This window comes from Magallana gigas, chromosome 2 (genome assembly GCF_963853765.1).
Source record: "Magallana gigas chromosome 2, xbMagGiga1.1, whole genome shotgun sequence".
Lineage (NCBI taxonomy): Eukaryota > Metazoa > Mollusca > Bivalvia > Ostreida > Ostreidae > Magallana > Magallana gigas.
Genome location: NC_088854.1, coordinates 11,316,881 through 11,884,846, shown reverse-complemented (window position 1 = coordinate 11,884,846; position 567,966 = coordinate 11,316,881). Strand labels below are relative to the sequence as shown.

The window sequence follows — 567,966 nt, the reverse complement described above, 5'->3', positions numbered from 1 at the left end:
TGAAACATACAATGAAACACACTAGCATTCTTTTCCCTTGAGTGAGCTGAATTTACTTTGATTCAATAACTTGATCTTTACCATGTGGATTTTGGCAGTTAAAATATAGCATGATAAAATTTCCTTTAGGATGGAGTGCATTTTGCTGAATTTGCATTTCAAATTTTAGAGAGATGATCTGTTTGAACATGAAATATGAAGTAGATCTTACTTAATTATGGGTATACAAAATTGTCAAGCTAGCTTACAAACTGTGAACATTGAATAATTTAGTCAGGTTTAGATATTTGATCACTATACATTTTTGAAATTGAACTATCATTATTTTACCTGGTAAATGCATTTTAGATTGTATTTTTTTCAAGACATTTTTTTGGAAGACACAAAAAGAAAAGCCTGCATGTTTCACTTTTGATTACATTCAGATAGCTCATGAACAGATAAATAGCAGGCATATACATACATGTATAACTATTAAATGTAGAATCTGAATAAACATTGCTGCTTTCAAGGATTCACATGAAGAAACATAAAGAACAATTCCTCTGTTACCTTATGAACCACTTTACCCAATCCCCCCCCCCCCCTTCCTGGATGTGTCTGTCTTCATGATTTGACCTTACCTCACCCTTGATCCCATTAATAAAGTTATTCTAAGACAGGATGTGATTAGTTGAGTGCAAGAGAACCAGGGATTGCTGATTTCCTACTGATCTTTGGAAATCTCACAGTTTGTGTGTAAAGAGAATGGTTTCTAATTGAAAAGAGAGAAACACCTTCACTTAAACCGTGATGAGTTTCTTCTGATTCACACTGTAATTTTTATATTGAAAGTGGCATTCTATGGGGGTAAAAACACAAAAGAACTGGTAGCTGGTTGCTTTTTACTTGGAGAGTATCGGGAACACATTCCTTACATTACACAGAGTCTGCACCAGTCTCTGTATTGGTTCAATGTTTACACAACCCCCTGTTGATTCCCAACTTGAACTAAATCCAATCATACAAGAAAAATTAGTTATAGGAAAAGCATATCCAAATATTTGTAAAATTTACATCAAATTATCAAGCACAAGATCTAAGTCAAGTAGCCATAATTTTTTTTTCCATATCTTCGTCTGTTGATAAAAAAGCCAAGGAAAAAATTTCTTTGCCCTTCAGTATAAAACATGATTTGGAAGAAAAGCAGTCCTTTGAATAAGAAATTAAGAATAGTTGACAATTTGAATGATTGACATCAGATAATGTAATCTGAAGTGTGTCAGTAAATATGTGGGTGGTTACACGTGTTTATATAGTCCAACAAGATGTCTTCTGTTACATTTCATTGCTAAACTTTTTTTTCTTAGCATCGTTGACCTCAATCCCTATTTATAACTTTACACTGTTGTGAAAATAAAGCAGAACAAATCAGATTCTAATGCATATATGTGCATGTATTATCTTTTTATCACTTCCTGTGTCACATAGCATATAAAACTCAGAATAAAAAATGTATATGATATACAGGGTGCATATGCACTCAGTGAATTGAATAAAAATTAAAAGCAAGAAAGATTCTTCAGCCTAAAATTATAGATTTATGATTAAAATACAATCGATCTTCATACATGTATTACTAAAAGTGAACGTTTGTAGAGGTGAAAAAGTGGTCAATTAATAAAAAAAAAATTAATTAATCCAACTTTGCCCTTTATCTCAGATGGAAAACAGATTTCATTGTGTATGAATATATAATGTTTCGAATAACAGTTATAAAAGGCCTGATTAAAGCAAAGAAATGAATGCACACTGTGATGGTATCAAACATAATGCTTAATGTTATGTGATAGTTAACTGTTGTTCATTGTACTTTGATGCAAATCAAACCAATTCACAATTGTGTAAGAAGCAGGAAAAGGATCTATAAAAGAGTCAATGAACGCCCCCATTCATTAACTGCATTTAATAATAATGCTCGACTTTTTGTCCCTTTGGAAAAAATTGAACTTTCCCAACATGAGTACAATATACGCATTGGAACATGAAAATTGTTGTTTTAAGATCAGGAAAACAGATGAAATCTTAGCTGGGCTTGGCAACATGGATGCGTGAGTACCCATTCATGAATGGTTTGTCTCAGACTGATTCATTAGTAACAGATTCACTATAGAAGACATTTTTTAATGACAAAGGAAAAGTTCATTCATGAATATATTATTGACTGGAAAGAAAAATACAACCTTCGATTAACATATTAATTTCTAGTAATCAGTTGTTTCATATATACCCTCTAGAATTTACATCAGTGAATGTTGCACTTTTAATGCCTACTTTATGAAACCATCAATGAATGATGAATCAAAAGTACAGGTGTAACTTGTTAAAATGACAAAGTGAGCTTTGATTACATATGGATCATAAAACCATACTGAGATCAATTATTCACACTCCCCCACAGGATGTTGGAGCTATCCATCAGCTCATGCACTTTGCTTCACCTGGGGTAGGACAGGTAGTGACATCAGCTGCCATCAAGGGTACAGAGCTTGACCTATGGGTAAAACACACAATCAGTAAATAGGCCACCATGAATGTAGAACAAATGCAACAATCAGAACTCATCAAATGTTTCCGCATAATGCAACAATCAGAACTCATCAAAAGTCTTCACATAATGCAACAATCAGAACTCATCAAAAGTCTCCACATAATGCAACAATCAGAACTCATCGAACACTCCAAAATTAGTTGAATGATTGAAACATGCAAGGAGTTCCTGATTTGAAAAAACTTGTAATATAAATCATGAGCAGAAAAAAATGTTTGGAGTTTTCAAATCAATATCCAAGACTAACTATAATGTAAAATTATAAGACCAAGAGGACACACAGAGTTTGCTATTTTCACTAGTTTCTTATTGGGAATGAAAAAGTCATCAAAGTTTTATATAGTGTGATATGGGTTAGGTTGAGGGGTGAAAAGGGAAGGAAGGGACACTGATCCAACATTCTCACTTATGTTTGGATTCAGCCATATTAGCTGCATGCTCAACAAATAGCAATTGTTTGGATTACTTTGTAAAAATGTATTTAAATCTAACAGTTGGTAAAGAAGAGGTTTGCAGATTACTCTTACCAATAAATACTGTATGCAGGACATTATGTTTTATCAAATTCCACTAACTATTAAAATTAAACAATAGTTATCTAAGAATTAACATAGTTTACAAATTGATAAAACTTTATTTAAGACAAGGAAAATTAGGTTTATCATGTTTTTTTTACAATTATTTTTCAAGAGAGACGCTTGTGTGCTGACAGATATTATAACAAAGAATAATGAAAAAAGACATAAAACTGTCATCGAGGGTCAAGGACACAATTTATTAAGAATAGCATACATTTGGTTAATGTCCTAAAAAAGTCCATTCAAAGTCATTCTTATTTTCATATTAATTTCCAGATTGCACAATTGCACTAGATCGGTCCTATCTGTACTAGTTTTTGCTTTAGTAATTTGTAGACCTCCTGTGAAGTGGCCTTTTACCAGATTATACACTACTAATGACTAAAGTTTCACCAGATCACAGGGGTGTCTCTTAGCAGGGGGCATATATTTTAATTACATTTCATTATTATTTAGGTGGAGCCTCTATGTAGTTTGTCTCCATTAAAAAAATCTTTTGTCCTGGCCACTTTCTGAAAAAGAACACATGCCTACAGACAGGTATTAGACCTTGCTATTAGCCTTCATTGGTTGACCTATGATCATTTCTACTTTGTATGCTTCCCATCAAAAAGGCAATTGCATGCAATTTGGTGACCGCAATTTTGATAGAAAGAACAGTTTGTTCTGACAAATAGCCATCAACATACGAGTGTCATGAGAAAAAGTTCTCTTTGTACTTAGTCTTCAATTTTACTGTCACACACCTGTTGCACAAAGTAATTGTGTGTAAAATTGCTGGGTTTCTTTCCATTGAAATCACATACTTAATTTGATGACACTGAAAGAGGGAGGGAAAATGGTTAAAATTGACTTTGCCATTATTTTGCAACTGCATAGTAATAAATGAACAAGCATGGAGCTTTAAACTTGCATACAAAATCATTCATTTCTTAACAATCCTGATTTTTTTTCAAATATCATTTAGGATAATTGCAGCTGTAACCTCGTAATTGGAAAAAAGACCCACTGCAAAGTGTCTGTCCTGAACTCTAGGAATGAAAGCTTCCTAAACAATGGCAATACTGCTCAACTTCCTGTTGGTGAGAGTTCCCTTATCGAAGCTAAACATCTGGAGGAGCCATTGCACTTAATGTACGGTCGAAATCTATAATCAATAGCCTGTACTATTTTTCTAATTAATTCTCTCTTTTCACTGATATTTGCAAGAATTAAATGAATAGAAATTTCTGATTGAGACATTCCCATTTCCTGACCCTAGGCACAGATTTATTTCATGCAGTTGAAGCTGTTATAAATAACAATGGGTGATTTTTTATGTTTTACAGGATCCGATCAGTCAATTACAAAAATAAAGATTTTAACTTTCAGCAAGATGGAGTGAAAACTGCTGTTTTTCCCTCTATCTGCACCTCACAACTTACCACCAACACATACCAGGCTGATAATCTGATGAAAATGTCATGTGTTGCCACCAAGAGTGATCAAGATTTGACACATAGTGACAATCATGGTCAATATTGGCGACAGTGGGTACCTGTGTATCTGCATCTGCCATCTTGTTCTAATTTTATTTTTTAATGCTCATCATGTGGTCACTTGCTTTTGGAATGAGTCTTAACTGCCAATTAAAGTGTGATTTTGTGCATGCAAGTTCATGGATTTTATCAGCTTTTAGATAAAAATGACTGATATGCTAAGTAATGCCCTAGGAAATGAACAATATTAAAGTCAAAAATAGCTTTTTAAAACTCAATTTCTAACAAATATGTACTTGATTGTGCATTTGATTTCCAGGTTCTGCACAATTTAAATATTTGACCTAAGCTGTGAATGAGATGATCAGACCACATGATATCTCTCTCTCTCTCTCTCTCAACATATACTTGATTTACAGGTGTACATCTGCATGAATTTCTCCAAAACCTTTCAGTCAAAATGAAGGTTTTTTGACGGAAGAAGTGCACATCCTCTGCAAAGGGAGTAGCAGAGCCCCGCAAGCCTGCTATTTTCTATAGCCTGAACTTTGCCACAAAGTGCTGTACATTGGGGCTGATGGTGAGTTGGATGTAGCATGCATTGGATATGTCCTAAGTGACTTGTGGCATTAGATACCATCATTTAACAATGATATAAATGGGCCTGATCTTGCATGTCTGTTTTGATGCACTTGATGCTTAGGATCAATACTGGCAAACACGCATTCCAAGAAAAGCTTTTAAAAAATCATAACATAATTGAGGCAGATGGTGTTTTGAGTACCTAAAATAATTCATTGTAGAGCAAGGGGGCTTTAAGAACAGAAGCTTGGCTTAGAGAATATTGACCTGTTTAGAAGTTTGCTGCAATAAAATGCATCCACATTTTATGGATTGTTTTTAGCTGCTTAAATCATGGCATCTGAAAAAGAACAGAATGGAAATTTTTCATTTGAAAAGCTAATCATTAGCAAAATTTCCTACACTATCACATTAACTTTTTTCTGACATTTTCTAACCTTTAAAAATATAGATAAAAAAGATTTATATCTCATTAAAATCCACTATTGTGAAATGCAAATGGAATTTTTAAATTATCAATACAGTTCATCATTATTTTCAGTTTCATGTATTTTTGCTTTTGTTTTAATCTTGTTACTAATCTTCTGTTGAGGTCTGGTTGCTGATCTTAATGTGTGGCTAACTTTCATATTGCAAATGAAATCTGTTTTTAGCTATAAAATTTCATATTAATTTCTTTCAACACCCCAAAAATTGCTACAGTATTCCTAAATTTTATCTTGAATACAGACTGTGCTTATTTTTTATTATGTAGGGGATATATTCAAAAATAAAAGCTGTTGATTATATCAACAATATCCATTTCTAAGTTCCTCATCAGATATGTAAAATTCTATCCACAATGCATCCCTTCTACAGACCATATGTCATTTCTGATAAACCCTTCACCCTCCTCACAGAATGTTCACCAATCAAAAAAACTATTTCAATATCTACTGGTCCCATTAGTCTGGCAAATGACAAAAAGTCAGGAAACTTGAACCTGAATCACTATCAGTGTGCCTGTATAAAACCATTTATATCTTCCATTTTGCATTTGAAGTCATGTAGTTATAACACAGTTGCATTCAAAGTCGTCATACCTGGGGCAAAAGCTTGTCTGCTGGGCAAAGGGCATCTCTTTCCCTTCACAAACCTGGTGGTATTCTTGTCAGAGGAGCCCGTTTGATCTTTCATCATCATATTCTTCATATTTTGATAAGAACTTTAAATGGAGGATTAGTTGCATCTTAGTGTCAGCACCTATGGAAAAACCAAAGCAAATATCAAATAAATTTTCTATTCTTTTTTTTCCTTATCATGCCTTTAAATGTTTTTAACTTGCTGCATTTCATTTTAGGTATCAAATTTCTATTTATGATTGTAACATGAAATTCATACTTCATACATAAGCCAAAATATAAACTTTAAAAATCATGCTACTTGCATTTTTCCTTCTTTTTTTTTGTATGCTGGGGGGGGGATTCAACTTGATTGATGGATTTCCTATGTCTTCTATCTTTTTTTTATTAGCGAGTAATAAATACATATCAAGAAATAAAAAAATTATCTGTATATCTTCACAGGATGTGAAAAAAGTTGTGAAAGAAAAGTCATTTGAGACATTTTCTCCATTTTTATGATTGTCCATTTACAAAATGACAAACAGGTAAAAATAAATCCCCTGTTAAGTATCAGGTGTCATTGAAAAATCATCATTTACATCTCTGAACAACATCATAATAGACCAAAAAGAAAAACTACTGTAACTTAAGTGTTTTTAAAGCCTTTTTGGTAAACCACAAGATCGAACAAGATATAACTTTTTCTCCCCTTTAACGGGCCTTTTCAATTAAAAGACAGATTTCCTGTTTTATGACTTTGTTAGTTATAAAAGAGTAACTACTTCACAAGATATGGGTTAGTGGGTTGATGATTTACAATTTTTTCAGCAAACCCCTCCTCTCCCTTAGACAAATATTTCTTCTGTGATTTAATATATTACTAGTAATTTCATGTATTTCTTCCAAGAAAGATGCAAGATAAATAGAAGAACATTATAAAGAGGAGAAGGAAGTGGAGAGGTTTTTTAGGTTCCCAAATTCAAGATCAATGGATATCAAATCAAGTGGAAGAAGTAAACATCCCTTGTTGCCCAAATTACATGCCATTTAGAGGGATGTCAAATTTCATTATTTGTATAAAGTACTTGTATACTAGCTGCTGTAATTATCAATCCACGTTGAAAGTACAGCAGACTAAATTTCATATAATGGACGTTGCATAACATTTTACAAAAATGTTAGACTGTTATTCATACCTTTTTGAAGAAAAAAACTTATATAATCATGATTTAGTGCAAATGCACTGGAATTGATTATGGGTTTTTTTTTTTCATTACTGTGTGGTGTGAAAAGAGACACGGCCATTAAGTACGTACAAGAGTCCCTTGACTTATTCTCTCTCTCTCTCCCCTCTCTCTCTCTCTCTCTCTCTTGCTTTGTAATGGTAGTGTTTATTGAAAATTTTCTGGTAAAGGTCTGGAAAGGTTGCTTCTTCCAACACCAATTTTTGACCCGATCGAGTATTTTCATTCAATATGCACAGTACTGGCACAATATATTTATATATATCTGACCTCATGTTTATCTACTTAAAATACCAGAAAATTTGTTTGTTTTGCCCGTAAAACTGGTAATTTTCTAAATTCATTGAACTATATTATATAATAACTTTAACACAGTAAATATAAATGACCACATCACTGTTTGTACTTTTTACACAATTACACCAAACCCACTCCTATTTTCACCTTCCTACTTTTTTTCATCATTACGCTAACAGTACAGAATTCTTTATCAAGGCGGGCATTGATTTTTCTCCCTCTTCTTTTGTAAATTCCAACAACACAGCATCGAACCAATGAATCTACCATCCCTGTCTGAAGCAGAACAGCCAAGCCCTCATCAGCAATATCAAAACTTGTGAAATTGGCAGAATGGATAGGATCAGTTTTGTATAATCTTTGCTTCCAACATCAGCCTAAACATGTAGTGTCTATATTCTTTGTACCGATAATTTAAAAATTCAATTTATACCTGTCTGGATTGCATGTATTTAATTTTTCATGAGTTTTCAAAAATGTATGGATTCTGAAGTATGATCTGTAATTACACAATCGATGAATACCATTTTCATCTTCAGGCTTGTTTTTCGTTTATAATTGATTATTTTATATTAATTTAGATATTTTAAAAGCCACTTCTACTCAAATTAACACAGTGAAAAAAGAGTTGAAACTGTCTAAAATTGATATCATTAAAAATGAAATTTTTTCCATATATTTTTTAAAGATTTATTTTCAGTCTATCATTGGAATTAAACAATGTTTAATTAATAAATCAACCATTACCAGGCGTTAATTTTATATTTCTGTGCATTAATGGTCACAAATGAAGGAAAGGGAGAAATATTGATCTTGTCACCAAAGTCACATGGCTGACACATAGGCTTGAACAATGCCACTGGGGACTGTTGTCGGAAACACTGGACGCCCACACACCTTCTCCTTTCTACCGAACAAACTGTGCTCACAGAATTTCTGTCTTGTCAGTGCAGTACAAATTAGATTAACATAGTTGTCATAGATCAATTTAGCTATTGCTTGTTCGGTTCACAATGTGCGAACAATATTTCAGGCACACCCCACCATCTTCAACTTTTAATCCAGGAGTGTCAGAAGTTAAATCAATATTTTGTATGTCAGTCAATCATTACAAGTTCACCCGTACATACACGTGTACTGAAAAACTTGGTAGTGGTGTATTTTATGAAAGTTCAATGGAATAATGAGTCATCAAAGGCGTTGGAATCCCCCCCCCCCCCCATTTGTTTTGCAAAGTAAGACATATCCATAACCATCCCCCCTATTTTTTCCTTGTTGGAAGTTTTCTGATATGTCTAGCCCACCTCACTTTCAGTTCGCTTCTGACGCCACTGCATGGTCATCACAATCACCAGTGATACCCAATACATACATGTGATACATGCATTCTACTTTATGTACATGTAATTCTTCTAACATTTAAAAGTATATGTGTACCTGTCTTACAGCTTGTGTATAAATTGAGTCTCAGTACTTTAATTTCATCTTCCTTACCTACAAAAAAGATAATCGAATAAGATTTCATCTTATATTCACAAAAATAGAGCTTCAATTTCTTAGACAAACATGCATAGAAAGTGTAATTGAATGGAATCTTATTACAAGCTAGTATGATCATATCGCCAATAAATTAAAAAGCATCACTGTCGTTCATATCTTACATAATATGTGTGTATACACACTTTCATGTTCACAATTTCATCTGATCAAAAAAAATTCAAAAATGTATACCTCTCTGGCTCTTGAAGTTTTGAACTCAATGCAATTGCATGCAGATTGCATTGACCCTCAAATCATTGAAAAATACCAAATGTATCCATTATGGTTATATTTTCAGTTGGTATATTGATTCATCAACTCTTCAGAGGCAAAACAAGGTTGGAATGGATTTACAAAATTATTTTTCAAAATTTAAGAATTGAATTTGCAGTCAACTTTTCTCAAATAACTGGTATACATAATGAATAATGAATTCAAAGCAGTATTGAAGGACATTCATTGAATAACCTATAACCAAGTATCAGTATATCATTGATAAAATATTCACAATTTGATTTTTAGAAAAATGTGAAAATCCCTTTACATGCTTACCACCGCCTGTCATTACTGCACTCTCTGCTCTCAATATGCAAAACAGTGGTGACTTGATCGGAATTGTGGCAATTCTAAAAGTGGATCATCTTTGAATGGATGATATGCCTTAATGTTTACCAAACTTATGTCATATCTGTAGTCTTAATTCTGGAAAGCTATGCTGGGTCATAAAATCAGGTCATTTACAACCACAAAATGTGAGTACACGTAGGTGCAAAAAAACTAATTATCATCCATCTCCATAGAGTTCAAGTGTGACTGAAGTGTGTTTTTCCTGATTCTTAAAATCTTCACCAATCTATTTAATTATTATTTTACTGAAACCACACACAAACACTTTACAAGAGATAAGTCTGTGTTTGAAAATACAGCCAAGACAAATTATGCATGGTTTAACTGGGCCACTATAAACAATATATTCTTGACAAATTTTGCTGAATAAGGTAATTGATGGATAGACAGATGCCTTCTCCCTCCCTCTGTATCTTACCAACATGGAAATGTTATCTCTTGCTTATAAAATTACACTTCAATCAAAAGTATATATTTAACAAAGTTGATATTTAAAAGGATATCTACATGCCACCTGAGTTAAAAAATGAGTAACCCTCTAATTTATCAAATGATAATAAAAGATGCTTTATCGTTTTAGGTCAGCCAATATATTTACGACAGTGGTATGGAAGGTCAGTGCCTTGGAGATTAGGTTAGCTTCACAGGGTACAGAATCATGATCATTGCCCAGGAACTTTTTTGAGGGGCTCAAAGAAGGAAAAGAAAAAGATGTAATGATATAGCATCATGATCCGAGTTCAAGCAATTAGACATTCAATCACAAAACCTTAGCCCTGTCTTAGCACAATAAATGATGCTTTAGAGAGTGTGACCATATAGCACAAAACCTTGACATTGAAAATAATACTAGTACTCAAGGTCATGTTGCACAAACTGAAAATAATACCTATGGTAATGTTATACCAAAAGAAAATATTGAGATTTTATAAATTTGAAAATATGAGAAAATATTATCTAAGTAGATGAAGAAAAGAAATTGCATTTATCAAATCAAGGTCAAAACCTTTAGTTATGTAAGACTAACAATAAATTCTCTTATTAGGTGTTATGAGGTCATCTCTTCCGATGTTTGGAAAATATACTTATACATAAAATTCCCTGTTAACATCTTCCAATCTATCAGCGAATGCCCTTGAAAATGTCTTAAAACCTGCAATACAAACTATTTGCATCTTTTTTACATACTCATAAGTTTTATGTTATGAATTTATCAAGGGATAAAAAGTCTCTTATGCATATGATAATTTTTTATTTTGGAACTGTATTATATTCTAATTTTCTATGGCAACTTTGGTCAAATTATGGTTATAGACTTTCAGGTGAACAATGTGGCCCATGGGCCTCGTTTAAAAACTACATATGTATTGTACTCTGTTCATCTTCTTCTCTCCCCTCATTTAACCTCTCTTCCAGATGCGCCTTACTAACGTTTCTAATGATTTCTTGTACATGTAGTCCAACTTGTATGCACACCTCGCAAATTAAAATTCATCGTTCATTTAATTTCACGTACTTTAACATAATTGTGTGAATTGAAATAATAAATCTATCGTTCAATGTGTCCAAGCTTTGAAACGTAAGGAAGTTTGGTGTTATGCAAGCAGTATGCAAATTCTAACCCCATTGTTGCCAACACCTGTTCTAGGAAAAGAAATTCAACAACTGACTTCGACACAGCATCCAGCACTGGTAGGCCTCTCTCACACACATGCCAATATTTCTGTCGACCAGCGGAAAAATGTTCCTTGGCATGGAAACCGATACTTTCAAACAGAACTCCTTGGCAACGCGCTGGCACGTTAGATATTTCCAATAATGCCATTAGTGCAGCTTGAATTGATTGAGGCAGACTGGCACTTCTGAACGTGGCGTACTGATTGTGTTTTAGGGTGTGGGTGTAATTCTTCTAATATTCAAATCCCACGCCTATCAATTTTTCCCTTCCAGTTCTGATCCTAAAATTTATTGTTATTTTCTACCATTTCCAGTTTATATTAATTGTTACTCTAATAATTTTATAAAAATACCAATCAAAATATTTTCGTCCAATTTGATATTAATTTTATTTTTTGAAGAAATTTAATTTCAATACCATGACAAAGCATGAAATATATAAACAAATATAATCGATTTCTGTTCTTTTCTCTCTCCCTGCACATGGTTAATACCGTGCCTCGGCACAATCGGATCGCAGGCCGTTCACTCTGGGTTGAAACAAAACGGGGCGTTTTGCAAAGGTTTTAATTTCATCATCTGCACATGCCGTGCGACCTTCAAAAGGTTTTTCTACTCAAATCTCGAGAACGATCTACATTTTTTAAGCGAAGGCAAAATCGCAAAAAGTCATCTTTCAAAAACAAACAAATATGATGGTACAATAATCAATGCATTATGATGTAAGTGTCTTATATGTCTGGTGCCCTTTTTGTTTCGGTCGCATTCAAAAAACTTTTTTTTTTGTTTTCTTTGAGTTAAGTGCGCCTCTCTTCTGTCAAAGGTGTTTTAAAATCTTGCTTCGTCATCTATGTGAAGAAGCCTTACCCGTTCATATATATATCTTCACTTTAATAGCTTTTTACCTATATAGCTCTGTACCTATATAGGCCACCGTTGATCATATCAGCTGGCAGGGTAATTTTGAAACAAAATTAAGAGCATGTGTTTTTTGGTGGGTTTTTTTACAATTTGGAAGCGCGATGTATTGTCCAAGAATTATAGATTTAATTTTTTTTTTTACAAATGGTCGGTAAATTCTGTTCAGCAAATTTAAGCTTTTATCGGGTTTTTTTTTTCTAGAACTGTGAAAAACTAGTTTGGTCTAGTTATGCGGCCTTGTTTACCAATTGGGGAACTTCATAAAATCGGTAACCTTCCAGCCATTACAAGTTTCTCGTCGAAATTCCAGCTTCTTGATAAAATCTTGGTAGGGGTGGACACTATCAGACACGGGCAGAAAATGTCGGCTACCATCTGGAATGACTAAAACACTTTCTATTGCCCCTTAATACACTGAATAAACATCATTGTGTAACAGTAATTCATAAACATAGTGCGACTTTTTCGGACTGTTCATGATGAAGTAACTATAGGCAAGGTTGAGGTTAGTAAAATTGCTCGCAAAAAAATCCCAAAAGAATAAGAGACTATGTTAATCGTCCATTCATGCTCTTGGGTTTTTTTTTCATAGTTGAAAAAGTTTAAGGGATACAATTAATTGAATCCCCGAGGAACTGATCTAATAGTGATAAGGCTAAACTTTTATCAGTAATATTGAAACTGTTTTCCCTGAAAAAAAAAATTACTGGAAATCTAAGTGCATGTCAGAAAACTTAACCAGACTTTTCCTAGATATCTATAAGCAGATAGTAAAAAACAAAACAAAAAAATTAACAAGATCCGTCTTTCTAATGATAAAAAGTATCGCCGCTAAGTTGTTATTCGTTTTGTCATGCATGTATGTTTTATAATTGGATTTAAATAATACAGTTTTGCAAAACGGACAGGAATATATGAGAAAGCCAACAATTTTACAGTTACTATAGAAACAAATGACATATATAACTCTGCAGATTGCCGTTATTTTCACTGGCATCGGTTCAAAGTATTTTGGCGTTATTGAAATTGAATACCATTAAGTTGCGATTTCAGAATGTACAGATAAGAAACTTGGGATGGAATTTGCTCAATCGTCACGCAGAAAAAAACCCTCTACAAATTGCTGTTTAAACAGAAGATGAAGAAAACTTAGAGGAAACACTGACACACTTTTCTGATTAACCTCAAGACTGTCCAATTTAAAAAAAAAAATAATACCCCTGACAAGCAGTTGGATATTTAACTAGGTATTAAACCTGCTGAACTCTTTTTTTTTTAATTTGAACAAAAAGATACACAAGAACTGTCCCTGTATGAAGGGAATAGGATTTGGTCAATGACTCTATGACAAAACCACTTTTCATGAAAGTAGAATTTGTAAGAGTAAAAGCAAGCTTTCCAATGAACAATAACAGCTATTTTGTCTAATATTTTAATATTTCCTGTGTTGTACTTCTCCATGTGGATTTTGAAGGTTTAAGAGATTATTCAAACCTTGGTCTAATGTGAGCTGTTGTGCAAACAATCTCCCATTGACCATACTAATATGATTCAAAGACTAGTCTTAAAGGTTTGAGCAATGACCTAGCGCGTCTGAATGGAATGGTAATGTGTGGCGTTACCTGTTCATTGAAAACTAATTCCCACCTACAATTTTACAACTATGGTCCAAATTAATAATAAAGACTTTCCCTGCTATGAAACTAAGCAAGATTCATTGATTTGGACCCATTTCAAGTTATACAGTTACCAGTATTTCTTCTTGAACAGTTCAAGCAATAAACTACACCCACTGAGTCCCAAAGCAAGATCATTGTGCCAACTCTAATGCCAACATAAAGAAACGGACATAATTCTCATACTTCATTTACCCTGCAACTAACTCACTCTTGCCTCTTTTTGAAAAAATTAATCTTGTAACTGTAGTGCATTGACATAAATATTTCAAAACCTCCAAATATATGATGACAGAAAAGCATAATCAAATAAATTAGCATGTTGTTTAACAACACTAAAGTATTTAAAAAAAACAAAAATTTGATCCGATTGAGTCAGTAAATGTGAAATGATAATGTACCGTATTTAACCTGTCTGACAGGAAGCACCGTTTGACATGTACTATCAATTTCATCATATATCTATATCACACACATATATAAGGAAACTTGGCTGTAACACAACTGTCAAATAGTGGTCGGAACCTCATTTTCAATGTTTTTTGTCGTGTACTATGTACACAAAGCCACTCATCTGCTTTCATTGCTTGGGTTTGATCTTCATGGCACATCAAATATTTCTAGACATGCAGACAGATACAATATCATGCTTTGCAAAATGGGTGTGGTCGTAATTGTTGTAATACATCACATTTAAAATACTGTCATGACCGGGGCAGACATGAGGACCCACATGGTGTTTTAACAGTAATTGACAGAAGCAATTCATACATTAATGCACTCAAACTCATATTTCCCCCCACAGGAATCATATTTCCTCAGTCTGCAAAAATTTGATTAAACGTAGTTGCGTTTCTGGACTACAATCCTCCCATTAAATATCTCAAGTATATACAAGTACAAACTCTACGTAATCTTGGGACAAATTCTTGTCTCGCTGTTTCAGACTCAATCTTACATATCTTGAATCCTTAAAATAATAATAAAACAGTTTTTCAATTCCATAAGGATGTTTTATATTGTATATACAACAATTTGATCGCATAACGCTGTTACTATAAGCTGTTCACTATATAACAATGATGCAGTCTGCAAAAAACGTGTCAGAGGTACACAAATTTACATCTTCTCACGTCAATATTCAAAACATTTAACAATATTAATTTTGCCATGATAAAACAATAAACATTCTACAATTTTGTTTGTAAAGAGATAAGTTTGTTAATTGTGGTAAGATTTAAAAAGAAAAAAATTCAACATCATTTTATGAAACACATAAATGTACCTATACATTACAATATTGAAGATAATTTAACAAAAAAACAAAATGATGATGTAATTTTCTTATTTTGAACAAACTCTTATTCAGTTTTGCCATTTCAATTTGAGAATTGTGAACAAATGATTGATCAATCCAATGAACCATACTGAATGTTTTGATATAACAATGTACTGTATGAAATAGTAATACAATCACAGACCTTTGAAATGCACATGAAACCAAAACTAACAATTCAATATCAATACAGATGTACAACAACCAACCTTGCACACGTATTTGATACAATGTACAAAAAATTGCTTTGTATTTCTTTTTACTGTGTTTTTAAAAAAATTGTTTGCTGTTATTTTAATCCTATTTCCCACTTAACAAATGATCTAAAATATTTTTAGTTCACTGTAAATAATACAGTAAATTTGAAGCATGTGTAAAAACAAAGAGTCAAATTGTAAAATGTAATTTTACTCGGCTTATTCAAAAAACCCAGTAAAAAGCCTCTGAGAAACTTTCTGAAATTTGATAATATTTCTTGTTAAAATCCAACATCAGGATATAATTAAAATCATTGTTAACAATTTACTCATGGGAAAATCCTGTGGCAGTGTAACAAAAAAATGGTTTGATAAATAAAATGAGTACTATAATGTAAATGAACACTGACTGGTCAAGATGAAACAAGTACGGTAACTAGATGAATGATGTATTATGGGTAAATTTTCTTTGTTCCAGTTTGAAAAAATGAAGGGAAGAGAATAATTATCATCAATTTCATAAATTTGTTGAAAACTTTGAAAGAAAGGACAACACCTGATTATGGCTAAATGTTGACTTAAAACATAATTCGGCTGCGAGTAAAAAAATAATTTGTCATGCAAAAGTAAAAGCCCAAAATCAATACCATGATACGATCCATTTTACTAGTGGATGTTCTAGCACAGTAGGAATTATTCCAAAGAATTATAAATCCTGTACGCCATGAATAAAATCAATATCAACACTTAAACACAACATAGATCCAGGTTTGGTTTTGTTTTTTTCTTCTTCAAAGTCAAGTGTAATTCCAGCACTAAGAGAGAAGGCGAGATGTGATGTAGACAAATAAATTACACTTAAAATGATGATGAAAATCCACAACAGAATGTCCCCTAAAGATTCCCCGTTCACATTGGCACGTACAACACTTGGGGGGAAAAAGCATTTTACTGGATAATACTCCGAAAACAAAAAACAGATGGAGATGAATACTTTTCCATAGATGCATTAAACATCTACAAATATGTTAATAAATCCAACAATGCACAATTTGTAATAACAATGGGACATATGCACATTATAACAGCAAATTCCCAAAAGGGTAAAATGGCTTATATCACACATTAACAAATTCATCAGAGGTTGCTTGTTTATAGTTTTCATTTATAACTTTAATAAATTTTTGCCCTCTTCAAATTACGCACTACTTGAATCCGATTCAATAAGTAGTCCTCTGGTAAGAGGTGACCCGTTTTTCTCATCAACAGTTTGCTTTTTTGTCTGCCTTGTCGTGCACTGACACCCTTTCTTCCGACACTTGTTGTAGCACGAGGTGCAAGCTTTTAGCACCGCTCGTGCAGGCCAGTAACAGCAAAGACATGGCAGGCAACAGGCCATCATGGCCATGCAAGTCCAGCGTTTCACACAATGCGGCTTCGTGCACCCCGCACAGGGATGCATGTAACACATGTCCTCGTCATCGTCCTGGTCTTTTCCACAGTGATAAAACACTGCCTTCACACAACAAAAACATGTGCAGGTGTCCACAATACAATCAGGTGACACTTGACAGTAGTCCCCGCAGCACCAGCGTTGTGGTAATTTCTTAGGTTCTGTGCATGATCCACACTTGCACTTTCCACAGTTCGCACAAATGATGTCATTGTCCACTTCCAAAATAGGTTCCTTTTTTAAAGGTGGCGAAATAGACACAGGTTGCCTTGTTATAAGTGTGTCATTTAGATTTCTCAGTCCAGACTGTTGTCTCACTGGCAAAGCTACCCTATTGATGACTGGGACTCCATGGCTGGGTTGTTGCGATACTTCACGCTGGGGAAACTTTGGTCCTTCTACATACTCATTCTGGGTTCGAGGATGAGGACGTACCTGGTCCAGCGTGACAATGCCTCCATCGCCATCAGGAGGTGGCAGAGTTCGGTGGGCCCTTGCCGCTCTCATTGACCCATTCTGGGGGAGAGATAAATTTTTGTTACTAAGTGTTGTTCTCAACTTAATGCTCCCAATCATAAAAATGACTGAGGCAAAACTGAACGCATTTTCTATTTAAATTTTACTTTTCTAATTGGTTTCGAAAACCTATAAAGTAAATTCAAATAAAAAAATGAATAAATAAAGTGAGGGAGAAAAAAATATGTACATATTCCAATTATATTATTCAGTATGCGATTGAAAATAGTTTCATAAATATTTTCTAAATATATAAAGAAATAAAATCAAACAGACCTTCGATGTATTCCACAGAACAGCGTCTTGTTAAAACAATCCAAGTCCCAAATATGATAGACGACACAAAAATTATGTCAAGTAGCCGATTATAATGACGTAAATACCATCACCTCTCCCGCCTCAACCAAGAAAAAACATTCACATCCCGTGTTCACACTGCAAAAAAGATATAATTCCTCACGAAAAATATGTCTGTTGAAATCGCGCCCGCTATCTCCGTGCAGCTGAAATACTACTAACTCCCTTGCGAAAAAAAAATTATGCGGCCAACCAAACGACTGTGCTTTAGGCGAATCTACCACGTTAAACACACTCTGTTGAAACAGAACTGTGGTACTTCTCGTTAATTGATATGGAAAGTAATTATCAAATCTAGAGCACTGTCTTTCAGGTAAAATGCGTTGAATTGACTTTACCTATGGCTTCAAAATCCGTATATGGCTGAGGTTGTGTGTAATTCGACACCCTGACCTTCTCAATCCCGTGGACTTCCGGCCTGGTTAGCTCATTTTCATTCATAGGGGGGAACAGGATGCAAAATATCAATGAGAGTTTTATTCATTCATACATCGCAAGGAAGGCGTAAATATTACAGTTTAACGCTCCAATGACGATTTTTTTTTCACGTTGCATAGTATTGTTTCATTTTTTATCCCAATAATATCAAATCAACAGAAAAGAAAAAAAAGGTTTACATAAAACAGCATTTGCGTGGCACCAGATGTAGTACAACACTACAAAGTGCCCGCCAAAACTACTCGCGTGACCTAAATATCAACTATGGACGTTTTGAAAAAAGAAATGCAAATGCATTTATTAAGCCTACCTCATCGGATTCAAATTAACATTTTCATCTGACTTCTTAACTGTTTCATTGCTTTACTAAATATCCTGAAATTAAGACCATATATATAGATCGATCTATAACAAAAAACGTCACACAATTAGCGACTTTCCAAATGATTAAAACTTGGGACCTTGGGGTATCGCATCTAATGCGTAAAAGCAAATTTATTAATTACATGTAACTTCTCACCTATACACAATGTCTGTTATGTATAATTATTTCTCTGGTGAATTAATTGATTTCAAATAGCATATTTTTAATGCATTTTACAGTTGTTCAATAGTTGCAATATTAATTATATCAATATATAGATACACAGTAAATTAATATATTTATTCAGTTTGTGACCGAAATGTATGTATGCGCTTGGTACATGTATATATAGTACGTCCCTGCTACAAATGAGACATTGTTCGAATGTATTGTTTATAAACTATCTTTTAAGATTCATTATTAATCACTATATAACCTAGATAAAAAGTAATGGGGGTACATCCTATCTTCGCAAAGAAACATTTTTAGGTTTTTTTTTTTTTTTTAGATCTAAGTGCACGCATAGAATGAATGCCAACTGAGCGTTCTCGTTTTTCCTACCCCGGTTATTGTAGCATGTGATCACTTGAGCATGTCGTCTGCAATTGCAATCGTGGACAGGTGTGCACGCGCTCGTCTGACAAAACAGGCTGTCTGAAGCCGAGGATGCCACGCTTAGTTCCCACGCCTGGCGAGCTGACCTCCTGTCCCTCACACAAAACCCACCTGTCATTCCGTTCATTCAAAAGTTAATACTGACCATTGAGCGAGACTAATATTCTCTATTGGGCGGACGAAGGGTCGCCTCCTTTACTATTGACAAAAACTTCCTACAACTGCATTGGAGTGACCAGATGGCACAAGATAGGCCAGTATGGGAAAGGGATCAACCCGCCTTTGAATGGGGGATATGCTTGTAGACCCATGTGGACCACTTCCTTGGCTTTCAGAAATAATTCACACCTCTCTGGAGAAGCAAGAAGGAAATCCTGATTGTGGCGACCATATTAAATTAGTTCCACCTTTACCTTGAAACATCCCCCTTTGTGTAAGGCCTTGTCATTTTTCAAGTACAACAATCCAATTATGCCATCAGTTTCCTGTTCCATTGGGTCAGTTGCAATAAATCACCAGACTGCATTTTGAATAATTGTGGATGATTTGAATTAACAGCAGACCTGTATGATTATACTGCATTTGCATTACTTAAAATTCATTTGTGTATCAATTGGCGAGTGACTAAGTTTATTTTGCCTTGGTGTAAAAGATCAGTGCTTGGAAAAGAAATGGTGTGTGTATTTTTTTTTAAAACACAAATTTGAACAGACTGGTCAAGAATTAACTGCTCTAACACAATGCTGCCATTTCACTAATACAGCTAACTAGAGATTCAAACTTGAATCTTTCTCTCCAAAAAAAATTTGCACAATATCAATATATCCATGTTTGTGCAATAAAATAAAAGAACCTGTTCAAGTTACATTGTTAGAAAAGGAAACTAACCAAGTGAATCTTTGGACCAAGACAACAGAGAATATAAAACAATGTCCACACATTTGTCAAGCAATTATGCATGTGTAACAAATCAGTCGCGCCAAAAAAAAACCTAATCTGAAACCACAAGTGACATTAATTCATGCATTTTATCAATCGGATTCACCTCTTTTGAAACTAGTGTGATGGGAAATTAAAATCCAATTTCTACCTGTTTTTTAAACACACATTTCTAGACAATGTCAGTTCTCTCCTGAATTGGTGCACAAATTGTAGGAAAAACAAAAATTTGCAGATCTTAATTTTATTACATATAAATAAACTTCTTCACATCTGTCTAACAACAATTTACTTTCAATCAAATTGTTAAGTCATGTATCAGTACCACTATGGAGAATGGATGACTGATATATCTGGACTCCATGCTGAAAAAAAACACAATACAATCTAGAGCCAAAGATAAAGTGATGCCAAATTTCAAATTGCAGATATACTATTAAAAGTATATTGACCATTGTAAAACAGCTCAAATAACACATATAGATGTGTAGAATTATATTAATGTTAATGAGTCCTGTGTGAACTTGGACCGATTTTTCATTTCCTTGTTTTTGTTTGATTAAGAGCTGGTGGTTAGACCACAAGGTTCCAGTCTTCTGTAGCACTTTATTCTCAAACTTAAAAAAAATTGCTTGATTCTTTTTTTTTGTTTTTGTCTTTTTTTTTCCCCCTGAGATTTTCATAAAATCTGGAAGAGTTTCTTCATTTCCATGATAAGTTGCCAGTCCGGTTTTGTCATTTCGTCACGGAAGTGATCTTTCACTGCATCAATACTCTGTCTTGAGATCTGCAAGGAGAAAGTGGAAAGCGGTTAAGAAATAAACCAATACGTTGGGTAATTCAGAGATATCTATATATCCCTCTCATTTTGTGGATAAATAGAGTATGAAGGTCCGTCATCAAAATTGATGGACTTGTTTAAATATATTAATAATATGTAAATGAAGACCAATCATCCCGTAATCAGCTTATCTCCTGACATACAATAACAAAAGATGTCTTAGGCTTTAAAAAGTACAGACATAGTGAATTAAAGGTAAATACACTTTTGAATGGAAGAAAAAATTCAAAGCTAATTTGAGAGTATCACGAGTGTCTAAATAATCTCCTGACACACATTGAATGATAGAGAGACCCCCTTGGTCTCAATACTGCTTTGTCACAGGGTCTCTAACCAGGGCTTAATGCATCTGGCTGGTGCAGGGCAAAATCTATCCCATTACCAAATGAGAACAGAGAAACCAAACATGGCAGGGGTTTATAGGGTGCGAAACCCATTATATGATGATCAGTAGTGTCAATAAATCTACACCTATATATCACAACAAGATCTAAATCACAAGGGGAAAGATGCACCCCCAACACAGAAAAAAAAATCAGTTAATAGTGTCCTGAAGCTGAGAGGGCTCTATAACTCAAGAAATGGTGTCACATTCAGAAACTCTGTAATATACGCAACCATCTATTTTGAAAGAAAGGCTTGACACTCAAGGTCAACTGCGGACGGCAAATGCACCTACCTGTGATTAATTTGAATAAACTGTCCTTGTTTAATGAATGGGGGAATCTAGAGGGGCTGATGAATGGTACTGAGACGTGGCTTAGTACAACCCATTAGCTTTCCACTAATTTTCAACTGGTAAGAAGAGTACCATATAACACTAGCTTTTCAGGCAGGGCAATTTACACAACTAGAGATTTGTTGTTTTTCTTTATTTTGGCATGGATGTGATTTACAGAGGAAAAAAGGCATCTTTGTTAGCCTAGGTCCAGATAAACAAATCGGACCCTTGGCTAGCATAGATGAGAAAAAGGAGGAAATCGAATCAGTCAGGGCAATTGTCTGCACTGCAGACCTCAAAAATTGGAAATCCATGTTTCTGAGGAAAAAATCACATCCTTGATTTTTTTAAAATAATTAACAAAATTATATTGAATTGACCCCAAAAAGGGGGTGTAGTATGTGGCTGCTTACTGATATCCCTTTATGATAACCTAATTGTGAAAGCGTAATTAAAGAAAACAGTTTGCATTAGCAGTACCATATATATGTTGTTTTTTGCATATCTGCAATTCCCTTTTTAATTGCACTTGTTAAAATGAATAACTGATTTGAGTTATGATGGTTAATACTAGTATTCAGTTTAATTTTGGAAAGAAGATTCAAGAATATAAGTAATTATCATACAAAAAGCCCAGACTGGTATTTTCCAATCACACAGAACTCAAACAATTTGTTTTGGTGTCAATGGTCTCACTGAACAGTTCTATAGGCTTAATTTGATACAGGAAAAAAATAGATAGGCCTGTTACATAGCTAAATGTCGGTAAATGACTCCTACGAAACAGACTGTCACCCCAACAACAGTCTCCGCAGTGTACTACCACTAATGATAATTTAATGACAGCTTGGAAACAAACAGTCAAGGACCTTTCACCTCCGTTTTATAAGCTTTTTTCTTAATGATGAGTCGAAACCCAATAGAAGCTCTCCCAGTCACGTTTAGTGGTTGCAATTTGCAAAAAAAATTGTTTAGAGAAAAGTGAGAAAATATATACATATTGTGTAATTTCTGCTTGATGCCATTCACCGTTTTAAATACTGCAATCTGATCTAATACTGCCTGCAGTAGTTTTCATTCAGTTTTCCATCTTAAAATGTTAATGAAGTGACACCAGAGAAGTTTTGTTTATACTGTTTTCGTGTGTCAGGAAGCCATTAATTCATGTTGTCCAACAGTAGGCGTCCTGAAGGTAAACTTGACGTCTCTTTTTTGGCATCAGGATGTCTTTGACCCTTTTTTGGGCACAGGACTCTCAAGTTTCTTATTTTTTCCTCATATTTTTTTTAATTACATTGAAGCTTTGGCGGTTTACCTTTTCATTGATAAATACTAGCATGGCATATAGTTTTTTTTTGGTTTTTTTTAAGTTATAAATTCAAGGAAGAACTGAAATAGAGCAATTTATACACATAAATTGGCCTTAATTAATGTCCAATCCCACATTTCTTTTTTTAAGCTGTAGGAGGTGACAAAATTAGGCTGCATCACAGACTGTACACAGTGACCTTATAAAGGCTTGATAATTAGATACTGTGGTGTTAAATGAAGTGATAATGACAAAGACTGTAGTGTTATTTTCTATATGCACTGGGTGATGCTGTAACAAGGGCACAGCAAGGTGGAATATCCCAAAGTCACTGGACAGGGTGCACCAAAGCACCCAAGTGTGGCTACATGTAGGTCTTATATGTACCAAGGGAACGTAGTTGATAATGAAGGGTTAAATCTGGTATTTTACAATGAATAAAGTAACAAACATTTTCTAGCATGTATGAAGTACAAGGTTCACTGGCTGACATCTTTTTTTATATATATATATATATATATATATATATATATATATATATATATATATATATATATATATATATATATATATATATATATATATATATAAAAACACACCCAGCTCTTATGGGAGTGCATGTACCTAAAATGGCACACAGATGATGTGATGCAGTAGAGATAAAACTTCATAGACTGCTAAAATCAATATCATAGTGTAAGCCCACATCATGAATTACATCTCCCAACATTTCGAAAAAAAGGGATTCTGCTTGCAGCAAACAGCAGCCAATTTAAAGGGAAAACATAATTTTAGAGAAAAGAGGCTTCTTAGTTTTTACCCCACCTATGTCTGTTCCATTGCAAACCATAATGATATAATAACAGAAGCTAGCAATAGTCAGGGGCAGGATAGCTGCTCCTCCCACTGGGCAACCTTTACTTCTGACCCTTAACCTCTTTATTGTGAAAGAGTATTGTGCAAGATGATTAAAGTGATAAAGGATTTCCTGCCTCATTGGGGTCAGAGTGGACATTAATCACCTCAGAGCAGAAAAACCCTGTTTTTCCCTCCGATTGAAATAAAAAGACAAGACTTGACATTTTCAGATGACTGGAAACACCACTAGGTTAGAGGTTCACATTAGTTACTATGAAACATAATTAGCAACATCATGACTGATGATAACTCCCTTTTTATTTCTCAATCTTCTTATCAAAAAGTCTTAAAAAAGAAGTACAATCTCCACCTTCATTTTGAAAGTTTTTAGGCCTTAATATCAAACTGTTTCAGCTACCAACTTGCTGTGAGCTGTGGAATCATTATTATTTGTTGGAACAAAAAATTTTTATGGTTTGTGTGGGTACCCTTTACCCATGAATCAACATCTCTAACAACATATTAAAACAGTCTTTTTTATTCAACATAAAGTATTTATCCATAAAAAATTGAAAATCCCTCACATTTTTCATATAGTTAGATATTGGTGCATATGTAAGAAATCTTTTTCTGTGGTCATGAAGCTCAATTGACTTGGATTTGAGTGGCCCCCTCACCCACAAACTTCCATCCTCAACAAATTGTGAAACAGTATTAAATCATTCATAATACCAGCAAATTTTGACTATCAATGAACTTTTGTCCAAATGAATTTTAATGATTTTACAGTAACAGAAAACGATCTGGTCAACTTTTACAAGATACTTTCTTTGCCCGCTATGGCCATGACATTGAATGATTTAGTTGTACTAGGAGAGTGATGTATGACAATAATCATGGTAATGTCCAACAAGTGTTTCCGGTGTCAACCCCAAACGACTGTACTGACAAACCAAAAACACAACATAAAAATTCAATCTGTCCAATTAAACCACAGTGTGTTGAGTACAATTTTATTATGGCAGTCTTAATTCATTGTGAACAGCTCTGGTAGTAATGAGCCCATACAATTTCTCCGCTTTATTGGCGTTCTAGGCTTATTTTTGTGAAGAATCACGTTAATTAATGAACTAGAGCTAAGGTTATATACCTGCCAAGATAAGACTGTAGTTAATTCCTGACTATAGAGTTAATTAAGCATTGCATCTAAACAGATAAGGTGGTCAAAAAAGCCTATTTGTAAGATACCATTGGAGGGATTTGTTATAGGATTAAAGATGTATCCCTGTTATTGGTGACAGGTGATACCATAGCAAGGTCTATACACAGGTTATGTTGACACTTATTCAAAAGATGTTTATATCCCTGAGGAGGCAGAGAAAAATGTCAAGTAAGTTTGAGATGAGACATAGGCAATGTAAACAAACACTTGAGGATTTAGACCCAGATAAACAGAAAAAGCCTCTATACTAGAGACCAATAACTGGATTGCACTGAATGGGTCAGTTTGGACTTGGGCAAAACAGCGCCAACCGAATAATTTTCTTGGGCGACCCAAACCGCAGAGCAGATTATAGGAGAGCTTAGAGAAGACGGTTGGTTCAAATTCAACATATGCAATTCGTCAACGCATTTGATGACATGTTAATGACCACAATAAGTGAATCCTCATTAGCAATGTACCTAGTGGCTGCAGCCTGCTACCTCATTTTTTTCTGTTTATGTCAGAGCATAATAAGCCCTCCATTATTGCCATAAATGTCTACCAAGGATTCCTATTAAAAACTAAAGCTGGTGGGAGCCCTAACTTGTCCTGTTTTATATAGATAATATCCAAGATGAATTACTTCCGTTGCTGTCAAGTTAAGCCAAAAAAGAAAAAATGAAAAATATATTTCTTATGACCTTGCTTGCAATGCTGTAGAGTATAATAATGATAAATGGTTTGCAGAACACATCAATTTCTCCTGATCAATCTCAGTGCCAGTACTGAGGCTATAGCACCTTAATGAAAGTTTTCTGTGGACTTGGAACTTGATGGTCAACCAGTACAGATATGCTATGCGAGTGTAGATGCAAAATGATACATAGATATCAGAAAAATGAGAGGTATCAGGACTCTGAACATCATTATATGTATGTAGCTCTCCCTATGGCCACTTCAATTTACTTCTGTGTCATATCTCATCTCACTTTTATAGTACACTTTGTGAATATCTTGACTTTAAAGTAAGTTTTACTGTATACATGTTGTGGATATCTGATACCCCGTCTTACCTTACTCCTAGTATACAAGATTCGCTGTATACATGTTGTGGATATCTGATACCCCGTCTTACCTTACTCCTAGTATACAAGATTCGCTGTATACATGTTGTGGATATCTGATACCCCGTCTTACCTTACTCCTAGTATACAAGATTCGCTGTATACATGTTGTGGATATCTGATACCCCGTCTTACCTTACTCCTAGTATACAAGATTCGCTGTATATATGTTGTGGATATCTGATAAACCGTCTTACCTTACTCCTAGTATACAAGATTCGCTGTATACATGTTGTGGATATCTGATACCCCGTCTTACCTTACTCCTAGTATACAAGATTCGCTGTATACATGTTGTGGATATCTGATACCCCGTCTTACCTTACTCCTAGTATACAAGATTCGTTGTATATATGTTGTGGATATCTGATACCCCGTCTTACCTTACTCCTAGTATACAAGATTCGCTGTATACATGTTGTGGATATCTGATACCCCGTCTTACCTTACTCCTAGTATACAAGATTCGCTGTATACATGTTGTGGATATCTGATACCCCGTCTTACCTTACTCCTAGTATACAAGATTCGCTGTATATATGTTGTGGATATCTGATAAACCGTCTTACCTTACTCCTAGTATACAAGATTCGCTGTAAACATGTTGTGGATATCTGATACCCCGTCTTACCTTACTCCTAGTATACAAGATTCGCTGTATATATGTTGTGGATATCTGATAAACCGTCTTACCTTACTCCTATACAAGATTCGCTGTATACATGTTGTGGATATCTGATGGTTCTTTCTTACCTTACTCCTAGTATACAAGATTCGCTGTATACATGTTGTGGATATCTGATACCCCGTCTTACCTTACTCCTAGTATACAAGATTCGCTGTATACATGTTGTGGATATCTGATAAACCGTCTTACCTTACTCCTAGTATACAAGATTTGCTGTAAACATGTTGTGGATATCTGATACCCCGTCTTACCTTACTCCTAGTATACAAGATTCGCTGTAAACATGTTGTGGATATCTGATACCCCGTCTTACCTTACTCCTAGTATACAAGATTCGCTGTATACATGTTGTGGATATCTGATACCCCGTCTTACCTTACTCCTAGTATACAAGATTCGCTGTATACACGTTGTGGATATCTGATACCCCGTCTTACCTTACTCCTAGTATACAAGATTCGCTGTATACATGTTGTGGATATCTGATAAACCGTCTTACCTTACTCCTAGTATACAAGATTCGCTGTATACATGTTGTGGATATCTGATACCCCGTCTTACCTTACTCCTAGTATACAAGATTCGCTGTATACATGTTGTGGATATCTGATGGTTCTTTCTTACCTTACTATATAACAAATCTGTTTCATCAAAGTGTCGACCAAACATCTTGGGTGCATCTCCAGGGATGGGATCGATCTTGATACAGACTTCCATTCCTTTGGTGGCTTTATCCACTGCTTTGTGATTATTTTCTACGGACACCACTCGGCCAATATCTATGAACTAAAGATGGATGAAACCAGTTAACCAAAATGATAAAACAGATTATATTGCATGTGAAAATACACGTATACATGTGTATGTAAAACTGCCTTTAGAAATAGATTGGTTCCTTTAACCAATAGATCAATGATTAGAGTTTATATATACCGTACATGTATATATATAATATATATATATATATATGTACGTAGATGAGATTAGGCTTCAATGTGACTATTTTCTCCAGAAAGTTTATGATCCCAAGGCATTTAGAACCATTTTAACAAGGCCTTGGACTTTCCGTAGGACGTAGCTATCACTTCTTGCGTCAAAACATGTTAAAAATGACGCTGGATTGAAGTGAAATATGCACCGATTGCGTAGTCTTGGCTCAAAAGCCAGACAAATCGTGTTGATTTCAATGAGCGTTCACCAAGTGGGCAGCAATGAAATAGACAGGCATACGTCACATTGCTGTTTGACACAACTACCCAAAGTCCAAGCTCCTGTTATAATGGTTCTAAGAATATAAGCTTTGGAACTTTGAAATATTTTTTTTTCATCTATATAAAATTTCACTTTTATATTTTCCATACAAGTTTGGAATTGTGTTTTAAATCAATAAATATACAGACTTAGTTATGACAAGCTAATTATAAACATGACACCCTGCAGATGCACCTTCAATAGGATAAAAACTTTTTATGGAGGCATATATAAATATTTTTTTGACATTTACAACAAGCTTTCTGAGTTCTTCCTTATCTTAATACTTTTTTACATTTGAAGCAAGCACCATCATTTTAAGACATTGACAGTGCAATACACGCAGGGGAAAAAAAACCTTGACGAAAACCTCAACTGAAAACTTTAGCCTTCCTGGACTCGCTATCAGATGACTTCTAACATGATTATGGCTACTACAGGCAAGGTAATTTTATCTGAATAAAGTCTGGGCCTGTAAAAAAATTTTCAAAAGAAGTTTTTCACCACTCGCGATGGAAGCTTGACTGGAACAATCCCACTTTCGATCTACTCGGTGTTAAATTTTCTGTTAATTTGAATGAAATGGTAGAATTAAATTACCAATCAAAATTTTTGGAAGTAACCCGTTTGATAAAACAATGGAAATTAAGAAATCTTACAACAGTTGGAAGATTGACTGTGATTAAAACTCTGATAATACCAAAACTTAACCACTTAATCCTAACTATACCAAAACCTAGTGAAGAATACCTTCAACAGTTTGAGAAAGAAATTTACATTTTTTTATGGGGAGGCAAGGTCCATAAGGTAAAGAAAAACATTATAATTCAAGATTACAGATATGGGGGATTAAAAATGATAGACTATATGGAATTTGTTTGTGCATTGAAATCTACATGGATAAGAAGACTTATCCACTCTAATACAAAGTGGGTAAAACTTTTTGAATCAGAATTAGGATTAAAAATAGAAACCCTATGGGAAAAAGGTTCAGACTTTATTACCAATATTAGCAATAAGATAAGTAACAAGTTTTGGAAAGAAGTTTTATTAGATTGGGTAAAAATTGTTATGTCCTATAGCCAAAATGACATAAAAGTACTTAATGAACATATATGGTTTAATCCTAATATTAAAATTAATAACTCATCAATTTTTATTAAGAATTATTTCAACTGTGGTTATAAATTTATTAAAGATTTGATGACAGAAGAAGGCAATTTTGTAAGCCTTGAAACTCTTGAAAACTCAAATGTTAAGACCAATTTTCTAGAATATAGGAGTTTGAAAGGAGCAGTTTTTGAAAGATTAAAAGCCTTAAATAATAATAAGGTAGAATATGGACCATTTATTCCAAATTCTCTCAGTATTTTTTACAAACAAAGCAAAGGATGTAAGGATATGTATTATGTACTCATCGATAACAAAAAAGAATCAATTCGTTCAGTAAAGAAGTGGACAGAAAGTGGATTTGCTTTTACAGAAATAGAATGGAATAATATTTTTGAACTCCCATTTAAAACCTCGAAAGAATCCAAATTTCAATGGTTGCAATTCCAGATTTTACATAGAATTTTGCCAACAAATGAGTACCTTTTCAAACTCAATATAATTGATTCACCAGCCTGCTCTTTCTGTAATCAAGACATAGAAACTATAGAACATTTATTTGTGGACTGTTTTCATGTCAAAGAAATATGGCTCTACTTTGAAGAATGGTTAAGAAGGAAGTTTAATTTTTTAATGACATTTGATAAAAAAACTATACTTTTTGGTAAATCCAAAAACAGAAATATGTATAGACTTCAAAACATATTGATTCTTACAGTAAAACAATTTATTTTTGCCAGTAAGTATAAGAATGTCCCAAACCTCTCGACGCTCATGTTAAAACAAACAGTCACTGATAGAATACATATTGAGAAACTACTGTTGTTGAAGAATTGTAAATTTGCTGAGTATGAAAAGTATTGGCAAACTATTTGCGATTTGTTATAAAATGTGTTTATAATAGCTGCAAGGAAATTGTAAGCAAATATTGACCAAAAAAAATTTTAAGTCTACTTTTATGTATCCTCTTGCATAGATATGATTTTTTGATAGATAGTGTTCCCCTCTCTTTCTCCACCCTCTTTCACCCCCCCCCCCCCCACCTCATAACTAAAAATACTCCAACTTTCATGGGTGATAAAAGCAAGTTTTCAAGATTGTTTGTGCATATATATGTCTGTCTGTCGGTGTATACACCTGTCTGTACGTGTGCTTTTTTATGTGACTGTGTTTATATTATACTTATATCCTCAAATGAAGTGAATATGTGATGTGTATGCACTGTAAACTAAACATATAAGAAGATGCAAATAACTTGTACATGAAAGTTTGAATAAAAAAAAAAAAAAAAAAAAAAAAAAAAAGTCTGGGCCTGTCTTTGATTTCTGATCAGATTAAAAAACATCTCCACCAGATAAGACACAGACAGAACACGCCCTTCTCCACTGCTTACAACCGCTGCTCTTCCTGCGCCTTCAGACGGGCTTATTTATAGAACAGGGAGAAGAAGAAGCATCTTCTGATCATTTACACCATTATTCCCTCCATCAGCGTTTCCGTGAGCGATGCCTCCTGCATCTGTTTCCGGTGTTGTCAGAATCCAAGCTTTGCCAAACAGACAACAGAACTTTTAACTCGGACATACAGGATATAAAAAATATGTTGGGGGAAGTCAATACTCTAGAACCCTCTATTTTTGAAAGGATAATCCCTTTTTTCTCCCCTCTTCATGACAGGCAGATTTTTTTAATGAACAAAATGGAAGCGGTACCTAATCTTCTTAGTTTTATTAAAAATAATCTATAATGAAGAACTGAAAAAATAACTAAAATTCTTTTTTCCCAATTTATCAAAAAGAAGTTGATTTCAATCATCTAGTATAGTTTCATGTGTATTTTTGCAGAGGGAGATTAAGAGATTAATCTGTTGACCCTGACATTGGATTCAAACTCCCAGACAATGAGACAATTTACAGGTAGTTCTAGAAGCAACTGGAAAAGCCTTGCCAGCAATTGCACTCCATTTACATCAACAAAGTTTGCTTTCCATCCTTACAATGTTAATTAGTTTCTCTCTTGTTTATAAATAATTTATTAAAGCAGCACACCAAAAAGAGTTATCTATGGGTGGTCCACCTTTCCTCAAAAAAGAAAGGATGAACTAACAGTCAATGTAAATACAATTAAATGTAATGCAATAAAAAAAAAACAACAAGAGGCAAATTTCCTACAGAAGCATATTTAGAATGAAAATTTAAGAAAAGGTTCAACCAAGGACAAAATCATGAGAGAGAGAGAGAGAGAGAGAGAGAGAGAGAGAGATTTTCTCGAACAGGATTTTAATAGCATGAAGTTTTATTTGCAGACTCCAATTAAATGAACTGCTGTTGATCATTTGCAGACTTGATTACACCTTCTTGGTGGACATCCTCATGCCCAGAACAACACAGGAAGTTGGTCGACCTTGAATCAGTTTCCAGGGCTGTTTTTTTTTTCTTGTCTCTAGTCAAATTGATAAAAACCCCATTGAAAACAGTTTTTCCACACATTATCAAAATGCAAATTTCTCTCCTAGTGTGTGTCACCCTGCTCTTGGCCCCCTGGCATAATGGTAGAGCTGTTTACTGCAACTTTTGAAGATACTGGTAGATTTTCAACAAAATACTTCTTAAAGATGAACATGCCCTGCAGCACAGATGATTGCAGTTTACAACCTCTACATAAGGAAGTTTCCCTTTAGTTGTTAATGACTTATTGATCCCGTACCCTTAGCATCTATTTCAACCACTTTAAGTTAACATGCAGTTCTAGCTGCGATAAAGTACAAACAAATTTACCTGTGATATTTTATATCTCAGTCCCATGACATAATGAAAGCAAAAATATTTCACAAATACATGAAAGCCTCCTTACCCTTTTCATTCTTTTTTTTTTTCTTTTTTTTTTTTTTTTTTTTTTTTTTTTTTTTTTTTTGGTAAAATAAGATATACTGGTGTACCACATGCCATTACAAACATCAAATGCCTTTATTTTTTGATTGGACATATGAAAATGGTGAGGTCTCATATAAGGAAACAGAAGTACATTCTAAAAGAATCTTTTATATATTTATGAAAAATATTAACAATTTAATCATTTTACAAAAAAAAAGAGTTCCTTAAAAAAACCACCCTACATAATAGAAATATAAACATACCATATATCCAGGTTTTTTTGCGACACAAAATCTGTAACAATTTTAATTTGCGGCAGACATTTTCTGTGATATAAAAAGTTTTTTTTATAGAAAAATGATACAGGATATAATTTCTGCATATTCCAATATTTGTGATTTAAAAGGGGTTGCGAAAAGAGCCAGAATTACATCACCGCGAAAATTACCGAATATACAGTACAAGGACAGATAGACACAATATATCAAAGAAAAACTGTATGATGTTAGTAAGAGGGGATTCAGTTCTAAATCAGTAATGTAACAAAATCATATTATGTCACTACCTTAATAAAAAAAACCTAAAAAAAACCCAGAAATCTCAAAGAGAGAAGCTGATTAGGTTTGCATATCAATAACTTCTTTGATTCAAGATATCATGAAAGGTTCAGTGACATCTATAGCTGACAAGACGCTTTCCTTTCATAGATTTATGATATTTTTATTTCACTGGAATGTTCTTCATTGTTATTTGAAGGTTTGCTTCCTGTTATTTCAACACAGTAAACTTACTGTATTGCAGGCATAGATGGGTTTTTTTATGTTCCAATACAAAACCAGTAACAATGGATTATCATCAGATCTTTTCATTATGCTATGTCAAACTTCATACATCACTGCCACTGCACCAGCTGACCCTAAGGGATGGGGGGAGGGTAGAACAAAAAATCTTCTGTGGCAGCAAGCAGAAGATAGATTCATTCACAAATATCAATGACAAATTCTCTCTTTTCAATATATCTGCAGCAAAACTTCATGCTGTTGAAATTTCTGCATGCCAGATTCAGGCTTATATTATCAAGGCGGGTGAATTCTTCAGTGGAGAGTTACTTTAGAAGTTCTGAAATTTTGCCAGGTAAATTGAAATTTGGCTAAGGATGGGAAGTGGTAACGATTAGCAGCATGTGTTTCCGGAAGCATTTTTTGACGTCAGTACCATGTTTGCTTGAGAGATAGCAGCTGTTTTGTCTAAAACTTCAACATCAATAGTGCCCCCATCAAAATTAAGCTCAAAATTCTCAACGCTACGTCTTCCATTTTTCAAATTTGTATGAAGCATTCTTATCTTTTCTGAATTATTGCAACTACGTGGAGGCTTAAGTCTATGTGCTATGCATGACGCAGCAAATTCTTCAGATAAAATTTTTGTACATCAATTGTTATGCTTATTTATTACCAATACACAACTTTACACCTTTTTAAAGTTCTGCCATGGAATTCAAACATCTACAAGTTCAAACAGTACACAAACACTGTATTGGACCATGACATGATGGAAGAAGTGTAAAATAAGTGTATCGTAAGCAGAAATGTGAAAGAAATTTATTCATGAATGTTCAAATGAAACTCTTCCCTCAATACTGTAAATATCTAGATGAATCTGGAAGAGGACAGATCTACAGAGGCAGAATTTGGCAGGAGATTTCAGCCATAGCCTGTACTTCCTGTTGGCTTACAGAGCAGTTCCATTCATCCTGCCAGATTAGTTTTTTCATTTGCATCGGAAGAAATCATTGGAAAAGAATAAAAGGCGAAGTAAAATACATGGGCTAAAAAACATCAAAATGCATCAGATTCTCCGAACCAATCCTCCTTTCCTTTCTGTGTTATAACGTTTTTCTTCTGAGATAGGCACTTAAGAAAGATTCAGCATTTCTTTGTATGAAGCTGCATCCTTTTTCTAATAACTGCTGTCTTCATTAATGAACGAACTCTGAAGATAAGTGGGTCACTAATAAACCTAGATAAAACGCTACCTCCAGGTGTGATAGAATGCCCATATTTTACATGAAAACACATGAACTCTATTCTTGTATTCTACTGGTAATCCCCTACCAAATCCTGTTGAAATTCTAGATACTAAGGTACTGGTAATCTATTATAGTGTCTAAATATTTCATTGTATTTTTTAAAAAATATTTTCATATTTTCACAAATACCATATATAACCTATGACCTTTGCTTAGATATGCACATGGTTAGATTCATAAAGTATTGCAAAAAATTAGTTCCATAAGGATTTCCCCAGGTATGTCGGCATGCCCTAATTTTTTGTTTCCTTTTTTGGTGCATTCTACAATTCAATGACCAAAGACTATGCGGTGATCAATCTGTACAGTTAATTCCAAAATGAATGCCCCAAAGAATAACATTTTTAACAAAGTGTAGGCAGGTCTTTCTGGCATTTTCCTCCAGAGAATTCAGAGTGGGGAATGTAAATGCCCGACTTCTGTGGGTATCTGCTATCTTAACAGATAACTTGTATAAATCAGAAATATATGTTTTTTGTAGCAAAGCTGTTCACCTACTAATTTCTGCACTCTCTGTGTTCGGTGAATCTGAACCCCTGTCCTAGATATAAGCCTTAAATAATCCAATTAAATGATTCCACACTTTATTTTTTTATTTTCATGTTAAAAAAACAGTCAAGGAAAATAAATCTCAGTTCCTTACACACCTGATAAGTCAACTTTTCATCTGATGTAATGTGATAATAGGATAGAGCTATTTTCTCTACATGCCCTCCTGATAAATGTTTAATGCTAGGCTGAAGTATTTGTTGCTCTTGTTACATTATTTATGGTGTCAGAAATGCATGCTTGGCATTGGATTTTTTAAGAGTACTGAGGAACTATTATGTCACCCTCTTACGTCTTCATTGTCAACAGAGAGGCCAGTAAAATGAAAACATTTACAAGATTTATAACTACATATATGGTCAATACAGTCTGCAGGCAAATTTGCACCTCTGTACAAGGACCACTAAAGACCCAAAAATGCAAATAGAACTACTGTGATTTATAATCCACCCACATAAATATTATATGTTAAATGACCTTAAGAAATGAAAACATAGCTTCCAAACTCCTGAATGAAATTCATGGAATTAGAGAGCTCCATTGCAAATGGATTCTTAAGAGTTCCAACATGGAAATAACATAAAAATCTTTACAGCAGAATTGGAGGACAGAAGCCCAATCAGAATTTGATGTCTTTTTTCCTGATAAGTAAAAAATTCAATCCCATTAACGGTTAATTCTTAAAGTATATATCATCATAAATGTGATGTTCTTAATCATTAAAACTGCACTTGCTTTAAAGTATATTGCATAATGAGGGCCTCATAACCCATCTATTGTTCATTAAACATAATCATTATAAGCCTAGGTTTTGTGATGGACCACATCATGTAAGATTTAAAACCAGCTTATGTCTTGCTATTTACCCATGCAGTGCACCCTATGCCCCAACACTGGTATCTAGAGCTGAGGTAAACATGTTTACAAACTACTGTCTGCCTATTGATCATGTGTCAAGTGAACTCAACATCTTCTTGTGGTTTGCGGTTGTCTTGACCATGACTGTGTAAAACCATTCCCCACTCGTTGGGACCATTAGGGAAGATAACCCAACAATTTGACTGTCTGTTCTCTTTATCATCTTCCTCAGTCAGCCAACCTATCATTTAGCATCGATTAATAAATAACTGCTTCCGGAAGGCATCTCAGCATCAGCATCTTTGCACATTACTGGAAAAGCCAATACTTTTGGATTCTTTTAATGATCATCATCTATGTAACATGAAAGAGACTGTAGCTTGGCTGATCTTACTGTTCCTTTACATGACCTCGTCTGGGTCTACATTGGACTGATCAGTACATGTACTACTTAGTTATACAAGCTTCTCTGAAGTTCTTGGTCAACATAAGCCTGGTAGTCATTTTGAAGCTACTTCTTCTTAATTTATTTCATCAATGACTGAGGATTTTCAATAAAATGACAGACTCCTTTTTTTTTTTATACAAAACAATCTTAATGAGGCATAAATATTGTTATGACTTAAAATAATATTTACTTCATTAAACTATGAAAAATCTGCTATGCAGATTCTGTTAAGAGAGATAATGGATATTTTTTGATGCATCTCTACAGAGTACTGTGTATTTCTCTTCTTATTCACAGAAAATTTTGAAGTAACTCCAACAGCTTCAGCAAGAAAATCCCCAAACTGAGAAGAAACCAATTGTCTTTCTACAATATCTACGGCACAGAAAAGCAAACGGACATAATAAGAACTTCTCAACAGGTGTATAGAGAGTACTATGGATATGATATATGATATTAATTTTAATAAAGTCAATGCAGATTTGATTTTGTGCCATTCTTAACATACTTATCTATTTACATATTATTATGCAATGTACAAATTTTGTAGAATCTGCTTTCCGTAAAATACTTTAAATAGAAAAAAAACAGCCAAATTTGATGGTTTCATCAATATCCATTGGCATCAATTTTCACGGAATTAGTAAAATGAACACTTTCAAACATATGTAAAATCATGGACAATAGTCTTATAGGTACATTATGGTATCAGATGTTGTACTTCCATGAACATCGACTGAACAACTATCAGTGTTCAACCAATATTGATGAAACAGAGCACTGCTGATACCCCTTATGACATGATTTCTACTGCTGAGTGCGAGCTCACCTCTTTGCTTGGGACACAGAGTGGAGTCCCTTCCTTTACAAATCCAGCTTCCACACACACACCTACCACAATGGGGTCTCGAGAATTAAACACATATTGAGGCAGGACTCGGATTTTGCAGGGAAACACTGCTATATGTCTGAACTCATCCTGTCTCTTTTTCTTAAGTTCATCTCTGAATGCCATGAATTTATCAAACAGATGGTAAATAATGTCAGCAGTGAAGATTTTCACTCCTAAACTGTCCGCCATTTCCTGAGCTTCCCTTTCTACCCGCACATCAAATGCCAGAATCACAGCATATCTGAAAGTACAAAAGTTGTACATGTATAATGAAAGGTGTAGTTTCTCTGGACTAGTGTTCAAAGGATCTTGGTTTGATTCCTATATCTTTGTCAATTTAGGCATGAAACATCTACAGGGTATGTTATTTATATGGGTTCTAGTGTCATTTTTTCTTAAAATTAGAAATTATGAAAGTGACTTGACATTAATTACAGTGCTTGGCACTGTAACAGTTCATTTCATATTTTAGAAGGATAAAAAAAAAGGGGGGGGGGGTGGTAGTGTTGATATTGAATTGTACCAGTAATATCTTTGACAATCAGAACAGCATGCACATCAATTACATAGAATGACGGTTTATTTATAATACATGGAAAATCATAGATCATGTAAAAGAAACCCACCATCACATTTCATTACAGGATAGAAAAGTTTTTAAGTAATCGCTTGACACAATTATGTTTAGAACAACTCCCAAAGGCAGTTTAAAAAAGATGTGCATGTTGTGCAAAAAAGACCAGCCCCAAAACCTGAGGGTTTCACTTCAATTGGTGGCAGTCAACAATACACAGTGACAGACTAAACTGTCAAGCTGTCATTTTAAAACACCTGCGGAGGAGAATGATACTCTCTTTATTAGCAAAGTGGCATTGCAACAAAACAAATATTTCGGTCACTGTAAAGTTCATTTGAATACATATTAGCTAATATTGTGGAGCATTGATGCAGTGGGGGAGAGGTGCAGGCATGGTTATTCTCACTCCCTTATACTGCAGTAAAGTCCAGTACGGCACTGTTACCCACACAAAAAAGTACTTGGTTCTGGCAAATCAGCCAAGACAGGAAGGAAATGGACCGAGATGCAAGTCTGCAAGAAATCTGACCCATCAAACAGGATCAATATCAAACGTCTGCTGTGGCCTCTGAAGCCAAACCCTGGTATCTTGACATTAGAAACATGCTCCCATGTTCAGGAGATATTGTGCATGTAGGGTTGTTTGATGTAATGAATACCAATTGTTTTACAGTTAATCTGGCACAAACGCTCTGATCATTGATCAGATATTCCCTTACCAAGAATCACGTACAACAACCCATTCCCAAGCTACCAAAGGCCTTGATTGAATCGATTTTTGTTTTTTTCTAAAGGAAACACCCAGTACAGGCGGGAAAAGCCCCCACCTTTCTTCTCATTCAATCAATGGTATTAAATGAACAAATTATTAGTTTCAGTGATGCAGCAATCTTTTCAATGCAAAGACACATGATAAATTCCCATGGAGTTGTTATGCTGATATTTAATCAATGGGGAGAAGAAAAAAAAACCCATCACATTAAAATTCCAGATCCCCTAAAATGAATCAATTCATTTCCCAGTAGAGTACCATTACAGCATTATCAAGCTGCCATATTCTTCAAACGCTTCAAAATTTCAATTATGTGTGAATGAAGTTTTGCCAGCAATTTAATGGCTGTCTTTTCCTGCAATAAAATAGAGGAAATGCTCATACTTTTTTTTAGTTTTCTATGAGACATGACACTCCAAAATAAAATGTCACGTTAGACTAAATTTGTGTCAATCAAGTCTTTGCAGCATTTGATGCCATTATCAATGGTCCATTGACATTGCTGTATAGGAAACTTGTGTGTAAAGTGCAGTGCAATAAAATGCTGCTGTTTTACCTTACAAGAACACAAAGGTGAATTTTATTCCATTTTTTTTTTGAGAGTCCACTTACTGACTGTCATGTTCCAACATAATGGATGCTTTCATTATGTCCTTCTTGTGCACTGGACCAATATTAATGCCTGCATACTGTAAGACAACAAAGTTAACAAGTTAATCTATGAAAAGTTTCCTCAAAAAAGAACATTGGTATCTTCTGTTTTCTAACTGTAATAAAAGAAAGAAAGAGCAATATCATTTTCTTACTTCAATTTTTTCATTAATCTTTTAACTTTTTGCACAGTTAGTGAGTTATACACAGATGCGTCGTCATAGCTCAAAAACCATACAAATCTTGTTGATTTCAAAGAGCAATGACCGAGTGACAAGCAATGAAATAGACTGGCCTATTTCATAATGCTGTTTGACACAACTACCCAAAGTCCAAGCTCTTGTTAAAATTGTTCTATGTTTCTAAGCAAGTGATGCTTACAGGTATTTTTGAAGTGCGGAGGAATTCCAGCAAGGCTTCCAGAGATCCCAGGGTGGAGGCCTGTACAAAGACCCCCCTCTCCGTCAGCTTGATACCACTCAGCACCTCTTTGAGGGCCGTAGACAGCTCCTCCTGTAAACAACAAATCAGCAATGTCAGAAACGAAAATGTAATATGACATCATAGTTTATTATTAGAAGAACAGTGCCATGTATTATAGATCCAATATTATTTGGATGAGGACCCCCCCCCCCCCCCCCAAAAAAAAAACAAAATACCAAAAAACAAGTCCCAATAAAAGCCATGAAAACTAAATATTGAGTGTTCTTATTTGATGAATGAGAAGTCTTACAAATATCATATGTTATTTATTGGAAAAATAAAAAAATAGAAATAAAAACTTTCTGAAGAAAATTTGGCTTGATCAAACTGGGAAAGCCTGAGTACAGGAGTACTCTATGATGTGGCCAGTTTTGGTAGATGAGATTGATTATTGGATTGAAATTGGGCAGAAACTGTTTGACATCTGAAAGGATTTATCATTCTAAATTTACAGTTAGCAAGGTTAACAAGATTTCTTCCTCTGAAACGAAAATGAAATTATGTGGTGTAAAAATAATTATTGCACAAAGTGATCCATTAGACCTTATTTTTCTCTAAATTAATGATTTTTCATTCCACGAAGTGGAATAAGGCCGACCTTAAAGAGGTCCATTACTCTATCATAAAAGAAATTAATATTTGAAATAAAGTGGGGACTACAAAGAGGTCCTTCAAAGGACTGGGAGTGAACGTCTTGAAAACTGCCGCATGAATGAAAGTCATCCCCTGATTTATGCTTCAATTACTATCAATACATCTTGAAATTGGTTCCCTTAGAATGAAAATGAAATAAAATATGACCCTGCAATTACCAAAAAATTAAAGCAATAGTAAAAAATGATGTATACCTGTAGTTACCTTAAACACTTGATATATTTATACATGACAGAAAACAACTTTTTTCCCACAAATCTTCAATGGACAATTAAGATTGAAATTGATTTTTAAAGCTTTCATGGCAAGGCTATCAGTGGCATCTATATACCACACAATCAGCAAATTACCGCCAACTTGTAATTTATCTAATGGCCGGGGATTATACTGGTGACACGTTATGAGATTTTGGCAACATTTATCAAAAGACAAAAAAATCAAAATAACTAAATACATTCAAGTATACTATGAAAAAGCAGAAAGCAATCTATTTAAAACCAATGGTCTGAGAAGACTGTGGTTTCACCTGCCACAAAAAGTATACAGGTAACCCCCCAATTACCTGAATATATTTCCTAATTTACTTTTTTTTTTATCTGACAAAGACCCTGTTTTGCAGTTTCTCTAAGTTTATATCTATTAATATGCTCTCCCAAATTTTGGAGTGAAAAAAGAATGAATGGAACACAATAGACCGGCTGATGTGACTATTTTGAGAATGTAGACACTGATGGCTAGGGGGACTGAGTATACACACATACGGTATTCGCAAACCAGAATACTGACACTTTTATGCTGATGCACTTTAAGTGAAATAAGAACAGAAAAATGAGAAATTGAATGTCCCCAGAAATGTGCAAATGACCGGTGGCATATATATAGGTCACACCATAGGTAGAAGAGTGCAGATGACTCCAAATTATGCAGAAATATTGACTTAACCTTTAGTCTTTAGAAAAAAAATCTAGGGCTGGCACGTTTCATTAAATTCTCATCGTGTGAATGAGAATGAACAAAATCAACACAAATCGACAGGAAATGTAGCTACCGTCCATTGATTGTATTGATTAATGTGTGTGGTTTCATTGATAAAATGGCCTGTAGACTCTTTTTACCTTAAAACATTAACATACCAAAGCAGTCTAATCAATTTCAGTTTGACAGCTGTTCAAGCCCCTAGTTCGATTTTTGAAATGAGAAAATCTAATTCAATTGCTTCACTATGTGTTTGAATTTGCAAACACTTCAAAATGAATGAATATTTGACCCAAAAAAATTCTTTTCACATTTGGGGTGTGGTAAATATGTAGAATTTTATTGTAATTTCTGTCATTCTAGTAAAATTATTTATTCTATAACAATTTATACACATCTATAGAAAAAATTTACATAAATATACATGTGTAATATACTAGTACTGGGTGATAACAATGAATTGACATTCCGGGTAATTTAAAATATCTATTCATCGCTGGAATTCTTTTTTGAAAGGCAATAATATGTAAATCCCTTGACAGGGACAGGTGTGCTTGTTTAAATGCTGAGTAGGCAGTTATAAATATTCTCCCCATATGGGAGATGAATTCCCAAGCAATTTGTGGCAACTGCTGTAATGGGTCCAAGATCCATCATTGTTGACCACAGGATCAAAAGTTGTTCGGTCATTTACAGTGTAAAAATTGTTTAATATGTTAATTAATAACCAGATATAGCCATCCTTTTCAAGTCTTTACAGCCCTTAAAAAAACGTATTAATTTTTTTTTTCATGCCATCACACTGTCACAAGACATCGATTAAAAGATGAAAGTAAACCATTAATAACATTCCACCAATTACTGTTACTGATACAGAATGGCAGAGATCTAGGGGGTGACAAAATCAAAAAGACAAAGCACTTGTGAATGGGGAAAATATGTCTTCCAAAAGTTCCCGCTAGGCTAACAGCACCAAGATCAATGACTTTCCTGCACTAACGCCCATTAGGCTGCACAAAGAGAAAAGGTTAGACTGAATAGTACTTGTACCTCATCTTTCTAAAATCAGAAAACCAACCCATCGTCACTGTGCACGCAATCTGTCTCAGTTTTGCAGTTACAGTTACATGTGCTCTGACTACCATTAAATATATACACACACTAAACACTGGTTTTGACCTTTTTGTTCCGACTAAAACCTATGACTTAATAGTGCATTAATGCAACGGAGGCAGATAAAAGTGCAGCACCAGTGCTTTAAAGTAGAAGAAGACAAATTCTTAATTTCCCCTAACATATGAAGGATGACAGTTCGGCCCTCAGAGTCCTTATCCACACTTCTAGGTTGATTTAGCAACAAGTACAACCAGCCTGCTGCCTGCAGATCCTTTTTGGTGTGCTGGGTGTTTCTTCGGTGCATTTTGTGAAATATTGTGCACTCCAAAGCGGCCGCAGTCTGCTTCAGATTCTATATCAGGGTTTCTGTGAGTTCCATGCACTTTTCAGCAAGAATTAGATAAGGCTTAACAGTTCTTCTTAGGATACATCAACATTTCATATTCAAACAATAAGACAAATAGATAAACAATAATTATCAAGCTGTTCATAAAAAACACTCTGTGTCTATATCTTTGAAATCTTATAAACTTTCTGTCAGTTTGTGCCAGCTTTTTATATAAAAAGTTGACATTATACTTAAGGATTGGATTTGAAACAATCTGATTGCTTTTAGTATATGATGTATTACCATTCAAAAGCTGAACAGCTTCAACAATAACTACAGTATCATAATCAATGACCAATACCCTTGATCCCACCTCTAGGACCCTACCTGGCACTAATCAAAATCATTGACATACTGGACATCACACAGATGACCTTGCTTTGACATTATACTCTGAACATCACTGAGATGACCTTGCTAGACATCACTGAGATGACCTTGCTTTGACATTATCCTCTGATTTAGAAAACTAGTTAAAGGTCATTACGCATCCTTCATCCAACAAGCATAATAAGGATAATGTATATGGATGATGTATAAGGCAGATAAGGCCAAGGGAATAAAACATAAGGCTAGGTCAAGAATTTTACAGTCTGCAATGACCTTGACATTTGACCTAAAATTTTGCTCCTTCCTGTCTTTTTGGAAGGTTCGAGCCACATTGAGTCAAGGAGAGACAAAATATGGTCAGGACAAGGGTTATGTTTTAGTTTTTTTTAAACTAACCAGATACATACATTTTCACAGATAACCATAATACCGAATGAGTAACTGGGTAAATATTGCCACTCCTTCTGCATTTATGTCAATATCATTTTTTAAAACCTGAAACCTATAACATTGAAGCCAAAATGTTCCCTCTGTACCTTGTAATACTCCACTTCATCGTCTCTTTTGGCCACATACATTGGGAGGCCGGCCAGGGACTTCTCCAGCTCCTTGGCGATGATCTTTACTCCCTGGGCTGCCTTCACTTCCTTGTGATGTTCCCAGTTGGACTGCAAAAACACATTTAACAGTAAATTTCAAAAAATGTGTACTAGTACTCAATTCGGGAAACCTACATACCAAGTCTGAAGTGTGTTCTGCAGTGTTCTTTAGATATTGATATGGAAACACACGGTCAACCAACCCAACCAACAAATCGAATGACCAACAGAAACAATACAATATTTTTTTCAAAAAGTGGCCTAATAAAATTTTTTCTCTTAATTACTTCTAAAAGTTCCTTAGCTTTTTGTGTTTGTTGATGATCCGTTATCAAGCAAACCTACCATAACCAATTTAATCTTAATTTCAGCACTTTATGCATTCTATTCTATAACTAACCATGAAAGTTCTGTGAATTACTGCATAGCATATTAGATCTTAAGTATAGAGGCCAATTCCCAATTAATACATTTATGTTAACATTGTACTTAATGCAGATTATTTCCTATTGCAAGCTCTCGTGTAGTATCTTTTATCACATGTATTTGTGAAACCTCTTAAAAGGGCTATTTTACAGTTCCATGCACAAAAATCAAGTCAGTAAAGTTTTAAAAACTGCCAAACACTGCATAAAACTGCTATTAGAGAATGATTAAATTTGAAATATCACACATTACAAAGGCTGATCACAATGAACAGGATGTGTATTAACGTCTAATTCTGCATATTTTACAGTGGCTTTTTAAAGTGGTGAAAAAGACCTGAGTATTAACATCATTTCTGACTTCTGTTATTACAAATGAATGAAATCTTTCACTCCTTTATTTCATCTCTTTTTTTTTTTTTATTGAAATAAGCCGACGTGCACAGTTTTACTGATCTTTGATTGAAGTTTTAAGCAAATCAGATAGCAACACAGCTCTAGTGACCAAAAGAACACCACTGAACTTTTGCTGAACAACTCATTGCAAATTAAATAAGAAAAAAAATCAAATCTATGCAGGACTGTGCTGATTTTTGTTTGATAAGACATACCTTGACTCGGAGCTCTTTCATTGGTTGAGGCATCAGTAGGCCCCGTATATGGGTGACTATGGGGCCCTCAGTGCCCGGCACTATGATCTGATCACCCTCATGGATGCTCCCGTTGACCAGTATCACATCAATTGTTGTTCCCAGGCCAGGCAGGGCTTTCACCTAAAAGAAAAAGAAAATTTTGTATGTAAATCGCAAAACAATTACACAGGTGTTATAAGAAAAAACACCTTTATTTCAACATCTATTTTAATAATGCACTATAGTTTCGATGATATTTTGTGTTGTTTTAAGTGTTGTTTTAATATAAGGGCCCACATTGACTTGTGAACAATTATTTCATTAAAATTATAAGGATATCCGTTTTTCTTAAATGAATTCTGTCATAACTGTTCTTCCTAATTTAGATGACTTGCTGATAAACGTCTACACCACTCATGATAAAACTAACTCCTAACCTTGACCCAGTCTGGAGTGACCTTGAATGCACACGAATACTCTCCAAAGTTATTCTTTTAGAGTATGATTCACAACCATTCAGCAGATTGATACACTCTGGATATGATTTAGTAGTGGTGTCAACAGACTAAAGTGGGGTGACCCCTCATTCACAAATTGTGCGAGACAAGATAAACTCAGGGGGCCAGTAGAGTCTAGATTTAACTCAAAAGCCTTCAAGAGCTCCGCAGGGCTCTCTCCCTCTGAGTCATCTTACCAGAAACTTTGTAAACTCTTATTGTAAATCAGGGGAAAGACTCCTCAAAGTGTCAAATGAGTGGGAGTTCCAGACAACTCACCTAGAAAAGAGAACGGACTTGTACCTGGAGGATGCAGCAATATGTTTGTGTTAGAAGACCCTGATGATTATAAGCTCTGCATTTGGGAAATGACAGGAGATCTAAGGCCTGGGTCAATGTTAGCTAACTAGACAAGGCTCTAGCTACTTGTTAACATGGAAATGCTCTCGTTCCGAACAATGTCTTAGAGTACGTGCATAACAGACAAGTCATCGCTGACAACATGGATTTCACGCGCGTACTGGATAGCTTCTACAACGTACAAAAATGAGGAAATGAGGTCTTCCAACACATTAAAAATACACTTTAAAGAAATTTGTGTTGATTAATGAAATGCTCCTTAAATGCACTTAATTCAGTGTAATATCAGACCTTTCTATCACCGTTTGAAGAATGTTTTGAGTTTCAAGGAAGTGTGAAATAAAGTCAATTCAATATCTATCTTTGGTACATAAAATCCTTTCAAGGTTAATGTATATTCTCTAAGTGTGGTATAAATATTGGAGTGTTATTACTGTCTCTGATTTGAAGATTGCAGCCAAATGTACTTTGATATCATATCCTAAGTACATTGGGTTCTATTCTTAATCTAGTTTGTGAATAAAATCCCATATAAGTGTGAAATATAAACAGCTCCATGGCATCATATTTCAACATTTTATGATTAAATAGAAAAAAAGAAGCATGCTTCTTTTTCTTTTTGTAAACTAAACATCCATTAGACATGATTTTTCTTTAGAAATAGAAAACCACATATCTCTGTCCAGCCTCCAATTAGAATTTGACGCCAAATCTCTGCATTCATCAGGTCTTTTCAACTCTTCTTTATATTGAGTTTATGAAAAACTTACAAAATTTTTTTTAATGGGAGCATGCCAAACGATTTTGCCATTCAGATGGTGATTATGTCACAATGGTGGCTATAATTGTTATATTAGAGCTGGGGTTGCTATAGTACTTTGATATGCTAGTGAGGCATTATTTCTTTTTTGTTGGCTTCATTCATAAATAAGAAAGCCCTGGCTCCAAAGATTCTGTTTTACTGTACCATAAAATTACTCCACAACATATCAAATTGAATGAATGTAATCTGTGTTGGTTGATTGCAGACTGTCTATGGCAGAGGTTTCCTTTCTAGGTTGTCCTTGAGTGAACTCATTCTTGATACCGATGGAACATTATTTGATCCAGAAATCCTGGAATTTCAGCCATCCTCCCATCAGGACTACTGCTATTTCATTCATACTTGTTCCAATAATCTTCTTTATATTCCCTGGTAGAGTAATCTTTTGGCATCAAAATACATTGGTTCCTGGTAATTGTGATTAGAGAGAGAAATTTATTGATGTTTCCTGGGATCTGATCATGGTCGACCCACCTACTAGCAACTCAAAGAGAACAGAGCCCTGTGGCGGCTAGCACACCACACCTAGCTGGATCCAAAGTCAGGGAAACATTTGATTAATTTGATTTTTGGCATGAAGTAGACATCACTGATAACAGCACCTAGACCAAAGGAGTAGTGAACATTACATGTACTTTTTGCTCAGAAACTAATGTTCCAGAAGAAACAACAGCCTGTAGTTTGTTGTCATTAGCTTTAGATCTTTAAAGTGCAGAATCATTCTCTAAAAGCAATAACTTATCCCAATGAATAATGTTTGTAAGTAGCATTCAGCCAAGGTGATTCAACAAACTCAAACAAGATCGATTCAGGAATCTAAATGGCAGTTTGTAAATTAACTGGATACTTATCAATGAATATTTTGTTGTGAGCCAACTTGCTGAATTTTGTACTGTATCAAAATAAACCAAACTTGAATTCAATTAAAAACAAAATTTTAAAGGGACATATTTTAAATCTGTTCCAACTATTTTTCATGAATGAAACATTGAATTTCAGTCAAATTTATATAAAGGCGATCATTTAACATCCACCCATCCATCCTACTCTTGTAAATCTTGTGGCTCCTAGATTTTTATTTCTGAAAGCCAGTATTTAAATCAAAAGTCTCCCTGTGTGGTCACCATAGATTCTCTGCTAGAAAAACAATCCCCTAGTTGCTGCTTGCATGATACTGCACTTTTTGTCCCACCATTTTGTATTATTCTTGCATGTGTGGATGTGTTGTTGAAGACTAGCCCCGATCTTTTCATCTAAAATCTGATGTGTGCAAGTCTCTGGTGTCAAATCTAATATCCTTGTGAAACAAATAAAACTGTTTCACTGGAAAACACCAGTCCCTGACTTATTGCAAAAAAACCGAAAATGGAATCAAAAAGGTTTCTATCCATATACTGATGAATTGGTGTAAAAGCAAACTAAGAAATAGAAATTATCTTTTTAATAAATGAACACACACAAAAAAAAAACTTTTGCATGTACTTTTACCATCACTTTTATATATAAAAAAAGACACATTTCTTAACAATGGTTGAATGCAGGAAATGGAAATGTACGCAATTACTTGAAAGAAAGAGGGTCAGGGCCGGAAACAGTAGGGGCAGCTTGTCTGTGAATTCAGGTGACTTTCGGTGAATTTGAGATGAATTTTACAAGAATGAAGTAGTTGGTGTCGGCACTGGCACTTATTGAGTTTCACGAGATCAATCCCAGCGGCCACCTCTGTCAATGTAGGCTGCATGATGTTATGCCTTCACTCCATGTTGGGACATAACGTTTTACAAGAACTTCTTAAGGGCAATTTCCTCCTTCAATTGCATACTTTGACTAAATATTGCAATACCAATGAACAAATCAATACTTCAATATAATTGTAATGATCCACTAAAATAAAAAGTTGATTCTCCTGTAGGCTTCTAAGGAATCAAACCATCACCTCATGATATGTTATCTACAAACAGTAATAAAAGATGAAGACACTCCCTAATCACTGATCGCATGAGTACTATTGATCTACAGATAAATATGATTTCAATTTATAGATACATTTCCGATAACAGCTGAGATGAGAATTTAGCAAAGTCTTATAAGTATGTTAAATGCACTGGCATTTATAACAGGCACAAAGTTCACTTCAGAAAGGTGCCCCGTTTGTGAATGAGAAATGAAGAGCCAGGCGGAGATAAGATCAGATTTTAGCGGTCATCAGATAGCAGACTTCCTCTCCACAACAGACATCTTGTAACAAGCCTGCCCAGGTACTTTTACTCTATCTTGTCCCCTATCTTGCCTGTGGATCTTGTATTTGAGGTATTTTTTTAGAAAAAAAAAAGAGAAAAAAAATAATAGAGAGAAGGCTTGTATTGCCCAAAAAAAAAAAAAAAACTCTATCAGATACTGTGAATAAAAATACTAACTCTTTGATACTGAATCTTATACTTCAGTATTTTTTTAGCACCTCTTAAAAAGTAAATATCAATATTGTGATTTATCTACCATTTATTGTTGACTTTTTAAGTGGAAAGTCAAATATGTACAAATTGTTAAAGCAAGAGAGACATTTGAAACACTTCAGAAAGCAAATGTTTAGCGACAAATAAGACTCTAGTAAAGCGTTTGAAGTTCATTCTCCCCTTAAATAGCTGGTTCCTAAGAATTGAAAGCTTACACTGTCTTGGGTGAAAACCCACCAATACTTTGTCCTACACAACAATAGGGCAATAAGTCTTATGCAATAAATCAGATATAAACACGGAATTCTTCAATGGACATGAATGAAGGGAGGAATTCATCTCGCGAGGCTCTGGGTCTTGCACAATCTTGAGTACTGATAATGAGATTTATGAATGAAATGCTTACACCTGAGTGAAGGGGCTTGCGTAACATTTTATCAATTCATTTCCTGTTTCTTGGCTCATCAAAGTTAAAGAGGAAAAGGCTTATTACAGAGGAGGGAGATCTTAAGGCTGGGTAAGCCCACTATCTGAGTTTAGAATGAATTGATAAGGCACTATGGAGCAATTAAACTACAGCACAGGTCAGATTATTCCAAACTGGTCTCTCTCAGTGTACTGAGGAAGATTATCTCCCCCTCCCCCACCCATCACAACATTATCTATGTAACATCTGGAGAACTCCACTTCAAATTCCCATATAAACATTCTCTGCATCTAATCATGCCTTTACAATTATATTACTGTTTTACGATTTCCGCTCATTTTTTCCTGCTCATTCTCTTATCTTACATCACTCATCATGGTGTCCATCCTTAGAAGTCTTCATTTCCAAGAAGCACGCAATTATCAATATTGGTTTCAAAGATACATATTATTTTTTCTAAAAATGTATGTATAAATAGATTGACCGGACATCTTTCAGCCTAGTCCACCAGTCTGATTAACTGTACACAGGCACTGTCCCTTGATACTTGTCATCAAACATCTCTATAATCTAACTTCCGGCCATATATATTGCATCTCATATTGTATTACCGGTATACACTTTCACTCCATAAAACAATTTAAGACTAATGTGAAAATTAAAGACAGCTTAATTTCTAATGAATATATTGTTCAATTTATACATGACCCTAGAGGGCCCTTGATTGGTTATCACACGTGTCAAATTGATATTCAGCAATACAAAGAAAGATAACTCTTCCGTACCTCCATGACAGTGGCTTGCAGTTCATCACTGTATGCCAGTCTCTTGGCCATCATGGTTTGGGCCAACTCACAAAGTATGGCAATCAAGTTGCCCATTCCATCTCCAGAGTGGGCGGAGGTGGGCACCAAAGAGACATATTCCCTCACATTTTTATTTTCATAAAATAATGCTGCATTGATGCCCTGTAAAAGATACAATTTTTTTAAACACTAACAAGATAAATGTATACAAAAAAATTCACAGAAAAAATAATTTAGAGATTGATAGTCCAAAAATTATTTCAAATATAAATCAAATACTACATTAACATTTAACATGCAAATAATATAAATCTAATTAAAATGATCTTAGCCAACATAAAGCATGGAAATATATGACAATTTCAAGAATTCTATCTGTTTAACTGTGAAAATGGTTTTTCAAGTCTACCTTACACTTTTGGACTTTGCATTAGATAATTTAATTGTACAACAATTAACAGCAAATTTGAGTCGCTTAAATTTCTTACAGCCAGTAAAAATATAAAAAAATTTACATCCAATTAAAATTAAAAATCAAACAAATTTTTTTAAGTATGAAAAATACCAAACATTCCTAAAATAAAATCAATGGAAAATATTGATCTTTTAATTGCAAAATCATTTTTTTAAAGATATATTATGCATCCATCAAATATAATTCTTTTTCAATATCTTTATTTGGGAACACACACATTTTTCAACATAATGGTAAGTCAAAAACAGTCCAAAAATGCAGTCGGTTCTTAAAAAGCTCTACTTAAAATAACCAATGCTTTTGTTACTAACTTGTTTTTATGGGTAATGGATGATGTGCTGTGCAATCTTAATTACAACTTAATTTTTAAGCTTTCATCAGTGCTTTGTTTGAAAGCATGACTTTAATTTCATAAAGCAAGTATTATCCAGTTTCCTGCATTAAAATGTAAAGTATAGCTATCAATAATGACAATTTTTTGCTGATATTTAAAAAAACAATCTTTATAACGCAAAATTTATCTTATTTTAATCTCTTGATTAACATAATATGTAAAACTACAAAGTCAATATTTGACAAAATTATTCTGACATTACATACTTGGAGAAAGTGTTAATGCCTCATATCTTGCATCGTGCACAGCAAAGCAATTAAGAAAAACTAAATCCTAATTATATTAAATTTCATCTTCAATCACTAGAAAGGTCTTACTTAAAATGTTCAAGCATCCAATAAGATTTTTAATACCAGCTGGCATGAATAAATTATTACAGTAAATATTTACTGTCCTTTGTTTAAATCTATTTATTCACAATATTTTTACTTTCTTAATTAGCTTTTAAATCTTTCACTTGGCATCATCTCCCCACAGGCCAAGAACTTAAGGGTGTTCCTGGTACAATAATGTTAAAGACCAGCTAATTCAAATTATGCAAAGATGAAGTGGCTATTTTTAGACACTTATGATGAAGAGCTCTATATAGAGATATGGCTACTGCTGGTATATCTGGAATTATCCTTTATGTTTAGGGCTATTCTAAAATTGAAAAGAAGATCTGATGGGTAATTTGTTGAGCTCTAGCCTCCTAAAACATCAAGACAGTACTTGTCAATAGTTCAATCTAGAACTGAATATATCAAGCACTGGCCCAGAGTTCCTTTAATTCTGTTGAAATGTTCCTACTGATACTGTACACAAGATGAATTTTGAGATTCTCATCCCCTATTCCCTTCTGGAAAAGTCCCATGAGTAAGATGCATTCCTATACAGTAAAACTCGTTTAGTTAGAACACGGATATAGCGAATTCTCACATATTGCGCAGTTTTTTTGAGTCCCCAGTAAAATTCTTAACAAATCTTTGCAAAATTTTATGGTTATAAAGAATTTGGATATAACGAATTTATGGATATAGCGAACTGATTTTGAGTCCCGTAGAGGTGAATAATATCGAAATTTTACACTTTTATATCGAATTTCTTTACCGTTTAAAACATCTGCCCTACCATTTAACATAATAGTTTGAATGAATTTATTTTCATATAAATGTTTCAAGTCACAATCTGATTATTAAAGGTATCAAAAGAATATATACTCAATTAGCAAAAATTATAGTCTGGTAAAAGAAAAAATGTATAAAGTGAATTCGCTATTGTTATTATTACGAATTCGTTAAACGAATATAACGAATTACGGATATAGCGAAGCTAATCCATCGGTCCCTAGGACTTCGCTATAACCGAGTTTTACTGTACCAATTTTTTTAACCTCTCCATCACAGTTTAAACAGTTAAAAATCTCTTAAACAGGATTATTGCATAATTACTGTTAAATTTTTATTAATGGGGTCAATGTGCAAGGGTAACCCCCCCCCCCCCCCCCCCCCCATGAACAATGATGATTCCGCAGTATATCACATATGTGGCATTGCAGTTCTTGAGATGATCTTAAACATTTTATTAGTATCTAATATCAAATTATGAGACCCTTTTGAGGCACAAGAATTGTCCAGGAGTCATGGTTTGAACAACTGAGAATCAACTATATGTCAGGTTGCTTGCATATAAGTAGTTACCATAAAATATTCTGTCAAGAAGATTTTTTGATTTTTTCCAATTGAAAGCTGTTTGGTTCTATTTAATATCAAATTTTGTGAAAGCTTTTAAACAATGGTTATGCTTCCCATTAAATTAAGCCATATTTCAATGAAAAAATGATGTACAAAATTTTTTTTACAACACATATGACACAAAAGGGTACCGCGTTATTTTGCCTCATATTAAAATTTGCCACTAATGTGGAGGAGGCTATGATTGTGTTACGACTTTGACATTGCTATAAATAAAGGTCATAATGTTTTGGCAAATCAAAAATAATCCAATGTACATTTTGTTCACTAATATTTCTGGAGTTTGCTTTGTTTACAATGATAGCATATGGGTTGAATAAACTCAATCATTCAGGAAAGGAACCAAATGGTTCCCATTTTCTAAACATTCCCATGATGCAGTTTGGTTTATTTTTTTGTATACCCATAAAGATATTATTTTATTTACTTTAAATATTTCTAACTTTGAAAGGAGACCGATTCTGCTGGTGTAAATAGGCAAAAAACTATAACTTTCTAAGATAATTGATTTGTATGGAAAATGATTTGATACTGAAATAGCTAAAAAAAATTGAACCATGCAGCTTTAACTATGTAAAAATGTGACATCCCTTCTTACTCCACCCTACCCCAAGAAATCATGATCTGAACAAACTTGAATCTACACTAACAAAGAATGCTTCCACACACGTTTCAGCCTTTTTTTTCTGTGGAAAAAGTAGGAAGACTTACAGACAGACAGATGCCAGACAAAAGGTAATCAGAAAAGCTCAGTTAAGCTTTCATCTCAGATGAACTAGAAATATATACCGATATTGTTTTATATTTTTCTGAAAAAACATGATGCATTGTGATACTTTATTCCTTCACAACACAAGACCCCATTGTATGCTGGTGTTTAGACACTGACCTGCTCTGCCATTTGTACAACGACCTCACTGGTCCGCGTGTCAAACTCAGACTTGGTGTTAGGGCTCTGTTTCTTTATTGTGTTCACAATATCAGTGTGGGGCATTGGCTTCCACTGATAAAGTCTGTCAATCTGCAAAACCAAGTCAAGACAAAAACGTCAAAATTATCATCCTTATAAAAAATGTTCCCTTCATTTTTCTATGTGAAATATTGTACTTGTTTATGCTTTGTCATTAGCATAATGATCAGTAGGTTACACATTTAAACATGTACATGTGTTAACAAATTCTCTATAAATCATGTCACTTTCTCATATATCTAGACAACTCATTCATTTTCCAGTTAAGGCATGTTAAAAATTAAATACGAACCTCATTCTTATACGTTTTACACAATTTTAAAACAACAGAGACGCAAAAAATACAGGATGTTGGTAACACAGAAATGGAAGTATCTGCCAGTTCTCTCACCTTATTTAGAGCAATGATGAATGGTGTTTTGCGGTCCTTGAGAAGATTGATGGATTCTATTGTTTGTGGTTCCAAACCATGCATGATATCCACCACCAGAATGGCCAGGTCACACAGAGAGGACCCCCGAGATCGCAGATTACTGTCAACATCACAAGAAAAGTCCAATTTAATAAAGTTTTTCATTCATGACAAATTAAAGTACAATTAATGCTTATAGAAAAATGTAGCACATCCACCTTAATTTATGGAATAATACATATAAACCAAATTCATGGAGGTAAGGGTTATGATAAGTACAATATCTATAATGTTTGTAATAATCAGATTATCAAATCTCGTAAACATTGCGAATTTTCTGGCTTTTTGTCCACTAGCTAGCTTCTTATGTGTACATCTCTTTATAATTTTAGATAGATAGACCAGTATGCTACAGTTCAGCACTAGCAAAAATCTTGCACTTTATTGTTCCATTAAACATAAACTAGTTTTTAAGGATTTTAGACTTATTTCTCAGTCTGATTAAAATCAGATTCTCGATCCACTCATTGTTTTTCTACTGTCGCTACACGAGAAGATCCTTGTGTAGCGACAATAGAAAAACAATAAGAGGATCAAGGATCTGATTTTAATCAGATTGACTTATTTCTTTAATTTTCATGTTTATTCAAATACTGAATATCCAATGTCCTCAAAATTTCACTGAACTTGCTAAAGAAATTCATTTAAATGTCCCTAACTTCATCAGTAAACGATAATTGTTGTTAATTGTACCTTTTTTTCAGATAAAATAGTGAAAGTCAACTGATGTAAATAATTTCTGCAGCTACCAGCTGACTTACCTGAAAGACTCGTGTCCAGGTGTGTCAATAATAAGGAGACCTGGTAGTTTTAATTCTATTTTAGAGAACTACAAAACACAATAAACAAAATCTTTTAATTGATGATAAGTAAGTCTAAACATGCAGTATTTTCTTTGTCCAAAAGTACTTCAATTCAGAAATCTTTTCACCTCAGAGACATTGTACAGTTTGAAATGGATCGTTTTCCAAAAATAAGCATGCCCAAAGACATGTGTACATAGCATCTCTTACAGTTTGTGAAGGTAAATATGCAATTTTTTTGGCTACAATTTTGAGTTTTCTATATATTCTATTCTTGACCAATCAGCAACCCCCAACCCCAACCCCAACCTTGACCTATTATAGCATTTCATTTTCAGTGTATTGAATGCACTGCAAGTTCTTATTGTGTATCTTGATAACAAATTAATTACTATCTAAATCTGAAATTTCATACTCCATAATTTCTTAACTAAATATCATTTGAATACAAAGATTGATGTGTTCTACACCTCCCCACTTTTCGGCATTTACTAATCCAGATTAAGATTAAGACCACACCGAACACAATCTTGGTTGTCTTGCACATGCAACTCAATATCGATTGAAAAAATATTTATGACGGAGTTATTCAAGTGCAGAAAAAGGAGAATGAAAAATTATCCCAAATGCAAACTATGCCAAAAACTAAATGTAAAAAAGATATAGTGTGGACTGCATCGAGAACGAGAGGAAACGACCATAAATTAAAACAATTGATGACTGTGGTGAAGTTTGCTGACACGTTTATCCTGTCATTTATCAACCAGTACACTCAAAAACACATACAAACTGCCCCAGCATTTCCACTTGTTTTGATTTTTTTTGCAGGATAATCTCAATATAATTAGAATACCATGAACAATCATGAAAACAAAAAAGCTTTTTAAGATAACCTAGTAACTTAATACTCATCAAAACACAATTTGAAAAAAAAATTAATTAAAAAATTATAATTATTCAAATCATGAATGATTTCATCAAAAAGTATGATTTTTCCCAAATAGTCATGTTAGAAGATATTATCAAAAACAGTTTTAAAGTAAGCAACATTCAAAGAAATTCCTGTTATATAATAGTTATTTTGGTTATCCACAATAATCTATCTGACATCTGTGTACTAATGTAAGGCCATAGCACATTACTCAAGCGTGCAGATTGATAAGTTACATAATCCTCAGTTTTCACAGAACATAATTTGATGTTTTTACATTATTTTGATTAAATTCAGTCCAACATTGTAAATGATGTTGATGCCTTTTCAGGCACATTTTAACACAACATAGTATTTTAATCCAAGCAGAAAGCATGGCACAGAGGAAAAAGGAAGATAACTCATGACTCATTTATAATGAAGAGGATTTCAATTTAACTGACATTCTTTGCTCCTTGCATCTTTACTCAAGGTCGAGGATCAGTATTTCATACTTGCCAGTTTTATTTTTTTCACCACTTCACATAATGAAGACTATTCTCATGTCAAGAAAATTTCTCTACAGGTAACAAGACATCATTGATATGAGGAATATCTCAAAAAGTTCAGCTTTAACAAAGAATATTAAGGTACTTCACTACACAGAGACTTATACTTTTTAAGACACTACGTCACAAGATGGCGATTTAAATGTTTTGTTAAACTGTTAGTATCAATCGATTCAGATGTATATTGTCATAGCTCAGTGGTTAAAGTATCAGGCTTGTGAACCGCAGGTCATGAGTTCGAATCCACCTGGGGCTTTTATTTATGTTTACCGAATCAAATTTTTGAGAATCTCATTTTTTATCTAAAATTGCACATTTTTTCGCCTGTTTGACATATATACTTCTTATCCATCATGCTTTCTATCATAATAAATTAATTTTCTGCTGATTTGAGAAACTATTTCAAGGTGTAGTGAGGCACCTTAAAATGAAAAGTATGTTATATTTAGCATATTTAATATGCCATGAATTTAACCTCTGTCTTAGAAATTTAGCTAAGGATCATTGTACATCATTTACCTAGCAATCATTCTACTGGTGTAGTATAAGGCAGATAGGACCAAAAGTACAGGGGGGGGGGATAAATGGTCTGAACAAGGATTTTACACAGAGGTCTGCTATGAATGACCTTGGCAATTGGCATACAAACTCACTGCACACCCCATACCTACAGGCATAATTTGGGTAAATTTGAGCAAGACTGGTCCCAGGATAGAAAATATTGTCAGTCATAGATTTTTCTCAGAGATCTGCTGTCAATTTGACCTTTGGCCTAGAAACTTGGTTCAAGGTCATTCCACAACCCTGACCAAAAGACACTGTGAAGAATAAGGTAGGTTTGGCTAAATTGTGAGAAAATATGCTTTGGATAATTAATGTTGGATAGACAGAATGATCAACAGATGGACAGATTAATCACTATAGGGTACCCACAGTGTGGGTCCATCAAAAAATCAACTGTACCTTTGAAATTGATTTTTTGGAAAGAATTTTTTTATGAATGGAACTCTTTCCATGACTGTAATCGATTTTAAAAACTACCAATATGTGTACCTTAAGTGGCCTTGACATAGAGGTCCAAAGATTTAAAGGAAGGTGCATTGTCTTTGTTTACTTTCTTTTGAAATTAACAAAAACTAACTATAATCTTTTACATTTTGTCTTTCACAATCTTGATGTCTAACAGAGTACCCAAATAGGATAAAGTGTCAGTCACAGCAGGTGTAAGTTTGGAATCCATTGGGGCTTTAAAAAATTTAAAAAATCTCTCTAGGTGTCCCATACCTTAAATCATTGTTAAACAAAGATACAGCTGTAGGAATGAAAGAAAAAGTGAGCAAGCTCACATGATTAACACTCCCCCATTACTTGAGAATGCTACACACCAATAAGGAATTGACCTTACAAACTGTTTATTACTATATTTAATATAAGACCAAAATTTTAAGTTTAAAAGGGCCAAAATTCCATACAAATAATGAAATCAGAATTTCATGGTAAAATGCACATCTACACAATGTGTCCTAAACACCTGCTTAGTTTCTCAAAATTTTGTGCAGCAGTTATAGAGGAGTTTCACTTACAAAATGGTACGATATTCTATATATGGCAAAAATTGAAAGTTCAAAAGGGCAGAAATTCCCGGGGAAATAATATAGCATTAAATGATTTATTTTTGACGTCATAGTGCCAATAGCTGCCGTGATTATTAGTTTCTGAGAAGATTTTTAAAGATTTACTCTATACATTCCTATGTACCCCCAATTGTGGCCCCACCCTATGGGGGGGGGGGTGTCATGTCATGATTTTCACAACTTTAAATTTACACAACCTGAGGATGCTTCCACACAAGTTTTAGCTTTCCTGGCCAAATGGTTCTTGAAAAGAAGATTTTTGAAAATTTCTCGAAAATTTTCAATAATTCCTAATTAACTCCCTTTGAATAAAGGTGTGGTCCTTAATTTTCACAACAGACAGAGGACAAACAAAATGTGATCAGAAAAGCTCACTTGAGCTTTCAGCTCAGGTGAGCTAAAAATAGTACTGTTAGTGAAGTGATTGAAACATCAACTTAAGAAGGCATGAACCACTTCTTTCAAGAAACTATCCAAAAATAAAACACTTTTTAAAAATTCAACATTTAATAAAAAAAACAATAAATCAATGCAATGAAAAGGCACCAAAGCATCTAGATCACTTTATCAAAACATGCTCCTGTTTTTGAGAGTGTTAGCAATCATACCATCTGTGAGATTTCCCTCACAACATTTTGTGGGAGACAACCAAACTAATGCATTTATTATTCATAAAACGTCAGCAAAGTATTGACCCACAGTTGTGAAGTCTATGATAGATTGTCAGTATATGTACTATGATGGAAGACCAGCCATAAACTTGAATCTCCAGAATAAAATTGCAAAATACATGTAATGATATTGACCAATATGTGTACTTACATCTTTACACATCTTGGTCTGTTCACGGATTGCACTCTCTGGAACATTAGTAGCACCAATCTGTTGAGTAATTCCTCCTGCTTCTCCATCCTGAACATGAGTCCGCCGTAGCTTCAAACCAAAACAGAATAAAACTAGAGGTACTGTGAGCAAGCTCACAATTGATACCCCCCGCTAAGAAATAACATCATAGCGATTGTATTTTTGCTATTATAGCAAATATTGGATGAATCTATTTCACTGTCCATTTTCTATAAATAACAACTGCTCTATTTTTTAAAACTGTTAATGCTAATAGGAGTAAACAAACCAATTTCTATCCTTTAATTCCATTTTATTTTAAGTTAACTGTTAATGCATGAGGACATTTGCATCCTTCCGTTAACAACCATGACTCGAATCAAACGAAATCCACATGTCAAGCAGCCATTTAATATTTAAACATTTTGAATTATTGGTATACTGAGCCTGATTTTTTCTGAAATTTTTTTTCCACACATTTTTTTTCCCAAATAAAAATTTCATTGGGGCAGGCCATTTTCAGAGAGACGGGGATGAGAATCTAAAATTAATTTTATGTGGCCTGAGAAGAGCAAGCTTTGTGTCAAATTTTAGCTTCTAATATTTCCATTAATCCAAGACATGACACAGACGGAATTTAGCATTTTTGAAACAATGACCTTGAACTTCCGCAACTGACCTTGGGTCAAGGTCATGACAGACCCTTAGGTCATAAGCAACCTTTATGTGAAGTAAGAACTTCCAATGTTTCTCCATAAGGAAGATATGATATGGACACAAATTGTGCACTTTTTCTGTCAGTGACCTTGACCTTGCCTGAATGACCTTGGGTCAAGATCATGACACACCCTTAGGTCATAGGCAATCTTTGTGTGAAGTAAGAACTTCCAATGTTTCTCCATAAGAAAGATATGGACCGGGCACGAATTTTGCATTTTTTCTGCCAGTGACCTTGACCTTGCCCGAATGACCTTGAGTCAAGGTCATGATACACCCTTAGGTCATAAGCAACTTTTATGTGAAGTAAGAACTTCCAATGTTTCTCCATAAGGAAGATATGGACCTGACACAAATTTTGCACTTTTTCTGTCAGTGACCTTGACCTAATGACCTTGGGTCAAGGTCATGACACACCCTTAGGTCATAAGCAATCTTTGTGTGAAGTAAGAACTTCCAATGTTTCTCCATAAGAAAGATATTGAACAGACACGAATTTTGCATTTTTTCTGCCAGTGACCTTGACCTTGCCCAAATGACCTTGAGTCAAGGTCATGACACACCCTTAGGTCATAGGCAACCTTTATGTGAAGTAAGAACTTCCAATGTTTCTCCATAAGAAAGATATGGAACGGACACAAATTTTGCATTTTTTCTGTCAGTGACCTTGACCTTGCCCGAATGACCTTGGGTCAAGGTCATGACACACCCTTAGGTCATAAGCAATCTTTGTGTGAAGTAAGAACTTCCAATGTTTCTCCATAAGAAAGATATGGACTGGACACGATTGCAAAGACAGACAGATGGACAGACGGACGGACGGACAAGGTGATTCCTATATACCCCCCCAAACTTTGTTTGCGGGGGGTATAATAACACAACTGATCAATATGTCACATAGTTAAACTAAATACACAATGAAATTCCTAATCATTAGGGGGCCATTTTAGTACAGCACACTGCTTACCTTGTCCAGAATCTTTGTTTTGCCTGTATCTACGTGACCCAGCACACAGATAACAGGTGCCCTCAGCACATCTGTGGTTCGCCTCTTCTCTGCCTCCTCCTTTCTTTTCTACAACAACACAAAAAAGTGACCAAAAATTTATTCTGCTGTTCAGGCATGATACCACATGACAAATACTGTAGATTCCTTATTTTATGAGAGTACTTAATTCCGCGATTCAAAGGTTTTCCATCAAATCGCCAGAACATAAAATCAGGAATGCCGAAATATTATCATAGTTTCATGCTGTTTACATAGGTAAAAAAATTGAAAGCGAGATTTTAAAATTCACGAGATGGGCTTCTCGCGATTTTACACGAATATTAATTCCTTGTGTTTAATTAGGAATTTACAGAAGTTGATGCATACAAGTATTGTAAAGTTATAAAATTGGTCAGTGTTTGGGTCAAACCAAGATCACCATCAGTCTTGCTCCTATTTGAAGACTGATCGTGGGATTGGAAGTTCATAATACTGTTATGTTTATACCCCCTGCTGTGTTATAATCAATTCCATATATGATTCTGTACATGATTTGTCATCTATATTGTTATTGATTTATGTATTCATTGGGAAAATCACCATTATACTATGAATAAATGTTTAGGTTTGTAAAGAAATGGAGAATGCAAATTTCCTCCATTACGAAAATCAGATCACCCACACGAGTACCAGTATGTTATTGAGCTTATAAACCTTTTCCCTTAACTTTATTTACTATGGCATCTTTTATCTCTGTCAAGTTCTATCTCTGTCAATCCATAATACATATACTACCTTTTACATTTATTTTCATTTCTTGGCCGAACGTTTTTATACTTGTAAAACATGGTGCTAATCTGGGCGGTACCGCTCATTTTGTGCTTGATGTTAATAGGTCCTAGATACAAAAACCTTTATAAACAGCTGTTTTAAATATCATTAGTGTACATTTAGCTTGATTTGGTGCCATTGAATGCCCAATTCCCAGTTTTAACTGATTATTTAAGATCCATACTTTCGGGTAACCCATAAATACTCGTGTCCCTTTTCTGTCATATATCCAGGTGACCCATAGATCCGTACACTTTTATATAGATTCGGTGACCCATAATTTATCATAACTACTAATAAACATTACAAATCGTGACTTTGCATTTGTGTCTGGGTAAAATTCAGAAACAAGAGACCCACAAAAGTATTCATTGTAACAAACTCTAAAAGAGGTTGAAGCGTTACAATGCATCTATGAAAAAATCAATGTAATGGAGTTTAACTGACATAGTAACTGTAGATTACTAACATTTTTTAAATTCTACAAGACGGTTTAGCCAGCATCCAATCACATATCAGAGTTTGCACGCCTTCTAACCGTCAACAATACTATACTTTACAGGTATAGTGCTTTGCAGACATCCACCTTACAGGATTCTTTATTTAAAAAATTTAGAACTGCCTACTATAGAGTAATTTTTTATGACCCTATTATGCATCTCTATGATAACTCTATTACCATAATTCTGGCTCTGGCTCTTTCTACGGGTGTTAAATCTTCTTCTTCACTTTCAGACTCTTCCTCACTTTCAGACTCTTCTTCCTCATCCTCTTCTTCATCTTCCTCCTCATCTTCATCATCTTCCTCATCATCATCTTCTTCTTCCTCCTCTTCTTTTTCTTGCTTTTTACTCTCTTTTGTGTCTTTGACAGTCACTTGTACTTTCTTGGGCTCAACTAAATTCAGAAATAATATTCTGGTATAAATCTCTATTTGAGGAGACCCTTTGCCAATGTTGCATTTATGCTTACAAATAGTGGACTAACAAATAAAACTTTTCTATCCATAACGACCCCTTCACATAATAAAATCATATACACTTGCATGTAATCAGAAGACTATTTCCAATATTATGCCTCAAATTACAAAAGTTTTGCTTTCAGAAGTGATAATTCAACAGTGGGATAAAAATAATGACTATGTATACAGCTACAAGAGCTCTTTGAGCTTGCTCACTGTAAATTGATTTAAGACTTAACATGCATGTTCTTCTCTTCTTTGAAAGTTTTTGAATTGCATTTATTAACATTAATAATCTTTGCATAAAATAATACACAATCAAATATCATATAAAAATATCAAAGTACTGTAAATCAACTATTATTCGCGATGAGCCGATGACCTTATTCTGCGATTTATAGGAGATAATCCGGTTTGCGTCAACTTATTTTCAAGATCAAGCCATGTCCACACCAATTTTGATGACAACCATACGACAAAAATTTGTTCCCGTTGAGAAATGTTCACGACGACATGGCTCTTGTGAATATCACTAAAATTTCTCACACAGTGTTTTCAATAAGTTTTTGAATAGAAGGAAAAAAAATTGGAACAGCAGGAAACCTAATCTCGGCGAGGGGTCTACCAAATGTAATTTGTTACAGCGAGTGATTCTGCTTTATCTGTTTATCCGTGGAACTGTTTATTTACCTCGTTTATTTAGGCCTAGTGAGCAAGTTGAAACACAAAATTTCGTTTACGAGCGAATGGCATTGCTGTAGCAAAAAGTTGATGAGCATTTAACAGACACGTAATAAAACTGTTTCTTGACATTTTCCAAAGGTCAATTGACAAAATCATTTATTTCTTATCTGCCAAAACACCTGCACTCATCCTGCAACTTCTTTCGGACTTTGAAGTGTCCGCCATTGTTAATGAGGTATCGAAGCAATTCGTCACCGTTACATAACGCTCACTGAACTTCAATACATAAAAGTCCTACTATTACATCAATACGACGATATTTTTTTTTCTTAAAATTACAATACAAATTTCAGAAAGATTTTCCTCTTCGACATGAGATATCCGATCGTCGTTGACTCGATCGTTTGACATATGGTGGGAACCAGTTCATGTTGATCTGGGTCATTGGCATGTTACTATTTTGATGCCATATTTTCAAACGCATTAACAATAAGGATATTAACTAAATCAAGCTCCTATATCGGCAGAATTTTTTTAAGACGGAAATCTCAGCCGGAAAATTTTATTCTACAGGCGGTTAATTTTGCCGGTTGCCGGCTCTTATTGAAAACACTGTCACACGCAAATAAAAGTTGGTTCACAGTCATTATAAAGAACATGGATACCTTTATCTTCTGTTGATGTTTCTTCCTCGTCTTCTTCTTCATCTTCCTCCTCTTCGCTACTAGCGGCCCAATCATCTTTAATATCATCTTCCTTTTCTTCCTTTGCAGGCTTGGCTTCACTCTTTTCTTCTTCTTTTTTCTCCTCAACTTTGACCTCTGGTTCTGGGGTCATTTCTTCACTCTCTGATTTTCTCTCTGAACTCTCTTCACCCTCTACAAGAAAAAATAATAAATGAATATAAGATAAGAGAAGGGAAAACCTAGTGGAAAAACAAGAATCAAAAGTGTAAATAATGGAGGGAGAGAAATATTAGTACCTGTCTTTTGCTGCTGTTTTTTATTCTTCTTTTTTGTGTCATACACCGGTCTTTTCTTGGGCATATCCTCCTTGCTAGGAACTTCAATTCCTGAAAAAGAAAAACGTTAAATAAGACTCCAGATGTTAGACACCTTTATCTTTTGACAATCTATAAAAAATTATCATTTGTTTGGGTTCTCTACAAGAATAATTATAATTAACATTATTCAAAAAGAAAAGCTAGCTAAAGATATATTTGTAAGATCTGTAAAGTTCTTTCCAAGTGAATTTCAGTGCTTAATAATTGGAAAGGACAATTTATGGACTGAATGTAAAAACAGATTTATACTTTACTTAACCATTAAATCAAAGCAAAACATTTGAATGAAATGATGTAGAAATACTAGTATCCCACTCAGATCATTTATCTACAACAATGAATTGTTGTCTTTAAAATTTTCATAGGATCTTACTTTGAATGTTTCAAAGCAAAATAAAACTGAAAAGTAAACAATATTTCACAACTTCAAAATTACATATTCTAACTTGTTTATTTTTTAACTAATAAAAGAATTAAGTTCTACAGTGTATGTGTCAGTTATAAAAGTCAGGTGTCAGGTATAAAGGTATCAACTTCATACCTGAAAATATGCTATTAACCTACAGGACTAATTGATATACTACATGACATATTCAATACACGAGACACTATGGATCATAAAATACAAACTAGAACTCGAAACATAGAATAGACTAGAATTTGGAAACACATTTGAGGGTATAATGATAATGTACCTGCAGCTTTCATCTGTTCCAACATCTGAAGGGCTCTTGCTTTGTCTTGTTTCTCCTTCTTTGTTAAATATGTTCCTTCCTTTTTCATTTTTTCTATCCTCTCTTTCTCTTTTTGCTTCTTTCTTTGTTTTTTCTCTTCTTCCAATCGTTTCTAAGAATACATTTCAATCATAAATAATACATCATACTAGAAGTCATTATGATTAGAGGAATTAACTAATCAACGAATGATGACTTTCAAAAATGTCTATGTAAAGTAAAATTGACTTTGGTAAATAGTATATTAAACTTTGATTTTATTGTAATATGTACAGTTAATAGTGAGCAAATATTGTTATCAATTGAAAAGCAAACGAGTTTGAATAGTTTTCACTATGGGTCTGCGAACACTGCCCACACTGGCAGCAAAATGTCAAGAGACAAACTCCAACATAAGATGAATCAGAGAGCAAACATCGCATCTGCTTAACTTCCTAACAAAACTACAGTAAATGACTGTTTCATCCTTTATGAATGAACTGCATTAAGCATGCCTTTTCTTCAGCAAGCTGTATAGCTTCCTCCTCCTGACGAATTCTCTCTTCTTCTTCCTTTTTCAATCTCTCTTCCTCCTCTTTTAATTTTTGTTGCATTAGTTTAATTGCAGCAACCTAAAAATTTCATAAAATCAATACATATCAAATACATTAAAATACTTTCAGAAATAGTCTCTTATGTCTCTAAATGCATATCATATAGTTAAATTATAAATAAACAAAGAGTAAAATGCAAACAAATCAAAACAAACTGGAGCTTTCTTCTTCTTCTGTTTCTCCTCTTTTTCTCCTTTCTTTTTCTTCTTCTTTTCATCTTTTTCTCCTTCTTTTTCTCCCTCCTCTCCATCTCCTGTAGGCTCTGCTTCAGCTTAAAGAAGACATGGTAAAGTTTTCAATCAAATGCTCAACATTAAAATGTTCAACACAGAATTAATATTATATATTTGAAATTTTATGCAAATGATGTTTAACGAAAAGTTCTTTACTTATTCGTCTAGGTGAGACCATAATTAAAACTAACTTTTATTTGCTACAACTTAATTTCGATTAACTGATTATCAATGACTAGTTTTCACAATATATACAGGAAACATTTGAGAACTGATTCACTGCAAGAAAAATTTGCGACAAAAAACTTCTAGCCAACCTCTTGAAAATTTCTCGCTAGCGAATATAAAGATAGTATGCTGCTACTGCTTTAATTAAGTACAGCTATTCTTATCTATCAAGTTCACAATCAATTAATGCATGTGTTAATTTTAAAAAATTTCCTTTTTTAAAAGTTACTTGCTCTAGTCAATCAAACTGTCCATTGCTATCCAAAGAAACCCTACATCTCTGTAATTAAGCCATACCTTCAGTTTTCTCCTGTTTATCTTGACTTGACTCTGTGGCAGCCTCAGAGGAATCTTTACTTTCTCCTTTGGATTTTGACTTTTTCTTTTCCTGAAACAAACAATTCACTTTAGTATAAGATGAACAGAGCCAGGGGGCTGAATGCTTTGAATGTACATATGAAAGACATATTCATAGATTAAACTGATTTGAGAAACTTTAAGGTTCACCCAGTTAAGTTCAATTTATATGTAAAATACTTCTTTTTTTAAGCAAATAAATTTGAACTTAAGCCAGTCATATTTTTCATTATTAAAATATCACTGCATTATTAATATTATACACTTTGAGCGTAATGAACATGTAATCTAAAAAATAAAAGAAATGGATATATTATGTTGTCTTTTATAGTGTATCTAAATTCAATACCTTTAAGTTAGATTCAATGTAATTTTGAACCCAACCAAATCCAAATCAAGAGTGTTTCAGAAAAACCAATATTGCAAATCTTGGTGCATTAAAATGACAGAATACAACCACCCAATACCTGCATTTTCTTGAGTTTCTCTCGCTCCCTCTTCTCCTTCCGTTTCTGAGCAGCAGTTTTGATTGTTCCTCCATCTTCCCCTTCTTCATCTTCCCCTTTCTCTTCTCCATCTTCCTGCTTTTCTTCTCCCTCCTCTGTCTCCTCACTCTTTGCCTCCTCTTTTTTTCCCTTCTTCTTCCTCTTCTTTTTGTCATACTCATCATCATCAATATCGTCTATTGACACAACCTTGGCCTCCGCTGACTTTGCCTCCGTTTCCTCTTCTTGGTTTCCGTTTTCGACAGTTTTATCCTCAGTTTCCATGGCCTCCTCTTCCTCCCCACCTTTCTTTTTCTTCTTCTTTTTGGAGGATTTCTCTGCAGGTTTGTCCAGTTCTGCCAACAAAGCATCCAAGTCCTCCTCTTCCTGTCCCTTCTTCTTTCCTTTCTTCCCTTTTTTGTCTTTTTTACTGGTCTCCTCCTTCTTTGGTGCCTCTTTAGGTTTCTCTAGAACAACTTCAATGTCTTCTTCATGATCACTCTACCAAAGAATTGACTTCAATAATTATATATACTGGTCTGCACAAAACAGTGGAAACAACATTTATTAAATAACAATGGAGAGGTTGAGATTTCAAACGTGTACGGGTACGTGTACGTGAACTAGGGGAATCACCTAAATTCTTCGCGTTTTACGTCATCAGTTTTTGTGACAAGGTTTCTACACGTTCTCTAAACTTGAGAGTATCGTCTACACGTAGGTACAAACATGTAGCTTTTTACAACAAATAAAATCTTATTGATGAATGAATGTATTCTTGTGATACATTATATAGATTTTTTTTTTTTTTTAATTTCATTTGCATAAAAAATTGATAAGAAATTTACCATTCATTTGGAATTAACTAAATAAATTCATGTCACAAAACTGCGTCGATTTACGTACACGTTTATATCCTACAAGTTATGAAATCTCAACTGATAAAATACAAAAACGTGTACGTGTAGATTTAATACATGTACGCACACCCGTACACTTTTTAAATCTCAGCCTCTCTACTAATTAAATAAATTCATGTAACAAAACTGCGTCGATTTACATACACGTTTATGTGTAGTTTTAACACACGTATGCATACCCGTACACATTTTAAATCTCAACTTCTCTAATCATACTCAATTTCACTAAATATATTTTCATGCTAGCAGCTGTAATTGTCAAGTCTGTTGTATTGTATTTGTTGGTAAGGGATGTGTTAGATGTAATTTCTTAATTAATTCTCAGCAGTTTATATAAGTATGAATTTTAAGAGGTTCAAACTACAGTAGTTCAGGAAGTCAGAAAATAAAAAGCCTTTTGCAGGTATCAAAATTAAGTTAAATCAATATAACATAATCTTAGATATCATCATTCTTACTCTTAATGAGTTATATTTGCTCTATTCCTCTACATATCAGATTCAGAGTTCAATACATGTAATAGAAACATAGGTAATCACAGATTACAAAGCTCACCGAGACGAGGCATCACCCCTATGAGACCACCTTTATCATATTGTATGAAAATCATACTTTATGATCTTGGATATTCATGGATTCTGTTTTGACACAAAATCATATATCATCTGTTAAAAAATTGTATGATAATCATATGTTCATATATTAATCAATATAATAATATAAAATTAAATATTGCATCCTATCATACTAACAATATATATCATATAATACAATAAAATACTGCAATAAACAAAGATGATATTGTAAATATGAAATGACATTGTATTGTGTTAAACCTTATTGTATTTGATCACATAATACAACATTATTATATATAATACAATATTGTATTATATGATACAATATCATATTACATAATACATCATAACATTAAAACATATGGTATTATATTGTATAATATAGTATGATATATTGTATTGTATGATATTGTATAATATTTGATACATAATATGATATTGTATTATATGATACAATATAATTTGATATAACATTGTATCATATCAAATGATACAATATTATGTGATAAAGTAAAATATTATATAATACAATATCATACACACATATTGTATCATATGATACAATAATATATCTATAAACCAATATCATATTATACAATATCGTATGATACGATAATATATAAAATAATATTACAATATCATATAATACAGTTTCGCATGATATAATTATAAATTACAGAAACCAATATCATATTATACAATATCGTATGATACAATATAATATTGGATCATAATATACAATACTATACAAAACAATATCATGATACAATATCATATCATTAAATATCAAAAAAATCATATCGTATCATATAACTTTTTACAATATAACATATGATATTATATTGTATCATATTAAACAAAAGTGTTTCATATCATACAATACTTTATCATAGGAATCATGTTATATAATTTAACAACAACCTCATCTTTCTATCAAGCAGGTTTAAGTGAGGTAGGAGATTTCTTTAGCATCCTTGATAATGGAGATCAGGCTCTGCATCTGAAGCAACCTCTGCGTTTCATTTATAATATAGTTAAATCAACTATGCAAGCTATCATCTATAAAACATGTGACCTGTTCAAAAAAATCTAAACCTCATCCAGCATCTGAAACCTTTGGCTCAGATTCAGCATTCAAGCCTGTCAGGTGCATCAGTATACATAAGACGCATCTCCATGCAAGTTTGGTGAAGTTCAGACCAGTAATAACCAAGATATCATCATCAGAGGGCACTAGCAATTAAAACTTAACCTGCTCCAGCATCCGCAACCTATGGCTCAGATTCAACATCCATGCCTGTCAGGTGCATCTGTATCATAAAACACACCATCCATTCAAGTTTGGTGAAGATAGGACCTGTAATAACTAAGATATATTTTTTAGCATCCTTGATAATGGAGATCAAGCTCTGCATCTGAAGCTTCCTCTGTGATTCATTCATATTACAGTTTAGTCAACTATGCAAGTTGAAATAGTACTATCATCTATTAAACATGTGACCTGTTCCAAAAAACTTAACCATATCCAGCATCTGAAACCTATGGCTCAGACTCAGCATTCAAGCCTGTCAGGTGCATCAGTATCATAAGACGCACCATCCATTGAAGTCTGGTGAAGTTAGGACAAGTAAGATATAATCATCAGAGGGCACCTGTTTCAAAAACTTTAACCAGCTCTAAAAACCTTAACCTCCTCCAGCATCCGAAACCTATGGCTCAGATTCAGCATTCAAGCCTGTTTGGTGCATCAGTATCATAAGACGCACCATCCATAGCAGTCTGGTGAAGTTAGGACAAGTAGTAACTAAGATATCATCATCAGAGGGCACCTGCAACAAAAACTTTAACCAGCTCTAAAAACCTTAACCTCCTTCAGCATCTGTAACCTATAGCTCAGATTCAGCACCCAAGCCTGCCTGGTGCATCAGTATCATAAGACACACCATCCATGCAAGTTTGGTGAAGTTAGGACCAGCAGTAACTTAGATATTGCTATCAAAGGGCACCTGCAACAAAACTTTAACCTGCTCCAAAAACCTTAACCTCCTCCAGCATCCGAAACCTATAGCTCAGATTCAGCACTCAAGCCTGTCTGATGCATCAGTATCATAAGACACACCATCCATGCAAGTTTGGTGAAGTACGGACCTGCAGTAACTTAGATATTGCTATCAAAGGGCACCTGCAACAAAAACTTTAACCTGGTCCAACAACCTTAACCTCCTCCAGCATCTGAAATTTAGGACTCAGATTCAGCATCCTAGTCTTTCAAGTCCATAAGTAGGTCCAGATGCATCATCCATGCAAGTTTGGTGAAGATAGGACAAGTAATAGCTTAGATACAGGACATGCAACAAAAACTTTAACCAGGTCCGGACGCCGACGCCGACGCCGAGGGTATAGCATAAGCTCCCCCTGACTTCGTCTCGGTGAGCTAAAAATTATACATATTAGTATGAAAATTTAACTTTCCCTTCATCCAGACTGTTTGAGCTGTGATAATCAAAGTTAAATTCTTACTTTTCAAATTTAATATATATCTATCGACAGAGTCTAAATGTATTTCTTCAAACCTCTGATGGAAGATCGTTGTCATCATCATCCATCATCAGCATCTGAAATGTGGCTTTTGGTTTTTTTCCCATGCTTTCTTCCTCTTCTTCATCTGAGTCAGCCTTTTTCTTTTTTTTCTTCTCCTATAAATACACCATTTAGAATACTAATTCATAAACATTGAGAAAAGAACTCAGTCTACTCCATTATGGAAGTAGGTAAATGTTTCTTTGGAGACTAATTACTCCTTCTTTTACCTGATGTTTTAATCCTTACCATACTCTTATTATATTGCATTTGCTTAATTGACTAGGCCTCTCTCTCTTCTCTCTCTCTCATTAATATTAATGACAAGATATTGTATCATTAGTAGCACCCTAACAGAGTTTAAACAATGTGAATATTCAGTGTATGAAGTACTTTTTTCTTTTTTACTGGTTGTATATCTTCCTCCTCACTCTCTTCGTTTCCCTTGGTCTGAAGTGATAAAGCCTGCATCTCAGAAGCCACATCGTCCTCCCTGTGAATAAAAATTAATCCATCATTTTGTTTCTGTAGAATATAAGGACATTGAATAAAGTTAATAAAGATTTACGCTGTACTAATATATATGTGAAACTAAACATATACAAAAAAATTACATTTTTCAGGAAAACAAATGTGGGTTTATCAAAAAATTAATAAACTGTATGTGTACATTAATGTTCGTTTTGCCTCGGACTAGAATGTCGCGACGTCATTGGATGAAACGCGTCACGTGGCTGCCTTACAAATTTCTTTAAAAGGCAAGCGTCAAAATTTATAGCGCAACATAGCGGACGTAACGTTATTTGAGCTGATTTTCTACACAAACGTTTGCTTACATATCAAACTTTAGGTCCTCGACAAAACAAAACACTTATTAGGTTTGTTACTGACTGTTTAAAGAAATTTGTGGGATCGGTAAAGTCCATAGAAGGCGAGGCGGAGCCGAGCCTTCTATGGACTTTACCGACCCCACAAATTTCTTTAAACAGTCAGTAACAAACCTAATAAGTAATATTATCCAGTATGTAGTTATACGTATGACTTTTCCTTGATAAAGAAAATTAGTGACAAATTCTTAACAATTTTCTTAACAAAATTCTTAACAAATCCTGGATTTGCGGCTGTTAAAACAAATTCTTAACAATTTTCTTAACAAATCCTGGATTTACCGCCAAACAAAATTTAAAACTGACAATATAACCCCCTTCCACTTAACAGTTAGCAACTGCTATAATCAATTTCTTAAGGTATTCTAATTTCATACCAATCATCCTTTTTCTTATTTTTTTTCTTTTTCCCGCCTTGTTTACTTTGTGGGGCTGGATCTTGAGCTTCAGTATTTCCTGCTAAAGGGTCTAAATCAACTTCGTCTTCACTGTTAAAACAAGTACAAGTACCTCAAAACTAATACAAGATAAATTGGGTTGGTTTTTTTCATAGAACGTTTGAAATGACTTTAATATTAGCTATCATGTTTACTAATTACATGTCACAAAGCAGATTATTTATATTCAGTTCTGTACATAGATTTTATACACATTACACTGCACCAGCAATTTGTTTATGAATCAATTTCAAATCACCAAAACTGTTTTAAAGTTCTTAAAACTAGCATTTTTTACACTATTAAAACAAAGTCTGACATTAGCTATAAAAAGGCAAAACACAAGGATACCTACTGAAACCAAGTTAACAAATGAAAATGGTCTCTGAAATTGTTCATGTATTTCTGATACTTGTGCAATATTTATGCTAAAAATAGATATTCTTAATGGCATGAATCACAATCTGGATAGTGACACTGATAAGCTGAACTTTACAAAGTAAAAGGTAACAAAATTTTATATTTTGATTTTAATTTAAAAAAAAAAACCATTCATCTATAGGCTGTCAGACTGATCTATAGTCTATACTGAATAACTTCTCTAACTTCTACCCCCTCCACTATTACAACATCAATCTTAATTCTTAAAATCTTCATACAATATTACAATGATAGTGAAAATCCAAATAAACTTTCCTTCGTTTATATATTAGTTTTTGAGGGGTTTTTTTTCATTTGATTTATCTCATCTCCAGCATCCCCTTCTTCTCTTGGATACATTTTCACAACTTGACAATAGTTTGAATTAACAGTGACTAACTAGTTGAAAAATGCATGTTTTAATAAAACATAAATTTTCAACTATGAATAAAAAAACTACGATTCTAAAGGAATCGAAAATACTACAACTACGATGAACATGCATTTCAACGTGTAACCGTCATTCATCTATTCAGCGCAGTATGTTTCATCCCATTTCATTTACACTTACGAGTCTTCGTTTTGATTTTTCTTATTTTTGTTCTTCGGTTTGACCATGGTTGAAGTTTCGCAATCATGTAGTACAATAAAAATGTATCAGCATACGGCTGATAGTGTAAAATTCAGACACAACTGCTATTCACTTATTGTTGTCAGACTGCTCAAAGCATGGATCAGCTACTTCCGGTTCACAGATTTTTCTATTTTGCAGAGTCGACAAGATCGACCTATATTTTTCCCGGTTTGGTATTCCGATCCACTACAGTATATGTTAGTATATATGTACCTAAAGACACAAATATAAAAACAAATTAATACATCAAAATTCAACAACTTGGTTGTATGTCCATCTTTTTTAATAGGTTAATCGTTTTAAATTTTTGGTTAGAGACGAATTGCAATGTTCAGATGAATTGCTTCACAACACATGGATGCAATCCGCCGATAATTTCCGTAAGAAATGTGTAAAGTTTAATTCCAATTAAATTATTTATTTTCTCAAGACCAGTTCACTGGTATTTGGGGTTCAAAATAAGACAAAAATATACAAATGTATACAAAAAGCATTCAAGGATCACATGTACAGTAGAAGTAATAAAGATAAAAAAGTTGACTTTCCAATAAAGTGGGTTTTTAAAATTTGTTTTTGGAAGAACAGACTTTGAAAATTTTCTTGATAAATCTTGAGATTTTTTTTTCGTTTTTCTACATTGTAATTATTCATTAGCTCGATAAATTTTATAATATTTGGGTTTTCATAGTATCTCTTGGACAAAAAGATTTTTCTATCGTTTACAAAATGTGTATATTCTGAAAAATAATGAAATTCATCCCAAATACTATTAAAGTCACAAATTGTACATTTTCTTCTATGTTTATCTACCCGTTTCTTGTGGTGTTCTGATGGGGCCACTTTGACCTTCGCACTTTCGCCTTTAGGGCGAAGATGCGAGAGTTCGAAGTTGCGAAGGAGCGAAAGGGCGAAGATGCGACGGCGAAGCGCGAAGATGCGACGGCGAAAGTGCGAAGGTGCGAAGGCGAAGGAGTAATACTATACTATCGCTCCTTCCCCTTTGCAACTTCGCACTCTCGCCTTCGCCTGTTTTAGTTTCATTGAGCAAGTCTCGGTCGATTACATAGCATTTGATGCTCGTGAAGGTTTTCCGATTAATCCATGATATTAGAACCAGTTTAACAAGACCTTGGTCTTTCGGCTGGACGTAGCTATCTATTTCTTTCGTCAAAACAAGTTAAAAATGACGCAGTATCAAGTGAAATTTGCGTAGTTTTAGCTCAAACGCCAGACAAATCTTGTCGATTTCAAACAGCCATGCTGAGTGGCCAGCAATGACATAGACAGGCCTACGTCATATTGCTGTTTGACACAACTACCCAAAGTCCAAGGTCTTGTTAAAATGGTTCTATTGGTACGCATGCAGTAGGCCATCGTGCTTACTATGAATGTTTATAAATATTTTAATGTGTGCATGTAACATATATGTTTACCAGTGCTGGCTATGCCTAATCATTATATACTCCACATAAAATGTAATGTCCGCCATCATTATGTGTACACATGCACTTCCAGACTACTGTCACTTACCAAATGTCTGTTTACCGTGGATTAAACACAGTTACATTCTAATTTCATTATGCGACATTCCTTGCTCATGCATGGATCTAGAGGGGGAGAGGGGTGTCGTGTCCGGACACCCCTCCCTCCCGAAAATTCAATACTAATAATTTCACACAGTAAGGGGGAGAGGGGGTCCGGACCCCACCCCCTGAAAAAATTAATATTATTAATCTTATACAATAAAATTTCCAAAATTATGCCTCGGACCCCCCTCCCCCCGACAAAAACAATTATATCCCTCGACCCCCCCCCAAAAAAAAAAATGTTATGGATTTGCGCAGGCTGTTGAAAATGAATTCTAAAAAGTTCGTCTTTTGCCTTAGATGTCATTTTAACAGCTAAAATTGTCTTTAAACGATAGAGAGCTCCACAACTATAAAAAGGCGAAAGCGAAATGCGAAGACGAGAGTGCGAAGTTTCGAAGGCGAAGGAGAGATGGTTGCAACTTCGCATTCTCGCATCTTCGCCCTAAACGTGAAAGTGCGAAGGTCGAAGTGGCCCCATCAGAACACCATAGTTTCTATTGGGAATCGATGGTTACATGTTTGTTTGTAAACATGATCCGTAGATCTGTAGGCAAATGTAAATTCAACAAGTACTTTAAATTTTTAAAATACATTTTTGTTAGTTAATTATCTACTATACTTTTCCAATTTTGTATAAATTGAATTTGTAACATTTCTTTAACCAGACTTAAGCCAGTTATAACTACGGGCGAATTTATTGATAAAAAACTAGTTCGAGTTTAGGTTTATGGTTTGATAATAGTTTCATATCTGTTTGAAACTAGTTGGTTGGTTTGAAGGTTTAGCACTAAATGGAAAGTTAGTTTGAAAAAATGGCTGTCATTGCACTAGCATACCTACTGGATTTGCTCTTGAAATCTAAAGAAGATAATTTTTGAACTCATCTGCATTTGCATGAAAGTCTTTATTAAACAGCGCAGACGATTTTTTTCCTGGCAATACCCACATATTAGGTTATTCTGCGAACCCACTGCAAAATTGGCTTTTAACACCATATCAATATTTTGGAAAAGTGAATGCTGCTATGAAAACTATATTAATATTCATTTTTCTACACGTGTAACAATAGAGATCATTTGATTCACGCAAGGCGTTTGAAACAAGTTTAAAATGACACTGGTTTCAAGTGAGATATCCACTAATTAAGTGGCTTAGCTCAAAAGCCAGACAAATCTTGTTGATTTCAAAGAGCCGTAGTTGAATGGCCAGCAATGAAATAGACAGGCGAACCTATTACATGCATTACAATGTGTACTAAAAAATGTTATAAGCAGATCTTTCAATGAATTCTTTTTTTTTCATCAACCACTTTAAAAGGTTCTCCTTTGCCTGTTGTAAATTGCAAAAGGTGATTCTCAGTGTTAGTATTAATGGAATCTCTCTCTTCCACATTTTATTTTGGTCAGTATTATATGTACTATCATAGATCCTTTGAGACACACATGTTTAACGTTAGAACGATACCCATATGCTTCGCTGAGTTCATTCTTTGACTCATGTGCCACACTTGAGTATCAACAGCTCTCTTTCGAAAACCTCTCCGCCATCTTGAAAGGTTTTAAAACCCCCGAAACCGCACTCGAAGGTGGTTTTAGGTTTCCTGGAAACTTGTTTCAGTTTAAAGCCAATAAATACAAAAACTAGTTTTAGTTTAAAACTAGTTTAAAACCAGTTTTGCAAATAAATGAAAAGTTTGCAAAACCGAATTAAAACATAAACTAGTTTTTGATCAATAAATTCGCCCTACATATTGTTTGGTTTTCCCATATATAAGACAAGACCCCTATACTATAAAATCATGATATCAAGTTGTTGGCTCTATTGAGAGAGTCGTTTGAAATGCCTGCATTGACGTGAGAGAATATTACAGGCGCCAGTTTACATTAACTGAGATTTCTCGTCAAACTTCATTGTCGGGAAAACCCCTGTATTTATACGTACCGATATAAAACTTTAATACTTCTATAAAATAGATCAAGTTTATTGTGTATCCGTCACCATTATTTGTTGTTTGGGAAAACGCCGAGAAATTACGATTGTTGAAGCTTGCGAGGACAAAGGGCGAGGTGGTCCGATAGATGTTGCTGCCAGGAGAGACAAAACGCGATGGGGCATACCTGAAAAAGTTGCTAGTTGGTATGATTTGAACAAAATCTTCTAGACCATGACCATGTAGTTAAAGATATATACCAAAATGCAAAGAACTCAAAGTTGATGGATGGATTAGCAGATGTTTTTGCTTACATATGATATGGATAACAAGGTAAATTTTCAAATATATTTGCATAATATCTCAGTTTTCCCCCTTGATTCGGGGTCCGGGGCGTAACTAGCATTAAGAGTACATTCCATGTAAATATTCAGTGACAAAGGCACAGAGTGAGACACAGACCTATAAAAAGCAGGAGGCGCAAAATGTGGGGGAAACACGGTGACATCGCTCTTTTAAACCCGCAAAGGGCCGCAACTCAATTTTTGGAAAGTGCGTATCAACTGACACAATATATTACATTCTTCTTGTCTGTTTGTTTGATTGTTTTTGTATTGGTTTTTTGTTGTTGTTGTTTTGTATTTTCTTTTAATCTATTTCTTTCGGATAAGCCCCACCAACTACAGTAAAGTTGACAGAAAACTGATTGACTCTCTTTCAGTCCTATAATAGACTTGCACCTACGTAATATCTCATTGAAAAATCGGGTATTGAAAATACATGTTTTTTTAAACAGCATGTAGTATATACAAAAACGAAAAGTAAACCGTCTTATTTAAGATGTCCAATATTGAACACCTCTTCTATAGTAAAATACTAGCGAAACAAAACAAACAAAGCAATGTTATAGCTATAAGGTTCCAAATCATTGAGACACGTTGAGGCCGATTCTTTCTACGATTCAAGTTTATGGCAAGATCGATTAACTACAGCTTTATCAATTTATGCCATCATCACGCCACCCCCCACCCCCCACCCCCAGATGATAATTATTAAATTATTTTTAACTTGCACTTCAAATAGAGTGTAGAGGATTCCTAGAATCAAGAATTTTTGTGAGATCAAAGTTTATGCATGTTTTTTTTCTGTGAAAGGAGATTTAGGTAGTTGTATAAGTATTTTGCCTTATCTCTCTTTGCTCTGAACTTAAAACTAAACTCTCTCTTACACCATTTGCGTGCATTATGAATGTAAATTTGGATTTAGCCTCAAATTCATTTGTTTCCCTAGCAAATTTCCATTGTTCTGACAGAGAAAAATAAAGTCCGCTGTATAAAATCATCTATGTCACGTATATTTTACATAAATCCTTTTTTTAAAAAGAGATACATTCATTACAATTTAACCGAAATCATATTGATTCTTCTGAGTTACCAGAATGTTAAATTTTAATTATGTTGATATTTTTTTTACAATATAATAGTTTAAGAGTATTCTAACTTAGCAGCTTTCAGATTCATCCATTTAAATTACCTATCTGTCTAAAGCTAAGATTGACTGTAGACTGATTCATCAAATTACACAATGAACCCTCCAACATTCTGTTCGTGATTAATTATACCAAGTCGGCTTTTTAATCAAATTAACACGTACATTAAATGTTATGTAACATTTGTTGGCCTTAGATGATACCATAAAGTAAATAGGAGCAACCCTTACAACCACTGCAAATTTAGCATTTCAGATACCAAAATAGAATCTCGCCATCAAATTTGGTAATTATTGTCGCAAAATGACAATATGGAATTCAAAGCATTGTTGTTACGGCTAAAATACTAAACCACATGTTATATGGCTACTGCCGAAAAATATGTAAATAATTATACTGCTAAAAAATGTAAATATTACACAATACCGAATTCATTGCATTTTGTCATGTGTTGCAGACACTTCATTTTCTGTTTTAGAATATGGTTTTTTTTTGTGAACGTTGTTTTTCCGTTCCGTTCTGTACAAAGGTTTTGATGACGTAAATCATATTGTTTACTGTAAAAAAAAAATAGAAATACATGTACATATAGTTTATGACCGCTGCGAAATTTACCACTGAAACCAATCAGATCAAATGGAAAATTACTGAAGTATGATAAAAAGTGCATCACACTTTTGGGATGCACTGGGTTGCGCAAAACAGCGTACCAATTTTTATTTCGATCATTACGGGAATGGATTGAATGTACAATTAATGATAGAACCATTTTTTAATAAGGCCTTGGACTTTCAGTAGGATGTAACTCTCTATTTCTTGCGTCAAAACAAGTTCAAAATGACGCTGCTTTCAAGCGAAATATACACCGATTGCGTAGAACTTGTTCAAAAGTCAGACAAATTTTGTTGATTTCAAAAAGCCATGGCTGAATGGCCAGCAATGAAATATACAGGCCTACGTCACAATGTTGTTTGGCACAACTTCCCAAAGTCCAAGCTCTTGTTAAAATGGTTCTAAATCCTATCTGCCCGTCACTTGCTCAGGAGATGCGCATCCTTTGCAGACAAAGTGTGCTAGTCAAGTCGACCATTGTATACAACTTGACATCCTAGTCTTCGACGCAAAAAAAATTGGTTACATTTAATTCTTATATTTTTGTCAGACTCAGCGCAGACAGCATGATGGTAGTGATGATAATTGATAGTGGGGAAAATGAAAAATGAAAAGCGTCATAAGAGCACTGAATATGTTAGATCCTTGCATATCTTTCAAAACACGCAGTCTTCACGTTTTTTCCGCATGGCAGCCGTCACAAAAGTTTATGCAATTCAAATATGAATTACGGTGTACATTTTAGCAAACAACAATATTGTAACCAAATTAAATGCCGATAACAAAGGAATTCGATAACATCCTAAAAAGGAAATATGCATTTACATATACCCCTTATTGTGATTTAGCATTTAAAATGTAAGATAACATTTAACCCTTTCCTTTCAGTCACCGTGTTATCCCTTCAAATTTGTTGAAACGTGTTTCTTGAAAAAGACAGTTCAATTTTCCCCCATGTATCCAAGACATGACTTTACCTTATATTACTGATATGTAATACTATTAAGTAGAGCACGGCATATCATGTGTTTTAGTCGTATGCACTCAAGGACTACAATGTAAAAGTTTAGACGCAACCTGTTTGTTAATCGTAAGAGTTCGCCCATTGTCAATGAGCTTGTAGTTTATTTTATGTATGAATTGAGATGAAGATGTTAGGCCTTGGTTGGTTTGAACTTATGTTATTGCACAAACATATACAAAAGGATTCGAGCACAGGTTATTACAACTTACGAGGTTCTGACCAGGTATACCAATTTACAGTTGTTTGTTAGGCTTTGATTAGGAGTTTACTTGGTATACACGGGATATGAATTAGCGGACCAAAAAGCTACGGAAAAACAGAGTAAAACACCACACAAAATGGTAAAACAAACCTAAAGAAAACGTTGGCTGTAATTGTGAAAAAAACCTCAGATATCACTTGGCGCCGCACTCCAAAAAGTAGAATAAACCAACAACATCTGAAATAAGAAAAAAACGAAGAGGGACAAATACAAGGTGTTTTAGTTTAGGTGGGGCAGTCAAAAGCCCTTTCTTATCTTGCACGACATGCGACACTCAGTCACGTGAGACATGTAGTAGAATAAAATGGAACACATAACCTTCTCAAATATCTGCGTTATGACCTACATGTTCACTTGATTTCTTTGCTTGTTACGAGAAAAAACCAAGAAAGTCAAGGTCGGTGTGTTTATCCGGTTATTAGGACAGTTCGCGACCAAGCAAGCATCTGTCTTTCAAAGTTCCAAAATAACTGCTAATGGACAGTGCAATAGGCAATGAAAAGACCGACAGTGAAACGTCACTTCAATTAAAGTAAACAAAATCAAATACGAGCACTCACTAATTTGTACATATGAAACAATTATGACACATGTTTGTTCCCTATAGTCTCTCATTAATTGCGCGTAATGAAATGTATTTTGATAGACCTCGAAAACATTTGTTTTACGCAGATGGCCAGATGGCACAGGAAAACCCCCGTCTTGTTTGGGTATTTAGGCCTACATGTCGGAGACATTAGTTGATTTATTCAATCGTAATTCAGTTTTGAAAAGATAAAGTTATGTAAGATGAACATGTAAGATCAACATGAAAACAGGGGATAGTTTTGGGTTTTTAATAGCCTATCGGCTATTTACTGAAAAATAGTATATTATATGCTTGACTATATATGTGATTGACTTTCATTTTTAATCATAAATAAAATATGACCACCAAAACTTGACTTTTTTATGATCTATGTAGTTTTTAATCACCATTAAAGACGTCAATTGTCATTGTTTGGAGCGGATGTCTCAACTTTCACTGACCAACCGGAGCTCGGTTTTGAAGGTTTTACATAAGGAATAAGGAATCATTCTTTGCGTATTATGAGGTGATAATTTTGGTCGGGGCGTGATCAAATCTAATAAAGCCCGAAGTTATCACCTCATAAGCTATACGTTCTTTGTCTTCTTCTGCATTTGTTGCTGTGTTCGCAGCATGGTAAGGGGACTGAGGATATGCGCGGGGCACGAAAAACATATACAGAGAAAATATCAGGATTCATTTCCAGGGTCCGCAGCCCTGCTTGTGTTGTTTAAAAGATGAGCTGTTCCAAAAGCATTGTTACGAATACTGTTTTCCTCGTTATAAAAGAAATTGGCGTGTCTTATGTAACAACTGACGTTCGATACAAATTTTAGGACATTCCATTCAAACGAAAACATTTACCACTTCAATGCGCTTTATTGTATATTTATATAATTTTAAACCATCTTACGATTAAATATTTAGATATAAATAAGCAAACCCCGCTGGCGCCTCAATTAGGCTTTATGAGTTATATAGTACAGAATCAATACTTAGTGTTATCAAAGGCAAAGACACAGGAAAATGTAAATATGAATATTTACATCGCAAAAAGACGCACTCTATTTCAAACAAAGAGACTTGAACAAAATTGTCATATAACATTCAATTTTGTTTTTGTCTTTCTTGCTATATAGTCATCTTAACATTAAGAGGACTTTATTAGGGATACTTGATTAGATGGAAGCAATTCATCATCTTATTTTTATAAAGATGTGAAAATAAAAGAAAAATCAAAATGGCAGTGACGTCAATAGTATGACAGTTTTTCACACAATTTTTACCGCCGAGTGATTCTGTGTCTTCCGAGAGGGGGTCATTTATTTCTAGAGCTGACCAGACAGACGTTTATCAGTTATAACTGTCACGTGGGCCCATTTAAGGGAGTTACATTTCCACTCTCCATAGCTGGACCTGTTTATTCAATCTTTATGCTGTCTTCACTCCCGACATGTACCATTTATTTACTTAATATTATTTCCGAGGCAAATAGCAAAACGTCGCATGAAGTTGTCTGGGGTTTCTATTTCCCTTTTTCTAACTTTCTATTTCAATCTTTTTTTCATTTTTAGCTCACCCGAACCGAAGGTTCAAGTGAGCTCTTCTGATCACCTATTCTCCGTCGTCCGTACGTAAGTCTGTAAACTTTTCACATTTTTGACTTCTTTTTTATACTCCCCGCAAACGAAGTTTGGGGGGGGGGGGTATATAGGAATCACCTTGTCCGTCTGTCTGTCCGTCCGTCTGTCTGTTCAAGTCGTGTCTGGTCCATATCTTTCTTATGGAGAAACATTGGAAGTTCTTACTTCACACAAAGATTGCTTATCACCTAACGGTGTGTTATGACCTTGAACCAAGGTCATTCAGGCAAGGTCAATGTCACTGACAGAAAAAGTGCAAAATTCGTGTCCGGTCCATATCAGTCTTTTGGAGAAACATTGGAAGTTCTTACTTCACACAAAGATTGCTTATGAGCTAAGGGTGTGTCATGACCTTGAACCAAGGTCATTCGGGCAAGGTTAACGTCACTGGAAGAAAAAATGCAAAATTCGTGTCCGGTCCATATCTTTCTTATGGAGAAACATTGGAAGTTCTCAGTTCACACAAAGATTGCTTATGACCTAAGGGTATGTCATGACTTTGACCCAAGGTCATTTGGGCAAGGCCATTGTCACTGGCAGAAAAGAGCAAAATACATGTCCAGTCCATATCTCTAATGGACAAATATTGGAAGTTCTTAATTCACATCAAGATTGCTTATAACCTGAGTGTGTCATGACCTTGACCCAAGGTCAGTTTAGGAAGTTCAAGGTCATTGTTTTAAAAAAAAATCGGGCTCAGTATACCAGTAATTCAAAATGATTATATTAAATGGCTGCTTGGCATGTGGAATTTTGTTTGATTTGATTCATGTTTGTTAACATTAGGATGCAAATGTCCTCATGCATTAACAGTTAACTTGAACTAAAATGGAATTTAAAAAAAAGAAATTGGTTTGTGTACTCATATTAGCATTAACAGTTTTAAAAAATAGAGCAGTTGTTATTTATAGAAAAAGGAAGGTGAAAGAGATCCATCCAATATTTTCTATAATAGAAAAAATACATGAGTTATGTTTTTTTTCTTAGCGGAGGGTATCAATTGTGAGCTTGCTCACAGTACCTCTAGTTAGAGCCAGTCGACCAAATATATATATTGTGAAATTGTGAAAACCACGACTCCCAAGCCAATCTGCTGCCCTTGGAAGGGTTCAAAGATTCAAATTCAAATATGTATGTATATAGAATTTAAAAAAAAAATTCACTTAAAAACTACAGTGCGACAATGTGTGAGATAACTTTGCAAGAATTGTAAGATAATGTTGATTTTAAATTGTTAAAACTGTGACCCCGAACCAATATTTGGGGCATCAAGATGAGTTTAAAGTTCAACCAAGAATGTACTGTCAAATATAGGAATATTAGTATATTACAACAGTTTTAAAGAGTTTAATATTTACAAATTTGAAAATAATATGAGACAAGGAACTGTTGTTCTTCAGGTAAGTAATGTGACCCATGGGCCTCTTGTTTTTTTTTTGGGGGGGGGGCGTTTGTCTGTTGGGGATGTTTTTTGTTTTTTGTTTTTTTGGATTGGTGGGTGGGGGGTGTTTGATAGTGGTATTTTTGTGCTTTTTTCATTCGTAAGGAATGAAATCATTTTAGCTATGAAAAGATATAGGATATTAATTTGAAATAATAAATCGTTTCGACGTTTAACATTTCTACAACGTATGAATTTAGGCCTTTGTTTTAGCGTTAAATAAGCTCGATTTTGCTTAATGTTTGTGTAAACGAATAAAAAATGCTGAACCAAAAAATCCCACTAATTGTTTATTCTTTTGGTCTTTTAGCAGAATCCAAGAGAAATATGCCTTGCTGAACGAAAGCATCACTGAAATATGGTAAAGTAGACAAGATACATTTTTGTTGAAAACCTCTTGAAAATTCAAACTGACAGCCATCTGTTTTAATGATTTGGATGAAAACAAATTTTAATTAGCGAAAAAAATCAAAGTAATGAAGAACTGACGGGAGTTGATTTTGTCGATGTTTATTTATTTTAAAATCAATGATATGTTATTTTGCATGACAAGTACATGTATACGTAGTTTCTAATTTGAATTACGCATATTTTTATAATATGAATTTTTGAACTTTTTCGACTAGAATGTCGAGAAACCTCCATATGAATCATGTTAAATAATATTTAAAGATAAAATTAATTCAATCAAACTATGTATCAGTGGTAGAAATATTTCTCGAAAATTGTATGGATCCAAGCAATTAATTTATATTGAACTCTAGTCTCGTTAAACCAAACGCTCGGCTGACACCGTAAATCTCCGACAAGGGTTTACGCAGTCTGACTAAAGCCAGTGAATTAGTAGGGGCTGGCTTTAGTCAGACTGGGGTTTACGGAGACAGCCGAGCGTCGTGTTGAACGAGACTATATTGAACTCTGGCGTAGGAATACATACGACTACAAAAAATTGTTCGTACCATTTAAAATCTGACTATTTTTAAGGTATTTGTAAATAAGTTTCCTTGAAAGCAATGCTTTAGCATACATTACATCGAGTTCATCAATTATTTTCAAGAACTAAGTCTTGTCAGGAGTAATGATTTGTGCTGAGGTCCAAACACTGTTTCACTTTCGGTTTGTCCGAGTGACTGCATAGGAGAGTTGATTAAAAATCAACTCCCAATAAAATTTATTTGATCATAAATTTGTCCACATTGATGGTGTCCAAAAAGCAAAACAAAAAAAACTTCCTCGATCCTAATTTTAAGACATCCGTATGCCTTTTTCTTTAATATAAGCAAGTTAAGTAAGCGCAATAGTAAGTGCAACATCTCACTTAATTACAGCTCATTTGTATAAATATGAATTGCACTGAAAATTTACACTTAATGCACATTTTTTATGCAGAATGTTGCATACGCGAAAATGGGATCACGAGACAGACACGACAAAATGGTCAAAACTCAAGTACATTAGTACACCTTTCTCGAGATGGAAAATCCAACGAAAACCGGTTCTCTCCGGCTTTAACAGGATGTGGGCCGACTCTTGTACGTACGTTAACCCAGTAGAAATGATTTATAGTTGACATAAGTATCATTTATGTCTGTAAGCTGGAGCAACGCATACTTAATATTTTATGTCAGCCTTCCGTTAAATAGACGATGAAATATCCAAATTTGCATTGCGATACAAAAATAAAGAATTAAAAGTTGCATAAATAATTTATTTTGTAATTTCAGCACTGCGACTAATTAAATGTTTTATTTTTTCTCCCTCGATTTTTTTGTCTATTACACTTCAATTTCAAATGCAAATTGCAGACGCAGCGACTTCTGACCTTTAGGCTTTTAACTATTAAAAGCTCACTTTTGTTCCAAGTCTCTCTTTCCACTATGTATAATATGTATTCCATCTGTAAAAGAAAGTTTGGGATCAAAAGTGAGCTGGTTTAAGTTTTATGACCTGTAGCTATCATACGTTTCCGTGATTTGCAGTTGCATTAGATTTACTGATACCTAGCTTATCTCTTTAGAGAGGTGGACATGCTATTCCTGTCCACTTTAATCATGAGAATATAATACATGTACATATGCGGCAACGTGAGTTATATAGGAAATAATCTCAACAAGACGCGGGAAAAACCGTAACATAAAGATAATTATATTGTCTTTACGTAAAAATTATTCATTATCTCAAGAAATAAATAAATCACGAATTTGAATTTTGGGGTATTATTTGCCAAAGGGTCATGGAACAAAACATTTAATATCAATTAATGAAAGTGCAGTAAACAATCATAAGTAATGTGTTAATCTTTTAAATGCAGGTTTGGAGCTCCCGGTCTGGAAAAAATCGGATGGACGATCAGGTCGGGAGCTACAGATATTGTGGGGCAGTCTTCGTATATGGAATATAAATATACAGTATATTAGTCCTCATCGTAAAATGTTGAAATTGTCATTACATCTTGAGTGTATAATATACAAAGAGATTGAATTAAGTCCTCATTGCATGGTAAATAAATGATGTTGAATGACATCTTTACTGCATAGTATAATATCATGTCCTCAATACAAAGTTTATAAACGAGGTTGTATTATATACACACTGCAGTACATATTATTAGATAAGGTCGAATTACATCCTCACTGCAATATATATATACATGTATATATAAATGAGATTAAATTACGCTTTGACTGCAAAGTATATTTATTAAGTATATACATGTAACTATTTCGTGTTCACTCAAAGCATTAAAATGAGGTTGAATTGCAAAGATTTTGAACAGGCTTGAATTACGTCCTCACTGCATTGCACATTATTATGTCCTTATTGCAAAGTTTTTGTATGAGTTTGAATGAAATTCTCACTGCATAATATATACATGTATTGTGCCCTTATTGCATAGTGTATACAACGTACACGCCGAAAAATGTATAAATCAGGTTAATAAAACATCCTCATGTATAATATTACCTCTTTACGGCAAGGTATAAACATTAGGTTAAATTACATATTCATTGCAAAGTTTATACATTGTAAATGAGTTTGAAATACGTTCTTACTGCATAGTATATATTTTGCCTCACTGAAAAGTATTTATTTCGTGTTCACTCAAAGTATTTAAATGAGGTGGAATTACGTCTTCACTGCATGGTATAAAAATGAGGTTGAATTGCATCTCAACGAATTGTACATAAATGAGGTTAAATTACGTTCTATCTGCATAGTAGCAGTATGTATTTAGTCCTGGCTGCAAACTACATACATGTATTTCGTGTTCACTCGAGGTATTAGAGGTTGAATTACGTAGTTTTCTAAATGAGATTGAAATATACAGTTTACATACTTACCGCAAAGTATTTATACTTCATTACTGCAATATATATAACGTACTATAGTCTGTCCCAAGATATTTATGCAGTGCATTTTACAATTTCGATATTTATCAACACCTCAGGGTTCAAACAATGTTTATTCAATAATATGAAAAAATCCTTAAATTTCTCTTTTGATACTTCTTTTCTAGCTTGTCAGCTTTCAATACACGGCTAGAAAATGTCTACAGAGATTTTTCATTGCAATATGAATGAGAGTATCCGGATGTTAAATTACCTCCATAATACAGAGTACAACTACAAAATTTGAAGCATAAATTTGTGCCATGACTTAGTTGCATTCCCGTAGCCTCCAGTCTGATAAAAAGTTGGATGGACGACTTGGTCTTCCAATTTGAAATTTGGATTGAATTTGATTTATATTTTAAGACTATTTTGAAATGGTGGCTGCCAAAAGGGTACCCCTATTGTACGGTAACTCCTCCTAAAAATTTTAAGATAGGAAATTGTTGTTTTGCAGATCAGTTGTACATATATCATAGATGTGCTTATTACTTAGATTTTGATTTTGTTTATACCAGAAAAAATACCAGCCGTTGAACTTCACCATTTTGGGTAAAATATTGCATATAGGGTACCCCTATTGTATGGATAACTCCTACAGTTTTCAAGATACGAAGTTGTCGTTTTACAGATCAATTGTACACATATCAGAGATGTGCATATTACTTGGATTTTGATTTCCAAAAAAAATTATAATAAAATACAAGCTGTTAAACATAGTTATTTTTGGCTTTGGTATCCAAATTGTGCGGATAACTCTTCCTACAGTTTTCAAGGTAAGAAGTTGTTTTGCAGATCAATTGTACATATAACAGAGATGTGCATTTTACTTGGATTTTGTTTCTTGATTATTAATGATAAAATATTGGCTGTGTTGAACTTAGTCAACTTTGGCATAATATTGCATATAGGTACCCCTATTGTACGGATAACTTTCTACTATAGTTTTCAAGGTAAATTGTTGTTTTGCAGATCAATTGTACATGCATGTTTATCAAGGCTGTGCATATTACTTGAATTTTGAGTTTGGATAAAGTAAAAAAACCCAGCTGTTGAGCTTGATTATTTTTTGACAAAATATTGCATATAGAGTATCCTATTTCTTTGTATGAGTAGTGTTTTTCAGTTTAGAGTCAACAAATTGATTATGGATACTGTTAACACACAGGAAAACCCGGTTTGATGTCACATTGACAGCTTCTCTCTTGATAGATGCTTTTTAAAATTGAAACTGTAGCTGTTTGTAAAGTAGATACGATAGCCCGCATGACAGACTTCTTGTAGACAATTTCTATTGCCCATAATATATGATAAGAATTGTCGATTTTCATGACGTGTTGACCATAAAACTCTAGCCGACAGTGACGTATATGGTGTTGTCTTTGAAAATTGTTTCATGTCGATCATTTCAGATGAACGAATTTAGAGAATCAATGAACACTTCTTTGATGTTCTTTCAGAGCATTTGAGCGTATGGTGAATGATTCATGATATACTTCGTCTGTTATATCACAATATAGAGTTAATAAGATACTTTGTTTTGGCAAGTTGATGTTTGAGCTATTTGAATCAGCGGTGTACGAATTTTTTCGTTGCTTGTTTTTTATTGACGAACTCGCACACATTTTTAACATTGTCATTCAGGTATCAAGGCCTACGTAGCGTTGTATGAAGGAACTCGACGAAATCGTCTGCCAAAATCGATTTAGAAGGCCTCTGGCATGATAACTTTTTTTTCAAAGTGAAAATATTACTACAACCTGAGGTCTATAACTATCAATGGATTTTTTTTTTCATTCTAATTCCAGTTAGTCGATTGCAATATATTCTCCCTCCGTACCCTGTCTTTGTGAAAACCACATTGTTTTATAAATAAAGAGATAGGCATAAAAAGGAAAAACAGGGTTTAGTTTGGGATTCCAAAAAGAAGTGTTGTGTCATACCGGTATTTCATAAATTGCTGATGTAAATGCCACATGAAGTATTAATTGCAATACTGCTAAGGATAAAATAGAAACTGCTGATGTAAATGCCACATGAAGTATTAATTGCAATACTACCAAAGATATAAAAGAAAACCCAGAAAACTTCAGCTCCTAATGTGTCGGTATCTGAATCGTATTTTTCAGATAAAGATAATCACAACAAGGTTGCACATATCAAGATAATGTCCTACAGGTTATACGATAAACATTGACGAAAATAACAAGGTGGTTTGGTGCAGTGCTTGTTTTAGCGCGATCATTCATTCAAGTGCAGAATTTAATTCCGTTTATCAAACCAGCGCTTCTGCTATTTTGGTATCATTGCTATATAGTGTGTAATACAGGCATCAATATAGGTATATTCTTTTCCCTTAACATCTTAACTAAATACCCTGACTTTGACTCTCACAGTTTCCCAAACTCGACTACATGTATCGTTGGTGTAAATGCTATTTACTTTGAGAAAAGAATTACCTATTGGGCAAAGAACTTAGAACATCGGTATTATAAAAACCTATTTATACAGGGAATGTTCTTGCACATTGTATCGTTAATTTTGAGACTCCTCTCATAACGTCTCCCATCGTTTATGCCTTCTCTTCCCACGGAATGTATATAGATACAGATGGTAATACACGTCATCTGAGAGCAACAAGACAAACAATCGGTACTTTGAACAGTGGATTACATTTGTGCCACCAACTTTTTAGTTGTGCTTGCCTTAGTTAAATCCTTAGTTAAATTCTTTGTCAATCTTGCTTTTTGATTAGGTCTTGTTTGCTCTGTTTTTGCTTGTTGTGTATATTTCGGTAAGTGTTTTCTTGTTTGTTTCGATGAATGTTTTCTATGGCCTCTAAGCGGATTTTGTTCGGGTTTATAATTTCATTTTCATTTCTAGCATAAACTTATTACTAGGAGAGAAGGTACCCATACCCCACTCTAAATATGGGTACCTTCTCTCCTAGTAATAAGTTTATGCTAGAAATGAAAATGAAATTATAAACCCCGAACAAAATTCGCTTAGAGGCCATAGAAATGTAATGACCAAGTGTTTAAAACCTCGAATTTCTATGAATGGGATTGGTTTAGTTTATACGGGACAGTTAACATTGGCAGATGGATTCCCGCTGTCATCAAGCAGTCCAATGATTATCATTGGAATCATACTAGATCTTGTTGCGAGAAACAATTTCAAATGGCGGAGGATCCATACATTATAAGACAAATTGAGTTGAGTTGGTCTATAGTTGAAAAGAGATGTGTGGAGTTACACGAGCATTTCTTTTATACGACTTTAGTTCAAATTGAAAAAATCATAATATGGCAAAAACATAAATATGAACAATTGCAGAGTCACGTTAGGAAGAGTATAGAAATTAAAAAATCGAGCTAATGTTTTTAAAACAAATATTGACATTTTTTCACGAATCAATATCTATGGTATTCAAAAGATTCCCAAATTTTTGAAGTGTTTTAAACATTTGATGAGTATTTTTCCTCAATTAATTTGTTGCAGAATAAAGAAAATGCCTGACATTCCAAAACATAGTAGCGAGTCACCCAATGTGTTTTATTTCATAATGAACAGATTCTATGACATCTTTCTATGTTACTTCATCTTCCAGTTTCAAATTGAAATTTATGATTATAGGTTCTAAATTTTGTAAATATGACTCTTTAATCGTTTGGAAGTTTCTTAAAATAAATTTCCTGTCCAAAGCTTTTATTGAAAATTCTGTAATCCAAACACTTTGAGGAATTTTTTACATTTCTGAACCATGTAAAAACTCATTTATGATCGTTTTTTAACAAAAGAGTTTTATCAGCAAGTTGATACTCTGAATAATCTCTGAATACTCTGAGATTCTCTGAATAATCTGAATAATCCTGACTTAAAAAAGACCACAGGAGTGAAGTATATATCTCACATAGTGCATAAACTAACCCTCAGATAAACATTTACAAAAATAGAGATACATTACATACGTAAGTTTACAATCATGCGCCACTAAAAGTTTAGCACAATAAGTAATTATTCGTACCTTGATGAAGATAATCAGTTTCCCCATAAACCATACAATTTGGGGTATTAGACCTAATATGCAGTACAAATTTTAAAACTTTTAAATAAACTTTCTCTGAAATATTCATTTTCGTAGCGCCACACTTCCACTATGTACTGTCAAGTTGGTGGAAGGTAATGATGCCCTAGGTTTCCAACTGCAGGCAGAGTTAAAACATTTTACTTATCATCGGTGATTTGAAGTAAAATAGACTAAACTGGCTATGACGTAGTGGATTTCATTTTTTTTAGTCATCAGTAATTAGTTGTATAGTAGATAAAACTACAGGGTTTTGACACAAAACGATTTTTTTTTGTGGTTGCACAGATTGTGTCTAAACCCTGTAGATTAAACAAGTACCTGTGATGTGCTCATGAATTTCAGTTATTTTACAAGTCATCAGTGGTTAGAAGTAAAGTAGTACCAATAAATTGCTATGATGATAAGAAGTAAATGGTAATGATGTTGTGGATTTCAGTTAACTGCGACGTATCATTATGTCGGTCACCCGTGCTCCATTTCTCTGAAATGTTTTTATTTTTGTGTTTTTGTATTGGATATATGATTTAGGTTAATATATGATGTATTCATGTTATCTTGACACGGCCACCTTCTCTCATTGGGTGCGCCTTCTCCTCTTGTTTGTACACACAGAGTCTTCTACTATAGACCTATCTAAAGTGTTCATTCTTTTATTTACCCCCAATGACAAACATTACATATACACAGTTAATTGAGCACCGCCATCTAACTTACTGTTTACCATGTTCCTCAAAATGGCAATCTACAGAAGTATGACAAGCTCGGAAACCTCACCAAAACATCAACATCATATTTTGCCCAAAATAATCTCAAGGCATTTATTGGAAGGCAACAACCCAAACAGAAGCATGCCTTTGCATTTCTTCGTGATCAAAACAGAAATGTGTGCTACCTTGCCATCTAAAAATAACAATTAATGTCCTCTTACTCAAGGGTACATAAGCAATACTTGACAGTACCAGTCTTATAACCAAGTGTTCTTTCATCAGAGGTACATTGTTTACATAGAACGATTTGAAGAGATACTCCTGCATAGTTATCAACAACCTTCCCAAAAGATCTTGCTTTTGTGACTCCTTAAAGAATTGAAGTAAAAATGGATACGAAATCAAAAGACAAACAAATTTTGTTTGACGATGAAATTCTCATTGCAGGTAGGAAAACTTGGTTAGAAATGTGTCCTCTGTTGATTATACATTGCTCCCCCGTCATAGTTGTTAACTATGGGCGATGTTAGAGTGTGTTCTTTTCTAAGATTTTATTTTGTTTAGCCTTTTTATCGTTGAAATGGAGCTGCAATTTCATTACGGGTTTAGAAAGATTTATGAATATGTTTTTCATAGCGTTTTAATTGTTTTGATAAATATTTTCGTGATATTTGTTTACACCATTCATCTCCTAAATTCTTAGGTGTCAATGTATAAGTAGATATCCCTTTCATTGACCAACACACCAATTCCATCATATATACATTTTCTTTTAATTTTTTACTTACAAACCTAACATGTTTGATCTTCATTTTTTGTTGTTGACCTTAACACAAGAAAGGATCTACTTACCTAAACTCCAATTTTCAAGTTCTGTAGGTTATAACAAATTTGAAAGTGTGACATTGGACATTTTAAAATCTAGATGTGGTGCTTCGTCAATTGAATTTATTTTTAAATACACTAGAATCATAGAGTTCTTAATGATGCAAAATGTATTCTGAAACAATTGTATGCCAGATACAAGTATGATCAATATGAATCATTCTTTTTGTAAAAGTCACGGAAATGTGTGTTCAGAGAATTCCTTTGAAAAATCTAATTTTAGTCAATAAAGCTTAAAATTAAGGGAAATCGAAAGAAAAACACCCTAACTCAAGGATGATCAAAATGACTCAAATAACATGAATTTAATTGAAAATAAACACACGAGGCATTGCTGTACTCGCACATTTTATTAATTCTCGACTATGGTTACACCCCATTACACTAAAAAATACGTGATGATTGTGTATGGAGGTAAGGCAAAAGGTTAACGAACCTACAAACACAAAATCCAACGCTGTTCTACACTAGGGTAGCTCTGTGTAAGTTTGGGTTGCTACACTTGCTCTCCGCTGCTCTGTACGCTGTGTTCTTCATCGCTCGGTTGATGAACCTGTTCCTTGCTACGTAACTACATACATAGCGAACGTAGGTGTAAATAATGTTTTGTTTTGTGTTTAAGGGGGGGGTGTTACCGCAGTAATGACAGCTAAAGCAATCGCTCGCCAAAGTTGCCAAGGCTTTTTATCCGAGTGGCCCTGACCTGAAAAAGACATTGACTTTAGTACAGAGTTCAAGTTGATTTAAATGTCACCTCTGAATCAGATATACTCTCTAGAAAGACAAAGACGTGTGTAGACAGATAAGGGGGGGGGGGGGTATGTATGAGTTCACTCTACATCATGTTTTGTCAACATCATATTTAGATATTCAAATGCTTACATAAAGCTTGACGTATGAATTCAAATAAAATTATTGTATGAATTCTACAATGGCACACCAGTATCATTACATCATTTCAAATGAATTGCAATAAAATACCATTGAATTCTGTTGACTTTTAAAGATGCATGTATTTACAACATATTGTTTCCTAATGTACATTGCGTGATTTGTAATATTTACTAATTTTGAAAAAAATAAATTTGTAATAATTAACATTTTCAGAAATAACACGTGTCAGTGGCTTACTAAGTACATATTGCATTTGTTTGTATGTTATGCATCGCACATTGGCGGGCAGCATGACTGTAAACAAATAAAATGATATCATATTACTTTTGTTTCTAAATTGAGCGCATAATACGTTCTGGCATACTAAGAACGTTTATGCGTTAAAAATTTGTTGTGGAGTTGTGGAGTTTTAAATACACTTTCAAGGAAGAAGTATTTTTTGCACTTTTAACTTCATAATTGAACAAGGACATAACATTTCAAAATAACTTATAACTTTGAAAAATAACTATTATATAATCACATTGCACAGACATGGTTAAGAATGCAGCAAACAGCATGGCCTGTCCCACCTTTGATATCGACTTGGTTTTTAAACTTTTGCTCATTTTACGCAGTGTTGAAAAATTGCACACATGGTTTTAAATTAAACAGTGTCCTGTGTGTGCTTTCTAATGCTAGAAGTTGCACGCGTTTGTATTCAGTTGTAATGTCAGTTAACAAGCAATCAATGGGTTTTTTCCACAGCTGTCACATGTAACTTTTCTACTGTTTAGTACATACGTTCAAGTTATTGTAACTACTTCCTCTCAGTGTCAAAGACCACAGAATTTATCCCGTTAAAAAGGTAGACAGGCATAGGGACTTCAACTGACTATGTAGGTCCAGTTCCCTCAAATAAACTATATAGGGCCAACAGCCTTAGTGGACCCTGGTGTTGCCGGGTTGATGTGACCGTAAATTCAATTATCATAAATTACATCATCGACCTCAACTGGCTGAGATCCTCTCATAATAGAACATTTATGGACTTATGGTGGTAGGGGACACCTGTTGATATTATTGATGATAAAAGTACATTATAATCAAAATACTTTCACCCTGTCAAAATTTTCAGATTTTAAAATGTTTGACCGAAACACTAATAATATTTTAAAATTTTGTGGAAAGGTAAAAATTATAAAAGCCCCAGCAGGATTCAAACTCATGACTTACAGCTCTAACCCATGTTGCTACGCTGTTAGGTTACAATATCGGAAAAGAAAAAAGTTTATAAATTATGCTTGATATTATTGTTTATTTCGATTGGAAGTACGTCATAATATGGATCATCGTCGGAAACCCACGGTCGGTCTCGCTTCTCTTAGGTAAGAGAAGCGAGACCGACCGTGGGTTTCCGACGATGAATATGGATGTGTCCTATACCACCTTAAGTAGATCTCAAAAACAACAATACATTGTATGTATTATACTAGTATATATATATTATTCCATACTATTCAGGCATCCTTTTTTGATATACGGATTTTATAATACTAAAGTAGCGCCTTGTTTGGGTTGTGATTACCAAGATGGTTAACTGCAATGAACTAATTTACAGTGGAAAAGAAGAGAAAATGATAATCTTTAAATGCATAAAATATTCGTAGGATAGGGATGACCTATGTCTGAGATTGAATGTTCAGAAGTAAGCAATTCAATAACTAGACAAAAGTTGTCACTTGCATAAATTCAGATTAAATTTTACACGTGAATAATTCTCAAGTGAAATTCAAATGTATATTTTTCACAAGACATTTACTTTGAATTCATATATTAAAAGTAAAATCACGTGAAAATTTTAATTTACACGTAAAATATTCAACTTCCATGGGAAATATACGCGAATGATTTTGTTTACATCAGTAACAGATTGCAGTGTATGTGATGCATTAAAAGTTTACAAAATCAATTTTAACAAACTGTTACAGTTTCTGCTAAAGTTTAAAAAAAAAACTTTTAATTCATAACATCTATTTTTGAATTGGGATCAAAACCAACGGGTAGCGTTTTTGACCATGGAAAGTTGCAAACAAAGACAGTGTCATCATGCAAACTGTTGTAAGCACCTATGGTTTACTGTTTGTGGTATAAAAATAAAATACCTTAATGCCACCAAACACCATCTTAGCAACAATTCTCATATCCTCATAAGGTCGCCTCAAGATCATATAGTCCAATAGTTGGTTGAATAAAAGAACAAGTAAACACGACAGCAAAAACAATTTACGTTTATCTTATGATTCATACTGTTTTCATGACGTGTCCAGTTTGAAGCTGTAGAAACAAAATTGGTTGAAACGCGCAGTAATGATGCAGTTGCAGTTATCGTCAAATAGATTTTTGAAGAAACCACTACATCATTATGTTTCAATGTTAACAATTTTGATTGGATGACGTCTATCACGTGAAAATGATGTATATATTGTATCTTGTTAATGTCGAATCCATTCAAGACATCTGGAACAGAAAATATTTTTGTTTGATAGAAAGTTCATCTTAAATATGACATCATACTGTTACAAGTATCTTTCCCTGCTTAGTCATTTTATTATTATGTAACTATAATGGTTCATTGACGCATGATCACTGCAGCATCTCTGTAGAAATGAACGGTTTCTGGTAATCATTACGTTAACTGAAAGCATCTTTCAAAAGACTGATAAAGACTGAATGCAATAAATCATTTCTAAGAGCTTCAGAATATTAGATTTCTGCCTAGGATTTTTTCTAGTACCCGTCTTTCTTGTTCTATTTCTTTCTTTCACCCCACTCTTTCTTTTTAGAACACATTATTTAAAATACGTAGTACTGTCTGTTTTATCAAAGGTGCATCATAAATCAACACACTATCAAAGCGACAATATATTGTTACAATGTAGCACTCCATTTTAGTATCCGGGTTGAAAGTTTATTAAATGTTTGAATTTTAAATCCTTTAGTCTTAAAAGTAATGAAACACAATTTAACTTTATATGTCTTCTTTGTTTAGCATTTTAGCTGTTTTCAGCATATCGTTTCCTCGAAATAATCATACGCCCCCTCATCCCATCTGCTATGTTTATGTTCATTTCTTAAATACCTGATCTTTGAAGATATGTTATCTTCCTGTTGGTAACCGTTTCACTTCTAACATAAACTTTTATTAGGTGTGACTATATAAATATAAGATGTACACTTGTATATGTAATTCATTCAAAACCAATTATCGTGCAAATCTGGAGAAGCAATCCTGAAGCAGGGTTCATAGCAGTAAAGACAGCTTCTCGATTAGATTAACATAATAGCCGACATAGCGGCCTTTAATCATCCATGTTGAAACATTTCGATGATTTCTGAATGCAAACAGAAAGGCCTTTATTGCGTTTCGTAGTTCAAGTACTGTTTATTTTCTAAACATTAAAGGTCATATACAAGTAGGCCGACTAAAAATTCTGTAAATTATTTAAATTTAGCAAGATTGTGTTTTTTGTCAGTGTATACTGCTTGACCTTCACTAAATAAAGAAGCCAGAACAATTTGATTTGCAAACATATGCCTTAGGTTACGAAACCCCCTATTTATTTTTCTTTTGGTAAACGCTGTACCAACATTATTCATACAAAGCTGAGACATAACTGTGTATTAAACTATGATCTTTGTAAAAGTAATATTATAAATAATCCGTTGTGTTTATGTGGTCAAACAGAAGATGTGTATCATTTCTTTTTTTCTTGTAAAATAAATACTCCAGAGAGAGAAACAACATGTTTGATCAATTGTTTATGTTAGATTTAGTCAAAATTGATACTAATTTACTTTAAAATGGCAACAACAACCTACCTTTACATATCAACAAAAGCATTTTTGCTTCTGTACAAAAGTTTATAGACGAGTCCTTGAGATTTAAATAATAGTTCATTGTGTATATCAATATTTTCTTTTCTTTTGTTCTATATTCATATGCATGACAACTATTGTTATATTTAAGGAGAGGAACTTGTAAGTTGTTAGAACTTGTTTCTGATCCTTTTGTTAAATCAATAAAATATGTTCAAAACAAAAACTGCTTGAATAGCAAAGTTGTCAAAAATCTGGAATTTCTATCCTTGGCGAACATGGCTGTGATGAAATCGATAAGTCTGGAAGCATCAGTATTCCAGAGAAAACAGTGAGCTATTGATCGGGAGACATCCTACATGGAACTCCTGTACGGCCAATGCCGTATCTAGCATATCTTCATTTGGATCAATGCTTTCCAAGTTTACTTACACATGTAGGCCTACTCCTATCCGTATTCTCTTTGATGTCAAAGAGTGTGCATGTAGGGCATGTGCATTCATAGATGTGAGTGCAACCGTTGTTCCTTTAGCATGATTTCATTTGGATCAATGTTTTTCATATTTACTTTAATTCCTTTTCCCGTTCCTTCTGATTCCATAGCGTGTGCATGTTAAACATTTTTACTAATTGTCCCCCAAAAACATTTTTTGTCTCTTCAACCTACCACCCATTTAAACAATAGGTATTTTAAATTCAAGACGTTTTGTTTTCTCTGTAGTTGCAATGAAATAACAACTTTGGTTTATAATTTACTTCAATCAAAATATTGCTGCACAACAATAAATATGGTTTCTCTTGTTTTTATATAACGAGGTCAAGGGTCAAAATACCCTAGACATCAACCATTATATTTAGCGCTTTTCGGTGCATATTAATCTACGCTAGATTCCCTTCGCACTTTGTGTACAGATAAAATGACATCGACTCCTATTGTTTTAAATGTTATGAGGTCAAGGGCAGAAATTGTTTGGATATAGAAAGATGTTGTCGACTTAATATCTAAAGAGAACATTTTTTTGGCAGATGCCTAGGATCAACTTCTTTGATCACTAGGTGTTACATGGTCAATATCTTGAGACCCCTTTGCTATACAATCATAAAAATGGGTACACACGTACCCCTAAGATGACCTTTCTTTTTTTTTTAAAGTCAAAAGTTCAGAGGTCAAAGGTGAAACATCTCTGGACATCGACTGACATACTACATGATGTCCCATTTATATCTTTAGAACCATTTGCTAAACATACATTACATTTCAAAGAGTTCAGAGGAACCACTTAAAGGTTTTGGACGGCTTTTGATTCTTGGGTTAAAGATCAAACTTTTGTGGACATTCAAAATTTAATACATATTGTGTACTTAATATCTTGAGAAACATTAATTTTACAGATACATGTAACTTTCGCCTGGAAGTAATAATCTCAGTTCATGAAAAGTCTTTACTTTGTCACATGGGGTCTAATTTTTTTAAATTTTTCTATTTATGGATTGTATTCCATGGAGTTTAGCTTTAAACTTGTCAATTTTACTATTCAAATAACTAATGGGTTGCAATACATTCAATTACAACCTTAATCATAATGGTTATCCATACAAAACTATATCAGTTAAAGCTTTTAATTGGTATTTTATCCGCAAAGAATTGTGTGAAGCGGAGGAAGAGGGGATTAGGAACATTTGATTGGTTTTAACTTTACTTGTATACAGATCTCCACTGTTGTATATGTTTCATTATGCGGGTTTTATATCACATACATTTCAAAATAACTAAGTTATATACGTTATATGTTTTAAACAACTGACTACTTAGTTACTATTCATATTCATACTTAATGCGTCAAAACGGTACTCTGTAACAGAGAGCACTCGGTCCCCCATTTTACTGCCCTTTGTGTTAACCTACACATGTGTGAATGGAAACCACGTGACTATAAAAGCTTGCGCGAGTGGAGCAATTTATTATAATACCTCGCAGCTTCGAGTTGCCAGCGTAAATTGACGAGCAGTGTGATTAGACCGTCCGAAGGAAGACTACGCTGTTGTAAACATCGGTAAGATTAGATTCATTCACAACATAAGAAATATTTTTTGTATATTCTGTACTTTTAAAAACAATCCCTTACTAAGTATAAGAAATCGATATTTAATATATTCCCACAAATCGCCGGTAAATTTCCACTCCGCGCCAAGAAGCATGTATGCAAAAAAGAAAACCTCCGAAAAGATCAACTATATTAATACTCTTGTCCAGAACGACCCGCTATTGACCTAGGCGTCAAGGGGATTTCATTAAGCTGGTCAGGGTGTAGAGGATATTTGGCTATTGTGTTGGAAATAGAACACTTTCTCTCATTTTCTCTCTCTCTCTCTCTCTCTCTCTCTCTCTCTCTCTCTCTCTCTCTCTCTCTGTATAACTTAGAAGAACACAGAATAGATGATTCTCATCCATAACTGAATGATCGGTTTTTTTGTGCGTGTTATTACATATTTTGACAAAGGAAGAAGATCTCCTAACACGAGGAAGAATGAACTGCCAGTGTACAACTGTTGTATCGACTAGGATATCATGAAGAGTTTCCCTTTAATGTTACTATTTTACTCTGTTATTACAGTTTCTCTTTATCCCTCCATGCATTGCCATAGATAGCGTGATCATCTATCGTGTACTGTTTACACCAGTAATCAATCCTATATATATCGTCTTTAATTTTTATTTCAACTGCATTTGCGTAATGATTTCTGCTTCAAAGTAAACAAAGATATCTACAATGTGTATGAATAGTGTAACGTTGAAGAATAACAATTGCGTGGAGAAAACTATGTTTAAAACCATTCAGTAAGTTACCTATACCCGTGGACATATAAATAATGCTCTAAGTCCTTTAAATGCCGATATACTAGTAAACCATTGAATAAAAGAACACGGCGTAAAAACACACAAACATGAACACAAACCAACTTCATTGGTTTACGATATTATGGCGTCTTGGTTTCCATTTGACGGCACGGAACATACCTTTTGAATTGTCCAGTACCCAACAAGTTGGTGTAGCAATTCTGCATATCGATACCAGTTTAACCCGAATTTGACTGTTTTGTGGTTTGCATCGGTTCAGTCGATTACATTGTTAATCTAAAACAAAACCACGTACTTGATAAATGATATCAAAAATTCAGGTTAAAATCAATAGACTGACTTTATTTCTGCAAATAATTAAATGGCCTTTTGGTGTTTATGTAAAGACGCTATAGAACTCTAATAGAAGTATCAACAATGCCATTTTGTTGCGATTTTGAAGCTTTTTATCCAAAGTTCAGCAGCAGAATAAATATTTACTAGGTAAACAGGATGTATGACATTAAAGCTTTCACACTGCTTATTGCCAGGTTATCGATGCCAAAGACAGCGACAGTAGATTTGCCCTCAAATCAATATTACACAACACATCTCGGGGAAAAATAAACCCTGATCAATAGCAGATACTGTAGAGTTGTGTACATCAAAACTATTTCTTTTTTATTCACTTAGAAATGAATGATTCCAAACAAAACGGTTATTCTTCCGATGGAGATCCGTTGTCATGGAAACAACAAGAAGCGGAAGCTCTGTCATCAGACGATTCTGCTACCACGTCCAGCGAGGGGCCGAAGATGAAGCGGCGAGAAGTGTGGGCCAACAAGCTGGACTTTTTATTGGCTTGCATTGGTTTCTCAGTGGGGCTTGGTAACGTCTGGAGATTCCCTTTCCTGTGTTACAGAAATGGAGGAGGTATGTTTTACATGTACACTTCATGGAAGGGGAGTATCAGTTCTCTCTTTAATGTCATGGAATGAAATTATCGAATCTTTACCTATCAAATTTACTGATATCAATAATATAAAGATGAGAAAAGAAATCTGAAAGAACATTTAAAAAATTGGTTTGTATATGTTTGTCTTGCTCAGCTCTATACCAGGTATACAAATCTTACAAAAAAAAATTGAATATTCAGGATGTATTTAAACAGAAAATTTGCCTTCACGGTATTAAAGCATGCTGTGAATACCGTGTACTGATAAAAGTGAAAAGTTTGCCGATTTAAAGCGATATTAAAAGAACAAAACACAAAGGCAGTACTTAGTCGGGCCGGGAAAATATAAGGAAATCATGCTGCACGCGCTTGTGAGTGTAATTACACACAAGTGATTATTGCGTGCATATGTTGTTTATATTCGCACAAGTCACAAGATATGCATCTTCGAAGATCTTAAAGATGTATGATCTAAAAAAATTAGCATGCACTTGTGTAATAAACTCGGTTGCAAAATTAATCATGGATAATTGAAATTGTGTAACGGATGGCGATGATACATCTATGAGGTATACAAATAGAAGTAGCTTAAAGTCACGGACGTATGGAAAAATACAGAATGTTTTGTAAGTCAGGGCCATTAACATTTTTATGTGTCACAACAGCTCATATGTTTTATCGTTTATATATATAAAAAAATTAATGAAAAATATGGGGCGTTCTTTGTATTTGAAAGCTGACTTGGAGGTAGATGAACGTTAAGTTATGAGTACAATGTAGACACTGACAAACGATGAAACCAGGTTACACCTCGGCGCTTGCTCTGTTGACATCCATTGTCTGCATCCAATAAATAAGAGATGTCATTAACAAGAGCCTGCCCTGACCCTTGTAACATTGGGTTGTCCCACAGGCACAGGTATTAGTTACTCTGTTAAATATGCGTTAACAGGCAATGAAATCTAATTGCACTCACAGGGATGAGCATTGTAATTAAGAACGTTAGCACTGTCGGATGTCACATTTAAGGACCTTCCCCACTTTTCTTTCCAGTAAATAGTTTTTGTCACTTATGCGCCCATAATTTCAACTATTGGCCCGAGTAAAAAAAAATGTCGACCATCCAATTGCTTTTATTTGTGTTTTACCTTCACGATGAGGATTTACCATTTCAACCCTGACGCTAATAACATATAAGAAAAAAAAAGACTTTAAGATAATCTTGGTCTGATAACCATGTACTTATGTTTCTATGCATGGTATTTAATTTTTCCTTTTGCTACCAATCGCTTCACTTTTCTTCATTTGGGTGAAAATCGCAGTCACTAAATCTATGAATAAATTTAGTTTTCTGAAAGTGACAGATGTGTTATCCGGTATAGGAAAACCACTAGATATTGAGCCCACGTCTGTTGCAGGTGCACCATGCTTTAAACGTTAAGACTGGGCGCATTCAGTAGTCTTTGAAAGGTCCAACGTAGTTAATTCTTCTCTCATTTCCCTAGGACCACTAATTTAAAAGCTTGAAAGATCAATGAACAGAATGCATTTAGTTTTGAAGTTTAAAAAAAGAGTTGTGGACATCCATTATTTCAAACCTGAAAGCTCATATTAACAATTCATTTTGTCGATCAATTTGAACTCGTTGAAGTTAGTCTACCTTGACTAATGCATATACACCGTGTGCGTTTCATCGTAGTATCACATGTTACTTAAGGTATCCGATCCATATTATGACCTAATTTTTCTAAGCTCATATATCGGTTACATTAACTGTTTTATGTGTAAATATTGAAGACTTAAAATCGTTACAATGTGGTTATCCCCTGCTGTTTGATAATTAACAACTGCATAACACATGCTCAATGCACCAACAAATTCATATTTGCAATGGATAACTACTAGTAGCTGTCAATATTACCGTCAACAAATTAAGTACTTGACTCCCAACCCGTCCAGCCATCTGACATTACAGAAACTACATATAGTCGGATTTGCTTAAATATCATAATTTTTTCTCTGTTTTTTTTTAAGGTGCTTTCCTCATTCCGTACTTTACGGCCGTTTTGCTGGGTGGAATTCCCGTGTTCTTCCTGGAAGTATCATTGGGACAGTTTATGTCTGAGGGTGGAATCGGAACATGGAAGATTACACCCTTGTTCCAAGGCAAGTATACCAATTAACACAAGTCTCATACAAAAAAATCTATACTCTGCAGGCTCCGTGTGTCGACTATTCTCTCCTGTTTGCTTCACATAACAGATTCTATAATTGACGGTTTGAAAAAATGCTTTCAATTGGTTCTTCGATAATCAGTCTGAACAAGTTAACACTGGAGTACACTAAGTGAATTCATCAACTCTATTGAGCGCATAGACATGTATGGGACTGGGTTCATTATACATGTAGTCGATTATTGCGTGTTGTTTTCCTCTGTGAGGAATGACAAGACCAGATATTGTATTAAATTCGAATTGTTTTGATGAAATGAGAATGACAGCTTACAATCATGCCGAGGATGTGGTATATCATCTGATATCGTTACCAGTAACCAGAGCATTCTTGGAAGAGACAATAACACCCTCTTCGTCGCTCTGACGTCAGTGTTTATACCAATCCTTCTATGTACTCTGAAGAACGGGTATTTAATAACATTGCGTCTAGGACGCTTTTAGAAATGAAGGGTATAAAAAATTCCACAGTTGGCCTCCACTTTTCCTTTATTAAAAACAAAATGTGCTTCGATACCATACATAATCTTGTGATAGAAACTTTCTTATATTTACCTAAAATAATCGAACCGTTTAGCTGATCGATTTTAGCAGGTCTCTTCAAAAGAACTCATTGAAACTTCGTTAAGAAAATTATCTTCTATACTACAGTAATATTTTTGGATCTTTTCCATACATACGTATATTACATTATCTGAGGGTGGCGACCGTGCCTCTGTTGACGATTGTTGTTATAGGGGTGAGACATCGTCAGGGATGCCACAGATAGTGTTTACCTTTCCTTTTTGTAACCATTCACTGTGAAGTCGGTGTCTGTCAATGAAACGGCACTCTCTTTTAAATACATGCATATTAGGTAACTTTGATGAACCCTAGGCCATATCTGGAGAAAATTATACGAAACCGCCTTCTATTTAAACAAAATATTATGCTGTTTGCACTTTTTGTATTCCTTGAAATTGCATCGCCGGTGCGCGACTCGTACGCGATTATTTTAGGTTTCTAAATAGAAACTCGGAGGGGAGTCCAAAGTTTGACGTATTTCATAAAAATAAATAAATTAAAAAAAAGACCGATGAATACCGATGAGAGGTAGACTCTGCATGTGCATTGCTAATGAAGCTAAATTGCTATCAACGAAACGTCAGAAAATAACAGACAAAAGTCACTGGGTTGTTAGTTCAGTTTGGTATAATATGAAGTTAAGCGTCGATTTTAGTAGAATCTGTTAATTAATCATAATAGAAACAGCTTGAAGTTCACCTTGGGAGATCGTTCGAAATGCAAAAAAGGAAGAAATTCAGAGACCATCTTTAAGGCACATTTAATTTTTAAAAAATGAATAGAATAATATTCTACAAACAGTTCGGTCAGCGTTGAATCAATTAATAAAATTTATTAACCACATGCGTGGTTTTGTTATTTTCAGGAATCGGTTACGCTTGCACCATAATCGTATTCCTTCTGAATTGTGAGTACAACATCATTCTCACGTGGACGTTTTATTACCTGTTCTCCTCATTCAACACCGTGCTGCCATGGTCACAAGGAGACAACGAGTGGAATTCCGAGCTCTGTCGAAACTCCTCCAAGATGGCGGCCAGTCTCATGTCAAACTACTCCAAGATGGCGTCCAGTGTCGTATCTAAACTTAACGACACGATGACCACAGTAGCATACACTGTTGCTACTGAAAACACGACCAAGTGTGATCCTGTCACGGAATTCTGGGAGTACGTATTATTTTCTCATCTCTCTACCTGCTTAAATTCAGGGTGTTGGGGTTTTGGTTTTAGGAAATATCATCAAAGGCTTTTTTGTCTAAATTGTGTTTTAAAATTCAAAACACATTCATTTGCTTCAAACAAGTTGACGGATAGTGCTGTAAAGCTTGCAAAAGATAATGTATATAAATATATGGATACAATATTAATGATTGTTTTCTTGTAGTTAAGTGTTGAGAGTCGCAATCTGTCCCCCTTTCTTTTCAGCTACTACCTTTAATAAAGGTAAGAACATCGACAAGTGGGCAGAGATCTGTGGCTCTTAACACGAAGGGTGTTTCATACTCTCACAGCACAACGCAAACTACATCATATCGCGTTGGTAGCTAGATGATGCCGATGAGACACCCTTTCTTCCCTCACTTTTTTGTGAATACTACATAGCAATTTATTTTTGTTCTAGTGAAATGGGATGTGATGATTGTTGTGTGACAATCAGCCATTTTATTTGATCATTTGACATGATCACACGCAATTATTCAATAAGTAGAGTAGAATTCTATAAAGTCAGATTTATCATATCCATTGTTCTATAAATTAAATTTATTATTGTTGAATGTATCAAAAGACTTGATGGAGCAATATAATTTGTAAACAGTTATACATTTTATCATGTATGATAAAAAATTTTGATATTTTTTTCATTTGTCAGAGTAACCGCTGGTTATGAAGGTTTGCTTTTTGATAATTTTATACGCTATCTGGCATGCCAGGTTTTGATTAACTTGTGTTTAAAGCTTAATCAGAAAGCAGGGATATTGGCAAATTTTCGTCTCTAGAAAAGAAGGGAATGCAGCGTATATTAAGCTGCAAGAATTTTTTTTAAAATGTTGCTTATTGGTTTACCACAGATACCCTGTCTCGATGATATTCAAACTGGCATTAAACATAACGTTGGTCAGAACTTGAATATAAGCCCCATGTGCGAGTGTCTTACTACATGTACGTTAGTTTTGAATGATGACAGTTAATTGCAAGCAGTCTTCAATTTTTTTCTGTTGGCCAGATTAAACCCCGATAGAAAAACCTCGTCCCTGCAAGTTGGTTAATGCTTACATTATATGTACGGCTTCAACGCCAACGATCAATAAACCTTAATCAATTTCTTATGATTACCGAGGAAAAACAGAAGACATCAATGGTATATCTTTGGCATTTTATTGCCCCCACAAGCTCTTTATAAATGTGATGTAGTCAAACGCAAATAGTTAACAGACTTGATGGTTGGCGCTGTGTGGTGTAAGCATTAACCGTTCCCCAGGCCACTAGATGCAGTACAATTTTCCTTGCGAGCGGAAAATAATCATTCTTGGCCATCATCTTCAAAAGCGTGAAATGCAGAACTATTCAGAGTTTGAAGTTTATCTTGGATTGATAAATTTGAAAGCATGTTTGCCAGGAATGATTAGATTCCAAATAGTAATGGAGATCGAACTCCAATGTCTCCGAAAAGAATTGGATATTTATAGTTTTGGAATTTTGATGAAATAATGATGTTATCTATATCTAGAAATAATAAAAATGATCAAGCCTTCTGCTACCCATTGTAAGAAATTTCATACAGTAAATTGGGAGATTCTTCAGTTGTATTTATAGTTCTCCTCATGAAAAGTGACCCTTTTTCTAAAACAAGATTGAATTACAAGTTACTATTCAACACCGCATTTCTAACGGTCCACCTTAAAATTATGATAAATGTATTTCAGGAGGAGAAATATTAAACTTTTTAGCAGATATTTAATGTGTACACTGTACATAAACTATAATAATAATGTAAACTTAATCTCAAAGGTACTAATGTTATAATCTCTCAGTTTACTCTTAAATGGAATTGCAGAAATATTTTAAACAGTGTCAGAAATAAAACCTTCATAACCAGCAATTTTGAAAACAAAATGGTTGACGTGAAGGGGGAAAAAGGGGATGTAGTAATTCTGTTTGCGAAAGATATCTTTTTGTTTTCAGAATTTGACTCTGAATAATTTGTGTACAGCATTATCCGTCGGGGTTTGAAGCTATTGAAATATTTTAAATATCCTTCTGATTAATTGCAAGCGATGTATTCATCGCGGCTGAAAAAAGGCGCATGTATACAAAAGTTTACTGCGCATAAGATAACACACAGAAATCACGTTCTTCAGGAGAAAAGTGCTGCAACTATCCAGCGGTGTGGACCACGCTGGGACCGTCAAGTGGGATCTGGCTCTCTGTCTGCTCTTAGCTTGGATAGTCGTCTATGGCTGCATTTGGAAGGGCATTAAATCCTCGGGAAAGGTGATCACTAGTGTCGGCATATAGAACCCTCTCGAATATGAGGGATTCATAAACGACACGGAAACTTCTTCACTCCCTTTGTGAATCAGTATCCAAGAGCTAAGCAAACCCTCTGATACAATATTCGACATCCCCCCACGACCAAGACATCCAATGTCTTCCAGTTTTACTTGATGTTAATCTAATTGTTTTTTGAGCAGGTTCCACAATTTTTGTGTCAAGAATGTATTTTTCTATGACACCTCCTGCATCGTTGGACTGTTTCTTGTTTTCAGTTTCAATTTTTGCTTCTTAAAGCAATAAGATGCTTCCCGATACAAATTTGCATGACAATAAAGTTGGCTCCTTAATCCTTAAAGCAATAAGACAATACCTAAAACAAATCACCTGCTAAGTCCTCGCATCTTTATAATTTCTTATAACTATCATATCAATAAAAATCACTTTGATCCATCTTTTGAGGAATAATTGACATTTCTAAATACAGAGTGTAACATTATTGAGTCATTTGTCTTCATCCAATGTCTTGGGTTTTTTAGGTCATGTATTTTACCGCCACCAGTCCGTACATTCTGATGCTGATTTTACTCATCCGTGGGGTAACACTTGACGGAGCTGCGGAGGGATTGAAATTCTATCTGCTTCCTGATTGGTCAAAATTGCAGGAAGCTCAGGTGATTATGTCTAGAAGTATTAACATTTGATTGAGCTTGGCAACATTAAAGAAAAAAGGCAACATACCGAATATAATTATAAAAACAGCAAAGACGATCAGATGTATCGATCGCCCATAAATATTCTTTATGACTATTAATGTATAGATGGGATTGTGCGAATATTGGTTCGTTACCATAGTAATCATTTTAATAATGCTCTCAAAAGTTAGTTTGTACACAAGTGCAATATGGAAGCCAAATTAAATCTTAATCATACGCTTATTTGCATATACTTGTATTTTGAAAGATGTCTGAAAAAGAGCTCAAGAACAGATCGTTATCAATTGTACATAGTCATGTGTATTCTTATGACATTGATCAAAACAGGTTTGGGTAGATGCTGGAACACAGATCTTCTTTTCCTATTCAATCAGCTTGGGAACATTAACCGCTCTTGGAAGCTACAACAAATTCAGGCACAACAGCTACAGGTGTGTTTGAGTTCAGATGATCTCTCTGGAATTATATGATTTAAAGTAATGTAAGACCACCCCACCCCCATAAAGAATAAAAATAATAACTCTGAACATTGATTTCTTTTCTGTTATTTTAAAAATGCATAAAATGAAGTGTTAAGGAAAGAATAAAGAGTATACTCAATGTAATGTCACCGTGTCTTGGGTCTTTGATTTCAGGGACGCCATGATTTTTGCGGGAGTCAACAGTTTCACTAGTATTCTGGCAGGGCTCGTCATCTTTTCAGTCTTAGGGTTTATGGCGAAACAGCAGGGGGTATCCGTCGCAGATGTTGCTGAGTCGGGTCGGTATAATTCTATGTCGTATGCATATCGCCCTTGATAATGCAGATTGTATTGGTTTTTGATCAGGGTTTGTATTTCTCCTTCAATGCAGGTCCTGGCCTAGCCTTCATCGCCTACCCCACTGCCGTGGCTCAGATGCCTGTAGCTCCCCTGTGGTCGGTCCTGTTCTTTGTGATGATTATTTTGTTAGGACTTGATAGCCAGGTATTACAGTCTATCGATGACGTAACAAAATGAAATTTACATCTAACCAAATAAGAATTAATCTAAAATTTCAGTCGATTTCTCACTACATTTTATAAGTAATTGAAAATCAGTAAATGTGATATATATTGCTTTTTTGCAGTTTGTTGGTGTTGAGGGTTTCATTACTGCATGCGTAGATATGTATCCTCACTATTTGCGTATAGGAAAGCGGCGGGAAATTTTTACGGGAATCGTCTGCTTCATCTGTTTCTTAATAGGACTATCCATGGTGACAGAGGTAAAGAAAAACTGTCGGCATTGCGATTCATTTATCAAAATATCATGAATGTTAAATAAAATTTCATTTTTACATTTTTTTCCGTAATAATTATTACTTACATGTATATGTGTAAGGTAAGTTCATGAAATTTTTGGCGCTGCATTTTTTTAATCGTGATTTAAGGTTTCCTTTTTTAAGGAATATGAAATCGTAGAAAAGAAATATAGATATAATTTTAATGGGTGGTTGTAAAAAAAGAATCGTAGAAAATAGATAAAATATTAATGGGTGGGGAATTTTTTTTTCAAAGTAGGCTGTTCACTGAAAAAAAAGTCAAATAATTGTTAAATGTTCACACTAAAAGATAACTCCGTCCACATAGGGCGGAATGTATGTATTTCAGTTATTCGACTACTACTCGGCCAGCAGAATTGTTCTCGTTGTTGCCTTCTTCGAGTGCATCGTGGTAGCTTACATCTACGGTATGTTCCCACCAAGAAATTCCTCCACCACCGTGGTCACGAACAGAATTTTTAAAATTTCCCCTTAAATTAAGAATTTTTATCATTTTACGTTTCATAAATACCAAATATTTTTTAAATAAAACGGGAAGTGTGGAGGATTTTCTAATATTGGCGGCAATTATTATTTTTAAATCCCCCGTTTAAGTCCCCCTTTCGCCAGCCGCCTACCCTTTTTGGTCATAGTCACCCATTTCGCCTTTTGAAAAGTTAGAATATTGCATAGTCCAACTTAACACCTGGACTGTGAGGTCCCCCATTTCGCCAGGCCTAACGTAATGTGTTTATATTTGCATAATGGATTCTGTGTTACTTTTGATGTACTTTGGTAGAGGGTATTAGGACAATTAATGAGAGTCTCTGGTTCATTAACAGTTTGCACTCTGCATAACATCCATGTATAAACAGTGACGAATTATATATCGTACTAACACTTTATTCTTTTTGGAGCACCTTTCAGTTTCCAACCAAAACCCCCCTTTTAATTGTGTGCTTGTGTGGCTTTCACTATACCATGTAATCTACACAGTTCTGGGGATTGAGAGTCGATTTGTTGTTGGTGTAAGCTTGAGGATATCGAGGAACTGTGGCAAGAGACCACAGTCCTCAGCAGACGTTGTCAAGCATCATCAGTGGTACAGGTCTTCATCTCCTCTCAGTTGTCATCATTTAAATCAAAAGAAAAAGATCTAGATTTAAATAAACAAAGTGGTTTTGGTGTCTGGTTAACATTATTTCTGACACATTTCACGTTTCTTGTCACCTCTGATAATTGTTGGGGCTACTACATGTAGTTTTCTAATCAAGGCCGCAGCGTCAGACATCACGGGTGAGTACGTAGGTACCAAAGTAAACACAGACTACTATTATGTTTATATGCAACATTGGTTTTTTCCCCGAAATATTCTAGGAAAAAAACCTTTGTGAAAGCTTGTTTGTAGCAAATAACAGATCCTGCTTTTGATTTTACAGATTTTTAAAAACGAAATTTACCGTTTATGAAACCACACTTTTTATTATTCGAATAACAACACTTCTTTACTGGTTCATTATTTACAGACTGAAATGAGCTTAACTCTGTACCATCCATTTTCAAGGAACTCACACTTCTCATTTTCTCTTTTAGGTATTAATCGTTACTATGACAACTTAGAAATGATGTTCGGATTCCGTATCGCACCAGTCATGAAAATCTGCTGGATGTTTATAACGCCTCTATTCTCACTTGTAAGTTACAAGACAAATAATGCATGTTGCAATTGGCTCAAATATGTCATAATTTCGTAGCCAATTTATAACAACAAGTATATTAGTATTCTGGTTAAAATTTGCCGAAAAACCCGCTAAGAGAAGTACTAGTACTGTAGATCGCCAGTCTCAAACGTTTTGTGGACATAAAGGAATTTTGAAAACTCTCGCAAATACGGTCGTCTTGAATAAAATTTATTTCCATTTGTTCAAACCCGCTTTTTGTACTTCTTAGTACAAGAAATAACTGTTTAAGAACTGGGTAAAAATGATCTAAATATAAATTATAAACTTACGGTTTGACACAGCGGGGCTATCTGTTGTAGACGATCTTCATCATGGGGGCCATCAGCTACTCGGAACTCACATACAAGAGGAAGACCTACGAGTACACTTACCCGTCCTGGGCTATCGGGGTCGGCTGGATGCTGGCCCTGGTCTCCGTTATCTGGATCCCAATTACCTTTTTCAAGAGAGTGATAGACGCTGAGGGTTCAATTGCTCAGGTATTCTCAACGGCCAAATATCCGCAGTCTTCTTTTTTGCGAGCGTTTATTTAATTATAGAACTTTGAATGAATAAACGTAAAATTTTGTATTCACTCGGAAAATCAATCGTTTATTTTCTTAAAACTGTGCAGATTCATAATTTAAGTCAGTACTTGTATTCTGTATATTGGATATACTAATCATGATACATAAAATTATATACTTTGGACCTTTACAGCGACTCATGTCCACTACACGGCCCATCCTGAAGCGCCACCAGCTCCGACAGGGCGAGGACTTGACTAAAGTGGTCCTGGACGAAAGCTGCTCTTTTGACCCTGATGACCCCATTCTGCAAGGGTTGGACCCCCGTGACGAGCCTTTGTTGGCTAACAGTGTTGAACTACAGAAGATCGAGAACTCAAAAAGGAATGAGACGAATGGTGTATAGTTGTGGTTCAACTTTTGTACAAAAAACTCAATGCAACTTTTGTTCATCATTCACATGTACAAAGTCAATTGATAATGTTCACCAGTTGTCATTTCAAAGGAGTCACGAAGGAAACTGTTAAAAACGTTTATTGGCAGCAGCATTAAGTGAGATTGTGTGTAGTGCAGATGCCTCGTAAACATGAAAAATATCTCCTATAACAACAGATTTGCTGGACTGCTTTTGAGAGCTTCCCCGGAAACTCAAGGACCTGTTTCATTTGATCTCCATACACTCTTGATGTGTTGATAGTAGCAGTAATTAATGAACTTTGTAATGAATCATGTTATTCTTTTAATTACGTTTCCCTTGTCTTATAACACTTTCCTAATTTTCTAAACTGACAACGATTTTAGATCTGTGCTCTGTTTTATATTGGACGATATTTTTAGTGGTTTCTGTGAACCCGCACTATTGTAATATGTTTTAATGATATGTGTAGACTTTCTGTTCCTTCATAACTAAACATATTTTAATACAGTATGATTTTATACCATATAAACAGTATATGTTTTATGTACAATTTTTAAGCTTGTAGGGCATTCCATGAATAACGTTTTGTTCATTTTGAATAATCACTCCCAAAAGTCTTAATCGTTATTTTAATTTTAATATCCTATGAGGGAGATTTCTCTCCCAATAAAAATAGTTTGCGTTTTTCATTGTTCTTTTTGTTTTATATTTTATTAAGGGTTCTCTGCACCTTGGGAAAAGTTTTCGAATGCATTTTTAAACTTTTATGTTCATAAAGATATGGAATTCTAGCGCGCGTTATTCAGTTTGTTGCCGTTGTGAGACCACATCAAAAATAATGATTCAATGTCCTCTCCACGTTCGGTAATAAACTCGCTTTTTGCACCACTTTCTTTGAGATATGAAAATGTACACATTATTTATAAGTATATTTTTGACTGGTCCGTCAGTCAGACCGTCATTCATATGCATGTTTTTAGCTCACCGAGACGAAGAAGGGGGAGGCTTATACTATACCCCTGGCGTCTCGGCGTCGGCGTCCGGACCTGGTTAAAGTTTTTTGGAGCAGGTCTTGTATCTACGTAATTATTTGTCCTATCTTCACCATACCTGCATAAATGGTGCATCTGGATCTCCTTTTGGAATTAAAAGATTTGGATGCTGAATCTGGACCGTGACTTTCAGACGCTGGAGGAGGTTAATGTTTTTTTGGAGCAGGTGCCCTTTGATTACTAGATCTTAGTCTTATCCTCAATTAATTGCACGGATGGTGCGTCTTATTTTATTTACTTATTCAATTGACAGTCTTGAAAGCTGAATCTGAGACGTAGGTTTCGGATGTGCAAATCACAATGCCGTTATTTTTCTCAGAATATCGACCCTTATGAACTTGAATGTTAAATATAGTAATGACCAGTTTGCGCAACTCCTTTTAAATCGTTGCATGAAATTTAGCGAAACTTCATGGGCACTTGGGACACAATGTGTTGATGTGCATATTTTCCAAGAAATTTCGATTGCGTTATTTTTTATGAAATTTTGGCCTTTTTGGACGTAGAATTTTGGCCATTTGCTTTATAGGTATTTAGGACACAATGTGTAATTTAATGATTTTTTTAATAGCATTTTGGCCCTTTTTTGAATAAATAAATTTTTCAGTAATAAAAGACAAAAATAGATGTGCAAGTTTATTTATTATGCCCTTTATCAAATTATTTTGTGTATTTAATGCATACTTTGCCATTCGTTATGTCTATCATTGTCAAGATATAGGGGACCTTGCTAACTTTTTCTTTCATTGCATCTATGAAGGGGGACATCGTGAATAAACTGAACCTAAAATAAACAGGTGCGAAAGTATTCAGACATCTTAATCCAGACATGAAGTCCAGATTTTTTACTTCTAGATTTCGAAGCCCAAAATTAGTAATTACGTGCATACATAAAAGAGAATCTTAAATTATTGACCCATTGACAATATATATTACACTAGTACTAGTAAAGTAAATGCTATCTTCAAAAATCTCTTCAAACATCCTTACAATAAGCTACTGTAAACGGCCTTTACCAATTAAAAAATCAGGCAACCTTTGTCAGCGTTTCCAATCTTAGGCCGAGGTTGTTTATCATATTGCAAAAACTACATGTTTATTTATACATCAAAATCTACATATATCCTAAACCTCTATCACGAGATTGGTTTTCTTGGAGTTTTGCACAACTTTGCTCAGACTTGACGATTGCAGTCTTCCTAATTCCCACCCTCTCCTCTTATATTTCACTGGTAAATTCGTGCGTGTCTGTATTTTTACGAACGTAAATATGTATTTAGCATTTACTGTCGGTCCGTCTGTCCACGCCACACGTTGTGGGCAAGATACAGACTGCTATGCCATCTAGAAGAAGAAGGAAAAGGCTTTGAGGTCCACGGCCAAGGTCACCACATACCGTCAACTTATTCCTAGTCAGTTCAGACTCCACACCATATAAGAAAGAACAGACATTACTTAACTGATTCACGGTTCGTTAACAACATGTTAGAAAACCTCTTTATTTTCCAATGCGCTGCCCTGTCTCGCCATAATACGCCCTTTAGAGGAAAAGACTGGTACGTTATGTAACGTTCTGGGAATCTTAATTGTTCCCTCATTATTTCCTCATTATGAGATATTTTTACATATCAATAACCCAGGATGAACATTCACAATAAAAGGAAGTTATGTCTTTTCGTTGAGATAGACCATTTGGTTTTTTCCTGACTAATATGATAAGAAATCCAAAACGAATTTCTGTGTTAAGGTATCCGATCCATATCAGGACCTATATTTCTAACCTTGAATATACACCATGTTTTAAATATTTTTTTCAAAAGTTTCAAAAATATGATCAACTACTTACCTACCTACCTACCTACCTAGTCCTTGGTGCACCCGGATGCACAAAGGGCAAGGACTAGGGATTTCCATTCTTCTCTGCTCTTGGCTATCCTCTCCGCTTCTCCCCAGGTAAGGTTCATGTCCTTAAGTTCTTTTTCGCCAGTTCGCCTCCATGTTGTTCTTGGACGGCCTTTCCTCCTTTTTCCTTCTGGAGTCCATCTTAGTGTCACTCTTGTGATGTCATTTGTTGGCTTTCTTAATACATGACCTATCCATCTTCATCTGTATTTTCTAAGTAATGTCCTAATTAAGATTATGTATGTTTCATGTGATTTATATATGATGCCCCTTTCATATGATTCTCATATGATTCTCACTTTTCTGAGGCAGCCATTATGAAAACTTGATAGTTTGTTTATGTCCCTTTCTCCCTTTCTGTCATCCTCTGGCAGCATTCAGCATCATACAATAGGACAGATAGTACACAGATGTTGTATATCTTGATCTTAGTGCGTATGTTGATGCTGCTTGATTTCCATAAATTCTTAAGCTTGACAAAGGCTCCTCGGGCTTTACCTAATCTTCCTACTATATCCTTGTCAGCACCTCCCTCTGATGTCTTTACCTTCCAAGGTATGTAAAAGGCATGTAAAAAGGTATGTAAAATGGGATGTGCTTTTGATATCCTTTCCATTCAGTTCAGTTGTATTTTGGGTGAGCTTCTTGTATTAAGAGACATTACGTAGTGATTAACTAAACAGTAATTAATTAATGAAGATTGCGTTAAGATCTATTGCAACAAGCACCTTTTTAAATGAAAAAGTAAATACTAAAACTATTAGTAAATGCTTTGGTGGAAAGATAGGCCCATGCGCGGATCCAGAAAATTTTTCCAGGGGGGGTCCGAAGGATAATTGTGTTTGCCAGGGGGGGTCCGAGGCATATTTTCGATAATTTTACTATGTAAATTTAATAAATTTTCATTTTCCAGGGGGGGTCGGGACCCCCCCGACCCCCCCTCTAGATCCGTGCATGAGGCCTATATGTATAATTATTAGATAGCCTATACAAAAACTATTAAAAATAAATTTTACACCGTAAAGACATTTTAATAGACTCCAAATATTTCCATCCCGTGGCAAATAATGGTTTACTTCATATTAAAGTCCACAGATGACTCGATGAATTAAGCCTTATAACATTCATTTATTCGTCTTGAGTACGACCGAATCAGGTTTTTCTTTTATGTAGACCGCATCTTTTTCATGAATATGTTTTATCGAATACCGTTGCATATCAGTGAACATAAACGCGCATAAGACGTGAAGCTTAGAAAATGGCAGTGAGATTTGTTAGAAATGTTTTACAACGTTCAATGATAAGACAATTTTCGACGTCACAGAGTGTATTTGCAATTAAAGGTTTGTGTACCGATAAACTGTGCGTGTCTTTAGAACATAAAACATTTTATTAGAATTTATATGTTTAAAAGAAATACTTTTATGGATTTTAACGTACACTATGACATTGTAAAGATAGCATTTATCTGTTTCTTTCCTTATTTACAGTAAAAGAGACGAGGGAGTCAAAAGATGTTATTATTGTAAGTTTTTAAATATATATTTCTACCTGTTCTTAAACCCACACCGTCTTTTTGACACCTTGAAACAAGGGTATCCTAATCCATGATTTCCTTAAAACTTTTTGATGTGTATAAAATGCCAACATTAGAGGTGTCAGTGTACAATGAAACAGTAAAAGAATTATATAATATGTAAACAGTGTGACTGTTGGACGGAGCGCAGATTTAACACAGTGCAGATTGGTTTTTTTAGAACAAAATTTATTTGAAACGCACAGTAGGATCCGCCTGGTTGCCTACTCAAATCATTTAGCCAAAGTTTAACTAAACGTCGCGTGCCCAGTCTACATTATGACGTCATGTTTCAGACCTAAAACGTACACGTTTTGTCTTCGGAAATAGCCGAAGAGAGTAATGTTATTCGGAACTTTTTTATTTCCTCTTTCATTGTTTATCAATTTAATTCAAATAAATGTGCGGTAATAAAATTGAATACATTTATTCAGTATCTAAAAGATCAGTTCCTTGATTTTAATGTTTTTATTTTCCATCTGATAATTTGATAAGGCATACATAGAACTGGTCATGTTTCGATCTTGATTAAAGCACTATTGAAACCGATCTGGTGTCCTCTTTTATTTCTTTTAATTCAAATTACCTTCTATTGAAACACTGGAACATTTTAATCTACTTTAGGGGCAATAAACATCGATAAGTACCAGTCAATCAATGATCAAACTAACTTTTTAAAAACAAAAAGGTTGCCAATATGGCGGCGCCCAGGGCTGGAAGAAAATTTTTTGGGCCTTAGTACCCCTGATTCAACTTTCATTTTTAACTGATTTTCTTATATAAACATGTTACCATTAATCCTCGCTTCGTGAGGCGGGCTTTGCCCGCCTCTCGCTGTGCTCCGTATTATATACCTAGTTGTGTATTAGCCCTGATATGCTTGTTTGGGACTATAGATGACAGCAATCTGAAGCTAGCAGTATCACCAGCCTTCAGTGCAGTATTTCCTTGTCTCAGCCCATTATCAAGTGGGTGTTTTGCCCCAAACATGTGATATATATTAGCAAAATACAGTTTTTTTTTCAACCCAAATCACACTGTCCCCACAGGACACCAAAATTCATGGAATAATATGGAAATATGGGCAGTATTTTTAATTGCATTTTCCTCTAATCCAGTGCTCAGTGGTTCAACAGAGATCTAATACACATAGGTACCATATATGGGTTCAAGCTTCCGTTGCACCAGTACAACCTTTTTTTTTTAATTTTATCTCAACTTTAACTTTAACCATATTGTTAACAAATTTGCAATAACGTTGTTAATGCATGGATACCATCAATAAATTTCTTTTTATTTCATTTCATTTACAAAGTATGAAGGACAAGTAACATTTTTATGATAAAAAAAGTATTTTGCGGCTGAGGGTTGGAGAACCTTAATAGTTTTATGCAAAATTACCTATACATATCCTGCAAAACATATTTTTCAGATTGAAGGAGAAAAAGTTGAGTCTCCCTGGAAAGGCAAAGTCTTGAAATCTGATGAACTGAACAATGATGCCTGTCCAATCTGTCGATTAAATTTAGATATTAAATACACAGTAAGTTTGTAACTTCTGTTAACCATGTTAACAAAATGATAAAAAATAAAAATGGATTACTGGGTATAGAAAACAGTATAATCCTGTTTTTATGAATTACATGTAGATTGTAGTTTTATCCTCCATGTTTTGTAAAATTAATTTAGAACCAGGAATGTTTATTAAGATGGCAGAATTAAAGTTAGTTATGATTTTTCAGGATGTGTTAATTTTAAGACAGTTTATGACTGAAAAGGGGGGTATGCTTCCAAGACGAGCTACTGGTGTATGTAAGAAATCTCAGAAAGAACTTCAAGATGCCATTCACAAAGCCCAAAGAGCAGGTATGTTGCTAGTAATGATAGGAAAACTGAGCGTCTCTCTACAGCATCTTGAATCAGCTTGAAACTTGAAACTTCTGATGAAAAACCAATGGGGCTCTCTCAATGTTTTGAGGGACTGAATTGGAGTTGATTAGGAAAATAGGGAATTTTTGGGAATTTTTGATAATTATTACTTTTTTGTTATGAACTGAATGTTTGTTTTTGAATGCAGAGGAATAAGAATAGAACATTTGCTTATTATACATCTAACTGCATTTTTTGTATGTTTTCATAAATTTTTGGGAGAAATGGCTTTTAGGAAAATTAAAACATTCAATTTTGAAAAGAATTACTTTTTTTTAGGTTGGGAATGGGGCTTTTGAAGAAAGATTGTAAACAATCAATGACTGTAACTAATAAACCCATTTCATTCAATTTTGGTATAAAATACTAGTATGAAGAAAACAAGGAAATTGTGAGCAATACTTACATATTTTAATTTCTTCCATCTTGTCAATTCAAAAGTTATTTCCTGTATCATCAATTATTCAGTAATTATACGAGTTTTAGGATTTTTAAAATTATTTTGCTTTTTCTCATTTTGTCAATGCCTGGTTCTGTCATGCTTGTGTCTAGTTGCCATTTTCAAAAAAATTAGATAGGGAAAGCTTGTTACCGAGTGCTAGTTGAAACTGATCTAATCAAACAAAGACTTGCATTGCTAGTAAAAATATTGTACTTTAATTCAACTAGTTTAAACTTCTTGCTCAAAGTTTTCTAAGAGTTTTGATTTTCTTGACAGGGCTGATGCCAGAATTACGACCCCAACCAAAAAGGCAGAGAATGTATCCTGTTTCAAACTTCATGTGGAAAAGATTCCCAGCATTCTATGATGACTGAACATGATTAAATTATTTTTCTTTCTTTGATTTTATTGGATCAAGTCAGAACAGCGAGCTTTAAAAAAGTGAAGAAAAGACACTTTCATGATTTTATTTTAAATGAAGTACCCAATGATGATTTCATTAATGATTTATTTTTTGTTCAGTTAGTATATAATGTAAAAATAAATCATGAATTGTTGGTGTACTTGTACACACTGAGATAGCCATTGTGACCACCGGCCCACAATATATCTCCACTAAGAGCCAGGGACAGAGAGTGTCTTCTGTCTCCTTCATCCCTTGTCAAGAACTTCAAGAAATTCCCCGCTGAGTCCAGAAGATGGATGTGATGGTTCTTAGCATCCATCAGTATGATATTGCAGATATCATCACACACTATGTCTGCAGCATAGAGCGGGTGCTGAAGGCTCTTCACGCCCTTGTAGATGAATTGGGTGTGCCCTTCACTCGAAATCGTATGAAGTACTCCGTGTTCAGTGTCTAGGCTGTCTAAAACGCAAATATCAGAATTTTTGTTTTGTGCTACTCTAAAAGGCAGCTTAAAAAGTCTCTCTCCACTGCTGTCATATTCGTATTTTCTTTTGACTTTTCCTCGCATAGAAAACATTTTAACCAAACCTGTGGCATTCTCATCTTCTGGGTCGGCCATTGTGACCAATATATCCCCTTCACTTGTTAAGCAAACTCCTTCCGGTGTAAGCGGGGAAGTGTCTGCCACAGTTCTTGTGGCGTCATTGGCAGACATTTGAATGGTGTGGAGTTGAATTGAGTGGCTTTCATTCTCCGAAAAAATGATATCGCCATTGGGAAGCACCGCAAAATCATTGATTTGGCTGTAAAACTCGTTCCGACTCTTTAATTTCCCCTTTGTATTTACTGTATCCCAGTAGGTTTGGTTTGAATTCACCAACACAGCATTAGAATAGAAGTCAACTTCCAGACAGATGATGTCACTCTTGTCATGGCGGAAGGAGCGGATTTTGGTCAAAGTAAAATCGTCGTAGTCCTTCACTGTACCCAAAAGTAATTCTACACTCTCCTTTGTTAATGACCCCTCTTTAAAATGAAGTGAGTATTTATGATCCTCAAGATCTTCACCATCTGAAATCGGCAAAACCCTGTTCAACGCACAATCTACATTCAGTAAATTATAGTCGGAGAGAGAATTGGATTTTTTCAAATCATCCATCGTATCCTGGAGTTTGACGGCCTTCGTCTTTAACTTTCTTTGAATTTCCGCCAGTGTTTTGTTCTTCGTTTCCAGTCCTCTACTCAGTTCTTTCTTTCGGTCCTCAACAACCTGTGTCAAACTCGTCACAATGTTTCGATAGTGGGTTTCAAGTCTAGAAAGCTCGGCGTCTCGGTGTGCAAGGTTTTGCTCCATCAGGGAGTCTATTTTTGCCATCTTCTCCGTTAGTTTAGGAAGATGCCCCTCTCGGATTTCTTGACTTTTCCTAGATAAGTCCGACTTACGTTGTTTTGATATGTTTCCCACTGTGTTCCAGTCATGTTCGCGGTGGTCTTTCTTGGCACACTCGATACAGATGAACTTGTCGCAGTCGTTGCAGAAAAAGTTGTTGCATTGTTCATAATGTGTCTCACAAGTTGGTACAACATCTTGTGCACATGTAAACCTGACTTTAACATCTGATTCTGCCATACTGTTAATAGTGTCTAGATAAATCTTGACTCAACGATCGAGAGATTACTGTTAATATAATTCAAAACAGGATATATTTTTTTTTTCAAATGTTTTCGGAAAAGCGCCCTTCAAGCCACATCCCTTAACAAAAGCAAGCAGTCCACCATAGGAAATGCCTTTCAAATATTTTGATTTTAATTTGGGGGGCTGGTGGTATTTTTTAAAGCAGGAAAGATTCGGCATAGTAACATCGTTTAAAGGGGCGGACCAATCGTCACCAACATCTTGAAAACCTGGGGAGCGAGTTACTGCCTCACAATTTAAAATTTAGTGTTTCTAACAACTTTGCGTATTATTTTTCAACTGGCTCTAACAAGTAAAGAAGCTGTATCATTTTTTTATGGAAAAATGATAGAAAAAATTTGTTTGGCAAAAAAAGCGTTGCCCCACCTCGACATGTTGCTACGTGCGTTATTATGATAGAATCAGTATCATATTGACCACAACCTTCAAATATAGACAAGGATGTGGGAAGGTCGTTGATTTATTAATCATAAAATGAACAAATATATGAAACATAGATCATACAAAAGTGTTTATTTTACATGAGGGTAGGGATCCTATTTTACACGAGGGTAGGGATCTTATTTTACACGAGGGAAGGGATCCTATTTTACACGAGGGTAGGGATCCTATTTTACACGAGGGTAGGGATCCTATTTTACAGGAGGGAAGGGATCTTATTTTACACGAAGGTAGGGATCCTATTTTACACGAGGGTAGGGATCCTATTTTAAACTTCCTGGTTTGACGAATTTTAGATTCACATGAAATTATGTTCTTGTCGAGTCTATAGCATGATGCGTATTTTTTCCGTCAGTTTGTAACAAATGAAGTGAATTTTAAAGCAAGTTTTGCCCGAAGATGATAGAATATAGATTAATTAGTGACCATAAAGCCCCTTTTTACACACGTAGATCTTTAACATCGCAGGAAATAAATGATAAACGTCTTATGATGGCTTATGATACTAGTAATCTAATTTCATAGACCTGTGCAGTTAATCCGTGATAAATCTGCAGTCATGCTGTTAAAACAGTACTGGACCAGAAATAAAACACGGCCAAATATACCTATATCAGTCTGGATTAGGATTTGTTTGATAGTTTGAGCTGACATGAGGAGAAGCCAGGTAGCAGGGAAAGACTGGTTCGTTATTATATGACAAGTACTCTCTCTCTCTCTCTCTCTCTCTCTCTCTCTCTCTGATCCGAAGAAACATCAAAATATCAATCTTCTATCTCTTGCTCTCTCCAAATTTATTTAGCTTCTGCCAAGGATAATAATAGTTCGGTTAACTTTACTTGAAATGCGGAACGGGTTAAAAATAAATGACGTCGTACTCACGACGTCAAATACGAAAAATATGGCAATTTTCGGTAAAATTTTCAAAAATAAAGTTAAAATATCAAAAAATCTAGCGAGAAAACATAATTTTTTTTTTACATTAATTTATTTTAAATCACTTTTTCTTTACGCACAGAAACAGTTGATAAATTTGTGTAAATTGTTTAAAAGTTACTTACAATTTTTAAAAAAAAACTCAATCTCACAAATTGCTTATTTTCCTATGTATTCATTAGAAAAGCGTCAAAACAGCACCATCAACAATACCAAGTTCAAGGCGGTATTGCATACAAATGGCGTAGGCAAATTTGATTAATATTTTATATAATAAACTGTAAATACTACAGAACGATTTGACAAATTTTCAGGGTATGTTTTCTCGTGAGATTTTTTATGGGGTAAACCCGCGACCCACCTTAAAACTGATACTTATCTCAAAATTTGGTCCAGACATTTTGGCTATTTGCAGTTATGAGGTTTTTCGATGTAGTAGGAAAGACTTTAGTTAAAGAAATCCAGTTTTGTAAAATGTGGTAACCCAGGCGCCATATTGTTTTCTAATCGGCAATGATAAAAAGCGTTGTTCCAGCATTCGGCGACGAATTCTCTCGTAAGAGGTCGTGCGTCGCAAGCGATTAAGTATGAAAAATAAAATTGTGCATTCAAAAAACGAATTGGCTCATTTTATTAAGGTGTATGTGACATCTGTCGATATTAATATGGATTAAAGAACATTATAATTAAAATACTTTCACCGGTCTAGAATTTTCAAACTTTACAATATGTAACCAAAAAATAGCTTTTAAAAATATTTGGAAAGGTAAAAATTGTAAAACCGCCATCGGGATTCGAATCTTGACTTAGAGATTCGTAGTAAACGCTCTAACCCACTGCGCTGATAGGTAACGATGTTGGAAAAGAAACTACTTGTATAATTACACTTGGTTTTAATATTGTTTATATCGATAAACCACACGTCACAAAATGGAAGTGTCCCATACCACCTTAATTCAACATTTGTCAAATCTTAACTTATATGTATACTCTAAATAAGTATTTACTTTTAGCGTAATCATTCAAGATCATTTCATTGCAAGCAGGTATTTTGATGCAAACTTCCCCTGACTTTGATCCGCCAAAGCGTGTCCACCATGTGATTGAACAGGACCCTTCATGCAGAGTCAAACTTGAAGGGGCTTCACCTTCTGCAAACATGTTCTAATGTATAGAAAACTATCGTCTGGAAACTACACACATGAAGATTTTGCAATGCATATATCCTTATGTAATAGGCATCATTCACGTTCTTCAGGCCCCGGGGCCATAAAACTTAGACGAGTTTACTTTTGATCTCAGTCTCACTTTTCCACTATATGTTCCTTTTGAAAAAGCGAGACTTAGATGAAAAGTAAGCTCGTCTAAGTTTTATGCCACCGGGGCCAGGTCTTGGTTGTGCTGTTCTTTTAAAGTATTTCGAAAGTCTTTCCCGGTCCCGGGGCCATAAAACTTAGACGAACTCACTTTCGATCTAAGTCTCACTTTTTCACTATATGTTCCTTTTGTAAAAGTGAGACTTAGATCAAAAGTAAGCTCGTCTAAGTCATTCATAGTTCACTAATCTTTATGTAGGATGTATGAAAAGAGCAGTTGTGACATTCGAGTTGTTGTCCGTTTTTCGTGATTTTGTTTATATGTTTCGTTGTCTTTTAGATTTCCATATTTCACTTTGACTCTCTCTACACGTTAGACAAACACGTACTTTTCTGCTGTATTGGGCCCTGTTCAACTACTCTGTTTTTATCACACGGTACACTATGCCATGCTGTTTAATCTTGGTCGGTTTTTGACTCTGTATTTTGGCATTGTTTTGAAATGTATTACAAATGTTGCTGTACTGTACAATCAAAGACAATGGCTGGTTCACACATTGAATTATTCATACCGGACTGTACTTTTATAATAACAGTTTCAATCAAACTGCTTTGTGGATAGATTTAAATTCATAATATTCATGGGGGTACAATGTTTTGTTAATGTATTAAAACACACGAGGTAGGCGCATGCGATTTGAACGACAAGGTTAAGATTTTTTTAAAGATTACATCGGCTGGTTGTTTTTTTCCTACCCTGTAAAGAGTTACATGTATGCTGTTTTCTAAAGCATACATTTTCAATATAGAACTGAAAGCATCAAGGATCTTTTCAAAGTTCCTAAGATTCGATATTTAAATGTCCGAAGAAATTTGTGAATAGAGTTCATACAAATTTCTACACTTTGTATTTATTCATCAATGCATTTGTATTTATGCGATACGTAATGGAAACTTTCATTCGACTCTGAACTCTTTTCCTGTTAAAGAGCGTCATAAGTGGAATATATCTACTGTCAATCTTGTGTCGCTTACGTAACTCAACTTACCTTGTAGCAGAAATAATAAAAATATTTGAAGTTTTATTTTAATTAATTGTTTTGCAATGTTTTATGAGTCATTGTTTTGAATAATTACATATATAACCTGTTGATCGAAGGTTTACGTTTGACTGAACGCTACGCCGTGCACAGGTAAACTTACGGAGCACTCGGGACACTGTGTAGGGTATTGATCTAGTAGACCCTCCCTTCCTTGGGATATTTAATTTTTTTTCTTTGTGTACCGGTTTTAAACATTTTTTCATGTACGGAAAAGTATCAATAGATCATTTTACTTTAATGGGTGGATTGCTTTGCTAAGCTTCCAGGGCGTCAAAATCTGGGAAAGAAGCCCTTTTGCAAGCTTGGCTGATTTTCTTATCTGTGCATATTAAATTTACACACACATATACCAAGTGACTAAAGGTTTCGTTTAATTTTCATCGGGAATATCGCATTGTGGATATATACGCCAAGAACTTCTAACGGGACTAGCTTAGGGGTGGTTGCCGTTGTTGGTGTGTTTCCTAAACTTCGCAAAAATGGGAAAGGATAAGAAAAGCAATGGTGTGGATATGGAAATTCAAGAAGAGCATGCTGATGGTGTCAGAAAGAGGGAGACTTGGACCAACAAGATCGACTTCTTGCTCGCTTGTATTGGGTTTTCGGTGGGATTAGGAAATGTGTGGCGTTTTCCATACCTTTGCTATAAAAACGGTGGAGGTAAGATTTGTGTGTTTGTGTATATATTTTCATTTTTCTTTAATTAAGAGTCTGTTAATTATTCCACCTTTTCAATATGGGCTAACAAAATACATGTTCAGATGAATATATTTTACCAAAAAGACATTTTATTTGTTTTGGGACGCCAACACGTGTTCATACCTAAAATATGTAAATATAACGTGCTGTAGCCTTAAGCAGAATGTCGTATTCAGATGAGGTGCGCGCTGTCCCATAAGTATAAATAATGGGATGTCCAAACAGCGGCCACCGGTCATCCATATTTATACTCTACACATTAGTACATTTGATAGAGAGCAACACTAAAAAGGAGTGAAAGAGGGAAATGCTTTTTAACTAATGACTTCTTGAAAAGCCATATGTTATTAGCAATGTTTTGACGATCCTTTTTGTCGTGACGTATCCGCATTTATTTGTTTTACCTTTTCCATCTAAATCACAGTGGCACGATTGACAACAGAATTCTACCAGTCATGAAAGTTTATCTACATGACGTAAAAATACTGCACCTTAAGTTTTATTGCAGGCGAATTTTATTTTTCTTCCTCAATTGAAAATAGGGTTTAATCAGCAGAATAAACAAACCGTATAGAGAAAACTCAAATGTTAACAGGTACAGTCTTCTAGTTCTTCTACAACAGTCTGCATTACATGGTTACTGGATGATAATAAAGATTGACTGGAAAGCTAAAATACAGAATGCATTTTTATTTAAAACTCTCGCGTTCAATTTCGTTGTAAAGATTTTTCATTTTAGCGCTTATTTTTTCTTTTGAAACATGAAGATTGACTGGAAAGCTAAAATACAGAATGCATTTTTATTTGAAACTCTCGCGTTCAATTTCGTTGGAAAGATTTTTCATTTTAGCGCTTACTTTTTCTTTTGAAACATATCTTAAACAAACTTTTTTTTATTTCTGCACTTGGCAGCAAATAGGATTAAAGCAATATTTCAGTAGGTCAAACGAGGGATTTCAGTGTCATTTAATACAATCTTGACCTTTTGCACGGTCTCTTTTGCATGGCTCGCTGGAGAAACCTTGACTTAAGATCCAGAGCGAGTATATGTTTTCGTCTCTTTCGTAAAGTGAGGTTTTCCCCCAACGACCCAGCAAGAATTTGACATCACCACCAAACACAGTACGGGTTCATGGTCGATTGACTACCTTTTCCAAAAGTACCCGTCGTTTATGCCGGGGAACAACCTTTGCTTCGCGGTCTCACGTTTCTCCATTGTCCAGCCTTTGTTCTCTTGTTTGTTATGTCCTCTTTGGTTGGCTATGGAGTGTTTTAATTAAAGCACACATAGAACCCATTTGGATATTAAATGACATCTTAATAGAGCTTGTATACCGCTGCTATATTACAATTTAATGGGCATCTCGTTGGCTTGTTCTATTTGACATACATACAAGCTATGACATAAAAATAATGAAATTTGAATTCATGGTTTATTGAAAACGTCTTAACCGAACGTTGTACTATTTTATGATTTTCTAAATGTACTTAAGGATATTAAGTACATTACTACACAAGTTTCCTTGGTTTGTCAAAAAAATCTTATGTGCTGAATTGCAAAATCATCAGTTAACAAATCTCATAAAATTTTTGCCAGATATATGTACCCGTATAAAATATTCAGATCCCCGTTCCATGTCTGGTTCGATGAATAATATTTGTGTATACAGGGTAAACGTCAGAAGAAACGTGACCTGAGATCGTTAAACATTCGGTATCGGCTGGAGATTATGAGAGTCATTCGCGCTGTCCATGGGTCGCATAACAATGATGTATGCAGAGGGGGTGTTAAGTGATAAGTAAAAGTTGAAAAGGAAGTCAAAGGCACGAAGAGAAAAGGCTTGCAAGCGCAATCCATTACGTTTCACAGTTTAACTTTTTTTTAGCCTCATTCGAGGAAGGGTATATTCTAACCGAATATTTTTTTGCCAACAATTTATGTATCACTTGATATCTAGTGGTGTATATGAACAGCCACAACATTAAAATTGCACGTGATTTTGAGAGTTAATTAAACAAGTTCATGGGTAAATATTGGGGGTTTTCCTGAGCATATTGGGAACAGTTTGTTTTCAACCCATATATTACGAAAAATGCGGTGTTCATGTACAACATGCAGTTTTTTATAAAACGATCTAAGAGCCAGTGGAGCAAATGAGAAACTTTTTTGAAGGTGTCCATAAAATTGCGATGAATAGGTAGTATTACTTTCCAGTTGAAAAGTTCACAGACATTTATCGCTGTTTTCCAAAACATACTCTTGTATTTCGTTATAAAACTTCTTTAATTTAAGCCCCTTCGATTTAATAGCAGGATGTGTTTAGTCATCTTTCATGTAGTTAAAAGTAGGCTGAACGTGTAATAATCTCCAGGGTAGAAATTTATCCTGCTTTCATCTATGCGCTGGGGTTAAATTGGTTCTCTTTAGATATTATGGACTTCTGAAAAGTAAAATAAAAAGAATATATGTTTTGTTATTATATCATAATCCCAAGGGTTAAGAGGTATAACACATAAAAAAGGCAGTGATGTGAACAGGGTAACAGATATAACAATGAAAGCTTGCATGACTGGGATAGAAGCATGGTCCAGATAAACTGATCGAATGAGTATTAATCTAAGAGTAAATACATCTGGAAACGGTTGTCTTTATTTTTGCAGCAAAGATATCGACACAGTAGTTTATAGAATTCCTGTATATTGACTATTTTATCGAAGAAATTGTCACTAGGGTGTGGATTTTACGATTATTTCAGTTATCCCCCGCCCCCGGTACCAAACCAGAGGGGGTGAATGTTATCGACTGTTATGACCGGTTTATGATTTGCGATATTATTTCTCAGTATTGTTATCTATAAAAATAAGTAACATATTTTTCGCATGTTAGATCTAACATTTGTGAAAATCGAAATGGATGCCAACTCAAATCCAGTTTGCTCATTGATCATGAAACGATCTATTTCGCCATCTGATAATGAATAAAGGGCGAACATATTGAAAATTCTTTTTGCACCTTAACTTTGTGCAGTTTTATTTAACATTATATGATTAATCTGTCATTTTTGAGTTTCATCTTTAAAGAAAGTCATTTATCACTCATTCAACATAAATAGACATGCATCTTATAGTTGTCCATTTGCATTTTAGTCTTATTTGGTCATAAAGAAAAGGATATTTAAGAAAAACAAAACCACATTATAACGAATGAGGGCATTAAAACTTTTAACAGCTTTGCTATCGTTGTGCATCGTCTATGCCACTGCCTAAGTTGGCTGTATTTAAAAATAAAGAAAAAAGACGTGTTTTATACATTTTTATTGAGAAACATTGAGAGAGCTGAAATGCGTTTTACAAAAAGAACTTTAGACAAAACTCATAAATACTCATTATTCGTACATCGAGCCATTTGAAATGCTACTTGTAAAAGATACAAGGATTAGTTAAGTTTCATTGTAAAAAGCAACCCAGTTTAGGAGTTTGTAAACTGAAGCGTCCTTTCATAGAGTACGGAATGGACATTCACCACCTGCCCAAAACTACAAACCACACCATGTACAATGTACTTGTAAATGCTTATTACTCTGGGTGATGTGATTATTCGAACAAATTTTTTTAAAACATACATACCTACCGACCCTTATTTTAACTCTATGGCGACCTGAAATAGACATATTCTTGGGCTTATTTGGAATCCGGTAAAATGGAGATGTGTAGCTTCCGATATAGAGCTTGTTAGTTCTGGTAACCAAGCTGTGATCATGTACCGGAACACTCCAGTCTTGACATACATCTTTAAATATACCATAGTAAATAAATATCATGTTGAAACGGGCCGACATTGATGGATAAGCGAGTCTGTCAAGTTTACTAAGCATATTCAAATGTCTTTGCTCTCACCGGTAGGAACTTGTCAAAGATTTGGAAAATTTTTCTTTTCCATGAAATATCGCCTGATTTAGGTTAGAATAGTACAGCTATGACTTGAATCCACCCGGAACGGATGGCCTTATTGTAAAATTGTTCATTTTACCGGGTGCATGAGAAAATTAAACTTCAAACTGTAGTTTCAAAGCTCTTGTAAAACTGAGCTTCTTCTTCTTGGATTACGCTGATGGAGGAGATTGTGTTGGTATTAAGTTATTTTCTTATTTACATACACCAAACAGCACATAATATAACCTACCAAAAAGAATTTTTCAATCTGAATCTGATATTGAAATTTGAATAATTCCTTTTACCCTGAAGATATAAAAGTTGGCAAACAGTTTTTCTTCTTTAATGCACAAAACAGTATTTAGTAGGCAATGTACGTAAAAACCTGAGTTATGTGAAAGATGGTCAATGGACCTTTAAAGAGAAATTTTAATTCTTGGTTTAAGTTCGTTGAATTGGTGGTTATATGACCACAAAGAGCAAGTTATGTGAAAAGTAGGCCCTGTATGCTCTATGTTTGGTTATTTCGCTCCGTTTTATTTTTGCCCTTTTACACTAGCAAACGGTTTTGCCCCGTCTTAAATTCCCCATGACACAGTCTTGTCAATAAAGACAACTCTGTCTCGTTGTACAATTCATCCAGTCTTAAATTCGCTCGCTGACACCGTGGACGAAAGGGGCGAAAATAAAACGGGGCGAATATTTCCCTGTATTCAGTACTTCCATGATGTAGTCGAACGCCTTCCTGAAATAGTAAGCTAGAATGTGTAAAACTCTTTGGCAACAGAATATTTTACTAACTACTCATCAATGACTGAAATATCACTAGGCTACAGCTGCTGAATGCCCCCCCCCCCCCAAAAAAAAACACAAAAAAACCCCAGGAAGTTTGAAGGCAAAGATCTCTCTGAAATACAAAGCACGGGCGTAAATTTCTGTACCACCGTCAAGTTATTTAGGATTGTGTTTCATGAACATCGTTAAGATGTTTCCCGGTTTCGTTATTTTATAGGTCGTTTATTCTATTTAAAGCAATGTCCTCAACGGTTTAGCAATTTGATAGATGGGTTATTAAGCTTCCTAAACCAAGATATATACTGTACTGTACCTTACCGTTAACCTTGAGTATTTACATTTGTCGTATTTTACTTTTTTGGCATTGTCTTATAATTAATAACTCTATTTTTGTACCAAATAAAAAATCGAAACATGAACAAAATCGGTCTCCTCCAGAATTGTTGGACCGCATTATTTTTCGTTCAATCTCGGAGGAACGGATTTAGCAGCAGAGCTGGAACCCTGGTAAAGAGTAAAACAGATCCAAACAGTTGTAGTTTGGAAGTTGACATTACATTACTATCGACTGTGGACAACATTTTTGTCTTTAGGTCAACGAATCATAATTTGACCTGATAACACGTCAATGACGCATATGACGTAATCAAAACGAAGCGTTTGTACTTGCATCATGTACATAATTAGTTGAATATTGACTATTAGGCCGACGAAGCTCCACTTTGATATGTTAATTTGTTTTGCGCAACGAACTTAAAACAAATGCATCCATACATAAAATAATCATATAGTTTTCTTTTTTATATAAATAGGTTTAGACATTGTAAAAATTGAAATTCAATAACCATGAAATCATGAAAAAGGAAGACTAGAACTTATTTAGAAAATATATAATGTAATGCAGTGCAAAAAGCAAATATGCCTTTATTTATGGGAGTTTCCTGAACATACATGTAGATCATAGTTTTTCAGGTCTGTACCCATAGAGTCTGTGATCAAACATTTGCCGTAGGTTTTATTTCATTTAATTTTCATTGACCTTCGTTTCAAAAGAACAAATTATATTTAGGACTATCAACAGAATTTCTTTTTGACAAAATTTATGGTATCTAGGTTGGGGCGAGTTAAATTTGAATACATGGCGCACGGTTAAGAGATTTATCTGATGTCAGTTTGAATCTTCCCTTTTATTCACACGTCGGTGTCTTAGACTAGAAAACTTACGACTTGTGCGAGTCGTTGTATAGGACTAGAAAACTTACGACTCGTGCAGTCGGTGTCTTAGACTAGAAAACTTACGACTTGTGCGGTCGGTGTCTTAGACTAGAAAACTTACGACTTGTGCGAGTCGTTGTATAGGACTAGAAAACTTACGACTCGTGCAAGTCTGTGTCTAAGACTAGAAAACTTACGACTCGTGCAGTCAATATATCTTAGACTAAAAAACTTACGACTCAATATATCTTTGACTAAAAAACTTACCACTCGTGCAGTCAATGTCTTAGACTAGAAAACTTACGACTAATTCGTATATCTATTCAGTCTCGAGATTTATCCCAATGCGCAAGATTTCAATCAAACGATTTATTTAAACTTTTTCAATCTCTTTATGTATACATGTATATGTTTTTTTTAAAGTAAAACCTTAAGTCGCAAATTCTTTTGTAACTCGCAGCCGAGGTTAATGAGACTATCCCTGACATCGCCCTTGGATGTTGACAATGCAAACTATAGTCTATAGTATAGACAGGCATAGACATAAACCCGAGCTTTCCACATTTTATCATCTAATCTAACAGAATTAAGAATCAGGTTTCATTGTTGGATTTTCGAAAAAATGTTAATTGCTGTGTTACAACGCACTTTGAAAAATTACGCACTTTGAATTTTTGTTCAAAGTGTGTAATTTTTGGGAGTTGATTTTAATCAACTCTCCTCTGCACTTACTCGGGCAAAGCGAAAGTGAAACAGTGTTTAGACCTAAGCACAAATCAATACCGCTGACAACGCTTAGTTCTTGAAAATAATCGATAAATTCGATGCTATGTATTCTGAAGCATTGTTTTTCAAGAAAACTTATTCATTAATACCATGAAAATAATAAGATTTTAAATTGTACAAACAATTTAGATATTTTTTTAAGTCGTATGTATTCCTACGCTAGAGTTCAATGTAGTCTCGTTCAACCAGACGCTTGGCTGTCTCCGTTAATATCCGACACAACAGAGCCTATCTTGCTTGTCGGAGATAAACGGAGACAGTCGAGCGTTTGGTTGAACAAGACAAGAGTTATATCTTGCCTGGATCCATACAAATTCTTAGAAATATTTCGATTACTGATACTACTTGCCATGCAAAATCACATATCGTTGATTTTGAATAAATGATAATCGATAAAATCAACTCCCGTCAGTACTTCAGTACTTTGATTTCAAAGTGCGTTGCTACACTGCTGTTGTGATTTGAGCAGCCGAAGCTCAAACAGGGAACCTATAAAGCAAAATAAGATCTATTGCAACTGAGCTATTGTTGCCAATGTTTTTTAAACAAATTACTCAGTACGTCAAATCTAAGTTCAAAATTTATTTATGTTACACTGCAGAGTTAATACGAACTAAATACTAAATACAGTGCGTTGTTCCATTTCTAGAGAGTTCCCCTCGGACATTTGTCATTGCTTTGAAAGGAGACCAGTACAATGCATTTACTCGTTGCATAAAATTTAGTTAAGTTATCAGAGACAAATGAAATTATAGCCATTCATACAAAAGTTTTAGTCAATAGAAGAATTACCAAAAGTAATATGAAAACAACAAAATCTTTCGCATGCTGATAGCAATAGTTGTTGACGAGTTCTTACAGGTCACTGTAAATACAGTGGTGCCCTACTTAAGATGAACTGTTGTTCTTTGAATAGTCCCTGGTAGTCTTTTAAAAAAGCAATCGGCGGCGCATTTTCATTGTCACTGGTTATGCCCTGAATATCATTCTTATGCTATTAACCCACTCCGCCCTCTCAAATTTCGTTTTGTACAACATATTCGTGATTTTTTTTTGGGTCAAATGTATATTTAAACAAAGGTGGTATTTCAGATGTACCTATCGCATGCAGTTTAAAAGCTGGAATTATTTAAAATAAAACGTTGCAAAATCGGAAAAAATATCATATACAGAATGTCATGGTACTGCATGGTTCTTTCTTCTCTTTTGAACATTATTCTCTGGATATAATTGCTTGCAGAAGAATAAAGCTAGTTACGCGCCAGTAAATAATGACAATGTCTGTCTGGGTTTGCAAGTACAGAGAAAACACAAAACCTAGCAAAGAAAGATGAATGTGATTTTGATAAGGTTAAAGAAAACAACTGATATTGATGTATCAAAATAATTAATGTTTCAGTTCCACTTCACCCCACCGATTCTTCATTGAATCGCTTATTTTTTTTGGATGAACTATGAAAATTTGTCTTTATCTGCAGGTGGCAGAATCCTAATGACATACTCTACTTTGGTTAATAAAGAAAATAGTCCTGTATTTTAGATTTTTCAAACGTACTTTTAATGATACTTTTTACTCGATACCTGTTTTTGTTAAATGACCTGTCTTTTGGTTACTGACATTGCAAACCCACTGGATCATACTTAAATGTTATAACCATATTATTCTGCTCGATAAATTGATTTTAAGCATAAATATAACCGATTAGCAAAGACTATTTTAAAGGTTCTCAATTTTTCTGCAGGTGCTTTCCTCATTCCGTACTTTATATTGGTCATCATTGGAGGCGTGCCCCTGTTCTTCCTGGAGTGTTCGGTGGGACAGTTTATGGGCGTGTCCGGGTTCAGGGCCTGGTCTATCTGTCCCTTGTTTCAAGGTCAGTAATTAGAAACTCTTTATCTGTCTTTCGTTTGCTATCCAATGTATATGTACACTTGGCTTTAGTTCATTGTTTCATGGTATCGTACAAATTACTAATACCAGTATTGTTTTAAGTCTTTGAAATTGACCAGAAAAGAAAAAAAGTTTAAGAAATATTGGACAAATGTAAAAACGGTTTTCTATAATGGCAGTTCTTTTACAAACCTGATTCTATGAAATTCTATGTGTCATTTGACCCAGGAATTTTGTCCAACTTAATGATAATTATAGGATAAGTATTTGACAGAACGTTTGTATTGTTAAAGTAATAAAGTAAAAGAAATAAACACAATTTATATTATTGTGATAAGTAGAAATAATTTTTGAAAATATATAATTGCTTTTAAATATTTTATAATTCTTTAAAGATAATTTTTATGTTTTCAGGCATTGGAATATCTTCCACAATAGTTGTCTTCTTCCTGAACTGTTATTACAACATTATTCTCTGCTGGTCCTTCTACTACATGTTCAGTTCCTTCGCCCTTGAGCTTCCATGGGTATCATGTGGAAATAGTTGGAATTCGAAATATTGTACCGACTTTTCAAACGAAGCGGCTAAAAGCCCGTTTGTCAAGAATATCTCCAGCATGGACAACTTTCAAAAACTTGTCTGTAGCAATGCGACAGAAACGTACTATGCGATTTTCAACGAGAGTGGGGCCATCCGTAACGAAAGCTATTCGACTGCGTGTGTGCCAAGCCATTTACGATTGGATTCCGTACAAGAGTTCTGGGAGTAAGTCTTTCACTAAGAGAGAGAGAGAGAGAGAGAGAGAGAGAGAGAGAGAGAGAGAGAGAGAGAGAGAGAGAGAGAGAGAGAGAGAGAGAGAGAGTTCTTTTGAGCAACAAACTTGATCCAATTTCTTAGAATTTATCCAAGTTCTGCATGATTTAATTTTGAATTTCTATTTATTGCAGAAATAAAGTCCTCAATATATCTGATGGAATCGAACCTGAGAATATGGGTGAGATCAAATGGGATTTGGCCTTGACCTTACTATTTGCGTGGGTGGTTGTTTACTGTTGCATCTGCAAAGGCATCAAGTCTTCAGGAAAGGTATTCATAGACCGAACATTTTTTAGCATCCACTCGATGTATTGTTGAATTGAATTCGTATTGTTTTTTGTTGTTCTTGTCGGGGTTGCAGGTATTCACATCAGTCGCAAACCACTTGAACCATGAATATTTGTTTAAATCATATCATCATATCTTATAAATTTTGATTTTTTTTTCACCTAGAGTTGAACTTGTTATAACCCGAGGAACCTTACTTTTCATAGAATTTAATGTTCCTGAAAATATACAATGCTTTGTTAAACTGTACAGATAGCGTTTCCGGAAGTGTTGTCATTAAAAGACTGTATTAATCTTTTTTGATCCAGACGCTATTATAGTGCTATGTACCTTGAAGTCATCCAATTTTGCGATTTATCCAAAGACAGGGGTTTCTTGGTGTTGGCAGTTTTGCTGCTTGGTATATTTCTGTATGAATGTGTGTGTTCCATGGCCAACAAGTCTGAATATTTCAGGTGATGTACATCACGGCAACATCTCCATATCTCTTTATGTTAGCTCTCCTCATCAGAAACTGCTTATTGCCAGGTGCAAGGACCGGAATTCTGTTTTATTTAACTCCAGATTGGAGTAGACTGAACGATTTAGAGGTAAACTTTTATATTGAATCTTGTAAACTAAATACTGAGGAAGATTTTCTTTCTTTTTCTCGTTTTAATTAGGTCATGTATGTGACTGCTACTTCGCCATATTTGTTCATGGCGGCGTTGCTTATCCGGAACGCTCTTCTTCCGGGCTCCCTGAATGGGGTCATCTTCTATTTAAAGCCAGATCTCTCAAAACTGAACGACATGGAGGTAGATCTTGTTGTTATGGCAACAGTGACAATTTGTGTATGAAACAATGTCACTGGCCACAGTTAAACACGAAATTTACAACTTTACATGCACTAACATTTTATAAGGTTTGCTTTTTTTTAATAGAAAAAGGCTTACACTAGTTTCTTGTAATCAGCAATAAGAACCAATAAAAACATGACGAACAGCTTATGACTATTAAAAGATAAAAAGAAAGTGGTGTTTATGCAACGTAAATTCTTTATTCACATATTCAGCTATATAAGGCTTTTAATCAAATACAAATCATTCTGTTAACATAAGGAGAAAATGATAGTTCTATCTTTGTGTATTGACAATGTAGATGCTTATAAAGAGTGTACCAATGCAGATCCAGCTTAGATCATTTTACAGTCCTGCAGGAATGTTCATGTTTTCCTATAAAGACATGACCTAAGTGTGTCAGGCATGACTTAGAAAAACGTTAGCAACATCCTGAGATCAATAATGTAATTCGACAGTAACTTAGGAAAATCTAAGTTAGGATATTCTAACCTACTAAAATCATTCTTATTTTTCACTTCAATTCGTTCAGATAAAATTGGAGTGACTTGTTCAGGGATAAATCATTACCTTAACATTTTGCCACAGAAAATTACAGGTATCTATAACACGATAGACCTAAAACCATTAATTTTAAATCTATTTACTTAGACATACCGGTATTTCAGTGAACAGTAACAATTATGGTTTTAAAAAAAAACAGAAATCCAAATAACTATTACTGGGTATTTTTGTTGGTATGGAAAATATATATCAGGGCGGCTTACAAGCAGATATTATTATTCTTTAAACAACAATTATTCGTGTGTGTTCTTTGAGTGTAAATCAACATTTGATACTTTTGTCATTCAAGTAACACATATGCACGCGCTTTTCATTAAAAACGTTACACGTACAAAAATAACCAATTACCCTTAAATCTGCAATATATAGAATACACGTACAGGTTAAATAAGAAATAAGTTGTAATCGATCTCGAAAATACATTACGAATTTTTTAAAGATTATTTTTCAGAATGAGGTGATAAAAATTAAGAATGATCATGCATTACTCTTATATAAACCGATGTAGATTTACCCTTTAAGTCAAGGACATTTGAATTTATTTTACCTATACTAGTATTAGTAGTAATCAAAACAATGAATGTAACTTATTTAGTGTATATATTTGGAATAAAAGAATAATTTTCTTTTGCCAAACAGAGACAGTATTTGCAAAAAAAAAACACCAAAAAAGAAATTGTTTAATTTGTTAGCTCCCATGAAGGTGCGGGGTTCGGGTTCTCTCTCCACATAGATTATGTTAAAACAAACGTACAAGATAGAATAATTACTATGTCCCCCTCCCGGATTAAGAATTGGATGTTTGTCGGAAATGCCGAAGCTGTAAAAAAGATTGTTCTATTTACCGGTCTTAACAAAAATCCAAAGATTCCCAAAACATGATTTTATAACCTTTTAAGAAGAGCTTCGAGAAACATACTTTAGACTAAGACGTATCCTAAGACGTACTAAGGACGTACTAAGGACGTACCATAGTTCTAAACTTTGTGAACATCATGCCTACTGGACGTGAAATATTGTGAAGTATTTTACGATGGAATAACACACCTCGAAATAGTCACTTAACAGTAAATTATTTGCTTATGAAGATACAACTATAAATAAACTGTACATATGTCAAATAAGCGAAAAATTTGCAGATTGGAGATAAAAAATGAATATCTAAAAAATTCAGTTCAGTAAGAAAAAAACGAAAGCCCCTTCGCGATTCGAACTCAAGTTGTACGGATCACAAGCCTGACACTTTATCCACTCGGCTATTCAGTATGTTACATGTTAACATCGATAAAATCCTTTTAATAAAACGAAATGTCGTTTCGATCAGAGGTCAGCCATTTTGTGACGACTTAAACAGTCCCAGTGTCTCATTTTCAATTTAAATTTTCGATGAATTGTGGATAATTATCATTTGAATGGTTCTAAATTTCACTGTTGGGGTTTCCGAATTGTTAATTATTCGCGTGACAGCATATCATTGGGTCAATAGGTTGGATCCCCGTGAGGGATAACAGCTGGATCTGCGCGAGTTTATACTCTGGTGTTAACTGCAATTTCACTTTTTACGTTTGTTTAGTTTTCCAATAACATTAAAAAAATTCATTTATATGTTTTATATATACCGGAATATATTTGCTTCGCTTAAACGTCAGATCTGCTAATTAATAATAGATAAAAATGAGAAACCCAGCAAAAATTTATTGTCATAATCTCCATGCAGATTGAGTTTTTATGTTATTTTGAATTTTTCATTATAACATGCTGCATCTTTATTAAAGAATTTCACATTTTTAGGTATGGGTTGATGCGGGAACTCAAATTTTCTTCTCGTATTCAATTGCCATTGGTGCCCTAACAGCGCTTGGAAGTTACAACAAGTTCAATCATAATTCCTACAGGTAACACCTCTCTCTCTCTCTCTCTCTCTCTCTCTCTCTCTCTCTCTCTCTCTCTCTCTCTCTCTCTCTCTCTCTCTGTGGCATGCATTTACAGCAAACAGCAAATATACAAATGAATACACAGCCATGTTATTTTCCAGGGACTGTATCATTTTTGCCTGTGCAAATAGTGGCACGAGTTTCTTCGCTGGATTCATCATTTTTACCATTCTAGGACATATGGCGGAGGTCCAAGGGGTGGACATCAAGGACGTGGCGGCTGGGGGTAGGTCCACACGTTTACTGTTATAATCTGTGCCCTAATGTTTACTCTGCATGGTTAAATTCTTAAAAACTTTTATATAAAAAGATGTTTTTTGTCAAGTAAACCATGACGACTGGGTTTCTTTTAATGTTGTATTTTGGTTTTTGTTTTGTTTTTGTTTTTTGTTTTTTTTTAGTAAGATTGGTTTATACGGTTTATTGCTGACAGTGTTTGTATTTAGATCCAGTCATTTCATATCGGTAGTGGGTTCTATATAGCTGTCAAACGTACATTGTAACTTAGTTGCAAGTGTATCAAGGTTCATGATGATGATTGGACGTATTTGTATATGGAGGCTGGATGGTCTACAAATTAACCATCCGATCGTCCTAAAATGTTCAGATATGATATGTTTAGCCATAAACTATCAGTTGGTAAAGGAAAAATCCATACATTTTACGTTTTAAATTTTCGTATTTTTTCTATATTTGTATTTAGATTTCTTCTTCTAAAGGAGATCAATACAGTCTAAAAATGGCTACGACCATCGAGCCCTCTTAATAAAGTATAAGATAGAAGCTTACTGTACTTCGTTATTGCTATGTTTTGGCACTGGGTTCTGATGCCTATCATATTGTTCAGGTCCAGGACTAGCGTTCATTGCCTACCCTAAAGCCGTGTCTCTTATGCCGGGGGCACCGATATGGGCCATCCTCTTCTTCCTGATGTTGATTCTGCTAGGACTGGACAGTCAGGTAAGAGCCTATCATATATGGAAGCGGATGTTCAATTAAGTCTTGTTGTAATAATGTGTATGCACATAGAATTACTCAAATATGGAATTCAGTAATTTTTTTCAATCTGCTGGTTACAGTTTGTGGGTGTTGAAGGCGTCATTTCTGCCGTGGTCGACCAATGGCCGAACCTGTTACGAAGGGGTTACAGAAAGGAAATCTTCATCGGGATTGTCTGTATACTTAACTTCTTTATTGGACTTTCCATGGTTTCGCGGGTAAGTTGTTATGGAGAAAATTACTACCTTCGACACAATTTTAATTCTGCTAAAGGTTCCAAAGACAGTAAAGTATCTTAGATCATCTGTAGTTTTACTTTTTCTAACCAATTTAACACATCGTTTGTAGGGCGGAATGTACGTCTTCCAACTGTTTGACTACTATTCAGGGAGTAAAATCATTCTCTTCATTGCATTCTTCGAGTGCATTGCCATTGCATGGATATACGGTAAGATCTCTCTCTCCCTCTCCATCTCTTCTCTCTCTTGGTGTGTGTGTGTGTGTGTGTGTGTGTGTGTGTGTATATATACACACACACACACATGAAGAACTGCAATCCATGCTGATAACAGTATAAATACAACAACAACAACAACAACAACGATATAACCAGAATCAAATTGTAATTATCTATCATAAGTACAATGAAACTCTGATATTACCTAAATCGCAGTCTTCAAACATTAAAATGCTTCAGTTGAAATGAAACGTTGGTTTCTCGTAAAAAAGGACACACGGAAATGACATTATTTTTCCTCTTCGTTTTCAAACATCTCTGCTGTAAAATCCACGATATTATCTTTAAATGTTGGATCCCTACTCAAACCCATTTCTTCTGCTCCGCTTTTGTCACCATTACTGCAACCTTCCCTCAGTTTTGCAAAGAAATATCCCACGATTCCAGCTAAGATTATCGCAATCAGAAGGCTCGTGAAGATCAAGGCATCCTGCCACATAATGAATTCTCCGTCTCCAACTACGTCGTTTCTTGAGCCTGTGGTTGTGTCGCCCAATCCATTAATGGAAAACTTGCCACTTTGTCCATTGAAATGTCCAAATACATGCATTGATAGTGGTCCTGCTGAACAGAATGGCAAAGCCAAAGCAGAGCAAAGGGCAAAAGACAGACAGCGCTTCATTTTTGCTTCATCCAATTTGCGTGGATGCAAGGCGATTGTGACGTAATGGCATTATGACGTTCGTTTCACGTCCTCATGTCAATCATAATCTTGGCGTGATAGTTTCAACTGCAGATATTATGCGAAATTTGTTGAAAATAGCTCGTTTGATGTGTAAAATTGATATTATATTGTGGAATAAACATAAATGTCTCGAAGTATAAGCTATATTTGGGCTCGGGTCGAAAACGTGAAGAGGGTTCAGCAAGCCTAACCCTCTGTCACGTTTTCTTAACCCGCCTAAATATCGCTAAATTTATTTATTTCAAGACATTAACCATGTATTTTATACATTTACCCTTAATATGTGATGTTATATATTTATTTATTACCGAAATATGTCTTAATGTTTTAATAATACAATAAAGGTCACCATTTCCGTCTTTGTCAAATAAAAAATTGCCATTATCTGACAAACTGGAAAATTGGGCGTACAAAAAATAACTTTGATAAGACCCCTGGAACAAACCAGGAGGTAAAAGGTTTTTTTTATTTGACAATTTGGTGCCTTTTAGCAATAACTTTAATATGTAGAACAGAAAAAGAAATCCCTATGGCAGAAGTTTAAAAAATGTGCAAATTTGGTAAATTTCAAGCAAAATCCCATAGGATCCTATGTTAAAATTAACAAACTTTGAGATGACCCCTTAAACAAACGGTGTGGTAAATGTCTTATTTTTTCAACTTGAAATAATAATTATATCAGTAGAAATTCTCGTTCAAAATTTCATTCAAAAATCTAGGGCAGAAAAAATTAGACCCGGCCTCGTTAAATCTAAATTCTGTTCTTAAAATTGATATGGAATGTTTTTTAATTTTGTTACAAAGGCGATTTTATGGTTTCAATGCTATGAATTTTCAATGCTACATGTATGCTGATAGATTCGTCTGTGATTTCAATTCTATGCTTTATTTTGTCGCATTATGTGCTATGTTGTATGGCGGCATATCTCTGTCCTTTGTGTGCAAGATATTTTTCTATCAAATATGTCGACATGAAAGAAAAATATGTTAAATGCAAGATAAATATGTTGACATGCAACATAATTATATTGACATGCAAGAAAATTGCAATCAAAAAAGAATTTTGACAAATCGCAAAAATCCCAAATATCATCCACATGTGACAAACAAGATGCTAGGTGCTACTTATTTATGTCGACATGCAACTTATTTATGTTTACATGCGAGATAAATATGTTGACATGCAACTCATTTATGTCGACATGCAACTTATTTACGCTAACATGCATTTTCTTTATGTCGACATGCAACTTAATTATGTCGACATGCAACTTAGTTATGTTTACATGCAAGATAAATATGTTGACATGCAAGGTATTTATGTCGACATGCAACTCAGTTATGTTGACATGCAACTTATAAGTTGCATGTCAACATATTTATCTCGCATGTGAACATAACTAAGTTGCATGTCAACATAGTTATCTTGCATGTCAACATAACTAAGTTGCATGTTGACATATATAAGTAACATGTCAACATATTCATCTTGCATGTCAACAAGAATCTAGCAATTTGGTTGTCACGTGTGGGTGTTATTTTTTATAATTCTCATTTCATAGCAATTTTCTTGCATGTCTTTATACTTATGTTGCATGTTGACATATATATCTTGCATTTAACATATTTATCTTTCATGTCGACATATTTGATAGAAAAAATATCTTGCACACAAAGGACAGAGATATGCCACCATAGATATGCCACTATAGTGTTGCTTTAAAAAGTTGTATAGTTTTCTTGTGTTTAATGAACTCGTTGTAACGTGTAGAAATATCTCGTTATAACAAAAAAAAAAAATACCTTATATTGTAAATGGAATCTATGTTAGTTGAAATGAGAAACTCACGAGTTCGTTTTCACAAGATAATAATATCTATAACGAATTAAACTTCCTTAAACCTTCTTAAAACCATTTGGACCAGATTATATACCCCGGTAGTTATAGTCTTTGAATTTAATGGAAATCTTTTCTCGATTTCTACATATCTACTTTCATCTTCCTGTTTAGGAGTGAGGCGTTTCTATGACAACCTTGAGATGATGCTTGGGTTCCGAATCAACCCCTACATGATGGTATCCTGGACCGTTCTCTCGCCTATTTTCTGTATGGTATGTTATCATTTCGGAGAAACTTAAATGACTTCAAACCGAAACCACCCATAATTATATGTAAAGTAAGTTTGGGGGAAAAACCGAATGGGGTACTTGATTTAGCTGAAAAAGGTGTTCATAAAGTTAACTTACTGGTTGGCGATCTTTTGAATTTTTTCATGACACCGAGATATACTTCTTAAAGGTATAGCTTCAACTACAAACTCTCCATGGCCTAAATGTATGATTAAAAGAATATCAGTCGCTGTTTCTTTAAACTGGTTGATGCAAATCGCAATTGGTAACTTTGAACACCTCGTTAATTACCATGTAGTCAATTTTTTCGTTTCCTTTCCCCCTATCCCCCTATATATAAATACTAATTACTTTGTGTTTCCAGTGTGTCTTTATCATGAGTGTGGTCAACTACTCTGAACTAGACTACAAGAGACCCACAAAGCCGCTCTACAAGTTCCCCACCTGGGCAGTGGGGATTGGCTGGGGCATGGCTGCCTTTGCTGCCATCTGGATTCCTCTGATGATTTTGTATCGATTCTACGAGAGGGGCATATCAAGAGAAGTAAAGACTTTTACAATTTCTAGTTACATGTGTATTAATATCTATTCTATGGTAATAGTAATATGTTGGTACATTTTTAAAAAAAATTATCTTTAGAAAGTTATATGGATTTATAACAAAGGCAAACAAGATACCGCTACCTTAAGTATGTGTTAGATTTATTAAAAAAGAAAGGTTATATTTATTGACACCTGATAAAATTTCGTCAAGTTTCTAAACATTGAACATTTTCTTTTTTAAAGACAATCACCTATTTGATAACCCCACAAGGACTGAAGGACCATCAACTTCGCCCTCAGGATAAAAAGGAAGGGACCTCTGCCGACAAATACCGCACCTCCAACCCCCCACCCTACCAGGAGAAGGGCACTGCTAATGAAGGATTCCAATCCAACTCTACGCTCGACAACACCAAGTTATAAACTCAGAAGCCTTTAGTTTCATAACTACGTGTAAATAGATGTATATTGGTGTTCATACAACTAACAATTGCTCAGAATTTTTTTTATACAAATTATATATTTTTATAGTAACACTTTGATATTGAAGATTTTATTTGTATTAAATTACATTCCATTTATGACTGGTATGTACAATTTTTAAGTTCAAAGTGTAATGATAATTGATCTATCATGGTTATTAATGAATTTTTTTTTATAATGAAAAAATTTTGTACTGTACTATTTAGGTTTATTAAAGTTTCTGAAATCTTATCAAATAACAATGTACCATGTCAAGGAATAAATGGATTGAAGTATTATATCCATATCATATAAACTAATTAATATTATTTGAAAATATCTATCCTTGATGTATCAATTTAAAAAAAAAATTCTTTAAAAAAAAGATACTCTTTAGGCATTCCGACGGTATTTTTTGTATAAAACTTTAAATTACAGAAAATCTTCATACATTCTAAGGGCATTAATGTCTGACGCATTACCAAGTAAATCACTGAAAAATGAGCAGCCTTAAAAACTTTTTCATCCTGAGTAGGATTTATGTCCCAAAATCGCATAATTTACAACTTACAAATTTGTAAAATTTTATCCAGAAAGCAAAAATATGAAACAACCACCATCTATTTCTATATGGGGCTCTTGAACTCTGGTTATGTGGATATAATGTAACCAAAAGGTTGCTGGGTTGAAATCTTTATCCACTGTGGATGCTTGGTGTTAAATAAAGGATTTGTCTCTTATCCACTTGTCACCTCAAGGCTTTATGCAATATATTATATGTAGTGTGCTTAATTTTTCCCTGTTCTATCTTCAAATGTATATTGTTGTAGAATTGTAGCTCTGCAGGGAAATTCGGGTAATATGTTCTGAAAACCCCTCAAATTTTTCTGTTGAAATACATTTCTGCAGTAACAGTTTACCTGTTCTTTTAAATCCTAGCAATAATATATACGTTTTTCATGTATTAAAATATGGATTTGTTTGCATATCTATTGTGTAGGTAGTAGAAATATACAGGGATAATGTAGATGAGAAAGTTTATATTTTAGCACAATTTTTAATAATAATATACTCTTTTTGTAATAAAATTTGTTTTTTATGGAGGCTTTTATGTTTCGTTTTTATTTTCATTTCATTCTTACAGATATTAATCAGCTTGACAACTACATTTCATAACATCAACTTCTCTAATACATTAGTATAAGTAGCATAAATGCCTACACAAAATTGTCAGTTCACATTTTGGTTGGATCTTAAATAATTTGTCAAAACACAACAAATGATGTCTTGACATCTTATCCAGAAGTTTGTTTGGGTGCATCTCACCAATGGACAAAAGAACTTATGTCGAAAAGTTAAACTACCAATCATTTTATTAAATGTAACATAAACAATTTCACATCTATCACTGTTATATATGACTTAATAAATACACATTCAGTATTTTAAAGTTACACCAGTATTCAGTAAATTTGTATTTAGAACTGAAACCCGTTTGTGTTTAGGATGTAATTTAATGACCAAAATCTTGTAACAAAATTTATAGATATGACATATTTCTGCATCTCTCTCCAAATGTCAGTTTATCAATCACGTCAAGGAACGCTGAATGGAAGCTTGTTGTAGGCATGGCAACAGGAGCTGAAGCGCGTCTTGGATGTACATGATACTGTTGGAGGACTATAAAAGGAAAACAATATTGTCTAAAATCCATAGCATGGGTTGAATGTATCTTTTGCAGGTGTTGGTAAATAAAATCTTGAAATTTGAATAAAAGCAAACATTAAACGATAGCAAGAGGTCCATGGGCTTTATCGGTCACCTGAGTCAACTGCAGTGTGCCTTTTGCAATGTATATTCATGTGCATTATAATTACAGGGCTAATGAAATCATTTTTAATATTCCATGATTGATTAATCAAATAAACTTCCTTAATTCTAAAAAAAATATTCAAAAATTATAGCATAACATACAGTCACTAAATTTAAAAAATCTTAAGTACAATAAAATAAATCAGTCGAAATTACATCACTTTACTCTAATAAAAATTAGAGCCCTGCCCCAACACCCGAGCCTGTGACCCAAAAATTAATAATTTTGGATGAGGTTCTCTACCTCATCAAAACTGCATGTGTGTACTTAGTACTTGGGCTTAATATCCAGGAGCGGAGGAGAAGATTTTTGAAGAATTCATGCATTTTCTCTATATAATCATTTAGAGCCCCACCCTAACACCAAATTCCCTGACCCAAGGGCCATGAACTTAACAATTTTGGAAGAGGCATTCTTCCTCATCATAACTATACACATGTGCTTAGTTTATTAGCTTAATATCCAGGAGCAGAGGAGAAGATTTTCAAAGAATTAAGGCATTTTTACTATATACCGGTAATCATTAAAGCCTCACCTTAACACAAGAATCCTTTACCTAGGGGCCATGATGAATTTCACAATTTTGGTAGAGACCACAATGTTTATTACAATCATGCCAACAGTTTGACTGGTTGGTGTCCAGGAGTAAAGAAGATTTTTAAAAGATTGCATGAATTTTTATGATTTTAACTCCACCCCTCAGGCCCATGGGATGGGGGTGCAGGGGCCATGAATTTCCCAATTTTTACTCCCCTTCACCCACAGATGCTACTTGTATATGCCAAATTTGCTTAAAATTGGTTCAGTGGTTTTAGAGAAGAAGTTAAAAATGACCAAAAGTTTACAACCAACGAGGGACAAAAAAGATAGCAATAGCACAGGCACCTGACGTCATATATTTTTCTCATAATAAAAATAATACACCGCTTACCTAATAATACACAAGGTACCCATCCCCGCCATCTTGGATTTTTTTAAAACTGTCACATCGCCGTGAATTTTCGCTTATAACTCAGCGGTAACATTTTTCTGCGATCATCTCCGCCGTCCGATCGGTCACTCGATTTATTAGCTTACTGCTGATTCAACCAAAACGGCCCATAACATCGTTTATTAATAAAAATATCTCCTCATTCTGCATCTACTGCTGCTGATTTGCGACAAAAGGCTAAAGGGTGGACGGAAGTTGACATCTTTGCGTCATCTTTTGGGATATCCCTTTTCTGATTGGTGCATTTTTTCCCTAATAAAATACTGCAAAAAATGCACCAATCAGAAAAGGGATATCCCAAAAGATGACGCAAAGATGTCAACTTCCGTCCACCCTTTAGCCTTTTGTCGCAAATCAGCAGCAGTAGATGCAGAATGAGGAGATATTTTTATTAATAAACGATGTTATGGGCCGTTTTGGTTGAATCAGCAGTAAGCTAATAAATCGAGTGACCGATCGGACGGCGGAGATGATCGCAGAAAAATGTTACCGCTGAGTTATAAGCGAAAATTCACGGCGATGTGACAGTTTTAAAAAAATCCAAGATGGCGGGGATGGGTACCTTGTGTATTATTAGGTAAGCGGTGTATTATTTTTATTATGAGAAAAATATATGACGTCAGGTGCCTGTGAGCAATAGGTCAACTGAGTGACTCAAGTGACCTGAAAAAAAACTACAATCAATATGAACTCCAGTAAATTCAAGGTAAACATTTATTGTATATCCATGTTTTCCTAAATAAAATTTTTCAAAAATTTTTAATTTCAGAAAGAAAATGCATGCAATTCTACCAGATAAGTTTTTAATTGTGTAATAAATACCTCCAAGTAGATATTTGTAACCACTGATGTAATATCTGGATGTTCATTCTCCTACAAGAGAAACAACAGATAGGAAAGCTTGTTGATGAACACTCAAACGTAAAAAATTCCGCATTGCTTTGAAATAGAATTTTTATACAATATCCTTCTTGGTTACTGTACATTTCTTATACTGTTCAAAGATGTCAGGGGGAATAAGTAAAGACAATTTAAATAAGTCTCAAGATCATTGTCTGTACCAATTATTTACCACCCAACTCCCTTCTTTTATACTGCACATTATTGAATTTCACATGATATTACAAAACCAAAACATTGTTCATCTACTTAACATGAAATTAGCTTTTTAAAATGAAATTTATGTAAGTACACTTTTCATTTGAATTCATATGCCATGGAGGTACAATGGTCTGTGTACCTACTATGTACCCATTGTACTGTGTGATTTTGTTACAGCTATCTTGGATACTGTATGTGTCTAAGTGATATGTTTTCAATAATAAAATACTTACATCCAATTTATTTAAGCATTGGCAAAACTTGGTGGCAATAATGTTAACTTCTGTGCTCAATACTTTTGCTAATCTGAAAATATCCACAAGAAAATGTAAACAAAAAATACAAAACACAAAAAATCGAAGTTATGAAGATTATTCCAAGTAAACCAAGAACCTTTTCCAAAACTCGCAAACTGTGGATTTTTTTATATGCATGAATGTACATGTACAAAAAATTGTACCATTGCAGGTCTCAAGATCAATATTTTTAATGTGTGCATTTTGTCAATTTAAAATACATGTACTTGCATATTGGGAAATAGTTTCAAACAAAATGACAAAAGTATCTCTACTGCTATAAAACAATAAAGACTATCAGCAGCTCCAATTTTCTGTCATCCTTACTTCTCTAAGCTGTGAGCCCTGCTTTCACAGTGTTTACTGGTGTCCCTCTGTAGAATGATGAGCTCTCCAGCCTTGTGGAACTGCTCCAGTGACTTAGATGTGAACTCTGCCAATGACTGAATGGCTGTTCGATGAAGCTCCTGGGATAAGTTATTAAGATGTTAATCATACAGCGCAACAGAATTATATACCAGTACCTAATAATATCATACACAAGAAAAATTTGACAAAATTAATCAACTATTGCTAGCAATTTTTTTCAAAATGACAATAATATACAGAATCACAATTCTACATACCTTAACTGATATATCCTCTGAGGTAAAGTATTTGGCTATGACCTCTCGAATTTTCTGTTGAGTCTAAAACATTAAATCAAACTTCGTAAATTAGAAAAATGTTCATGATAAATGCATAGTTAATAAGAGGTCCTTGATCAAATATACAGTAACCTCCCTTCTATCTTTTTAGAGGGAGTGAGTGGGATATTTCTTTATTTAGGGGGAATGGTATATAAGGGCATGAATTACCTTATTAAGTTTATCAGGGGTGGTCCCTAAGTGAATCTCAGTCAAATGCTCAGCAACTAGTTTTCCAAATTCATGCTCTTTATCTTCATCATCATCTGTACAAAATATGGCCAAAATCCTATTTAGTTCATATACTGTACATGTACTTGTGTTGTACTGCATTAACAATTAAAGCAACTTTAATATACATTTAGAATACAAATTCAAAAAGGAAACATTCTTACTGAAATTCAGTTTCATCAATTTTTCCATGAAGTGAACTTAAACCTGATCTTTAAAAATCCTCACCATTATCATTTTCTTCTTGCATTCTTTCAAAGACTTGCTTGATGCGAATTAACTCTGCTTTAATGGAGTCCAATTTACGATCAGACATGTCCTCAAGCAGAGAATGCACAGTCTTCTCACACATGTTAGACAACATCTCCAAGGCCTCCAGATGTGCATAACCTACAGATGAAAAGTTACAGATCAATATCTGAGAAAGATCCTAAATCTAGTACATTTTGGATACTAATACCGATAAATCAATTTAAATCCTTTGGGGTCAATGTTTGTGGGTAGCCAAAATTTTTCTGGTTTGTGGGGACGTAATTTCGTTGGTAGCGTAATCGGGATAATTTTAACAAATATTAAGCAAATGATTGTGCATAGGTTCGTAGGGATGTAAATTCATGGGCAAGGGTTACCCACAAAAGCCACGAACATTGGTCCCCCATGAACAATGATGATTCCACAGTATCTCAAAGTTTCGCAAAATTTTTTTTTTATCATGAATACAGTTTACAAATTGGATACCCTGATTTTCTTCAAACAAGGCCTTGAAATTAGAAAGTCGAGCCTCATCTTCCTCCTTCTTTCGTTCCTCTTTAGCCTCTTCTTCTTTCTGTGCTTCACGTAAGAGCTGTGAAAGGCTTGGTTTATCTGTTTTTTCAAACAAAATTCCTTTAGTCTTGCTAAGTCCAGGGTCGTGGTCTTTTATCACCTCAAATGTTTTCTTTCCTATTGTTTCCAGCACATCTAGCCCTCCAGTTACCAAAGTTTTACTCTAACAAATGAATAACAGAGGAAAAGATATGTTACATTGTGTATAAAAATTCATAATTTTAATTACTATTGGAGATGCATTTCACAAAACATGCATGGGTGTACGACAATGAAAAATAACAATCATTATGTTAAGATCTATCAAAGCTTCATCCAATTAAATAATTTAGTGAATAACATGCATATATAGAGAATTCAAAATACAATAACTTACTGATTTTTGGACCATATTACTGGTATTCTGGACCGATTTCTGCACAATATTTGTTGTGTTGTGTACCACTGAGGAGAGGTTGGACAGATTTGACATGCCCCACCCAGACCACCAGCCACCCCCTCCACTGGCTCCTTTTGGGGGTTGAGGCTCTATTTGGGGATTCTCCTGTTTTGCAGAGGGCTCTGTCCCTGTATCTGTTGTTTTTGTTGGCACTGGTGTTTCTGTTCAAAAATTTGAATCACTTATATATAAATGTACTAATAACGTATGTACATTCAATGAAAAAACAGTTCAAGGCGTAACACCTTTTAAGTAGAATACTAAACAACATTTTTTTGCACATTTAATATATTAATATTCTGTATCCTTATTTTCACCTCTTAAAACACTAATAAGTACATGTAATCATTATACGAAGTTTTGCTTTGTTACAGAGATAAAAAAAAATTGTTCATACCATCTTGGTCTTCTCTTTCAATGTTCTCAGCATCTGGGGGTGAGTCTGGCCCTTTTTCTTTCACCAATTCATCTACAGGAGGGGCTCCTAGTGCTGTTTCTACTGTATCCATAATAGTGGTGAATCCATCACCTTTTGGCAAAATTAAATTTAAAAGTCAATATCATAATCAAATTTAAGATATACTGGTTTTAAATAAATATCAAAACAATTGGTCCTTTATTTCCAACATCTATCAAATCTCTAAATAACATGCATTGTACTTTGCTAAAGGTTGTGTGTCAGGTGTCTTACCCAACTGACTGCTGAATGTTGAAACTGATGTTGAGGCTACATTCATAAAGGATGATCCCCAATTCCCCCAGGAGCTCCAGCTGTCAGACTTCATATAAAAAAAAATATGTTAGAAAGAAACATCCTTATAGAATGTTCTTGTAAAACTTTGTCAATTATCAATTAAAGGAGAATTTTTCTTCTTGGAAAGTAAATATATCAACTATCAAGTAAAGCTAACTTGCAAATCAACTTTATCTATTTCGTGTAATATAATGTTTCCTAATTATTAAACTATAGTGAATTATAATTATTTATACTTCAGTAACTTATAAAATACCTTTTGCGTTGAAGGTTGAGAGAGCCTGTCCAAAGCAGCTTTGGCTTCTTGGTCACCTTTTGAAATCTCTTTCCTTTCTTTATCAGATGTAAATTGTTCCTCTTTTTTCACTTCAGTTGTTATCTTTTCTTCTGTGACAGTGGATTTTACTTTTAGATTAGCCTCTTCTGAATGACTCTCCTTTGCCTCCTTTGTTTCAGGTGCTAATACTTTATCATCACTTGATATTGTTTCACTTACTGAGGACTTATCGGAGTCAGATATTTTTAATTTTCTCTCAATTTCTGAACTGTCAATTGTTGGTTCATCCTTCTTCTGTAAATTTTCTGCAGCCTCTGTTGGACTTGATTTCTCTTCTTTTTCTTCTGTATCCCCAGCTGAATTCTTTTCTGTCTTTCTCCCTGAATCCTGGCTTGCTGTCTCTGCTTTTGTCTGTTTTCCCTTTTTCTTTTTACCTTTTCCTCCTTTACTTTTCTCTTCCTGCTTTTTCACAGGTGGAACTTCTGATTTCACACTTTCCTTAGATTTGGAAGCAACAGAAGTCTTTGTCTCTTTTTTCTTTTCATTTCCACTTGATTTAGATGTATTGCCACTTTTACTATCAGTTCTATCATTGTTGTCCTCACTTGCCCTCTTTTCCCTTTTTGAATCTTTTGTTTTACTTTCTGAGGCTGGAGTTGATTTGCTGACAGCTGTAGTTTCTGGTTCTCCTTCATCAGCACTGGCAAATGCTGCATCATCCTCAGAGTCCGACATTCTCTACAGTTATCAAAACAGAATCTTTACATTACCAGGCACATGCTTGATGCTTATACAGTAGTTTCTAGTTGCTGCAGTATGACATATATGGAACGCCAAATTAACATATATTCAAATATTTGTACCTATCTTCAAATAATTGTACCTATCTTCAATTCAATTGTACCTATCTTCAATTCAATTGTACCTATCTTCAAATTGAATTAGAGATAGGTACAATTCAATTATACCTATCTTTAATTCATTTGAAGATAGGTACAATTGAATTGAAGATAGGTACAAATGCAAGGAATTGAAGATAGGTACAATTGAATTAAAGATAGGTACAATTGAATTGAACCTATCTTCAATTACTAAAATATTGGCAATAATGAATACTCCCTGTATAGTACGTCATTTCCGTTACGTCACAACTGGCGCGAAATAAAATCGGGATCGGGATGATAAAATAGGCAATATGATTTTGTCAACTTTTCGAAAGATTGAGCCTTAAAACAAACAAAAACTCATAACAATTGTTACCGCTTTGATAAATAGAGTGATTATCAACTGAATTATACATTCTTTGATCAAATTATAGAAAAAAATAAAGCCAGTTTTCTATTTAGGTATATAGTGACCCTAACTACGTCACTACCCTAACTCCGTCACTTTTGGGGTATTCGGGTATACATGTTTTTGGCTTACTTATTGATATACATGTATATTTTAATAAGTAAATGATGCCTTTTGCAAATATATTGCCCACACATATATATATATTTATTTCTTCTTTCATGTTCGTTGTTGGTGCTTCCCTCGTTTCTCTCCATGTTGAAATGTCTTCCTGAAAGGAGCGTTCATTATTTTCAACAATACACAAAACGAATTGAACCTAGGTATAATTGAATTGTACCTATCTTCAAATCCTTTGTAGATATGTCTGAATTGAAGCTATCTTCAAATCAATTGTACCTATCTTTAAATGAATTTTACCTATCTTCAAATGAATTAGAGATAGGTATAATTCAATTGAACCTATCTTTAATTGAATTGAAGATAGGTATAATTCATTTGTACCTAGGTATAATTCATTTGTACCTAGGTATAATTCATTTGTACCTAGGTATAATTATTTACACCTATCTTCAATTCAATTGTACCTATCTTCAAATAATTGTACCTATCTTTAATTCAATTGTACCTATCTTCAAATGATTTGAAGATAGGTACAATTAATTGAAGATAGGTGCAATTATTTGAAGATAGGTACAAATATTTGAATATATGTTAATTTGGCGTTCCATAGACATAACATCAGTCATTTACTACAGAAATTGTTATTTAGATTATTTAGCTAGAGTATAGCATGTGATTAACATCTGGACATTGACACATATGTTAAGTGACCAAAAAACCCCTTCAAAGTCAACATTAAGATACTGTAATCCATCATTATGAAGATTTCTATAAACAATGTCCGAAAATCAAATGAATCATTAAGTACACACTGGGTTTCTTTTATTTTGAGGATATACATGAATACATGTATTAATAAACAAATTAAGTATTCATTTCTACTTTCAATCCAATTTTTAAATGAATAATGCATGATGCTGTCATGTGAAAGAATACCTACTGTATACACTTTAAATGTTTACTAGGCTTCCTTCTTCCGAAAGCCAGATATGTTTGAAGTAAACTGACATTTGACACGTCAATCCACCAAATATATTTATTGCGTCGATACCACAGGGATGATTTTGTTGCTTCATTAAAGTTCCTATATAAAAACATACAAATGCTGCTGATTTTTTCGATAAAATTAAAGGTCAAGGTTAATATTAAAGAATTCGTACCAAGAACGTTTATACAAAAACAAGTTTGAGCTTTAAAATACATAGTTATACTATTTTCATTTCTTTCAGACAAATGTCTGGACAATTACTTACGATGGGATGTATCAGACGAGTGTATATTTTCCGTTTAATTCTAAAAATATATATTTATACTTCTCGATGTGACAAAGTACAAGTTAACTAGTTTTCAGATTTGAAAGGAAATTCGGTCGACCAAAATAAAAACAAAGACAAACGACTTCATTTACCAAGATGGCTGGCGCATATGAGGTAATTCAGTTTAGATATGACTTTATTTAACTCATTTTTATATGATATTATGAAGAATCTGCTTTACATTTTTGGCACAGCTTGTTTGCAGAAAATAGGGACGTGAGGTTATATTCTAAGTTGTATATATAGTATGACGTTACAAGTAACAATATAAATAACATGCGTGAATTTACAAGTTAGTATATACGTCCCTTCTGCCCCCCCCCCTCCCCCCAAAAAATTAAAAGCAGTATAGCTTTATGAAAAAAAAATCCTAATTTTTATCCTGCTTTTGCTTACTCATACTATACATGTACAAAGCCAGTACACTGTATTCTACTACAGTTATTGCCGAGATCAAAGAGATGCCGCGGACATTATTCTCCAATATACCACGAACGTCATCAGTAAATTATCAGATCAGAAATACCTATTTGTCTCGCACTGACCATGAAAGTACAACTTCAAACCGTAAAAAGTTTTAAAACTTTGTCAATTTCACGTGATAGTTACAGTCAAAACATGCTGTATTGCCTCAAATGTTTATTTTTAAGAGATCAATGCGGCTGTTCCTAGGAATGCTGGAGAAAACGTACCCAGGAGAAAACGTACCCAATTTATAGGGTACGTTTTCTCCAGGAGAAAACGTACCCAGGTACGTTTTCTCTTGGAGAAAACGTACCCTATGAAAATAATTAATAATGGTTTTCATGGATATTCTTAAATGAAACAAAATAAAATATACAATGAACATTTGTAGCATTTGTTGCTGTTGTTTTTAAATGCATAGTCACGTACTTAAATTATTAAGACAATAATTTGTAACATACATATACACGAACATGGCCTGAGCAATTTAATTAGTTGACAATTAATACACCATAAACGAGACCGTTAAATAATTAGTTTTTATTGCAATCTCATTTGGAAAACTAAATGATTAGTATCTCAAGAAGTCGATATCGCATTATTTATTTATTTATTTATTTTTTTTTTTACATTTTTTTGAAATTTATCTTTAAAACAAAGTTGCTTAATAAAACCAAGTCCACTGAAGTCTATATGGAAACTACTACTAAAATAAAAGTTGCTACAATTATTATAAAGATATTATTCATAAAATGAATATATCTATACATCTATGCATTGAAATATGCATTAAAGTAGCATTTGAAAATTATTTAATATGTCCAACCCCTTTAAAACTAAAAAGTATCTATAAAACTCTTACATTTCTGTATATTTATTATGCAAAATAGTATTTAAAAGTATTAAAAACTATTATAAGTAGTATAATTATGATTTTCATAGGGTACGTTTTCTCCTGATACCGTTCCTAGGACCTCCCTAGCACATTTTCACTGCATGTTTTTACATAAAATATCTAACTGTATTAGTAATAATCGTATTAAATTGCCCTTAAAATATTCGGAATATGATTCAAAGATATTTTATAAATAAGTAAAGAGTATTAAAAATCCAAAGAAAAATTCTGTCGTTTGCATGTGATTCCTTTGATCGATACACATGTAAACATTACTAACAAAACCATTGGGGTTACACGGAACAGCCGTCAAAATGACCTAGATCGTGTCTATAGGAGAAACAATCTGTAGAAATACTGGGCTGTTAGTAGAATAGAAATAAAGTTTTTCTTATCGTGAATGTTGCAGGATAACCTCCTCGGTCTCGAAATGTTGTTTGAAATATAAAAGCCTCAGCTTTTATATTTCAAAACAACATTTCTCGACCTCGGAGGTTATTCTGCAACATTCACGAAAACTCGTACTTTATTTAAGTAGAGGGTGCGTTATTTTTTTTAATATATTTTATTATATAAGAAATGAACCCAATATCTAATCAAGTTGATATTAATCTGTTCAAAATTCAAAAGTAACGTCAGGAGGATTAGTACATTTTTGACGTTAATGCATTGTGATGTGTCCTGTGACGTTCAAACCATGTTATACAAATTTAACTAAATTTTTCTATCCAATCAGATGCCGCGTTACAATTAGAATTAAATTATGTTCAATTTTAGTTTTTTTATTGTTATAACTCAACTTCTTTGGTTAAGGCAAATGAAGTTAATATCAACATTTAAATTATAATCGCTTGTAATTTTGGAATGTGACCCAAGTTAAGCATGTTTTTTTTTTTTAAATTTATATTACTGGCATGCGACCAGTTCTCGTTGAGTACCAATTCTCGCCAGTCATTGTCACGTCATTATATCAATACATAAATTATATATAAAAAATGTACTGGCAAGAAATGGTACTCGGGGAGAACTGGTCGCACGCTAGTACAGGTTGAACTAAGTTATTAACCTATACTTTTAAACTGATTTAAGTTATGGTATAATTTTTTTCATCCTCATATATTCTTTTTCTTCAGAACATTAGTGTGGAGTGCCAGCAACTGTCTGCTTATTATTTTAATACATGTATGTGTTGATTGTGCAACTGGTAAACTGGAATCATTTGGTTTACAAAACAAGCACTTTTCAATGTCAAGCTAAAGAGTCAAATCATCAACAATATTTCAAACTATCAGGCCAATTAATTGAAATTCTTTCAGAAAAATCCTGGAGACCACAGACGCAAGTGGGATAAGGATGAATATGAACGTCTTGCACAGGAAAGATTGGAAGAAGAGGAGAGAAAACAGCTTGAGAAAGAGCTCAGAGAACCTCATCAAAAAAGGGAGCTCCTAAAACCAAGAGAATATAAGGCAAGGGTTTTACTGGCTTAGAAAATGTATCAAAATTCAACTACAAAGCAAGAAGATGAAGCTTGTAGACAAATTGTCATAAAATACTGATGTTTTTCTACAATCTGTACCTGATTTCCCAAACTTAAAAAATATTTTGACAACAACTTAATGAAGAGCATTCAATAATGTTCAACTTTATTCTGTGGGTGCTAATTTTTGAGTTCTGATTCCAATACAGGTAGTTTTATCACTTGCCATTTCTTAATATGGCACAGAACACAACAAATTTCTTAGTAGGATGGTTGGAGAGATATTTTTGTTTACAAGGGGAGTCCCAAGGCCATTTTGTTTGGTAAATTCAGTGTATAACATACTGTAATCTGTATGTCCAAAATATCAGGAGATGGGATCATTGGCCCCTCTAGATCTGAATATGTGAATTGATGACTAATATGAAACCTGTAGAAGTCACAATATTTGTAAAATTTTGTTAATAGAAAAGTTGTAAATGTAAAAATATCACTTGTTAACAAAAATACAATGTTATCTCAGAGCTCTCGGAGATGATTTAAATAAATTTAAAAAATATGTATTTTTACAGGTTGATTTGGATTCAAAACTTGGAAAGTCACAAGTCATCACAAAAACAACTCCAGCTTCACAACAGGGAGGGTAAGAGGCTCCTTCTCAGAGATTCAGTTAATTTATTGTGTCAGTCTGTTTTGATTATAAATGCTTTAAAAGTATTGTAGGTATTTATTACAGACATTGAATTATAAACAGTATTCATATATTTGGGTTTTTTCTGTTCATAGATACTACTGCAATGTCTGTGATTGTGTCGTAAAAGACTCCATTAACTTCTTAGATCACATCAATGGCAAAAAACGTAAGTTTATTTGGAATTACTGTATTTGGTCAGTATTTAACACACATATTTATCATTATATTAATATTCTAACATACTTTCATTGTTTTGAAAGATCAAAGAAATTTGGGAATGTCCATGAAAATCGAAAGATCATCTTTAGATCAAGTTAAGAAGAGATTTGAAATCAACAAAAAGAAAATGGAAGAGAAAAAGAAGGAGTATGATTTCGAAGAACGATTAAAAGAGCTGAAAGAAGAGGTATGTCATTAACTCATTATAAATTTGAAAATAAGTGAAGTACAGGGACAACTAAAAGATCAGGCTAAAAAAAATCTTTGAGTCAGCAACTCTTTGAAAGCAGATTTTAAACAACAATTACCAAAAAGTATACATGAATTTCAATATACATTGTATATCACACACTGTAATATACTTTTTGATGGTATTATTCGTTTCAACTTGTGTATTGGAAAACTGTACTGCCATAGTTACGGTATATCATTTGATAGATATTCAGTAATAAAGCAATGTATAGAGTACAGACTGTTGTTAAATTATTTCATAGGAAGAAAAACAAAAGGCCTACAAAAAAGAAAAAAGGAAAGAAAGGAAACGCAAAGCTGAACCCGATGATTCCGAGGGTCCTTCAGATATGGCAGCTGTCATGGGATTTTCAGGATTTGGGGGGTCTAAAAAGTGACGTTGTTCAATGAAAGACTCCAATAAATAAATTCATTGACATTTTGTTATCATTGTGTAAATATTTAAAAAAAAAAGTTTATTCATCACTTTATCGTGGATGTTTTGATTGCAATGGTCATAAAAAATAAACATCATTATTAAAAAGTGTGTAAAGTTGTGGGCAAGTTGAAAGCATTTTGAATCATTATATTTCAAAATGTTGTACAAAATTGAATGTTGTAGCATTTTACTATGGATAAGTTAGAAGTTAAGTAAGTTTATAAATATGTGGTATGATAAATTATGCAAATACAAAATGTACCAAATTTCAATTTCAAATAATTTGTGTGTTCTTTAAAATTCATACAATGTATTAAGTGATGTAAATCTGCTCAACTTGAGTAGAGGAGTCCACCTATAAATGTACCATACATGGGTAATGAACTAAATACAAAGTAGCACCAACAATTGATAAAATGTGAATTTATGGTATTTATATAAAATGTACATTTGTACTTTGATCCTGTTCAAATTCAAACATCACTTGAAAAACTGTTAGTACATGCGTTTTACTTTAATGTAAGATACTTTAATTGGAATTTATTGATAAACAATTTTTAAGAACAACAATTCATCCTTATTTTTATACAATAATTGATAATAAAAGTATATGATTGAGTAAAAGGGGAATCTAAAAAATGTCATCCTCATGGAACAAATCTGTGAAGTTGCTTCTGCTCTCTTGCTTGGCGCTTGAGATGAATCTGGAATCATAGAGATTAGACATGTAATGAAAAAATTCATCTTCACAAGCCAAGGGTTTTTAAATTACTCCTCTCTGTAAATGAGGAAAGGAATAGATCATGGCTATAATATAAAAAAAATGTGTCAGAGCTTACATTTTTATTTTGGTCTAATATTGAATGGAATATAACATTTGTCTAATTATACTCTATGAATTGCAGTTTACAGTTTAATATTAAAGGGTATTCAAGTCAATAACATATTCCTTGGTTTAATAGGTAAAAAAATATTAGATGAGGAAGTGATTCCCCAGTTGTTGGCTTACATAAAGAAATTTTTAAACACACAAAAATTACTTGCCTTCTTGTTTGCATATTTGTTTCTGTGGTTGGACTTGGTTTGGAAAACATCTGAAATACATCTTTCTTTTCATCGCCAGCACAAACCTGCTCCAGCTATTAAAGACATATTTTACATGAATTCATTGCTTTGTTTTTTTATGAAAATGGTAAATTTATTGATATGCAGAACATGATAATTAGCAAAACCTACATCGATTCCTGTGGAGTCCAATTTCTTTTCTGTATGATGAACATTTTGTATTTGCTGTACATTTTTGTCTTCTATCTCACTTTGTCTGATTTCCTGAGCTGTAGTTTGATTCTGAATATGTGTACTATTTACAATTTCCTGGCTATTATTAGGACTGCTCAAATTACTACTCTGAAGCTGGGAGCCATCAATTGAATTCTGAGTATTCAGAAGTAGAACTGTTTCCTCACACATTTTCAGCTCATTTTCCTTCTCCTTATCATCTTTCTCCTCCTCCTCTTTCTCCACCTCCCCCTCCTCCTCACTACTCTGTGTAACCACAAATTTATCCTCCTCAGAAGTCAAGGAGACAGGCTACAGAAAAAAAAGCATAGACAAAAATGAATAAATTTCATATGAACAATAAGTAGAAGTACTTGTGACTGAATGGGAGAAATACCGTAATGATGGACCAGACTGGGATATAAACTCAGACCCCCTAAAGCTCTACCTACTGAGGTATTTGGCATCAGTATTTGAACAGGTCTGACCTTCACATTTCTCCCTCCTTAAATGATCTTCGCCCTCAAAGATTACCCCAGGCTTTTCCCCTGGCAGAGTTAACATGTCACTACCGAGGTTGGCCATATCCCAAATATAACCGAATGGGAGAAATAATGGTAGTCAGACTACCATAGTTCAACTACCGCCACCAGATAACTAACTTCTTAGGGCACCTGACTAGAGATTCAGGATTTGAATCCTGGTCTCGTTTGTCATTATTTCTCCCATCATGTTACATAAATTATCCAAGTATCTTGTCAACTTAAATAGCAATTCAAATGAAATGAAACTACAAACCTCATTGATCCCTGAGAGACTTGGAGAACTAGCATCAGTATCAGTGGTATCCTGACACTGTATCGCTTGTTGCATTCTAAGTATTGCTGACATTATAACTTGATTTGTCTGTTTTCTATCATCCATAACTGTTGAAGAATTGTCACTGTCATTACTAAGATCATCATTAAAATATAAACAGGACTCTCCCATGGGGGAATTTTGGATGCTGTCAATCTTGTTTGGAGATTCAGAAATTAATCTGTCAGCATCCATTCTTCCAACTGGACTTTTAACTTTCTTTGACTTCTTACAAGGCTTTGGTGAACTGTTTTCTTCAATTTCTCTTTGTTCTTTTCTTGATTGTCTTTCAGGTTTATTGGCAGACAGTGGAGGTTTTATATTTGTCTGATCTTTTTTACACAGCTTGGGCATTTTATGTCTTTTCTCCAAGTTTTCTTTCAGACTTGAGGATGATTCTGATGATGAACTTGTAGAGTAAGCATCTTGTGGTTTCTCAGCCACCATATGCTGACCTCTCCTCTTTCTTTTTTGCTGTGGGTTAATTTTTTTCTCTAAATTTGTAGCTTTGCACTTATAGTCAGCAAAACTATTTCTCTCTAAGGTAGATTTTTCTGGATTTCTTAGGCTGTTTGAATTTCCTAGATTTTTTTTCTTTGTACACAGTACTTTTGCGGTTTCTTCGATGTCTCCTTGTGAGCATTGACTGGCAGTGGATTCATTTTCTGATTGCAAAGATTCTGTCAGTGGTGTTACAGATAAGCTCTCAGAGTCAGAAGTTTCCTTTTCAACATCAGACTTCTTGCTTGTTCCTGAACTTATGCTTCTTCTGGTGCTTTTTCTGACAGGCTCAGTTCCACTGGAAGCTTTAGGAGAAAATGCTTTGGCCTTTTGAGGGGCTTTCTTTACCTCTTCTAGTTTTCGCTGCATTAATGATTCATTCATTTGAGGAGTTATAAGTGAATTGGTGAGTGTGTGTTTTACATTTGGTGTAGTTATGTCTGATGGTGAATTCTGAGAAGATTCTTCAGTCAATGGAGAAAGTAAATTCTTTCCTTGGTCTCTCTTATCTTCATCTCTTTCTTCATTTTTTCTTTTTCTTTTAGAAATGATATTCTTTGGAATCTTGAAGTCTGTTTCATTTTCAGATTGTTGTTGGTTGTCAGTTTTAGATAAATGCTGGTTTATTATTAAGTCTGGGTTTTGCTGAAACATGGTGACATACATATCTTCCTCTTCTACACATAAGTCATACCTTGCTATTCTTTCAAAATCATACATGTCATCATCAGTTCTGTGTAAAAGTCTTGCTCTGTTGTCATCTTCATCTGAGGAAGCTGTATTGTTTAGATCACCAAAGTTTCCTGGGGATGATGTTTTTGATGGAACTTTATTTTGTGGAGACCCAAATGATACTCTATTCTTTGTCTTTAATTGTCGGGAAGCATCACTGAAAGATGAAAAATTATTTTTATCTGAATGTAATTAAGAGGTATTAATGTAAACCAGGACACAGTATCCAGTCTTCATAAAAACTCAAGAGTGTGTTTTACAAAAGAACTTTTTATAAATAAATGCAACATTTGCTTAGAAATTTATGTGAGGTTATCCCTTTATTGCATATGTACATTATTTATTCAAATCATCTTTTCAAAACTATTCTTAACCCTTTACATTTTTTTTTACTTGCACTGATATTGTGTTAAAACTGTTAAAACATTCAGTAGTTTAAGAAAACTTAGCATTATTAATTTGGTCACATAGTTCAAATCTTTCACTTTCCATGTACCAGTCATTTACACTGTGGTTGTTTTCAGGGGTATACAACGAGATGTGTCTTTCATGGTACATTTGTACAGTTATCCTGCATTTTTCAAAACTGTTTGCATCGAGACAAAATGGACAAAAATTAAGTTACTGTAAATTAATTTACCCTCCACAAACATTCCCTAACCAGCCTTATTTCAGTAGAATTCAATTTCAGTCATTCAACTTACCCACTTGGCTTTAGAATGCCCTGAACTTTTTTCTGCCTCTTTGTTGGTTTTGCCACTTTTCCCCCAACTCTCTCTGGGGACGATGAATCACTCCATAGATCTTCCTTTCCTAAACTTGGTCTTCCTTTCCAAGGCACTGTTTTTTTGCAAGATTTTGCCCCAACATCTTTTGGACTTCCTTCTCCTAATTTTCTTTTTTCTGTAAACCGGTTTCTGCTATGTCTTCCATCCTCTTTTCTTATCTGATTTTGTTGCAAATTAGACAATAAAGATTTGTCTTTTCTTTTTTCTTTATCAAATCTTCTTCCATATGTAGAGTCACTCTGTCTCTGAGAGAATGCCCCTGCTTGTGCTCTCTTTGTCTGTGGTTTGTTAACTCTCTTGCTTTTTGGAGGTGAAAGTATTGTTTTTGTGTAGCATGATTTTTCAGCATTGTCCAGTTTCTTCCAGAGATCTTTAATTTTTTTATTAATCTGAGACTTGCATAAAAATGGATATTTTGTCTGCATCTTTGATTTCTGTTCATTGGAAAACACCTTAAAGCTGATTTTCTGTGATGCACATTTTTCAATCTCCATTATACTGAAATAAAAGTGATGTACATAAGGAAGAATGCTGCAGTTGAATCATGGGCTCAAGAAACAAGATTAGAACACAGGAGTTCGAATTTTTATCAATAAAGCCAAAAACTTACTTTATTGACTGACCCATGAGCTATTGCTTACGCATAGCTCATGGGTCAGTCAATAAAGTAAGTTTTTTGGCTTTATTGATAAAAATTCGAACTCCTGTGATTAGAATAGGTCCAGGTATAAAGCCTTCATAATATTCCACACAATGTGTTCATTATTTTGATTATGACAAAAAATTATTATTCATACATGTATTAAAAATTCTGTAAGTGGCCCACAGAGGCTTGTGTAGAAAAAAAATAATTAAACAAGTGGGTACCTTGGAGGAAAAGTAGTTATTTTTCTTCCAAGGTACTCACTTTTTTACACACAAGCACCTATGAGTACCCTCCATAAAGACACCAATGTTTTTAATCCTTATCGTGTACATCATTCAGGTAATGCCAGTCTACAATATCTTACAAATAAACACTGTATATAACGCCGAAAAATAACTACATACAAAGAAATTGTAAATGGAATATTGATTTTTACTCTACCGAATATGTTTGATCGTATTTTACCGCCTTCGTTGACTCCACGATATTTCGTCCTTCAAATCTCGCGAGATTTTGATCAATGACATCACGGTGTTGCTATCAAACAACTGTGTGAAAGATGTGCAGGTGAAATAGTATAAATAGAAAGTTACCGGCAATCATGGCTTCAATGATCACATCGAGTGCTGGAGAAAGGGTTGATTTTGATTTCTTCGATACACCTAGAAACAATATTGAGTCTTTGGAATCATTAGACGAGAACAATAGAATTTACGAAGGGCCTCACTCTGAGAAAAGCAGTGAAAAACATGGCGACGTGAGCTTTAGAGCGAAAGAAAAGAAATACTCTGATTCTGAATCAAGTGACAGTGAGATTGATAGTGATGTAGACTCGGAATCTGATAAATCATATAGTTCAGAAGGATCCACAGCACGAATCCGAAGTAAGACCAAGCAAAAGAAAACTAGCAAAAAAGGGGGTTCTTACAGTTACTCTAGTGATTCAAGTACATATTCCGACGACTCATCAGGGGATGAAAGTAGAATCATTGAGGAGGAAAGAAGAAAAGCTCAAAAGAAAGAGTCGCGATATAATCGTCCGAATGATAAAACAAAAGAAGCCTGGGGACAAGGAATTGAAAGAATAGATATAACGAAGAAAACACCATCCACAGAAGATTTGTCCAAGAGAGAAAACAAATCGTCAAACGGCAAATCAGGATCAGATAGTGAAATGACTGATGTATCTCCTTTGCCGTCCCCAAGGGATTTAGACAATGGTCATGTGCAATATTCAGATCAAGTCAATGATTATTCTGGTGAGGTTCAACTCAAGAGCAAACAGTTGGACTTGAGCATCTTAATGGACGCTGTGTCTGAAATTGATAAACAGCAAAGACTTAAGAGCAATAGGAGAGTGATGTTTGAGCCTCCTAAATCCCACTGTAATGACAAGTCAAATTTCACATTTGATACTCATAGGGCAAAGCTCATTGAAAAGGAAAACCAAAGACTTTTGAAAGAAATTATGAGGCATATAGGACCAAATCAGCCAAAGAAGAAGAGGTCAAAACCTCATGCAGTAAGCGCACAGCGTGTCACTCCTTCAGCAATTAACAGACAGAGAGACCAAAGGAGAATAGAAAGTGAAAACATGGTAAGTATGCATGATAGTATTGCAGTATATATATGATATACATGTATCCTTTAAACTTTAATTACAAGAAAGATGGTGCCCCCTTACAGGCAGGTTTTTTTAGTAACTTTTTAAAAAGTTTTGTTGAAGATATATTGTTTGTGGAGTTTGAATCATTTTGATATTTGATAGTAATTCTTGAAATAACTCTGGATGCATCCGATGCATGTATTGAAATGAAATGTTGCATTAATATAGATAATTTCGTTATATGGTTGTGGGAAATGTTCATAGTTAATAGATCTCTATGCTTTTTTTCCCTCTGATCGTAATTGTACATGTATGCTCTGAATGTTCTGATACTGGTCCTTTCTTTCAGTTTCTATGAGCAGTAGTGCAGAATGACTTTAATTTCCTCGGGGATTACTTAGTGTTACTAACAGTATTCAGTCCTTTTAACAACGCTGTCATCAAAAACAGCAGAGCTGTCTAAATAAAAAATGAGGAAAACTGGTTCTTACAATGTTGCCCATTTATTTATATCTGCATAATAAAAAGAGTGGACTTAAAAGTTAATGCTGAGAATTTGAATTCTGGCTTCAAAGGGATTAGAGGATCAATAGTCTTATAGTGTAATTTAAATGAAATAGACTGAGTGTTCACAGTCCATATTTAGGAGATCAATGAATTTGGCACCTTTATGGTCTAACTTTAGAATCAATACCGTAATAAGAGAGCAGATATATTTCAATATAATCTAAAATATTCCATGTGTAGATCTTTAATTGAAGTAAAATAATATTAAATGTGTTATTCATTTCTTTCTTTTATAAGAATTGTACATTAATCTATGATGGTAACTCTACTCTTTGGAAGGAAAAAAATGGCTTTGATATATTTTTCAATCCAGATTTTACAGAAAAATTGATTAAAAAGTGACACTGTTATGGCTGTGGTTCAAGTGTAAATTATCAAGTCACACACAGCTTTGATGTGAAACGAACATTTACAAGTGTATTGTACTTTAATACTTAGAATTCATATACAAAATTGGCATATAATGTATGTGTAAAAGATTTATTGACTGAATAACCTGTTTTAGAGCATATATTTACTTAATATACATTTATACCTTGCTTGGCATTCAGACAGGTAACATCATGTTTGTATGCATTATAAACATTTATTTTTGAACCCAGGCTCATTCTGCAAGCAATATTAAAATATGGTGTTCTCAGTGAAAAGAAATTCAATTTGAAGTCTATAAAAACTCATTGAAGCATCATGGCACTAGTAAGCAATATGTGGGAAAGCCTTGTAAAATTTAATGTCTCAGAGGACTTCAGTTCATAGATATACCTATCTTTATGGCTGTGTTGCAGTTTAAATGATCTTGGAAACCGGTTTGCTAAACAATCAATACGAAATAAATTTTGATGAATAGATCTAAAAGGCCTAAATTACCTCATGCTTGTAATTTCTAAATCAATATCTTTGCAGACAAGCTAGACAATCATAAGATGTATTAATTGCTGGGTAAATAGGAACCTTATTTGAACTATTCAGCTGTTGTGGTAATGGTTTATTCCAAGATATAAACAGTTATATCTACCTGTCGATCTATGGGGCTTTGTGAGATTTTTAAAGATCATGAAGGACCGTGGTTGATTTAGTGTGGGTACACAAGTGTTTTAAGTCAGGATATGTTTTAGTAGAAAGGCTTTGTTTTATTTGGACACCACTTTGTTGATTAGAGTAGGGCAACAGCTCTTAAATCATGCCCAATTTTAGTTCATTTTGCTGATCAAACCTTGTGACCTTTTTTTTTTTGGTGGGGGGGGGGGGGGTACATATTGTTAAAATAAGAAAAAAATTATAGTCCTAACTGGCTCATAATAAATGGTATTCTGTGTATCATGATTTGAAAGTTGAAAAAAAAAATGGAATTTTCACATCAGCATAGCTCCATCTTCACAATTAAGCCTCTAGCAGTAGCAGGATTACCTCAGGAGAATTTTATGTTGTCATAGTAATTCTATGGTAACTGGACCTAGCTCAATCAACACAAGTCAGGGAATCAAATTAGTCCCATCTCCTCTGACACTCCATTAGTGATAATGGATTTTAGTGGTACTCGATATTGAACAAAGTCCATATAAAACACTGCAGCGTTAGTTCTCTGAAACATTCAATGGAGTTTGACTCAATTGTGACATCAGCAGGTTCACAGAGTAAAATTACCACACTTCAGAGCATACTTTACTTCCAATTGTTTTAATATTGAATATTTATTTTGAGGAACTACAATATTTTATATCAAAACCAATTCCTAGTTAAATGTATATTTACTATGTGTTGTATAACACCAATACATAAGGCATTTTATTTATCACTAAACTACTTTTTTTTTTCTCTCCAGCAATTCTTGCAACGCTTGCAGCATACCCGCCCTACCAGGGGATTGTCAAGGACGGAACAGCTCACAGAATACAAGCACACACTCCTTCACGGAGTCCCTATAGCAGCGATGCACACATCCCCTGTACCAAACAGGACCTTTGGGGAGGGGAACATTACCCTAGGCTCTACCATGGGGAGCACAGGTCGAAGGTCAAGGCCAAGCAGTGCTAAATCTAATGCCAGCACAATCCGATCTCGTCCAGGAAGTGCAAAATCCATAGCTAGTAGTGTTGTCAGTCGGCCTTGCAGTGCAAAGTCCACATCCAGATCTGTAGACAATCGTCCAGCATGGAATGATCGTTTTGCTTTTTCTTAAAATGCAAAATTTTTATTGTTGTGATCACAATGATTGATTTTAACATTTTATGAACTGTGTCATTATTTCGATTCAGGCTTCAGCAAAAATAGGAGTAGCATGCTCAAGAGTTGCTTTTGTTTGTACAGCGTACATGTATAAGGCTCAATTATTGCAGAAGATACGAATAAGCTGTCCCAATATTTGTTTAGCTGTCTCAGTCCAGACTAGTAACCTGAATGCATTTATACTTGTACAGGGTTGGATCTTTAATACAATTTTTTTTTCTCTCATGATTGTTATCATAGGCATTAGTTTTTTTTGTTGTTAAAACTATGAATGAATTGTGTTTTGTGAGTTGATTCTTTGCCACTTAATCATGATTTGATTTAAATAAGTAACCTTGTGAACAGTAAGATTTTGTGACATGTTAGATGTAATTTATTGGTGCATGAGTTGCTAGGCTGGCTATAACTCTATTGAAGAATTTAGTAGATAAATCATTATACATTGTCAAAGATAATATTGTACATCCATTATCAATGTAATACTAGTTTTGAATCATGAATCAATTTATAAATTTCATCTTGTTTAGTTGATATGAGTTCATAAAGTTCCAGTATAGAAAAAGATATTTCAGGTGAATTTGTTTAGTAATGTTTCTTTGAAATCTATTTCCTCAAAAAAGAGTAGAGTGTTGTATGTATATACTAAGTATATAAATGCAACACATTGTAATGTATTATGTATATAATTGTATGCACTTTTTAAAGCTCAAACTTTTTTTTCCATTGGTGGTTGTGTGATCATTGAGAAATACATGTAGTAAACCAGGGTAAGGGCCACAACTCTGTATATATTTGTGAATGTAAACGGGGCTTTTTTTTTTATATTAAAGGAAGGTATTTCCTGGAGAAAATTTTCATTGTAAAGTCTTAGCAACAACTTCGTTTTCAAATAAAGAAAATGATAGTTAGTTTTTCTTTTCTTATCATTCCACAAGTTGTTTCCTAGCTTAGTTGCTGTTCAAAACAGAAGTCTTGGAATAATAAAGTTGTGTTTAAATAACCTGTATATTTGCCCGACTGTTTGCCAGCTATCAAGCAAATGTGTCTATATTTTGAATGTTGAACAAATTTTGCTGAAGGATCTTGTAATTCTCTATTTGTATTAAGCATTGCATAAAACAGAACTCTTTAATTTCCCTTATTCTAAAATTTGATTAAATTTTTGAAAAACATTCATTAATTCCAGTCAATTCATTTCTAGATAAAGTAGATTTATCAAACATGCCATCATAAAGCCATATGTTATGCAATATTAAGGTGAGCACAATATGCCATCTGGCTTAATTAAAAGGTTTATAGTTGCAATATTTCAGAATCCATAGTTAATCAACCAGTTAAGAAATAGATTTTAAGCAAGTATAATAAATGAATGTATAATAAAACGGATTATCAACTGCGCCTGAACCAATCAGACTTCAGTTTTTAACATGAAAGTATGCTAAAATATTTTGTAACAGACATAACAAACGTTACGATAGCGTCCATTCCGGATAACTACGCGGTCCCCTTTGTCTCTCGATCAAAGATTAAAAAGGCGGAACTCGTGAATAATGAACGATGCATTTTTTGCTTTGATAGATAGAACTCACTAGAAAATGTACTTAAATTGATATGTCAACCTAAAAGTGAAAGCAAGTGAACACGGTACCCTTAACATGGTTCCAATTTCAAGTTGATAGAAGCATATGTCATGTTGAATAGAGAAATTCGATATGGTCAGAAGACATACGCTCTGAGCTACCGTGGGTTCTTGTGTCATCAGCTTTATTAAAGGCTACGTCCATGACTTTTTGTAGAGCGATCAATTAAACTGATCACACAGTAAATAATCCAGTGTACTACTCAATAGATCACAAAAAGAGCATTTATTTACTTAATAAATGGCCATTTTTCTATCAGTATAGAACTAAATTATGGAAGTTTAACCTGAACACCATGGACCCAGAAATTACGTCTCTAGTGTGCGGCGACTACATGTATATTTTTATTTTATTTCAATAAAATATATAATTATCATTTTCAAAAATCATTATCATTATGCATTTTTATAGCATCTGTGACATTACTTTTGGATCAACTCGCGTATATTGGAAGCATTTGAATGAATTTATATTCAATTTATTAGTACAGGCAAGAATAAAAATGGATCTACTTTATTTGCAATTTTCAAGAATTGTGCCACATTGGTCGGTGTGGAAGATAAGGTCCACACAGTTTACAATGCCACATTGGTCGATGTGGAAGATAAGGTCCACACAGTTTACAAAATAAATGCAAGTAGGGTGATGAAAGCAAATAATTTCTTGATTTTTTTTTATTTGTAAAATCTATATTACCTATTGTGTCATACCTCTGTCCCTTAATTGTATATATATAGTACATATTAATATTGTAACATATACTATTAATCTTATTGAACAAAATCTTAATCATGACCTTAGATGAATGGTAAAAAAAATTATTGTTGAAATTCAATCCACAGAAAACCAAAGCTGTATTTTTCCATTTGAAAAATGTACATTATTTTCCTAATTTATTTTTTGAAAATTGTCAATCGGAATATGTTACTGAACACAGACATCTTGGTATACAGTTATCTTCAAACTTAAGTTGGTCAGAACATATTGATAACATTGTTAAAAAAGCTTATAAAAAAACTGGGGTTACTTAAAAAGCTAAAATTATCGGTTTCAAGGGATATTCTATCACAAATGTGTGTATCTTTTATTAGACCACAATTGGAATATGCTGCCGAAGTATGGACTGGTTGCACACAGATGGACATAGAAAAATTGGAAAAGGTTCAATTAAATGCCGCAAGAATAGTAACTGGGTTCACAAGTTTTGCTTCAAGAAACTCAATTTATTTTGAAACAGGTTGGGAACCTTTGGAACACAGAAGAAATAGAGCTAAATTAATAACTATGTACAAAATGCACAATAACTTAGTACCTACTTACTGTCACGACAGCCGTCGTGTGTCTTACCAGTCAAGCAATGAGAACAACAATAAGTATTTACAATCTTTATCTATATATATAAAATCAATAAATTTACAAATATACACATTCACACACACAAAAAATATTAACAAAAAAAATGTTTCTAATATCTGATTCGTCAATGTCCTATGGTGGTGTATTAGACAGCAGTGTCCCTCCAGTGTTCCTCCAAAGTGTCCTCCTTCGGTACCACGTCCTAAGATGACGGCTTCCGTCCACCGGCTTCCAGCGTAGTAAGTGAATACTCGAAGGAGGTTACACGGGTGGTAAGATGTTCAATACCGGAACACTGGTGACTATGGCCGAATCATCACAGGGACATTGCTGGAGCCTTGCTGGAATCTTTTAATTATATATAAATAACAATATTTTCAATTAAACGTTTCACTTTCACAGTATACTTATTTACCTAATTACCGCAACTACACGCCATACAATCACACCGAACAATACTCGCTCTACAAAACCGTTAAGTGTATCAGACCCCTTAACGTATCAAACACAGTCACAGTTAAGCGTATAAGACCTCTTAACATGCAATATAGTTAAGTGTATAAGACCCCTTAACATTACAAAACAGTCAATGTATGACCAAAAACGCCGTATAAGACTACGAAATATAAACTCACAAATAAACTAGCAATCCACGCTTGTCACACAAACGCACCATAACTCTACGGTAAATAAACAAGTTTGTTATACTTTCATGTTAAATACTGAAATCTGATTGGTTAAGACGCAGTTAATAATATTTACTATTACCCTCAGCGTTAGCAACGCACTTGGCAACGGGTAACATTAAAAAATGTTACATGCGCGAAAATTATGCGCGTACGGTTCGCTGTAGAATTCACGTTATTCCTATATAAAAGCAGTAAAATTTTCTTAAAAATTTTTAAAAAGACATTCAGTATAACAAAATAAATAGTGCCTGTTTGGGAGGATAACAGTTGAAATTGACACCCCTCGAAAACCATTGTCAACCTCCGCTTCGCGTCGGTTGACAATGGTTTTCTCGGGGTGTCAATTTCAACTGTTACCCTCCCAAACAGGCACTATTTATATAATGTAAAACGTTAACACGAAAATACTATCGAACACGTATAAGAACAGTTACCTAAAGTCTTAAATATTACAAACAAGACTAAAGTATAAGGAAAAACGAACTTACCCCTAATGGAGATGGTTACCGTAAAAAATACGCTTAGCTATACATCGTGCTACTACTGCAGTGCGTGCTAATGGACCCCGGCTCACTGACCAAAAACATGGGTATTTATAGCATCATAGTAAACAAATAGAACAGTCTGAGTATAGTCCAATATTGACCAATACCTGAATTGATAAAATTGAGACACCAAAAAGGATATGAACATAGAATAAAAATCAGAGGTACCCTACAGGAAAATAGTAAGCATGAATAAATCTATTGATTGTGACACTTACATACAAAACATTGTACCATAAGAGGCAGTGTTTCAAGTTACACAACTAGAAACTCTCTTGATTATTCTGTTCCAAAATTTAGATTAGAACTATTTAATAAATCATTTATTCTTGATACTGTCAGAAGATGGAATGCCCTAAGTCTTAATACAAGGGAGGCAACCCCTATTAAAATATTTAAAAAATGTTTATACAATGATACGGTAAAGCCTCAGAAACATCTTTCATTTGGAAAAAAGATTTTTAAACATAACTCATACACGTTTGAGACACAACTGCATTTTAAATTCTGACTTATTCTGCTGTAACTTAAAAGCCAGTCCAAACTGTTCGTGTGGCTTATTAGAAGATGCATATCATTTGTTTTTTGTCTGTAAAAAGAATACAAGAGCTCGGAATTCTCTAATGAATAAGCTATTGACATTACGTTATGTACACATTATAGATGCACATTTACTGTTATGGGGGGATGATTCTTTGACAAATACACAGAACACTGAAACTTTCAAGACGGTACAAATTTTTTTGAGTGAATGAGGTCGCCTTTCAAAATATTTCTGAATTTATAAGGTGATCATTATATACTGATGTAGTAGATTGTTTATTCATGTATATTTATTTGTATTCATATCCAACGTTATTAATTACTGGCAATATTAATTTTTATAAAATTTCATTATTAGGAGAAGACTATCTAAGTTATTTAGAACGTGTGTCTAATTCATTTGATTTAATCAATAAAATATGTTAAATTCAATACAATTCATGAAAATCTACAATGTACAATATAAATGAAATTATCTTGCATTTAAACATAGTTTTATATGTTGCATGCTGACATAACTAACATGACTGTCGATATGTAGACATATTGGACAGAAAAATAACTTGCAAAGAAACCCCCATACCAATTAATGCTATATATATGAGTAAAAACTTTGATCCACCCACTTGTTTCGCAAGGATTCCCCAAACCAGCCTCGATGTCAAATACAGATTGATCCAAAACGAGGCAACTAGGTCATATGCGAAAAAATAAACAGTGGAGGGAAACTCTGGCGATGATCATTATGTCTTAGTTGATTTCGAATTTTTTTATTCGTACAATTTAGTTTCATAATGAGTATGTTAAACCAAGCTGCCGTGGAAGCCCTTTGTTCGGCAACGTATTTGGAAAACTACCTCGATACCATGGAAAACCTACCTAACGATCTACAGCGAGTCGTTACACAAATGCGCGAGTTGGACATCCAATGCAGAGGTATCTATTACTTCATTTACCATCTGTTTTGTTTTTACATTTAATTTCTTTAAAGCTGTTTGCGGAATTTCGTTTCAGGCAAAGTAATGTAGACAGTAGATCAATGCATGTTCGAATTTCCTCTATGCGTCCAAACCGACAAAACGTGTTCTGTATAGATTGACTATAATGTAATATGTTTGATATAAAATTGTAAACCAGTAAGTAAAACAAATTGTTAAAACAAAAATTGTATAATTCTTACAAACAAAAAGTTTTGAAATATATTTTGCTTTGCAGATATCATGCAAGATATTGAATATCACCAGGATATCTACTCTAAGGAGGTGGAAGGCGTTACCAAAAAGAAGGCATTGATGTCTATTCAAAGGGCACTGATAAGGTGTCAAGAGATAGGGGATGAAAAACTGGGACTTATGGCAGTTATAGCAGATCATATTGAAAACAGACAGCGGCAGCTGGAGCAAGATAGAGAAAACTTGGGTAAGGCCTAAAAAAAAAATAGTGTGTTTAGGGTAACACCGATGAAAAAATTAGGTTAGGTAGGTGGGGATTTTTTTTTATTTTATCTATTTTTTTTGCCTGAATCCTAAGAATGTTTGTTTGTTTCATATTTAAAAACGTATTTTTTATTGGAAATAAGATAAAATTCACAGTCGGATAAAATCAGGCATCTAAAAATGGTAGGATCGGGCCATTTTTGTAGGTTAGGTCGGGTTACCTGAAACACACAACTTTTATTTTTAGGCCTAAAAAGCCTTGCAGCAGGTCCTGTCTTCATAAAAACTGTAAATTAGTAATTTGAAGACCTGACAACAGTGAATTTTGAGGCTGGGTTTGTAAAAATTCAGAATAAAGTATTTAAATGGATTTTCAAAATCATTACTGAGATTTATGATTGATATCACCTAAAGTTTATGTTAGGTGTTCTTCAGATTAAATGAAGAGAAGATGCTAAGTATTTTATGCAGCTCTTTCTAAACTATATGATACATGTGCAAATGTCAGGGCCCAAAAAAATCAAGGTTGGGGGGGGGGGGGGTCAGTACATTTGGAAAGTCTATTTGTTGTACTATTTTTGTGAATGACTGCATATTTTTGCAAGTAAAGGCCAATAATGTATAACAGTATGCAAATTATCATATCAAAAAGAGAGGAAATAGATATCTAAAATTTATAACACACAAAAACAAACTCTATATTATTGGTGTTTTGATGAGTGAGAAATTTTTATATTTTAGATCCAACATCATCAAGAGAAATTGAAAGAGAAGAGCAACCACTTACCATAGTGACTCAATCAAGACCTGTGAAGACAGAAGAAAAGGTAGACAAAGTGCCGATGAAACGACAACGGCGACAGAAGACAACAAGTGAATCTATAACCAAGGAGGAAGAAAAGAAGGTTGGAGGAGAAAATTATATCTTTGCATGTATTCATAATGTCATGACAACTACATGTACCAAATCTGTACATCCAGTTTTGTGTGTCACAAAATTTGCAAAAATTATAAAAACTTTTTTTATTTGTGTCAGTCATACACTGTATTTTTTTATATAAAATATTACTTATAGCAAAACATATTGGATATTATTTCTGGGTGCTGAATATTTTGCTTTGTAAAAGTGAACATGTAAAAAGCAAAAATTAGATCATCCTGAAAATTACTGGATATACGGTACTTATTTATATTGATAACAATTCATAATTTTTCAGTTGAAATATTTTTAGATACAGTGTGTTTTCTTACTGAATATTAAGATAAGTTGTTACTTTTGCTCTTATTATTATACTGGTACATGTACTCAATTGAATGCCAAGAATGTAAACATATCAAAAAGATTGATTTAGAAAGGCATTAGCCCTGGATTTTGATTCTTCTAGGCAACATTATATTGAATCATCAGAATTAAACAATTCATTTGACTGGGTTTGATTTGTAGGAAATGATCCCTGACAAAGGCCCAAAGAAGAAAAAGAAAAGAAAGGCGTCAAAGAAAGAGCAAGCACCTGCCAGTCCTATTGAACCTCCCATTGATCCTGATGAACCTATCTACTGCCTGTGTCAGCAAGTGTCCTATGGAGAAATGATAGGCTGTGACAATGATGTTTGTGATATTGAATGGTTTCACTTCAATTGTGTTGGACTTGTGAACAAGCCAAAAGGAAAGTGGTTCTGTCCAAACTGCCGGGGAGAGAACAGTAAAGTGATGAGAAAATTTGACAAGTGATTAAATTAGGTTCTTGGAATGAAATGTGTTTCAATATTAATTTTCAAGTCATGAAATGTCCTTATTTAAGAAAAAGAAAACAGTATATTGTTAAATTCATTCATACAATTATTGAAAGAAGGTATCTAATACCACAACTGAGAGATTTATGTTCTGTTTTCTATCCCTGCCATATTTAAAGAATTCTATATACGGTACACAAAATATATATGTAAGAAAAACCATAATTGTGAATTTTTTTCATTCCTCCATGTTTAATATTCATTTTATACCTTTTATTGCATGGTCTGGTTCGATATTCTGTACAGAAATTTTTAAAAGATCTATGTAAAAATTTGGAGGTAAAAAAACAACAAAAAACGTTTTAATTGCAAAGTAAATGGTGCCAATATAAGAAACAAGTATGTACCTAGTATACTGGTCTTTTCAAGTAATTAAATAAAACACTTTTAATAAAAATCAAATTCTATACATTACTGATATTAAAAAAGGAATATTTATGTGGGTAGCTGAAACTGAAAGATTAGTGCTACGTTTTAGATTTCCTTTAAGCTTTTCAACAAATGACGTTGTTATCTAAAGCTATGAATTCTTTTAACAGATTGTATGTAAAATATATATATCATTGAAGTACAGCAGATATGGAAACATCTCTATAAACAATTTAATGTTATTACAAGAACAAATGAAAGATCATCTTCAGTTTATAGTATAATGCACTTTTACTGATGTATTAAAAACAAAAAATAAAAGTATGGTATATTCCTACAGAACTTTAATGATTCTATGAAATATAGTATATGTTTTACTATGTCAATGTGTTCAGTTAGAATAGTTTTACAAATATATATAAATAAAAATATTGTTTCACACATTTGTATGATGTTATTTTCATTATTTTATAGTGCATTGGTTTATTGTCAAATTTTAATATGCATGTAAAATGTAATGTACCACAAATTTGCATACTTTTTGAAGAGAGGTAGATTTTTAAAGAACTTTGAGGCAAACAAGAAGAAAAAACTATTATTTTTTCATGAAGTTAGGAAATTATGAAAACAATTTCAAATCTACCCCAAAAATTAAATAATTGTCTTTCATCAGTTCAAACTTCTCTGATCTATGACGTTAATGTTTATGACGTCATACTATTGTCTTCGTTGAACCACAACAAAGTGAAATGATGAGGCTGGAGTTTAGAGAGGCATTTGGCATTTGTAAAACTTGTGTTACTGGCGTTTTATTATATCCGCTGATAAATTTTTAACAATGGTGAGTACATTATGAGGTTACCAGTCATTTTATGAGTTACATATATTGTGTGTTGATTTTAGATGAATTTACACGGACCTGACTGAATCGTCACGAACATTTTGTCTTCTTACAGTACTATATGACCACCCCTTACTATTAAATACTCTGTATTTTATAATACAAAGAAGGTCAAATAGTTAGAAGACAACAAGTTTCTGACGAGCATATAGTGTAGTTTACAGTACAGTACAGGGGTGGTCTCATTGTAAGAAAATAAAAAATTCGTGAACAGCCGTTGAATGAATGTGAAATTTTATGTATAACCCGGCAGTATATATACAATTATTATAATAATACACACATTTTCATTATCCAGTCAAGAAGACGATCCATCGTTTTTAGAGGCACTTTTGTATTTTCTTGGATTAGAAGAACGAGTTTACAAATGTCGCAGTGGAAATGATGTGTGGAAGGTATGTCTTTAACACACACACCCTTGTCCTTTCATCATTGACGTTTGGATTCCGAATGAAATATATAGCTTTATATTTCATTATACTGAGTATTCGCATTTATAGAAATTTATAACAAATTATTTAGTTTTTGTATCCCTCTTCAAACACTTCTGGTTTTTTGACTTATTTGTAACCTACCATACATGTTGGCAGTGTTTTCTTTGCAGCCACTGATATTACTAATCATAATAGAACTTGTGTGGATAGTTCTTATTCTAACGGAACCCAGCAAGCCACTGCGCAAAATCAAGGTATGTATTATACTCAGTTTATCTAATGATATAATATCAGATCAGACCCGTGCTTCGGCTTCATTTAAGAATTTTATATTTTATATTATGCAATTACATTCATACGTATAAACTCGTTTAATTATCTCATCAGATTGGACAAACTGATTTGATAATTATAAGATGAATTTTGGAAAACAGATTACAGTGTATTATAAATTATCAAAAATTATATTCGAGTCCTTTTACAATTTGGAATACGCTTCAATCATATGGAGAAATCACGTACACTTTATTCATGAGCTAAATTCCACGTGATACTATTCTCATTAATATTCATGTCTTCAAATTGTCTCCCTTACGAATGAAAATTACATACCTTTTATGTATGAAATTTGTGTAATTACGTCATTTCTTGAATGCGAGCACGAGTTAGGGCAATATGCATAAATTATCTGTGTATGTTTTTTTGTCACTACAATCAGTGATTCACACTTCAAATTCACTTTGAATGCCTCTCTATCCAACAATATTAGATTATCTAAAAATAGGTTAAATGAGTAAATAAATAAATAAACAGTTTTTTAAAAAATCAGCTTGAAACAGAATAGATTTATAACCTGCCATATCTCATTTAATTTAAATTGAAAATTCTTAGATAGAAATATGCAATAGGCCTAATGATTCAATATATAGCGTAAATGCCTGTAGTTCCAAGTCCGATAGCTCACTGAAAGAATCTTGAAAAATGCTAAATTGAAAGTAAAAAGGAACCGACAAGACATTTTTAATTTGAGTCAAAATTTCTGACATAAATTAGTTTGCAATGTAAATATATGAGGAACAACTTTACTTATGAATAGCAAGTATTTTGAAAATAATTCCAAAATCCCTTCATGACGTCTTTCATCACTAACACACACTTTATTCCTACAATGCCCCGCTTCGATTTTTCAGACTCAAAAGGAACCGCCATCTCAATATCTAATGTAAACAACAAGCACATTACGATCCCGGATGTAGTAAATAACAAAACCATATGAGGAGAAAATATTTCCGAAATTCTTATTTTTTTAATTCGTGATTTTTCTCATTCCTTTCTATATATTCTATTGCACTGAAAATCGCCATTGAGATAACAATATGACCGCTATGCAGATTAGTCAAATGTTCACCATTTCTCCAGTCTAAATTCATGAATTTGTATTACCGGTATTTGCTTTTTAGAAAGAAATTAATGTTTTCACTGTATTAAAACAAACATTCATATATATATATATATATATATATATATATATATATATATATATATATATATATATATATATATATATATATATATATATATATATATATATATGGCCTCTTATTCTCTCATTTAGTCCGAAGCTTTCAAATTTAACAAGGAGGAAGAGAGTGCCATCAATGACTTTGTTACAGAAGCTGTGCAGAGCGCGCAACAAAGTCTAATCGGCTGAAGATCGTTGCTATAGAACTTTTTTAATTTAAAATGAGCATAATTGTGTGAATTGTCGATTTAAAGAACTGACAGATAATTAATATTTTGTAAATTGATCTGAAGAATTTCAATTCAATAAAGTTTTCAACACTTCATAAAAATCTTCAAACTGATAGAAGTCATTTTTTTATTTTTTTTTATTTTTAAGAACAGACTGCAAACTGCCATCTGGCCCCGCCGTCACCAACTTTCCTCAAGTCAAAAACTCAGCTTCTAATCTGAGGTTTGACCTCAAATTAATGCACTTTTCTTTAAAGGATTTGAGTTGAGGAATGAGTTGAGGGATTCGAAAATTTTGTTGACGGTGGAGCCTGAATGATACATGTAGTTCTGCGAACACAGAGGGTCAAAAGACGTGTTATGATATATGTCGTTGCATTATTTGAATACTAGTAGTTTTTTTTTTTTAAATACATTTGCAATTCCCATGTAGATCTCTATTTAATTACATTGCACGAACAATTAAGACTAGTCCATGCAATGCCGTGTTGCTTTGGTAGTGTAGTATGATAACAAAGTTAGCATTGAGTTCTATAGAACAGTAAGCAGCTGGCATGCAGCTGCGTGTTGAATTATTACTCGTTTTGGAGTTATCGCACCTGAGCTCAAGAATATATTTTCATATTTAGAAAGGAAGGCTACTAGTATTTTAACAATGTTTTGAGCTTTTTTTAGTGGAAATAATATAAATGTGACAGCTACATGTCAGTTCTCATCACATTGGAAATCATTGCTTGTGACTAAAACATGTTTTACTAGTACTAGTAAATGAAAGTTTTAAGTTACGCTTCTTATATACGTTCTTTTGTGAAAGACAGTATAAGAGTTGGTCTATATCAATTTCCGAATTTAAAACAATAAATGAGTCTGGTTTTGTTGTTGTAAAGATTATGATGGTGGGGTCGACCCAATAGAGGAAAGATTTCAAGTGTGTCAGGACCCTTAAAAAATGTTATCACTCCTGCTGCTCTTTCCACACTCAGACACACTCGTGCGGACACCCCTTCCAATTCCATTGAAAATTTAAATGGAAAATTGTCTTAAAATCAACATGTGTCATTCATTATGATACTCAATGAATGTACATACATTTTACTGAAGAAAAAAAAATTATAACTTCACATGCATGGTTTCATGATTTACTTCTTGAAATAAGCTATGAGCTGTTTCTGAAACCCTGAATTTGGACAAACTTCGTTCGATTTCCTCTTTCTCTGCGCAAACTTTTTAGCGTCTTCGAAAGTCAAATCCTTCGTTTTCATGATGTATAGAATGACAATAGTCCCCGCTCTGGATTGGCCTGCGTTACAGTTCACTAATACACGACCATTTCCTGCAAGAGCGTCCTCTATAAACTTAAGAGATTCGTCAAAATATGGCGACAAATCTTCGGTTGGAATGTCTTCCACTGGGATCCTAAGGTATTGAAAACTTCCATGGAAATTATTTTCGTAAGATGACAAATTCACAATGTGTGTTATTCCAATGCTTTGTAACCGATCTAAGTCTTTTGCGGGAACAAAACCACCTGAAAATAAATTTAGTATGAAATAACGTTGCATGAACTTATTTTCAATCAAATAATTTCAAGTGAAATAAGGAATACATGTAATAAAAATCTACAATAGTTAATTTCGTACTTATATAGAGATTTGGAAGAATTTCATCCACGGCCTCTTCATCGTATCCGTCATAGTACATTGTGTCTCACGCTAAAAGAAATATAGAATATATCTTATTGTTAATTTTTCTTTTCTAAGATGTGATAAACAGAAAGACTCCACTAAAACAGGATTTTCTTACAATCATGTTAAATTATATTTATTATTGGAGAAAAAAAAATACTGCAGGAATTTGATTCAAACATGTAGTTTTCCTTTGGGATTTCCTATTGGATTTGAAAATCCTATGGAAGTTTTGCTCAAATCCTATCGGAATTTAAATTCCTACAGGAATTTTTTTTCAATCTGGTAGGAAATTTCAAATATTCTATATCGGAAAATTGATTTCCTGTGTGAATTTATATTTAAAGGTAAATATGTATGGTAAAATATAGTAATAACTCGTTGAGCAATTGTCTATCATATCGCATACTTGAATTTTTTATATATGCAGCTTATATAAAGGATGCCACCTTAACCGGATTGGATCAAGTTATTTATAAACTAGGCATAGCCCGTTTATACCTGTCCACTTCTCAAAAGAAAACAATGCCAACGATAACAAGATTCGAGCTTTCTTCATAAAACAAAGATTTCTTTTTTCTGTAACTCAATATTTGACGAAGCATTAAAAATACCAATGGCCATAGTAAGAATTCTAGACTTTGAAAAGGGAATAATAAAACTAGGCCTTTACTTTATCGACTCGAATCTAATGAATGGCTTCATCATTATTCATAAAGTTCATTATCATTTTTATGATTTAAGAATTATTTTTAGGTGATCACTGTAATTCCTTTTTGGAGTTTTTACAGTGGCGAGAGAATGGAGTTTTCCATGTTTATTTACATTGGTTACGACCATAACAAGTCGGTCCATATGTATGTACATGACTCAGCTCACTGAAATTTAAATAATTGGGGCGTGGAAAGAAAACGTTCAGGTAATAAACACTTTTCTCAAATTGTCAATTCAAAGCAAAATGTTCTTACATGTACAAATGGGGATAGAACTTACACAATCACGCCAATATCCACGGGTTATCTTTTTTTCAAGGTAACTCTTCTGTATTGAAAACAAGATTATGTCGTATGCAAAGTGAAAGTACGTTGCTCATGTGTACTAAATTAGAAATGACAAGTTCGTTGTTTTTACCATTTTTCATTGCAAATAATTTGCTCCTCAAGACTCAAAGTCGAGTTTCCTAAACTGACAAACAATGTTAAATAGTCTGAAAAAGTTCGACAAGTCGTCCTTAAAAAAGACGGCAACAAAAATAACAACGGAAACGGGGGATCAGTTCGTGGAATTCAAAAACGATCAAGGATTGACAGAGAGAAGAAAAGTGACAGAGAATGGAGACTTCAGAGGCTTTGTGGTCGACCTCTTTGCTGATATTCAAGTTGGCGAAATTTTACCAGGGCTTATATTAGGTATGTTATCTATCATATACACTACTGATATTTCTTAATATTTGTTCTCTCTATCCTCAGTATCCTGAAACATTATTCTTCAGTAAATCTCTGTACATGCTGTCTTACAAAAATGAGTGTAAAAGAAAGCTTATTTCAAGTTGTTTTCTTATTCTTTTTTGTAACCTATTTGCATGTATTTAGGCTAACTTTAATAAAGTTAAAAATTCTCAATAATTTATAGTACTGTAACTTTATACAGTACAGATAATGTTAAATACGGAAACGTATTAGGGTCGCAGCAGTATTTTTTATTTATTTGTTATAACAGATTAGGAATTTGTTATAACAGATTAGGAATTTGTTATATCAGATTATCAATTTGTTATAACAAATTATCAATTTGTTATAACAGATTATCAATTTGTTCTAACAAATTAGTAATTTGTTATAACAAATTAATAATTTGTTTAACAAATTGATAATCTGTTATATCAAATTACTAATTTGTTATAACAAATTACTAATCTGTTAAAACAAATTACTAACCTGTTATAACAAATTAATAATTTGTTATAACAAATTTCTAATCTGTTATATCAAATTACTTGTTTGTTATAACAAATTTCTAATCTGTTATAACAAATTACTAATCTGTTATAACAAATTAACAATTTGTTATAGCAAATTGATAATCTGTTATATCAAATTACTTATTTGTTATAACAAATTACTAATCTGTTATAACAAATTAATATGATGGATAAAAAATACTGCTGCGGCCCTAATACGCTTCCACATATTAAAAAATATATATATATACACACACACACACACACACACACACACACACACACACACAGTGACTTGATCTTAATGGTCAGATCGCGTTTAGATGCCAGGCGCGGATTATCAGATCGAACGAGTTGCGAAGTGTTGAGTTTAATTTGATGATCCGCACCTGGCATCAATTTCACAGAGTGGTGATACGGAATCAGAAACCCACATTGTGGTGATCCGAAAATTTGGATCACTCTCTGTAAAACTGACAGTATCAAGAAAGGAAATTTGATGGGTATAAAATAAAAATATTTATTGCATAATGTTAGAACAAAATTTTATGAAGATTTCCCTTATAATGTGTGCTCCTTTCTTTCAGGCTCTCAAGATGTTGCAGTGGAATTTGATTTGCTTCAAAAATACAAAGTGACACATATTCTCAATGTTGCCACTTTAGTAAAGAATTCCTTTCCAGAAAATTTCACTTACATGAATATTGATCTGCAGGACATCCCTCAAACAGATATTGCTCAGCATTTTGAATCTGCTTTTCAGTTCATTGACGAAGGAATGGACAAAGGAGGATGTGTATTGGTGCATTGTAATGCTGGAATTTCTAGATCATCTACAATTGTGATAGCTTATCTCATGATGAAGAAACACTGGCCTTTAAACAAAGCTTATCAGTATGTTAAAGAAAAAAGGTCAAAAATTAGACCAAATGCAGGGTTTCAAGAACAACTTCAAACCTTTGAACAACAGCTTAAAAGTTCAGGACAGATTGATGATTGTTGAAATTTAACATTATCTTCTATTAAAAGATGAATGTACCAAGTATAAATTACTCTGATGTTCAATGATGTATATTTAAAAAAATAATTGATGGATGTCGGCTTCGAGCCATAAACTTAACTATATGTTATATATTTCAGAGCTACCTACAGCTAGTGTGGGGCATTAATTATAATTCATTAAAGGCTAAATTTGTAATTTGTTGATGTATTACCAATACATGTTTTCTATCTTTTTTTTTAAGATTGGCAATACTAGTAGTGTGTACAAATATATCTATTTATTGTTTCTTTTGACATGACCCTGTAATACTCATTATGTAAAAGGAATAAATTTTATTTAAAATTTCATTTGTCATCATATATATATTCCAGTACTGTAAATTCCTTACACATGTATTACGCGAGTACTTAATTCCGAAATTCCCGCTGTTTTGTATCAAATCACGAGAACATAAAATCGCGAACGCGGATCTTTTCTCCTAATTTCTCATAGTTCTCAACTCTCAAAAAATGATGGCGGGATTTTAAAATTCGCGAAGGGTGCTCCTCGCGATTTTACGCGGATATTAATTCTTCGCGTTTAATTAGGAATCTACAGTATATGTACTCTAGTCAATTTACAGTGATCATCTCAAGAAAAGGAAGTTTTCCAAATTGATTCTGAAAGGAGTAAACTGTGACATGAGGAGAAGTTTGCAACACTCCCTTACTCATACTGTGAAATTTATGGGATAATTCAACATGCTGTTCTTAGAGTGATCGCATTAGGCATGAAAAGTGTGATCTTTTAAAGAGACTTTGAATTGTAAGGTGTAATGTTTTATATGGCTGAAGAATTTGACATTACAGATAATCTCAAATCAATTCTTGCAATATGAATGTCTACTACGCCTTGATTAGAAAATACTTTTGCTGGGGAGTACACATATGTCTATTTATAGGTGCAGGTCTGTAACTCCCGGTCTGGAAAAATTCAGATGGACGATCTGGGAGCTACAGTGCCATCCACTGAAAAAAAATGTGTAGCAATAGACCTTCAGCTAGACTATTTATCAATGGGACATAGCAGTGAAAGTGAGCTGTAGATTCCCATTTGAATGCGAGAAGTTAGTATTTATGTAAAATTGAATGAAGCACACCTTGTGGATTTTATTTTCTTACTTTAATTTTTTTTGGACAGTTGTATATTAAATTTAGCAAAAAATTTCAATTCTCATGATTTTTGTACAAAACGACTGAATCACAGAATACATACTTGCTTAAATATAAAGTAATCTACAGTATCTAGTCACCATTGAAATGGACACCATTTCAAAGGGCTCTGATCTGCAAAAAGATGCTGAATGTGCTTTGACATTTACCCATGAATAAGTATTTATTTGGTTCAAGGTAATTGCACATCCTTTACCCACAATCACTCTATGGATGAAACATTAGACAATAAGGGAGAAAAATTAAAAAATGCCATGCAGTATAAATTTATACAGAAATGCTATGACCTTGAACAAAAAACAAAACCATTTTGATGATTCAAATTGGATCAAGGAAAGAGAAAATATATTAAAGATATACGAGATGGAAAACAAACCATAAAAGAATAAGATGTGATTTCCTCAGTAATTGAAGCTAAATTAATTTTTGATGCATGCTCAGAGCTGGACAATTTGCGCACCATAGCGCAAGAGGATATAATATATCTACATGAGCCGTCTCCAGAGGGTTGTAGCAGCCAGATCTACATGTATTTGAGAACACCAGTCCATTCTATCAAATGCCATGAAGCATTTTAGGAGATGTTTATGTGACATCCCCCCTTCCGTACTTTTGATATACCGGTATTATTCAATGCTTTTAAAAGGAAATGTATTAACAAATGAATACGTTATGTTTACACGTGTGTTGGGTTTTCTGTGCTTGCCTGGTTCTGTAATGCATTAGAATTCAAGAGAGTATCAGAGTACACATTTTCCTGATGACATCTCTTCAGTGGGATTTTAATGTACTCGTTTTCCGCAATCTAATGAGATTTGAACTAGATCGCTTTAGATAATATCTGTTTATTCTTGACAAAGTATTTATCTTTGTTTTATGTGCCTACGATAAGGTTCCTGATTAATTAATGACGTCATTTCCAGTGTAGTTTTATTTCTAGTCTATTACGGTATCTGAATAAAATGAAAATTTGGGCAGGTATATATAGTAATTTATTAAACTGGATGTTATTCTCGTCTCAATTAATTCAACATGTTAAAATACTTTACTACTCTTTTTATGACGTATTTACTTGCAGCCTACATATTCTCAAAATATAAAAAAAATTTGGATATAGTAAAAGACTAGTTTTTGATGACATGGTAACAATGGTATACCATAGTACAAGCAAAACATTAAATTCTGCTTTAAATATCACCAAAAAAAATCGTAGTAGATTTTGTTTAGAATTTCTACTATATGTTTTACAAATGGACATCTGAGTGTTTAGTAGCTGCTTGGAGTTCAACGACGTTCCTTTCTAACATGCTCTACGGGTATTCGGTATTTGACGGTGATGTTATATTTCTGCATGTACGTGCTATACCATCTACTGAAATACTACACGGTCGTGCATCGTAAAAATGGACGTGTATATGTATTATACACTACCCAACAAAATTCCCAGTGACCTTTTTTAATGAAGATGATCCCCATTTGCCAAAATTATTGGTCATTAATTGAACTTTCGCTTGTCCGAGATACCACTTGTATATAAAAAAAGCACGGATTTTGAATAACTAACCGCTATTCGAGTTTCTTTTAAAATATACTTTTAGAATCATTTCTAGTACATCTTTTCATGATCCTTTTCTCTGTTTAATTAGCCTCATACAGACTGACGTTTCATCACTTTCTTTATCGAATCAATAATATCTAAAATGATCTCTGTGATAATACACGTGTAATATGTTTGATTTTTCAATGCTTTCATATGTTGGTTCAAAACTCTCTTTGCTGTCTTGAAAGTAATTTTTCGTGTCAGTTTATTATGGTTCTGAAAATATCAAAGTTATAGGAATTACCGGTCAACAGTCGCTAATGGCAACGACGTCCAGAGTTAGAACACAATTCTTCCAATTACAGTAAAATCGCAGTTATTTACATGTACTTAGCGTATAATTATAATCCTCTACAGGAAATCAAACAATTTCTCTCTCTCGGGTATTCGTCCACCATCTGTATATTGTTCTGATAATTTGTAATTTGCTGGACTGCGTTTTACAAAAGAGCTTACAACAAAGTCGTAAATATTTTAAGTCTCAAGGAATGGTCTTTACTAAACAATTGTGAAAATTAATATAAAACCACATATTTAGAACTATTTTGATTTTCACAACTACATTTTACAATCATTAGAATAAAACATTAAATAGTTCGTGATAGCATTCATTACTTTGGTCGTAAGTCGTAGATTTTTTGTACAACGCAGCCCTGCATTGTACATCACAGTTGTGCTCTTGAATTTAAAAAAATAAACGGCTTGCGTAATAGCTACGATTATCGCACGAAAATGTCTAATATATTATATATATATATATGCACTTGTGTTGACAAAGGTATTACATAATTTCATGAGAGCATGAAAGATTTATTGGTTGGTTACATGTCTTCCAAATTATTCTCTCAGGTGTTTCTGTTCACATGCAGTTCAAACGTAGCGATGTTTGTGTAAAAATAGAGCATTGTGAAAATATTTTTTAATGTACGAGTAATTTTTATTTTTAGTAAACGTGGTAAGCGATCTGACGCCGTTATTGTATACCATAGCAATCTAGCGTAGGCAATACCATTATATACACCTTGGCGTGACAAACAAGTGCGTGGCTTTTGTATGTAAATATTTGGCGGGGGTCGTACATTTACTCTGTACTTGGCTTGATTAATTGAATACGTATGTTGTGTACACAGCCGGTTCCATTCATTGTTCGTCTATAGTTCCTGGACGTTTGACCCCCAGTTAAATACGGTATATTCTCATTCAAGGTAAGGCTCTTTGGAATCCATGTTCTTTAAGGCCTATTGACTCTGACCTCTTTAATTTCAACAGGGTGCTCTAGGCATTGAATGTTCTTGAATATATTTCAGAAGATCTAGAACCTTTTTGGATTTGACAATTCCTCTGAACGAGTAACATGACTTGGTTAACGAGACAGCAACGTGTAAATTACCAGAAAATGGATGTGGATGAGATTTTGCCAGGTGTTTTTATATGTAAGCTATCTTTTTACAAATAATTTCTAAAATTGACAACGTTATTCATTTGATAAATAGGTAGCATGTCTGAACCCCGTATGTTCGCATGTGAAATTTTTGAAATAAATAATTTACTGCTCAGCAAAAAGGAATTATAGTTTCTAAAATCGAGAACCATATGTACATAATATTTTAGTATAAATATACAAAAAACCTTAAACAAACAAACAATAGTTGACTTGCACGCATGTGATATCGTATTCTTTTAGGGTAAATGTAATTGTAACTAATTAGTCATTCAATGCATAAGCTAGAGCAATTTTCATGTTATCAAAATTTTGACAAAAGGAAGAATGAGGACCTCTTTAAAGGTTGACGTGTGAAATAATATATATATAAATCTGAAGTCTCACAAAACTTTGATACTAACCTTGTAAATAAAGGCGCACAAGTTCTTGAAGATTTTTTTTATTCCACATAAGTGCCATACCTTTCAATGAGCATATCAAGAAATATTACATTGAGCATTATAGATTAGCAGGAATCATAAAGATTCTTTGTAAGCTGCCCTGTTGGCTTATAGTTAGGGGTGGGGTTTGTTATTTGTTATCACTATCGACTCTTAAATCCTCTTAGATCCTCAAATAATACTAAATAAGACATACTGTTTCATGTTTACACAAAATTCAAACGAGTTATTTGATTTCATATACAGTATATAAAGGAAGGCTCACATGTCAATGACAACCAAGCTTATGCGAACTAATGTAAAAAGAAGAAAAACATTGTATTTGTCACCCGTAAAAATAGGATAAAATTCTGGTACAGTTTTCATTTTTTTGCTATAGAATACACCTCGTCTGCGGGATATACTCCCACATCAGTCTGCAATGGCTGCGTAGAAAGGGCTGCATGGCAGCTGCAACAAATGTAAACTTCATTAAATTTTAACTTTAATTATGGCTGCAACCACTGCAAACTTAGACCAGACATAGAGAATCGTTCGGGCGGCTTCAGCATTGATTAATAGTGAATATTTAATGTCGACCCTAATCGAAATTAAATCTTGCCACTTTGGAAAGTAGTTACAGTCGGCAAGGTGTGTTAAACGTAGGTATGTCGTTCTGGTTAAAGGTCTCCATGCGTGTTAATTAAGCAAGTCGACCAAAGGCCGACCTCCCAGATTGATAGTTTGGGGGTTTTTTTTTTGGGGGGGGGGGCGATAAACGTTTTTGTTTTTGTAAAGTTAAAACTGACATTATTCAGCCTTACACACATGTATATTTTTATCAACATAAACTTCCACTAATATATGACCCTTCTTTTCCTCGTCTATTTTCCATCGTACATTTGCCAGTGCGTTATTTAGAGGGAAAATAAGTCGAGTCGAATTTAATTATTTAAATATAGATATATGTTTTATATTGATATTCAATGATGCCGTATTAATTATTTTCATGACTATTAATGACTTGCTATTTATGGCAAGGAACTCGGTAAATATCAAATCAACATGGATGATTCGTTTCAAAGAAAAAGAAACATAGCCTCTAAAGAGTGTTTATATTTCATTATGGAAATCACATAATTTCTTTTCTAGCTGGTTGCAGTCCAGCGGCTGACAAGGAAACCCTACAGAAACTTCAGATAACCCATATAGTCAACTTAGCGTCCTTGTTTGGAAACAGGTTTCCGGAATCGTTTACCTATCTAAAGATAGAAATGGAGGATTCTGACGATGTAGACATTAAGCAGCCTATTTACAGGGTACTTAGGTTCATTGAGAGTACCCTGACCCTTGGGGGCCGCGTTCTGGTCCACTGCAATGCTGGGGTATCAAGAGCGGGAGCCATGATAACAGCTTACGTCATGAAAACCAAGGGCTGGAAACTTAAAGATGCTCTCAAATTTGTGCGGTCGAAAAGGAGAAACAACCCCGTTACTCCAAACGATGGATTTTTAAGAGACCTAAAGAAATTTGAAAAACAGCTTGTAGCAGTGAAAGTGATAAAGACGACTTGAAGACGTGGTAATGCAAGTTAAAATAATGCAGGTACCCCACGCCTTATTGCAACGTCACAAGCGGCATGTTACCACATGTACAATATGCAATGCGTTTTCCCCACTCGTTTTAGCACTGACTGAGAGGGACTGCAGAGTAAACTGAGATGGAAGTTGAAAACTAGGTTCGGTTCTTTAATTCGAACCAGACAACCATTGCTTATTCCAAGATGGGCAAGTGTTAGGAATGTACCTCAGGAGTTTAACCTCTACAGTAATGGCACGATAGAACACTGTCACATTGACGATATGAAAATAAATTGCTGATATCAAAATAAGTTGTCATTTATACTTCGATAAGTTTCTTTGCAGAAACTATTTCCCGGTTTTCCTCAACTTACCATGGATATCGATAATGGATGACATTTATATGCATTTTCTGTTCTTCGGCAAATACGTCAAATGTCCGGAGGGAGGGGGGGGGGGGGGTATAGGTATATTGATGTCAGCAGAATCCTTTGAGCATGTGTTCAAAACTTGAAACGGAAACCAGCGGACATGGATATCCGCCACATAGAATAGGGTTTGCAGGCATTAGACATTTTGCGGTTATTTTCATGCATGTTATTGTATTGCTTGCAATGATGACCGTACACATCTGTTGGACCGAGTCACAGCCCTAGGTCGGCCGTGATGAAGATATGACGTGGCCACAAACCCTAAGTAACCATTCCGTCTTTCTGTCGTTGAGCGCTTAATAGTTAAAATGTCCTATACAAATATTTAGGTTCTTTAAAATAAAAATCTATACATGACGAATTTTTATTTTTTAAAGTCTGATTTTAAAGATGGTTATTTTTTTTTTCAAAATTATTTAAATACGCTCGTGGCGAGAATCTCTAAAAGCGCGGAGACGACGTCAATCCACGGACAACCAACGGGTTACGTTTTGTCGACGTAACTTCATCCGTTCCGGGACGTCTGAAAGCGTTATAATTATGGCGGAACTGGGTCAAACGCGTTTACAATGTTCTACAGCTACTGAAGACAAAATGTCTCCTCTTTAAGCAGTTCAATGGCTGACCACTATGTAACCCCCATTCACTAAATTAATTCTGCTTTATCTCTGTTTTACAGCCCATTAACAGACAATGCACTTACAAATTCACACATGTTCAGTGTACGTTTTGCCGTTTATGGTTGGATCTTTTTATCGGTCAAACGAGCAAGTGCTCGCCAAAAGACAATGACTTCATCAGAAATAACTTGTTGCGTACATAAGGTGCACAATGGTATTTTGCTGTACTATAAGATAAAAAACTTGACACCTCTTTTTACGATTTTAGTGTCTTTTTAAAAAAAAATTATCAAACAAAGTATAAAATGTACACAGCATAATCGGCACTCATAAATACATTGTATATTTCGCTTGGTACGAAGTAGCAATGATCGACATTAATTGGAAATCGTCCCTCCAACTTACTTGGTTTTTCGAGGGTGATAGTCTTAAATTTTTGCTTATTTCATAAATAATTCTCTAAGTATGATGCATTCTTACTGATACAGATTTTACTGTAAATACATACTTCTCTTGTAAATTAAAGTGTCTCTACTAACTCGTACAGGTAAGTGTTGAATTGCGTGGGCTTGACCAATTTCCAGAATAATAAAATATGAAGAAAAAATGTGTTTAATTTTCATTTTTCATTCTCAAATAATCTAGACATAAAAAGGGGAAGCGCTTTAATTCCAGTTTAACACTTTTAGGCACACTCCACCCGCATTGTAATTGCCACATTGATTATTAGAATCTACAGTAAGGTGGGGGCCAGTAGTAGTGCCACTGGCGTCGGAAGCAAATTGAAAGTGGGGGGGGGGGGAGGGGGGGAGGCTAGACTGATCCTCAGAAATATTGAGAGAAAAAAACCTAATTCCAAAATCATGAAAATCCTAATCCGGGGGGGGGGGGGGGGGGTAAACCTATACTTCCAAAACAAAAAATCTTACCTACCATAAATTTTTTTCTCCCCAAACCATGATCCTACTCCTTGGGGGGGGGGGGGGGGGGGTAAACCTATACTTCCAAAACAAAAAATCCTACTCCTGGGGGGGGGGGGGGGCTAGTATGTCTATGACTCCAACTTCTCTATCTTTCAAAGGTACATTAATGTACAATTATATTTCCTGCGAAAAAAAGTGTGGGGGGGGGGGGGGGGGGGCTGAACCCTCTATCCTGCTATGTGCCTAATGGTTAGGTCTAACTTGGCAAACTAAGCCACCCCCCCCCCCCCCGGTTCCGACGCATATGAGTGCTAATGTACTTGTATTTCAGTATGTGTATTATACCCCCCCCCCCTTTTCTGTAAAGTTTGACTAAACGATAGATCAAATTTATTTGCGAGTTCTCTAAATTGAATATGACGTTTTTCGCCGACAGTTTTCATTTTATACTCCCAAGTGTATTGTCACAGAGTGTGAAGCGAGTAATTGTTGCAGTAAAACTAACGGAGGGCATTAGCAAGATTATTTGAGCTAGGCATTTTACGCTTCATATTCTTAACTGACTACATTTAGAGTGGTGTATGGGCGACGGAAAGGTTAAAAAAAAGAGGTTTATGCAAAACGAACAACTAATGTTTAAAAAAAACATACTGAAATACGAAACAGTGGCGTCTGAAGCAAATTGAAAGTGGGGAGCAGAGCCATCCGAGAGAGAGTATGCCTCTAACTTCTTAATATTCCCATCTTTTAAGGTATCTTCAAGGTACAATTATTTTTGCTGCGATAAAACGTGGGAGGTCTGAACCCTCTATGATGCTGTGTGCCTAATGGTTAGGTCTAACTTTGCCAAAAAAAAAAACGGGGGGGGGGGGGGGGGGGGGGGGGGCTAAGCCCATTCTTTAATTCTCAAATATATGGTTACTGTCTTGAAATATGAGCTATACTCTGTCCCAAGATATTCTGGATTTACATTTGGCTTAATTGCTTGATATTCATAAATACCTCAGGGTTCAAACGATGTTCATTCAAAAGTATAAAAAAATTTCCAAGATTTCTTAGTCAAAACGCCCCTGTTAGCTTATCAGGTTTTAATACAATGCTAAAAAATGTGATGTCTACGGAGATTTTGTATTGCAACAAGCCCGGATGATAACGTTGAAAAATTGCGCGATGCATTCCGAGTGTATTCCGAATGGAGAAAAGATGTAAACATTCTCCATTATAAATCACCGTAAGGAATCTGTTTTCGTTCCTGTGAATTTTTCCGAGTGAAAGATGATAATGTGTCAATGAAATTATCTTAGAAAATATACCTTTCAACTATTTCAAATGCACTTCTTTCACAGGTATGTGTATTTTTATTAAAAATCGTCCAAATGTGCTGCATAAATATCTTGGGACAGACTATATATTTGGGCGAGGGTGAGAAAACGTGACAGAGGGCGAGGCTTGCCCTTATTCTCTTTTAAGAAGTGAACAGGCATAGCCTTTATTCGGTCAATGCAAGGAGTACTAGTAGTTGCAGGATAAATATTACTATGTAACTTTGAAAAAAAAAGTCAGTTTCTCGACTGATGAGGTAGAGAGACTTGCGAGCCAAGTAGCGTCAATTCATACAATGAATGACTGTTGATTTTGCATCGGTGTAAGTTGATTTTGCAAACAAGTCTGTTTCGTATTTCATAAATGTGTGTGTGTGTATATATATATATATATATATATATATATATATATATATATATATATATATATATATATATATATATATATATATATATATATATTTTATATAGTTGTTCGTTTTGCATTAATGTCTTCTTACCCTTTCGGCCGCCCATAGGGGTCTCCCTTACTTCAAACCATTAAGGATTGAAGAATTCTCATTTTGACCACAAATCAGGACGTCCCTATGCAAACACCTCATCATTTTTCTTTTATTATGGTATCAGTTTGGTACTGTTTGGCATTTAGTTATCTCTGGTCCTCGTCCTTCATCTCCATTTCAATACAAGGAGTTGAAGGATAAAGAACTATGTTTCGTTTCTGTTTTGTTGAGCGATCTGAGCCTTGTTCACTTTTTCATATATTCAAACACAAACTGTATTATTTGCGTTTCATCCCAGCATGCGAACTTTTCATAAAACTACAGAAAAGTGATGTGTTCATGTTGTACACCAAATTCAACCGATGCTCAAAAATGCATAGTGAAGATTAAGGTTATTTTTTATCCCCAATAACCGCAACATCTTTTGCACAGCATTTTTACGCCTCTGCTAACTTTTATTTTTCTATAATTCGGGGAAAGCGGGGTATGGATATTGACAGCTGTTGACTAGTTCACTGACCATTGGTTGTTGACTAGTTCACTGACCATTGGTTGTTGACTAGTTTACTGGCCATCAGCACAATTGACGTTCTAATTTAGGGCTTTCGTGCAAGTGGTGTTAAATGGAAACCCCATGATACTGCCGCTGATAAAGAAACTCGCAATAAGGAAATTAAGCACCACATACCACACTCCTCTGATCTATGTGGTACAAGTCATAATTTTTCAGTACATACGTGTACTTTCATTTCTCTCCAGGTAAATCAATTATTGGTCATTTCAGAGTTCTTCAAGTCCATCTAACTTTGTAAATTACCATGCGATGGGTTTTTGAAGAGCTTCTTTATGAGGAGAGCTGTAGAACAAAAATCAAAAGACATTAGCTATAGAATGTCGAACCATTAACTAGCAAGGCCATCAACAATTTCTCGACACTTGACTACTTAAGGTTTTATAAAGCTGTTGAAATTGTGGAACTTCTGATGTAAAAATCAATTCCACAGAAAACTTCACCATTTGGTTGACTGCTGAGTGATCGATATTTATGTCAAATCTTGAATTTGACGACATTTGTTGTTGTTGTTTTCCCCCCGATGCATGGCCTAACACTGTAGGACGCCGAAAGACGACGGCTGAGGACGGGTTCCGATCATTGACTTAATCAATAGGTCCGCGCAACCCCTACTTACATCTACATTCTTCATGTACACTTCTGTTGCACATCTTTGCAGACGATGGCGAACTCATCCAAGCCTCAAATGATGATGCAAACGCGGTATGACAAATATCAACGAATGGACGTGGACGAAATTCTACCAGGTCTCTATCTATGTAAGTATACGTCTATATTTAAGGGAAAAAAATGTAATTTTCTTGATTTTTTAAAATTCGGATTGTCAGATTTGTGGTGAATTAATGTAATATCGATTTTTGTCCCGTTTCCTCTGATTATACTTGCTGCATTGAATCTGTCATCTCCTGACAACTGAAACGCTGGAGCACAGAGATATCAATTTTTAAATGATTATATCGTGTTACACAATAACTTTGATATACAGATAACTTAGTCCCAACCAGTAGAGAGTTAGGATATATTGTTTTAAAATTTTTAGTGAATGAAAATTCTTGCTTGGACTGTATCTTGATAAAGATCAAGAGCTTGTAATCTAGCACAATATTTGCTTATTTTCCAAGTAAAATCATTTTCAAAATGTATATATATGCCGTTTTAACGCTGTTTTGCTTTGTTGGAAACCCGACCAAAACATTGTTAATGTGATGATCTGTATAAACGAAAACACTGCGAAGAATGTGCAAGGTTATTCATCGGTATTAATTGAATATTATGATGATTTTATGGAAGGAGAAATAAAAATGTTCTTATGCATATTTATAACGGGAAATTATATTCAATACTTTTAAATGCGTTTGAATTAAGTTGTATAATTTGCAATCACACTGACAAAGTTTTGGTCGAGTTTTCCAACATAGCAAAAACAGCGTTAAAACGGCATATATAGCTTAACACTTTTGGGGTGGGATGCTGCACAGTGCGGTTCAAAAATTATATGCTTATAATATGAAAATCTTCCTTATCATGTCTGTCATTGCTTTTTTCAGCTGGGTGCAACCCTGCCGAAAACAAACAAGTATTAGAAAGTTTCAGAATAACTCACATCGTCAATATGGCGTCCTACTTCGATAATCAGTTCCCAGACTCAATAACATACCACCAAATCAAAGTGGAAGATCTAGAAGATTCCAATCTATTGCAGTACTTTGAGAAAACGTTCAAATTCATAGATGACGCGAGGGGCAAAGATGGGCGGGTACTAGTGCACTGTAACGCTGGAATTTCCCGCGCAGGAACTATGGTGACAGGTTACCTCATGAGGACGAAAGGACTGACAATGACGCAAGCAATGTCGTTTGCTCAGTCAAAACGCAGGATGAATCCCATTGATCCTAACGAAGGATTCATGAAACAATTGAAAAAGTATGAGGAAATGTTAAAAGCAGCAAAAGTGATAAAACAACAATGAAACTCGTCGTAGATACTTGGCGCCTGTCTTGTGTATACTTCTTGTTTTCCTCAAGTTCACTCTAAAAGATGAATTCTAGGGACAGGCTTGAATGGAAACACTTATATTTTTAAAACACAAAAGAACAAAATATGTATGAATGTATCTTGTATATATGCAATAAATTATTCTTTTAAAAATATTGTATTGTTTTAACAATTAGATTAAAAACCTTGTTAGCTGTCTAAAGTAGCTGTCAGAACCTCAAAGGAGACGTGGAGGGATGCACATTAGGTAGATACGTTATCCAGGGAAACAATCGATAACCCTATTATTTCAAAGACCCTTTCTTAGAAAATAAAACGGTCAGGAATCGAGCCAGATTATGAAGTTATAACTTTATCAATATTGACACAGCAAATACAACGCTAACTGAATTTCAGTCTACAGCTACATACTGCAATTAGAGGTTTGGAGAGCATCTGGCTTTTTCCCACATCAAAAGGATTATTTATGACACATGAGATCTTGTAACAAAATGCAATGCAAGATAATGTACATTAGATGCGCGTGGAAAGCTTTAACAGATCACGGGCAAGTACCATCCTCAGTCTATAGTATTTTATGGAAGAGGACATGCAAACTCCTTATGATGATGGTTTTTTATGATATGTCTAATTGAGACTGCTTTTCTTTTCGTCTTCGATCGTCCGTCAAAATCTACTCGCAAAGGTCAAAATGAGGTACAGCTGTCTGTAAACTTTTTATATTTCGACTTCTTCTCCAGAACCACGGGGCCAATTTTAACCACACTTAACACAAAGCATCCTTGGGTAAAGGGGATTCAAGTTTGTTAGATTGAAGGTCCAAGCCCTCTTTCAAGGGGGTATAATTAAGAATTATTGAAAATTTCTTATTTTTCAAAAATCTCCTTCTCAAAAACTATTTGGCCAGGAAAGCTGTAACTTGTGTGGAAGCATCTCCAGGTGGTGTAAATGTAAGTTTGTTCAAATCATGATTCCTGGGGGAAGAGTGGGAGCACAATGGAGGTTGATTTTTTTTTACATAGAAATATATAAAGAAAAACAATTTCAATCTTCTTTAAAAATGCCTAACTCGTTTGGAAGCATTCCCAGATAGTGATGATGTTCAATTCATGATCCATGGGTGTACGAAAGGGCCCGCCGAGGGGGGGGGGTGTCGAAATTTTACATAGGAATATATAGAGATTTTTTTTTCCCGAATCTTCTTTTCAAAAACCAACAAAATCTTCTGGTCACAAAAAAGGCTACTAGTATATGCTTAATATATGAAGAAAAATTCAAAACCCTTTTATACAAGCATCTATTCTACTACATTGTCCAGGTATTTTGTATATATGAGTCATAAAACTGATTATATTATTGTTACATGTATTGTTGCTCAGGTGAGCGATGTGGCCCATAGGCCTCTTGTTTTTCGACACGATTATTACAATTTAAACCAATGCTTTATCAGAGTCATATCATTTAAGCTTATTTCATGAGTTTGGGAATTTCTTCAATTAAACAGAATTAAGGCAAATTTTGTTTTAAAATATTTATGGCAAAATAGTCATGTATACAACTAAACCATTACAAAATACTCTGATTAAAAATCGTACACATATAATAATATAGGTGCCCTTCCTTTGTCCACGGATGTAGGTATTTTAACTTCAAGGCAATTAGACATAGTCTACATATGTGCCATATTTAAATGTTCATTGTTGATTACAATCGTTAACCAAAAATATCAAAGCACAAAAATAACAATGTTGAACAGCTTTTTTAAAAACAAAACATGAATAACTAACAAATGTCAAATACTAAAATCATGAAATTATTAATATTGATTCACCATGGCAACAGTGTGTTAATACAAATTGGCAAAAATGCTTTTAACAATCTGTTGATTTATAAACCTATTCACAACAGATCTATATAAACAACAATTCCATATATATTTATGATTTACAAAAATATACCTTCAACAATTCCTAGATGTTCACTGCGTTTTCTTGGGCCTGTCTTTACTGGGATCAAGGGCTTGATACGAGAAGGCTTGCTGACACAGCCTGATTAACAGGTTAGGGTCAATGGCCACTAACTGAGGGTTTGGGAGGTTTTGGGTAGCAAGGCCAGTATTCGGCGAGTTCACACAGTTCATGGCACCCCCGGAATTTGGAGCTATGTTTGAGTTCATGGTTGTTGCAACAGCTGCTGGGGGTTGCTCTATTTGATGACCAACATCGACTGTAACAGGTTGGGAGGGTGGGGTCGTGGGGTTAAATATGTAGGTGTATGAAGGTGGGTTTACATTTGTGCTATTTGTGATCCCAGTTGGCACACTGGAAACATGAATCACTTGTGAGTGGTTTTCCTGAACAAGAATGTTACCTTGATTGGGATTTATATGTACAACAGAGTTTATTCTTGTGTTGTCTGCTTCACCCATAAAAGTTGAAGTAACTGGAGCAGGTTTTGTGCTCGTTGTACTGTTAGGTGTCTGAACACAAGAGGACTGTTCCAACAGCTTCAGTAGCATGTTTGGGTCTGTAATAGCTTGCACCTGAATCACTTTGTCTGAAGACGGAGGAACACAGTTCGGGGTTGAAATGGGGAATGATGCTACTGTTTGCCCTTGGTCAGAAGTTTTGGCTGGATTCAAAGGCACTGAAGTTGCATATGTTGCAAATGATTCTTTTGCATGTTTTGTGACTTGTCTGGCAGTAGGAGCAACTGAGTACCTCATATTTTGTGTATCTCCCAGTGCTCTCACACCACTTCTAAGAACTCCCACAGTAGAGTCATTGGCCACAGAACTAGAACTTGTAGAAGCTGGAACTTTCTGCTTAACAAAACTCTTAGTTCCGGGATACACAACTGTTATCTGTGAGGGTTGACTTTTAGTAACTGATGTCACTACATTTGGTGTCACATTTTCTGTAGGTTTAGACACTGTCACAAAAGCAGAGCCTGAAGAACTACTCTGAATTGTGTCACCTCCATTGATAGCTCTTGCAGTACTAGCTGTTGTGGTACATTGCATGTTTGCAGTCTGACTGAAAGAAGAATTGACAGTTGACACACCTGTCTGGGCACTATTACTTGAACTGATGCCAGATTGGTTGTAAGGTATGAAGGTGGAATTTCCCCTGGAATACACAAAGGTACCCACTGGGGTCAGATAATTAGGCTGGGTCATGGGGAGTCCCTGGATGTAAGAGGTCTGTCCCACTGATTGATTTAGCTGAATGTACACAGGCTGTGGAGTCTGGTCTACAGTGGTGTGCTGGTCTGTTGGTGGAGGTCTAATCAAGGTGTTTTCCTGGAATAACAACAAAAATTAGGTATGAAATAAAAACTTAAAATTAAAAGAAAACTATTATTATGAATTAATCTGGACTGCTGTAAAATATTTATTTCGGCGGATCAAAATATTTTGCCAAATGAAATGTCTTAAAAGATGTACTATATAGCCTGAAGATCACCAATATTTCAATCTTATTTTTTTTAATGAAATTCAAAAAATTCCCCAAACATAAATAAGTTATTCAGTATATCAAATTTTGAGTGATACCCATAAAATTTAAACAAAGTATACACATGTACTTTAAATTTTAAATCATTGAACATGTTCAGTAATTTCTTTTGTGAATATTTTCTTGGTTTACCGTAGACGTGGAAAACATTACGGTGTTTTTAATTTCACTATGTTCACGGTCAGACAATTTTCCTTGAACATTAAGCCACCGTGAATATTGAGCTGTACATTAACCATCTCCGTGTACGCCGCCATTACAAATGCATGTGAAGACGCCCAGGGCCTAAGTTACCACTGGTTTATTGTAATCATAGAAAATTAAAAACTTGTTAAAAATAGCAAGCAAGAGTATTACTTTAATTTAATACAATTAATATCATAATTAAACAACTATTTATAACGGAAGATTCGTTTCACCTTTATCTCTGCAGCCCTTGTGAACACAAATGCTAATCAGCTGCTAATTGTCATTTATTATCACGGACATCCTGTACAACCATGACGTTGTCTGCGATTAACATTCATATTGAGCAGTTCATTTTAAGATTGATTGATTATAAAGGTGTACATGTACAGATTACATGTATGTTTTCCCCCCAAATTGTCATGCCCAAAATATCAATTGCGCATTTTACACCAGTGCTTATTACATTCGATACAAACTTGCTTAATTACTAGTATTCTCATAGCACCTAATGTGAATAAGGCTTTATTTTACGTTATTCAAAAGAAAATAATGCAAATACATGATGCAGGTTCATCACGCATCAGACTTTTTTACAATCAGGATTTACCTTTCTATAGGATAAGAAATCGATTATCCATGAAATTAAAAACACTGTGAAAGGTACTTACACAGGAAATCATGAATTTTTAGACACATGGAATTAAAGACGTTTTTAGTATACAACCAAACAGTAAGATGAATAAGAAGAATACCTGCAAGTTTTCCTGTTGGTTATTAACTATCACGCCTCTATGCTGCTGATTGGCTGGCAATATCAGCTGAGTTTGATTGACAGTAGGTACTGACAATTCCGATTGGTTGGATTGGGTTCCCATGGCAATCAGTTGTTGCAAAGATTGCTGAAGCTGTAGTTGGGTATTCATTACCTGGACACTCATTTGGTCCATTAACTGTTGTATTGAGATAACATTCTGCCAAAATAAATCTTGCATTTTACTATGATCACAACAGAAATCACAAAAGAAATAATGCAAACTGTCCAGTCTACATAAGAAAACTAAACATTTTTAGATTCAATTCCCACCATTCTCTACCTGTGCAGTACATGAAGAGTTATCCATTCTTTCGTTGAGCAGCGTGTGCTGCAGGAGCTGTTGCTGGATGAGCTGTTGTTGCTGATGCTCAAATATCTGCTGGAGCTGCAGGAGTTGCTGTTGCTGGGAATCCGGCTGTCAGACAGAGGGGACATCATGTCAATATAGTACATGTATATCAATGGATATATAATGACTAATAGTCAGCAATTCAAAGTATCAGCAGCAAATTAGATTTTACTACCATATTCTCTTTCAGCTAAAGGTTGCTATCTGTAGTGGCAATATATTCTATTTGTTGATGCAATTATGTAATCATAATTTAAATTTTTGTTTTTTTTACAAGTATACCAAAGCAATTTTTTAATAACCTGTATTTTTTTTAAAAATTAAAATGATTAAACTCTGAGTAGAAAGAATTTTGTCAGCTGTGTTTTACACATAATGCATGTGTACAAACAAAGCCAGTATTACAAACAAAATAGATAAAGGACTGAAAGGTTACACTCTGAACTGCTTCCTAGTCTAACAAAAAACATAGCTTACACTGATAACAGCTTGCTGTTTGGGATCTGGTTGGCTGTGAGTTTGACCCTCAGGATGCCCTGAGACTTGTTCTAGCTCTCCAGAGGGCTGACCATAGATGTCCTGAACGTCAAGACTAGGATTGACAACAGCAGAGACATCAGCTGCGAATTAAAAATATAGAAATTTATATAAACAACTTGAAAAGGCACTTACCGTACTACTGTGTGTACTTACAAATTTTTCTTGATAATTAAGAATTCAATGAATTATTTTTAGAATTATATGTCATTAGTTTTGTTTAATTCCATGATTACACTGAAATTTAAAACATATTGAATATCATAACCAATATATTTTCAAAATTTTTTCATTTACATGTACTTATACAGGTATATCTAAATCACAAAGATTGATGGTCATTCATAAAACATTTTGTACACAAAGTAATTTTCAATCTTATCAAACAAATTTTTATCTTTTTTTTCATCAAAATTTTTTTTCATCGGTATATTTTAAACGTTGGATAACACACTATTTGCTTTTATGAGAGGCTGGGGTTGGCTCTGTGTATGGGCCTCCGCCTTGATACTGTTTGCTTTCTTGACCAGACCATGCACTGGAGGTTCTTTGTCTCCACCCGTCCACAGCATCTGCTGACTGACTTTTGAGATAACCCCCTTAGAAGACCCAGTCACCATGTTAATAAAGTTGTAACAGTTTTTACTGCACCCAGCTAAAAGTTACAAAAAATCTTATGTTACGGAATATGAACATAGAATTATTACTGGTATCTGAAATAAAGCACAGTATGAGATTCTAAAAATCACTAGCATTTGTTTTAAAAGGGTATCTACATGTAACTGTGAATAAATACATTTAGTATCAAATATCTTGACGAACAATAATTCTTTAAAAATTTACATAGCAAGAAAACTTTTTTGTCAGTTACAGTCCATTAAAACAATAAGAAAAATCCTAAAATAAATTGTGCCAAAACATGATTGCGGGACATTTTAAAAACTTGAGGTTGATACCTGAAGGAATCAACATTTCGGCGATCACCCTCCTGGCCTCTATCTGGCTGGTTCTGGCTCGTTCCCTCCAGTCTGCCAGTAACTTCCTATGAGTATCTGCCATCTGTAAACACAGAAAAATATAATTTAAAGGTACCTTTTGTCATATTTGACAAACAACAAAAACAAAAGAAATGAAATGTTGATATACTTGGTATTAGTTGGTAAACTATGTGACTTAATTCACTGAGGAATGTGCTAAATAACTGGTGTGGCCAGTATGTAAATACAGAGATTCATTTTAGATTTATGTGTACAGTAATTTTTGGACAATAATTTCCATCTTATTAAAGGTATTTTAATTGCATAACAATGCATATAACAAACAACCTTGGCTATTAAACCAATTTACATGTACATTTACAAAACGCATGTATCAAAAGCAAGTTTTACCTTGACACAATTATCAACACAACATTTATTTTTGGAAAATTCCTCAAAGGCAGTCAACAGCCCCATTGTTCTTTTGCTTCTTTGTATAACCACACGACAGTTATCCTTAAAAAAAAATTCAATGAATTTCAAACTTGTTTCCTGCAAAAATATTTTGTGGAGAAAAGGATTTAGATACACTTGTAAGTCTTGGAATGATTAAAAATAAATTGCAGGTGAGAAATCCCAAGACTTTCAATGATCAAATTCAAGGTCAATTTACTCGGTATTCAGATTCAAACATTGTGAAGAAATTATTGCATTCATATATATACACAGGCATATACCTTTTCTGTTCTGAGTCGCTTATGCAGAAAGTTATTTGAGTACGCAAGAACTTTCTGACATCCTCTCTCGCACAACTTGACTACGTTCCTCAAATACTGACGCTTCTCCATTACAAATGCTTCAAAGGCTCGGGACCTCTTGTGGCCCATTCCAAGTCCCACAAAGTTTTTCCTATCAAAAAGATGTTGATCATATGGTACATACTGGGGACTACATGTAGTATGTGTATTAAAATATGATTCATATAAAATAAGTTCCCTAGAGGTCATCGGTTTAAACTTTTCTGGAAATGTCACATTTTGCAATTCTCTTGTATATGTGTACAAAACACTAAACTTTTTAACTTGACATCTTAATGCTAGTAATTTTTTTAAGTTTGTGTAAGTCAAAAAATTATGCAAAGAGTCTGTTTTAATAAATCATCCCCCTGAATGTAAATTCATTATCCAAGAATATCATAACTTTAAGTTAAAAATCTCACTTTCTTGCATTCTTCCGGATGGGTTTATCATTGCTGTCCAACTCAGGAAGTGGATAAAATTTCAGCTTAGCCAGCTGAAGTGCTTTCTGCAGTAAATCACATAATTCTCTTGCTCTTACATCTGCTTGGCCTGGGTCTCCTGTATAGTGTTTACAATTGCTATAATTTCAACATATTCTTAATATCAAGATGCAACTGGTTTAAAATAAATTCATGTATTTACTAGTACTCATAAAACCATTTATTCAGAAAAACAGGTGATTTTAGGAAAATTGAATTGAAAAGGTAAAGTTTTTACATGTAAAGTATATATACAGGTATTGATTTTGGAATTACCTTGATTCTTTAAGTACTTTTGTATACAGCCACATGGTTCCTTTGAGTATTCAGGACAAAACAACCGATTAGCTGAAAAATTAAAGATAGCAATATGGGTGGAATGAGACAGTTTAAGACAAAAAAATAGATGAAAGTACATCAAATAGGCCTTATCATATAGATCATATCTGACTAACATTGACCCCATCTCTTATATGGTGAACTATGCATACATTATCATTCTCTTGAAAACGCTTGATTATATTGATGAGTTCATTGCTGATTGTAGTTTACCACAGCAAACATGCTACACAGATATTAAAGAGGGTCTTACTATTCAATAACGCATCTCAGTACCCTATTGCCCCTTTTCTATATGTATACCTTCTGGTTTTTGCAACCTGTTGGCCAGTGCTTGAGCTTCTACTTGACAAGTCTGTAAATAGTGTTCTTTTACTTCTGGTTCTGGCTTCTTGGTCAAAGAAGCTCTCTTGGCCCTCTGTTTGACAAAAATAAGGTCTGAAATCCAGAAAAAGACTGAGAATTAATGTGACAAAATATGATTTGGACATAATTAATGTGATGTGCATGTTTGATGTTAACTACTGAAAAAACAATTGGAACACATATGCAGTACTGCTACTTACAGCAAAAGTTACAAATCAGGAGATTTTTTTTAGTAATAGGGTCATATATCTCATATGGCATTGGTCGATGTCTAGACTGACAATTCTTCAAGGATGTTTTACTTCTCTTGTTTACCACATAAGGTGATCCACATCGGCCACAGCTAAATGGTTCTCCTATACAAGATCAAAATAATCCAAAAATAGCAAACATATTTTGTACCCTTGACATCCTTGTCAATGTCTTGTTGTGTAACAAATTCTCCCAACTGAAGAAAAAAAATTAGTGCTGCATTAATGATTATTATTGCTGTTCAATCAATGATAGACTAATATTTTTAGTAATGAATACACATGTCAATAATAGAAAATAACTTTAAATCACATTAAAATGTCATTATACATTTCTCTATTTACATAATCATAAATTTTATATTGATGTCAGCAGCCTACCATTTGGAAGCAAATCACACTTTCTGTTCGTAGAGTTGACGGCATTTTTTTTAAATACACGTCTTCTTTTGATCTCTGTTCGCTCAGGGGAATATGAAGCAGGAGGGCGTTTTTTCCTTCCACTTTTTCTAATGTCTTCACTTGGTTGTGTTTTCTGATCGTCTTCATCTGTAGCATCATCGGTTATTTCATCATGTTCCATGTTGAAATCTTATAATTAAAACCAAATTCACAATGAATACACTTTCATAACCGATTCAAACTGGTTTTTATTTTCTGTTTACACCTTTTACATATTACAGTAGTATTAATCAATGAATATCATGTAGATCCCATGCCCCGATCAAGAAAAATTTTCAAAGTTGGGGGAATGGGTCCAATAATTATTTGAGTTTGCCAGGGGGGTCTGAGGCATATTTTTCGCAATTCAATAATGTAATTTTAAGAAATTTGAAATTTTTTTTTTTGGGGGGGGGGGGGGGGAGGAGGGGAATCTGGACCCTAATCTAGATCCGCGCAAGGGCACACACTATATACTCATAAAGGTAACAGGATATAAAAGAATAACAGATCGTCTGTTCCAATAATTATGGAAGCTTTTTCATGCTGAAGATACACGTTTTTGGGTTAATTTAAGTCTGGTTGTGGAAATGATCATTAAGGGGGTCCTTCTTGCCAGTTTGCCACACCATACATGATACACATGGCCAAATGATAAACACGCCCTATTTCTAGGTAAATTACCATGTAAATAATGCATTTCCATTTTTTTATTGATTGAATATTAAATTATTCAGCTTCTTGTGCATTAATATGCATATATGTAACTAGATGCATCGCTAAAGAGCCTTTAAAATGAAAATCTTGCCTTTGTTTTCGTTTGCCTCAAGTCAAATTCTCCCAAGCGATTTTAATTTGTGGTACATCGAGCCCGATGTATAAAAATAGTTTTAAAATGCATATTATGTAGAATTATCCTTTATTAAACTGTTAAAGAAATTATCTAACATGTAAAACAGAGAATTTAAAATCAAATATTTATTCTTTTTCCTAATTGACACAATTATTGAATTTTTAAAATAATTTTTGGAAATTAGTTTTTAGCTTGGGCAAGTTTTGATGAGTTATATCACTTATAAAATTATCATAGAACTGAATTATTTGCTTACAATCATTGTACTTACAATCTAGTTTTGGATAATTCTTTAAATATCAGTGAATTATTAGAAAACTTTGTTCAGATGCAGTGCAGGTTTGACTTAATTGTCATGTTAAAATGATTTGTAAAATGCATGAAAATTAAAGTTTTGGTTTGTTCCTACAACTTTTGAAGAATAATTTTTGTTTTACTGATGAGATTGATCCTTAGGAATTAAGTGAGCTGAGAATAGGAGAATGATGGAATATAATTATATAAATATATAGTGTTCTAATAGTAAAATAAATATTTATATTATTATATGCAAGAGCAGTATGTATTATCTATTATGATTGTACAATTAGTTAAAAATGACGGTTTTATAACCAGTTATACACCTTTACTTTGTAGAATGTAAACTATATTATAGCCAAGGTAGACTAGCTTATATAATGACTAGCCCACCCCCATTCAAATTTTGAGGGTTACAGTTATGGTGTCAAATCCTGTCTTATATAACAAAGCTTCCCCAACAGTTTCAATGGTACATGTATTAGCTAAGTAATTTTGCCAATTTTGGTACATCTTTATCTCCCCATGTTAGAGGACATGGTCCCTTATTTAAACAACATGAACCAATGTCCCCAGAGATGCCTTATACAACGTTTGGTTTTAGAGGAGGAAACAGAATTAAGAAGGTCATAATAAGGCCAAGAACAAACATAACAGATCTATTAATAATTCAGTAAAATTTATTTTAAATCATCAAACATATTTACCAACAGCAAAATTATATAGATTATTGAATTATAAAGCCTTCAGTTCTACTGGAATATTTCTTCCACACACTCTTTTGAGGGATTTGGCAATGGTTTTGTCCTGAAAAATTAATTTTAAGAATAAAAAAGTACCTGTTAGATTGTCCACCACCTTTTTCAATTAAAATTGATTTGACTCACAACTGACCTGGTATGAACAGGTCTGAGGTGGCTTTTTTTCATAACTGAGCCAATGAAGATAATCTTAAATATGACTGTCATTAAAGGACTGGTTTTCAATAAATATTCAGAAAAATTTTGCTAAATACATTGTATATCAAAACATACTCATGTAAGAGACAGAGAAGATTATGCATAGTATGATAAAAATCTCTTAATCTAAACATCACTGAGAGGGAGACCATCTCAAAGAGCACCGATTCAATATAGGACATAATTTAGGCATCATTGAAAGCCAATGGTTTACGACCCACTCTAGAAGATAAACCCTTGGCTTGTGAAGATGTCATTTAGGATGAAAAGCATAATTTAGACGATTTTGCTTTGAACTTAACCTTCACCTTATCATTAAATGCACAATAATTGCTCATCCTTGATCAAACAATCTATGGATGATGCATAAAGAAGACAGGGTCAAGAGGAGAACAATAGGGTTGAGAGGATGGATTTTATGCTGAGGTCTGCAATGACCTTGGCCTTTGACAAAGAAACTTGATTCAGGATCACTGCATATCACATACATACAATTAGTCTAGTAATATAGTTTGAAAAAAATTAGGTAAGGAAAGATAAATTATGGTTCAAAACTGGGTTTCAAAGGGTTCTTCTATAATCAAATTTGATATAGAAAACTGGTTCAAGGTCACTGCATGCCCTTTTTACACAAACACTTTTATAATTTTGATGTATGAGCCAAGTAGAATCAAGGAGAGAGAATACATGATCAGGACAAGGATATTATAAAGAAACGTGATACTGACATAACATTGACTTTTGACCTTTAACTTTTGTTCAAGATCATTCCACATTCTTTACCCAAAGGTACTATGCAGGTGAAGTATAACCCAGGTTGGGCCAAGAGATAAGTACAGGTAAGTATACCTCAGAAAAAGAGATGGCAGATGGACAGATTTAAGGATGGATGGAGAGAATGATGACTATATGGTGCCTGCAAAGCACATTCAGAGATATAACAGATTGAGACTACATGTAAAACTCAGTTTTGATATACACATATGTACCTTCTTTCTCAGCAACTTTTCAGTAGACTTCAAAGACTGCTTCATCATCTGAATGAGTCTTTTGTAACTGGAGGAGTGGCATTTCATCTTCATGATAAAAGCATACCAACACAACCTTTAACAAGAAATATCCTTTCATCATTAATCATTATTACCTTCACAAAACATAGTGCAAATTTCAATTGTTAGAAAGATCTTTTTTACCATTGCATCACATCTGATGGGACATCAAAGAGAAATTTGTCTCCAAACTGAAAAGAAAAAAAAAATATAAATGATGCTTAATATATATGTGAGTAACTACATGTATTTGGCAAAATTTCTCAACTGTTAGCATATAAATCTGTTTGAAAGCATCATACACACCTTTCGCACACTCTGTACTGACGCCTGAGAGTAAAAGTAACAACCAATGTCATAAATCATAGCTGAAAACAAAATAATTTTTCAGGTTACAACAATAACACAATCAGAAACTACACAAATTTGCACTTCAACTTCAATTCTTGACATAAATATAACAGAATACTAACTTACTGTGAAAAAATCCTGGGTTGTCTTTAACCCTCTGTTTGTCTGGTAGGCATGAAGCATAGCAATGGAACTTGAATGCAGTAAGCAGCAAAAGTCTGTAGCAGTTAGACACACAAACCTCAGTAGAGTTCAACTGGAGAACGAACCAAACATTGGTAAAAGTATTTACACTGTTAGGCGAAAGCATAAGGGCATAAATCATTAAGTTATTGTAAAATTCTTTACACATGGAATCTTAGTAGCTAGCAAGTTTTGATAAAATTGATAAAAACTATCGAAAAACATTTAAAGATGATTTCAATCAAAAATAAATTTTATATAGTCTTAACTGAAAATATCAAAAGGTATCTGTACCTTATTAGTACAAGAATATCTAAAAGAATATGATAGTCACCTCTGTGTCCAGAAAAATGGCATGACATTTTGGACGAAGTGACCTAAAAAAGAAAATTTAGATGAAAATGTAGCGAAGATTTGAAAAGAAAATTATAGAAAAAGGTGCATGCATAATATCACATGATATTTTAAAAACTAACATGATTTTTACAATTTAATGAATTTTACTGTGAGTTAAAATAATTACAATTAGTTTCAGAATTGTTTGTGATAGGTATTCGAATTCACTGTCATAACATTCTATGATACAAAAAATGTTAATGATACTGTAAATCAATACAATCAAAATTTAGCACAATCTTCCTCAATAGTCGTATTAAAATGAGGGCGTTGGAGCAAAACTTCTAGATATATTGTTTTACTCATTAACTATTGTGTTAAAAAAAAGTCCTAGAGGTTTAATTGCACAGTATCTTAATATCCTTACATCAACAATTTTCTCTTCATTGTCCTTCCCGGATTCACCGAGACATCCACTGTGAGGGTGTGCCTCATTCCTGTGGAAATCAAAATATAATTATATAAAATATATATAAAAGGAACAATAGTAAAATCAATGTAAAAGGTTCCAATAATATATTAAGTCTACGTCATGTTGCATAGATCTATGAAAACAGTTAAAGTAATACATACTGATGCCTTGGTATCTTGTGAGGTCACTGCCAACTTCTAATGTCTTTGTGTTGAATAACATTCCACACCAAGGGAACCAATCTAAAACCAATGGATGACTTAGTAATGATCATCTCCACCTACTTACTTATACTTTTTATGATCATGCCTCATAACATGGAGGTTTTTAAAATGTCTAGTAAAATTGTAACATGAATGGATTTGTCTAACTTCATAGTTCAGTGAATGAAGTCTTGTACGTTGGAACCCCCCCCCCCCCGGGTAAAATTGTTAACATGAATGGATTTGTCTAACTTCATAGTTCAGTGAATGAAGTGTTATACGTTGGACCCCCCCCCCCCCCGATTCAAGTTTTCAAAAGTGGCAGACATGAATTGCAGCAGATTTCTGAAAATAATGATTTTCATTCAAAATTGCTACTGCTTTTTTTTTTTTTTTTATAGGATTTTTTGTCTTTTTTTTTATTTGCACACAAGTGAAAAAATCAGTAATTTTAAGTGATGATTAGAGGGGTGTGACGGACCCTTAAAACTACTAATATCATACCTCCAGGATTTTTCTTCATCATCCCACAAGTTTCATGCTGATAATCAAAGTTGACTAGAATTTTGTCTGCGTTGATGGAAAAATTATACTCCGAATTCCCTAATCAAAATATAGCAAAAATATCAGGCATTTAAAATATCCAAGAGAGTGATGTCAAAGAATGCATCATGCTTATACATTTTGTATTTGAAAGATATTCATTTATAAAAACATTCAATATACAGACCCTTAATCATTTTGCACAAGAAAAGCTCTGCCCTTTCTCTTGAGGGTGTAACAAATAAAGAATCATCCACCATTCTCATCAAAAGTTCATCATCCTGTGGAGGCATAAACGTCCTCTCCATCTGTCCATAGTAGATATTACACAGGAGGGTGGACAGCACTGATCCCTGGCTGATTCCAATCGACTGCTTGAAGTATTGTCTTCCAATCTACATGCACATTAAAAATTATTTAGAATAAAACTTAGAATAAGATTCATTGATTTAATCTTATGAAAATATTAAACTTAAATACAAAATCTTTTTATCTTTCAAAGGAAATGTTTAAGAGAGAATATTTTTCCTACTTTGATTATATTATTCTGTATGTGGCATTTAAGTTTTTCAAATACTTCTTCTAGATGCATCTGCTGATTAATCATCTGTTGAGAAAAATCATATACAGGTATATTTTAAAAATCTCACAATATAGCATATCATAAACTAATTTCAGTTAGGTTTTACATACATTAAATGTCATTCAATGGAATTCATTAAGATTTTAGATGTCAAATATTTGCTATAAAGAGCTAGTTTTCAAGCTCTAAAACATTTCATGCAAACAGATAATATATGATTTACAGCATACATTCATTTTGTCATTTTGAAGAATATTGAGAATACTGGTATGTTTGGAGATGTTTATGATGCTGTATTCTTAATCAACATATAATATATTTTACAGCAATCATCATGATTTAATGTAAATTCAATACCTGATTCACAAAGACCATGTTGCACAGCTTGTTGTCCTCTATGAACTTCTGAATGAATTTTTCAAAATCTGATATATAGCCATCAAAACCAGAGGCAATTTTCTTAAACTTGCACACCACTTTACAGTCTGACGCATAGTGAGACACAAATTTCCTTACAATGACATCTTCATCTGGTGCCTAGACCACAGGATATTTCAAAAATAAATTTATTAAAAGACTAAACAAATGTGCACTACAAGCTTAGATATACTACTGTTATGTATATTATTCTAGTATATCTGTTATACCTGTGATAGGAAATCTTCTATGATTTCTAAAAGCTTTTCTTGTAAAATACCATCAAAGCATGCCTTTATGTCTGTTTTGACAAAATATAAATGATTCCTAAAAAAGAAAACTCATAAGAATAAACCATTTCACAATAGATGCCTGTTCAGCATAATTGGATTCATAAACACTGCAATAAATTATAAAACCTCTCTGGTTCTTTTTTCCAGTTTAAAGCAAACTCTTTCCAGTCTAAGAAGATGTCATCAGTTCCAAATTTGGCAGCTCCAATCCAAGATGGATCACATGACTAAAATCCAACATTTCGGGGTGTACAACATCTAATTCTTTGCTTATACTATACAGGATTGAACCACAAATCTATTGATACTATATTTCATTATGTATTTTTGTTACAGGAAAAAAAAACTTACTATCAAATAAGAGAGAACTGTCAAAACATTCATCAGTTGTTTGTTAATTGGCAAAGCCTGAAATTAAAAAAATCAATTTTTTAAATGTGAAACGCTTATTGTATAATTCAACTACCAGCACATAAATCCATGTTTTCAACTCAATTTCCATCAGTTACTAATTTAGGTCATTTTTAAAACACAACAGACCGATTTTGCAATGGGGGGAGGTTGTCTCCCCAAGTTAGCAATAGGACGTAGAGATCTCAGTTTGGGTAGAAATCTGATAGAAGCCTCTCCTAAACAGCTCCCATTCTGTAATGATGCTGTCACTGCAGTCTACAGAAAATCAGATTAAAATGAGTCTCAGCAATTCCATATCTTATCCAAGCCATTTCACTGTCACCACTACATATCTTAATTAAAGTCAGACCATATGATACTAATATACAAATGAATTCATACAAACCATATTAACATTATAATCTATACATTTCCTTAGAGACCTGATATAACCAAAGGAATACCTTTTTAACACTTGTGAGAACTCCTTTTTTCCTGAGATCTGGAAGACAAACATACAGAATACTTTATATTTCCCATTTGGAAAATCCTTCACAACAAAAGGCAAGCCAAGTGAACTTGAATGAAGTCTTTAAAATACAAGAATATTTATAATAGGTATTCTCTTTTTATAAGCAGGTGTAGCTCTCATGATCTAAAATCTATATTTTCACACTGCCAGTAGATAAAACATACTGAACTTTCTATATACCTTTAATTCCATTAGAATGTAACTTTGACCAAACTCTCTTCCTGTAGAATAGAAGTTGATTTCTAAATGTTGCTGTCTCTGTCACATAGAAAAAGACCTGTAAAACATAGCAATCAAATGCTTCACAAGTCACAACTTGTCATAATTCCAACAGAGTTCACATCCCTGAACTACACATACCTGTTAACCCTCCCGCATTGCGCAGGAGACTCCCGCAAAACGACCTAAAAATCTAAGATCTCCCGCATCCAACCTATCTCCCGCGCGGGAGACAAATTTCTCCCGCAATCGTATTTGTCTTCCCCATACCTTCCCCCCAATTCTGAATCTTTACATGCAAATTTCAACATCCACTGCGGGTTTTTCTCTGATTTTGAACTCAAAAAGCTGCTGTGTAGCTTGAACATACTAGTATCAAAATCCATCCAAGTACTGTCTACCGTGATCATAGTATGACATGTTATAGCCCAGTTTACTTTTTACGATTACTTTCGGTTTTGACTTAAATCAGTTACGTTTTTAGTTATGCATAGGCCTTATAAAAAAATAAGTGAAAGCTTAAAACATCTTGATTTTACTCTGTAACACCAAAGAAAACAATAACAGCCAGTGGTGTCACTTAAGGTACTTCACTACACCGAGACTTATACTTTTTAAGACAATACGTCCGTGACAAGATGGCGATTTAAATGTTTTGTTAAACTGTCTGTATCAATCGATTCAGATGTATATCGTCATAGCTCAGTGGTTAAAGTATCAGACTTGTGAACCGCAGGTCATGAGTTCGAATCCATCTGGGGTTTTTGTTTATGTTTTCTGAATGAAATTTTTGAAAATCTAATTTTTATCTAAAATTGCACATTTTTTCGCCTATTTGATATACATACCGGTACTTTTTATCCATCATGCTTTCTATCAATATCAAGTAATTTTCTGCTGATTTGAGAAACTATTTCAAGGTGTAGTGAGGCACCTTAACAGGCGCACAGGTAAAGCACCCAAGCCACGTGCAGTGAGTCGTGACTAATTCTGTCTGGCCAGCACGGTCGGTAAAAATCAAAGTGAGTGTTTATACAAGCTACCAATAAAGTGAAGCTCGAGGAAAAAGTGTAAAAGCATTTCACAAGAGTTTTTAAAGTTTATAGTACCGGTACTATGAATTACAGGGATGCTATAGACATTACAACAGAGATCATTTTGAAATGATACTGGAGAAATACATGTTAAAATTGTTTTGTGAATTAAAAATCTATCCTATATATATGGCAAAAATTAATTTTAATGAATATTATTTTCTGGTATTTTCTCTGGGTTTCGCTGCAAATTCAAAATAGGCAAAATAAATTTTCTGTGTTTACCCTAGATGTCAGCATGCAGTGATGGTTCAATACTGAACAATAGAAAGACTTAATATAAAAAGTGGCACTATTGACTTCTTGTATTGTACCATGCAAACAAAATAATAGTTTTCTGAACTTGTACAGCAACACAAGTTGTAATTGCACACTGGTAGTCATAGAAATAATAAAATTTAAAATGATTGCAAATGCATTAATTACAATGGAAAAATAAGGTATCTAACAGTATTTTTAATATATATTTGCATTTCACGTGACAAAACGTCGTTTACGCAAAATCTCCCCCTAAGCCAAGTTGGTAAGGGGGAGATTCTCCCACATAGCAGCTTTGAAAGGTTAACAGGTATGACTACAGAATCCAAGACCTGGTGCTCTAGATCATTTGACCTGGTCAAGGTTAAAGGCCTACCGGGTAGGTCAATGCATTCCTCTTTGAACTTTGTGGTGAATGAATCTAAATGCTTAGAACAGACCTTCACTGTACTAAATATAGAATGTTATACTATATAATCCTTAAATATGTATTATTGAATCTGATTACCTTGATTAAAGTTATTATGAAGTCATTCATTAACCAGTAGAGAACTTTGGCCAGTAGATGAAGCTTTAAACAGTGAGGAGACACAGTTTTAAGCCATGGAATTGTCTTTGTCTGAAAGAAAATTTACTAAACTTGAATTACACAAATCTTTATTAGGCTTAGCTAATACAAATGGGAGATTAATACAAGAAAGATAATAGTGAACAAAGATGCAAGATGAGAAGATAGAGATGTAAGTCTGCACAATGACCTTCAACCTTTATATTTTAAAACTTTAGTCAATCAGTGTTATAATCGGAAAGAAAGGATTGGTAGTAAAATAAATTCCATGGCTAAATACCTTTATTCCTTTCAAGAGGTCACCTACACACATTTTCTCATACCTCCCTAGATACACCAATGTCTTGATAGCTTTAAATTATAAGAAAATGGAAGCAGTGAAATTTGTATGTAGGATACTTGTAGTTGTATGAAATTGGAATTTAAACAAAAAGTTCGGCCATATTCTGCTATTTTCAATACAGTCAGCATGTCTTTCATTCATGTATGGTATATGGTACAGAGTACCAGTTCAATGTTACCTTTCAGGAAATGGTTTCTGTTATGCAGACAGCCAACTATCTGCAGGGGAACTACTTCGATGAAAACTTTCCTTAAGAAAATGTACACCTGTTCAGAATAGAAGCATATGCTCAATAAGTTTTTATCGTACTGCAGGAAACTTTAAAATACTCAGGTATGCAGCTTTATGAATCTGACAGTGATACCTTTTGAGGCGGCACACAGTCCTTAAGGAGAACATGATCAGGTATCTTAAGGTTCATTCTCCGTCCTTTTGTAAGTTTTTTCTTCACAGAGACAACAGGACAGCATGTATTTAAGTAGGTCCAGTACTTACAGGCTCTGAGAAAATTCAAAAATAAAAGAAATATTTTGATTGAATCCATTTAAAACCATCATGTTCCCTTCAATAATTGAGAGTTACAATCTAATTGCTAGCACCATGCTATGAAATGGCAAAGACCACAACACTTAGAAATAAGGATTGCATGCTACTCCAAAATTTCAAACTATTTGAGTTTAATTAACAGACAAAAGCTTTGAAATACAACAAATGTATTTTACTTGTGATTCTGTTGCAGACTTTGCAGCAATTCCTCCAAGGATAACAGATGGGGGACAGTGATACGTGGTGCAGATATTGGGGGATGGCCATTGGTATCATAGGGAGGAGACATACTACCTGTCACATCGACGGTACATATCTCCTCATAGAGACAAAAGTGAGCTCGTGACAGGACGTCTGAAAAAAAAAAAATGCTATGTTTTAGAGAAGAAAATTTTTAATTGGCTGTTGACACCTAGTTATCATTTTTTATAAAGTATACATGTAATATGTAAAGCATTTTTTCCAAGAAAGGCACCACAAGTGGTGCAGTTCCAAACATCACTGAACACAACTAGATTTGCAAATGAAGTTGATCCTGATGAAATTTCCATTTACTCATTCATCTGCTTTGTTATTTATGGTAATCATATACATGCTCATTCCACACCCCTCTAACTGTGTTGCAAGGAAATAAGAAACTATGAACATGAATCAAAATTAAACTAAAACAGAGCAATGAAAACTCACGAGATGCTGGGAATTTTTCTCTATAATCGGATGAGTAGAGGTATGACTGGGCCAGGTACAAGTGATATCTGTAAGAAGAAAATCTTCCCCAATATTTCATTTATAATATTTCATTGTCAGTTTTTTATTTTGTTGTAATTATTTCAAGTACATTGTACTTGTACATCTAATAAAGACACGGCTCTTACTTGTAGGGATTAAACGAAGGTGTCGGTTCTTGAGCAGGTAATTTCTCTGCCTCTGGACGATTAACAAGTACAATTTCATCATCAATCATCTTCATCTTTTTGGCACATGGTTCCTCCAAGTCTTCTGTCCTCCGTCTCTTCTGACATTTTCTTCTCTCTGCTTGCCAATCTTTAAATAAAGCATTTTATGATGGCTTTAATTTCTTTGGTCTCCTTGATAACTCTTCTGAAAGCAAATTTGATTTTGGTATCATTGTTTTCATAACACAACAAAATGTAATGCAAGCTTCTTCCTATAAGCCATCTTCGCTGGTAATTTCAGAATTGTTATGAGAACAATACATCAGACAACTTGATGACCTTGTTTTCTCTTCCTGTGATGCTTCCCAGTACCCTGATTATCTTTCTTGACACATTTCTTTATAAATAATCCAGTTTCAGATTTGGATTTCACAAAAACAGGAGTACCTTAAAAGAAAATAATCTACCCTTAAAGCAAAGTCATTGTGAAAATTTTAAATGATACAAAAGAGAGCATTCATGCAATGACACCAATTCTAATACTTTTATATAGTTTTACACTGGTACAGTATAGGTACCAATAATCATTACCATTGATGTTATGAAAAAAGGAATTTTAGAACTATAAAGATCTAAATAATTCATCAGTCAGTGAAATGGAACAGTCACCTGTCAGTTGAATGTAAAAGTTACCTCATGCGCGGATCTAGAGGGGGGGTCGGGGGGGTCCCGACCCCCCCTGGAAAATGAAAATTTATTAAATTTACATAGTAAAATTATCGCGAAAATATGCCTCGGACCCCCCCTGGCAAACACAATTATCCTTCGGACCCCCCCTGGAAAAATTTTCTGGATCCGCGCATGTACCTATCAGTTGAATGTAACAGTTAAATGTCAGTTGACTGTAACAGTTACCTGTCGTTGAATGTAACAGTTACATGTTGCCTGTCAGTTGAATGTAATCATAATCTGTTGAGTGAATGTGACTATTACGTGTTGAGTGAAAGTAACAGTAACATGTCAATAAAATTTTACAGTTACCTGTCAGTTGAATGTAACAGTCAGTTGAATGTAACAGTTACCTGTCAGTTGGGTGTTACAGTCACATGTCAGTTGAATGTTACAGCTGCATGTCAGTTTAATGTAACAGTTACATGTCAGTTTAATGTAAAACTTACCTATACTTTGAATGTAACAGTTACCTGACAGTTGAATGTAACAGGTATCTGTCAGTTGAATGTAACAGGTACCTGCCAATTGAATGTAACAGTTACCTGCCAGTTGAATGTAACAGGTACCTGTCAGTTGAATGTAAAAGTTACCTGTCAGTTGAATGTAACAGGTACCTGCCACTTGAATGTAACAGTTACCGTCTGTCAGTTGAATGTAACAGGTATCTGTCCGTTGAATGTAACAGGTACCTGCCAATTGAATGTAACAGTTACCTGCCAGTTGAATGTAACAGTTACCTGCCAGTTGAATGTAACAGTTACCTGTCAGTTGAATGTAACAGGTACCTGCCAGTTGAATGTAACAGGTACCTGCCAGTTGAATGTAACAGTTACCTGTCAGTTGAATGTAACAGGTCTGACTACACTTTGTAAAGATGGCTGTCTCCTCAAGTAATGCTCTCATCCAGACATCACCAATACTGTACAATAAAAACAAGAGACAAGAATTGTGAAAACCATTCTCTTCACATACATAAATATGATATTCTTCACTTTGACAAATTAAATAAAAATCTTAATAGTTCAACATTTTAATTTCAATATTCAACTTTGAAATCTCTTAAGCCCCTATCAATAATGTTGCAGCATTCAACATGAAACCTATGAGAAGTTATGAATTCACCAGTGGTGTAGCTTCTTCCAAACACTGCGCTGCAGCAGGTTTACGCTGGAGTTGGGGTGTCTGTATTCTATGTTGGTGAAACACGAGACCTGAGCATCAGGGTCATCCGACATCTGTTGACAACCAAAATTACAAAGTCAAGAAAGTGTTCATAAGGTTTACACATTCATTCGGTTGTGGTTTACTGAGCAATAAGTATTGTTTTCCTTTCACCCTTGAAAAGATTAAAAATCAACACCATTGAAAGATTCTGATGTCTTTACAACCAGTACATGTATTAACATTAACTTTGGTGAATTTAATTACCATTCCAAACCCTTGAGTCAGGACATTCTTTTCGCCTTGTCGTATCTTTTTCTAAAATATTCAATATATGATGAAGTAACAAATGGTTATACAACTACAAATACAGTCTACAGTTTAATTTGTCAAAGTCTTATTCAAGTTACAAGAAAACAAATACAGAGGGTTTTTTTCTCTAGCCCAGATAGAGCTACACTTTTATAGGTAACAAAACTAACAATATTGAGAAAGATAACATTAATCAAATTTTTCTTGATTGTATTGTTTACATGGAGGTGTTCCATACAACCTTATTTACAAAGAGAGGGAACACCTGAGGTGTGTTTACCTCAATCACCCGCAGCACTAGTTCCGTGGTGTCCGAGGGAGGGGAAGAGTTCACCACCAGCTTGTCTCTGACGTCAACATCAAAGGCTACCATGGTGGTCTGAAGGTTCCTTATGTAACTATAGGACATACTGGTGAATCAGGTTATGTCTGATTGTATAAACAAATGTTACAGGGAGGGAGTATGAGTCGACTTAAAGTTGAAAAACAGGTAAAGTTATATTACTATGTTTTTATAAGTCCATTACCCCCACCCATTCCTAGCCTGTAGTACCTGGATATCAGTTGAATAGCTAATGTTACGGAAATGAATTAGTCCGGTATCTACCTGTCGGAATCACTGCTGATGTGCACGGTTCCAAACGAACACAACCACTCCTGGAGAGGCATTGCAAATGTAAACATCGAGCGTATGATGTCCATGTTTTAAACGTATGGCGCTAAAAATTCGTATGGTTTCCCGTTTGTGCCATGGATGCTATTTATTTTGGCGCCCGTACGTCTCTGCTGATACCCGCCGCGAATTCATCTCCTGTATTTCCCAAAAAAAATTCACGGTTAAAAATTGTCGTTGCATATTTAGGCCTACATACATATCGGTACCTTTTCATATTTACTTCTACTGAACATTTTCTCCCCTACTTTGTTTTTTAAAGAAAACCGATTGTGATTCATAGCATTATAAACTGAACTGACAAGGTTGAAATCTACACGGTCCAGTTCCAACCAGATAATCAAAAATTTACGAAATAGAAATTTACGGACTGTGATAAATTACCAGGAATTCAGACTCAAATTCCCATGTCAAAATAATTAACTATTGCTTCCCTCTAATTAATGTACTCGGTCTAATTTATTGTACCTTAACCACTGTTAACAATATTTTATTTACTTTCACTTGCTCTTCATGATTAATTCAATTATTCCTTTAAAAAATGTAAAATATAACTGAACAAAAGATGTGATTGCGGTATGATTTTATTACCAGTTCCAGGGGTCAAAAATTGTAAACTCAGGAGTCATGAATTCCACGATATGTAGAGGGCTTCATGTCACCATAACCGTGCATTCAGTTTATTTCGTACCCCTTGCTGTGGAAGTAGAGAAAAAAAATTCTAAGATTAAGGTGGATCTATATACCACTTTTTGATGACGCAGTACGCAAAAAAGTAATTCTGGAAGCATGCAATTCCGGTACTTGCTGATTTAAACTGAGGCAAATAGTATGGGGACCGCTCTTTTGAAAATTTTATTAAATGAATAGATTTAATTTGATAATTGGAAAATTCATTACATACAAGTAATGTGGTATGTGACACCTTCACGTTGTGTGGTAGGCTATTTATCGAAATAAACAATAAAATCAAGCATAATTTTTTAAATAGTTTCTTTCTCATTATCGATATGTTACACCGTAGGGCAGTGGGTTAGTGGGATCACTACAAATCAGTAGGTCATGAGTTCGAATCCCTTTAAGAACAATAAATTTTTTAACTTTCCAAAATTTTCTAAAACGTATTTTTTGGTTGAATACTGTGAAAGAAAATTCTAAACCGGTGAAAATGTTTCAATAATAATATACTTTAATGCACATTAATATCGACACCTTAAGGGGATGGGAGGGTACGTTGCTTTGAATTTTTCTCAGGTTGGGATACATAAATCCTATTAGCCTAGTCAATTTCCCCCTTTATCTATTTGACTTAGTTTTGCATTAAAGCGAATATATTCACTTATACAGGCCAATAATGAAATATGTATGTATTTATCATTCCAACATTATATTTAGGAAATTTTCTTCAACTCAGAAATGAAAAGTCCCCAAGGTGTTTGGGCCTTGGGACTTAGGAACGATAACCCTTACCTGAGGAACTTTCATACCAAATAAAATTTAAAATATTTTTTGTGTTTATTTGCAATGATTTTCATTCAATTTTTTATGTCACATTTATTAAAATACATTTTCTTATAACATCAAACAACTTTTTCAGATGATTTGTCAACAGAGTAAGAAAATATGAAAAATTATGTTTTGGGGAAATACTAACAAAAATTGCAATAATAACAATTTTGAATGTTAAGAAGTGGGTTTTTTTTATGTGTCCGAGGGAAATATCCATCATATGACAAACAAAATTCTCTCAATTTGTTAATAGCTGTCTTTTTAAAAAAATACTTTACAAAAACACGAAAAAACGTTAAAAAATTCTTTAAAGATACCTATAGTAACCCTATCATCATTTTAATATTTGATAAGTATATGTTTTATGGTCTTCTATTGAAAATTGGAATAAACTGCATGTGGCCACCTTAAATACTCTTTCACTATATGGTCATATTTGCTCCGCCCAATGGGCCTGAACCCCTGACATAGGGGCTACGAATTTCACAATTTTGGTATCTAGGGCTCACTGGGGATGGGTATCTTAACCATGCATTTTTACGTGTGGGAGAAGCGAAAAAGGTTTTTGAAAAATTGACCATTTTTTCATATTTGGCCTTCCATAAGGTCTTGGGGGTGGTCAGATCATAAATTTGTAAATTTCACTTTTTAGATTTCTCTTATCCTAGAAAATTAGATTTTTTAATTTCCTGTCGTCAAGAGATTTTGAGATACGTAGAGACGTAGATATAGGGGTGACCTTCAAATTATTTGGGTCATCAAGGTTAAGGCCGCGAGATTTTTCTCTGGAAACTGGTTTCAGATATTTCAGCTTCCGCTACGTACACATAGTCCATCTGTATCCGTGTTTTTGATATAAACACTTATCCAAAGACCAAACCACAAACTTAGATTAGAGGAAATATCGCTTATGCTTTACGTTAATGTTTTGATTTTACAACTTTTACGATGTTTTTGTCAAGTGATATGATTGCAGGATGTTCTTTTTTTCATTAATTTATTGTTTGTTGTTGGTTTTTATTCTTAATTATTTATTTAGCCCAATGACAATACAGAGGTACGAGGAACAACATCAACATACATGTACATGTTACAACAGATAAATTTCCATGGTGTGTTGAAGGGGGGGGGGGTGGGTTTAAGGGTATATATAGTATTGTAAACTAAGTTTTATTTTTTTTTATAAGTAATGTGTTCATACCTGTAAATGATTCCCGTCCTTGTTTTATTTAAGAAACGGAAAATGCCTCAAACGAAATTCTCCTACACACCCACCACCCTCCACAGATGCTACGTGCTTGATGTTTTTTTTATTCTGCAATATTACCATTCTCTTTTACATGAGATAGAGAGAGAGAGAGAGAGAGAGAGAGAGAGAGAGAGAGAGTACGTCGTCCCTTGTCGTATCACACACACGTTATGAAGAGGTCCCTCTACTGTAGCTTTGGGGGCAGACTTCTTTACCAAACGTGTAGTCATGCGTAACCAGATAAGTTCAAGTTGCTGAAGCAGTCTACGCTTTCACGCTTATTTCTTCAAAAGGTTGTTCTAGCAAGCAATATAGTAAGTCGACATCATACATCCATAGTTCTAACAGGAGAGAAGAAGTAAGGAAAATGTTGCAAAAGGAAGTGAACAAAGAGATGCTGATTTGGGGGTTCTTGATTATTGTGTTCACCTTTGAAGCTGTGGACAGTTTACCCCAGGAGAAGGTGCACTCTGATGCGTAAGTACAAAGGCTTCACTTTAAATTATCTCGAAAATTTTAGCTTTTAGTTTTTAAAAGTGACCAAAAAATAAAAATAAATGAATAAATTTAGTGAAAAAAAAATCCTTCGTGGCCATTTCATATTTTCTAAATTCTAAGTAAAACCAACCAGAAAATATGGCACATTGCAAAACAAAAATACAGAGTACTAATATGTCAAGGTAAAACGCGTTCAATTTTATTCAGAAGTCTTGCAGTACATGCATATTTGTTTTAGAACATTTTTAAAGAAGATTTATTAGAATCGGCGAAAACAACCCCAATTACATGTAAATTGTCTCTATTCAATAATTAGAAGCGTAGAATGAAATGTCTTTTATTTTTGTTAAGAACAGTTGAAACGGTAGTGTGACGAGTATTGATAATTTTGAAATATTGTCTAATAGGATTCCAGTATCTCTTGGAGGGGGTGGGGGGTGGGGGGTAATGAACTATTTGTGAAATATGATTAATATATAAATAATTCTTGCTCTGAATAATTAAAAGTCATCATCATTTGAATTTGAAGTCTCAAAATAATTTTCTTTGAACGATTTGTATTTAGGCAGTTGATAATTTTTCGTTGTTTTTTTTTTGTTTGAGAGAGAGAGATTGTTAAGATTTTGAACATAATTTTACACGTAATTAGCGTTAAGAAGAGAATAAGACCATATTGAACATATCAAGAGCAACACACGTATCAAAGTAGCGGAAATGCATGGCTACAATACACGTGGGTGTACATACTTACAATCTCTCGTGATAGAAAAAAAATACATTTAATATCAAGAAAAATAAAATAATTTGTCGGAAATGATCATGAATAACAGCGTTATTTTTTTTATTTCAAGTGTCAATATAGCAGCATATTCAAAAAACGGAATAAAGTGCATGCCCGCCCCCTCCCTTTTCATCGTCCAAAAAAGGGGTTGGTGGGGGTAAAATACGATTATGTAGGGCGTGTGCATAAAAAAGGGCTCATTGTGTTTTGATTAATTAATGAACAATTTTGTAAACGGAGTTTGAAATATTCTTTCCTGTTTACTCTGACTCCCCACCCATACGCTTTAGTCATAAATAAGATAGATTTCTCCCGTTACATTAATGAGATTTCGTTCCACTAAATTTGATATCTTTCACATTTTCTGAAAAGTTTGCTATTTTTGAAATTTTTGATACGATGATAAACTTTGCACTTAAAAGTGAAATTTCCCAAAGATGATAAATCAATTCAAAAATGTCTAATTTTAAAGTTTCATACAACACATTCCCTAGGCATTCACACATCTGACAATAGTAATATATGTTTATTAAAATCAAATAGAACAATCTTGGTACACCGCGACATAAACACAAGACAGTAGAGATAGAAGACTATTTATTTTGTGTTCTCCTACATCTACGGTACACTTTAATATATCTAGATGCAAAGTTCTAAGAATGTTCACTTGTGGGGAGAATTTAGATAGTATAATTGAAATTCGTAGCTTGAGATTGCTAACGAAGCGATTGAAACATAATGTTCGAAATTGTGTTCAGGGACATTAAACACAAATTATAGGAAAGTTCTAAGAATATATATATTTTATAAATAAATGCGGTAAGTACCAGATATACATCAAAAATGTGAAAGTCCGTCTTCCATGGAATATAACGGTACCTGAAAAATGAAAATATACAATTTTCTGATAAAACAATTTCGGTTTAGGTATTTGACGATATCAATATATTTCATTACACTAAAAATTCAAATGGATTGAATACTTATTTCTGTAACACAATGATAACCAATTGTAATACATGTAGTTCCTCCTACGAGCCATTAGGTTCCCGAAGTCGGTGCCACCGTGCCATCTTAAATTAAACCATTACATAATCGATACGTGCAATGGTGATGCAACTGAGTGGACAATGTAGATAAAGTGTCTTGTCTAATGACACAACACATAACAGTTAGTGACCACAGCGAGGTTCGAACCAGCTACCTATGGGGTCTCTGCCTCAACACTTTCAGGTGATACGACAACCAAGCCATATTCTCAACATATTGATACTAAAATACAAACGAGGTGTGCTGTAAATTAAAGTCTTGAATTAAATATGTTAGATGAAATTAACAACTTGGCTTTTTAAAAATGATAAACCAATAATACATGTAGTGGGAAATATTTTGATCCAGGTGGCGCTGAATTGAAAATTAATATAAGACAGTACAGTCCTTATGGCTTGCCAAAATTGTCGGGACGCAACATTTTCCTTATTCACGTTTTGTCAAAATAACAATAACTTTTAAACCATGTGCACTGTCTCAGCAATATCTGTAAGACTTGTTTTAATTCTTATATTCTCGTCTAAATGTTTGCGTCGTAATAAGGATCTGTTTATTTGTAATTACAAGATACTATTTCGTAAACTATTCTTACATGTAAGTAACACTATTCGTCTTCTGTGACCATGACATAAGCCTAAATAAAGGGGTCGCTGGGTATGAGGCAAGCTTTCCGACACTCTTTATAAAGTATGAACTTTGGAAAGCATACCATATGTCCTTCACATAAATTTAGATTATTAGGAATCAAAATTTGTACATGACAAACACATTTTGATTCCCAATAATCTAAATTTTTGTAAAGGACACATATTCGAATTGAAGGGGATCTACTAATAAACTGAATGTATTTGAAACAGAGCGAAGGGTAGGGAGAGTGTGAGATGACACACAGGTTTGTGAGCATCAAGGGTGTGTGTGTGGGGGGGGGGGGGTGTGTGTGGGTGGATGGGTGGGTAGGTGGGTAACGGCACGTTCACCTTAAGCATGATGTAATATTACATGTTATATTTAATGTGATCTCCAAAGAAATACCACAATTGGCCAGTAATAGGCACTATTTCAATTGGTCAGGTTCGGCAGAATTTTGGGACTAAGTAGTACCAACTATCGAACTTTATCCCTAATTGAACGAATGAACGAGTATCTAACCACAAAATACGACTCAACTTGAATACGAGAACAAATGTCCCTTGTTCCTTGTAGGATAGTAGCTCTAATTGAGAAATCTGTTATAAGTCGGACTAGCGGTACTGGAATGCTTGGAGTTTTGCACTTAACCTTGTGGTTGAAGGGTGCACAATTGGAAATGCAACAAGTCGATAACACACCATGGCCCGCTAGAGATATGCCCCATAAATTGAAGTATGCCACGGAGCAGCCACTTCATCGTGGTTTTAATTAGTTCAAGTGCCTTTTTCTGTTTCTCTGTAGAAGTGTCTAGAGGTCGCAGAAGCCGTGTCACTGTACAAGACAACGCAGATATACCACCATCTTTCTTTCTCTTTCTCTCTCTCTCTCTCTCTCTCATATTGACGGAATAAATCCTTCAACTTAAAAATAAAACATTCCAAAACAGCGCTTAGCTTACCACCTTTACATGTGCATATCTGGCGAATGTCAAAAACTTTAAAGTTATTTATAACATTATAAAAAGTAAAGACAAATATGGAAAAAGTTTCGTTGTTTGTTTTGTTTTTGTTTTTTGCCACTGTCCTATCGGAGTGTTCGTCATATATATCGTCAATTCAGTTGATTATGGTCTTGTTTTATTGTAGGAGACGGGTTTGCACGTACCAAGGCGATAGAATAGAACTAATACCAACGAGGCAATCCTACCGACGGCCATTTTACAGCCCAAAGCTGTGTTCGAATAACGATACTTGTGAAAACTCCACAAGGTACTTCCAAGTTTTAACAGATGCACCATCATGGGTTACGATATTGGAATATGTTTGATATTAATCTCGATTTCACAATTATCAGGGTCTACATGAGGATAGCCTATAGAACAGTGTTCCGCAAACGAGTGATTCCGGGGGAGTACAAGCGATGCTGTCCGGGATGGACCAAAGAGAACCCACGGGATCTGGCTTGTTTGGCGCGTAAGAAAAGACCTATTAATTTATATGGAGTTTTGTTACTTTTCTAACAACATTATCTAGTAACACACATTAAAACGGCACATCGTTGAAATCTATAAAATAATGTATTCTTGAAAAGCTTTGTTGGTCTATTTGTTAGTTATATACATTTGGTGTATGCAAAAGTGTAAACACTTAAATCGCACACATTTTCAGCGCAAAATGTATTTTTATAATTGAAACACATTAAATTCGTTACATATCAATTTTATAGCCATTTGTCGACACGGGTGCCAAAATGGCGGAATTTGTGTTGGACCAAACCAATGTGAATGTCCACCGTATTACACCGGACATCAATGCGAGAAAGGTAGGGTTAAGTAACAGCCCACCATGTTCTCTTCTGGAGAGTTTTATTAAGATAATGTGAGTAAATTCTGACTGTCTTTCTTGTAGACGTAGATGAGTGTTTGACAGGACGAAGCAGTTGTCAACAAATTTGCAAAAACACGATCGGTGGATTTGAATGTGGATGTTTCCATGGGTTCAAATCAGTTGATAGCTATAAATGCGAATGTAAGTTAATAACCTGGAAAAATATACTTATGAAGTAACCTTTCATCCTTACATTACCCATGCCTCATTATGTACTGCGTCTTGCATTTTACTTATCTATACTATACTTATGTCTTTGTTAGTTTGCCCATTGTGTTTGCCTCAGTTGGAAACGATGATGAACCAAGTCAACACTTTGCAAGGTCGAATAAACATGGTAGAGAAAGAAAAAGTAAGTACCTGTAATTATAATCACCCTTTTAATTAATTTACTTGATATAACAGTGGTTTCTACAGGTATATTTTAAGGGTATTTCACAACTGTGCACACTCTTGCAGGAGGAGATGCGGGGTAATTTCTCAGTGTTAGAGAGGTACTACAATGATGCCATGGTGCAAGTGGAGGAACTGAAATCCTACACAACACCGCCACCCACTACCACAACTGAAGACCCATACGAATTTGACATAATTTCCTCCCTCAGTGATCAGATTTCCCATTTAGAAGAGAAAATTGGGTCATGTGAGTACAATTAACAGAATACACATTCGGTCCCTATCACCACACATCCCCATGTAAGTGCCCTTCGCCACTCAAACCTTTTATCCAATTCCAAGAGAAAGGAAGCCATGGTTCATGAACATGCCTGGCAGACTAATTAATAGTCCAGTGGGTTATGTAAGAGCCAAGATTCCAGGTCAATTTGATCCTCTTTTCTTTGACATTGAGAAAGTCAAAAAATCGTTTCCTAATTAGCTAAGTAGAAATTATTCAATTCCAACCCCCTTTTATTATAAAAGCATATTACATGTACCTGTTTCAAGCACTTACACTACCAACAAGTACCATTCAAAATTTCTATTAAACAGGTGACTGCGGTTCTAGAGGTAGAAACTCAAGAAGGCCAAGATACAGAAATGGAAGATGAATGAAACAGAGGAGTTCCATAAATATGTTCTAGTCTATGATGGTCAATTATATAATTTATATCTCTTAATTCAAAACGTAACAATATCAAAACCAAGAAATGAAATTTAATTTCATTCCATGCAATCCCTCATATTGGCATATCTTAAGATCAAAATTGGATGCATGATTTGCCTATTTTGATTTTTAAAAATTTTACGTATCAAATACATAGACAACTATAACTAAACAAGTTTGATACACAAATTTATTACATGATTTGTTTTGAAACATCACAAATTCATTAAATAAAGTTCAACAAATTTTAGAAATGATTTCTTACCCATGCCATCAATAGCGTATGTATGTATGTGTGTTTTATGTATGAGTTAATGCACTAGGATGAACCAGCAACCACATGTAAATGTTACATTATATAGCACAACATACACAGTGAGGTATACATCTGAGATGTCCATATTTACAACACAAAATCTAACAATTTGGTAGGGAATGTAAACGATTTAAACACCACAAAGAGATAGAAAAGTACAAAAGCTACAAAGTACATGTCTAGCACAAGAATTTATAAATTGTTATAAGTAGTGTAAAGCTTAATTATACAAACAACTTGTGTATATTTTGATACTAAAATTGTCAAAAATGTCATGAAATATCTTTTAAGTTTACATGTATATACTGTAATATACTTGAATCAATGAATATTTTGTCAAAGAATGAAATTTGCCTGTAATAAGACAAAACAACACAGAATCAAAGTAGCTATTGTTTCTTGTTGAAATGTAAATTTGTTCATTGTTTGAAAACTGTCAGAGCTAAAACTTGGTAGCTCTAATTATAAATAAGTAGATGCACTTCAGTATAAGCTTCAAGCCTACTTCTTATTACGCATTACAGATGCTGACATTTCAAATTCCAATTAAATCATGGCAGGCTGTTGATACAAACTGATATTTAAGCCATTGAATGCTCTTTAGAAGAGAACTATTTCATATTCATAAATTCAACACATAATAATTTTGACATCAACATATTATTTATCTTTAAAAGTGTATTTACTTGCACCTCTTTTATTTGTTTCTTGATATAATAATGCATTTTATGTTATCTATTTATTTCATATATTGAGTCATATGTTACCTAAGTTACATTGTATATATATGGTAATTTTCATTTAATAAATAAAAATTATCATTTATAAATTTTGTGTTTTTCCCTTAGTTAAATTCTCTATTTCAGAATCTTACTTCTCATCATGAAAAATCCAATATAATAAACTTCATTTACAATCATGTGAAAAATATACATAGCACATTATGAGCAAAATGATGACTTCCAAGGTGGTCTCAAACAATGATGGATTTCCGAGAATTTCCTGGATTTCTGAAGAGTTGCTCCCCTTTAGGGATTATTTTCTGTCACAAGCCTTGTTTTGGTAATACACTGAATTCTGTTTTATGGGACTTCCTTCAGGATCCTGCAACATCCAGATTTAATTTTATATAGCGATATGATTGGTTAAAATGATTTCATGACTGAATTCTGGAACATCAAAGTATAATATTACACCATTTACTATAAAAACAACATATGTCACAATCTCAACAAAGGATTTAAATATGCGGTCGGTAAAAATAAAATAAGTTATAATTTAGCTTTGCCGTGTATTTATATACAATGAAATAAAACAAAAGCAACACAAATCTTGTAAAATGTTGCAATGAAAGCTGAACAACTTACACTTGTATTAAGGTTTGAAAATGCCTTTTCTTGACTTCTCCTTTTACGAATCTAAAATAGGAAAATTTTCGAAGTAATTAAAAATATTCTAAAAAAAAAAAAAAAAATGAAAATTAAATTAAAAACAATAAAATATTTTTAGCATGCAACGTTTCAAAGTAATACATACAACAAAGAACACCAGTATGGCGATTAAAACAACAGCGCAGATAACAACAACAACAATGGTTGTTGTCTGGCTGTCATTGCTCCCGTCTGCTGGAGATTTGGACACATCTCCTGCCGTCTGAGCTTGGAAGGTAAAAGAGGAAGACACAGAGGGCTCCGCTGTTATAGTCTGGCCCTCAAATCTCATGTCCAGTCCGCTGTATACCTACAATATGGGAAATTTAAAACACTTTATATTCAGAAGTGCGTCAACAGTATTCAAGATGAATTCATTGAAGTTTACTTAAAATAGTCAAGTCTAACAATATATTCAGCCTCTGATTTCATTGTGTTTACCTCGTTCTCCAGGACATTCACCAGGCTCCCAATGTCCACTGGTTCTGTAGAAGCCATAGTTTGTCCGAACTCAACATCAACATACACACTGCCCTTCCTTATCTACACAGAAAGTATCAGGTTCATTAAACAAAGATCAATTAAATGTCTTATATTGTTCCAAGACTTTACCTCATTTAAAAGCTATTAGCATTTACAGTTACTGTACAAGGTTCATGATGTGATTTTCTCTGTAAGTCATGACTGCTCTGTTATTCTCTCCATGTATATTACAACTTTAATACATGAATCAACAAATTTTTACCTTCACTGACTTGACATATTGAACCATCTTCGGAGATATTTCCTTTAATTTTGCCATCACAACCCTAAAATGACCAAATAACCATACTGTAAAAACCACATAAACATTAAGCAACTACAAGTAGTTCATTTTAAACTGTGATTTATCATTTTTTTGCATTGATTTTCATGGATTAAGTTACATGTAAGTTACGTTTTAGATGATGCATATTAAAATTTAAGGACACTTGGCTTGTCACTAGTTTTCATTATGTCACATTTAACTCTATAAACATTTGTTTTCATGAAATCCATGAAAATAGTACTGAATACAGAATTAACCAAATTGTAATACAGAAGTCAAATTGTAAATTCCATTCGTAGAATGCTTTTAGCGGACATAGGGATAAAGCCTTACTGTTTTAGCTTGTCTTCTTTGCCTTGGACATACACATTATAATCCAAGTTGAATAACAAAGATACCACTGCTGAAGTGGTTTTATTCTGCTCTGTAAAATAAAGAAAGCTCACAAATGTAGAACCAATAAAATCAAACTTATCGTTTTATTCTGACAGTCAAAAATTCTATCCACAAATAAATTACACAAGAACATAACTTACTGCAACCAATGTCCTGTCCTGGACTGGTTCCAATTCTTTCTGATCCCTGAAGCTGGTTCCCCAGGCCATCCACACACCAGCATTTCTTTGCTTTTGTGTCACACTGTTGTGGAGTAAACTCCCCCTTGGCATCACACACAGAGATGGGCACCGACTCTGACACCTTAGAGCTGTCCATCTCCTGCATCAGAGCTTTCCGTTTTTCCTGTGATCGTCTCAGCTGGCATAGTGGAGTGACTGTGGGTCATAAGTAACAAAAGAAATATCATTTTAGGCAAATTCTACGATTTTATTCCCTACTTAGTTAATTTGATTTCATTGTACATTTACAAAATGATAAAATTATTAACGTTTTTATTTTTTTGAAAGGACTACTTAATACCTGAATCACAGTCTACAGGTACATTGGAGACCAGGTCATAGAAGACCACATCACAGGTACAGGGGTGTACCTGACACTGAGCGGCCGGAAATCGACGACACACCTGATCAGTACAACTAGTGCTGCAACTCTTGGGACCTTTACCATCACAGATGGTACCTTAAAATAACAACAAATCTAAGATAAACATTACACATATAGTAGAAAATTGTTTCAGTTTTGAGTGGACAATAACAGGAAAGTACTGTCATTCTCAGGGGAAAAAGAAAAATGCAACAAATAATATGCTGAGAAAAAAAAAAGTTGTTTGCAAATTGTGGAGCTATAATTCGTGGTGGCTCACTTCGAGGGTAGCCTTCCCACACAAATTTACATCCTGGACACCACCAATAACCTAACATTTCACAATCCATGAAATTTGCACCCATGAATTTAAATGATTCCCAAGTCTCTCCTTAACATTTTAGTGGAAATACAAATTAAAAAGTCAAAACTTTTGTACATTATGAAATTAAGCTAAAGTAGGTCTTACCAGTAATTATAAATGAGTGAAGTGCCCAACTTACCTATACATTTGGATCTACACTCCCACTGACTCGTATAATACACATCTTCTCCATCACAAGGAGAGAACAGAAAGTGTTCACATTTTCCAGTGTTTGCATCATGCACCCAGCGCTGAACCAAATTTCCACAGCCTTGCTTATTCCGAGATGCAGAAATAGGAATCTTCAGAGAACATTTGTCGACTATAAGGTTGAAAAAACAACAGAAATGAGTATTTCAATGAAAAATTGCGTAGACAGCTTTTTGCAGAATTTAGTACAATTAGTACATGTATAAACATAATAGATGGATAAGATGCCTGTCATATTCAAAGTGACAAATTATCAAGTTACATTTTCTAATAAATTAGAGTAGTACCTATTTGTTCTTCATGAAAAATTTAATAAAAATAACAAATAATTAAGTTGAGAAAATGTTAGTTTTATAAGATGCAATGACAAAGTCTTAAGGAAGCAAATATGACCTTGTAATAGCCATGACCCTACACTGACATTGACCTTTCAGATTCATCTCTATCTTGTAAAGTTAAAGTTGCAGGCAGTTCGACAAAAACATAATTATCTTAAGGGTTAACAAACATGAACTGACATGCCAAAATTATTGCTCCTTTTAGCTACCATTTAGTCACTCCACCGACTTTTTGTTACTTACCTTCACAGGTGACTGGTTTGTTGTTGGAGTCCCTGAAGGAGACCTGACATTTGTTACAGGGGTCCACCACACAGGTGGCGTCCTTCCGACCCTCACACTTAGCTGTCCTGCACTCATTCTTATCACACAGCATTGGAGCACTGCCATCAGCACACACTGTAAAGTATTAAAATCCGGAAACATAGAAATAGTTTGGATCATAAACAGAAGGTTTTTTCTTATTTAGATAGAATTTTTTGGTGCTTGAATTTGAATACATTCTTTTACACGTACCTGGTACTTTGGAAATTTCATCAGCACCAGTGACCCCTGAAACTGTAAATAAAACAAAGGCCTTATCAGCTGTTGAAAAAATATCCATTTATTATATGACAAGTTTATCATGTAAAGACTTTTCAAAAGTTATAATTTGTATACAACATTCCACATGTAAACTTACCCGATTTGTAGCAAGGTGGCTTCCCCACTCTCATGGTGTTGGGTTTCATGTCCCCATGAACATCCACACACCAGCACAGAGAACCCAAGCACTGCATCTCAGCAAAGTCTCCATTCTCCAGACAGTCTGGGACAAAGTTCCCATCCACGACTGGGGGAACTTTGTCAGCTGGAAACAGACATCAGTCAAGTCACATTTGATTTCGTTTAAATTAGGTATCTATACTTTTTAATCATACATGTACATGGTGCTTCATCACAGATACTTAAATGAGATGTAGCAGTATATATGCAGAGCATGATCATTATTAACAGTAGCCAATCCATTCAAATAACCTTTAACCTTGATCCTAAGTATAACTGTACATAAAGTTTCATATTGTACAGTTCGTAAGTAAGAAAACAAAATTTTTTGCTAGGAAGAGTTTTCAAAACAACACGGCTCAAATATATGATATCACAGACAACAAGTACATGTATTGTGCAGAGAAATCTGTTGAAATTGTACTTACATATGCACTTGGCTTCGGTACCACTGACAGGCAAACAAATGGTGTCAGCTGCACATCGTATTTTCTGAAACAAAATATTGTCAATAATTAGTAATGTGTAAAATAGTTCAAAAGTATATGCATTTTATGTGGAGAACCCACTATTTTATCTAAATTGATTGAATATCATATTAGTAGGGCTTAACTGATATCAAGAAAATGCACTGATAAATAGCTTTTTCTTTCAAGGTAACATTTCAATGTATTTCCTAACTCTTTAATAATTTATGATATAAATTTCAGGTAGCTGTTAAGACAACACAAAGTTACTTTACCTCACAAGGCCCAGCTTGTACATCCTTTGAACCTGCAAAAGGAGAAATCATATAACAATCTGTGTTAACCATTTATCACAAACTAAATTGTTACCATTCTGATTAACAAACAAACATGTCCTTTTACAAGTTGACAAAAACTGAAAATAAACTAAGGTCTTTGATTCCTCATACTACTCAGTACTGGTACTGCTAAAGGGCACCAATGTCACTCACTGCATGTACTGAGGCACTGTGTCAGGGTCAAGAACCGGTTTCTGTTCCCATCACAGCCTCCATAATCAAACTTTTCACATATATTGCTGGTGATGTTGTAGAAGTACATTGGAATCTGGGCCTTACATCTCCCAGGATCTGGAGCAGGCAAGCACTGGGGTGGAAGTCCAGCTATCAAATATTGTAATTATTGAAGTATAACCATGTATTTGAGTATCAAAGTACAATTTTAACAAATTTTACCATATCTTACCAGCAGAGCAGGCTCTCTCACAGGCTTCTTGGGACCCAAAGTTATTATCGTTTCCTTGACAACCACCATACACAAACTGTTGGCACTGCTTGTTGGCTGAATTGTAGAAATAGCGGACCATGCGGCCCTTACAGGGGCCGGCCACTGGGAGCAAATCGCAAGCATTCTGCCGCGGTAAAACTACAAATACAGAGAGATATTCAAATGAGGTGAAAAAGGTATTCATCCATAAATGTTATTTAATGAGCAATGGGCAGTGAATGGTGAATAGATGGGAAATGATCTTTGATGAAAAATATATTTACAAACATGTAATACATATATAGATTTTAAGTAACATCAGAGAATTTATATTGGTTATAATTTTCAACTTGTATAAATCTAAAGAGTCTGGTATGGAGAAAGAAACACATATTCTTCAATGGAAAATGCTCTTACTGTTAATGGGGACCTGACACTTGTTGAGACAGCATTTACTGGTGCTGGGACAGTCTTCATCAGTCGTACAGTCGTTGATTAAACCCCTGACAGCTGTGGGAGACAGGCCCATACACTCCCCTGGCTTACCTGAGGATATCACCCCTACAGAAATCATACCAATTAATCATAGTCAATTAATAGAAAAATACAGATAACTAGATTCGATCTCGTTGCGAGCACCGAGTGGGTCTTCCGTCCGATTTTTGAATAGATTAGATCAAACTTATCAATTCAAAGATAAAACTGTAGATCTAAGCGAAAAATAGTAAACAAAAAATTTGCGGCACTCCGGGCTTGAACCCTGGTCGCCTGGGCCATGTCGACGACTCTATCGACTGAGCTACTCAGACTCTCGCTTCAGAACTTTGACGCTTAATTTCTCAAGAATGCCTTGATCGATTTCAAAACAAATTACATATTCTGAATCAGCAAAAGGGTCACTATCATCTAATTGGAAAAAATATATAAAAATAAAAAGTTGAACATTTTCATTTTTTAAATTTGCTTCCGGTGACGAGCGGAAGTGACGGCCAACATTTTCTTGACCGAGGTACACCAGGAAATTGCTAGATCTATCATCTCTGAAAATTTCAGTTCTCTATCTTTACTCGTTTCTGAGAAACATCGCAGACAAAATTGACTTTTAAAAATCGTAAAACGTCGATTACTTTCGACCAGAAGTGAATTTTTCAAAATTGTACCGGCAGTATAAAATTCATATGACTAGGCATCAGCCCTGACAATTTGAAGGAAATCTCTGAGAAATCGCCTGCACAAAATTTGTAAGACAAAAAAAGAATAATAACTAGATACGATCTCGTTGCGAGCAACGAATGGGTCTTCCGTCCGATTTTTGAATAAATGAGATAAAATCCCTCACTTTTAAGACTAAATTGTTAATCAACCCAAAAAAAAATTAGGAAAAAAAATTTCGGCACCCGAAGCTTGAACCCGGGTCGCCTGGGCACAAGTCCACGACTCTAATGACCGAGCTACTCAGACTCTCGCTTCAGGACTTTGATGCTTAATATCTCGGGAACACATCAATCGATTTCAAAACAAATTACATATTCTGAATCAGTAAAAGAGTCTCTATCAACCCGTTAGAAAAATATATTAAAAGCAAAAAGTTGAAAAAATTGATTTTTTATCTTTCCTTCCGGTGATGACCGGAAGTGACGGCAGACGTTTTTATGACCATGTTGCAACAGGTACAATTGCTGTCTATCCTCACTGAAAATTTCAGCCCTATATCTTTATTCGTTTTTTTTATCTCTAGCCGACAAAATTGACTTTTAAAAATCGTAAACGGGCGATAACTTCCGACCGGAAGTGGTTATCAAAAAATTGAAACGGCGGTACAAACTTCAGATGCCGACACATCAACCCTTAAAATTTGAAGAAAATCGAATGAGCCATCTTCGAGAAATCGCCTGCACAAAATTTGTAAGACAAAAAAAGAATAAAAAGAATAATAAGAAAAGTGAAAAAGAAACAATAGAATAATAGAAGGGTCTTCCGCTGAAGACGGAAGACCCTTAATACGAAGTTGTCCTTACGATAGGATACTATTTGTACAGACTACAGAATTTTCGTTACCATAGATATCACATGTATCCCTATTTATTAATGGAAATTAGGCATAAAAGAATAAACATTGTAAACTTTTTAATCAATAAAATGGGTGGACATTCAATACTGGCCTTCTAAATCAATGGTGCAAACTAAATTACTTACTTTCTGCAACTTGCAAACTGTTATCCTGAACATTCTGTGATTCCAATTGTCCAAGATACATTCTGGAATATTCAACATCAGTATCCATCCAGAAGGCATTAACTGTTAGGGCCTTTAATCTCAACTTTTCACATCTGGATAAAGCTGATACAGAAAATATCATATTAAAAGACTTCATAATGATCAAATATCATGCATATTTATGCAATAAAAGACAGATGATCAACTTTTTCAGGAAGCATAATACCTGAATCACAATCTACAGGGGTATTTTTGTCATCATAGAATTCCACTTTACACCCGCCACACGGATTAATTCGACACTTGGCGGTTGGATTTGATGGACAAGAATTCTGAACACACAAATCTAGCTTGCAACACATAGGGGCAGTTCCATTTGGACAAACTGAAAAGACAGAATACAAAACATAAATTGGACAAAAATGAGTGAAAAATAAACATTGCATGCTAGGTGAAGGGAATATTGGATATAACCACTCCTGACCCAAGTTCAAGCAAAGGCCTAACAAAGTTTTAAAATAATCAAAGATTTCCAATGTAATCTTCACTAGTATGTAGTATTTATCACATTACATTAACAAGTACAAACATTATACCTGGAGCTATGTAGTATTTTCTGTTGCTATGTTCTAAAATTATATCCTCTTGAAGAGTAAGGTAGTATTTTCAAGAGGTAAACATTTTTATAAAAACGTTTTGTGACCATTTTCAAACTAATTTACACGAAACTATGACAATTTAGAATTAGTCTACAACTATATCTTCTATGGCTGTCTGAATCTGTAATATAGGCTGATATTTAGACCTAGCCACACACCTGTATTGACTGGGCGGGAACAGCAATGTCCCCCCTGACACGACCACAAGGCCTCTCCACAGTCCGCATCATGGACACAAGTCACTGCCTTGTCATTGACCAGCTTCATCTTCTCGTTATTGGGGCACACAGCAAGAGAACCTGTTAAAAAAAATTCTATAACATCATGCACATTTTGCTGCCACTACAAGTATATAGGAAATCATGCAATCAAAATCAGCTGATTGACCCACTTACCTGACTCGGGACAGCAGTAGCCATTATTACAAAAGTAGGCTCCCTTTCCTGATCCCTGACACTCAATATTCTCCATGCAGAGCTTAGGTTGCTGTGCCTCATCCAATAGCAGTCCTCCATTGTTGGGGCACACAGCTACAAGAGAGGGCTCAAAGCTATTACTTGATTTATGTGTAAGAGGGAAGTGAAACACAGAGAAAATTTTCATTTATTAGAGTGACGGATTGAAAGATAACACAGTTTTTCAACTGTCAGAATCTCTGTGAAAGGATGAGATGTTTATCATAACTTGTAAACTGTGTGTAAATGTCAGATCCAACAGTAACACTTGAAATGTCTGAAATTTACTGGTAAAATGAATTCTAACTAAATAGGGAAGAAATGTAATAATTTTAAAACTTAATTGACCTGACTGGCTTAATTTATTTAATTGGGGAACATAAGCATTGAAGGGTATGGAATTTTTACAAGCATGAATAAGCAGACAGACTGCTGTTTGACCTTACCCTGACTAGGGTCATTGGGGCAGCAGTAATTCTTCACACAGGAGAACTCTCCACTGGAGCTGATACACTCAAAGTCCAGGCTACACCTCTTTGGATGTCCATCATGGACCAAAACATAGCCAATGTTTGGACACATTTCTGACAAGAAAAACCAAAAGAATTGCAAGAAAAAATTACACATCTCTGTGATCAATGGGGATAATCATGTATACAAATTTGCAGACAGGCAAAACTAATGGGATCATAATTTTGTGTGTGTAGTAAATTACAGTACCAGTGATGAGCAGTTTGGCGGGACAGCAGTACTTGTAGCCATCAATGTTGGAGCTCTGGCAGCTGTAGGTACCATCTCCACAATCCATGGTCGACGCACATCTCTGGGCATTCCCTGCAGAGTTCAGCAAAGGCATCCCTTTGTTAGGACAAAGCTCTGAAAGGAAATACCCAATTACAATTAAAACTCTTACAACTTTGATCACAATATTCTTTTCAAATACTAATTTCAACTTATTCAAACCCATATTGCTCTAACCCTAAAGTGATCATTCTGAAAGTAGATGTTAAAGAGTGATTTAATTACCATTGTTATTCAGCCTGGCAGGACAGCAGTATTTGGAGTCTCCAGTCCCTTTACAGGTATAGTCTCCAGAACTGCCGCACTCCGACTGCAGAATGCCCATACAAGCTTTGGGTTTGCCATTCTCCATCAAAGGCAAGCTTTTGTTTGGACAAAGCTCTGTAAATCATAATCATTTTGATATGTTACTGGGCTTTTCATTGTACTAAAAGACAATTCTCATCTGATTATCCTCTCAAATTCTATTAAAACATCTCCATTTACCAAGAAACTTACCTTCCTGTATAGGAGCTGGACAGCAAATCTGGTTCTCGCAGGTAGCTGGTTCTCCACAGTCACTTGCCACTGTACATGTCTTAGTGAATCCATTCACATTTTTAGCAGGATTTGCCCCATTGGAGCAGGTTGTCACTACTGAAGAAAATTTGTCCCAAATTATGTGTAAATACAGCAACATGGTGTTTTACAGACCATCATGCAATATGTTTGCAAAATGCTTCAGCCAAATTCTACAATTTGCCCAATCCAGGCAGCCAAGGATCACAGTTCTATAATGTTTTGCCAGATTAGACAACTTATGGATTGAAAAGCATTGATTTTAACCTTTGAAAAATTCCAGTATATAGGACCATTCATACAAGACCTTCAGTAGGACATAGCTATCTATTTCTTGCATCTTAACAAGTTAAAAATGGCGCAGTTTCAAGCAAAATATGCACCTACTGTGTAGTCTAAGTTCAAAAGCCAGACAAATCTTGTTGATTTCAAAGAGCTATGGCTGAGTGGCTAGCAATGAAATAGACAGGCCTATGTCACATTGCTGTTTGACACTACTATCCAAAGTCCAATCTCTTGTTAAAATGGTTCTATGTACTTCCAAGCTAAGTTAATGCTAAATAAATGGTTTATTAAATTTGTAATACAAATTCTCCCATACAAGTAAATTTGTTTACAAATATCAAAGGTTTCATATTAATCTAAGAATTTTATCCTCATTAAAATCAGTGATGCTATAACCTTGTCTCTCCTCCAACTTTTAATGCAAAAAGACTAGTGCCATTTCAAAATGTATGTGGATCATTGTAAATAAGGTTTTTAAATCTTTAGGGTTTTTTGCATTGATAATAAATAAAACTTATTCTGTTCTAAAGATAAATTTAGTTCTTTTTCTAACAAAAGAATTTGTTATAAATATGTGTAATGATTGCTTGCATGCTTACAAAGCACCGCTGCAGATTTCATGATTTGAATTCAATGTTTTTGAATTATTAATGCAGAGAGAGAATAAACTAGCTATAATTGCTAGATGAATAATCTGCATGAGGTCTGTTCGTGGATCCTCATCAAACACAGCCAGATATGGGAGATAATTTACGCTAACTGGTAGTAGTGAGTGTATTAGTGTCCCCAATGGATTGCAGACTAAAGAAGATCCAGAAGTTCAAAACAATATTATCAAACAGAAATGATAAGGACATGTTCAGGGACTAAACAATTTAGATAGATAAAAAAACATGCTACAATGCACAACATTAAGTTTGACAAGTTTCACTGTACTTTTCAAATATGAGCTAGATGTACCTGGTGGCACAGTGCTGACTTGACCTTTGGGACAACAGTGACCCTTGATACAGCCGAAGCTGTTGACCTCACAGTCGGTGTCCACATAGCAGGTCTTGGGGACTCCGTCCGACAGTAGCACATTGTCCTGGTCTGGGCACAGTCCTGTTAACAAAGTATAGAGGTCATCAGTGGACCAACTAAGCATACATTTTCTTATTAAAAGACATAGTCGACTTAAGTACTTGAAAGTACATGTGTTCCTTACATTTCTGTCCAAACAATAAGCGTTATAAATTTATATTAAGAAAAGTAAAAGATATCAGGAACTGTAATTTAATATTTAACAATTAAGTTTTTATAATTTTTTGGGGTTTTGTGTGAAACATGATGCTTAAAACTTTTTATGCCCTTCAGCTCCTCCAAATACATTTACCATATCCAGTAAAAGGATGTTCTCCAAGTGTAAGGTTATTCACAGGACCATTTCTCCCCAAACCAGATTTAATCATGCATAATCCCATACCAGATTTAATCATGCATAACAAAATGTAATTGAATGTTTATGAAATTCAACCACAAAACCATGGATAAAATAAACATGCACATTTTTAGAGAGAAAGGAATTGTATCTACTCCAAAATATTATCACACAAACAGATGAGATAGGAAATGTCTTGTATCCATTTAGGCAATTGTCCACTTGATTAAACAAAATTACCTGTAGAATACTAGAACCAGAAAGGCTTACAATCCATTTTAATCACTTTGTAGTTTTAAAATAAAGATGTTGACATCTGCAAGTTTACATGTAATAGCAATCACCAGGACAAAGAAGGCAAAGGCAGGACAGACTGGACAGAGAATAGACAGTAGCAGGATAGCTAGCTAGGTCCCCATCTATACACTAAATACCTGCTGAAAATTGGCAATGCCTCTCATAGAACTCAGAGTCGGCACTGGCCACTTTTGTTAAATGACTTGTGTCAGGAAACTTTGTGCATTTGCCAGTATTATCTTGATACACGACCCCGATGCAATCGCTAATTGTGTCACGGTCGCAGGCTGCCTTGCATGCCTCCACAGAAGGCATGGTTCCTGAGGCAACGGACCCTATGTAGGTCACAGAGGTTGCTATGTAACGGCGGTATAAACATATTGTGCCTGAAATAAAACACTTCAAATTATGCTCCAAGATAAGTTTTAAAAAACAATCTCCCATTTTCCAAATCTAGCCATTTTAAAAATCATGGCTCCAATAGCTATCCTCTTGCAAAAACAAATCCTCACATGCAAAAACAGTATATATCAAAATGATACAGAGAAAACATGAAAAACAAAGAAAATAAAAAAATACCAAAAATGAATTTTAACCATGCAATTGATTATGCAAATTCTTACTGAAAAAATCCCATCCAAACTTTGTGATAAAAATAGTAGGATTGAAATAAATGCAACTTTTACCTTCATTCACTCTGGTAGGACAGCAGTATCCACTCTCACAATGGTGGGAGCCGCTGGCACAGCCTCCTTCTGAATCACAGCGCTGTGTACTCCTGTAGCCGTCCACTTGACAAACATGTTCTGCAGAGAATTTAGATATATATCTTAAAAAACAACAAAACCTTTAAACATTGCATACAGTTTACCTTAAGCATTCTATTTTTGTCTAAACAACTTAGAGATTTATAAAACCTTTGCTCAGAAGTGAAGAATTTACTAAAGTATGAAATTCAAAGTATACTGTATATTCCTAATTAAATGCAAGGAATTAATATCCACGTAAAATTGCGCGAAGCATCCTTTGCAGATTTTAAAATCTCGCCATTATATCCTGAGAGTTGAAAATTATAAGAAATAAGGAGAAAAGTTCCACGTTCACGATTTTATATTCTCGTGATTTGATACAAACCAGTGGGATCGCAGAATTAAGTGTTTGTGTACAATAAGGAATTTACAAAAGTCAAAAGATTTGTAAAAATGTGATAAAAAAACAATAAAAAAAGAAGCCTTATTAAAAAATGAAGCCACTTTACACAGACATACTGACCTTCATTAAGTCTGGTAGGACAGCAGAATCCACTCTCACAATGGTGGGAGCCGCTGGCACAGCCTCCTTCTGAATCACAGCGCTGTGTACTTCTGTAGCTATCTACTTGACAAACGTGTCCTATGGAGAATATAAAGATAAACTTAGATATCTATAGTAACTTTAAATATTCCATGCAATGGCAAAGTGAATAAAATACTTAAAATAACTTTTGTATTTGTCAAACATAAATCTATATAATTAAAATTTACAGAAAATTTTAATTCTTTGTGAAAGTTCACACAATTTGGCAATTAATAGGTAGTAAAATTGTGGTAAAACAATTGACAAGAGGACTATTTTAATAAAGTACTCTGGCATAATAACACACCTTCATTCAGCCTGGTAGGACAGCAGTATCCACTCTCACAATGGTGGGAGCCGCTGGCACAGCCTCCTTCTGAATCACAGCGCTGTGTACTCCTGTAGCCGTCCACTTGACAAACATGTTCTGCAGGGAATTAAGATTAACTTATAAATTAGCAGTTCCTTGAAATATTTCATACAACACACATATATTTAGTTTCAAGGCAAAACAAGCAAAATATTCATAAATATCCTTAAGGTGTTAATTGTAGGTAAGACATTTCGCAAGAAGACTTATCCCAATATCAAGCCATAGTACTCAAACCAACTTACCTCCATCGTTCAGCCTGGTGGGACAGCAGAAGCCACTTTCACAATGAAAGGCACCAGTACAGCCTCCTTCTAGGTCACACCTTGTTGATGTCACCATACCATCTGCCATACAGGAGTAGCTTAACATTGCTAAAAAAAAAAAAAAAGTCATAAAGGAAAGGAACAAAAAATGATGGTATTAATGGGATTAGAGGTCAATAATAAACAGGAGAATCTCATTTAATCTGGTCATAAGGTGGCCATAGGAAAGTGAACATTGTGTGCGCCTTCTGGTTAAACATAATGTAATGATTTCTTTGGTTAAGCAATCTCTGTTTAACTATAATTCAATAATTTCTAGGGTTAAACATTATGTAATAATTTCTCTGGTTAAACATAATGTAATGATTTCTTTGGTTAAGCAATCTCTGTTTAAGTATAATTCAATAATTTCTCAGGTTAAACATTATGTAATAATTTCTCTGGTTAAACAATATGGTTTCTTTGGTTAAGCATGATGAGATGATAGCTTTAGCTAATGACCTCCAAAAACACTTGCTGTTCTTAAACAAAAGGAAGCACCACTCACCTGGGCCTGAATTCAAGGGAACAGGACAACACGAGCCATCTATACAATCCATGCCTCCAGGACAAGCCTCACCATTCCGACAAAATGTCTGGACCTGGTATCCTGCCGAACAACGCTTTTCTGCAAAAGGAATTTGTCGGGACATACTATCAAACAATTGCTCTTGTTTCTCTGTGTATTACAAGTTTTGGTTCTTCTTTAGCAAAAAGTGTTTTATCAACAGTGTAAACCAAATTGTACAATGTTATGTTCTCTGCATACCTCTCAAAGGAGGACAACACCACTTTGTCACTGGATCACATATATTCCCAGCCCGACAGACATTGGGATCAGCTGTACATTCTGTCTGTGGTACGAACATGGCATCATAAGAACAACGGGCTTGAGCTGAAATAAAAGGAATAACTGTCCTTAGAACAACACTTCTGTAAACTTTGGAAACATATTACAATACAAAGCTCTTTTATGTACTGGTACTTGGGTTAACCATTTAAAATAAAAAAATTCATTGAGAAAACCAAAACTTGCATTGTTTAACACTTGAATGTCACTCTGATGAATAATAAAAAGCAAATAATAAAAATAAAAACAGAACAATTCAACTCACCATTTCTTTTTCTCCTGGTTGTCACACCTTTAAAACAAATCATTCATTCAAAACAAGCATGGAAAATCAAAAAAATTCTATTTGATTTAAAAAAAAAATTAATTCAACTTTACATCATGCAAGAGACTTACTATTGTGGCCCACAGGTCCCATACAATGGTAGCCACACCCATTAGAACAGCATTTCTGGTCACCTTGACAACTGTCATCTGATTGACAGGTCTCCATACACCGAAGATCTATAGCTGGCAGAGTGGTGTAGTGAGGACAAACTCCTGATTTAGTTGCTAAATATAATGAAGGAAAACTACTGAAAAACTTGTATCAACACAATTATATATATTAAAAATGTAAACCATTCAAATGTTCAAAAATTAATGCTCATATTTGCTGAAAGAAACCTCGAGAGCAATCGGGATTTCCCCTTTCTTCAGTTCCAGGAATTTTTGTTCCATTAGGGAAAACACAAAAACACATTCCATTATGATCATAGCACTGGGTTCTGTGAAAGTTCCCATTTGAGTCACACCTGAAAAAAATAATTTTGAAACCATCAATCAAATAAATAAATATAATATTGATGAATAGAAACATCAACAGAAAAGCTGGAGGGACACTAAACTTGCTCAGGTTGTTTACACAAATAGGAAATTCATAACTAAATACAAGCACTTGAAATATATTTTGCATTAGTGTTCAACTCCGATAATGGATCTGGACACTGACCTGGGTATGAATACTGGGTTACAACTGTCTACTTGGGACAACACCTGTATGGTTGCAGCCTCCAGCTCTCTCTGGCATGGTGTTTTTTCTTCTGAAAATTGAAAAATGGAAGGTATGGTTAACAATACCGAAATGATCTTATCATCAATCTGTTAAAACAGTTATCCATTCAATTTAAATGGAAATCTTATTAATTTCAACATATTGGCATCATATCCTTAAACTAAATACAGTAACCCATACTCAAAACAAAGTGCCAACAACATCAATTAAGATTCATTATTGAACTACTCCCAGTAATTACTCAGTACAGATAAGTTTATGATAGGTTTTAAGACTAAAGAAATTGAAACTGGTTTTACTTTAAATGTAAGTTCATTATAATCATGTTTGCTAAAACTGAGATTTACTGTATACGATGGTCATGTTCATATACTTCTTATAAAGTGTCTACTCAAAGGGAAGGGATAAAACATGAATACCACATTTCAATGTGTAGAATAAATACATATACTATATGTACCTGGTGAGGAGCAGACATTGACCTCACATTCACTCCTACAACACAGCTCCTTTCCTGGACAGTCCTGGTCATTCTTACAGCTGGGCACATCCTTCTGTCCGATACAGAGCCCACCCAGTCTGTTCAGGCTGGCAGGACACTTACCAGTCTTCAAGACTTTGAAGAGAAAACATTAAAACTCCCATAATTTGACAAATATCAACTCATTCATTATGAATTTATAATAAAGTATTAGGCAATTTATTAACATAGAAACAGAAACAGTTGACAAGTTATCAGAATAACAGGAAACACACCAAACAGTTCACTGAGCTCATAAATTCTGCTTAACAAGTGCCAAATAATTCAACATGCTATACAATGTAGCCATAATATACATCAAGACTAGACAAGTGAACTAGAACTCTCCCACATACTTGTAGGCTTTTGACATGTGTGACCACATCCATTGGAGCAGCATTTCAGATCACTGTCACAGGCAGCATCATTAGAGCACTCCTCCACACATATACCAAAGACACCATCAGCAACCGCAGGACAGTCTCCTAAAACACAATACTTATAGCATAATCAAGAGGGGGAGTCTTCTATGGTGGTCTTTTCATTATAGTTAAATAATTTTGATTAAAATTGAAATAATTCATCTACAACATGACAATGGAGGAATTTCAAATTTGTGTTAAGATTTTTAAAACTCTTTTGCTAATGCCTTAAGTTGCTATCATAATGAGTACCCGTGAATGAAGGAAAAATTGAATCACAATGATATACATATGAGTTTTGGGCTTCTTTTTGGTAATGTGAATAAACTAAATGTGACTCTTAATGTATGTACCTGGTTTCTTGTTGATTGCGCTGGGACAGCATGTTCCTAGATGACAGAACTCTGTCTGAGAACAGGATTCATTTTTAGCACAGGACTTTATGATCACAGGATTACCTCCTGGGCAAGCAAAGACTGCAAGGTAACAGATAGATAGGTTTTGATAAATGAACAAAAATTTATTGATGCAATATGTAACATAGGAAATTTACATTGTTTTACATGCAATACCAATACAAACATACAATATATCATTTTCAATTTCATAACTAGACAAATCAATGATGACTCATACTATATTTATGTATACCTGGGCCTGAGTTCAAGGGAACAGGACAACATGAGCCATCTATACAATCCATGCCTCCGGGACAAGCCTCACCATTCCGACAAAATGTCTGAACCTGGTATCCTTCTGGACAACGCTTTTCTGCAAAAGAAATTTGTTGGCCTCTAGAAATCCTCACACAAACATACATCATTAAACTCTCCAGAGGAAATTTTATCGTTTCACAAATTTCTAAATTACCAACACAATGAAAGAACTTTTTATTTAAGACACAGATATTGTTTACAGTATATGTTCCTGATATTTCTGAGTGATTATCGTGTTATACAAAATTGTGTAGTGCTAACAAATCATAGATCCTTGGTCAGAGTTCTTGAAATTTTTCTTCTGCTGTCAGTCATTTTGACTGACTACCATCTGAAGTTTCTCAGTCCAGACAGATTTCTATAAGTCCAAAATTTTTTAATAGAAAGATGAAAAAAAAACTATGTTTGAATTTCATTATCAATTTATTTCATTCTTAACTTACAAGCCTTCATATTTCTCTCATTTTTACCATGATCTGATTCCTCCTGTTTTTGACATTGTGGCTCCTAACATTCACATTCTTATTTATCACTTCATTAATTTTAACTTCCTTCCCTCTCTCTCATTATTAACTTTCCTCTTGTTCTCTCTTTCTTTCTCACTCTCTTTTTCTCTTTCTGCACACATCATGCCACAGGGGTTTGGTTGTCGGATAGAGGAGTTCTGATTATGTGTTCCCGAGGACAAAAATGATTAAAATTGGTATTATTGTGTGTGTTGCAATAAAAACATTCACTGGCAACCCTGTTTTAGTGTATTCAATGTACATTATAAAAACGTAAAGAGACAACACTCGCCATCTTTGATTTTGTAGGGGGCCCACAGTTCACGCTATGTTTTTAACAAGTTCTTATTTCTCCAAGTGATTTCTGACGATATCTAGGTTGGAAAATGTTCAAAAGACAAGTTATTCCTATTGTCTGACTACATCTGTTAGCTGTATTATAAACGCACCATGTCAGTCTGTACTAAATACTCCACAAACTTATCGAAAGCATCAGGAGTTTACATTTAAGTGACGTAAATTCTATATATAATTACTAAGATGTTCCGAAAACATATGATCAGTCTTGAGAGAGCAAAAAATCTGCGATTATCGTATGCATTCAGATCTCCTCAGTGATTACTGAAAGAGTTTGCATCAACTTCATTGCTTTTGTACGAATTTAGTCGTACTTTCGCAAGTTTCTATGTCAACATCTACTGGCCATTTGGACTGACAGGCAACCTCAAGTAATTGGTCCATGGTTATTTTTATCGGTCTTGCAGACAGGACCGAAAGATTTCAAGAACCCTGCTTGGTGCCTCCTCCACTCCTATACACCTTTCTAGAGTACTCGAGTACCACCTATAGTTAAGGTGCAATCATTTGAAATTAAGTTAACAAATGAACTTGAAATGTCATTTGATCTCAATTTCATATTTTGGGATTTTCACACAGTGATGTCAGTTACATCATGATTTTTACCCTGGTATATTGTAGGTAAATTTCCTCTGACCCCATTTGTTTACAATGCAGTCATAGTCTTTGTAAATTTTATGTTGTTCATCAAATCTTATATATTTTGGTTGATTAAAAGAAAATAACTTATATTATAGATTGTGGTTGATTAAAAAAAATATGTAATACATGCAAATTACTTTAGTTTTCTTATTTAGTATGAAATATCAATACAATGTGGTATTGACAATAGCTGACAGCAAAATCATCTGTAGTTGGGTTCTTGAACAAGTAGATGTTGCAAACCCCAATTATTCAACTATGTTGGTATTACCAAATGTGTATTTTTGCCATCTTTCTTTTATATGTAATATGACAACCATATTGTACAAAGTTATTTCAACCTTATATCTGCCTATACCTCTCAAAGGGGGACAACACCACTTTGTCACTGGATCACATATATCCCCCGCCCGACAGACATTGGGATCAGCTTTACACTCTGTCTGTGGTACGAACATGGCATCATAGGAACAACGGGCTTGAGCTGAAAGAAAAAATCAGTAAGTGTTAAGTCTGAGCGTTTGTTTCATAGATTTCCTTTTCAAAGCAGTATGTTGAAAAAATAGCGACCATGAACCCTGATCCAGTTGAATAGTCACTAGTGAGGCACACTTAATGAAATATCTGAACCAAGATATTATTTGCAGATTACATAAATTCTACAAAAGTCATTTTAAAGCACTTTCAACTATGAAATGACAATACTGGTCTCAAAAATAAATTTGCTAAAAAACTGAAGCGTCTGGAAAACTGAGGCTCTAACATCTGAAGCCCAAAGATACATACACTTTTAGGATAAATAAAATCAAAAGTTTTATTAACTTAAACAAGAACTTATCAAAAAATGTATAGAGAAAGTAAAATTTAAGAATGTTTACATGTATATTATTCAATACATTTCATACATTATCAGGTTTGACAAATATAATGGAATTACAAATGTCTCTGATTTACAATTTATACAAGTGAAAAGCTGTCAATGTGACAGCAAACCGGGTTTTCTTTTATGTAAACTGTATCCATAATCCATGTCAACCCATATCCAGTGAAATGGAGTACCCTACATGTATATGCAACATTTTGCCAAAAAATGACTAAGTTCAAAAGCTGGTATTTTTTTCATAAATTATCGGAAATCAAAATCCTAGCAATATGCACACCTCTGATATATGTACAATTGATCTGCAAAAGAACAACTTCCTATCTTGAGAACTGTAGGAGGAGTTATCTGTACAATGAGGGTACCCTATATGCAATATTTTGCCAAAAAATGGCTAAGTTCAAAAGCTGGTATTTTTTTCATAAATTATCGGAAATCAAAATCCTAGCAATATGCACACCTCTAATATATGTACAATTAATCTGCAAAAGAACAACTTCCTATCTTGAGAACTGTAGGAGGAGTTATCCGTACAATGAGGGTTCCCTATATGCAATATTTTGCCAAAAAATGACTAAGTTCAAAAGCTGGTATTTTTTCTATAAATTATTTGAAATCAAAATCCTAGCAATATGCACACCTCTGACATATGCACAATTGATCTGCAAAAGAACAACTTCCTATCTTGAAAACTGTAGGAGGAGTTATCCGTACAATGAGGGTACCCTTTTGGCAGCCACCCGCCCGCCCATCCGCCCGCCCGCCATTTTCACCATTTTAATAACCGGATTTTTCTGTTGGAAAACCCGGTTAATAAAAAGGAAATATACAAAGAATGTTAATACAATTATCCTCAAAAGACAGTTTTTATAATCAGACTTTGTCAGATCAGATTCAAAGCACTAAATGATCATAGTTTAAGGTCATGTGATATTTCTTAATCTAATTCAAGTATTCAGAACTTTTTTTTGTAAATGAAATCAAAAATTGATTCAAACAACAGCATGTTATTGACTAAGTAAATTTTGTAAAAGGTCACCACCCACCCTCAGGTTAAAAGCAGTCTGTTCCAGGTGTATGTACCTACTGTCTAACTCTGCTCCAATATAAGGTAATGAACCAAACACAATTCAGACAGATTGAAATCTAATGTTTATTGACATTTACCAAATGACCTTGATTCAGTTATGTTGTCAAATTGATATGACAAAACAGCTTTAATCTAACAATAAACATTTTTAATCAGAATTTTATAATTAAATTTTATCATTTTCAGTCTATATATGGCCTTGCATAGCAAAAATCAAATATCATTTTTAACCATTTCCCAATAATGAATTTTTGAGACCATTTACTTAATTAAATTTTTTTTCTTACTTTTTTAACTTAAATAGAAGCCCATCCCTTCATTGAAAAAAAACCAAGAGGTACTGTTAGCAAGCTCACAAATGACAACCCCTGCTCATAAAATTATCAAAACTGAAGCATTTCTATATTAGAAAATAAGGGATGCTCCTCTTCTTATAGTGACATTGAACTAGCACCAATGACCAAAGCTCAAGTTAGGACAAATTTAGAGGTCACAAGCAATCATTGTACCAAATTTTAGCTTTCCTGGCCAAATAGTTTCTGAGAAGAAGATTTTTAAAGCATTACTCAATATATTCCTATGTAAAAAGTTGACCCCCATTGTGGCCCCACCCAATGTTGGAGGGTCATGCTTTTCACAACTTTGAATCTACACTACCTGGAAATGCTTTCACATAAGGTTCAGCTTTCCTGGCCAAATGGTTCTTGAGAAGAAGATTTTTAAACATTTACTCTATATATTTATAAAAAATTGTAAAATTTGACCCCCCATTGTGGCCCCACCCTGCCATCAAGGGGTCATGTTTTTCACAACTTTGAATCTACACTACCTGAGGGTGCTTCCACACAAGTTTCAGCTTTCCTTGCCTTATGGTTCTTGAGAAGAAGATTTTTGAAAATTTCTCGAAAATTTTCAATAATTCCTAATTATCTCCCCTTGTAAAAGGGCGTGGTCATTTTCACAACTTTGAATCCCCTTAGCCTAAGGATGCTTTGTGCCAAGTTTGGTTGAAATTGGCCCAATGGTTCTTGAAAAGATGTTGAAAATGTGAAAAAAAATTACAGACGGACAGACAAACTGACGGACGACAGACAAAATGTGATCAGAATAGCACACTTGAGCTTTCAGCTCAGGTGACCTAAAAATCATAGTTTGGTGAAAGAAAACATGCATATAGTGAATTCGCTATAGTTATTATTCCGAATTCGGTGTACGGATATAATGAATTACGGATATAACGAAGTAAATCCAATGGTCCCACGGACTTCGCTATAACCAAGTTTTACTGTACATGTAATCCAATAAAGAAAATAACTTAAATTTGACATTAACCTTACCCTACTTGAAATACCTAGACATTATTTAGATGGTGACCCTCTCTAAGGGCCTTGTTTTAAAAATTTAATTCAAGATCAATGCACAATTTTCAATACAAGAGGTATAATGCATATACATACATGCAGTCAAGAGGAAGGATAACAGAGTCAATAAAATGCCAATTCCATGACATTTATTTGACTTAGAAACTAGTTCAAGGTCACTGCACACAGACAGACACACATATTTGCTATTACTAATTTGCAACGTATTTTAAAATATATACATTTTGACATGTTATTTCTACAATATTGGAAATCAAATTATTTTACAAAACAGAACAGTGTAAATTAGTGCACCTTTTAAATTAAATATATACATGTACTAGTTATGACCTAACAAAAACACAGCACAGACTGGCTACTATTTGTGTGTTAAAGACCCAGAAGAAAAACAAAAAAATTTCTCATGAGAAAGTAAGGTAAACTGATTAAAAACTGGCCTCCTATTGCTCTGTACCTGGTTCATTTATGCTTTATTACTGGTGAAAGCCTTTACAAATAGTTAATTTACCTGTATTAACATGATCTTTGGGACAGCAGGTGCCCTGGTGACAATATTCCGACACAGTGGAACATGCGCTATCATTTGAGCACTTTTTGACAATAAAAGGGCTTCCACTGGGACACAGTGTGTTAGCTGTAAATTAACAGATTTATACAGCATGAATAAAGTATTAAATGAAGTCTTGCAGAAGCAGTTTACTATAGGTGACTTTCATTAATGTAATCACTGAGTTGGAAGATAAAGCGCAAGTGCAAAACAAATATTTTTTTTAGGGTGGCCTTTTATAAAAAATTGCTAAGCATTTTGTAAAATCCCTAACTAAGGATATTTTGATTATAAAATATTCAAGTTGGACAATGTTATAATACTAGCAATCAGTAAAATCTTACTCTTATGGCAAGCTTTTCAAATGGATCAAATGAAATAATTGCATTTTGGTCCAAAAATCACTTTTGATACAGGCATATACTGAATTATCAAAGATTACCGACATTGTAAATTTATGGTAACTTTTATTTGAATGAAAGTACTGGCTGGTATCTGTACATGTAAAACAGTGACTGCTTTTCATGATATTCCTTAAGGGTAAGGCGCATGAATAAGATTAGTTTTATTTTTATCTAGATTTATCAACAGAATTTTATAACAGTAAGCCTAGGAGCAAGATATTACTAGACATCTGAAATCATATTGTCACCCAGATATGGAATGATCTAGTGTGCCAGCAATCGTTTGTTTCTGTCAAAGGGAAATAGCAAAGTCTTGAAACCTTAACCTTTAAACTCTCACCTATGCTAAATAATTTAACAGGGTTTACCTTATTGTCATAAGCAACCAGTGTAGCAAGTACAAGTATGACCTCAGCATAGTCTGTGTCTTGCCTACAAGGTTTCTAAACAAGGAATTTCTTACAGCATGAACTTGACCTTTGACCTTAAACGCAAAATGATTCATTCTGTGGCCATAAATAACCTATGCTTCAAGTATGATCCTATCCGTGTCTGCATAGTCTGTGTATTGTCTATGGTTTAAAGACAAGGAATTTCAATTCAAGTCTAGAGCTACCATGGCTTTTGCCCTTGAAAATTGTAGAGTTCTTGCTCTTTCAATAAGCAGTCTGTGTGCTAATTTGATTACTCTACCTTTAATCTTGCCTACAACTTTTGAACCATGCCATATACCTTAACACATCCATCTATTGACAAGCATACTTAATCCAAATGGCAACAATTATGAAATGGTAGAAACTACTGACATAGTGATACCGACATTATTTAGTTTCACATTGGTTGAAGCCTTGACCTCTTGGTATCCAGAGGATGTCACTGTGGGAAAAGTGGAGCACAAAATAAGACAGAGTGGACATGCTTTAATAGAGGTATAAGGTATAAGCAAACCTAAACTATGGCTTTTGAAAATGCTAATACATTTATCTAATAATTTGTGAGGTGTTAATTATGACCTTTGAGATCATATCATGAGTAGCTTGTTTATCAAGTTCAACACTTTCAGGCCATTATGATTGATGAAGATGGAGGATAGCCTGTCACTAAAAGGAGCACCCTGTTTAAATGAGGAAAAATTACTTCATTTGTCATTGTGAATGCATTATTTATGATGCATGAGGGAACATAATCTAAAATAAAAAAAAGACAAAAACGATGATTTTTTATGAGAGCACAAATGCCTGTAAACAATTCATTAATTTGCATTTTAAGTTAAAAGGTAATTCTTCTTATTATCAATTCAAAGTAGAATATGTGAATTAAAAATTGTGCAGTTCTGCTGCTAATTGTTAAAACAACACCTTGAATTTAAAGTACATATATTGTGCATATAAACTGGAATTTATCAGCGTTCTTAAGGCAAAAATTTTTTAACATCAGTTAATGAAAACTGTGAACATGCAATTGGACCCAAGAAAAAATACAAGTGGTATTGTCTTTGAGGCAACAAAATGATCTTAATAAATAATTTGTAATCTAACAGCATATGTTTCTTACAATATTACAAACATAAAATCTACACCAAAAATATACTTCCTTACGGCTTCAGAACATTGACTAAAATAAACCTTGAGTTAATTCTGTTTAAAAAAAACATTTTTTTTCTACCTTGACTTTATATATGACTGATTCAAGGTCCTAGTATCCCCCCTTTGCAGAGTGGGGTATAGATGAATAGGATAAAATAAAACTAAGAACAATTGGTAATTAATTATCACAGGTTGTTTTTCCAACTTTTAACCTTCAACACCCTTACAGTGGTTGCTCGGAGTCAGAGAGTAAACCAAATATGGTACTTAAATCAAAATACTCAGATTTATGCAATATAATTTTTAAGACTGTCTCCACAACACAAAATAAGCTAATTGGATGCACACTATATATTTGACTTCCTCCTCCCTCTGATCAACTTATAATTCCGAGAAAATATTCTTTAAAAGTGGGATTTCAATGAAAATGCATGATCAATCATACCACATTCTCCTTTATGAATGTGTAATTTTATGCAAAGGCTGGAAATTTTGTTTTTGTGCAGTGGGTTTGAAAACAAGACAAAACTGGACCCCTAAATTGTACAATAATGATCTTTAGTGACTGAAATTACACATCCAGAACACAGCATCACTGAGATTAAGTCACTAAGCTACAACATTCACAGCATTTTACTTTCATATATACAAATATATTTCAATATACAATGAACTCTTTAAATGACCAGGCTTTCCTACACAGTTATAATCTAAAGGAATCAGAGGCAGCTGAGATGATCAACAAAGTAAATTATGCACTTACCTTGCACAGTTGAGAATGACCCAAGAAGAAAACTCCACCAAACTACTTTTCTCCACATGGTTTTCTGTGGAGTTTGGAAATCTCTTAGATCTAAAAAACTGAAAGGAAACAAAAATATTTTTTATAAACTAACATATTTCAATAATAAAAACAAACCCCAAAACCATGCATCACATCTAAAATAAAAAGACACAATGTTGGCAAAACATTAACCCTAACACAGCCATGGACAAATGGTAAGCAATATTTTAAATGGACTCCTATAGATGACAAACTCTATTACCAGTAGCACTGCATGGTCCCTGTTAGTGCAGATGTACCACCAATATAATGGTATTATAACAGGATTCCTTCCCCAGTTTGAAAACAATTTGTGAGGAGTATTCAGACACCTTAATTATACCACTCTCAGGTAAATTTATTTCATTTTTCACTTTCTGATATGTTTTTCATTTCTAAAACAGAAGAGTATAGGAATGTATATATATTCCTTATTTCATAAGTTTCTTATACTTGTGATAATTACTCATCATGAAAACGATTTACAGATAATCAAAACAAACTGAATTTATGAAAAGGAGAAACATATAATTTGAAGAAGACAGCATGTTGTCAGGTGAATTCAGGTACAGGAGACAGGTGTCAGACATAATAGTTTTGCTGTACCTGACCTGTCCTTGTCTGTCTGCAAGTTAGAATGTAAAGACATACCGGTACACATACACTGTTATGAGCTTAGGCGATTCACAAAATTGTTACATGCTTTGGATTAAGTCTGACATGGTAATTTGTCACACACACACACCCCCCCCCCCCCCCCCCTCATCCAGTAAATAAAGATATAACAAAGCTAAAAAAAATTTTTATACATATTTACAAAATATTGTAGAGATTTTTACGTGTTTAATAAATATTGCATTAAATAATTGATTATAAAGGATAACAATTAATTGACAAACCATTTTTATATTACTTTCATCAGTTATTTCATATTCATAGTCACAATCCTAAATAATGCTTCCAAAAGGAGAAAATTTAGGATGAGGAATGAAAGGTCTTCCTACACTCTTTTTAATTTTAAGATAATAATTTAGGGGGGGGGGGTAAAAAAGTAATTTTTTAAAAAGATATCAGATTTGGAATATAAAATAAATACTTACATACAAAATCTGGAAGAAATTTCAAACAAATAAAATAAAAAATCCCTCATAAACAAGCACAACTGGCTCCTGACATATCTCGCCTATAGCACCCAGGAATTTCTATATGAGAGATCTTGTCCAGGATAAAAATTAACACTATCCATTATACAGCCCTGGGCAATCAAACAATGATCAAAATCAGAGAATAAAATCATACAGGCCTCCTTCTGAATGTGTTGTGTAACACAATTTGTGATCTACCTCTGAACAAGTGTCCCAAGCTTATCAAATGATGACATCAAATTGATAAATTGCCACTGCCTGCGTAATGAATCATTTAAAAAAAAAAGCCATTTTATCTGTTGTGTATACTGACTTTGTCTTCAGTTTAGTATAATTTCTCTTAAAACGTATAATCACAGTTTTCCGTAATAGGATATTTTAATCAAATGTAGAACAATACCAGATAATTTTCACCTGATAACAGAAGTGCTTCTTCATATTAAGCAAATTAACATGCACTACAAAGTGAATAATAATCAATGTTTTACACGTAAATTATTTTCAAATTGATTGGATCCTTCAGATACATCATCATGTCTGATGATAGAAACAAAGGGTAGGTGGAGTGTAAAGATATTAAATTTTGATCCTAACAAGGCCACACTTAAGTAAAATATACTTACTGTTACACCTGTCAGTGTTCCTTAAACATTGTACTGTATTCTGACAGTTTACCTTTATTTAATTCAATTCTCATGTACAAAATTTCATATCAAATATCTTTATTTCACACTTTTGCAGGAAACATTTTCATTTTTAAAAATAAAAATATCTCATTAAATGCATATCGTTGCCAGAATTCAATCTTTTCAAAGACATACTATTCTAAATGGTTGACTATTGATATTTATAGCAAAGGCACTTAAAGTTTCAGATTCGCAATGCAGCTTCGTGTGATAACTGATGCCTCTACAGTATTCTCAATGCAATCATTCCTCATAATCTAAAAAAAAAAACTTGCCTCTGAAAGAAAATAAATTCAAACTTCAGAGTTTGGTATGATGCATATAACTATCAATTTATATGTTTGTTTGGTTTGTTTTTATAATTATCTAATCAGGTCTATTACTCAATTCATACCATTGACAATATATTTAACACAAATATGTTTATGTACCTCATGTACCATTGAATGTAAATGGTTTTAGAGAATAAATTGAATTGTTTATCTAGTAATCATCTTAGAAATGTACTAATTTAAATACATCTCTATGACTCACATATATGGATACTCTTGTTTATACCCTAGCTGGTCTTAAAAGACATCTACCCATTACTAATAAACCCTAGATGACTAATCCCCAACTTAATAACTTCTTTCAATACCCTACATAGTCTACTATCAACTCTGCAACTGACATCTTCAAGCTACTCTATAGTAAATATCTACAACAGCAACAAAAAGATTAAAGTGCACAAAATTCAAGTATCTTACCTGTCAATTAATTAGGAAACAACACAAATGAGAATCTCTCCTGTAGAAAATAAAAATCACAGTGCCTGCAGTAAACACATAAACAAAGCTGAAGTAAACATGGACAGGACTTTGATGCTACTGGTTAAATGGTTGATTCGTTTACCTGTGACCATAATGTAGGCCAATGGCCAGTAAATCTTCAACAGCTATGCATGACTGATTTCTCTAGATCCTGCCAGTAAGAGAAGAATATCATCTGACTTTTAATATATATTACACTCTCTAATTAAACCAGGAAAATCTCATGCATTAATTGTTACCTTTTATTGCACTTCTTGTTCACAGAATCAAAATCCTTCTTACACATATATCTAAAATAAAATTATTGTGTATTAATTTGGGAAATTTTTTTAACATCACAGCAGTATTATAATGAATTATCATTAATTTACATAATTATTTGATGTCTCCTTTTCTTTACAGTTAAATCTCATTCATACATTGTTGCTTCATTCACAAATATAACACACATGCTAATTTGTTAGATTAGAAAACTCAGGTTTTCTTTTTAATTAGCATTTGTACATTTTTAACTAAATCATAAGTTTAATTTTGTATTTAATTGACTACATTTACTTCAAACAACAGAAAAACAAAAATGTTCACAACTTTGTTATTCAATATCTATTCATAAATAATAGCTGGGCAAGGCATTAAAGTGACTCAATACTGTTACATGTAAAAATCTTTTGCACATTACTTTCATAGATTCATTATATAACAAAGCTAGTCCCTTATAAAACTGGATTTTCTTGTTATATTTTTCTTTTTTTCCAAAAAGTTAACTTTCATTATGGCCATGATAATACTGCAAACTTAAGTTTGAAAGATTACTGTTTTACGTATTAATTTGAAACCAAACCCTACACACGATTCTGCCTAAAAGAAAACAAGAATTACAAGTTCAGCGAGAATAATACGTGAGAAAAATAACTGTAGTTCACCCATAATAAATGACTATCACAAACAATATTAATTTCAAATTTAAGACTCAAAGAGAACTTTACTTATAGTTATTTCCCTACAATTAAACATTGTTGGTGTTCAGACTTCACAGAACTGTTAAAAACCAAATGCAAGTCATAAAAGTCAGTCTCAGGGAATCAAATAAAAATAAGAATTAAATGTTTCCCTAGAAGGATCTATTTTCAGACTTAATACTGTCAGACCTCAGAACTTACTTTCCAGAGTTAAATTGGTTAAAAAAGGGAGATAACTTTTTTCTATGTAAATCTACAGAGAGAGAGAGAGAGAGAGAGAGAGAGAGAGAGAGAGAGAGAACCAATTTTTCTTATTTCACAGCATGCCAGCTAACATGAGTCACTAAAATATAACAAGCCATGGCTACCTTTAGAATAAACAAACTCTCAGTCCCTTTTATCAGAAGATCTCAGAAAGGTATCCTCCAGGTCTTTTAGGGAAGATACCATATGGAGTGGGAGAGGTGCCTACACACTGCAGTAAACAAAAGCCTTCCAGTCACCAGTTGACCATTAGAAATACATTAATCCATGATTAGCACTTTATCAACTTGATTTCTCACACACGAATTTGAACTGCCTGATTTTAACAGTAGCCTATGAAAAAGATTACTTTTAACTATTTATACAGACTAAGTTTATCATGTTAATTTCTCTCATGGCTTTTAAATTACTTTAAAATTAGTTCTACTGAATAACAGATAAAATCTTGCTTCAAAGACAATCTTTAAAACATTACCAGTAAAATTGTCATTTTTATTTCATAAATTTATTTCAAGTCATTCATCATCCAACAGTCATTTTGAACTTGTAATTATTTTTCTTGAACAAAAGATATTAAAATCAGAATTATCATTACTACAGTATTAAAGTTATGATAATTTAGTCAAAAATACAGCATATGAATTACGTGTGTGTAGTATAGACACAACCTAATGCTTGTTTTGACCTTTTTTCTCTCTCATCCAGGTTGTTGAGTTTTAGAAGATGAAATAAAAAGATGAATACAAATTAAGTCTTTCCTCAATGCCAATGGAATTAAGCTTTAGCAAGAATGTTACTCAATTTATGACATCAAATGTTTACTCTCAAAAATTACTTCCACATACATGATACAATAATTAATAGAATACATGTATATGTAAAATTCAAATGTCATTTTTTTTCTCCTCAGAAACTAGCCTGGATGCAGAACTGGGAAACATACTGTAGTTATGAAATCTTCCTTAATTTTAATGGTCATATAGATATTTTAACAAAACATAAAACTGTGTAAGTTACAGAAATCTAGAAGTTTTACAACATCGATCTTTCATCATGCTTCTATGACGTCATGAAAATGGGCCATTTCCCCCAACTTCTTTAAAAGCATGAAAAATTCATCAGTTTTTCTTCATATTCAACAGAAGAAAGTATAGAGCGCATTGTTGCTCCAAACAATTTTCACATTTAATAATAATAAATTTTATTATGTTCATAGTACTTTGCATATGGTATAATGGTGTTGGAGCAAGCATGCACTTGACATTTCCTTTTCCAAAAACTCCCAGGAAATATCCCAATAATTAATGGCTAAAATATGTCCTATTGTGAAATTAGCTCACATTAATATACACTGTATTACATATTTATATATTTACATTTACCAAGCATAATTTCCTCTATTTCTTACAGAAACTTATAGTTTATTCATAGCTCTATAGAAACAGCCAGACTGAAATCTGCACGCCCTATTTATCGATTGGTCAAAATCTACAGCGGCTGAAAGTGACAGGACTGAAATTGACACGCTCTGTTTATCGATTGGTCTGAACCTACAGCGACCTTAGTAAAATCCCGGACTGCGCGAAATAATCATGATGATGCCACTCAAAGTCTCACAGGAGACGATTTGGCTGTTTCTTTTAGCTAACGTTCTTTTGTGCATTAACAGTAATTTAGTGAATTTTACTAACTTTTCATAATCAGTTTACTAATTAGTGAAAGAAAGATGTTAATACAAACAATTAAATGCTTTCTTTGATGATTCATGCGGGTTATGAAGGTAGCGAGCATTGCAGGAAAAATTAACATAACCCGCTAACGCGGGTTATGTATTTTTCCTGCAATGTCGCTATACCTTCATATCCAATGAATCACCAAAGAAAACATTTTATTGTTTAAATAACATCGATGAGATGATTTATCTTTATAAACTTTAATTAGAAATCTTTTCATCTATCTTTCATCAAATTTCTAAAGCTCTATTCATAACTCTGAATTTTGGGGCATTAAACACTTTATCTCACATAGTCCTTTTTCATTACATATTCCCTGTATACACATAAAATTATTGCTGTCCGCTCTTTGTACTAACAGTAACAAAAGAAGAAGTCTGCAGTTGAGGATCTCATTTCACATCATCAAAATGATTGCCATTTATATTCAATTCAAATCCAATAAAATGGAAAACTCATGAAAAAATTGCAATATTTTTTTTGTCAGATAAGGGAGAGAATAAAAGAAAAGTTTTCTGCCATTGAATCCAAATAAAAGTGAAAAATGGTTGAAAAAACATTTCCTACAGAAACATTGATTTTTATCATACATGGTTCTTCAGCTGTGTTGTCTAGCTTAATTTTTGGATTGTTGCTCGAGAAGATGGTAGATTTTTGTTCATTTTATTTTTTCTAGAAAATATAGATTGACTATTTGAATGACCTGTGAGTATCATTCACCGTAATTAAAATGATTCTTGCATAATTTTACCTAAAAAGGTGCCATCCCCTTCTAAAACACAGTCTTAATGAAATTCAATTTCAAAAATGATAGATACCAGTATGTAAATGAAATAAAATGGGTCACCTGAATAATTTTGTGAAAATATGGGATAAATAGGTTGTCAATCAGCATAACAATCTACAAATGGGGGATAACTTTTGTTCAACTAAAATACATACAAGTCACTTTAAGAGTTATATTTCTTGCTGTGATGCCAATGCTGAAAATATCTAATGTGTTCTAAGAAATAAACATTTGAGTTAATTTATTATGTCACACAATGTACAATGATATAAACAAACATTTACAGGACAATCAGCAGTTTGAGCAAAATAATTGAAAAAAAAAATGCAATTCTTAATCAAAGCCCTCCATTTATCTGTTAATTCTCTTAAAAAAATGCTATGTTTTACCGTACCGTTCTTACTCTTCTCATGGCACTGTTCAATTATCCCTGCTCATAGTCATGCCCACAATGATCAATCCTCTTTCTGATGCAGTCTCTGGATTGTGTCTTGAGAAAATGGTGAATTTTAGTATACCATTTATTTTTCTAGAAATATAGATCAACTACTTCAATTACTTGTCATTGCATTCATATTCTAATATAAAGATTCCGTCTGTATACCCTTTTTTATAAACAAGTTTATATATTAACACTGATTGAAATGACATAATTAATGTATCAGACATCTCAAATTATTTTCTTCATCATACACAGATTATCCATTGGTATCAGGTGATTTTCTCGCTTCCCCTTAAATATGCACATCAAGGCCTACTTTCTAGTAAACAAGATAGAGATCTACGCCTTTACATCTTTTCACGAAGGTCTTAATTTGTTTCTGTCAGACATGTCCCATTTCCAAACAATAGTCTACTTTTCCCGCGGTTTAAATTGAAAATCGGGTTCGAGTTCAAAAGACTTTTCACAAACATTACGCAAGATATAGAATAAAAATCAATTTCTGTTCATTTAGAAAAAATTGTATGTCTCAAATTCTTTTGTAATCTAGAAATATGGAAATTGAAAGTATTGGAATTAAATATAGTAACCTTAGATATTTTAATAATTTAAATGCTAATGTATTTCAATAATGTGTTAGCCGGATATTCATGCGCAGATGTCAACAAATCAGATTGAGCGATGGGCTGAGTTGTGAGGAGGAGTCAAGAGACTGCATGTGGCGATTTGTTTACATACTCATCCGTGCACGCGTATTCGACTAGCGGCGCGTGATATGTAAACATTGCATTTTGGATTGATGTGCGGAACGCGATGTCAACCGTAGTTCGAGCGGTCACACGAGGACAGAGAGAATGCGAGCCGCTGACCAAACTTCACTTCTGGGTTTTTTACCCAATCCTTTTGTTGATTAGTGTGCAAAACTGTCAAGGGACATTAACAGAAAAAGACATATTAGTGAAAAACGCAGGTGTGAATGTCCCTTTTGGTCGCCGTTTGTTTGTGGGTCCTCAAAATGACTTGAAAATAAATGTGAGTAACTCTGACAAATGTCGGGTGACAGTTTTGCAAAGTGATCTTTTGTCTCAGAGACCAGGGATTTTAATGCCGAAAGAATTTCCTTGTGCCTTTCCTGAAAATTCAGTTTACTACATTCATTACGGAGCCAAAGAACCCCAACAAGATTATCTTCATTTAATGATTCATTATGAATCTTCCAATCAAACCCTTATCATTCCGTTTGTATTTAATGTTCGAATTGAGAATGTGCAATATAAAATACTGACCAAAAATACTCCACTTTATGTGAGAAATTTGTCAGAATACAGTGATGGTTTATCCAACAACAATACAGTTTTTTCCTACGACAAAGACAATCAACACTGCAAGCTGATGCTTGTATCCCTCGAAACTGGATTACCTCGGAATGGATACATTGCTAATGACACCTCAGAGTTAACTGTGATGGACTGTGATAAATTTTTACAACTCAGCATAATGTACAAAATTTTTGCATTTGCTAGTTCACCAAACAGAGATTTCATTCCGTTAGTGGTACAAATTATGGACACAGATGGTGATGTGATGCATGAGGAATATTTTCAAAAGCCAGTAATTATTGAATCAGGTCTTCAAAATACAAGGCCCAGACCAAGCTTTAATGCCCTTCTAGTCATGGACGTAAGTCAAGGTAATACTATTGATCAGTTTATAATGACATCAATTTCCTCTAAAATTTTAGCAGCTGAGGATCAGGAAACGCCCGCTGATCAATTGATTTTCAATGTTACTAAGCCCTTAGGACCTGATCAAGGTGAATTAGTCAGCACAAATGATAGGAATCAACCACTGAGATCATTCTACCAAAAAGACGTTTTTGATTTGAAAATTGCTTACAAACCACCAAAAACTGACTCGGACCATATAAGGTCATTCCAAATTGAATTGCAAGTAATTGATGGGGATGGGATGAAGTCTGCGCCTTTTACTCTCCTAATTGCTGTAAAACCAATGAATACGCTGTCGCCCATTGTCACTCTTAACAAAGGGATACAAATGTTTGAAGGCCAGTCTAGACAGCTTCTTCACTCAGAAAATCTGCAGATTTCTGATGAAAATAATTTGAGTGAAGTGAAAGTTTTTGTAGTAGATGGAGTAAGACATGGTCATCTGCAGATTCCTAGAAACAGAGAGTATTTTACTCCCAGAGATCTCAAGGATGGGACAGTATTTTATAAACATGATGGCACTGATACCTATAGTGATAATATCATTTTCAGAATGACTGATGGCAAACATGATGTAGAATTCTTATTTCCTGTAACAATATATCCAGTTGATGATGAACCCCCAATCTTAAATAGAAATCTTGGACTTGAAATTAAAAAGGGAGATATTGTTGAAGTAAATAGATTTGTTTTGGGTGCGACAGATATTGACAGTGAAGATGCTAAAATTCTTTATTTATTACAACCTCCATATTCCAAAGTTGGCAGATTTCTTAAAAGGCAGTTTGGAACGCCTTCAGATCTGTCAAAATGGCAATACATCAATGGAGTATACCAGCAAATTGTTGATGAATTTACGCAAGAAGATATAGTTGATGGCAAAATATTTTATGAACATTTTGGGCCTGGAATGACAAGGACAATTGTAGACAAAATTAGATTGATATTGTCTGATAGAATGGACCCTCCAAACCAGTCTCAAGAGTACACATTTGTGGTGAAAATTTTGCCTGTTGATGATACTCCTCCACAACTCGCAGAGGCAACTACACTTCAGCTTGATGTTAACGAATTTCAAATGACAGTGATCAAGAAAAAGAATCTTAGGTACACGGATGAGAGCACCGAGGATCGGAATCTCAGATATCGGATAATTCGACAGCCATTTGATACGGATCAAAATGCCCAGATACCAGCAGGAGAAATAGTACTGTGTGATACTCCTTCAACCGCAATCAACAGTTTTACCCAATCCCAAATAAACCACTTGAAAATTTGTTATATGCCTCCCATCATAGAGTCAGGAATTTCGAAAAGAATTATATTCTTTTATTTCACAGTGGAAGATATGCATGAAAATACTCTGAATAATGAACGATTTGTAATAACAATCTACCCTGTGGACAATAAGCCTCCAAGAGTTAAAAGCAGAGGTTTTAGAGTTTTAGAAAATGAAGAATTTGCCATCAATCAAAATGTACTTAATATAAATGATCCAGACACCGATAACTCTCTGCTGAAAGTCATTATCACCCGATTACCAAAACACGGAATTCTAAAAAAATTCCAGCAACCTTTAATTCAAAATGACAATCTCACACTGAGTGATATTATGAGTGGAAACATCATTTATAAAAATTCAGGGAGTGAAGCCACAGAAGACAGTTTTTATGTGTATGTTACAGATGGTATTCATCATGTACCTGTAGCGATTCCAATCAAAATTGACCCTGTGGATGATGAACCCCCAATCTTCATAGGAAACCAATCAGATGTCCTTTTTGTCACTGTTCAGATAAATGAAGATGGAAGCAGTGCTGAATGGAACAAAGAAATCAGAGCAACAGATCCAGATACAAACGATCTGGATCTGACTTTCACCATCAAATCTCGACCAAAACTAGGTAGAATTGTGCTGAACAACCAACCAATAGCTACTTTTACACAAAAGAACTTGGTGGACAAAAGTGTTTTCTATCGACATACAAGTAGAGAAATAGGAATGGAGTCTGCAAATGATAGTTTTGAGCTTGCTTTGATTGACAGTTCTAAGGAATTGGAAGTCCAAAATAACAATGTAAAGACTGTTCGAGTTCAAATCCAAATTTTACCAGTCAATGATAAATCCCCAAGCATAGTTTTAGGGGCCCAATATGGTGTCAATGAAGGTGAGAAATCCCCAATATTACCACGCCATTTGGATGCAATGGATGAGGATACTTCATACAATTATCTACAGTGCATTATTACAAACCAACCGTCATATGGTTATTTGGAAAATATGTCGCCTGCTGCAGGATCGGAGAAATCGCAACAAGGAATCCCAATATCTGCCTTTTATGTTGAGGATCTGAGGCTAGGAAACATAAACTATGTCCAAAGTGTTCATAAAGGTGTTGAAATCAGAAGGGATGAGTTTCGATTTTATTGCAACGATGGAATTAACCAGTCTCCCATTAAACGTTTTTCAATTGTTGTGTATCCAGAAAACGATGAAGAACCTGAGGTGTATATTAGGGAGTTCATTGTCATGGAAGGCATGGAGTTGAAAATTGATACCCCTATTCTAAAAGCTGTGGACAAAGATGATCCCAAAGGGTCCTTGACTTATATCATTTCAAGGCCACCACATCATGGTCAGATCATACAACAAAGGACCATTGCAGGCATTTTTCCAGTGTCAAGTTTTAGTGAAACTGACATAGCAAAGTCTTCCACTATTATGTATAAACATGATGATTCTGAATCGCTTAGAGATTCCTTTGAATTTATCCTGACTGATGGCAAGTTTAACATCACCCGTACTATTCCTATAATGATTTTACCCATAGATGATGAGACACCCAGATTATCTGTAAACAATGGACTGGATATTGAGGTAGTAGGAGGGAAAAGAATGATCACAAATAATCATTTGAGAGCAGAGGACATTGATTCAGAGGATTCAAAAATCACGTTTATTATAAGAGGCTATCCTAGATATGGATATGTTATGAAGAGAGGACATGATGGGGTTGTGAGAAATTTAACCCTGCACATGAACTTCACCCAGTTTGACATAGACAACAACAGAATCTGGTATGTCCACACTAGCAGTAAAAGTGGACAAGACATCATTAAGCTAGACGTAACAGATGGCTTGAACCCAATCGTGGACCGTTACTTTTATGTGACCATTGCAGAGTTGGACACCATTTATCCCCAGGTGATAAGCCGAGGGGTGCAGTTACCAGAGGGGGGTTTTGTGACCTTGACCACAGACATGATAGGTGGCACTGACATCAACTCTCCTGATGAAGACCTTAGGTTTACTGTTACCCAAGCTCCCGTCCACGGTATTCTGGAATCTACCGACGGACCAGGGATTCCCATACTGACATTTACTCAACTTGACCTGGCTGGTAGCAAGATCCGATATGTTCACAGTTCAAATTCAGAAATCAAAATGGATGGTTTCCAGTTTGAAGTGACAGATGGGAGGAACCCTGTTATGCGAACTTTTAGAATAGCAATCACGGATGTTGACAACAAGAAGCCAGTGCTATTCTGCAATAATCTCAGAATTCAAGAAGGAGGATATAAAATCATTACTCCTTTCGAGCTGCGGGTTGAAGATTTGGACACACCAAACAAAAGAATTACATTTTACATCACACAGGTTCCTTTACATGGCAATATTTTGAAAAACTTCTCCCAGACTGTGAATACCTTTACCTATGATGACATTGTGAGAAACCTTATTACTTATCAGCATGACGGAACTGAGACGACTAAAGATGAGTTCTCTTTCACCATCACAGATAACACTAATGTAGATTTCTACATCCTGTCGGACATGTCCATTCCTACCAGACTTCCTCAGACTCTGACCATTGAGGTTGTCCCTGTGGACAATGGAATTCCAAATGTGTCCATAAATAAAGGAATGACCTTCCTGAGTTACCTGCCTGATGGAAGAATAGGGGCAAAAATTACTAGCAAGGTACTACAGGCAGAAGACAGGGACAGCTCAGCAGACAGTTTAACCTTTCTTTTGACTGTTCTTCCTGACCATGGGCATCTCATCAACATGAATATGGGCAGTGAAGCAATAAGCTCATGGACTCAAGGTAAATCTATGTAAATTTTGTAACATACCCAAAAAGAACTACTGGTATACAAGATCTCTCTCTCTCTCTCTCTCTCTCTCTCTCTCTCTCTTGCATAATCTGTAAAGTTTTCTTGCTGTTATGATAATATGTACCCTTCATATATTCTATAATTGTTACAAGGTTGTATCCCTGCATTATTCTCTGAACTCCATTTTCCATTACATGAATTTACCATCATATTCAATTTCATTGTCTCATCATTTAAATTGCCAAAGAATTAATGAAGTTATGTAAAGCAAGAGTTTGCTTACAAAATTTAGTTTATTTTGCCCTTCGGGTCCATTTTGATGGAGCACTGAGTAAAAACAGTGTTCTTATTTTTGCAACCTTGGACTAGGGATAATCAATTTCTTTGATGTCATTAAATCTTAATCAATTTCAGCAAAGTTGTGATTGGGCTTAATATGATTTTTTAAAATCCCCAGTGCAACTTCTTCCAATCTTTTCCAAATGTTCAGTGATCATACTTTATCCCTGATAGAACCTTATGTTACTGTATAAGCCCAGATATTGACATGAAGCAAAATGATACTACTAGAAATTATTCTGAAAATAATAGTCGTACCTGTAAAGATTTGCCATACCCAATTTTCGGCCAATTTTGGTGGTGGAATCGATTTTGGTTAATGTGTGACTAGGTCTTTATTCAGGGATAATATTATGTGAATGTAGATATTCAGTAAAATAATCTAGATATGATTTAAGCAAAAACAAAATAGAATTTAAAGATATATTTTGCATTTATTTTATAACTACATGTACATGTACTTAGTTTATATTAAAAAAGAAGATTCTTACAAATTAACAGAAATTGCAAGAATTATTTGTTTAAAAACTGATTTGTCTTAATTTTCAAAAAAAGCTTATCTTTAAGTTCATTTTTTTCAAAGAAGTAGCAGATTTTTCAAAAGCAGCTTATTTTTAAGATCTTGCAATAGGATTTCATCCCCCCCTCCCCCCCCCCCCCCCCCCCATCAAAGTCCTGACAAGTTTATATTCATCTTTGTGACATAAGGGTTTATGGTCTGCTCCTCATCCCATAGAGAGAAGGAAGGGATCGTAAACCCTTGGCTAGCTATTATGGTCTATATCACTCAACATCCATAGTTAAATAAAAATTGCATATTCTACATGGTACTTTGTATCATTTGCAATTGAAATTTTTCTTTTTATGAATAAACAATAGAAAATAATTGAGAATGGTGGAGAAGAAACTTAATTATAAACTGAATTTAATCAGCATTCACAACATTTTGTTTTGCAGATGGTAGTTAGGATATAAATTTAGTCACTAGATCTTGTCTCTTACAATTCTTATATCTACTATTATGTTGTTCTAATTTATTACACTCCAAAACAACAAAAAAAGAGTTAAGTTTCTCAATAATGTGATTGCATGCAATTTCTATGTTTAGTTTTAAACTCAATTTCTCCATCCTTGGATAGTGCAAAGTTTTTTCATAGTCCTTGTAAGTTGTATGGTTTAACTGTATAACACAGACTCTACATGAACATCAGGTAGACCATCAAAACTTAATCATGGACATGATAAGTATAATGGATGATGACCTAAGCAATTTTCGATGCCCAAAGGTCAGTCCATTGAGATTGGCCAGTAATTTGCCTAAATTCCATAATCTGTCGCCAATTTACATTTACATTGGTGTCATTTGGGTACATAAGCTCAATCCAGCATCAATCTATGTTGTGTGAATTTTAAGTGTGTCAAATACTGAATCAATCTCCTATTTTTGAAATCTAGAGGGGAAAAACAAAAATGAGGGATGGAGATAAATCAAGAGCAGTAGTTTCAGTATCATGACAATTAATTATGCTTATCTTCATCACAAATTGTTTGTGGAGAGAGTGTTATCTATGTGAACAAACAATGATAAAGTTCATTTAAAGCAGACTGCAATGTAACATTTATCCATTTACTTGAAAAACGTATTCTGTCTGAATGTGTGTTTTGCAAAATATTTCTTATCTAGACACTCTTGAAATGCACATTGTTCATCCATTTTCTCTATTTGTAATTACAGAGTTTTCGTTATTGTTATTGTAAACTTAGTGTTACTTAGTTACCCATCAATACTGTTCAAGTACCTCAAAGTATTTTATTTTTCTTGATATATTCCTTAAATTGAAAGTTTTGCCTTGCATTGATGAAATAACCCAGGACTTGAATTACTTGACTTTGTTATATAAGTTTGAGAAAAATAAATAAGATTACAACAGTTTTAGACAGGGCTGTCATTAATAAAGAAACTTTTTGGCTACATTATGTAACAATCAGATTAGAGTAAAGAGTATCCATAGATCTTTTTACAAGCTCCTTTGAGTTTGGCCATTGTTTTTACGATGTCTAGTGGTTTACCAACAGTATATTCATTGTGAAGTGCTTGATTATTTAAGGAAGGGTTTTGAATCAGCTTTCCCACAGTGAAGGCAAAAAAAAAAAGAATTTTTTTTTCGACTGTTTCTACAATTGATTCATGACCTTCCATTTCTCTCCAAGACTACTAGAATTTGCAATCTTTCACTTAAAGGGGGAACCTGCCGTTTATCAAAACCTTTTAAATACTTTGCAAAGAAATCATTCAGTACGGTGTTGATAAGTGGGAGGTTTTCTTACTGTAGAGCACTGCGTGTCCTGGATAATTATGAAGATTATTGGGCCACTGCAGTTTAATAGCTACACATGTAACTATTCCCCTTATTTTTTTATTTATTAGAACACCCATATTCTTGCACTATAACGACTTGCAGCAAAGTGTAATAGTGAGTGATAATGTTGTACAGTGCACTAAATCAGCCCCCCATAAGAAGTCCTACTGGCGTCAGTTAAATTGGTGTGAATTTACATCAGAATTACAACTTTGTTAAATACTTATATACATGTATTATCAAGAAATTGAGAGGATTTTTTCCATCGACACTTTATTTTTAAATTATTTTTTCCTTTTTATGGAATTTTTGAAACATCTTTTTTGGTTATATCCAAACTGAACAAATGCATAAAAGTAAATTATTTGCAAAAAAATATTAAAGTTAATTATTTTTATTTTACTAGAGTATTTATATATTCTTAATACTGCATTATATGCAAAAATTGATGTCTAATGTAGATGTACTCAGAAATAATAAAGTCAAATGTTGCATCCCAACTATTTCATGTGCCTCAACAAGTAACAAATTTTTCAAATAAATTTTAACTTGAAAATCTCTACCAAAGTTTTCTGTCTGCATGGAATTTGATTTCATTTTCCATGAACTAAAATATTGCATCTATGTACTGTGTTAGTGAAATAGATGGTAAAGCTGCCAGATTAATCTAAAAATATCTACAGGGATTATGTTATCTCCGATACATTTCTTGTTGAAAATGCCTGGTATAAACTGCTAGTCGATAAAATCCAATTTTTAAAAGTGAATACATTTACTGAAGAGAAAAAATCTTGAAAATATGAACATCTAAAGTGTTAAAAGACATAGAATTTTAACATTTAAAGTGTTACAAAACTCTTTAAAATACATAAAGAAGTGTTTTGTGGTTTAATTTTAACACTTTTCACAGGGCTAAGAGCAGATGGTAGACCATGTATCACTTGTGTTTTTCCTCTAGATGGGAGAGTTATGTTTAGAAAGGGATGCTTTGATCCCTCCAGGAATACTCAGATGCAGTCATTTCTTCTGCCAATTTGCAATACATTATGTGATTACATAAATGTTATTGTAAATAGTATTGTAAATAATATATATGGTTAATGCACTGCGGTGCTCTTCTCTTCTATCGTCAGTCTTTTCTGTGTTTTGTGTGGATGTCCCTGAATAAATACACACTGACTGAATATCGGGTTAATGTACTTCTTGTATTTGTCTCTTGCTGTTTCTACAATGTATGTAGATTACAGATGCTTGGTTCAGTCCCCAGTGACCTCAATGTCATCTGTTTCTGCAAATTTTTACAGGAATATCTCTGATTGTTAGACAAGTTTTTGTCCGTAACTTACTTGTTAGAATAAATTATTAAAAAAAACTTTCCCTCTGTTTCGGAATTTCTTAATAACTTGGAATTTTTTTTTGCATTCTTTTCTCTGGGTATAACAGAAGGTTGATTGTAACCTTTTAATAAGCTAAAAAAGAGTCAAGAAAAAATATTTGCTGTCAGATAATTTGAAATATGACAAACTGTATCCGAGTTACGTGATATGGCAATAAAGAGGTATTGTATCGCGCCAACTTTCAATGCATTACCAAATCTATTTTTTCCTTGCTGTTACAGCTGATGAATTCAAGATTGTGACAAAACATGATGATAAAAACTGTGAAAGATATCTAATCCGTGGCGAATCCATGCGTACCTTTGTCACAATCACTTTAAAACTTTGTAGATTTCGGTGCATTTCGGATACGTATTTGAAATGTGTTTTTCTTCTCTGCATAAACCATAAGTGTACTGTAGTGCTGTTATATGAATTTTTCTATTTCTAATCATTGGAGCTTTATTTCTTGTACCCATATGACTGATTGTAGATGTAGGGAAAAGAGCAGTAATTATCAGTTTGAAATATGACAAGATTCTTTCAGTAAGGGTGGTTACGCATTTATGATTTAATGGGCAGTGGAGTTGAGAAAGTTCAAAATCAGTATCATATCTTACTAAAATTTATTGAATTCTGAGAGGAGATTGGTGTTGTATCTGCCCTTTTTTACGTGCCACTTTTCACATTTCTGTACCTGGTTGACTTGTCCCCATACATGATTATGTTGCAATTCTTCAAATCTCCTGGGTAGATGTAATTGTATGGTTTAAAACATGATAATCTTATGACCTTTGATTACGTAATTCGAATTGGTAATGACATGACCATGAAATGTTGTAAGTTTTAAATTGACATACAGATTGTAACTAATGGTATCAATGTTAAAAGAATTAAGATAAGCCATTTTATGTTTTACAAAGTTTGGGGGTTGAAAAATGTTATAGTCTATCTATACCTGTCATTGGTTTTTATTTCCTTCACTTTTTGTGGATTTTCATGAAAAATACAAATGCCTACCAATTAACAACAATTGACAAGATATTTTTCATTTATATTTTGCCCCCCCCCCCCCCCCCCCATTTTTCCTGAAAAAAATTGACAAGACTACAAGAATTGATAATGAAAAAAAATTTACATCCTTAGTCCTTTCTGAAGTTCTCTAACACCTTACTCTCAATTCCTCATTTGTAGACTTTTAATTTTAGATGCATCTATAGTTTTATTTTGACAAGAGAGAGGGAATTTCAAGATAGAAATCTTGGAATTTTTTAAATTCTAGTTATTAGATTTTGCTTGATCTCTAAAATTTAGTTTTGAATATCAAATAATAAAACAGATTGTGCAATGGGCAGAGCATAGATTGTTGTAATACTGAGTGAAAATAATTGATAGAAATAAAGACAAAATTGCAGATTTTAAATTGAAGTTGCTGAAAAAGAATGCACATGTAATATTGTAATATTGATTTGTTCTTGCAGAAGACATAAACGAGGGCCGAATCTACTACCTGCTGAACGCAGCCTCCAATGCTACTGATGATACATTCTTTTTCAAGCTCCGAGATAAAGGTATAGTCTACTCATACAATAATCTAAAGAAATCACAGAACCACACACACCTTTTAAGAGAGGAAGAGATGTCAATTTATCCAGATATCATACTAAAAATTTAGTTTAAATAGTTTGACAGGCCATTGATAATTGATACACAATTATTTATATTGTATGTAGCAACTTAGTATGATGTGTTGGAAGTACCGAATAATTCCGTTAGCTTATATCAGTACAAATGTTAAATGATTAAAAGTTCTTGCATACTCGTGTGTGTCGACACAAGTGATGCAATATTTTAAGGTTTTGCAAGAGCAGGTAATGAAGTTACTAATGTTTATCCTTCACTCAGTGTAAAACTCATAAAAGATAGAGATTTATGGAGGGTAATGATTCTCTCCATAGATATCAAAAGTGAACAGAAAGTTGAAATCCATTGAGATCCTATGATATTCCCTGCAAATAATCCCACTTAATCCCACTGGAATTAGGGAAATGAGAGTCAAATCAGAGGATGTTACACTGAAATTTATGTACAGATACGTGTATATATATGCGCTTTCATTTTTTATGCTAGAAAATATATTTCATTTATGCAAGCTAGGGCCAAAATATATTCCATACCTAAGCTTGTATACATGTAAGAAAAAATGTATGTGCGCATATCTTACTTAGACTTTAAATCTGTTGTATCACACTGTTGTTTAAAATTTTACAAAAAGGTGTATAGTAGTGATTGAGGTTTAGCTGATGCCCTAGTTTATAGTATTGTTCCTCAGAGGTCTTCTCCATTGCACATGATTCCCTTGGTCTGACATTACACAAAACATTCAAGATCTACATTGATTGTGCTATTAGTGGCTTGTTTTGAGATTTTATCAGAACCAAAACTTTTTGGTCATTGAATTTCAATTAGGAGATGTGTATCTTTATGTTGGTGTTCATTGCTGATATTTTTTCTTCTTCAGTGGGTATTTTTTTTCCATTCAGTTTTGTTGCAATAAATACATGGAGTGCATCCAAACTTCTAATGCACTTTTTGAATTTTGTTTAATGTTCTTTGGGGGTCTTTTGGCAACTGCAGGGTGCCAGCACTTTTTTATTACACTTAAGTGACATGTAGTAGTTAAAATGTTTTAAAAGAAGAAAATCAGTGCGATAGATCAGACAATTCCATGAGTTGTTAACGCTGACTCATTTCGGGGGAACATTCTTGGAGAATATTTTCAATCAATAATTTATACATGTATCTATACCAGTTACAAGCTTTTTTGTAACAGATAAAAAAGCGGATTACAAAGATAGGACCGCTGGAGATAATTTTATCGGGTTTGTCTGTCAATGGATTACAGGGGCTGTTTGAAGTTACAGATCTATCTTTCTACCTACCTGTCGTCAATATTTGAGTTCTTTTTATCAACCATCGCAAATGTCTGTCAACATCCCCAAGGTGTAATCTTCATTGAAATTTCAGAATTACATTTCATCTTCTCGTTTTTTTTTTAATTCAAAATATTGTTTATTTTTATCTTTCCTCAGCATATATTAAAAAGATTTGATAAAATAAGAGCATTGCGTCTTTAGTCAGTGACTTTATATCATTTGTGAGATTATAATCATAAGGTGGAGGGAAATGCGAAAACAAACTCTAAAGTTTTTATCAACTGTCAAAAGGGAATAAAAAATACTTCTTAGAGTGACTGTACAATGTATACAAGTTAATAACATTTTAATGGATCCTCATCCTGTGGTTATTTTGTATATACTGGAAATTGCAACTCAATCATAACCCCTCAACACTAGGGAACGTTATGAAATGAATTCTGACTGAAATTGTACTCTATGCCAAGGGGTGAGCAAGTAAATATTTATGTAGCTTTGAAGTGACTAAGAGATACAGGGGGAAAGAAGTCTACCTCAGTTAATCTAAAATGACAGTTACTTAGATAAAAAAAGTGTGTCACTGCCACAAAGTAATTAACTACGACAAGGGGAGGTAATTGCTTACACGTTAGGTGAATGTCAGTGACCAGGGTGTTGTTGAATATTATTATTCGTTTGGATTTTGGGGGAGAATCTTCCTGTAATTTCAATGGCTGTTTGAAAACATCTTTATGATCATTTAGGATGGGAGTGGATATGAATTAGAAATGAAATATGAAATTATACAAGGTTTTGATGATCAAGGACAAGAAAGGGGTTTATTGGACTATGGAATGCATTAATGAAAATTTGGAAGATTTATGTAGTGCTTTGAAGTGTTCATTTGTAGGAATGGAAATGGTTCATGATGTTTCTTTATCTGAATAAATGCAGGTTGAGAGTGTTTATTTGATGTGGTGGAAGAAATAATAATCATATATATACTGTCAAATCTAGAAATGTTGTGAAGATAAAAGAGAGTAATTTTCCATTTGAACACACTACAGAAAAATAAAAAGCATGCTACTATTCATCAGAGAAATTTCACTGCATTTTCTTATCATACTTAATTCCCAAAGTTTGTAGGTAGTGAATTAATTTTCCTGCTTTCAATTTATTTTGCAAAATAGTCATCTAATCATAAATAATCTTAGGAATTAATTTTCCTCTCGGTTACATAACTATCACCCTTGATAGTAGGAAATTTGTCTATGCTGAGCTTAATTACCGTTGTGTTCATGCAACACCCTGTATTTAGACGAGTTTTTGTGAATTCTTTTTTCTTGTAATGTTCATGCATACTTTCCGATGGATAAATGCTTTTAGTCAGGTTTTGATTTTGTTGACTATTGGTCTGTCTGGAAAGCATATATTTGAATGAGCGTCTCATTATTAAAAATCAAGCATCAATGAAAAAATAGGTAATTCAATGTGAAGAATTTTGGGTTGACATTAGCAGAGTCAAGAATTTATGCTGTGTAATGCTTGTTCTTTGGAATTCTGTTTGAAACTCGTTTCAATCATGACAGATTTTTATGTTTTTTTGCATTGAAATGCACGTGTATTGCAGTTGCGAGACATTTTTATGTTATTTCGCATTGAGATGCACAACATGTATTTTAATTATGAGACATTTTTATGTCAATACACATTGAGATGCACCTGCAGATATTTGGCGACATGTGAAAATAGAAAACATGTGGGTTAGGTATCTCCAGACAAATGGACTGCAGCCAACATCAAGAACAGATGAACAATCGGCAAGAAATACAAAATAAATGTCCAGGGTATCAGCAATATCGAACAATACATCACAGTAAAATGTGGTGTATGTAGAATCTGGCTACAATAATTTGTATCTGATATGCAGTCACACAGAACCTGGTTTTTATGGCAGCTTTCTATCACAAAAACAGACATCATGTATTTGAACCATCCATATCTGACATATATATAGAAAGATGCATAAAGTAGCTACAGCACAACTTAAGTAGCTGTGTGTCCAATCATTTTATTATTTGCTTTCTTTATAATTGGGTCAGAACAGATGAGTTAATTCTGGGTAAAAAGAAGTATTTTTATAATTATAGTTTTACTAAAAAAAATAGATTTTTTCAAACCAAGAACCTTTAATTGATCCCCAAAATGGGAACAAGAGTTTGCTGTAGGTGCGAAAACATTTCTGAATTGAAATTCTTTTTTTTTTATATAGGTTTGTTGGCAAACAAATGATAAATCAATGTGTTTTAATTCTGTTGTTTCAGGAGGAAATGTTTTACCAAACCAGCCTTTCCATCTTACTTGGTGCTTCATATCATTTACTGCGGACAGACAGGAAGTAAATGAAACAGACACCTTAGTAATAGAATTACAAAGGAGGGGGTATCTTCAGGAGACAGTCTTCGTCAGTACGTCACAATATACAAACACATCACTGTTTTATTAATTGGAAACCTTTCTCTTATTCCTTGAGAAGTTGATTAAGCAGAAGCCCGTCACAAACATAATTTCCTGTCTTTGAATTTTTTTGCAAGCCAACAAAAGAAATTTTCAGTTTCATTGCACAAAAAGTGCTGTATTTCACCCTTAATGTGTCATCTTGAAAAAATCAAATGGGTAATTTTGAATGCTTGTGATTGTATTTATTGATTTTTTATTTTCAGCAATAATTGCAGTTAATGGAAGCGCCAAAGTCGGAGTTGATACGCATAAATGGTTTAATCCTCAAATTCAATTTAACCCAGGTATGCTTCATCAAAAATTAATTCATCCTTATTTTCTGCTCACTGCATTCATCCTGGATGGCAGCTACTTGCAGACAAAGCTGATGACTGACATTGATCACAGGGTCATAGATTTAGTGCCAGTAATTACTGCTCCTTTGATCTCAAGAACCCAGAAACAAATAGGAACCTGCAATCTCTATTGTCTGGACAGTTATCAAATTAAATCATCAAGAGCAGGGACTATGCATTACATTAAGATCAGTTGCCAACTGCCAATTGCTGAATTATCAGAAATAAGCAGCTGCTTATTCTGGCAGGGGTTGACATGATGTGATTGCCTGGGCACACATACACAAAGGTGTGTTATGTTGCCCGCAGTGGAAAAAGTGAGTGAATGAATCAATAAGGAAAGGGGTAAATGGGTGAGATGATTCAGTCGACTAATTATGCATGCCAATGAGACCAGTTGTGTCATTCTGGTCTGTGAAAACAGCTGCTTCATTCAGGGAATGCAATGAAACATTTGATTGCCTTGTATCCAATTTTATTGTAAATATTTAGCAGTAGGTAAGGAAAACATGAGCTTTGGTTTATGCAAAGCCACAGAGAAACATTACCACCAGACTGATCATTCATGATACTTTAGCCTTGGGCTGAAGTTTCAGTTTCCTTTCTATGAAATAAAGTTTATCTTTTAGACTTCTTCATTAAGAATATTTTTTTTAAATAGCAGAAAGTAGGTGTCAATTTATACTTCAGATAAACTGAGAAAAATCTGTTCTTCTATTATTAATCTTGAAGTAATGCATGAGTAATCCATGCAATTTCATACAAGTTAGAAGCTGAAAGGCGCCATGCATCCATTAACAATTTGTATTTTTATCCATTCATCAGAAAGTGGTGAATTTATCCATTCAAGTCATGCATTTAACAATATCATTTTAGGCCAAACATTAAAAACATGGACTCTCCACATAGTGAATGACAATCGATATGAGGGGACAGAAGATTTTCAGCTGAGACTAAGTGACCCTGTTTTGGGTATTCTAGAGTACCCACAAATTTCCAACTTCTTCATTACAGACCCAGAGGATGGTAAATAAATGCAATATTGATTCCAATGTCCTCCACATTTAATCAGTGTATTCAAATTCTTCACAAACTTTACATGACCACAATAGCTAAGAAATTTTATGAATTTTCTGTTTTTTAAACTAAGTGTATCAGGATTTCATTAATTGTACTAATTTTTCAACTTTTTATTGCTCAATTAAAATTACACTGTACAGAAAGTGACATTTAATATCTTATTAAAGAACCAGTGGTGGAAATGATGTGGCAAGAGAGACGCGTTGCTGAAAACATTGGAGAAATCTTTGTCCCTGTTCGCCGGACATCTGGCGATTTACGAAATGAACTCACCGTTATTTGTGGATCCGTTTCAGGTACGAACAGAAGTAGCAACACTTACATGTACTTATCAATGAATTTAATTGATACAATAGTATTCCTCTTTAAAGAAATGTATGTCATAGAAGGCTTTGAAAATTATATGTGTCATTAACTTAATTAAAACGCTAGATGGTCTTGACAATTTTAGACGTTTGCGGGAAAAAGCAGCTGTGTATCAAAATGAAGTAAAATATCCGTATTTCATTGAAATTGAAAGCAAAATATTTATTTTTGCATAATGATATTTTATAGCCAGAAGAATTAGTCATTTAATACTGATATGTGGATTTTGTGGGCAATTTGTTTAGCATCCAGCCTCCTTAGATCAAATAGTCTGATGCTTAATGATTGGTTTAAACAAAAGAAAACATTTGATTTTGTGTTCACTTTTATGAAGGTACGGCAGTGGGATCACCACCAGGACATATTTTGTCTGGGTCGGACTTCTTCAGCCGACCCTTTGATCAGCGCAGCGTGGTCAGGTTTGGTCCCCAGGAACGGGACAGACTCTGCAGGGTGACCATCATTGATGACTCTCTTTATGAGGCGGAGGAAAGTTTCAAGGTTGTTTTGACAGACGTCATGGGTGGACTGATTGGAGTTAAAAATGAAACCATTATCTTCATAGAAGCAGATTCAAAAGATGGTAAGTACTTTGTGTTAGAGCCTTGATATTAGAACTACAGTTTGTTTGAATCTTTGATTTTTTTTTTTAAGAAAAAAAAAGTTAGATGAAAGTTTTTACTGTTATAAAATGCAAGTTTTCTTGCAATTTTCAAATGATGTCTGCTGTGTGTCAGAAATTGGGTTGGGACCACTTTTCCATGCCCCAGTTGATTTCCTTTAAATTCATGACACATGTTTTTTTTTGTCCCATATTTTTCAAATGTTAAATAACTGTAGAAAGAATTTAATCTGTGTTGCTGCAGTTTTTGAGTGAGCTTGATCTTGAGGATTGTAAAACGATAAAGCAATTATTGAATTATACGGGTAATGTCATGCTTTGGGTTTTGTTTATTCTTCTTCTGTCCTTATCTCTCTTTTGGAAAGGATTAAGAGAAAGTAAAAAAACCTATCAAAGAGGAATATTTTTAGCTTGACATAGAATCTGATGCTCCAAAAAATGACAGTGTAATCATGCAAAATGCCTGAGTTAAAGCCAAGTTTTAAAATCAGGTGAATTTCTCAGTATAGATTGCAAATTTGCAAATTTTATTTCACAACAAAAAATATTATAGAGAGATGTATGTAATAAAAAGAGAGAACTAGAAGAGAGAGAAAGAAAACGAGAGGCAGAGAACGAGAGATTAAAGATTATATTACTCATCATATTTATTACAAGGTTTGGCTGAATTGCAGGAAACCCCCCAAGATGTTTTGATAAATGTCCCGACCTGTTTAGCTGATTTGGATACATTAAATAATGCCCCTGAGTGTAATAACATCTGTGCTGCATATGCACTCAACCCAACACTTCATATAGCACTAATTAAATGACACAGCATCTACTGTATTGTTTAGACAATTATAAGGGTCCCATTTGAATGGGCTTGTCAGTTTCATTACTTTGGATAAGGGATATTCATGGATTATGCTACTTTAGATAAACGATATTCATGGATGGTGGGTTCCAACTTGACATTAATTTAACTGACTGTAGCACTACAGGGAAAAGGGTGGATATTTTGTCCCTAGAAATATTAAGGTTCAGAGATGTATTTTTAGCCCATAATTATTTCTGAAATATCTTCCAACACCTGCATATGAAAAATTTCCCCATGCAAATTATCCGATTTTTGGAAGGATTTGATATTTTATCATTGGAAATTAATTTCTTATTAACCCTGAATGCCAACTGCCATAGATAAAGGATTCAGGTTTTGAGGGGACAAGATAACCATTTATTAGTGTGTGGTCAGTCATGGGCAGAGAAGAGATGAGATAGGGCAAACAGTGGAGAAAATCAAGGTGTCAGATTGATGGGGGGATCCCAGAAATCACATATCCCATCTGCTGCTCCCCTCTCACCTCGCGGGTGTGATTCATGACTTGATAAACCACAGAGAAGAACTCTGTTAAACAAATGTTATGACCACCTGAGGTGAGAAAAGTTATTCATTAAAACAGAAAATGAACTGCTTCTTGTGTGATTCCAAGGACAGCTTTTTTTGATTCTGTCTTTTTGTATATTTTTGTAAGAATTGCGAAGATCTTGTATATATAATAGAGAGGGGGAAAAAATCCAAAGAGAAGATACATATGTTTTTCCAATATTCTCCTTATCCTTTGTTTTTGTTGTATTCACAATGTGGGATGGTCTGGGTGAGCATTGCCTGTTGTTAGAGAGGAAAACAAAAAAGCTTGTCAGGCAGAATTGACAAAGCTATCTCCGCTGAATTCCTGACTTTTCTTTTTTCTAGTGTTATATCTGCCGTTTGCTGCTTTTTGAAATGAAGTAGTCTTGACAAGCAGATCAGAACCTAGTTCTATAAATTTTCTTGGCTCAGTGCTCATGGAGGAGAAGTCTTAGTGGTTAGGGCTGTATTCCGCAATTAAAGAATATTTCTTCAAGTGCAAACCAGTGAAATTATCTTTTGAATTGCTATATGTATTGGCAAGATGAAATAGAAAACTTCAAAATATATAGAGATAAGAAATATTTATCTCCCACAGTTGTGACTTTTAACGGGTATTGTATTACTTATAGCATATTTTTATGACTTTTAAAATTGCTTACTTATGTGGAGGCATGAGTCAACTGCTGTAAAGCATCGAGATAAAATTTGAAAAATTGTTCTCATAATTGTTTAAAAAATCATAAAGTTGGTGTATGTTGAAAACCTTGGAGAGGAGTCGATTCATGTTGAGGTAATTAAGACAGTTCTGATATTATATTTTTTTGCTTTAACGGTCATAAAAATGAAAAAAAAAAAAGATTATTTATTAGTATAATAAAAGAACTGCTTGCAGACAAAAATTCATTTGCACCCTGCTGTTAGGGGGCAGCGATTAGCCACAGTGGTTACAAATAAAAGAATTCCGAAAAATTACTGTGAATGGCAAGTTGGTAAAAAGTTTATCCAAGAAAATGATAGAAAATAAGAATTGAGATAGAGGTTATCTGTGACAATGGCTGGGAGCCATCAGTCTGCAGCTGTGATGGTAATTTGTGTGAGAGACGAACAGCTGACAATTCACTGAGAGAACTGTCGTCTGCTTCTGGGATTTATCGGGATCAGTCGCAGTTTTCTCCCTTGTTTAATTTGACCTTAGATAACGCAGGAGATCTTTTATTTCATCTTTCTCCGGATGAAGAGATTTTTGTATGACAAGGGAACGTAGAGATGAAATGTTTGGTATCTTTGTCAGTCTTGTTAGAAAAAAATAAACAAGAACACAAAACTTAATTACAAGGGAAGAGAAAATGGAAGAAAAAATCTTGCATTTAATTGGTAACACTAGCATTCAAATGTCATTAGGAGCTTGGTGAAGAAATGTACTTATATTATGTAACTACCACTTCATCCAGTCTGAACTGCTCTTTCTATTTGTGCTTGCTTTTTATTCCTTGGTACTTAAAACTGTGTTAGAAATATGTTTACGTGCAAATTCAAAGGTTATTGAGAGGAAATACTTTCAATTTCCACCCTTTCATACAATTTTAATGAACATAATATATGAGCAAGAAAAACTAATTGCCACTTACAAAGCCATGCTTAGTCATATGGTTTGAAAAACTAGTGAGTGTCACAAATATATTGATTATGGTCTTCAAATTAATAAAATAATTGGAAACATGTACATTACAATTTTGTTACATTTTTGGCAGATAAATACATAAAATCCTCCCATTCTTCATTGAAATATAATTTTGTTCTAGACTAATTTATTTTGAATGAATTTTAAAGCATTATCTTGATGAATTTTGTCAATCTTAATTCAGAGCCCCAGTTTTCATTTGAGAGATCTGAATACATGGTTGATGAGAGCGAGCAGCAGCTAAAGGTGGGGATCCGGCGAACCGGGACAGACCTCTCCAAACCGTCCAGTGTGACCATTCGCTCACGCATGACCAATCCCAAATCAGCTCAAGGTCAGCAGCTAAGCTTGAATTGTATTGAAGAATAAAAAAGAGTTAATTGGGTTGAAATATATCAAATTGGGAGATAGTTATCATGAAGAGGGAGATAGACTGGCCGACAGTTGTATGTTACACAGTAGGTGAGAAGTTCATACCATCGTGTTAACTGACCAACCTGGAGTCTGACAGGAAAACAGTCTGACAGAAAAACTGTGTGAAATTAAAAAAATAAAAGAAACCCAGAGATTAAACATCTGACCTGATAAAAGATTTCAAAGTTTGGTTGTAAACACAACTCCAAAAGAAAAAAAATCAGTTTTTGAACTTTTGCTGAAAGATGTGTTCAAGTTTTCTGAATTTTTTATTATTAGGAGAGTAAACAGTAAATGCATTAATTTGTAAAATGATGTATTTTATTTATTTCAGTTGGTCTGGACTATATTGCAGTCAATAAGATCCTGGACTTTGCTCCGGGTGTTACCTTAAACACAATATCAATCCAGATCCTTGATGACCTGGGCCGACCCCATCTGGAAGGGGTCGAGCACTTCCAGATTGTGTTGAAGTCTACAATTGGAGGGTTACTGGGGTCACCAGACAAAGCCATGATTTACATCAACGACAGTGTATCAGATGGTAGGGGTTACCCTCAAATATATATTTATTTTACACCTGTCATCTATTGTAAACCAATAGAATATATTGGAGGTGATGAAGTGCCACTGTATTTATTGTCCCATGTGTTTTCATTTTAAAATGTTAAGACCATGTCTTATGGATGAGAAAAATGTACATAAGTTCTCAAATTTATTTTATTTTGCATAAGTATAAGATGAACGGTTTTGATTTTATGATAAGATTCAGATATATAAAAACAAAATGTAGTACAAACATAGATTTTCACTTGATTTGTAAATCTTTTCAGTTCCCTCCATGGAGTTTGAGGATTCGGAGTACTTTGTGAATGAGGAGAAGGGTTTCGTGGAGGCCCGTATTGTGAGGTCAGGGGACCTAACCCATGACTCCAGTGTCAGATGCTACACCAGGCAGTCCACAGCCAAGGTCACTCAGGACTTCATTGAAAGAATGGACAGTGACAGCTCGAGAGTCCATTTTGAACGAGGTTGACATTTTAATTGGAGTCAATTTTGATATTCTACCGATTGAATTTAAAAAAAAAATGATCTTTTCAAATTCATTTCTGGCAAAAATTTGATATTGTTACAAATCAAATAAATTTTTATTAACTTATGATTAACCAGAATCATTGACAAATGGTCTTTGTATCTTTTAAACATCAGTGTAAATTAAGAAAAAGGAAATCCAGTTATATAATTGAAATACTTGACAGCATTCTTGTATTTGTGCAGAGTAACAACCATTGTATGGATTGGATTGCTGTTCAGTTCCTACAATTACATTCCTATTGTGTTGTTACAGGTGAAAAACAGAAGAGATGCCGAGTGTATATTGTGAATGACAACACTTTCGAGCCAAATCCAGAGGTATTTAGGCTTGTGCTAGGTAATCCAGAGAGCCAAGCAGCTGGATTAGCTAAAATTGGAGGAATGAACTCAACATTAGTCAGGATTAATGATGATTCAGACAGTAAGATACTTGTTCTATCCATAGCTTTTCAACATTTTTAACAGTACATAAAAAATGAAATAACCAATAATGCACACTCAAATATCTTATTCTTAAACTAAGAAAAACATAGTATGAAATTTTCACCTGGTAAAAATCTGAAGCATTTTCTTCTTGTAGAACCCATTATCAAATTTTCTCGGCCAAGATATTTTGTTAATGAGCCCTTGCTTCCCGGGGATGTGTCCAAGGTGCTGATTCCAGTGTTAAGGCTTGGGGACACCTCTGGTGTATCCAGGGTTCTGTTCCACACCAAGGATGGTTCAGCGGTCAGTGGGACTGATTATGATCCGGTTGCTAATGGTAATAATTACACACAACTCTTCATACATTGATATCAGTCCCATAATATATAGAAGATGGATTTATGAATTTTAATTGATTTTTTTTTTTAATCCTAAGTATTACCTGGTAAACAGAAAATGAATTTAGGTATTTTAATTGATTGTTTTTAATCCTAAGTATTTCCTGGTAAACAGAAAATGAATTTAGGAATTTTAATTGATTGTTTTTAATTCCATAATATTGTACAGAAAATGGATTTATGATTGTTTTTAATTCCATAATTCTATACAGAAGATGGATTTATAAACTTGTTTGTTTTTGTTTTTATAGAACTTTTGTTTAATCCTGGTATGACTACCATACACATGGAGATTTCTATTCTGTATGATGCTGCAAGGGAGATAAGTGAAGTTTTTACTGTTCATCTTGGACAAGACCGAAATCTAATAGCAGAAGTTAAGGTAATATGTTTTAAGGAGAGGTTTTGATTTAAAGAAGCAAAGTAAGAAAACATTACAAAATTTTTTATTTAGATCCTTATTTTACATTCATATGATAAATTTTTTACATTACATGTTTTAGAAAATGGAATATATTTGGATAATATTAAATAAATATTGTTGATGTTTTGCAGTTACAGTAAAGCTTAAGTATTAAAATATAGCATTATAATTAAGCATTGAACATTATTAAAGTTTTACATCTTTTGACATTGATATTACAGAGCTAGGCAGTTATCAAACATTAGATTTATGAAAGTTTTGCCCATTTTTACAGCGTAATGACAGAGCTCAGGTGGTGATAGAGGAGAAAAACCGCCTGGCAGATGTGGTGTTCCCACTTAAACCGCTCGTGGTGTCACTTCGTGACTATGACCAAGCTGCCACTGCGGAGAGCAATCCAATCAATGGATACCCTGTCATCTGTGTCACGGTAAGCAGTTGTTCTAATTAAATCATATACATGTGCTAAATTTATTTTGAAATTTATACCTGGATAAGTTTGTGTATTTTAATGTATTTAAATCTTCAGCATAAGAAAAGTATTGTACTGATTCTAATTGAAGCTATGGAAATCTATTAAAACCAGCTGGAAAACTGTTGCTGATCTAACTCTCACCCTTTAAACACCTTAATTTGAAATTTTCTTCTTATATATACTAGGCATGTAATCCAAAGCATCCTAAGTATGCAGAATTGTCTCAGATCTGCAGAAGCCTTGGAATTAATGATGATGCCACACGGTTCCGTTGGAAAGTGGCTGCTCCAACACACAAGAGTGGAGTGACCTATCCACTGGAGGACATTAAATCTACCACCTTCTTTGCATCCTCAACTGGGATTACTCTTGACAGCATATACTTTACTGCAGGTATTATGGAGGAGAGAAATAAAAATTTATAACAAATTAAATTTTGATGAATTGTACAAATGATATATTTTTGTTTCCTGTAGTCTTGGTACAGTGGTTTTGGTAATTAATTTTTTTTAAAAAGTTGTAAATGCAATTTAAGATTTGGTAGTAAAGTATGAATATTTGAAAAAGATTTTAGAGAAATTATTGACTTTCTCTAACAGGAAGCAGAGTACAATGTATTGCCCGAGCCTTCAACTCCCAGGGTCACCCAGGCAAGGAAGTGGACAGTGAGCCAGTTACTATTGATTCTGAAAATGGAATCTGCATGCCTAAAGAAAATGGAGTTTTTGGGAACAGTCCCTACCAGGCAACCATCAGATACCAAGGTTCAATGAAACTATATGTTGTACATTTTTAAAATGTTTATTAATTCAAGCAATTATTTAATTATTTCTTAATGTCTATTTAAATTTCTAAACCACATTTTGAAAACCAAATTTTAATGTCTGAAATAATTGATTAAACATTTGATATAAAAGTATTTTTTAATTAGGTAATCAGACTGTGAAGGAAAATAAAGATGGTTCTATGAATGTAAAAACTTTATATTTTAAGGACCTAAAAGCACAGATCACCCCAACAAAGTAAAGATATCTGTCACTATTCCTCACAATGACGGGCTCCTACCAGTGGTTTCCACATACCAGCCATCCAACTTTGACTATATCCTGACCCCCAGCAGCCTGAGGGTGGCTCAGCACCAGTGTTCTAATTTACTGGACGCCACAGAACACCAGGGAGGGTTCACTTCGAATGCCACACGCCACAGGAATACGCCAAGAGATTCTGAGCCTTACCAACATGACGTGGAGTTACGCACAGCCCGCACGCTGAGATTTTATAGGTGACTAAGATCGATGAATTGCATCCTTTATATACTACTCTAACATAAATCAAACAAGAAAATATTGTTCAGAAATTGCTCGTTACATGTACAGGTACATTTGAATTTACTTTATCAATTTGCTTGAATAATTTTTGACAGGAATTTGGACCTAGAGTCCTGTGTTTGGGACATCACAGGCTACTTTGATATGTCAGAACTCTTGTCCAAATGTGGAGGTCACATCAGGTCTGATGGACAGGTATGCATTGCATAATACAATCAAATAGGGTAAAACTTAATTCTTACAATGACTTTCTGCTTATGGTGAAGTAAGTTTCACTCCTTCAAATTCTTTGACTGTTAGAATCCAAATTTGTTTTTCTGGCAGTTTGCCATAAAAATGTTACCCAGTGTATATGTATGTCTTCCTCACAAATTGCCCAATGAATACCGATATATTTCCTGTCATTACAGTCCATCTCCTCCACGATGTCTGCCATTACTTTGGATGTCTGGCTCTTTGTGTCCTATGTGCGGTATTCCCCCTCTGTCCCAGGGGCGTGGTTCCACCAGGATCACCAGATAAACCTACCCCTCACCTTCGTGTACAATACAGGCATCATGTGGAGAAATGGCATTGTGTCCCCTTCAAAAGTAGACCTTAAAGGTACATTTATATGTTGCTTACTTTTCATTATTTTCTAAATGTCTGAAATAAGACACACCAAATATTTTAGATTAATTGTATCAAATTATTGTTTGATATGTATTGCATGCATTCGTTAAATATTTTTTCTTTGCATATTCAGGAAATTTGTATCTGTCAGCAATGAGAGTTCTCAAAGATGGCAGACTTCATGTGTCTTTTACTACCAGAGCTCATTTTAATGGAAAATTTGTTATGCAGCATTCCACCTTTCAAGGTATCCATTCATACATTCATGGCAAAGGACTGTATATGATAACGGTCTAAAATGGCCCCCTTAAAGTAATCATATTTACTGTAATTCTTTGTTCTGTACAGATATATCTCCGAAATTGCTCAAAATTTTCATTTTGATCCAAATGCCCTTAGTTTAGAAATATGACATCATAAATTTAACATATATATAGTTTTTGGTTAATAGTTCACAAGTTTTTAAATAATGGGTATATCTTTACTTCATTGTGCTCTGAGTTTGCACAATTTAGGAATGTACCAGTAATCATATCATGTTTTAGTTGTGTCACTTTAAAAGAGGTTTATTTGCAGGTTTTTTTTTTACAGTTGACATCTTAGTATGAATTTAGTGATATATTTGTGTTATATTAGGTCTCACCTCCTCGTCTGTGACGTCTCCTGACCGCCCAGGATTAGGTCTGTCCCTCCAACTCCTCGGGGGGGACTCCACATTCAGTCAGCCAGAACAGCACTGGCAATTTGAGTCAGATACTGCAGTAAGGAAATACTTTTATCTCATAAAATATTGCCAGGGGCTTGCTAAAAACAAATACCCGGCATTCCAAAAAATATGATTAAAATTTCTAATTGTATCCTCTTATATGTGTGAATTTGACAAAAGGAAAATTTACTTACCGGGTAATATTGTATTTATTTATACATTATTATTTACTTTTGATATACAAGTATGACACTTGATATTTAGAATTTCAATATCTGTTTAATGAAATATAATATTGTGCCATTATGAATACTGAACGTGACTTTCTTTTCTTAAACAGCTTGACGACTATACAGGTATATACAACATCACACTGATTCCCTGCCTCACACCTGTGTACGAGGCCTACACCTTGGACACTCCCTGCCATCCTGAGTCCCCAATTTCTTTCTCCCTCCCGATCCAGTTCCAACAAATCAGTAACCCTGTACCTGTTGAGTACACACTCAATACAGACCTCAGCCTAACAAGGAAGAGAGACCAGTGGATCTCAGAGAAACCATTGAAATACGGACATAAACTTGGATCCTCTTTTGCTCCTGGTAATTTCAAAATACATCATTATTAATAATATAATTATATAATATGCAGTTGACTATTGTGACTGTCTGAAGAAAATTTGAATGCTAGATAATGATCTCACAGAAGCAACCTCATAAATTTCAAAATAAAAGAGTTTATTAAGTAAAATATTTACAACTGATTAATTTTTTGATTTGATATAAATTAAAGCCACCAGTTTTTGAAACTGACTCATAATTAATATTTACTGATCGCATGTATTTTCAATGCTCTTGAAGGGGAGAAAATTTATGGGCGTATAGACATGAATGCTGTGGAGACGATGGGAGATCATGTGAAGATCTCGCTGGAGAAGGTGTTCCTGTGCTCGGGCAAGGATGGATACATTCCAACATACGACCCTCAAAATGGGCAGTATGGCTGTCTGTCCAAGTCAGAAAATCTAGAATACCAGGTTAAAGTTATTGTAAGTATCCAAATGCAGCTTATACTGTATACAGGGAAATATTCGCCCCCGTTTTATTTTTTCGCCCCTTTCGCCCTCGTTGTCAGAGGGTGAATTTAAGATTGAGCGAAGTCTTGGTTGCAAATGATATATCTTTTAACACAACTGCATCTGGGCGAATTCAAGACGGGGCAAAACTGCTTGCAAGTGTAAAAAGGAGAAAATTACACCGGGTGAAATTAACCCTGTATACAGTATTCATTGTACCTGTGCCCTGTAGATTTAAAAAGGGAGAACAGGTTCATATTTTACTGGGTTTTTTTCAGGACCGCTTGGCTCCTTTTACAGTCGACAGAGATTTGAATGGAGTTCCCTTGACGGCTAAATTGGCTGAAGATGAAGGTGCCCTGACGTTGATAAAGCAACCTGGGGCTGATGGCTTTGTCATTGATACAGAGCCATTGTTTGAGGTCAGAATTGTTCAATTATATACTTGTAACTGATCTAAAAAGTTGTCAAACTTATTATATAGGTGTTTTGTTTTTGTTTTTTTTAACAACAGAGTGACCCAGACAGACTTTGGTTCATCCACGTCATTTACAATTTACTCTCACCAAATTCCATAGACGACAGGGTTGTACCGTATCATTCCTTGCCCGGGGAGGATGCATCCTTCCCATGGCAAAAGAGACAAAGGAGGTCTCCAGATGTCATGCAGGCGTTGGGTGTGGCTGGAAAGGGCACAAACATGATTAGAATTGTCCTCACAGAGGAACATCAAGAAGAAGACACCACAGCGGGAATATCCGAGGTTTCTGAGGACAAGGGAGGAGAGAGGTCCTCACTCATTCCAATACTCGTAGGAATAGCGGTGTTACTGTGTCTTACTCTTATACTGCTGGTTTTCATTATCCGAAAAAAGAGGAAGGATTCCTCACCCCCACCCACACCAGACAGTACGATGACGGTGGTCTCTTCGGGGCCCCGCAAGGTTGTGGTGAAAATTGACACTAATGGGGACTTCACAGAAGTGTAGCACAAATATAAGCTTGCTATCAACAGATCTTTCATAGAAAATGTATTAATACTCATAAATCAGCTCAAAATTCATATTTTCTGATGCAACAATCAAATTCTGATTTAATCTAGAAATGATATTTTAAGTAATGTTGATATTATAAGTGATATTGAAATCCAGATATTTTAACCATAAAAGATTACGCATATTAGTAATTAGATTATTGTCACATGATATTGGTGGTCAGAAAAGACAAAAACAAGAGATACCTCATGATATTAACACCACAATTAAAGTCCACTCTGTTTTGTTGTATTTAAGTCTACATATAGCATTGATGATATACTAGTCTGCATTCCACTGGTTGTTTGTGTAAATTGTTGTGTGGTATGTTATAATGTTTCAAACCTAGTTTGGTATTTGTCTTTATTGTCAGTGTGCCTTAATTGATGAATGTGGCTTTGTCTCTGTGATGTTTTATATGTTTATGTATATATGCATTCATAAATGTATGCTTATAAGAACATAATGTAGATCAACTGCTGTGTTAAGTAATTATATGTAAGATGTCAGATATTTGTAGAAGCTGTTGATATCTCATGATCATGTAACACAGATTTGAAATATTTTGCATTCCAAGATAAACAGCGATTACCAATAATTCATGTTCATGGTTGTATGAATGTTTTAACTCCTTTGAAATGATGTTAGACAGAGGAAAGTTGGCTCTGTATGTTGTATTGATTGATTGTTTATGATTTGACTCCAAGATATTGATATCTCTAACATTATAACGAGGTTTTCTTGAATACAAAGTCATTGATATCTCTAGCACCATAGTAAATGAATTAATATCTTCTCTTTGTTATTTATAATGTGAACTGTAGGCTACTGTTTTATAAAATTAAGCATGTCTAAGTGATATATAAATGTGTACTCATCCCATTAATTACACAAGGTTGTATAATATGTAATGTATTTAAACTGTGTTTACATCAATATGTGCCTATTGGTTTTTTTAAGCCAAAACCAAAGACTATATTTGTTTTTGATGTTTGATTGCCATATTTTTTCTGCATTGGTGTTGGACGATATGTTTACAGTTTGTGTTTGAACACAGCTAATAATATCATACTGATAATGACTGCCATGTTTTTTATTTACAAAATTCAAACCTGACAACCCATCTTACTTCATTTCTTGGTTGACAAAAAAAAAATGAATTACATTTCCTTCTTAATAAGTATCAAATGTTTTTATCTGAACTGCGATAATTGACCATGTGCCATACAACATGTGGTAAGAACATCAGGAACAGGGAGAACGTTTGATGCTAAAATTGTTAATTAAAATTGATTATGATTGTCAGACTTTCCCAATTTTTAAAATATTATATTAAAATCAACAAAGTTCCCATATTATTAGCCTACCTACATTGATGCAGCTAAGGTGATAGATATAATATTTGCTTCATTTTAACCGCATTGAAATATGTCAACTTTTATATGAAATGGTGTGTAGTGTTCAGTGCAAGTGAGAAGACAAAACGCACAATGAACTCTTTTTATTTTTATTTGTTCTTATGTACCGGTACATGTGTATGTCTTTTTATTTTTTTTTTTTTTTAAATCAGCGTGTTTGTTATAAGATGAAGTGCTATACACATGCATTATTCATTTGTTTTGTTGTATGCTGCGATGTACACTTGTCAATGGTGTATTGAATTGTCAATTATGAATGTTAATAAATTACATGCATAAAAATTTAATTCACTTTTGATTTATTTTGCTTACAAAACAAGTAACAAAGTGTAGAATACGTGTTTTAGTAAATCTGGCTACTTTGCTCATACCTCATGAAAGAAGGAATATAACTCTTGGAAGGAGAAAATACTGCATGGCGAACAATAACCATCCAGATGGATGTAAATAATTTTCATTTTGATCTAATATTATGTATTTTCCAGTTTAAGTTTTAAATTACCGCTCAAGCAAAAAGCGTGCTTATAATACTACGAACTTCAATACAGTGCGAACTACTTACCCTTGCAACAAACTGTTGTTTGACAGGATTATGATTTTCGAAGTTTTACGAAATGAAATACAATTTCGGGTTGAAATACAAAAGTGAATTTTTCACACTTCGTAAAACGTATATAGTTGGCGCCCAAAATGTTTTTATATAAAAAAGATATAAGATATAGGTTACTCATTGAAGCCTCTCTCTCTCTCTCTCTCTCTCTCTCTCTCTCTCTCTCTCTCTCAACTGCTTAAAAGCACTTCTGAGATATCTTTCTTTATATACGTCACTGTATGAATGATATTCTAACTTGATTTTTGCAGTTTTTTGCAATAATCAAATTAAAAAAAAAACAAATTTGTTAACTCTCTAAATTTCAGACCTTTTTTCTGAATGAAGGTATATTTGAACTTTAAAATTTTGAAGTTAGATTGCATCCACATTTACCTAACAATGTACAGATTTGATTTTCTTTATCAGAAGTTTTTCAGTTTATCATTTGCCACCCTTCAAAAGAAACAGCTTTTATTATTCAATTTCCTGAAACCAATAATGTTGTTTCAAAGTTGAATACTCGTAGATTATATTGCGAGTAATCGAAACGTAATTAGTCTATATAACCGAGTTTATATGGATGAAAGAAAATAGATTTGTATATTACTTTGAATTAAAATGTTTGGTGATTATAATATGGTTTATAAAGTGCGTAGTAATCAATAGTAAAACACATTACAAAATATGTCTTAGTTTTCTTACAATTCTTCATGCCTCAGTTCATAATGTATTATTTGTGTCTTTTACTTTGTAAATGTTTACGCATACGCTAACACACAAAAGCTAGAATATCAGACTACTGCACATAACTTAATAAGTCACGTTTCTTACAGTGCATTAAATATGGTACGTGTACATTGTTTAACTAAATCGAACAATTCATTTTTTGAAGGAAGAAAAAAAAAACAACCCACAAAGCATTGATTTTTTTTGTCAGTAAAATCATATATTGTGTTGTCTAGATTCAATTAAGCGGGTGTCACATAAATAGTTAACAACACCTTTCAAAGGTGTTTTTCAAAACGAAAGTAAATAAAGGTACAACTGTTTTTAAGTTTGTGACGAAAGGGTAAAAGACATTCTCTCGCCAGGAGTGTAAGAACCAACCACAGGGCGATGATTTCTCAGTAAGTACATTCATCTGTTGTACCGCATAGATTTAGTAAAACAGGTATTATATAAATAATTTTTAACAATTTTCAAAACGAAAGTAAATTAATAAATTAATAATAGTTGGATTATGTTAAATAGTTAGCTTTCTATAGATGACATAATAATGTGTAACATTTCTCTTATGTTAACTCGTAGCCAAGCTCCTTTTGGTATCCCCAGCTCTTCCATTGAAATCATGAGATGAAGTTATAAAAACGATAGTATCAACATGTCGAGTAAACCAGGAACACAGTCTAGGGGGAACAACAGGCCAGTTGCCGTGTCTGACAACAGTCGCCCAGCGCTGAAGTTGTTTGTATGTGCTATCGACTTTGGAACAACATATTCCGGTTACGCATCTTCCACGAGGCAAGATGTTGGGGATATATTCTGTCCAAATTGGAATTCAGCGAGTACTTGTACCACTCTCATATCCCACAAAGCTCCAACTACCGTGCTTTTAGACGCAAAGAAGAATTTCATAGCATTTGGCTTTGATGCTGAAACAAAGTTTTTGGAATTTGCAGAAGAAGAAGAGGCTAATAATTTATACTATTTTCGAAGATTCAAAATGATTCTCTACGATAAACTGAGAGATGGAAAAGAAGTATGATCTTACTCAATACAAGTAATATTCTGTATTTGAACGTCTTTATTACTATTTTGTTGTTGTTGTTGTTTGTTTTTATTGTGAGGGTTTTTTTTTAAGTGTTCAATATTTTTCCAGAGACTTTCTACCAAAACAACAGTTGCAGATATCTATGGAAAAGAATTACCTGCGGTGGATATTTTTTCTCATGCCATCAAATATCTAAAGGATCATATGATCAATGAACATAAAAATCGGGGCACCGCAATAGTAGACTCAGATATAAATTGGGTGCTGACCGTTCCGGCAATTTGGGATGATCCGGCGAAACAGTTCATGAGAAAAGCTGCAGAAAAGGTAAATTCAGTACGACATTATTATTCTCTTAATTCTATCGTGTTTTCTTGCATGCTCTTCTAACTGTTCATATAATTATCACATCTTTTTTAAATACGAACTATTGTCACTTTGAAAGTATATGATGCTCATATATTGTAAGAGTCAAATGAGACAAATGGAATACATATATTACACGACGCTAAATTTCCATAATTTGATATCAAAATATTTACATTTTTCTGTGTCATTGTTAAGCATTCAATGCATATATTTATATTTTCATACTGATGTCTATTTGTATGTATAATTTTTTAAGCTGCTATAAAGCCATTTTTACGCTCTTAGTCAGGGATATGAAACATACACGGAACAGCCATATCAATATGTTATTAAGTTTGCTTCCGCGACAAAAAATATAGTGCCAGAAACTTACTGGAGAAAAATCTTGTTTATTAAGGAGAATATATATATATATATATATATATATATATATATATATATATATATATATATTTATATATATATATATATATATATATATATATTAGTTTTTCAAAAGTACATATCAAATTGGTTATGCAAGATTGAAATTTTCATTTAATCTTACAAAAATAATATACTCAAAGACCTGGAGACGTTTATATTTGTGCTCACGGCGCATGAATTAGCATTTAAACAATAAAATGCCTTCTTTGGTGATTCATTCGGGATATGAAGGTAGCGTCATTGCAGAAAAAATACATAACCCGCGTTAGTTCTGTGAGACTTTGAGTCTGACATCATCATGATTATTTCGTGCAGTCCGTGATTTTTCATAGGTAGTCGTAGGTCTCGACCAATCGATTAACAGGGCTTGTCATTTTTAGTTCTGTCACTTTCTTGTCAGTTTCAGCCGGTGTAAATTTCGACCAATAGATAAACGGGGCGTGTAGATTCAGCCTGGCTGTTTCTATAGAGCTATAAATTAACTTAAGTTTCCGTAAGAAATAGAGGGAATAATACTTGGTAGATGGAAATATAGAAAATTGAACGTTGCAGAGTTTCAATGCAAACATAAGGGGAAATATACACTGAATGTAAATATTCTTTGATAACACTACGTATCGATTTTGTAATACACAGTCCAATAATTCAAATATTAAATTGTACAATTCCTGAAAATTATAGAAATATAAGGAATCATTCTTCTAATGTCATGAAGTGATAGTTTCGGTTGGGTGTGATCAAATCTGTTATCTATCATTGGATTTGTTCACGCCTGGCCCCGACCGAAATTATCACCTCATAATACTCAAAGAATGATTCCTTGTTCCTTAAATATATCCAATGTGAAGACGATACGCGTAGGAATCGTTTTTATAAAATGCCGTTTTAAAAGTATTTGTCATTTACTGATATCGCCTATTTGAAAAGGTTATACTGCATAAAGGCGTCGGAACCGGGGGTAGGGGGGGGGGGGGGGGCAAGCCCCCCCCCCCCACACTTTATTTAAGTTTTTTGCAAAGTTAAACGTAACCATTAGGCACATAGCAGAATAGAGGGTTCACCCCCCCCCCCCCCCCGGATTAGGAATTTCATGATTTTGGAAAAGAAATATTTTGGTAGGTAAGATTTTTTTTATTGGTTTAATAGGTCCCCCCCCCCCCCCCCCCCGGATTAGGATTTTCATGTTTTGAGAAATAAAACTTTGGTAGGTAAGATTTTTTCTTTTGAAAGTATAGGTATACCCCCCCCCCCTCCCCACGGATTAGGGTTTTGATGATTTTGGGAATTAGGTTTTTTTCTTCAATATTTTTTAGGATTAGTCGAGTCCCCCCCCCCCCCCCCCCACACTTTCAATTTGCTTCCGATGCCATTGCTACATGTACATATTCGAGTAAGTAATATCAATCGTTTTGAATTTATTACAACACCCATTAGTTTTGAATCGGTGATACAACCTAAATTCGAAGACCGATGTCATTAAAATATAATAGATACATTGCTTAAGACAATGGCTTACAAATAAATTTACCGCACGACGAAGCAAAGGATTCCATTTTTAATGTTTTATTGTATACTAGCTGCGGGTCCGTAACTCTACGAAAAAATTCAATAAGGTTATGTCACGTAATTAAATCCTAGTAGTTAATATCACTTATTGATTAGGTAATGTCACCAGCGACATAAATCATCTTGTCTCTGATGTCACCTATTCGAATAGGTGAAATCAGTTGAATAAGTAGATACAAGAATGAATATTTTACTACAAGATAGAGCTTTTTTTGAACATTAACAATTTTCTGCTATGTGCAATATGTAAATTAATCCCGAGTTTACATTTGTTAAAGTATACTATAGTATTGCAAGCCTTTATCTCATTTCGTTCTATTTTCAGGCAGGAATAGACAGCAACCGACTAGTGATCGCGTTGGAACCGGAGGCGGCGTCCATCTTCTGCAAGGAGTTACCGGTGGAGAAGTTTGAGGGTGGATCCGATAACATTAACGTGTTTTCTCCTGGACAGAGATACCTTGTCTTGGATGCCGGGGGTAAAAATAACTTCAACAATATTTTGGGAGTCTTCGTGTAATGAATTGAAACCTAAAATATTTGCTGGACTACAATATTCTTTATAACTCCAGATGGACCTAGTTGATATTGAAGCTCTCTGTTTTTTGTTGCAATTAACCAAGTATTAAATTTGGTTAAACCCGAGACCAAAATTTAAACTCTTCGTTGTATTCAAGGTGTGTTTATACTTTTTATCGTATACAATGTACTTGTTTTTTTGGTTTTGTTGTCTAGGTGGGACTATTGACATGACAGTTCACGAGGTGAAAGATGGAGGGAAACTTCACGAACTGAGTCGAGCCAGTGGGGGAGACTGGGGCGGTGTATTGGTGGACAAGAACTTCAAACAAATGCTTATTGACATAGTCGGAGAGGAGTTCATGGAAAGATTTTGCCATTTTAATACTGCGGATTATATTGATTTGTTTAGAGGTTTTGAAATGAAGAAACGCCAAAAACTAGATGAAAAATCACAAACTGGAAAAATGAATTTGGCAATTTCAGCGACTTTTTTGGAGAAATACGGAGAACAAATTGGTTTGAATATTTCACAAAGAACAAAAGAAACACGTTATGGAAAATTACTGAAATGGGCAGGAGACAAAATGCGAATGGATAAAGTCCTATTTCAGAGTTTCTTTAATCCATCTTGTGAGGAAATTGTAAGTCATGTAAAAAAAGTACTCTCTGAACAAAAAGTTAAAGGAACTAAAATCATTTTAATGGTTGGTGGCTTCTCTGAATCGGTAATAGTACAAGATGCTGTCAGAAAAGCCTTCCCTGAATGCCGAGTGGTTGTTCCGCATGAAGCAGGACTAGCTGTTCTAAAAGGTGCCGTGCTGTTTGGACATGACCCAAGCGTTGTTGCTTCTAGAGTTGCAAAATTCACATATGGAATAGAATGTTCGGAACTTTTTGATCCAAAAAAACATGACTCTAAAAGAAAAACGAAAGATAAAAAAGATGGCAAATTAAGATGTAATTGTATATTCAGCAAGCACGTTCAGACAGGAGATATTCTTTATCTGAATGAAGAGCAAGGGAAACATTCGTATTATCCAATACATGCCGACCAGAAAGCCATTTCATTTCCCGTGTATACGTCTGAAGCTGCGAATCCAACGTACACTGATGAACCCGGTTGTAAGCTTTTGGGAACCTTAAAAATGGACATTTCCGACATTACTGGCGGGTTGGAGCGGGAATTTGAAGCAAAACTTCAGTTTGGAGGAACAGAGATCAATGTTAGTGCTAGAAACGTTCGTACAAACAAATCTGCGCGCGCAGAATTCAATTTTCTAAGTGACGAACCTTGATTTTGATTTTTTGTCAATTGCAAAACTTGTTTAATTTTGACCATTATGCAAGAATGCGAACAGAGTGAACGTGGTTGTGAAATGCTAACACATTTTGTTGTTTTTACTCTTTATTTTTATTTCATTCAACATCGAGAAGGAATGATGAAAGAGAATAATTAAAGTTTAAAATGTATCAACTAAAAAGCTTAAATATGCATTTTTTCACGTACTTGTTTATTAATAATTATTTAAATAATGGTGTTTTTCTATTTAGTTATCTATTGAATACTAGTTTTTTTCTCCAATAAATTATCGTATCCACTATCAATGAGAGATTTACTCTTGGAGACTGATATGTGCACTGGTCAGTAAAAAGAGTGAATGGTGTGTCAGGGTGTACACCAGAAATACTACGATGTACTGTGATAGAAAGAAAACGATACTATTATATAGTACTGAAAATGGTAACATAAATCCTCCAATGCAAATACCCCTTTTCCCCCAAAAGGTTTGCTCAAACACTTTCTCAAGAAATCGTGCGGTAACTATGTTGTAGTTAAGTACATGTGTATTCGTAAAACTTCCGATGACTTGAACTTATACTTTACATGCCTTGCGCTACACTGTTTAATATACAACAAAATCATAAAAAAGAAAAGTACATGTTAAGAGTAACTGTTACTCAAAATCAAAAGTAAGAAATCGAGATAATCTGTGAAAAAAAAGGCCTATGTGAAAACGTGATTGAATGTGCAGTAGTGGACTAGACATTCAACCGATGCAAATTAATATAGACAGATATATTTTCATGAATACCAAGTACTAGTCTAACATTTCTTATAGAGAGATTTCAAAATAAAGAAAAATTAAACACTTGAAAAAGAGTTAAAAAGTAAGTCGTTAACAAAACTACAAAAACAATGCAGATAGACCCCAATATGATATATTAAAAACGGAATGAGAAACAATATGCGAGTCTCTTTACCCGTTGCAGTAGAAAAATAAAGTATGGCAAATAAAACATGTATTAAAGTTTCGAGGAGCCAGGTGAAGATTCAACTTTTCTTTAAATGAGAACATTATGAACTCTAGCTATTATCACCTAGTCCTCTTTGTGCTGGTCAGAACATATATTACAGATTATAAGACATCCCCCAGAGACGTCTATGTTGGTCTGTTTTGGGTCCATCTCTGGACCTGTCCCCATGCCAAAATATTTGTTACCTTTCATTTTTTCTTTCTGCTGATCTCCTTCAGGTCACGTTTGGTCTTCCTCTCTTTCTCCTTTCAGTTGGTGTCCAATTCATTGTTACCTTTAGGACGGAGTTTAGGTGCATTCTACAAACACGTTCTATCCACTTTCATTTTCTCTTACGTACCGTGAAACTGGGATAGTGGGATGATATTATTTTCTATATACAGCAATTCATTGGAGATTATATTCGGGTGTTATGGTGACCGAGAACAGCATTATACATGTATCTCTATAGTTGTTGCAATTAGAGAGGTCTCCTTTTAAGTACTTTAACGATAAGATCTGTTTTCCAGAATGTTGTTGTCCTCTCTGATTCCCATATCTTTTGTAGATGTTTATCAAAATAGCAGATGTATAGTACTAGTTTTCCTTGCCAGTGAGAAGCTCTGTATTTATCTTATCAATGCCTGCATGTTGCTTTATCAAATTTTTAGCCATGATATTACCTTTTTTGTCTACATTTGGTGTATTTGTATTAATGTCCAAGGTGTTTATGGCATGAGCTTAAATATAATGGCTTATATGATATTTTTTGGGGGATTATTAATCTTAAGCTTTTGCTGTAAGGAACAGTAAATCACCCTAGTTTGATTTGAAGATATACTGATTTGTATATACAAAACGTTAGATAGGTGGATAAGGCGTGCAAATATATATTTAATATTACATCATTTTGTAGCCCTTATGTAACTAGTTAGGTTGTGAATTCGATACCACCAAAACTTAAGGTTATTTGAAGACGATAAATGACCATTTGGTTAAGTCATAACAAATAATTTCAAATTTAATTTTTCCATTCAAATCTATTTAATTGCGTTATAATACAAGTTTGCAAAAGCAGAATTTTTAATTATACTACGATAAGAAAAAAGTATTGCCTTACGTTTTGGTTGTATTAAACCTACAACCTTAAAAGTCTAGTTATATAAGATACCTAGACCAAGTATCTAGCGTGGTGCTTTTACAACTGAGCCATTTCAGTCACAACAAATTGCGTTGATTAAATGTTAAAAACAACTCTGGCCACGAATTAACGAAATTTAATTTATTTTTTGAGGTAGGTAAGAGTGTTTTTTTTTAAAGAAAAAGTCTGAAATAAGTAAAGTAACGATATCAGGAGTAAATTGCCTGAAGAATTGAAAAATACTAAAAAAAAATTCGATCCGCATAATTTGTGTGGAAATAATACGAATCAGTTCAAATCTAGCGCAATTTTTGATGCGCAGTAAAATTGCAACTTTTTAACATGGAACTGTAGCTCCCATCTATGGACGATTTTTTTTTTAAACCGGGAGCTACAGATCTAGACCATCAGCTATGACACTGCAAACAGCTTACCTGGTTTACGATTAATGAGGTGTAAAAGATTCACAATCGGTAACACGCATCATTATTCAATAACTTGCATATAAAGTGTCGCATATTGATACACTGGCTCCCATACGAAAATACCTAGGTCTGCTCTTAGTTTTCGTGCGATTTTAAAGGTACATTAATAAAGGTATATTAATCAAGATCGATTTCGCGTACCGTATTTTCTGCACTTCCTGTCACGTGGATATAAACACGGTATACCAGGTAGCAAAATTAATGTGTGACAACCGAGTCCAAAATACACCAAGCCCCAGTGAGGAAAAAACCACCTCAGAAGTTTGGACTTCCTAGTAAGCACATAAATTAATTATTTTTATTTTATATGTTGTGTCGTTTGGTCTGACTGGGACAATAGTCTCTTCAAATCTTAGTAATTACAGAATTGGCTAAAACGAAAGTAAAAAATATTGCATATTTTAAAACGAGTATTATACGTGTATTTAGCGTTGCGCTGCTACTTTCATTCTTTCTAGATGATTATGTCATATTTTGCACAGACAAATAAATAGTTTATTAACTCGCAGATTATTCACTAAAGAGAAGAACAAAAGTAGAGATGGACTAAAATACCAACATATAAACCAAAATGTCGAGGTTACCAAAGAAGGGAGACAACAGACCAGTTGCCGTGTCTGACAACAACAGACCAGTTATCGCCTCAGACAACAGGCCTGTAGCTGTGTCAGACAACAACAGGCCAGTAGCTGTTTCTGACAACAACAGGCCAGTAGCTGTTTCTGACAACAACAGGCCAGTAGCTGTTTCTGACGACAACAGACCGGTAATTGCAAGAGACGACAACAGACCAGTTGTTGCGTCAGAAAAGTTGTTTGTATGTGCAATCGACTTTGGAACAACCTATTCTGGCTACGCATATTCAACGAGGCAAAATCCAATTAAAATATATTGCCCTCATTGGCATTCAGGCAGCACCACTCTCATTTCTTACAAGACCCCTACTACTGTACTTCTAGACGAACAGATGAATTTTCTAGCGTTTGGCTACGAAGCTGAAAAGAAATACCTTGAGTTAGCTGAAGATGATGCTTCTGATGATTTCTACTATTTCCGAAGATTCAAAATGATCCTGTATGATAAACTTCGATCAGGAGAAGTACGTTTTCATGCGATATTTAAATATCAGTGGATAAATTGTATAATTAACTCAGTAAACTTGCCTGAAAACCCCTTGATCGATACAAAACCTTAAATTCTTTTTAAAACAGTTTTTTTTAATATCTTTACATTTTAAAATTTACTTCTTTATGACCATGGTTTTTGTCTATCTGATAATTAGGTCTTTATTTTAAAAATCATTATCTATTTTCTCAGAGACTTTCTACCAAGACAACAGTTTCAGACATAATAGGAAAAGAAATGCTAGCTGTAGACGTATTTTCCCATGCAATTAAATATCTTAAAGACCACTTGCTGAAGGAGCACAAAGATCGAGGCACGTCAATAAAAGACTTGGATATACATTGGGTACTGACTGTCCCGGCCATTTGGGACGATCCGGCGAAACAATTTATGAGAAAAGCAGCAGAAAAGGTAACACTGCAATTTCTAAAGTATTCTTATTATCTAGAACTCTGTTCAACCATGAAATTATATTGCATGAGGTAAGAGAAAAAAATCGACAATATCATTCGAACAAAATTTTTGGATTTCATGGTTGTTTTTTTTCACAATATTTATACAACCCATTTTGGACGAAAATGTAGGGAACTTATAAATTATCATGTGTGTTATAAGTGTAATGTTTAGCCTTTGAAATAGTTTTACCATTACCATAATTTGACATAGAAATTCCCTTCAAGAAAAATTATTGTTTCATTGACAATCTCTCATTTGGCGCGGTGAATTTTGGTTAAAGTGATGTCCTGATGTTTTTATGATTTTCAAATAACTTTGGGGTCGTTGATCAGTTGGCTTTCATTGTTTTGTTTTTTCCAGGCAGGAATAGACAGCAATAGATTAGTGATCGCGTTGGAGCCTGAGGCAGCATCTATCCTCTGTAAAGAGTTGCAGTTGGCGAAATATGAGGATGGTTCTGATAGTATTAACGTGTTTTCACCTGGACAGAGATATCTCGTATTAGACGCAGGAGGTAAGAATAAAACGACTCTTCAAAAACTAAATAAAATTTGCTAAAGGGATGTTATCATAAACTCTTTAATTTGATAAAATAAAATTCGTGTGTTGTGAATGTTCATGCGCATGCCTGCAACATATAATTACCGTCGTACAATACTAGTAATAATAAGAGATAGATTCGTCCTCTAAGATAATTTCGAAATATTTTTTGCTTTTTATTTCTATAAATCATTTATTTTTTTGCGAAGGTGGGACCATTGACATGACTGTACACGAGGTGAAGTCTGGAGGGAAACTTCACGAACTGAGTCGAGCCAGCGGGGGAGACTGGGGCGGTGTATTGGTGGACAAAACCTTCAAACAGATGCTTATTGACATAGTCGGAGAGGAGTTTATGGAGGAATATTGTCGTTTTAACACGGCGGATTACATTGATGTATTGAGAGATTTTGAAATAAAGAAACGTGAAAAATCAGAAACAAAACTGGTCACTTTGAAAATTTCACCGACATTTTCGGAAAACTTTAAGAAGAAAAATAGTAAAAGCATTTCACAAAAAACAAAGGATACCAAGTACGCAAAATTATTGAAATGGGAAGGAGACAAAATCCGAATGGATAGAGAATTGTTTGAAAGTTTTTTCACTCCGTCCTGTAAACACATAGTCGATCACGTTGGAGAGATTTTATCTAATCCAAAAGTAAAAGGGACAAAAGTAATTCTAATGGTTGGCGGCTTTTCTGAATCGGCAATACTACAAGATGCTGTCAGAAAAGCTTTCCCAGAATGCCGAGTGGTGGTTCCGCATGAAGCAGGACTAGCTGTTCTAAAAGGCGCCGTGTTGTTTGGACATGATCAAAGCGTTGTTGCATCTAGGGTGGCAAAATTCACCTACGGAATAGGTTGTTCAGAACTATTTGATCCGAAAAAACACGACCCCAAAAGAAAAACGAAGGATAAAAGAGATGGAAAAGAGAGATGTCATTGTATATTTAGCAAGCACGTTGAAGCGGGAGATGTTCTGATTTTAAATGAAGATCAAGGAAAACATGTCTATCATCCAATTTATGCCGATCAAACAACCATATCATTCCCTGTTTACACGTCAAAAGAACCGAACCCGATGTACACAGATGAACCTGGTTGTAATCTTTTGGGAACTTTGGAAATGGACATTTCCGACATTACTGGCGGGTTGGAGCGAGGATTTGAAGCAAAATTTCAGTTTGGGGGAACAGAGATCACTGTTAGTGCCAGAAACGTTCGTACAAATGAGACTGCGGCCGCAGAATTTAATTTCCTTGACGACGAACCTTGATGAATTGAATATTTATGATGCATATATATTCTAGTAATTTTTGCTATTCTAAACATGTTTAACTTTGAATGAAAAAAAAAATCATCTTGACAAAATATATGATATGTTCATTCATCAAAGAATTTTAATTTTATGAAAATTATTGAAACAACTGGTTATGGTACATGCAATTGAAAATTTCGGTTTAATATTCTTGTCAACTTCATTTATATAAACGGGGGTTGGGGTGCTCAAGATTTTTTATCAATAAAAAAGCAGCTTTTAAGATTTTAATATTAAGATTGATGAAATGTATCATGTATGTAAACCATGCAAATTGTTTTGTAAATATATTATGAATTCACAGACCAGAATGTAAAAGAATGGTATTTAAGTTCATTTTTTTTTACCAGAAAATATCCTAAATATTTGACAATCGTTCGAATAATGCAAAGAACAATTCAAATAATAAAAATATTTTCGACTTTCCTGGTTTTGTTTTAATTGAAATTCAACGATCGATTGAGAATATGGTAGTTTGTTTTAAAGGGGCATGGTCACGATTTTGGTCAATTTTTTTTATGCCTTTGCTTTAGTAAGGCATTTCTAATGATCAAATAAACTTTAAGTGTCAATTGTAGAGTTATAAGCAAGATACAGAGCTGACATTTCTCTGTTATGTGAACAAGGCCATGTTATTGTTTACATTGGTTCAATATTTCATAAAAAGGCTTTTTCATACTGATTTTTCTAACTGCTGATTTTGAAAATAAATAAACAGTTGCTAGCATTTTAAACCTTCATTTTAGGTGTCTAGACCTAAAAAATTAAAAAATGTAAACAAAAACATGACTTGAGCTTTGTTTACATAACAAAGAATTGTGAGCTCTGTATTTCACTAAGAACTCGACGATTAATAAAAAAAAAATTGATCCGTGACCATGCCCCTTTAGATTATCGTTATTTTTCTATGTTGAACATGATGAAGGTAATAAAAAAAAATAAAGAGTTGTAACATGAAATATTATAAATTATTTCAGAAATATTCAATATAATTATAAGAAGTAACTAGATACGATCTCGTTACGAGTAACGAGTAGGTCTTCCGTTCAATTTTTAAATGATACGATTAAAATATCAATGAAATTTCCCCTCAACCACTCCCTTTCAAATAATGTAAACGATTGTCAATAGCCTTTAAAATGCTTAACAAAGTGTTCTGCTGTGGCAATGATGTTTTCAAACTGCTATTGTTACGATCAACAATTTTGTTTCTATAATGCATCACAAAATCTTGATCGTTTTTAAGATATGGTTAATGACTTTACGAGTGTCTTGTCCCCTAATTTCAGGGGCCAACCCTTTTTTCTTGAGTTCATTTGAAAAGTCTCACAAATACTAACATTTTGTGTTCTTACACCTATCTATACTTGTTGATCATTTTTGAGATACAAATGATTATATATTTTTGGGGCAAGCCCTCTAGATCCTTAATGGGGATAGACAGCGGTGTTTTGATTAATGGAATCGCTTAATATCATCAATGCAGGCATTTTATCATCTACAATGCTTTTAAAACAAAATATGTCTCCCTCTCTGTATATATTGCGTCAGAGTTTAAGTACTTTGGCCCCTAAAAATCCCTAATTACGTAATAAGTGGGCGTGGCAATGATTTTACCCAATAGATATTGTTACGATCCACAACTTTTCTTCTTTAATGCATTACAAAATCTTTATCGTATTTAAGTTATTTGTATTATTAGAGTTTACAAGTGTTTTGGCCCCTAAATAAAAGGGCCAGCCCCTTTTTCTTGAATTTGTTGGAAAGAACTTATGATTATCTACCACTTTTGTTTTATATGTCTTAACAAAATATTAACTGATAAAAAGATACAAATCAAAACGTATGAAAATTTTGATTTAAAATTCGTATCCAATTTTCGAGCGCAGGCGAGCTCCTAAACTTTGCGCCACTGGCATAAAAAACTGCAATGTGCACAACTTCAAACTATAGTCTACATATCCTGAAAATTTTATATTCATATCTCTGATAGTCTCTGAGTTTATGTCTGCACAAAATTTGTCGTAAAAATTTAAAAAATCGGCCGTAAATCGGAACCGGAAGTGACGATTTAAAATTTAAAAAAACTTATAGAATTATGACCACTGGCAATCATCTGTGAAAAAATTGTCAAAATCGGCCGAATAGTTATCGAGATATCGCGTGCACAAAATTTGTGGAAAAAAATAATAATAAGAAGAAACAGTACGAAAACTATAAGGTCTTCCGTTGGAAACGGAAGGCCTTAATAAGATATGTCGTGTGATGAAGAAAGAAATATATACAAACCCGTAAAAGTTATACAAACGACTAGTACATAGCAGGGATTTTCGTGTACAAAGGTTTTCCAAAGATTCACTGTTATGCAGTTATGCAATAAACCAAGTAATAAGGTTTTGTATTTTTGAAATCATAGTTATGATGCATATAAAGGAAAGATGTCCTTTATACATAAAAATAATGTAATTTCAGTTTCACATAATTAAACAGACTGAAAATATCCCGATTGTTCACTTGCATATCTTCTTTAACTAAAAAGTTGTTTTTTTTTACAATAATGCAACAGTTTGCAAAAATTACCTCGAAAAATTGAAATCCGTTCATTTGCCATGGACTAACTTGGAGTCTCAAGACGGTTCAAAGACCCCACTGACTCTAAAAAAATCCCCTAATCATAAATCCCTGGATCCACCCTAATTTTATGCATTACTGGTTAGAGATAAATGTCTTTATACATAAGTCTTAATTAATATAAGTTGTAGAACTTGCTTATCAATCGTTGTAAAATAAATAGAGTTCAGTTTTTTACATAAGTCTCTGGAGAACACGTATTTTAAGAATGGACAAAAATGGTACAGTACGAGTGTGGTAGTAAAATAATTTGCTGATATATTTTTATTAGTAAGTTTGAAATGGTGATTTAATTTCTGTGCACGGTTTCTATTGGTTCTATGTTTGTTTTTAAACTGATATGCACTATTTACATAGGTTATTTAAATCACTAAATTACTGACAGGTATTACCTGTAATGCGCACTGCACCGGAAGACACAACTTTCGTTTTGAAAATCTTTATCCTCTTTACAGGTAAGTATTTATTAAATATTAAAGCATAAACTACAAATATTAGCATTTATTAAGAAAATCATTAGCAATTAAGATAAATAGGTTCTTTTTATCTAATGGTTTGGTAATGATATCAGTTAATATAGAATCTATATAGTATTGAAGAGAAACTGGCAACATGCCCAGGCATATTTGTCATTAATTTTGTGTATGTCATTACAAGTTTTGATTTAAAATAATGACACAGCTTAAACTTTTTATTTTTGCTTATTTATAAATATAGAACTAGTAGAATACATCTCCATGGCCATATCGTCGGATCACTATTCCTTAGTCTGTGCTATTGACTTTGGGACTACCTTCTCTGGTATTGCTTACTCATTAAAACGTGAGTATCGGGACGATCCAATGAGAATCACCGTATATGACTGGAGTGCCCCGTCATCTGTACAGATTTCTTACAAGACCCCAACAACCATTCTTCTGGACAGCAAGAGAAAATTTGTGGCATTTGGATATGAAGCCGAGTCTAAATATGCCGAGTTCGCAGAAGACGAAGAACATGATGATTATTTCTACTGTCGACGATTCAAAATGTTGTTGTACGATACGCTAAGAAAAGGAGTAGAGGTAATAGTTTTTTTACACATTGGATCTGAACCACTAAAGAAATGGCATGACTAACATATGATAAATCAATGAGTATTATTGTCACTTCTGTTTTAACATTCAATTTTCTTTACACAGAGACTAACAATGAACACAAAGATCAAAGACATAACAGAGAAAAAAGAAATGTTGGCCATCGACATATTCAGTCTCTCGATCAAGTACTTCCGAGATCTGATGGTATACACGGTGGATAAGAAAGGTATAGGAGTGAAAACCACGGACATCAGGTGGGTGCTGACCGTTCCTGCCATGTGGTCAGATCCAGCCAAGCAGTTCATGACTGAAGCAGCACAGAAGGTAGACTGTTCTTTATTTATCTAGCTCTTCTCAATCGAAGTATTGCTTCAATTAATAAATCTTTTTTTCTGTTTTTGTCCATTAAAGGGGCATGGTCACGATTTTGGTCAAATTTTATTTTTCTGTGTTTATTATTTGCAATGCTTTAGGAATGCATTTCTAATGATCAAATGAAACTTGGGTGCCAGTCGTTGAGTTTTTAGCAAAATACAGGACTCACAATTCTTCGTAATGTAAACAAGGCTCGTGTCCTGTTTTTGTTTACATAGGTTCAATATACCAGTAAAATATCTTTTTAAAGCTGGTTTGTCTATCTTATTATTCATTTAAAGCATAAATAAACAGTTTCTTACGATTAACACATTTATTTTAGGTCTAAAACTGGAATTTACTTCAACATTCTAAATGTAAAAAAAACCGCTTTGTTTACTTAGCAAAGAATTGTAAGCTCTGTAACTCGCTTAAAACTCATCAAATGACACTCAAAGTTTGGTTGCCTATAAAAAAAACACCTTACTAAAGCATTGTAAACATTAAAATCGAAAAAATAATTTTTGATCAAAATCGTGACCATGCCCCTTTAAAGCCTGGAATTTCGAGAGACAAACTCAGGTTGGCCTTGATCCCAGTTATCTTTTCTTATTCGAATTCATTAAAGTATAAACTTTGTTCAGCTATCTCATCTAAATCCAAGTATATCTTCAAGTCATAATTTTTTGTTTTGTTTTGTTTTTGTTTAAGGCTGGAATTTCAAGAGACAAGCTCATGTTGGCTTTGGAGCCCGAAGCAGCTTCCATATACTGTAGCCGACTACCACTAGCCAAACTGGAAGGGGCAGGTGGTCTGGGTGTTTTTGAAGCAGGCAAAAAATACTTGGTCCTTGATGCAGGAGGTAATTTGTGTTCAAGAAATTGAAACCGTGTGACATGTAGCTTCCCATTTTGTAATGAACTATTGTCAACAAAAACGCATGTCTGTTTTAAATTTGTTTAAGGTGGGACTGTAGATATCACTGTACACGAAGTCACAAAAGACAACAATTTGAAGGAGCTGGAGAAGGCAAGCGGCGGGGACTGGGGAGGAACCTCTGTGGACAACGACTACAAAAAGAAACTGATGGAGGTTGTTGGTGACGATTTCATGGAAGACTTTCGTTTAAAGTATACCGGGGAATATATTGAACTTTTCCGAGACTTTGAAATGAAAAAGAGGACGCCATTATCTGAAAATCAAACGATGGTCACAATGAGAATGCCAGGAATGCTATCTGGATTCTATGAGGTTCGGAAAGATCGGAAATTAAAAGAAGCAATTAAAAATTCTATATATAACAAAAGCATGAGGTGGGAGGGAGACAAACTGCGAATCACACCAGCGTTCTTTAAAAATTTCTTTTCTTTAGCATGCGTTGGCATTGTTGACCACGTTAGGGATCTGTTGTTAGAAAAACTAAAATATCATAAAATAAATACAATATTAATGGTTGGTGGATTTTCTGAGTCCCCGATTCTACAAAAGCGTATCCGGGAAGAATTCCCCGACCACAGAATTGTAGTGCCCAATGAAGCTGGACTGGCCGTTCTAAAGGGTGCAGTATTGTTCGGACACAACCCTAATATAATTTCAGAGAGGGTGGCAAAATATTCATATGGTATTGCGTCATTTGAAAAATTTGATCACACAATTCATAAAAAAGAAAAGAAAGACAACAAATATTGCAAGGATGTATTTGATGTTCACGTAAGAAAAGGTTCCAGATTAGTGTTTAACGACGAAATAAAGTCTAAAAAAGAGTATGAACCTAATCGTGACGACCAAATGGTAATGGACTTTGACGTATATTTGTCAGAAGAAGAAGATTTCCCCAAATACGTGACGGATCCAGGGTGTCAGTACCTGGGAACATTGAGTGTTGACCTTCCTAAACCCGTGAAAGGAAAGAAAAGAGGTGTCTTTATCTGCATGATTTTTGGAGGCACAGAACTTTGCGTTAAAGCAGTTAATAGAAGTAACAATGCAGAGACATCAGCTACATTTAATTTCCTCGGAAATCAACCATAGTAAACAAAATGATTCTAATATCCTTGTTTGACTACCACAGTCTTTATACCGGTATTGATATCAATAAGTGTGATATTTGAACTTTCTACAAAAAAGATACTGTTTTCCCAACCAAGGTTTCTTAATTCCAACCTACTAACCTAATTTTAAAAGGAAGTCGGGAGAGGACACAAACATTTTAAAAAATGTTTAAAGATATGTCACCTCTTATCTAAAAAATCGCATCATATATTACATCTAGTTTTCATTAATCATTTACATTAATCATTGATAAAAAAAAATAATAAACAGAGAGAGAGAGAGAGAGAGAGAGAGAGAGAGAGAGAGAGAAAGAGAGACAGACAGAGACAGAGAGTGACTCTTTGCTTATATATATTATGATTTAAATAAAATGTGCAAATATCATTTTTGTAATAGGGTTCTTCCTTTGGTTTAAGCTCACCTAAGCTGAAAGCTCAAGTGAGCTTTTCCGATCAAAATTTGTCCGTTGTCTGTCATTGGCATTGGCGTTGTAAACTTTTCACATTTTCATCTTCTTCTCCAGAACCACTAGCCAGTTTCAACCAAACTTGGCACAAAGCATAACTGGGTGAAGGGAATTCAGGTTTGTTCAAATGGAGGGCCACAACTTTTTTAAAGGGGAGATAATTTAGAATTATAGAAAATTTGTTGGTATTTTTCAAAAATTTTCTTTTAAAAAACTATTAGGTCAGAAAAGATGTAACTTGTATGGAAGCATTTTCAGGTAGTATAAATTCAAGATGGTTCAAATCATGGCCCCCGGGGTAGGGTGGGGCCACAATGAGTGGATGTATTTTTACATTAGAATGTAAAGAGAAAATCTTTAGAAATCTTCCTCTCAAAAACTATTAGACCAAAAAAGCGTAAGCTTGTGTGGAGGCATCCTCAGGTAGTGTAGATTCAAGGTTTTTCAAATCATGGTCCCCGGGGTAAGGGTTGGGGCCACAACGGGGGATAAATTTTACTGTCCTTGAAACTTCGTGTGAGAATAGATGAGGATTTTACATCATAAATCTAATTAATTAAAAGATTATTTAGACTACTACATGCATATTAGTATGCACAAGTTAATGACCGAGGTGATATAGAATAGATCATTGTGTATGATGAAGATATTATGAATATTTTATTGGTGTAATGTCTATCGTAGTGAGGCAATCTAAGAGTATAATTTTAATTAATTAGATTGATCCGAGACGTGAGCTCTACATCGAGAGGGTGGGCTGTGTTTTCCAGTTTCATGAAAGACACAATCAGAGAATTCAACATTTGTGTTTCATCTGTATTGTTCTGTATTGTTCAATACTGTTTATTGACACTTTAAAAATAGATGCCTTTAATTTCTTTTATTTTATTTTCATCGAGACCGTTTTTTTTAAAGGGACATGGTCACGATTTTGGTCAAAAAATATTTTTCCGATTTTATTGTTAACAATGCTTCAGTAAGGCATTCTTAATAAGCAGCTAAAATTTGAGTGTCATTTGTTGAGTCATAAGCGAGTTACAGAGCTTACAATTCTTTGCTATGTAAACAAAGTTTTTGTTTACATTTTGAACGTTGAAAAGAAAATGCCCGTTTTAGACCTAAAATGAATGTTTTAAACGTTATGAACTGTTTATTTATGCTTAGAATGAATAAGAAAATAGATATATCAGGTTGAAAAAGATTGTTAGTGGTTAGGTATATTGAACATATGTAAACAAAAACAGGGCACGAGCGTTGTTTATATGACAAAGACTTGTGGGCACTGTATCTTGCTTATAACTTTACAACCGACTCTAAAATTTTGGGTAATCATTACAAATGCATTCCTAAAGCATTGCAAATAACAAAAACAGAAAATAAATTTTGACCAAAATCGTGACCATGCCCCTTTAACTGGCGGAACAATATACAAAACATTACACAAATATTAAATCCCAGAAAATTATATTACTTCAAATTTTAAAAATACGAAATACGGTTCGTGTGTATCAGGAATGAGCTTGATCTTTAACAGTGTGCCGGATAACTTTGACAATGTTAATTAAGGTGACAGGCAATATTTGTGCATGTGTATATAACACAACTATTGTCTAATTAATTAATTTACGTAATTGTGTATATGAAAATAAAAGCAAGGAATGATACAAATATTTATTGTATAATTCATTTTAATGCATCCAAGAAAAAAACTATCATTTATGATTTTCAAAGAGTACTCCAAGAGAAGAGAAGACGTAACTGGGTACGAAAACATACCCTAGGAATTGCGTACTTTTTCTCCTGGGTACATTTACTTTTGGGTACGTTTTCTCCAGCATTTGCATTTTTGTGTCCGTGTAAGGTGCTTGTATTGATTGAAAAAATTGAAATATGTCATATATCATATATATGATAGACCATTGCTTAAACCACGTTTGTTATTGATGTATCTTATCCGTCAGGTGAGAGCTCCCTAGTGTCGTTATGACCACGCCCATCGGGTATCTGCACATAATCAACAATATTATATGGGGCATGTTACGTGTACTATAGCTTACGATTATTCATTATATCTTATTATTATGGGAGGGCACTTGCGTCTAAACAATACGGTGCCAAATCGTTGGTCTTTATTTATGTACATTGTACTTCGTGAATTAAAACATTCATAGCCCTAATGAATAGATCGACTTCTCATTGTTATATTTTTATTTCATATTCATTCATTTTCCGACTTATTGTATCGATATTTGCTTCAAAGAATTAAACTTATTAACACAATTATATACATGTATGTACGAACCCTAAATTATGCAATGCATCTGTTTAAATAATTGACATTAAATTTAAATTGTTGAAGGTAATTAGTTTTTTTTTAATCTTATTTGATACTCTGTATCAATGTATGTTTTTTTTGCTGTGGCTGAAAAAACATGTACATGTATATTTTGAACAAAATCAATTAATAAACCAAAAAAAAAATATTTGAGAAATGCATGTCGCGAAACCGTGAATGGTTAATGTCAAATTCGATTGGCTACTGCTATTCACTCAGTCCATAAAACAAGTTTTCTATTCAAACGCTTTCTTTTCACGTGACTGATTTTCTATAAAACCTTTAAACAGGATACCCTTATTTCATTTAACACGCGTTTCTCTACTTGTCCGAACACATGGAGAGGAATATTAAAATAGAGTCTTTCTGACAAAGCCATTGCCGATATTGTTTTGTCTCGAGCTAAAAATTAGATTTATTTGACGAACTAAGTTAGTCGAGTCATTTATCCGTGTTGAGTTTTGGCAATTTTGATCTTGAGGAAGCTCTTACTGTGGAGTGTTATGGATGCGCTAAAAAACAACTTTGTTGATGTTGTTTTTACTCGAGATAGTGGGCGAAGTTTTAAAAAAGTGCGGGGTATGTACATATAACCCCACTGTTAACAATAGAAATCTCGCCAAGCTATGGTACAATTACCTATAAACCATAAATTCCTACAGGAAAATAAGTTTTCCCATTAGAAAAACAATTTTCATATGATCGAGCTAATTGGAATTTCAAACCGAATAAAAAGATATTCGTTTGGGAATTTAATTAAAATACCGATAGAATTTCAACAAAACTCCATTTGGATTTGAACAAAACTTTAAAATCCGATAAGAAATCTTAATTTCCCATTGAAACACTACCTGTTTGAATAAAATTTCGTAAGGATACACAATTCCTACATAAGATTTATAGATAATCGTTTGGTAATTTCAATATTTCCTGCAGGAAGATTAAATTATTGAAAATATCTCCTACGGAAATTATTTTCCTATGGAACATTATAAATATACCATGGCACGTGTCAGGTGAGACTTTTAAAATAAAACTGAAGCGGTTTACGTTTATTACAAACTCTCTAGACAGTGCATGGTCTTTCATTATAAAAAAAAAACCACACACACATGCAATTATGTATGGAATGACGTCAGCGTCAATTCATCCCCGCCAATTCAAATGTTTTGACTGCAACATGTGAAATTGACGTAAGCTGTACATATTTCCAAACTTGCCAGTTAATGTTCTGCGGTCTTAAACCGGGTCCGTAGGGCTACAATCGCAACTTCTCTGGCCTTTTCGACAGGCTCGGAAAAACACCTCGAATGTTAATTATACATTCCAATCGCAATTTCTCGGGCCTTTCCGGCAGGCTCGGAAAAACACCTCGAATGTATTACCTAGGCGTCCATGACAACCCCCCTTTTTATAAAACTTGATATAAATATAACACATTTTACGATCTGTTGAGATGTAAGCTGGACTTCATTAAAGTAAATGATATACCCTAAAATATAACACAGAAGCGACTTTTAAGGTTTTCTAGCCGAAATTTATTTTAATCTGGTTAGGGGACGGGTGAGATCAAAACCGGTAGTGAAGTGGCGCATGCGCAAAAATTGTAAACATCCCGAATATTCTCTAACACGGTAAACGTGACTTATAAACATGTAATGTTTGTTATTCTTGGTATATAAACTCATTTTATTTATAATACATGTAACAAGTGATAAAATATTTGTATAGACTAGAGATTAGGAAGAGTGGGAAGATATATGCCGCTCCTGAAACTATAGTATATGCTTAATTGCGATGCCCCAACAGCTAAAGTGGATGTATATTTGTGTATTCTTCATAAACTATATCGGAGGCAGTTATCAAAGCCACTATGTTCTTAACGAAAGCTAATTAAACATGTCAGGACAGAATTTTCTCTTATAGATATATCATGTCTGAAATACCCCCCCCCCCCCCCCCCACACACACCCCGAATAAGAAGTAAAAGTTTTTATATAAGTAATATTTACAAATACAACAAAAATTATTTAAAAGAAATTATTAGTTCATTTAAATGTATGATTTTAATACTATTACAGACAGAGTTGATTATTGATTAGCTAAATGAATTAATTCATTTAATGCTTTTGATACCTCAAGGAGCATGAGGGAGTGAGAGTTTCAATTTGACATTCCTGAGCCTGTAATTCGCATTGTATTCTCCATCATAATTATTTTTTCTATTAAAGCAACTAATATATTTGCAGCCAAATTATTATATATATATATAATATTAATGAAATCAAATTCTTGATATTAAAGTACATTGTATTAGCTAAATACAGACTAAGTCTTATAGATAAACAATATACCCGGTACTAGTATTATCATAAGGTCATGTATCCTTGTACCGTTACATTGAACATATTAAAGAAAAGGAAGTTTTATTTTCCAACTTTATTTTATTTTATTTTTGTTACATAAATGATTTCCAACCTTGATTGCGTTGACAATGACTATAGATGAGAAGGTGACCGAACTCCCCTTTCAATGAACTTTTATGTTTTAAATCAGTGATGATTTCAGAATTCAATGTATAGACTGTTTTACAACAGTCCCAGTCTAAAGACACATAAGTGAGTTCTTAAAACCATTGTACAAACCATAAGAAACAAGGTACCATACTAAAACTCAGATTTGTACTGTCCTTCCTTACCCTCAAAAAACCTGTTTGACCACTTCCAAATAGATACAATATGCTTATTTATTGTATATACATGTAGTTTACATGTGCCGGTAAATGTAAAGATTTAACTACATCAAAATTCCCCATCCAATGACAGAACACGTCCCTGGTCACTATTGATTCTATATGAGTAAACAATGAGTGAATAATAAAGATATGGGTGAATGAATAAGTGAATGAATAGATTTCCTAATTATTAAATCATATATCATTTCGGTCGAATCTTTAACAGCTTACATTCAGTATGTGAGAAGGCTTTATAGCTATTCTTGGACTTGTTAAATACCAAAAGACTTATATTAATAAGATGGTAAAATGCAATAATTAGGATATCAATGATGATTAAACTATTGTTCATCAAGTTGGTGACAAATCATCTTCGCTAGCCAATGGTGACGATCTGCTCTGCTACTGAAACGAAGATGGTGCCAAATTGATTAAGATGCATTTTTTTTGATCAGAGTTTTATATTCTTGTAAATGAACAGTAACATCAAGATCACAACAAAATATTGTTCTGCAGCTTATCTTTAAAAACTAAGCATATAAGATGGAATTGCACCCCCATTTACTTTTGAGAAAGTGTGATATTGATGACATGACCTTGAAAACTGGTCTTAAATAAGGGTCATGACACACCCAGCCTCATAAGTAACCTCAAATTGTGACAAGTTATGTATGATGTATTTCTTATCATAAAGGCTATGGGTTATTTATTGGAGTCAGACTCCAAAAAAGTGTTGCACTGACATGTAAACACTGACAAAGGGATGAACAGACAAAGAGTCTATACCGGTATTATCCTTTCCTAGGATATAAGCATTTGTCTCTCAATTATAATATGTTACTACAAAATCATTTGGAAATTGTTTACAAGTCCATTGAAGTGAAAAACATAAAATGAAGAAAATATGTCCAATATCAATGAAAATGTTAGTGGTACATTCTAACAAATTATGAATGTATGCAAATTTAATATGAGTTGCTCATGATGTTTAAAACATTTCTACAGCAAAAGGGACAATTAACATCTTTAAAATTCTAAACAGTTTTGAAATTAAGAAATTTTTCATTTGAAATAGATTCATCATGAATTTTGCAGCAAATTAAACACATTTCGTTGAAAGTTTCTCCCAAACACATTCCTTAAGACCTGCATGGCACGGCTGATAGTTTTTTTGGCTTTTAACAATATTAGTACATTTATATTAATATATCAATTGTTTTTGAATACAAAGAAAATGGCCAAAGTTGAATTTTCCCCCAAAATTTTGTCATGGTTTGCAATCAAATCTATCTATTCTGCCATGCAAGTTTCTGCCCTTACAGTGTAGGAGAAAATTATTTTCAAATACAAGTGAAACTAAGTTTTGTTCTTATATCAGTACATTTGTACCACTTATGGTCATACATGTATATATATATATTCATGAAATAGTAAATAGCTCACAGTTACTGTTATAATTGTAAACATGGATATTTTCATAAAAGGATAATTTATAGATGATTACATTATATATTAAGAAGTAGATGTATTTGTATTCTTTTCACTCTGGGTTTACTTCATTCATGTAACCAAATATCCATGTCTACAGTACCTAAAATAATATAAAATAGGAATCTTTATAATATTCTTTAACTGTCCGGGCGTCATCAGTTAAGAAACAGTTAAAGAATTATCTGTAAAGTTTCTCTCATTATTGTCACCTACAGAAGTCAAAACTAAAGTAAAGTTAATCTGAAATACAATTGATAAAGCATATACATGTATGATAAAAATCTAGGTAAAGAATTTGTGCATACAGTGCTCATCTGATGTATTCATTTGTTTTCTAAGGTCTAATGAATGTAATCATTTTTATCAAGTTCATTATTGTTCAAAAGGTGCAGTAGAAAATACTTATATTTGTCTTCTAAATTTAAGTTAACCAAGTTTTAAAGCAAATTTTGAATACTGTACACAATTTAGTAGCACAACTTTTCTTAGCTAGATCTTTACCTATACATAGAGAGAAGTTGTAAGCATAAAAGATAGAGCAACATACTGGTGGGCAATAATATCAATGAAACCAAGCACTGGCCATGTATGCCATTGCCAGTCTACTCCTGGACTGACATGATGCATTGGTATCAGAGTATTATGTAGGACCGGTAGTGGATCACAAAGCTGTCTTTTTCTCTCGATGCATTGATGCACTGGCCTATACGCCATTGCCAGTCTACTACTGGACTGACATGATGCACCAATGACAAAGAAAGTCTCAGGGCTGGCAAGGCTGGTTCAAAGGCTTGACTTGCTGTTTTGACTTTGGTGCACTGGCCATTACGCCATTGCCAGTCTACTACTGGACTGACATGATGCACCATTGTCAAAAATGATCCAATTAGGGTCTTTTGTTCAGTAGTTAGCTCACTTTATGCATTTAAACAGCTGTATAAAGTTGGAATAAATTTTGATGCTTTCTTTGTTGTAGATGTCGGTTTCAATCAAGCAGGAGGATCATTTTTATTACTGTTGTCATCAGCTACTCCATTGGAAAACATCAACACTTGCTTTTTCCCATCCTTTGTTGTGATCGTTATTCTCCTTCCAATTAATGGTGGTGGAACTCTCATCCATGATTGTAATCCAATCCTGCCATCAACTCTGCAAAACACAATAAGATTTGTTTATATCATTAACTACACATTTTCAATCACAATTACAAATGTGTATTAGAAAATTGAGAAATAAGATTTTGTACATGTACTTACTCGAACAGCGATTGTTCTGGCTCTCTAGACAGTGGATCAGTGGAGGATGAGCTTGGCACCAATCGCAAAGGAGGGTATGGGGCAACTGTTGGGGCATTCTGCATATCTCTTCTCTCTGGTATTACTTCGGGCAAATTCTGATCCTTCAGAAGTTGTTCCTTTTCCTCTTTAGATGGTTTTCTGAGTGGAACCTTTTTTGGCCTCCCTTTCTTCTTATTTGTCCCATGAAATCTTGGTTGCAAGATATTATTTGCATTACCTGAAATTTTCTCTGTCTCTTTGAGCCCACCTAAATCATCTGCAAGGTTGATACAAGCCTCATTGCCAGCTTTGATGGTCTGAAGTGATTGAATTATGTTTGGGAGCCTAATGCCTCTGACTTTAGGATGACTGAGCTGTTCTTCAATCTGCTTTATTAAAGTTTTGATTGTATTGAGCTGAGTTTCCTGTCCTGGTGAGGTGTCCTGAGACTGAGAAGAGTCTTGACTAGGATTGACAAAAAGTGCCCTGTCCTCACAGTCATCCTCATTGTTTTTAAGTGTAAACATGCTATGGACTTTATGAACATGTTTACATAAAAACCCATTTATGTAATCTGGACAGTTGCAGTGATACATGTGATAGCATAAGTCTATACAAGGTATTTCTCTGCATCTAAGGTAACAATGCTCCTCCATACAATATAGATGGCAAATTTCTATCAAATATTGATTATCCTGGGATTCTACAATAAAAAACCTGTCCGATAATTGCTTTATATGTCCATCGGGAATTTGAAGACTACTTTTATGCCTGTTTTGTGTATCACTGTCCTCTTTAGAAGGCATATTGTATGCCACCCTCTTAAAATGGTTGATGAATAGATTATTTTCCAATTTCAAAAGAGTTTCCAATAAAACATCAATTCTCCTATTCCTTTTCCCTTCAAAATAAATAGTTTTTAGTTGATTGTGGAAACTTTCTACAAACATGTTTGTATCAACCTTGCAATAGTCCCCTTTCCTGAAGCACTTTGCCCATTTTTCTGCTCTGCTAAAATAATGATCCTCCATGTATTTTAAAAATGCTTGATTAATTACCTGCAATTTGGCAACAAAGGCAGACTTGTACTGTAAAAATTCATCTTCAGTTTTGGCCTCCAACATAGCACACAGAAAACTAAACACAGAACTTTTGTGCTCGTCATTCTTAAAATACTGTTGGACATTGCGAGTCCATGACCTGTATATGTGCCATATGCACAAATAATGTTGCAAATCATTTCCAAAAATAGACCTTGCAGCATTCCAACCAGCATTATCATCATCTGTCATTATGACATTCAATTTTGTGTCTGGAGACCTTGACTTGACAGACTTCAAGAATAAGGCAATAGCTGTTTCATCCTCCCTGTTAGAAATGCAAAATGCGACAGGGTAACCTCTGCGAAACTGGTCAGGAACCAAAAGAGTAATCAACTTAAAGGAATAGCTGTTAGTTTTATGAGTTGAATCCATGCATACTATTCTGTTGGCAAACTTTCTATAAATCTCTAATTGTTGCTTGGTCATCAATACTAGCAAAAAATCCTCCCTGGTTAATCCTGGTGTTTAAGAGGGATCATTTTCAACATCCTGTTGCTTGAATAATAAAACTGGATTAAACTTCTCCCTTTTGAGCATTTCAACCTTTAAGAAAGTAGAAATAGCATCATTGCTGTGCTGAATAACTGATGGATCTGCTAATTTTTTCTTTAAGTTATGAATTGTTCTACGATCAATCAAATTGTAATACTTGATGTCCTCCAAGTTATCACGGTGATCCCTATCTGAAAAGCGCTCCCGTATCTTGTCAATGATGTTATTTATTGGTATTTTCAAGGACAACATTCCTAAAATTTCTGTTTTTATTCCCTCAGGTATCGGTAAAAATTTGCTGTTCTCAAATGATAGGGAATGGGTATGAGATTTGATATATTTAACACATATTTTTCCATCTTCCTTTTCCCGCACAGAAAATCTTGCTGGACAGATACTATTCAGTTGGCAACTACCCTTAATGTTTTTTCGTGAAAACTTCATTTGATATCCCCTGTTTTTATGCGATCTTATGCAACCATTCCTATGGCATTCCAAGGAGTAAACCTTCTCTTTCTTTTTATTCTCTTGAACCTTATTCCTCATGACAAACCTTGTGTTTGTATTCATTTCTTCCTGTTCTTTAAACTTGCAGAAGTCATCCTTATTTTGAAAAGAGAGCTCTTCTATCTCAATATTTGCCCCATGTGCTACAATTTCATGTTCAACAAGCTGCTCCAATGTTCTAAAATATAGGGGACATGATGATGCCATGCACTGGTATGACTTTCCTTTATTCTGCTTTTTGTTGTGGTTGTTAGCCTGGTGCTTTTTTAGAGTAATGAAGGAAGAAAATGTAAGTTTGCATTGAGAGCATGTGTGTTTCTGCTTAGGGGAACTTAGCCCACTGCACTCTGCCTTACTATAGAGTAACTATGCAGCTCTGACAAATGACTTTGCAAATCTTCTAAATCTCTGATGCTATTGGAGCTAGTGTCATAACTTTTGTGGCTGTTGCTTGGGATTTCAACTTTCTTTAAAAATGGTGTACTTGTATTCCATGGCTTTGTGTGGAGATTATCCTGACTGCTAACAAAAGGATACACTGGTGGATCAGAAACCTGGTCTCTTCCTACATCTGACACTGCCTCATAATGACCTCCACCAAAACGCCTCCAAATGATATGTATGTGGTTCTGGTTTGCAGTACTTGTGAAAGAGTTTTCCATTGTAATAACTTCAGATGAGGAATCATCTCCACCAAATGTAACCAAAATATTAATGTTGAGAGCCTTTGCCAGTGCATATATACATTCCTGTCCTGCATAAGTATTTGGTTGACCCAATCTGTTAATTTGTTCCAATGCAGTTCCTCTATCTGATAAAAAGTAATCTGAAAATTCTGCAATATTAGCCCTTAAAGTATCTACTGCTAAATTTCTTAAGTATGCATGATTATTCTGGTGACTGTAAAGTGAGAAACTTACAGCACGAAACAAACAATTTCCATCGCCCATGATGGAAACGCGCTGGAGACCGAATGTTCTTAAATACCTGTCTTGACGCTCTACTTCCGAGTCCATTTGCTGGTAGTTTCTTATCACCTCCATGAAATTAAATCCCTGTTATTATAATAAATATGTACAAATATTGCATTTTCATGGGTATCAGTTATAAAAAATGTATTCAGTTGAAGATCAACATATAGTAATAGCAGCATGCAGCTTCATAAAATTGGGGGTTTGTTTTGTCTGATTGCCCAAAAGTATCGAGAGAGAGGGGGAGAGAAAGAGAAAGAGAGAATACTAGTTGTTGAACATGAAGGGTCAATAGTTAATGTCCGTTCACCCTTGATTGGAGCTGGATAATGAATTAATTTATTTCCTATGTAAACCAAAAAATACTATTCCCCATGTCCAATCAAAGCTGTATTACACTTTCAAGATATGCTATTTATTATTATTGTGATGTCACATTTAATCAATTGTGACGTCAGGTTATTTACCTCCAGCTCAAGTCGGGTGTACGGATATGGTTTATTAGCCAATCAAATCTTGTGTTACGAGCTATATAGCATCGTCGGAACCCAGAGGTTTCTATCCATTACACTGAGTGTAACGGATAGAAAACCCGTGGGATCTGACGATGGCTATATAGGAAATAAAGAACTTTATATTCTGGTACTCAAGAATCTGCAATTACTGGTAAAATTTGTTCAGTCATTGAGTCTATTAAAAAGAAACGCCAAGTTTCCTATTTCTTATAGAAATTATCAATTCTGCTATTTATTAAAGGTTGATATATGTGTTTAAACATTTATAAGTATTTTTCATGTAATCTTTTCCTAAATATTTACATTCTACTGTGTTTTTCCATTGAATGCTGTGATCTTTAAATGTCTTTAAATGCAACAACTAATCACTGGGTACTCAAAAGTTAAAATGACAAATTTTATTACGTCACAAACGTTGAACGCTGTAAACTGCACCGTCACGAGTGAATTAAAAATCAAAGTTCTCGCTTGTGGCTGTTAATGTGGCTTTTCCATTAATATTAACTTAGGATAAGATAGCAATTTTAAGGTATAAATCACATTTGCAGACAAGGCAAGAAGTTAAAAAAAGTGTAAATATAAGCATTAAATCATGATTTTTTAAAGTATTCAGTCTCATTACTGCAGCGATGTGTGCATACAAATTTTCATAACGCGCTAATGAGACTGTATACTTCAAAAAATCATGATTTAATGGTATAGTTCATGTAGTTTTCCTTTGTAAATCTAACAACATAAAATATAATCCTGATTTCGCTTCACTGTGATTTCATGTTTAGAGTATTACCAGGTATTCATAATATTAGAGCTTTTTGTAGGGCAAAACAAAAAAGTGAAAAGATATACATGTATAAAGGGTCCTGGGTTATCATCTTCTTTTAGAATTCCAAGATAATATAAACTATATAGCTTTATATGTACATGTAAGAGTTTTTGTAGACCAAGATAATTGTAAGGAGATCAAAATAAGGTCCGACATCAAATTAATTACTCTGAATGTCTTGTAAATTTAAGAAATGATCCATTTTTATCAAGCAAATCATTGATACATATACTATTACATGTACAATTTTCTTATTATACCATTCAGTAAAGAGAAGTGAATTTTTACAGTATATGCATCATAATCTGTTTTTAATATACCATGACTGATGATGTTCAGAAATTCAAAAAATCTATACATTTGTGAATAAATTTCCATGAAAATCATTAATTATCAGTTTCCTCAATCTATTATCATTGACAATAAATCAACTTGGCATGAAACCTGTTTGACTAGGATTATAATAAAATCAAACATATTTTTTTATTTTCTAAGCATACATGGCCCCTGGGTCAGGGATTCTGGTGTTAAGACAGGGCTCTAATAATTATATAGGATAGGGTGGTGTAGTTTTGTCCAATTATTTTTTGGTACTTAAGATTTGTTCAATTATGTCACTGTATATTATGCTACAATTTTTAATTTTTTTTTTTTTTTAGAATTTAGAAAGTTAAATTAATTAGATTAAGCACTCCCGGAATATTAAAAATGATTTCATTAGCCCTGTAGTCATAATATATAATATAAATATATACAAGTGTTCTCTAATTCAAAATTTGTTTGTTTTTTTTTTCTCCTTCATCTGTGTAAAATAGATTTCTCTTAATTGCATGTAGGTCTATGATTTCTTAATTTTTTCTACACCCCCCCCCTCCCAAATTTATTAAGGAACGAGGGACAATTCACCAGTTAGATTAAGCATAACGTGCCACTTTGTTTTAAAATAAATAGGCCAATAACATCTAGAGTTTTCTTTTCTTTATAGTCTATATATACAAGAGCCATTAAAATGTCACCTCTCCCGACATTTCTTAAAGATTTTATGGCTTATAATTAGGTATATTTTATAATAATTTACAAGGACTTATATTTATATGGCCTTTCACAAAATGGTAGGACATTAAGATCAATTAGATCAGAAATGTCTAAACCTTAATGTTTTCTTCATAAAATTATTTATTATTATGTAAACATATTATATATAAATAGCATGGCTTTGAATTATTGTGACATTGACTACATGTTGTACTACATGTAATTACATGCAACATAATTATCTTACATTATCCAAATCCTCAGGGGCTATTTCCTCAAGTAATACATCTTCCATCTATAAAGAACAATGAAAAACAACACAAAAATATAAAAGTGCAAAGCTAGATATTAGAGTTGCTAATTAAGTCTACATGTATGATACTTGTTAGGATGTACCAGTCAGTAGATGTAGTATTTTACATTACAGTACACTTAGTATGATCTTGCAATATAACTAATTACAGGGTCTTAGTATGAAAGGAAACTGCATATTTGATATATTCCTTCAAAACTTATGATACATGTACATGTACTAGTACGTGTACATGTATATCAAATATCTTAAAGTATATTTAAATCTACTGAGTATTTTCTTTCCTATTTCTTAAGAAATCTAATTGTGTTTAAACAATTACTGACAAAACTGAACACTTTATTTCCAGTGACGATATGTGCGTACCTAGTATATGGTGGTATTCAACATATATACAGATTAATCCATTCACTGTGTCATTTCAGTACATATACTGGCAGACAGACAGACAGACATACAGGTGATATCCCCCTGTACTTTGTTTGCAGGTGTATAAAAATGCTTTATTTGGTGATTCATACAGTATAAGAAGCAATTAATGCAGAAAAAAGTTGGTTTCTGTATTTATGCTTGCCTTCTTTATAGCTTGAATGAAACACCAAAGAAATAATTTTGATGTTTTAATCAAGATTTTCATCAAATTTGCACTGTTTGCACATTTCATTATAAATGTCAATATCTGAATAGAATAAAGTACCTCAATATCTGGAATACTGGGTGGATCTGCCATCAATCTGCTGCTGTCATCTTGCATTGGCTGTTAAATTCAAGTGAATTGTGAACATCAAGCAGTTGGAGAAAAAAGCATTATTATAAGCACTGACATGTAACAGTATAATTAACATCCATTGTTGTTACTGAATCTGTATACAGTACAGAATCAGTAACAACAATCAAAACAGTGTAGCATAAAAGTAAAACTGATTTAATTTAAAACATTAACTTATCTTGCACAATTTGGCAGACAGACAGACAGTTGATATCCCCCTGTACTTTGTTTGCAGGTGTATAAAAATGCTTTGTTTGGTGATGCATACAGTATAAGAAAGTAGCAATTATCGCAGAAAGAAGTTGGTTTCTGTATTAATGCTTGCATGCCTCCTTCATAGCTTGCATGAATCACCAAAGGAATGATTTTGAACATTTCATTATAAATGCCAATATCTGCATAAAGTACCTCAATATCTGGAATACTGGGTGGATCTGCCCTCAATCTTCTCCTGTCATCTTGCATTGGCTGTTGAATTCAAGTAAATTGTGAACATCAAGCAGATAGAGAGAAAAGTATTAATGTAAGCATTGACATGTAACAATAGAAACATCCATTGATGTAAACAAATTTATACACAGTGTAGCATGAAGGTTAAAACTGATTTAAGTTAGCACATAAACATATCTTGCACAATTTGATTGAAAGGATAGATAGACTGTAAAAAGCTTACCGTAGTATTATTTTACATTGTAATCATACATTGAACTTAACATGTTGATTGTGTTTAATATTTAATGCAATATTTCTATACTATAGTAGTATCCAAATTATGTGCTTGTAAGGAGGTATTAGAATTTATACATATACTGTTTATTACAGTACATATGTATTTTGAAATATAATTCCAATTGAAATAAACCTGATAGTTGTCTTCTGTTTCATTTCTTCTCTGGGTATTATTGGGGGAACAAGAGCAAGGGGGTTCAGCATTATTCTGTAAAATATAATAATACCATCTGAGAATGTATGAAAACATTATCATTATTGTAAACATACAATGATGTTTCTGTATATTCATTGTGCCTTTGCAAATTATTGTAATTGTGTTTGTGTCAATAAAATATTTGTATAATTGATTGGCAAACAAGATGTCAGTTAAGACTTTATATGTAACAGTTATTGGTGACTTACTGGCAAGGAGAGATAATCATGGTCTTCATATAGACCTGACCTTATTGGGATACCACCAACTGTTGTTTGGATTACCAGAAGAACCTATTAATGAAATGAATCACATAAGTTACAACATGAAAAAATATATCCAATTATTTCTTCCAATTCTTATCAATACCACTAATTTTTTTTTATATCATTACAGTACATTTCAAGTCACTAGGGGGTTTGGAGGGTTTATAAAATGAAGTAATTGTAGTACTTGTCTACTTGATGCTACACATATTTATCGACAGTTTGTTCAGTATTTTGTATATGCCTGATTGTACAATGGGCATTGGTCATGAATGAATTAAAATTTATATACATGAAAATAAATATTCTCATTCACATTGCCTATAAAGAAAGTCAAGTTTGTATTAAAGTAGCCCCCCCCCCCCCCCATTTGGCAGATTATGATTTGATGAAAAAATATTAATTACTATTACAAAAGCAGTATGATGTAATATAAATATTATATCTTGTGTGGACAATTCACTTCTAATGAAACGAACCGAGTTCAAATCATAAACAGACACAGTTATAACATTTGTAAACACAGCTTATATATCAGTGTGCAGAGAGAATTGTTTGTATTTGGATTGTGTATGTTTCTTGCGTATTATGTATGGTTTTGTGGCTAATTATGTAAGAAAATTATAAATCATAACATGTTAAACTTCCCCTTGTAAATTACAGTTATAAACACGTGCTGCAACGCTTACATTTAGAAGAACATAAAGTGAGGCATTTGAAAGCGCCGCCATCTTCAACTTCTAAGTTTTTTAGCGCATGCGCGAAATCTGTTCCATGTTTACAATTTTTGCGCATGCGCAACGTCACTACCGGTTTTGATCTCACCCGTCCCCTAACTGCATTCGTTTTTCCGAGCCTGCCGGAAAGGCCCGAGAAGTTGCGATTGTATACATTCGAGGTGTTTTTCCGAGTCTGCCGGAAAGGCCAGAGAAGTTGCGATTGGTAGAGCTATCTACAATCGTAACTACTCGGCAATTTCCGCTATTAGATTCACTAGCTGATCGTAAATAAACGGAGACAGCCGAGTAGTTCTTGTATGTTAGTGGAAAACCCGTTAATTCATTTGTCCATCATCCTGAAAACCATTGGTATCATTGTTATGACATTATTGATATGCAATTTGGAGTAGCAATGAAAAGTCTTTATAAGTAAACAGGGTGTTCAAGTAAGTTTATTAGATAAATTTTAAGTGTACTTTCGGTTTGCATGCCTTGTGCATCTATTCTATATTGCCAAAGAGGGTATTCATTTGACAAAAACTTAAACATTGATTTAATATTGGTAACTTTTTTCGTTTAAAAAAGAAGAAGTCTGCTCAGTGCCTGCTTAGACGACACATTTTTAACATGTTATATTCTATATCTTGCTATATACATGTAGCTATATATAGTAGTGTGTCTTCGAAACTCAAACACTAGATTTTTCTCTGCTGTCATTTCAGCACATAATAACCGACGCACTTTTATTATAAGTATCTGTGGAAGGAAGCAAAAATGAAATCAATACAACGAGAAAAAATCATGTCATCTTTTTTTAACCCAGAGAAACTGACACAAATGAAAACATACAGTGAAGTCACCATATTCCGGATCACATCAGACTGTTTCTTTGATATTTTGCAAAACTGTTCTATTTAAATTTTATACAATATGTATATTGAAAGTACATTTTGTTATCGAGTTATTAAGCATCTTTTTTGTTTTTGAAAATAGATTCCCGGAAACAATATTTTCAGAGGCATTTCAACAAGGCATGGTTTCCCCACTTTCGAATCATTCTCTCCATTTTCGGGTCATGTGACTTCAAAGTGTCATTAATGTCTGGTAATCGTCTCAGAACAATAGTTTTATAAATTTGCAGCATATAAAAAATAATGCTGATCAGAAAATAAATTTACAACTATTGATACTCAAGTAACAGGGACCAATTTCTAAATGTAAATGACAGTCTTGTCAAGTAACAGGGACCAATTTCTAAATGTAAATGACAGTCGTGATTCAGAATGAAATGATCGTCATTATGTCATCATTGTGACAAAAAGAAAAATAACATGACACCTGAGCTGGATGGATCATTTTATTCAATTGAATCTCTTTTTCTCTCTTTCACGTTTTCGTAAATCTGCAGAAAAATATGTTTTAGGTATAGTGACCTGCAATTGGGGAAATTCCTTTAGATTGATTAACTAATTGGTGTAAATTTATTTGAGCAGTTATCATTCTGAATAACTGTTGACATATAACTGAATGCATGTGCAATATTTTTAATCCATTAACACCCTCCCACAACTTTCACATCAACCATGCTGCAATAATGATAAATGAATAATAATGAAAATAGCATGTCAAAGATGTGTGAAAATCTCCATCTCGAAAGCGCTTGATTTTCTAAATTCGTTTCTCGGAGGGTCTGTAAATGTATTTATTAAGTTTTTTATGCTTCAATTTAAACAAGGTGACATGAAATACACACAAGTGACCCGGAATTGGGGACGACATGGAATTGGCGACTTCACTGTATTTCATTATAATGTGAAAATGCAACATCAGTTTATCATTATTCATTCACAAGTATTTTGCCTTTCGCATTCTCCAACCCATGCACAGATCTAGAGAAGGGCCAAGAGGGTTTGGACCTTTAAGCTTCACATAGCAAAGTTACTAAAAATACGCCTCTTACCCCCACCCTATTGTAGTAAGGTCCCATGCAGAACAATATTCTCCATGACTTCAACTGATCGTTGATGAGTAGCACATCTACCTAGTATTCCAGATTGCCTGCACTTCTGGTCTGGGTGGTGGTTACCTCAGACACAAAAAGTGATATCGACCTTGCAAGCTCAGTCGATATCACTTTCTGTGCTTTCTATGCCTTCGATCAATATCACTTGACATGGGTCCATATAACCACATATTGACCTACAATGAAGTCCTTCATTGTAAAGTAGCATTTGATGAGCAATCTAAACTTATATGAAGACCAAATACTTTTATGAATTCTTGTCAGTTGTAAGTGCTAAATTTTTTATAATTATAAAAGCCTTTTTAGCTCACCTGAGCCAAAGGCTCAAGTGAGCTTTTCTGATCACAATTTGTCCGTTGTCTGTCGTCGTTGTCGTCGTCGTCATTGTAAACTTTTCACATTTTCATCTTCTTCTCAAGAACCACTGGGCAGATTTCAACCAAATTTGGCACAAAGCACCACTAGGTGAAGGGGATTCAAGTTTGTTCAAATGAAGGGCCACGCCCTCTTTAAAGGGGAGATAATTGAGAATTATTGAATTTTTTTTTGGTATTTTTCAAAAATCTTCTTCTCAAAAACTACTCAGCCTGAAAAGCCTTAATTTGTGTGGAGGCATCCTCAGGTAGTGTAGATTCAAGTTTGTTCAAATCATGGTCCCTGGGGGTAGGGAGGGGCCACAAGAGGGGGTTCAAGTTTTACATAGGAATATATAGAGAAAATATTTAAAAATCTTCTTCTCAAAAACTATTAGGCCAGAAAAGCTCAAATTAAAGTGGAAGCATCCTCAGGTAGTGCAGATTCAAGTTTGTTCAAATCATAGTCCCTGGTGGTATGGTGGGGCCACAATGGGGGAATGGATTTTTACATAGGAATATATAGAGAAAATCTTTAAAAATCTTCTTCTCAAAAACTATTAGGCCAGAAAAGCTCAAATTAAAGTGGAAGCATCCTCAGGTAGTGTAGATTCAAGTTTGTTCAAATCATGGTCCCCGGGGGTAGGATGGGGCCACAATAGGGGGATCAAGTTTTACATAGGAATATATAGAGAAAATCTTTAAAAATCTTCTTCTCAAAAACTATCGGGCCAGAAAGGCTAAAATTGAAATGGAAGCATCCTCAGATAGTGTAGATTCAAGTTTGTTCAAATCATAGTCCCTGGGGGTAGGGTGGGGCCACAATGGGGGGATCAAGTTTTACATAGGAACATATAGAGAAAATCTTCTTCTAAAAAAGTATTAGGCCAACAAAGCTCAAATTTGAGTGGAAGCATCCTCAGATAGTGTAGATTCAAGTTTGTTCAAACCATGGTCCCTAGGGGTAGGGTGGGGCCACAATTAGGGGATAAATTTTTAAACAGGAATATATAGAGAAAATCTTTAAAAAAATTTCTTTTAAAAACTGTTTGGCTAAGAAAGCTCAAATTGGCGTGTAACCATCCTCAGATAATGTAGATTCAAGTTTGTTCAAATCATGGTCCCTGGGGGTAGAGCGGGGCCACAATGGGGGATAAATTTTTATATATAAAGAAAATCTTTAAAAATCTTCTTCTCAAAACTATTAGGCCAGGAAAGCCCAAATTTGAGTGGACGCATCCCCAGATCGTATAGATTCAAGTTTGTTTAAATAATAGTCCAGGGATATGGTGAGGCCACAATCGGGGATGAATTTTTACAAAGGAATATATAGAGAAAATCTTTAAAAATCTTCTTTTTAAAGACTATTTGGCCAGAAAAGCTTAATCTTTTGTAGAGGCATCCTCGCGTAGTGTAAATTCATGTTTGCAAAATTACAGTCCCTAGTGATAGGGTGGGGCCGTGATGGCGGTTTGAATTTTCACATAGGAATATATAGAGAAAATCTTTAAAAATATTCTGGGAAAGTTTTCGGTCCAAAACTCAGTACTAAGTGTGAAAGCACAGGTTATGCAGATTTAAGTTTGATGAAACCATTATTCCCTAGAGAAAAATGGGGCCACGAAATGGAAGGGGGTATATAGGAATAGAGAAAAATCTTCTTACAGGTACAACAACAAAAGGGGCTTGGTATTTACCCCAAAAATAGAGGTGGATAAAAATTGGCAGATTTTCAATTTTTTTTTAGCAATACTTATGTAATACTTTAGCTGTACTTATTTGTCAAGATATTTTGATACTGTAATGCTAATTTGATCAGAATTAAGACAATTGTTGCTCAGGTGAGCGATGTGGCCCCTGGGCCTCTTGTTATATTTTCAGGCTAATAGAGGACAAGGGAAGATAAATTATAAATTACAGTGTATGTTTCAAATGCATTAAAGGGAAGATAAATTATGTTTCAAATGCATTATAATTTATGATAACCTATTTTTTTTAAATTGAATTTTGTAATTATTTTTTTCATTTAGATACAAAAAGAAATATGGCTGAAAAAAATCCACAGAGTCAAACAGATGATCAAAAATTTGATAAAAAAACCACAGAAAAACCTTGGTGCTCTCCAAATCTGCTAGTAGCAGCCATTGACTTTGGAACCGCATACTCAGGTTATGCATTTTCATCACGAGCTGAATTTGATGATGATCCACTCAGAATTACAGCTCACAAATGGAGCTCAGAATTAATATCGGAAAAAAATCCAACAAGTATTTTGTTTGATAATAATCAGAAACTTCTTGCATTTGGATATGAGGCAGAAAAGCAGTTCACAGAGTTAGCAAATGACAACAGGCACGAGAATTTCTACTATTTCCAAAGATTCAAAATGCAACTTTATCATAATAAAGATGCCAAAAATAAGGTACTTATAATGATGTACTGTGTTAAATTTCATGATTTGCTGTGATGGTACCATTCATGGTGGTTTTAATTTCATGGAAATTCAATTTTAGCTCAACGAGACAAAGTCAGGGGGAGCTTATGCTATACCCTTGGCGTTGGCGTCTGGACCTGGTTAAAGTTTTTGGATCAGGTCCTGTATCCAAGCTATCACTTGTCTTATCTCCACCAAACTTGCATGGATGATGCATCTAGACCTATATTGGACTTGAAATACTTGGATGCTGAATCTGGGCCATGAATTTCAGATGCTGGGGGAGGTTAAGGTGTTGGAGCAGGTTAAAGTTTTTGAAGTAGGTGCTGTTTGATGGCCATAGCAAAGTTACTACTGGTTCTTTTTATCTAAACTTGTATGGATGGAGCATCTTGTAACAATGATGCACTATACAGCCTTAAATACTGAATCTGAGCTATAGGTTTTGGATGCTGGATGAGGTTAAGGTTTTTGGAGCTGGTTAAAGTTTTTGAAGCAGGTGCCCTATGATGACCGTATCTCAGTTTATACTACTGGTTTTGTCTTCATCATACTTACATGGATAGTCTTATTATACTAAGCACTTGACAGGCTAAAATGCTGAATATGAAGCAAAAGTTTTGGATGGTGGAGGAGTTTAAGGTGCCCTTTGATAGACAAATGTTTGTTAATTATTATTGATTCAATCTTTACCAGATATGGGTAGATGATGCATCTTGTTATACTGATGCATTCCACAGGCTTGGATGCTGAATCTGAACCAAACGTTTCAGATGCTGGAGGAGGTTAAGGTTTTTGGAGCTGGTCACATGTTTATGTAAATAATAGTACTAATTCAAACTTACATGGTATAAATTCAACTATGTAAATGAATCACAGAGGTAGCTTCTGATACAGGGAGTGATCTTAATTAACTAGATGCGTAGGCAGCAGGCTTGGGGCGAATTACATTGTAAAGTAATGCATTACATTACCATTACTTCATGAATTTGGGCATTAAATTACCATTACCATTACTTGATTTTCTTGAAGTAATGCATTACATTACCATTACATGAGTAAAGTAATGCATTACCATTACCATTACTTTGTTTTAAAAAAGTAAAGCTAATAAAGAGTTTTTGCAAATGTTTCAAATATAAAACACTCTTTAACATATCTACAGCTTCATGCTCAGTATCAGGTTCAAATTCAATGACTATACAAGAGTCATTTTTTATTTGCTCAATATATAATCATCTTGTGGCATTATGAACAACATATTACATAAGTAAAATGATATCTATAGACATTTGGCATGATACAGTGTAGGATACGAAATAGAGACACAGAATTACATGCATAACAAAAAACAATTTATGGAATAATGTTGCGGTTATCAAAAGCTAAATAGAGATATTTCCCCAGATTACACAAATCTTTATAATTTTGGACACATAATTGTATTATAATTCATAAACAGATGGTTTTTCCCAGTTATATTTCTTAAGATACTGTATTTGAATGTATTTCTTTCTAATGAGGACACTTTAAGACAAAAGATTGCTGTAGCACTTTATGATCAAAGTTTCAAAGGGTTCATCTTTTAACTGCATCCTGTTAGTAATCTTCCCAGCTATACTAAATAAATGTTTTACAGGAGCAGTCGAAGCTTGGACTGAAAAGTACTGTTTGACTATCTTTATCTTAAGATATATTAAGTGCAATAATAGAAAAAATACATGAATCTTGTATTTTCTATCAGTCCAAACTAATGTACAGTGTACTTAATATACAAGAGAGAGAGAGAGAGAGAGAGAGAGAGAGAGAGAGAGAGAGAGAGAGAGTAAGTAAGTAAAATTATTTTCAAATGGGTTATAATATTGGAAGTGATATTGATTTTCATCATGGATGGACAGTGCATTCATTTTGCTTTTAAAGGTGCATGTCTGTCTTCTATTCTATTTGGACATAGCGAAGGGAAGGGGGTTGGGGTATTTAGCACTTCTTATAACAATAGATTGTTTTGATACTTAGATTATCCTGGGGGCATAGTGTGTTGTTGACACATTTCTTATTGAAGTGCAAACTAATTGGAGTAAATTGTTTAAATGATTAAAAACTCTTAATAACAACACTCTTAAAAATGTTATGAAAATTTGCTGTAATATTTAGTGATATTAACAATTCAAAAATAAAATTTTGAAAATCTTTTTTTAATAATACAATTAAAAAATTTTATCTCAAGAATTATTACTTTCTTCTTAAAAAATAAATTTAGTCAAATTCAATTTCAACTATTCATTTACATGTATTCATCACATTTTTTAAAGTGAACATTCATAAATAAGCATAGTAATGCAAAGTAATGCCATGTAATGCCAGCATTACACTAGATTTTGGAAAGTAATGAATTACATTACCATTACTTGTAATGCTAATTTTGTGGCATTATGCATTACTAGCATTACTTTGAAAACATGTAATGCATTACAATGCATTACCATTACATTAAGCATTACCCCAAGCCTGGTAGGCAGTTCTAAAATTTTAGAACAACATAAATTGTGTTTGGGTCTTGGTGCTGGTTACAAAATGTAGTAAATTCTGTTCGTACCTAGTCAGATTTAAAGAGCTGATATAACTATGGGTGTGTAAATAGAGATAGCTTCAGATTTTGAGCTTGATCTTCATGATCTTTACACTGGAGCAGAGGTTTTTTGAGTAGTTAAATACAGGTTTGATTCTCGGAAAAAAATTGTCATGACTAAATTTAACGGTATATTTAACTTTGGTTTTGAAACATACATGTAAGGCTAGCCCCAGATACAGGGCATGATCTCCATCATCAAGGATGCTGAGAAAACCTTGTCCTACCTCCCACAAACTTGCTTGATAGATGTGATTGTTGATATATGATATATATTATCATAATTCCTATTTATATTGAATCAAATGATATTGTATCATATGATATGATATTGTAAAATATTATACATTGTCTATAGAAATATGATATTAAATCATTTTTAGCTCACCTGAGCTAAAAGCTCAAGTGAGCTAGCTATTCTGATAACATTTTGTCTGTCGTCCGTCTGTCCGTCCAGCTGTCAACTTTTCACATTTTCAACATCTTCTCCAGAACCACTGGGCCAATTTCAACCAAACTTGGCACAATGCACCCTTAGGCAAAGGAGAAAGTTGTGAAAATTAAGGACCACACCCTTTTACAAGGGGAGATAATAAGGAATTATTGAAAATTTTTGATGAATCTTTTAAAAATCATCTTTTCAAGAACCATTTGCCCAGGAAAGCTGAAACTTTTGTGGAAGCATCCTTAGGTAGTGTAGATTCAAAGTTTTGAAAATTATGACCCCTGGAGGTAGGGTCAGGCCACAATTGGGGGTTGAATTTTACATAGGAATATATAGACTAAATCTTTAAAAATCTTCTTCTCAAGAACCATTTGGCCAGGAAAGCTGAAACTTGTGTGGAAGCATCCTCAGGTAGTGTAGATTCATAGTTGTGAAAATCATCATTCATGACCCTTGGTGTAAGGGTGGGGCCAAAATGGGGGGGGGGGGTGTCAAATTTTTACATAGGAATATATAGAGTAAATCCTTAAAAAATCTTCTTCTGAAGAACCATTTGGCCAGGAAAGCTGAAACTTGTGTGGAAGCATTGTCAGGTAGTGTAGATTCACAATTGTGAAAATCATGACTCCCTGAGGTAGGATGGGGCCACAATGGGGGGTCAAATTTTTACATAGGAGTATGTTGTGAACAGTCTTTTAAAATCTTCTTCTCAGAAACTTATCAACCAGGAAAGCTGATACTTGTGTGGAAGCATCATCAGGTTGTGTAGATTTAATTTTGTTCAAATCACGATCCCGGGGGTAGGATTGGGGGGGGGGGGGCGGCAAATTTTTACGTAGTAATATATAAAGAAAAATCTTAAAATCTTCTATGAATTTGCCTAAACAAGCTGTAACTTAAGTGAAAGCAAATTCACATAGTGTAGATTCAAATTTGTTAAAATCAAAATTTTGATGAGTAGGGTGGGGCCACATTGGGGATCTAGTTGTACAAAGCAAAACATTAAATCATGTACAGTTTTACTTATATGCAAGCATTTTGACATATTGCTGATTCTTTAAAATTGTTTAGACTTTAGCCCATGGACGATTCTTGGGCCTCACAAGGGGTTCAGAGTGTGTTGAAGGTTTATATCCCGTGTATAAACAATTGTTTAGGATCTTTTTGAGAACTGCAATGCTCAACATAATATGACTATAAAATCATCTTGGACTGGATCATAAACACAAGAATATTGGGGGGGGGGATGGACTTTTATTTATTCAGGATCTACATGTACCTCATTGTCCACATATATTATGACTCCATTAAGCTGATTTTATCATGCCTATTGTTGCTCAGGTGAGCGATGTGGCCCATGGGCCTCTTGTTTGTAATACATGTATATCATATGGAAATCTGAAAATTTGTACATATGTTGATCACCATCTGAAGATGTGCACCTGCAATTTTTTTTAAGATCAGACAAGATTTAATGATTTTATGACAGTTTTCATTTTCCTTAGTCTATATTTTGTACACTGGTGTTGAAAAGTAAGGGGTTATCCTTACAGATTTTATGAATTAATTAATAGTATTAAAACACTCTAAAATATATTTATTAATATAAATACATCCAGATGGAGGTTTTATGTCTTTATGTCTTAACTAAATTAATTTTTTATAAGTATTCTACCAACTGACAATGCAAAATTTTTGTTTGTTAATGATAAATTCTTAGGAGCTAATAAGAACATCTAAGACGAGTGTGGCTGAATTCATTTGTCCCAAGGGGGCTATTATCTGAGCCATGGTTTAGATGGAGCATGTGTTTAGGGAAAATTGAAAATCTGTAAAATGGGTGGTGGTTTTGGGGCTATTTTAAAACTGTTTCATGTAAACCAAAAGTTTCTATCATTATAAGGAAATAGATAATATCATTATTAATAAAGAAGTTAACTATTTTTAGAAGTTGTTTAAATTTATTAGTCAAGTAAATTGAAGTGACCTTATAGGGCATTAATTTAAATAAAATTCAAAATTACTGATATGATTGTAGTGTTTTGGCAATTTTAAAATTGTTTGTAATATTAAATTTTCTTTTTTACATATTTTTACATAGTATGGTAATTATGGTAATGTTTTGGGAGTTTATTGAATTTAACAAGCTCATCAAAAAAATCATAGTCTTATGGGATCAATTTTCTGATATGGAGTTCCATTGCACCATAGGAGAAAGTGAGGAAAATTTGAAACAATTAACTAACTGCATCTGTCAAGACTCTTATTAGAAAGATGTTCAAAGTTTTATCAACAGAAGAGCATTGCTTGGCTACCTTTATTTCCATTTACTGCAACGGGAGGGGTTATTCTGACAATTTTGATTTTAATTTTTTTTGTTTAACTAATTTTTTTTTTATAATTCTAGAATTTTTGTTATTTGTGTGTGTTCCAAACCTTTATTATTCATTTCAATTACCGGTATTTGTCCTACTTGAAATTAGCCTTGCGGGGGTATTAGTCCCATTAGGACAGTTCTAGTTCTTATTAGTAATGAATATTAATGATATTAATTTTCTTATCCTTTGCATAAATTTTTACTAAAGACATAATCTATGGTATTTTACCCTTAAGCTTACACATTTATTCATTCAGCAACTACCCATAGACAGCAATTCAATGCTAAGTGACATTAGTGGAAAAAAAATGCCTGCCATGGATGTGTTCTCTGCAGCTATAAAATACATGAAGGAGCATCTTCTGCATAAACTAAGTGAAAAAGGAGATACAGAAACAAAGAAAGAGGAAATTCGTTGGGTACTGACAGTTCCTGCAATTTGGAATGACACTGCAAAGTCTTTCATGAGAAAGGCTGCCATAAAGGTATTTGTATACTTGTCCCTGTTGATAAGCTCAACTGAATCAAAGTCACGACTCACAAGTGAGGTTCATGTGATATCTAATCAAACATTGTCAGGTATCTCATTCTTATTACTCAAGATGGCATAAACTATTAATATGTGAAACACCGCAGGGACACACAAAGGACTACGTGGCATTATGCATTTTACACTAAATTAAATGATTAATTAATAATCTTAATTACACCAAAATGTAGATATCTTTTATAAATCAATTAATATTTTTGAGCAAAAATTGGACATCTCATGTCATGTTTTTGACAAGGAAACATCAAGTGCATGCTTACTCAAGCATTATTTTTACTATGATGTGTTATTTATGAATATATTAACGAAAATTATTATGTGAAAAAGGTACGGTACTTGAGCAGCCATACACTCTATAATTACACTTATTAATTACTATTTATATATAGGCATTTATACCTGAAATAATGAATGTGAGGTATGAAGGCTTCTGAAAAAATATTAAGAAAAGATGACTGACATTTTTTTTTATCATTAGCAATGATTCTTATAAAGCAAAACCTGTTGTGTCTGATTTGAAAAAGATTTGCTGATCTTGTTTTGATTTACAAATGTTGTTGCATGTTTTCTCTCTTTACTATAGGCAGGTATAAGAGATGATTGTTTGACCATAGCATTAGAACCAGAAGCAGCATCAATGTACTGCAAACGATTGCCAATTGAGATGTTAAATGACAATTTAAGAGTTCAGAATGAAGGATTTCAATTCTTCAGTCAGGGCAATCAGTACCTCGTCTTGGATGCAGGAGGTATGCATTACATATCAAACTAGCCAAGAGTGAGCTGTATGCTTCTGTCAAAATATTTCTAAGTGATAATTATTGATGGTCATAAAGGGGCCACAAATGGAGTCAATATTAATATCACATGAATCTATGTTGAGAAAAAAAAATTCAATGAAAAATACAGTCTAAGACTACTATATATGAATTACCAGTAATTATGAAAACAACATAAGAAAATTTCAAGATTTGTCATAGATGTTTTGATCTAAGTCCAATCTAATTAAAATAAGACTTGTAATTCCGCTCCTCTACGATATGCTATAGCGTATCGTAGAGGAGCGGAATTACAAGTCTAATTTTAATTAGATTGGATCTAAGTCTTACTTTCCCACTATATCCCTTTTGTAAAAGTAAAATTTAATGGGAATAAAAGTGAGGTTAGCATGCTTTTATCCCCATGAACAAGTAATTCATCTATACAGGTGAATATAGAGACAGGTAGATATTAAAATAAATTGTTATTGCATGGTAAGCTACTTGAATCAAAGGTTAAATATTGTTGCTCTGTTAAGTGATGTAACCCATTAGTCTATCATTTCTTTTTAAGGTGGAACAGTGGATATTACAGTTCATGAAGTTTTGAGTGGTGACCGTATTAAAGAGTTACACAAAGCCAGCGGAGGAGCCTGGGGAGGGACATATGTGGATGATAAATTCTTTGATATTATAAAAGAAGCTGTAGGAAAAGAAAAATTTGAGTCATTCAAAAAAGAGGACCTTGCCGGCTACAATGACTTACGTAAAGATTTAGAAGTAAAGAAACGAGAAATTAACACTGAAAGCACCAAAATTTCTTTTACAATTCCTAATCAGTTGGCTCAATTGATACCAAAGGATTACAACCCTGAGAAATTGGAATGTAAAAAAGATAAATTGGAGTTAAAGGTGCCGGGCATAAAGAAATGGTTTTCTGAAATATGTGATTCTATTGTAAGCCATGTGGAAGAGTTACTTGAAGAACAGAAAAAAAAGCAACGCAATATTGAAAGTATCTTAATGGTTGGGGGTTTTTCTGAATCCTCCTTTCTGCAAGAAACAGTAAAAACAGCTTTTCCTAATAAACATATTATTGTTCCAAATGAAGCTGGTTTGGCTGTTTTGAAAGGTGCAGTTTTGTTTGGACATAATCCTCAGATAGTTGATTCCAGGGTTGCCAAAGTAACTTATGGTGTAAATACACTATCAAAAATTCAAGATGAAAGAGACGTTCCAGACAAAAGTCGTATAAGAACTATCAATGGAGTAAAGTATGAGAAAAATGTTTTCAGCAAACATGTCACAAAGGGTGATGACTTGGTTATAGGTCAGGCTCAAGAGGAAAAAACCTACTTCCCTATATACCCAGATCAGAAATCAGTTCAGTTCAGTGTATTTTCTTCCCAAGAGGAAAACCCCAAGTATGTAGATGGCTGCAAGAGGTTGGGAAGTTTTGATGTAAAAATTCCATACACCACAGATGGCACTGATCGAAAGGTAGTTGTTCGATTTATTTTTGGAGGAACAGAAATCAAATTTGAATGTGAAGATGCGAATGGGGAAATCACACCTTACACGTTTGATTGGTCTGAAAATGCAGAAGAAGAATGTTTTGGCATGGCAGTTGAAATGGGTGAAAGTTGATGAGAAAGCTATTTTACTTTTATTTAGTAATCGAAACAATTCACCATGTTTCTGTCTATGTCAACAAAATCATTTGTATTTACATGTACTACATAAAATTGAAGGGAAAGAGAATAGAGAGAAATTTATCAGTTTCCCATTTAACACACAGTTAAAATTCTCTTCACATCAAAACATCAGCTCACTTGGACCATCACTCAGAAAAGCTTTAACACTAATCTGATGTATGATCATGATTGTAATGGTTTTTGCTATAATAGCGGATGCATTTTATTATAGTTTACTGGGAAGGTGTACAATTTATATAATTTAGTTTCATTATATTTTTGTTTATATTTTTAAACCTCACGCAACAAAGTTGTGAGGGTTATACAATGTACCGGTAAGTGTTTTGAATGGTTAGTCAGTCAGTCAATCAATCCATCTGTCAATCAGTTCGTCAGTCATGTTTTTTCGTAAGCACAACTCCTCTTGAAATGCTGCTCGGAATTTCATGATACTTCATAGGCATATAGGACTAAATGTGTATTGGGTACGATCGAGCAATTTTCGACAGAGTTATGGCCCTTAGACTTAGAAAAATTCGAGTTATTTGCAGTTTCCGCTCATTTTCTTAGCATAGGATAAACATATTGAAATGAAATTAGGTATACATTTTTATCATGATAATATCTAGGTCAAGATTGATATTGGGTACGATCGAGCAATTTTCGACAGAATTATGGCCCTTGGACTTAAAAAAATTCGAGTTATTTGCAGTTTCCGCTCATTTTCTTCGCAGAGGGTGCACATATTGATATGTGGTAAATTTGGCAGCAGGTTTATCTAAATAATATCTTGTTCAAGTTTGATTTTGGGTATGATAGAGCAATTTTCAACAGAGTTATGCCCCTTGGACTTAGAAAAATTCCAAATATTTGCAGTTTACGTTCATTTTCTTTGTGGATGTTTCCAAGGGAGGGGGGCATACATGTAAGTGTTTCACAAACATCTCTTGTTTTCGAAATTTCGGCCCTTTTGAATTTGGAATTTTGGCCCTATGTTGAATATAGTAATAAATAGTTCGTAAGCACAACTTCTCTTTAACCTGTTAACTGCTACGTGGAATTTAGTGGAACTTTGTAGGCATTTACGACACAACATGTAGAAGTGCATATTAACAGGAAATTTAGATTCTGTTATTTATCTGGAGATTTGGCCCTTTTGAAATTAGAATGCTTTTAGTTGTTAAAGACAAAGGAATAGATGTGCATTTTTTGCGAGTTATACCCTTATCAAATTATTTTGTGTATTCAATGCAAACTTTGCTATTCATAATGATTGTGTATCATTGTCAAGTAATTGGGGAGCGTTGGGTATATGTGCTTGCCCACTTTTTCTTTCATATAATAAATTGTCAATAAAGCAACAAAATTCAAAATTTTGTTGCTTTATTGACAATTTATTATATTGGTGTTATTACATATGTTAGCTACGGTATCAATGTACACAAAACCCAGCGATCTGTATTCTCTATGACTCTGTTTCTTCAGTAGTTTTGTACTGTATTATACAGGTCCAGGGACCGGTCTCTAAAGCCTGATAAAACAACACTGTGCCAACATGTCTTAAAGTACTATGCTTTATTCATTTTTTTAAATACATTTCTTATATCTTACTATGTTGTTGACTATACTATATTGTTATGGTTTCAGTGTCATTGATATATTGAACAACGTAATAGTTTTTCATTTGTTTGCATAAGAATGTCACACTGTACATGTAAATATTTGTTCATGCAAGATCCGATCCACTTATAATGGTTTCTGAGTTTTGAGTTGTTTCTCCTATAATAATTTTAATTTATTTACCAAGAAAGAATAATTATGTCTTGCAAAGTACAAATCGTGAATAATATCAAATGAAATCATTTTTCACTTTGATATTGTACCTTTAAAGAGTTTGATTGCATTTTATTGTCCCATTGCCATTGGCTTACAATGCACGCATTCCTTTGTATGTGTTAATAATGAAGACGACGTTTTGTTTTTGTTTTACATTTTATGTATATTTAGAATCACACTTTTAATCCATATTATGTTCATTGAATTAATCTTTTTAAAATATCACAATAAATATTATGATGAAAACCGGTAGTTAAGTCATTCCATTTTTAACAAATACAGGAAATGGGTCAGGTAATTCTAGGTTTTCTTTGATAACTGCCGTGCAGCAAACAAAACTTTTTATATTAATAGGATCATTATCTACGAAATTATACGTATCCTTGAAACTGTTACTTTAGTAATAGAATTTATCTACGTGCTTTTCCTGAATAATTTGGATCCACGCGATAACCATTGTCCAACAAATGGAAAAATAGTGCAAGGTAGTTTAGGCACCATGCATATTCGACTGATCGGCAATAAAATCCATGATTCAATGAAATCAAAGCGGGGAATATTCGACATGTTTTTTCTACCTCTCGAGGAAATGTCATTCTCTTTATTAAATATCACCCAGGGCTACGTATTACGTTAATAATAAGTCAGTTACCGCTGTCCCTAATGTTTCGAATTAATTTCGAATTATTTTACAGTCTCAATTTTGTAAACATGGCCTGCACTATACAACAGAAGTATAAAGTAATCTAGTAAAGCCCTTTAAATTTTTTTTGTTTATATAAATGAATTGCAGATAAACGAAGGTAGTTTCAGACTAAAGCATTGCTTGATAACACCCAATTTAATATATGTCTGTTTTAGTTTGAAGCCACAGCCGAACAAATTGAGAAATGCAATATTTTATTGGACGATCTATTTTAAGTTCAATGTAGAGGACATCCTAGGGCACGTGCAGATGAATATATATCATTCTATTTTTTTTCTAGATAAATTGGATGTGAGCCAATCAGAGAGCTATATAGAAATTCATCAATCATATAAAAAAGCTTTATATTGATACTGCGTGGGCAGAAACTGGACCTTTCTTCATTTTTAAAATAAACTGTAAACATTTTCAAGTCAAAAAGCGTTTTCAATGGAAAGTCACAATTCATAATACTTAGAAAATATTTTTCGTTTATCTGCTGCTTGGAAAATCCTCGAGCGACAATTATTTAATGCCTATATTTTTTCTTGAATTATAAAATTTTAAAACAAATATTTCGACTGTTATCTGTTAACTTTATAACACATTAGTTATAGTTATGATATTTGAACCCGTCGTGTACCCCACATGAGAAGATAACTCTTGTTCAACATGGAAGTATTCTGTATGCACGTACTACGTAGCTTGCCTTCATAATAAGGCCGAGTAGCGATTGAAAGCTCTAAATTATTGTAAGTAATATCTATTAAAGCTATTGTTATTGGCATTGTTTGATATTGTCAAGTTTATTTTATATTCCCACTGCATATAGTGTTATGAAAATTCTACTTTCGGTTTACATGCACTGGTTGGAGTTTCCGTTACTCTCATTTATATTATAATATAAACAAGAGTCAAGAAATCATTATTAAGTGTACGTTCATGGGTCAATAATGAATGAACCCGACACACTGGTGATTCTGTTTAATTTCACCCTACCCTCCTATGATGTCCTATCTATGACTCGCACCAAATAGGCATATTTGTTACTTTAAAAGGGGGAAACCTGTTCAGTTCAGTGCTTGTACCTTTAGGCAAATAGCATCGTTTTTGAAGGGGCGGGGGTAGACTTATTATTGACAAGCAAAAAAATAAATAAATAAAAAAGATAAGTACAAAGAGAAAAAAAGGCAAGTTTACAAATTATTAAAATCCCCATCTGTGTGGTGTTTGTGTATGTCTGTATGCCTTCTATAACTCATTTTCACTGTTAATTTTCTGACTTTTCATTTCAACTATATTCAACTGTTCAATTTATTACATCCCCCCCCCCCCCAAAAAAAGGGGGGGGAGGATTCCAAGATAATTCAATTTTATATATGCAAAGGACTTCATGATGCAATATTATTTATTTCTCACCCCCAAAACTTTTAGGTTTAACTTTAAAAAGTTCTGTAAATTTAGAACTTTAAAAATAATGTTGAAAATACACTAGTTGAAATTATATATTCTCTTTTGAGAAGTGGACAGGCATAGCCTACATCCACTTCTCTTCGCACGCCCTCATATTTTGATTCTGGAAAACGTGTAAATGTCGGAACCGAAGACGGTCTAAGCTTCCACTTATGTTTCGACTCCAGTTTCCCTGAATTTTCGTAAATTAGTACCATTTAATTCTTCAGGCTAGCTGTTGTGTTTATTCCCTTCTGGTTTCAAAATAGCCCTGGAGTGCCATTGCTTAATTTCCTTCACAAAGTTAGCATCTGTGTTGTCTTTTCTGAAACACAATATGTAAATGTATTAATCACCTTTTGTTTGGATTTTAAAATGTTCAGTGCCCATATTTTCAGGGAAAATAGAGCTCATTTTATGGATATGTTAAGATGTTTTTATTTTAAGTTATCCCTAAGACATTGGTGTCATCAGGCAAAGAAATTTCAACATTCTTACTGCAAAACACTTTATGGTTACTTGAATATAAAATATGATAGACCTTTATTTATATACCAGTTAATTATATACTAATGATAAATAATTTGTTCCTCTGCATGATACAATCACCTATAATTTTACAATAAACCTCATGTTAAAACTCTCTTTCTCTATCCTCTCTCCTGTGTAAGTCACAAGCGGTAATGTCTTAACTCCGCCTATTAAGATTGAATTGGATAAGGGTCAGTCAAAACAATTTTTTGAAACTTTTCTGGAGCTACCATCTTTAAAGGGGCATGGTCACAATTTTGGTCAAAAAATTATTTTTTTGATTTTATAATTTACAAAGCTTTAGACAGGCATAAAAACAGAAAAATAGAATTTGACCAAAATCGTGACCATGCCCCTTTAAAAAGCATGTTCACTTAAGAAATATCTTGTGTGTATACCACTTAGGTGTATCTGACATAGATTGTACTTTGCATGACAGCTTTGTACTTGTGTAAAAGTTTACCCCTTTTCAGTATTTAGGGAAATTCATAAAAAAGATTGCCTGGGCTAAACTGTTGTGCTGAAATGTACTGATAATTGGCCCTTTCTGTGTCATCAGCCTAACATGTGTAAATTGGATGGGGGTTAAAATACATTTTAAATACAATATATTTTATGATAGCCTATTATTTTAAATCTAAATTTTGTAATTATTTCTTTATCTAGATACAAGAAGGAATATGGCTGAAAAGTATCCACAAAGTCAAACAGATGATCAAAAATCTGATACAAAAGCAACAGGAAATCCGAGATGTTCCCCAAATCTTCTAGTAGCAGCCATTGACTTTGGAACCGCATACTCAGGTTATGCATATTCATCACGAGTTGATTTTGTTAATGATCCTCTCAATATTAAGGCACACAAATGGAGTCAAAGTTTAAAATCACACAAAACTCCAACATGTGCTTTGTTCAATAAAGATAAGAATCTAGTGGCATTTGGATATGAGGCTGAAAAGCAATTCACAGAATTAACAGATGACGACAAACACCAGGACTATTACTATTTCCAAAGATTCAAAATGAATCTTTTTACTGAAAGCGAAGATAGGAGAAAAAAGGTAATAAGTGATGTAATAAGGAAACAAATTTAAGAAAAATTCCAAAAAAATCTAATAACCCAATATGTTCTATTGTTTGTGCATCTATTTATCAGAAGGGTCTCACTATTAAGTCAATGATACGTGACATCAAAGGAGATGAGATGCCTGCCATTGATGTATTTTCTGCAGCTATAAAGTACATGAAGGACTGCCTTTTTAAAGAGCTTAAAGAAGAAAATGATGAGAATGCAGAGGAAGCGGAAAGTATTCGTTGGGTTTTGACAGTTCCAGCTATTTGGGATGACGATGCAAAACATTTCATGAGAAAAGCTGCAGAAAAGGTATTTATACATAAACAATGTATATAACATTTTTGAATAAGTTTTCTTGTTATGTCACAAGTGAGATAATTTTATTACTATGCCCTGAAATTTAAAATTGCTGAATCACACTGGAAATAGTTATATTGCCCTATTGGAAACAGTTGTATATCACAGGAAATATTAGTTTACTTATATTTCCCTCCCGAAACTGTTGTATCACCCTCACATGCAATAATTCTGCATATTAATTTCGTTGAGTTTGAAATTTAGCTTAGCAAAACAATTCCTTGAAAAATGTCAGGACAGTGTCTGGTATTCAGAGGAACTTACCTGTACTTAATTTATTTGAAAAATTATCTAGTTATTGAAAGCCCCAATGGACATTTTACAAAACATTGATTTGAAATAAGATATGAAGATGCATTAATATGAGAATACACTTGTTAATGAGGTAAATATGTTCTTAAACTGATTTTGATTTTTAAAAATGTTATATTTTTTTTACATGTCTTCTAGAGTGATAATACCAGAGTATTTGTTCCTCAGTGAGAGGAAAGCCCTGGAGTGTTATGTCGCCCTCTACCTTTGGCATCAGGCAGCATAAAGCTCCAGGGCTTTCCTGTCACCTGGGGGCAAATATATCTATAATACAGTTATTGAACGGGTATGAGGGCAACATATGAATTGTTGGACCTAAAGGTCTCAGGCAAAGCAAAATTTTCACCTTCAGGTCTAAGAATTCATATGTTGCCCGAATCCCAGTCTATAACTGTTTTGTTATACCCTTCACTTAAATTATATGCCCTTAATTAAGCATTGAATCATTATTTTTTGAAAGATGTGGTCTCATGACTGCAACGGTGTGTGCATACAAATTGAATAACGCTAGCGCGTTATGAATATTTGTTTGCACACACCGTTGCAGTTATGAGACCACATCTTTCAAAAAATAATGATTCAATGCTTATATTTACGTTTTTTATCATGTGTTCTCTTTCTGCAAATATGATTTATTTAAAAAAATCTTGGCCTTATTCAACGAGTAATGCGCAATTTACGGAAGAGCCATTGGAACAGCCGAATTATGCTGACAAAAATAGTGCACAGCGTTTTAAATTCAAATAACACGATTTTTTTTTCATTCTGTAATTTGCTGACTTTAATTTTGGTATACTAAGAAATTAATCAATTGAATTCATTTAAATCTTTAAAAAATATTTACATCCATGAAATATTAATCAGCCCAAGTATAATATCAGGTCGTGATCCGGTTTGAAGTCGGGAGGAGAGTCTGTCATGTTCTGAAGGAAGACTGATTGTATTCATACGCACCAGATTTGGTGATTGGGTCTTCTGTGTTATGCATAAATATCACTCAAATCTATCAATGCAATTTAATAGGAAGAAAGAAAGTGAATGTAATTATAAGCTTGTGACGCTACCTTTTGTATCATATCAATCAACAACTCTTTCTGCACTAAACTTCAGCTATTTCAGTTCTAGCTGCCAAGTTCTGTTAAAAACTAATTGGCTGGGACGATGTTGTCAGGTAGACCAATCAACATCGAATTGTCAGATCGGTTGCAATAACATTCATATTATTTGACTTTTTATTAGTTAAAATTAAAAGGACAAATATTTATAAGGGTATAACAATCTGGTATGTCACCCTCAAAACCATGTAATGTTATAGAGATAGTGCCTGTTTGGGAGGGTAACTGTTGAAATTGACACCCCGAGAAAACCATTGTTACCCTCTCAAACAGGCACTATTTATTACCGTATATTATACTGAATGTCTTAATATTAGAGAAAATTTTACTGCTTTCATTTAATAATGACGTGAATTCTACGGCGAACCGAATTTATGCGCATGTAATAATTTGTTGTGTTACCCGTTGCCAAGTGTGTTGCTAATGCTGAGGGTAATAGAATGGATTATCAACTGCGGGTCTAAACCAATCAGATTTCAGTAGTTTACATAAAAGTATAATAAATGTATAATGTCAGACTCTGTTTCTGTTAGCTCATGCAAGATCAAGATCCAGTTAATGAAAGGTGTCTACAGATAAGGTTGATTACCGGGTATACTGTAAATTCCTTATATAACGCGAGTACTTAATTCCGCGATCTCACTGTTTTGTATCACATTGCAAGAATGTAAAATCGCGAATGTGGAACTTAATTTTTCCTTATTTCTTATTGTTCTCAACTATCCAAAAATAATGGTGAGATTTTAAAATCCGCAAAGGGTGTTTCTCGCGATTTTACGTGGATATTAATTCCTCACGTTTAATTAGGGATCTAAAGTACTGTAAAAAACATAAACAATTAACTAAAGAAAAATAAAAAGTTAAAAATATATTCTTAAAAAATGAAATAATTTTGATGGATGTTTAAGATGCATGGCCATGTCTTTGTGGTTGTTTTTTTTTCCTTCAAATTTTACATTTCAAATTTTAACTCCAACAATTTTTGGCTCACCTGAGCTGAAAGCTCAAGTGAGCTATTCTGATAACATTTTAGATTTACATTTTAGACATCTTCTCCAGAACTACTGGGCCAATTTCAGCCAAACCTTGCACAGAGCACCCTTAGGTAAAGGGGAGTCAAAGTTGTGAAAATTTTAAAAGGGTCATGCCCTTTTTCAAAAGTAGTTTATTAGGAATTATTGAAAATTTTTGAGAAATTTTCAAAAATCTTCTTCTCAAGAACAATTTGGCCAGGAAAACTGAAACTTGTGTGGAAGCATACTCAGATAGTGTAGATTCAAAGTTGTGAAAACCATGACCCCCAAGGAATGGGGGGGGGGGCCACAATGAGGGGTTGACTTTTACATTGGAATATACTGAGAAAATCTTTAAAATTCTTGCCAGAAACTAATCAGCCGGGAAGGCTGAAACTTGTGTAAAAGCATCCTCAGGTAGTGTGGATTAAAAATTGTTAAAATCATGATTGACAACGGGGGTAGGATGGGTCGAAATTTTACATTTTGTTGGTAAACATTACAGAAACAAAGTATTCCCCTTAAAGAAATGATCGGCATGTGATATAAACTGTCAGTATTATGAAATAAGGTAATGTTATGCCGAAACTACAACATGCATCAAATTGCATAATTTACAATGTTTTGTTGTTTTCCGAATACACATGTAGCTTAACTTTACTTATATAGAAGGCGAGGCTAGAGTACTTCCCGATTAAAATTATTTAAGCATTTAAGTATGATTGAATAATTATGTGACTGTATATAATAGATGATTGAATAATTATGTCACTGTATAAAAGTTTAAATCTCAAGAAAAATGCATCAAAATTAAATATGAAAATGATTTACACAAAGCTGTCACTGCATAGTTATCAAAGTAGTGCGAAGCGTAATATGTGCGCAAATAGAACAATTCGCCAAATGCCTGATACTATACATGCAATCTTTATTAATATAGATCATAACTATTTTAGAAGTATGAACCCTTTAAATTCTGAGATTTAAAGTCAATTATACATATACATAATACAACGTACAAATTTAGTGGTTAAAAGCAGGGGGTTAGAGTCAGTGGAATCTGTGATAATTTTAAGGCTTTCACGTTTTCGTTGGAAACACATGCAAATGGTCCATGTATTGCAGTCCTTTTTAGGTCACCTGAGTCACTGAGTCACTCAGGTGACATATTGCAATTGGTCGTTGTTGTGCATCGTGCGTTAACAATTTTACATTTTTAACTTCTTCTTGAAAACTACCAGGCCAATCGTTACCATTGTTGGTGTGAAGCATCTCTATGGTAAGAAGAATCTAAATTGTGAAATTTATGGCTCTACCACCCCTATAAATATGCAAAAAAAGCCAAATTTTCAAAAATCTTCTTCTCTACTTCCACACATGTGAGGAAAAAACTGAATGCATGGTTATGACGTCCATGAGGCCCTCTACCAAAATTGTGAAATTTATGGCCCTTGGGTCAGGGGTTCTGGCTCTAGGGTGGGGCCAATATGGCCATATAGTAAACATGTATTAAATCTTAGAAAATCTTCTTCTCTACTACCATATATATTTGTTAAAAACTAAATGCATGATTATGATGTCCATGAAGCCCTCTTCCTAAATTATGAAATTCATGACCCCTGGGTCAGGGGTTCAGGCTCTAGGTTGGAGCCAATATGGCCAAATAGTAAAAATGTATTAAATCTTAGAAAATCTTCTTCTCTACTATCATATATATTTGTTAAAACCTAAAAGCATGATAATGATGTCCATGAAGCCCTCATCCTAAATTGGGAAATTCATGACCCCTCGGTCAGGGGTGCAGGCTCTAGGGTGGGGCCGATATGGCCAAATAGTAAAAATGTATTAAATCTTAGAAAATCTTCTTCTCTACTATCATATATATTTGTTAAAACCTAAATGCATGATTATGATGTCCATGAGGCTTTCTACTAAAATTGTGACCCCTTTGTTAGGTGTTCATGCTCTAGGGTGGGGCCAATATGGCCATATAGTAAAAATGATTTAAATCTTAAAAAATCTTCTTCTCTACTCCCACACATGTGGGCAAAAAACTGAATACATGGTTATGATATCCACAATCTCCTTTACCTAAATTATGAAATTCATGGCCCCTGGGTCAGGGGTTCAGGACATGAGTGGGGGGGGGGGGCAATATGGCAATAAAGTGTTAATGCATATAATGTTTAAAAATCTTTTTATCTATTCTCACACATCTGTATAAAAAAAAAACGACTAATAATTATGTTTACCAGGAAGTCCTCTACTGAAATTTTAATTTTCATGTCCCCTGGGGTACGGCTTTTGACTCTAGGGCAGGGCCAAAATGGATGTATAGATGTTAATGCATATAACATTAAAAAATTATCTTCTTTACTCCCACACACCTGAAAGGAAAACTGAATTCATTATTTTGTAGACCAGATCTTTTAGTTTTTCACCAAAATTATAGGTTTCACAGTTCTTTTTGAATTAAATGTGGTTGTTATTACAAATTTATAATTTTTCTACTCCAGTATGAAACCTAATTAATTAGATGCATATGGGTATAGTCCACTAATGCATTTTTCATAGGCGGTAATGTTAACGTTATGGTTCATAGCTCCGGCCCTAATTTTCGTTCAGCAACGAGGGACCTCTTGAATGAAAGCTCATCAAATTGTCTCTTTCCTGTTAAAATTTCGTGGTTTGAAGTCAGATTCGTTTTCCGGCAAAATGCGTCTGTATTGAAAAACTCTGAAAATGAAAGTAAAAGTAGGGAATTTCTCAGTTTTGGAAAGGGTGTACATCAAACAATTTCAATTCTTTTCTTCAAATGATAATTCAATTTTGACACTTGTTTTAAAAATTGCAAATCCTCTTTTCTGACATGTGTCAAGCATTCTGATCTAAAATGTCCCAATAAATGTATATACACTCTGCAAGTATAGGGACTATTTTGCTTAAAGGCACTTCTTTGTTGTCCTACCGATTCTAAAAATAGTTAGAGGGATATACCCAATATAAAACAATCATTGTGGTTATTTACAATTCTTAGCTTATATATTCACTCTAGACACTATAAAGAATCATGATTCCAAATTTGGAAAAATTCAATACATAACTATGGATTTTGCAGCATTGATACACATTTATGAAATTTGAAGAAACAGTCCAGTCATAATTTACCTAAACAACATATAGCTCATTGGCACTCGATGCTCTTCAAATTGCATAAATTGAGGAAACTTTAATCTCAAGGATTAAAATACATGTAAAACATAAACATTCAATATTTTACCAAATTTATTTTGTTCATATTCTTATGAAAAAGCTCAATTATGTCTGATTTTATAAAATTGTTGTCGTAAAAATCATGAGTTTTTCTTTAGTTACAAAAAAGAATTGTTTTCAAACACCACGAAAAAGGTAAAATAGAAAAGTATAGGAATTTCCCTATTCATCAAGGTATTACATGTAGGTATTGGTTTATAAATAATAAAGTTATATGGCTCTATAATGTGAGGACCTCAATTCAGTTTTTGCTCCATTTTGATGCTAGCTTGAGATTACCTCACCTATGACGTCATAATGACGTCATAGTGATGAGTTGTTTTTACTCATATAACTGTAATATTTGCTGGACTTTTATTTAAGCCTAATTTCGGAACAAATGCACCATGACTTAACTCATTAAATATATGTCATAGGGAAAAGAAACTTGCTAATAAGGATTTTTTCTTTTACTCTTGTATATTGTTACCATGGTAACAAATTTAACAAAAATTATCAAAAGACATATCCTGTGGAAGAGAGTCTACATTTAACTAAAGTTCAAAATCCAGAAGAACAAGAAATACCCACAAAGTCTGTGAAATATGTATAATCAATGTAAAGTTTCCCAGTATCTATAATATTCTAAATTATCTGCATGTAAAAATTACTGGCTATGCAGGGTATATAGTTTTTATAGGTTCCTTCTTTTAAACTTGGACGAGTGAAGTTACAAAAATAAATTTTACTTACATCAAGTGTGGCTCATTGTTGTGTTTTATTCTTTGAAGAAGACTTCCATTTCAATTTACATGTTATCTAAAATGAAATGTTTTGAATTGAATTCTACATTATCAAACACTATTCCCAACATTTGCAATTCCATATCAAAAGCAGCCATATGTTGAGAGAGAGAGAGAGAGAGAGAGAGAGAGAGAGAGAGAGAGAGAGAGAGAGAGAGAGAGAGAGAGAGAGAGAGAGAGAGAGAGACAGACAGACAGAGACAGACAGAGAGAATTAGAGAGAGGGGGAAAGATACAGAAAGAGAGAACAGATAGGCAACAATAACTACATCTTCATGCACAACACATCTATACAGCCTAAAGACCCCCCCCCCCCCCACCCCCAATAACATTCAATATCAACCCCCACCCCAACATATCGATCTATTTTTTCAATAGTATGAATAAATATAAATACTAGTAAATATCTATTTAAAATGATTACTGATAATTTCATTCATTTTTTATTATGATAAACAAAGATAGATTTTGTGGATTAAGTACTAACCAACATGGTAGGCTTCTACATGTTAAAGAGTGCATACCTACATCTTCGGTACATAGTCATGTCGCATGCATGACAAATTAATTTACTCCAATTTAATGCAAATCTATCATCATAAATATAGAATTGGAACCTACCGGACACTAATACAATTCCCTTACAATGCAAACTAATCTTAGATAGCTGGACACTGCTAGAATGAAGTATTTTTCCTCACCGGAAACTTTCTGCTTTTCTACTTTCACTTTTGCTCGCTTGAAATGATCGCACTAAAAACCCGAAGTGATATTTGGTCTCAAAATTTATAAAAATGTCTTCTAAACTCATATATAATTAGAAACACACCTACATTTTTATTTTTTTTTTATGTAAAAACTCAAAATAAATTACATTCAAATTAAAATCACAATTTCTTTAATTTAAATTGGTTTTTTGAAAATCCCGGGGAGGGGGGGGGGGGTGTTGTGATGGATATTTTCTTGGAAAATATGCTATTAAAATGATTAAACTTGTTGAGCTTGTTGGAAATTTAGTTTATTCACATAAATGAGAAGATATACAAAAGAAAAATGCACGTTTATCATAATAATTGCAAATAAACAAGAAATATGCCTTACCAGCATGGAGCTCAATATATATGAGACTCCATGACAAGTTTGTGTATTGGATATATGCTACTCAGGTGACCGTTAAGGCCAATTGGCCTCTTGTTTAAAGGACAGTAACTTGTTGTAAACATTAAGATATCCAGGGTGAAAATATTTTTATTTATGCAGGATCTACATGTATTATACTACATTGTCCAGATAGTTTGTATCATGACTCCATTATGCAGATTTCATCATACCTATCGTCCCTCAAATGAGCAATATGGCCCATTGGGCCTCTTGTTTTGTTAAAGTATAAACAAGGCTTGTGCCATGTTTTTGTTTACATAAAGGTTGCTGAATAAAAAATACATTTATTGAAACAAAACAAGAAGTGACAACACTAAAAACTGTTGAATTATGGTTATGATTCACTTGCAGATGGAAAAAAAAGAGAGGCTTTTACTGGTATACATCTTATGTTAAATTGGTAAAGTAAAATTTGGAAAAAATAATAGTGACCATGCCCTTTTAAACATTGGAATGAAATAACTTTGAAGGTCAAACACTTGTAAAATAATATGATGGCACCAAGCAATGATGAACAGAACATGTAATAAAAAATGATATATCATTACATACAATGCTGTACATGTTGGAAACTTAAAAGGACTACACAATTGCTTACTTATTGCAACTACATTGCAAAACTTTAAGTTCAAGTTTGCAAGTTTTTGGTGTAACAAGAGCTTGAAACCATATAGAGTTGATAATTTTTTTCATTTACAGATAAATTTTTTGATTTAATGAATACAGTTAATATCTCTTGTCAAAGAAATTAATACACCTACAGGTAGAAACTGCTGTTTGGTATTTCTCACTAATGTCTTGGTGTTAGTAAACAATGAAACATCACAAATCATATATTGGTAAATTGGCAATTTTAAATACATTCTCAAGAATTTTAACTCTTTAATATAAACATTCTCTTAAATGTAGACCCTTTGACCACATATTTATCCCCCAGCAGGGCAGTTTTGTCATAAAAAGCAGACCATGTTGTGTCTAACAGAAATGGTATCGCTGATCTTGACTTATAGTCTCACTAAAGCTTATGGTATTTTGCTATTCATTGTAGGCAGGTATTAGAAAAGAGTGTCTGACCATAGCATTTGAACCAGAGGCAGCATCCATGTACTGCAAACGAATACCTTTAGAAAGGCTTAATGACACAAGTGAGGAATTTGAAATCTTCAAGCCAGGCAATCAGTACCTCATTTTGGATGCAGGAGGTAATGCATATTACAAATTATATATAAAAAAACCCTAGTCACATGCTTTGGAAGACTGTAGGCATGGTAGGTGTCTTATAAATACAACAAAATATGATTTCCCAGAAAACCACCAATTTTGAAATTTAATTTATATTTTATCATTTAATGTAAATATTTAGTACAAAAAAGACATTGATTATTTATTTATTACGGACCGCAATGAGGCGGTCCGTTATTTGATACACATTTAAATATTGTAACTGCGTTTCTGCGGGATAGCTTTTTTTTAATGAATTTATATAATGCTCATTTAAAAGTAAATTTGCATGTAGAAATATGTTTTATGCCTTTAAAAAATATTACATATTTTTTGTTTTCCTCGTAAATGAAAAGTTGGTCAAAGACTGTCGTGTTAGACGCATTTTTATCGAGACTATAATATATTCGGAAAATTTCGGAGTTTTTCATTGTATCGGGATCGGTATACGGGACATATTAAAGACCTGAAATACTAACGACCTGAATGACATGAACTTTTATATATAAATGATGTATTTGAATTTCTATGTGATGCGTCAAATAAAATGACTTTGTGTGTGAATTTATATTGCCATATTCTCTTTGGTAGAAAATTATCATGAAATGACATCCATATCATATTTTACGCAAACATTTGAAAGGACTGAAAATTTGTATGGACCTGAACATTTGAGCTAATCTGGTTTGTTTTTAATTCTTTTGAAATAACAGTGATTATCTTCATAAACTGTAAGATTTATAATTCCATTTAGGAAAAAAAATTATCAAACTCTATTCTTAATAATAATAGTAAAATGTTAAAATTCAAAACGAGTTGCTGAAAATAAAGTAATTAAAATTAAAATCTACCATTAAAATTAGTACAACCAATACGTTATTTTCTTTGCGGTGTGTTTTTTTTATGTAAACAACCAATGATGATTCATGCAACAATTATAATTTTGCGGCCCATTTAACGCTTGCGTCAATATGATTTCTTGTTTTAAAACAGTTCAAAGTTTTGTGTTGGATACGGAAGTTATTTCATGAGAGACAGAATTTTTTTAAATTTTCATTAATGTGGAATGAAAACATCTTGTCTCACCAGAATTTCATGAAACTTTGTAGAGTATTAGGAAACAATGTTTAGATGTGCATATTACCAGAAAATTCCAGTTCCATCATTTTTCTGGGAATGTTAACACTTTTGAAATTATAAAAAAAAAATATTAAAATGTGCATATTTGCTGGAATTTTGATGTGATGAATTTTTGAGAGTTTTGCCTCTTTATTGAATTATTTTTGTTTTAAAATTAATGTGTACCCAGCAATTCATTATAATTCATATTGGAAGAACGTGGGGTATATGAACTTGCTCACTTTTTCTTTCATTTGTATTTTATTCTATAAAGGTTATGGCTATTGTTGCTCAGGTGAGTGATGTGGCCGTAGTCCTCTTGTTTGTTTTATGTTTTGACATGTAAAACACTCAAGAAACAGAAAGGTCAAATGATCAGGTTACGTTTCCTTTTTTTAGGTGGAACAGTGGACATTGCAATTCATAAGGTTCTGGAAGGTGAACGCGTTAAAGAGTTGCACAAAGCCAGTGGTGGAGCCTGGGGAGGGACATATGTGGATGATAAATTCTTTGAAATCCTCGAGGAAATTATAGGGAAAAAAGAGCTTGAAAATTACAAGATAAAATGTCTTTCTGATTACATTGAGTTACACCAGAATTTAGAAATAAAAAAACGTGATGTTACCACTACAAGCACTGAAGTTTCCTTTAAAATTCCTCCTCAATTAAAACAGAGATGCAAGTCATCAAAGAAATGTAGTTTTGAGGAATTGATTTCAAAGTCAAAATATGTAGGTGTTTTAACATGTAAAAGAGATAAATTGGAGTTTAAGGAATCATTAATAAAAGAATGGTTTTCAGTTGTCTGTGAATCCATTGTAAAGCATGTGAAAGATTTAATACAAAAGCACAATATAGAAATTATCTTGATGGTTGGAGGTTTTTCTGAATCTATCTTTCTGCATGAAACAATGGTGAAAAATTTTCCGAATAAGCACATTGTTGTTCCAAACCAAGCTGGTTTGGCTGTATTGAAAGGTGCAGTTTTGTTTGGACATGATCCCCAGGTAATTGCTTCTAGGGTTGCCAAAGTCACCTATGGTGTAAATACACTGTCAAAAATTCAAGATGACAGAGACGTTCCAGACAAAAGTCGTATAAGAATGATCAAGGAAGTAAAGTATGAGAAAGATGTTTTCAGCAAACATGTCACAAAGGGTGATGACTTGGTTATAGATGAGGCTCAAGAGGAAAAAACCTACTTTCCAATATACCCTGAACAGAAATCAGTTCAATTCAGTGTGTATACCTCCACAAAAGAAGACCCAAAGTATGTAGATGAAGACGGCTGCAAAAAATTGGGACATTTTACTGTAGATATTCCAGACACAACAGATGGCACTGAACGTAAGGTTCATGTCCGATTTATCTTCGGAGGAACAGAGATCAAAGTCCAAGGTGTTGATGAGAAAACGGGGAATGTCAATGAGCGCACGTTTGAGTGGTCTGAGAATGCGGAAGAAGAATGTTTTGGCATGGCAGTTGAAATGGGTGAAAGTTGATGAGAAAGCTATTCCCCTTTTATTTAGTAATCGACCATTAACCATGTTTCTGTCTATGTCAACAAAATCATTTGTATTTACACTTACTACATAAAATTGAAGGGAAAGAGAATAGAAAGAAATTTATCAGTTTCCCATTTAACACACAGTTAAAATTCTCTTCACATCAAAAAATCAGCTCACTTGGACCATCACTCAGAAAGGCTGTAACACTAATCTGATGTATGATCATGATTGTAATGGTTTTTGCTATAATAGTGGATGCATTTTATTATAGTTTACTGGGAAGGTGTACAATTTATATAATTTAGATTCACTATATTTTTGTTTAACAAAGTTGCGAGGGTTTTACAATGAACCGGTAATCAATCCATCAGTCAATCAGTTCTTCATTCATGTTTTTTTACAGTAAGCACAACTCCTCTTAAACTGCTGCTCGGAATTTCATGCTACTCCATAGGCATTTAGGACTAAATGTGTAGATGTGCATATTACGATATTAGGATATTCCGATTCTATTATTTTTCTGGAAATTTCGGCCCTTTTGGCCCTATGTTGAATATAGTTATAAATAGTTCGTAAGCACAACTTCTCTTTAACTGCTGCATGGAATTTAGTGGAACTTTGTAGGCATTTAGGACACAACATGTAGAAGTGCATATTAACAGGAAATTTAGATTCTGTTATCTATCTGGAGATTTGGCCCTTTTGAAATTAGAATGCTTTAAGTTGTTAAAAACAAAGGAATAGATGTGCATTTTTTGCGAGTTATACCTGTAAGAGGGTGGAATTTGAATAATTATTTTATTTTGATATTTATTGAACGTTTATATAAAAAGAAAAGTGTCTGTGGTTTTTGGGGATTGAACCGGGTGCCTTTGGTGTGTGGGCTTGTGACTTGTACCACTAGGCTAAGTCAGATTTATATTTATAGCATATCTTTATTATCGAAAGTACATTTAGGTTTTTGGTTAATTATTTTGTGATGTCATAGAAAGAATAGCATTCTAGGTAATTCTTGCTTAGCTCATTTTCATTGTCCAAGAGAAAGGCAAAGAGAGAAGTCAAGAAATTTAACATTCACAGTGTGTCCTTGCTTAGGTATGTGTATTTGTTAATTTCTTTGCTTATTGCAATGATAGTGTGTGCTTAAACAAGTTTTAATTATCTATTTAATATTGAGATATATAATTTTGTAAAGTTTTTGAATGAGAATAGAAAAAACCTGTATTTACATGTATTAGACAAAGGAAAAGGGTAATACTATAGATAAATGAATGTAATAAAGAGTATTGGGAGTGTATAATTTCGATATTTACATTGTATATTACAAGTGTGATAAATAGATTTTTATTTGAATTTTTAGGATCTGTCAACATCTATGTACATTGTATATAAGGAAATAAAGAACCTCAACACAATATTCGGAGTGTTACATACCCTTATCAAATTATTTTGTGTATTCAATGCAAACTTTGCTATTCATTATGACTATATATCAGTGTCAAGTAATAGGGGAGTGTTGGATGTGTATGATTGCTCAATTATTCTTTCATTTTACCTGAAAAAAAAGCAACAAAATTTTGAATGTTGGTGCTTCATTGACAATTTGTTATTTTGGTGGTATTACAAAAACCCAACCATCTGTATTCTCTTTGACTGTGTTTCTTCAGTAGTTTTGTACTCTATTATATAAATACAGGGACTGGTCTCTAAAGCCTGATAAAAGAACACTGTGTCAACATGTCTTAAAGTACTTTGCTTTATTCAGTTATTTTTTTTTTTTACATTTCCGCTACGTTAATATGTTGTTTACTATACTATATTGTTATGGTTTCAGTGCCATTGATATATTGAATAACGTAATAGTTTTTCATTTGTTTGCATTAGAATGTCACACTGTAAATATTTGTTCATGCAAGATCCGGTCCACTAATGGTTTCTGAGTTTTGAGTTGTTTCTCGTATAATAATTTTAATTCATTTACCAAGAAAGAATAATTATGTCTTGCAAAGTACAAATCGTGAATAATATCAAATGAAATCATTCTTCAGTTGGATATTGTACCTTTAAAGATTTTGATTGCATTTTATTGTCCCATTGCCCATTCTTTTGTATGAAGACGACATTTTGTTTTACATTTTATGTATATTTAGAATAACACTTTTAATATAATGTTCATTGAATTAATCTTTTTGAAATATTACAATAAATATTATGATGAAAACCGGTAGTTAAGTCATTCCATTTTTAACTAATACAGGAAAGGGGCCATGTAATTCTAGGTTTTCTTTGATAACCGTCGTGCAGCTAACAAAACATTATATGAATAGGACCATTGTCTTTTCTTTAGTAATAGAATTTATCTTCGTGCTTTTCCTGAATAATTTGGATCCACGCGATAACCATTGTCCAACACATGGAAAAATAGTGCAAGGTAGTTTAGGCACCATGCATATTCTACTGATCGGCAATAAAATCCGTGATTCAATGAAATCAAAGCGGGGAATATTTGACATTTTTTTTCTACCTCTCGAGGAATTGTCGTTCTCTTAATTAAATATCACCCAGGGCTACATGTACGTATTCCGTTAATAATAAGTTTACCGCTGTCCCTTAAAAGGCTTTTGTTTCAAATTAATTTCGAATTATTTTTACAGTCTCAATTTGGTAGCTATTTCGTAGACATGGCCAGCACTATACAACAGAAGTATGAAGTAATCTAGTAAAGCCCTAGAAAAGTATACTGTTTATATAAATGAATTGCAGAGGTAGCTTCAGACTAAAACATTGCCTGATAACACCCAATTTAATATATGTCTGTATCAATTCGAACATTTTAGTTTGAAGCCATAGCCGAACAAATTGAGAAATGCAATATTTTATTGGACGATCTATTCTAAGTTCAATGTAGAGGACCTCCTATGGCACGTGCAGATAAATATAACGTTCTATTTTTTTTTCTAGATAAATTGGATATGAGCCAATCAGAGAGCTAGGAATTCATCAATCATATAAAAAAAAGCTTTATATTGATACTGCATTGGCAGAAGCTGGATCTTTCTTCATTTTAAGATAAACTGTAAACATTTTCAAGTCAGAAAGCGTTTCCAATGGAAAATGACAATTCATAATACATGTACTTAGAAAATATTTTTCGTTTATCTGCTGCTTGGAAAATCCTCAAACGACAATTACTTAATGCCTATATTCTTTCTTGCTTTATAAAATTTTGTTAATTATCCAGTCAACAATATTTCGACTGTTATCTGTTATCTTTTTAACACAATCGTTATAGTTTAGTCTCGTTCAACCAGACGCTCGGCTGTCTCCGTATATTTCCGACGAGCTGCTCGTCGGAGATGTACGGAGACAACCGAGCGTCTGGTTGAACGTTATGATATTTTAACCTGTCGCGCACCCCACATGAGAAGATAACTCTTGTTCAACATGTAGGTATTCTATATGCACGTAGCTTTGCCTTCATAATAAGGCCGTGTAGCGATTGAAAGCTCTAAATTATTGTAAGTGATATTTATTATAGCTATTGTTATTGGTATTGTTTGATATTGTCAAGTTTATATTATATTCCCACTGTATATTGTGTTATGAAAATTCTACTTTCGGTTTGAACTGGTCGGAGTTTCCGGTACTCTCACTTTTAATATAATAACAAGAGTCAAGAAATCATTATTAAGTGTACGTTCATGGGTCAATCAGGAATGAACCCGACACACTGGTGATTCTGTCTAATTTCACCGTACCCTCCGATCTATGACTCGTACCGAATAATCAATTCAGGGCATCATACAAAACAATATAATTAGGCTATCTTTGGTGCAATGCTTACGTTATAGCTATTTTACCCTCATAGCCCTTATGAAGCACCCGAGAAAGCCTTTTATTGTTTATATTTACATTCTATCTTTAACTCATTTAAATAGTTATCAATAAAAAAAGAGTAAAAGTACATTAATTTCCATTACAACGTAACGCATTAGGAACTGTCAATTTTCCATAGGCTAGCTATACATGTATATGAAGGTTACCATGGTAGGATCATGAAGCAATTTTAGACTTTAAAAGTAAAAAAAAAATACACTGTCTTAATGTTTTCTGACTGAAATTTTGACCTGAAATTGCTTCATGATCCTGAGGCTTGAGGTCAGTCCGTGCCCTCAACCAAGGTTTAGTTTTGGTCGATCAATAAACAATCAATGCAATAGTCAACAGAGAGTACAGAGAGGACAATAATGAACGATGAACAAATATATAATAGAATTCATTTATAGATAGTAGTCATACAATGTATATATGTACTATTTCTAATTATAGACTTGCAATTTAAAACACAGTGGCCATCGTAATTACGTTGAATTTGACCAGCATGATTTGATAAACAACACGCAATGTCGGACTGGGAAAACACCGACATGGACGTAGATCCCGAGTTTGAAGTGGTGGCTGCTATTGACTTCGGCACCACATACTCGGGCTATGCCTACTCAATGACAGATGACTACAAAAAGGACAAACTTAACATCTCTTCAGCAACGTGGAAGTCCGCCACCATGATTTCCCCTAAGACCCCCACGTCCGTGTTGCTGGATTCTGACAAAGCATTGGTGGCCTTTGGATACGACGCAGAATCCGAGTATACCCTTCTGGCGGAGAAAAACGAACACGAGGACTTCTACTATTTCAGACGGTTTAAAATGGAACTTTTCAACGAAATCAGAGAATCCGTGAGTATAGCTTTTTTGTGTTTTATTTACAATAAAACACTCTTACAGTGAAGTGCCGAGAACAAACAATTTTGACTAGTATGATAGAAGTACATGTATTTTGTCTTTAATAAAGGGGAATTAAAATTAATTTCGCTGTAAGCATTCATTCGTTGCAAGCATTTTTGCTGTAACTGTGTTTTATTGTAAATAATGACATAACTTAAACATTAGTAAACAGATGTTAATAAAAAAAAGTAAACAGATATTGATAAAAAACGTAGCAGATCAGATGTTTTGTGTGTGTTGTGGGGTTTTTTTTCTGGGGGGGGGGTATCGTATAAATAGCGTAAGAAATCAAATTCTAGAAACTACATAGAAACTTAATATTTATAAGATATGGACTCTTCAAATTTTGCATATTTCTTGTAACGACCAGACCTGTTACCATGTCCATTTTTTGCGATTTTTGTTACTAGTTTGTAAAATTAAACGAGAGTGTAATATAGATCAGATATAGTTAGGTGACAATAATTAAAACATACGTTATTATGTATTGAAATATGATTAATGGATTTTGTAACGCTGAATTTAACTATCCATTGCTTTTATTTTATCCCTCAAATTTTTGCTGTGATTCGTCGACAAGCAAACATAATGTTAAAGTATTTTACTTTTATTGTACAGTGCATATGTTTATTCTTATTGTTGAAATGCTGAAAAATGCCCTTAAAATGCCATTTATTTCTGCACAGAAACTAACACTGAAAACTACAATTCGTGATATCAACAATAAGCGACTTCCTGCAATAGATGTGTTCGCACATGCCATTGGCTACTTGCAAAAGCACCTGCTGGACCATTTAAACAACCGTGGAATGGAAATTATACATCAGCATAAAATTCACTGGGTGCTTACTATCCCTGCCATATGGGATGACCCTGCTAAACAATTTATGAGAGAAGCCGCAAAAAGGGTTTGTACATGTAAATTCTAACTTCTGCACAAATTCTATCTTTAGATTACCGAGTCAAAATAAATCACATCTCAACATTTTGATACACATCATAGCGTACCTAATAGCAATAGTCATTATTATACTATCTTTATACTTGTCTATTTCTATATTTCTATAGGCAAATATTCCTAGTGAAAACTTAACAATGGCATTGGAGCCAGAGGCAGCATCTATATACTGTAAACACTTATCGCTAGAGCAGGGCGATGACCAAAAAAGCTTCAGTGTATTTCAGGAAGGAAGTCGTTATTTGGTCTTAGATGCTGGAGGTTCGTGGTCGTTTTCGTTTTCATTGATATGATTTTGCAATGTATAATACTCTGATATTTTATAATCATTATAACGTTTTTGTAATTTTAGGGGGAACTGTTGACATAACAATACATGAAATTCAAAAAGATGGAAGAATAAGAGAGCTTGAGCTCGCCTCCGGTGGACCATGGGGAGGTACCTATGTAGACAAAGCCTTTTACAAAGTCTTATCAGAAATTCTTGGTCCAAAAGAATTCGAGACATACAAAAGAGAGCATGCCTTAGACGTGATGGAGATTTACCGCGAGTTCGAACTGCAAAAGCGGTTTTTGGAATCAGAATGTGAACAAGGGGAACAGAAAACTCCGTCTCGAAATATTACAATAAAAATGCCAGTGACGTTGAAGAATTACTGTAAACAAATTCATCACAAGGATATTCAAGTTGTGACAAGTGAAGCCTCTTGCGGCGAAGGCTTAACTTGGAATTTGGACAAACTTCGAATATCTTCAAAACGTTTGTCAGACATGTTTTCAGAGGTTTGCGATGATATTGTTAAGCATATAACAAAACTTCTAGAGTCTTCGAAAGTTAAAGGAACAAAAACTATTCTTATGGTGGGGGGATTCTCAGAATCTCAGTTCTTGGAAGGAAAGATAAGATCGTCCTTTCCAGATATGGATGTAGTTGTACCCAAAGAAGCAGGACTAGCAGTACTGAAAGGGGCGGTCCTCTTTGGACACGAGCCTAATGAAATTTCAGTGAGAGTCGCGAGATTAACGTACGGTGTATGTACATGTGAGGAATTTGAAAAAGTGAAAGAGCTCCACCCTCGGACTAAACCAAAACTCATGAATAATAAATATTACTGCGAAAATATTTTTAGTAAACATGTCCAGAAAGGAGACGTGTTAGAGAAGGAGGAGACCCAAGAGGGCCGGCCCTACGTCCCCTTGCACCCCGGTCAAAAGAGCATCATATTCAATATCTACACGTCAACCGAAGATAATCCGAAATTTATTGACGATGACGGTTGTAAATATTTAGGAACTCTTGAAGTTGATCTATCTAAACTGAATTACGGATCCAGAAAGTCTGTCCGGGTTAAGTTCATATTCGGCGGCACTGAAATAAAAGTCGTAGGTAAAATAGAAGACACAAACGAAGAGGTCGAAGTTAATTTCAACTTTTTAGAAGAATCCCCAAATGCCCTTGACGAAAAGGATGTTTATTTAGATAAATAGTTTTCCTTGACTGTGTTCAACAAAAAATGAGAAACGAACACGCATCGTCGGATATCCACAGGCGATCACGTCCAAGTACCTTGGGTGTCCAAAGATGATTAACATGTATTCTTATTATTATGGTATTGTTTGATTTACAGCAAGAAATATAAGATAAATGCTTAGCCTATAGATAAGATTGTCAATCCCCCGAAAATCACTCCAAATGTTTTGAAATAGTTTTGATTCACAAAAGCTGATAAAAAATGAGTTCCTGGATGACGAGATGATGCAATTTCAAATCAAATAAAAATCAACGAGTTGTGTTCAGATGTCTACTTATTTGATAAATAAATACCATAGGAATTTTGAATAGTCGAAACCGTTTTTTTAATTGTCGAATATTTCAATACATGTAAGAATCAAATTTTGTTGGCGCTTATTTTCACAGAAACTTTAACGAAGTCACACTAACGATCTCCGATCCTCAGCAATGTTCGATAAAAAATTACCCGGATTTCTGTTTTACAATTTTAATTAGTATTCTAGTGTTAGTGTTGCCACCAATCACACAATTACTTGTTTGGCGTATTGGATCCATGGAGAACTCCGACTCATTTATATTCTTTTCAGTGTGTTTTTCCTTTAAATTCGGTGATCTTTAATTACCTCTAAATGCAACAACCTGATCACTGCGTATGTATTTACATGAAATTAACATAACTAGTTCTCAAACATTGATTTCTATTTCATCGGTATAAAATATATTTCATACATGTTGGTAAAACACTTTGCATTACAAAACATTGATTCTATTGTTAAAAGCAAAATTTGAAGAGTTATTTTGCATGGAATATATAAATCATTCAATGCTTTATATATATATATTATTCAATGCTATATTTGATAGTTCGAGTCACCGATGCACCAGTACTTTTTTTTAAAACAACACTTTTTTTTTTTATTTTATTTTATAAGGAATAAGGAATCATTCTTTGAGTATTATGAGGTGATAATGTTGGTCGGGGCGTGATCAAATCCAATAAAGCCCGAAGGGCTTTATGATAGATTTGATCACGCCCCGACCGAAATTATCACCTCATTATATTCAAAGAATGATTCTTTATTACTTATATTTATATAATTTTAGGCCATCGTACGATTAAATCTTTAAATATAAATAAGCAAAACCCACCGGCGCCTCATTTTGGCGTCATTTGTATTATGGGTTATATAGTACAAAATCGATACGTAGTGTTAACACGGACAAAGACACTGGACAATGTAAATACATGATTATATATCTATCGTAGGCAAAACAATAGCTTTGTAAACTGCATGGATACCATATGAAATTTCATTCTATTTCAAATCAAAACTGCTACCAAAAAAAAAATTTATTATTCGCAGCCCTATTAATTCACAACAAGATTAATCGACTTTTGCAGGTTTTTATTTAAAACAATTTTTGTACATTTTTTTTCCCGGAAACACCAGGAATAATGACATATGCATCACAGAAAATTGTTTTCATACAAGTCCCTTTAAGGGGTATGTGCAGACATCTTGTACATTTGAGAATAAAAATGTAAACCTTTTTGAACTGGCTTGTTCCTGCACAAAAATGGCCAAAACTGTCGTCTAAAGATGAAAAACAATAAATAAGATGTTCTATATGTTGTTTTATATGCAAATTATGCAATCACTTTGAATAGCTCTAGAACTGCACATCTGCAGACTTAATTTGAAGATTTAAAAATCTGAAATAGTAACAAGAGGGGTTAATATATATTTTTAATGAAAATATGACTTTAATGTACCTTTATAGACACAGACACAAATATCTCGTGCAAATTGATGGTTTATGAGACCGGGTATCCTCTATTGAGACAAAGCTACAACTCAAACTAGATCTCGTTACGAGTAACGATTAGGTCTTCCGCCCGATTTTGTTTTCATATGATACGATGAAATATCGATATTCTCTGCCAAATCTGCGATCTTGGTGAATCTAGGTTTTTGTCTCGAGACCGAAAACGGACGAACAAAAGAGGTTTATGAAAATAAAAACTAGGTTTTTTTATTCATTTGTTTAGTGTACACCACTGTTAATCATGGAAGATGAAACACCAAAGATAATCAGTTAAACTTGTGAAAAAAATAAATTGTTTGAACTCTTCTGGTGAGTACCGGAAGTGACGGTTGACAAAAGAAAACCCGTTAAATATATCTTCAATCGATTGTCTATCATTTATAAAAGTTTGTGTCTCAATCACTTACAGTGACTAAAATCTCGCTGGTATCAATTTTGTAAAAAGGCTAGGTACCAAAGATATTTGAAATCTTGATTGTTTTCAAGTTATCTGTAATACAGTTTACGAGTGTCTTGGCCCCTCATTTAAGGGGCCAGTCCCTTTTTCTTGAGTTCAATCGAAAGGTCTCACGAATACTAACATTTTTTGTTTTTACACCCATCTAAAATTGTTGTTCATTTTTGAGATACAAATGATTGAATATTTTAGGGGCCAGCCCTCTAGATCCTTAATGGGGACAGACTTTAGAGTTTTGATTAGTGGAATCGATTAGAATCATCAATGCAAACATTTTCTTTTCTACATTGCCTAACAAAATATGTCTCATTCTCAAGATATATTGCATCAAAGTTTAAGTACTTTGGTCCCTTAAAATCCCTAATTACGTCATAAATGGGTGTGAAAATGATTTTACCTGATAAATATTGCTACAATCAACAACTTTGCTTCTATCTTGCATTACAAAATTTTGATCGTTTTTAAGTTATTTGTAATAGAGTTTACGAGTGTCTTGGCCCCTAATTTAAGGGGCCAGCCCCTTTTTCTTGATTTTGTTGGAAAGAACGCTTAATTATCTACTACTTTTGTTATATATGTCTTAACAAACTACCAACTGATAAAAAGATACAGATGAAAACGTATGAAAATTTTGAATGAAAATTCGTACTCAATTTTCGAGCCCAGGCGAGCTCCAAGAAATGGCGCCACTGGCGTAAAACAACATAATAGTGCACAACTTCAAACTATAGACTACCTATCCTGAAAATTTCATAGTCATATCTCTGATAGTTTCTGAGATCAGCTCTGCACAAAATAGGTCGTGAAAATGTGCAAAATGGCCGATAAATCGGTACCGGAAGTGACGACAGAAAACATCTAAAAAATGTATGAAGATTACATCAAGTCCCATTTTCTGTGAAAAAATGATTGAAATCGATCGAATAGTTTTCGAGAAATCGCGTGCACAAAATTTGTGGAAAAAAATAATAATAAGAAGAAATCGTACGAAAACTATAAGGTCTTCCGTTGGAAACGGAAGACCTTAATAAGCAAGCTGTGACCTTTTTTCTCAACAAATGGTTGTAGAGTGGACTTTCCTATTTTTAAATCTTTAATTTAGCAGTTTTTTAAATTTCAATTTTAAAGAGTAGGTTAAGAAAACTATAAAGAAAAAATTTGGACACAATATATACGGATAAAATTATGATTCAACATTGTTGCATTATGTCATTCATTTGTTAAGTGTTAATTCCCGCGCTCGCGCGGGTTATCAACTAATTCGTGTAGCAATGTTTTGAGAAAAATAACTTAACTTGTCCATTCCTCATAAATTTGCCGTGTATATTCATCGACGCTGCTTTTCCGGGGACCTGACACCTCCTCCCTAATACCCACGCATCTCAAAAAGTGCCATATCTTAAAACTTTAAAAATGTTATTTCTAATAGAAAATATCATTATTTCCATCAAGGCAGTAATTAAGTACTGTTTAACATACGAAATGATAAAATTGTTATTGTTACTTCTATACTTTGAACTGAGAAATTGGATAGTGTCATCCCATGAACCGTTATGGTTTTAAGAATGGATGCAAAAATATGCATTATTGAGTAAAATCTTAGACTTCAAAAATAAGAGAAAATATTTGGCATCTTCAAAAGTTGAACATGGATGTGGTTATGTATAGACATATTCTTGGAATCCATTTATTGCTAACACTTACAAATATACCACCTGGCCTAAATATCAGGTATTAGCGTATTAAAAGAAACCCTGGAAAAACCAATTTATTTTCACTTTCGGTTTGTGAAGTATAACAAATTTTTGAAACTCTTTTTGAGAGTAAATTATGGACAGATATGCCTAAAAAAGATAAAAAGGTAATTTGCTTTGTTGTTGTTGTTCTCTCTCTCTCTCTCTCTCTCTCTCTCTCTCTCATATAAATCAACACAAGACGTTATAAATATTCCCTGACATTAGCTTTTGGTTGACCATTTAAAAACCTAATAAAAATCATTATAGATATTAAAAGTAGAAAAATAAAACTTTTCAACTCAAAAAGTGACTTTGTCCCTTCAAACATCATCATTATTGCTAATAATTATATGATACTAGTTTGGTGTCTTACTTTGTAATTTAATCAAAACCTTTATCTTGAAATTAGGAAGATGATAAGAAGGCAATTGAAAGGCAGGAACAGATTCGAAGAGAGGAAGAAAAGAAAAAACAGGAGGAAACAAAGAAAAAATACAAAGAAATGACTAAAGAATTTAAACATTTGTGCACTCTAATTCTAAGTAAAAAATCTCCAAAAGAATTGGAAGCGCTCAAAAAAGAACAAATTAGTATTGTTCAACAGCTGCAAAATGAAATTGATAATTTTTTGGTAAGCGTATCAATGTTATTTAGTAACACTACATATCATGATTTTCTATACCACGTTAATGTTCCATGTTACTAATTTGAAGATTTAATTTCATTAATTTTAATTTGATAATTCTTGTTTAAAAGACGATTTTCAAACGTACTAAACATATATTTACGATCCCAATAATCCAAATCAATAATATCGTCATGATATGAATTAAAAGACAAACCATTTTATTTTCTGTTAATCGGAGTAAAATAACATAAATTACACCAAACACGTATACATTTATAATTCAACCAACAAAAAATTGACCATGGTATAGAAAAAACGGGGAGAAGAAGCGAAAACAACAGACGGTGCCATTGGCAAAACACAAGATCAACATCAACTTCCTGAGCCGTCTGAGCCACCACCTGATTATGATTGTTCGAGCGCAACAACCAACAAGTCAACAAGTGACAGACAAAATGGAGGAAAGACATGGAATGCTGATGAGGTGAAGTCCTTGGAAGCACGATACAAAGAGGAGAGGGACAAACTAAATTGGTCCCTAAAAGATGCAAACAACAGGAGAGAACAATACGAAAGGGAGAGAAGGGAACAGAACGAAAAAATAAAAATATTAGAGCAAAAGATTAAGGAGACGGAATTCTACAAAAAAGAAAAAGAAAAGATGCTAGAAAAAGTCAGATGCGAAATAGATGCACAAAAAAGGGAACACGATTTAGTAGAAAACGCATTGAAAAGTAATTTACAAAGCCATCAAGCACAAGTGAAGAAACTCTCATTGGAGAAGAAAGAAGCGTTGACTAGGTAAAATTTTCCCATTTACGTACATCTAAAATACTTTTCTTGTAAACGACAATTACAAACTTGAACAACAATGCATTTTTTTAAGGCTCAGCGAACTTGCAGGAAGAAAACTTTTGGACAATAATCCAAACATTGCAGATCTTAGCACGGAAATTCGACCAACAAAAATAGGTGAAAACTTTATGCAGGTTTATGACAACGAGTGGACCGACGCTTTTGAAGAACTTGGGCAAAATGGTCAAGATGATAAGCAATGCATTGATTCTCTCCTAAAGATACTTAAAGTAAACACCTAATGATTTTTACCTTGTATTATACATGTAATATTTCATAGAGGCATGTTTTTAATTTGAATTATGCATGCGCGGATCAGGATTTACCCCCGAGGACGGTACGAGGGATTATTTGAGGGGTAATCCAATGCCTATTTTGGTCACTTTATTGATAAGGCTGAATTTTTCACGAGAGAGAGAGAGAGAGAGAGAGAGAGAGAGAGAGAGAGTGTCTGCCCCTTTTATAGATCCGTGCATGATGAATGTTGAATATTTACGTGAACAGTTTACTTTATTTCTTTTGGATTTCAGGAAGCATTTGAACATACAGAAATAAAAGCAAAGAACTTCGACGCAAAGATGATTTCAATAATTTCATCGTGTTCAGTAAATCAGGTAATAGAGGGGCTCTGAGTTAGACCTAACTCACCGTGTTAACCAAGTACAAAACCCCTATTGATTGCATGTAGATGTAGTTACTGTTAGCATTTCATTTCGCTGTTTGCGTTAACCCTTTAACATGATCTTAAAGACAATGTTTTCCATTGACAACAATGACATATAAATAAAACAAAGAAAGGATAATTAAACAAAAATATTCAATTGATTTATGTGGAATGCTATTGAGACTACATTAAAAATGGCATGTTCGTGTAAATTCTGATAATTTTCGTAGACTAGATAAAAAACAAATGATCTCACGAACTAAGAACGATAAATGCGTTTTATATATATATTAAACCGACAAGATATATTCAGAGAGAAGACAAAACTGAAGAAAACATCACTAAAGAAGAAACAGGACTTATCAGACAGCTCAAAAAATTATCTGCTAACAGGACAAAAACCTCAATACAAGATGTAAGTTCTTTAAAAACACTTACTGTGATAAGACCCTTCATATTTCATGGCTTGGCATTCAGTTCTTTGATACTGAGTGGGTTGGAATCATTTAAAATATAAAGATAATTTATTTTTGACTGGAAAGTGTTAAATTTTGTTCATATAATTTTGTGTTGTTGTTTAATTTTTTTTGTGTTTAAACTTATGAATAATTTGTTAGGAATTTGTCAAAGAAAGAACATGGATCAAATGGCAGAAGAGCAAAATATTCGCGGAAAAATGTGTAGAGATGTGCTGGTATATGGCCATTCAAACACCACCCATGGCACTGATGTTTGATATGAGGCACATGCACCCATTTGATGAAAAATACTACAAGAAGTATATGACCTCAGGGGATAGATATGATTTCTTAGTATGGCCGTGTACTCTACTACACAAAGATGGTCCCATTGTGGCAAAAGGCATAGCTGAGGCCACAACGGCCGATGCAGCCCAAACAGAAACTCCAGTCACTGCTGCCAACGATACAAAACAAGACAAACAGAACCAAATAGGTACCCCAGCCAGTAAGCATGGAAGGGGATATGGAAGGGAGATAAAAACAGCGGAAAAATCCGCTCGTGATCTGAAAAACGGAGACAGGGGCGACGGGAAAATAAAAAGTCCACGTTTGCCCAAAGGAGACACTTCTACCAGTAATTCCTATCCGGAACAAGAAGGTTCGGTAGTTAAAGACTCTAGGGAGAATACTCCAAGTGGGAACGGGAGTAAACAAAACGGATCCAAGGGGGACTTTGTTACAAAACTCAATTGCAAGAGCGGAACAAAGTTATAACTGTGCTTTCATAACAAAAAACTTTCCTAGATTCCTAAAGGCAAGTTTTTTCCAGAAAGAAAAATTTATGCGTCTATCAAACTGTAATACATTTCAAAAGGACAAAACGTCGTACAAAGAAGTACGCAGAAGTTTGTTTATAAAAAGTTCGAACTGTCAGGTACACTTGCAATAGGTATTTTTAAAAGAACATAATATATTTTAAGGAGTGTGTCTATAGTTAAATTTTGCTTTGAACATTATTTATTGTTTGCTGTTGTGAACAGATGGGTTAGGTACAAGTTCTGGAAACTTAAAAGCCAGGTACTATAGCTGAAAATATAATACTGGTATAATTACCTTTTCTCTAATTATATCGATATCATAGTAATCAAAAGTCATAATCATTATCGTTTAAAGAAATATATGCTTAATACCAGTATCTAATCCTTATCTTGTGATAATTCTAACTATCATATTATCTCTATTAATCGTATATCGAAGGAGATCAGAATTACATGTACGACCAAACCACGAGTTATGGCAATCTGGTCATCATAAGGGTGCCAATAATGGAGAATATGTCCCTGTGTATCATTAGGGCGCCAATAATGGAGAATATGTCCCTGTGAATCATTAGGGCGCCTTAATGTAGAATATGTTCTGTTCCATTATTTCATGAGTGGTCAATTTGTATGTAAAACTTGCCCTATATCTATAAATTACATATTCATTTTATCAACTGTATACTTTAACAGCAGCTATTGACATATAATGTTTACTTGTATGAACTGTAAACCAGAAAATTGGACATTGCTTATTATAATTTTATTAAGAATTTTTTTAATATTGATACATGTGTACACATCTATTCATTACCTTGTTATCGCATGGGAATTTTTATCAATACTCTCTCTCTCTCAAATCAAAAATGAATAATAATTCAAATACAAGTACAATGTTTACATAATAATTGCATATATTCCTCACGTTGACTTTGTTTTGTTTATATTTCATTACACTTTACATTCATACTGTACTGTATCTATACACAAAATGCAAAAAGAATAATGTACTATAATTTCAAGTTTACAATCAATAAAGAAACAAGTAAAGATGTATTGGTCTAAAATCTCTTCCAAAGCAAACTTTTGATACAATCAGGGTAGAACAACATCCCCTCGTTTATATGATGTACATTTGGAGTATCCCGTCTGTAGTCATCGAATTATGTTGGGTTTTCTTTTGCAAAAGTTGATAATTATCAATAAAATATTATGATTTTAATGCATGTACTATGATCATGACATTAAATAAAAATCAGACATGCCTGAGAAAGTCTAAATAATTCAAATATATATCTATGTAAAGATGAATGGTGATTTTTTTTCAATTGTGAAGTGAGAAAAGAAATCTTCCTTTGGAGAACACTTTCCCATATGAAGGGTCGAAAAACGGAGAAAAGGAAGTCCAAACAGAATGTTAACAGTATGCATTTGAATTTCGAAATCAGGCTTGTTGCATGCAGTGAAGTTACCCAACAAAACAATTACAAACACCGCACCCCTCAGTTTAATCTTATCGTTGATTTTAATATACTTTGCAAGTGTAATATTTAAGAGAAAAACAGAATAACAAATCTATATCATCTAATACGAAGATGTGAACAACAATAGGTTATCAATATACATGTGTATTCGAACGACGCAGCGATTATGTCACAAAAAGAAAAATCCACAAAAGACATGTAATATTTAAGATGTATCATCACCCAAAACCGGTTTCCCGTTGAGAAATGTTTAGTATACGGACTCTTCGTCTTCAAAACTGTGTCAAATCCAGTATGACCAATTCATCGACGATAATGGGCTGTTTATTTCGTGTAATCTCAAGATCTCTTGGCGTGAACAATTGTGGCTTGTCGGAAGATTCGTACCTTTAAATGGGTACTCTATTTCATTCACGTAGACACGGAATGTGGGTACATTAGTAAAGAATTTGCAATGTTTTCTTCTTTTTATTTCCAAAAATAACGGGTCACACCTAAAACGAAAGTTGAAGTCTATGGAATAGTTTACTTCTCTCTTAAAAGGTAAGAATTTGTGGCAGTTTACTCTGAAGTGAAAATTATAAAACGTGCCAAATGTCATTGCATAACTTATATGTATCATAATAAACATTTAAAGAATTTATTTTTATTGTTATAGAGTCTGTTGACATTGTTATTAGATTATGTTGATCAAATGTCATTGCATAACGTAGGTGTATTATAATAAACATTTAAAGATTTATTTTTTTGTTATTTAGTCTGTTGACATTGTTAATAGATGATGTTAATCTACATCGCAAATGCTTAACATACTTTTTTGTAGAAAGAACATCATTTCCATCTTGCCTGACTTTTTGGTATCATTACATTTATTTTATAAAGTATTAATTTGATTAAAGATATAGCACATCAGCTTCGTTGTTATTTTAAGAAGCAAATCAAATGCTGAATCCTTTTTTTTCTTCATTTGTTGCAGTTGACATGGCTAACCGTAGGAAGAAAAATGCACCGTTCCACGTGCCTATACCCTCCCCTCAGCTTGGTGTACGACCTGTCGTATATTCCGCAGCCTCTCCCTGGAACACCATAACCAATTCATCATCACAAGCGCACCGTCAACGCACGCAGCTTTCTTACCACAGTTCTGACGTCAGTGATTTCAGCGGACGGTTTACTGACAATGTATTTTCTCGTCGTTCACCCGAATTTGCTAATCATCTCAAGTACCAACCTAGGTCAGAGCCACAGAGGATCCTCCGATCAGGGTCTGCTAATTCACTCCAGTTGCTTGAACAGATTGTGAATCGCCAGGATCTGATTCGCAAAAAGATGCGAGGTGCAATAACGGAATGGAAAATCGTTGCAAAAGACATTCCGAAACCCGGAAAGAAGATCTCTGTGAACGACCAGATGAAACGAATCAGAGGACTCTGTCACGACATAGATCAGCATCTCCGTGGATGGAAGGTAAATAAATGTATTCATATATCTAGTTCACCTTCTTTTAAATATTAGTTTTGAATTCGTTAATACCGGTAGTATCGGCGTCTGTTTTTGATATGCATTATCGTACATGTGTTAAACAGTATTTAAGTCAAGTATCTCAAATATGGAAAAAAAAATCAAATACACGAACATTGTATTAAATTATTATGATTATTTTATTATAATTTTTTTTTACCTTTCTTTATAGGACGAAATATACAGGCTTACTGGAAGACGCGTGACAATGAGTTCTCATAATTCATCAATGGATGACAATGATTTGAAAGAGACTGCCTCAAAGCAGACGACAGTGAGCCAGAATCAAGGGAATGAGTTGAAGAATTTAGAGAAATGTCTTCAAGATGTCAAAAAGGAAAACAGTAAATCAAAAGAGAAGATTGCTGCTCTTGAGGGAGATTTGAGAAAAGTGATACAAGAAAAAGAAGAGTTGTTGACGAGGTTTGAAAGATCTATTGAAATTAAATGGAAAAGAAGTTCATTTAGAAAGATCCATGTTCAAAATGAACGCAATTTTTTTAAAAAGAAAAACGAATATGGTATATAAAGAAAATGAAAATCATTGAGAAAGCATATACATGTACATTGTACAATGTAGCATCATTTTTGAATTTAGGTATTAAACTTTATTCTAATGGGTCATCATCATGGTAATCTAAGATGTAATTCGTATTTATTTTTAGATTAAGCCAAATATCAGGATCAAGACTGACTGATGGTAATGTGCAATTTACAGACCTAAACACTCAGAACAGGCCAACCAAAATTGCCGAGAACTTTCGAGAGCTGTATAACGATGAATGGATGGAAGCACTGGAAGTGTTGCCGAATGACAGCCCCGATGCAGAAAAGAAGTCAATTTCTACATTATTATACATTGTACAGGCATGTATAGTTACTGGAACCTAAAACTTAAGTCAAATTCCATAATTCAAATATACATGTAATAAGCTCGCTGATATGTCAATTTTTGTCATCAACAGTCTTCGTTTGAGTATTGTTCAAATGAAAGTAAGAAGATGAATGACAGATTGGTGTCTGCTGTATACGGTGATGGATTACAATCAAGCGAGGTAAGTCTCGGTAACAATGCATCAATAAAATGTCTACGATCGTATATGTACAGTGTAAATTCCAGATGATATAATATGCAAAATATTTATTCAATTTGATATGCAGTTAAACGACGAGAGCAAAAGGTTGATTCTGCAACTGCAAAAATCAACAGCTGACGTGATGGCATCCGGAATAGCTCAAGTGAGTTTTCTTGTACCATATTTTTTTTTATTATTTTGTATTTGCTCGAGATATACATCTTATTGCATTATGCAAGAACATGAGTAAATATACGTACATATATGATTTACATTAGGTATAGACAATGTAAGGTATATAATAAAGACACAATAGTATAGCAGGAAACAAAGTACGGAATATCATTGCGATTACTAAAAGCTAAGTGGAGATATTTCCCAAGATTACACAATTTTTTGTAATTCTGGACAGTTAATAATTGTATAAATTTATAAACAGAGGGTTTTCCCCTAATAATATTACTTAATATTAAATCTTCAATTAATTGACATACTACAATGTCAAGTTGCTTAATGATTTTGTTCTTTTTAATAGAAATTTTGCAGTGTTCTGGACATCGACGAAAATTTCGAGCATCCGCTACCTTCAAGTGTTAAGGAGTTTGCTGAGGGGTGTGCAAAGGTCACGTGGTGCATGGCTGTTCAATCACCACCTATGCACATTGTTTGCAATGGCAGCCCTGGGTCAGAGTTGGATCGTAATTTGTTTTCAGAATACACCCAGCAAGGAGAGAAGTTAGACTTTATTGTTTGGCCTGCAGTTTTGATCGAAAATGGCGGTGCTTTGTTATCAAAAGGAGTTGCACAACCCCTGAAGAAAGCTTCCTAAATGTTGAATGCATATCTGCCATCAAAACTTTCTTGGGTTACGGAGTTTCTTAAGTAAATTCGGAAATCAAAATGATGGAATATATGTTTGCTGTGTATACGTACATAATAGATAATTGATTATTTTTTAACAATATTATTATTTTATTTATCAAACTCACACGAGTCAAGTAAAATGACTGTTGTCTTGCACCTGAAAACTTATTTTGCGAAAAATGCTAGCGTGTTACAGAGAAACTTAATTATAATAAAAATGTTATATGTCTGCTGTTTTAAACATATTTACTCCGTTCACAAAACCGTCTGTTTTTGTCATTTTTTTTTACTTTTGATTTTGATACACCCCATTGAATATGTACAACAAAAAGATATGTGCAAGTTATGACTTTATCATTCTTTGCTTTGTGAAAATAATAAATAATGTTACCAAAATTATAGCCGCTCGCAAATTTTAATCAGCAATTATGAAATAATTAAATAATCTAGTAAATATTCCTACTCCTATACTATGAAATGAAAAATTTGCAACTCGTCGCCATTTTGGTATTCTTTGCGTAATTGTAGCACCTTTTTTGCATGGAAGAGTTGCTACCCCTGAGCAAAGCTCCCAGAATCCGGAGGACCGGTGGTCTTCTATTGGGGTCTCCCTTCCCCTAGTAACGATTTCCAGTTATAGAAAGGCGCTGGAGACTCGCCTTTTGCTACTGTCACTCAGCTTTATGTACCTAAGCATCACCAGGGACACCAACGAGAAGTTATGACACGTGACTTGCTGGCAGAACCTATTTGAGACATTAGACATTTTTTAGTGTAACTTAGTAACGTCAGTTACACCCCTCGAGACCTTCACCAGCTTTTGCCCTCTATTTTAATCGGATACGCTTATTTCAAACGATGTTTGCATATTTCTTAAGCAGTTCACAGAAAAAAATCAAAATGATGGTTTTCTCTGTTTATTTAAGTGTTTAAATGCATAGATCATAGATTGACTAATTCTAGTCGAGCCATAACAGACCAAAAAATGGGAGTCGCGGGCAATGTTGGTTGTATAGAGTAGAAGAAGTAGACTGTTTTTTCTTTTACTTTCTAGTATTCGATGGGGACGCCTACATCATTAAAGATGGTACACGAGTCGGATTGCGATTTTTGGTTGTGTTGTTCGATAATTTAGATACATATATAAATCAATTGTAAAAATCTTTCTTCTGTTCATTTGGGAAACAATTATGGAGCTGAAAAAGTTTCTCATGAATAATGAAAAGATTGTCCGCCTATTTATTTCCCCAACTGCGCTACCGTACAAAGGTAAACACAGGTAAAACGTCATGACTGAATGCGCGACCAGTGCCAGATGTGTGTCCCTAAAGATAACTACCTGATCTTTGTTGTGCAATATTATCGATAGACCCAATTACGCGTTTATTCTTCGTCGACAAAGGTGTGTTTACGACTCTGTGCAAGGGCTCCCGAAAGATAGGAAGCCAACACGGTGTGCGTACCTGGATAGGTTACACTGGTTATGCACGGCATGATTTTATTGATTTAGTTTGTTGTTATTTTTTGAATCCGGGTATTTAATACAAAAAATGGAGGAGGTAGAGGAAAAAGAAGACAAACCTAATTTCTTTCGCCGCATGAGTGTCAGATTGTCAAAAAGAAACAAGAAAAAATCTGCTGGGAGATTTGAAGAAATAACCAAGTAAGTTCTTTGTGTTATCGGTCTAAGAGTTTAGAACAGAGTTAATCGGATCAATGAAGCCGCGATAAACCAAGCTGTGCACGTTGTAAATGTTTTCATACATATTGAGTATTCAACAACAATACACCGGTATGATTGTATGTGCACATACGAATAATGTAATGGATAGGTCTTGTGATCCACAGTTTATTTTTAATTAAAGACAAGTTGTCGTATTATATTTTACTAAAGTACCACGTGCATAAATGTATATTCAGAATATTGATAGTAGAGGGTAATATAAAGCCAATTGCTTTAGTGGTGTCTATGACGGAAAAATCAATTACGTTTGTGTTTATGTAGGCCCGCGGGTTACGAACATGAAGATCTTCACAAAATCATGAAACGCCTGAAGGAGGAAATCAGTGCATTGAAAAAACTGCACCGTGATTGGGAGCAGACGACCAAACGGCCAAAGCTGGACCACGACTTCCGGGAGCACGTAGAGCACGTGTATACCTATGCCAGCATGATAGCAACGGTACACATCTGCAAGAGGCAGACAAGTGTTTGTCCACGACGTCTAGCTCTATAGAATAGTTCAATTGTGTCGTCCATTAAGTGATCCATAAGGCTAAATTTAGAGATGTTTAACAATAGTTTTGTTTGATATAAACGATTTTTGATTTTTCACAAAATTTAATCAATATACATGTATAAATTGATATTGTTTAAAAAGAAAATGAAGATTGCGAATTGATTTGAAGAGTAAGCAATAAAGACTAACAGAATAAATATCTGGCCCCAGGATCATGAAATATCTTAGACTAAGGTCAAAATTTCATTACTTCATTAAATATTTATTAAAAACATAGATTGACACTTGAATGCTTGCATTGCAACAAGAAAGGGTAACACTCCTTAATTACATTTAAAATGTTGCTAACATGCAATGATAAAACCATTAAACTGTGTACAAATTTTGATGTTGAGTCTTAGACAGTTTAATGATCCTTGAGCCTGTTGTTTTAATCCCCATATACAGTACTTGATGATTTTTCCATTGAAGAAGATATTGGTCTCTTTGTTTCGACATGTTTTTGCACATTTACACTTTTAACAAATAAATGTTCTTTGTTTTTTTTTCTAGCGGATCGGGGTGGCCACAGTGCAGAAGGAAATGACAGACGGCTATGAAAACGAAATTGCAAAGCTCAAAGACGACATCAGGGACCTCAGAAGGAGCAACTACAATGACAAACGTCTTCAAGATAGAGATTTTGAAATCCAGCGTTTAAAACGTGAAATAGAAACTCTACGTAGTGAAATCCGACTTAAGCGTCAATCTGACTCGGACCAAGGCCCAGCACCGGAACATGAACACAGACGATACTCTCGAGGTCGTCTACCTAAGAAAGATGAAAACGGGACTCCTGATACGTCAAAGTATATAATTCACGATCTGAAGGATAAAACAGAGAAATTAACCAGGGAAGTCGAAAAACTCAAACAGGAAAAGTCAGAACTGGAAAAACAACTAGAGGATACGATTTTTGATAATAAAGAGTAAGTGTTCGGTCATTAGCGGCATGATTTCATGAACTTTTGTATATTGTTTATCTAAATTATGAAAAAGTAATGCCATGACTGTATTTTTTTTAGGTTGTCAAAACGTAGCGCTGGTGCTTTGAGAGAAATGCATTGTGGATATAATGCTAGCAAAACCGAGGATGGTGAAACTGAGCAGAATTTGGGGTAAAGTTAAATTTTTTGACATTCGAGATTAGGGCAATTTTAATTTTTTTTTATAATCTCGAGTATAGAACTCTCATATCAAAAACTGTTTGCATAGATATATATGGAAATACAATTCTATGATTTTGATGCTTGTTTATAATAGTGAAGAAGAACATTCAATATCATCTCTGAGTTCTGTGGAGGATGAAAAGAAAACTCAACAAGATTTTGCCAATAAAGAAAAGAGGTACTTATATAAGTCATACCTATTAAGCCGCTCTGTCAACTAACTTTTGCTACCCCATAATTAATCAGAACAAATGCAATATGTGTATATTGAGCAGCGTAGAATATTGAAATCGCCCTCTGCATCATATAGAAGACTGATAAGCGATTTCTATCATTCAGATTACTTCAGAAAATAGAAAACTATGAGAAAGAAAACCGAAAACTTGAAAAACAGCTGCAGGAGAAAGAACATGCCGAGTAAGTAATGACTATAAGCAAGGTCCCTATGATAATGACTGTATTGGTAATATATTCTTTAAAAACTAAGGGTATTGGTGCCATATTTTTATTTTTACGCCATCTCTGTTCTCAATAAAGGAACCAGAGGAAAAATGAAATCCAAAGACTACAGAAAAGCCTTCAAGAGGAACGCAAGGCAAAAGAAAATGCATTGGACAAGTATGGATAAAACTGGGAAAAATTGACTTTCGTTTATTCACTTGCGTTGGTCTATTTGGATTTGGTTCATTTAGATGAAAATAATGTAATATAAAGTTTATTTATTTAACCTTTGATATAAAATATTGTAGATATAAAGAAAAACCATCTCAGAATCATGAGTCTAGCAGTGCTTTAGTGATGGACTTAAGCGACCCCAACCGATCACTGAAAATTGCCGAAAGATTTAATGAAATCTACGACAACCAGTGGAATATTGCAGTTGATAAATTAGAAGGGCTAGGAATAGAGGAAGAAAAAGGGATAAAAATTCTTTTAGATATCATCACGGTAAGAAATCAGCGACTGGATTCGTTTACTAGACCATTGTTGTATTTATAAAAAGCAGGATAAATAGCAGGCACGTAGCATCGTTTTTTAAGTGGGGGTGGAGGGGGAGGAGGGAGGAGGGGCAGCCTCATCCAAAAATTCTTGACAAGCCCCCCCCCCCCCCTTTGATGCTACGTGCATGAATAGTAGCAAATATTATATCGTTGAAATTCTCTGTGTATTATATTCCCGTAATAATAAGCTGGACTGTTGACATAACCATAGAAAACTGCTTGCGAGTTACCGGTATGTGTTGAATAAAAAATAGTAAATATTATTGTGTAATGTATTTCAGACAATCTATAAAAAATGTGAGTCTTATGAGAAAGGGCAGTGTGCACAGATTGAAGCTCTTCTGTTCAACCCATTATTTACACCTACTACAAAATCAGGCAATTCTACGAGCGAGGTAATGTATCAGGTTTTCATATCACCGACATTGGCTGCTAATACTTTGAGGTTATCATTGCCATACATATACGCTAATATTGTTGGTTTTTGTAATTACCTTTAAGGAATCGATGGAAGTTTTCCATGAAGTTCTACAATCAGTCCGAAGCAGCAGAAAACAGTTATCTGACAGAACTGTCAAAATTCTAAAAGAGGTTAAGATTGATTTTGTTTTTCCGAATCGTCTCCATATCTTTAATATGTCAAAAAATTAACAGTGAGGAAAATGTTAAGGCTAATATACGAATACACTATCATTTGAAAAATAATATTAAATTTTTTTTAGAGTTAAAAGTTTAATGACTATGTTTACGTTTTCAGAGAATTAAGGAGGATCTATCAAAAGACTTATTAAATGTTGACCAATTAACTGCGTGCAGTGAGTACATAGACACGTGTGTCCAGTGTTGTTGGTTAATGGTCATTCAGGACCCCCCTATATTCATGGAATGGGACCTCACAAACGGAGTGTCAAACTTTGATAAAGACCTACTGAAATCCTACACCAAAACTGGTAACACTGTTGAGTATCTGGTCTGGCCGGTGTTGTATCTCCACAAGAACGGGCCCTTGCTCTGTAAAGGAGTCGCACAGGGACACAATAAAACCATTAGCAATGAAAGCGAAGTATGAGGCACCATTATTACTTGTATTACAGGAATGGTTAGTGATATTGTAAGGACCACATCATGGCGGAAATGGAATGATTCTTCATCCTTGGACATTCATATTGTAAACGTTGTACCTGTATGTATGCAGTCTCATTTTTGGAGCCGGATAAATTGGAATTGTACTGAATCGTTTTAACCTATATACTTGTTTTTATTTTAAGATCTGAACTTGCATGTGTTCAAAACTACTATGAAAACAATAAGTGTTTTTATTTGTTATACATCTTAGGTGATGTGTTGTTGTGTGTCCCTAGATAAAATTTTAAATTATTTATCAATCAAACTTGCTAGATGTTTGGTAATTATTAACGTGATTATATGCATATGCTGAAGCCTAGATTCAAATATGCATATTGTGTCTGTTGTTGAAAACTGTTGCCGACTTCAATGTGTCTGTCAGTGTGCATTATATTTGAGGATGTTGTAGTTTCAAAAGAGGTTAGGTTTAGAATCTTTGAAAAATGATTGAACTTCATTGTTGACTGATGGGGGATGAAACCGTGGGCATTGAATAAAACGTATACCATACATGTACGACTTGCTTTGTTTAATTTTTAATCGATGCATTCACTTGCATACTGCGATTTAAAAACGTCATCGATGAATATTACAGAGCAATTAAGGAAAAAATCAACACACAGTTTTCCCGTACTCGTTTTAAATTGTTTATAAGAAAATAGTTGTAGGGACAATGAGTCGGATGCAATTTAATCACTTTATCCTGACCACGTATGAAATACTCATGATGAATCACAGTGTCGCTGAAATAAACAATTTCTTACTTGTATGTATTTATCACCTTTTTATCATCCGACCAATCGAAACTAATGTGTGGATTTTCAAGTCGTTTGAAGGTTAGTTAAAATATAACCCAAAGATTAAAATTCGTTTCATAAGGAAAATATGATACTCGAAACTAATTTGCTATACATAAAACTCGCTTTTAAAATATGCGTATTTACAAATAAAGTATTAAATGAACCGATATAGTCGTTGCTGAAATACGTGTATCATTAAAAAGTAGTCGAGATCAAAGTTCTCCGTATACATGTATAGGTTCATATTTTTTATTAAAGTAAACGGCTGAGTTCATAAATATGTGTTCTGATTTTGGAAAATTTTGCAGAGGATTAAAAGTTGGCTTGCTGAATCAATAAAACAAACCATTACACCATTTTAATACATTTATACTCTCAATACCCTTTTGGTACCCCACATTTTTAAAAATAATGTATTCTCCCTATACAAGAAGGATAACTCTAATTTCCCCATCGGAAGACAATAGGAAACAGGTATTCTGTAACGTAAGAATAGTGTTTGCAGTCGTTTGAGATGTCTTGTGCTTCAAAACGAAGGTAAGCGCTTTTTGCAACTTAATCATTCTTGTACAATAATATTTTTGTCTGCAAACAGACTTTAAAATCAAATACAATTTCTAGCTATCGAAGCGTAAATTTACAAAAGTATGATGGGCCGTTCTTGTAATTATGCATTAGGTTATAGGAACGAGTTGTAAATTTTAATTTACAATAGAAAAGAAACCCGCAAAACCCAAAATTTTTAAGTTTTTAAAAAGTTTACTTATAAATTTCTTTGTGTTTTATGAAATGAAGTATGCCTAGAGATGAAACGGAAGACTTGGCCATTTTGAGACTGACCATTAAACGACTACAGAGTCTTGAGAATGAAAGAAGTGGGCATGGAAAAGCAGGTCGAAAGTTGGACATATCTCAACTTGAAAATCAGATTTTGGCAAACATTAAAACGGTCGAGAAACATTTCAAACATTATTTAGAGGTAACATTTAACGTTAACCGAAAACTAAAGAAGATGGGTGAATAAAGCGTGTAAAATGTCCATGTGAGGAATGATTAGATACTGCAAAATTAAAATATCATTAAATCTGACACTTTTGAAAATAATAATTAAAAAAATGTATATTTAACGTAACATCGGTTTGTAACCCTTAGATATTTTAAATACTTGCAATAGGTTGATTTAAACTTGCGTACGCGTGTCATAAAACCTCCAAATAGTGTCATTTTTATAACTTCAATGCATTTTCTTTTATACGGTGGGTCTGAGCTCCATATTTTTGTCATAGTCTAAATGCAGTTTAATGGAATTTAAACAGATTTTATTCAACAAAAATGTGGAGAGATGACCCACTATACTTTAAAAATGTCATTTTGTAGCCCAGCAATTGAACGTTTTAGAAAAAAATGCAAGTCCGTAAATTCGTGGCCAACGTCTCATATAGCATTTAAACAACGCACATTGTTGTGAATGAAATGGCTCAGTGGTTAGAGCACCACACATTATGTTACTTTATAGAATTTGGGTTTTTAGCTCACCGAGACGAAGTCAAGGAGAGCTTATGCTATACCCTCGGCGTCGGCGTCGGCGGTGGCGTCGGCGTCGGCGTCCGGACCTGGTTAAAGTTTTTGTTGCAGGTCCTGTATCTAAGCTATTACTTGTCCTATCTTCACCAAACTTGCATGGGTGATGCATCTGGACCTACTTATGGACTTGAAAGACTTGGATGCTGAATTTGGGTCCTAAATTTCAGATGCTGGAGGAGGTTAAGGTTGTTGGACCAGGTTAAAGTTTTTGTTGCAGGTGCCCTTTGATAGCAATATCTTAGTTACTGCTGGTCCGTACATCACCAAACTTGCATGGATGGTGTGCCTTATGATACTGATGCACCAGACAGGCTTGAGTGCTGAATCTGAGCTATAGGTTTCGGATGCTGGAGGAGGTTAAGGTTTTTGGAGCAGGTTAAAGTTTTTGTTGTGGGTGCCCATTGATAGCAATATCTAAGTTACTACTGGTCCTAACTTCACCAAACTTGTATGGATGATGCGTCTTATGATACTGATGCACCTGACAAGCTTGAATGCTGAATCTGAGCAATAGGTTTCGGATGCTGGAAGAGGTTAAGGTTTTTAGAGCTGGTTAAAGTTTTTGTTGCAGGTGCCCTCTGATGATTATATCTTAGTTACTACTGGTCCTTACTTCACCAAACTTGTATGGATGGTGCGTCTTATGATACTGATGCACCTGACAAGCTTGAATGCTGAATCTGAGCAATAGGTTTCGGATGCTGGAGGAGGTTAAGGTTTTGAGAGCTGGTTAAATAAAGTTTTTGAAACAGGTGCCCTCTGATGATGAAATCTTAGTTATTACTTGTCCTTACTTCACCAGACTTCCATGGATGGTGTGTCTTATGATACTGATGCACCTGACAGGCTTGAATGCTGAGTCTGGTTTCGGATGCTGGATAAAGTTAAGTTTTTAGGAACAGGTCACATGTTTAATAGATGATAGTACTATATCAAACTTGCATAGTTGATTTAACTGTAATATGAATGAATCGCAGAGGTAGCTTCAGATGCAGAGCTTGATCTCCATTATCAAGGATGCTAAAAAATAAATCTTAGTTATTACAGGTCCTAACTTCACCAAACTTGAATGGATGGTGTGTCTTATGATACAGATGCACCTGACAGGCATGGATGCTGAATCTGAGCCATAGGTTGCGGATGCTGGAGGAAGTTAAGGTTTTAATTGCTAGTGCCCTCTGATGATGATATCTTAGTTATTACTGGTCCAAACTTCACCAAACTTGCATGGATGATGCGTGTTATGATACCAATGCACCTGATGGGCTTGAATGCTGAATCTGAGCCATAGGTTTCGGATGCTGGATGAGGTTTAGTTTTTTGGAACAGGTCACATGTTTTATAGATGATAGCTTGCATAGTTGATTTAACTTTATTTTAAATTAAATGCAGAGGTTGCTTTATATGCAGAGCCTGATCTCCATTATCAAGGATGCTAAAGAAATCTCCTACCTCACTCAAACCAGCTCGATAGATAGATGTGTTTGTTGATAAATGATATAACATGATTCCTATGATATAGTATTGTATGATATGAAACAATATTGTTTGATATGATACAATAGGATATCATATGTTATATTATTAAAAGTTATACAATACGATATGATATTGTATCAATTTTTTGGATATTTTATGATATGATATTGTATCATGATACTGTTATGTATAGTATTGTATATTATGATACAATATTGTATAATATTATATTGTATTTTTAATTTGTTATTTTATCACATGATACAATTACATAAGATATTGCAAAATATTATATTGTATCCTATGATACAATATTGTATATTCTATAATATTGTATCATACAATATTGTATAATATGATATTGGTTTCAGTAATATAGAATTATATCACATGAAATTGTATTATATGATATTGTAATATTATATAATATTGTATCATACGATATTGTATGATATGATATTGGTTTATATGATATATTATCTTATCACATGAAATTGTATTATATGATATTGTAATATATATTATTGTGTCATATGATACAATATGTATAATATAATAATGTATTTTATAATATTTTGCTTTATCACATGATATTGTATCATTTGATAAGATACAATGTTGGAATCAAATTATATTGTATTATATGATATAATATCATATAATGTATCAAATATGTTTCAGTGTCATTCAATACAATATCATACTATATTATACAATATAATATGTTTCAATGTTATGATGTATTATGTAATATGATATTGTAATATAATACTATATTGTATTATATTTTATGATATTGTATTATGTGATAAAATACAATAAGGTATAACACAATACAATGTCATATCATACATTACAATATCATATCTCATTATTGTTTATTACGGTATTTTATTGTTTTATATGATATATATTATAAATATGACATGATACAATATTTAATTTTATATCATTGTATTGATTAACATATGAACATATGATTATCATAAAAAAATTTTATCAGATGATATACGATATTTTGTCAAAACAGAATCCATGAATATCCAAGATCATAAATTATGATTTTCATATAAAATGATAAAGGTGGTCTTATGAAGGTGATGTCTCATAATGGTGATGCTCCGTCTCGGTGAGCTTAGTAATCTATGATTACCTATGTTTATGTTATGGGTTCGATACCACCAAAACTTAACGATTTATTTTTTTTTTTATCTTTTTTTGAAATATTTCAAACTGAATATAGTTGCAAATTGACTTATTTGACTTAAGCCTTTCTCACTCCCTTGTGGAGCATAGGCCACAGACAATTCTTCTCCACTTCTCTCTGTCCTTTGCTAGTTGGTGGATGGTGTTCCAGTTGTGTCCTCTCTCGGCCATTTCTTTTATAGTTGCAAATTACCCTTTTGTAAACTTGTATTATAACATATCAAAAATATTTAATTCAAAAAATGTTAAATTTGAAGGTGTATTTTACGACTAAACAAAATGGGCAGTTGCGCCATCTTATTCCCCAATCTTCTTTGTATAACGTCATTTTTATTGTATCTTTTTTATTAATATTGTCAGTGATATGAACGTATTAAAAATTTATCATGAAAAAGTTCAAATATGAAGTAATTACATGTTTTTATAGGTATAACAATTAAATAAAAGAATTCAATCTCGGTACATAACAAATGTAATATACAGTTGTTTTTAATTTTTACGCTTTCTTTTTAATCTCAATTTATTGATTTCATTTCTTCCACTTTTCTTTTATAATCTTTGCAATTGAGTATTTTTTTCTCTCAGACTAACGGTTACAATGAGGCTATTTATAGACCACCCAGCATAAGCCAATCAGTCACTTCGTTAAACGAAGAGCAAACAATAAACGCTTCTTTGTTTGAAGTGATAAAGAAATTTGAATTTGATAATAAACGTCTAGAGGATGACTGTCAAGATTACAGACTCCGGATCAAGAGTTTGCAGGAATCAGATGAAAGAAATGAGAAGACCATTGAGAGGCTGAGAAAGGAGCAGCAGACGTCAGAAACCTGTCAATACAGGTACAGGTGTTCTTCAATAGTGATACCGGTACCATTAACAGATTTTGTTTTTTGAGAATAAATATTAATTTTATAATGGCAGTGATCGATGATTTAGTAATATGATTGAGTAGTTTCTTAATTTGTAAGTTTAACAAAGAATACTATAGATTGATTCATTATGTATAATATATATCATGTGTTACATTAAAAGATTAAAATCAAAGATTTCTTAAGTTTAAAATTAAAGATTTCTAAATTGAACTATAAAAATATAGATGGTTATAAATAAAGTTTAAGTTTAGAAATGTTTGATTTTAAACTTTAAATGTATTATCCCATACATTATGAATTGGTTTGAGATATGACGCTGACAGCAAATACGACGACGATAAATGACGTCAGTGATAATATCAACAACAGTCTAAAGGCAATGCAACACAATTTATTTAATTTTTGTTGATTAGCATTAGTTTTTCGTATATAGATTACATGGAGAAATAGACAGTTTGAAACAGAAAATTGATTATCTGGAAAACGCACAAGTTCTCAAAACGGAAGAAATACTTAGACTAACGGAAGAGAACAAAATCCGGGAAGAAAGGTTTGAGGCGAACAGTTTCACACTTTTAAAGCAAAGACTCTGTCCCAGTGAAAATCTGCACAACCCCAAAAACTCATAAAAATGTCTGTGCAGAAATTATTAATCATTTACTTCTAGATATCCCTTTTTATGACATGTGTTTTGTCTGTCAGGTGTTTTAAAACAGGATGGTGTCTGTGAAATCAAATTATCTTATTTTTTTTTTATTCAAATAGGTAGTGTATGCATATGTAATTTTTGAGAAAAAAAATTGTGAAATGTGATGCAGAAAAACAGGGACAGGGTAGAGTTTTCTTTAATTTTGGCTTGATTGAATATGTGTATGTGGATTTAATTTATAGAAATAATTGTCAAATAGATTTGCATTTGTGTAAAAGAATATTCGTTATTTTAGATTGAATAAAAGAATATTGGAGTTAGAGCGAGAAGTTCATATCCACAAATTGGCTCTCATAAACTCCAACACCAAACACAACCTTACAGAGGCTGACCGACTGAGGTAAATATTCAGTCTACGTCTACTGTGTCTTTTATCATAAACCTTGAAAATGGACGCCGGGAATTAAGGACTCAGTTCTTACTTTTATGAGACGTTATTTTAGATCACCATCCTGCTACCAGAATGCCATTACAATAGGTGATTTTCTTTTACATAAGAAGAGATGAAATTGTCATTAATACATATTTTCATAAACTTTCGATCACCATTTTTTAAAGATTTATTGATTCGAGAAGCAGTAGACTGAATTTAAAACGTGATTTTTAAAGCTGCATGGTCCGAATTTTTCGCTCTTACAGTTTCAGATAATTTCCCATACAAACCGATTATCTTGGAAAATTATGGACTTTCGCCTACTAACACCAGCAGAAACGGTCTCCTTTCAAAGTTAGAAATATTCAAAGTAAATTAAAAAATTTTGTTATTGGCATGCAAAAAAAAAAGAAGAAAAGAGAAAAAAAAAACTTATCATGTGAATGTTTAGAAAAGGGAACCGTTTGGATTCGTCCCCCGAATTATGCATCGACTGTAAACAAAGCAAATTTTATAAATATTAGTGAACAAAATGTACATATTTTTATTTTTTTTTTTTTGGGGGGGGGGGGCGAATTTTGATATGAGGCGAAATATCGCGGTACCTCTTGTTTTGTTATTAGATTTTGTACATCATTTTTTTCATTAAAATATGATTAAATTGACTGGGGAAACTACTGGAAAATCTTTTAGTATGCACAGTCAAAGCTTACCATCGTTAAAAAGCGTTCTCAAAATTTGATATAAAATCAGACCAAGCAGTTTCATAAAAAGAAATGTTTATCATCAAATTAAACGGATGGCGCATGTACAAAAATGTGTAAACATAAAAGTATTATATGGCAAAGGAAGATATCTGTAAATAATTTTTTCACGAATTACTGACAGAAAATAGGAGCAGATGAGCCCGTTTAAAAAGTCCCAGATATTGAAAGTGACGAACCTTTTAATCATAGCACGGAAATTATCTATCTATTGGATAAATGTTTTAAGATCAATTGCCTGTGTCTTCTTCCTTCAAATTTTGATGAATAAACAGCAAATGTCATTTTCAATCGTGCATACCTTTGTTGTCAATCTTCACACTATTATATATTTTCCAATTCAGATTAGAAGGGGAGTATACAGAAAAATGTAGAGAGAATCGAAGATTACAGTTTCATGTAAAAGACCTTGAAGAACAGTGAGTATTATTAATAAATTAAGTAGTTATCTATAGGTATATTGATTTAGCTATATACGTGTATGTACATTAACATATATTCTAATTTCCATGTTCCATGTTACGCATCGTTTGTATCTAGATTAAAGGCTCTAGAACATAAATGGAATAAAATGACAAATATCTGTCCTGAAGAAAACAAATACGCTGAAATCATGTGGTGTATGTCCAAGCTGTTCATTCATCAGTGGGAGGAAGCCAGGAACACTCTACGACTCAGTGGCAGTGATGATGGGCAGATTGTACATGTTCTAGGACGTATTTTGAAGGTATTTACTATTACATGTACTGAAGTTTTGAATACATTCTCCGCTCTGAGAGAGAGAGAGAGAGAGAGAGAGAGAGAGAGAGAGAGAGAGAGAGAGAGAGAGAGAGAGAGAGAGTTGAATTTATTTATTTTTTTGAAAAAAATACAAGTGTATTGCCTTTGTTTCAGGTCACTTTTGATGAGTGTAAGAAGTTTGTTAGTAAAGTACTTCATCGGGAACGTGACCATGCAGCAGTACCATGTTTACAGCAAACGGTAGGTACAGATGTACTTTCTGTATATAAGGGGATGAATTAAATTCGTGTTACGTTAGAGAGAGAGAGAGAGAGAGAGAGAGAGAGAGAGAGAGAGAGAGAGAGAGAGAGAGAGAGCTATCAGATATAAAAGAAATTAAAAACCGCTTAAAGCAACGTTTTGCCACATAGAATGTTGAAATTTATTTCAGAATATCTCCAATATTTCCAATCAATCGCCAAGAATTTTTGTTAACTATGTACAATTTTTTTCTTTAAGTGTTCGGGACCCTCACGGTTGGTTGAATTGACCTTTGGAGTCATAGAAGATCATTCTGCACAAGTTCTCTCTAGTTTATACGAGGTTTGGTTTTTTTTCCTATGCCGAAGTTTTGTTTTAATTATTTATCACTTAACATTAAACATTCTTATTTGCAAATGCATAACGCTTCTTTGTAAAATTCCATCTTAGTCTAATCTCATGATATGAGTTTAAAACCATCTTGAATTAATTGACATGAAATGGGCCTTGCCAACCAGTATCTATAATTTTGCATTTGTTTGGTCATCGATTTAATAGATTGTCAACCCATATTTTCCCAAGAGATATTTTTAACACCAGGTTGGGTAGAAGTCAAAATTTATCATGGACTCAAAATTACAAAATTCAGATTTTCAGAATACATTATAGAATTGGGCATGCGTATTTTTTGTCATTTGAAAAATTGAATCTTGTGATAGATGCCTTTTAAACACGTTTTCTTGAAATAGAACAGCAGAAAAGGTTCTCATGTTTTAAATAAATATTGTTAATTAATAAAGATAAAAACATCCACCATTTACGTATAACAAAATATGACCATGGTAAACAATAATTCATTATGTTGTACCATACACACACACCATCCAATAACATACCCCCCCCCCCCATTCTACCACCAAAAAAGTGATTAAACGTTCCTTTTTCCGAATTAAAAAATGTTGTTTTTTTCAATTTCAATTCCTTTGGGATACAATCTATTAATTCGGTACAAGAACAGCAATAATGCATACACATGTGTTATACATGTATGACGCCCCTTCATGTTTCTTGTAGGTTGTGGATAAATCGTTAAGTACTGAATTAAATGAAGTGACCGATTCGACTGCTTTAAATAAATTCAAGGAGAGGAGTATTTGGGCATTTTGGAGACTGTTGGTGAAATACAGAGACTTCCGTTTGGATTGGAACCACCCCGGCCCCGAGAACAGGCTAGACGTTGGCGTGGTATCTTGTGATACAGTCACATTGTTTCCTGAAGTTTCTGTAATAATAAAGTCATGACAAATCATTGTGTAGTCTCTCTCTCGCTCTGACAGAAAAGGATTCAAATGATTATGTTTACAGCAGCTTTACCATATAACTTATCAACTTGAATATCAGGGTAATTCCATATACTGATATGTCCACAACTAGGCCTGGGGTCATAAATCTTAGATGATCTCACTCTGGACCAAAGTCAACCTTTTACAAAAGAAGTACATGTACATGCATATTGTGGAAAAGTGAGACTGAGATCAAAAGTGAGCTCGTCGTAAGCATCATTTAGACAACTATATATTTTTGATACAGTATTTTGATCCAAGGGATGAAAATTTCTTTCTAAAAAGTATTTTAAATTTGAAAATATTTTTCATGAATAAAAAAACAAACTTTTTCCTGTGTCTTATTGGTATAAAACTTAATACTTTTAACAAAGAAAGACAAATTTATCTGGTTAATGTCGAATGAAGACAAAACAATACTTAAAAAGTTAAGTGAATTTCTGATCAATGCTTTCAAAATCAAAGTACTGAAAGTACTGTTAGACGGTGGCGTCGTTTGAAAGTGGCATATTACATGTAACAATGAGTGATGTATGATAATTATTTTTGTAGAAAACCGCGGCCAGTATCGCATTCATGTACTAATACTTAACGCTTACTCGCACAACTAGTCGTGAGTTTCCTACATGGATAACTCTGTGGAAATCGTAGCTGTGATCTCACTCTACACTTTACAAATGCTGTGTCTCTTGGTCGTCATCTTTTGGGAAAGACCCAAAGATTTATCACAGTAGTCTTTGTCGTATAGAAGTTTGTATCTATATTTTGTATCAATATGTTTGTATATATATCAGTTGACATTAAAACCCCGATTGAATGGTTGCCACCACATATTGAATGAATAAATCAAATCCAAAGCGATTTCATCACAGTACGCCCAAATATTTGATTGTTTGAAGAAGGGGAATTTTGGTTTTTTCCTTTTTGACTTTTGGGTTGACCCCGCAAATGGGAACAACTTTTGAAAAGTGTGGATTGGACTATTGTGCTTTAAATATATTGTGGATTTCTCAAAGTAACGAGAACAAATAAAGCTTTGGTATGATAAAATACTTATTTTTACTAACTATTTGGGCATACATATAGTATGTTATTTGTCCCTCTCGACAGCATTTTCCCTCATTTTCTTCACGGGGAAAAAGTTGCAGTCTTGTGGATCATCACATTTGCTTTTTTCCCCTCATAGTCAGTTAATACATTAAGGTGTAAAGAAAATGGAATGGGTTTACAAGAACCTGTCTGATAAAACTGGTATTGCTTTTGGAGTGCACGTCATTATGAAACAGAAGAGTAAATCAATATTTTATCTTCGACTTTAGGGGATTATTTCCATTTGCTCACAACGAAAGTGAATGAAAATTTTAAAAAATATCATACAGCATTCGGTCGCGGCAGTTTCATTAATCAACGTTTTAAACATTTGTTCTATTGTATTTAGCTATAGATTTATTCAAACCATTTGAATGAATTCGGGAAAGTCACATGTATATTTTATCGCTTCTCAGTACACTTTAACACGCATAAATTACTTGCTACATTAAACTTTTCTAGTAAACTTACAACAAATATTGATTAATTATACAAAATAAGTTTTTAAAAACACCAAACAAACAAAATTCAAGCTGAACGAACGTTTTTCTGACCGTACAGCTGTGTATATAAAGAAGATGGGGGGGGGGGTAAGATGGCGCAACTGCCCTTTTGGTTTAGTTGTAAAATACAATTTCAAATTTAGCATTTTTTTCATATTTGATATGTTATTATACAAGTTTACAAAATGGTAATTTCTAACTATATTCAGTTTGAAATATTTCAAAAAGATAAGAAAAAAATAATAAATTTTTAAGTTTTGGTGGTATCGAACCCAAGTGCTATAAAGTTTCCTAATGGCTGGTGCTCTAACCACTGAGCCATTTCATTCACAACAAAGTGCGTTGTTTAAATGCTATATGAGACAATGACCACGAATTTTCGGACTTGTATTATATTTCTAAAACTTTCAATTGTTGAGCTACAAAATGACATTTTTGAACTGTAGTGGGTCATCTCTCCACATTTTTGTTGAGTCCAATCGGTTTATTAAATTCCATTAAACCACATTTAGACTGTAAAAAAAAAAATATTGAGCTCAGACCCACTCTATGAAAGAAAATGAATTGAAGTTAATCTTATCTATCTAATCAGTCCTCATATGGTCATTTTACACGCCTTATTCGCCCATCTTCTTTGATTTTATTCTTTGCATGTACTAAACAATAGATCTAGGGCTCGCAAATCCCGGCAATATTTTCGGAAAGCTTTATTTCTGTAGCTCAGCAGAATTCTACAGTCATCTATGAAGCACATTTTTTTGCCTTCATGTTTCATTATTTATCGCAAATATAGCATGAATGTATACGCTACGGCCGATGTAGCATTGTGTTAAGTGATGACACTTTCTAACCGGTGTGTATTTCAATTGCGAGTCGCAACAAACTGGCGCATTTATATAGGCCCGCCTATTTGTAAATGCATGTTGACAAAATGATGCTAACACTTGGAAACAAATGTCGAAGAAAGTTCATAATAGAGTTGTACTCGCGAATTAAGAATCATTTGAGAACAAACGGGGCGATGTTTACGTACATATGTAAATGATGTTATCTGTTAGTGAAAAAATGCCCCCAAACCAAAGAAAAGATGCTCTCTTACATTACCGTTCATTATGTACCATAAATGTATATGGAATATCGCATGTTTTTTCTCACAAAAAAGCTAGCGTTTGCTGCAAATTAGAGATACACGAGCTGACACGCCGTGAAATCCATAAGACGTTTTACAGCATATGTAAAAAAAAAATCTGAACTAAAAATCTTTGAAACATCGTAAAATGTAGTTTATAAACATTTAAAATGGCGACTCGATTTCCACGTGAATTTTACAATCCGACGTCGATTAGCGTGTTTGAGAGAAAGTCAGCAGCAAGTAAAGCGTCAACATCTGCAGTAAATATTGTCTGATGAATATTGAGGTGCCTGTAATAAAATATATGTTTCTACAGACTGAGTGAGGTACAAAATAAGGTACATTGTAAATCACAGGTCAGTCGAAAATTTAACACATTTGTATCGTAAATTTAAAGTTTTTATGTGTTTGAAAACACATGCACACTTGTAGAAGAAACTGTGCCATTGATCGGTTGAAGTTCAATAAAATGTAATTTATGTAATATTCATTGTCAGTATCTGTTGTGAATTCTTTGGAATAAGCTACAACAACAAAAAATATACTGCTCAGCTAAAACTAATGCGTTGAAAATGGCTGAATTTATCGATGAAGCATAATTGCTGAAATATGAAATGGCAAACCAGTTTAAATAGTGTGTTTCTGACAATTATTTATATCATAAAAAACAAGAAGCAATTATTGTGAGATCTCTTGACCAATTATCGCAGTGATATAGTTTATATGCAGTCCTGATACAGAGTTAAACGTCAAAACTGGCAGTTTGAGCCTTATATTATTAATACCGCGTAAGCAGATAGGGTAACGGCTCATTTAAAATAAAACACAATTTCATACATTATTTAAATGTATGTACAAAATAATTAGCAGCTATAATGCTTAATTAAAATATCTGATAAGATTAAAATGAGTTCTCATACTGAAATCGACACGTAGATAAAACACTGCATACATGTACCTAACAGAGTTATCGTTCGTTATCCGCTAGGGTCCCCGTGAGAAATACCCTTCCGGTCAGGACCGTAGCAATAGACAGTGGCTATAAATAGCCACCGTCTAAAAAGAGAGAATACTTTGAGATTTAAATGACTGGTGAAATACTTATACAAATCATGATACTATCTTAATATTTGTATAGACTACTTTTATGAATATATATTATATGCACATTGTTCATATGTTTTGACATACTGATGTACATTTGCACTGCTGTTACAAGTTCATGTATGTGTATGGACTATTTTTATATGTAGAATCTCTCTTTTAGGCATTTCTATCTAATATCTGTAATCTTGTATGCCCTCTGGGCCCAAAATTGGAAATAAACTATTATTATTATTATTATCATTGCATATGCGCAAACACACATAGCAGATTATAAAGCGACAGCATGCCCTTAAAAACCGAAGTTTTTTTAAGAGATGGATAAAAACTATGTTATATACTTTGTTTCTTCCTTGGATTTACTATCACTTATTTACTGTGTTGCATCTGTTGCGTTAGGCGTCTGCAATATGATGCAGACGTTATACAGATTATGTATGAACGACACACCCGTTCGATGTCCACGCGAAGTAAGCAGGCTTTACATATATCCGTGCAAGATTGTTCGGATGCCTTAGATTTTTCAAATTGCCTAATACATCCATTTTTATTGTTTGTAATTTTCTTTATTTATGTTAAACAATAATGCTTTTATAAGTCAGTTTTACCTTAAAGCAACCGACCGTAACTTTTTGACCGGCATATATACCCCTGTGGCAGTTGAGAAGCGAGTACTAGTAAATGCTTTTATAAATTCATGTCATCTTTAAGGCAGTTATGGCGTTCCATATAATCATATCTTTGAACGGTAGAGTGCGCATGCGGAATTCTGTGATATGAACAGGTTAACCCAAACAAAATTGTAGTTTCGTTTTTGATTTTTAACGACAGGTATAATTTGAGCAATGTCTGGTTGTGGCGGCGAAAGAATAAGGTATGACTTTTAAGATCAGCATTTTTTATTCCATTTTATTGAGCATTAAGCATGTTTTAGACGATAAAATTATGAATTTAATCTTACTTAAAAATTCAACTTTCGGTTTGCCCAGATCAAATAAAATTGAACGCCAGTAAATTGCTACATGTAAAATATTGATTTTGCTGAAGTAATTTATATGCCAAAGTCTTATGTATTTTTATTGAACAGTTTTTGACGGAATATAAATTGCAGATTTACATGTTATGTTAATCTGAAACTAAACACCATGTAACATTCAATTTTATAGAAATAATTTATATTTGTAAAGAAGATTCATAGCCTTTAAGAAAATAATTAACTAGAGATATTTTAAAACTGAATATCCTCCCCTAAGAACTTGTTAGAAATTATAGACAAGAGAAATAGCATCGTATACTTTGTTGGATTTTATATATTTCAAAAGCAAGATGAAACGAGGAATAATTTAGCAGTCATGATAAATTACATGATATATAATTATAAAGTAGATGCTTTTAACATAGCATGCTAGTAATGATAAAAAAAATGCATTATAAGATATGTTTCAGAATTTAGGTTGACAAAATGCATTTATATAAAAAAAACTTTGCGTTTGAGGTATGATTGCATTACTATCATACAGTATATACATACGGATTTAAAAACCATTACTTTTGCTACATGTTTAACTTCAGATTCACCTTTATCTATTTTATAGGTCGGACAGACATCGATGTTTAAAGGATTTGCAAGCTGGTTTCAGGAAATTAAAGCAAAGAGAAAAGAATAACAATTACAGTGCTGATGACATCGTATGTCAGGAAACGGCCAAAAAGTTGATTACAGATTTACGAGAGCTTACAGACTCGGGAGTAAGAAGTTTTGTCAAAGGTTACAGTATATTTAAGAAAACGGATATTCGCTGAAATAACATTTGTTTCAGTCAAATAATTTATTTTTCATTTTAGTCGGATGAGGTGCTTAAATTTGGAGTCACAGATAGAGGCATTGTTAATCGATTAGAAAGGGAACTAAAAAGTTCAAATGAAGCATATCAAAAGAAGGCAAATGAATTGGACACGGAGAAAACAAATCACAAAAAGAGCAAAGACAGGTATCATGTGATAAATATGATTTGACGAAGATAATGTATTTTTAGCTCACCTGAGCCAAAGGCTCAATCACAATTTGGCCGTTGTCTGTCGTCGTCGTTGGCGTCGTCGTCGTCGTTGTAAACTTTTCACATTTTCATCTTCTTCTCAAGAACCACAAAGCACCACTAGGTGAAGGGGGTTCAAGTTTGATCAAATGAAGGGCCACGCCCTCTTTAAAGGGGAGATAATTGAGAATTATTGAAAATTTGTTGGTATTTTTCAAAAATCTTCTTCTCAAAAACTATTCGGCCTGAAAAGCTTAAACTTGTGTGGAGGCATCCTCAGGTAGTGTAGATTTAAGTTTGTTCAAATCATGGTCCCCAGGGATAGGGAGGGGCCACAATGGGGGGATCAAGTTTTACATAGGAATATATAGAGAAAATCTTTAAAAATCTTCTCAAAAACTATCCAGCCAGAAAAGCTCAAATTAAAATGGTAGCATCTTCAGATAGTGTAGATTCAAGTTTGTTCAAATCATGGTCACCGGAGTTAGGGGGGGGGGGGCACAATTGGGGGATCAAGTTTTACATAAGAATATATAGAGAAAATCTTTAAAAATCTTCTTCTCAAAACCTATTAGGCCAGAAAAGCTCAAATTAAAATGGAAGCATCCTCAGGTAGTGTAGAATCTTGTTTGTTTAAATCATGGTCCCCGGGGGTAGGGTGGATCCACAATTTTGGGATAAATTTTTCTACAGGAATATATAGAGAAAATCTTTAAAAACATTTCTTTTAAAAACTATTAGACCAAGAAAGCTCAAATTGGCGGGTAACCATCCTCAGATAATGTAGATTCAAGTTTGTTCAAATCATGGTCCCTGGGGGTAGGGCGGGGCAACAATGGGGGATAATATTTATATAGAGAGAAAATCTTTAAAAATCTACTTCTCAAAACTATTAGGCCAGGAAAGCCCAAATTTGAGTGGAAGCAACCCCAGATCGTATAGATTCAAGTTTGTTTTAATAATAGTCCAGGGGTAGGGTGAGGCCACAATGGGGGATGAATTTTTACATAGGAATATATAGAGAAAATCTTTAAAAACCTTCTTTTTAAAGACTATTTGGCCAGAAAAGCTTAAACTTGTGTAGAGGCATCCTCAGGTAGTGTAAATTCAAGTTTTCAAAATCACAGTCCCTAGTGGTAGGGCGGGGCCGTGATGGCGGTTTGAATTTTTACATAGGAATATATAGAGAAAATCTTCTGGGAAAAATATTCTGGGAAAGTTTTTGGTCCAAAACTCAGTACTTAGCTGAAAGCACAGGTTATGCAGATTTACGTTTGATGAAACCATAATTCCCTAGAGAAAAGTGGGGCCACGAAATGGGGGGGGGGGGTTATATAGGAATAGAGAAAAATCTTCTTACAGGTACAACAACAAAAGGGGCTTGGTATTTACCAAAAAAAAGAGGTGGATAAAAATTTGCAGAATTCAAGTTTTTTAGCAAGATCTACTGTACTTAGTTGTCAAGATATTTTGATACTGTAATGCTAATTTGATCAGAATTAAAGCAATTGTTGCTCAGGTGAGCGATGTGGCCCCTGGGCCTCTTGTTTCTGCAATGTGGCTACATGTACCGTTGTATCCCGCATGATTCACCAAAGAAGCATTTAATTCATTGTTAAATAATCGATATCAAGTTGTGAGGTATTCTTGTTAAGCTCACAAAACCGAGCTACAAGTGAGCTTCAATATCCAACGACCGTCCCACTGGTAAGTTTAGCACTGGACCAATTTCCCCAAGAATTGCATGAATATGCCGAAAATGTTTGAGATTATTTTAGACTCCATGCCGACTAGTTTACCCTATTTTGAAACAAATCTTCAAAATAAATGTGCATGATTCAATTTTTTCTTTACTTGTAGAGTGGACACCAATGACCCCCTTTTAAAATTTTTCAGGTTTTTAAATCTTAAACACAAATCTGTAGCAGTGCAGTTCTTCAGCTGTTCTATGCGATTAAAAAAGGCATTGTTCTACAACTATTTGCGCATTTGTAAACCTTATTATGATTGCTTTTAAAAAAAAAAATCTTTTTACCACAGTTTTGTTTTTAGTATAAATAATTCAGTTAAAAAAATGTTTACATTTTGGTCCATATTTGTACAAGAGTGTCAGCCATCACCGTTAAAAGAAACATGGGGAGGCACAAACCCATGATTTACCAATTATCCAATTTCTAGACGATTTTCACATACTTTATATATCAAATGAAAAGATAAACTTTAAAAACTTACGGAGTTTAAAAGTAAATAAAATCAAATTTAAAAGAGAAAAATAGAATTTGTCGTTAGGTCAACACATAGATCTTGAGTTATCCTCTCCAAGCGCAGGGGAATGTAAATACTGCAGCGTGGCATACCGGTATATTAGCAAGCGGACTTTCAGGGAAACCTGATGTCTTCAAAAGCAGAATAAATATTATTTGAATATTTACTAAGATGCAATCACTATGATTGCAATTTCCTTACTACAGACATCAAATAACTTCAAATTCCCGATTTTTTCAGTGCGTCAATCAAACTGTAACTAATTTTAGACAGCAATAGCAATCACGTGATACTCGAATCATGTCAAAAACAACTCGGATTGCCTACATGTGGAATATCTCATGAGTTTTTTCGACTTGTGAACTAATAGGTGATGACTTTAAATGCGTGTTCAAACCTCTGTAAGATCAGACTGTATATTCTTTCTTATTTCCGTTGTCATAAAAAAACCAATTCTTTTTTTAGTCACCGTGTCGCTTTAAATATTTCAATCTAATGATACACACATATCCATACATAGACACAATAATGATACCACATTTAGCATTTGAAAATAGAAGAAAAGATCTGTAAAACAATTTTTTTTCGAGTTAAACAAATGTTCAGTTTGTAGTGATATTATTATGCAATTTTTAAAAATCTTCCTATTTCCGTACTTCTCACCCTCCCTGAGTCCAGAGGTTACATGTATATAAAAAAGTTACAAAGAGATACAAAGAAATACAAATACTCACTATAACTAATCAAGAATTTTTAAACAGGCATACGCCATAATAAGTGTAGACGTAGTAGAATTATACCTCTTGGTGATAATTCATCATCATGAATGTTCAGTGTAATGTTATTATCACAAATAAAGAAATACATAATCAAAGTAAGATTGAAATGATTTACCTGATCTACAACATTTATTTAAGGCTGGAAAAGGAATTACAAAAACGGGAAGATGAGATGAAATTGATGAAATCTGAACATGAAGAGAATGAAAATGCAAAGAGAATTCTTGAAAAAGACAACAGAATTCTGGAAGCTGAAAACAAAAAGCTTACTGATCAGATGGAAAGTTTAAAATCGGAATTACAGGATGTAAATGTTACGAAGGAAAAACTAGAAACGGAATACAAAAGGTAAAATTATTTATGTTCTTATTTGTTTCACTCAAACGAACATAAAATATTTATGAAATAAACACAAACTCGTGAGTAGGATGTGAAGCGCTCTGAAAGTGCAGTTTTAGTAAATTCCAATATAACAATAATTTCTTTCTTTCAAAACCAAATCTTCCACATCTACAAAATAAAATTGCAAATTTTAGATAGTGGATACATCTATATATTTATTTATACAATACAAAGCAAAGGGCGGGTGGGTGGGACTTACATGACTGCACGAAAAAGAGAGTTCGAATGGCTTTACTAGTACACAATAACTTTCACGGTCATTCATAGCCCGTGCTATGAATATCAATATTGTCACCTGACTAGGTCACAATAATAAAAACCAATAGATGTAAAGAATAAACAAACACTATAGCTACCACGTGTTTAAGTAACATTAATAAATACATAGATACACGAATTAAGTAATCATTACGTTAATTTTAACTTTTTTAAGCTAATAAGACAATATTCGGGATTGATGTTATGTTTAACAATGTAGTACATGTGTATGACTTATTTTGAATACTGGGAATGGTTCTCTGTTGATTTTAAGAAAAGTGATTTCTAAGAAAATACACTACACCATCGATTTTGTAATTTTGGCTTTAAAAGCATAAACTTATCTAGTGTTCGTAATAATTATAAAAAATCAAAACACAATTACTAACTTAAAGAAAGTTGTAGGGTACCCCTCATTATTATTGTGTTTCCTCTGTAAGTGAAAAAAATAATTAGGGCCCCGCAAGGATTTGCGGGTGCCCTATAGTAATCACTCTGTCCGTCCGTCCTTCTGTCCGTCCGTCTGTCACTCTTCCGTCCACAAATTTCCTGTTTTTTTCTAATAACTTTTTTATGGTTGCCCAATCAAGTTCAAATTTGGTATGGTAGTTTGGTTCTCTATGTCTTCTAGTTTGGAGCTGGGGTGGTGGGGTATATTCCTAACTATGCATAAGAATGAATGGGCAAAGAGAGATAACTGCTGAGAATGAACGGGCAAAGAGAGATAACTGCTGAGAATGTTACCATTGTATACATGGAAGGCTGTGCAATATTTGTCCTTTGGGATTAATGATAACCTTCCACAGGAAGAAAATCATAAGCTTTATCTTTATCTGTCACATTGAGATTAATTACTGCACTGCCTGTGTCTGCAAATGAACTTTGTTTTGAAGTTAAGGTCAATTTTGAATGATGTGTAGTATTGTGTACATTCTTTGAAATATGGATTTAAAATATAATTTAAAATACCGTACACAATGATTTATAATAATTTTATTGAATTCTAAAATCAAGATATATATTAAGATATCCCTTTTCACTATTTAATTTTTTAATTATTTATTTTATTTTTTTCTGCCTTAATGCTGTTAATTTTAACAGGTAATCAGATTATAACCCCATTCTGTCATTTCTGAAAAAAAAAATCTTATTGTAAATTTAGAAGAAAAGGATGAGAGAGCAGAATAATTAATCCCCTGGGATTAATTATCTTGCCTGCTGCAGAAAATTAAGAGGCTTATCTCTATCTGTCATATCGAGATTAATGAACACCTTTGTCTGCACTGATGTTTGTTTTGAAGCAAATAAATCTCTCATTCCATGAGCTGCACGCTAATATTTTTACCCCTCAGTTTAAAGGATGGTATTTGATAAAGAATATATTTCATTCTAGTCAAAATACTTATACTCTGTAAAATAAAAAATATATATGAATTACAATAAATTAAATTTTTTTTTTTTATTAGATATCAGTTTTTTGATTCTTTTTTCCCCCTTTTTAATGGATGTTTTGGTGTTGTTGTTGTTTTTGGTTGCTATGTTTATATTAAAGGAAACTTAAGAATAGTACCTGAAAATGTTCCTTCTGTAAGTCCTGATTAAATTCAATAAATGGATGAGAGCAGGATAATTAATCCCCTGAGATTAATTATCTTGCCTGTTTCAGAAAATCTAAGGTCTGTCTTTATCTGTTATATGTATTACCGTACACATGTGTCTGCAAGTGATGTTTGTTTGAAGTTGAGGCAAAGCCTAGGTATCATTGCATTGGTATCAATTCTTTGTTTTTTTAACAAATTTTATTTCATCCCATGTTAACCCCCTTTATCCCGTGGATATGACTCATTGGATATTTTTTTGATATCCCACAGTTGTGACTTTATAATGGGATTTGCGTAGGCATAATGAAGTAAAATAATGTGGAGTTTTATAAACAGTGTAAACATTGATTGTGGAGTATAAAACATGGGATAAATAGAATCTCATATGATTTGTAGTATAATATGATTTTTATCAAACTTGTGTATTTTATCCCCTCACTAAGGCTCAAGAAAAAAAACCTTTAATTGTTGGATGAAAATTATATCCAACTACAAATCACGTGATCCTATATTTTCCAGTTCTTTACATCCTCTACCGGGCATTTATTTTTCATCATTGTTAATATTGTTAATATAAAGAGGATGGAATTCAAAGTTTTTTTCACTTGTCATAGCGGGGCCCTTCCTGACTGGTCAGTTTTCTAGTTCATATTATCCCGGGAAAAGATAGTTAGCAGATATGAATATAAAGAAATGATGTATAGTAAAGGGTCGATACTATCGGTTAAACATTAAAATAATTGTGACAAAATTTACAAATTAAAGCATTTTCACAGATTTTAAATTTTATTTTTAAACATAAATGGATAATTTTCAGAGTACATCAACGTAATTTTATTTGCGGATCTTGAAATTAATTAAGTGATTAAATACATTTTGCCTTAAAGATAAATCTATTATAATCAATGAAATGCATGAAATTGTGATAAATCGACATTAACTTTTGCTGCTTGTTTGTATTTTAAAAACTACATGTGATTTATCTATTCGGTAACTATATATAGACACTAATGCAACTTTATACGATAAAATTTAATATTTTATTTTCTAACAAAGAATAGATCATATCACTAAAAAACATTAACATTTTAAGAAAAAAATCTTTAGGGCATCCTGAAGATTCAGTCTACTCATGATCGAATTTAAATCACTTGATAATCTTTCTCACAAGATTGAATGAAACCACAAAAAAACAAAGAGATGAAGACATCGATGAAATACAATCACTAAACGCTCAGCTTGGGCAGCTAGAGGGCGAAAGGGGAAAACTTGAAACTGAGAAAAACAGGTAAATAACAGATTAACATTAGGAATACCATTTTCAATGTTTGTTTTTATCTTAAAGGGACATGGTCACGATTTTGGTCAAAAATTATTTTTCGATTTTAATGTTTACAATGCTTTAGTAAGGCATTTTTAAAAGGCAGCCAAAATTTGAGTGTCATTTGATGAGTTATAAGCGAGTTACAGAGCTTACAATTCTTCGCTATGTAAACAAAGCGTTTGTTTACATTTTGAACGTTGAAGTGAAAATTCCAGTTTTAGACCTAAAATAAAAGTGTGAATCTTTAGGAACTGCTTATTCATGCTTTAAATGAATAATAAGATAGACAAACCAGCTTTAAAAAGATTTTTTTATTGGTATATTGAACCTATGTAAACAAAAACAGAGCACGAGCCTTGTTTACATGACAAAGAGTTGTGAGCTCCTTATCTTGCTTAAAACTCAACGACTGGCACCCAAATTTCATTTGATCATTAGAAATGCATTTCTAAAGCATTGCAAATAATAAAAACAGAAAAATAAAATTTGACCAAAATCGTGACCATGCCCCTTTAAGGGGAATGTTTACGATTGCTTTCAAATTTTACTGTTTAATCTTTTGTGCTTTTCTGATCACCAGCTGTTTATCGCCCGTTTTTCTGTAAGTTCTTGTACGAAATTCATGTCTTGACTTAAAGCTACAATCTTACGCTGATTTGACTACTGCTATGGTGAAAATGTAAAAAAAAAAGTGATTTTAAGAAACCACACTACACATATAAAAAAATACTTTGGATTTTTAAAAAATGAAACAACTTTTGATGTATTTTACCTTGAATAGTTTCAAGTTTGTCTACAAAATTAATAAATTTATAAAGAACAAATATCCATGTTGCTTATTTATGTTCAAAATTCACAAGTACATGTAAGTTAATTATTTGATAGCTTAAGATTAGACACTAATTAAACGTAATGTACTAGAAGTTAATAATAGTGTGGAAATAAGCGGGTTTTTTTTTTATCGAAGTATACATCTAATCACAAAAATACCTCAAAATGTCCATTATAAAGTCTTCAGAGCATCATGAAGATTCAGTTTATCAGTAAATGAAATTTATTTTGTTGAAAATCTTTCTCAAAGATTGAACGAAACAGCACAAAAACAAAGAGAGAAAGACATTGCTGAAATAAAATCACTAAACGCTGCGCTTGGGCAGCTAGAGGACGAAAGGGAAAAACTTGAAACTGAGAAAAACAGGTAAAGAATAGATTAACATTAGAAATACTATATCTGTATTTGTTTTTATTTTAAAAGGACATGGTCACGACTGCTGACAAATTTTACCTTTTCTTTTATTGTACTCTTCTAATGAATAGCTTTCTACCTTCGTCCATCTGTCAGTTGTTCACATTTTCGATATCCTATAATGAACCACCAGATTAATTTTGACCACATTTAAAACAAAGTATAATTAATTTTTTTTTAAATCTGAATTATTAAATCAGAATGATATAATTTTTCTACAACTGATTGAGAAATAATTAAAAAATATGAAAATAAGGTGTATGTCTAAAATTCTTATGCCAAAGAAGAACTCTACCAGAAATTCCAACATTTCAAACAAACCTCCTTTGTGTAGTGAAGTTAAAGTTTTGTTCAGACAATGACCTACTGACCACTGATAGGACCCCAGAAGGGAACAAAGTTCAGCATATATATATATATATATATATATATATATATATATATATATATATATATATATATATATATATATCTTAAAATTATTATTTTTATCATCCACAATGCTACAGTTTGAAATTTTACTGTATGTATTTTTACTATTTTGATTGTTTTAATTTCTCCTTTTCAGGTTAAAAAAAGAATCAGAGCAATTGAAAATAACTCTTAGGGATGCCGATAAAACCCAAGGGTATATTAGGACTTTAAAATGATTTCAATACGCTGTGTTAAGAGAATTTCTTATGAAATCATTTTATGTAATACTGAATCATATTTACTGCATGTTAAATAATGGCTTTTATACAATTTTGAAATATTAAAAAAAATCAACATTTTCTTGGATCCATCGCTTTAACATTGATGTCTTGTTTCTTTAGAAGACAGATTATAGCCATAAATGATAGAGATCGGGAGATAAACCGCCTGGGGACACAAATACATAAGATACAGCAGGAATGTAACCAGGCTAAATCCAGCATTCAAATGCATAGAAATACGATTGACAAATTACAAAAAAATTTGACAGAAGAAAAGAAAGCGAAGGAACATGCTTTAAATAGGTTAAAAACTTTTCTTGTAATTAATTTATATTTTAATAATTATCAAATTTTTGACCTGGCATCTTTCACTACAAACCTAAATTGTTTAATCCCTACCATGCAGACTAAGCGCAGCGGCTGCACACAGACTTCGGGATCAAAATCCTGGAATTACAGACCTAAGTGACCCAAATCGTCCCTTAAAGTTAGCAGAGAAAGTTTCCGAGCTGTATGACAACGAATGGACCAATGCCATGGAAAATCTTGAATCCCTTAACATTACCGAGGAGAAAGGAATCATGATCTTGTTGAAAATAATCAAAGTGGGTTCATTTCTTTTGTTGTTAACCACAGAATTCGGTTATACAAATGACCTTTTCATGACGAAAATTTAAGTGGTATCACTGATTTTCGTAAAGTCTAAATGTAATATATATCGTGCTAAATAAGAGTTTTAAATGCATACGATAGATATATCAAATGGTGACTTAATGTTTACTTTGTCAAAAACTGAAATGATGGGCATATTTTCTCCTGGGTAATTTTCGTTCTAAACCGATTTCTTTCAGAAATAGTAGCTTAACTAGTGCATCCGTGGACCAAGTGTCACATTACCCCATAAAAAGCACAAAACATACCTGTATAGAAAAGAATTATATCATATGTTATAATTTGTTTACTCGGTCAGTCCTTTTTATGGCTTTTATAATAATAATATTTTGGTTTTATAATAACTTACCTATATATCTCCATTCTCTATATTTCATCAATTTAAGACTGTCCACTTGCAAGGACCTCTTCAGTTGAATCATTTTATTGTATTTCTAAACTATCATTTCTTATGTTAAAGTAACTGTGTAAAAACCTGCATATTTACTTATAGAATGTGTTTGTCAGCTGCGTGGACTTTGGAGATACACACCTTGAATCTTTTCCTGACTTACTAGTTTTGCCTCCAGCTATTTACCAACTACAACAGGAACGAGTGGTAAAAGATTTCGATTCTTTAAAAAACACTTTTAATTAATATTTAATGCATATTTGATTCATTTATAAATGTCATTCCAAAACAAATTATATTGTTCAGTTATTTGTCTGCATTTATTTGTCTTGCATTTAAGCTCAGTGTTAAAGATATGTCATCAGAAATGTTGAAACCAATGAAAGATTTTCGGAAATCAAACGCAGAACACGCTATATCTCGATTGCAGAAGGTATGATTAAATGTATAATTTTTGTTATCATAACATTAAATCTACTTTACAGATGTCCTTTTCACGAGAAACCACCATCTTTATTAACATGGTTAATTTTGAATCAGTTCTAAATAATTGATTTGATTTTAAACTTTTTTTTATCATTATAGTACTTTGCAGCTCAAAGAAAATTAAAAATAAAGCAGAAGGTTTATGATTCTTGCAAAGAATACATTGAAAAATGTGTGGAGCTTTGCTGGATGATGCGCATTCAAGATCCTCCAATCTACATGGAAGCCGATTACCAAGCAAACTCGGCTTTTGACTCGAATAAAATGCGATCATACACAAAAGCTGGAAAATTTGTACATTTTGTGGTTTGGCCAACTTTTTTCCTGCATAAAGACGGACCTCTGTTGGCTAAAGGGGTCGTTCAAGGAAGCAAATCGGAAGTACCTGAAGAGGAGTCGAGTTCCTCAAGTGCAGATGACACCGACGACGATGAGAAGTATAAAATGGCTCCAACTGTTAGCAGTGACGACAATGAAAACAGAACCGATGATGTTTTAGATGGTAAACAATCGGATTCAGGAAACGGCAAGCTATCAAATGACAACATCACAACTATAGATACCGAATGTCTAGAGACCAAAGACAAGGAAAAAGATGATAAAAGTCCAGCTGGTAATCAGTCTGATCAAGGAAACGGCGATCAACCTACTGACAAAAGCAACACAACTATTGAAAGTAACAGTTCGGAAACTGACGACAACGGAGGAAATGGAAATGTTTCACAAGTAATTAAATCTAATCCAGAAAAGAAAAATAAACCCAACGACAACAGCGACACATCTTACGGTAGCAAGAGCGAAGAAAATGGCGATAATTAGGCAGGTGATGATGTTGCAGATCGAGGCAACGACATGTTACGAAACACACCTATTGGTACAAAAAATTCAGAAAACGATGACAAAGAAGGAGATAATGATGACGAAGCAACTGGACGTAGTGAAAAAGGGGCAGGTACTGTACCGTTCACCGATGAGCGAGAAATTGATTCATAAGCAATGATTTTTTTAACACTTTGAGGTACATGTATTTTTTATGTAATAATGCATATATATAGATGAATATTACTGATTGTAACGTAAACCGTTATAAAGGCATAATTGTAAAATAGGCAAATTATAAAAATATATCAGTGTGAAAATGTAGGAACTAAGTTCACGAATGAGTCGTTAAATATTAGCATTTTTAGCATTTTGTTAGCATTTTACAAGCATATCTTGGTTTTTATTATTCATAATTTGATAATTTGCGTTTGTATATTCTTTGCTTAATGTGCATGATGATTTTTAAATGGTTGTAAAACAGTATGCATTCTTTCCAAGAAAACGTCATATCAATCATATACATTTATTTTCTATCTATATTAAATTTTATAATTATACTGATTTGATATAAATCCATATAAACATAGCGAGGATTGTTGTTTGTCGATGATAAAGCAATAGTTTAAATGTGAAGACTTTTTATAAGGAATTGAAAATAAGAGATCTGAAACCCCCTGGCATCTTAAAAGGGAGGTTAAACCAAACTTGCTATACACTGTCCTTGGGTGCAGATGAACAGATATAATATAGTGGATCTAGGATGTTAACAATTATCATCTGTTGATATAACCTTGCTTATCAATTTTGTATTCTCTAAAAGTAACATATCTTTCGTTCCTTTTGTTACCAAAAATGAATATTAAGGTGTTTTTAAGGCTTTCACTTTTACACTCATAACTGCGTACGATACATGCAGCTGGTTAAGTGGCGTTTCTATATACACTTTAAAACTGACATGAATTTATAAATACGCATTATTTCAATTTTCCCTCCGACTACCGCCATATTAGTTGTCTATTTCTATTGTTAAAGCTGACATGAATTCATCAAAGCATCGAATTTCGCCATTATAGTTTCGATCATGTCTCAACCCTGCGGATGTGGTCGGAATGTTTTCTTTATCGTTGCTAAGTATGCAATAAATCTAGAGGTGCTCGAGTGAAAGTTCACGAGACTTCTCCGAGATTTGTTTAGTTCCTGTGAAATTTCGAGCGGAAGTACAAGTGTTCGGATAATATTCTCAAAACACGTAAGTACTGGTCGTTTTTTCATTTCATATGCTACTTTGATTTATGTTAAAACATTAAAATCTATTAAGATATATGTCTTATTTTATCATCTAGAGGTTATTTGAATTAAACGACGATAATTAGAACAGAGTTATCGTTCGTGTTTAACCACTCTACATGGGGTTGAAAATATAAACATAGGGGTGTTTGATAAAGTCATAGCCATGTTTGAAACTTTTGGTGTGCAATTCCATGCTTTTTAAAAAAAGAACAAGTGCTTGTTTTGTATAAAAACTTAGTATATCGAGCCATTTTCAAGGAACATTCTGCATAAAATAGTATAGTCTGTTTTACCTTTGATGATTTTACTAGGTCTGGCGCGGATCGAAAATGTATCCTTTGGGGGGGGGGGGGGGGGGGGTCGCTACTAAGCATGTTAATTGTTGCAGCAGTAGAAAAAAACTATTTTTTTTATTTTCACATTTATTTCTGGAACTCATTTCATCCACCAATTAATTAAGATAAAGTTTAAAATCAATAAACGTCTAGATTTTATATTTGACTTCGAGTACCTAGATTTTATGAAATAGACTATAAATACGAGGCCCAATTTTGACTGCGAAACTAAAAGGGTCAAATAAACCAACCTGGTCTAAAATATAAATGACACATTCGCATGGGTGACTGGGGTATAAACACCGGTCGAGAAGTTACGGTCTGGGGCCCGTTTCACTAAAAGGCGTACGCCCGGCGTAACCTTACGCCTGGCGTAAGTCCGGACTTGAGTCAAATATTTGGACTAAGGTCCGTTTCACTAAAAGGCGTAACTTTGCGCCCGCCTTAAGTTAAGCCAAAAATCTACGCCTAGCCAAGGGCAGTCGTAACTTTTGGCGTAAACATGAAATGATTGCTAATTCTGTTGCTGAGAATATCAGTGCTGACCGTAATGTTAAATTGTACAATTTATCATGTAAATTTTATTAATTTCATATGAATTAAAAAAAATAGAGAGTTTTGATAAGTGGTACCAATTCTTGAATAGAAATTTTCTTACCATGTTTTATGCACATTCTTTCTATTTGCACTTGCCGTTTACATGTTAAAATGACATATTTAGACAATCGATATATAGTTTTCATTCGATTATTTTTATTCAAAAATTTGATTTACGTTTCATATATTTTAGTAGATTTGGCAATTAATAACGCAGAAAATATACACACACGATGCACATGTAGTGCAAAGGTGTATTTGTACAAGAAATTTGTAGCATTTCAAGCATTTTACCCCCCCCCCCCTCCCCCCCCCCCCCACTTCCACGCAAAATATGTGTGAGTACGATATTTTGAAATTAAAACCTCTATAAGTGATTTATTGACTTTTATTTTTTCCTTTTTTTTAATTTCATTTTTGGTGAGTAAAAGGTGTCATGCTTACTAGGTAGTTAAATTAAGGATAATCACAAAAGTATTTTCAGTATTGTTAAAATGTAAATACATAAATACATGTATGATGAAAGCTTAAACTGTGTTTTAGAGTCGTCAAAAGTCCTTAATTTTTTTTTAATATTAGATATTGTATTTATCATACAACCGATGCAAAACACTGACTCTAGATTAAATAGATTTTATTTTGTAGGTTACATACACCTACTCTAGCTATATTAACTTAAAATTTATATGAAGCCTCAATCAATATACTAAATACACATGAAAGTGTACTTGGGTTGTTTATGTTGAGTTCACCATATATCGGACACATACATCTTTACCTTGGATCGGATAACTTTGGATAAACATTTACAAATTAAATAAACGTGCATGCACTTATGGTTTGTAAATCGAAAAAAACCCCTAACTTTTGATTCAGAAACAAATTGTGTAAAAAAAAAAAACTTTGCCTTGGAATTCATCAATTATTTCCTAGGTCATTTTTGCTTCACACTGAAAAAAATCTAAATATGAAAGTAATAAATATATTTATCCGAACCTCTTGGTGGTTTTTTTCCCCCATGAAATAAGCAAATTTCGTTATTTTTAATATCTACTGTATGGTTGTCCGATGCTTGCTTTATATTGTCCGATCCATGATTAAATAGCTCATGTCTGCATGCATTAATTTGCTATATTTTCTATATTTAAACAAATTCGCTGATTTTCTTTCAATGGTTAAGCAAGAGAAAACCAGAAAATTTAATAAAAAAAAATTATACTCGGGCCATAATTGACGCATGATCAAAAGAAAAATTCCAAGGTTGTTTGAAGCATGGTGAAATCACCGTATATATCGATAACGAAGTGTTCTGTTGAGTTAATAATTTCAATTGAACATATCCTATATGCTTCATCAAATAAATCCTTCAAATAAAACATTTCAGCAAGTTTTGCTGTGTGATTTTGTCACTTCATAGGATTAATTTTTAACAACAATGTACTGAATTAAATGTAACCAATATGCCTTAATACATGTATAGTACTTTGCGGTTCTCTCTCTCTCTCTCTCTCTCTCTCTCTCAATTTTTCTCTCACGCAAATACAATTGACAAGTTTCTATCTATCTATCTATCTATCTATCTATCTATCTATCTATCTATCTATCTATCTATCTATCTATCTATCTATCTTTCTATCTATCTATCTATCTATCTATCTATCTATCTATCTATCTATCTATCTATCTATCTATCTATCTATCTACTGTTTATCATCTGTACGCGCATGTGCATAAGCTCGTTGTCAAGGACGTAAGACTGGCCTTAACTTAGTCCGATACTAGTATTTACGGCCAGGCGTACGCCTCTTAGTGAAACGCAATTTACGCCGGACTAAATTTTGGCGTACGCCCTAAGGCCTAAGTTAAGTTTCGTCGTATCTTACGCCTTTTAGTGAAACGGGCCCCTGAGCTTTCCGATCGAGGCATTCAGGTTGCATGGACTTCTATAATAAATGCATGAACTTAACATTGAAGTAAAATGTTTGTAGAAAAAGAATAAAGGAAACTACAATCAATAAAACATCAATAATATTTATTCTTTGAAAAAATGTTCATGGTATCCGTATTATTTTGTACAAATAGTGCTGTCTTACTTCGCATGCACATCGAACACGTGTGTCGCTCATACAGAGTGCATAACGTTTGCATCTTTTTGAAAAACCCCGCGGCACTACATCCAACACAGTGGATAAATTATGGTAATTCCAAGAAAGTAAGAAGGTAACAAAAACACACTTTTACAAAAAAAAAACCCGTTTCTAAAATCCATGCAGTCATTGACATTGCTCGATCTGCTACAGTGTGTTGTTTGCGAATGTGTGATGCTGTAACAGAAACAGGAACGCGTTCTACAATTATCGAGGATTGAAATACCTGAATGCGGTGAAACATGAATAATCCTATCGGCCTTATATAGGGGGTGTGTAGCAATGAGCAGAACAAAAGAAACCGATAACTAATATGGTGGTACTAGGAGATAAAATGGAAATAATGCGTATTTATGAATTCATGTCAGCATTAAAGGGGCATGGTCACGATTTTGGTCAAATTTTATTGTTATGTTTTTATTATTTACAATGCTTCAGAAATGCATTTCTAATGATCAAATTAAATTTGAGAGTCATTCGCAGAGTTATAAGCAAGATACAGAGCTCACAATTCTTTGTCATGTAAACAAGGCTCGTGCTCTGTTTTTGTTTACATAGTAAACCAGTAAATATACCAGTAAAAATCTTTTTCCAGCTTATTTGTCTATCTTTTTATTTATTTTAAGCATAGATAAACAGTTCCTAACGTTTAACACATTCGTTTTAGGTTTAATACTGAAATTTTTACTTCAACGTTCAAAATGTAAACAAACGCTTTGTTTACATAGCGAAGAATTTCAAGCTCTGTAACTCGCTTATAACTCAACAAATGATACTCAAATTTCGGTTGCCTTTTTAAAATGTCTTTCTTAAGCATTGTAAATATTAAAATTGGATTAATAATTTTTGACCAAAATCGTGACCATGCCCCTTTAAACTCTTTGCTTCACATCCCATATAGAAGGCTCATAGCACTATGAACACTCGTGCTTCACCGCATACAAGTATTTCATCCACCCGAACACGTTACATTGGATGAAAAGAAATGCGGTTTGAACAAAAATAATATGGCAACCACTCCACTTGTAAGGAATATCCAAAACAAAACAGATTTAAATCCAGGCAAACATATGTAAAAAAAAAAATCCTCGATAATTGTAGAACACAAAGTTTTCCTTTGTCTGTTACAACACCGCACATGCGCAAACCAACTAACATGACTGATAAAAACGATGTTACATTGTTACTACTTTTTTAATTTAGTATCATTTATCTAGTTTGTTGGATGTAGTTCCACCGATGTCTTCAAAAAGATGCAGACGTTATGCACTCTGTATAAAAGACACACATGTTTGATGCGCATGCGAAGTAAGGCAACACAATAAATGCAATGTAAAACGGATATCTTGAAAATTCTAAGAAATTCTATTAATTTTTTTATTTTTTCTATTGTAGTTTCCTTAACCTTTTTTTTTTTTTTTTTTTCCGAAAATGTTATTACACTGTGTACATGTAGATCATGTACTTAGAAGTCCTTGCAACGTGAATGTCTAGATCGGAAAGCAACCGACCGTAATTTTCTCTACCGGTATATATACCCCAATGACAAATGAGGAGCGAACGAAACTAATTTGGCGACCAAATGCTTTTATTAAATCGTGCCAGCTTTAAGAATACTGTAAGAAGTGTAAGAAATAAAGCTTATCGTTTTTTACAATTATGTGATATATCACTTGATAAGCTTACCACTACAGTCTTATCAATATCGATGAAAGGGGTTATAGTACGACACACAGTTGCTCACTTTTGCAAACATTTTAAACGATTTGTATTGACCTCAAAAAGGGAAGAATAACAGCCAAAAAACATTCAATAACAAGGATATCTAAATCAATGGCTACTGCTGGTAACGGAAAATCAAGGTAAATTTTTATTTCTTCATCAAACACATTGACCACTATTCTTCTCTTTGTTTTCTAATTTTGTTTGTTTGTTGTTATTTTTTTTTTAAATATTAAGTCTCAATTCATTTTACTTGATTAAGAAACACAGTTTCTTATTTTATTCAACGATAACGTATGGAATATTTTAGTTTTGAAAAGATGTCTTCTGCTGAATAAGATAAGATGAATTTCATGTAATGCTCAAATGTTTAAGAAAAAGATACTTTTAGATGCAAATAATATGTTCCACTCTCTCTTAAATCAACCGTGCATTAAATCTAGAAACAAGCATTATAAAATCAATCCCAAAATTCTTCGATGTGCAGCTGAATACCAAATGAATGCTTTGTAAAATAGTTCACAGAATTTCATACGCATTGTTTATGTGCAAAAATGCATAGTCATGTTTTAAACACGTAATATATAATGAATAAATAATTAATTCGCAAAAAAAAAACCACAATAAAAAGATGGCTCTCTGCGTAACTCTGTCGGAAACTCCTACTTTGACGCTGTTCGGTTATTTGGTTTTTTGTTTTGTTTTTGTTTTGTTGCAGTTGTGCTTTTTATAGAAACAATTGCAGTAGACATGCCTACAACTAGAACTTTGCTTTTAGCAAAGCCGGCTGAAAATAGTACTAGTTTGTAGTGATGGCTGATAAATATCCAATATGGAAATAAACAGATGAACAAAGAAGTGGTATAAATCTTGATAGTCAAATATACCGACATTTAAATTAGTTTGATTACATATGAACATGCTTGTGTTTCTGTATGTTGAAGAACACTGTTATTACAAACCCGTTTTCCCGTTTTCCGTAATCGTTTTTTTTGTAAAGTATGCTATTGATAGATAACCTACTTACAAAATAGCTTATTCCCAATCACAACAGACATCTACTAGTATGCTACTATATTAAAATAATAGACTCGAATTTTTGGGCTTTAATACCGATTAAACAAAAGAATACTGTCTTTTGTTTTAAATATTCTAAATATCATTGGTACTTAAAGATTACCAATTTGTTTTTATTTTTTCTCAATCAAGCTTTGCTATTTAAAAAATCAACAAAACTTCCTCAAAACATTCCGGAAATCATCTGAATTTTTTGAATTTTACAATCTTGCGCATGCGCATTACATTCACGCTAAATCACGGGAGGCTCTATATTTTATGTTTCCACAATGACGATAAAACAAATGAATGTAAATTTTCATTGGAATTTTTTTTTCTGTTAATCAAAGAAAATACGGGAGATAACTCTTACACACTGCATTTACTATAAAAAATAAAAACAGTTTCGAATGTCAACATTGTGTGTATGAAGAAATGTTGAATTCTGCAATTATAGAATTAAACTTTTCGAAGAAAGGTATTAACAGCTTCAAAATGGTTTGTAATGAACAATATAGCTGTTAATTTCAATGTAACTTTACTAATTTTCTCCAAAATCGTTTTGGAGCGATTTTGCAATTTTCTGCTACATTACGGGTATATGGGAGGCATTTTAACTGCAGTGATTTAAGACCTTTCCCCAGACACAGTTACATTATTCCTACTCAGCAGAGTGTAGTGAAATTCATAGAATTATTGTAGGCTTAAAGCTTGGTTATGCAAATATATATATATATATATATATATATATATATATATATATATATATATATATATATATATATATATATATATATATATATATATATATATATATATAAAATCATCAAAATACTTATGCATTATTAAACACTTTGAAAGATTAAACATATTGAAGCAAACGGTATTCTTGCCATCTTGCCAAAAAAATGATTGACCCCCCCCCCCCTCTCCCCAAAAAAAAAATATTAGCTTTTCATAAGTAATGTCTGAAACTGACACCACGTCGTTCTCAATATTTGTTTTTGGGGATCAGCGCTGTTTTTCCTGCTTGTAAATTTCTGTGTTGGTAGTTTCAACAAACATTGAAATACGATCAGACCTTTCAAAATGAAAAGCCCGGTATATATCACGTAGCATTTAAATCAGAAGCACAGTTTATAACCAAGGTATAATTTTAATTACATTTTTAAAGATTTTTATTTGCTATTGCATTTCTTTTTCGTATCGTTTGTTTTTGAAGTCTTAGTAATTTTTTTTTCAGTGCAGTTGGGTGCAGATCTTTTTCTTATGCATATTTTTTTCTCCTAAATAATTTAAGTTCTTAATAGATATAGCGTCATGACAATCATCTTACTAGTATTTTAAAAATAAATTGTAGCAAAGTATTGAATGTTACCCGTCTGCTTTTAGACTATTATACTCTGTCTCAAAATATCCTCGATTCACATTGTGCATAATTACTCAATATTTATAAATGCCTAATGATTCAAATTATGTTCGTTTAAAACTATGACGAATATCTCTGTTGAAACGCCCCCTTTTGCTTTAGCCATATAGTAAAATTATATATGTACATGTATATTATAAAAGATTGACTTTGAACGGCTTGCATGTCTGTTATTTCCAAAAGTTTACAATTTCTGGTCCCTGTAGCTAAGAAACAGATAATCCAAGATTCCCCCTCGCAAACATAAGACTCTGACATGTCAATTTGCAGTCTTTTGGGCTATGGTACTCAGGTGACCGTCAAGGCCTATGGGCCTCTTGTTTTTTATGTATGCAGTTGAAATCGGTTTAAAGTAAAAAAATCCCATAAATTCCTGCCAAATCAATGAAAAAGACTCTACAGCTGTTCATTTTCTATGCCAAAGAAATAGAATTTATATATAAATTACTTATGCATTGACAATTTTAGGAGGCGGGGCAGGGTGAGGGTGAGGCTGCCGGATGCGCCACCATTTAGATCCGCCAGTGAACAATAATAGAAATAAGTCACTTTAGATGCTTATGTGACCTTATTTTAAAAAAAATTCAAAATTGTATAAATCATCAAAAACGTTGAATATTATTTTTCTTTACAAGGCCATCAAGCGTAATTTTATGAATAGTCTCTTTCCTATAATTGTCACCTAACAGCGTAGCGCAGTAGTTAAGAGGTTTCTCTAGAACTCTGTCAATCTAAATACTCTCTCTAGTGATTTTAAAACTTTCAAAACCTTTCCAAAATTTTTAAAATATAGTTTTTGGTTAGATATTGTTCAATTTTAAAATTCTAAACATGTGACAGTACCTACCATCATAAAGAAAAGTAAAATAAAAGACTCTATAGATTGCGAAACATATTTTACAATTTATTTTTATATTATGTCAGGTTAAAAAGGTTTGCAACATTAAGAAAGACAGTTTCAAAATTTAGAGGGAAGGGTACGGAGAAGACTAAAAGTAATGATGGCATACCTTCAGATGTACGAAAACGAACGAAGCCCTCGGTTTCCTCTAGATTTTATACACCGGTATGTACTAGACTATTTAAGGTGTTCATTTATTTTCCCTACCAAAAAATATTAACGTACTTTAGATTTTTGCTACCTAGATGGATTACTTAGGAGGCGAAATTCCGATATCACAAAGAGAAGAAAGAACCATTCCAACATCAGAAACCAGGTATCATAAATATGTGTTTTAGGAATTTAAGTTGTTTTTTTTTAATAATGTAGTACTGAAAAAATAACATTTTTTCCAAGTATAATAGATGAAGATAATACAATCAACGCAATACAGTTGCTCTTAAAAATTAATGTGACTGCTCTGCATCGTCCGATTTGCAACATGGCGTCCATATATATCTTTTAAGGAAATCTGTATATCGTTGATCGTCCGTTAAACTATTTATCAAAGTAGCCCGACAGACTAGTCAATCCTCGGTCGTTTCTAAGTTGACAATAGGTGTCTGCCGGCCAACATTTAAGAAAACCCAAAATGTTAACCGACCGAAGACAAACATAATCAGAGTACTGAATTACATGTACTAATGGGAATATCATTTAAGTTGAAATCAACGATAAGTAATTTCACATGACTGTATTTGAATATTTTGTCTAACATGAATTCTCGGGTTTATCAGACAAGAATTCCGAGCAACAGACGGAAAACCGATATGAATCGTGTTGTATAATATTTAATGATAAAATTAATGCCATTAAACTGTACGCTGCATTATCATACTATTTCTGTGAAAATTTTATCTAGGTCATTTTGTAAACAAACAGATATTGATAAATTCTAGTCAACGCCCGTACTTGTTATATCTTTAGATTGGATAGTCTGCCCTTGCTTCAGAACGCTACCACTGTAGGTATGGCACCCTGGTAATCAATGAAAGCGAACCAGTCCTATTGAACTGTAGCTTAGGAATACATAAAAATATCTAAATGCCTTTTCACCTCCGGAAACAACACGCATCAAAAATTCAAATGACCCTGCATTATTACAAAATTGGGATAGTTAAACCTCTTGCACATTGTTTTTCATCTATACAACTATATTAAAATAATAGACTCGAATTTTTGGTCTTTAATACCGATAAATCGGAAGAATACTGTATTTTGTTTTATATATTCTAAACGTCATTAGTACTTGAAGATTATCAATTCGTTTTTATTTTTTCTCAGTTAAGCTTTGCCTATTAATAATCAACGAAAATACCTCAAAAAATTCCGGAAATCATCTGGATTTTTTGGATTTTACAATCTTGCGCTTTCGCAATACATTCATGCTAACGGGATCTTTAGTTTATGTTTCCACAATATCATATTTGCATGAATAAACTCAGAAATGATAATATGAATACGGGTAAATTTTCATTGGAAATTTGCTATATACATGTATTCTATTCATTAATGATTTCTTATGAGAGAAAGTTTAAAATAACAAATATACATTTCAACTAAGTACTTACTTTTGTCTTCGTGATGACAATAATATTTGATTATATTTTAAAAAAATTCACATTATATTTCTTAGGAAAGTGAAGATAGAATATGTTTTATCGTAAAAATGAATAATGTCCTACAGACCCAGTGTTACGATAGAATGCGTTCCGTGTATTGTCTCTGTAGCAAAGAAAATACGTGTACGTTGGTGAACAAGTGTTAATTCTTCCATTATATGGATTTAATGTATTCTCAGACAGTCTCAAAATGGTTTTTTATTATATGATGAATTTGACTGTTATTTTCAAGGTAACTTCATTAATTTTCTCCAAAATCGTTTCTGAGCGATTCTGCAATTTTCTGCTACATTACGGGTATAATTGGAAGGCATTCTAACTGTGGTGAGGGCCTTTCCCGAGACACGGTTAGATTATTCAAACTAAGGAAAGTGTTGTGAAATTAATAGCATTTATTTATTGTATTGTAGGCTTATAGTTTTGGTTTGTAAATGTCAATAATACGGTGTGTCGATGTATCTACTTCGTAAATGTCCGATATGCAATGTAAAACCGTGCACGCACGGGTCAAAGTCTAGTCTCATAAATAAAATCAACTCCTTTCTCGCGCGGAAACGCCCCAAACTCAAAGGAAAATTCGGGAATTATTTTGCCTCTGCCATGTTTTGACGTGAACATTCAGTGATATACTGTAGTGACACCTGCAATAAAACTAATTTTTTGTTATCGCAAAATCAACATTAATATATTGATTAATACTCATTGTGTTGTGTGACTAAAATAATTTATGAAGATATCTACTCATTTCATAAAGTTATGAGCGATTTTTGAACACCACGATGGACACGGTGGCCACCGATTTATAAAAAAATGATCAAAGTTATATATATTGTATGCATTAACACGGTGTTTTGATATTCAGTGATTTTTTGGTTTTAAATTGACAAGTGATGTATGAAAATGTATAAAATGACGCAAATTAATTAATATCATGTGGACCCCAGAAATTATGTCAGCAAAAAACTCGATGACCCTGTGGGTGGGGTAGAGAAAAAATCATTATTTTACACAATTTATGAAAATAGTGAGAACCTTTGTCCAAAATAGCATGGTCTGGTTCAAATCTAACTAACATGAGTGATACATCTCAGCTGTTTTCCACTTTCGTATCAATATTTCTCAATTTTGGACATAAATTGAGCATTTCTAACTGTAACACAAGGGCCTAAACAACCGATTTTATTTGAAATTCACACCCTGTACAAGATTTTGTTGTTTACGACGATGAATAATACATCGTATTTGATCTGCTGAAAATTTTCAGGACAGTTTAGACGGTCCTATCTATTATAAATGGCTCATTTTTTTGAGGCAGTAGAACATTTCAGAGGAAATCTGGGCTAATTTTGTATGCATCATTAAAAACAAAATAAGCCTGCTGCTGGCTACAAAACCCCAATGTTTGTCATTTTTTGTCTAAACAAACTGATTTAACACCTAAAACACAGGTAAAACAATTTTTAACACAGCAAACCAGTTTTTCTGCAGGTTGCACTACAGTATTAAATTTTACTATACATTCTTACCAAAATTGCACAACTTTACATACAGATTAAAGGGGCATGGTCACGATTTTGGTCTTTTATTTTTCTGTTTTTATTATTTACAATGCTTTAGGAATGCATTTCGAATTATCAAATGAAATTTGGGTGCCAGTCAATGAGTTTCAAGCAAGATACAGGGCTCACAATTCTTCGTATTGTAAACAAGGCTCGTGCCCTGTTTTTGTTTACATAGGGTCAATATACCAGTAAAAAATCTATTTCAAGCTGATTAGTCTTTTTTAAAATTATTTTAAGCATAAATAAACAGTTCCTAACGATTAACACATTTATTTAATGTCTTAAACTGGAATTTCCACTTCAACATTCAAAATGTAAACAAAAGCTTTGTTTACATAACGAAGAATTGTCAGCTCTATAACTCGCTTTAACTCAACAAATGACACCCAAATTTTTGTTGCCTATTAAAAATGCCTTACTGAAGCGTTGTAAACACTAAAATCGAAAAAATAATTTTCGACCAAAATCGTGACCATGCCCCTTTAAAAATTCAAAACGAACTTATGGAAAAATTCCTCTCGATATCTTTTCAAACAACGCTTCATTTACAATTTTCTAGTAAAATATACACGTGCATCCAGCAAGGCGCGAGACTTTGTTTACCTCGAAGTTACACATGTGCTTGAAAATCAAACCCGGACCTTTTCACCCCCCTCCGGAAACAACACGCATCAAAAATTCAAATGACCTCGCATTATTACAAAACTAGGATAGTTAGACCTTTTACACATTGTTTTTCATCTCATAAAAAAATCACCTCCTTTCTCGAGCGGAAACGCGCCAAAATCAAAGGAAAATTCGGGAATTATTTTGCCTCAGCCATGTTTTGAACCTTCAGTGAAAAACTGTAGTGACACCTGCAGTTGATAAACCCCCATTGCCTCAGGAATCCTATATTTGCCTAAAATATCGTTGTCTGTCGTTGTTCGTTTTAGTGACTGGGGTTTTAGGTGGCTTTTTTCTTAAATGTCACCCACCAGACACTGATTAACGATCGCAAATCTGCCGAGGGTGGACGATTTTGACAAATACACTGACTGACGACAGGACGTAGTACATTTGAAATAACTTTGCAGGTTAATGATGTATTTTTAAATTCAATTAAACTATAATCTCTGAAAAGTAATGATTAGGGAAAACATATCTAATTCCTCTTATCGAAACCACAGAGCTTCTATGATAGTCTTTCGTTTAAACCCTATCACTAGCCCCGTAAAGTGAAATAGTGTAGATGGTTTGTATGTCAAAAGACGATTCTTGATCTTCACGTAAAACACATCTATTTTATTTTTCAGTTAGTTAAAACACTTTGTCGACTACGGCCAAAATCAATTTTCTTAAAATGTTCCTCTTAATTTACAAAAAAGAATATGACATTATCTTGAGAATTACGCAATGGTGAAGTCCATAGACCTATTGTTTGAATATTCCAGTGAGGAATCTTTAGAAAATGTACTAACAACTATAGAAAAACAGATCCAATTTCTGAGACGAAGGGAAATCCAAGGTCAAAAATTCGTTCAGAATCTTCAGAAAACAATTGATCATTTACAACAAAATTTATCAGCAGAACAAACGGCTAAAGAAACCGCTCTGAAAGACAAAGAAGCAGCTGTAACAAGGTATTTTCTTCTGTCTTTAGTCAATACTAATTATTTATGTTTTGCGAAATATTTGTTCTAAAACATTTATAGACGCATTCTAGTATTGTTAACATGGAATTGGTTGGTCAGGATCTACGTACCCACAAATTAGGTTGCGGTTCTCCAGGAGAAAATGCACCTTGGAGAAATCGTAACAAGAATTGAAATCGTAATAAAACTTGTTCTAATGCTATAAAATAGCTATAGTTTGTCCGAAGTTATTGCTTCCATTCCTTTTTGCTGAGTTGTAATTTTAAAAAAATACACATACATATGGAAGAAATACAATTGAAAACAATAAAAGGGAAAATATCCGAGGCATCCTCATTGACACATTATCATTTTTCAATCATAGAACTTCACAGGAACGAAAACAAAATTCTTAAGGAGATTTATAATGGTAAATGTTTTACAACTTTTTACCTTTCGAAACTTACTCGGAATACGTCGCAGCATTTTCCCTTTCTACTTTGGGTTGTGTATTGAAGCCTGAAGTGTTAGAGGGGGCGTTTCAAAACAGATAATCTGGCCGTTTGAGCACAAAGGTATTTATGATTATCGAAATGTCAAGCGAAAACTAATGGAACCAAAAACTCGGGACAGGGTATAGTACTTATTCGATAAACATTATAGTGGCGCAGCTGGGGACGAAATATTTGTAAGCATGGGGTTTGTGGTCAACCTCTCCATTACCCTCGAAGCTGAGCACATTTTTGAGTGAGCCCACATACCCCACGCTCCCTATAATGATTATAACACGGACAAGCTGTGCTTTAATCTAATAGTTATTATTTGTATGTATCAGACGTTTTCATTTGACTGAGATTGAAGGGACATGGTCACGATTTTTGTCAAAAATTACTTTTTCCGATTTTAATGTTTAAAATGCTTCAATAAGGCATTTTTAACAGGCAACCTATCTTTGAGTGTCATGCGTTGAGTTACAAGGGAGTTGCAGAGCTTACAATTCTTCGGAATGTAAACAAAGCTTTTGATATACAATGATAGACAAATCATTTTGAAAAAGATTTTTTTCTTAACCTATGTAGACAAAAACAGGACACGAGCCTTGTTTACATAACAAAGAATTGTGAGCTCAGTATCTTGGTTATAACTCTACGATTGACTCTCAAATTTCATTTTGCATTTCTAAAGCATTATAAATAATGAAAACAGAAAAATAGAATTTGACCAAAATCATGGCCATGCCACTTTAAGCCATATACGTGTATACAGTAACAGATATCAAATAACGTTAACCCTAATTTAATGTCATCTATATAAGTGAAATAAGCGGGTGTCGTTCATTAAATGTAAAAAAAAACACACAAAAAGATGCAATTAAAATCATAACAAAGATGAGTAATTTGTAAATAATTATATCTTGATTGTGCAATTATCTACATACCGATAAAAAAGATAACTTATTGAAAGACAAATCTCAAAATAAGAAACTTATCATAGTATAATTCATATATGATGAGAAAATAGGAGTTTAAAATTCGAATAATGAATTAGGAAATTCCAAATTAAAATAAAATATTTCATGCTTAAATGTTGAAATTTAAAGATAAAAGTTTATAAATACAACTTTAAAGGTTGAAATTCCAAATTTAAAGTTAGAACTTCCTCAATAAAAGTTGACATATGCCGTTCTAAAGTTGACAATTTCAACTTTAAAACTTCGTAAAAAAGAAACGTTTAAGTTGTAAATTCCAAGATTTCAGTAGGATATCGCTATATTAAAATTCAATTATAAAGTTGAAAATCCAACGTTAAATTTCATATTTTAAAGATAAAAGCTGGAGAAATCAACTTTAAAGTTGGAAATCCCAAAATTGAGGCGGAAAATTATTTTCAAGCTTAAAGATTAAAGATAAAATTTCCAACTTTAAGTTGAAATTTAAAAGACAAACGTGGCACTGATACTCTTCCGTAAATCATGCATGATTATGGGTGTCCTGCGAATAATATATTTAATATCAAGTTATTTTAATGATATTTACATTTTTTTTATTAAATGCGATCTGATAAAACTGAAAAAAAAAATGTGTTAAAGGACTTTACTGCAAGAAGAATATTTCCCTGTTCATCTTATTTACCTGTAATTAGCAATTTTGCCAAAAGTGGAAATGCCATTTTGAAGTAAGATTAATTTTATGAATATTTAGTTTCAACGCTTTTATAGGCTAGAAAATGATTTACAACAACAGAAAGATTATATGAAAAAGCTAAAAACTGACCTTCAAAAGACTGAAAATGCACAAATAGTTCTTGAAAGAGAAAACACAAGTTTGATCTTTGAAAGAAAGAGAATAGTTACTGACCTGGGAAAAAGTGAAGAGAAGAGAAGAAAACTAGAAGATGAAAACAACACACTTATTAATCGGATGGAAAGTTTAGAATCTGAATTACAAGGTGTCAATGGTGCGAAAGAAAAACTTGAAAATGAGTACATAAGGTAAAGTATAGATAAATGGAAGTATTCAAAAGTAAACTTTTTAATGGGTACTATTTGTAAAATTTCCTGGGCTGATTGTAAAATTGGGAATGAGCTTTTCTGTACAGACTTTGTTCTGTATTACTATCGTCAGCTACCTCACAATATTTCTTATTCAATTTTATATGCTGTACTATTTTAAGCCAAATTAACAGTTTTAAGATAATGATTTTCATAATTTTTAGACTATAGGGGAAGCAAATTTGTAAATGAATTTGTAAGGCATTGTTATTGGTAGTTAGTAACGCTCTTAAGCTTATTAGATTACATTATATAATTAGTGCCTTTTGGGAGGGTGATTGACTCCACCGAGAAAACCATTTTCCACCGACGCAAAACGGAGGATGACAATGGTTTTCGAGGGTTGTCAATTTCAACTCATCTGTTACTCTCCCAAGCAGGTATTATTTATTTTATTATACTGTTTGTCTTAATTTTGAGGAAAAATTTACTGCTTTTGTTTTGTATAATTTATTCACAGCATTTCAAACGCATACTAGTAACTGACTCTTTATGAATGATGTTAATTCTACGACAATCCGTAGGCGCATTATTACGCGCATGTAAGAAATCTTTTTGTTATACTCAAGTTAAATACTCAAATCTGATTGGTTAAGACGCAGTTCATAATCCGTTCTATTACCCTCAGCGTTAGCAACGCACTTAGCAACGGGTAACATTACAAATTGTTACAGGCGCGAAAATTATACGCGTACGGTTCGCTGTAGAATTCACGTTATTCCTATATAAAAGCAGTAAAATTTTCTTAAAAATTAAGACATTCAGTATAACACCCTTAAAAACCATTGTCAACCTCCGCTTCGCGTCGGTTGACAATGGTTTTCTCGGGGTGTCAATTTCAACTGTTACCCTCCCAAACAGGCACTATTTATATAGTGTAACCCGTTGCTAAGAATGTTGCTAGGGCTGAGAGTAAAAGAACGGATTATAAACTGCGTCTAACCTCTTTCAGTATTTAAAATAAAATTATAATAACAGGGATTGTTGCTTCGGTAAACAATGTAGTATATAGCCCATTTGTTAATATTGGAAATAAATTACTGGTCATTTTTAAAATTTGATTTTATGAAAACAGACAACACAAAGATAAGATCATATCACTAAAATACACCAAAATTTTAAGTATAAGTCTTCAGAGCATCCTGTAGATTCAGTTTACTAATGATTGAACTTCTGTTGAAAATCTTTCTCAAAGGTTAAATGAAAAAACTCAAAGACAGAGAGAGAAAGACATTGATGAAATAAAAGCATTAAACTGTAAGCTTGGACACCTAGAGGAGGATAGGGAAAAACTCAAAACTGAGAAAAACAGGTAAATAATGAAATACCATTAAGAAATACCTTTTCTTTGAAATACCCTTTCTCTGCTTGAATTTAATTTCTAGGAGCATAGTCACGATTGCTTTCGAATTTAACTTTTTCATTTTTATTGGGCTTTTCTGATCACCAGCTGTTTATTGTCCATCCTTCTGAAAGTTCTTGAAAGAAATTCATGTCTTTTCTTGAAGTCACGCCGTTATGTTAATCGAAACATTGGGGATCGTTTTTATGATAAACAATGTGATATATGGCTCATTTGTAAAGACTGAAAATGGTTTCTAGTAATTTTCAAAAATCAGTTTAATACAAGCACACTACACATATGAAAGTATGAAATATGAAACACGAAAATGAACTTTTAAAGCATGAAATAATAACAAATTTCAGTGATTTGATAAATTTCATCTTAAATAATATCAACTCTGTCTATTAAATTAACAAAATTATAATGAAACAATATATATGTTGCTTTTTTATATTTTAAACCCACATGCACATATAAGTTAAATACATGTATCTAGTAACTCAAAAATAGACACTAATGCAAAGTAATATACTAGAATTTAAAACAAAATGGAAATATGAAATAAGTTTTTTTGTTTTCAAAGTATATAAATTATCACTAAAATACGTCAGAATGGCTAGTAAAAAGTCTTCAGAGCATCCAATAAATTCAGTTAATCTATCTTTTAAAAATTTTTCTCAAAGATTGAATGAAACAACACAGATACAGAGAGAAAAAGACATCCTTCGATATCCTTTATTGAAACATCAGGTTAACTTCTTCCACAAAGTATAATTAAAAAGAAATATGAATAACTAAATCGAAATGATTCTGTATTTTTCACAGCTTTTTAAGATGATCAAAAAATGAAAATATGACAATAACAAACTGTCAACAATTCCAAAAATCTATAAAACTAAATACAAATTCAAAGCAGAGCAACAACAGAGGACCTAAAAAAAAAGATAGAGGTAGGATCAGGTGCCTAGGAGGAGTAAGCATCCTCTGCTGACCGGTGTCGTATAATTTAAGGTCCGCCCTGTAAAATGGTCCGGCCGGACCTTTAATGTTAACATTTAGGGTCCGCCCCGGACCATTTTACAGGGCGGACCTTAAATTATACGACACCGGTCACACCCGCTGTGTGCTCTTTGTCGTAATCGGGGGGAAAACCCGTAAAAGCCCGTAGACTATTTGGTGATTAATTATGGTCTAACAATGAGTATGAAAAACTTCAGTCAGCATGCGACCCAGTGGAAGATTCTATTTGCTGACAAAGTCGTAGTATCGGCCTTAGAACTTACAAAAGGATGACTTAAAACGAGACTGTTGATAGTCTTGTTTTATCAACTTGTTTATCAGTAGCTTGCCTCGCCTTAGAAACTGTTCATACGAAGAGCATGCCCTTGCGTATCGAATTAACTGAGAGACAAAAACACCACATGCAGGTGATGAAGGTATATTGCTACATAAGTAAGAAAAGTGAACTATAGAAAAGTTTATCATAAAGTTTTGTTGTTAGGTTACCATCAATGTCCATTTCCAGTAAAATATCCAAATATGAAAAAGATGACGAAGATACTGTGGTACCTTTTATTTCAAGTTCACTTGGATATATCGAGTTGACGTAAGAATGGAAATAACAATTGTTAATCGATAATACGTCGTCGATATACCTTTATGTTCAGTTGAAGGCCACAGCGAGTGATTTTTTTTTCACGTAACCGTTTTTGAATATATTCTGCTTCATAAGAATACAAAAACAGGTCTGCTAACAATGGGGCACAATTGGTACATGTACCCATGGGAATTATAACAGATTGTTGGAAGACTTGATTTCTAAAAAACTACATAGATGTTGTCTATCAGAAACTCAAGCATTTTTTATATGTCAACTTCAGAGTACTTGTGTGTGCAATCATAATGGTTTTTAACAAAATATTTTTTTTTAAAATATCGAGGTAAGGTGGATGTCCTTCATATAAAATCTTAAACTAAGGAACAATTCCACTAGCAATGCCAACATTTCAAACAAACCTCCTTTGTGTAGTGAAGTTTTTATTAAGTTCAGACCGTGACCTACTGACCATTAATAGGACCCCAGAAGGGTACAAAGTTCAGCATGTATAAAGATGTATAACATCTTTGAATTATTATTTTTATAATCCACAACGCCACAGTATGAAATTTTACTATATGTTTTTAAACCATTTTTATTGTTTCGATTTCTCCTTTTCAGGTTCAAAAAAGAATCAGAACAATTGAAAAATACTCTTAGTGAGGCCAAACAAACTCAAGGGTATAGTAGGACTATAAAAATGATTTTAAAACGCTGTGTTACGAGAATTTCATATAAATCAATTTATGTAATAATAAATCCAATTTATTGCATGTTTAATAATGTCTTTCAAGCAACTTTGAAATATTAAAAAACATTTTCCTAGATCCATTGCTTTAACTTTGATATATTACAAAAATCGTTTTTGTGTCTTGTTTCTTTAGAAACCTGATTTTAGCCATAAATGAAAGAGATCAGGAGATAAACCGCCTGGGGGCACAAATACATATGTTGCACCAGAAATGTTACCAGGCTAAATTCAGCCTTCAAATGCATAGAAATACGATTGACAAATTACATATGAAATTGACAGAAGAAAAGAAAGAGAAGGAACATGCTTTAAGGTCAGACGCACCTATCTTCCATTTTTTCTAACTTGTTTCCCTATTTACAAATTGTGAAGATCTCCATTAGTAATTTTATAATTATTTTGTTTATGTTATATGGTTCTTTTTTTATTTATTTATAAGCATTCAAATGCATTTTGCATGCTATTTTAAGAAAAATTCGAAATATTCTAGCTCCGAAAAGAGCCTGGTAATGTACCCTGAATTTTTAGAAATTAACAGATTTAAATATTAATATATAAAGAATAAAATATCAAGAAAAATTATGTAAAATTGAGGAACGTCTCGTGTGTCCTTAAATAGGTATGAAGCTTTCTTTGTAATTAAATTGTATTTTAACATTAACTAATTTTTGACTAGGCATCTTTCACTACAAATGTGAATTGTTTAATCTCTATCATGCAGAATAAGTGAACACAGACCTCAGGATCAAAATCCTGAAATAACAGACCTTAGCGACCCTAACCGTCCGTTGAAGTTAGCAGAGAAAGTCTCTGAGCTGTATGACAACGAATGGACCAATGCCATGGAAAACCTTGAAAACCTTGATATCCAAGAGGATAAAGGAATTAAGATCTTGTTGAAAATAATCAAAGTGGGTTCATTATACCCGCACTTTCTAAAGAAAGTTCGGGTATATTGTTGTTACCCTGTTCCGTCCGTCCGTCTGTCCGTCCGTCCGTCCGTCCGTCCGTCCGTCTGTCACGTTTTACTTTCTCAAACTGCTCTTACATCTTATAAACCAGCAAACTGAACTCTTGGAGTTTGATTTGGGGTATCATGTTGTTTTGTAAAAAGGTTTCAAAAATTCTCTGTTAGTCCTGGGGGTCAAATAATTGGTAAAAAATGACGTTTTTTCACAAAAAACCTTCTTCCTCGAACTCCTCCTACATTTTCAAAAGTAGACAAATCATCTTTTGGAATATGTTTTAGGGTATCCTATAGATGCGCAATAAGGTTTCGGAATTTTCAATTTTGTCCTGGGGGTCATTTAATGGCTAAAAAATGACGTTTTTTTACAAAAAAACTGGTTTAAAAAACGTCATTTTTTTTAAGCAGTAGCCAAATGATCTTCTAGAATATGATTGGGGGTGTCATATTGAGGCATGATCAGGTTCCAGAATTTTTTTTTTAATTAAGGGGATCAGTGGGCAACAAAAAATGACGTTTTTTGGCAAAAAAAATATGGTTCCCAGAACTCCTCTTACAACTTTTGGAGTAGCTATGTCATCTCTTGGGATATAATTGGGGCTGTCCTATAGATGTGCAATAAGGTTTTAAAAATTTAAATTTCATCCTGGGAGTCAAATAGTAGCAGAAAATTGACGTTTATCACTAAAAAAACAAACATTGATCCAAGAGCTCCTCTTATGATTTAATGGATAGACAATCATATCTTGGGATATGAAAGGAACTGTTCTATAGATGTGCAGTAAGGTTTTCAAAATTTAAATTTCATCCCGGGAGTCAAAATGTAGCAGAAAATTGACGTTTATCACTTTAAAAAAAACATAGATCCTAGAACTCCTTTTATGATTTAATGGATAGACACATCATATCTCGGGATATGAAAGGAACTGTTCCATAGATGTGCATTACGGTTTTGAAAAATTAAATTTAACCCTGAGGCGCATTACCTACCGGTACATACCTTTTGATGCCCTTTAAGGAACAAGAATATATATGGTTAAGGGGTGGGGATCTCAACCGTTTTCGAGATATTCGTGCACTTCCTGTTCAAGGGGGGTCATGACCACCCCCGGGGCCCATGACCTACATACCGTTTGATGCCCCTTGACACAAGGAACAAGAATATATATGGTTTAAGGGTGGGGATCTCAACTGTTTTGAAGATATTAAGGGACTTGCTGTTTGAGGGCGTCAGGACCACCCACAGGGCCCATGACCTACATAACATTTGATGCCCCTTGACATCAGAAACATGAATATATATGGTTTAGGGGTCATGATTATAACAGTTTCTGAGATATATGGTAATTTCAAATTCCTGGGGGGTGGGGATGACCCCAGGGGTCAGATCTAATAAACCCTATATATTGCCAGTAACAGCCAATATATGATTATGAAAACCCTATATTACTATCTTTGTCCGTTTTCAAGTTACCATTTACAATAGAGTCTATGATTCTTCCTACAAGGTTCAATGTTAGACCCCACACCCTTTTGACACCCCCTCCCCCCCCCCCCCCCCCCCCCGAAAAGTGGTTGTGTAACCCAAAATGAGAAAAATCAAACCAGGGTGCACAACTAGATTTGCAGGCCTATCATATCCTAGAGTTTTGTACAATTATGTTCAGCCATCTCTGAGAAACAAGTTCAGAGCGGGAAAGAAGATGAAGAATATATACATGTATTAAGAACCGTACAAAAACAATAAGTCTCCAAACTTCATTCAGGAGACTTAATAATTAATAAAGATTAAATAGAGATAGGATCATCAAACATCAATAATTTAAAGATAATTGACAATTTCTGATTCTAAGGGGGTCAGGATGACCCCTTAGGGTCATGACTTACATGCCATAATGATCTGATGCGCCTGCATGACCTAAGGAGGAATAATATCTTTGGATTAAGGTGGTGATCTCAATGTTTTTTATGATATTTGATAATTTCAGGAAGAGCACTTGGGATCATGACCTACATACCATCTTAAATGCCTTGAACAAAGAAACAATAATATAATATGTGCATGATATATGATTCAATTTAAGAACCCAGATATAGATCAATCATCTGTTTTGTAATACTTCCTATGTATATATACATGTACATGTATTAGTTTGTGTTTTGTTCTATACTATTCATGTTCATGACTGTAGTATGGCTTAGTCTTATTTTAAATTACATTAAAAAATTGTCAAATATATGACTTGGAACCCCCACTCCCAAACAAACTCAAGTATAAACTGTTCTCTCTCCCCCCCCCCCCCCCCCCCCCCCCCCCCCCCCCTTCCTTGTCGAATAATCTATTAAAATCAAAATATAATTTGGGTGTCTAAAAACTTTTATAAACTGGTAAAAAATGTTATTCTTAAAAAAGGGGGGGGGGGGGGGTTAAAGACAACACCTGGGGGTCATTAATGTACTTTACACCAGTTGATGCATCATAATGACTTTAGAAGATATTTTGTATTTTCCTGTTTCGTGGGGTCAGAACAGTCCCATAAGGTCATGACCTACATTGTATTTGATGCATTATAATACATTAAGAAAGAAATACTCCTTCCTTCCTATTATTACTCATATAAAAAATATAAGTGTCTACACTTACTTACATATGTAATACACAAATTTAATAAGAAATTGTTTATACAGGGTCAATATGGGGTCAACTCAACAGTGCATGCAGTCTGACAAATGAAAAAAATAACTTTTGCAACTAAAATGACAGAAACTTTACAAATGCGATAGGATAGGTAACGATGATAAGCTTATTTAAATATTAAAAGATGATGATACAGTATGCTGCCAAAGGGAGATTACATTTAGAAAGTGAAAGTAGAACTTATATACATGTGTATGTATGCTGGCAGGAATCCCATGCTGGCATCTTATTATATTGTGCTACTGCTACTACATGTATTATGCTTACCTAAATTGGTCAACATCATAATGATAATCCAATTAAAACACAATAATGAATTCCTTTAGCTGATCTTAACTACCGTAATCCTTTTCTGCATACGGAAAACACAGACAATGAGACATGTATGTATGGGTGTTGCTAAAACGTGGAACGGAAAACGGAACGGAATGGAAAATATCATCACGTTTATCGCTTAAAAAGGGTATAGACTGGCCAGAAACGATTTACTTTGTATCTTTTATTTATATCTAATGAATGATTATCAACATGTTGCTATCTTATTAATATTCATATGAATGTCTATCAATTATAGCATTGTATTCATTCGGCTTTAGTTGAGTACGAAACGGAAAAATCAAATGTATACGAATTGTGAAACATTAACATGATTAAACGAGCAAATTAGCTATAACTTTTTACTTATTTCTCTTATATGGTATTGCTGGCATATTAGCGTAACGTACGCAGTTAGTGAAAGCGTTTTATGCGTGTTTTGAGTATTTTTATATTATTTTCAAATATGATGTACATGTATATACTTACATCAAAATTGAATTTTCGGTGTTCTAGACGATCTTTTATCATACAGACGATACAGTATCATTGAGATGGAAGAAAAAAACTGTAGGACTGACGACATTAAAAAATTGAAATACAGTAAACATTAAAATACCCGGTAATTTGTGAAACTAGTAATTTGTGAAACTAGTATTTTTAGCAATGCAATTTTGTTTACGTTTGCATTACAAAGCATGCAGTTGTTTATTCCAGCAGCTATATACATATGATCCGAATAGAGAGCTCTAGACGTTGCCTGGTTTGATTTTCCGATTATATATTGGGACTATAGTCTGTCGATCCCAAAATATTCATGCAGCACATTTGGACGATTTATAATGGAAAATGTTGACATCTTTTCTCCATTTGGAAGTCACTCAGAAGACCTTGCACAATTTTTCAACACTATCATCCGGGTCTGTTAAAATGCAAAACCCCGTAGACTTCTTTATTTTTAGCCGTGTATTTATACCAGCTGATAAGCTAGAGAGGACGTTTTAAAGAAAGAATAATGAGAATGTTTAATGCTTCTAAAAGAGAATCGCTTGAACCCTGAGGTATATATAAATATACAGCAAAAAGTGAATCGAGGATATTTTGGGACAGAATATAGTGGTCAATGCATGTACTGTTAATTTTGAGGAAATAAATATTCTTGAATAAATAATCTAATATTGCTAATCTTTCAAAAAAAATTAAAAAGGTACATAAAGTATATCGTTTTAGCATACTTAACAAATCTATGAGTTAAATAACATTAGATAAGATTTTCCGTTTTCCTTCCGTTCCGTTTTCCGTTCCGCGTTTTAGCAACACCCATGTATGTACATGTATACACGTGAACCCATCTGGGTAAAACTAGTACCCGCTAATGAGACATGCAAACCTGTGTTGTGTACATAACTTCAGACAAAGATCAGTCATTTGTAACATGCATGTATTTTTATGACCTATTCTTCAAATCCACTTGCACTATTTTATTAGGTAAATAACAGCTTTAAGGTGGTGCAGGACACCTGCATATTGTGATGTACATGTATACTTCTTATTGAGATAAACAATAAAGTATGTTGAATATTGATTAAATATTTACCCACCAAATAATGTTACCTAACATTGTAGCGCAATGGGTTAGAGCGTTTACATGTCTGTAAGAGCATTGGGGTCCAAGGTGTATTTTTGGTAATTTACGAATTTTCATGGGGAGGGGGGGGGTCTGGACCCCTCACTCCCACCCCTTCTCTAAATCTGTGCACACGATGATGTTCCTGTAGGCACACAGAAGCAAATCTAAAACCGGCAACCGCCACGGGGAGGGGGCATAATTTAATTTTTAATTTTGTTTGTAATAATTATATAGACCATTATACTTCCTATGACATAAAATGTTAAGATTATTGATTAACTGAAAATTCACTGCAAACAGGTCTACCCCAAATTGCACATAAAGTGCTGCTCATGTCACGATGTGTATTATCATATGGGCAGGGATCTCACCCTTCAGTTATGAAAATTATAATTTTTAAATGTATTACCGGAGTTTGCATGTAGCCTTCATTTTTAATTAAACTGGTACAAAACAGTGTTATTTAGGAGCAAACACATGGTGCGGGTATTACTGTCTAATGACAGCATCTAGTTTCTTTTGTTGTTAATCACAAAATTCAGTTATACAAATGTCCTGTTACAAAACTTCAGTAGTATCTCCGATTTGTATTAAGTCTAAATGTAACATATATCATGATAAATAAGATTTTTAAATGCACAGATATATATGTCCATACCTTGAGATATTCAAACGTAAGCGATTAAACACAACCTGAGCATGCCAATGGTCTTGAACAGAATAATCACATAAATGGTCGTTTGTATATACTGCTTACTGTTTTAATGGATTCCATGGAAGCTTTAAAAACTAAAACCACTGTAAGTAAATCTCATTTCAAATGGTGACTCGATGTCCACTCTGTCAAAAACTTAAATGATGGGGTATATTTATTTCGTGGGTAGTTTTTTAAAACCGATTTCACAAATTTCTTTAAGAAATAGTAGCGTAACTGGTGCATCCTTAGACCAAGTGCCTAGAAAGCACAAAACATATAAGAATCAATTATATCCCATTTCATAACTTGTTGACCCGGTCAATCCTTTTTTGTCGCTTTTTTCTTGATTTTATAATAATTTACATATATCAAGACTGTCCATCTTCTAAAGACCTCTTCAATTGAATTTATTTTTTTCTAAACTATCATTTTTTATGTTAATATTTACTTATAGAATGTGTTTGACACCTGCATGGACTTTGGCGATACACACCTTGAATCTTTTTCTGACTTACTAGTTTTGCCTCCAGTTATTTACCAACTACAAAAGAAACGAGTGGTAAAAGATTTTTATTCTTTTAAAAACACTATTACTTAATATTCAATGCATATTTGTTTCATTTATAATTGTCATTCGTACACAAATGATATTGTTCAATTGTTTGTCTGAATTTATTTGTTTTGCATTAAAGCTCAGTGTTAAAGATATGTCCTCTGAAATGCTGAAACAAATGAAAGATTTTCGAAAATTAAACGCAGAACACGCTATATCTCGGTTGCAAAAGGTATGTTTTAATGTATAATTTTTGTTATCATAACAATAATTCTACTTCACAAATTTCCATTTCATGAGAAACCACCATTTTAATTAACATTGTTTGAATTAGTTTTAAATAATCTAGTTTGATTTAAAACTTTTTTTCATCATTACAGTATTTCGCAGCTCAAAAAAAATTAAAAATAAAGCAGAGGGTTTATGATTCTTGCAAAGAATACATTGAAAAATGTGTGGAGCTTTGCTGGATGATGCGCATTCAAGATCCCCCAATCTACATGGAAGCCGATTACCAACCAAACTCGCCTTTTGACTCGAATAAAATGCGATCATACACGAAAGCTGGAAAACTGGTACACTTCGTGGTATGGCCAACTTTCTTTTTCCATAAGGATGGACCTCTATTGGCTAAAGGGGTCGTTCAAGGAAGCAAATTGGAAGTAGCTGAAGAGGAGTCGAGTTCCTCGAGTGCCGATGACACCGACGACGACGACAATTTTGAAATTGCTCCAACTGTTAGCAGTGACGACAATAAAACCAGAACAGATTATGTTTCAGATGGTGAACAATCCCATCCACGAAACGAGGAGATATCCAATGACAACGCGCCTTTTAAGACCAAATGTTCAATAAGCGATGGCAAAGAAGAATTGGTAAATGTTGCACAAAGCGGTCTCAACTATGTAAATAAATCAAATGATGTTTCAGGTTGTAAGCAATATATTCAAGGAAACGACAAGTTAAGCAGTGACAATAAGGAAGCACTTATTGGTGCCAAACGTCTGGAATACAAAGAAGAAGGAGAAGCTGACAATGATTCAGATGTTAAACAGTGTTTTCAAACAAACGACAAGCTTTCCATTGCCAACTGTTTAGAAAACGATAACAGAGGGGAAAATGAAGAGTTACCGAAAGGAAAACCACCTTCTGCAGAACACGAGGAGCTACTCATTGACAACAACTACAAAGCAACAGGCAAGAATTTCACCGACAAAGAAAACAATATAAATGATGATGATGATGGTGATGGTGATTATAAATCTAATTTATGTAACAACTTGCTACGCAATACATCTGTTGGTGTCCATTGTTCAGGAAACAATGGCGAAGAAAAAGATATTGAGAATGGTGTAGCAGCTAAAAGTAAAAACGAAGCGGGTACTCGACTGTTTATCAATGACGAGAAGTTTATTGATGCTCAGTGCGCCATCACTTGCGACAATGAGAATAAATCGGATGATGTTTCAGATGATAACCAATCTGATGGAGGAAATGTCATGTTTTCCAGTGACATCAACACAGCACCTTATGATGCCGAATATCTAAAAAACGACGGCGAAAGTGAAGACGATAATAGTTCAGGTGTTAAACAATCTACTGACGAGCTATCCAAGAACAACAACTCATCTATTTATACCATACTCTCAGAAACTGATGACAAAGAAGAAAACTAAAATGTAGCACAATGAAAAGGGAAAACTACACACTGACAACAGCAACGCAACTATCGGCAACAACAGCACAGAAAACATTAGCAATAAAGATAATGATGTTCCATATGATTAACATCCTAATCTAGGCAACGACATGTTATGCAAAACAACTATTGGTACCGGAAATGACGACGAAGTAAAAGATATTGAGTAAAAAACAGCTCGAAGTGAATAAGCGCCAGGTACTCCATTGTTTACAGATGATAAAGAAAAAGATTCATAGTCGTTCATTGTTTAAATATTGAAGCAATGTTTTCATGTAACAATATAATGATGAATATACAATTACTTTATATATGATCAACGTTTATATAGTCCGTCGTTTTTTAGGATTTTTTGTGTAAAAAAAAAATATATGGCCACAAAAGGAAACTCGATTTTTTCTCGTTTATATAGTTGTTAGATCTAGAGTATTTGCGTTAAAATGCATTTTTCGGCAATAGACTCCTTCTTAGTAACTGCAGTACTGCTCTATTGCAGGCCAAAATGACAGTTTGTCGAGGCATGACGTAACGTCTCCAAGAGAACACTACCGCAGTTATCATGAAAGGATATATTAACTGATATTTGATTAAGGGTTTTGATTTTTACATTTTAAAAATCTCACTGATTTGATGCAGATTTACTAAAATTAAACGTCATCAGTCAAAAATTGCAAAATACTGCCATGTTATATTTGTTTAAAAGACTTTTGAATACAGACGTAAATGATAGTATATGTATATGTTCTTGTATAGAACAGAGTCTTAAAGCTTTTGAATCCTATCCAATTCACATAAATATGTGTTCTTTGTTTGTTTTCGTGTCCTTTACCCTTTTTCTTTCACAAAAAGGTGTGTAATAAAATTATCATTTATTAAAATGTTGGTAGATATACATTGTATACTTGTATGCAATATTTTTAAAACAATTGATGTTGATTTTTTAATTTAGGTTCAATGAATCGTGGATGAATGCAATTAAGTACTATTTTTCCTTTGTAAAGTTAATCAAAAAGATGATATCATTAAATTGGTCGCATTTTAAATACAATTTAGAATTGCATGTTTGTTTCCATTCTTGATTATTTAAAAATCGATAAATATACTAGTGTGCATAACTTCGGCTGTTGTATTTTAATAAAAAAAACCCATAAATGTTTAAACTGTACAAACCTAACACGTATAAAAGTATCAATATTTTTAATTTAGATGCAAGCTGATATAGAATACGACATAATTATACATGTACCTTAACCTTTGACACTGCAATGACATAAATGAACATATTCATCTTGTTTTTACACATTATCCAATTATGTACTACAATGAATTAGTACTTGTGAAGTGTTTTAGAATTCTGTTTTTACATTAAAAACAAGATCAAAGGTTTAATTATAATTGCAGACGACACATGCTGGTATCATCTAGGTTTTTATATTAATGCATATATATATATATATATATATATATATATATATATATATATATATATATATATATATCTATATGCTGCCTGAAAAACGTTTTTATCTACATGTATCAATTTCTTTGGAAACAACAAACGGTCGCGCTCTCTCCAAAAAACGACTTGCATCAACCTAAAAAGGAACCATAAAAACTGATAAAAGACATCATGATCAAGAGCAATGGCTACTGCTGGTACCGAAAACGAAGAGTAATTCAATTTTTTTTCAAATCGTTTTTCTTAGGTACCGTTTGTTTATATTTTGAATTAGTCTTACGAACCAGTTAAATCATATTTATTGATTAAGGTGATTATTTGTTTTATTTTTTAACAGTTGCAAGTGGATTTTTTGAAAGTTTGAGTTCTTCAGAAAGATGATGTTGATTTAGTGTCCAACGATTTCTTACGTCTTACATTCTGAAATCATAGAGAAATGAAATGTAAAAAGTCTTTAAAATAAAGATGCAACACACTTCAAATTTATTTTGTACATTGATTCATGTATTAATGATATAAAATTTTAAGGCTATATTAAACATAACATTCTAATAACAAAAGTATAAGTAAAGATGTGTTTTTTCCCGTTAAACATCTGTCTAACTTCGAATATTAGCATGTTGCATGTATTTAAATGCATTAACTACACGAACTAATATATATATATATTCTTTTCTGTAGCCCATGCAATTCAATTGCATTAGATACCTCTTGATCTAGATAAAATTGAAGCATATGACATTGTTCCAAAATTGTTCGATTGAACAAGAACAAATATTAGCCTTTTATAAATAACTCAATATTGTCCTTGGTTTCAAAAGAGTCCTTACCTGCTTAAAAGTGTCTATCTTCCATTTTTCGATAAATATTGAAATACCATATTTTAAATGAATATCCTGGTGCAGTATATGTCTTATATCATTTAATTCTGAAGAACACTTCACAACCAAGGGAACATAATTCAATCTCATTGAAAAGTTCTTCCCTGATGCTATAAAAGATATCATATGATAAACAGTTTACGGAAAAGGCACAAATATCTGTATCTGTTTTCTAAACGATTGTATTGAATGTTTTATTGCTGTTAAGTGCAAGTTTTAAAACGGAGATTTTCATGTGGCTTTATTTTAACATATTAACAGCGTGTTCATTTTAAGACTAATAAAAAAATCTCTAAGAGTAATTACTAGTATGTAGATGACAACAAGGAGAGTTGGAAGAACATTAGCAAGGAAAGAATTGGTACTGGATGTGATGATTGAGCGAGAGCATACACAGCCTCAAAAATATATTTGAATTGATCATTTGTGAAATTCTTTTTAATACAAAAACTGTATCCTTATTTTTCCCATTCTAATATTAGATGCTGACATAAAAAACAATCATCGAATTGAAGCATTTTGCCAAACATTCAGCAAAACGGTGATATTTTAAAACACATATACGGGAGCAAAATACCACTCTGATATTTATTAGTTTTTTATTTTATTTTATATATTTTGGGGGGCAAAATATGTTATAGTCTTATGAATTAAATAATTGATATAAAGGTATTGGTCTATTTACAGTATTAACTTTTTAAACTTAAGTATCTCAACCATTCGTAGCTTTTTAATAATTAAAATAGACAAATGTGATTCAAAAAATGCACCTGCATTGAATAAAAATGTATATATTGTAATATTTATTGTGTGGAAGATGAATTTCATTTTATATTGGTGTGTTCATTGTATGATATTTTTTATAAAAACAAATTAGACCTTATTTTTAGAGAAGACCTTTTGTGTTCAAACTTGTACAACTTTTCAGCTCAAAAATGTCAAAAGTATGACTAATCTTGGAAAGTATATAAATAATAATTTGAAAATACGAGATGATTTGTTACCATAATTAAAGTATATTATCTATTTTCCTTTTCCACTTGCACATATATATGATATATGCATTGTATAAATATGAATACTGATAGATTGTTAAGCCTAAAGTAATTAAAGAATGAATGTCGAAAAGACATCAATACTATATTAAGGTCAGAATATAAATAGGTGGTTCTACTGTATTTTAATTTCATCTATCGGCTTCCATAGAAATATATAGTTAGTTGTTTATTTAATTGTACTTTTAAATGTACAGAAAACGGAACATTATATAGAGTGATAAACCTGTTATTTTAACTTAATTGTACAACGCTTTGATAAAAAAAAAACCAACTCTCGAATCTTTCGTCTTGAGCGGTTTTTGTCGACAGTTGTTCAAACTGTGCAAACCGAAAGTACACTCGCTTTGCAATGGCGAAACGAAAATCTCATGACAAATCGGAAGACTATGAAAGCCCTTCAAAGAAGTTAAAAAGGTAAGTGAAACTTATATATTTTGCTTTAAAGTCGCTTTACCATTATAAATAGAAAATAAAGATTCGTTGTAATCAATGCATACACTACAATTTGAAGACTTACAGTAATACATGTACTTAGTTTGCCATAAACTGATAAAACTTGTCAGTAGTGGGAGGACTTATCAGCACTGATCGCGTCTTAAGTTTACAAACTATACAATGAGTATAGTTTAGTGTTATTCTTAACCTGGTGCACTATCTCCGTCAGCCAAACGTTCATGATGCCAACTATTTTCAGCCTAAATCTAGAAAGGATATGTGAGTTAGGCAAATGTGGTTTAGGATTAGGTATTTCCATAAATTAAAGGAAAATTACACAGAAAGTCCTCCGTCTGGTCTGCGTCCAATGTTTTATATTGGTTTGATCTTCTTTATCGAGCTAAGAAATGCATTGATAGCATTCACTGTCCATGATTTATTTAACCTCTGTGTAGATTAATCTTCTGTGTTTAGCTCACCTGTTAGGCTTAATGTACGGGCGATGGAAAGGGAGTAAAATACGTTAATGCAAAACGAACAACTGTTTTCGGGAAAATACTGAAATACAAAAACAGACAGGCTTTAAACAGAAGCAATGCACTCCTTTGCAAAAGTAATAAACTCCTATGCCAAAAAAATGATACCAATGGAATTAAGTACTATGCAACTATTTTGATGGATTATAAATATAATTTGTTAAAATTGGGACAACCCTTTTAAAATGGAAAAGTGTTAAAGTTCCACTAATGAAAATATTTGGACAATTTTATAAATCCATATCTTAAGAAGCATATATGCTAATATATAATTCGTTATTTATTATCACCCAGGCATCATCTACAATACGAGGGGGTGGGGGGGGGGGGTTGCAATAATAACAGTCCTTTGACTGGAATCGGAGCAAAAAAATTTATTAGTCGTATCATTATCTTTAAAATGGAGTGCAGGGCTTTTTTCTCATAATAATATATGGCGAAGCTGTATATCTTTTCATTCTTGATATGATCGTCAGCTTGAAAAATTAATGCATATCCATTCACATCATACAATTTCAACCCTTGTACGTGTTACTTGTATTCTAGAATATTTGGTAACTTGGGAAAACATGAAGATTACAAATTTAGTCTTATGTTATAAGTTTTAGCAGAACCTAGTCCACGCAGGATTTTTTTTTATTTATTTATTTTTGTTGTTGTTAAAAGAATCAAGAAACAAAAAGGTATAAAATGTTCATTTGATGGAACTACGCAGTTGAATGATAAAGTCATTGAGCTTTTGTTTAAATATTACAGTGAAGAATCTGTAGAGGATGCACTGACAACAATAGAAAACCAAGTCCAATTGTTAAGACGGGAAATCCGAGGGAAGAAAAGCGTCCAGGATCTACAGAAAACGATCGATCAATTACAAAAGAAATTATCAACAGAGAAAACTGCTAAAGAAGCCGCCCTGAAAGACAAAGAAGCAGCTTTAACAAGGTAACTCTTAGATTTTATTAATTTTAGTACATAATGTCCAACTCTTCTTAAAAGGATCAAGTGTGTATATCCTCTGTTCGGTAAAGGATCCTTATCATTTTTGTATAAGTTGCATGGCCGCTAGCGACATTAGTTCGTTTTTTTAATATTCTGTATAAGCCCACGATGCTACCCATTTGATTACTGTTATGACATTAGAAATTCTATCGGCTGATATTAGAACATTGAAATGTTCTTCGGCTGTTATTGTGATATTGACAATAAAGTGTTCTTAGGCTGATATGGCATTGAAATGTTCCTAGGATGTTATTGTAACATTTAATCAAAATGTTCCTAGGCTAAGTGCAGTAGCTGCAAACCGACTTAGGGACAACAACCCAGGCATTGCCGACCTCAGCGACCCAAATAGACCAATCAAATTAGGAGAGAAGGCGTCTGAAATCTACGACAACGAGTGGACAGACGCCCTAGAAAACCTCGAGAAATTACGTAAAGCCACGGAAACCAATTATGATGAAGAAAAAGATGTGCAGCTGCTACTTAGTATTCTTACAGTAGGTATCTTGTGAATTATGATGAATTTGGGTTAAACTTAGTATATACATGTAATTATCGACTTATTTAGTACCATAATCGGTGGTACATCAATTTTTTTAAAATTCTTTGTCAAATATTTTAGGACAGAGAGATACACGTGTATTAAATCAGTCTATAATCTGTAAAATGTTTTCTCGAGAAAAATCAAGGTTGATCAATCTTTTATTGAGTTTCATTTGTTTTACAGGAAATATTCCAAATGTGCAAAAGAGATGCCACAGAACATATGGATAACATGTCAAGACTGTTAATAACTCCAAGTACAGTTAAAATCAAAGTAAAAAATATGCACGCTTTATTTACATGTAAAAAATAATTTTGAAAAACTTGGGGATTTTTTTTCAAGGACATTCTTCTTTAAAAAAAAAAAAAAACCCTGAGTAGTCTTTTTCTGCAATTTTTGTCAAAATTATGTAAAGAGAATTAAACTTATCAATATATATCACGGAAGAACAGTTGGACATCGGAATGAATGGAAAAGTCTTATGTTTCCTCGTTCACCTGGGGAAATTAAAAAGAACAAAGGCAATATTTAGGAGAGGTCTTGGTGTGGATTACTGAATTGTTAAAATTTCTAAATAGAAAAAAAAATGTAATAAAAGTATCCGTATTTTTGGAATTGTGTCATACAGAATGTAAAGGCTGTTTTGAGGTTCACAAACCTAACGATGTAATGCTATTTTATCCATACTGTATTGTGTACTTTTTCGTGTTTTAAGCATAAACCTAAAGTTCCAGCAGCATTATTAAAGGAGATCAAAGATTTTCGGCGGCAGCATTGTTCGGAGTCTGTTCTTCAATGCGTAGGAGAGGTAAATATCAGATCAGTTTAATATTTCCTCAGCTGTGTTCGATAACTCTAAATTATCCGGAATTTTTTTATTCGTAACGTAAATCTGCCTTTTCCCCAGACAAATTAGATAAGTCAAGGAGACCCACTACATAATGAATCGGTGAACCTTAATCGGCAATTCATTCTTAGGCCTTTGTACTGGTATAATAAAAATGGTTTTGATATATATATATATATATATATATATATATATATATATATATATATATATATATATATATATATATATATATAATATGATATGATATTTTTGTCATGCTAATTGTACGTTTGGTTTAATCTTAATTTTTTTCATTCATGCATCTTTAATTTTGAAATATACACGCAGCACTACTTGGAGAATTTACCGGAGAGGAATCCGGAACAACTTGGACCGGAAGTAATCGAGGCTTGTAAAAAGTACATACTTAAATGTGCTGAACTGTCCTGGCTGATGGTCATTCAGGACCCGCCCATGTGTATGGAGTGGCAGTTCACCGGAAGCGAGTTCAAATCGGAAACCATGCGGTCTTTCACCAAAAGCGGCGACCAGGTGCAGTTCGTTGTGTGGCCCGCCTTGTATCTTCATGATAACGGGGCTTTGGTTGCCAAGGCAATCGTTCAAGGAATGAAAACAGAAAAGAAAGGAAGAAAAAGTCAGAAATGATATTTTAAAAAACTTGAAAGAAAGAAGAAAAGAGGTGTTATATAAAGAGATTGGGAAACTGGGAATGGAAACTATCGAAGAAAATGGGCAGTAAATGGTGGTAAACGTTCATTATTAGATGATCCTTTATTCAGTTTTATTGTTGAGAGATATACAAATGTATGCCATATTGCGTTCTCGTACTTGTATATTTCAAACGCACACAATATTTTTCTTCTTTATAATTTTGAACGATTTTTAATGTCAAAAAATGTTCAAACATGTGACTTGATGTAAAATGTCTATACTATTGCGTAATAAAATGATATTTACTGTGTCCATTGATACCTATTTAGGATATATAAGTCAAGTAATGTTACTAAATCGTATTATAATTATTTTATTAATAATATTTTAATCATATTCATTATAGCGATATTTCTTGTCCTATAAAGAATCACAAATAAAAACGTTTATGAATGCATAAAACTGCTGCGTGGTTAATATTGATCATGAGCCGCAAAATTTTTATTCCTCATATTTACATTTTTATGGCATTCAATTCTTTTCAGTTATAATAAATACATTGTATATGATTCACCAGCAACGTACCCTTCCGTAGGGACGTACATTGTACTGCAGCCTTAAAGCAGATGATTGAATCATTTTAAGCGATTTCTAAGTAATCTAAAATAATTAACATTATAAATACAAATCCACAATGACTTCCAAATGCTGACAGAACAAGGAAACTATATCATTAATTTAAGAAGTATCTTATTCAAGTATATAGATACATTGAAATGGATTGAACAGCAGGCATAATGCCTATTTATGTTCTCTCCAGTAGTCAAGGTATAACATGAGTAATTATATAATTTTATATAAGATATATATACATAATATATTGCAAATGAATTTTGTATAATAGATTAATATTATAAATAGCATTAGAAGGAGGTACAGTGCAAAAAAAATAAACAAAACAAATAGCTTATGATAGGAAAATGAAAGTAAAAAAAATAGAAAAATAATGGTTAATTGCTAAGGTTGAAAATTTAAAAAAAAAGTATATGTAGTGTAGAGAAAAAATGAGAAAGAAAAGAAAAAACATGTAATAAAAACAAAACAAAAATTGATAACAGAGTAGAAATAAATGGAAAGGTTTTTTTTTGGGGGGGGGGGGGGGGGAGGGGGAAGGGGAGAACAAATAAGCAATAAAAAAATAAAAAGAAGGGAGTGTAAGGAAAGTCAGTGGTACCCATTTTAATACATTTTTTTACAATGTGTACAATTTTACCCATTGACTTACTTAAATCTGTTTGTACTTTTTATGTAAAAATGAATTTTATCAAATAATAGTAAGTTATTTTGAAATGTTAGTTTATCACTTCCAAAAAGTAGATTCTTAATAATGATTGGTATGGAATTGTCGTTTATATAATCAAATAGAGATTTTCTTTGGGAGGCATACAATGGACAGTGTAAGAAATAATGTTTAGAGTCTTCCGCTTCAAGAAAGCACTTCTGACTTAGTGGAGAAGCAATAAGGTGGTGTGAGTAAAGGTCAGCATTTTAGTTACTACTGTTATTTCTCAACTGACAATGCCAGATATTTTCTAATCTTTTGCCATGGTTAAATAATTTATGCATATTCATTTTTTTATTATTAATATTTTTGAGGCTGTTCTTAAATGCTGTAACTGTAGTTAGATTTTTTTATTTTGAGGTAGATCGTTCCACTATAAAATTATAGATGGTATAAAACTATTGAAGTAAGATGTTGTTCTTGCAACAGGAGTGCGATAGATGAAATTGTTACGAAGATTGTAGGCATTATGTGGGGGGAAACATTCACCAACAATATTAGATAAGTATTCAGGGGTATAATTGTTTAATATTTTGAACAATAATATTAATTTATGGTTATTTCTACGTTTCTTGAGTGTTTCCCAGCCTAATTCCTGATATAGGTATTGTTTAGATGAGTTTCGTCTAAGACCAGTAAATATTCGTGCAGCTTCAATCTGTATACTTTCCAATAAATTACTTTGTTCATCTGTACAAACAATATCATTTGCGGGGGAAGGGTGTATACTGGAAACAATTTATTTGCAGTATAAATTGTATTTTCGAATATATTTAAAACTATATCAAATATATAACAGAATCAAGTTTAAATTCCTCTATGATTTCTAAACAATTTAGTAAACATACTACCAAGTTTTAGAATTATAATTTTACCGTCTTTTGAGGTGTAATCTTTGCAAACAAACATTAACAATGGGATATGCTATTTTGACACAATTTCATCGTCAATTCAATTAGATATCTTAAAAGGGCCATTATATAATTGGCTGAAATGCAGATTTGATTTCTTCAGCTATTTCCAATTAAAAATCAAAAATGTCACTTTCATATCTCCAAGGTGCTGAGTGCCGAGCTCCTCCGCTGGTTGACCACTGAATACTTACTTCGTCTTTTGTGTGTATATTATAATTAAATTGAAAGTAAACCTTTCTTATGAGTCTATACCTGTTTCCAAGGTTAGAGAGCGTCAGTCAGCCGCTGTCTGAAGTATTGGACTGATATTTTTTTTACATCACCAAACTACCGCTTTAATGCTAACAAATGTGGAGGGCATACATATCACAAATATCTCTATAGATGTCTTCATTTAAACTGCGCTAAATTCCAACGATGTAAAATTTAATAAAAAGCCAAACATTAAAACAATTAACTGTAAACAATATTTCTTAAATGTGAACGACGTCTCAATCAACGTTGTCTCACAGCTGATGAAATATATAAAAATTCATACAATTACAAATACAAATATTTTATTGGCACGAACACAATTACAATAATGGCAAAGGCCCAATGAATATACAAGAACATCATTGTATGTTTGAAATAACTGCATGTACAGTATAATTATATACTTTTACTGATCTATATAGATCAGTTTAACATTTCCTTAGACTAATTTACATCTGTGTTTAAAGCAGTCATTAATGAATTTAACAGTAATTTTTAAAATAGAATGTATTTCACTATTTAAACATAAATGTAAAATGTATCTTTCTTTGTCCAAGTTATTGGCAATATTTATTTTAATTATATTACAAAAATTACTAAATTAGCTGTTCCTTAGATGATAATAGGCTTTACATTGAAAAAGGCAATGAGTTTCATCTTCAATTGCACCAGTTTTACAAGCATTACAATATCTTTCATTTCTAAATGTGGCATTATATCTACCACTTTCTATTGCAAGTTTATGTGCACTTTATCTTATTCTACTAATAGAGGATCTCTCAGATCTTTCCTGGGTATATCAACATAAGGACATATTTTTCTCATATCTATATAATGTTTTGAAAAAATGAACGATTGCATTTGGATACATTGGTCAACGATTCTTTGCTTTATGTCTGGTAAAAACTGTTGAATTGTGCTTTTATAATTACTAATGTTTGAGAATCCAAAATTATATAGGATGCCAGAAATGTTCTTAGTCCAGGGAAATTGTTTGTTCCCTGATATAATTTAAATGCCAAAGAATTAGATGTTATCAAGTGATTCCAATATTTAATGCTTGAGAATGAGATTTTAGACCAAAGTGGTAACCTATTTCATTCTACCAAACAACCAGCGTTAGATGCTTTGCAATGATGTAATCCAAGTATATCTTTAAGAAATATTAATTTTACTTGAAAGTTTTCGATAACTGAAATATCTTTCAATGAGAGATCAACTCCACATATTTCACAACAATAAAGAAGTACAGGAAGTACAATGGAATCAAAAAGTTTTTCTAAGAGCTTACATGGATTATCAATACAAATTATTTTTTTCATTTTAAAATATGCTTTTTGGCCAGCACAGATGTTGCTAAATTTAACCTCCCATTACTTTTCAATACAATACCTAAATAACAGTATTTTGATACATATGTTTGAAGAGATATAATTATAAGACAAGAATAAATGAAAAATTTTATTCAATTGTACAATCATGTAAATTAAAATATCCATGTAGCAATAAGAGTAATAATCAAGAATAATTTGAATTCGCACATTAAATTACAATCGGTTACCGTAATTATTACACCGTTAATATATTTTCATTCAAGGATTTCAATCAGTGGACTTCTACTTTCATTTTGTATACTACAGGTAATGTATTGATCCCTGCCCATTGTAGCGATACGATAAAGATATTACAAACCAGACAGGAAGCAAGATTTGCATGAAATGGCCAAGTCCAAAAAAGGTGGTTTCTTTAGTAGGAGCTTTTCTCTACCGAATTCCAGAGTTCGGAAGGGCCAGCGTATTGAACGAAATATAGAAGAAAGGTTTGCATTTTACTAAGAAAATTAAGTCTAATACGATGGTCTTATTCAAAACGAAAGTAGATAGTTAATGTGTATTGAAATCTTCTATATACATTGAGCCTCTTTTGTATTGTGATTTCAATAATTTTTCTGTTCAAACCAAGTTACCTGCATTCTTAATTATCGGAATAAGCGCATTCAATATAAACTTAGTCTGTGCATATAATCATTGATTATTACATGTGTGTGCGGATCCAGAAATTTTTCCTGTGCGTGGGAGGGGACACGCAGACAAGATTTTCGGTAACTTTACAATGTAAGTTAATAAGATTAATTTTCAGGGGGATCTAGAACACCCTCTCCTCTGACTCCCCCTCCTTTCCCCTATTAATCCGCGCATGTATTACCTGGACGTGCGCAATGCTTAATTTGGTATAAGACACCATTCGATATTAAATATTGATATAAAAATTTAGATATATAACAATCAAAATACTTTCGCCGGTTTAGAATTTTCAAATTTTACAATATTTGGCCAAACATGTGATAAAAAATATTTGAAAAGGTAAAATTTATAAACTCCCGGATTGATATGAACTCATGAGTTATAGATTTGTTGATAACGCACTAACCAATTGTGGATTTAGGCGACAGTTTTTAAAAGTAAAGAAAAAAATATGAAATTATGCTTGATTTATTGTTTATTTTGATAGGAAGTACTTCACAATATGTACTAGGTATCCCACATCATTAACACGATAAATTATTCCTGTACAGACAAGAAGAAGAAGAAGAAATCGACGAAAAAGAACTCCACAATGTTTTACGGATGATCAAAACACTGGCAGTTAATGCTAAAAAGGACTTCAAGAAGAAGAAGGTGTACCGATACTACTGTGAGGAGATGATTGACAGATGGATACCTGACCTCAAAAGGGTAATACAGTGGTCTGTGTATGTGGACAGTCACACGCCTACGTAGAACGGGGTTATATGTACATGTACCTCTAGATCTTGCCAACCAGAAAAGGACATATGAATAAATATTATATCAGTATGCAATAATGATTTATTATGCTTGCATTAAAAACATGTTCTTGAATAATTTTAAGACTGACCTTGTTAAACATTAGTGTAGTGTGGAGATAAACTTTTTTATTATTATTTTATTTTTAATGGGGGGGGGGGGGGCATTGATTTACGGTTTTGTACGGATAGAGATCTCAAAAGATTATTGTTTTGTGTTTTTGTGTTTGTCTGGCTTTTTATTGGGGGGGGGGGTACTTGGTATTGGTAGGTACAGTTTTAACCACCGTAATTTGATCATACACATTATAATTGTAAAGTCTCTAAATTTGATCCCATAGGTCACAGCAAAATATATGAACATTTGCACTTTTCTTTTTTATTATTTTTTAATCAAATCTCAATTCGACTAAAGGCGTTGTGAGCAACATTTTTAAAAGTACATCTAATGATTGCAATGGGTACTCCATGTAATCCACGGATTTTCTATATTTTAGCTCCTGCGGATTCGTTCACGAGAAGAGAGGAGGCATCGAGAAGAAGCAGATGCACAGAGAGAGAACGACCGACGGGAGACACAGAGAGAACTCCGAAATTTTAGCAAGGGCTATGATAAGTAAGACAGTGTGTTTCAAATGCGATTTACCGTAAAGAGTTATATATTTTTATTGGAGGCGGGTGTTACCATTTGATCAAAATATCGTCATTTGTACTGTAGGCAATACTCTTATTAATAACTGTATCTTCTTGTTGTTGTATTTATATAGAGTCATGACACAGAGCAAAGTATTGAATTTAATTTTAATTAGACAACTATGAGATGCAAAAAATAAATCAAGATTAGAAATATCAGAAGATAAAAAAGCATAGCATATAAAAAAATGCACATTTTAAGCAGTAATCCTTTTGTATTTAAAAATATTATTTATTAAAGTGTGTACAGTTTATAGGTGTATAGGTGTAACAAATGTACGGCAACTTTGATAGATTTCCTTTGGTAAAATTGCCCATGTTGATGATTATGGAGATAAGTAAAGAATATTGATTCTTGTAGTAAACGAAACCGTACAGATGAAGTTGCAGCACTGAAGAACAAACACGAAGATGAGCTCGTCAGGCAAAAAAAGGAGCACGATGATGTCATGACAGCCATGAAAAGAGAACATCAGAGGGAAGTGGATAGGTTGTACAACAGACTATCAACTTATATTTCATAATTTTAAAATGTAGTTAAAACCGATGGATGTTTGATGATGTACTAATTGTTTGGGGATTTTATTTGTTGGGGGGGGGGGGGGGTTACCACATTTTATATACCCAATGAGAGCCATTTGTTGAACAAGGTTGTATTTTATAATTTATCATAATCTAGGTTGCAAGCTGAAAAAGAAAAACTTCTTACAAGGTATGCTATTACCAAATTAGCAAAGCGGGAAACCTTAAAAAATATATTGATAGTACAGTATATTAAAGAATTTATTAATATGGTGGCTTGACAATAAAAACAAATGATATAATTGCTAATAAACCAGAAGTCAAAGTTTGAAACATAATCTGAGATGAAAAAAAACACAGTTATGACTACACATATTCTCATTATTCATGTTCAGGCTAAGCCAAACGGCTGGAGACAAACTGAGGGAAAACAATCCAAATTTCTCGGATCTCAGTGACCCGTATCGACCCACAAAGTTGTCCGAGATGTTCAGTGAACTGTACGACAACCAATGGACGGATGCCATGGAGATCCTAGAGGCGGATCGCCAGGAAAAGCGGGCGGTGGAGACCTTGCTTAACATTCTAATGGTATCTCTCTCTCTCTCTCTCTCTCTCTCTCTCTCTCTCTCGTGATGTTTTTAGGGAATAAAGGTCGTTGAATGGACCATCATTTTCATTCGAATTTAACTACATGTAGGTCATTTCATTAAACGATGAACCATTCAGATGTCATTTTATGATCTTTTATTTTAGAAATGCTTTGAGCTTTGTCAGGAATCTTCGGAATCACAGTTATCAAGTCTGAGAGATGCATGCTGTGGAAGCTTAAAGGTGAACAATTTTAACATATATGTAGGTAAAATATAAATATTCCTAACTGATATTAATTTCTAAACACATACTAAGACTCTAACTGTATTTGTTTAGAAAGACAAAGATAATTTAGTTAAATCTGCGACAAAGAAAGCTAATGAAATGCGGAGGGAAATGGCAACTTGGACGATTAATGGATCAAGTATTTATCACGTAAGTCTTTGTTGGACCAATGGACTACTTGTATCATACCACACACTCATTTTTATTCAGAAAAATTTCTTGCACCCAAGTAATTTATTCTTAAAGTTCTTAAACGACATTTTTTCTTACGGTGTAGTGCTATTTACAAGAAATTCTTTGACCTGAGTAGATTTATCTAAAACTTGTTTTTCTTATTGGGTAATGTTCTTAAAATTTAGGCACTTTGGGAAAAATTAGAGGAAAGTTTCGGTAAGGACGATGTCGAAAAATGCAAGTTATATATCCAAAAGTGTGTTCAGTGTTGCTGGTTAATGTGCGTGCAAGATCCCGCCTTGCAACTGACTGTCTGGACCATTGGAACCAAAATGGATGGTTATAACATGAAATCTTTCACTAAGAATGGCCAGTATGTGGACTTCAGTGTTTGGCCTGCATTATACCTACACAAGAACGGGCCACTGTTATCTAAAGGAATTGTACAAGGAACAAATCAGGCTACTGTGTAGTCAATCAAAATATACTGGTCAAACAATGAGACACGTTGTGCATTTGCAAGAAAGGCAAACCCAATGGAGATTATAACTGATGTTGTAAACGTACATATCTTGTTTTAATGTAAACATTTAACAAAACCCATAGGTTGTCCAGAAAGGTATTTGCCATAAAACAGAAGATACAGCATACAGGATTAGGTCGATATTAATTTCCCCAAGATATAAACTGAGATGATTTACAGGAATGCTGGGAAATCTGGAGTTTTCCGTCACCACATGACCGATTTGTTGCTGAATGTCACCGTATACAGTTTTTGTCACTAATGCCATTCCATGTAATATTTCTTCTATTATACGAGTCTAGATTAATAAAGCTTATAAAGATATAAATACATTCTCAAAGCCTTTATATAGACTTGGTGTACATAGCAGTTTACAAATATTATGTAAAACTTTAACCTACATGTATGTACTGTGTGTTCCGGCTTTTAATTTATGTAATTGATGATTCTCTCATTATGCATCAATACAATAACATAAGGATTAGAAAGTATACATTGTGATGTGTTGATTGTTATAAATGTGTTCATATAATTTTTTCGTGTTGGGATTTTTTTTATTTCAATGCCCAACTGCAAAGAAGCCATCGTTAGACCAAGGAGAATACAGTCAAGACATTTTAACTTTGATTGTGGTGAGAGAGATTTTCACCGTAACAGACAATTATTGTTCGGACGTGTTCGAAGCCTTGAAGCAGAATTTGCAATTTGTTGATTCATACGATTTTATACGAAAATACATTCATGACTCTTACAGAACATCACATGGGAGTGCCCTGTTGCCAGTCATGATGACTTGGCCGAGATCGTAAACTTGACCTCCCAAGATTGAATTACTATGACCATTTAGAACATGATATGGGGTCCCCTGTGGGTTTCCATAACATGTGATGTTGAAGGCTGGGCTAGCAATATTTACTGTGTAGGCCGTCTAAAATTAGTACTTTAGCAATAAGTTGAGAATTTTTAGATTTTAAACAAAGTAATTTTTGCAAATTTCATACTTTTAACCTTGCAAGAAATGTCGTTAAAGTGGGAAAACTGTCTTTTAATGGTATTTGCGCAAAATGAGCTATAGTGTTACTTTAAAACGATAAATGTGTATGGGTCCCCAATGAATTTGTCCATTCAATGAATTCATGATATTGTAAAACCAATTGCTTTATATGAGTGTCCTATTTGTACTGCCTGTTTGAAAGGATAACAGTTTAAATTGACACCCTGAGAAAACCGTTGTCAACCGACGCGAAACGGAGGTTGACAATGGTTTTCGAGGGGTGTCAATTTCAACTGTTGTCTGTCCAAACAGGCACTATTTGTTTTATTACACTGAATATCTTAAAGGGACCTAGACATGATTTCAGATGACATTTTTATTTTTGATTTTTATATATACAATAATTTATTTTTGTATTTTGAATGATTCACCAAAATTTGATTGTTAGATGTCATGTTACAAGCGATATACAGAGAAAAGAAGTCGTTGTTATGTAAACAAAGCTTGAGCCTTATATTTGTTTACAAATACTGTAAAGAAATTGCCATATTTTTATTTAAAATAACTTGTGGAAACAAGATTCAATGAGTTCATAAATAATTTCATCACAACAAACAGCAACATTAGATTGAAACTTATACCAATACAACAAATATGTAAACATTGACAGGACTCGAGCTCTGTTTACAAAACAAAGAATTTTAACCTCTGTAACTCGCTTGTAACTCGATATTTGACTTTCAAATGTTGTCAAAGTATTGAAAACATGTATATTAATAATTTTAGACATAAAATTTTTGAAAAAAAAGTTTTCAAAATTTTGAGCTCAAATCGTGTCCAAGTCACTTTAAATTTAAAATTCACTGCTTGGCGTGAATTCTACGGCGAACCGTACGTGCATGATTTACACGCATGTAACAATTCTTTATGTTACCCATTACCAAGTGTGTTGCTAACGCTTAGGGTGATAGAACGGATTATAATCTGCGTCTAAACCAATCAGATTTCAGTATTTAACATGAAAGTATAATAAAACAAAATGAATACCAGTTACAATTTCATCAGTTAGAGATACTTTTACATTCATCACCCGCTAATTTCTATTAGGTGTCTATATAATGAGATGTGCAAGCTCTCAGCCTGATGTATCTTTGAAATAGTGGCGTCGGAAGCAAATTGATTTTTAGGGGGGTGGGACAAGACTTATCAGAAATCTTGACAAGAAAAGAAAAGTGGTTTTGGTTATGGCTAAGTTAAATTTTTGGTTAAGTTTAAATCAAGGTTCCGACGCCTATGTCAGTTATCACTGTATGAAAAGTGTAGTTTTAATTTAAGGACGGCGGACCAAATTCATTTCCACAACAGATTTTTTATTTAAATTTTTATATAATGTTAATCAGTTAATGACGAGTGAAAATCAATTTTTTAAAAATACATTATCGACTTCCTTATTTTACTGGGAGCGTTTCAAAATTTGGGTGCGAAAATCCTCAGATATAATAGAAGGTAATGGGAATTTTCTTGGGTGTGGCATAAAAACTGATATAATTTTAAACATACTGCAATAAATGTTAATATTAAGAAGTCAATTAGCTTACCGATGAACAGGAAAAAAACGTGAAAATATAACGGACTTGTCGCAAACAGAGAAAATTCAGACTAACTTTTTTCTTATTTTTTCTCCACTAAAAATATTTCGCCATCACAAACTATGTTTAGTAGAATTAAAATTTTATTATTTTCTCTTATTCTGATGTACGTAATCACGACAGTCATAGTCATAGCATATGTACGGATTTCTGCGCAGAGGTGCAAATCTTGAATTGGGTCCGTCGTCCCTGAATTTAAGGTAATGATCCATACGTCACAAAAAAAGTCTGACGTAATTCACGCGTTATTACGTCTTTTCCGTGTCCGATCTAATTGAGACCTAACGCTAAAAGGTGTACATGTGTTTCAAAACAAAAAAAATCAAGCTGACCTAGAAATTAATTCAAAACAAATCTATTAAAAATCCTGAAAACTGCAATCAATTAGCCTATTACTCAGCGAAATGAAAAATTGACTGGGTTGTGTCGATTGAGTACTCGTTTTGAAAATACAGACCGCTTACTGTTGTCCTGCATAAACATCAATTCATTACAAGGTTGAACTTTATCCAATTCTTTGAACGTTAATCCCTGAAAGTGCATAAACATCCTGACCGAGATCTATATTCCAGTGCATAAGGGAGATAAATACACATGGGGAAATAATTTGACTTATTTCATCTATATCCTATATTCGCTTAGCAACGAGCATAGATATATTTTCCACAAAAAATGTTTTTAGAATTAAAATCATGCGCTTAAGAAAAGTTATTTCATTTTAAGAACAGTCTTTAAAACCAGTAAAAAAAGGTTGAATAGAGGTTTTCTCTTACAGGCATATATCAGGTAGTTAGCATTATCCACGCGTGGGACTGCAATTTCTAAATACCGATCTCGATCCATAATACTTACCGATATCCAAAGATACAATCTTTTGCGGATTAGATAATACAAATTGATCAACAGTTTGTTTAAATCATCTTTTCTATTTAACAATAATCTAAACATATTTTTTAGAGTGATGAAATAATAAACCTAGTATGCACAATTTAATTTTTACGGATCTTTTTTCAAAATATATATTTTAATGATTTTTACCCAAAATACGCCCATTGTGATCCTGAAAAGGCCGGTCCCTTGGGTAATTTTATTTCCAATTGATTAAGGGCGTTAATGTGTAAATAATATCAAAATTTTAGAGAATTCTGTACGTAACTAAAATTATAAGAGCTTAAAATCTCTTTGAAAATTTATTTCATTTTATCTCATTTGTATGCAGATTTATCTATTTTTGATAAATAAGCAAGTGTAACATAAAAATTTTTGTTTTGAAAATTCCTTTTTTTTTTTACATAGGATATAAGTCAAAAAATTATTTTGTGAAATTCTAATTTCAGGCTTAGGCTTATATTCTTTATGTATGAAAAAGCGCCATTTTCCGCAATCGGTTTTATTTTTAGCAATGACCCTAGCTTTTTTAATACCGATGGACCACCCAACAGGGTAAAATTTGATGAGAACATATCCTCAGATACATGTTTGAAAAATATGAAAAAATTCTGTACGCATTTTATTTATCTAGTGAGGTATGGACCATTACCTTAATAATTTCCAGAAATTGCATTTGAACCACTATAATTCTTATAAAATCATCTTCTTTCATAACGTTAAAATCGATCATAACACAATTAATCTTCTATTTCTAATCAAATTCATTTTAAATCATGTATGAAAAGGTGTAAAACGACAATATTTGTGATATAACGTTACTCTTCCTGTCTGAAATCTCAAGCCACCCATATGCCCTGATTTCTTATTTGCGAACGTTATTTAAATAGTCATTTATTGAATAAAGTTTCCAATACACATTCCTTATCTATGCATACCGGGACGTCAGAAGTGAAGTTAACATGTCGGATAAGCAAAGCCTATATAGCAGATCCGCCATGCTGTCGACACGATCAAAGAATGTCCAACTACTGTTTGGTTCTGGCAGCCCTACATTAGATACAGGGTTAGTACACTGAATGGTGTTTTACCGATATTTTATTGATGAAAGTATTAACATGCAAAACCAAAGAAGAATTGTAATGATCACTCAGAGAGGTCGTGGTGATTGTTTATATACTTAGATTAAATGCAGAAGAACGGGACATAGACATTCATGAGGCGTTAAGAGAAATAAAAAGACTGGCGATATCGGCAAAAGACAAATACGAAAAGGATCACAAAAAGAAACCTCAGAGCAGTCCGGCATACGTATATGACTGTCAGACTCTGATTCAGACAAGCATACCTATACTAAAGCAAGTATGTACACTTAAACTTGACTTAAAGAAGGTATAGTTTTCCTTTATCATTTTACATTTGCATGTACATCCGGGACCTTTATTGCAGTTGTTGGGTATATACACTCTCGAGGAAGAAAGGACCCGGGAGCAGGTGCTTGCCGAGGAAGAAAGCTTCCACAATGGCACCAATAGAGACTTTAAGAAATGGAATCAAGCATTTGAAGGGTAAGCAAAGGTGTTTTCGCTAAAAAGTAATTAGATGGAAATGCCCTACTTGATGAATTGTCATCTTCTATCTATTATTTTAACTTTATTCAGAAAAAAAACATACGAAGATGAAATAAAGAATTTAAAAAACGAGGTGGATATTTTACAACAAGAAAAAGACGCTATATTACGGAGGTAAATCGCCTGTGTAATCAAAACACAATTGAGTTTAAGAGTTTTTAAAAAAATGATGGTTTGTATAAGAGTAATAAATTATTATTCAGATTTCGTGTTTTAGGTTGAAAGAAATGGAAAAACAGGTAGCAAGGTAAATACAACTGCGCACCTGTAAATGTTCAAAGTAGGCGACATTGATATTATATTAACCAGATCTACGTGTATAAATTTTCTGTTCTTTATCATGATACAAATACGTCTTACTCGATTCTCTTTACAGAACGTGCATGTAATTGGTTAATTTGTCAATGGATGTGTCAGCAATCAGCCAATTTATATTAAAAAACATTTCTCAACATATAGAAAAATAGAACTTTAAAACTAAACCATATATAACTGGTTATTCTAAAAATTTTAATTTACATTTTTTTAGTTTAAAAGAAGAAAAGGGGACTCTTTTAAAGAGGTACATGTATAATTGTCAAACATTTTTCATTCGGACTTCGAAACGATAAAATCACGCAAAAACTTACAAATCAGGGTCACTATTTCAGACTGAGCGAAGTTGCAGGCGCGCGACTAGGGGACAACAATCCGGGAATATCCGACCTGAGCGACCCGAACAGTCCCCTGAAACTGAATGAGAAGATGAGTGAGCTGAATGACAACGAAGAGCGAAAACTTTTGTGGAAGCAACCGCAGGTAGTGTAGATTTAATTTTGATCACGATCCCTTCGAGTAGGGTTTGGCAACTCAGAGGAATATATGTAGAAAAAATCTATAAAAATCTAAACATCTTCTCAAAAACTAATCAGTCACAAAAACTGTAACTTGAGTAGAAGGATTTTTAGGTAGTGTAGATCCAAATTTGTTCAAATTACGATCTCCGGGGAAGCCACATGGGGAGGGGGCAAAATTTTACATAGGAATATAGAGAGTTTTTAATGTTTTTTTAAAATAATCGTTTCAAAAACCAATTGCTTAGGCAAGATGTACTTGCGTTGAAACATAGTTTTTCAAGTTTGTTCAAATCATGATTCCTGGCGGTAGGATAGGACCGTCATGTGGGGTCAAATTTTTACAAAGGAATATATAGAATGAAAAATTTAAAAAAGCAATCTTCTTTTCAAAACTTTATTGGCCAGAAAAGCTGTAACATATCCCCCTCAGGAAGTGTAAATTCATATTTGTTTAAATTTTAAAATCATAATCCCCGGTGGTAGGGTCGAGCCATATTGGGGAGGGAATTTTACATACATGTAGGGATATACAGAGACAAATCTTCTTAAACACCAATTTGGCGAAAGTCTGATTGCAAGTTGTCAATGTTATAATGTTATTATTGATCATTTTCTTCTTCAGAATTAGTTTGATAGAAGGTGGTTATGATTTTATGTTAATGTAAAATAAAAATTGTTCTCCTTTTTTGTCCTAAGATATAATTGAACAGATATATATTAGTACTATGCTTTTTTTAATCTTGGAAAGAAATAAAAAACATAACTTTTAGACATTGATATTTTTATAAAGGAATTTCAGGTAAAATGAAGAATGTGAGGAAAGAGTTAGTTATATATTATAATAATACACAGTACTTATGTCAATTGAAGCATACAGTAAATGAAGAAAATCTCAGTAACTGCACAAGATAAGTCTGGATCATGCCTTTAGGTAGAGAAAAGCAATTAAAACATCAAAATATCTATTAGAGAATCAAATTTATATATAATGTATACTGACATGCAAGCTGAAATTACGGTATACATTTTCATCTATATATAATTTATGCAGACTTATTCAAAATATTATTTGACAACATCAATATGATGAAAGAATATTATAGAATTTAGCACACTCTACTTCTGAAACTTCAGTATTTTATTCTTTACAATAATTTTTCACCAAAAAGAAATTGCATTCGTACATCGTTTGAATACAAAATTTTACACTCAAGTAGCTTGTGTGTCACGTGTGTCAGACGCAATAGCCATTGAGAAATCAACTTTTAATATTAAAAAAATATCCAAAGTATGTGGACAGTCTTCAGTAAAGTATACATAAAAGATTTTCGAATGTTTAAATATTTCTTTATATATTCTGAAGTTTAAAGTAACAGGATGATTTCAAAGTCATATAATATATGAAGAATTGCAGATCTCTAAAAGATCCTCAAATTGCAAATATTACATTTTGTTTATCAGAAATAATATATGTACCAACTGTACTGAATACCACATCATTTTTTTTTAAATCAAACCTATATATAAATTTTGAGAAATAAAAACCCAGTAATTTTGATATTGCTGAAGGTTTTGCTATAGATTGATATTGATTAATAATATACTAATTTTTTTACCATCGCTCCAGGTTGTACTGTCGAATCACAGGTCCCTAATACCGCAGCCATTTGAATTTTGGCTCTTTTTTTCAATACTAATGGAATCTTCAAGGAAACGTCCTCAATGACAGAAAGTAGCTTCTAAATAATCTTTTTAAAGATGCTGTAAACGTGTCCTTCGAGAGCATATAATACTGGTGTGTGCCATTTGTGGCAAGAACAATTTAAATACACTAGTGTTGTCTTGGTGCCATTATACCCATGAGAACTGTCTTTTTCAGCAGAATTTTCTTAAAAGTGTCAGATTTTCGATATGTTATCAAGCAATATTTCATTACAATATACTTGACCTCTAATAAAGAAAAATGGATTTAAAAATAAAATTAACCCATCAAATATTTTGAAATTATGTGTTTTTCCTTAAAGGATTTATTTTTAATAGCATACATTTATTTTGCAAATAAAGGATGAAGAACCGATTTATAAGAAGATCACATGATATGGATTATTCATATTTGTAAGATTTTGGTGCCTTACATAGAATTAATGAAAAAAGAAGTGATCGAAATATAAATGAAAGTATACTTCTTTTTTCATTTTTTTTCAGTTCATTACTGCATTTATAACAAGAACATTAATACATCATGAAATATACCTAAAACAAGGTATCTGTGAGCCAATGCTTACTAATGATATCGCTCTGATGTGAATATACAAAATAAGCAAATTTATTATCACACGTAACGGGAAGTTGACATCAAATGATTTTAAAAAATTAATTCCAACGTAACAAAGAAAGTCTTAAATTGTTCTTTTATTCTTAACACCGGTCCGATGCTTTTTGACATAGTGTAAAGTTAAAGTTTAAAGTTAAAAGAAAATGAGCAATTTATAGGGACTTATTCTGCAATCAAACAAATATTATACTAAAATTGAAGTTTTGGTCGCCTGCGGCGGCATTCGTAGCGTTACAGATCTCATGAAAAAGATCTAGTGCTGGAAAGATCTTCTTATTGTTCAATACACAGTTCGACTAATAGTTTGTTTGTTTGGGGTTTTAGGGGGAGGGAGGTGGATGGGTTGGAGGGTGGGAAGGGGGTATTGTTTTTCGTTTTTGTGCATGTCTGTTTTCTTTTTTTTTAACCGAGGGGGGGGGGGATAGGTATACACAATTTTAAACACCGAAACATTTCTTCATAAAATGTAGGCTGGCTAAGATTAACTGGTTCGTCACATGGCGATACATTTTCGTTCTTAGACAATATACAGGATATCATTATTGTAATAACTTTTTAAAATTTGATCCAAGAGGTAACAGCGGATTTGCATGTAACATTTGCACTCCATGTAAAAAAATGTTTTCTTTTCCATAATTTCTGAAAAAATTATAATCATCTTATTTCGACAGAAAACGCTGTGTGCAACATTCTTAGTACATCTGGATTATTGCAATGGGTAATCCATGTAATCCACGGATTTTTCATATTTTAGCTTCTGCAGATTGGAGAAGAGGGGAGGCATCGAGAAGAAGCCAAGGCACAGAGAGAGAACGACCGCCAGGAGACACAGAGAGAATTCCGAAGTTTTAACAAGGATTATAATCAGTATGTTAGTTTATTTCTGATTTTAAAATATACTTTGAATTGGGCTGAGGGTTACATTTGATCAAGAAACTGTCATGTACCTTTTAGGCAATGATCTTATTAGTTATTGTATCTTAATATATTTACATTTTCCAGTGTCTTTGCCTGTGATAACACTACGCATCGAATTTTACTATATAACCCATAACTTCAAATTGGGGCGCCAGCGGGGTGTGCCTATGTATATTCAAATATTTAATTGTACAATGGCTTAAATCTGTCATAAAGCCCTTCGGGCTTTATTGGATTTGATTACGCCCTGACCAAAATTATCACCTCATAATACTTAAAGAATGATTCCTTATTACTTATTTGTAAAGAGTCGTGATGACACAAAAAAGTAAGTATTTTTAATTAGTTTTGATTTTTATTTGGAGGCATCATAATTACCAAGGAAAGTAAATATTTTTAATTCTATTTGTAATTAAGGTCATGATTACACAAAACAAAGTGCATTTGTGAATATTTTTATGTTAATTCAAAATCAAGATAAGAAATGTCAAATGATAGAATAGCATTAAACTATATCAAAATGAACATTTTAAATAGTCTAGTAATCATTTCGTTTCTTTAAGAACGTTTACTTCTGATAGTTTTCTATATAATTTATAAATGTGAAAACTGAAAAATGTACGACTACTATGACAGATTGTATGGTAAAATTGCCCATGTGTGTTGATTAGTGAGGTTAATAAATTATATTGATTCTTGCAGGAAACGAAACCGTTTAGATGAAGTTGCAGCAATAAAGAACAAACATAAGAACAAACACGAAGATAAGTTTGTCAGGCAATTCCGGTACGCCGTTAGGTAACAGTTTTAGAAAAGAAAAAAAGAAAAAAATATGCTTGATTTTATTGTAATAGGAAGTACTTCACAATATGTAGGTGTTCGATATCATTAACATTAATAATTATTCGTGTATAGACAAGAAGAAGAAGAAATAGATGAAAAAGAACTTCACAATGTTTTACGGATGATCAAAACACTGGCAGTTATTGCTAAACAGGACTTCAAGAAGAAGAAGGTGTACCGATACTACTGTGAGGAGATGATTGACAGATGGATACCTGACCTCAAAAGGGTAATACAGTGGTCTGTGTATGTGGACAGTCACACGCCTACGTAGAACGGGGTTATATGTACATGTACTTCTAGATCTTGCCAACCAGAAAAGGACATATGAAATAATATTATATCAGTGTGCAATAATGATTTATTATGCTTGCATTAAAAACATGTACTTGAATAATTTTAAGACTGACCTTGTTAAACATTAGTGTAGTGTGGAGATAAACTTTTTTATTATTATTTTTTTTTTAATTGGGGGGCATTGATTTACGGTTTTGTACGGATAGAGATCTCAAAAGATTATTGTTTTGTGTTTTTGTGTTTGTCTGGCTTTTTATTTGGGGGGGGGGGGGGGTACTTGGTATTGGTAGATACAGTTTTAACCACCGTAATTTGATCATACACATTATAATTGTAAAGTCTTTAAATTTGATCCCATAGGTCACAGCAAAATATATGAACATTTGCACTTTTCTTTTTTATTATTTTTTAATCAAATCTCAATTCGACTAAAGGCGTTGTGAGCAACATTTTTAAAAGTACATCTAATGATTGCAATGGGTACTCCATGTAATCCACGGATTTTCTATAATTTAGCTCCTGCGGATTCGTTCACGAGAAGAGAGGAGGCATCGAGAAGAAGCAGATGCACAGAGAGAGAACGACCGACGGGAGACACAGAGAGAACTCCGAAATTTTAGCAAGGGCTATGATAAGTAAGACAGTGTGTTTCAAATGCGATTTACCGTAAAGAGTTATATATTTTTATTGGAGGCGGGTGTTACCATTTGATCAAAATACCGTCATATGTACTGCATGCAATAATCTTATTAATAACTGTATCTTCTTGTTGTTGTATTTATATAGAGTCATGACACAGAGCAAAGTATTGAATTTAATTTTAATAAGAAAACTATGAGATGCAAAAAAATAAATCAAGATTAGAAATATCAGAAGATAAAAAAGCAAAGCATATAAAAAAAATGCACATTTTAAACAGTAATCCTTTTGTATCAAAGATATTATTAATTAGAGTGTGTACAGTTTAAAGATGTATAGGTGTAACATATGTACGACTACTTTGATAGATTTCCTTTGGTAAAATTGCCCATGTTGATGATTATGGAGATAAGTAAAGAATATTGATTCTTGTAGTAAACGAAACCGTACAGATGAAGTTGCAGCACTGAAGAGCAAACACGAAGATGAGCTCGTCAGGCACAAAAAGGAGCATGATGATGTTATGACAGGCCTGAAAAGAGAACATCAGAGGGAAGTGGATAGGTTGTACAACAGACTCTCAACTTATATTTAATAATTTTAAAATGTAGTTAAAACCGATGGATGTTTGATGATGTACTAATTGTTTGGGGATTTTTTTGGGTTTTTTTTTTTTTTTGGGGGGGGGGGGGGTTACCACATTTTATATACCCAATGATAGCCATTTGTTGAACAAGGTTGTATTTTTTAATTTATCATAATCTAGGTTGCAAGCTGAAAAAGAAAAACTTCTTACAAGGTATGCTATCACCAAATTACCAAAGCGGGAAACGTTAAAAAATATATTGATAGTACAGTATATTAAAGAATTTATTAATATGGTGGCTTGACAATAAAAACAAATGATATAATTGCTAATAAACCAGAAGTCAAAGTTTGAAACATAATCTGAGATGAAAAAAACACACTTATGACCACAAATATTCTCATTATTCATGTTCAGGCTAAGCCAAACAGCTGGAGACAAACTGAGGGAAAACAATCCAAATTTCTCGGATTTCAGTGACCCGTATCGACCCACAAAGTTGTCCGAGATGTTCAGTGAACTGTACGACAACCAATGGACGGATGCCATGGAGATCCTAGAGGCGCATCGCCAGGAAAAGCGGGCGGTGGAGACCTTGCTTAACATTCTAATGGTATCTCTCTCTCTCTCTCTCTCTCTCTCTCTGAATGGACCATCATTTTCATTCGAATTTAACTACATGTAGGTCATTTCATTAAACGATGAACCATTCAGATGTCATTTTATGATCTTTTATTTTAGAAATGCTTTGAGCTATGTCAGGAATCTTCGGAATCACAGTTATCAAGTCTGAGAGATGCATGCTGTGGAACCTTAAAGGTGAACAATTTTAACATATATGTAGGTAAAATATAAATATTCCTAACTGATATTAATTTCTAAACACATACTAAGACTCTAACTGTATTTGTTTAGAAAGACAAAGATAATTTAGTTAAATCTGCGACAAAGAAAGCTAATGAAATGCGGAGGGAAATGGCAACTTGGACGATTAATGGATCAAGTATTTATCACGTAAGTCTTTGTTGGACCAATGGACTACTTGTATCATACCACACACTCATTTTTATTCAGAAAAATTTCTTGCACCCAAGTAATTTATTCTTAAAGTTCTTAAACGACATTTTTTCTTACGGTGTAGTGCTATTTACAAGAAATTCTTTGACCTGAGTAGATTTATCTAAAACTTGTTTTTCTTATTGGGTAATGTTCTTAAAATTTAGGCACTTTGGGAAAAATTAGAGGAAAGTTTCGGTAAGGACGATGTCGAAAAATGCAAGTTATATATCCAAAAGTGTGTTCAGTGTTGCTGGTTAATGTGCGTGCAAGATCCCGCCTTGCAACTGACTGTCTGGACCATTGGAACCAAAATGGATGGTTATAACATGAAATCTTTCACTAAGAATGGCCAGTATGTGGACTTCAGTGTTTGGCCTGCATTATACCTACACAAGAACGGGCCACTGCTATCTAAAGGAATTGTACAAGGAACAAATCAGGCTACTGTGTAGTCAATCAAAATATACTGGTCAAACAATGAGACACGTTGTGCATTTGCAAGAAAGGCAAACCCAATGGAGATTATAACTGATGTTGTAAACGTACATATCTTGTTTTAATGTAAACATTTAACAAAACCCATAGGTTGTCCAGAAAGGTATTTGCCATAAAACAGAAGATACAGCATACAGGATTAGGTCGATATTAATTTCCCCAAGATATAAACTGAGATGATTTACAGGAATGCTGGGAAATCTGGAGTTTTCCGTCACCACATGACCGATTTGTTGCTGAATGTCACCGTATACAGTTTTTGTCACTAATGCCATTCCATGTAATATTTCTTCTATTATACGAGTCTAGATTAATAAAGCTTATAAAGATATAAATACATTCTCAAAGTCTTTATATAGACTTGGTGTACATAGCAGTTTACAAATATTATGTTAAACTTTAACCTATATGTATGTACTGTGTGTTCCGGCTTTTAATTTATCTAATTGATGATTCTCTCATTATGCATCAATACAATAACATAAGGATTAGAAAGTATACATTGTGATGTGTTGATTGTTATAAAAGTGTTCATATAATTTTTTTGTGTTGGGATTTTTTTTATTTCAATGCCCAACTGCAAAGAAGCCATCGTTAGATCAAGGAGAATACAGTCAAGACATTTTAACTTTGATTGTGGTGAGAGAGATTTTCACCGTAACATTCAATTATTGTTCGGACGTGTTCGAAGCCTCGAAGCAGAATTTGCAATTTTTTGATTCATACGATTTTATACGAAAATAAATTCATGACTCTTACAGAACAACCAATGGGAGTGCCCTGTTGCCAATCATGATGACTTGGTCGAGACCGTAAACTTGACCGCCCAAGATTGAATCACTATGACCATTTAGAACATGACATGGGGTCCCCTGTGGGTTTCCATAACATGTGCACGTGATGTTGAAGGTTGGGATAGCAATATTTATTGTGTAGGCCGTCTAAAATTAGTACTTTAGCAATAAGTTGAGAATATTTAGATTTTAAACAAAGTAATTTTTGCAAATTTCATACTTTTAACCTTGCAAGAAATGTCGTCAAAGTGGGGAAAACTGTCTTTAAAGGTATTTGCGCAAAATGAGCTATAGTGTTACTTTAAAACGATAAACGTGTATGGGTCCCCAATGAATGAATTTCTGATATTGTTAAACTAATTGCTTTATATGAGTGTCCTATTTGTACTGCCTGTTTGAAAGGGTAACAGTTGAAATTGACACCCTGAGAAAACCGTTGTCAACCGACGCGAAACGGAAGTTGACAATGGTTTTCGAGGGGTGTCAATTTCAACTGTTGTCCGTCCAAACCGGCACTACCTGTATTTGTTTTATTATACTGAATATCTTAAAGGGACTTAGACCTGATTTGAGATGAAATTTTTATTTTTTTATTTCTATATATAAAATAATTTACTTTTGTATTTTGAATGATTCACCAAAATTTGATTTTTAGAAGTCATGTTACAAGCGATAAACAGAGAAAAGAAGTCGTTGTTATGTAAACAAAGCTCGAGCCTTATATTTGTTTACAAATATTGTAAAGAAATTGACATTTTTTATTAAAAATAACTTGTGGAAACAAGATAGACTCATTCAATGAATTCATAAATAATTTCATCACAACAAACAGCAACATTAGAATAAAACTTATACCAATACAACAAATATGTAAACATTGACAGGACTCGAGCTCTATATACAAAACAAAGAATTCTAACCTCTGTAACTCGCTTGTAACTCAATATTTGACTTTCAAATTTTGTCAAAGTATTGAAAACATGTATATTAATAATTTTAGACATAAAAACTTTTAAAAAGTTTTGAAAATTTTGAGCTCAAATCGTGTCCAAGTCCCTTTAAACTGCTTGGCGTGAATTCTACGGCGAACCGTACGTGCATGATTTACACGCATGTAACAATTCTTTATGTTACTCATTACCAAGTGTGTTGCTAACGCTTAGGGTGATAGAACAATCTGCGTCTAAACCCATCAGATTTCAGTATTTAACATGAAAGTATAATAAAACAAAATGAATACCAGTTACAATTTCATCACTTAGAGATACTTTTACATTCATCACCCGCTAATTTCTATTAGGTGTCTATATAATGAGATGTGCAAGCTCTCAGACTGATGTATCTTTGAAACAGTGGCGTCGGAAGCAAATTGATTTTTAGGGGGGGGGGGGGGACAAGACTTATCAGAAACCTTGACAAGCAAAGAAAAATGGTTTTGGTTATGGTTAAGTTACATTTTTGGTTAAGTTTAAATTAAGGTTCCGACGCCCATGTCAGTTATCACCATATGAAAAGTGTAATTGTGGTTTAAGGACGGCGGACCAAATTCATTTCCACAATAGATTTTTTATTTAAATTTTTATATAATGTTAATCATTTAATGGCGAGTGAAAATCAGTTTTTAAAAAAACATTATCATCGACTTCCTTATTTTACTGGGAGCGTTTCAAAATTTGGGTACGAAAATCCTCAGATATAATAGAAAGTAATGGGAATTTTCTTGGGTGTGGCATAAAAACTGATATTTTAAAAATACTGCAATAAATGTTAATATTAAGAAGTCAATTAGCTTACCGATGAACAGAAAAAAAAACGTTAAAATATAACAGACTTGTCGCAAATAGAGAAAATTCGGACTATTTTTTTTCTTATTTTTTTCTCCACTAAAAATATTTCGTCATCACAAACTATGTTTAGTAGAATTAAAATTTTATTATTTTCCCTTATTCTGATGTACGTAATCACGACAGTCATAGTCATAGCATATGCACGGATTTCTGCGCAGAGGTGCAAATCTTAAATTTGGTCCGTCGTCCTTGAATTTAAAATTTTCAGAAATTGCATTTGAACCACTATATGTCTTGTAAAATCATCTTCTTTCATAACGTTAACATCCATCTTTTATTTCTAATCAAATTCATTTTAAATCATGTATGAAAAGGTGTAAAACGAAAATATTTGTGATTTACTCTTCCTGTCTGAAATCTCAAGTCACCCATATGCCCTGATTTCTTATTTGCAGACGTTATTTAAATAGTCATTTATTGAATAAAGTTTCCAATACACATTCCTTATCTATGCATACCAGGACGTCAGAAGTGAAGTTAACATGTCGGATAAGCAAAACCTTTATAGCAGATCCGCCACGCTGTCGACACGATCAAAGAATGTCCAACTACTGTTTGGTTCTGGCAGCCCTACAGTAGACACAAGGTTAGTACACTGAATGGTGTTTTACCGATATTTTATTGATGAAAGTATTAACATGCAAAACCAAAGAAGAATTGTAATGATCACTCAGAGAGGTCGTGGTGATTGTTTATATACTCAGGTTAAATGCAGAAGAACGGGACATAGACATTCATGAGGCGTTAAGAGAAATAAAAAGACTGGCGATATCGGCAAAAGACAAATACGAAAAGGATCACAAAAAGAAACCGCAGAGCAGTCATGCATACGTATATGACTGTCAGACTCTGATTCAGACAAGCATACCTATACTAAAGCAAGTATGTTCACTTAAACTTGACTTAAAGAAGGTAAAGTTGTCCTTAATTATTTTACATTTGCATGTACATTCGGGACCTTTATTGCAGTTGCTGGGTATATACACTCTCGAGGAAGAAAGTACCCGGGAGCAGGTGCTTGCCGAGGAAGAGAACTTCCGTCATGGCACCAATAGAGACTTTAAGAAATGGAACCAAGCATTTGAAGGGTAAGCAAAGGTGTTTTCGCTAAAAAGTAATTAGATAGAAATGCCCTACTTGATGAATTGTCATCTTCTTCTATCTATTAATTTATTTTTATTCAAAAAAAAAAACATACGAAGAGGAAATAAAGAATTTTAAACACGAGGTGGATATTTTGCAACAAGAAAAAGACGCTTTATTTCGGAGGTAAATCGCCTGTGTAATCGAAACACAAAATGATTTTAAGAGTTTAAAAAATGATTGTTTGTATAAAATCAAAAAATTATAATTCAGATTTTGTGTTTTTAGGTTGAAAGAAATGGAAAAACAGGTATCGAGGTAAATACAACTGCGCACCTGTAAACGTTCATAGGCGACATTGAAATTATACTAACCAGATCTACGTGTATACATTTTCTGTTCGTTTGCATGATACAAATAAGTCTTACTCGATTCTCTTTACAGAACGTGCATGTAATTGTTTAATTTGTCGATAGATGTGTCAGCGATCAGCCAATTTATATCAACAAATTTCTTTCAACATAAAGAAAAATAGAACATTAAAACTAAACCATATATACCTGGTTATTCTAAAAAATTTAATTTACATTTTTTATTTTTAAAAGAAGAAAAGGGAATCTTTTAAAGAGGTATTATGGTCAAACATTTTTCATTCGGACTTCGAAACGATAAAATCACGCAAAAACTTACAAATCAGAGTCACTATTTCAGACTGAGCGAAGTTGCAGGCGCGCAACTAAGGGACAAAAATCCGGGAATATCCGACCTGAGCGACTCAAACCGTCCCCTGAAACTGAATGAGAAGATAGGTGGCATGCTGTATGACAAAAAAAGAGCGAAAACTTTTAGGGAAGCAACCTCGGGTAGTATAGATTTAATTTTGATCACTTCATGATCACTTGGATTATGCTTTGGTAACTCAGAGGAATATACATGTATATAGAAAAAATCTTTAAAAAATCTAAAAATCTTCTCAAAAACTAATCAGTCACAAAAACTGTAACTTGAGTAGAAGGATTTTCAGGTAGTGTAGATCCAAATTTGTTCAAATTACGATCCCCGGGAAAGGGGAGGGGGGGGGGCAAAACATACAAATATAGAGAGTATTTAATGCATTTAAAATAATTTTTTCAAAAACCAATTGCTTAGGCAAGTTTTTACTTTGCGTTGTAACATAGCTCTTCAAGTTTGTTCAAATCATGATTCCTGGGGGTAGGAAAGGACCATAATGTGTGGTCAAATTTTTACAAAGGAATATATAGAATAAAAACTTTAAAAAGCAATATTCTTTTCAAAACTTTATTGGCCAGAAAAGCTGTAACGTATCCCCCTCAGGAAGTGTAAATTCATATTTTTTTTTTAAATTTTAAAATCATAATCCCCGGTGGTAGGGTCGAGCCATATTGGGGAGGGAATTTTACATACATGTAGGAATATACAGAGACAAATCTTCTTAAACACCAATTTGGCGAAAGCCTGATTGCAAGTTGTCAATGTTATAATGTTATTATTGACCATTTTCTTCTTCAGAATTAGTTTGATAGAAAGTGGTTATGGTTATATGTTAATGTTTAATAAAAATTGTTCTCGTTTTAGTTCAAAGATATAATTGAACAGATAGACATGTATATTAGTCCAATGGTTTTTTTTTTATCTTGGAAAGAAATATAAAACAGAACTTTTAGACTTTGATATTTTTTAAAGGAATTTCAGCTAAAATGAAGAATGTGAGGAAAGAGCTAGAAATATATTATAATGATACACAGTACTTATATTTCAATTGAAGCATAGAGTAAATGTAGAAAACCTTAGTAACTGCACAAGATAAGTCTGGATCATGTCTTAAATAAGAGAAGAGCAATTAAAACATCAAAATATCTATTTAAGATTTAAATTTGTGTATAATGTATACTGATATGCAAGCTGAAATTACTGGTATACATTTTCATTTATTATATATGAAGACTTATTCAAAATATTTATTTGACAACATCAATATGATGAAAGAATATTATAGAATTTAGTACACTGTACTTCTGAAACTTCAGTATTTTATTCTTTACAATAATTTTTCACCAAAAAAAGAAGTTGCATTCGTACATCGTTTGAATACAAAATTTTACACTCAAGTAGCTTGTGTGTCACATTGCTAACCTTAGACGCAATAGCCATTGAGAAATCAACTTTTAATATTAAAAAAATATCAAAAATATCTGGACAGTTTTCAGTAAAGTATACATAAAAGATTTTCGAATGTTCAAATATTTCTTTAGATATTCTCAAGTTTAAAGTAACAGGATGATTTCAAAGTCATTTAATATATGAAGAATTGCAGATCTCTAAAAGATCCTCAAATTGCAATTATTGCATTTTGTTGAAATAGATTTAAAAATCTGAAATAATATATCTACCAACTGTACTGTATACCACATCATTTTTTTCAAAAATCAAACCTATATACAAATTTTGAGAAATAAAAACCCAGTAATTTTGATATTGCTGAAGGTTTTGCTATAGATTGATATTTATTAATAATATACTAATAAGTGCATTAGGTGTCTTTTACAATCGCTCCAGGCTGTACTATCGAATCACAGGTCCCTAATATCGCAGCCATTTGAACGTTGGGTCTTTATTTCAATACTAATGGAATCTTCAAGGAAACGTCCTCTATGACAGATCGTAGACTTCCAAAAATCTTTTTAAAGCTTCTGTAAACGTGTCCTTCGAGAGCATATAATCCTGGTGTGTGCCATTGTGGCAACAACACTTTTAATACACTACAGTTGTCATGGTGCCATTATACCCATGAGAACTGTCTTTTTCAGCAGAATTTTCTAAAAAGTGTCAGATATGTTATCAAGCAATATTTCATTACAATATACTTGACCTCTAATAAAGAAAAAATTGATTTAAAAATAACATTAACCCATAAAATATTTTGAAAGTATGTGTTTTTCCATAAAGGATTGATTTTTTAAAAGCATACCTGTATTTTGCAAATAAATGATGAAATACCGATTTATAAGAAGATCACATGATATGGATTACTCATATCTGTAAGATTATCAAAAGACTACTGAAAGTGCTAAATAACATAAAATACAATACCAGTAAGAATAGACCAAAATTTTATTAAGTAATGGCGTAAATTGGCTACAGTGGTTCTCATATAATATTGCAACATATATACAACAGTGGGACTGCCGAACAACTGGCTCGCCCCCAACTACAACATTTCCATGTGTTGTCCCTGACGGGTAAGTAGCATGCTGGGTAAAACCGCAATCATGCTACCAACACAATGACAACAATAAACTATATATTTACCTGATAGCTATTAAATCTTTATATTAACTTAATGTTTTAATAAATTGATATTTTTAAAAGAATTCAGAGTCTATGTTATACAAACCAACAACAACTTTTCAACAAAACAACATTCAATGTAAACCATCATAGTCCAAACTTGGGAATTGAAGGTGACGATTTCGCAACTCTTTCCACAAACCAAGTCGGATGACGAATTCTTAACCACTGTACCGAAAGTCTGGAAGCCTGAAATGAACAAAAAACAAACCCAGCAGAACTTTTGCCAAAATATAAATAAATAAAATGGGTAGGGTTTGGGTGGGAATAAAAAATTATCTTCATCAACTTTAACCGACCTCACTGAAGCTGATCAAAATAGAAAAGGAAGTGACCACGTAAACACGGGTTATCAACCGTAAACAAAATATATTTCCGGAAAGTCAACAATGTTCCGAATAGTACAAAGATAGATTTTGAGAATGTTAATTATATAAGTCCTAGGTAAATTTTAGGATTGTAAATAAACTTGCTTTGATAACGGCACATATTTACAGACAAGCTGAAATATGTGCTATTATCAAAAGACTACTGAAAGTGCTAAATAACATAAAATACAATACCAGTAAGAATAGACCAAAATTTTATTAAGTAATGGCGTAAATTGGCTACAGTGGTTCTCATATAATATTGCAACATATATACAACAGTGGGACTGCCGAACAACTGGCTCGCCCCCAACTACAACATTTCCATGTGTTGTCCCTGACGGGTAAGTAGCATGCTGGGTAAAACCGCAATCATGCTACCAACACAATGACAACAATAAACTATATATTTACCTGATAGCTATTAAATCTTTATATTAACTTAATGTTTTAATAAATTGATATTTTTAAAAGAATTCAGAGTCTATGTTATACAAACCAACAACAACTTTTCAACAAAACAACATTCAATGTAAACCATCATAGTCCAAACTTGGGAATTGAAGGTGACGATTTCGCCACTGGGGCTTCCTGAATGAATGTGTAAATATGATTACACAATATTCAGGCAGCCCACCGCCACATAGTGGGGTAGGAACCTTCAATTCTATACCACTGTAGCCATAACTAAACCTAGATATTCATATTCTCCCCTTCATGTCTTGACCCAAGTTGACTTCAGAGTTTATGAAACTGGGAAGTGTCTGCTACTCCCGTCCCTAACAAAATATTCTAATGCCCCCTGAATATTGTTCAGAAAGAGGTAGTTTCCTAGCTTAGACAAATGCACACCATCTGAACTGTAGAGGTTTTGGGATTTGCCAATAAACTGGGGGTGTCTAATTATTCTCCCTCCACAAGCTAAAACCTCCTTCGCAGCTAACCTATTTACCCTATTTCTAGCTTGCTCCATACACCTAGGCCTCTGGGAGTACCTCCATGTTATTCGCGGCAATATGAAGGACCAGACAAGCTGACAGTCAGGGAAAACTGATGCCATAAGTCTGATGTCCCACTTGACCCTGTACAACAATTTAGACAATGGAATTTGGCCCAAATCATTGCCCCCACAATGCATAACAATAAATTGAGGAGAATCTTGCAATGTAGCTAGGTACCTCACTTCTTGGCCACATCTACAAATTTTAAACCCCCATACCCCTGCCACCATAACTCAATCCCCATGCTTTTCAGTCCAAGACTTGTTCCCCCAGGTCTTACTCTTGCTTCAATGGCTGCATGCTTTATGATTGAAGAACCAACTATCCGAACACTTGTAAGATTAAGCTCTGAAATGTTAAAGAAAGTTAACAAAGAGGTGAAAATTGTGTGAGTGGTGACCGTATGTATGTTTGAAAAACACTAGATTTCCACCTTCCTGCAATTTTGATTTCCTCATCAGACAACCCTCGCTGAAAAGCAGTAGTAGCTGCACCTATTCTAAATGAGTGAGATTTGTAAAAGTTTTTATCTAAACCAATAGCAGCGATTGCCTTATCTAAAACTGCAGCAAACTGATATCTTGTCAAAGGTTTTCCCCCATAATGACAGAACAAAGGACCTGACAACTTTGGTCGAATCTGTAAAAAACTTAACATACACTTCACTGGGCAAATGCAGGAGTCATAGGAGTTGAGCACTATTGTTGTCCCCTTCCCTAATTGATCTGTTTTGGAAGACTTTATTGTAATGGTAAGCTGGTTGTTATCCAATCTTACATCATTAATACCAAGTATTGAATGAGAATCATTGCCCTTACTCAATACTATTTCTCCTACTCTAAGGAAGGCAAAGAAAGCCAGGGTATATGCTGCAGTGAATAATTTAGATTCATAAGTATTAGAACAAATATTGCACAATGCCCCAACAATTCTACCAAGAATTTGCTCTGTAATTGGAAGCCTACTATCTGCTTTTCCCTTCAATCTCCTAAGCCCATCAAGTAACTTTGAAACTATGAAACTATTGGTTGTGTTAAGATAACCATTGATTTTGCATTGATACCCAATGGCTGCAATGTAATTTCTTGCTGTGGATTCAGCATAGCCATTTAATGACAGATGAGCTATAAAATTCACAATATGGTCTTGAGGAGGTGGCCAAATATTTGAAATATTAGCTTTAATTCGAAAATGTTCAAATGCATTCAACCCTGTGCTATATGCAGATGTTGTATTAGGCGAAATGGCTGCCCTTAACAATCTAGATGCTTCACCTGCAAGATTAGCCTCCGAAACTCTAAAGGGATCTTCTCCGGATCCTTCTTTGCTAGTGGTGCCAATCGATGAAACCTTTCCCACTGTTTGCGAGAAATAGCATCTGATACAGAATTATCTATGCCAGGAATATGTTTAGCTTTAAATGTAATATTAAATTGCATCAACATCAAGACCAACTCCCTGAGTAGGGACATGATTCTCTTGGACCTTGAAGACTGTGTATTAATAATGCTTACTAAAGCAATGTTATCAGTATAAAACTGAATTTTCTTAGAACTGAAGTGCCTAGCCCATGTCATTACCGATAATACAATGGGAACCAACTCAAGGAAAGTAATATCACTCATCACTGCTTCATTCTCCCAATCAAGTGGCCATTCAAAATACATCCAACTATTTTGAAAAAAACAACCACAGCCCAGACCAATAGATCCCGCACTGTCAGTATACAGCTGTAACACTCTCGAATTGACCCATTCCTGCTGTGGAAAGAAAGTTACCCCATTAAAGTTATCCAAAAAACCAAGCCACATGAGCATGTCCTCCCTAACTGCCTTAGATAACCTTATCTTAAAATTTGGGTTAGCTACTCCAATTAAGGCATCATAGAATCTCCTATTAAATGCTCTGCTTCCCCTAACAGCTTTACTGAAGAAGTTTAATTTACCAACTAATGATTCTAGTTCCGTCCTTTTGACCTTCTTTCTATCAATCAAAATTTTTAATAAACCTTTTAATTCTAGAATCTTTGATGTAGGAATTCTAATACACCTTTGGACAGTATCAATTTCTAAACCAAGAAAAATAAGAGAAGTCACTGGACCCTGTGTTTTATCATCTGCCAGTGGAATACCAAATTCATCACATGTTTGCTTAAAGATTTCCATCAAAGTCCAACATTCTCCAGTTTGTTTTCTTCCAGCAAATATGAAATCATCTAAATAATGTTCTAATGTGGATAAACCTGCCTTTTCTTTAACAACCCACTGCAAAAAAGTTGAAAACTTTTCAAATATAGCACATGATATTGAGCAGCCCATTGGTAAACACTTGTCAAAGTAAAATTGATTCTTAAACTTAAATCCTAGCAAATCAAAGTCCCCTGGATGTATTGGTAACAAACGAAAGGCATTTTTGATATCCACCTTACCTAACTCAGCTGAGGGCCCTAACATGGCTATCATATCAACAACTGTATCAAAAGCAGTATATTTGACTGAGCATGTACTTGGATCAATAAAAAAATTAATTCCCTGTGATGGAGGGTATGACAAATGAGTTATCATTCTCCAGCCACCACTGGATTTGGGTACTAAGCCTATAGGGGAAATATGAATATTTGGCATTGGGGGATGTGAAAAAGGACCCATTACTCTTCCTTCTCTAATTTCTTTGCATATTTTGTCTTCTAATTGAGCTTGGAGTTGGTCAGCTGATAATAAATTATTCGAAAAAACACCAATTCTAGGACCTTGATAATTAAGCATAAAACCATATGTAAAACCTTGAAAAATTTCATTTGCAACCTGTCTAATAGGATACTTGTCTAGATAAATAGACATATGCGAGACATTAATTGGGGTGCGACTTAGGTCCCATAAACCTGGGGGTTGAAAATCTAGAGGGTCTTGTGAAATTGGCTCCCTGTGGTCTAAAGCCTTGCTGATGTCCTGGCCTTGATGCTTGTCTAGGGCTGAAAAAGGACTGCCTATTTGACACATGTATGGACATAGGACAGTTAATCATGCAGTGACCCTGCCCACATTTAATACAACTGTGGTCATACACACATTACTTTTTAAAGCAGAATCCCTGGAAATTAAAATTGTAACACTTATTCCCATTGTAGGCCCCTGATGCTGAGGAATTTTGCTGCCCACCTACCATGTACATAACCCATAACTCAGAGTCGACTGAAGCCCAAGACTTAGCAGAATCCATTGCAATTTTTAACTGGAACTGTTCATCATACAACTTCCAACCTGCCGACCTATCAGCCCCTGTCCTAACATCATGCATATATTTCAGCATGTCTTGAAATTTGCTTACATGAACAGATGTAAATACACTAACATAGATCAAGAATGCATCCGTCCATTTTTCAATGGAGGTTATTTTTACTGCAGACCTTGATTTACTGACCATTTGACCATCATTTCCAACAACAAGAACTCTTTCACTAACTGTATCTTCAATGTTTGAATTTTTCAACAACAAGGCCAGATCTACATATTTCCCTTCAACAATTTTCATTCGTAATGATTCGCTCACATTGTGCCCCAAAGAAAATTGAATGGAGTTTATCGGTGTTGGTGTTACACCCACCGTTTCTATGCTAACGCTATCCAACACATTAGTACCTTCAGCATGCTCCACCGGAACAAGATTCGAGGTCTGTGGTACATCCATGGTGGCCCGGTCCTTCTTCCGTTTTCCATGGTTGGTGCGCGGCTCGACTTCCACGTGCACGTCGCCCTGCGGCTGACTTGGTTTTCGTTTAGGCATTCTTAATCTTTGCAAAAGGGGCTCAAAATTAAAATAAAACTGTTCAAGAGACAAATTTAATTGAGCATTCCAACTAATTATAATTTTTTACGTGATTTTAACAAACCATACGATGGCCGCATGGCATATCCTACCAGATATTAAATCCGTAAATATCTCTAAAACAAATAGTCATCGGCGAAATATAATAACACAATGATGACTGTAAAGTTAATATCAACAACTTGTCTGTGTATAATTATAATATTAAACAAACTGACAAATAATAATTCAAAAAAAAATTATCTTCATCAACTTTAACCGACCTCACTGAAGCTGATCAAAATAGAAAAGGAAGTGACCACGTAAACACGGGTTATCAACCGTAAACAAAATATATTTCCGGAAAGTCAACAATGTTCCGGATAGTACAAAGATAGATTTTGAGAATGTTAATTATATAAGTCCTAGGTAAATTTTAGGATTGTAAATAAACTTGCTTTGATAACGGCACATATTTACAGACAAGCTGAAATATGTGCTATTATTTTGGTGCCTTACATAGAATTAATGAAAAATGAAGTGATCGAACTATAAATGAAAGCATAATTCTTTTTTCATTTTTTTTCCAGTTCATTACTGCATTTATAACAAGAACATTAATACGTCATGAAATATACGTAAAACAAGGTATCTGTGAGTCAATGCTCACTAATAATATCGCTCTGATGTGAATATACAAAATAAGCAAATTAAATTTATTATCACACATAACGGGAAGTTGACATCAAATGTTTTTTAAAAATTAATTCCAACGTATTAAAGAAAGTCTTAAATTGTTATTTTCTTCTTAAAAGGGCGTGGTCACGATTTTGGTCATATTTTATTTTTCTGTTTTTATTATTTACAATGCTTTATGAATGCATTTCTAATAATCAAATGAAATTTGAGTGCCCGTCGATGAGTTTTAAGCAAGATACAGGGCTCACAATTCTTCTTCATGTAAACAAGGCTCGTGCCATGTTTTTGTTTACATTGGTTCAATATACCAGTAAAAATCTTTTTCAATGTGATTTGTCTATATTCTTATTCATTTGAAGCATAAATAAACAGTTCCTAACCTCTAACACATTCATTTTAGGTCTAAAACTTGAATTTTCACTTCAACGTTCAAAATGTAAACAAAAGCTTTGTTTACAAAGCGAGGAATTGTAAGCTCTGTAACTTGCTTATAACTCAACAAATGACACTCAAATTTTGGTTGCCTATTAAAAATGCCTTACTGAAGCATTTTAACATTAAAATCGAAAAAATAATTTTTGACCAAAATCGTGACCATGCCCCTTTAACACCGGTCCGATGCTTTTTAACATAGTTTAACGTTTAAGTTTAAACTTAAAAGAAAATGAGCAATTTCTAGGGACTTATTCTGCGATCAAACAAATATTATACTAAAATTGAAGATTTGGTCGCCTGCAGTGGCATTCGTGGCGTTAGAGATCTCATAAAAAAGATTCAAACGAAACAAAAGCACAGTTAGCTGTGGAAAAATCCTCTAATTGTTCAATACACAGTTCGACTAATAGTTTGTTTGGGTGGGGGTTTTTTTAGGGGGGAGGGGGTGGATGGGTTGGAGGGAGGGGAGGGGTATTGATAAACAGTTTTGTGAGGATAGAGACCTCAAATGATTAGTGTTTTTCGGTTTTTTTGCATGTCTGTTTACTTTAATTTTAAACGGGGCGGGGGGAGATTGGTATACACAATTTTAAACACTGCATAATTTCTTCAAACAATGTAGGCTGGCTTAGATTAACTGGCTCGTCACATGGCGATACATTTTCGTTCTTAGACAATATACAGGATATCATAATTATAAAAATGGCTTAAAATTTGATCCAAGAGGTAACAACGGATTCTAAGAACTTTTGCACCCCATGAAAAAATTGTTTTCTTTTCCATAATTTCTGAAAAAATCATAATCATCTTATTTCGACAGAAAACGCTGTGTGCAACATTCTTAAAACATATGGATTATTGTAATGGATATTCCATGTAATCCACGGATTTTTCATATTTTAGCTTCTGCAGATTGAAGAAGAGAGGAGGCATCGAGAAGAAGCCGATGCACAGAGAGAGAACGACCGCCGGGAGACACAGAAAGAATTCCGAAGTTTTAGCAAGGGTTATGATCAGTATGTTAGTTTATTTCTGATGAAATCTTTAAAATATACTTTGAATTGGGGTGAGAGTTACATTTGATCAAGAAACTGTCATGTACATTTTGGGGCGCCAGCGGGGTGTGCTTATTTATATTCAAATATTTGATTGACAATGACTTTAATCTGTCATAAAGCCAAAATTATCACGTCATAATACTTAAAGAATGATTCCTTATTCCTACTTTGTAAAGTGTCGTGATGACACAAAACAAAGTAAATATCTTTAGTTTTGATTTTTAATTGGTGGCATCATAATCACCAAGGAAAGTAAATATTTTTAATTCTACATGTATTTGTAATCAAGGTCATGATTACACAATGCAAAGTGCATTTGTTAATATTTTTATGTTAATTTGACAACTATCAGAGACATTAAAAATTAAGATAAGAAATGTCAAATGACAGAATAGCGTTATACTATATCAAAATGGATTTAAATAGTAATCCTTTCGTTTCTTTAATTTAAAAACGTTTACTGATAGTTTTGTATATAATTTATAGATGTGAAAACTGAAAAATGTACGGCTACTATGACATATTTACTTTGGTAAAATTGCCCATGTTTGTTGATTAGTGAGGTAAATAAATAATATTGATTCTTGCAGGAAACGAGACCGTTCAGATGAAGTTGCAGCAATAAATAACAAACATAAGAACAAACACGAAGATGAGTTTGTCAGGCAATTCCGGTACGCTGTTAGAAAACAGTTTTAGAAAAGAAAAAAGATGATTGATTTTATTGTTTATTGTGATAGGAAGTACTTCACAATATCTAGGCGTTCGATATAATAAGCATAATTAATTATTCCTGTACAGACAAGAAGAAGAAGAAGAAGAAATCTACGATAAAGAACTCCACAATGTTTTACGGATGATTAAAACGCTGGCAGTTAATGCTAAACAGGACTTCAAGAGGAAGAAGGTGTACCGATACTACTGTGAGGAGATGATTGACAGATGAATACCTGGCCTCAAAAGGGTAATACAGTGGTCTATGTGTATGGGCAGTCACACGCCTACATAGAAGGGGATTTCTTGTACATATACTTCTAGATCTTACCAACCAGAAAAGGACATGAAAAAATATTATATCAGTGTGCAATAATTATTTATTATGCTTACATTAAAAAACATGTACTTGAAAAACTTAAGACTGGCCTTGTTAATAAACATTATATTTTTTAGGGGGCGGGGGCGTTGATATACTGTTTTGTACGGAGAAGAGATCTCAAGAGTTTATCGATTTGTGTTTTTTGCTTGTCTGGCTTTTTTATGTTGGGGGGGGGGGGGTTAATTGATAGATACAGTTTTAACCACAGTAAAATGTGTTCATAGGCCGACTAAGATTAAATTGGTCGTCAGGTGAAGTATTATTTTCGTACCTATACCTTATGTAGAATAAAAGGATAAACTTTATTGTTCTAAAGTTTCTAAATTTTATCTCATATGTCACAGCAAAATCTATGAACATTTGCACTCCGCAAAAAAGATCTTTTTTTCTTTTTTATTATTTCTTAAACCATCACAACTCCACAAAAAAGGATGCGAGAAACATTATCAAAAGTACATTTGATGATTGCAATGGAAACTCTATGTAATCCACGGATTTTTTTTATTTTAGCTCCTACGGATTCCTTCACGAGAAGAGAGGAGGCATCGAGAAGAAGCCGAGGCACAGAGAGAGAACGACCGCCGTGAGACACAGAGAGAACTCCGAACTTTTAGCAAGGGTTATGATAAGTAAGACACTTTGTTTCAGATGTGATTTACTGTTAAGAGTTATAAATTTCTATTGGGGGGGGGGGGGGGGGGGTGTTACCATTTGATCAAGATACTGTCATGTACATTTTAGGCAATGATCTTATTAGTTATTGTATCTTTATATATTTACATTTTCCAGTGTCTTTGTCATGGCAGGCAATAATCTTATCAATGAGTGAATCTTCTTGTGTTATATTTGTATGGAGTCATAACACTAAGCAAAGTATTAAATTTCATTTTAATTTGACAAGATTAGAAATGTCAAAAGATAAAATAGCATAGCATATAAAAATGCACATTTTAAACAGTAATCCTTTCTTTGATTTAAAAATATTATTTTCTAGAGCGAGTACAATTTATGATGTAACAAATGTACGGCTACAATGACAGATATACTTTGGTAAATTTTAATCTTAATCTTAATTAGACAACCATTAGATGCAAAAAATAAATCAAGATTAGAAATGTCAACAGATAAAATAGCATAACATAAAAAAAAAATGCACATTTCAAACAGTAATTCTTTTATTTAAAAATATTATTTTGTAGACTGTGTACAGTTTAAAGATGTATTAATAGATGTAACAAATATACGACTACTTTGATTGATTTCCTTTGGTATAAATGCCCATGTAAATGATTATGGAGATAAGTAAAGAATATTGATTCTTGCAGTGAACGAAACCGTACAGATGAAGTTGCAGCACTGAAGATCGAACACGAAGATGAGCTCGTCAGGCAAAACAAGGAGCACGATGATGCCATGACAGCCCTGAAAAGAGAACATCAGAGGGAAGTGGATAGGTTGTACAACAGACTATAACATTCAAATTTCGTAATTTTAAAATGTAGATAACACCGATGGTTGTTCGATAATGTACTATTTATTTATTTTTATTTTGTTTTTTTACTACAATTCCTATAGTCGTTAAACAAGATTGTATTTTATAATTCATTATGATCTAGGTTGCTAGCTGTAAAAGAAAAACTTCTTACAAGGTATGCCATTGCCATAGCGGAAAAACGTTAAAAAATATATATCGCTAGTACAGTATTAAAGAATTTATTATAATGGTGGCTTGACAATAAAAACAAATGATATTGCTAATATACCAGTAGTCAAAGTTTAAGTCATAATCTGACTGGAAAAAACACTGTTATTGTCACACATATTCTCAATATTAATGTTCAGACTATGCCAAACGGCCGGAGACAAACTGAGGGAAAACAACCCAAATTTCTCTGATCTCAGTGACCCGTATCGACCCACAAAGTTGTCGGAGATGTTCTGTGAACTGTACAACAACCAGTGGACGGACGCCATAAAGATATTGGAGGTGGATCGCCAGGAAAAACGGGTGGTGGAGACCTTGCTAAACATATTAATGCTCTCTCTCTCTCTCTCTCTCTCTCTCTCTCTCTCTCTCTCTCTCTCTCTCTCTCGTGATGTTTTATAGGGAATAGGTGTCGTTGAATGGACCATTATTTTCACCCGAATTTAGGTAGGTCAGTTCATTAAACGATGAACCATTCAGATGTCATTTTAAGATTTTTTATTTCAGAAATGCTTCGAGCTATGTAAGGAATCTTCGGAATCTCAATTATCAAGTCTAAGAGACGCCTGCTGTGGAAATGTAAAAGTGAACAAGTTTAATATAAGTAAAATATAAATATTACTAATTGTTATTAATTTCCTAATCCAAACTAAGACTCTAACTTTATTTGTTTAGAACGACAACGATAACAATTTAGTTAAATGTGCTACAAAGAAAGCTAAAGAAATGCGGAGGGAAATGGCAACTTGGACACCTAATGGATCAAGTATTTATTACGTAAATCTTTGTTGGACGCATGGACTACTTGTACCATACCCCACACTCATTTTTATTCAGAAAAATTTCTTGCACCCAAGTAATTTATTTTTAAAGTTCTTAAACGACAATTTTTCTTACGGTGTAATGTTGTTTACTAAAAAAAATTGGACCTAAATAGCCTAGTTGTTAAATTTCTAAAACGACAATTGTTCTTATCTTATAATTAAGGCACTTTGGGAAAAATTAGAGGAAAGTTTTGGTAAGGACGATGTCGAAAAATGCAAGTTATATATCCAAAAGTGTGTTCAGTGTTGCTGGTTCATGTGCATGCAAGATCCCGCCTTGCAATTGACTGTCTGGACCATTGGAACTAAAATGGATTGTTATAACATGACATCCTTCACTAAGAATGGCCAGTATGTGGACTTCAGTGTTTGGCCTGCGTTATACCTTCACAAGGACGGACCACTGTTATCCAAAGGAATTGTACAAGGAACAAACCAACCAAGCTACTGTTTAGTCAATTAAATTATTCTGGTTAAACCTTTAGACAGGTTGTGCATTGACAAGAAAGGCAAGCCCAATGGAGATTATAACTGATGTTGTAAACGTGCATATCTTGTTTTACTGTAAACATTTAAAAAATCCCAAAGGTTGTTCTGAATTTCTCTTGCCATAAAACAGAAAATACAGCATACAGGATGAGGTCGATATTAATTTCTCCTAGACATAAACTGAGATGGTTTTCAGGAGTTCTGGGGAATCTGGAATTTTCCCTCACCTTATGACTGATTTGTTGTTGAACGTCAGCGTATACATTTTTGTCACTAATGCCATTGTGATATTGTGATATTTATAAGTGTCAAGATTGATAAAGCTTATATAAATATAAATACAATCTCAAAGTCTTTATATAGATTTGGTGTACATAGCAGTTTACAAATATTATGTAAAACTTTAACCGTACATGTATGTACTGTGTGTTAGCTTTTTATCTAATTGATGATCATGCATTATGCATTAATACAATAACATATGAATTAGAAAATATACATTGTGATGTGTTGATTGTTATAATAATGTGTTCATAGAATTGTTCGTGTTGGAATTTTTTATTATTTCAATGCCAAACTGCGAAGAAGCCATCGTTAGATCAAGGAGAATACAGTCAAGACATTTTAACTTTGATTTCGGTGAGAGAGATTTTCACTGTTACAGGTAATAATTGTTCCGACGTGTTCGAAGCCTTGAAGCAGAATTAGATATTTCATGGTTTATAAGATTTTAATAGAAGAAGCATTTTTGACTCGGTTTAAACTTCTTAACAAGATGAAAGTGAATGGATTCTAAATAAATTTCTTCAGTCGATGAATTTATAAATATTTTAAAAACTAATGCTCTATTGAATGCCCCATTTTACAATTGCGTTGGACGAAGATACAGGCAATGTCTAACCATATAGAGATTCTTTATTTTGGAAACTTCTAGATCCATGCATACATATAAAAACTTGATAATAAATGTATTTGGTCCCAATACTTCTTCAATATTAAAACAAAATGAATGTACTTTCATCCTTAGAGACACATTTGCATCGATCACCCCGTTGAATATCTGTAGGGCGACGAGTAAAGCCTTGTCAAGATTGAACATACGTCGTCAATTTGTGTAACAGACTTTAAAAAAAAGTCTTTTATTGATCACCAGAATCAGTCTTTATTGATATCTGTTGTCTTGCTAAATAATGAAATGTGCAAGCTCTGAAGTTACAAGTATCTATCATGTTTTAATACGAAATAAATAATTTAAATTTGAACCCATTGAACAATCATAAAATTTGTAAAAACATGCTTTGTTCATAGTGTTCTAAAAATGAAATTTTTTATCGATTCATTTAATATCATATAAGATAAAGTAAAAACGACGTTCCTTGTGATTGACTTTTCCCATCTGAAACCTCTATATATTCGTCTGCCCCACCTCCTCATTTACATAGGCTATTTAAACGGCCGTATATTACGTGAATTTTACAACACACAGTCCATATCTCTGCATACCTGGGATCCGGAAGTGAAATCAAGATGTCGAAAAAGCATAACTTTTTCAGCAGATCCGCCTCGCTGCCATCAAGATCAAAGAATGTCCAACTACTGTATGGTTCTGGCAGCCCTGCAGTAGATACAGGGTTAGTACATCGAATTTCGTTTTAAAAGAATTTTAATTAATGACGGTATATGCAGGCAAAACGAAAGTAGAATATTAAAGATCACTTGTAGAGGCCGTGGTGATTGTTTATATATTTCACAGGTTATCTGCAGAGGAAAGGGAAAAAGGCATTCATGAGGCGTTAAGAGAACTGAAAAGACTGGCAATATCGGCGAAAGACAAATACAAAAAGGATCGCAAAAAGAAAACTCGGAGCAGTCAGGAATACGTTTATGACTGTCAGACTCTGATTCAGACTAGTATACCTAAACTAAAGCAAGTAGGTGCACTTGTACTTGCCCTAAAGAAGATGATATAAACTTTAATATAAATACCAGTATCCCCTTATCCTTTGACTTTATATACGTCAGGGACCTTTATTGCAGTTGCTGGGTATAAACACTCTCGAGGAAGAAAGGGCACGGGAGCAAGTGCTTGCAGATGAAGAGAACTTCCGCCAAGGCACAAGTAGAGACTTCAAGAAATGGAACCAAGCATATGAAGGGTATGAACATGGTTTTCGCTAAAGTACAAAACAAATAAAAATTCTATTATAATCTAAATTCATGTACTTTTTTTTTTATTATTTCTATGCCTTTAGAAAGAAAAAGTATGAAGATGAAATCAAGACCCTTAACAATCAACATAAAAAAGAGGTTGCTAGTTTACTACGAGAAAAAGAGGGAATCTTACAGAGGTAAATCATCTATTAGGTATAAATGTAATTTAACTTAAAAAGGTTTAAATAAGTTCATAGTTTGTTCATAGTTTGTTTAAAAATTAACAATAACATTCAAATATTCTGTTTTAGATTGAGAGAAATGGAAAAACATGTAGCGAGGTAAGTACACCAGCATACAATTAACATTCTTGTAATTAACAGTGGTGTTTCTTTGATCAGATCAAAGTGTATACATTTTCTTTCTTACTGTTTCATGATACTTGTAAGTCGTTTTTTTTAAAGGGGCATAGTCACGATTTTGGTCAAAAATTGGGTTTTTTGTATTTTAATGTTTACAATGCTTCATAAAGGCATCTCTAATAGTCAACCAAAATTTGAGTGTCATTCGTTGAGTTTTAAGCGAGTTACAGAGCTTACAATTCTTTGCTATGTTACAGTGGCAGGTGACTCAAAATAGATGTTTTACTCTTAGATTATGACAACGGAAATAAAAAGAGGTACTCGAGATTTCATCATACAGAAAGTTTCTCATAAGTCATCACCTATTAATTTACAGGTCATTAAAACTCATCCGGAAATTGCACATGTACATGTGTATGTAAACAAAACGAGTTGTTTTGGACATTGGTTTAGTGTCACGTGATTGCGTTTTCTGTCTAAAATAGTTACAATAGGACTGACACAGTGAAAAAAGAATTTTTAATTTGATGTATTCGATTACTGTGGGAAGAGATATGCATTTATAGAGAATACATCTTAATAAATATATAGTTCTTGAAGACATCATATTTCAATGAGAGGTTTCCGGCTCATGATGTATGCCAAGCTGCAGTATTTACCTTCCTCTGCGCTTGCGTGGCTATGAAACGGAAGGAAAACTCAATATTTTTGTGTTGGTCCAACGCGTAATTTTATTTTTTTCCTTTTTCATTTGATTTATTACGAAATAAACAGCAATTTAAAAAGTTCACCGGGATATGAAGTTGGTTGGTCACGTGATCACAACTGTGAAGCCCGAAGTAAAAATTCGATATTTGCTGAATCATGGGTTTGTGCGTCACCTTGTCCCTTTAACAAAGTGTTAGGAACTGTTTATTTATGCTTAAATTCAAAAAGAAGTGAGACAAATCAGCTTGTAAAAGACTTTTTACTAGTATATTGAACCTATGTAAACAAAAACAGGGCACGAGCCATGTTTTCATGACAAATAATTTGAGTCCAGTATCTTGCCTAAAACTCGAAGTCTGACTCTCAAATTTTATTTGATCAGTAGAAAAGCATTCCTAAGGCATTGTAATTAATAAAAACAAATAGAACTTGACAAAAATCGTAACAACACCCCTCTAACGGAAAGTGCAAGTAACTGTATTCTTGTCAGCAATCAAGTTTATTTAACGTTTTTCTTTCAACACAGTGTTTATTCATTCTCAAATTCTAAATATTTCTTTTTAGTCTAACCGAAGAAAAGGAGAATCTATTAACGAGGTATTTTGTGATCACTTTGAGTGTTAAGTCACACTTGACCCTTAAATTATAAAATCAGAGAGGGAAATTAAAAATCCATTAACGTTTCGCTATTTCAGACTGAGCCAAGTTGCTGGAGCGCGATTAAGGGATAACAATCCGGGAATATCCGACCTGAGCGATCCGAACCGACCCCTGAAACTGAATGAGAAGATAAGCGAGTTGTATGACAACGAGTGGACGGACGCTATAGAGATCCTGGAGACAGACAAGGGCGAACAACCCGCCATTGGGACTTTATTAAACATCGTTATGGTAACATGTGATATTATTGTCTTTAACTTCCAAAAACTAGTTTTATGAGATGTTTCTATAATAAAAATTAAAAACATTAATTAAAGTCTAAATTTGAAAAGAAAAAAATAATAAGTTTGAAACTGACAAAATTAATTTTTTACTACAGAGGTGTTTCAGAATGTGTCAACATTATGCCAAATATCAACTTACTACCATTACTAAAGCACTGATGCTTGATGAGAAGGTATAATATTTAAACAATTCAAAAGTAGTCTTCTTTACGTTTGACTTTACCCTTTTAAATAAAAGTCTGTTGAAAATAATTATTTGCAAACGCAATAGGTTTCAACCTCGGTAGCAAAATGCGCAAAAGACGCACAGAAAACCTCTTCCGAAGTGGTGATAAATGAATCAAGTCTGCATACGGTAAATAATTGATTAAAAAGACCTTTGTATCATTGATATCATACAAGTATGACATGACTATTTCGACCACTTACCGGGCTTTTTCACTACTTTATTTCAGATAGTATGGAAGGATATGGAATCAACATTTGGAAAAATGGCCACTAAATGTGAACCTTTAATTAATAAATGTGTGCAATATTGTTGGTTGATGTGCATTCAGGATCCACCGATGTGTTTAGTTGACTTTGGAAGAGGACTGGAATTCAATAGCAACGAGATGAGGTCTTTTACAAAATCTGGAAAATTTGTTGACTTTGTTGTATGGCCAGCTCTTTACTTACACGAAGATGGCCCTTTGCTCTCCAAAGCAGTTGTACAAGGATCAAATCATCCAGCTCAACAAAATCAGCACACGAATCAGAAAAGGCAACACAAAGATTCTATGATAATGAATAATGAAGAAAAGATAAAACATTCAATGCCTGATCCAAAACAACAGAAAACAAATGCACAAACTCGTGGACATTTGGAAAGAATAAATGATCGTGGTAACCAGTCTTTCAATTCGGAAACACAAAGACAGTATCAAGACCAATATGATGGAGTGTACCACGAGGGAGGCAGAATGGATTCGCGGGATTATGATAAAAGCAAGTCTTACCTTCCTCCTTTGCCAAACAAAGGTGGCCATGGACAAAGTCGACCACCAAACCATCCTAATGACCGGAGAAATCCACAAGTACCACAGGGAAGTCCAAAACATGCAAATTCTGGAATTCCATCTACAGTGTACAAAAGACAGGAATACTGGCTAACTGCCGCGAATCCAGCTGGACATGGACAATATCACTATAGTGTACATGCTTCTCAGCCATCTTACGGACACAGATATCCAACTGAAAGCTACAAACACCAGGACACTCAATATTCTCAGTCAAAACAAAATGCACGCTACAGGAGTCCAACAACTCATACACATCACACAGAAACACATTCGTACAAATCTACTGAGTTATGACTATGAAATGTTAATTTATTGCAAAAGTTTTTGATGTAATACACATCTATATTTACATGTTTATATAAGACATTTATTAAATATTTTTTTAAACCGATTAAATAAATATGAGTGGAATAGATATAAGTGTTTCACTAACATTTAAATTTCTAAATATAAATATAAGTAGTGGAAAAATAAAATCAAAGTACTGAAGTATTGACGGTATTTGATTTAATTGAATATTGTTCACTTTAAAATCAAAGGTATGTAATTTTATATGCCAAGTAGTTTCTTATAGCTACACGTATAATTGAATAATTACGCACATTTTCTTTAATATGAATTACAAACTGTACGATGAATTATGTATCAGTATTCGAAACTTTTCTGAAAAATTGTATCCAAGCAATCTTGAACTTTGGCGTAGGAGTACATACGACTACCAAATATATCTAATTTGTTTGTACCATTTAAAATCTTACTTCATTGTTTTTTCAAGGTATTTATAAATAAGCTTTCTTAAAAACAATGCTTCTGATTACATTACATCGAAATTATCGATTATTTTAGAGTACTTAAAAGTAGTAAGTCTTGTTAGCGGTGATGATTTGTGCTTAGGTCAATAACTGTTTCTATATTACTATTAAAATAATAGACTTGAATTTTGGGGCTTTAATACCGAGAAATCAGAAGAGTACTTTCTTTTGATTTATATAGTTTAAACATCATTGGTACTTGAAGATTACCTATTTGTTTTTATTTTGTCGCAATCTAGCTTTGCTAATTAATTATCAAGGAAAACTCCGGAAATCATCTGATTTTTTTGGATTTTACAGTCTTGCGCATGCGCATTACATTCACACTAAATCACGGGAGGCTCCTTAGTTTATGTTTCCACAATATCACATTTGCATGAATAAACTCAGAAACGATAAAACAAATACGTGTAAATTTTCATTGGAACTTTGTCTTATATTCTGATCAGTAAAGGAAATACGAGAGAAAACTCTAACTCAGTGCATCTATTATGAAAAATCCCGAGAGTTCTGAATGTCAGCATGATGTGTCAGTTCGAAGTGAGTAAAAAAGTTGGTGAAAAAGTGTTTAATTCTTCATTTATATGAACTAAAGTTTTAGATGAAAGGTATTAAGAGCCTCAAAATGGTTTGTTATTAATAATTTAACTGCTATTTTCAATGCAGCTTCATTTATTTTCTCCAAAATTGTTTCGGAGCGATTCTGCAAATTTTTGCTACATTACGGGTATCTGAGAGGCATTTTAACTCTGGTGAAGGCCTGTCCCAAGACACAGTTAGCTTATTTTAACTAAGCAGAGTGTAGTGAAATTAATACATGTAGCATTATTGTAGGCTGAAAGCCTGGTTATGTAAATGTCAACAATACGATGTGTCGTATATCTATTTCGTAAATGTCCGGTATCATATACAATGTCAACCCGTGCACGCACGGGTCAAAGTCTAGTAGGATAACCCCCCCCCCCCAAAAAAAAAGCTCTTCCTTAGTCAAAGGATCGCCAATTTATCGGCTTTTCCTTTTCTTTTTCTGTAAAATTAAGACTTTTTTGTTTTTAGATGATGCAACGCAAATATTTTTAATAAAATTACCGATGACCGATGACATACTGAAGCTTATACGGCATTAACACAGAAGTAATTTTTATTTCATACCTGTACTAGTTTGTCTCTGAAGAATAGCATTAAGGTATCCAACTCCTCAATGTTCATGTATCAAGAATTTCTTGAGAAGTATATCATTGAAATCTGTAGACAAAACATACTCTAAAAATACAATTATAATGGGAGGTCAGTGTTCATCCCTCTGAGTTATGGCAAATTTAATTTGACCTTTTTGCACCTAAAATGCGATTTCAGTCTGGTTAAGATTTGTTTTCAATATTTTTGATTAAGCAAACTTTTTTCTAGAAATATTGTTTTTAATTATGCACAATGGTCACACTGAATAGAAGGATTACAAAAAAAATAGTACGAAGCTGCATAAATCTTTGTGTGACCTTGTTGCACTTACTGTCATTTTCGTCTAAAAAAAACTTCCGCACGAGAAAATAGATCTCCCAAAAACTTGTTTGTTTCTTAAATTCAAATGGATTTTCTTTATGAATGATGTATATTTATGAAATGATGATCTTTCTGTGAGGATTAAATTAATAAAATCATTTTTTATTTAAAATGTCATGAACATCTGCGCAATGAAATCAAAATGTGAGGAGTGGGATACCCTAACTTGTACCATAACATTTAATCAAGAATATAAAAACCATAAAAAAATAAAATAAAGTGTATGGAATACTAATAGCTTTATTTAAAAACAAGCAATAAATATGTACATGTAAAGCACTTGTTTAAAATTAAAACCACTCACTTATTGTAAATCGTAATTTATGTAAAACTCGTCATTGAATCGACTATGAACCCTTAATTTCAATGACTGCAGTCTTAGTAGTAGTTTTATTAAAAAATTAAGAACCTTGTCGGTTTTATTCTACATGAATATTATAAATTTGTAGCAATAAACATATTAATGTAATGGATGTCTTTCCCTTTGTGAATAAACATGTTGCAATAAATATACATATTGTAATATATGTGTATAAATTAATATACAATTTAGGTCCATATATTAACACACGTCATGAATATACATGTAACAGATTGTCTGATTAATAATGATAATTTATCTCACAATACAATGAAAAAAATAAATATTTATGCAAATGATAAATGCCAAAAACCAAACAACTATTTTTCACAAAAACCGCCCCCTGAAATATTAAACATTTCAACTGTATTCAGAATACTTAATTATTCAGAAAATCAAATCGTGCTCGAAAGGTCTGTCTGGATGTCTTCTCCCTTGCTTCCACTGTCAGCTCGGTCTTGCCGAAGCTCAGGCCTACAGACACGCTATTAGAGGCATCCTCAATACTGCCCACATTGATGATCATCTCCCCTAACAGCCTACATCCTTCATCAGTCACAAACATAGGGTCTCTATTAGTGGATGAATAAACACGGACTCTGCTAATTGTCGACCCTTTATCCATTGTTAATGGCACAGTCTGCATGCATCCATGTTCCACCGATTCGTCATTTTCTATGTATTTATGGAAAATGTCTCTGCACATAATTCCACTCGCTGTATCAAGCTTCTTTTCGGATGGATGGTGGCCGTCTATGAATGGCTTACTGATGGCAATTCCAAACGTTAGATGAGAAATTCGGGATCCGATGGAAAGGGGCTTATGACCGAAAATGACGGCACCTTTCAACACAGTTAGCCCGGCTTCGGCGGGAGTTATCAGTTTGATGTGTGGAAACTTCCCGCGCAGTGTGTCCTGTACAATGGGTGATTCTGCGAAACCCCCTACCAAAAGAAACGTCTTTGTACCTCTTACTTTTGGAACCATCAACACCTGCTGTAAATGTTCAATAAGCTTATCCAAAGGATCCCTGAAAAATCCCTTCACCAATTCAGAATCGATTTTTAATTTATCAGATATAGTGCTAATTCTCTGGTAGTACATTTCATGATTTTTAACGGCGTCATTGAATGTTTCGGTATTTTTACTGTCGTACAAATTACGAAGTGACATTGGAACCTTCACCACGATTCGTGGTTGCATATCCGCCTTGACTGTCCGTTTCTTCAGCTCAAACTCTCGGAATATATCGAAGTAGTCTCCACCGTTAGTTGCGCGAAACTCCATCCAAACTTCTTCCCCCACGATGTCAATGAAGAATTGTTCATAAGCCGCATCTACCTTTGTTCCACCCCAAGCACCACCTGTTGCTCGGTGCAACTCTCTCAATGTCCCATCATTGTCCACCTGATGAACAGTGATGTCGGCAGTCCCCCCTAAAATATTTGATTTAGAATGCCATGTTACTATGCATGTATATAAATGGTCATGATTAAATGTCATATCGCTTTTTAAATCGAAATAAGAAAAATACGCTATTCTAGCGGTTTTGTCAACTAAAATGCATAAATGTTTCAGGTCCATAGGAAGTGGCTTTGATACCGTAGTTCAAGTGTTTTATTGGTGAATGTGCAAAATTCGTGTATCTCAAGCTTTTACCTCCTAGATCAATCACCATATACTTTGATTCTGATCTAAAGATTTCAAGCCCTGTCGCGTCTGGGATATATCGACAGAAGATAGAAGCTGCCTCTGGTTCAAGGGCGATGAGGAGTTGGTCGTTCGTTATGTCCGCCTAAACAGGATAAACAATCATTATTTAATGCGATCTTTCAATGCTGATAATAGTTTTATCGCTTCATATAAAGGTTGTGCCATCGATTATCATATGAAACCGACTATAAGACAGTCATGGCGTTCTATAAGATTATTTGCAACTTCCTTTTTCATATCATTTGATTAATCAATTAAATACTAATAGACATTTTATGGTAGTACTCGTACATGCTTGCTAGTCTTAGCTTTCTGGGTTTTGGCTGTAACTGACCAAATAAGTCTGCAATTAAATCATACCATTGTACATTTAAATATGTACCTTTTGTGCCGCCTCTCTCATAAATTGTTTAGCTGGTGCTGTCCAAATAGCAGGTACGGTTAAAACCCACCGTATATCCCAATCTTCCAATTCGTATCCTTGTTGTTTAATTAAATCCTCAGCATGATGTTTAAGATACGTTATGCCATGTCCAAAAACAACTTTAGCGGGGAGCTCTTTTCCGGTTGCATCAGCTATTTTTGTGTCTCGAGATAGGTTCTAAAGACAAATATAAAAAGGTGTTGATTAGTTAGCCATTTCTCTATATGCACTTTAAATTTTTTATTCTTAGTGCATTTTACCGGGTTTCTGTGGAGAAGCATCTTGAATCTCCTGAAGAAATAATATTCATGATGTTTTCCATCGAGAGCTAGTTCTGCGTAAGTGTCTTCTGCTTCGTAGCCAAACTTGTAGAAATCCTTGTTGGGCTTCAGAAGCAGAGATGTCGGTGTCTTCGGCGAAATCAACCCTCCAGAGGAAGGAATCCAATTGGTGTAGGCAAATATCTGTGTGGGGTCTTTTTGGAATTGATTTTGAAGTGAAAACGCATATCCAGAATATGTAGTTCCAAAGTCGATAGCCACAACAGCTATTGGACCTTCTTCTTCGTCAGACATGGTTAGATAGACCAGAAACAAAGCATCTGCAAACTGGATTATATATCCAACATTACATGTACTTGGCATGTATTACACTGTGATAAAACATTTTTTGGTTATTTGTTCTGATTGTAAGTATTTCCTACATCAAGTCAAATATGCACTTGTAAAATCTTACAAAACCGTTTAATTACTTCTGCAATCGAATACCTGCTTACCTGTTTCAGTTTAAATGTACTTTTGTGTGGAAATTTTCAATTATCCGAAACCGAAAGTAGGAATTTACAATTCAGTCACGTTACTTCAATAAATAAATACAATAAACGTCGAAATCAGCGTATCCCCGACAGTGAGCAAAAACGACACAAATACGATAACCTATATAATTGTTTATTGTCAACAAGTGTAAACAAATGGATTTCCTGTTAGTGTTTTCTTCCGCTTCTCTTTATCGCTGGTGTAGTCTTCAAAATCCTTCCCTTTAACTTTGAAATTCTAGTTCGAAAGCTGAATTCTAAAATATGAATTTAAATCTTATAAAAAAAAAAAAGTACGATTTAAAAGCTGCATATATAGTCAATCTTTTTATTATAATAATTCTCTTCAAAGATATATTTTAAAAATGCCAACACATGATTCAATTTTAATCAATAAAATATGCTACATGAAACAAACTAGATCTATTGTTAGACCTGATAAGACAAAGACATGCATACCTTGACGTTTCAGTATGAACACATGCACTTTTCATACACGTATTTCTGTTGAACGGGGCAAGCAAAATCGATCAGCCCCATGATTCCAACCTGCATCCTAAAATATTGTTCACCCAGTGGTGAAGGCATAAGCGGGCATCCTGCGAACCATCAATTGTAAATAACAGTATCATATGAGGAAAGCATAAGCAAAGCAAAAGTATATAAGTATATTGGAAATAGATTATTTATATCAGCGATGTTAATGGTTTGGTGAAAAGCCGTTACATTGTCATATAGTGCAAGTGGATATAAAATAGTTTTGTGTGGAGATAAAAAAAAATAAATCATATTAAATCTAAGCAGTTTGATATTTCCATGCACATATATATGCTTTTATATAATTTCACATCACCAACTCATTTTCAAGCACACACATCGGGCTTCTTTAGACGTACCTGGGGTAATATAAGTAGTTTTGGGTGTCGTAGGTTTCGGAGCTGTAATAGAAAAATATTCTGAAAATCATTTTCATCAATGTGTTGTTTTAGTCAATTAAACAGTAAGAAAACGGTTAGATTTCCGTCCTTCTCTACTGAACCATTCTGCGTATTTCAATGACACAAAGCATCCTTGTGTATTGTTTTAATGAACACGCACCCTTCTTAGAGGACATAATGGATAAATAATAAAAATAAATGTATAGAATTTGGTATTCAATTTTAAAATCTTCTTTTGATGAATCATCCAGACAGTATTATCAAGATATTTGCATGACCTTTTCTTTAAAAGGTAGATACAAGTTTGTAAAAAGAGAAGCCTGAATATATCAAATGGCAATAAAAACCATTCTTTCAAATGAGTTAGATGCCAAATATTTCTAATCATTATGCGAGAAAACTTGTACTATGAACGTTTGAATTAAAGTATAGCCATGAGAGAGGTGGGGTTCCAATATGAGAAAGAAATACATTGTTTAAGAAAAATTTGTCAGCATTGAGGCTGAAATTTAAATGAAAACAGGCATGCGTGAAGAGATCTAATTTTTTTTAATTCAAAAGAGCTGCCCTTGGTGGTCAGATAGGGCCACAAATATGGTTTTAAAAATCGGAGATATATAAAACACACTTCTGAAGAACATGGGAGATACAGATGCAGATTATGCCATTACTACTAGTTTATATTACATTGTCACTTTTCAATTGCTTTACTCTGTGCAATCCGACACTTTATTTACCATAGCATGTCGTATGAAAAATATATAGTCATACCATGGTCTTATCAAATCAGAATTAAATGGACCACATTGTGTGATTCGAAATTCTTACATAGGTATAATAAATTATATAACATGTTCAGTGGAGAGTATAATTTATGGAAGTATGCTTGAATGAGAAAAGATAGAAATATTACTCCTTAACTTACTTTTATGAGAGAAATCGTACTTTTTTATTTTAATCTACATAATTGATATGAACATATAAGTTTCAACACAGTTTATCTAAAAAGGAACTTGAGTCACATTGGGCAATGTTAATATATGTTGATCATGTGAGCAATATTGTTTCTGTGCATCTTGTTATATTTGTTATAGAATTTTAAATATTAAAACCCATGCTGAAGTCTTGGTTACCTTCTTTCACACAACCACACTGTGTTTGGTTAAAAACGAAACCGAAATCGCACTGATAGAGAATCTCGCCGTGCCCCTCTACAAACATCAGGAAGTAGTCCTGGCCCATGTCTGACGTCTTCATGGAGCACGACGGCGCGGCTGCTGATGGCAAGAACACATTAGTATGTACTAAGACTTGGAAATACAACAATACTTAGAGGATGAGAACAATACTGAGAAATACAACGATCATCGATTTATTAACATTGTACTTACTAGACTGTTGGGGTGCTACCGTTGTCACTTGATCGTCATGTGATGGATGATAATCTGTACAAATTATGTTTAAATATAAGATACTGATTTTTAGAAGAAAAATAAGTAAAACTCATTACGTTAACTTTCATATAATTCATAATACATGTACATTTAATCAATCATTGCAAAAAGCGTATACATATCATGTACAATCCCAGTTTTTGTTGTGGATGTTAGTGTTTTTAACACTACTTTAAAATCTACATAGGCTGAATTGCTTTGCCGATGATGATGTACCTTTCCCCCTGCATTTACAGAGTCCGTTGTCGAACACCTGACCGGCGGGGCAGTCGTAGGAGACCCACTGACTGACCTCGTCCACAAACTGTCGGTATGTTCCGTCCCCCGTGGAGGAGAATGCGCAGCCTTCATGGAACAAACATTAATCGGTATTTACTCACACTTATTGGTGACGTATTACATTCATCAGCAAGACAAATGAAATCATTAATGCTACGCAAATTGGATATTTACCTTCAAAAATTCAAAACACTATCGAATGATAAAAGAATTAAAACTGACGTATAACTTTTATTTAATCAAGAATCCTATCATTAAAAACGTGAAGTTGATTAACCTCTGACGCGAGGATCCACTTTAAAATGTATGGAGAATTTGAATAGACAATTATATTCCTTATTTATTCAGCATTAACAATGGGTCAGTGAACTTTGATTTAAGATTGTCAACATTGAAAGGTTTTACGAAGCATGGTAAAATTATGATTTGTTATAAAATTACTAATTCGTCATTTTTGTAGCTCAAGTGGTTTGCTTTCTCTCATAATCAATATCTAGGATAGAACATTTAAACAAAAGTAATCAAAATGCTTATGGTGAAATACTAAACTAATGATTACATTTTTGGTTTACACACCGACGTGGTTACGTAATTATCTAATATACTTACCGGTTGTTTTTCCATCTTGTCCGGTCTGTGTTCCTGTTATAAGGAGGAAATTATCAGTTTCCAAAAAAAATCATAAAATTTTTAAGTTATTTTCAATAACACTTATTTTTTTTTTACATTTGAATACAGATTTTCAATAAAGTACATGGGCATACCAGTCAATACGCATGTGCAGTCATCTTCACTGAAGGCATGATGGACAGGACAGTCGTAGTAAACCCAGTCACCCAGAGTAGCGAGAAATTCCATGTAGCCATTGTTTTTCTGGACTTTTAGACAGCCTTGAATTTGAAACAAAAACATATCATAACTATTTGTAACCAACTTTGAATAACATAAAATGTATTTGAAAAAAATACATTTTACCAATATTGCTTTCACCGAAATTATCCACAATATAGGAATATTGTTTCTCTCTCTTTCTCTCTCTCTCTCTCTCTCTCTCTCTTTCTCTCTCTCTCATATACACATACCGGTTGAAATCTTGTCCGAATCTCCAGGATGCCCACCTGTCAAAACCGAATAATGAACATTATATAGATACATTTAGTATCCATTCAGTAAATAATTAGGTCCAAAATGGCCAATGAATTGATTATGCAATAACACAATACCATCATGGTGATCAGGCTGCGTTGGTCCTGGGGTTGTAGATGGTGGCTTGGCGCCTGGAATCACAGAATGTATTTTGAAATAAAGATATGAAAGGCAAAAAATTCAGGACAGCGCACCAATGTTCACTGTATTTGTTTGGACTAAGAGTACAGGACAGTGTACCAATGAATTCGTTTGGACTCACTTTCTTTGTCACATTTACAACTACTGGTCTGAAAGGAGGTTCCTATGGGACAATCGTAGAAGATCCAGGTCCCCAGCAGGTCCACGAACTCCTTGTATCCGGTCTGGTCGGGTACATACTTACAACCTAATTAGTTATTGTAGTACTTATGAAACAAATCTACTTGCACTCAACAGAAAATCTTTATAACATTAAAAATAATGGGATAAATAATATCTTTTTACGGGAATGTACGTACCGGCTCGTTGACAAGAGCAGATTTGGACGTTAAATTCCGTATGTATTGGACAGTCGTAAGTCACCCAGCCGCCCACCTCCTGGATGAAGCGCTTGTATCCCCCAATGGTGGCCACAGCCTTGCAGTCTGTAAAAGCAGTATTCACACTGAACTTTTTGCGAGAGGGTGTTAGTTTTTTTGTTTTTTTTTTTTTTGGGGGGGGGGGGGGTCCTGTTTTATGTTTTGTTTTGTTTTTGTTAATTTTTTTTGTTTTGTTTTGTTTTTGATTTTCTTAATAGCGCTTCTGTTTTGTTTCCGATTGTTTTTTATGGTTGGGATATTTTTATTTGAATGCTCCAAAAATTAGATAAAGTACTGTCAATTTAATAATGAAATATCAAACAACTATATGAAACTATAGAATACGAATTTCAAAACCATTAAAACATAAATGAATCTATTTTTATGGTATCAGATTAATGATCGTTTCTGAGCTATACAGAACCAAAAAAAATTAAACAGTTCCACAAAATGAAATTAAAGTTAAAATAATGAAGGGGAAAATAAGTACAGCCATAAAACATGTACATACTTGCAGTTGTGACCAGGGACAAGGATTCTGTGGATACTGGGTACGATGTACTGGTCACTACCGGACCAACCACGTGATCAGTGATCTGTACTGCAGTCTGACCACCCGCTGTAAAATCCAACAATAAATTCAATGTTCTTTTTTGTGTGATAGAGGAGTTATTTTATCTATTAATGTTCTTTCGTTATAAACATTTAGGAGTGTTTTAATATTGTAACTTTGATCAAAATTGGCAATGTTACACCATGTTTTGATTGTAGGTATAACTACCTTCACTGACGCATTTGCACAAGGAGGGCATGAAAATGTGATTCTTTGGACAGTCTGATATAACCCAGTCTTTTATTTCTTCTATGTAAGTTCTGAACGATGCTAAACCAAACGCCTCGTGCTTACAATCTGAAAGAAACGCGTTTTCATATCAATTCAAATTTTAAACGAAATCTCAGTCTACATTTTTCACGTTGTGTTGGCAATTTACTAGATGACAGTAAAAACAAATCCCAAACTTGGCTTACGTTTTACAGTTGGACTTTACAGCCCCTAGTTAGTTAAAATTCTACAACATTTATTACCAACAGTCTAAATTGTATTGCATGTATGATTTTATTTAAAACATAGATTTAATGGCGTTGTACCTTGTAGAATACACTTGCACTGTTTAGCACTATACATGTAGTTATTTGGACAGTCTGAAGTGACCCATTCTCCCAGCACATCGATATATTCTTTGAAAGACGACTTGTCTACTGCTATGAATGGACATCCTAAACAAGATTTAGAATAATTTAAAATCCTTTTCACATTACATCTTATGCATTCATGGAAAGTTCACATTTTCATACTCAAGTTAATCTTTTATTTCACTCTACATTTATATATTTTAGATCAAAGTAGAGTAATGTCATAAAGCGCTTGTTATACCGTTTATCGCTATAGTTTCCGGTTCACAGCGACATGCGCCTTGTTTGAACACGTGATCAGGAGAACAATCCGAATACACCCAGGACTGAATATCCGGCACGAACTCGCGGAACGAGGATCTACTTACGGCAATGTATGGGCAACCTTGAATATAAAGTCAGTCAAAATTCAAAGAACGTAATTTTTATTAAAATTCAGACCTAAAGAGTATGTTTTAAAGTAAAAAAATTCAAGTTACACTTTGTTTCGTATACGATGTCGATATTTTATATACCTCTCTCCAAATAAGTACAACTACTTTGATACAATCTTGTACAATAGATTCTTTCATGTTGATTTCCATTACGAATACTTGTAAGTGCTACTCACCAGGTGGTACTTCTTCTGTGGAAGTCAGCGCTGTTACAGAAAAAAATATCGGCCATGTAGATCAGTTCGATACAATTATGCTAGCATCATCGGCGAATAACCCCCCCCCCCCTCCCCACACACACACGACCATTCCTGGATGGGACAAAACCAACTTAGACCTTTTGTTTTATCTAGGGGTAGTGAATAACTCCTATGCGTTTAGCATAAGGCTTATAAAATAATATAAAATGATATGCAATAAGTGTATGATATTAATATGGTGTGAATTTCATGAGAATTAAGATACTAATGGCAATAACATGAATTTCCTAGTATTGAACATGTATGTCTGTATAATTAGACTTTAAATAATTCATTCAACATCAAAACTGTATCAATTAAAGCATTTTCAGTTTAATTATGATTTATAATGATTGCCTCTTTTTTTCTTATTAAACCCACTTAGTAACAAAATATAGATTTAATGGTCCCCTTGACAGGGCTATCGTTTTGTCGTTTTTGTTTGTTGTCGGGTTTTGGGGGGTTTTATGAGGGCTAATTGATATTGTAAAATTTGTAATATATATAAAATTCCGGTGAAAAGTATTCCAAACAACGTTCTAATGTATTACCAGGTGAGGTTACGATGGGAGATACTGTAGTTTTCACAAGATCGAAGGCGTCTCCATCTGGCGATGTTCCTGTTAGATTAATTACCATAATTATGAATACGAAAAAAAGGAACGAATAAAAATCATTTATTTGATTTATTTATTTCAATGTTTACTCTAATTTTATTAATTAAACATTATATCAATACATTGTATTATTCACAATAATCAAAAAGTCTTGATTAGCATTAAAGATCAATACCTTCTAGAACACACCCACATTTCAGCTGACTAAACTCGTAATTCTCTCCACATTCGGAAAATACCCATGTTTTTAATACGTCAATAAACTCCCGAAAGGCCTTCCTTCCCTCTTTCACATACGGGCACCCTAAAAGTTTAGTAAAAAAAAACCACCAACTTGAGGCATCTTTGTTTTTATGATTGACCTTATCTATAGCCTATATTTCAAGATGAAAACAATATTGCTGATGGACAATCACCTTGCGGAATCCCAACTGTTGTTCTTGAAATCGTTGATGCATATGGTGTTGTCTCCTCTGAAAAAAAAAATATCAATTGCTAAATGCCACAGTATAAGGTTTTATCAAATCGATGTAATTCTTTGATTCCAGGTCGTCTTTTTTATAGATACGTAAGTGAAAAATGTTTTTATTTCTGCACTTTAATCAATGAAATAATTATTGGTTTTCTATTAATTTAAAAGGGTTTCGATGGAAGAAAAATCTATATAGTTTACTTACAGTTGAAAAGTTTAATTAATATTGTCCATCAGTAATGAAATATGAATGTTTTAAAAAAAAAACCTTGGCCACCAGCACTATTACCTTGTGGATTGAAGCAGCCGCAGCGCGCCAAACTGAATTCCTGGTGATGAGGGCACTGGAACCGAATCCATCCGATATCCGCGTTGATGAATCCCATGTACGAAATTTTGTCGTCTGCTATTTCTTGAAATTCACATGCGGTTGCTATTTTCGTTAAAAAGAGTGTGAAAATAGACAATTTTATATTGAGTTTCATATTTTTGAATTTTATCGTTATAATGTTTTTGCTTTCTAGCTTTACTTTGTCCATTAAATGAAAATCAACTGAAATGCCGAATGATTCAAAGTCGTTCAGATCTGCCCTTTAATGATGTCGTTTGAAGTTTATCAGGAAAAGCCATCTTGTCCATAGGCTACGATTGTTAAATCAACAAAACGGTGAAAAGAGTGGACACACTGACGCATGAGGTAAACAGCCCTGTCATCCTCACCCCTTCAATAGATGTCGGGTTCTTATCGGTTTGAATTGGTTTATCTTTATCACTTCAACCTACCTATGACGTATCAAAGTTAACCAAGTAGAATAACCGAATAACTCAATTAGGCTTTTAACTATTTAGAATTTAACTTTAATAGCCCTTTGTGCTTTGTAATACTTCAAGATGTGTTTTATTTTCAAATACCTGCTCAGTATTTTCAACATTTTTTGTATAAATGTACTTTAGTTATTTGATACTCGTATATGTCCAAATATATATGTCATTTTTACATAATTTTCGTTGCTCTATGGTTTCTTAAAATACCCGCAATTATAGTTATTAACGTCAAACTCTTGTACCTGTTGAGCTTGATTCCGTTGTAGAATGTGTTCTTGTTGTCTCACTAGTTGGATTCTTCGTTGATGGCGTCATCGTTGTTGAGGTCATTGTCTCCGTGTGGTTATGCATTGTTGGCTCATTATGGGGATGGTTGCCAGAATTTGCTCCGTGGGTAGTAACAATAATTGAATCAGTCATCGTGTTGGGAGCTGGTGTTGTATTGACCGCAGCAACGCCTTTCGTAGGAGACGGTGATAGTTCTGCGGTTGTTTGTTTAGTACTTAGTTCCAAACTATGACCACCATGATCATGTCCATGATCACCTACAGCCGGACCATTAGATCCCGCTGTAGACGGAGACACCGGAGTGGATATCGGGTAGACAACTTCTGAGAGTGTTGTTGAGTCTTGTATCACGGGCTTCACCGTGGAGAAGTGATGGTGAGCATCCGATGGTTCTTTGGCTGATGACGTTAATGGTAGATTTGTAGATGCGGGTTTGGTTGGCTCAATTGTTGTCTGTTTCGTTACTGTTGGCGCAACTGTTGTTATGGTTGTGGTTTTTGGTGTAGTTGTTGATGGTAAAGCTGTTGTCTTGCTAGTTGATGCTGCAGTTGTTGACAATTTCGTCGTCGGTACAGTTGTTGTGGTCTTCTTAGTTATCGCTGATGTTGTCGTTTGTGGAGTTTTTGTTGTTGTTTTTTCAGTTGTTGTTTTTACAGTTGTTGTTGTTTTTGCAGTTGTTGGTTTTACAGTTGTTGTTCGTGTCGGTGTTGTTGGTACAGTCGATGTCCGTTTAACTGAAGTCGGTGTTGTTGTTTTTGGCACGGTTGTTTTAGGTGCGGTTGTTGGTAGAGTTGTTGGCCTTTTAGTTGTTGGTTCTAACGTAGTAGTTTTTGACTCCTTATGAGCTTCCGTTAAGATGTCTGTTAAAAAACAAAATTGTCATAGTATTCCTATCAAAATAGAAAGTGTGAATGATTTTCATTGAAACTATTAGTATTTCACAGGTACCTTCCATCTCTGGGTAATCACATCTGCACCATTTGGCAACAAACACCGTCTTGGGAGGACAGGGCATTTCTAACCATTTACCCCAAGGTGTAAGTCGACGATAGTAAGCCGGACCTTTATCGCTGGATGGCATCAGGTCGCAAGGTTCTGTAGCAATCCCAAACATACTATTATTCAAGAGTTAAAACTCACCCAATTTAAAACTTTTTTGGGTTATATTCAGAAATACATGTATCTTTTCAAAGGAAATCTATTGATAATTCGTCAAGAGCATACAACTCTTATCATTTCGATGTTGATAAGAATAATTGGTATGTGACTTTATTTACGAAATAAGTATCATTACTGAATCATAATTTTTTGTGGATTGAGATACTTTAAACAGACAAACCTGCTGGATCTTGGCCCTTTACCATCCAACTGTTTACTGCCAAAGAAGAAGCAATAAAAAATAATAAAAAAACGGACCTCAATAGTATTGGGCTGGTGTGTTTTTGTTGTACTTTCTTAATATAGATTTTGGTATATTGATATTGCATACAAGGCCGCACAAGTTCCAAAATTTATTAAATCATATACTGAATTCAAGAAATGTGGTATCTTAGGAATTGAAATCTTTTATACGATTTGATATTTTTCTGCAAGCTGGTTCTGTTATTTCATCCGTCAATGCATGCATTTAAAAAATTAATTGTTGAATGTCTATAACAGTAAAAAGGACAGGAGTTCAAGCTTATTCTAATTTTCTTTGCTGCACACATATATATATATATATATATATATATATATATATATATATATATATATATATATATATATATATATATATATATATATATATATATATATATTATGGGTATTATGACTACGGCTTGTGGGTATTTTTATCGAAGTATTATTGAATTAGCACTCACGCTGTACGTCAATGATTAGCCCCAATAACGTCGCACAAATCGCTGTCACAACCATTTCATGAATACCTACATACAATAGAAAATGTACCACTCTTTCGTAATTTTGTTGAATATTTAGTATCAATGTACAAGTATCGTAGTAAACTTGAATATATAAATCTTTTTTAATGAGTTTTCTTTTTTATTAAACCGAAGATTTGTATAATGATTACCGTTATTAAAACAAATTATTTCAAAATATCATTAATCGTGATTTTTATTAATATGTAATGAAAATGTACAAATTTAATCACTAGTAAAATCAAATGAGTTATACTGATAAATAAAAATAAACTCACTTCTTTTGAACATCCTTAACGAAATGTAAATCCGAAATTATAACTCTTGTTCGAAAAAAATGGTTTTGTGCATATGCACTCTCTTTCACACACTGTTCATTTACATATCGTTATTGAATTTCAAGAAAACAAAAGAGAACGCATGTTTATTGTGACTTTTTCTCGAATGACCAGATGTAAGAAAACGACCGGAAGACAAGATTCCCGCGATAATACAAAAATGGCCGAAGGCCATGTGATGGTAATCTGTGGAAATATTTTAAGTCTGTTCACTGAATCAACTCATTGCTTAGGCGTATTGTCAAGATTTGTGCCTTTGTTTCTTATGATGGCCGAAAGGTCGCTATAATGTGAATTTTGCACAGAGGCGTAAATTAGTCATATCCCCTCTATTTAGAATAACATTGTGTGAACTTGGTACATGTTAACATTTTAACTTTTAATTGTGAAATGCATACGTATCACAAAACCATCGTTTAGTTAAATGATTATTTTTTTTTAGAACAATTCATACTGAAAAGGGTTGTTATCCTTAGCTAGTTAGTTTTTGTAAAACAGCATTTATGATATTTTTTGTCAAATACAATAGAAGTGGCAGACAATGGGGGCTTTCCTACAGTTATGAAATACTTTCGCATTGTCTATGAAATAAAAGTTTTGTCAATATGTTTCTATGCGAGCAAAAACAACAAAAAACCCGCTTGCAATTGCTAATGAAAGGAAAACAATGAACCTTGGAATTAATTTTGGCTCCATCAATAATTGATGTCTGAATCATATGTGTTCCAATTAATTCGTCCTTGAAAAATAAATTTGTGCAGCAACTGTTAGCTTTATCATATGACAGGGAAAAAACTGCTTGATTGTTGAATTCATACAAGGTTTATATTATTTTGAATATAAGAAAACAATTCCAAGATAAAGAAACTGAAATGTATATTCATGCACTTAATTTAAAATGTGAATTTTGTTTGAATTTTTTGTTCTTTTCTTTTTTAATTATTTATTTATTTGTGAGTGAGAGAATTTAATAAATTGGGGGGGGGGGGGGTGGTATTGAGGTATATGTATATGTCATTAGATATATAACAATACATTTGGAATATTTAAAAACGTGTATAGAACATTTAGCTGTGTAGATAAAATTGATTTTTCTTTGCAGTAAAATGAAACATTCATCAATCTTAAGCTGCTGAAGATAAAAGCGCTTACAGACAATGATGATTTTAGAAAAAAAAAATCATGTTGACATGCATTATTCAAATTGATAACAAATACTTTTTTAATTATTCTTCTTCTTTTTTAGTTTATTTTTGGATATTATCCTCCAAGATCAATAATTCTGATGGCCTTGGTTGCGAAGAAAACCAAAATAAGGTAATTTGGATATAGGTTAATACCTACATGTACTTAGCCCACGATAACCAAATAAAGTTTGACTAATGTCAAAATATCAACCATTTATGAATTCATTTTGAGAAGATTTTCAATTTATGATACTTATACCAAATTAACTTCAGTCCAAGACAATCAACTAATCTATGACGTTAGACATAGTATTTACTGGGATCATAACCCTTTAATAAAGCGTATGTAAATATTCTATTTCTAAAGTTAGTGCACCTGTCAGAAACAAAAACATGTAATGTGCAAGAGTTGGCGACAGGTGTGTTCACGGTCCGCTTGTTCACAGTTTGCCCAGCCATTGTCTATGTCAAGTTCTTTAAAAAGTGTGTTATCATTGATCTGTAGTACATATTATTTATGTATGATATCATTTCAAGCATGCAAACATCTGTAAGACTCGATATTGGTCATATTTTTTTTCAACTGATTTTTTTTTTTTGAACAATTTTTTCTTTTAAAGGTATCGATTATTTCCTCGAATTATTGTACAAAAATTATAAACTAAATTTTGCTTCAAAGATAAGATTTAAAATATTAGTTTTAGAACTTGTAATATCTTTGAATCACAATGTTGACGGAGGGAAGGGAAGGGAGTAAAATTTCGATGGGATGACTTTTTATAAGAGGAATTGTTAATAGACCTAAAGCAATGAAATACCGAAGATTTCAACAACTCATTTTTATTAAACGCTTAAAACAAAGAATATTTCTTTAAATAATAATATTGATAACAGCAATAACATTGTTAAATACAAGTGCATGATGTATATTAAATCGATTACGTATAAACCATAAAGTTTGCCACGATATCGACTTTTCGATCAAGCTTTTAATCCGTGACTGGAGGTCAACTCGGTAACAAAATGCATCGTGAGTTTCCTGTATGCCCTGCAACACATTGTAAAATTCATAATTCATGCTCAATATCTAAACAAAAACCAGGCAGTCACAATCACCAATAATTCTCTGGAGTCCATATCTGAAAGAACCTTTCGCTTAAGGACAACAGTCTATCGATGCCATAGCACATACATAATAGTAATTCACCAAGCTCAGGTTTCCGAGGAGGAAACCACCAAAACATATTGGCAGATTTCATCTGACTAAGACCTTTCAGAATTATAGGAATGCAACAGATTAATGCCTCAAAGGCTGAAACAATTCTTCTGATTTTCTTTCGTCGATAGACAATTTTTTAAAAAAATAAACCAATAAACTTCCTGTTTCACTCCAAGAGCTAATGAATTATATACCATGAATATGCGCCGGGTGAAAAGCAAAATCGAGCGTTTTCTTTACGACCTAATTAACGTTACTCAATGTGCGGCGAATCGGCGAAAACGTCACGAATAGTTCTTCCACTTCCTTCGTCTGTCACTTCCACAACCAGCTCATGAAAAGTAAGAGCCATCTTCACTGATATAGGAGCTTTTTCATCGCGAGTTGACATTAAAGTAATTTTCATTTTGCCTAAATATTGACATGTTCCTTCTGTCGTGAACAAGGCCTCTCTAACTGTTGACAAATAAACGGGTATGCAGAGAAACCGTTGCTCTCTCCTATTGATGTACAACAAAGTCCGGCTTTCGAACTCGCCGATCTGCACGTCTTGATTCTGTGTTATGTTAATTTTGAACACATCACTACAAAGAGACACTCCATTAGACTCAAATTTCTTCTCATCTGGATGGACGCCATTTTTGAAAGGCATCGCCATCCCAATCCCGTAGGTGTATTTGGCTTTCATGTATATCACTGGTTGGTTATCAAACCCATACAATACACCACCTTTCATCACAGCTAGATCGGGATCGGGGGGCATTAAAATCGTCATATCCGGAAACTTTGTTCGAATGGTGTTTTGAACAAGGGGAGACAATGCAAAACCTCCAACCATCACAATCGTTTTGCAATCTTTGCCTTCCTTTGCATACAGCACTTTTAATAACGAACTCGATATGTTTTCCAAAGCAGCGGCATAAAATCCTCGAAACACATCCGGGTCCATGCTTAAAGTATCACCATTTAGTTTGACAAGGTATCCATATTCGGATTGTTGTATCTTCAACTGTAACGCTTGCTTCATGTTGACTTCAAAAATTCTTCTTAATACTGTAGGTAACTTAAAAACTATAGGGTCTGAGCTTTTAGGGTCAAACGTCCGCTTTTTAATCTCAAATTCCTTGTGGAGATAGGAAAGGTCAGCTTTAAAACTACTGGCGAATTTCTCCATCACCTCCTCATTCACAATTTGCATTAGAAAATTAATAAAGGCGGCGTCCACTTTGATTCCTCCATTCAGGTTTCCGGTACTGTTTATGAGTTCTATCAGCTTCGTGTCGTTAGTCAACTGCAGTATTGTAGAATCAGTGCTCCCACCTGTGTAGAAAAAAATCATATTTATAAGACTACATGTATACACTCTCTAGTACACGGCTACCAAATCTGATATTAAAGATGACAATAATGAATTTGAGGTTGGTAATGATTAGCTAAATAGAACCATTTTAACAAGAGCTTGGACTTTGGGTAGTTGTGTCAAACAGCAATGTGACGTAGGCCTGTCTATTTCATTGCTGGCCACTCAGCCATTGCCCTGTGAAATCAACAAGATTTGTCTGGCTTTTGAGCTAAGACTACGCATTCGGTGTATATTTCGCTTGAAACCGCGTCATTTTTAACTTGTTTTGACGCAAGAAATAGATAGCTACGTCCAACCGAAAGTCCAAGGTCTTGTTAAAATGGTTCTACCGTATAACACTCAAACGACATACTTTTTAATAACTGTTTGAAAGCATATGTACAATAAAAAGTTAAAATAAGTAAGCATAGGAAAATTCAAAATCGAACCCTTAATATGGACGAATGGAACAAAATTCATTTGGAGACAGAAAGAGAGGGGTAGAGGATAAACATACAGACAGAAAACTAAAACTTCTATCACATATAACAAAATCTTACCGCCTAGATCAAGCATTAGATATTTCATCCCCAGTGTCTGTAAACAAATCATTTCTCCATTTCTGGTGTTGATTCGATGTAATGGTGAAACTTGGCAGTAAAACGAGGCTGCCTCGGCTTCCGGTACTAGAGTTGCGTTGTTGATTCCAACCTGAATATGAAAAATCGTCTTTTCACTAAAATTCTGGGCACAATCTTGCAACATTTCACTATTTAATAAAAAATATTAATTAAAAAAAAATAATGATGATGAAAAATCATGTTTCTGTTTAGATCACATATAAGTGTATAGGTGTAATTATCATTTGTGCCAAGTTCTTAGCACTTTAAGTTAAGGATTAAAAAATAACACTTTAGTAACCTGTTTGGCGGCCATTGTTATAACTTGCTTTGTCTGGTCCTCCCAGTTAACAGGGTGAGTAAAGATCCATTGAAAAGAAAAGTTTTCTAATATCCAATTTGGCTCTACACCTTTCATGGTGCTGGCTAATGCGTCCACTAGGTGATTTCGTAAGTATTTGATGGCAGCACAAAACACAGCCACGGCACGGAGAGGTTTTCCCGTGTCGTCCATAATACTGGTGCCAATGTTAGGATTCTGGAGAGAAAAGAAACGAACTGTCCATAGAATTTAATGTTTCCCTATTGGATTTGGAATATACTTTGCCACCCATTAACTTAAGAATAAGAAACTTGTCATACAAAAAAATAAGATGATAGAAATGTTAACCAATACTTGCAAAATAAAAATTAAAAAACTGAGTCAAGCTGATCGACTTTACCTCGTTCTGCATCATCGTCATCTTGAATTTCCTAAAGTAATACCAGCCCAGGTGGTTTTTGTCGGCTGCTAACTGACCATACTTCCATTCCGCCTCGTACCCAAAGGAGTGGAATCTTTTCTCCGGGGTCAGAAGAACGGAGCTTGGAACCTTGAGTGTGATCAACTTGGAGTTTCCGGATATCCATTCCTTGTTGACATGGACAGCTAATCTATCCTCTTGGAGATCTTTGCTAAGGGCAAATGCATATCCCGAGAAGGTTGTCCCTATATCGATACAAGCTATTATGTCGGGTTCCGCCGACTCCTGAAACGCTGGTAGAGAACCATTCTGATCTTGTCGAAATCTTTAGTAAAGAGATAGGTTTGGTTTGTAAGAATACTCCATAATGTCTTATAAAGGAATTGCTGAATCATTTGTTGTTTTCATTACTTACCCCGATTCAATACGTCTGTTTCTCGATCGTCTGCTTTTAATTTCTTGACGCAAGCGCAAACTAGACATATTTTAATTTTCCAAAACATAAACGGTGTTTTAATCTACAACAGAAATGAAATACAATTCAGTTTAGTTTAACGTAAAAGTTGATGATATGATCACGTTAGTTTCACGTAATATTTGATCCTATGATCACGATTAAAAAATAATAACCATTAAAAGTATCAAAGTACTGTCCTACCTTAAAATAACAAATCTGTGTGTGACGTCCATGTTACAAACATCAAAATATGACTATAGTCGAAATCTGAAAGACTGCCACAGCATTTTCTTCCTCGGATCAATAAAACCCATCATGAAATCTCAATCAAATACCTGTAGTGATCAATCGCGTTCACAGGCAAACTGACAAGAATCGCCCGCTCTGTAATCAATACGTTTTCACCGGTCCTGTCGCGCCACAGTTTTCTTGAGCTGTTTGTCCTCGCGCCGCCTGGAACTGGGATGGAATGTTTTAATTGGAGCTGGTAACTGAATTGGATCGATCAGCGGCCTAGCATCTCTTATATCCCTATTTGTTCCCGTTTCCATAGATGGCTGGGTAAACCGTGGGTGCGCAATACTTAGATACATGAAGCATTCGGCAGCGTGCTTCGTCCAACCGTAAACTATCCAGATTTTTTTCCTCGTCAAGTTAGAAATTGCTATATTTTAATTTAAAAATTTATACAAACATTGAAACATGGAAAGGAATGAAATTAAAGTTGACCATGACTTTCTTGTCAGCTTATAAGGAATTCGTGTGAAAAAAATTGCTATACCAGCAATGCATCTTTTTGTTAAAGGGGCATGGTCACGATTTTAGTCAAATTTTATTTTTCTGTTTTTATTATTTACAACGCTTTATGAATTCATTTCTAATAATCAAATGAAATTTGGGTGCCCGTCGATGAGTTTTAAGCAAGACACAGGGCTCACAATTCTTCGTCATGTAAACAAGGCTCGTGCCCTTTTTTTGTTTACATAGGTTCAATATACCAGTAACTAATCTTTTTCAAGCTGATTTGTCAATATTATTATTCATTTTAAGCATAAATAAACAGTTCCTAACGAATAACACATTCATTTTAAGTCTAAAACTGGAATTTTCATTTCAACATTCAAAATGTAAACAAAAGCTTTGTTTACATAGCGAGGAATTGTAAGCTCTGTAACTCGCTTATAACTCGACAAATGACACTCAAATTTTGGTTGCCTATTAAAACTGCCTTGCTGAAGCATTATAAACATTTAAATCGAAAACATAATTTTTGACCAAAATCGTGACCATGACCCTTTTAAGACCGAGCCATCATTTAAAAAATTTAAGTCATACAAACATTTTATTTTTTTATTTTTCATTATGTAAAACAAACTATTACTAGTAGTTGACTAAAGCTCAAAATAAATCACACCTCAATTCAAACAACGTGTATGATATCAAATGTTCCAAAACGCCAAAACAGCTAAAATTTCAAAGAATACATGATCTCATATTTAATTGAAAAATGCACCAAAATATATCACGTAGATCATATTTTATGGAAATAAAACGTAATCACGTATTCAGTAATTTTTATTTTAAAGATTTTGAAAGAAAACAAATGATGTTTAATTTACACATACTCAGTAATCTTTTTTAAAAACCCACATGTATTGCAAATTTCTATATTGTATACAGGTGTTCTTTCCGATATATTTCATTTTTAACAAATAAACTATACAACATGACTACTTTTATTTGTTAAAAGTAAAATATATCAGAAAGGACACAGGGAAATATTCGCCCCGTTTTATTTTCGCCCCTTTCGCCCTCGTTGTCAGCGGGCGAATTTAAAACTGGGCGAATTCCAATGTTCCATTTTATCTCTTTAGTACACAAGCGAGTCTGGGCGAATTTAAGACGGTGTGAAACCGCTTGCAAGTATCGAAGGGCGAAAATAACACGGGGCGAAAATAACCCTGTATACAGTATTTATTTTGTTAAAATATAAACATCTACATGAACTTACATATGTATCATACCAGATTGAGCATAGCCTTTTGAAAATATGTATTTCAATAATAAAGTGATACAAAATTTTACATAATTCGTATTCAAAAGAAAGTAAATCTAAAGAATACAAAAACAAATTGGAATTGAATTGAAGATTTTTGAATTTGGATTTTTATTTGCATCGAGGTTTAGAAGGTTTGGACCCCAGTCCCTTTCCAAAAAGTTCTATTGTCTCTGTATTTGTTCATTTTATTTTTCATGTTTGTTTTTGCAGCCCTCACGATAACTTATGCACTCTAAAGCAACTAAACATGTATATGTACATCTTTTACACAATCTTGATCCCATTTTAAAATGATAATCGGAAGCTAGAGACCAAGTACATGTAAACACAAAATAAAAACAGGATGCGTCAAAGAATGGATTTACATTAAAGAGAAAATTTAAACAATAAGCAATGTGAAACAAACTGATATATAATCGGGAAATTTGACGGCTGCATCGCTAAATACATTTCATGAAATATAAATTTGCAAAATTTAGGATTGGTATTGATACTGTTTATAATATAAATTGCAATGTATGCATTACAGTAATATTTTATACAATTAGAATTAATATTTTATTTTTAAAAAGGGACATAACTATAAAAATATAAATCAATATTCTCCCCGAATGTACATCTCTTTACAGTATGTTTGATTGATAACTAGTAAACTTGTTAAATAAAATCGTGCTAAGGGGTTTCAGAAGAGTTGTATTGACGATGAACATTTAATTGGTCAATTCAATTGATCTAAATTGCTCAAATTATTTGAAATGTAGAGGAAAGCGTTCACTTGATTTGTATGTCTCTCCCTATATACGTGTACATACGTGTAGATACTAATATGACAACCTGAATTGCAAAAGGATAAATTCTCATTTTCCCGTTAAATCCCATTAGTATACGTGATAAATACTCGTATCATAGAATTAACTTGAACTCCGACATGTAAATATCAAGATTAATATCAACAAATTTTAATATCAAATGCTTTGAGTTCAACAGTTTTGCAAGAGATACAAATCAGATGCATGAAACTGAGTGGTTTAAAAAAAAAAAACAAACACCAGAACAATATGCTTGTTCATTTCATCAATTACTTAGAACGAGACAAGAACATTACACGCGTAAATATTCATTATTTTTTACAAGGAAACAAGACAAGAAGGTTACAACTTATTCTGGTTGTCTGTCTGTGCGTTGTTTTCCTGTTTGATTTTTTTTTCTATCTTCAAACAGCCTATGTCATCCACGACAGGGCAGCAAATGTCTCTCGATAAGACACTGTATTTCTATCAATGCTGAATGTCCGAATTCATATGCCAATTAAAAATTAAAATATGATTTTGCAATTCATTATCAATCTTTGTTTTCCCAATGTCTATAAAGGTAATTTATCTTTAATGGTCAGATTGTTGATTGGATTTGAGAGTGGAACAGCTAACATAACAAATCAATTCTTCAATAAGACATTTTGTCGCAAATATAGTTCGATTCATTACCAACATTTTGGGAGGGTCAAAAGAGAGAGAAAAGTACATTGCAGTTCAAACTAAGGTCACAGTGGTCACTCAGGAGACCAATTCATATCCATCAGTGCTTGTCAGCCGTCAAACTTCTCGGGAACTACTTGGCTTATCTTGACTAAATGTATTCTCTTTTGAGAATGGACAGGCATAGCCTACATCCATGTAGGCTATCCATGTAGGCTATGCCTGTCCACTTCTCAAAAGAGAATAGACTAAATTATGAAGAATCTGTAGAGGTGCATTGAAAGCAACTGATGCATCATTGATAATTCCTATATCAACACACCTATCTATTTCTGCTATTACCAGTTAAATATTGTATAGTTCATATAGGTTCCCACTATGCCTCTATTTATATGCATCTCAAAAACAAAAACAAGAGGCCCATGGGCCACATCGCTCACCTGAACAACAGTTCCTTGTAACATTCTATTTCATAGCATACATGTATGTTATTTCTATTTTAAACTTTGAACCCCTTTCTGGGGCCCCAGTATTGGTCCGGGGTTTATGGTTGGCTTTAACAACTACACTATTTGAGGATCCTTGCATTGTTATCTCACAAACTGTAGCATTGTAGTTCTCAAGAAGAACATTTTTAAACATTTTCCATATATATTTCTATGTTAAACTTTGAACCCCACTTGGGGCCTCAGTATTGGTCTGGGGGTCTTGGGGCCCCAGTATTAGTCCGGGGGTCACGATTCTACCAATTTAGAATCTACAATAGCCAATGATGCGTGCATAGTAATCTCACAAACTGTTGCACTGTAGTTCTTAAGAAGAAGATTTTTAAACATGTTCCCTATATATGTCTATGTTAATTTTGAACCCCTTCTTGGGCCCCAATATTAGTTTGGGGGTCACGACTTCCACAATTTAGAAACTTTACAATTTGAGAATGCTTGCATAGTAATCTCACAAATTGAAGCATTGTAGTTCTCCTCCATAAGATTTTTAAACATGTTCCCTCCTATCTTTCTATGTGAAACATTGAACCCCTTCTCCTGGGGCTCCAGTATTAGATCGCTTCTATAATTTAAAGTTTTCACTATTTGAGGATCCAAGTAAAGTAATCTCACAAAGTATGACATTGTAGTTCTCGAAAAGATTTTTTTATACATGTTTCCTATATATATTTCTATGTTTAACGTTGAACCCCTCTTGATGCCCCAGTATTACTCCGAGGGTCATGATTTTAACACTTTAGAATCTACAATTGCCAAGGATGTATGCATAGTGATATCCCAAACTGTTGCATTGTAGTTCTTGAGAAGAAGATTTTTAAACATTTTTCTTATATATGTAAAACTTTGAACCCCGCCTGGGCCCCAGTTTTGGTCCGGGGGTCACAATTTTTACAATTTAGAATTTTCACTATATATACAAGCTTTTGTTTGAATATTTGCTTTTCTGGTGCAGTGCTTCTTGAGAAGAAGATTTTTAAACATTTTTCCAATGTATTTAAATGTTAAACTTTGAACCCCGCCTGGGGCCCCAGTTTTGGTCCGGGTGTCACGATTTTTACAATTTAGAATCTTCACTATATATACAAGCTTTTGTGTAAATGTTGGCATTTCTGGTGTAGTGGTTCTTGAGAAGAAGATTTTTAAATATTTTTCCAATGTATTTCCATGTTAAATTTTGAACCCCGCCTGGGGCCCCAGTTTTAGTCCGGGGGTCACGATTTTTACAATTTAGAATCTTCACTATATATACAAGCTTATGTGTAAATATTGACATTTCTGGTGCAGTGGTTCTTGAGAAGAAGATTTTTAAAAACATGCACCCTATTTTCACTGTTTCGTAATTATCTCCCTTTTAAAAGGGGTTGTACCCTTTATTTTAACAATTTAGAATCCCCTTTTCATAAGGATGCTTTGTACCAAGTTTGGTTAAATTTGGCCCAGAGGTTTTTGAGAAGAAGTCAAAAATGTGAAAAGTTTACAGACGGATGGACAGACAGACAGACGGACGGACGGACGACGGAGAACGGGTGATCAGAAAAGCTCACTTGAACCTTCGGTTCAGGTGAGCTAAAAAAGATAGCCCGTCCAACCCATGTATTTTCTTGATCCTTGGTCAAAACCAATTCATTTAACTTTGACATTCAGTAATTTGTTTGTTTGTCAGTCTATTGACCATATTGTACCTAATTGTATCTAGCTTTTGCTGGGTTATAAAAAATACCCAGGTGACTATAATTGCACATGGACAATCTAGTTGTGCAACTAACGTATATATTTAATTTCTAACAAGAGACTGATGAAAATCCACAGCACTGCAAACACTAAACACCTTTTTGTAGACATAGCTATCTAAAATCTATATTCTTTTGTCCATTTGTCCATCCCCATTCAATTAGCATCTTGTTATTCTTTTTTAGTCAGCAAACAAAATTCCTCCCTAATAACCACATAGTGAAAGCAAACAAATTGTAAAGATTGTCCATTTTGATGAGGAAAATACGATAAAAGTCCTAATTTGTTCATCATACAAGCTTGATCCACTGTTCGACTGCTATGTTTACCCTTGAATAAATATTTGACGTCCTAGCTGAACGTTTGACAATCTTTGTGTTTGCCAATAGGAATTAATATCTAATAGCCCTCAGGTTGGAAAAACTATCTATTTCATCCAATATTAATGAAAAAACTTTGGTACACCTATTTTCTCCCATTTAAAACAATTGATCGTTCTACCAAGGCATATAGAATAGACCTTGTTACACAGCAGTATCATCTACAGTTCCCAGGGATTATCAGACATAATCAGCCTAAAAATGATGCAATTTACTTTCTAAATGTAATCTTATCTGGACTGAAGCCAGAGTAAATATGTAGAATGCTAACTAGTTACGATACAACTTGTTCATCTAAAAGCTCAATTTCCTAAAAGTGTTTATGTTTCCTCAAACAGATCAATTCCATAGTCTGTTGTCACCGTGAACTCTCTGTACTGACTGATGTACAACAGCAATGCTTATATATATACATCCTCATCAGAAGCTTGAGATCAAATATAAAAAAAGGTTAAAAGTAAGCTACAACATCCCTACCCTTTACTTATTACCTTTCCAATCCAATCAATCTGTGCTGAAACTGCGTGTATGTGTGCGTTTGCGTGCGAGTGAAGGAGGGGGGGGGGGGGGGGGGGGGCTGAGGAATGTAAAAAAAATCAGGATACTTACATTTTCAATCCATCAAAAAAAGATACAAAATTTTAAATTCATATATTTTTTATTCATTTTTGGTGGGTTCTTTTTGCAGTTTCTTACTTTCATGAATGTATAATAAAATGACGCTGTAAATATTGTAATTTATATTTTCCGTTTTATTCATATATATACCATATATAACTTTTGTACATCAAAGAATAACAACAACAATCAGTGGCAATCACTAGGCTAAACTGTTACAAATGTAGTATCATAATCTTATAGCTAGATGACAGTATTAGTACCAGTACCAAACAACAAAATAAGATTGTAAATTGTGTGTACCATTTGTATCCTAAACATGAATTTCAGTTTTCAGTTATGTTTTTGTATGACAACAATCACAAGTTTAACCACATTCAATTCATTGTATCCCCATCTATAATGTCAAGCTATGCTGATTCTTTTCTATCCATTCAATGGAATCCAATCTGCTAGTGTTAGGGCTCCAGTTGTCACTTCTTGTCACCATGGTTACCAGCAACTTTCATCTTTTCTCAGGACTGCGACAACATTGAAGACAGTATTTCATACTGAGCAGAAGAAACAATTAAAAAAGAAACATAAGCACACAAATACTACAGCAACAAAAAATAAAATCACTAGATACAACACTTCATCTATCTGTCCTTTTTTATGCTACAAATCCTCAATAGTATCAAAAAATCTAAAAACAGAATCATTTTAGTAAGGAAAACTCTCTAAGCACAAAATTATTTAGCAATATTTTGAATAAGATGTATATAAAACTACTGCATAAAAAAGGACCAAACCAAACAAACTTACAACACAAAACTTGCATGCTGAATGATATTTGAGTTCTAAAAAATTTTGTTTTGCTGCATGAAAGTTGGAATCAATTTGTAGGTCAATGTGAGGAAAAAATTGACACTTCAAAAAATGCAAATGAATCTAAACCCTGGAAACTTTAAACAATCTGTTATATTCATGAAGAGCACACACTGTTACATTCTGAATAGATCTGATGATATCAGTTTGGGATGAGAGGAAAGTATTTCGCAGAAGGACTGAATGAATTAAACCATTCGATTTTTTCAGATAGGTCAAACAACAGTTACAAATTAAATGTACTGTGTAAATACATAGATTGAATTGAGTTTTCAGACTTTTTCAGAGCCTGAGAACATTATTTTAAACAAGATTGCATTGATTGCTCTTACTGGTCCTAATGGATGTTGATTTCTAACATAATGGACGTTCTCCTCTAACATCCATTATCCTCTGAACTATAGCACTCTAACAACACTCTCTATACTTTTTATTATGATACACAATGAGTAGGATTTATCAATTATTGATTGGTTTTCACCCATTTTGAGGGTGTAAAGAAGAGCTCTTTTTTTTTTTCACAATATATCTGGTTCTTGAACTCACGTGAAGTGATGACAACACGTGGAAGGAAAACGTGATGAATAAACACTGAAACCATTCACAAAACTAATTTACATTTGATTTAGAATTTATAGTCATTCATTAAGAATAGAATCAATATGGCATCATCGTATTAAAGTTTTTAACTTCCTGTATATTTTGTTTGTTTAATAGAGAATGGAATAAACATCAAGAGTGCTGACTCACAGCATATATAGCACTAATTCAATCAATCATTCCCTCAGGAACATCTAGATACAGAGACAAGTGATCCACGAATAACTGATGTTTAAATGTCTAAAACTTGAAACTTCTAAACTCCACAAAGGTTGTTAAAAAAAAACATGAATAAAGTCTATAACATTAAAATTTGGCAAACAGAAATAATTCATTTGGTTTTAAATCCAATTTAGAGATATATTAATATTTTTACAAAAAATTCTTTTCCAATATTTTCTCCCATATTTCATTAGCAAACTGTGTTCTTATTCTTGTTACCTTAGCAACCGCATGAAACATAGAAGAAGACAACTTATGAATAATTGTCAACTTTACATGTTGTATTGTTTGATACATGTACAAAAGTTGAGGTGCACTTTGGCCAATTTTTGCAGTTTTAATTTCAAAAGCTAATCTCAATTTTCTTCAGAATACTCAGTATATTTTTAATACTAGTATTTCTCATTAAATCGAACAACTATTCTACTCCCATCTCTTTTATGTACATCTGGCTATGACCCAAAATTTATGGTATGAATAAATAAGATACATCTTAATACTAACTAATTTACAAGTAATAGCCCTATAATCTTTTACAAAATATATCTACATACAATTGGAACCTTCTCCCCAACTAAAGTCTCTCTCTGACCCCAAGAGTTTATGGTATGCATGATTAAATATAATATTATGCATGCTACATGAAGTTCTAAGCTAATTAACAAATAGGTTTAACAATAATTAAAACCTCCAGTTCATTTTTAAAAATGTGTTCCTTAATATTTCACTCATTGTGGCCATCTCCTACTCCAAGGATCTGGTGTGGATCTTTATACTGATTTCTTCCATTTTCATAGAAGGAGATTTTATAGCAAAATTTAGACCCCCTTTTTGGCCACTATCTGACAGATATGTGTCATTGTGCAAAAAAAATATGGTCTAGTTACCATGATCTTCAGAATATTTCCAAAGCTTTTTTTTATCTACTATGATCAGCTCTTTAACCTAAAATATTGGCCTCTTTGGGCTGGCTCATTAGGGTCATGGTCAAAACAAACGTGAATCTTGTATAATTAAGAAAGCTTCAATTTTTAAAGTTTTGGTTCTACTAGTTTTTTGCTAATTTCTGAAAAAGAACACCCTACAATATTTCATCATTTTCTATAAATCTCTTTGTGAAGGGGGAACTTGTTCTTTATCTGAATAAAATTAAAAGCCATTCACCAATAGGTTCTTTGTGTTCAGATTGGTTGAAATTGGTTCAATAGTTCAAAAAATTATGAAAAAGTAACTGCCAACTCAAGCATCAACCTGAATTTAGAACAGGACAGCTGAATTGTGCTTTCAGCTCAGGTGAGCTAAAAAAGGTTCAATACATCAAATTTATGAGATTGGCTTCTATGTATAACTTCAAAGAAGGACATGAGCCTGATGTTTCAACAAATTATTTTCATCAAAGAATTCTTGATATTAGCAAAAATCATACATTAAATCCATAAACAGCTGAGGAGGAAAAGTGCACTAATGTGCCCCATTTATAATTGATAATAATTTTCTAATATATCAACTTCCAAATTGCACTAATCTGAGGATCTTGGATTATTCAGTATATGATGATGTTATATATATAATTAGTGTTAATATAAAAAAGCTTGACTAGATGTATTAATATTCATGCAATTCAAATAAAAGGTAACAGAATTTGACCACGAAAACAACAACAAAGAACGGAATTGATTTTTATCAGAACGTAAATATGCAAATTTAAGGTTAAATCAAACTTTTATGAACATAGTAAATACACAAAGATTGAACATAAGATGATATAAATCAATATATATAGAAGTGAATTTACCAATTTAAGGAAACTTACAGTGTACCATCATCATGTCTAATATAGGAATCATATCTTATCCGATATGTAAATACTGGTATTTCTGATCAAAGTACTGACTACTGGTGTTTTAACTTTAAATATAAACAACCTAATCAAAAATCAAAATTTATTTTTAATATTTTAGCACTAGACTTGATTTGTTGTAGGAAAGTCATTTTTCTGTACAAAAATTGGGAAGATATGGAGATTATCATATAAAAACATGTAGGTTCAAACTTTTTGAAATTTCTGTTAAAATTCAAACTACAGGATCAAATTGTGATATATGCTTCAAACATTTGACACATTAAAATTTCACCTATTCACAATATCATTACAGTGGATACTGCAGCTGCACTGCATTTGAAAAAGCAAAAATTATTAAAATATTAAATTCCCTCAGCAAGGCTTAATTAATTCTGTTTGTAATCTTTATGTTGTTAAATGCGTATGTATCATTACATCACTTTATTTTTTAAGAAGACCTTGAATTATAAAGGTTAATGTTGCTATTAAGTTATATGTTTGGTACAAATGTTTTCCAATTACATGTACAAAGAAGCAAAATTAATCAAAGATTTCCCTCATTAAAACAAAGTATTGAAGTGACAGCATTCAGAAGAAAATCAATTCCACATATAATAAGACCATCCAGTTTTTATTGTTTAGGAGACCTATCCTCTCAACCTATTTCACAATGAATACCCTCCTGGGAAAAACAAATATTTAAAACATTACTTGTGTGAATTATTTCAAATGATATAAAAGAGGTTATTCACCCATTTTGGTTTCCAAGACCCACCAAATTTTACATTCAATGGAGATGTTTACTTTCATATTTGAATGGCTTTAGATAACAGAAAAACTTTCTTTCATATTTCATATTAAGAAAATTTGCAAGTACGAAAGAGGTATTCAAGATGATTTTTGTCTAATATACTGTAGATGCTCATTTTTTCCACTCCAAGATCAAATTTTGAGATGCTTTTTTTTTTTTTTGGAAAATGGGAGGGGGTTCTAGTTCTGCTTCTAGTACACCAAAATATATGTTTAATGTAACCCATTTTTAAATGAGTTCTTAATCTAGATGATATACATGTAGTTTTAAAGGGCCAGGGCAAACAATGGATATATAGGTATTAATGAGGGGCTTCGACCTCATAAAAGTTATAAGGGCATGGAGCTGACATATCTTACTACTTTTTTAATAATTGTATATCTTTCCCACATTAATGGGTTAGGATGGTGTTAAAGTTAATTTTCCACATGAATTGTTTTAACATAGCTTTATGAAGTGAATGTTTTGAACTCACTGGTTGATTAACAGTGGGGTAATATGTTTATGTGGTAAAGGAAAAGAGAGACATTCACCCCTGAGATTTGATGTGAATTCTAAAAGAATATATGAATCAATTCATTATCTTCATTTGTACTGCGAATATTTTCCAACAAGCTTAGTTTGATTTAAATGCATTTTAAATATTTATTCCTTTAATGCTAAAACTTTAAGGAGAACTAATCACTAATTCACTATCCAGTCACTTGTTACTCGTTACGCTCCTACACAGCTAGCTGATTGTGACGTGAAATGGATTCTCAAAAAATGAAAATTGAGTCTTTTTGAAAATTATCAGGTATATGGAACACATATCGTACACCCTGCTTTACATTCAACATCAAAATAACCTTATCTAATTGACTAACAGGAAAAAAAATACAAATATAGTTTGTTCTAAAATCTTTGACCCCAATGTTTTTGTCCATTTACTTTAGAAAATATGAAAAGATAAACTGTACTTTTACTTTAAAAAATATGACAAGAAAAACTGCACTAGTTTTAGAAAAATCATAATATTCAATTATTTTCCAAATCAAATCAATCTTACAAAATTAGTCATTCATTTAAAGAAATGTTTTGGCAGGATTTAAAAGAATCTTATTATGTTAAAAATTACATTTTTTTATAAGAGCAAAAATGTTAATTTGAATTCAAAGTAAATGACGGTACTCAAGGGATTCATTATTACACCATTTTTATTTTTGGAGTACCCGTATGTTATATGTAGAGATTTCTAAAGGAAATCTGGAAATAATTACTTTGACAAGTGATTAAATTACAATAAAACCCAGAATGCCAGTACTTTATGTTAACTTGACTGGGATAATCTTGATTTATTTTAAAATACGATTTTTTAAAACTATTGTCACAAAAAATAATTAAGATTTTTCTGTTACCTCTTGTAGTTTCTCATTTTCCTGTTGGATTATCTTTTTCAAAAGAGCTTGAGCTTTTTCCTGCAATAAGAAATTTACAAATAAATATAAATCTAAACTAGATGTGTTGTAATGCAACAAATGCCCCCGCAGGTGACCAAAATTTCAAATGCCAAATTTAATATCACATTTGTTTGAATGCAGAATGTTTAAAGTTATAAATCCCTGAAAATTACTCATTTTTTTCTTAAGTTCAAGAGGTATAACTCTGTCAAAAATCACCAGGCTGAAACCAAGTTCAAACTTGACCTGTATTTTCTAATAATTAACCTTATATGAAATAAAACTTTAAACATGCATCAATTCAAAGGTTAAAAAGCAGAAACTACCAATTTCCCATTTTTTCCTAAGTTCAAGAGGCATAACTCTGTCAAAAATCATTGGACTTGACCTTAATTTAAACTTGATCTGTATTTTCCTGTAAATAACCTACATATGAAATATATACATTCATCCCTTCAAAAGTTAGAGAGAAAACTAAGAATTTCTCTTTTTTTTCAAAGTTCAAGTGGCACAACTCTGTCAAAAATCATCGGACCTGAAGCAAATTCAAATTTAGCCTGTATATTTATAAGATACATCCATATATATATAATTTGACTTGAAATGTGCAACGGTTGTTAAGATAATGATCGGAAAGTGAAAGATGATGGAATGACAGATGGACAGAGGGATGGAATAACAGAATGATGGAACGCTATATGCACCAGCCATTTCATGGCGGGGGCATAAAAATAATGGATCTGAATACAGTGAGAAGAACAATACACTAGGAAAATATATCAGATATGAAATTGGTTATATGAAGTACCGTTAAAATATTTCAAATTTTCATTTATGATATTGGCATATATGGAAAACAACTCCATACTATTGCTATCATTTTCTATCAACACTTAACATCATACGTTAGTTCATTGTTTTAACCTTTTGCTCGGGGTCTGTTATGTTGGATTCACTCTGTTCCTGGGATGCGCGCCTCTGCCTTATTTCTGCCACCTGTCTCTTCAGCTCGCTCAATTTGCCCTGTAGCTCAGCTACAAATTGAAACAACAAAAAATAAGACCTAACTTTCATATCTCATAAACTGGTTCAACATGATTTTTTGTTTTTAACAAACACAATCTAATATATGCATAAAGACAGAATTTTACCTTATTATGTACAATGTCATGTTTTAATTGACACAGTCTCATAAGTAAGATTCATTAAAACACTAAAAGTTGTAATAATTTTTTTCACTCTCTTTTGCCATTCCTTTAAATGCTGTAGTAGAGTAACTCAAACAAACCATTGTCAGCATCTGTGCTGGCATACTGCCCCTCGACATTGGAGGAATCCATGCTGTCAAAACTCATGTGTTGTTGAGAGAACGAGAGTCTAGACATGTCATCCTCTCCACTATCCATAATGTTTATATCCTTTTCTTCTTCCTCATCTGAGCTACTGAGGTCTCCAAAAATGGCTGCAATGTATCAACATTCCAGATTTTCTTACAATCAAAATAGAAAGGAGTCTTTTTTTGCAATCAGTAACAATGCAGGGGCTTTTTACCTAATACCCATCAAAATCCACTTTTAACTTACTAAAATTTTTACATCATTCAATTTTTTTTCTGTAACAACAAAAAATCTTTGACTTCACATGATATCACATGGATTTCTCTTTCTGCTTTAATTACAGATTATGTCTAAGAAAACTCTCACGAAGGAAGATAAAAAGATGCTACCATAGTTATCCAGACTGGTGGAAGTGTCTGTCCTCTTTAAGCTGGAGCCTTTGGACTTGCTGACCGTCATTTGTCCGGAAGATTCAGGCTTCTCTTCCTCTGTGATCACCTCCCATTTAACATCAATGGCATCAGCATCAGTACGAAATAATCGCTTCACTTCTTTCTCAATATCAGGTTGCTCCATGTACTAGAATTAACACAAAAGCATTGCAGTTAAAAATATACATAAATATGTTGTTGTTTTTTTTTTTTTTTTTTTTATAAATATTAAGTTACTTCATATTTAAAATAATACAAGTACCTTTTTCTTTAGAGTTTTTCTAAACCTTCTTTTCCTGACATTCTTTAACGGCCTTGTAACTGCAAAGACATAATCAAATTACAATTTTTAAATCTTAATACATGTACATCTATTTGCATATTGAAAGTTAAGACCTTTTTTTTTTGGCAAATCAATAAGGAATTATGTGTTATTCTTGTTTGTTTTTGCTATTGATTTCTTTCCCTTCTTTTTACTTTCCAACATTTAATTTAATTCAAGTTATGGGAAAAGATAATAATTCATATTGGAAAATTTCATAAACCATGAAGAAATCTAATATTGCTTACTGCCGTGAGTCCATAAGTATTTTTTATCTTTCTCCTTTTTCTTCGGACTCTCGTTTTCATCTTGACTTGTGTCATCATCAGATTTGCATATCAACATCTACAAATAAGGTAAAAAATATTTTTTGTGTATTATGTAATACCTGATGTTGATTTTACTTCCATAAGATGGATATGCTTTAATAAAAATTAAGATAATAAGCCTGTCCAAGTTTTAGTTTGATTTCTGACACTGATTATTAAATGTATGTACATGCACGTACCGGTACATAAAACTCATTTCACTCATCCTGCTTTAGCTAAAAATGTTCAACAAAATCTCAGAGTATTTGGTTTAAAACTTACCTGACAAAGATCAGCTGTTTTATAAAATGTCTTCATGTCAACTGTTTTGAGTGTTTCGACAATGCATGGCATATCAACCATCTAAAATGTTGGTAATTAACAGTGTACAAAGTAACTCAAATTGGCGATTACATATGTATGCAGTTCAAAATGATAAAATATTTACTGTTTGCTGTAAGTATTTATACCTTTCCATGAAAAATCTGATTTCCATATCTGACATTTGCATGTCTATAGTTAGGCTGCATTTCTATTTGTCTGTAGTTAAAATGATAAAATATTTACTGAATGCGGTAAGAGTTTTTACCTTTCCATGAAAAATCTGATTTCCATATCTGACATTTGCATGTCTATAGTCAGGCTGCATTTCTATACTCAGTCTGTCCTTCAGTGTGTTAGATGAAGATTGAATGTCCTGTTTTAGTGCCATTGCAGGTCCCTGAAAGCACAGTCTGTGTTACTGATATATCCAATAGACCTCTTTATAGAATTTAGTACCGGTAATTGCAGCTATGCAATTTTTTCAAGCAAAATGGTATAGATTAATGAAATATGATTTAATATCAACTGTTTAATCTATTTAATGACATTTATTTTCTACAAAAAGAACTTCACAAAACTATATCAATTTGCCCTGCAAAAGAGGAATACCACTTGATAGGAACCAAAAGTAGTAAGTTCAAATGAATGAGCCATGTCATATTTTGAAAAAAATTAAAGACAGAAACCTATTGATCATATTCCAAAATGCATAAAAAATCCCTCAGTGCAAAAATTGACGTATAGAACTTTATGGAAGAATGTTTAATTATGAAGTTAACATTTCAGAGTACTTGTCCAAGTGGTAAACATGAAGATCTTTCTAAAATCAATCTTTGATTTGAATGAAAAATCGCCCATTTTGAAGGTAAATTCGGGATACCATACAAACAATTGATCACAAAGATGGACCCAAACCATCAAATGTGCAGTGGACTATGCCAAACCTGTATTGTACCATCTAATCGTCCATTTTTTTCAGTAAAATGAAGCAACTAAAGTAAGTCAGATTGGGAAAAAGTACTGAAAGTACAAGGTTTTAAGTCATTATTTGATTTCTAGGCAAACAAAATTTCAAATTTGAATTTTTAAGTCAAAAATGTGTGCTACTTTAGGACTGATTTACCTTATTTATAAGCAAATTCTGTGAAAACAATTAGAACCATTTAATTCTTCATGAAATTTACTACCAATATCGTATTTTACTTGCCTCAGACTTTCTCCAGTACATGCTACCAGCCGTGAAAAATTAAGTATCGATGTCAAAATTACATCGAGATCGAGATCGAGAATCGCCATTATTCCATGTTAACAAACTGCAACCACTTCAATTTACAGGGCTAGTGATGGTGTTAAAAATACTATCAGAGGCAAATAAAGAAACGATTTCAGTTGCGAATTTTTTCAAACTGGGAGCTACGGACCTGCTGCTATAGTCAGTCCCGAGTTATTGCTTCCATCCCTTTTTGATGATTTTTAATAAAAATAAACACACCTGTGACAGAAATACAGAACAGATGAAATCGATAAAAGGGAAAATATCCAAAATATCTTCAATGACACATTTTTTCAATCATTTTTCAATCATAAAAGTTCATAGTTCCTGAACGAAATCAAATTTCTTAAGGAGATTTGTAATAGAAAATGTTTACATCTTTTCACCATTTGGAACTCACTCGGAATACCTCACACAATATTTTAACATAATCTTTCGGGCTTAATCATGGCTGATGCAATGCAAAATCCCCGTAGACTTACTATTTTGGGTTGTGTATTGAAACCTTAAGCGGTAGAGGGGGCATTTCAAAACAGATAATCTGGACATTTTTCATATTGGTGGATAAAGGTTGTTTGAGCACATTATCGAAATATCAAGTGAAAAGTGGTGGAAGTAAAAACCCGAGACAGGACATAGTATAGAAGCAAACATGCCAGAGTACTTGCTCCTGTGATAAAGACGATTTTTTTCCAGAAAAATGCAATCCGAGATGAACGGAAAACGAGTCTCATTTGTAAAATAGGTAGATCTATTACATTAAGGCATTAAGCCACCTAATGGGAGTCAAACCACCAAACGAAGGTGGTGCCCGATCTGTTTGAGGCTGTCAGGTTGTATACATGGTATAGAGATCGATGCTTTGTTCATATCGATCATTTCAATTATCTAGATTTTGTAGAATACTTACAGGAGGGAGTCTTAAAATAAACTGTTGTTCGAGATCAAATGCTGGTTCACTAGTCGTTTCTTTCTTTTTTGACGACATTTTATTTTTGCCTTTATCAAAATTTCACAGGATGTATCTATAGATAACTAACTCAAAACCCGATACGCAGGGGAAAATAATATCCGGATAATATGTCAGAAACCACCATTAGTACGTGCACAGACACTCAAACTCAATAAATGGGTCCCGGTGCAATTGATGTCGCCATGAAATTACAAAAAAATTAAAATCAGCAGAATTGTAATTGATTTTGTAATACAAAGTTAGTTCATAAGTGTTTCCAAAACACATAAAAAGATCAATGGAATGCGTTTATTTTCAGCGAGAAATCTATACAAAATGCCTAAACTGACATGTTCGTTACTGTCGCCATTTTGATAATTACATTTTGAAGAGGATGTTTTGCCATATAAACTGGACAATGTGCGGAATAAGTTCTTACATATTATTTTTCAGTAAGAAAATTTAATGATTTAAAAGACAACAAGTTATTTTCACTAGTCCAAGAATTACTTAAATTATTTTGAACATTGTCTCCAGTTTCGATGTAATCTCCGTTACTTTAGATATATAACCACTGCAAGAGTTGTACATTCCATTAAAAAATACAAAAATCTTATTAAGAACATTACGAGGTCTTTTTGTCCACATAAATGTTAAAAAAATTCATATAATTCCTTTTGTCTAATCATATCAGTACGAAAAACAAAAAAAGTCTGAACGTAGATTTAAGACTGTAATGTTCGTTACTGCTATAACTGAGAAAGTAAATGCAACAACTGTTCAACTTGAGTATTGAACATACGATAAGCATTTGTCGCCATCAAAAACTGTCTTTGATAAACACTACAATTTTATTTTGAAGCCGCCTAGTATGGAAGGGAATTACCGCCAAAATTCTATGTATCTTGCTTTTATTCTTATTATGCTTACTTCTTTATTCTTCATTAAGGTCTTCCGTTTCCAACGGAAGACCTTTCTATTATTGTGCGGGTTAAGATTATTCTTATTTTTCTTTTTTTTTTTTCTTCCTAGACGCGAACTTTGAGGCTTCATATCTTGCTCATTTCTGAACGGATTTTGCTCAAATTTTCAGGGCTAATGGACTTTACAAAACACTATCTTCATCAATTCATAAAAGTTAGAATTTCCTTTCCGTTAACGAGTTATTCCCCTTTTAAAATTTTTTAGGGCCTTTGGTTTCCAGACAAAGGCTCCGAGACTATGATAGCAGGGAATGGGAATCCAACGAATTTGAATAACAAAGACATTGAAGTTGTATACATCGGTTTTTGTTTTTGGATTACGTTCCTTATTTAGGAAAAGGTAGGGGGTCAAAAAACAGGATTCCAAAAAGTGCAAAAATTTAGACATATTTTCCTTTATATCTTTTTAACGAAAAATATTTTGTTAAGACATGTAGAATAAAAGTTGTGCAGCATATCAAGGGCTTTCATTTGACACCAATAAAAAAGGGCTGGCCCCTTTTTTTAAGGGCCAATAGCCCCTAAAAGTGTTTGCTTAATAACTCAAAAACGGTTTGGATTTTGATATGGATGTCGCTGGAAAAGTTGTTTGTTGGGATCTCATAAAGGTCGTAACAATATTTTTTTGTAAGTGATTTGTGTAGTATGAGTGTAAAAAGCTTTACATGTTGACATGTACCTGTTTTCATTTGACAAGTTAACGAAAGTCTTTGTGCGTACAACTGGCATAAAGTTGCTGCAGAAAGTATGCTGGTTTATACAGGAGGCATTAATTTATAAGAATTTTTTTTTTTGTTGGAGTACATGCTTTTTTTTTAGGAGTTTAAGTCATTGTTGTTAAGTTCTTATAGTGCACAATCATTAAAAACGGCAATTGGAAAACAAAACATTCTTTTTCTTTTCTTTTTAACCACAAAATATGGAATTAAAAAACTCTATGCATTACATTTTATTTATTAACTCCATGCATTTAAAATCTACCTTGAATCAGAGCTGTGTGTACCATTACGTAAGCTCTCCCTCGCCCGCGGCCGAGAAAATCGGTCACCATGCTCGCGGCTGGACTACCTAGCGGTCAGCGGTTATCTAATACACGAGAGTTGCGTCTCTCATATATGAGTTTATTTAGCCGCGAACTCAAGAATTGTTTTAGTTTTGATTACACAAAATCTTTTGTTGATTAAACGATTGGATGTCAAGTAAGAAATAGTTCATTTAATTAATAAAAGCAATGTCATTCTCTAAAGCAATAATAGACAAAGATCAATTGTGGGGTTTAAGTTTAAAATATATAACTTCTATTTGATAGAGTAAGGTCATTATATTGCAAACTTTTCAAATCTTCCTTGGTTGTGAGCTGTGCGTTTCTGTGCGTTGTACCTTTACGAAATATATTCTTTGCCCACGGCCGAGGAGATCAGCGACGGCTGCATTACCTAGCGGTAAGCGGTTATTTAATACACAAGATTCGCACACCGCGACTTACACTTACATGCATATGAACGTGTTTGAGTTAATATTATACAATTATTTAATGCTTGAGCAGTCAATAGACCAGAATATTTTTCCCGAGGTGCAGGGAACAGCTCAGTATTATCTATTGCCCGAGGCCAACGGCCGAGGGCAATAGATCATACTGAGCTGTTCCCTGTACCAAGGGAAAAAAATTCTGGTCTATTGACTGTTCAAGCATTAAATAATTGTTTTATTACCTAATTCCTTTTTTAGTTTTCGGGGTTTACAATTTGCATATTGAAGATGCTTTTCGTGCCACTATGCAATATACTAAGATTTTTTTTCATCTTTTACATGCACAAGACCTTAATTTAATATTATCTTACACAAAAAGGAGATGTCTTCAACCCATTAGATTTCAAATAGTCTTTAACCTTATATGAGGCTTTAAAACTGTTGATTATTTGATACTCCATTTTGATAACATTGAATTTGGTTTCACCAAGTCCTAAAGACAGCGTCTGTGTAAAGGAATATACATTCCCTGAGAACTATCAAGAGGATGTATCATTAACATACCCGCGTTCTGAAATATGTTGCCGGTCCAATAGATCGCAGTCTATTGACCGGCGGTCCAATAGATCGCAGTCTATTGACCGGCGGTCTAATAGATCGCAGACTATTGACCGGCAGTTCAAATAGACGCAAATATTCAATTTGTAATAAAACAACAAAATCCCTTTGATTAGGTAATAAAGCCGTATATACAAGAACTGTTTTAATTTTATGTTATAAAAGTTTGTCCTACTTGTATATATTTAATTAAATATTTGAGTGTAAATGAATATTAATGAACGATATTACTCCAAATCGGAAAAATCGTTAGACATAAACTAATGGTTGGTTTGTTTATGTAAACTACTTTAAAAACTGTACAATTAATGTTTTAAATCAACACCCCCCCCCCCTCAAATATTAAACATTTAAATGATGATAATCCCTCGCACATGGCTGAGGAGATCCGGCGCGAGTGGATAAGTGATCCGCGGTCGGTTCGTGTTCTTCTACATGTACATTATGACGCGTTTATGTTTCATATTTTGCACGGACACAACTATATTTTATTATGTTTTCAACTATTATATTGGTTTAAGATGAAAAGATAAATTTATTTTACTTGTACAGTTGATTAAGCATTGATTTATACGATAGCGTATAAGGTAGTTTAAAAATCAAATCAAATTATAATCAAAGTTCCATGTTACATGTTTGCGGTAGGTGCTAGCACGATAAAGGAATGCCCTGAATTGAGGCATTCGATGATTATTTTAAAAAATATTCACATGAGTTTAAACAACTTTAGATTAGATTCTATCGGTCACATATTAATCACTACTGTAGTTTCATTGTGGAAGCGAACTCATTGCTGCCCCCCCCCCCCCTCCTCCCGCCCCGCTGACTGGTGCTCGCGCTGGATTTTTTTTTTAATTGGAGAAAAGATAGCAAGATCTGTCGAAAATCATTTTTGGTGGTTTCTTATGTGTAACATTTTGTTTCACTTTCCCACCCCTTTGTTTATTCGGCCAGTCTGTGTTAATTCAATTGCCGCATGCGACCGAGAATCTTGTGTCGCTTCAGCGCACACAGCTCAGAACATTTATAGCCCCAGGTCATCAATTGTTATGTAATTGAGTAACAGTTGGAAGGGTGATTTTACTACATAAAATAATAAAATCATAATATAATCTATATGAATTGAGTACCATGCGTATAGATTCCCATAATAATTAATTTTTTTATTACCTTTCTATGTTTACATTTAATTTTGTTCAAATAATTAATAAATTTTCTATCATTTAAATTGTGTGCTTCATCAAATACGTATTCCGATTACCTTGAAGTCATTAATTTTCCATTGGCTTTTGACAAAAGAGAGACGCCTGACCATCCAATGAAAACAAATACACAGAGTTTGATTGACAGGTTTAGCCAGGTGCAGGTCTCACCCGATGTCCGAGGTTATGTGTGCTGCTTGTACACAGCCGAATGGTCTCAGTAAGAGTTATCGATGTAAATAAATAATAAAAATACATGCTTATCAAAACATGATCGTGCAAGTTAAAGTTGATTTAGGTTTGTTCCAATAGAAATCATGTTTCACTAACTGTATTTAATATTTTTTATGTATAGCGAATTTTAATATTGTTTCAGTACTGAAACATCGCATGAAAACGTTAAATATACATGTAATTATCTGTTACTAGTCGTCTTTTAATATATATATACCTTTCTTTTGTTTGTTAAAAATTCGCTCAATTTTGTTAAAGTAATGTAAAACACGGGCGCCATTTTGAAACAATTAACTTGTCAGAGAGTTCCGAATGAAATCTGATGAACGTTTCACACGGTTCTCGCACGCTTTGCTCGAAACGATTTACACGCTTTGCCCGAAACGCTAAACGGTTTACATGAAACTCTAAAAGGTTTACACGAAACGTTTCTCGCATGTAGGCCGCACGCTTTTTAGCTCACCTGAACCGAAGGTTCAAGTGAGCTTTTCTGATCACCCGTTGTCCGTCGTCCGTCCGTCCGTCTGTCCGTCTGTCCGTCCGTCTGTAAACTTTTCACATTTTCAACTTCTTCTCAAAAACCACTGGGCCAAATTTAACCAAATTTGGTACAAAGCATCCTTATGAAAAGAGGGTTATAAATTGTAAAAATAAAGGGCACAGCCCTTTTCAAAAGGGAGATAATTGCGAAACAGTAAGTATAGGGTGCATGTCTTTAAAAATCTTCTTCTCAAGAACCACTGCACCAGAAATGCCAATATTTACACAAAAGCTTGTATATATAGTGAAGATTTTAAATTGTAAAAATCGTGACCCTCGGACCAAAACTGGGGCCCCAGGCGGGGTTCAAAGTTTAACATAGAAATACATAGGAAAATGTTTTAAAAACCTTCTTCTCAAGAACCACTGCACCAGAAATGCCAATATTTACACAAAAACTTGTATATATAGTGAAGATTCTAAATTGTAAAAATCGTGACCCTCGGACCAAAACTGGGGCCCCAGGCGGGGTTCAAAGTTTAACATAGAAATACATAGGAAAATTTTTAAAAAATCTTCTTCTCAAGAACCACTGCACCAGAAATGCCAATATTTACACGAAAGCTTGTATATATAGTGAAGATTCTAAATTATAACAATCGTGACCCTCGGACCAAAACTGGGGCCCCAGGCGGGGTTCAAATTTAACATAGATATACCTTAGGAAAATGTTTAAAAAATCTTCTTCTCAAGAACCACTGCACCAGAAATGCCAATATTTACACAAAAGCTTGTATATATAGTGAAGATTCTAAATTATAACAATCGTGACCCTCGGACCAAAACTGGGGCCCCAGGCGGGGTTCAAAGTTTAACATAGATATACCTTAGGAAAATGTTTAAAAAATCTTCTTCTCAAGAACCACTGCACCAGAAATGCCAATATTTACACAAAAGCTTGTATGTATAATGAAGATTCTAAATTGTAGAAATCGTGACCCTCATATCAAAACTGCAGCCCCAGGCGGGGTTCAAAGTTTAACATAGAACTACATATGAAAAATGTTTAAAAATTTTCTTCTCAAAAACCACTTCACCAAAAATGCCAATACATACACAAACGGTTGTATATATAGTGAAGATTGTAAAAATCGTGACCCCTGAACAAAAAGTGGGGCCCCAGTAGGGGTTTAGATTTTAACATATATAGGAAAATGTTTTAAAATCTTCTTCTCAAGAATTATAGTGTAACTGTTTGGGATATTACTATGCATACATGTACATCCTTAAATAATGTAGATTCAAAAAATTGTAACTCCCGGACAATTGATGGGCACCAAGAGGGGTTCAAAATTTAAACATTTTAAAAAACATAAAGGAAAAGTATAAAAAATTTCTTCTCAAGAACTACAATGTTTTAGTTTGTGGAATTTCTATGCCTTCACTCATGTAGATTCCTAATTGGTAAAATCGTGACCCCCGGACCAATACTGGGGCCCCAAGATGGGGTCAAAGTTTATTATAGAAATATAAAGGTAACGTTAAAATATCTTCTTCACGAGAACTACAATGCCTCAATTTGTGAGATTACTATCATGCATACAACCTTGGGTAATGAAGGTTCGATAGTTTTAAAATAGTGACCCCTGGACTAATACTAGGGACCCAAGATGGGTTTAAAGTTAAATGTAGAAGTACCGGTATATATGGAAAATGTTTAAAAATCTTCTTTTCAGAACTACAATGCATCAATTTGTCAGATAACTACGTAAGCACCCTCAAATAGTGTAGATTCGAAATTATAAAAGCTGTGACCTCAATCTAATACTGGCGCCTCAAGAGGTGTTCAAAGTTTAGCATAGAAATATAGAGGGAAAATGTTGAAAAATCTTTTTCTAGGGAACTATAATGCTTCAGCTTGTGAGATAACTATGCAAGCATCCTTAAATAATGTAGATTCCAAATAATTAAAACTTTAGCCTTGGACTAATACTGTGGCCCCAAGAGGGGTTGAAAGTTTAACATAGAAAGATATATTGAAAATGTTTTTAAAAAGTTTTTCTCGAGAACTATAATGCTACAGTTTGTGAGATTATTATGCAAGGATCCTCAAATTGTGTAAACTCTAATGTAGTGGAACCAAGAGTTATCTTTCTTGATGTTCTGTACAGTCTGAGAGTTATTTCTCTTGAAGTGGAACTCTGCTACGTTCAGTTTTTCAGGTTGTGTACGTGCGGTCCTACCGCAGTGCTACACATTTTCATTCCTATGTTACTGTTTATGTTGTTCAAGCCAACCATAAACCTCAGACCATAACTGGGTCCCCAGAAAGGGGTTCAATGTTTAAAATAGAAAAAGCATATGCTACGAAATGTAATGTTACAAGGAACTGCTGTTCAGGTGAGCGATGTGGCCCATGGGCCTCTTGTTTGGTGTAGTAGTACGTTTTAGGGTCTGTAAATTTTGTCAGCACGCAATTCTAAACTTGCACAGTCTTCAAAAATTTAGAAATATTTTAATATAAAAGTTATCTTTGAGAAAGGTTTACGTGTTTTGTAGGCGGGTTCAGTTTAAAAAAGAAATACAATTCCTGACATGAATCATGAGTACATACTGTTTATAACAATGCTTGCTACCCTTGAAAATTTAACTCGCCATTAAACATCTCACTTTTTAAAGAATGTTTGAAACGATTACAACTCTGCTCGACAAATAGTTTTCCTAAAATATTTTCTTCCTTTCTTTGTTTCAAAACACGTTTTATATACAGGCTTTCAATCACAACACGTTTTTATAACAAAAGCAGAACTGAAAGTATAGTCATTATAATCGTTTGACACCATATAACATATATTTTGAACTCGCAGCAACAACGGAAGACCTACTCGGGGCTTTGCCACGAGCTCTGCTCTAGTTACATTTACACTTGCATGTCACTTTGTTGTTTTCATATTCATGCTTATCCAATTTCACTTTGATTCTCTTTGATCCTTCATTGTTTGCTTAATTCTATGTTGCAACATTCTCTTCTTATTCGTGTTAATTCTTTCTTCTATCTCTGTTACAAACGTGAATTCAAAAACGCAAACAATAAAGCACTTTCAATAAAGACGAATACAAGTTGCATGAATTTAATGCTGCATTATGACGCCAGGCGGCAGTGTGCGCGCTACAATTGCTGCTCCCCGAAAAAAAAACAAAGTAGCTATCTAAATGTGGGATGTTTCGCACCATGACATTTCGCTCCAATGTTTATATGTTCAGATCAAGAAATGGAGGGGAGGTTAATGTACTAAGGGATAATTTATAATTTTGTTTGCCGGGGAGGGGGTGGGGTGGGGTAGGTCGAGTTCTTTTTTCAGTAGGTTTACTATGTGAATTTAAAAAAGTTTGAATTTTCAAGGGTGGTGGGGTGACTGGACCCCCCCTCCTAAAATAAAATAAAATTCTAAGTCTGCGCATCAGTTATTTATATGAGACGATATAATCTTACAGTTCTCATAATTAGCACCCGTATCATAATTATCATCATCGCAAGCTTTATATGGAAGTCGGTCAATTCAAATATTCATTTAATCAAGACGACATGTATGAGGTTCATGTCTCTAAGTTACATGTATCATAGCTTAAACACCTTCAAATCTAAACATGGACATTCAGTTACATGTACATGATTTATATTAAAATAAAGAAACCTACATGCAATAAGCATGGCTGTGAGTGATACATACACATTTTTATCACGTCAAAAATCTTTGTAAATAAGAAGCATACATTATTAATGTATAGTATTTTGGAAGAAAAAAATATTTTATTTAGAACTTTATATAAGAATTTTTATTAAGATTTGATTTAGATTTTAAACCAAAACGTATAAACAGTCATATCGATATCACATACCGTATTTTAATCTCTTTGCCTGGTTTGTTTTCGTTTACCCATTGTGTAATTAATTCACTGATAATTTAGATTCGTTAATTTTACCGCGTTTACTTCTGCGACTCCACCGTTCTGTGCCGAATCGCAAGAATATAAAATCGCGTGCACCAAACGTAGTTTTCATATCACAAGTTCAAAACTTTTAGAAATATAAGTGAGATTTTAAAACCTACAGTTATAAGTTTTTTAACCCGGAATTTCACGCGGATATTAATCCACGCATTTAATCAGGGATACACAGTACTGTAGCCTAACGAGAGTGTTTCATGATTCATGCAAGTGATAATTTTCACACGTACTAGAGTACATTAAGAAAATCTACTTCTAAGTATTTCGTACTTTCGTATTTCCTTTTATTGTTTTTCAGAAACATCTTTAAATTTGGTTTAAATTTATTTCTATTTCATCTTCATGTTTTACGGGTACCTGTAGACAGAACCGTGCATCACCCCACCTCTTTTCACCTCAAATGAAAATAAAGTCCTGCATGTCGACAAGTTACGTACTTTTGTTATACTTTCACGTTAAATACTGAAATCTGATTGGTTAAGACGCAGTTCATAATCCTTTCTATTACCCTCTGCGTTAGCAACGCACTTAGCAACGGGTAACATTAAAAAATGTTACATGCGCGAAAATTATGCGCATACGGTTCGCTGTAGAATTCACGTTATTCCTATATAAAAGCACTAAAATTTTCTTAAAAATTAAGACATTCAGTATAACAAAATAAATAGTGCCTGTTTGGGAGGATAACAGTTGAAATTGACACCCCGAGAAAACCATTGTCAACCGATGGGGTGTCAATTTCAACTGTTACCCTCCCAAACGGGCACTATTTATATAATGACATGTTCCTCTTCTAAAAATTAAGCGTTCCTGCAAATAATTTGCAAATAATTTGTTACTGCATATATATACGGTACATCATTGTATTGCGGATCTAGAATGAGATCAGATCCACCCCAATGGAAAATTCACACTTATTTAATCAACCAATAAAAAATTAATACAAAATTATCTCTCAGACCCCCCCCCCCCCCTCTGATTTTTTTAGAACCGCGCGGAGGCATTTTACATGTACACAAAAAAAAATCCGTATCTTTTTAAGTCTGCGTATATCGTGGCTTGTTATAAGTTAATTATATTACCCGGTAACATGTATTTCATATTCCTATACTAAGCCCTTAATTTGAGATGTTTTCACGAATTTGTTAAATTTATGCCATTTGTTAGTTTCGTTTTAATAAATCTTCGGGAGCAGCAATTGTAGCGCACACACTGCCGCCTGGCGTCATAATGCAGCATTAAATTCATGCAACTTGTATTCGTCTTTATTGAAAGTGTTTTATGGTTTGCGTAAATTTTTGAATTCACGTTTGTAACAGAGATAGAAGAAAGAATTAACACGAATAAGAAGAGAATGTTGCAACATAGAATTAAGCAAACAATAAAGGATCAAAGAGAATCAAAGTGAAATTGGATAAGCATGAATATGAAAACAATAAAGTGACATGCAAGTGTAAATGTAATGAAGAATAAAGAAGTAAGCATAATAAGAATAAAAGCAAGATACATAGAATTTTGGCGGTAATTCCCTTCCATAGCCTAGGTACATAAATGTTGGTTACTAAATGTTCGTTACCGAAATGTTCGTTATGATATTTTTACGAAACTCTTTGTAATTTCAATCCTAGCTCAAATTGGTTGATGCAAATAAAACACGTGACAAATTGTTGATACATCAACATTCGCCATTAGTGCCAAGGACAATTAGACATCATGATTCCTGCTAAAACCATCTAAACGTCTGACCCCATCAGTATGCATACACCTTCATAAGGATTTATTAGTTTATATTATGTGTATCGAACAATTTTAAATGGGTACATAAAACAAAAGTCATGTAGATCAGTTCTTATATTATAAACGATCCACATGTTTATTCATATCTTTGTAGTATATCTCAAAAAAGAATGAAATGTCCGTTACCTATTGTAACGAACATTTCAATAGACAAGCATTGTAATTTTTAACAACTATTGAAATTATAAATAACTTTAAATTGAATTCATACACACATTTTTATTTGAGCATCATATTTGATTAATTTCTGGCTACTCAAGTGGGATTTATCTCATAAATTGCATCGTAGATCAACGTAGGACAGGCACTTATATAATTACATAATATAATTCAGCATTTAAAACAAACGTGTAAATAAAGGCTGTAAAAAACCCCTGAATAAACACATATTTATATACTTTTGAAATTATGATATACCTATCATTAAGAAATACGTGAGCATAATGGAGTATCTTCAAATTTTATCCTTGTAAACTAGAGTAACGTACATTTCATACGAAAGTAACAAACATTTCATTGACATTTTTACACTCAAAGAAATGGTAAACGGCGAAATCATCTAATTTGTTAACAGCAAATAGGCCAAATCAAGAGCCAAAACCCTTGGGAAAGTCTTAAAGAATAGATTATTTCTCATCGATAATGAATTTTGGGGAAAACTTGATAATCTTTAGGTAACGGACATTTCCTAAAGCTAATTCAAAAAACAGTTTGAATATGTTACTCTGAGCTACTATGGTTTTGTTGATGTTTAAGTTGCTATTTCTATTTTAAATACTTCATCATTTACAAGAAACAAAAAGTTTTATAAAGAATTTAATGAAGATTTATACATTTTGCACATTACAATTACAACACTGGTCTCTGTTATATTACAAACAATATGTTGGTCTTTTAAAGATGTTTTTGTAATTAATCCGAAGTGTACTACATTTTCCAAAAACAAAACATTTGCTTAAGAAATTAAACTTATTTTAAAATTCATGTATCTAAACTTATTTCTGTGCAATATTTCATACACAAATGAACATAAAATCGATTTATACCTATCAGTATCAGTATCAATATTAATTGAAAAAAGGATAAGTATCAGTCACTGTATTTGTAGGATGGACATAAATACTATGCAAGATGACCCTTTAGATATGTTTTTAATTTTGATATAACAATTGTTTATTCTGTAATGTGCGTTACAATAGAGGTACTATTTTTTCAATCTCTGTTTTAAAGATTTATCAAAGCTTTTGATTTTCTTTAAATGGTTAGATGTTTTGGTGTTAGTTAAATGAATAAAATTTGAGCAAACCGGTAGTTCTAGTCTTTGTCTATCAAATATGAAATAGTTTGTATGATTAAATTATATGACATGACATTTGATTTTGTAAAAACATATTCGGGTCCGTTCTTTTAGCTGACAGTAGATAGAAATTAATCGGAAGTATCAGCAAAAACCTAATACTGGTTTGCAGCTATTTTATGTACTTAATATAAAAAATAAAATTTATTAGGGTCCTTTCCCTTTTATGTCTCTTTGAAGCACTTACAAGCCACAGGTGGATTAGTAACGGATATTTCCTAGCACTTTAATCACAGAAAAATGGTCAATGTTTGAAATGAGCTCACAATAAAACGCTTTCTTTGATGTTGGAAAAAATTGAGAAAAATAAACCTTATATATTAATCTTTTGGAAAAACAATATTCCACCGATGAGGACACTGTTTCATTTTTCTTCCAATACCCACCTTTATTTGCACTCATTTATTGAGTTTGAGTGAGAATGTAAATAAGTATTTATGAATTGACAGCAGGGGTTAATGTCTTATTTCAGACCTTTATAAAAAGGGGACGTAACGTATAGATGTGAATTGTTTACTCATATTTTTTTTTAATATCTAGATAGGGGGCATATATACACAGAGACATAAATAACATGTTATGTATGTCTCTGATATGCAGTACCGATCAGACCCAACCTTACAGAAAGTAAACCCCAACTAAACCCTGGGTTTACTTTCTGGGTTTACTAGAGTGGACCCAGAGTAAACCCCAATTAAGTAAACCCAGAGTGGATACAGAGAGTAAGCCCCGATCAGACGTATATCCTGAAAGCAGACGCTACATGTGTATTCGGAATATACAAGGGGCAGGAATCACAGTCAGTAGGATGATAAGATAAAATATAGGTCTGCTTCACACTTCAGCGCGTATAGTTGACTCCAAAAGCAATTCTCGAGAAAACCCAAAGTAAACCCCGAGTAAACCCAAAGTAGGGGCCTAAACCCCGAGTGGACCCAAATTTTCAAAAGTAAACCCAAAGTAAACCCAGAAAGTAAACCCGGGGTTTAGTTGGGGTTTACCAAATGTTTACGCTGGTGTTTGGTTGGGCCTGATCGGTACTGTATCTTAAACATCTTGAATCTTAGCAAGCCAAAAAAGGTCATTGCCAAGCTTCAACATCCTAATCCGTGGGAGGGGAGGGGGCTCCTTACACTTCCATGCCATCATTCTATTTTGTTATACGTTATCCGTATCATTTTTTGTTATCATTCGTCAATGTTACTAAACCAAAAAGGGCCGCTGTAGTGGCGTCGGAGGCAAATTGAAAAAAAGGGGTAGACTTATAAAAAATCTTAACATGCAAATAAAGGCTTTGGTTATGGTTATGTATAAGTTTGCAAAAAAATGGGGGCTCCAAGCCTCCCGACCCCTTGGCCCCGATTCTGACGCCTATGGTTGCGCTGTTCTCGATTTTATGCTCCCAGAAAAAGTGAGGACCAGGTCCTTCAAATTTCTATAGTCTATGCAAAAAATTGAATGGAGGGCAGGCCCTCCCCGACCCCCCCCCCCCCCCCCCCCCCCCCCCCCATCGCCGATGCTACGTGCCTGACTTGTCATGATGAAAAATAATTCGCAACTTCAGTTTCTTCTTTGGGAAACATACAGCACGTGATGATTGGCTGCATGTGCAAAACGTCGAATGTGGAGTCGTTAAGTCAAAGGAAGGCGTTGATGGAGGATGAAATCGAGTACTGCGTCACTTTTTTACTTCAAATTTCTGCCACATTGACGGAAGAATTCGGCGGGGGGTAGGTGTATTTAGGAGAAAGGTATTACAACTGCAATGGATATTCTTTGAATGTAACTGGCGGCTCATGTATGTCACAGTATACGTTAGAATAGCTTGCCTAACGTTAAAAATGGCAGCGTTCACATATATATATATATATATATATATATATATATATATATATATATATATATATATATATATATATATATATATATATATATACAGTATCAGTTTATTATTAAATGGTTGCATTTTTCTATCCACATTTAAAATGTAATTAAAATGATTCTCACGTTTTGTTGTAACCAATTCCAATATATGTAGGTTATACATGTGTATTGTATTTTAAAACTAAACGTCCGTACTATGTTACGTTCATATAGTCATACTATGACGTCATGAAGGCCACTGGAAGGGGAAATACGTTGATCATTTTTTTCTGATTGCGCAATATTTAAAATTCCCTATTGATGTGCATTGGCGTATCACAATTCGATCATCCTTCGACTGGAATATTCGCGAAGGTTCTTAATTTTCTTATTAGATTCATTGATTATTTTGTCTTTTCTTAAAATAGTCTGACCTCCATCAACAAGCAACCTTTCTCAGGTAAGCTTAGTCTTTGTTTTGTTTCAATGCATGTCTTCTGTGTTTCCAATAGTCTTCATTATCTTCGAGGAATCTAAAATCCTGCACGTGTGAAGAATGCATGGAGAAGATATCAATGTTTGCTTGTAATAATCTATTTCTACCCGGATATTTGCTAGGTATGATAGGCAGATATAGTTACGTTGTAAATGATATTTTAGATGAAAGCATTCGCATGCCAGTCACCGAAAAGATCACAGTCTTGTCTCCTGCAAATTTCACTGACCAGTTAAATTACTCGGTGCCCCAGCCCTCAGCAGAAGAGGAGGCTAGGAACTTTTACGTGGGCCTCCTTCTGGCCATCGTTTCCACTATTTTCATCGGTTCCAGTTTTATCTTTAAGAAGAAAGGATTGCTGAAACTCGCAGAAAACCAAGGAACAAGGGCAGGTGATGCCATGACCCCTTTATTGAGAGTTTTGAACAATAATGGTTGAACAGAAAAATAAAATAACGAGCTCCAAATTAAGAATGAGTATAAATTTCAGGGGCTGGTGGCTATGGTTACCTAAAGGAATGGATGTGGTGGGCGGGCATGATCCTCAGTAAGTATAGAATTTTGATATGTGATCTGAAAAATGTAACAATTTGAATACCAATGTATTTGTTGCCCTTTTTTCAGTGATCGTCGGAGAGTTCGCCAACTTCGCGGCCTACGCATTCGCAAGTGCTACATTGGTGGCACCACTTGGAGCTCTAAGTGTTATATTAAGGTAATTCATTTTTTGTCGCTTTCAAGGAAAAAGCGATATCGTTTGTTTAATTTGGTATGTCCACTGGTCTGAGAAAAAGGAATGTTCGTCCGATATTTTTGGACCTTGACAATGATGCTTCAAATACAGAATTACCAAAACTTTATTTTAAATAATCTCGAGTTAAAAGGCATGTGCCTGTTATATCATTGCCACAACCATGCAGGATATTTTCCTTAATTGCCTTTTTACTGAAGCAAAAGGGAATGTAATAAATTTTGAATTGAGAAAAAAAACCTGGAAGCCTGAGGGCATGCCAATGGGAGTAATGTTTGTCATGGTAGCGTTCAAATTTGAAATTGGATACTTTGATACGCGTTATTTGGTTTTGTCTAAAAAAAAATTATACATTTTGTAAATTAATCAATCTGTTTTCATTTCAGTGAAGTTTTGTCGTCCCGGTTTTTAAATGAACGTCTTAATCTGCTCGGGAAGGTGGGTAGTGCGATGTGTGTGTTGGGGTCCACCGTCGTGGTGCTCCACTCCCCCAAGAACAGGAAGTGGAGAGCATCGAGGACCTGCTGGAGAAAGTCAGGGACCCTGGTAAAACAGCTGTCGGGTCTTCTCGGAATTCGATCGCTAGCTGTGCTTTCAAATGTCTTGTTTTACTGGCGACAAAGCGCGATGTTACACGACGAACCATATGTTGCGTACATTTATTTGCATTCATATGCATAAAATAGATCACAACTCTACAAGTAAACATATTGATTTGTATCAGTCACGCTAAACCAACTCATAGGGCAAAAGATGTTTGTGGGATTTTTTTACAGTCGCACCGATTACCTTTAGTAACTTCGGGTAGTAAACTGATCTCGTAAAAATGATCTTTGGTATATCATTAATAAAACATGACTTGAGTTTAAGTAACGCTGATTATGATATTCATGTAAAACACTTTCACCGCAAATGTATGTTGTAGTTGAATTTGAAAAGTGTAAAGATAGTGTCCGCCTGTAGGATTTTGTAATGAACTTGGCTCACTAAGAAAGAGAAATAATTGACAGGATTGTAATAATTTTAGGCTGTTAATTCAACCATGCAAAATGATAACATGTTAAACCCTTTCGAACGCTCTTTTTCAGTGTTTATCGTGATGGCTGCTCTGCTGTTGTCTGTTGCCATGTTTACCATCATCTTCCTGTCGCCGCGCTATGGGCAGAAAACAGTCATAGTGTACATCATTATATGCTCCACCCTGGGGGCCTTTACTGTCCTTGGTTGTAAAGGAGTAGGCGTGGCCATCAAGGAAACCTACAGGGGCAGAAATGAATTCACTCATTGGTTGACGTGGGTTCTACTTGGAGTGGTAGTCGTGTGTATATTGTTTCAGCTCAATTACCTGAACCGAGCCTTGGACACTTACAACACAGCAGTTGTCACGCCCATTTATTACGTGTTTTTCACTTCAATCGTCATTTTCATGTCTGTCATATTGTATAAGGAATGGAAGAACATGACAGGTGTCCAAATTGCAACGGAAATTTGTGGATTTCTTACCATAGTGGGCGGAATTTTTCTGTTACAAGCATTCAAGAATATGAATATTTCTCTAACCAACCTTCCCCATGCCAAAAAAGAGCCACAACCGCAGAAAGAAAAGGAACCTGAAGAAGAGGCAGTGTTGCAGATTCTTACGGATGACCAGCAAATTTCGTCTAGTTGACAAACACGATGCACATGATGGTGGGACTTTTACAAACTTTCTTCTTTTTTTATTTCAAATAATAACATGTTATGAATACTTATCAATACCTGAGCTCTCTTTTACTTTTAATAGAGTCAAGTGACAGTACAAATTTGGAAGATGAATAGCAAAGACAATCCACTTCATTGGTCACTGCATTGAAAGGTGATGGAGAATCTATACCACCTCTCTCTCTCTCTCTCTCTCTCTCTCTCTCTCTCTCTCATAATATCTATGTGTGCAAGCTTGCTTGTCACGCGTTCCGTGAGAAGAGCCGAGAACGACTCTCTTAAAATATAGATAGAGTGGGGGTACCGCAGAAAGCTTAGTAGTGTTGTGCATTCTTTTATCTCTTGCTAATGGTTAAGTAATTTAGCTCAATTGGTAGTGCTACTTTAATGCTGGATTTGTAAGTCAGAGGACATAGGTTCAAACCCCAACCGAGGCAATATCTGGCTCTATATCATGTGTATTCTTTTCTTCTTTCAGATAGATCAGAAGAATATTACTAAAACCGATTTGGTTTGACTTTTCCGATCGCGTCGCGTTCAACTTTTTCAGCTACGTCATACATAAACAATACCCGCACCTTAACCACAGTTTTTTTATTGGTGGATTCAGCTTACCGCTGATTGGCTGCTGGTTAACTAAGACTAAATTATGCACGGACAGAACAACAACATATATCAGAGAATGAAAAATTCACATGGGTACTCGTGACTGTCGAAATTGGGCTATTTTTCGAAAGTGTACACTTGTGATAAAACAATACATACGGTACATAACATATATAGCTGTAGCTCTGTGTATAAATTTTGGGTTAGAAAATATAAAGCTACAGTGCATACAATACTTACATGTACAAAAAAACTTTACGGCAATTTGCCGCGTATAAAAATAACACTATTATTTAAAAATATTTACATCATACCATATACCACATTTTGTGCAAATAATCCATTTAAATAATTCTTCATTTAGTTTACTACTGTTAATAATTGTAGCTTTACCCGCATCAAACTTTCTCCTATTAAACAACCTTTAACCGTACTCGGAAAGCGGTTCAAGAACTGTATTTTTTATGTATGTAAACAAACCAGTGTTCATGTATGGAGCGGGTGATCGGGGGTTCAGAGACAGGTAAAATAAAGAAATCTGCAGTAAATGGTTTGTGGATATTTTAGTATATATATTTACACCAAAAGTGATACGGCAACAGAAGAGAAACGAATCGGACACTTGCCTAATGAAGACGCACATGTACAAACCTCCTTGCACTCTCCACTTCCGTCTCGTTCTTTCACACCATCGTTCAATACTTTTATTGACTGTCGATTGCCGATCGAAAGGTGTAGAAATCGAGGAATTAAAACCTATCACTTTGACTGGCAAGTTAGTAGGTAATACATGTGCATTATACATTTACGGTATTTACATGAAATGAACGCTTAGCACATGCAACTTTTAAATATTATATTTTTTATAACGCCGTACTCTGGACCGTAGCTTGAGGCTATGGTTTAACGCCCGTTTACAGAGAGAGAGAGAGAGAGAGAGAGAGAGAGAGAGAGTTTAGCACAGAATTTAAACATACGGGATAGTCGATTTTGAATGAATACTATTGGGGGGAAATAAACTGTTCTGAGAAATCCTTCAGCTCTGGCATTGCATAAGCGTATACTGACAACTCGGCCTAAAAATAGGAGTTAACCAATCATATAGTTTTCATACCGGCGGCGTGTATAATTTATGCATGACGTAGCTGACAGAAATGATCGTGACGCTATAGGAAAAGTCAAACCAAATCGGTTTTGATAATAAATTGCTAACTGCATCGTTCAAAAAAGCAGCTCGATAATGGAGATGGCGATTACTAGTACATTACAAGACGAAGCACAAATTCACGAGTGATGGATTGAAAATGCTGGTTCATCCATTCTAACAGATAATGGCTGCTATTGCATATGAGAGACATCCGCCTTTAATTGTGATATTGCTAAGAAAAAGTTGTTTTTGTGACAAGTATAGCTAACGGGTAACTTCTCAGATCAACACTTTAAACTCTTAGACATTCAATTTAATTTACAATGCTTTTGTATTTGTCAGTAATGAATACAAATAAAATCATTGATTCATTTTAAAAACATATCAATACTTAAAATTTAATACTAGTACTAATTAATTGTGAAGGTTTTTTTTTAACAAATTCGTGGAATTTTAACAGCTAGGACTCTGAGTTGCACCTCTTCCGTTTGTGAGGAGATATACGTTAAAAAAGGCCTTGACTTGGGAAGATGTAAATGTGTACATAAAAAGTTTTCTTTCATACTCTCTGACATACATGTACATGTATTAACTAGGGTCAAGTTCAACACTGTCACATGCATTCTAAAGTGTATGAAAATATGATTAAGATTATATAAAATTAAATTGCGTAGGTTTATTTTCGGGAAAGTATTATCAATATATACAAGTTAATGTACGTACAAATCAACTGTATTCTCCATTGAGCATGCACGGGTGGGAAGAATCAAAATATTCCGTTTCCACAGACTGACAGTGATCTTTTTTAAATTCAAATTTTTGTCATTTTTCAAAAATTATTTATTTTCTGGTAAAAAGATTTTCTTTAATCTGTAAAACAAATGCTTCCAAAATAAATAAATAAGAACTGAAGTCGTTTTCGGAATTTCTACAGGTTTTGGTCTAACTTGTAACATCATCTAAACGGAAGTTCACCTGTTCAGCTGTCTCGGAAGAGAAAAACATGTTTATGTTATGACGTAACTGATTTCCTCGACCCTTATCTCTCATTTTACATTTAACGATACACCAGAATGGTCTTAAAACTCAGGACATGGTAAGATAACTGATCTACACATATTCTTAAACATATACACAGAAATACTTTAAATAGTAATCTATAGAAGTCCCTTCCTGAAGCATTTGATTGTACACCCCCCTTTTTTAGGTTTTAATTTCCGTATTTACATTCACACATGGTATCTTCATGTACAACAAACATGGCGTATAGTGTACACCATCACAGATTCCGAAGACTAAAGTACGTCCCCCGTATTTCCCAATGTTGAAATCTGGAATCTCGTGCGGGTATTTAAAAATCCTGATCACGGTTTGGGGTCGTTCATGGCATGTTGGCACACGTTGTGTTTGTCATAGGTGTTAGTGAGTGGATAAAAAAAAACATTGATCATTCTTGTATGAGTTATCTGTGAGTGGTTGAAGGTGGATATCTATAAGGGGATAGAGATATTCCTATGTTACAACAAGGTGAGGTGGCTGTTGTTTTGTGTTGGTCGTGTTGTAGATAGTGTACTGTACTGCTGCAGCATAGCATTGTTTCTAAGTAACAGGACAAACACTGCATTTAATGTTATTAAAGACCCCAAACGAATCGCTATCACCTGAATGTTGACCTCAAAAGTTTTAACTGGAACATATGAATGTAATTAAGTAATAACTCATTGGTTCTCTTCCTCTCTTAATTTGTATCTAGCAAGGTGCACGTTTGTATCTTCTTTAAACTTTTGTAAAAAAAATCATTGAAAATTGGTCATAAAAATACCAATCCTTTTTTTGCGATATCATATTTATTTGAAAAAGAAAGTATGTTATATTACCATGTTTATTTTAGTAGATATATCTTATGAAATCAAAAATAAATGTTCTAGTAATTTATTAACCAAATAAATATTTTTTTTTCTCGAAACAAAAAGAATGATCATTTAGAAATTGCAGTTAAATATATACTGTACAGTACATTTATCTACTCATTATTTTGTTATTTATGTTTGAGGCTTCCTAGAAAGATTAAATGAACGATATAATGTGTACTGATCAATGTTAATCTTCATCTCTCTGCATTAGTTGTGGGATATTTGTTGTGATTTTGTTGAGTTTTATAGATATGAGATATCTGTGAGTGTGTTTTCTTGTAGAAACCTATTCAAGTTCTGTCTGGAGTTGTGCCTATTTTGCTTCTTTTGTTATTGCTGTATTGGTACATAATGTTCAACGACACAGGGCAGCCCTCATTTTCAAGCAAGTTGTCCACAGCAATGACTATCAGTCCTAAGGTAAGCTTCTGAAGCAAGCAACCTGCACGCATTTACCTGCATGACCGCCCAGTTGGAGTCTGTGTCGGCCGGTCTACTTATTTCATATACCATGATATTGCTGGAGTGTTTTGTTAATTAGTTTCATAGACTAGCTGATATAGTTTTTTTACTTTTCTTCTTTGACTTCACTTTAATTATTATTTACCTACAATATTTGCTATCATTGGGTTATTGACTGGTTGAGATTTCCATACATGTACTGAACAATGAGTGGCCTTGGTATGTTTTTGTTACTAGATATTTCAACATTTGCATGTTAGATTTTAAACAGGGATCAATCTACTGGCAGTTTTTTTGTCAGATTATGCAAATGCTAGTAGTTGATGGCATTTCAAATCAAAGTACTGAAGTACCGACGAAAGTCAATTTTATTGATTATAATTCATTTTAAAATCAAAGATATATATACCGGTACATGTATACGCATTCTCGCATTGCAAGTAGTCTCTTATAGCTATATTTGAATGATTATGCACATTTTTTTTTCTAATATGAATTGTCGGTTTTTTTCCAACAAGAATTCCAAGCTATAGACTGAAAACCCCATATAAATCATGTTGTATAATATTTTAATTAAAGATAGAATTAACGCCATCAAACTCTACGATGCATTATGTATCAGTAATCGAAATATTTCTGGAAAATTGTATCCAAGCAGTGATAATTTGTGCTTAGATCCAAACACTGTTTCACTCCCGGTTTGCTAGGAGAGATGATCAAAATCAACTCCCAAATATCATCATCAGATTTTTTTTTTCATTTTCCTTTTTAATATGCCTGTACATGTTTACTGATATTTCAAGAATACAAGATTAGCTTAATATCCTTAATTGTTGAACAAATATTCAAAACTAAGCAAGAATACTAGCTTCATGATACTATACAATTTGTATTGTAAAATTCTCAAGTTTTGAAGATTGAAAAGACATTGAGTAAACTGCCTGAAATAAATTTGATTCAATCTTTAAGCGTGGGTGTGTACCAACTAGTACATTTATCATGAATCTGTAGAAATATGAAAAGAAAATTTAGTAATGCTATCAGGCCTTAAAAACTTTTTAAAAGTTTTTAAAATCCAAAATATGACAGTTCCAGGTCAGTGATCGAAGTGCAGCATTATATTTTTTTATGGGACCTAAAGTTGTGAGTTTTGACTGAATCTTATTCAAAGGACCCATTTAGTCATACTTACTAAAGTCTCAAATTGTTAGTAGTGGTGTTATATGGCCAAAATACCAATGTCATTTCAAATGCTGTTCCATATGATATTCCATTGAATTTATCTGTATCAGAATTCCTAAAATATAAATATTCAAATTTAATTTCATGAATTTTTTTAAACAGATATTCTATTTCAAGCTATTGACAGTTTTTTTTTTTAAAAGTCATTGTTTATCTAATATCATTATAAAAGTGATAATTTTTCTTATTTTATTTTCATTCTATACCATCCTAAGCTTGTTATTGATAGATGATAAAAAACCATAATTTCTTGATGGTTGGGATTATAAATTAAGTTTTATCATATACAGTTTTTACTTTATTTAATACTTTTTGATATTTCTTAAAGTTATTTGAAATTAGTTGTTGTGAAAGTATTATGAAGAAATAAATGAAGTAAATTTGTAGCTTTAGGTTTGTGTGTTTGCATAATTGATTTCCAATAAGTCTTGCCAAAACTAAATTTGTATCCATGTCATTTCGTCATGGGCACAATGAGAATTAGCATATGGAGTTAAAAATTTATTTTAAAAACTACGGTGTTTAGAATTCAATTCAGCAACATTTTAAAACATTTGAAAATTGAGAAATGACTTTTTTAAGCAGTTTTGTGGCTTTCTGTATTGTTAAGCAGGTATTTCTTAATACCATATAAAGACTGCCAAGTGTGGGCTCCACCAGGCACCCTTTCAAAAGTCAATGATGTTGCTTTTTAAAGATAAACCTGCACATTTCAAAATTTCTACCCAGTTAAATAATGACTCCTGAGATTCAGTGATTTAAAACTTAATCTTTGACCCATTTAACAATTGCATTCTAATACTCTTAGTCTTAGATACAGGTGGTTCAGAGATGACAGATGAACTTGAACTTTGTCAAGTATGCATGTATATAAAGAATAGTCAGGATGTTCTTTGGGTTTTTGGGTTTTTTTACATGTAATAAATGTGTGAAAAATTATGAGTGAAGTTTGATTAGTTGTATGGTTTTAAACTTCATGGATTCTAATATAACTATATGTACCACATATATTGCATGAAGAGCATGCAGAAAACAAGAGGACATTTGATTTCGTTCAGGCAATGGCCCTTTGTTTATGAATCAGACAATCGTTCATGTAATATCATAACACAAAGCCCTCAAGATTTCAAGCACCAAGATTTATAAAGTGCATGAGTGTGTGTGTGTGGTGTTTTCCTTTATTGGTATCATTTTTGTGGTGCTGAATTGAAGTACAGTTTACCTGTTTACATGATACCTCAATTATCAACTTTAGATCGCTCGACTTGTACCAGTAATTATCAACTTGAGACCCACTAGCATTTGCATGGGAATACTACAACTAATCTTTGACTTAATCAATGGTTTCCCTGCACATAATGTTGTATCCTATAGATCAATGCACTCAGCTTTCTTTATTTACTGACACAATGAATGAACACTTTCAATCAAGAAAATAGAACCCTTTCATACCTGCAGAGTTCCAAAAACTCAACCATTTATGGGCATTTCTTTATGCAGTGATTTTTATTTCAAGTAAATTTATATTTCATTTTTTGATCTCTTGATTTTCCTTGTAGCCAACTGGCATGCCTTCCATGCTGAATGTGACGGGGGAAGTTGCCTTGGACAATACAACAAACGTGACAGACCTGAGCAATCAGACAATGCCGTTCACAACCCCGGAAGAAGAGGTCCGGAATTTTTATGTTGGTCTGACGTTGGCCATCAGTTCCAGTCTGTTCATCGGAACTAGCTTTATTTTTAAAAAGAGGGGACTTCTGAAACTTGCAAAGTACCAAACAACTAGAGCAGGTAAACAGAAGTGGAAGTCTGGCCATAGAACGGTCATCTCATGTAGTACATGTGTGTCTCAAGCTTGTAGGAATACAGCCTCACAGCAATTCTTTATTTAAATTATTCACATAGTAGCAATTATCATTAAAGCATTGATCAAAACTTTTGTGTGTGTGGGTTTTTTTCTGTTAAATGTCATGCTTTGACAATTCTAGAATATTTCATGTTGATTGAAACAGAAACACAATATTAAAATATGACTTTTGGTTTCAGGGGATGGTGGCTATGGTTACCTCAAGGAATGGCTGTGGTGGGCTGGAATGATTCTCAGTATGTGATTTGTTCTATTTTTGTCTGATATCCAACTTTTGTGTTCAAAAATGGCTTTTAAATGTCTCATTATTACCCTGTAATACCCTGGATCCGTAATTTATGTAACAGGCCATCTGATTAGCGTCTCTATCCTATTTCAACTCATTTCAACCAATATCGCCATTATGGGCGGTATATTAGTACAGTTTGCTAGGCCTTTGTCTTACATGTGATAGATTCAATGGTACTTAATCTTCTTTCAATCAGCTGGTGATCTACTTATCAATAGAGCATCTTAGATGAAGAAATGATAATTAAACCCCAAAAACAATACCCCTCTTCAAAGAGTTAATTTACAGAAAATAAAATGCAGGCTTTATGCAAATGATGTACCTTGATATCCGGTTAATGTTGAAGATAGTACAATGCATTTAGGGTAGAGTTATGAAATTGTAATTGAATAAATTTGTTTATGTCTCATCTTCACAAGTTGAAGCCAAATTATGTCCAATGCCAATCCATTAATAGTGATTGAGACAGTTGTTGACTTTTCTTTGTTATGGGTTCAGACACTGAGCTGATATTTTTTTCATAATTGAACACTTATGAGGTATTTGTGTTATATTTATTAATTTTTCATGTAAGTTTTAATTCCTCTTCCCTCATCACATTTTATGGAAGATAAAAGGTTGACCCAATGAGTACCGTTAGTGTTTGTAAGTAGGAGTTTTGGTGGTACATAACATTAACGTAACCAACAACCAGCAAGTACATATATTACATATTACAGTAGCAAGTACATGTACCGGTATTACATGCAATAGATTTTTTAAAAAGATATTTTAAGAAAACTGTTTTGAAAGCAAACAAATAGAACTTAGATAATTATTGTTAACAATGCCGGGTCTAATTTGTTCTGCCCTATATTTTTTAATGAAATTTTTTACATAAATTTCTACTGATAAAATTATTATTTTAAGTTTAAAAAAATAAGACATTTACAACACCGTTTGTTTAAGGGGTCATCTCAAAGTTTGTTAATTTTTAACATAGGACCCTATGGGATTTTGCTTGAAATGTATCAATTTTGCACATTTTTTACATTTTTTTAAAACTTCTGCCCTAGGGATTTCTTTTTCTGTTCTACATATTAAAGTTATTGCTAAAAGGCATCAAATGGTCAAATAAAAAAAACCTTTTACCACCTGGTTTGGTCCAGGGGTATTATCAAAGTTGTTTTTTTTGTATGCCCAATTTCCCAGATTTGTCAGATAATGGCTATTTTTTATTTGACAAAGGCGGAAATGGTGATCTTTATAGTATTATTAAAACATTCAGACATATTTAAGTAATAAATAGATATACAACATCACATATTAAGGGTCATTAGTAAAAAATACATGGTTACTATCTTGAAATATATGAATTAAGCTATATTTAGGCGGGTTAACAAAACGTGACAGAGGGCTAGACTTGCTGAACCCTCTTCACGTTTTCGACCCGAGCCCAAATATAGCTTATACTTTGAGACATTTATGTTTATTCCACAATATTATATCAATTTTACGCATCAAATGAGCTATTTTCAACAAATTTCGCTGAATATATGCAGTTGAAACTATCACACCATGGCGTCAACCAAGCAAAAAGATGACGTCACAATACAGATGAAACGCTGCACGAAAGTGTGCTTACTTGATCTGTACTCGGCCTCGTTAAGCTTAACTTGTAGGTGTCTACTAAGTAAAATACAATAATTAATTATTGAAATAGTTTTATAAGACATCGATCACTATTTGGTACTGGGAATTCTCATTTAATAAAAAGAGGTCAAATAATACCAGCTACTTGATTTAAAGGAATATAATATATATCCAAGTCTAAAAATAGCCATGACAATCTAAACCTTTTAGATTTAAAAAAAAAAATCCAGATAAGTTTTATCAAGGATGTACATGTATTTTCTTGTTTAAAAAAGAGCATACTGGTAGTGACCTTGTAAACTTAATTTCCTGTATGTAAATCAACACATCCTTCAACTCATGTCATCCATCTATCCACAAGTAGGTCAACAATTAGAAAAGGATTATCGGTACATTCATACTCTGGAATAAAACTATTTCTCCAACTATTTGGCATTTAACTATATACCAGTAATTTTTATAACAGACATTTTTTTGGTGTTTGTTTTATTTGGGGAATAATCAAACAAAAATCAGGACCATCAATCTGAGGGTTTCACCTGTATATGTACTTTTTAATCACTAGCTTATACATTATTGATTCTCACTGACAATACAGTGGAAATTATAACTGGAAACACATATGCAAGATCTCAATCAGGCTATGTTTTATACAGATGAGATGTTATAACTTTCTTTCAGTGATTCTCGGAGAATTTGCGAACTTTGCAGCCTATGCCTTTGCTCCGGCCACCATGGTTACACCTTTAGGAGCTCTCAGTGTCCTAGTCAGGTATATCCTTATTTCCCATGTTCCCATTAAGACCATAAACTTTCCTTTTAGAGACAAGGTTACTGTAAAGCAGCCTTTATTCAAGAAGGCTTAATTTTGCTAATTACCAGGGAGGTGCATATGTATACTGGTTAAAATACCTTAGACATTAGAGGACTTTTTCGCACAGAGAAATATTCATGAGGACGAGGCTTTAGCTCTAGCTTTCTAGTTATCAATAATTGTAAAAGTGGAGACGTATATTTTATCATTTTCTTTTTTTTTTTCTCAGTGCTGTATTATCATCAAAGTTTCTAAAAGAGAAGTTGAATTTGCTGGGTAAGATAGGCTGTGGGCTGTGTATCCTAGGATCAACTGTCATGGTCCTCCACTCTCCAAAGGAGCAGGAAGTGGAGAGCATGGAGAAACTAGTGGAGAAAATCAAGGACCCTGGTAAATACCTGATAATCTTATTGATGATAGATGATCTTTTGTATATGTAAAGTTCAAACATTAAATATCAAAACTTGACACATGATTGTCAGATTATGAATAAATCAGAATAATATCATAAGTACATCAAACACCTCATAATAATTCATGATAAATAGTGCTATGTAGAAATCATCATTTATTATGTATTCATAAACATCATTATTGTCCCCCGCCGCAACGCGGTGCGGGGACATAGAAATGCCGGGCGTCCGTCCGTATGTCAGTGAGTCCGTGTGTCCGTGAGTCCGTCCGTCACACTTTTTTGTAAGCGCTCTCATGCCTACAAATTTTGACGGATTTTCATTAAATTTATACCAAATGTTTATACCACTAATACCTTGGTCAAGTTCAAAAATCAGCATTAGTCGATCCTTTTTGTTGGAGTTATGGGACTATGACCACAATAATGACTCCGTTTTATAAAAAAATTGACCTTGTAAGCGCTCTCATGCCTACAAATTTTGACGGATTTTCATTAAATTTATACCAAATCTTTATACCACTAATACCTTGGTCAAGTTCGAAAATCAGCATTTGTCGATACTTTTTGTTGGAGTTATGGGACTTTGACCACAATAATGACTCCGTTTTATCCAAAAATTGATCTTGTAAGCGCTATCATGCCTACAAATTTTGACGGATTTTCATTAAAGAACTATATATGATAAGAGTTAAATTTGGCCCCCATAATTCGCCATATTTTAAGTCTTTCGGGTACAATAAATTGTTAACTAATTTTTTAGAAGAGTTGATATAAAATATATTTTTAATCTATTTATTTGATTTATTTGCACTCACTGGCAGTATATGACGTCAGAAGTGACGCCATTTCTATAATTCAATCAAAATCAGCCAAAAATTGACATTTTTCTTATCTATTTACGAATGGAAAATATAGAGCGCATGCTTGAACAAGGACAATTTTTCTGTCACTTATTAGTCTTGGCTAGATACATCTCTGATTAAAATATTTTATTTGTTCAAGAATGCGCTCTATGTTTTCGGAAGGAAAAACTGCTTGAAAACAAGCTGTTTTACGCTAAACATGCAAAAATGGCGGGAAAAGGTTGTCTTTACAATGTCATATTTCTAAATTGTGGGCACTTGAACCAAAATGAATATTATGTAAACACATCACATACATATCTGTAGTTAGAAAACAAAGAATGATAGTAAAATGATGATGTTCATTTTAGGGGGCCATTTTAGGCCCTTATCATATATAGTCCTTTATACCAAATGTTTATACCACTAATACCTTGGTCAAGTTTGAAAATCAGCCTTGGTCGATAGACTCGATACTAGTATACTGCTTGACCGGCGGGGGACCCAGGAATTCTATTCTTGTTTTGAAATAAATTTAGAAAAAATATCAATTATTATTTATGGGTACTTGTTTGGGAAAGTGAAACATCTCATAATCTAGATCCTTTGCAAATCTGCAGCCTTGTGCATTAATTAGAATTTTTTTTATACTGGATACTCTATTTAATGTTGTTGTGATCAAATCAATTATTTTTCTTAAAAATCTCTTTTGCAGTGTTTATTGTGATGGCCATCGTACTTTTGACGATTGCTGTAATCTTTATCCTGTTCCTGGCCCCCCGCTACGGACAGAAAACTGTCATAGTCTACATCACCATCTGTTCCTCACTCGGTGCATTCACGGTCATGGGCTGCAAGGGAGTGGGCGTGGCCATCAAAGAAACCTTCAAGGGCAGAAACGAGTTCACAAACTGGCTAACCTGGGTCCTACTAGTTGTGGTGGTGGTGTGTATATTGTTTCAGCTCAATTACCTGAACCGAGCCTTGGACACTTACAACACAGCAGTCGTCACGCCCATTTATTACGTGTTTTTTACATCGTTTGTTATCTTCATGTCTGTGATATTGTACAAGGAGTGGGGGAAGATGAGTGGGGTGGACATTGCCGGGGACATCTGTGGATTCCTGACCATTGTGGTCGGCATTTTCTTGTTGCAAGCATTTAAGGACATGAACATATCCTTGGCAAACCTTCCCAAGGCAAGGAAAGAGGAGTCCCTGCATAATGGAGAAGCTTTAGTGGTGAGATACGACGAAGACGATGAACAACATCTTCTTGACGATGATCAGGAAATGCAGATGCCAACAGATTATGATGATCCACATTCCTTTACAGAAGAATTCAGGCCTCAAGCACATTGATGTTAGAGAAAATTATCATTTCATTTACTTTGCATAATGTGATCAATCATGTGATCAGAATGTGATGGGGTTTTTTTCTTGTTATACATGTTGAATTCCATCATAGTCATTACCAAAAAGGATATTCATGGTGTTCATTAAAATTCCAAGTTCATAAGATAAATTAATTTGATACAATCCATTACAATAACCACATATTCAACCCCAATAAGAGAGATGACCAATACATGTATTAATATACCGGTACAAATATTCAGGTTCACAAAGCCTTTGATTTGAAGTTCTATCAGAGGTGTATATTTTCAATAAAGAAAGCATGCCTACAGATAAGATACAATGTATTCTTTGATGTATGGTATTCAGGGATAGGCTTTCCTTTGGTCATTGATTCAGATGGGTATCACTATAGATTTCTTCTGTTTTCAGTTATCTATAAAAACCATATAATGGTATTGTTTTTGTCAGGTTATTGTAGAAAAAAATGATACTTCATTCTTTATTCATCAAACAAGTATATGTCTTATTGTTTTTCATCAAGTGTTAAATTTGATGTATAAATTTTAGATTTTAATTATTATAGAAATATATTTGCATGAATTTAAATTTTTACTCAATTTTCAAGATGCCAAATAAAGAAATGTATAAAATGCTTGCATGAAATTACAATCAGAATTTAAAATGTTATGGAAAAACTCTCAGACTTTAATATATATATCTCCAATTTTTTTTCATAGAGATAGGGGAAATAACTCTAAAGTGTGGAATATATAAAGTGGCATTCATAATTCCGTGTGTTATGTAAATTCTTATTATTTAAAGAGGCATTTCGAGACTACATTTCTTTATCATTTTTGTAAATAAACATACATGCATGTGTGTGGGTGTGTTTCAATCAGAGAAGACCAGAAATTTTTATAATATGTACATTATATTATATAGTCTTGTACCATGATGATGATCTCCTCTTATAGATATTATAACATATCTTGATATTCTTTTGCCATTTCTCTTAATTATTGCTTTGTTTTAGAACATTATATAAGTATTATTTTTGTTACATATTGTGGAAGTGTGTTAGATCCAAGTTTCTGATTTTTAAGCATGATCATGTACAAGTGTTTATCAGAGCTGTATGTAAAGGGTATGTGTCTGTGTTGTATTCTAATTCATACCCCTTCCTCCAACACTTCACATCAAAAAGTTACTCAAGTTACAGGGCAGCGAAAACAGAAAATCAATTCTAATACATTCATTTATGTTCATTGATATGATTTTGATGCAAGCATGGCAAAACTTTAAAATGTTAATTTTTTTCCTTTTTTTTTATAAGGCCTACTTGCACTCTAAAAAGCACAAATGTTAAACAAAAACTGGTTAACTTTTTGATACATAAAATGTTTAAAGCACGAAATCACTCTATGCTCTATTCTTACATCTGTAAGACATTTCCAGAAATAAAGATTTTTTTTTTTTACCATTAGAGTATTCTAAATATTTTAAGTATGCTATCATATATTTATGATTGCAATGATGACACTCAAAGTGCATTCAGTTAAAGAGAGGTCCATTGTTAGGAGCTTTGAAACTTCTTGTGAAACATGTACCAGCTGGAAATTTGACAGATCAGAGGGTGGAGTGGTCTTTTTAATGAAGTGGAGTTAGTTTCCTTGATCATACATAATTTCCTAGTCTTCTAAAGTACAGCAGTCCTATACTATAGTTTTCTGGGGATCACCTGACCCTATTGAAAACCACTGATGTAGTCATACCTATACATCTGAGATTTGCAAAGTTACTGGGTCTAGTCACAGTAGACATGATTAATGGCATCTCCATCTTCATTTGTATGAAGAAGATTACACTAGTTTCTGTTATATCTCACATACTTTTAATTGACTCTACAAACATATCAATTATTACTAACAACTGTGTATTCCTATATTTTGGTTTATTTATTCATCATGCGCGGATCTAGAGGGGGGGTCGGGGGGGTCCCGACCCCCCCTGGAAAATGAAAATTTATTAAATTTACATAGTAAAATTATCGCGAAAATATGCCTCGGACCCCCCCCGGCAAACACAATTATCCTTCGGACCCCCCCCTGGAAAAATTTTCTGGATCCGCGCATGTTCATATTATATATAGTTTGTAGTGAATGGGCAATATCCAATGTGCAAAAAGTGTTGAACAGTTGGAAACTGTGTGAATATCATACTTGTGTGTGTAGTTGAGTTTTAGACATAGGATTGTGTTTCGACATCTTTATTTGTAGTACCGGTTACTCATTTTTGTGATCAATCTTTGGGTGTCCTGTTTTATGTTCTACCTAACTTATGTAGAAAAAAAGGGTATGCATAAGTCAATAATGTCTGTAATGGCCATTTGTCTTTGTAATGACGTCGATATAATCATCTGGTTCATCTCAACACATTTCATACCTCACTGTGTATACAGTACATTTATTAGAGATCTATCATGACAGAAAACAACAGAGTTTTAATTGTTTGTTTAACAGATTTTATTTTTTGAAGTTGTTATATGTGTATTTATCATCATTAATCACAAGAAGTCGTTTATCGATTTATCCTGAAACATTTTATATTCATTATTCATTGGATATTTAAGATGTTGTATTGTGATTAAATTTTTTAAAAAATCTACTTAATCTATAGACAGCGTGAATGATTGAAAGCAGCAGATCTGAAAATGTTGAGATTTTTCTACAGAGATCACCAACTTATTGTAAGATTTATTTATTTTTCAATTGTGTGATAATATAGCTTGTTATCTCCGATTAGAAAATAAAATAAAATTTATTTTTACTTCGAGTTGTCATGCATCTTAAGAAAGACAACCCTGTCTTGAAATGAAATCTGTGTTACACTTGGAGTTATCTTTCATGCATCAATGGGCTATTTATTCCAATTTACGTTACGAATCGTGATCAAGCGAATTTTATTATGTTAAATGACAGAATTAAATACCAGTTTTTGCTGAAGAAATATTATATGGCCATCCTTTTGCACCCCCACCCCCTTTCCCACTAATAACAAATAACCCACGCGGCATAGATAAAATTTAAGACATTGCTTTTAACTCCCCCCGAACTTCAGTCATATGACCTGCACAGGTGAGTTTACAAACAACGCGTAGTAATACACCTGAGTAACATAACACGTCAGCGGAATGCGCGGACAAGTAGGAATTTGCACAAAAGCACTCATGTGGGTTGATAAGCGACCGCTCGTATATCACTATGTTCGATAGTGTTTAAAATGCCCGTCTTCAATACATCTCTGGCGGCTCTGACATGTCACCTTAAATTTCAAATTAATAAGGGTATTCAATATCAGACCATTGAATTGAAGTGTTAACACGTTTGTTCAGGATTTCTTGTAATCAAAAGATTTTTTCTCATGAAACAAGTGTTTTATTGTCCAGACAGCTTTTCAAAGGCTTTGTCTGGGGATTGATTGATTTTTTTTCTTACCCCCCCCCCACCCCCGAAAGAAAAATATGACATGTCTTTCATGATTTTAAACACGAGTCATAATCGATTATTAGAACGACTGAATGGGGTTAGTTTCGGGGTTTTTATTAGTCTTTTTAACAGTTGTTAGAGGTTTGAAGTTTGCATATTACAATATTTATTAATTTCCCAAATGCATTGGGGGGGGGGGGTAAATACTGCTTACATGGTTATGAATTTAAAAATCTTGATTATATAATTAAAATTTAGTAGCACGATTTAAAAAAGTTAAAATTGCGTTATACCATTCAAATCTGTGCATATCTGGTCCAGTCTTTAGCCCTGTTGACAAAATCTCTCTCTCTCTCTCTCTCTCTCTCTCTCTCTCTCTCTCTCTCTCTCTCTCTCTCTCTCTCTCTCTCTTGTATAAATATATCAGTTTCTTTTTAACCAGTCTTCTAAAGAATGCGTAAATGATTTCTTTTTATTCATCATTCTTATCTGTATATTTAATTTTCTATTTCAAATACTTGTTTGCGTCATCGCCATTCACATAATGTTTGACTATACACATGATTAAAAAGATTTAACTGCCGTCAATTCTATAACACTGTGTTTGCTTTCTGATTTACCTATCTATGACTTTGTTCTGGCTTAACAGATATGTAAAACTGCCCCTTTTACAAAGTGATTAACTTTACAAGTATGAATGAATTCTATAGCTTCCCATGGCCTACTTCCATTTTGGAGTAATTCAGCGAGATAAGCACCAACTGTGACTCATTACATGCATCAGCGCGATATGCATCGGAATTTCTATATGTTGAACGAATCTTAATAGGCTCTTTTGCAGAGAGTATATAGATCTGAGAGGTACAACATTAATGCACTTTTCATGCATTTACCTCTTCTTCATTTCTTTAATATGCCTCTTTTACAACACCCCATCCTACCAAAACCATCATCCAACCCCTAAAAAGAAACGGTGAAAAATTTTTATTTGCAAATACTAGTACATATGTAAACATTTCTACTGAACTGTCAGTATTCGATCCTAATTTAAGCCCCAAAACTAGCTGCAGGTCTGTAGCTCCCGGTCTGAAAAAATTCGTCCATCCGAATTTTTTTTTAGACCGGAAGCTACAAACCTGCAGCTACCCCAAAGCGGGTGTTACTGTGAAAATACCGGTATATATATCGTGCACTTGTGTTTGCTAACGTCCTTCTCAGTGGGTTCTCACCCTAACCCTCTAGTCACTTAATTACATCTTTCTTACACCCCCCCCCCCCCCCCAGAAGGTTCCGAAAGGTTAAACTACTGTGTTTTAATCATAATTCAAACTGCAAATCAGCAATGTGAAATAAATATTATCAATAAAAGTTTATTTGGCTGATTGATAATCGTATTGATCAATAAGACCCTTGTATATACATTTATAGGAATTTTTCCCTGTCCAATATTTTTTTTATTACTGTTGATATGAAAAATCATACCCAGTGTACAATAGGTTATTATTGCCGTGCATGTTCACACAGAAAGCATTGTAGATAACACTTATTGCGCTACATCTGTTTCCGCCTCGCTGAAGTGATATGGATTTTGAGAAATTCTACCATTTTCTCGGAAATATTGCTTTTTTGTTTTTATTTTTACTCTGGATTAAGGAAGTGAATTTTCATTTTATCAGCATTTTTGTTATTGTTTTGAAATATGAATTTTCATGTCCACGTGTTTACATAACTGATAAAAAGAGTTAATGAAAATTCATATTTTTACGCATGATATTTTTTTTATTTTCAATAAATTGTTTTTATTTGTTCACTAGCTTGTTCTTTCATAATGTTCTTATTGACATAAAACACGCACTTGTTAAAACACCAAAATTAGATCATGTTGGACATTTTTACAAGGGGAGCATATTAGTAGTACAAGTAAAAAATTGGATTTTGTTATTTTATTGCATGACTTCAATCCACCTTACTCAAATACAATTGTAGATGTTGTGACCTAGATATCTCAGCCATATTGTATCTTCATCGTCTGAGCAATGGGCTGCAGACGCATCATCGCGAGCTAACACCCACGTAAAGCGCCGCGGTCTCAGAATCAATACACATTGGGATCGTATTCATCCATCAGAGTTACGCTAGCTTTCTACATTTGTGTCACGATCTCTCTCCCTTTCAGCAATAAATCTTTTTAAAAGATAACCATTGGGGAATTTGAAACAACGGCGAAAAATAAAAAAAAAATTAAAAAGTTAAAGTTCAATATTTCCGATTTCCAAAAATGTCCTGTTTTAAAGTGTATTGGAAGTTTAACTTTTTTGTCTGGTCTATCTATATACTCATGCCTATGCAAAATTTAATAACATTTAAATTCTGTATATCATAGAAACAGAATTCAGTATTCCATGTATTGCTATTGTATTTCATATACACATGTAATAGATTGTTTTGTTCTTAAAAATCAAACCGTGTCTAAACTTCCAAGTTCCAAGTT

The 567,966-nt window shown here is 33.7% G+C and overlaps 41 protein-coding genes, 6 long non-coding RNA genes and 2 other non-coding genes across 100 annotated transcripts; 34 read left to right on the top strand and 15 right to left on the bottom strand.

Annotated features, from left to right (window-relative positions):
• Positions 1 to 15,303: 15,303 nt before the first annotated feature.
• LOC105325242 (protein sprouty homolog 2) lies at positions 15,304 to 18,598 on the bottom strand. The gene is made up of 2 exons (XM_011424716.4): positions 18,091 to 18,598; positions 15,304 to 17,814 (listed from the first exon to the last, which is right to left on the bottom strand). The coding sequence occupies exon 2, from the start codon at positions 17,803 to 17,805 to the stop codon at positions 17,044 to 17,046; it is 762 nt and encodes a 253-aa protein (XP_011423018.1). The 5' UTR covers positions 17,806 to 17,814; positions 18,091 to 18,598; the 3' UTR covers positions 15,304 to 17,043.
• A 1,214-nt stretch (positions 18,599 to 19,812) lies between these two features.
• LOC136272725 (uncharacterized) lies at positions 19,813 to 36,935 on the top strand. The gene is made up of 2 exons (XR_010710761.1): positions 19,813 to 20,021; positions 36,747 to 36,935. It is a non-coding gene; the product is annotated as an uncharacterized lncRNA (long non-coding RNA).
• On the bottom strand, positions 20,756 to 73,572 carry LOC105325241 (eukaryotic translation initiation factor 5B). The gene is made up of 25 exons (XM_011424714.4): positions 73,380 to 73,572; positions 72,329 to 72,439; positions 71,458 to 71,557; positions 71,058 to 71,180; positions 66,969 to 67,487; positions 66,442 to 66,532; positions 65,839 to 65,954; positions 65,585 to 65,701; positions 65,052 to 65,202; positions 64,276 to 64,365; positions 63,959 to 64,171; positions 62,328 to 62,545; positions 60,797 to 60,904; positions 59,092 to 59,202; positions 55,115 to 55,182; positions 54,273 to 54,414; positions 53,801 to 53,932; positions 50,289 to 50,471; positions 44,923 to 45,084; positions 43,824 to 43,955; positions 39,723 to 39,854; positions 39,303 to 39,379; positions 37,279 to 37,582; positions 27,897 to 28,058; positions 20,756 to 21,314 (listed from the first exon to the last, which is right to left on the bottom strand). Exons 1-25 carry the CDS (start codon positions 73,424 to 73,426, stop codon positions 21,207 to 21,209), a joined length of 3,717 nt encoding a protein of 1,238 aa, XP_011423016.3. The 5' UTR covers positions 73,427 to 73,572; the 3' UTR covers positions 20,756 to 21,206.
• Positions 73,573 to 92,425: 18,853 nt separating this feature from the next.
• On the top strand, positions 92,426 to 113,258 carry LOC105325240 (sodium- and chloride-dependent taurine transporter-like). Of its 3 annotated transcripts, none has more exons than XM_011424711.4 (14): positions 92,426 to 92,633; positions 101,356 to 101,595; positions 103,652 to 103,783; positions 105,278 to 105,581; positions 107,774 to 107,906; positions 108,446 to 108,580; positions 108,950 to 109,053; positions 109,258 to 109,382; positions 109,475 to 109,587; positions 109,730 to 109,867; positions 110,232 to 110,331; positions 111,497 to 111,597; positions 111,945 to 112,124; positions 112,345 to 113,258. In XM_011424711.4, the coding sequence occupies exons 1-14, from the start codon at positions 92,576 to 92,578 to the stop codon at positions 112,555 to 112,557; spliced, it is 2,076 nt and encodes a 691-aa protein (XP_011423013.3). In that variant the 5' UTR covers positions 92,426 to 92,575; the 3' UTR covers positions 112,558 to 113,258.
• Positions 113,259 to 115,945: 2,687 nt separating this feature from the next.
• Positions 115,946 to 119,863, top strand: LOC105325238 (large ribosomal subunit protein mL66). 4 transcript variants are annotated; one of them, XR_010710756.1, is made up of 6 exons: positions 115,946 to 116,078; positions 117,014 to 117,048; positions 118,532 to 118,642; positions 118,842 to 118,965; positions 119,308 to 119,419; positions 119,747 to 119,863. XR_010710756.1 is itself a non-coding variant. In XM_066075050.1 (6 exons), the coding sequence occupies exons 1-5, from the start codon at positions 115,961 to 115,963 to the stop codon at positions 119,401 to 119,403; spliced, it is 393 nt and encodes a 130-aa protein (XP_065931122.1). In that variant the 5' UTR covers positions 115,946 to 115,960; the 3' UTR covers positions 119,404 to 119,419; positions 119,747 to 119,863. The 4 variants fall into 4 exon arrangements, 3 of the variants coding, with proteins under 3 accessions (XP_065931122.1, XP_034303730.2, XP_065931121.1); XM_066075050.1 differs by having other exon boundaries at positions 119,399 to 119,419; XM_034447839.2 differs by lacking the exon at positions 119,308 to 119,419.
• Positions 119,864 to 120,015: 152 nt separating this feature from the next.
• Positions 120,016 to 121,509, bottom strand: LOC105325312 (Tripartite motif-containing protein 3). Its single transcript, XM_011424830.3, has one exon. The coding sequence runs from the start codon at positions 121,507 to 121,509 to the stop codon at positions 120,016 to 120,018; it is 1,494 nt and encodes a 497-aa protein (XP_011423132.3).
• Positions 121,510 to 125,438: 3,929 nt separating this feature from the next.
• On the top strand, positions 125,439 to 145,572 carry LOC105325311 (sodium- and chloride-dependent taurine transporter). Of its 2 annotated transcripts, none has more exons than XM_034447838.2 (13): positions 125,439 to 126,031; positions 134,542 to 134,673; positions 135,105 to 135,456; positions 135,639 to 135,777; positions 136,458 to 136,592; positions 138,990 to 139,093; positions 139,234 to 139,358; positions 139,980 to 140,092; positions 140,212 to 140,349; positions 140,480 to 140,579; positions 143,345 to 143,445; positions 143,828 to 144,007; positions 144,250 to 145,572. In XM_034447838.2, exons 1-13 carry the CDS (start codon positions 125,851 to 125,853, stop codon positions 144,427 to 144,429), a joined length of 1,980 nt encoding a protein of 659 aa, XP_034303729.2. In that variant the 5' UTR covers positions 125,439 to 125,850; the 3' UTR covers positions 144,430 to 145,572. The 2 variants fall into 2 exon arrangements, with proteins under 2 accessions (XP_034303729.2, XP_034303728.2); XM_034447837.2 differs by lacking the exon at positions 136,458 to 136,592 and adding an exon at positions 136,251 to 136,385 and having other exon boundaries at positions 125,442 to 126,031.
• Positions 145,573 to 145,962: 390 nt separating this feature from the next.
• LOC105325237 (protein FAM114A2) lies at positions 145,963 to 154,457 on the bottom strand. Its single transcript, XM_011424709.4, has 13 exons — positions 154,298 to 154,457; positions 151,921 to 152,679; positions 151,602 to 151,689; positions 151,308 to 151,439; positions 150,848 to 151,071; positions 150,385 to 150,634; positions 149,875 to 150,036; positions 149,587 to 149,681; positions 149,356 to 149,418; positions 149,057 to 149,196; positions 148,667 to 148,739; positions 148,155 to 148,205; positions 145,963 to 146,148 (listed from the first exon to the last, which is right to left on the bottom strand). Exons 2-13 carry the CDS (start codon positions 152,674 to 152,676, stop codon positions 146,059 to 146,061), a joined length of 2,124 nt encoding a protein of 707 aa, XP_011423011.3. The 5' UTR covers positions 152,677 to 152,679; positions 154,298 to 154,457; the 3' UTR covers positions 145,963 to 146,058.
• Positions 154,458 to 154,629: 172 nt separating this feature from the next.
• LOC105325235 (zinc finger matrin-type protein 2) lies at positions 154,630 to 159,666 on the top strand. Its single transcript, XM_011424706.4, has 6 exons — positions 154,630 to 154,787; positions 157,350 to 157,502; positions 158,086 to 158,156; positions 158,300 to 158,373; positions 158,468 to 158,613; positions 158,921 to 159,666. The coding sequence occupies exons 1-6, from the start codon at positions 154,770 to 154,772 to the stop codon at positions 159,053 to 159,055; spliced, it is 597 nt and encodes a 198-aa protein (XP_011423008.2). The 5' UTR covers positions 154,630 to 154,769; the 3' UTR covers positions 159,056 to 159,666.
• Positions 159,662 to 164,392, bottom strand: LOC105325236 (dentin sialophosphoprotein). The gene is made up of 6 exons (XM_011424708.4): positions 164,341 to 164,392; positions 163,170 to 163,751; positions 161,173 to 162,622; positions 160,333 to 160,686; positions 160,141 to 160,235; positions 159,662 to 159,800 (listed from the first exon to the last, which is right to left on the bottom strand). The coding sequence occupies exons 2-6, from the start codon at positions 163,745 to 163,747 to the stop codon at positions 159,728 to 159,730; spliced, it is 2,550 nt and encodes an 849-aa protein (XP_011423010.3). The 5' UTR covers positions 163,748 to 163,751; positions 164,341 to 164,392; the 3' UTR covers positions 159,662 to 159,727.
• A 9-nt stretch (positions 164,393 to 164,401) lies between these two features.
• Positions 164,402 to 169,206, top strand: LOC105325234 (cilia- and flagella-associated protein 97). Its single transcript, XM_011424705.4, has 2 exons — positions 164,402 to 165,496; positions 167,895 to 169,206. Exons 1-2 carry the CDS (start codon positions 164,501 to 164,503, stop codon positions 168,249 to 168,251), a joined length of 1,353 nt encoding a protein of 450 aa, XP_011423007.3. The 5' UTR covers positions 164,402 to 164,500; the 3' UTR covers positions 168,252 to 169,206.
• A 4,539-nt stretch (positions 169,207 to 173,745) lies between these two features.
• Positions 173,746 to 176,432, top strand: LOC105325233 (inhibitor of growth protein 1). Its single transcript, XM_011424704.4, has 4 exons — positions 173,746 to 174,007; positions 174,287 to 174,490; positions 175,249 to 175,412; positions 175,952 to 176,432. Exons 1-4 carry the CDS (start codon positions 173,866 to 173,868, stop codon positions 176,237 to 176,239), a joined length of 798 nt encoding a protein of 265 aa, XP_011423006.1. The 5' UTR covers positions 173,746 to 173,865; the 3' UTR covers positions 176,240 to 176,432.
• A 935-nt stretch (positions 176,433 to 177,367) lies between these two features.
• On the top strand, positions 177,368 to 179,879 carry LOC105325232 (uncharacterized). Its single transcript, XR_010710753.1, has 4 exons — positions 177,368 to 177,511; positions 177,870 to 177,966; positions 178,176 to 178,259; positions 179,621 to 179,879. It is a non-coding gene; the product is annotated as an uncharacterized lncRNA (long non-coding RNA).
• Positions 179,880 to 180,882: 1,003 nt separating this feature from the next.
• LOC105325228 (uncharacterized) lies at positions 180,883 to 182,499 on the bottom strand. Its single transcript, XR_010710754.1, has 3 exons — positions 182,411 to 182,499; positions 181,398 to 181,469; positions 180,883 to 181,285 (listed from the first exon to the last, which is right to left on the bottom strand). It is a non-coding gene; the product is annotated as an uncharacterized protein (transcript).
• Positions 182,243 to 197,183, top strand: LOC105325229 (uncharacterized). Of its 3 annotated transcripts, none has more exons than XM_011424700.4 (3): positions 182,243 to 182,361; positions 195,691 to 195,790; positions 196,580 to 197,183. In XM_011424700.4, the coding sequence occupies exons 2-3, from the start codon at positions 195,694 to 195,696 to the stop codon at positions 196,999 to 197,001; spliced, it is 519 nt and encodes a 172-aa protein (XP_011423002.1). In that variant the 5' UTR covers positions 182,243 to 182,361; positions 195,691 to 195,693; the 3' UTR covers positions 197,002 to 197,183. The 3 variants fall into 3 exon arrangements, with proteins under 3 accessions (XP_011423002.1, XP_065931118.1, XP_034303724.1); XM_066075046.1 differs by lacking the exon at positions 182,243 to 182,361 and adding an exon at positions 185,439 to 185,510; XM_034447833.2 differs by lacking the exon at positions 182,243 to 182,361 and adding an exon at positions 193,293 to 193,385.
• Positions 182,489 to 184,752, top strand: LOC109617083 (dual specificity protein phosphatase 19). Its single transcript, XM_034447832.2, has 2 exons — positions 182,489 to 182,851; positions 183,990 to 184,752. Exons 1-2 carry the CDS (start codon positions 182,638 to 182,640, stop codon positions 184,403 to 184,405), a joined length of 630 nt encoding a protein of 209 aa, XP_034303723.2. The 5' UTR covers positions 182,489 to 182,637; the 3' UTR covers positions 184,406 to 184,752.
• On the top strand, positions 187,998 to 190,885 carry LOC105325231 (dual specificity protein phosphatase 1-B). The gene is made up of 3 exons (XM_011424701.4): positions 187,998 to 188,421; positions 188,524 to 188,649; positions 190,232 to 190,885. Exons 2-3 carry the CDS (start codon positions 188,571 to 188,573, stop codon positions 190,651 to 190,653), a joined length of 501 nt encoding a protein of 166 aa, XP_011423003.3. The 5' UTR covers positions 187,998 to 188,421; positions 188,524 to 188,570; the 3' UTR covers positions 190,654 to 190,885.
• Positions 197,184 to 198,543: 1,360 nt separating the features above from the next.
• LOC105325227 (telomerase reverse transcriptase) lies at positions 198,544 to 221,051 on the bottom strand. Of its 7 annotated transcripts, XM_066075042.1 has the most exons (34): positions 220,942 to 221,051; positions 220,285 to 220,488; positions 219,958 to 220,075; positions 219,633 to 219,683; positions 219,327 to 219,439; positions 219,038 to 219,123; positions 217,812 to 217,919; positions 217,452 to 217,620; positions 217,264 to 217,331; positions 216,753 to 216,930; positions 216,395 to 216,530; positions 216,209 to 216,296; positions 215,968 to 216,038; positions 215,628 to 215,738; positions 213,729 to 213,825; positions 213,481 to 213,518; positions 213,164 to 213,292; positions 212,975 to 213,031; positions 212,750 to 212,850; positions 212,561 to 212,657; positions 212,271 to 212,450; positions 211,863 to 211,937; positions 211,518 to 211,725; positions 211,292 to 211,390; positions 210,746 to 210,826; positions 210,540 to 210,609; positions 210,111 to 210,153; positions 209,720 to 209,849; positions 209,549 to 209,610; positions 209,387 to 209,433; positions 209,183 to 209,297; positions 207,942 to 208,041; positions 206,025 to 206,234; positions 205,707 to 205,840 (listed from the first exon to the last, which is right to left on the bottom strand). In XM_066075042.1, the coding sequence occupies exons 2-32, from the start codon at positions 220,377 to 220,379 to the stop codon at positions 207,970 to 207,972; spliced, it is 3,093 nt and encodes a 1,030-aa protein (XP_065931114.1). In that variant the 5' UTR covers positions 220,380 to 220,488; positions 220,942 to 221,051; the 3' UTR covers positions 205,707 to 205,840; positions 206,025 to 206,234; positions 207,942 to 207,969. The 7 variants fall into 7 exon arrangements, with proteins under 7 accessions (XP_011422996.3, XP_011422995.3, XP_065931114.1 ...); XM_066075045.1 differs by lacking the exon at positions 217,812 to 217,919; XM_034447828.2 differs by lacking the exon at positions 220,942 to 221,051 and having other exon boundaries at positions 220,285 to 220,550.
• Positions 221,052 to 223,269: 2,218 nt separating this feature from the next.
• On the top strand, positions 223,270 to 229,706 carry LOC105325225 (epidermal growth factor-like protein 8). Its single transcript, XM_011424684.4, has 8 exons — positions 223,270 to 223,585; positions 227,213 to 227,335; positions 227,421 to 227,539; positions 227,793 to 227,888; positions 227,975 to 228,094; positions 228,217 to 228,305; positions 228,413 to 228,596; positions 228,944 to 229,706. The coding sequence occupies exons 1-8, from the start codon at positions 223,476 to 223,478 to the stop codon at positions 229,000 to 229,002; spliced, it is 900 nt and encodes a 299-aa protein (XP_011422986.3). The 5' UTR covers positions 223,270 to 223,475; the 3' UTR covers positions 229,003 to 229,706.
• On the bottom strand, positions 229,235 to 263,231 carry LOC105325226 (uncharacterized). Of its 12 annotated transcripts, none has more exons than XM_066075037.1 (50): positions 263,163 to 263,231; positions 262,764 to 262,859; positions 259,954 to 260,060; positions 258,866 to 258,916; positions 258,709 to 258,777; positions 258,564 to 258,603; positions 255,924 to 256,021; positions 253,132 to 253,257; positions 249,630 to 249,755; positions 247,702 to 247,821; positions 247,404 to 247,526; positions 246,985 to 247,113; positions 246,569 to 246,724; positions 246,046 to 246,136; positions 245,721 to 245,848; positions 245,451 to 245,606; positions 245,320 to 245,346; positions 244,974 to 245,099; positions 244,713 to 244,832; positions 244,145 to 244,273; positions 243,837 to 243,956; positions 243,467 to 243,586; positions 242,881 to 243,000; positions 242,332 to 242,580; positions 241,438 to 241,581; positions 240,133 to 240,270; positions 239,860 to 240,015; positions 239,554 to 239,709; positions 239,280 to 239,417; positions 238,774 to 238,908; positions 238,537 to 238,677; positions 237,946 to 238,104; positions 237,699 to 237,842; positions 235,920 to 236,063; positions 235,482 to 235,661; positions 235,229 to 235,399; positions 235,013 to 235,044; positions 234,699 to 234,762; positions 234,188 to 234,355; positions 234,022 to 234,063; positions 233,749 to 233,904; positions 233,097 to 233,279; positions 232,531 to 232,689; positions 232,149 to 232,385; positions 231,946 to 232,036; positions 231,550 to 231,613; positions 231,246 to 231,347; positions 230,911 to 231,114; positions 230,742 to 230,792; positions 229,235 to 230,478 (listed from the first exon to the last, which is right to left on the bottom strand). In XM_066075037.1, exons 7-50 carry the CDS (start codon positions 255,979 to 255,981, stop codon positions 230,410 to 230,412), a joined length of 5,652 nt encoding a protein of 1,883 aa, XP_065931109.1. In that variant the 5' UTR covers positions 255,982 to 256,021; positions 258,564 to 258,603; positions 258,709 to 258,777; positions 258,866 to 258,916; positions 259,954 to 260,060; positions 262,764 to 262,859; positions 263,163 to 263,231; the 3' UTR covers positions 229,235 to 230,409. The 12 variants fall into 12 exon arrangements, with proteins under 12 accessions (XP_065931109.1, XP_065931107.1, XP_065931108.1 ...); XM_066075035.1 differs by having other exon boundaries at positions 262,764 to 262,898; positions 263,063 to 263,222; XM_066075036.1 differs by lacking the exon at positions 259,954 to 260,060.
• Positions 263,232 to 263,443: 212 nt separating this feature from the next.
• LOC105325224 (extracellular matrix protein 3) lies at positions 263,444 to 293,335 on the top strand. The gene is made up of 25 exons (XM_011424683.4): positions 263,444 to 268,647; positions 274,214 to 274,303; positions 277,972 to 278,115; positions 278,371 to 278,451; positions 279,379 to 279,528; positions 279,750 to 279,878; positions 280,283 to 280,531; positions 283,829 to 283,978; positions 284,393 to 284,602; positions 284,892 to 285,089; positions 285,407 to 285,574; positions 285,734 to 285,916; positions 286,229 to 286,359; positions 286,676 to 286,831; positions 287,062 to 287,269; positions 287,476 to 287,640; positions 287,870 to 288,158; positions 288,300 to 288,399; positions 288,615 to 288,807; positions 288,950 to 289,063; positions 289,453 to 289,577; positions 289,863 to 290,124; positions 290,383 to 290,570; positions 290,876 to 291,019; positions 291,112 to 293,335. The coding sequence occupies exons 1-25, from the start codon at positions 263,625 to 263,627 to the stop codon at positions 291,583 to 291,585; spliced, it is 9,324 nt and encodes a 3,107-aa protein (XP_011422985.3). The 5' UTR covers positions 263,444 to 263,624; the 3' UTR covers positions 291,586 to 293,335.
• A 1,244-nt stretch (positions 293,336 to 294,579) lies between these two features.
• On the top strand, positions 294,580 to 299,788 carry LOC105331268 (heat shock 70 kDa protein 12B). The gene is made up of 5 exons (XM_066075033.1): positions 294,580 to 294,767; positions 294,949 to 295,399; positions 295,520 to 295,738; positions 298,098 to 298,251; positions 298,508 to 299,788. The coding sequence occupies exons 2-5, from the start codon at positions 295,022 to 295,024 to the stop codon at positions 299,587 to 299,589; spliced, it is 1,833 nt and encodes a 610-aa protein (XP_065931105.1). The 5' UTR covers positions 294,580 to 294,767; positions 294,949 to 295,021; the 3' UTR covers positions 299,590 to 299,788.
• Positions 299,789 to 302,360: 2,572 nt separating this feature from the next.
• Positions 302,361 to 305,737, top strand: LOC105331266 (heat shock 70 kDa protein 12B). 2 transcript variants are annotated; one of them, XM_034444889.2, is made up of 5 exons: positions 302,361 to 302,490; positions 302,725 to 303,314; positions 303,533 to 303,751; positions 304,157 to 304,310; positions 304,546 to 305,737. In XM_034444889.2, the coding sequence occupies exons 2-5, from the start codon at positions 302,787 to 302,789 to the stop codon at positions 305,613 to 305,615; spliced, it is 1,971 nt and encodes a 656-aa protein (XP_034300780.1). In that variant the 5' UTR covers positions 302,361 to 302,490; positions 302,725 to 302,786; the 3' UTR covers positions 305,616 to 305,737. The 2 variants fall into 2 exon arrangements, with proteins under 2 accessions (XP_034300780.1, XP_034300781.1); XM_034444890.2 differs by having other exon boundaries at positions 302,372 to 302,490; positions 302,739 to 303,314.
• A 2,934-nt stretch (positions 305,738 to 308,671) lies between these two features.
• On the top strand, positions 308,672 to 312,409 carry LOC105331265 (heat shock 70 kDa protein 12A). Its single transcript, XM_011433378.4, has 5 exons — positions 308,672 to 308,743; positions 309,006 to 309,352; positions 309,470 to 309,691; positions 310,433 to 310,583; positions 310,686 to 312,409. Exons 1-5 carry the CDS (start codon positions 308,686 to 308,688, stop codon positions 311,750 to 311,752), a joined length of 1,845 nt encoding a protein of 614 aa, XP_011431680.4. The 5' UTR covers positions 308,672 to 308,685; the 3' UTR covers positions 311,753 to 312,409.
• Positions 312,410 to 325,698: 13,289 nt separating this feature from the next.
• LOC117689098 (uncharacterized) lies at positions 325,699 to 327,818 on the bottom strand. Its single transcript, XR_010710752.1, has 5 exons — positions 327,739 to 327,818; positions 327,467 to 327,541; positions 327,013 to 327,072; positions 326,533 to 326,592; positions 325,699 to 325,817 (listed from the first exon to the last, which is right to left on the bottom strand). It is a non-coding gene; the product is annotated as an uncharacterized lncRNA (long non-coding RNA).
• Positions 327,819 to 328,749: 931 nt separating this feature from the next.
• Positions 328,750 to 343,531, top strand: LOC105331264 (heat shock 70 kDa protein 12A). Its single transcript, XM_011433376.4, has 5 exons — positions 328,750 to 328,960; positions 332,921 to 333,312; positions 339,033 to 339,260; positions 339,909 to 340,074; positions 340,658 to 343,531. The coding sequence occupies exons 2-5, from the start codon at positions 332,935 to 332,937 to the stop codon at positions 341,728 to 341,730; spliced, it is 1,845 nt and encodes a 614-aa protein (XP_011431678.3). The 5' UTR covers positions 328,750 to 328,960; positions 332,921 to 332,934; the 3' UTR covers positions 341,731 to 343,531.
• A 1,403-nt stretch (positions 343,532 to 344,934) lies between these two features.
• On the top strand, positions 344,935 to 359,571 carry LOC136272722 (heat shock 70 kDa protein 12A-like). Its single transcript, XM_066075032.1, has 5 exons — positions 344,935 to 345,050; positions 346,948 to 347,342; positions 347,438 to 347,665; positions 356,418 to 356,571; positions 358,109 to 359,571. The coding sequence occupies exons 2-5, from the start codon at positions 346,962 to 346,964 to the stop codon at positions 359,209 to 359,211; spliced, it is 1,866 nt and encodes a 621-aa protein (XP_065931104.1). The 5' UTR covers positions 344,935 to 345,050; positions 346,948 to 346,961; the 3' UTR covers positions 359,212 to 359,571.
• On the bottom strand, positions 352,674 to 355,061 carry LOC105331230 (uncharacterized). Its single transcript, XR_010710751.1, has 3 exons — positions 354,830 to 355,061; positions 354,159 to 354,224; positions 352,674 to 352,889 (listed from the first exon to the last, which is right to left on the bottom strand). It is a non-coding gene; the product is annotated as an uncharacterized protein (transcript).
• Positions 359,572 to 359,901: 330 nt separating the features above from the next.
• On the top strand, positions 359,902 to 360,632 carry LOC136272723 (uncharacterized). Its single transcript, XR_010710750.1, has 2 exons — positions 359,902 to 360,312; positions 360,578 to 360,632. It is a non-coding gene; the product is annotated as an uncharacterized lncRNA (long non-coding RNA).
• A 1,903-nt stretch (positions 360,633 to 362,535) lies between these two features.
• On the top strand, positions 362,536 to 366,626 carry LOC105334863 (heat shock 70 kDa protein 12B). 4 transcript variants are annotated; one of them, XM_066075029.1, is made up of 5 exons: positions 362,536 to 362,663; positions 363,547 to 363,956; positions 364,691 to 364,912; positions 365,073 to 365,223; positions 365,315 to 366,626. In XM_066075029.1, exons 2-5 carry the CDS (start codon positions 363,621 to 363,623, stop codon positions 366,448 to 366,450), a joined length of 1,845 nt encoding a protein of 614 aa, XP_065931101.1. In that variant the 5' UTR covers positions 362,536 to 362,663; positions 363,547 to 363,620; the 3' UTR covers positions 366,451 to 366,626. The 4 variants fall into 4 exon arrangements, with proteins under 4 accessions (XP_065931101.1, XP_065931102.1, XP_065931099.1 ...); XM_066075030.1 differs by having other exon boundaries at positions 362,634 to 362,735; positions 363,567 to 363,956; XM_066075027.1 differs by having other exon boundaries at positions 362,644 to 362,735.
• A 3,896-nt stretch (positions 366,627 to 370,522) lies between these two features.
• On the top strand, positions 370,523 to 375,143 carry LOC105330293 (golgin subfamily A member 6-like protein 22). The gene is made up of 7 exons (XM_066075026.1): positions 370,523 to 370,620; positions 370,905 to 371,126; positions 371,434 to 371,924; positions 372,010 to 372,208; positions 372,509 to 372,592; positions 372,956 to 373,057; positions 373,260 to 375,143. Exons 1-7 carry the CDS (start codon positions 370,600 to 370,602, stop codon positions 373,875 to 373,877), a joined length of 1,737 nt encoding a protein of 578 aa, XP_065931098.1. The 5' UTR covers positions 370,523 to 370,599; the 3' UTR covers positions 373,878 to 375,143.
• Positions 375,144 to 375,435: 292 nt separating this feature from the next.
• On the top strand, positions 375,436 to 379,095 carry LOC105330294 (uncharacterized). 2 transcript variants are annotated; one of them, XM_011431909.4, is made up of 8 exons: positions 375,436 to 375,948; positions 376,229 to 376,262; positions 376,382 to 376,872; positions 377,099 to 377,349; positions 377,592 to 377,793; positions 377,892 to 377,981; positions 378,088 to 378,165; positions 378,538 to 379,095. In XM_011431909.4, exons 3-8 carry the CDS (start codon positions 376,387 to 376,389, stop codon positions 378,829 to 378,831), a joined length of 1,401 nt encoding a protein of 466 aa, XP_011430211.3. In that variant the 5' UTR covers positions 375,436 to 375,948; positions 376,229 to 376,262; positions 376,382 to 376,386; the 3' UTR covers positions 378,832 to 379,095. The 2 variants fall into 2 exon arrangements, with proteins under 2 accessions (XP_011430211.3, XP_011430210.3); XM_011431908.4 differs by lacking the exon at positions 376,229 to 376,262 and having other exon boundaries at positions 375,497 to 375,948.
• A 248-nt stretch (positions 379,096 to 379,343) lies between these two features.
• On the top strand, positions 379,344 to 384,952 carry LOC105330299 (golgin subfamily A member 6-like protein 7). The gene is made up of 11 exons (XM_011431912.4): positions 379,344 to 380,529; positions 380,872 to 381,049; positions 381,659 to 382,074; positions 382,171 to 382,263; positions 382,409 to 382,492; positions 382,654 to 382,731; positions 382,852 to 382,932; positions 383,064 to 383,262; positions 383,597 to 383,710; positions 383,817 to 383,906; positions 384,073 to 384,952. The coding sequence occupies exons 1-11, from the start codon at positions 380,417 to 380,419 to the stop codon at positions 384,382 to 384,384; spliced, it is 1,758 nt and encodes a 585-aa protein (XP_011430214.3). The 5' UTR covers positions 379,344 to 380,416; the 3' UTR covers positions 384,385 to 384,952.
• A 691-nt stretch (positions 384,953 to 385,643) lies between these two features.
• LOC105330298 (early endosome antigen 1) lies at positions 385,644 to 394,520 on the top strand. Its single transcript, XM_011431911.4, has 10 exons — positions 385,644 to 385,777; positions 386,036 to 386,219; positions 390,095 to 390,351; positions 390,818 to 390,934; positions 391,329 to 391,433; positions 392,575 to 392,649; positions 392,771 to 392,957; positions 393,125 to 393,211; positions 393,470 to 393,553; positions 394,286 to 394,520. The coding sequence occupies exons 1-10, from the start codon at positions 385,755 to 385,757 to the stop codon at positions 394,511 to 394,513; spliced, it is 1,347 nt and encodes a 448-aa protein (XP_011430213.3). The 5' UTR covers positions 385,644 to 385,754; the 3' UTR covers positions 394,514 to 394,520.
• A 4,597-nt stretch (positions 394,521 to 399,117) lies between these two features.
• On the top strand, positions 399,118 to 441,582 carry LOC105330295 (uncharacterized protein MCAP_0864). Of its 5 annotated transcripts, XM_066075022.1 has the most exons (13): positions 399,118 to 399,256; positions 399,978 to 400,131; positions 400,228 to 400,373; positions 403,601 to 403,810; positions 406,895 to 407,011; positions 408,129 to 408,245; positions 408,862 to 408,921; positions 409,109 to 409,291; positions 409,395 to 409,593; positions 410,154 to 410,258; positions 410,392 to 410,484; positions 410,637 to 410,663; positions 439,178 to 440,774. In XM_066075022.1, exons 1-13 carry the CDS (start codon positions 399,228 to 399,230, stop codon positions 440,450 to 440,452), a joined length of 2,715 nt encoding a protein of 904 aa, XP_065931094.1. In that variant the 5' UTR covers positions 399,118 to 399,227; the 3' UTR covers positions 440,453 to 440,774. The 5 variants fall into 5 exon arrangements, with proteins under 5 accessions (XP_065931094.1, XP_065931095.1, XP_065931097.1 ...); XM_066075023.1 differs by lacking the exons at positions 408,862 to 408,921; positions 409,109 to 409,291; positions 409,395 to 409,593; ... (1 more) ...; positions 410,392 to 410,484; positions 410,637 to 410,663 and adding exons at positions 431,787 to 431,846; positions 432,050 to 432,229; positions 432,638 to 432,827; positions 438,678 to 438,782; positions 438,916 to 439,008 and having other exon boundaries at positions 439,157 to 440,811; XM_066075025.1 differs by lacking the exon at positions 439,178 to 440,774 and having other exon boundaries at positions 399,119 to 399,256; positions 410,637 to 411,467.
• A 2,545-nt stretch (positions 441,583 to 444,127) lies between these two features.
• On the top strand, positions 444,128 to 448,198 carry LOC105336326 (uncharacterized). The gene is made up of 6 exons (XM_011440583.4): positions 444,128 to 444,287; positions 445,601 to 445,786; positions 446,124 to 446,340; positions 446,571 to 446,660; positions 447,103 to 447,195; positions 447,565 to 448,198. Exons 1-6 carry the CDS (start codon positions 444,223 to 444,225, stop codon positions 447,880 to 447,882), a joined length of 969 nt encoding a protein of 322 aa, XP_011438885.3. The 5' UTR covers positions 444,128 to 444,222; the 3' UTR covers positions 447,883 to 448,198.
• A 3,831-nt stretch (positions 448,199 to 452,029) lies between these two features.
• On the top strand, positions 452,030 to 456,439 carry LOC105336324 (trichohyalin). The gene is made up of 9 exons (XM_020070657.3): positions 452,030 to 452,218; positions 452,975 to 453,134; positions 453,721 to 453,839; positions 454,278 to 454,406; positions 454,596 to 454,628; positions 454,834 to 455,029; positions 455,195 to 455,272; positions 455,369 to 455,467; positions 455,677 to 456,439. The coding sequence occupies exons 1-9, from the start codon at positions 452,118 to 452,120 to the stop codon at positions 455,962 to 455,964; spliced, it is 1,203 nt and encodes a 400-aa protein (XP_019926216.3). The 5' UTR covers positions 452,030 to 452,117; the 3' UTR covers positions 455,965 to 456,439.
• A 4,083-nt stretch (positions 456,440 to 460,522) lies between these two features.
• Positions 460,523 to 465,721, top strand: LOC136272715 (uncharacterized). 2 transcript variants are annotated; one of them, XM_066075017.1, is made up of 9 exons: positions 460,523 to 460,611; positions 460,730 to 460,907; positions 460,995 to 461,113; positions 461,207 to 461,290; positions 461,394 to 461,423; positions 461,706 to 461,738; positions 461,827 to 461,974; positions 464,077 to 464,127; positions 465,102 to 465,240. In XM_066075017.1, the coding sequence occupies exons 1-8, from the start codon at positions 460,544 to 460,546 to the stop codon at positions 464,107 to 464,109; spliced, it is 693 nt and encodes a 230-aa protein (XP_065931089.1). In that variant the 5' UTR covers positions 460,523 to 460,543; the 3' UTR covers positions 464,110 to 464,127; positions 465,102 to 465,240. The 2 variants fall into 2 exon arrangements, with proteins under 2 accessions (XP_065931089.1, XP_065931088.1); XM_066075016.1 differs by lacking the exon at positions 464,077 to 464,127 and having other exon boundaries at positions 465,102 to 465,721.
• A 209-nt stretch (positions 465,722 to 465,930) lies between these two features.
• Positions 465,931 to 469,723, top strand: LOC136272714 (uncharacterized). 2 transcript variants are annotated; one of them, XM_066075014.1, is made up of 9 exons: positions 465,931 to 466,063; positions 466,181 to 466,337; positions 466,922 to 467,040; positions 467,480 to 467,608; positions 467,811 to 467,843; positions 468,048 to 468,243; positions 468,372 to 468,449; positions 468,546 to 468,644; positions 468,854 to 469,723. In XM_066075014.1, the coding sequence occupies exons 2-9, from the start codon at positions 466,230 to 466,232 to the stop codon at positions 469,139 to 469,141; spliced, it is 1,050 nt and encodes a 349-aa protein (XP_065931086.1). In that variant the 5' UTR covers positions 465,931 to 466,063; positions 466,181 to 466,229; the 3' UTR covers positions 469,142 to 469,723. The 2 variants fall into 2 exon arrangements, with proteins under 2 accessions (XP_065931086.1, XP_065931087.1); XM_066075015.1 differs by having other exon boundaries at positions 465,934 to 466,051.
• Positions 469,724 to 472,283: 2,560 nt separating this feature from the next.
• LOC105336323 (uncharacterized) lies at positions 472,284 to 494,065 on the top strand. Of its 4 annotated transcripts, none has more exons than XM_066075018.1 (10): positions 472,284 to 472,411; positions 472,530 to 472,707; positions 472,795 to 472,913; positions 490,009 to 490,104; positions 490,219 to 490,248; positions 491,542 to 491,574; positions 491,673 to 491,868; positions 492,017 to 492,094; positions 492,193 to 492,276; positions 492,377 to 494,065. In XM_066075018.1, exons 1-10 carry the CDS (start codon positions 472,308 to 472,310, stop codon positions 493,274 to 493,276), a joined length of 1,818 nt encoding a protein of 605 aa, XP_065931090.1. In that variant the 5' UTR covers positions 472,284 to 472,307; the 3' UTR covers positions 493,277 to 494,065. The 4 variants fall into 4 exon arrangements, with proteins under 4 accessions (XP_065931090.1, XP_011438879.3, XP_065931091.1 ...); XM_011440577.4 differs by lacking the exons at positions 472,284 to 472,411; positions 472,530 to 472,707; positions 472,795 to 472,913 and adding exons at positions 489,255 to 489,387; positions 489,510 to 489,687; positions 489,794 to 489,912 and having other exon boundaries at positions 492,377 to 493,466; XM_066075019.1 differs by lacking the exons at positions 472,284 to 472,411; positions 472,530 to 472,707; positions 472,795 to 472,913; positions 491,542 to 491,574 and adding exons at positions 489,255 to 489,387; positions 489,510 to 489,687; positions 489,794 to 489,912 and having other exon boundaries at positions 492,377 to 493,476.
• LOC136272718 (uncharacterized) lies at positions 472,928 to 484,347 on the top strand. Of its 2 annotated transcripts, XR_010710749.1 has the most exons (4): positions 472,928 to 473,094; positions 473,197 to 473,226; positions 483,488 to 483,600; positions 484,233 to 484,347. It is a non-coding gene; the product is annotated as an uncharacterized lncRNA (long non-coding RNA). The 2 variants fall into 2 exon arrangements; XR_010710748.1 differs by lacking the exons at positions 472,928 to 473,094; positions 473,197 to 473,226 and adding an exon at positions 473,521 to 473,771.
• LOC109618698 (integrase/recombinase xerD homolog) lies at positions 476,023 to 482,205 on the bottom strand. Of its 2 annotated transcripts, XM_034470861.2 has the most exons (3): positions 481,285 to 482,205; positions 478,921 to 479,004; positions 476,023 to 477,994 (listed from the first exon to the last, which is right to left on the bottom strand). In XM_034470861.2, the coding sequence occupies exons 1-3, from the start codon at positions 481,427 to 481,429 to the stop codon at positions 477,825 to 477,827; spliced, it is 399 nt and encodes a 132-aa protein (XP_034326752.2). In that variant the 5' UTR covers positions 481,430 to 482,205; the 3' UTR covers positions 476,023 to 477,824. The 2 variants fall into 2 exon arrangements, with proteins under 2 accessions (XP_034326752.2, XP_034326751.2); XM_034470860.2 differs by having other exon boundaries at positions 476,023 to 479,004; positions 481,285 to 482,198.
• Positions 486,066 to 488,259, top strand: LOC136272717 (uncharacterized). The gene is made up of 5 exons (XR_010710747.1): positions 486,066 to 486,192; positions 486,355 to 486,387; positions 486,581 to 487,028; positions 487,119 to 487,220; positions 487,431 to 488,259. It is a non-coding gene; the product is annotated as an uncharacterized lncRNA (long non-coding RNA).
• A 1,513-nt stretch (positions 494,066 to 495,578) lies between the features above and the next one.
• LOC105336320 (heat shock 70 kDa protein 12A) lies at positions 495,579 to 498,767 on the bottom strand. Of its 2 annotated transcripts, XM_011440576.4 has the most exons (5): positions 498,629 to 498,767; positions 498,114 to 498,461; positions 497,812 to 498,030; positions 497,376 to 497,511; positions 495,579 to 497,152 (listed from the first exon to the last, which is right to left on the bottom strand). In XM_011440576.4, exons 2-5 carry the CDS (start codon positions 498,426 to 498,428, stop codon positions 496,095 to 496,097), a joined length of 1,728 nt encoding a protein of 575 aa, XP_011438878.3. In that variant the 5' UTR covers positions 498,429 to 498,461; positions 498,629 to 498,767; the 3' UTR covers positions 495,579 to 496,094. The 2 variants fall into 2 exon arrangements, with proteins under 2 accessions (XP_011438878.3, XP_019926212.3); XM_020070653.3 differs by lacking the exon at positions 498,629 to 498,767 and having other exon boundaries at positions 498,114 to 498,625.
• A 6-nt stretch (positions 498,768 to 498,773) lies between these two features.
• On the bottom strand, positions 498,774 to 509,498 carry LOC105336319 (uncharacterized). Of its 3 annotated transcripts, none has more exons than XM_011440573.4 (26): positions 509,314 to 509,497; positions 508,976 to 509,041; positions 508,453 to 508,488; positions 508,062 to 508,208; positions 507,068 to 507,973; positions 506,290 to 506,433; positions 505,945 to 506,001; positions 505,704 to 505,832; positions 505,463 to 505,531; positions 504,849 to 504,878; positions 504,480 to 504,623; positions 504,194 to 504,322; positions 503,826 to 503,954; positions 503,556 to 503,663; positions 502,985 to 503,110; positions 502,747 to 502,872; positions 502,562 to 502,615; positions 502,421 to 502,456; positions 502,103 to 502,228; positions 501,948 to 501,980; positions 501,276 to 501,404; positions 500,997 to 501,050; positions 500,739 to 500,882; positions 499,564 to 499,605; positions 499,127 to 499,266; positions 498,774 to 498,924 (listed from the first exon to the last, which is right to left on the bottom strand). In XM_011440573.4, the coding sequence occupies exons 1-25, from the start codon at positions 509,324 to 509,326 to the stop codon at positions 499,136 to 499,138; spliced, it is 3,108 nt and encodes a 1,035-aa protein (XP_011438875.3). In that variant the 5' UTR covers positions 509,327 to 509,497; the 3' UTR covers positions 498,774 to 498,924; positions 499,127 to 499,135. The 3 variants fall into 3 exon arrangements, with proteins under 3 accessions (XP_011438875.3, XP_011438876.3, XP_011438877.3); XM_011440574.4 differs by having other exon boundaries at positions 500,739 to 500,879; XM_011440575.4 differs by lacking the exon at positions 499,127 to 499,266 and having other exon boundaries at positions 498,799 to 498,924; positions 509,314 to 509,498.
• A 1,886-nt stretch (positions 509,499 to 511,384) lies between these two features.
• LOC105336318 (heat shock 70 kDa protein 12A) lies at positions 511,385 to 515,406 on the bottom strand. Of its 2 annotated transcripts, none has more exons than XM_011440572.4 (6): positions 515,143 to 515,406; positions 514,900 to 515,002; positions 514,464 to 514,809; positions 514,043 to 514,279; positions 513,682 to 513,832; positions 511,385 to 513,099 (listed from the first exon to the last, which is right to left on the bottom strand). In XM_011440572.4, the coding sequence occupies exons 2-6, from the start codon at positions 514,965 to 514,967 to the stop codon at positions 512,033 to 512,035; spliced, it is 1,869 nt and encodes a 622-aa protein (XP_011438874.3). In that variant the 5' UTR covers positions 514,968 to 515,002; positions 515,143 to 515,406; the 3' UTR covers positions 511,385 to 512,032. The 2 variants fall into 2 exon arrangements, with proteins under 2 accessions (XP_011438874.3, XP_065931081.1); XM_066075009.1 differs by having other exon boundaries at positions 515,277 to 515,398.
• A 6,417-nt stretch (positions 515,407 to 521,823) lies between these two features.
• LOC105336317 (transcription initiation factor TFIID subunit 7) lies at positions 521,824 to 554,738 on the bottom strand. Of its 3 annotated transcripts, none has more exons than XM_066075012.1 (10): positions 554,720 to 554,738; positions 530,480 to 530,611; positions 530,173 to 530,253; positions 529,831 to 529,927; positions 529,523 to 529,581; positions 529,219 to 529,408; positions 528,781 to 528,954; positions 528,417 to 528,526; positions 527,451 to 527,510; positions 521,824 to 522,261 (listed from the first exon to the last, which is right to left on the bottom strand). In XM_066075012.1, exons 2-10 carry the CDS (start codon positions 530,600 to 530,602, stop codon positions 522,226 to 522,228), a joined length of 930 nt encoding a protein of 309 aa, XP_065931084.1. In that variant the 5' UTR covers positions 530,603 to 530,611; positions 554,720 to 554,738; the 3' UTR covers positions 521,824 to 522,225. The 3 variants fall into 3 exon arrangements, with proteins under 3 accessions (XP_065931084.1, XP_011438872.3, XP_034300766.2); XM_011440570.4 differs by lacking the exon at positions 554,720 to 554,738 and adding an exon at positions 532,398 to 532,550; XM_034444875.2 differs by lacking the exon at positions 554,720 to 554,738 and adding an exon at positions 532,398 to 532,550 and having other exon boundaries at positions 521,824 to 522,231.
• On the top strand, positions 546,126 to 551,536 carry LOC105334946 (magnesium transporter NIPA2). Its single transcript, XM_066075011.1, is given in 11 exon segments — positions 546,126 to 546,318; positions 546,880 to 546,911; positions 547,112 to 547,339; positions 547,438 to 547,494; positions 547,572 to 547,662; positions 548,085 to 548,188; positions 548,191 to 548,244; positions 548,787 to 549,387; positions 549,482 to 549,553; positions 549,878 to 549,893; positions 551,209 to 551,536. Coding segments are annotated over 8 exon segments (1,284 nt in total). The 5' UTR covers positions 546,126 to 546,181; the 3' UTR covers positions 549,368 to 549,387; positions 549,482 to 549,553; positions 549,878 to 549,893; positions 551,209 to 551,536.
• On the top strand, positions 552,093 to 564,814 carry LOC105334947 (magnesium transporter NIPA2). 5 transcript variants are annotated; one of them, XM_011438580.4, is made up of 7 exons: positions 552,093 to 552,248; positions 553,348 to 553,485; positions 556,329 to 556,563; positions 556,819 to 556,875; positions 559,242 to 559,332; positions 559,604 to 559,764; positions 561,347 to 564,814. In XM_011438580.4, the coding sequence occupies exons 1-7, from the start codon at positions 552,246 to 552,248 to the stop codon at positions 561,991 to 561,993; spliced, it is 1,332 nt and encodes a 443-aa protein (XP_011436882.1). In that variant the 5' UTR covers positions 552,093 to 552,245; the 3' UTR covers positions 561,994 to 564,814. The 5 variants fall into 5 exon arrangements, with proteins under 5 accessions (XP_011436882.1, XP_011436879.1, XP_011436881.1 ...); XM_011438576.4 differs by lacking the exon at positions 552,093 to 552,248 and adding an exon at positions 552,493 to 552,679; XM_011438577.4 differs by lacking the exon at positions 553,348 to 553,485.
• The last annotated feature ends 3,152 nt before the right edge of the window (positions 564,815 to 567,966 follow it).

Excerpts from the sequence above, each read along its gene's own strand:
- LOC105336320 (XM_020070653.3), bottom strand. The coding sequence starts at position 498,497 with ATGCCAAGTACATGTAATGTTGGATATATAATCCAGTTTGCAGATGCT. Across the intron at positions 498,031-498,113 it reads TGCTTCTCCACAGAAACCCG|AACCTATCTCGAGACACAAA; the intron begins GTAAAATGCACT and ends ATTTGTCTTTAG. Across the intron at positions 497,153-497,375 it reads TATGGTGATTGATCTAGGAG|GGGGGACTGCCGACATCACT; the intron begins GTAAAAGCTTGA and ends CAAATATTTTAG.
- LOC105325229 (XM_066075046.1), top strand. Across the intron at positions 195,791-196,579 it reads TCTACCAGGTCTCTATCTAT|CTGGGTGCAACCCTGCCGAA; the intron begins GTAAGTATACGT and ends TGCTTTTTTCAG.
- LOC105325227 (XM_011424694.4), bottom strand. The coding sequence starts at position 206,226 with ATGGAACATGATGAAATAACCGATGATGCTACAGATGAAGACGATCAG. Across the intron at positions 204,318-204,627 it reads ATCCGGAAGAATGCAAGAAA|GAAAAACTTTGTGGGACTTG; the intron begins GTGAGATTTTTA and ends TCTTTTTGATAG. Across the intron at positions 201,961-202,371 it reads AACAGCAAGCTGTTATCAGT|CCGGATTCCCAGCAACAGCA; the intron begins GTAAGCTATGTT and ends TCTGTCTGACAG.
- LOC105331266 (XM_034444889.2), top strand. The coding sequence starts at position 302,787 with ATGTCGAGGTTACCAAAGAAGGGAGACAACAGACCAGTTGCCGTGTCT. Across the intron at positions 303,752-304,156 it reads TGAGAAAAGCAGCAGAAAAG|GCAGGAATAGACAGCAATAG; the intron begins GTAACACTGCAA and ends TGTTTTTTCCAG. Across the intron at positions 304,311-304,545 it reads TCTCGTATTAGACGCAGGAG|GTGGGACCATTGACATGACT; the intron begins GTAAGAATAAAA and ends TTTTTTGCGAAG.
- LOC105336326 (XM_011440583.4), top strand. The coding sequence starts at position 444,223 with ATGGCGAAACGAAAATCTCATGACAAATCGGAAGACTATGAAAGCCCT. Across the intron at positions 444,288-445,600 it reads CCTTCAAAGAAGTTAAAAAG|TGAAGAATCTGTAGAGGATG; the intron begins GTAAGTGAAACT and ends TAAATATTACAG. Across the intron at positions 447,196-447,564 it reads TTCTTCAATGCGTAGGAGAG|CACTACTTGGAGAATTTACC; the intron begins GTAAATATCAGA and ends ATATACACGCAG.
- LOC105325242 (XM_011424716.4), bottom strand. The coding sequence starts at position 17,805 with ATGAGAGCGGCAAGGGCCCACCGAACTCTGCCACCTCCTGATGGCGAT.
- LOC105325312 (XM_011424830.3), bottom strand. The coding sequence starts at position 121,509 with ATGGCAGAATCAGATGTTAAAGTCAGGTTTACATGTGCACAAGATGTT.
- LOC105325237 (XM_011424709.4), bottom strand. The coding sequence starts at position 152,676 with ATGTCGGACTCTGAGGATGATGCAGCATTTGCCAGTGCTGATGAAGGA. Across the intron at positions 151,690-151,920 it reads CTCAACCTTCAACGCAAAAG|TCTGACAGCTGGAGCTCCTG; the intron begins GTATTTTATAAG and ends TTTTATATGAAG. Across the intron at positions 146,149-148,154 it reads TTACAAATATCTACTTGGAG|TCCTCCAACAGTATCATGTA; the intron begins GTATTTATTACA and ends TTCCTTTTATAG.
- LOC105325225 (XM_011424684.4), top strand. The coding sequence starts at position 223,476 with ATGTTGCAAAAGGAAGTGAACAAAGAGATGCTGATTTGGGGGTTCTTG. Across the intron at positions 228,095-228,216 it reads TGATAGCTATAAATGCGAAT|TTTGCCCATTGTGTTTGCCT; the intron begins GTAAGTTAATAA and ends TGTCTTTGTTAG. Across the intron at positions 228,597-228,943 it reads AGAAGAGAAAATTGGGTCAT|GTGACTGCGGTTCTAGAGGT; the intron begins GTGAGTACAATT and ends TCTATTAAACAG.
- LOC105330294 (XM_011431909.4), top strand. The coding sequence starts at position 376,387 with ATGGCTAACCGTAGGAAGAAAAATGCACCGTTCCACGTGCCTATACCC. Across the intron at positions 376,873-377,098 it reads AGCATCTCCGTGGATGGAAG|GACGAAATATACAGGCTTAC; the intron begins GTAAATAAATGT and ends CTTTCTTTATAG. Across the intron at positions 378,166-378,537 it reads TGGCATCCGGAATAGCTCAA|AAATTTTGCAGTGTTCTGGA; the intron begins GTGAGTTTTCTT and ends TCTTTTTAATAG.
- LOC105325234 (XM_011424705.4), top strand. The coding sequence starts at position 164,501 with ATGGCTTCAATGATCACATCGAGTGCTGGAGAAAGGGTTGATTTTGAT. Across the intron at positions 165,497-167,894 it reads GAATAGAAAGTGAAAACATG|CAATTCTTGCAACGCTTGCA; the intron begins GTAAGTATGCAT and ends TTTTCTCTCCAG.
- LOC105325311 (XM_034447838.2), top strand. The coding sequence starts at position 125,851 with ATGGGAAAGGATAAGAAAAGCAATGGTGTGGATATGGAAATTCAAGAA. Across the intron at positions 135,457-135,638 it reads TCCGTACAAGAGTTCTGGGA|AAATAAAGTCCTCAATATAT; the intron begins GTAAGTCTTTCA and ends TATTTATTGCAG. Across the intron at positions 144,008-144,249 it reads AGAGGGGCATATCAAGAGAA|ACAATCACCTATTTGATAAC; the intron begins GTAAAGACTTTT and ends TCTTTTTTAAAG.
- LOC105330298 (XM_011431911.4), top strand. The coding sequence starts at position 385,755 with ATGTCTTGTGCTTCAAAACGAAG. Across the intron at positions 392,650-392,770 it reads GTAAAAGACCTTGAAGAACA|ATTAAAGGCTCTAGAACATA; the intron begins GTGAGTATTATT and ends GTTTGTATCTAG. Across the intron at positions 393,554-394,285 it reads TTCTCTCTAGTTTATACGAG|GTTGTGGATAAATCGTTAAG; the intron begins GTTTGGTTTTTT and ends TGTTTCTTGTAG.
- LOC105325233 (XM_011424704.4), top strand. The coding sequence starts at position 173,866 with ATGAGTATGTTAAACCAAGCTGCCGTGGAAGCCCTTTGTTCGGCAACG. Across the intron at positions 174,008-174,286 it reads GTTGGACATCCAATGCAGAG|ATATCATGCAAGATATTGAA; the intron begins GTATCTATTACT and ends TTTGCTTTGCAG. Across the intron at positions 174,491-175,248 it reads GCAAGATAGAGAAAACTTGG|ATCCAACATCATCAAGAGAA; the intron begins GTAAGGCCTAAA and ends TTTATATTTTAG.
- LOC136272715 (XM_066075016.1), top strand. The coding sequence starts at position 460,544 with ATGCTGTCGACACGATCAAAGAATGTCCAACTACTGTTTGGTTCTGGC. Across the intron at positions 461,739-461,826 it reads AAGGGGACTCTTTTAAAGAG|ACTGAGCGAAGTTGCAGGCG; the intron begins GTACATGTATAA and ends TCACTATTTCAG. Across the intron at positions 461,975-465,101 it reads TTTTGTGGAAGCAACCGCAG|CTTCTGCAGATTGGAGAAGA; the intron begins GTAGTGTAGATT and ends TTCATATTTTAG.
- LOC109617083 (XM_034447832.2), top strand. The coding sequence starts at position 182,638 with ATGTTAAATAGTCTGAAAAAGTTCGACAAGTCGTCCTTAAAAAAGACG. Across the intron at positions 182,852-183,989 it reads TTTACCAGGGCTTATATTAG|GCTCTCAAGATGTTGCAGTG; the intron begins GTATGTTATCTA and ends CCTTTCTTTCAG.
- LOC105331264 (XM_011433376.4), top strand. The coding sequence starts at position 332,935 with ATGGCTGAAAAAAATCCACAGAGTCAAACAGATGATCAAAAATTTGAT. Across the intron at positions 333,313-339,032 it reads ATAAAGATGCCAAAAATAAG|CAACTACCCATAGACAGCAA; the intron begins GTACTTATAATG and ends TTATTCATTCAG. Across the intron at positions 340,075-340,657 it reads CCTCGTCTTGGATGCAGGAG|GTGGAACAGTGGATATTACA; the intron begins GTATGCATTACA and ends TTTCTTTTTAAG.
- LOC105334863 (XM_066075029.1), top strand. The coding sequence starts at position 363,621 with ATGTCGGACTGGGAAAACACCGACATGGACGTAGATCCCGAGTTTGAA. Across the intron at positions 364,913-365,072 it reads TGAGAGAAGCCGCAAAAAGG|GCAAATATTCCTAGTGAAAA; the intron begins GTTTGTACATGT and ends ATATTTCTATAG. Across the intron at positions 365,224-365,314 it reads TTTGGTCTTAGATGCTGGAG|GGGGAACTGTTGACATAACA; the intron begins GTTCGTGGTCGT and ends TTGTAATTTTAG.
- LOC105336319 (XM_011440573.4), bottom strand. Across the intron at positions 504,624-504,848 it reads CACAGAAGAAGTACCACCTG|GTTGCCCATACATTGCCGTA; the intron begins GTGAGTAGCACT and ends TTTATATTCAAG. Across the intron at positions 500,883-500,996 it reads GGTAGCACCCCAACAGTCTA|CAGCCGCGCCGTCGTGCTCC; the intron begins GTAAGTACAATG and ends TCTTGCCATCAG.
- LOC105336317 (XM_011440570.4), bottom strand. The coding sequence starts at position 532,475 with ATGTCGTCAAAAAAGAAAGAAACGACTAGTGAACCAGCATTTGATCTC. Across the intron at positions 530,612-532,397 it reads TTATTTTAAGACTCCCTCCT|GGACCTGCAATGGCACTAAA; the intron begins GTAAGTATTCTA and ends CTGTGCTTTCAG. Across the intron at positions 528,527-528,780 it reads CAGCACAGATGCTGACAATG|CTGAGCTACAGGGCAAATTG; the intron begins GTTTGTTTGAGT and ends TTCAATTTGTAG.
- LOC105325235 (XM_011424706.4), top strand. Across the intron at positions 158,157-158,299 it reads CCAGCTTCACAACAGGGAGG|ATACTACTGCAATGTCTGTG; the intron begins GTAAGAGGCTCC and ends TTCTGTTCATAG. Across the intron at positions 158,374-158,467 it reads TCACATCAATGGCAAAAAAC|ATCAAAGAAATTTGGGAATG; the intron begins GTAAGTTTATTT and ends TTGTTTTGAAAG.
- LOC105331265 (XM_011433378.4), top strand. The coding sequence starts at position 308,686 with ATGCGCACTGCACCGGAAGACACAACTTTCGTTTTGAAAATCTTTATC. Across the intron at positions 309,692-310,432 it reads TGACTGAAGCAGCACAGAAG|GCTGGAATTTCAAGAGACAA; the intron begins GTAGACTGTTCT and ends TTTTTGTTTAAG. Across the intron at positions 310,584-310,685 it reads CTTGGTCCTTGATGCAGGAG|GTGGGACTGTAGATATCACT; the intron begins GTAATTTGTGTT and ends AATTTGTTTAAG.
- LOC136272722 (XM_066075032.1), top strand. The coding sequence starts at position 346,962 with ATGGCTGAAAAGTATCCACAAAGTCAAACAGATGATCAAAAATCTGAT. Across the intron at positions 347,666-356,417 it reads TGAGAAAAGCTGCAGAAAAG|GCAGGTATTAGAAAAGAGTG; the intron begins GTATTTATACAT and ends TATTCATTGTAG. Across the intron at positions 356,572-358,108 it reads CCTCATTTTGGATGCAGGAG|GTGGAACAGTGGACATTGCA; the intron begins GTAATGCATATT and ends TCCTTTTTTTAG.
- LOC105325238 (XM_034447839.2), top strand. The coding sequence starts at position 115,961 with ATGTTGATGCTGCTTGATTTCCATAAATTCTTAAGCTTGACAAAGGCT. Across the intron at positions 117,049-118,531 it reads AGTCAAAAGATGTTATTATT|ATTGAAGGAGAAAAAGTTGA; the intron begins GTAAGTTTTTAA and ends CATATTTTTCAG. Across the intron at positions 118,966-119,746 it reads TCACAAAGCCCAAAGAGCAG|GGCTGATGCCAGAATTACGA; the intron begins GTATGTTGCTAG and ends TTTTCTTGACAG.
- LOC105325226 (XM_020065935.3), bottom strand. The coding sequence starts at position 257,133 with ATGAGGGATTTTTTATTTTATTTGTTTGAAATTTCTTCCAGATTTTGT. Across the intron at positions 243,957-244,144 it reads CACCAGGCTGAACGATGGAG|AACATGTTTGTCAAGTGGAC; the intron begins GTAAGTTGGTTT and ends AATTCCCTGCAG. Across the intron at positions 241,582-242,331 it reads GCATTGCCAATTTTCAGCAG|GACTGTGCCCAGACCAGGAC; the intron begins GTATTTAGTGTA and ends CTTTGTTAACAG.
- LOC105331268 (XM_066075033.1), top strand. The coding sequence starts at position 295,022 with ATGTCGAGTAAACCAGGAACACAGTCTAGGGGGAACAACAGGCCAGTT. Across the intron at positions 295,400-295,519 it reads AACTGAGAGATGGAAAAGAA|AGACTTTCTACCAAAACAAC; the intron begins GTATGATCTTAC and ends ATATTTTTCCAG. Across the intron at positions 295,739-298,097 it reads TGAGAAAAGCTGCAGAAAAG|GCAGGAATAGACAGCAACCG; the intron begins GTAAATTCAGTA and ends TTCTATTTTCAG.
- LOC105325231 (XM_011424701.4), top strand. The coding sequence starts at position 188,571 with ATGACTTGGTTAACGAGACAGCAACGTGTAAATTACCAGAAAATGGAT. Across the intron at positions 188,650-190,231 it reads TTTGCCAGGTGTTTTTATAT|CTGGTTGCAGTCCAGCGGCT; the intron begins GTAAGCTATCTT and ends TTTCTTTTCTAG.
- LOC105325241 (XM_011424714.4), bottom strand. The coding sequence starts at position 73,426 with ATGGTCAAACCGAAGAACAAAAATAAGAAAAATCAAAACGAAGACTC. Across the intron at positions 72,440-73,379 it reads AAAAATCAAAACGAAGACTC|TGAAGACGAAGTTGATTTAG; the intron begins GTAAGTGTAAAT and ends TTGTTTTAACAG. Across the intron at positions 50,472-53,800 it reads TTGTACAAATGGCAGAGCAG|GGCATCAATGCAGCATTATT; the intron begins GTCAGTGTCTAA and ends TATCTTTTACAG.
- LOC105325240 (XM_011424711.4), top strand. The coding sequence starts at position 92,576 with ATGGATACGAAATCAAAAGACAAACAAATTTTGTTTGACGATGAAATT. Across the intron at positions 105,582-107,773 it reads CCTGTCACGGAATTCTGGGA|GAGAAAAGTGCTGCAACTAT; the intron begins GTACGTATTATT and ends CACGTTCTTCAG. Across the intron at positions 112,125-112,344 it reads CTGAGGGTTCAATTGCTCAG|CGACTCATGTCCACTACACG; the intron begins GTATTCTCAACG and ends GGACCTTTACAG.
- LOC105330295 (XM_066075021.1), top strand. The coding sequence starts at position 417,562 with ATGGCTACTGCTGGTAACGGAAAATCAAG. Across the intron at positions 417,591-420,859 it reads GCTGGTAACGGAAAATCAAG|GTTAAAAAGGTTTGCAACAT; the intron begins GTAAATTTTTAT and ends ATATTATGTCAG. Across the intron at positions 438,783-438,915 it reads AACTACAAAAGAAACGAGTG|CTCAGTGTTAAAGATATGTC; the intron begins GTAAAAGATTTT and ends TTTGCATTAAAG.
- LOC105336318 (XM_011440572.4), bottom strand. The coding sequence starts at position 514,967 with ATGTCTAGTTTGCGCTTGCGTCAAGAAATTAAAAGCAGACGATCGAGA. Across the intron at positions 514,810-514,899 it reads AACAGACGTATTGAATCGGG|ATTTCGACAAGATCAGAATG; the intron begins GTAAGTAATGAA and ends TCTTTACTAAAG. Across the intron at positions 514,280-514,463 it reads TGACGATGATGCAGAACGAG|AATCCTAACATTGGCACCAG; the intron begins GTAAAGTCGATC and ends TTTTCTCTCCAG.
- LOC105336323 (XM_066075018.1), top strand. The coding sequence starts at position 472,308 with ATGTCGGATAAGCAAAACCTTTATAGCAGATCCGCCACGCTGTCGACA. Across the intron at positions 472,412-472,529 it reads AGCCCTACAGTAGACACAAG|GTTAAATGCAGAAGAACGGG; the intron begins GTTAGTACACTG and ends TTATATACTCAG. Across the intron at positions 490,105-490,218 it reads AAAGAGGGAATCTTACAGAG|ATTGAGAGAAATGGAAAAAC; the intron begins GTAAATCATCTA and ends ATTCTGTTTTAG.
- LOC105336324 (XM_020070657.3), top strand. The coding sequence starts at position 452,118 with ATGGCCAAGTCCAAAAAAGGTGGTTTCTTTAGTAGGAGCTTTTCTCTA. Across the intron at positions 452,219-452,974 it reads GAACGAAATATAGAAGAAAG|ACAAGAAGAAGAAGAAGAAA; the intron begins GTTTGCATTTTA and ends ATTCCTGTACAG. Across the intron at positions 453,135-453,720 it reads GGATACCTGACCTCAAAAGG|CTCCTGCGGATTCGTTCACG; the intron begins GTAATACAGTGG and ends TCTATATTTTAG.
- LOC105330293 (XM_066075026.1), top strand. The coding sequence starts at position 370,600 with ATGCCTAAAAAAGATAAAAAG. Across the intron at positions 372,209-372,508 it reads CTCTCCTAAAGATACTTAAA|GAAGCATTTGAACATACAGA; the intron begins GTAAACACCTAA and ends TTTGGATTTCAG. Across the intron at positions 373,058-373,259 it reads CAAAAACCTCAATACAAGAT|GAATTTGTCAAAGAAAGAAC; the intron begins GTAAGTTCTTTA and ends ATAATTTGTTAG.
- LOC136272714 (XM_066075014.1), top strand. The coding sequence starts at position 466,230 with ATGATCAAAACACTGGCAGTTATTGCTAAACAGGACTTCAAGAAGAAG. Across the intron at positions 467,609-467,810 it reads CATCAGAGGGAAGTGGATAG|GTTGCAAGCTGAAAAAGAAA; the intron begins GTTGTACAACAG and ends ATCATAATCTAG. Across the intron at positions 468,450-468,545 it reads CATGCTGTGGAACCTTAAAG|AAAGACAAAGATAATTTAGT; the intron begins GTGAACAATTTT and ends GTATTTGTTTAG.
- LOC105330299 (XM_011431912.4), top strand. The coding sequence starts at position 380,417 with ATGGAGGAGGTAGAGGAAAAAGAAGACAAACCTAATTTCTTTCGCCGC. Across the intron at positions 382,264-382,408 it reads GAAACTGAGCAGAATTTGGG|TGAAGAAGAACATTCAATAT; the intron begins GTAAAGTTAAAT and ends TGTTTATAATAG. Across the intron at positions 383,263-383,596 it reads TTCTTTTAGATATCATCACG|ACAATCTATAAAAAATGTGA; the intron begins GTAAGAAATCAG and ends AATGTATTTCAG.
- LOC109618698 (XM_034470860.2), bottom strand. The coding sequence starts at position 481,429 with ATGCCTAAACGAAAACCAAGTCAGCCGCAGGGCGACGTGCACGTGGAA. Across the intron at positions 479,005-481,284 it reads TCCGGTGGAGCATGCTGAAG|TGGGAAAGGTTTCATCGATT; the intron begins GTACTAATGTGT and ends TCTCGCAAACAG.
- LOC105334947 (XM_011438580.4), top strand. Across the intron at positions 553,486-556,328 it reads CAATGACTATCAGTCCTAAG|CCAACTGGCATGCCTTCCAT; the intron begins GTAAGCTTCTGA and ends TTTTCCTTGTAG. Across the intron at positions 556,564-556,818 it reads GTACCAAACAACTAGAGCAG|GGGATGGTGGCTATGGTTAC; the intron begins GTAAACAGAAGT and ends TTTTGGTTTCAG.
- LOC105325224 (XM_011424683.4), top strand. The coding sequence starts at position 263,625 with ATGTCAACCGTAGTTCGAGCGGTCACACGAGGACAGAGAGAATGCGAG. Across the intron at positions 285,917-286,228 it reads TTATGATCCGGTTGCTAATG|AACTTTTGTTTAATCCTGGT; the intron begins GTAATAATTACA and ends TTGTTTTTATAG. Across the intron at positions 287,270-287,475 it reads CAGCATATACTTTACTGCAG|GAAGCAGAGTACAATGTATT; the intron begins GTATTATGGAGG and ends TTTCTCTAACAG.
- LOC105325236 (XM_011424708.4), bottom strand. The coding sequence starts at position 163,747 with ATGGAGATTGAAAAATGTGCATCACAGAAAATCAGCTTTAAGGTGTTT. Across the intron at positions 160,236-160,332 it reads TGGACTCCACAGGAATCGAT|CTGGAGCAGGTTTGTGCTGG; the intron begins GTAGGTTTTGCT and ends TGTCTTTAATAG. Across the intron at positions 159,801-160,140 it reads ACAAATATGCAAACAAGAAG|ATTCATCTCAAGCGCCAAGC; the intron begins GCAAGTAATTTT and ends CTATGATTCCAG.